This window comes from Hemitrygon akajei, chromosome 15 (genome assembly GCF_048418815.1).
Source record: "Hemitrygon akajei chromosome 15, sHemAka1.3, whole genome shotgun sequence".
Taxonomy (NCBI): domain Eukaryota; kingdom Metazoa; phylum Chordata; class Chondrichthyes; order Myliobatiformes; family Dasyatidae; genus Hemitrygon; species Hemitrygon akajei.
This window is the reverse complement of record NC_133138.1, coordinates 61,063,053-61,614,721: the sequence shown is the minus strand read 5'-3', so window position 1 is coordinate 61,614,721 and position 551,669 is coordinate 61,063,053. Positions and strand designations below refer to the sequence as shown.

General features: G+C 40.9%; 4 protein-coding genes and 1 long non-coding RNA gene across 7 annotated transcripts; 2 read left to right on the top strand and 3 right to left on the bottom strand.

Annotated features, from left to right (window-relative positions):
• Positions 1-4,021: 4,021 nt before the first annotated feature.
• On the bottom strand, positions 4,022-33,423 carry LOC140739398 (uncharacterized). Its single transcript, XR_012101620.1, has 4 exons — positions 33,290-33,423; positions 27,693-27,810; positions 17,338-17,440; positions 4,022-5,978 (listed from the first exon to the last, which is right to left on the bottom strand). It is a non-coding gene; the product is annotated as an uncharacterized lncRNA (long non-coding RNA).
• Positions 33,424-50,036: 16,613 nt separating this feature from the next.
• On the bottom strand, positions 50,037-66,850 carry LOC140739072 (EF-hand calcium-binding domain-containing protein 9-like). The gene is made up of 5 exons (XM_073067022.1): positions 66,838-66,850; positions 62,152-62,364; positions 57,918-58,066; positions 56,195-56,371; positions 50,037-50,162 (listed from the first exon to the last, which is right to left on the bottom strand). Exons 1-5 carry the CDS (start codon positions 66,848-66,850, stop codon positions 50,037-50,039), a joined length of 678 nt encoding a protein of 225 aa, XP_072923123.1.
• A 5,396-nt stretch (positions 66,851-72,246) lies between these two features.
• On the bottom strand, positions 72,247-80,394 carry LOC140739396 (endogenous retrovirus group 3 member 1 Env polyprotein-like). The gene is made up of 2 exons (XM_073067668.1): positions 79,651-80,394; positions 72,247-74,765 (listed from the first exon to the last, which is right to left on the bottom strand). Exon 2 carries the CDS (start codon positions 74,471-74,473, stop codon positions 72,803-72,805), a length of 1,671 nt encoding a protein of 556 aa, XP_072923769.1. The 5' UTR covers positions 74,474-74,765; positions 79,651-80,394; the 3' UTR covers positions 72,247-72,802.
• A 25,146-nt stretch (positions 80,395-105,540) lies between these two features.
• Positions 105,541-219,325, top strand: stk10 (serine/threonine kinase 10). 2 transcript variants are annotated; one of them, XM_073067666.1, is made up of 19 exons: positions 105,541-106,027; positions 134,392-134,556; positions 160,221-160,269; positions 161,878-162,027; positions 169,383-169,455; positions 170,784-170,978; positions 173,068-173,149; positions 178,081-178,215; positions 179,291-179,929; positions 186,547-186,677; positions 187,203-187,326; positions 187,605-187,784; positions 191,254-191,346; positions 206,578-206,707; positions 208,684-208,808; positions 210,120-210,308; positions 212,900-213,025; positions 215,571-215,684; positions 218,753-219,325. In XM_073067666.1, exons 1-19 carry the CDS (start codon positions 105,872-105,874, stop codon positions 218,888-218,890), a joined length of 2,994 nt encoding a protein of 997 aa, XP_072923767.1. In that variant the 5' UTR covers positions 105,541-105,871; the 3' UTR covers positions 218,891-219,325. The 2 variants fall into 2 exon arrangements, with proteins under 2 accessions (XP_072923767.1, XP_072923768.1); XM_073067667.1 differs by lacking the exon at positions 191,254-191,346.
• Positions 219,326-238,285: 18,960 nt separating this feature from the next.
• sh3pxd2b (SH3 and PX domains 2B) lies at positions 238,286-531,445 on the top strand. 2 transcript variants are annotated; one of them, XM_073067663.1, is made up of 14 exons: positions 238,286-238,563; positions 249,106-249,186; positions 310,497-310,572; positions 379,759-379,835; positions 426,704-426,795; positions 464,087-464,112; positions 467,323-467,364; positions 481,342-481,476; positions 495,968-496,081; positions 501,733-501,850; positions 520,561-520,781; positions 523,307-523,356; positions 525,340-525,465; positions 526,123-531,445. In XM_073067663.1, exons 1-14 carry the CDS (start codon positions 238,492-238,494, stop codon positions 527,794-527,796), a joined length of 2,904 nt encoding a protein of 967 aa, XP_072923764.1. In that variant the 5' UTR covers positions 238,286-238,491; the 3' UTR covers positions 527,797-531,445. The 2 variants fall into 2 exon arrangements, with proteins under 2 accessions (XP_072923764.1, XP_072923766.1); XM_073067665.1 differs by lacking the exon at positions 467,323-467,364.
• Positions 531,446-551,669: the final 20,224 nt, after the last annotated feature.

The following is a 551,669-nucleotide window of genomic DNA, read 5'->3' as shown; positions in this document are numbered from 1 at the left end:
TCAGCTAAGTTGTTGAACTTGTACAAAGGATCTGACCTTTAGCAACAGTAGGGACCTCCCTTCCTGCATCATATAATTAATTAGCCCCTGACTAATTTGTATCATCATATAGCTCTTGACTAGTTTATATGGAATTAGTTACTGTGTGTATTTCCAGAAGACTAGAAAATTGTAATTATCATTCCACTGTTCAAGAAGGGAGAGAGAGAAGGCCAGTTAGTCTGACCTCAGAGGTCGGGAAGATCTTGGAGTCGATTATTAAGGATGAGGCCTCTGTGTACTTGAAGGCACATGATAAAAATAGGCTGTAGTCAATATTGTTTCCTCAAGGGAAAATCTTGCCTGACAAATTTGTTGGAATTCTTTGAAGAAATAATAAACAGGATAGATAATTTGGTCACCAAATTACAAGAAGGATATTAATAAGGTTGAAAGAGTGCAGAGAAGGTTTACTAGGATGTTGCCAGGACTTGAGAAACTGAGTTACAGAGGAAGGTTGAATAGGTTAGGACTTTATTCCCTGGAGCGTAAAAGAATGAGGGGAGACTTGATAGAGGTATATAAAATTATGATGGTTATAGATAGAGTGAATGCAAGCAGGCTTTTTCCACTGAGGCTAGGGGAGAAAAAAAACAAGAGGACATGGGTTAAGGGTGCAGGGGGAAAAGTTTAAAGGGAACATGGGGGGGGTTCTTCACACAGAGGGTGGTGGGAGTGTGGAATGAGCTGCCAAATGAAGTTTTAAATGCGGGCTCACTTTTAACATTTAAGAAAAACTTGGACAGGTACATGGATGAGAGGTGTATGGAGGGATATGGTCCAGCGGCAGGTCAGTGGGACTAGGCAGAAAGATGGTTCGACACAGCCAAGAAAGGCCAAAAGGCCTGTTTCTGTGCTGTAATTTTCTGTGCTTCTATAAGGGAGACTCCGTAGGTGTTGTGTACTTGTGTTTTCAGAAGGCCTTTGACAAGGTGCCATGCATGAAGCTGCTTAACATGGTATTACAGGAAATATACTAGCATGGACAGAATATTGGCAGGAGGCAAAGAGTGGGATTAAAGGGAGTGTTTTTTGGTTGGCTGCTGGTTACTCGAGGTGTTCCACATAGATCTGTGTTGGGACTGCTTTTTACGTTATATGTGAATGACGGAATTGATAGTTTTGTGGCCAAGTGTGGGCAATACAAAGATAAGTGGAGAGGGTAGGTAGTGTTGAGGAAGCAGAGGGGCTACAAAAGGATTTAGATGAGAATGGACAAGTTAGTGGTCGGGAAGTGTATATTCATGTACTTTGGTAATAGAAATAAGAACATAGACTACTTTCTAAATAGAAAACTCCAAACTGACCTAGGAGTCCTGCAGGATTCCCTGAAGTTTAACTTGCAGGTTAAGTCAGTGATGAGGAAGGTGAATGCAATGTTAGCATTCATGTCGAGAGGACCCTACTGAGAGGACTCTGGTCTCACGAGTGCCTAAGAATAAAAAAAACACTTGGGAGTACTATGTGCAGTTTTGAGCTCCTTATTTTAGAAAGGATATACTGACATTGGAGAGGGTTCAGAGAAGATTCACAAGAATAATTCCAGGAATGAAAGGGTTACCGTATGAGAAACGTCTGGTAGCTCTTGGGCTGTATTCTCTGGCGTTCAGGAGAATGGGGGGGGGGGGGGGGGAGGAAGATCTCATAGAAACATTACTTATGTTAAAAAGCCTGAACAGATCAGATATGCCAAAGTTATTTCCCATGGTAGGGGATTCTAGGACAAGAGGGCACAACTTCAGGATTGAAGGACGTCCATTTGGAACTGAAATGTGGAGAAATTCCTTTAGTCAGAGGCTGGTAAATCTGTGGAATTTGTTGCCACGAGCGGCTGTGGAGGCCAAGTCATTGGGTGTGTTTAAGGCAAAGATAGACAGATTCTTGATTAGCCAGGGCATCAAAGGGTGTTGGGTGAAGGCAGGGGAGTGGGCATGACCGGAAGAATTGGATCAGCCCATGATTGAATGGCAGAGCAGAATCGATGGGCTGAATGGCCTACTTCTGCTTCCATTGCTTCTGGTCTTATGGACTGGAATATAAAAGCAAGGATGTAATGTTAAGGCTTTACAAGACACCTGTGAGGCCTCACTTAGAGTATTGTGAGCAGTTTTGGTCCCCTTATTTTAGAAAGGATATGCAGACATTGGAACCGGTTAAAAGGTTCATGAAAATAATTCCAGGATTGAAAGGCTTATCAGGTGAAGAGTGTTTGGCTCTGGGCCTGTTTTCGCTAGAATTCAGAAGAATGAGGAGTGGCCTAGTTGAAACCTATCGAATGGTGAAAGGCCTTGTTAGAGTGGATGTGAAGAGGATGTTTCCCATAATGGGAGTGTCGAAGATAGAGGACACAGCCTCAGAATAGATGGGCGTCCTTTTAGAATGGAGATGAGGAGGTATTTCTTTGGCCAGAGAGTGGTGAACTTGGGGAATTCTTTGCCACAGGCAGGTGTGGGGGCCAAGTCTTTATGTATATTTAAGAAAAGGTTGATAGATTATTGATTGTGCAGGGTATAAGGTGATACAAGGAGAAGGCGAGAGATTGGGGCTGAGAGGATAACTGGATCAGCCATGATGAAATGGTGGAGTAAACTTGATGGGCTGAATGGCTTAACTCTGCTCCTATGCTCTTATGGTATTTCAAAGCCTCAAATTTGAGAAGTTTTTAGAGAGGATTGTTGCCTAGAAATGAGCAATCCTAAATCCAATTCCAATAAGTACAACCCAAATTCTTTATTCACCAACAATTATACACTTTGTTTTCCCTCAGACTACCTCAATGTCTGCTTGTCCATAATGCCAAAATTAAAGCTAACAAAATCATTCCAAACTAAATTTATAAGCTAAAGCTTCCAACCTTGCATTAAAATACAACTAAATTCTCCTTGTGTGTCTCGGATTTTGCCTTCAATGCGCTTCGCCTGTTTCTGGCATTCTTATATAGTTCTATCTCACTGGCTGCTGTTTGCCTCCCAAGTACCACTCTGAGCTCGCTAGCAAATGAGTGAAAAGCATGATCAAGTACCAATGAAGGAATTCTGAATGTTGCCCTCAGAGAGGAAAGCAAGTTCATTGCTACACTGAAGATGCTTAGCAATCCTAGCCATTTGTTGAATGATGAATTACTTTGACATCCAGAAGCTGTGTTGGCAGAAGTGTGAACTCCACCTCAGGTAATGTCTTCTTGTACTGGAAGATATCTGTCATTTGACAAAGGAGGAAGCTGGGTGTGTGCTCTTAATAGCTCATATAGCCATATGGTATTGTTTCCTTGCCTTGTTAGTAATGGCAGAGTGAATTAAATATTAGGACACAAGGTTACAAATTGCTGTACAATATAATTTTATTGTTGCTGAAGGCTTAATGTGTATGGATGTCCAAATTTGATCTGCTTGTCCTGTTCTGAATTAATCTCATTTCGTATGATGGTTATGCCATACAGCACAAGTGAGCTGTTTAGAGTTCCCATTATGAAAGAAAGAATGGCTCCTAAACTCTACACAATGTACTGTGAAAAGTAAGGGTTCTAATAACATCCCTGTCTGAATTCTCTGCACAAGTCCTGTTCACCCTTTCCTGAAGGAGTGTTTACAAAATAAAAATCTTGTTGCAAGGAACTTGGAAATAAACTTGTTATATATTAAAGTTAGAAATTAAGGAACTGTATGAATGAATTAAATAAATAAATCTCTGATCAGTTAGTAAAAAATATAAGCTGCAGTATCACTTTGTCCAAATGGGGGCACCGTCTGGTAAATGAACATGAATTTACCTGAAAGTTGTGGTGAGCACAGATGGAGGAATTCCTGTGTCTGGCTACATCTGTGTGTCTGGAGCAATAAGCACCAATGCCATCAGGAGAGGGAAAGCAGAGAATTTGTTTTTTAAAATTGAAAAGGGGTTTCAATTTTCCTTATGAATCCATAAGAAATGCAACAAGGAGATGGCGCCGGTGAACAATGCGATTAACGGCTACATCCTCCAGACGATTCACAAAACTACTTCTTTCACTTCTTTTATGCTTTCTCGTTCTTTCAAAAGTGGGTCTGCTACTGTTGGAGCCTAGGATCTACATTTTGGTGGTGTGTTTTCAGGCCTATTTGGCGCTTTGCTCTCCCCGAAGCTTTGAGCAAAACGTATAGCTTTGAAGCAAAGGAGCCTGAAGACAGCTCGCTGAGTAATGCACTACGGAAGACTGAGATCATCAAGGTGAGTGTGGAGGTGAGGAAGTGTTCAGAGCCATCTACCAGCCTCTCGCTCGCTGCTGCCGGAGGACGGTGTCTGTGTGTGATGGTCTCTCTTTCTCCCTCTCGCTCACTGGTCTCCCAATGTGTCTGAATGGTCTCTCTCCCTCGATGCTGTCAGAGGATGGTGCTGGAGTTCTGGGTCTTGGGCAAGGTTTGATCAATGTGGTTTGTGGATTGGATTTTGTAGTTCACGTTATGATGTGTTTCTGGTTGTTCCTTTTTCTTTGTTGCTAATTTAGGCAATTTTGATCTGGGTGTCCTGTTAGATAACAAACTGAGCTGAACTGAATACGCCTGGACTCTACTGATTTTGTGTTTTATATGCTGTGCTTTTTGCTTGCTTTTTACTGCCAATTGCATGATTTGTTTTTTGGTTTTCACACTGGGGCAGAGGGGATTGATGTTATCCTTTGAACGAGTTCCATGGTTTTCTTTAGGTGTTTTTTTGTTTGGGTGTTGCCTGTGGGGAAGACAAACTTTGGGTTGTATACTGCATACATACTTTGATAATAAATGTACTTTTAATCTTTGAATCAAATATTTTAAAATATTAGCTTCACTTTTGTAAATCATCGGATTCCATTTCATTTTATTGAATCATTCACAAGATACAATCTTGCTCAGTTTCTTCCAGATGTTTCAATAATAGTGTTACAGCAGATATTAGTTTAATATAATTTAGTTTAGTAGATAACTTTAAAAAACTTTGGCCCAAAATGGTGTTAAGGGATACAATAGAGACATAGTCATAGAACACTACAGCTCAGAAACTGGCCCTTTGGCCCATCTATTAATCTGCCCAGTCCCATCAATTTGCACTCAAAGCATAGCCCTGCAATACCCCTCTCATCCATGTACCTATCCAAATTTCTTAAGTGTTGAAATTGGACCTGCATCCACCACTTCCACTGTCAGTTCATTCCATACTCTCACCGCCCTCTGAATGAAGAAGTTTCCCCTTATGTTGCCTTTAAAATTTCACCTTTCACCCTTAACTCCAACCTCAGTAGAAAAAGCCTGCTTGCATTTATCCTATCTATACCCCTCCATTTTGTATACTGTACCTCTATCAAATCTCCCTTCATTCTTCTACACTCCAGCAAATAAAGTCCTAATCTACTCAACCTTTCCCTATGACTCAGGGCCTCAAGTCCTGGTAACATGCTTATCAATTTTCTCTACACTCTTTCAATATCATTGACATCTTTCCTGTGCGTGGGTGACCAAAACTGCACACAGTACTGCAATTTGATCCTCATCAACATCTTCCACAACTTCAACATAACATCCCAACTCTCGAATTCAATAGCAACACGAGTGAACCTGCAGATGCTGGAAATAAATAAAAACACAAAATGCTGGCATTCTAAGGGGCCGGCTGGCGGCGTAGTGGCATCAGCGCCGGACTCCGTATCCAGCCGGCTCCCTTGCACGCTTTCCGTCCGTGCTGGGTTGAGCGTCGAGCTAGCAACTTGACCTCATAAAAAAAACTGGAGAACACCACAGAAACGTCACATGATGAGCCATCGCCAAAAAGATCAGTGCAGAAAGCTTGTCATGACGGCACCCGATGACTCCACCAGGAGTTAAGGGCATTCTTCTCTGCTGAGTTCTGCCAGCATTTTGTGTCCTCTATTCAGTACTTTGATTTATGAAGGCCAAGGTGCCAAAAGTTTTCTTTGTGACTCTCTCTGCCTGTAATGACACATTAAAGGAATTATACATCTGTATTCCCAGATCCCTCTGTTCTATCACACTGCTCAGTGCCCTACTGCTCACTGTGTAAGACCTATTCGGGTGGGTTCTCCAAGTGCGACACCTCACACTTGTCAGGATTAAATTCCATCTGCCCTTTTCAGACCATTTTTCCAACTGGTCTAGATCCCACTGCAAGCTTTGATAGTCTTCCTCACTATGACTGAACCTTTTTGACCAAACTCCCGTGCAAGAACTTGTTAAAGACCATGCTAAAGTATATGTAGACAGCATACACTGCCTTGCCTTCATCAATTTTTCTGGTAACTTCCTCAAAAAACTCTGTAAGATTGGTTAAACATGACTTGCCATGCACAAAGCCATGTTAACTATCCCTAATCAGTCCCTGTCTGTCCAAATACTTGTATATGTGGTCCCTTAGAATCTCTGCTGATGTCAGGTCCACCGGCCTTATAATTTCTTGGTTTATTCTTAGAGCCTTTCTTAAACAACAGAACAACATTAGCTGTCCTCCAATCCTCTGGCAGGATCTGAGGGAAACCCTGGGGTTTTATCCACCCTAATTTGCATCAAGACAACAAACATCATCTCCTCTGTAATCTCACTGCTGCTTTGCCTCACTACTACGGACTGTGTCTGTCTCCCGAACAAATACATATGGAAAAAAAATCAATTTAAAATCTCCCCCTTCTCTTTGGATTCTATGCATAGAATACCACTCTGATTATCCAGAGGACCAACTTTTTCCCTAAATATGTTTATGCTCTTAGAATATAGGCAGAAGCCCTCGGGATTCTGCTTCACCTTGTCTGCTAGGGCAACCTTGTGCCTTTTATTTTTAGCCACCCTGATTTCCTCCTGTATTCTCTTGCATTTCTTATACTCTTCAACTACCTCATTTGCTCCTTCCTGCCTACTCCTGCCATGCACCTCCTTTTCGAACTTGAATATCCCTTGAAAACAAAGGTTTCCCTAAGCATATTATCCTTGCATTTTATTCTAACTAGTTTAGGACTAATTATAGATCCATTTACGATGGTGCTGGTGAAACTCAGAGATGCCTTACTGGCAGAAAAATCTACTAACTATTCCATTAATCACACTTCTTTCGGACAACAATTACTGCAATCAATAGCCTGCAATCAACTCCCTTTCAGAGTTGAGATTTTGAGCTGCCTGTATGACCTGGCAATTTTACAGTGTAAACTGAAGTCTCAAAGGTGCAGCATGGTATGTACTGGCCAAATCGGGGCAGAAGGCCACATACCTGAGAGTGGGGATTGAGCCAATCTTTGCCCGTTGCTGGAGTGGACTTAGAGCCCATTCGAAGTAGCAGACCTGAGGCGAGGCAGAGTCAAGGTGCCAGGGCCCGACCTTAAGAGCAAGGAACAAGCCGATGTTTGACCAAATTAGGTGCTGATCCAGATTGGAAAGGTCAGATACGGACCAAATCATGGCGGTGCGATCCGGACCTGAGAGCATATCAAAGCGGCAGGGCCAGGAACCAAGAGTGAGTAACGAGCTGATGTTTGGCCGATTTCAGCGCTGTGCCAGATTGAAAAGTTCAGGGTGTTGGGGCCAGAGAGTGAGGTTTACTCATCTCTGCACCGAACAGAGGCTGTGGCCTGCAACTAATGGGCCTCAGGACCGGCTGCAACGGTGACAGTCTTTAAGGCTGTGAACCCACTTTCATGAACTTTAGTTCCGAATGTTATTTGTTTTTTTTTTATTGTTTGCTCAATTTGTTCTTTTCTTTTGTACATTGGATGTTTGGCAGTCTTCCTTTTTAATGGGTTCTATTGGGTTTCTTCTCTTGTGTGGCTGTCTGTAAGGAGATGAATCTCAAGGTTCTATGTAGTACGCATACTTTGATAATAAATGTACATTGAGCTTTGACAGGAACGTACTCTCAAATTTCACACTTGAAGACCTCCCATCTTTGCCAGAAAAGAACCTGTTTGTTCGCAAGTCAAAGAAAAACTCACAGCTAAATATATTGAGCATGTGGAGTGTATAATTAGTAAGTAATACGTGTTTATTCTCTGTAGCAGTTGGGAAATGGTGTGCTGCCCTATGATGAGAAATCTAAACTGATCATCTATGCTCTTATGGTACAACTATCATGTGAAATGGGATTATGGGATTAATTCAGAACAGATCCAGCAGATCAAATTTGGCCATCCATACACCACATTAAGCTTCACCTACAATAAAATTACATTGCACAACAATTTGTAGCCTTATGTTCCAACATGCAGTTCACTCTGCCGTTACTAGCAAGGTAAGGGAGCAACACTCATTTACTCAGCAGAGTAGAGTATGCTGGGAGAAGGACACTAGACACACAAAAAAAAATGACAGCAACATGGCAAAAGCTGAACATATGTATACTAACCAGAAAACAAAGCAATATGTAATAGAGCCTAAGTAATCACAAAACCAATTTGTCAGGTCAAAGCAGTTCAATCCTGCCGTGCTGAGTCATTAATGGTGTTGAATAATTGAACAGCTAACAGGAGGAGGCACTCAACAAACAGCTCCATCTTCAATGATAGCATAACCTGATACATTAGCGTTTTTAAGTTGGATGTTTGCAAGATGTTCAAACTTTATTGCTGTAAAATCTCTTGATGTCATGTGACAGGTATAGCATTCTTGACAGTTATTTAAGTTAGAAAATATCTTCAAAAGCTGCATGATAGGTTGTGCATTGAAGATGCTTACAATTACATCTCAATATACTGGAAATTCTAGCTGTGACTTGAATTTTTAGAAAATATATATATACTCCCATCTATAATCCCACTCAAGTTCTGTGCACAAAATTCAATTGCATTGTAAGAAGTTGTGCTTAATATTTCAGGAAAGGACCAAATGATCATATCAAGTAATTATACATTGAAGAGTTTAATGAGTAGACAAGTTATTTAATTCTATTAATTATCCCTTTCTCTGAGTATAAGGGGCATAGTATTACACCAATCAAGACAAGCAAACTTTGGATTTGTGAGTTGAAATAATCCCTTGGACTTGTATTAAATAATACATATATTCTATCGTTCCTCTTCACCATGTATTCACCGAGTGTTCAGTCGGTTCCGAGGCACAACGCTCACTGCTTATATCGGATGCCTTGCTTTAAATACTTGTTGCCTAGAGGCAGTGTGCAATAACACTAAAGAAAGATTTGTACCTTTCAGGATATCCAAAAGTATACTACAACCAATAAAGTACTTTTTCCATGAAATGTGGTCATTGTAACAAAGGAAACAGAAATGCTATGCAGAATTACACGCAACCTTTTCACCATCAGCAATGTATTAATGACCAGACCATCTGGATTTTGTCAGCAGTACTGATTCAGTAGATCACTTGGATAACTCCCCAGCACTTCAAAATACTACCATAGGCTCTCTATTGCATCTGAAAAATAGGACATCTGACTGGTCAGCACAGCCTCAGAATGACACTGGAGCAGTTCTGAGGATGAGTCATAAAGTGTTGCTAGAGCTGTTCCAGACCATAACTCAAGATAAAGAACAGGAAATTTTAAAGATCAGGAAATCTCAATTAGTAACTGCCTCTTAATAGTCGCAACTATTTTCAAACAAGATGTAAATGGATAATTAATACATTATAAGCAATCCCTTTGTAATTAACCCTTGTGGTACTGCCAAACAGTGAACTCTGAAATAAAACTGATAAATTTCACATTCAAAATATTGAGTATTGGAGTTGAGATGTTATGCTGAAGTTATATGAGGTATTGGTGAGGCCTAATTTGGAGTATTATGTTCAGTTCTGGTCACCATACCTACAGGAAGGATCGCAATAATATTGAGAGCACAGACAAAATTTACAAGTGTGTTGCTGGGATTTCAGGACCTGAGTTTTAGGGAAAGGTTGAATAGGTTAGGATTTTATTCCCAAGAGCGTGGGAGAAATGAGGGGAGATTTGATAGAGGTGTTAAAGTTGAGTGGTGTAGATAGGGTAAATGCAAGCAGGCTTTTTTCCACTAAGGTTGGGTAAGATGAGAACTGGAGGTCATGGGTTAAGGATGAAAGATAAAATACTTAAGGAGTACATGAGAGGGATCCTCTTCACTCAGAGGATGGTGAGAAGTGGTCGATGCAGGTTCCGTTTCAACATTTTGACATGGTGTACAGTAAAGGTCGAAGTGCAGAGGGAGAGACATAGCAGCAGAATGAACAGTTCACTGAGCTTTGTTAAGAACTGTACAGAACAAAAGGAAAATAATAAATGCTAGACCAAAGCTCTCAAACTAAAATCCAACACAGTCACTGTGGCTCACAAGCTGTAACTTGATACTTTGCTGCATCCGTCTAAACTGTAATCCCCTTTCCCAGAACATGGGCAATGGAAAGCTGGGAGTGTTGCCGTCTCTATGCTTTGGTCAAGACTGAGACAAAAGGGAGGGAGTTAAGTGCAACCACAAGTAAACCCTGATTGGCTGGAATGTGCATTCTCACAAACGTGATTGCTGACCCCTCTCAGCTGCCTGACTCTGACATGATGCTTTCTATATTAGAGTTCATGGTTGTGACATAATTGTGAATTAATCATTTGTCGGGTACAGGTATCGATTATAACCAAAATTTTGATGCCAAACTCTGCCATCTTCATCAGGGATGGTGCCTGGGCATGTCTCGTCTGGTAGTATGTTTTTATTTATTGGATGTTTGGATAAGTACATGTGGTGGTTCAGTCCGAAGTCCGTGGTCCGGTCCACGGACTCCGGGTTTTCCAGCAGTCCATTGTTGTGGTTGGACTTAACCAGAAACACCTGAGGCTCATATTGGAACTGGGAATATAAGTGGTCCTGGTAGGGAGTGTGGTTGGGGGGTTGTCTTGTCAAGAGACTCATGGCACAGATGGCTGGTGGAAGGCTAGAATGGACTCTTGCCATCCTTGGGGCTGCTTTGGAGAACCGTGGCTTCTGGGAGCCTTGCTTGTAATAGTTGGAGTGGTCATTGCAGTATGGATTCAGCTGTTTCCCGGGCCAGCTGGGTGGCCGTCAGCCACTCCGAGCTAGGTGGGGATCTGGTTGCTTCCGTAGCCAGCCAAGGCTGCCGGCTGTAACGGCTAGTCGGAGCTACCCCGATGCAGAGGTGGAGCTGTCTGTTGTTCCTTGGTGTTTGTCTCTTCCTGTCCTCGCTCCTGTGGGGTAAGTCTGGCCATTCTGCCGTTGCCCTGTGGGGGGATCTGTCTTGCCTCGACCTCGCCTCCATGGGGTAAGTCAGGTCGTTCTGCCGTTGCCCTGCGGGGGGGATCTGTCTTGTCTTTGCCTCCATTGGGTAGGTCAGGCCGTTCCGCCATTACCCGCCAGATGGTCCTACCCCACCTTGGTGTGGAGTGATAGATGAGTCCCAGCTTGTCGGAGGATAAATCTTGGCTCCATGTTGATGTACAGTTCCTAGTCTGCCCCTAGCTAGAGCCTCCAAGTTCCCCAAGCTCCAGGACCGCAGCCTACAGCCTCGAGCCCCAACCCAAGCCTGCAGCCACCAGCCCCGACCCACGCCTGCGGCCTCGAGCCCCGACCCACGCCTGCGGCCACCAGTCCCGAACCACGCCTGCGGCCACCAGTCCCGACCCACGCCTGCGGCCACCAGCCCCGACCCACGCCTGCGGCCTCGAGCCCCGACCCACGCCTGCGGCCTCGAGCCCCGACCCACGCCTGCAGCCACCAGCCCCGACCCACGCCTGCAGCCTCGAGCCCCGACCCACGCCTGCGGCCTGCAGCCACGAGCCCCGACCCACGCCTGCGGCCTGCAGCCTCGAGCCCCGACCCACGCCTGCGGCCTGCAGCCTCGAGCCCCGACCCACGCCCGCGGCCTCGAGCCCCGACCCACGCCCGCGGCCACGAGCCCCGACCCACGCCCGCGGCCTCGAGCCCCGACCCACGCCCGCGGCCTCGAGCCCCGACCCACGCCCGCGGCCTCGAGCCCCGACCCACGCCCGCGGCCACCAGCCCCGACCCTGCAGCCTGCAGCCTCCAGCCTCGACCCAAGCCTCAAGACCCCAAGTCCCTAGCCAAACCTCATCACGTCCTCGCCTGGGTTTGTGGGTCCAAGACCGAGGCAAGATCCAGGTTCTGGGTCCTTGTCCAGACTCAGGCTCGGAGTCCACCCTCGGCTCCTTGTTCCCAGTCCCTCATCCTGGTCCTGCTTCCCATGCCGAGACTGCATCCAGTACTGTCCTGTTTCCGGGACTCCAGTGTCTGTGCCCTGCAGCTGGGTCCTGATTCAACACCTGACTTATGACAGTACATGGATGGGAGGGATATGGAGGGCTACAATCTAGGTGCGAGTCAATGGGACTAGACAACATAATAGCTCAGCAGAGATGGGTGGGTGTGGAGAGGATGTTTCCTATGGTGGGGGTATCCAGAACTAGAGGGCATAGCCTCAAAGTAGAAGAGGAACCTTTTAGAACAGTAAGGAGGCATTTTTTTTGCCAGAGAGTCATAAATCTGTGGAATGCACTGCCTCTGCCACAGACTGCGGTGGAGGCCAAGTCCATGGGTATATTTAAGGCAGAAGTTGATCATTTCCTGATCACTCAGAGCATCAAAGGATAAGGCAAGAAGGCAGCTGATGGGGTTGAGTGGGATCCGGGATCAGTCATGATGGAATGCTGCAGCAGACTCGATGGGCTGAATGGCCTAATTCTGCTCCTGTGTCTTATTAGATGGGCCAGCCGGCCGGTTTTCTGTGCTACAGTGTTCTACTCTAATCAGTGCATAATTGGTGAGGACTATTTTTGCATACTGTGTTGCAATGGAAAGGATGGACTGAAATAAGAATTACTATCTTCTGTTCACCCTACAGTACGTCTTTCATGATTTCACAATATGACAACTGCCTTCAGTATCTCTTTTTCACAAGAGAATGCCTCAATCCTGGGAGTAATTTTTTACGAGGCTGAGTTGCTAGCTTGACACTCAACACAGCACGGATGCAACCGGCCAGATTCGAACTTGGGACCACTTATCTTGAAGTCCAGTGCTGATGCCACTACACCACCTGCCGGCTTAATCCGAGTGGTCTCTCCTCATATATATCACTTTCCACCACATATTTCCTGTTTTGTTGTTGCCAGAACTAGATACAGTATTCTATCTGTGGCTCAGATAGTTCTGGTGGCCCTTCCCTGCTCTTAAATTCAGTACCTCAACAGCTAAACACAAAAATTAGGTATTCTTTCTTAACCATCTTACTTATGTGTCTTCCTTCCTTCTGGGATCTATAAATATGTAATGCAAGATCCTTCTGCTGTTCTACATGTCTTGCTATCCATGTTTGGTCCACTTTTGGATTATAACTGTTCTGATATCTGGGGGTGAGCAATGTGGGTCCTCATTATTCCATTTGTTGCACTGAGGACTTGGCTGCCTGGATTCAGAACTGGCGTGCCTACAGAAGAACACAGAACATAGAAATTTACAGCACATTACAGGCCCTTCAGCCCACAATGTTGTGCTGACCATGTAACCTACTCTAGAGACTACCTAGAATTTCCCTATCGCATAGCCCTCGATTTTCCTAAGCTCCATGTACCTATCTAAGAGGCTCTTAAAAGACCCTATTGTATCCGTTTCTACCGCCACTGCCGGCAGTACATTCCACACACCCACCACTCTTTGTGTGAAAAACTTACCCCTAACATTCCCTCAATACTTATTTCCAAGCACCTTAAAACTATGCCTCCTCATGTTAGCCATTTCAGCCCTGGGGAAAAGCCTTTGGCTCTCAACACGATCAATGCCCCTCAGCATTTTATACTGTACACCTCGATCAAATCACCTCTCATCCTCCATTGCTCCAAGGAGAAAAGGCCAAATACACTCAACCTACTCTCATAAGGTACGCCCTCCAATCCAGGCAACATTCTTGTAAATCTCTCTGCACTCTCTATAATATCCACACCCTTCCTGTAGTGAGGTGACCAGGACTGAACACAGCACTCCGAGGACTTGTATAGCTATGTGTGGTAGACAGGTGTGGTACTATTGGTATTCCGCAGGGATCTGTTCCAGGGATTTCACTTTTTGTGACTTTTATAAATGACCTTGGATGAGGATGTGGAGGGGTGGAGTAAGTTAGCAGATGACACAAAGGTTGGAAGTATTGTGGATAGAGTAGAAGATTGCTATAAGTTAATTATTTAATTTCCACTAAGAAGACGGTGCACTCGGATGCAGCGGCTTCTGTGGGGTCAACCAAAGGTGATATTGTCTTTTTTTAAATGTATTTGTTACAATTGCAAGATCCTACTGGACATTAAGAATTTAAAATACTTCAGGTCAATCCCACAGCAAATTACTCATTGGCAGATAAACGGACAGAGCTGGGTGTGTCACGGCTCATGCTTTGGCCTACATCAATGAGGCAACTGAGCCACTGTGCAGAGGCTGTGTGCAGTCCAATAGCGAGTGATCATTTTAGTGACTTTCCTTGTGATCGCAAGACCCTGTTGGGTACATTGGTGGTGTGGAATGCTACAAGCACAATTCATTGGTTTATTGGTGAACAGCCGGTTTGGACGGGAGAGGAATTGCGTGCCCTTGATTATGGTAAGGTCTGGGCCTCAAGCTGTAGTGTCACCCGTCTGCAGCCGCCCAGGAGAGGGATCAGAGTCGGGCACTCCACTGGAGTCCTGGAGGCAGTGTGGACCGACATCCATGATGGACTTGGTGCCGGCCCCTCTGTTCAGTCGGCAGAAGACAAACTGTATTGTGTTCAACTGCATACCGCTGCAACATTCATGGACTCGTGTATTTGGACGATTGTTTTTGTGTGACTGTATTTTACTCCTATTGTATGTGTGCTGTATGTGCCTTGTGCTGTGAATGACTGTGGGTACTGTGTTTTGCACCTTGGCCCCAGAGTAACACTGTTTCATTTGGCTGTATTCATGGTTGAACAATTAAACTTGAACTTGATTAGGGATGTAGTATTGGGCAGAGGAATGGAAGATCAAACTTCTGAAGATGGAATACGAGGTCAATGGAAGATTCTTATCGGTGAAAGAACAGAGGATCTTAGGGTCCAGGTCCATAGATCCCTCAAAGTTGCCACGCAAGTTGATAAGTGGATAAGGTATAGGTGTGTTGGCCTTCATTAGTTAGGGGATTGAGTTTAGGAGCCACGAGGTAATGTTGCATCTCTGTAAAACTCAGTTTAGACCATACACGGCATTGTGTTCAGTTCTGGCCGTCTCATTATAGGAAGGATATGGGAGCTTTAGAGGGGGTGCACAGGAGCTTTAATAGGATACTGCCTAGATTAGTGAACACGTCTTATGAGGAAAGGTTGAGTAAGCTACGACTCTCTCTTTGGATCAAAGGGTGATAAGAGATGATTTGACAGAAGTGTATAAAAGGTAAAAGGCATAAATGGAGTGGACAGCCATCACCTTTCACCCAGGGCAACAATGGCCAGTACCTAAGGATATCTTTTTTAAGGTGGGTGGAAGAAAGCTTTGGGGGGTTTGTCAGAGGTGATTTTTTTTAAACACAGAGAGAGGCAAGTGCCTAGAGGTGTGTGGTAGAGGTTGGTACAATAGAAACATTGACGAGACCCTCAGAGAGGCACATGGATGTAAGGAAAATGGAGGAGTATGGACTGTGTAAGAGGAACGGTCAAGATTGATCTGGGAGTAAGTTTATATAAATCAGCAAATTGTCATGGGCCAGAGGGTCAAACTGTGCTGTACTATTTTATGTTGTAGAGTCATAGAACACTTCAGTACAGAAACTGGCCCTTTGGCCCATCTGATCTGTGCCACATTGTAATTCTGCCTAGTCCCGTCAACCTGATCATAGCCCTCCCATCCATGTACCAATCCAAATTTCTCTTAAATCGAACCTGTATCCAATCCTTTCACTGGCAGTTCACTCCACAGTCTCACTATCCTCTGAGTGAAGAAGCTCGCCCTCGGGTTCCATTAAGCATTTCACCTTTCACTTTTAATCTATGACCTCTAGTTCTGGTCTCAAGCAACTTCAGTGGGAAAAGCCTGCTTGCATATACCTGATCTATACCCTTCATAACTTGTACACCTCTATCAAATCTCCCCTCATCCTATGTTCTATGCTCTATTCACTTGATAATCTCAAGGAATGTAATGTATCTGCCACATACGTAAGAGGCAGTGATAATCGACCTGATACTGATTCAGAATATAGGTGAAGCTACGCAGAGCATCAGTGAGCTGGTTATTGGTGACTAAGCACCTCTGGACGGCACTACTGTTCAAACTTCTCATCACTTTTATTGTAAATGGCAAATTACTATACTGAATCAGTTCTCTTTTGTGTGGACAAGAGTTACCTGGGCAAATTTCCACGTTGTCCAGTAGATTCTGGTGTGTAAATGTAATGGAATAGCATGTTAGAAAGAGGTTGCTATTTCTAGTCCAGACATCCTTTACATGGTTCTGACATTGACTGTAGATTACTATTTTAAGACTGGGTTGTGGAAGAGCTCAGATATTTGCAGTATTTGTCTTGTGTTACTGATAATGATCCTAAAAGATTATATTTCGATGCTCTCTTTATTACACATCTGCTAGTGTCATTACATATTTGTAATCTTTTGTCACCCATGAAAGCTAACCAGTTCTACACAAAAAGAGCTGCTGTGTATTACTGTACACCTTCAGTGAAAATCATATAAATCAAATAAATCATTGGAAGGCAAGTCCACCATGTAATTAGAAGCTATATTTAAACTTGGAAGTATTCCCGCATTAGTTTCCTTATCTGCGCTAAGTTATATGGTTGCATATGTGGGGCAGGATGAGTATTTTTATCTGTTCCAGATTCCTTTAGTGAACAAGTAAAATGAATTTGGATTGGGATTATCATTTCTGATTTTTATTCCCATGAGAAGTATTTACACAAGAATACCAGGCAAAGGGAGGACAGATTAAATTAATTGTGATCATTTTTTGTTCCCAGATGTGAGAATAGTTAATCCAAATGCAGGGAGTATGCTTGAGTATCTTGGCCATACATATTCTGTTTCTCTTGTACAAATTCCATACAGATTTCATAAATGCATTTATGAAGTGATTTCATTGTAATGAATCTTATTGTTTCATTGTATATGATACTGCTGCAAGCAATTTTATTTTTTTAATTATCACAGGAGGTTTGGAGAAATTTGCAATGGACTACTGGAAAATAAGAGGTCTCAAATCATTCTAGGCATTTAGATTGCGTTCATTAATAAATGTAGGTCCGGTTCCTCAGCCATCTTAATTGTTTTTGACCCGAACCTTATAGGGATATTTTCACAAAAACTAAACCATTACCTTGTTTTAACTTTGGTCATTCCATTGTTTTCCATTTTGAACGGAAAATATAGCTTTTCATTAAACCACGGGATGATTGCCCAGTCTGCCCAGCATTCCTGTGCTGATGATAATGCAATGAAAGTTAGTTTTCATCTTCCATAACATTTCTCCATATCCTTTCATGTCCTTTCTTTTCAAATGCTAAACCATTACAGAAATTTATGGCAAGTAATGTTTGCAAGAGCCATAAACCCAAAGTTCTTGGACATAAAACACTCAAAAATTCAATTTCTTAAATGAATAAGGATCATGATAATTTAATATTATTTCCATGTCAAATAAGTTCTGAAGAAAATTATTTCAATGCACTTTGTATTTGATATAAAGATGAAATTGGATACAAATAATTTATAGTAGGATTTGAACATTTTATGAATTTGCAAAGAAGTGAGAGAAATTTGTTATAAATAATATGCAATTAATTCCAAAGAATAGCACGCTTGGTCAGCCTTAGTTCAAAGGGGTAAAGCAGACTGTCTTCCAAAAGGAGATGGTGGGGGTATCCAAAACAAGAAGGCAAAATTGAGGGGCGACCCTTTAGAACAGAGGTAAGGAGGAATTTTTTTTTTAGCCTGTAATAAATCTGTGGAATGCTCTGCCGCAGACTGCAGTGGAGGCCAAGTGGGTGCGTATATTTAAGGCAGGTGTAAGGGGTTGAGTGGGATCTGGGATCAGTCATGATGCAAATGTGGAGCAGACTCACTGGGCTGAATGGCTTAATTCAGCTCCTATGTCCTTAGTGCACGGAGTTTAGATGGAGTGGAGATTGTTAGGTGTGTTCAGAAAGATTTCCTGACACAATATGTAGATAAGCCAACTAGAGGAGAGACTGTACTTGATCTGGTATTGGGAAATGAACCTGGTCATGTGTCAGATCTTTCGGCCGGAGAGCATTTTGGAGGTAGTGATCACAACTCTATCTCTTTCATCATAGCCCTGGAGAGGGATATGAGCAAACAATTTAGGAAAACATTTAATTGGGGTAGGGGGAAATAAGATGCTATTAGGCAGGAACTTGGGAGCATGAATTGGGAGCAGATGTTCTCAGGGAAATGCATGGTAGAAATGTGGCAAATGTTCAGGGAACATTTGCATGGAGTTTTGCATATGTATGTTCCATTGAGGTAGGGAAAGGATGGTAGAGTTAAAGAACCATGGTGTAGAAAGAATGTAGAAAATCTAGTTAAGAAGAAAAGAAAAGCTTACGAAAGGTTGAAAAAACTAGGTACTGTTAGAGCTCTAGAAAATTACACTAGGAAGCTAGGAAAATTAAGCTAGGAAGGAGCTTAAAAATGGAATTAGGACAGCCAGAAGAGGCCATGAGCAGGATTAAGGAAAGCCCCAAAACATTCTACAAGTATGTTGAAGAGTAAGAGGATGAGTCATGTGAGAATAGGACCAGTCGGGTGTGATAGCAGAAATGTGTGCATGGAGTCAGAGGAGGTAGCAGAGGTACTTATGAATACTTTGTTTCAGTATTCACCAGGGGAAAAGACCTTGGCAATTGTGACTAAAACGCTTGAGCATATAGACCTTAAGAAAGAGCTGGAGCTTTGAAAAGCATTATGTTAGAAAAGTCACTGGGACTGGATGAGATACCTCAGTTTACTGTGGGAAGCGAGGGAGGAGATTGCTGAGCCTTTTGCGATGATCTTTGCATCATCAATAGGGACAGGAGAAGTACCAGAGGACTGGAAGTTGCAAATGTTGTTCCCTTGTTCAAGAAAGGGAGTAGAGGTAACCCAAGAAATTATAGACCAATGAGTCTGACTTCAGTGGTGGGCAAGTTTTTGGAGAAGATCCTGAGAGGCAGGATTTAAGAGCATTTGAAGAGACATAAGCTGATTAGGGATAGTCAGCATGGCTTTGTCAAGTGCAGTTCTTGCCTTACGAGCCTGATTGAATTCTTTCAGGAAGTAACAAAACACATTGATGAAGGTAGAGCAGTGGATGTAGTGTATATGGATTTCAGTGAGGCATTTGATAAGGTTTCCCATGCGAGGCTTCTTCAGAAGCTAAAGGGAAGCATGGGATCCAAGGAGAGCTTGCTTTCTGGATTCAGAATTGGCTTGCCCATGGAAGGCAAAGGGTGGTTGTAGATGATTTGTATTCTACATGGAGGTTGGCGACCAGTGGTGTTCTGCAGGGATCTTTTCTGGGGCCCCTCCTCTTTGTGATTTTGTAAGTGACCTGGACGAAGAAGTAGAAGGGTGGATTAGTAATTTTCCTAATGACACAAAACTTGGGGGTGTTGTGAATAGTCTGGAGGGTTGTCAGAGTTTACAGCGGGACATTGATAGGATGCTGAATTGGGCAGAGAAGTGACAGATAGACTTCAACCCAGTTAAGTGTGAAGTGGTTCATTTTGATAGGTCCAATTTGAAAACAGAATATAATCTCAATGGTAAGACTCTTGGCAGTGTGGAGGATCTGAGAGATCTTGGGGTCTGTGTCAATAGAACACTTAAAGTTGCTGTGCAGGTTGACAGTGTTGCAACAAAGGCGTATGATGTGTTGGCATTCATCAACTATGGGGTTGAGTTCAAGAGCTGTGAGGTAATGTTATAGCTATATAAGACTTTGGTCAGACCCCACTTGGAGTATTGTGTTCAGTTCTGGTCACCTCACTACAGGAAGGATATGAGTAATATAGAGAGAGTACCGAGGCAATATACAAGGATGGTGCCTGGATTGGAGGCATACCTTATGGGAATAGGTTGAGTATACTTGGCCTTTTCTCCTATGAGCAACGAAAGATGAGAGATGACCTGATAGATATGTATAATACGATGAGAGACATTGATCGTGTGGATAGCCAGAGACTTTTTCACAAGGCTGAAATGGCTAACATAAGGAGGCTTAGTGGTAAGGTGCTTGGAAATGGGTATTGAGGGAATGTCAGGGTTAAGTTTTTCACACAGAGTGTTGGGCACACGGAATTCATTGCCGGTGGCAGTGGTGGAAGCAGATACAACAGGGTCTTTTAAGAGACACTTAGAAAGGTACATGGAGCTTGGAAATATAGAGGGCTATGCACTAGGGAAATTTTAGAATAAATTACATGCCCAGCACAACATTGTGGGCTAAAGGGCTTGTACTATGCTGTAAATTTCTATGTTCTATGTCTTATAAACTTGAAAGTGGAGGTGAATTTCTAACTTGAATGTGATTATTACATGAGCAGCAACTGTTGGCTGCTCGAGGAACTTGGGCTCAATGTTAATAACCTGGAATCTGAGCTTCAAACACTGTGGCACATCAGAGAGGGGAAGAGTTTCCTGGATGCTCTGTTTCAGGAGACAATCACACCCATTAGATTAGCTGCCTCAGATTTGGTCTGTGGTCAGGGACAAGAGGATGGGACTGCAAGTGAGGTGGGTCGTGGGATCCAAGAGACAATGCTGGAGGAGCCTCAGTCCTTGAGCTTATCCAACAGGTCTGAGATTCTTGCTCCCTGTGTGGATGAGAGTGGGGGCTGTAGGAAGGATGAGCAACCTGACTGTGGCACCGTAGCTGAGGGAGCCATTCAACAGGAGGGAGACAAGAGAACTGTAGTTGTAATTGGGGATAGTATGGTCAGGGGAATAGATAGATTTCTCCGATGCAGGAATAGAGCATCCTGAAGACTGTAGTGCCTGCCTGGTCCCCGGGTTCGAGGCATCTTATCTGACCTGCTGAGGAATTTACAGTGAGAAGGGAAAGATCCAGTTGCTGTGGTCCATGTGAGATTCAACAACATAGGTAGAATGAGGAAAGGGGTTCTGCCGAGGGAATTTGAGCAGTAGCTCGGGACAAAATAAAAAGTAGAACCAAAAAGATGGTAATCTCCGGATTACTACTGGAGCCATGTGCAAATTGGCACAAGGTCAAGAAGATCAGTGAGTTAAATGTGTGGCTCAAGAATTGGTGTGGGAGAAGTGGGTTTGAATTCAATAGAAATTGGCACCAGTATTGGTGAAGGAGGGAACTCTTCCACTGGGAAAGGCTCCACCTGAACCATGATGGGACCTGGATCCTGGTGAATCACGTAACTAGGCTGTGGATAGGGCTTTAAACTAAATACCGGGGGATGGGTTCACAGACTGAAGAAGTATTGATAAAGTAAAAGCGAAAATTGTAGATAAAGCTAAAGTAAAAGCAAAAGTTAAAATAGAGAGAAGTAACAGTGGAGTGCAAGGAAGTCAATGCAAAAGAGACAAATATTATTAGGTTTTAAAAGCACAAGGAGTAAGGGCAATCCATCGGAACGCCCTAGTATTTGTAACAAGATCAATGAACTAGTGGCACAAATCAGTATAAAGGGGTGTGATTTAGTGGCCAATATAGAAACATGGTTGCAGGGTAGAGAGGATTGGAAATTAAATATCCAAGAATATCAGGTAATATAGAAGGATAGGCAGGAAGGTAAGGGAGATCTTAATTAAGAATGAGATCAAGGCGATAGTGAGAGACGATCCAAGGAGCAGAATATTGAATCCAGCTGGGTAGAGATTAGGAATAGTCATTATCATCATCATCAGGTGCTATGTCAATTTGAGCTTTGACTGCCACGGCCCACACACTCCTGTTTCAGTTCAAGTGGATCAATTTATTGGTATTCATTTCCAGTTCTCTGGCTGCTGTCTCCATCATCATTTGTCTTTGTCTTTCTCTTGCCTGCTTCCCTTCAATCTTTTCCATAATTACCGTGCGTTCTAACTCCTCTTTCCTAATCACATGTCCAATGAAGTCACGTTGCCTTTTCATGATCTCATACATTATTTCTCTTTTTGTGCTTGCTCTGTTCATGACAACCTTGTTGGATATTCGTTTGGTCCATGATATTCTTTGCATCCTCCTCAAAAACCACATCTCTGCTGCTTCAATTCATTTCCTCATGTTACTGTACTAGATATTGTCCAACATTCTGAGACATATAACATAACTGTGTACAGTTTTGGTCTCCAGGGTTAAGGAAGGACATCCTGGCTGTAGAGGAAGTGCACTGTGGATTCACAAGGTTAATTCCTGGGATGTCCGGACTGCCTTACGCAGAGAGGTTAGAGAGACTAGGCTTGTACACACTGGAGTTAAGGAGATTGAGAGACGATCTGATTGCAACATTTAAGATTATTAAGGGATTGGACAAGATAGAGGCAGGAAATATGTTCCAGATGCTGGGAGAGTCCAGTACCAGAGGGCATGGTTTGAGAATAAGGGGTAGGTCATTTAGGACAGAGTTAAGGAAAAACTTCTTCTCCCAGAGAGTTGTGGTGGTGTGGAATGCACTGCCTCGGAAGGCAGTGGAGGCCAATTCTCTGGATGCTTTCAAGAAGGAGCTAGATAGGTATCTTATGGATAGGGGAATCAAGGGATATGGGGACAAGGCAGGAACCGGATATTGATAGTAGATGATCAGCCATGATCTCAGAATGGCGGTGCAGGCTCAAAGGGCCGAATGGTCTACTTCTGCACCTATTGTCTATTGTCTATAACTGGATAAACATAACATTTCAGTACTCTGAGGCAGGTTGTCATGCCTAGTTTAGTGTTGGTCAGTATACTCTTCATTCTCGTAAAGGCATCCTTTGCCATCCCTATTCTTCTTTTGATGTCCATGTTGCTCCTGCCATCTGATGTCACCCAGCTTCCTAAGCAGCAAAAGTTCTGTACTTATTTTATGTCTTCCCCGTTTATTCTCGGCCTGCAGACTGGATTCTCCTTCTTTTTGGATATCACCATACATTCTGTCTTTTTGAAATTAATAGATAGACCCATTTTTGCACTTTCTTCATCAATTAAATTTTGTAGTTCTTCCTCCATATTTGCAATTAACACAGTGTCATCCACATATCTGAAATTATTGATGTTTTCACCACTGACTTTGATTCCCAAGATATCTCTTATTTTAGACCTCTGCCTAATCAGAAATTTGTACTGAGAACAAACTGCTGCTGTAAGAATAGATGGAGAGGTGAGTCAATTTATGAAAATCAAGAGATGCGTTGGACAAGGGTGTGTTTTCTCCCCTGATTTGTTTAATATGTACAGTGAAACAATATTAGGAATAGTAAAGGGAAAAAAATCACTGGTGGGTGTCATCTATTGGCCACCAAATAATAACATGACAGTGGCACAGGCAATAAACAGAGAAATATCTGAGGCATACCAGAACGGAACAGCAGTTATCATGGGGGACATTAACTTGTGCATAGATTGGGTGAATCAAGTTGGTCAAAGCAGTCTCGAGGAAGATTTCATAGAACATGTTACTGAACCTACAGAGGAACGCGTTATCTTAGTTCTGGTCCTGTGCAATGAGACAGGTAAAATCAGCGATTTTGTAGTTAAGGATCCTTTTGGAAAGAGTGTTCACAGTATGACTGAGTTTCTCATAAAAATGGAGGGTGTAATAGTTCGATCTAAAGCTGGTGCATTCTGCCTGAACAAGGGAGACTACAATGGAATGAGGGGGGAGGGTAGACTGGGAATGCAGGCTTATGTGGTGGGACAGTTGAGGACCAGTGGAAGACTTTCAAAGAGATTTTTCATGGAGCCCAACAGAAGTATATTCCAGTTAAAAACAAGGACATTAAGGGTGGGGAGAGCCAGCCTTGGATAACTAATGAAATAAAGGAAGGCATCAAACTAAAAGCTCATGCATACAAAATCACCAGGCGTAGTGGGAAACTGGAAGACTGCAAAACTTTTAAAAGGAACAGAGAACCACCAAGTGAGCAATAAATGAAGGGAAGATAGATTATGAAAAAAAAACTAGCAAAAAATATAAAAATGGAGAGTAAAAGTTTATAAAGCGGGAAAAGGTGGCTAAAGTGAACGGAGTTCCCTTGGAGGTCAAGAAGAGGGAATTGATCTTGAGTAATAATGAAACGGCCGAGGCTTTGAATGACTATTTTGTGTCAGTCTTTACAGTGGAGGACATGTCTAACATACCAAAGAGAGATAATATGAATGTAATGGGAGGTGAAGACCTTGACACAATAACTATCACTAAAGAGGTAGTGCTGAGCAAACTTGTGGGCCTAAAGATAGAAAAGTCCCCTGGAAATGGTGCAGGTTATAGTAGAGGCTTTGGTGATATTTTACAAAAATTCTCTGGACTCTGGGCAGGTCCCAGAGGACTGGAAGAAGATGAATGTCATGTCACTGTTCAAAATAGGATGTAGGCAAAAGGCAGGTAACTATAGGCCAATTAGTTTAACATCAGTAGTTGGGAAAATGCTTGAAGCTGTCATTAAAGAAGAAATCATTAAAAAAAGAGAGGTGACCTGATAGAGGTGTATAAGATGATGAGAGGCATTGATTGTGTGGATAGTCAAAGGCTTGTTCCCAGGGCTGAGATGGCTAACACAAGAGGGCACAGTTTTTTATGCAGAGAGTGGTGGATTAATAAAATGGACTGCCGGCAACAGTGGTGGAGGTGGATAAGATAGTGTCTTTTAAGAGACTCCTGGATAGGTACATGGAACTTAGAACAATAGAGGGTTATGGGTAACACTAGGGAATTTCTAAGTAAGTACATGTTTGTCACAGCATTGTGGGCTGAAGGGCCTGTATTGTGCTGTAGGTTTTCTATGTTTCTAAATAGTAAGGCATCTGGAAAGAAATGAATCCACCAGGCAGGTGCAGCATTGATTCAGCAAAGACAGATCCTGTTTGACAAACTTACTGGAGTTCTTTGAGGATATAGTGAGTGCAGTGGATAGAGGGGAACAGATGGATGTTATTTTGCGTATAAGGAGAAGGTGGGAGTGGAGGATGCTATCACGTATTTGCTGCACAAATCACTCTCTCACCTAGATGGGGTCAGTTGTGCTGTGAGGATTACATTCCTTGACTTCTCTAGTGCCTTTAACACCATCCAGCCCAAGATCTTAAGGCACAAACTAACAGAGATGGGAGTAGACTCTCACATGGTGGATTGGATAGTGGACTACTTGACAGATAGACCTCAGTATGTGCGGTTGGGAGACTGTAGGTCTGACACGGTGGTCAGGAGCGCCACAGGGAACCGTACTCTCTCCGGTCCTGTTCACCCTGTACACATCAGACTTCCAATATAACTCGGAGTCCTGCCATGTGCAGAAGTTCGCTGATGACACGGCCACAGTGGGGTGTGTCAGGAATGGACAGGAGGAGGAGTATAGGAAACTGATACAGGACTTTGTGATATGGTGCAACTCAAACTACCTGCGTCTCAATATCACCAAGACCAAGGAGATGGTGGTGGACTTTAGGAGATCTAGGCCTCATATGGAGCCAGTGATCATTAATGGAGAATGTGTGGAGCAGGTTAAGACCTACAAGTATCTGGGAGTACAGTTAGATGAGAATCTAGACTGGACTGCCAACACAGATGCCTTGTGCAGGAAGGCACAGAGTCGACTGTACTTCCTTAGAAGGTTGGCGTCATTCAATGTCTGTAGTGAGATGCTGAAGATGTTCTATAGGTCAGTTGTGGAGAGCGCCCTCTTCTTTGGGGTGGCGTGTTGGGGAGGAAGCATTAAGAAGAGGGACACCTCACGTCTTAATAAGCTGGTAAGGAAGGCGGGCTCTGTCGTGGGCAAAGTACTGGAGAGTTTAACATCGGTAGCTGAGCGAAGGGCGCTGAGTAGGCTACGGTCAATTATGGAAAACTCTGAACATCCTCTACATAGCACCATCCAGAGACACAGAAGCAGTTTCAGCGACAGGTTACTATCGATGCAATGCTCCTCAGACAGGATGAAGAGGTCAATACTCCCCAATGCCATTAGGCTTTACAATTCAACCGCCAGGACTTAAGAACTTTTTAAAAGCTATTATTAATGCTTTTTGAGATAGTGATTTAGATGCATATCATATTTTTTTTACTGAGTTAAGTATTGTATGTAATTAGTTTTGCTACAACAAGTGTGTGGGACATTGGAAAAAAAGTTGAATTTCCCCATGGGGATGAATAAAGTATCTATCTATCTATCTATTTACTTGGGTTTCTAGAAGGTGTTCGATAAGGTGCCACATAAAAGATTTATCCATAAGATAAGGATTCATAGAGTTGGCAGTGATGGATTAGCATGGGTAGAGGATTGGTTAACCAATAGAAAGCAGAGAGTTGAGATACATGGGTGTTTCCCTGGTCGGTGAGCAGTGTGCCGCAGGGGTTGGTTCTGGGCCTGCAAATATTCGCGATATACATTAATGATCTGAAAGAGGGGACCGAGTGTAGTATATCTAAGTTTACTGATGACACTAAATTGAGTAGAAAAGCAAATTGTGCAGAGGATACGGAGAGTCTGCAGGGAGATATAGATAGGCTAAGTGAGTGGGCAAGGGTCTGGCAGATGGAGTACAATGTTGGTAAATGCGAGGTAATCCTCATTGAAAAGAAAAATGGAAGATTCAATTATTACTTTGTTCTTAAATCATAAAATCTTGCAGCATGCTACTGTGCAGAACAGCTTGGGGGCGCTTGTACATGAATAACAAAAGGTTGGTTTACAGGTGCAGCAGGCTATCAAGAAGGCAAATGGAATGTTGACCTTCATTGTTCGAGAGCTTGAATTTAAGAGCAGGGAGGTTATGCTGCAAATGTACAGTGTGCTGATAAGGCTGCACCTGGAGTACTGCATGCAGTTCTGGTCTCCTTATTTGAGAAAGGATATACTGGCTTTGGAGGTGGTGAAGAGGAGGTTTGCCAGGTTGATTCCAGAGATGAGGAGAATTTGAGTTGCCTGGGACTGTACTCACTGGAATTCAGAAGAATGAGAAGAGATCTTATAGAAGCATGTACAATTGCAAAAGGCTTATAAAATTTCAAAAGGGATAGAGAAGACAGAGGCATGAAAGTTGTTTCCGATGGTAGATGAGACTAGAACTATGGGACATTGCCTCAAGATTCAGGGGAGTAAATTTAGGACGGAGATGAGGAGGAACTGCTTTTCCCAGAGGGTGGTGAACCTGTGGAATTCTCTGCCCAATGAAGCAGTAGAGGCTACCTCAGTAAATATATTTAAGACAAGTTTGGGTAGATTTTTTGCATAGTAGAGGAATTAACGATTATGGGCAAAAGTCAGGAAGGTGAGATGAGTCCATGGTCAGATCAGCCATGATTTTATTGAATAGTGGAGCAGGTACTGCTGTTTCTTATGTTCCTATGTTCTTAAACAACTGTTAGGTTGTCCCAAGACCATAAGTTTTCTCACTCTACTCTGCACCTTGAAAGATGTTGTTGTAGTTGTTGAGTGCCATTAGGTCGTCATCAACTCATGGTGACACTATGGATAATGCAGTTGCCCATAGGGTTTTCATGGCAAGATACGGAAGTAGATTACCATGCCCTTCTTCCACGCAGATACTGCTGCTGCCCAGGTTTGGCCCGGCCAGATTTGAACTCGGGACCATCCGCCTCGAAGTCCAGTGCTGATGCCACTACACCACCGGCCAGCCCACCTTTAAAGATAGATTAATGAAAGTAAAGGCTAAACATGCGGTACATCTCTTCTGCATCTGGGGCTGAAAAGAAAGGCTTGATAATGTAGCTAGAGTTGCAATCTGTTATCCAGAACCATTTTGAATGCAGTTTATGTTTTCAACAACAGTAGATTGATTTTCCTTTTTTTTTATCTTTCAAAGATGTGATGCTCAGCATCAATGTAACAGCTTAGTTCCTTTTGAATTCTTCTGCACAGTTGTAAAAGACAGAACATTTTAAACTCTGTTCTTGTGATTCAAGTGATGGTATTAATAACTACAACAATGCTGCAGTATTTCCTCACATCCGACAATATAATTTTAGCATTATTTTACCAGATTTACAGTTAATCTTTTTAAAACTCTTATGAAGACTGTCACCATGGTAGTTATGGAAAGGGAACAATGACCCCCGTTATTACAACTGGGAAAAGGTGGGGATGTGCAGGTGGGAGATATCACTGGAAGGGAAAGACAGTGGGGAGAGCAGGTTGCTGTGTACAGATATTGGTATTAGTGTCGATATTGTAAAAGTTTGTCTTGCATCCTGTTCATACAGGTCAAATCGTTTCACGGTGCATTGAGCTAGAATATGGTAAAACAATAACAATGCAGATAAAGTGTTAAAGCTGTTGAAGAAGTGCAGTGCAGGTACATAATAAAATGCAATGTCAAAATGATGTAGATTTTGGGGCCAAGAGTCCATCTTGTTGTACAAGAGGTGGGATAGAAGCTGACCTTGATCCTGTTGGTACATGCTTTCAGGATTTTTAATCTTCTGCCCAATGAGAGACAGGAGAAGAGAAAATGTCCAGGGTAGGTAGAGTTTTTGATTATGCTGGATGCTTTACTGAGGCAGGCAGAAGTATAGAGTCCATGGAGGGAAATTTGGTTTCCAAAATGAGCTGAGCTGTGCCTACAACTCTCTGCAGTTTCTTGTGGTCACAGGCTGAACAGTTGTTGTACCAAATTGTTTTGTGATTAGACAGAGTACTTTCTATGGTGCATCAATAAAACCTGGTAAGAGCCTGCAGTGCTGTACATAGATGGCATTGGTCTGGACATCCCATCTTCCACCTCACCCTCAGCTGCTGCGTCATGGTGAATTTGTTGCTTCATCCTCAGCTTTGTTCTGCATGTAGCAAAGTATATTTAACAAATGCAGAACAGTAAATGCAGATGCAGCAAATCACTTATGCCAAGAAATGTCATTTAAGATCTGCAGTGTGAACTGAAATTTTCTTTCCTTATTGCCAACAGCTGAGAATGAGATATCAAGTATAGAAAAAGAACAGCCAAGACTCCAGTTCCCCTTGCAGTGACCTTGCTGAAAAGAGCTTCCATTTAAACTCAGCCAGTATGTTGACAGTTAAACGTCTCAGCACATTTACTATATTTTAACCATGAGATTCTGTAGATGCTGGAAATCTTCAGCAACAGACACAAACTACTAAAGGAACTCAGGCAGCATCTATGGAGGAGAATAATCAGTTGATGTTTTGGGCCAAGACCCTTCATCAGGTCTGGAAAGGAAGGGGCAAAAGCCAAAATAAGAAGCTGGGGGTGAGCAGCAGAAGAAGTAAGTGACAGGTGATAGGTGGAACCAGGTGAGAGGGAAGGTAGGTGGGGGGGGGGGGAGGTTGGGATGAAATAAGAAGCTGAGAAATGGCAGGTGGAATAGATAAAGGGCTGAAGAAGTAATCTGAATGGAGAGGTCAGTGGACCATGACAGAAAGGGAAGGAGAAAAGGCACCAGGGGGTGGCAATGGGCAGGTGAAGAGAAGGGGTGAGAGGGATTTAGAATGGGGAATAGCAAAAAGAGAGAAGGAAAAGGGAAGAAATTACTCGAAGTTAGAGAAATTGATCTTAATGCCATGAGGTTGGAGCTTACCCAGAGAGAATATGAGATGGTACTCCTCCATCCTGAGTGTGGTGTCTGAGGATGATGATGGTGTAGGGCCGTGAAAATGACACTTGTAACAGTGAAATACAATAACCAACAATCCACATTGGGCTTGGAAGTGTTAAAAGCAGGATGGCCAGCGTAGTGGGGTCATGAATGGCTGAGACAACTACAACTTAAATGGAGATCCATCCACCATTTGTATGCCACAATCCCTGTAACAGATTCAACTGAAAGAAAATTGAGAAAGGTACTGGATAAGGCCTCAGCAGTGTTCAAGGATGGCACCGGAAAACGCAAACATATCAAAAATAAAATGGAGTTAAGTTAAAATGACACACCCAAGTTTTGCAAACCTGTCCTGTTCCTTATGTCATCCATGATAAAGTAGACAGTAAGCTGGATCACGTGGAGGCTGAAGAAACATTTTGCAAGGTTGAATGGAGCCCATGGGCAACACCAATAGTCTCAGTAGCCAAGAAAAATGGGTCTGTAAGGATTTGTGGTGATTTTAATGTCATCGTCAACCCAGTACTGAAAGTAGATCAATATTCTCTGTTCAGGATAGACCATATCTTTGCAAACCTTTCTAGAGGAAAACATTTTTGCAAAGTGGACTTAGCTGAGGCCTACCTAGAGATAGAAATGGAAGAATCCAAAATCTTTCTCAACATCGACACACAGAAAGGACTTCAATGCTATAATAAGTTCAATTTTGGAGTAGCATCTGTGTCTATGGACTATGGACTTTTTCAGAGTTATGGTTTTAATATTCTGTGTTTTCACCCGTTCTTTCTCATTGGTTTTTTTTGTGCAGAGTGGGGGGGGGGGTGGTCTAAGGAGTCAATATTACTGTTGCATTTTTGTTAGGTTATTTGGGCAAGGAGAGGGGAATTCGGGGCCCAGTGTTCACGTTACATTTCATGTGAGGGGGTGGAGGGGTGGGGGATGATGGTTTGGAGGTCGATAGTCTATTTGTGTTTTTGTTAATTTCAGTACGGGGAGAGGTAATTTGGGGGCCAGCGTTCTTGTTGCGTTTCATGTGGGGGAGGGGATTGATGATCGTGTTGCCGTTCATTTTTTGTGGATTTGTTGGTTCTCTCTAAACTGACTTCCATGGTTTTTCTTTGTTTCATGGCTATCTGAAAAAGAAGAATCTCATTGTTGTACACTGAATAAATACCTTGATGACAAATAAACCTTTGAACTTGCATTCTGGCAAAAAGCTGTTGTCCAGGTGCTGCAAGGTTGCCCCGGCCCCTGACATAATTGTTATCAGTAAGGATGACAAGGAACTTCTCCAAAATCTCAATACAGTGTCAAAAATATTCGAAGATTTTTGGCTCAGAGCACAACACAACCACTGTGAGTGGTTTCAACCAAGTTTCACTTACTGCATTCACACTATTGATGCACAAGATTTACACAATTGTACTGAGAAAATTCGAGTAGTGGTGAATGCCCCAAGGCCAAGGGATGTACCACAATTGTGGTCCTTTTTTAGGATTACTATTACAGGTTTCTGCCAAACCTGACTACTGTGCATTACCCTTTGAACTCATTACTACAGGTATGGAAGAAAATATCAGCATGAGGTCACTTTCAAAATGTAAAGAAAATGGTGATGTCAAACTCTGTCCGCAGACCTTATGATCCGCATTGTCCACTGAAGCTTCCCTGTGATGCCATGCCTCATGTCACATGTTATGAGTGATGGAAGTGAAGGACCAGAGCCTTTGTATCATGTTTCCTTAATGCTGCAGAGAAAAGTTACACCCACATTGACAGTGAGGCCTTGAGTGTGGTTTGTGGTGTAAAACATTTCAACCAGTGCCCTCAATACTGATACCGCTGGTGTCCATTTTCAATTCACAGAAGTGTGTTCCACCAACAGCAGCAGCATGAATGCAGAGATGGTCTTTGTTCCTTGGAGGACACAATTACAAGATCAAATTCAGGACAACTAATCATAGAAATGCTGATGGATTGTCTCGTTTACCCTTGGAAAAGAAAATACCTGAAAAATTTACAAAATATACACTCCCCGTGACATATTCTCCCTAAATCAAATTGAAAGTCTCCCTGTTACTGCAGAGACGATCCAGAAGGAAACCAGAATAGAACCCTTCCCACTCTCTCAGGTCTATGTGGCCACTCAGAATGACTGGAACATGCTGCAAAAATTCCAGTTCCCCCATTCTGACCAGCACCAGGATGAATTTTCCCCAAAGAGAGGTAGCCTTCAATGGGGATTGAGAGTTGTTCTAGCATCCAAGTAGAGAGCTAAAGTGTTGGAGGAGCTACATGCTGGTCATCTAAGCATGGTCAAAATGAATGTGGTGGCTTGAAACTTTGTCTAGTGGCCTGGGATAGATCAGCAGATGGAGCAACTTGCCATCCACTGTTCAGGATGCCAAAACGTTCAGAAGAAGCCAAAAGCAGAGCCTCTCCATCCACAGAAATGGCCTGCAATGCCCTGGCAAAGGATTCATGTAGATTTGCCAGACAATTCATTGGCACAAATTTCTCGGTGGTTGTGAATGCAGTTACAAAGAGGCCAGAAGTGATCACAATAGCCTCCACTACACCCTCATACACTGTTAATGTGTTAAGAAGCCTCTTCTCAAGGACAGGTGTTCCAGAACACCTAACCCGTGACAAAGAACTGGTGTTCCAGAACACCTAGCCAGTGACAAAGGACTGGTGTTCCAGAACACCTAGCCAGTGACAAAGGACTGGTGTTCCAGAACACCTAGCCCATGGCAAAGGACTGGTGTTCCAGAACACCTAGCCAGTGACAAAGGACTGGTGTTCCAGAACACCTAGCCCATGGCAAAGGACTGGTGTTCCAGAACACCTAGTCAGTGACAAAGGACTGGTGTTCCATAACACCTAGCCAATGGCAAAGGACTGGTGTTCCAGAACACCTAGCCAGTGACAAAGGACTGGTGTTCCAGAACACCTAGCCCATGGCAAAGGACTGGTGTTCCAGAACACCTAGCCAGTGACAAAGGACTGGTGTTCCAGAACACCTAGCCCATGGCAAAGGACTGGTGTTCCAGAACACCTAGTCAGTGACAAAGGACTGGTGTTCCATAACACCTAGCCAATGGCAAAGGACTGGTGTTCCAGAACACCTAGCCAGTGACAAAGGACTGGTGTTCCAGGACACCTAGCCAGTGACAGAGGACAGGTGTTCCAGGACACCTAGCCCATGACAAAGGACTGGTGTTCCAGAACACCTAGCCAGTGACAGAGGACAGGTGTTCCAGGACACCTAGCCCATGACAAAGGACTGGTGTTCCAGAACACCTAGCCAGTGACATAGGACCCCAATTTGTTGTGGAATAGTTTTAGTCATTCCTGAAAATAATGGAAAAAGGTATATCACTTCTGCATCATACTACCTAGCTACAAATGGCTTGTGGAAAGGTTTATCCAGAGTCTAAAGAACGAGCAATGTCAGCAGAACCCACTACACTGGAACGGAATCAGAAATCCATTAACCTCCGCCTTGTATATCACAATGCAGCACACACCACACCAAAAACTCACCAGCAATACTGTTCCTGAGTCATCCCTTACGTTCACATTCAGATCTTCTCCGCCACAGTCTTAGAAGCAGTATGCTGGATAAACAGCTGAGACTAATTGAAGGCTCCTCAAACAAGGAATTTCATTTTTTAACTCCTGGACAGGCAGTCCTGGCAGCGGACTACAGAGGTGATCAAAAGTGGGTACTTGGAAAGATTAAGGATAAAACAGGACCACTTTCCTACACAGTGAAGTTTGCACCTGATGACATCTGGAGATGACACATTGATGAGTTGAAGAGAGCAGAGTCAATTGTTAGAGAGAAAAACAAGTGTCCGGAGCTGTCAGAAGCACTTGCTGCAGTCCCAGAGTCAACCCCTACAACCGTCACAGAGGAGGCCCCCAAACCTGAGATGGTTTCACAGCCACAAGTCTCACCTGCCAGGCAGAGTGACCTCCCTCCCCTCCCCACCCTGACAGGAAAGACATTCTCCAGAAGAGTAAGAAATCATCCACAGCGGTTAAATCTTTAGCCCTGGTTGGGACAATTTAGCAGTTACTAAGCTGCAGATGTCTATATTGTAGTTGTATTATATAGTATATGTGTGTATGTGTATGTGTATATATGTATAATATTTTGAGATTAATTTCATATTGAGTTGGAGTTTTAGCTAAGCAGGGGGAAGTGTTGAATATTTAGTATTTCAATGGTATTTGATTAATATTGTTAAAATATTGTTTGATTAAGCAATCTTTGTTTTTATGATTCATTACAGATTATATGTAAAAGTACATGAATGGCACATGTTAATACTCCACCGTGTACGCCTTACTGAAAATAAAGATGAGAAAACTAAGCACACGGAACTCCTGGTTCCATGCTTTCTTTCCATTTGCTTTATGTTTTGGAGTTGCAAAACACAACAATAACCTCCAAGGACTGTAAGTATGGCAAAGGATAAAGAAAATAGAGATGGTGTTAAAGACAGAAAAATTGGGGAAGCGACAAAGAGAGTAAGTGTGAAGGAGTAAAATGAGAGACAGAGAGAGAGTAATGCAGAGAGCAGCACCGGTTCTGAGAGAGTGAGCAGGGTCAAAGTTCAAATTTCAAAGTAAATTTATTATCTAATTACATATATATCACACATATTGCCCTGAGATTCATTTTCTTGCAGGGTTTCACAGTAGAACAAAGAAATGCAATACAATCTATGAAAAATTATACACAAATACTGACAACAGCCCATGTGCAAAAGAAGACAAACTGCAAATACAGAACAAATAATAGGAAAAAGAATAAATAGATAGGTAGACGGTTAAATAATACTGAGAACATGAGTTATAGAGTCCTTGAAAGTGAGTCTATAGGTTGTGCAATCAGTTCAGACCATCAAATTATGCTACCTTTCATTCTCAAACACCTTCTCTCTCCACTCATTTCTTCCATCTGTATTTCCTCGAGTTTTCTTCCTCTGTTTTCTCTATTTCCTTCCCTCTTCTCTCTCTCCCTCTCTCCCTAAGATGGTGCTGATGAGTGCCAACTCCTTGCATGCAGCTCCAATGTGAATCGTCAAATATTCCTGCTTAGTCCTACAACAGCTGAAATCTACAATCACAGCATGGATACTTCATCATCCTAATGTGTTTAAAAATCTATCAATCCTCAAAATCAGCGAACTCATGCTTTGTTTTCCAACTTCAAAACATTAAGCTAATTCAAAGGAAGACATGGGAGTCAGAAATGTGGGTCTAACTCTGTGATTACTTTAAGTGAGGTGTGTACATATCACATGGTAGCATGATGACATATGCTATTTTTATATATAACCCGTGATGAATTATTTAAATGAGCAAGAATGCTTAATCAAACTATATACAAGATCAATGAAATATTGCTGAAATATTAAATACATAACACTCCTCCCTGCTTAGCTGTTAGTGACAACTCAACAGAGAATGCATCTCAACTATATACACAGTATATTATAATAATGTGACTACTATATACAGATATCCACCGCGTAGTAAATTTTAAATTGTCCCATTTAGGCCATTTATTTGCTGTGGAGGATTTCTCCTCAAAGTTTCCTCATCCATAACATCATCTGATGACTCCTCTGTTTTCATATCTCCATTGACTCCTTTATCTTGGCCTTCCATTCATCCAGCTGGGCTTTGGTCTTTGCATTACTTTTACAAGCAGCTTTTTGTCTCCCATTTGAAGTTCATGCATTAACCTTAATGCATACAGGGTAGATTCTGGGTCTTTATCCTCATAAAAGCCAAATGCCTGCAACTTTCTCAAGCTCCTTGATTTCTCTTCCAGCTTAAACCAAGCCACATTTCACAAGAACTGTCTGATTAACATACCAGAAGCTTTCTCAAAAATGTTGCCTACAGAAACTGTTGTAGTCAGATCACTGCTTTTGTCACTTTCACAATTCCTCTGAGCAGCAGGGACCTTGGTTCAATGTGCTTTCCAACCAGAGGCACAGAGATTGACACCAACTCCTGTTTGCCCTTGATATGTTTCAGTTTTCCAATGCCATCCTTGATTATTGCTGTCACCTTATCCAGTACCTTTCTTGATTCACATTCAGATAACGCCATCACAGAGGATGTGGCATGCAAAAGCTGGATTTATCTCCAATCAAATTATAATTGTCTCGGCCAATCATGTTGCCATCGTGCTGCTTCTCCTGTGTTTCCCACATAATGCTGAAAGTATTTCACTGTCATGATTGTCATTCCCACAAGCACTACCTTTTCTCTAGTAAAAATTCTTAGATGGATATCTGCAGGCTTCAGTTTAGTAACTTTGAGATGCTGTTCAACATCATTTTGTAGAATTATGGGAACAGCTGAACTTTTGTCCAATTCCGTTTTAATTAATTTGCTTTCACTTCCGGTGTAAGTCATGTTGCTTGACTCTGGTTAGTTTTCAGAATGTAAATCTTAAAGCTACTCTCATCATTATCAGATTCCTTATTGGCAGCATGCAGATGCTATTTCATTTGCTTCAAAATACTGTTCAATTTGCTCTGAATATCAAATCCAGTTATCTGTTTTGTAAACAAACATGTCTACCTTTTCAATGTAGCTAGCCATTTCCGCTCTTTTTTATGATTATTATCACCATGTAGTCACTGTTTATGAATGCTAAATTCTTCTGTTTACTGCCTTTTTTAACTCAACTGTTTCGGCCTTGTGCTGGCTGCATTTTTTGCTCACCGTTCTTCATTGTGTTTTTTTGTGTTTGAACATTTCACTGTGCTTCAACAGGTCGGTGGTCATTTTGTGGTTGTTTTAAAATACCTCATCACCACTGTTTTGTTTTGTAACTTCAGTTCTTTTGACTGATGAAAAGGAAGACAGGGGAGTCCAAAAGGTGAGCCCAATTTCCTGTTTACTTTAAGCAATATGCGCACGTATCATGTGGAAATGTGATAACGTATGTAATTTACATATTTTTGCATATAACACATAATGAATTATTTAAACAAATAAAAAATGCTTAATCAAACAATAAGTATAAAAGATTACTCAAATATTACTGAAGTATTAATGCACAATACTGAGGACTGCGGTCTTGGGCCCTGAGCACAGTTCCCCTTTAAGAAAAACAAATGCAGAAGGGTTGCTGATCTACAGATACGATTGAAGTGCCAAGATCTTAAACACCCACTTTCGACCATCCAGCTGGTGAACGTACAGTCTCCAAAAAATAAAACTAAGGCCTCAGAGAGAGATTGCAGTATCAGATGGACATCAGGGACTGCTGTGTACTTTGCTTCATGGAAACATGGCTCACCCTCATTATTTCAGACATAGTGCTGCAGGCCAAAGGCTTCACCATTCACTGCAAAGCCAGGAAAACTGGGTCTTTTAAAGGTAGAGGAAATAGAGTATGCTTCATGATTAACTCATCATGGTGCACAGATATTGGAGCTCGGTCATGGTGTCATCCATTTTATCTGCCAAGGAGATTTTCTGCCATCACCTTGGTAGCATTGTACATTTCACCTCTGACCAACATCAGACAGGCTCTAGGGGAGCTGAGCACTGTGATCATCAGTCATGAATCAGTGTACCCTGATGCCTTCCCTTTCATTGTGGAGGATTTCAACCAGGCCAGTTTGAAGAAGTCTCCAAACAACAACCATCAGCATATCACCTGTGGAAACAAACGAGTTAATATACTTGACCACTGATACATCAACATCAAGAATACTTACAATACCATCCCAAGCCCACACTTCTGAAAGTCCATTTGCCTGGATGTAATTCTACTCCTGGCACATAGGCAGAGCCTAAAGGCTGCAGAACCAGTGGTGAGGACGAAGAAGGTATGGTCAAGGGAGCCACAGCAGTGTTTACAGGACTGCTTTGAGTTGGTTGACTGGACAATATGCAGTGATTCATCTTTGAATCTGAATGAATATGTCACAGTTGTCACTGATTTCATCAAGTCTTACGTGGATGAATGTGTGCCTTCGAGAATGTACCAGACATACCCAAATTAAAAGCCGTAAATGAATTAGGAGATACATAGTCTGCTGAGGGCTAGGTCTGTGACATTCATGGCTGAAGACCAGTGTTTCAGAACTCTGCAAATCTAGGTATGATCTACTAAAGGCTATTTTGAGAGTGAAAGAACAATTCCCATTGAAGGTAGAGATGGTATTGGAAGCATGTCAACAATGGCAGAGTTTGCAGACCATTACTACCCACAAGTGAAACGTAACATCATGCATGGCTGTAATGTTTCACTCCCGGATGAGCTCATTGCCTTTTATGCACATTTTGAAAAGGACTATACAACTACACCTATGCAGATCCCTGCAGCAACTGGTGGCCCTGTGATCTCTGTCTCAGAGGCCAACATCAGAACATCTTTCAAAAGCATGACCCTTGCAAGACATCAGGTCCTGATGGTGTACCTGGTAGAGCACTGAAAATCTGTGCCAATCACCTAGTGGGAGTATTCAAGGACATCTTCAATCTCTCCCTGTTGCTGTCAGAGGTTCCCAGTGGCTTCAAAGGAGTGATAATTATACCATTGCTCGAGAAGAGCAGGGTGAGCTGCCTCAATGAATATCACCCAGTAGCTCTCACGTCTACTGTGATGAAATGCTTTGAGAGATTGGTCATGGCAGAATCAATTCCTGCCTAAGCAAGGACCTGGACCCTTTACAGTTTGGCTATCGCCACAATAGGTCTACAGCGGAGGTAAGCTCACTGGCTCTACACTTGACTTTGGATCACCTGGACAATAGCAATACCTGCGTCAGGCTGCTGTTTATTGATTACAGCTCAGCATCATACTCTCAGTACTAATAAAATTTGGCCTCTGTATCTTCCTCTGCAACTGGATCCTTGACTTCCTTATTGGGAGACCACAGTCAGTGTGGGTCAGAAGTAACAACTCCTGCTCACTGACAATCAACACTGACACTCCTTAAGAATGCACGCTTAGCTCACTGTTGTACTCTCCCTACATCCACAACCATGTGGTAGGCACAGCTCAAACACCATCTATGAATTTGCTGATGACACAACTATTGTGGGCAGAATTTCAGATGATGACAAGGGGGTATACAGGATAAGTTGAGTGGTGTCACACCAACAAACTTGCACTCATCATCAGTAAGAACAAGGGGTTGATTGTGGACTTCAGGAAGGGGAAATTGAGTGAAAACACACCAGTCTTCATCAACGGATCAGAAGCGGAAAGAGTGAGTAGTTTCAAGTTCCTGGATGTCAGCATCTCTGAGGACCAACATAAAGATGCAATTACAAAGAAGACACAACAGCAGCTATATTTTATTGGGAGTTTGAGGAGATTGGGTATGTCACCATAGACTCTCACAAATTTTCTACAGGTGTACCATAGAGAGCATTCTAACGGGTTGCATCACCATCTGATATGGAGGGGCCACTGCACAGGATTGGAAAAAGCTCCAAAAAGTAACAAACTCAACCAGCTCCATCATGGGCACTATCCTCTCCCACTTCAAGAATATCTTCAAAAGGCAATGCCTCCGAAAGATGTCATCCATTACTAAGAGTCCCCTGCACCCAGTGCATACCCTCTTCTCATCGCTACCATCAAGGAGGGCATTTCTAAATGGAAATAAACCCATATATACCAGCTCCCTTTTGTTGCTCTCTCTTTGCACTACTGATTTAATTTTTTAAATATATTTCTTACCGTAATTTATAGTTTTTTATTAGATAGATAGATAGATACTTTATTCATCCCCATGGGGAAATTCAACTTTTTTTCCAATGTCCCATACACTTGTTGTAGCAAAACTAATTACATACAATACTTAACTCAGTATGTCTTATTTTATTTAGTATTATTTTTCTCTCTGCTAGATTATGTATTGCATTGAACTGCTGCTGCTAAGTTAATAAATTTCACGTCACATGCCGGTGATAATAAACCGGTGATTCTGATTCCTTCTGTGCTGCCCTTTGTTTTCTCCATAACACTTCTATCTGCTGAGTGTCCCAAATCACTCTCACTCCTTCTTTTCTTCTCACTTCTCTTTCTGCCCGTCTCCCAATTTGTCCTACACGACCATCTTTTGACATCAGGAAGCAGACAGTGGTGGGGGAGTGAAGAGTCAGAGGGGTAAGGTTGATTCTTGATGGCCAGGAATGGAAATCCAGCCTTGGGATGGAAGAGGGAAGGAATCCAACAGTGACTCTGGGCAGATCTGGCAGCGACAGTCTGATCAGGAGAGCCAAATATTCCGGACCCAGTGAGACACGTCAGAGGTCTGATTTCCCACTTGAATATTTTATGGCCATAAGACATTAAGGTCTCAAAAGCCCCTGTAGGATGTAGCCAATTCATAAGGCCTGTTACCTCTAATCTGCTGTATTAAAAAGCCAGACATGGAAAGCCTATATTTATTTTAGAAATTAAACCAGGGAGATATCATTGTTGCATTTAAAAGAAAACACACACTGGTTTACTAATGCCTTTTATAAAAGGGAAGTTCAAAGTTGGCCCCTGGATTCTGCATAATTCTATTTCTGTACCAAAATGCAACCACAAGAAACAACAGTCCAGAGCAATAGGTGAAAATGACAGCTGAATCCCAGTTTACATAATTCATTATGGGTTATATGAAAAAGTACATGACTGACGTTATGCCACCATGTCATATGTGCATGCCTCAATAAAGTAAAGCTAAGCATACGAGAGCTGTTCTGGGCTCCTGTGTTTTTCTTTTGATAGAGCTACAAAACATAACATTAATAACTTTGTTTCAATGTTCAGTTTCATTCCTTTCCCTGCTTCTATGCAGTTATAACACGGTAATCAGGCTTAAACCTTGTTTCGAGATATAATTTATTTTGGTTTTTACTAAAGTTACTAGCCTAGAAGTTCAATTAAGTGCCAGATAATTGAACTAAGATCAATTTCAAAATGTAATTGAAGTGTCCTGATACACAATGAGCCCTAAAATGGTACATTTTCACAGATGCAGGGCATGAAACTCTGAAGCCATTGGTGTGCGGCACGCATTTAATATTGTTACAATATCTGACTTTCAAAATGTGACTGGAAAACGGCTCTGAGCCTGTGGTAAACTATGTATACCTGTCTGGACACGCCCCTCTGCTGACTGCTCCTGTGGCTCCTCCCACAGACCCCTGGATAAAGCCGATTGGAGGCACTGCTCCCCCCTCAGTCTCCGAGATGCCGTGCTCCATTTTGCTGCTAATAAAAGCCTATCGTTCGCCTCCCGTCTCCGAGAGTTATTGATGGTGCATCAGAGCCCAAGCCTCATTCAGGGAAGCATTTCTGAAGCAGGCTACTCTAGCACTCCTTAAAGGGTCAGAGATTACCTACACTAGTGCTGCAGGAAGTAATGGTGGATTCAGCTCCCATGCAAAGATGAACCAGATTCCTCAACATTTCCCAGCTGAGGCCTCACTTTATTTGAAGGAAAAGGGATGGGGGCAGGGAGTGGAAGCCCAACCACTCTGATCCTTTCTCCTCAGCAATATCCAATACAGCATGGTGCCCATTCCTATGAATTGAATCGATTTTATTACTTACGTCCTTCATATACATGAGTAAAAGTTTTTACATTATGTCTCTGTCTAAATGTGCAATTTATAGTAATTTATAATAAATAGCATGTACAACAGGATAGTCAATATAAGATAGAAATACAGTTGAGTCAGTCACTCACAATGGATTACCAAACCACGTGCTGCTTTCAGTTGCAAAGCTCCAGGCAAGATGGTTCACATTCAGTTCAGCCCACAATGAGCACTGAACCACAAAGTGTTTCTATAGACTCATATGTTGAAAGATTGGAGCGACTGGGCTTGTACACACTGGAATTTAGAAGGATGAGAGGGGATCTGATTGAAACATATAAGATTATTAACGGATTGGACACGCTGGAGGCAGGAAGCATGTTCCCGCTGATGGGTGAGTCCAGAACTAGAGGTCACAGTTTAAGAATAAGGGGTAGGCCATTTAGAACAGAGAGAAACTTTTTCACCCAGAGAGTGGTGGATATGTGGAATGCTCTGCCCCAGAAGGCAGTGGAGGCCAAGTCTCTGGATGCATTCAAGAGAGAGTTAGATAGAGCTCTTATAGATAGCAGGGTCAAGGGATATGGGGAGAGGGCAGGAACGGGGTACTGATTGTGTATGATCAGCCATGATCACAGTGAATGGCGGTGCTGGCTAGAAGGGCTGAATGGCCTACTCCTGCACCTATTGTCTATTGTCTACTGTCTTGAGGAGCAGAGATAAGATGAATGGTCACTGTCTTTCTCCCAGGGCAGTGGAAAGATTTCAAAAATTGTGACATGCACAAAATGCTGGTGGAACGCAACAGGCCAGGCAGCATCTATAGGGAGAATCGTTGTCGACGTTTCGGGCCGAGACACGTCAAAAATTGTGACATGGTTTATCAATTTCCAGGTGGAGCTGGAGCCAGCTCAGATCACTTCCCCACCAGGGGCTGCAACTGAGGATTTCACCCTCCTGACAGAGTCCTCCCGTGGCCTCATCGTGTCCTCATCCCCCCTCATGTCCCTGATCAACTGAACGAACGTAAGAGGAGGGCGCATTTTATAAGACTGCTGGAGACTCCAAGCAATCTTGTGCTCAGCCTGGGCACCCCTAGTTACCTGATCCACCTGCTCAGCCAGAACGATTCCCTGGAGCCGCAGCCCACTAAGCTGTCTCTCTAGCCGGTAAAGGTACGCGGAGAGCTTCTCACCCTGCTCCTGACACATGTTTTGAAGCTCCCCGAGGAGCTCCCGGTCAACCCAAAAGCACTTTCCAAGGCCTTGAGGTAGTCATTCAGAGTGGCAGCGGGCTGGTTATCCTTCAAACCGCGCACTACCCAGGCCGCCACTCCCAGAAAACTTTCAACCAATCGCGGTCGCTTTTCCTCATCCGAGCACTGCCACTCACTTAACAACTGTGTCACTTGCTCTATCCACGTCTCATAATCCTCTTCACCTTCGGGGGTGGGTGTTATCCCAGAGAAAATTCTTATCCCCTGGCGGGGTCCCTCTGCCTTTCTCGCCAGGGATGTAATGGCAGATGCCAACTCGAAACTCTTGCCTTTCGCTAAGGGGTGGGAGCTTACTAAATGATAGAGGTATACAAGATATTAAGAGGAATGGATAGAGTGGACAGCCAGCGCCTCTTCCCCAGGGCACCACTGCTCAGTACAAGAGGACATGGCTTTAAGGTAAGGGGTGGGAAGTTCAAGGGGGATATTAGAGGAAGGTTTTTCACTCAGAGAGTGGTTGATGCATGGAATGCACTGCATGAGTCTGTGGTGGAGGCAGATACACTGGTGAAGTTTAAGAGACTAATAGACAGGTATATGGAGGAATTTAAGACGGGGGGATATATGGGAGGCAGGGTTTAATGGTCGGCACAACATTGTGGGCTGAAGGGCCTGTAATGTGCTGTACTATTCTATGTTCTATGTTTTATGGAGGTTGGTGAAGTTGTGGATAGTGTAGATGGTTGTCATAGGTTGCAACGGGACATTGACAGGTACAGAATGGGGCCAAGAAGTGGCAAATGGAGTTCAATCAGGAAAAGTGTGAAGTGATTCACTTTGGAAGTTTCAATTTGAAGGCAGAATACAAGGTTAATAGCAGGATTCTTTGCAATGTGGAGGAACAGAGGGATTTTGGGTTTCACATCCATAGTGCCCTCAAAGTTGCCATGCAAGTTTGTTAAGAGACATGTGGTGCGCTAGCCTTCATTAGTCAGGGGTTGACTTCAACAGCCCCAATGTAACGTTGCTCTATAAAACCCTGGTTATACTGCACTTGGAGCATTGTGTTCAGCTTTGGTTGTCTCATTATAGGAAAGATGTGGAAGTTTTACAGGGGGCACAAAGAAGATTACCAGGATATTGCCTTAATTGGAGAGCATGTCTTGTGAGGATAGAGCTAGAGTTTTCCCCTCTAGACTGAAGGAAGATGAGAAGAGACTTGATAGAGATATACAAGATGATAAGAGGTATAGATAGAGTGGGTAGCCAGATACCTTCTTTTCCAAGGGCTAATACCGGGTATAATTTTAAGGTGACTAGAGGAAAAGTATAAGAAGGATGTTATTGGTATGTTTATATTACATAGAAAATGGAAGGTAGTGCCAGAAGTGGTGGTAGAGGCAAATTCATCAGGGACATTTAAGAAACTATTAAGTGGGTTAGCCGGATGTGTAGTGGCATCAGCACTGGACTTCAAGGTCTTGAGTTCGAATTGGGCTGGGTCCCAACCTGGGCAGCAGCAGTATCTAAGTGGAAGAAAGGTCTGTCAATCTACTTCCATAGCTTGCCACAAAGACCCTATGGACAACTGCACTATCCATAGGGTTGCCGTCAAATTGACAACAACTCATTGATGCTCAACAAAGAAACTCTTACATAGACATGTGGATGGCAGAAAAATGGAGGGCTATATAGGAGGGCAGATTTAGATTGATCTTAGGGTAGGTTATAAGGTCAGCACAACATCATGTGCTAAAGGGAATGTACTGTCCTGTCCTATGTTCTATATTCTATAAACCTCCACCACAGCTGCCTGACTAGTTGTGAATTGCCTGCATTTTCTGATTTATTCCCAAATTTTCTGCATCAACATCCTTTTGCTTTGTGTTACTGGTAAAAATCTCTATTGCTTTGAGCAGTGGTGTAAATCATCAAAGACTGACATCCTGTACTTACAGGACGGAAGACATGCAAGTCCATGATAAAAATGTAATTAATACACTATACAGAAATTATACATTGTGAACCCTGATACAAATCACTATTTCTGCTTTCCACAAGTGGTCCTCAAAAAATGGCCTGCTAACTGCCAGTCAGTACATATGTAGCACTTAAGTCTACTTTGGATCGTGGTGTGGTAGCTAGAGGACCTTCCACCAGTTTCATCCACAAATGTGGGGTGGAGTTATTCACATATGGACCATATAGAAACGTACATGGAGTTGTGTATGTAAATGAAGCAATTTGTAGGCCTTGGGCATCAAAGGTTACAGGAGAAAGGCAGGAGAATGGGGTTGAGAGGGAAAATAAATCAGCCATGATTAAATGGTGAAGCAGACTCAATGGGCTGAATGGTTTCACTCTGCTCCTGTACTTATGGTGTCGTTGTGCACAGTTATTCAGTATAAATTTAAACTTAGCCTCCAATCATCTGTTACTACTCGTGTGGCCGGTTGTTTGCTTAGTGACTTGCTGAGTATTTCAAGCTTTTTCAGCTTTTATATGATATCTTTGCCAGAATCTGCAATGTTATGTGGGAATGTTGCATGATTCTCCTAAGAAGTAGAATCCTGCTGGTTCACAAGAAGATAATGAAGAAGACTTTATTTGTGTGCCAGATAAATGTGACAATCTTACTAAAAATGTAAGTATTTAACTCTTCATGTTAAAGTTTAGTAATTTTCCAACTAAACATGTAAGCTTTCAAGTTCTGTTTAAGGATACCTGTAATTCCAATGAAAGATCATCAAGCTGTAACATTGATGCTGTTTCTCTCTCCATGATGCTGCCTGATCTGCTGAGAGTCTCTACAACAGTGTCAGTTTTGATGGCAATTTGATACACAATGTTCAACATGCTTAATATTTGTTTGCAGTCTTCAGTAAAAGCTCAAATATAATTGAGCATCTTTTTCTTTATTTGACCTGTGTATCAAATAATGGAATGAACTGTGTGGTACATGTTGCGTTTCAACACGAGCAAGGCAAGGCCACCTTGCAGTTACAACCTTCCACCAAGTAAAGTACAAGTACATGAATCTCCGAATTTGATTCATTTACCTTTTCTGTTTTATCTTGGAGCTGAGTGACTTTAGAACTACTTTTACCAGTTTGAAGTTAAACACATCTTAAAATAGTTTCATGCACTAGAAAAAGGTAAGGTGTCCTTTTAGAATCAATCAATGAGACACTTCGGCTTTGAAACTGATATGTTAGATAGATAGATAGATAGATAGATAGATACTTTATTCATCCAAGTTCTAGCTTTGTCCTCTTTTATTTTAAGATTTTTGCCAAGATTTATGAGGTAAATGTGTATTTAGTATTTCAGATGTATTTGAGTAATATTGTAAACATTTGTATACATTTGATGAATTGGATACATCATGATGCTACCTCATGTGCCCCTTGCTTAAAGTAAACATGAAGTTAGACTCACATTTCAGACTCCCATGTCTTCCTTTGAATCAGTTTAATGTTTTGGAGTTGCAAAATATAAAAATAAGGTGGTGATATTCTACAATCATCCCTCCTAAGAAGCAGAAACTTACTGGTTCTACAAGGAATGAATAAAAAATATGGTGACTTTATATAAATAAGATAACAAATACTAAAGAAATATTTTGTGACTTTATTTATACACAGATACAGAAAGCTCACATAATCCATTATCTGATTGTTTGGAAATTCTGGTTGTTTCACATCTGGCTTATTCAGTGCTGATTCCACACTTCCATTAACTGGAAGTAATTAATGTAGGCACTAATTCCCATACTCACTTAAAGCTCACAGCAGCCTCAGTTCCCACAATTCCTTCAAGATCACCAGGATCCTAGCTCCCAGGCTCCCCTGAAACACACCAAACCCTATTAAAGTTACTTGGTGCAATGGTAAATTAATTAAACATGTCTGGATATTGAAAATAACATGTAATCATCTGGAAAATTCAGCACCATCAAAGTCCTGAACATGCCAGATTAACAGAATTTTACTGTGCTTGTACTCTTGTGTTGAAGCTTAGTCAGTTTCAAGTTAACTTGTAAGCTTCCAGGTGCACTAAGTCAACAGTGAACTCCAGGACAACGTAGATTTGATACACAAACCTGACACTGCCATGCATTAGGGTTAGGCCTTCCACATTTAGTGCAAAGGCCTTCCTTCTGCTAATCCATTGACACATTTTAACCCATCACAAACAAGAGAAAAGATGCAGTTGCTGGAAATCCAAGCAAGACCACAAAAGGCTGAAGGAACTCAGCAGGTTAGGCAGCATCTACGAAAAGAGTGCAGTCGACGTTTCGGACAGAAACCCTTTGGCAGATTTTGGTCCAAGTTGCCAACTGTACTCTTTTCCATAGACACAGTCTGGCCTGCTGAGTTTCCTCCAGCACTTTGTGTTTGTTGCCACATTTTAACCTCAGCACCCCAGTGATATTCAGTATCCAATCACAATCCCCACCCCTAAAACACATCACTACAACTGCTACCCCTCAACCTCTTGCACTGGCCTCTTTCCAATGTAGGCCTTCAATCTCTCTTACCAGTCCACAGTATTTCCCCATGACTGCAATATGAGCTCCTTTGCTACAAAGGAAATCACAATAAAAAAAATCATAAAGACTATGTAATAATTATTGTATTCCCAAAGAACAGGGCAAAGTCATGAAATGTATTGAAATTTATTTTAAAAATCTAACCAGAGTCTGGTAAAAAGTAATTACCACTGGGGGGATGGGTGCAAGAGATAAAAGTTACTTTATTTGTCTTTTCTAGTATTTGCTGACAATTTATACCACAACATTGATTGTAACTGCTGGTGGTTCTTCTGATGTTCAATGATTTAATTGACCATCAAAAATACGTAGTAAAAGAACATAAAATTGCTAACATAAATCTTAATGCAATCTCCTAGGTTGAAATAGATAATAAACAAAAAAAAGTTCAGCTAGCTTTATCCCAGTTATGGAAATCTTATTGAGCCAGATTTTACTGAAAAAATAGTAATTGCACTTGAGTAACACAAGCTATAATTAATGCACTAATCAGCCTGCAACTTGAGGTGAGAAAGATATACTGTGATTGCAAATCACCTCAAGCTCCCAGCCAATTTTGCACAACTCTGCTGTGAGCCCTGTGTCAACAGTTTGTGGTTAACCCCTTTAAAGTTGCTGTAATTAATTAATCATTAAACTTGACACATAATATTACATCTTATAATTAGTAACCGGAGCATTGACTTCCTGACGAACAGACCACGAGTAGACAACAGCACCATTATTCTTAAGCACTGCTGCTCTACAAGTTGTGTCTTCAGCCCTCTACTCTAGTCTGTATCTACTCATGACTGTGTGGCCAGATTCTGCTTTATCTCTATCTACAAGTTCACAGATGATACACTGTAGTGGTCCATTTTTCAAATAATGATGAACTTGAGTTCAGCAAGAGCTCAGTGACATGGTGTGGTGACAACAACTTTTCTCTCAACGTCAGCAAAACAATAGAGCTGATTATTGACTTCAGTCTGGGGGGCAGTGCACATGCTGCTGCTTACGTCAATGCTGTTGAAGTTAAGAGGGTTGAAAGCCTTGAACTGCTAGGTACGGACATCATCAATAGTCTGTCCTGGTCCAATCACTTTGATGTCAAGGCTAACCAAGCTCACAAATGCCTCTGCTTCCTCAGGAGGCTAATGAAATTCAGCATGTCCCTGTTGACATCTTACCAATTTTTATCCATGTACCATAGAAAGCATTCTGTCTGGATGCATAATGGCTTGGAAAGGCAACTGCTTCGCATGTGACTGTAACAAACTGCAGTGTTGTGGGCACTCTTGGCCTCACAATCTACTCCATTATGATCCTGCACTTTATCATTTACATGCACTGTACCGTTTTCAAAGTTCAAAGTAAATTTCCTATCAAAGTCCATATGCATCACCATATCCAACCCTGAGACTCATTTTCCTGTAGGTATTCACAGTAACTACAAGAAACGCAATGGAATCAGTGAAAGATTGCATGCTACAGGATAGACAGACAACCAGTGTGCAAAAGACAACAAACTGTGCAAATAGAAAAAGAAAATAGTAATCAATTAGCAATAAGTATCAAGAATATTAGATGAAAAGTCCTTAAAAGTGACTAGAGTTTTGGTTGCTATTACACTTTATTCTGCATTGTTATTGTTTAACATTATTCTAGCTCATGCACTGTGTATTGATGATGATCTGTATGAACAGTATAAAAGACAAGCTGCTCACTGTACTTTGGTACATGTCATCAGCTTGCACTTTCAACAATGTTGTGGACAACATATTTCAAAACCTATCATGAAAAATGCAACAAGGCATATTCCAAGATGTCCCAGTCCTACAGAGTTTGGTTTAAGTTCTGTGAAATAAAATGGATGATTGCAAAGGAATGATTCCATGATTTGCTGGTGATATAAAGGACTTAGCAAACTAAGACTAAAGGAAGTTGATTATAAGCAGAGTGGTGGAATGAGTACAGTTTTACCAATTGGATTCATTTATGAAACATGTATCTCATCTCCAAACACTGCTTCTCATTGATCAGCAGGGTTTTCTTATTAATATGTAGCATCTTGTACCCTCCTTGCAAAGGTCTTCACTCCTTACTTTCCTTGCTGGTATTTGAATTAACAACAGCCAGCATGTTTTTTTTTTCTCAAGAAGCTTAACTGTGTTTAAGTTGTGATGGTGAATGAAGGCTGACTCAGAGACATCAATGCGTACATATGCCAAATGCATCATAAACCATCTTGATACTCAGTTTACCAGACATATCTGTGCATGTTCACATTTGCTGGAAAAGTACAATTCCCAGGATGGCAAGTTGAAACAACTAATAGCACGGCCAGGAATAGCAGAAAATCCACCTGGTACATATGACTCAGCGGCCTCTGTACTGTCAGTGAGACTGCTCCTAAGCCGTTTCCATGGAGCCCGCTGTGACTTAGGACCAGTATTTCTGAATTATTACAAAGCTGTGGGATCAAGTCTCATTCCAGAAATTTGAGTACAGTCTGGTTTGAGACTCTGATACCATTCAGATGGAGTGAGGTGCATAGACAAAGCATGTGGCTTTTGGATGAGATATGAACTGGAACCCATCTCTTCCCTTAACTGGACATCAAAGGTCTCATTGCCAAGATCAAGAGAGTTACACATCGTCATCAGGTCATATTATTCATTAGCTGCCATCTATAAAAACACACAACATAATGAGTATTTCATTATGTCTCCTGATGATAACATTTTAGGAATTCTGCCCGTGTTTCATTTAATTGTTTAAGAGGTAAAGAACGATTTTCCAAAAAAAAACTTCTTGATAAAATGTATTTTTTAGACTTTAATATAAGTACCTTTTGTACAAATCCACAGAACAAGTAAGATGCTTTGGTCTCAGCAAAAATGTTATAATTGTTTCTAATTTCTCCATGAAAACAGTGTTTCAATGGCATGAGATTACAATAAAGTATCTCTTGTGCTTTGTGAAAATATTTCCATGTACGTATGTTTCCTTTTCTTCCTTTCTTCTTGCTTATCTACACAAGCCATGATGAACAACTTGAATTCACTGTAGGTCAGATTCTAGATCACATAAATAGACAATGGAAGAAATTGACAGAACAGTTTGCAGATTGCACATTTCTCCATTACTATTGTTAATATTCTAATCCTAAAGATTTTAAAGTGGAACTAAACTTGACATAATTAAATGAGCCCCAACTTCAAACATTTGATAATTCACAAGGATGATTCCGGAAATGAAGAAGTTATCATATGACAAATGTTTGATGGCTCCAGATCTGTAGCAAGTACAGCAATCTGTACTCGCTGGAATTTAGAAGAATGAGGGGGGATCTCATTGAAACCTTTCAAGTGTTAAAAGGCCTAGACAGAGTAGATGTGGAAAGGATGTTTCGCATGGTGGGGAGTCCAGGACAAGAAGGCACAGCCTTATGACAGAGGGGTGTCCATTTAAAACAGAGATGCGGAGAAATTTCTCTTGCCAGAGGGTGGTAAATTTGTGGGAATTTGTTCCCACGGGCAGTTGTGGACGCCAGGTCGCTGGGTGTATTTAAGAGGGAGATTGATAGGTGCTTGATTGGACATGGCATCAAACGTTACAGAGAGAAGGCCATGGAGTGGGGCTGAGAAAGGGACAAAAGGATTCAGTCATGATTGAATGGCAGAGCCAACTCGATGGGCCAAATGGCCTAATTCTGCTTCTAAGTTTTATAGTCTTATTTGGGCTAGTTTAATTCCAAGTATTTACCATTTTATGTTTTTCTCACTTATTGCTGACATTTTAGCTTTTCACTGTCACCTCACTTTAGAAGTAAGAAAAGGGATTTGCATAGCTTTGGACTGTAGTGAATGCTCCCACGTTATTTAGGTATTATTTTAGCTTGCTGTTCAATAAAGTCCTGCTTTTCCTGTACTTCCCTCAGAGGGTTGTGGAGAATTCTCAGTTACCAATTCTGAGCTTGACTGCGCAATGAGCAAATGTCAAGTTTAAACAGATCTTTTCTTCCCAGGAAACACTGCTCATCCAAGATGTGGCCTCAGTATACCAACCCTTGCTAAATGTAGAGAGAAATGACAAATCAAATCAAAATAATAGATCACAAATAAAATCTGGAAGTGAAACAATTGACTTGACTGATTTTTTTTTTGCAGGTTATTTTTTTTTTAAAAACGAACCAAGAAATAAGGATTAGTTGTTTTTGGTGAAATAATTTCCAAGGTTTGGCTACAATCTCAGAGTCTGTCACAGACTATTTTAATTGCTATTCCACAGGGAGCAATTTCACTGTTTCTTTAAGGATGAATATCCATCATCACTGTTACAGAACCCAACCAGTTCAAGGAAGGGTTGGGAGGACATAATGTGAAGCAAGCTGACAGAGGATCAGGCACTGTATGGGACACTTTGTGAAGGTCAAGAGGAGCATTAATGTTCTCCCTGACTCTCAAATATCATTTGCAAATTTACTTATCTCAGAACACAGATCAACAATAACCTCAAGAAATGCGAACGAGGCCCTTTCACACAATTGAGTGCTGCATGTTTTACCCATTCTAGCACAGAATCCTGATATGGTCAGATTGGCACCATATGATCGAGGCTTATATGGGTCAAAAAAATTCCCACCTGATCCTAGCAGGCACAACGGGAGCTGGGAATACACGTCCATAATTCCTTGAAAGTGGCATCACAGGTAGATAGGGTCGTTAAAAATGCTTTTGTCTCATTGGCCTTCATAAATCAAAGTACCGAGCACAGGAGATGGGATGTTATGTTGAAGATGTATAAGACGTCGATGAGACCTAATATGGAGTATTGTCTGCGGTTTTGGTCACCTTCCTACCGGAAAGATGTAAATAAGGTTGAAAGAATGCAGAGAAAATTTACAAGGATGTAGCCAGGACTGGAGGACCTGAGTTATAAGGAAAGATTGAATAAGTTAGGACTTTATTATTTGGAACTTAGAAGATGGAGGGGAGATTTGATATAGGTATACAAAATTATGAGAGGTATAGATAGGGTAAATGCAAGCAGGCATTGTCCACTGAAATTTGGGGGGACCACAACTAGAAGTCATGGTTAAGGGTGAAAGATGAGAAGATTAAGGGGAACATAGGGGGAAACTTCATCCTTCAGAGGGCTGTGAGAGTGTAGAATGAGCTGCCAGTGAAAGTGGTGCATGCGAGCTTAGGAACTTGGATGGTAGGGGTATGGAGGGCTATGCTCCCTGTGCAGGTTGATGCAAGGAGGCAGTTTAAATGGTTTGGCATGGACTAGATGGGCCAAAGGGCTGGTTTCTGTGCTGCACTCTTCTCTGACTCAATGACTCTATAGATAGTGAAAATCATTTCCCCATATTAGAGGTGCCTATAAACAGCGGATATGTGCTTAAGGTAAAGGATAAGAGATTTAGCGGGAATCTGAGAAGAGACATTTTCATCATTAGGGTCTATATATATGTCTACAACATACACGGCCATGGACAAAGTGCTGAAAAATAGGAACAGTATAAATAGGTAGAAAATGGCTGGCATGGATGTACTGGACCAAAAGAGCTGTTTCCATACTATATGACTCTTTGGTGGCTTTCTAAAGGTTGTCAGGAACTTAGTGATGAGTAAGGTATTTACTAATATTATCACCACCTCCCTGACTAACAAAAGGGAAAGAAATTATACCATTTAATAAGTTCAAGATTTGTTTACTCTCTGATGGCAGCTCCAGTAACCAAGGTTTGGGAAGTGAAGAGTAATTTAAAACATGTCTTTATTTTGCATTTGAGGAGAAATAAATTCATTGTATTCTTTATGCTAATTATAGTCACTTGAGTAGTTACATTTAAAAGAAGGGAGGATGTGGTATTGCACATCAGTCCAGCTATACTCATGAATAATATTTTTATTTTCATTCTGCTAATCATACAGTGTTATCTTAGTGATTTCAATAATTGTGCTACTACCAAAAGATCCTGTCTTGTAAAAATTTTCTTTTTTCATTTCCCCAACACGAAAGTGGTAAGTGTTACATTATTTTTAAATAGATGGAATGTTCAAACATAATGAGAAACAGTACATCATGTAATTATAAACTAACTACTTCCTGAGTATGACTATTGAAATTAGTCATTTAATTTTAATTCAAGTTGCTTTGCCACAGGAAGGTCACGCACTGTTTATATAAATTTAAGTAGACTCAAAAACTAATAATAAGTTGAAAATAAGATTTGACAATTCCCCTTCTTTCATGAAGGTGAAATAATCTGAATAAAGAATTACCATCATTTTGATATTAGCACATTAAAATTATATATTTTGTACAAAGGAAGTACATGACAGAACATAAGTGAAATTACGTTGTTTTCACCTAGAACAAATGTATCAGATGAAATTAGTTTTTAATAGTTTGAACTCTTAAGTTGGTGAAATCCACAGTTTAGACATCAGTGGTAAATTTTACAGGCCTGGTATACAGCTAAATGCTGGAATTCAGGATTTATTTCTCAAAGGCAGTGGGAAAGGGACTGATGTGATTGCGCTGAAGAAAACAAAATGGGTGACACTGTGGCAGCTTCTGGTAACCTGGGTTCAACCTGACCTCTGGTGTTGACTGTATGGAGTTTGCATATGATCTCTAAGACTGTATTGACTTTCTGTGGGTTTTAGCCATTCTCCCATATCACAGTGTCATGTATTGTCCCTAGTATAGATATAATGGAGGACCATTATGATGGAGTTGATGAGCAGACGAGGAAGAATATACAGAAAGGTAAGTAATAGGAGGGAATTGATGGATTGCTCTGAAACCCAGCATAAACTTGATGGGCCGAGTTCCTCCCTGGATGTGAGGAGATACAGTCATATGAAAAACGCATGGGAATTGTTATAGATTATTATAGATGGGGGCCTGCTAAAATTGGATGCAAAGGACAATTTACACTTTTGCTTCAGCTTTTTCACAGTCTGAGGACTGTGAAATGAAATAAACACTTTAAATGGCACTTGGAATCTGGGAAGGAGAGTGCTGAGAGCCGGGCTAAAGGATGCTGTTGACAAGGTGTGACATGTAGTATCCTTGGAGCCTTAGTTTTTAACAATTACGTTAAGAGGTTGGAAGTATTAACAGATGGTTGTCTATCCACTTGTAAATGTCACCTAAATTAACCAGCTCTGCAATGAGATCAAAAAGGCATATGGACAAATGAAAGCAGAACTGAGGCAAATTAGTTTCCTGGTGGAATCCTTGTGAATTACTTTAAATCGAGAAAGACAGATTCAAATATTTTCATAATTTTGAGAGACAGAGCTGTTGACAAGTAAAATTATTTAATGGCCTGTATACACAAAGCTAGAAGGAAGTGTGCAAATGCAGAAAAATCCAAAAACACTAAAGGCAGTTGAAAGATAAATGTTAATTCACCATTGACATTAATGTACTTATTATTGGAATGATATATCAGCCTTAGAGGACATGTAGCATAGATTTAGCAGAATGATACTGGGCTTAAAGGTTGAATTTCAGAAATGTTACCTAAATTTTGCTTCTATTTCCTTGAATTTACAAGATTAAAGAATGATCTAACTGAAGTCCTTCAACGGATAAAAGGATTTAGCTAGGTAGATCCAAAGAAACCACTTCTGTTGGTAGTGGACATGCTTTTCAAATGAAAAATATACTGTAAAATCATGAAATGCAAAACATTTTTTCATGTAAATGTTAGTAAAAATCTGGAATCCTCTTTCTGCAAATGCACTGTGGATATTGGATCAATTTAAGTTTGCAATTGCAAGACTGATTTTCTTTTATAATACGTTATACCATGAGATAATTAAATGGTAGAACAGTCTTGTGAAGGTTGAATTGACTGTTAATGGCATTGTATCTTGAATCATTTGTCAGTTGCACTAATTTGAGTTAAATATAATCCGTGATAATGAAGGATGTAGATCTAGTGAATTCATGCATTTTCAGGTCTTGGAAGATGGATTTGAAACCAATCTAGATGGGGAGATTGAAACCATCTGTCTGCAGTAGCTTGTTGAGTGTTAAATAAAATCAGTTTCATAATCTGTATCTGGATTTTTTTTTGTGAGAAGGAGTCAATTAAACATTGCACTGATATTGACAATGTTAGGCTAGGTGACAAATCTATTATGATTGGTGTGTTGCTGACAATTAAATTTGCCCACCCAGTTAAGATATCGAAACAACACAATCAAACCCTTGAGAAACACAAAATGAATGAGGAACTCAGCAAGTCAAGCAGCATCTATGGAGGGAATTAAGCAGCTGATGTGTTTATACCTGGAAAGGAAGAGTGCAGAAGCCAGAAAAAGAAGCTGGAAGTGGGGTGGCGGAGGAAGAGTTCAAGCTGGCAGGTGATGTGGAACCAGTTGAGGAGGAAGGTGGGTGGGAATGATGTGTGAAGCTGGGACGTGAAAGATGGAAGAGGCAAAGGGCTGAAGAAGAAGGGATCTGATAGAAAAGGACAAGAAAAAATGGAAGGAGGTGGGGAACAAGAGGGAGATGATTGACGAGTCATGTCAGCAGGGGAGGAGAAAGAGAATGTGGAACACTAAAAAAGGGAGAGGGTGAGCAGAGAAGAGTGGTTACCAGACATTAGAGAAATCTGTTCTTGCCAGCAGGTTGCAGATGATCCAGGCAGAATATGAGGTTTTGTTCCCCCAACCTACATTTGGCCTCACGGTGGCAGTAGACAAGGCTGTTGTCAGAAATTTCAGTGTTAGATTAGGAAGTAGATTTGAAATGGATGGCCACTGGGAGATCCTGGCTGTTCTGGCAGATAAAGCAAAGGTGCTCAGTTGTACTCACTCCTCCTTCTCTTCCCGCTTTCTTAGTCTGGCTTCTGCCTCCTTCCTTTACTGTCCTGATAAAAGGTCTTGACCTGAAGCGTGACCTGAAACTTCCCCTCCATGGATGCTGCCTGACTTGCTGCATTCCTCCAGCATCTTGTGTGTGTTGCTTAAGATCTGCAGAATCTCTTGTGTTAATTGACCCTTGCCAAGCAAATGTCATTGCTTTCACAACAGATGAGAAGAAAATTGGAGGAAAAAGTATTTCAACACCATCTTACCTCACCGATACTTCCACTGTAATCCTGAAACATCTCCAAAAACTCACGTCCTTTCATATTGAAGAGAAATCCTGCAGCACAAAATTCAGCTGGGGAGATGGTATGCTCTCCATCCATATCAAATAGGTCAAAAATAGAGCGAGAATGACGATAAAGAAACTGCTGCTCCATTTTATCCTGTAGCATTTAAAACAGTGATAGTGTACATTCACTGTAGTTTGACTTCATGTTCTAATTGGTCTGAAAATGGTTGTATTTTAGAGCCTTTCAAACAAGAATTCTGCATAATTAAACAACTTTGATGGAAGAGACCAAAGGTACAGCTTGCTGAGGAAAACATCTAAAAGTACGGAAGGCATTCTTGTTAAATCATTGGATTCGTATCACCGTGAAATAAACATATATATATATAGTGGTATTTGGGTTCCTTTTACCACTTATTACCAGTGAAGCCAAAAGGTTTTACAGTTTGACATGGGAAGGGAGCTGGAGTCAAATATCCACATCTTTTGTCATGGACGTTAAATTCTGGTGACAGTGGGTTCATAAATTTGCACTACGACTCCTCTGCAGCCTTTCAGCTTGTGTAGTGTAGGTTAACATCCCCATCAGAAACTTGTCCATCTGCCGGGAACGTGCCTGTTTTATCCGTACCTATATAATGCATCCATGAATACTTGATGTGGTCAGTCGATTAGTGTAATTGGAATATTTCAAAATTGAGTGATAGAAGGTTTTCATTTGGCCAATATAAAAATGCTTCTGTGAATTTCTTTTGCGAATGATACAGCCCAATAACTTTTCTTTGACCTAAGTTTACTGTCCCCTAACCATAAAGTTATTTCTGGTTAATCCAACATTTTCTTTAATGTTGGAGGCTGAAGAAGTAGAAAGATTGATAAAAGCGGACTGGGCGAGGCTGCCCCAAGCGGGATGAACTCTGTCCTTGTACTAGAATTATCTCAGCCCTTTATGCAATGACTATGAAAGAAATTTGCATCAATGTTCTGCCCAGGTATAAAACCAAAGTGCAATGGAAGCAGACCTACCAAGCCGGACTATTCATTGTTTATTCATTGATTGCATATCCAATCTAAACACAACTCAGATGTTTTTAAGGAAAAGTGAAGAGAGACTTCACTTGTCAGATGCGATTTGCTATTGAACACGAACAGAAGACAACAGTAATGCCAAGATAATCAACCAGACCTGAATAAAGTACTCAGCTGGGCTGGCACAAGAAATCTAAAACTGATACAATCCCAACTGTTTCATCAGAATAAGTATCCAATATGAACCCAATACAGGCTTGAAGTATATAGAAAGAAACTAGATTACCTAAGATTAGAACACATTTAGGGAAGTTTTGTATTGTGTCAGAGGCTTATCTCGATATCATTAACTTTTATCATGGGCTGAAGGGCCTATTACTGCATTCATTCCAAATTTTACATTCAAAAATATTGCTTTTTGTGCATGAAATTCATTTCATAATCTCACAGAGGCTGCAGGCTGCATGGAATGAGCTGCCAGAAGAAGTGATGGAGACAGGTACAATTAAAACATATGAAAACCATATAGAGAGGTACATGGTTAGGAGATGTTTAAAGGGATACGGACCAAATGCAAGCAATTGGGACTCGTAGGCAATTTGGCTGGCATGAGTTGTGGTGAAGATTTTGTTTCTGTGCTCCATAATTCTAATACTAAAATAAATCCATACCTTATTGGCAATTAAGATGCAAATTAAGAGGTAAAACTCATCAAATCCAATCTCCCCTGTGGCTTTCCAATCAAACATGATGAAAGTCTTTCGAATGTGTTTTTTGCTCATGTCTGTGACACATCGAAGGAGGTGAAAAAATTGAACATCTGAAAGATAATCATGAAACAGAATGTTTTGTGAAATTGATTAACATGTTTCAGATTTACCAATCTCTCATTGCCATCAGTTAAATCGCCTTTAAACGGCAACACATAGGGTTATTCTTGTCCTATTCCCAGATGCAGTGGATAATTGGAATTGAACAAAAGCTTATACCTTTTTCTTGCATGAGATAATGCATTATCTTTGGCTGAGAATGAAGAACAATTAAAAAATTATCTAGATTAATATTGAACATGATCCTTTTTCAAGTTTGTGATGGACATGTATTGGAAATTAACATTAGCGGGCAAATCTTGTCAATTCCAGCAGATCATTGAAGTGTTACATTGACTTTTTTTGTCCTAAGTCTATAATTTTGGAAGATTTGTAACAAATGGATCCTGGAATTCTAATAGCACAAGAGAGGATAGAGAGAAGGTTAGCATTTCAGTTATAAGGAGAGACCAGGTCTGCTTTCCCTCGAGTAGAGGATGTTAAGAAGGGTCCTGATCGAGGTAACACAAAAAATGTTGGAGGAGGTTAGCAGGTCAGGCCGCCTGGCCTGCTGAATTCCTCCAACACTTTGTGTGTGTTGCTCCAGGTTTCCAGTTTCTGCTGTCTCTGACTCCAGGTTGAGGTTACATTTTTACCTCCCCTCCCCCACCCACTCACTGCTTTCTGCAGGGATTGCTCCCTCCGTGATTCCCTTTCCATTCATCCCTCCCCACTTATCTCCCTCCTGGTACGTATCCCTGCAAGTGACAGAAATGCTACAGCTACCCACTCACCTCCAATCAGGGCCTCAAACTGTCTTTCCAGGTGCAGCAACATTTCACCTGCCAATCTATTGGGGTTGTTTATTACATCCAGTGCTCCTCTACGTCAATGAGGCCTGACATGCTGGGGGACTGCTTTGTTGAGCACCTCCACTCTATCCCCCAAAAGCAGAATTTCCTGATGGCCCACCATTTTAATTCCTATCCCCATTCTTGCTCCTCTTTTGCCATAGTGAGGCTACTCTCAGGATGGAGAAGCAACATCTAAATTCTGTCTAGGTAACTCCCAAAATGATGGCATGAACATTGATTTCTCCTTCCAGTTATTTTTCCCCCTTTCCCTTTCTCTCTTCTTTTGTTCCCCACCCTGGCCTCATTTCTCCTCAGCTGCCTATTGCCTCCCCCTGGTGCCCCTTCTTCTTCCCTTCCTCCCATGGTCCACTGTCCTCTCCTATCAGATGTCTTCTTGTCCAGTCCTTTACCTTTCCCACCCACCTGGCTTCACCTATCAACTTCTCACTATCCTCCTTCCCCTCCCACCACCTTTTTTATTCTGGCTTCTTCCTCCTGAAGAAGGGCCTCGGCGCAAAATGTCAACTACTTATTCATTTCCATAGATACAGCCTGACTGGATGGTTTCCTCCATCATCTCGTGTGTGTTGTTCTGCAGTCTCTCTTGAGTCTGCATGATTGAGGTATATAACATTATGAGAAGTGTAGATTGGGAAGAAGGGAATTGTTCCCCAAATCAGAATAAGTAGAACTGGAGGAGTTAGGGTGAGGGGTAAGAGATTTAAAGGGGATCAAAGGGCAACCATTTGACCCTGAGAATGGTGAATACCTAAATACATTGACTAAGAAAGTGGCGGAAGCAAAGTCAAATGACAGCACAAGAATTTGTACAAGCTAATGAATTGCATTGGCATGGAAGACAAATGGCCAAGTGCTGGAGGATGGATTAATACAGATGGTTGTCCATTGGTTGAAGTGGTTGTGATGGAACAAGTGGCCAATTTCCATGCTTTCTGACTCTAGGTAGAAATTTTCTGTGCTGAACATGCACATTTATCAAACAACACAAATAGGCAACAGCAAGCTCTCTCAGAAGTGATGATAACTACTAGAAACCTGTCCTTGGGTGTTAGTCAGCAACTTTCAAATCTGCCAGCATCATCTTTTTCAAAAATCTACCTTGACACTTCTTTCCTTCAAAATTACTATTCAGCATCAACTTGTGTTCTAAACAAACCCTTTGATTGAATTATCACTCTATATTCATGGCCATCTTTGCCTTGATTCCTCATGTGAATCCCTTAAAGTTGCCTTGATGGAATATGGAGGTTGCCTTTATCACTGTCACAAATGATTGCAGCAAATTATACAATTTCATTCTTTTTGACCTATTCACAACATTACATACCACTGGTCCCCACCTCTTTTCCATTGGTTCTCCTCATGGATAGACCCTATTCTCATCTACAGGTGATCCTTGGTGTGATCACTCAGACACAACATCATGTCCTGCATGTGTGCTGATGACATGAATCACTCTTTGGACCATTCCATTCTCAGACATGACACATTGTTTATCTGATGTTAATTATTGAATGCGCAAATTTTCATACTACCGAACTTTACAATTCAACCGCCAGGACTTAAGAACTTTTTAAAAGCTATTATTAATGCTTTTTGAGATAGTGATTTAGATGCATATCATATTTTTTACTGAGTTAAGTATTGTATGTAATTAGTTTTGCTACAACAAGTGCATGGGACATTGGAAAAAAAAGTTGAATTTCCCCATGGGGATGAATAAAGTATCTATCTATCTATCTATCTATCTATCTTGATTGAGAACAAAGCAGGCCTAAAGCCACAGAGTACAAACACAGGCCCTTCCAAACAATCTATACAAACCCCATTTTTCAACACTAGGCCCAAAGTCACTAAGCATTTTAAGTGTTCATCATTTTAAGTTCTCATCTAAATGCTTCTTAAAAGTCTTGAGAACATCTGCATCCACAACTCCCTCAGGCAGTTCATTCCAGTTCTGGATTTAAAAAAAAAGTTTCTCAAATCTTGTCTAAATCTCCTTCCCCTTTCTTTAAACCTGTTGCTTCTGGTTATAGATACCTTTGATAAAGAAGAAGTGTTTTTCAATATCTTCTATCTCCTCGTAAATTTGAATGTCAGTCTGACACCCCACCCCCCCCCAACCCCAACTGAGCCTTCTTCGCTTCAAAGAAAGCAAATCCTCCGCATTTCCTCCTGTGTAAAATTATCTTACAAACTCAGCTACCAAGTCACCCTTCCTTCCATGAACTGGCCTGTAGCCAAACCCGATCACTTATAGCTTTAATGTCAAGCTTGTTTTACAAATGAGTCTTCATTCATGTGTTATCTATCACTACAGCTGCCTACTTTCACATTGTGCATTATCCCTCTTCCTGTCTGAAATCCTGTTGTTACCTCAAGACTTCATTTTAATGATATTGTGTTTCCAGCTCCAATCTACTACCCTACATAACCAGATAGTCTTCTAATCCACTGATTCTTAACTTGGAAGAAAGATCATACATTCACTATGCCTTTGATTGCTTCAGTACACTGGGTACAGGTCTAACAATGCCTTGATTTCAAAATCCATGTTCGTGTTTTTCAAATTCTTTTTCAACTTTCACTAACCACCAATTCCAGCACTTAATCTGAAACTGTTTTTGAGTACTACAAGTCCTCAGAACTTGTTATTCCTACAATTCTGTCTCTTGCAATCTTTGTATGTAAGTTATTTTACCATTGCAGGCCACACTTTAGCCCTGAACCCCAGAGGTCTCTCTTTAATATGGTTAGCTTTTCTTTGTTTAAGACATTTTCCAAATGCACCTCCTCGTCCAGATTCTTCTTCATCTGCACTGCTATTTTTTCTGTGATGTGGTTTTGAACTTTGTCAAACTTTCATTTGATAATATCTCTGTTAAGTTGTCGGGAACTTTAATTAAGTTAGCGTTATTACATAAATGTAAGTTGCAGTTCCTGCTTCAACTTGGAGCAGTCAAAGGAAAAAGAGGAGCTGCGTGGGAATTTGCAAGGTAATTCAAGATTGCCTTCTTGAAAATCCATCACACTCTTTCATCTATCTGAACTTTATAGTTATTTCATAATGGAAATAGAACCTTCTTAACAAAACACCAACAATGCTGCCACCTAATCCAAGGTGAAGCTCAAAAACATAATCAGAATATGCCTGGATTATATTATTATTCCTAAACATATTAAATATTAGAGTTAATTTTCTTCCTACAACTTTATCTTACCATTTAAAGTCCTGTTGTCATGGACATCCAAAAGTTTAAAATATTCTAAAAGGAGTACAGTATTCCTAACTGTTAATAAAACATGAATTCTGTCAAGATACAAAAAATTAAAAATAAATCCAGGTGTCAGATGCATTTTGAAAGTAGTACTACCAAGTTTGGTGACAGAAATACGAGCTCTAATTTCACTGTCGTCAATGTGAGTCTGCCTATCTGTAAGCAGAAACGAACCCGGCTGTTAAAGAACAAAGGTGTACAGTTCTGATCCATGTTTTGTGATGCGATAAAGTAGATTATTTTCAAAGGTGTATTCTATTTTGTCACACAGCATGACTTCACAGTGGGATTGTTCACTATTGACATAATTTAGAATTAACCTGTGTTTATTGAAAATGAGGTGCCAATTTTGCACACTATAGTAGAGAAATGGGGAACGTCTGAGGATTTCTTTTTGTTGTCATAAACCTACTCTCAAAATCACAGTTTCATCTGTTCCACAGTTCTGTACCTGGCTAAAGCAAGAATTAAACAAAAATCTTAAGAAGCAACCATCTTATTAGTAGCCACTGAAACTCGGTAGAGAAATGTATGTGTGCAGCTTTTGGGGAATCATTTCAAATAGATGATCACAGAACCATGCAGTATGGAACCAAGCCCATTGTTCCAGCTTGTTAGTTACTTAGTTACAACTAGTTTGATTCCACAAACTGTGGAAGTATGTTTTTTTATACAATTCAACAGATATTTTAATCAACTTTGACTCATTATGTTATGTCTAGACAAGTAGTAAAGAATAAACTGGTAAATACAGAAAAATGTATGTCCTGCTATCTATTCAAACCAGGGGACACCTTTACAACGACTGAATGCCCAATAACAACAGTGAAGCACCCAGAGGAAGGGTGCAAATAACCAGTATCATACCTGTTCTATGATGACATGGAGCAAGTCAAACAAAAGAACTGGTTTTCGAGACAGCAACCACCCTGAATGTACCACCTATTCTTTAATAGTGATCATGTCAGCTCATCTTGGTACAAAGAAAGTGTATGGGTGGTGCTTAGACTATGAACTTCAACAGCACAACTGTCACAATGTTTCCCATAATCATAGGTGTCCATGCTGCCTCTAGCCAAGGATGAAAGTGGAGCAGTCAGATCGTATTGTGGCTTCAGGTAAAAGGTAACAAGTGATCCTACGGCAGAGAACCTCATCTCCTGAGCTCTCAAAGCCTCTGGTGTTTCTACAAAACTCATTAAAATTATTTAGTATGATAAAGTGGATCCTTCTACTTATTCTATCAAAAATGCTGACCATTGATGAGTTTAGCTAGGACAATTTAGCTAGTTTGATTAGTCAGTAAGTTCAGTTCGGTTAGCAATATTGCTGAGCATAGCACTCAGTACTATTTTCTATAGTAGAAAACCTTTGTACATTGTGAAACATGCCATATATATCATTATGATGACATAATTTTCTTTTATTTTGAAGTTTCAGATAGATACTGGCTTTCGTTGGGGAATTTAAATGTACTGGTGATCACATTTTGAAAATAAAACAAATTGTTTCATGAATTATGTTTGGAATCCTGTTCTCTTTTGAAGTATTTTTCATTCTGTGCTGTGTAACAGATTTTAATGAAAGTTGATATTGGATACAAGTTGATACAATGAACAGTAATACCCCTCAGGAACAGAATATGACAACACATATAGAGACTTGTCAGAATTCCTGAATATAAAACAGATCATTCCTGTGTTTGAAACAGAACAACCAACCTGTGATGATTTCTTCATGAGTATCACTACTTTAGTTTCAGTTAAGAGAGTGGTTTAAATGAACAAATTATAATAGTTTTACTTCATATCATTACTTTGAACAACTCCAAGTGAATGGATCTGGAGTAGGAGGGGCATAGGCTAGGAGTCATGTGGTTTCCAAACTATTTTGGTTTACTGCCTGCTTGGCTCCCGAGTCACATTCCCAGCACCTCCCTTTCCCTCTCCAGCCAAAACATAAAATCTATAAAGAATTTTGTTTTAAGGTGCATGTGAAAGAAAATAGGAACTGCACATTCAAAGCAGTGACAAGTAATTGCAAAAGTTATTAAAATCTATTTTAATGCTACAAATAAAATTATTTCTTTATTTAATTACAGTAAAAACAATTTTCAGCAACAATTTTAGAGTGGACTTTAGTAGTCCAACTACTTCATTGTCTTTTCACTTTTCAGTGAGATGGATGGTCTTGCTGCAGTGATATCAGCTTCTCAACATCAGGCTGAATGTCCTTCAGAATACATCTCAGATCCATACATTTAGTAGATTGCAGTCTGTTTCATTACTTTGAAAGAAGTTAGGCAACTGCACTCAACTAAATATAATGTTGGAAAGGCAATAAAAACCATCTTGAACACAAGAAAGTCTGCAGACGCTGGAAATCCAAAGCAACGCTTACAAAATGCTGGAGTAAATCAGCCAGTCAGGCAGCATTATTGGAAATGGACAAGTAGTCAATGTTTTGGACCAAGATCCCTCTTGAGGACTGAATATTTTGTATGTATGGCAAAGAACATTTTGACCTTTCTCCACAGTGCAGGATAGCAATCAGAGATTTCTTTCGGAATACAAATGTCTTGATATGTTTATTTGAATGTCAGCTTCAGCTCTGTCATTTTTTAGCGACATTAGTTCTTCCTCCATCCTTCCTATTAATTCCTCATTACAAGTGTTCAGGAATGGACTTATTACCCAATTGGAATTTGGGTCGAGAGAACATCCCCCTGACATGTCTTTACACAGCACACCCAGGCTGGTTGATACTTGATGGTTATTATCTGGTGTTCTTTTTTTCCCACCTCAGATGATTGATTATTGAATCAATTGTTGAATCATTTGAATATTCAAAGAATTTTATCACAGTTTCACAAAAGCATCTCAGGCAGTTTCCTTTAGAGAGACATTAGACTTCTGTGTGCAACAATAAGTGTCAGGCTGTTCATCATCCTCAATACAAAGTTCTCAAAATACTCGAGACTTGAGAGCATGCCTTTGCTTATTTCTCAGAATTATTTTCAAAATTTAAAGAAATTAATCTTCAATTGCTAGGAAATTATGTGAATCATCAAAGTCAAATCAGTATTCTCCACATTTCTCTCCGTTAACCCTATTTAAGCCTCATTAACCATCATGACCTTTTGCCAATTTTCAGGCCTCTCTGAGTCGGAAGAGGAAGAAAGAATACCAGGTGATAATCTACAAGTATAATGTACACACATGGTTGAGCTGCATTAAGACATGTCAGAGAGATTTCAGGATCTTCTCTCAATCCAAAGTCCAGATTGCATAATAAATCCATTCCTGAACACTTGCAATAAGGAATCAACAGAAGGATGGAAGAATTGATCTCACTACAAAATGACTTTGAGCTGAAGCCAAGGTTCAAAAAATCGTATCAAGACTTTTGGTTGCAGGAAGAAATCTCTGAGCACCTTCCTGGACTGTGGTAAAAGGTCAAGATTTTCTTTACTGCCTTTCCACCATCATATTTAGTGGAGTGCAATTTCAGTGCAGTCGCCCAACTTCTTTCAAAGCAAAAAAGCAGACTGCAAATTACAGAAAGTGGGGATCTGAGAGGTTTTCAGTCTGATGTTGAGAAGCTAATATTGCTGCACCATCCATCTCATTGAAAGATGTAAAATCTATAAAGTTGTGAATATTTGGACTACTAATGTACACTCTAAAATTGTTGATGAAAATAGTTTTTACTGTAATTAAAGAAGCTTTAAATAGCTTCTTTATTTTTTTGTAGCTTTAAAAAGATTTGAATATATTTTAAAATATTTATCACTGCTTTGAAGTTGCAGTTTTGATTTTTTCAGTGTGCCTTCTAAATCAAAATTCTTTATCGTTTTTATGTAAAGACCAGAAAAGCAGAGGGCAATGCTGAGGATGTGATTTAGGAGTCGAGAAGGTGGTAATCCAGGAAAGTTTGGGGACCACTGGTCTAACAGAACAGTGCGTTAGCAAGAAATGAGGTGATTACGTGATTATTGTAATCTACGAGGGGTGATTGATAAATTTGTGTCCTGAGGTAGAAGGAGTCAACTTTAGAAAACCTAGCACATTTATTTTTCAACATAGTCCCCTCCTACATTTACACACTTAGTCCAGCGGTCGTGGAGCGTACAGATCTTGGACCTCCAGAAAGTATCCACAGCAGCGGTGATTGATAAGTTTGTGGCCTAAGGTAGAAGGAGATGTTATACAGCTCTCCTTACCTGCACATGCAGTTCAACTCATTGAGTGATTATACAGAAAGTTTGAAGTTAAGAACACATCAGTTAATAACTCATCAGGGGTGATTGATAAATTCATGGCCTAAGGCAGAAGGAGATGAGTTATTAACTTCAAACTTTCCTTTGTTGGAACTAGCCAGTACATATTCACATTCAATCTTATCGTGAGTCTACAGCACTAGGTTCTGGATGCCTCAGCCAAACAACATTTAAAACCCATATCGATCCTGTCAAACCCAACGAGAAATTTGTATCATCTCAATCACTAATTTTTCTAATCTTGCGAGGATCTACATTCACTTTGCTTAACTTCTCCTCTTGCAATATGTCTACCAATCCCCAGATTCAGCGTAGTCAACCACCCCTTTTGCAAGTGCTTGCTTTCTTACCAAGAGGTGTCATGGTAACGTGGTGGTTAGCACAACGCTTTACAGTACCAGTGACCTGGGTTCAATTACTGCCGCTGGCTCTAAGAAGTTCCCACATTCTCCACGCAACCGTGTGGGTTTCCTCCCACAGTACAAAGACATACCATTTGGTAGGTTAATTGGTCATTGCGAATTGTCCCGTGATTAGGCTAATATTAAATTACAGTTTGCAGGTCGATGCAGCTCGAAGGACCAGAAGGATGTATTCCATGCTATAGCTCAATAAATAAATAAATAAATAAACAAGCTTGTGTGTGTGTGTATATATAAAACGAGAGGTCCAGATCATCGACAGGGTGATGAGGAGCTCATCTAATATATAGTTGGCAGAAAATACAACCAGTGTTACAATAGACTTACAATTGTAAAAAAAAACTTGATGACAGAGCCGGAATTGGTATAAAATTATTTCCAGAGGCTTCACTATGACATCAGATTAAGGGATGGTGTTACGAATGTGCCACAACTCTGAGGGGCCGAAGGGTACAAAGTAGCCCCCTCCTTTGTGAAAATCACAAGATCGCTATTAATTCGGGTCTGGGACCCAGGAAATGAGAGAGAGACGTCCAGAATACACAGGTTTGGAATGTGTGTCCTGGCCTCCGAAAGGCGGAACCATTGATAACGGCCATTGTCTCTTGGAGACGGAATTGTGTATTGAGTACTGTACTATTCATTGAAGCCCTCAGGGAATGACCAGAGTGGGCTGGTTGAGGGATTGCATCATCCCAACCTGATTGACATCTGAGACCCCGTGAGTAAGGATAAAAGAGGGTCTGGGGAACAACCCCTTTAGACACACCAGGAGAAACGTATGAGACCGGTGTGGACTTGTGTGTGTCCGTCCTTGCCCGGATGACAAGTCTTCCACGGAACGGCCTCGCTAAAGGACGAATACGGATCAAGGAAAGCTGGCAAGTTTCAAAAATCTGTCTCTCTCTCCAACCAAAAAAGCTGCAGCCTGAATGAACTGATTGACTTTTATATTTCCATCAGACAATACATTATCCCCTTGACAACGATAGAGCTTATTTCTTATTGATTATTATTATACCTGCACTTTTAGATTTAGTATTGATGACGTATATTATCTGTATGTTTGCATTAATATTATTTTTGTGTATTTTTACTAATAAATACTGTTAAAAATAGTATCATCAGACTTCAACGGACCTCTCTATCTTTGCTGGTAAGTGACCCAGTTACGGGGTTTGTAACAATGGGAACTGGAGAGGGATTAGGGAAAGTAAAATATAGAACATAGAACAGTATAGAACAGGAACAGGCCCTTTAGCACGCAGTGTTACATGACTACATCATGCCAGTATCTTTCCATTTCCTGCACATTCTTGTGCCTGTGCAAGAGCCCCTTGAACAGTCCTATCATATTTACTTGCACCACCACTGCAGGCAGTGCTTTCCAGCCACTCATCCACCCTCTGCGGAAAAAATCTGCCTCGTGTGTCTCCTTTGAACTTACTCCCCCTCATCCTAAATGCAAGCCCTCTGATATTTGATATTTCAACCATGGGGAAAAGAGACAGGCTGTCTATCCTAACTACTCTACTCATAATCTTATAATCCTCTATCAGATCTCCCTTCAGCCCCTGCGCTTCAGAGAAAACACTCCTAGTTTGATCAACGTTTTATTATAGCTCATGCCCTCTTATCCAGGCAGCATCCTGGTAAACCTCTTCTGTAATATCTCCAAAGTCTTGACATTCTTCTTATAATGGAGTGACCGGAACTGAATGTAATATTCCGGATGTGGTCTAAAAGTGTAGAAAAACAAGTAATTGAGAAATGAACTTTACTAGCCCATGGACACTCATTTATGATCTTAGCAAACCTACATCTCATAGTTTGTACTCAGTGCCAGCCATTAAATCATGATAGCCACAGACTGCGTGCCACTCACAGAGCAAGGTGGGATATAATTGGCACCTGTTAGGAATTTGGCAGTGGAGAACCTGCCTATACAGACCTGTGGTTACGTTCTTATTCCCAAGCTGTAGATAATACATGCACACACCTCTTGCTTCACTGCCTTAAATCACCATCTTCCTATCACTGTGCATTTTTCCTTCCAGATAGCAAAGAAATAACACAGCACCAAATAGTAATAAAAGGGTGATTGAAAAGGTTGCAAAGATAAAGGAACGCAGCTATTCAGCGAAACACTCCCATTTGCTGAGAGCTTTTGTATTTGGAGTTTAACCTGCAGGATATGCATGAGGCAGCAGTGAAGAGGCCCATAGCCAGAGGTGGGTGGAGGGAGCAGAGGGTGAAAGGAGAGGCAGTGCTAGCTCCAGAAGGCAAACACCTTTTATGGGACAGCCTCAAGGACAAGGATATATGCAAAGTGAAAAGCTGAACACATTGCCAGCCCTTCCAAAAAATCTTTGTGTGTTGATAAGGAACATGGGAAAGTCCAATGTCAACTTTGTACATGAATTAACTCAGAGCTTGGAACCTATCCATCCAACATGGAAATGATAGACAGCTCCATTCAACCACAGCCAGCTTTAGAGCAATATCTAATGGCATACAAGTTGCAGTTGCATTCAAAAAGGGATTTCAGGTCCTAACAATAGAGCATGTATGATTAGATTCTCCAAATGATCGTTAAGGATCCTGGGACCTCTCTGCAGCAACAATAAATTTCTTGTTACAGAAATAAGTGGTAAACTCTGATTTATTGAAAAGCTCTCCAGCTCTGGCTTGAAGTAAAATCCAAGTCTGGAGCTGATATGTTTTGGGAAAATTAACATCTGATTTTTGAGATGTGGCCGCAGTGAATATCCCAGTGTGGCTTCCTTACTGAATTGTTGCTGCTTGTTTGCTTAAGACCTTTATGTGTGTCTGTTTCCTGCCAATCGTGATCTTCTTGGCTCTCCACCTATTATTTCTGTCATGCAACATTCTGTACAGAATGGCCACGAAGTGACCATGTTTCTGTTAATGGTTATTACAGATGATCTGAAGTGAAGCCAGTTTCCATTAGCTCCTAGTACATCACCTCCTAGAGAGTCCAGCAACTCCGAAGAACTGTAGAAGCACCAAATTCTGATTGGATCTGAACAGAACTGAGAAGAACCAACCTGAAAGTACCTGATGATCCTGTTCATTCTTTTGTCATCTCTCCCCTCATGCTCCGGGTACTGACATCTCCAATGTTATTTACCATCCTTGGTCACTCCCAGACTAAGGCCCTGGATTCTCACCTCCCTGATCAGCCTCCCACCGAGGCTCTGACTAGCTTGTGTGAGCCCAGGTTAAGGGACTCCTGACCTACATGATTCCAAACTCTTCCTACAAATCTCACATTGATCCCCTACTCCCCAATTAAGGCTCAAATTCATGATCTGAAATCCGCGCCCCAGGCTCCAGCCCCAAAACACCTCTCCCCCATTGGGCTTCCATTCACTGATTTTGTTCCATATGAGGGCAATTTGCCCACCTGAACCCCATCCATCTCAGAAAATGCATCATTCAGGACTCAACCGGTGCTCTGTAACACCTAATCACAACCCCAGGTTTGCTAGGGACTTATTCATGCAAAAGATGTCAGACCTATTCAGTAAAGTCATATGCCTTGAATATATAGCTATGGAATATTGCTGTTGCAAACCTGATTTTGAAAAAAAGTAGTCATTGGTGTAGTTCACAACTCCTTGGCCTATCTTTTCTGGAACAGAATCATTTTTGACCTCTCATGTTACCTTGAGGAATCTCAGTCTAATTAGTTGAAAAGTCACAAGGCAGATGAATTAGACCTGTTAATGAGGGAACTGCATGGGAAATGAACTTGAATAACCTTGGATTGCTGCTGTAATTCCCAAAATTCCTCTGAGTTTTCTTGGCATGGATCTATTCCTTCACCACTGTTGTATTGGACTGTATAATTGTTGCTTTATTTGTCATTTAAATTTCTTATGCCTGCTTGTGTTTTATGTGGTTACCAGCGTATATGTGGGTGTTCCGAGTGTTTCATAATGGTTATGGTTCTTTGTGTTCTGAAAACTTCCTGAGTGTGGAATTATTTGAATACACTAGATTGGTTAGCTCTTATCTACAAATTTGAATTGGATGTCTCTTATCTATGGATATTCAATAGAATTAACAAACTAGTATGAGGAGCAGAGCACACAGACCCTGGCTCTTTCTCTTTTGTTCTTTCCTGCCATTGCTACTAGATTCTTGCAACTCTCTTTCCACAATCCCTTTGTTTACTCTGCGCTTAATAAAGCAATTGTGAGCAACAAGTTTTATGTCTCATCCTTGACTTCGGAAAGAAACTCGGATCAAAAACTTCAGAATCCAACAATTTTGGTGTAGTTGACAAGGATGGTTGCACAGATTTAAGGACTCGGAAGAATCCCAGATGAAGTGGAAATTTTCAGCACACAAGCGTAAAAGGAAGGCTTCAGATCACCCTATAGTGAAAACATAAGAATGATGGAAGCTATTATACATTGCTGTTCTTTAAAAAAAAATCTGAAAAAATCAGAAGAGCTCTGAATTTAATATTGTGGTCAAATTAAATTAGTACAAGCTATTAGAGTACTAAGAAATCTTTGAAGATTTTGGCGTGATTTCCAACAAAATTTTGATTGCAAGATTGCAATCCAATAACATTGTGAGAGAGCAGTCGAAGTGATTAACCATATACATAAGTTAAGTCTTACATAAGATTGAATTAAGACAATGGTCAAAGTCATGAAACCAACTACACAATCTCTAGTTAAGTGTAACTGAGTGTTTGAGCTCTTACCTGAATACAACATCTCGGTTTGATAAGATCAATAAAAAAATTGATAAAATATACTACAATGTTAAGTATATTAAGAAGGCATGTGATAAGAAGGCATTGTTGGTATGAGTGATCTAACTGCTTGGGCTCTTCTGAGAACTTCTTCATTTGATGTGTGTGTAGTCCATGATATTTTTAACATTCTCCTGTAGAACCATAGTTCAGCTGCTTCTAGTCTCTTTTCCATTGCTGGGGAAATGGTCCAGCATTCACTTCCATAAGTCAGGATAGAATGATGTAGCACTGCAGTATTCTGTTTGTAGTGTACATGCTCATCTTTCTGTCTGTTAATATGGTCTTCATTTTCTGGAAAGCTTCTTTCGCCATTGCTATTCTGTATTTGATCTCTGTGTCACACCTGCCGTCACTTGTTATTTGGCTGACTCAGGAACAAAACTTCAGCAACTACTCACTATAGTGGCAGTAGAAAGTAATCGCAGAGGCCTCTCAATCAACACCAAGAAGACAGAAAGCGTGGTCATCTCTAGAAAGACAAACAATGTGTGATCAAGATCGGAAATACAAATGTCAGAAATAACTCACACCATGAGTCTCAGCAAACTGCAAAGCGGCAAAGCTTTATTTTTCACGAGTCTGCAGAGTCGGACCCAAAACTGCTCCAGCAGTATTGAGCCCAGAGCATTACATTTCATTTCCTTTTATACAGTTTCAAGTAGGTTATCACGTGTCCCTCAGTTGCTGTATCATTCCTACAATTATTCATAGTCAGCTCCACTCTCCCCCTCCCCACAGGCTTGTACATTTCGGGGGTCACATACACATTTTCTCATATCCTCTGTCCTTGGAGTTAGCCATCCGCAGAGCCATGTCTGCCAAGTTTTCAAACACTCATCGGCCTTGGAGTTAGCCACAAGAGTACAGCTTATCTCCATCTGTTTCATCCACCTCCGCTCTCAGCTCCTAGCTTAATGACTCCTTTTTAGTTCTTCATGATTACCACAAGGTACAGATTGTACCTATACAGTTTTGCAAGAATCTTATATCCTTATTTAGCAATGTGTCAGCATATGTTTTGTAAGCTTAGATCTTAGCACAGTCTAACCTTAACCCTTTCACTTCTTACAATTCCACCCTTTTTCTTTTTAGAGTGTGCTAAGGATTTGTCCAGGGATTCCACTCTTCCAGTTCTCTGCCTCGTTGCAACAGCATTTTAGCCGGGTCAGCTGGGTTCCCTGGCTGCATTACCTGTACTACTACTCGCGTTATTAATGCTCTCAAGCAGGGTATTAAGCATGGTAATATGATTATCATTATGAGTATTCCGCCAAATATTAACAGGGCTATTCGCCACCAGCTTCCTCCCAGCAGACTATCCAGCCAACTCAGGTTCCCTAAGGATCTCCAAGTTTGTACTGGCACATGGGCCAACTTCCGAATTTTGTCGGATATTTTCAACACTGCCTTTCCATTATCATTTATCTTTAGGCAACAGTTTGTCAGATTGAACTTTCCACAGACCCCTCCCTCGGAGGCCAATAGGTAATCCAATGCTAATCGATTTTGGTATATGGCTGTTCTCATCTGGCTTTGCTGCTCAGCCAGCAATTCCAGAGCCAATGCGGTTTGGTTGGTGATCACCTCTACTACAGCTTGTAGGCGTATTATTCGATTTAACATATATACCGGGGTTCGGTAACCCCATGACCCATCCTGGGCCCAAGTTGCTGGTCCGTAATATTCAATGATGCGTGCTGGAGGCCACTCGTCGCCCCATTCTCCCACCTTTATCTCCCGCTTCTCCCTTCTCAGTGAGTCAAATAACTTGATTCCCAATTCCCTATCTTCATCCTGGGGTAGGAGGAAGAACTCTGGCCTTATAAGGCCTAAGAAACAAACTCCTCCCCATCCTTTCGGCAATTTGGTGTATGCCTGATTCCCACAAATCCAGAACAGACCTTCTGGAACAAATCCTCCTTTCTTTGCTTTCCGCCAGGCTTTCCAAACACTGGGAATTCCTTCGTACGGGTTATGCCCACTGCAATTCCAGATTCCCGAATTGTTTCCCATAGCCGTACAATTGTCCTTTGCCCCTTTAGTTATGTACCAAGTCGGCTCCTCGGGCCACCAAGTGGCATTATTTTTTGTTTTAGCCATCTTTATACTCTGACATGGGCTTTCTCCTACTTTCACCTTCCCTTTTCTTTCTACACATACTTGTCCTTCCGGATAGTTTGTTAACTTCCATTCTTGCGTCCTCCCAGTCCTTTTCTTATCCCAATCATGAGCCAATAGCTCCCACACACTCAAACTCTCACCTATCCATGGCCATTGCTCGCTCATGTGGGGTCCCCCACAAACCCAACAGTCACTTACATTTAAACTTGTAGCTATTCGAGTTGCTAAGTCTATAAACAGGTTTTCCTTCATTTCCGGTCTTGTTTTTCCATAGGTTCCCCATCCTTCTCTGACTCCACCAAACTCTGCCCTTCCTTTTTCTTTCCTTTCACATATCCATTCTGTCTCAGGGCATGTACTTTCTTGTACACTCCAACTTCTCCCTTCTCCTTTTTCTTCTCTCACTGATCCACCGGGGTATCCCCTGTTCTTTCTCAGGGTATATTTTATTCCTCCCTCTTCACATTCCTCTTTTTCTTTTCCATAACATTGGTCATTTACATGTGAATGTGACACAAGGGCCCCGGGTCGTTCTTTTCCTTTCTCCAAAACTCGGTTCCTACACTTGTCACATTTCCCTTCTATTTTTCCCACATACAGAATTAAATATATTACAGTCAATAATGTAACAGTCCACATTGAGTTCATTTTTGTTGCCTTTTCAGTTTCACCACCAACGGTTCTTCACTGGGAACACAGGTCCACTCCGTGTGTCCCTCAGGCTTAACTGGTCCCTTTATTCTGGATGCGTGGGTCCACCCTTTCTCTTTTGTTCGTACGGCCGCCTCGGTGGTTAACAGGACCTGGAAAGGGCCTTCCCACTGTGGTTGTAACTTCTCCGGCTTCCAGGTCCGTACCAGAACCCAATCTCCAGGCACGATCTGATGTAAAGCAAAGTCGAGCGGCGGAGTCTGGGCCAAAAGACCCTTCTTCCGCAGTTCTGCAAAGGAACGAGATAGTGCCAGTAAATAGTTCCTTATAAAAATATCACCCCCTTGTAGCGTGGGGTACCCTTCTACCTTATTCCAATACGGGAGTCCAAACAGCATTTCATAGGGGGAGATTCCTATATCCTTCCTGGGTGCTGTTCGGATTCTTAACAGGGCGATGGGGAGACACTTAGTCCAGGGTAACTTGGTTTCTAGCATTAATTTGGTCAATTGCGCCTTTAAGGTACTGTTCATCCTTTCCACCCGTCCCGAACTCTGGGGATGCCACGGGGTATGGTATTTCCATTGGATACTCAATGCATCACAAATCAACTGGTGCGTCTTGGAGGCAAAGTGTGTCCCTCTGTCCGAGTCTATGGACCCCATGATCCCATATCTGGGGATTATGTTTTCTAGTAGTATTCGGGCTACTGTAGGCGCATCGGCCTTTGTGGTCGGGTATGCTTCCACCCAGTGGGTAAAATGATCCACTATTACTAACAGGTACTTCCATCTCTGCACTGAGGGTAGTTCGGTAAAGTCGATCTGGACTCTATGGAACGGTCTCATGGCCAGTGGCTGGCCACCTCTTGGAGTGGATCGCATCACTTTCTTGTTTATCCGCTGGCACGTCGGACATCCAGTTATCTCTTGCTGGGCCAGTGTGTATATTCCTTTGCATACATAGTCCCTCAGAATTGTGTCGCACATGGCCTGTACTCCCCAGTGGGTTTGATGGTGCAACTGTTGGAGGATGTTGCGGGTTACTTCCTTATTTAGTACCTGTCTCCCATCCGGGACCGTCCATTTACCATCAGTGTCTTTTCGGGCTCCTAGTTGGTTCATGCTATCAATCTCTATTTGGGTAAACATAGGTTGTTTAGTAAGTCCTTCCCTCACTGGTATCAAGGTCAGGAGTTGGATCGGGTCTTCAACGGCTGCTCGTTTGGCCTCCCCATCGGCTAGACGGTTCCCTACTGCTTCAGGTGTTGATCCTTTTTGGTGTCCGGGTACATGTACTACCGCAATCTCATTTGGTAGGGCCAGGGCTTCCAATGTCATACTTATCATTTGCTCGTGTGCCAGTCCCTTTCCTCTGGCCGTTATCAGTCCTCTTTCTTTCCATATCTTCCCAAAGGTATGTACTATCCCATAGGCGTACTTAGAGTCAGTGTATATTGTTCCGATCCTCTTCTCCAATATCCTCAGAGCCCTCTGGAGTGCGTATAATTCGCATGACTGGGCCGACCAGTTTCCCGGTAATCTCCCGGACTCCACTATTCTTTCAGTCTCTCCGTCAATGATGGCATATCCGCTGTGCCGTACTCCATCAATACATCGTGAGGATCCATCTATATACAATTCCTGTCCTTCTCCCAGGGGAACTTCCTGTAAGTCCTCCCGGCTCTTTGTTTGCAAGTCCAACAATTCAATACAGTCGTGTTCTGACTCCTTTTCTTCTAGTCCTCCATAGAGGAACTGGGCTGGGTTGCAACTGGAATCCTTTGCGAAGTTTAGGTCTTCTCCGGTCATCAGTATAGTTTCGTACTTTAGAATGCGGGAGTCAGTGAGCCACCGATGTGCCTTCTGGGCTAGTAGGGTGCTGACCGAGTGGGGAGAATGCACTGTGATCTTCCCTCCAAAGGTTAGTTTCCGGGCTTCCTCTACCAATACCGCTGTCGCTGCCACTGCTTGGATACAGGTGGGCCATCCACGCGATACCGGGTCTAACATTTTTGACAGGAAAGCCACGGGTTGCCGCTTTCCTCCTCTTAGTTGGGTGAGTACCCCCTTGGGCCATTCCTTCGGCATTGTTGACGTACAGCTGGAATGGTTTTTCCAGGGCTGGCAAGACTAACACCGGAGCACGGATCAATTGCCCCTTGATATAGTTGAATTTTTGCTCCTCTTCCTTTGTCCATTTTACTGTTTGCTCATCTTGCCCGAGTTTATCATACAGAAATTTCACCAGGGGAGTATAATTCTCAATCCAGATTCGACAATACCCCACTAACCCCAGGAACTGTCGTATCTCCTTCTTGGTACGAGGTAGCGACATCCCTGTTATTCCAGCTATCCTTTCTGGGGTAATGCTTCGCTGTCCCTTACTGACCCGGTGTCCCAGATACCTTACTTCCTTTTCCACGAATTGTAACTTTTTCTTGGAAACCCGTAGCCCCTTTTTCCCTAGGAAGTTCAGTAATCTGATGGTATCTTCCTGCACCCCTTTCTGTGTTGGCCCGGATAGTAATAAATCATCCACATACTGTAGCAGTTGGTTCTCTGGAGCACATTGGAATTCCGCTAGTACTTGCTCCAAGACCTGCCCGAATAGGTTAGGTGACTCAGTGAATCCTTGCGGCAGGACCGTCCATCTGAGTTGTCTTTTCCGCCCTGTTGTAGGATTTTCCCATTCAAACGCAAACATGTCCCGACTGCTTTCTTCTAGCGGGCAACTCCAGAAAGCATCTTTTAGATCTATTACACTGAACCATTCATGGTCAGGGGAGATTTTACTCATCAGGGTGTACGGGTTGGGTACTACCGGGTATCGGGTCTGGACTACTGCATTTAGACCCCGCAGGTCTTGTACCATCCGATAAGTCTCGTCCGGCTTTCGCACCGGGAGGATGGGGGTATTATATGGCGACATACATTCTTCCAGCAGTCCATCTGCGATCAGCCCTTCAATTACCGGCTGCAGCCCTTTTCTTCCTTCCATCGCAATGGGATACTGCTTCCTCCTTACTGGGCGACCGTCCGGTAGCAAGGTGATCTGTAGAGGGCTGATGTTCAATCCTCCCCTATTTCCCTCTCTATACCACACCTCAGGCTCTATTTTCTGGTCGTCCTCTTCTTTTAATGCGAATAATTTTACTATTATTTCTCCATTGATCGGCACTGTTCCAATGCCCAGTTGCACTTGCAGGTCCCTTCCTAATAGGTTGAATCCTGCCGAGGGCAGCAGGAGAAGGTCTTGCCTTGTTGCCCTATCTTCATATCCGACTTCCACATTGTCCACAATGGACACTTGTATCGTTTTTCCTCCGATACCGGATACCTTCATTACTCTTGTTCCTGTTCGGGCGCCGGGAGGTATCTGGATTACACTGGATCTTTCAGCACCCGAATCTACCATAAAGGTTGTATCTGACCCTTGGGGGCCTAATTTCAGATTTACCAGGGGTTCCTGTCGATAGTTTCTTCTCCCCAAGGGTAGGAACCCCCGACCCCCCTAGTCTTCGTCCTCCATCATGGCATATGACCTGACCTCTCGCCGATACTTAGGACATTCCCGTTTAAAATGTCCTTCCTCGTTACAGTGGAAGCATCTTAGAGTCCTTCGCGTTTTCCTTCCTGGTTCTTGGCCATTGCCTCGGTCTGACCACGTTCCCCTCTTTTCCCTGTTTTCTGTGGTTACTTGCCGTACTGTCTGAACCATTATCCTAGCGGTATTTTTCTGTTTCTCCTCGTCTCTTCTTACAAACACCTTCTGCGCTTCTCGCAGTAATTCACTCAAGGGTTTTGAATTCCAGTCCTCTATCTTCTCTAGTTTCTTCCGAATGTCTGGCCAGGCTTTCGATACAAATTCTACCCTAATTAACTGTTGTCCCACCTCTGTCTCCGGGTCTACCCCCGCATATTGTTGCATATTTTTCCGAATTCTATCCAGGAAGTCAGTTGGGGTCTCATCGGGGTTCTGGTGGCTTCCAAATGCCTTATTGAAATTATGACCCTTGGGGACCGCTTGTCTTATTCCCTTTATCAGGAATTCCCTCATGTCTCTCATGTTTCCTCGTCCTTCAGGAGTCTGTTTGTTCCAGTTTGGCTCCGTGAGGGGAAACTTAGGTGCCCCTTCGGTAGTCTTTTCTTTCTCCCACATAACTATAGCCGCTTGTCTTATCATTTGTCTCTCTTGGGTTGAGAATAACGTCCCCATGATGGAATACATTTCATCCCAGGTGTATATATTAGGCCCGAGGAACTGATCCAACTGTTCAGCCAGTCCCATCGGATCTTCCAGGAGGTTCTTCATTTCTTTTTTAAAGGTTCTTACCTCAGTGCTGGTCAGGGGAACATTCACATACCCCGTTCCCCCATCAGGTCCACTCATCGGGACCTCCCTTAAGGGGCATAACTTGGGCTCCTCTTCCTTTTTCACCCGTTGTCGTGTCCGGGAGCGCGTCATAATAAAGGGGGGTCCTGATTGTGGTGGATTCCCTTCCTCCCACTTCTTCCTTTCTTTTTCTAACCACTCATCGTATTCCTCTTTTCGTTTTTCTTCTTCTTCCGCCCATTCTTCCCGTTCTTTTTCCTTTTCAGCCTCCGCCTCCCGTGCCGGATCGTCCGGTTGGAGGGGGGCAGAGGGAGCCGCCTCCGGTTGTTCAGGCCGGGGCACGTAAGGCGGAGGTAAATGATTCAATACTTCCCAAGGAGGTTTCTCCTTGTTCTTTGTTTCCAATTTGTAACTTCTGGCTGAGTCTCCTGGCCCCGAAACCCAGCAAGAGGCGTATTCACTTTCTTCTTCTTTTACATTTGGCTTAGAGTTTACATATATGTTTAAGGCCTGTCTAACCCAATCCTCATCTGACCCAAATGGTGGCCACCATACCGAGGACCCTTTTATTGGCTGTTTGGACCATAATTTGCAATATTCTACCATTCTCTTTTTCTGCTTTCCCTTTGTTCGTCCATATCCCCATCCTGCAAACATTCTACCGAGGGGGCTATCAGGAGGTACCTTCGGGAACAAACCCGAACTCTCCGGCTCCTCTTCCTTTGAGCTTCCCCCTCCCATTATTCCCTTCCCGGCCCGGTTCTTTTTACTCTAGGTGTCGTCACACCTAGTTTACCCGGTCACACCCACCTAGATCTCAGTTAGCTAGTCTCACTTACCCGGTGTGCCGTAGAACCGTCTCCTTTCCTCCCTGCTTTGCCGCCTTGCGCTGTCCGGATCTCACTCGCTCAAGCCGTTTCAGACGACGAGCAAGGAATCAGGGACTGCCGAACTCGGCAGGGTGCACCTTCTCCGATGTCCTTCCTCTCGCCCTCCACGACCGGAGTGGGGATCCCGGACGAGCCCCCAGCTGTCAGAAATAACTCACACCATGAGTCTCAGCAAACTGCAAAGCGGCAAAGCTTTATTTTTCACGAGTCTGCAGAGTCGGACCCAAAACTGCTCCAGCAGTATTGAGCCCAGAGCATTACATTTCATTTCCTTTTATACAGTTTCAAGTAGGTTATCACGTGTCCCTCAGTTGCTGTATCATTCCTACAATTATTCATAGTCAGCTCCACTCTCCCCCTCCCCACAGGCTTGTACATTTCGGGGGTCACATACACATTTTCTCATATCCTCTGTCCTTGGAGTTAGCCATCCGCAGAGCCATGTCTGCCAAGTTTTCAAACACTCATCGGCCTTGGAGTTAGCCACAAGAGTACAGCTTATCTCCATCTGTTTCATCCACCTCCGCTCTCAGCTCCTAGCTTAATGACTCCTTTTTAGTTCTTCATGATTACCACAAGGTACAGATTGTACCTATACAGTTTTGCAAGAATCTTATATCCTTATTTAGCAATGTGTCAGCATATGTTTTGTAAGCTTAGATCTTAGCACAGTCTAACCTTAACCCTTTCACTTCTTACAACAAACATCAAACAAGTCAACAAATTCAGATATCTTGGCAGCTAAATAACAAGTGATAGCAGGTGCAACACAGATATCATCAAACAATATCTGACGAAAAATTGTGAGGAAGGAATATCATAGCCTGCGGCTCTTCCTATGGTTTTCTGTAGCATTAGAGCAACCCCAAACATGAAAACTAAACCGAGTCCATTCAAGGTAATAATAGGGCATCTTAGGTCACTGCTGGGAGCTCTTGATCTCAAGAAGGCTGATATACACATTGGGGCAGATAGTTTAGTTAACTATTTTGTGAAATTAACACAAGCTCTTCAGTCCAGTCTGTTTCTCAACAGGTTTCTGCCACTTGGAGTGATCCAACAGAAGGAGGCCTCACCCTGATTCCTGGTAAGTGGATTCTGAATAAGAAACTGCATAATGAACTATTGGGAGCTCAGTGAGAAGGTCCTTATCAAATGTTGTTAATTACTAACATGGCAGTAAAAGTAGAAGGTAAAAGTAAGTGGATATGTGCCAGCGACTACAATCGAGGTAATGTGGACAGCAAGCACTGTGTTTAATGTGCTACTAACCTCCTTCTCAGTGTCTACACTGCTGGGCTACAGTCAGCAAATCACTGACCAGCCAGAGGACTTCAGAGTCGACAACTACTGGACATTATGAAGTTAATTCTAATATTATTTATTGTTATTATATTTTTGCCAATTTTCCCTTCTCACAAGGAGCCAACTGAAATGACCCAAATGAAGTATTCTTCCAAGTATCATATGAATTTGTTGATGCTGCTAATGCCTCTAGTTGTTGGGTATGTCCACATATTCTGTATTTTGACGTCCATGTATACGGCACACTTCAAAATACTCACCAATGCTAGACATTCCTGCAGGTCCAGAATACAACCCTTTCCTTAAGCAAAGTTCATTATCACAATCCAGCAATGGTGATATTGACATTATGTCCATGAGTCATTATCGTCAGGGGAGACATAAATATATGATGATCATGCCTCCCACATACCATCTTGAACTAGATCATTTCTGTAAATGTATTCAGCAGGATTTAGGGAATCATATCTGTTGGGCTTGAAATTCTGCCCTGTGTTCTTTTAGGAAGAGAGACAACTAACACCGGAATATAGCAAAACGTGGCTTTATTGCAGAATTCGTAACTGGCACAGCGAATCCACGGAGTCGCTGGAGAAGGCGTTCTGTTTTCCCCTTACAATCTGCTCTTATTTATACCCCTTTTCCCCCCAGCACAACCCCGCTACATATTAGGTAATATCGGGCACTTGTGTCCATCTTATTGGCCCGCAGCCATATGCTCACGAGTTACCTGTTTCTTTTGTTTACTGAATCGCGTGACACTAGTAGTTTCGATGTAGCGGGGTCCCCAGTTTCGCTCCCCCCTCCCTCGCATCCCGGCCTCCTAACATTATGTGTGTTACGTGAGCCACTCCTGACCTGTAATGGCAGTCTCGAATTAACCCCAACATATCCTATCTGATTCTACTCATGTCATATTCTGGGATATCTCTATACCTGTATCAAACGTTCATGACAAAGCTATTAAATCTTTTCATGTATTCACTAAAAAAGCTACTTTTTGCTTCAGTTCAGAAGGTACTTTTCAAGTGGAGCATATACAATTACACTGTACATTGTCGTAAATGGGGCAATGCCTTTGGAATTTTCTATGATGATATCCATCAAAAAATATTACTGGCAACTATTCAGTTCGACTAGGTTTCCGCTGAGTAATAAGAAATGGTCTAAGTTCATGGAATAATGCATACTTTATGTGCAGAAATGGGGCTTATATCTCTCTTCCACATAATTAGTTAGGATCTTTTTATTTGGGTTATGTCTTTCCTGCTATGAGACATACATAGACTTTATCTTTACATCCTGACTCTAGAAGTAAACAAACATTATCAAAGAAACTGATTTTGTATCAATTTTATTATCATTTTATGGTGTCGGAGAAGTATAAGAGAGATTAAAGATATTGCTGTAGCTTTAGAAAGGGTCAGCAATGACACTGCTGAGCTTTGGAAAAAGAACCAACAGAAGTTGTCATCATGCGTCAGATAGTTCTCCAAAATCAGCATTAGATCTTCTACTAGCAGTTAAGGGAGGGATCATGTGCAGTTATAGGCAAGGAGTACATACCTAACGAGTCTGAAGGCATCACTGAATTAGCTGAACATATTCATAAAGAAGCAGCTAAAATACATCAATCTGATTGGTGGGATTTCTTTAATTGGATTCATTTAAAAATAGGAAGCTGGGATTACTTAATATTATGCATCATAATATTTGTCCTGATGAGCCTTATCATAATTTACATATTTTAATTGTTTAAGAGTAATCATTAATAGAGCAGCTCATGCCTTGGTAAGTGTGCCTACTTAGAAAACCGATCAGAGTCAAGGTAAAATGTATTATCAGAGTACATACATGTCACCACATACAACCCTAAGACTCTTCTTTCCTGTGGGCATAATTAGCAAGTCTCTAGAACAGTAACTGTAAACAGGATCAATGAACAAACAAACTGTGCACATGCAAAGGCAAATGTAAATAAAGAGCAATAAATAGCAAGAGCATGAAATAACAAGGTAAAGAATCTTTAAAGTGAGACCATCATTTGTGGGAACACCATAAATAAAATGTGTAGTTATCCTCCTTTGTTCAAAAACCTGATGGTTGAAGGATAGTAAGTCTTCTTGAACCTGGTGGTGTGTGTCCTGAGGAACCTGTAGCTTCTACCTGATGGCTGCAGCGAGAAAAGAGCATGACCCGGGTGGTGAGAATCTTTGATGATGGATGTTGCTTTTCTGTGGCAACGTTTCATGTCGATGTGCTTAATGGTTGTGAGGGCTTTACCCCGATACCCTGTGCCGAATCCATTACTTTTGGATGATTTTTTCACTCAGTCATTGATATTCCCATACAAAGACATAATGCAGCCAGTCAATACATGTTCCACCACACATCTATAGAAGTTTGGCAAGGTTTTTGATGACATGTTGAATCTCCGCAGACTCCTGAGAAAGTAGAAGTGCTGTTGTGCTTTCTTTCCAATTATGTTAATATGATGGACCAGGACATGTCCTCTGAGTTAGTGACACCCAGGAATTAAAAGTTACTGATCATCTCCGCTTCTGATCCTCCAATGAGGATTGGCTCATGGACTTCTGGTTTCTCTCTCCAGAAGTCTACAATCAGTTCATTGGTCTTGCTGACATTGAGTGAGAAGTAGTTGTTATTACGTCACTCAGCCAAATTATCAGTCTCCCACCTTAGGTGCTGATTCATCACCACCTTTGATACGGTCTACAACAGTACTGCCATCTGCAAACTTGAATATAGAATTAGACTTGTGCTTAGTCACACAGTCATAGGTGTAAAGCAATAGAGCAGGGGGCTAAGCACACATCCCTATGGTACCTCTGCGCTGATGAAGATTGTGGAGGAGATGCCTTTGCCAATCCAAACTGACTGGGGTTTACAACTGAGGAAATAGAGGACTCAATTGCACAAGGAGGTATTGAGGCCCAAACCTTGGAATCTACCTAGCAATGACATAATCGTATGAATACCCTTTGATATTTTCATTACTCAGGTAATTTTTTGATTATTTTATATTTAGTGTAAATACCACAAGTTTTTCTGTCTCTGAATTTTCAGATGAAATTATTCCAAACATGTGATTTAGAAAAAAAGGGGGGAAATTTTGGATTGGATTGTATAATTGTTGCTTTCTTTGTGGTTTGAATTTCTTAAGCCTGTATGTGTTTTATGTATTTACCTGTGTAAATGCGGATGTTCGGCATTTTGCATAGTGGTCACAGTTCCTTCTGTTGTTCTAGAAGCTTCTTAGGTGTCACGTTTTTTGAATAAGGCCTATCTGATTGGTTAACTTATCTACTAAAGTGAATGGAATGTGTCTGGTCTATGGAAATCAATAAAATGGCCATGAAAACAAATTGTATGCCTCATTCTTGTCTTTAAAAAGAAACTTGGATCAAAAACTTCAGAATCCAGCACCGATGACCACAAAATCTGGTCAATTTTTTTCTTTGATTTTTAATTTGACATGCAAATCAAGGTAGCTGATTGATTTTTAAGCCTGATCTGCTCCTGCTTTTGAGCCAGTATTGAGTGTTTAAACCACACTATAAACCAAGTAAAATGATGTAAAGTAAGGGACCAATGTCAACTTTCATATAAATTTCAGTTGCTGCTGAATTTTGTAGTGAAATAAAATTGATGGTCACAGAATTACAAGTGGATAAGAATCCATTTGGGCAATTAGACTTTGTCTCTAGTCCTTCCACCAAATTGCAAGACCATACAATTCCCTACACCGTATTCCATCTGCCACTTCTTTGCCCATTCTCCTAAAATGTCTAAATCCTTCTACAGACTCCCTGCTTCCTCAACAATGCCATGTTTTGTTTTTTGCTAAAGCAATATGCTGGGTAGAATTGGGTTGTGCAATATGAGAATAAGCATCATGCTGTCCTTCACTTCAATTTCAATCAGTAGATCTACTATCTTGGTTGTGAAGATTATATTAAATAGTTTTTCGTGATTAATGGAAGTTATTGAAGTCCGCCAATTTATCACAGCTTGCTACAGGTTGCGATTTAAATGCATAATTTGTTGTCCATGGCCTTGCTTTGATTTTCCAGTTAGGTAATCATAAATATGTTTTAGAAAAGTTAAGTTTCCCGCAGGTGTTTAAGGGCATTTGTTTAAAGTAGACAAGTTTCTGCTATTAAGGCTGATAATACTTGACACTGAAGGAATCGTCCTGGATTCACAAGAATGTGCCTTTCTATTCCTGGTTATCGAAGTCTGTCTCCTCCTGTAACTTAAAACATCAGCTGGTGAAGTCAATTAAATAATAACTTCCTAGCTGAGGGTATGTGGTTAGGGCAAGATGACAGAAGGACGGTGTCAACTTTCTGCTCTTCTCTATACAGCTGTACAAAGTGTAGTTAATTGTCAAAATGTGTTCCATGGCAAGTATGAAATTAAAATTAACTGTTTCATGAATGTGGTTCATTTTGGTTCACCAAGTGTATTTTATGCGAGAGCTTTGTGAGACATGCGTTTGAAGCAGTAAATCTGTGACAAAGAGCCTAGATTACCTCATTTAAAAATTACGGGAAATTATAGAATAAATAGCCTGTGGCAAAACTTGCAAAATGCCTCTATTTCCTATGACTTATCCACCGCTCCCTCAAAATCCATTGCCCAGAGCAGAAAATAAATTATTAGAGTCAACAAAACCATTTATCATGAAAATTCTGTAATATTGGCCCCATCATAATTTTAGTTTTGCTTCAATGGGCTGATCTTGTATTCCAGCACTGGTTTCACAAACACATTTCCAATAGCTATGAATAATTGTAATCAAATTTGGGTCACATCAGAGGATGGGAATCATTGCAATATGTGCACACGCTATTTCTGATTTACGTTTGTCCTTTCAATATTGATATGAATGGAGTCATTCTGATTTGCAAACATTGGATATTGTAAATATATTGGTAAATAATTTAACATGAAGGCTCATCAACCAATAATTTTGTTTCCATTCTTATGCTGTCAGAGTCACACAGCACAGAAATGGGATCTTCAGACCATCACATCCATCCTGATCTTTATATCCATTATCTTTCATTCACATCAAGCACTTTCTGCGTGGAATCATTTTGTTTATATTATGGTGATAATGGCATTTAATTGAATTATAATATTTTTCCAAAACAACTTCAGTTTCTCTTACTGCTTTTGACGCTAAGTTACCTATGAGTACTGGCTTCCTGGATGGTGATATGTTAAAATCTTCCTGAAGATGTTATTGGATTTCTGATTGCAACAATTATCAGTTATAATTAGGAGCTTAGGAGCTTTAGTGGAGCCTAATGGTGACTCCTTTGCTTGCATCTTTGGCAACAGCTCTAGTTCCAACTTTAATATCTCTATTTTCCCTTTCAGGGTTCTTTTGAAGATCCTGACCCGGAGTTACACGCTGACTCGGATCTTTGCGGGAATGGGACCGGCTCTTTGGATTTCATGACTGCCCGTTGTTCGGCACGCCAAGGGCTCGGCCCAAGAGCTTTGCTTGCCTTCAGCGGAACGAATTTTCATAGCTCTGGAGTCAGGCGGATCAAAGGTCGGTGTCCAGGCAGATTGGTGTGTTGTGGGAGATGGAAGATCTAAGGCTGTGTGCCCAGAGACTCTAGGGCACAGAGCTCAGAGAATGCGATACAATGGACTTTTAAATCATAAACCAATGAGTTGTTTGATATGTTTCCCCTCTCGCTGTGAAACAGAGACATCTCTTTCTCCCTTAATAGATAGAGAGATAGAGCCTGTGGTATGTCGAATACTGGGTGAACAAATAGTCCTTGGGGTACTGCAAGACCGTGTCTTTACTATTGCCTTGCTCATACTTGAGTGCTCGGTGGCGGGTGCCGCTGCTTTTGTTTGGCGGAGGGGGGAGGGGGGATCGTTGCTTGCTGCCTCTTACACACAGGAGAGAGGGGATCTGGAGTGAACTTCGGGGTTCTAACATTTAATTGTCGTTCATTCTTTGGGGGCACTCCTTTGTTTTTCATGGATGGTTGTGAACAAAAAGCATTTCAGGATGTATATTGTATACATTTTTCTGACATTAAATGTACCTATTGAAACTTAATACAGACTAGTCAAGGTGGAAACTGATATTGCACAATCATGAATTTGCATAAACAAACATTGGAATTGAAAGTTCATTTTGCATATCCAATTGGGTGGTTACAGTGAATTCAAAATGCAAACTAGTCTGCAAAATTGTCCTGTTATTTGAAATTAAACTTCAACATAGATAATTTAAATTCAGGTGGAATGTATTTTAATAGGAAGAATAAGACAGTCATAGCAGGTTTAATATCACTGTAATATGTCAGGAAATTTTATGTTTTATGGCAGCAGTACAGTGCGATACATAAACTATAAATTACAATAAAATTATCCAATAAAAATAAATAAGCAGTGGAAAAAGAGAGCAAAAATAGTGAGGCATGGGTTGGTTTATTGTCCGTTCAGCAATCTGGTGGCAGAGCGGAAGCAGCTGTACCTCCTCACTGATGGCAGCAATGAAAAGAAGGCATGTCCTGGTGTCTTTAATGATGAATGCCACCTTTTTGGAGGCTTTGCCTTTTGAATGTATCCTTGATGTAGGGGAGGCTAGCGCCCATGAGGAAGCTGGCTGACTTTGCTACTTTCTGCAGCTTTTTCCGATCCTGTGCTGTGGCCCCTCCGTGCCCAATGGGTGACGGGTGATGCAAGCATTTCGAATGCTCTCCACGTTGCAGCTGTAGAAATGTGCTAGAGTCTTCAGTGATATACTAAACCTCTTGAATCTCCCAGTGATGTACAGCCACTGATGTGCCTTTTTGTAATTGCATCAGTATGTTGACACTCAGGAACTTGAAACTGCTCAGACTTTCCATTGCTGATCCCTCATTGAGGACCGGTGTGTGTTCCCTCAACTTCCCCTTTCAGAAGTTCAGAATCAATTCCTTGGTCTTACTGACACTGAGTGAATGGTTGCTATTGCAACACCATTTAACTAGCTGACCCATCTCATTCCTATATGCCTCCTCATCATCATTTGAGATTCTGCCAACAACAATTGTATCTTTGGCAAATTTATGGATGGCATATGAGCTGCAGTTAATTATGCATTCATGGGTGTAGAGAGAGTAGAGCAGCTGGCTAAGCACACATCCTTGACATGCAACTATTTTGATTTGCAGCAAAGAGGAGATGGTATTTCCATATTTTATCGAAAGTAGGTGATTAAATGGAATTGATCAAGGGCTGTAGATGAGAATGGGGTTTAAATTGGCTGCAGGTGATGGGTGATGAGATGGAAATGAGTGGGGAGGAGACTGGGAGGTGCCTGCCTGTGCAGGCCTGACAGAACCACCAGAATCACCCCCCACCACCCCATGCCTCACTATATTTGGCACCTGTTGGCCCCGGGCAATCCAGATGGGTCCAGCGGAACTCCTTGATGAGTGATGGATCCAAGATGAAACCGGACAGTACCCAAGACCTCTCTTTCGGGCCGTACCCTTCCGAGTTGACCAGGTACTGGGAAACGTTCCACAATGACGCAAGTTCATTAACCAGCAAACCATGCTCACCAAGACTACCTTCCACTGTCCTAGGTTCTAAAGGTGGGTTGAGCGGTCCATTGTGAAGGGCTTGAGGCAGAAGAGGTGGAAGTTAGATGTGATCCTGTGGGACAGTGGCAGCTGGAGTTGATAAGTGACAGGATTGATGCGATGGGTAACCTTGAAGGGAGCAATGAATCGATGTGAGAGCGCGCTGGAGTCTGTCTGCGGGGGGAGGCCTGAAGAGTAGTCTGGCTGGGTGCCACTGGCAGTTGGCCTGGCAGCAGTAGGCATGACTGGCAGCTAGGATGAGCCTCCATGCCCTTTGCCATGCATTCTGGCAGCAGTGAGCAAGGACCCTGGTGGAAGAGGCCTCCATTGTTGGCTCCTCCACTAGAAACAACAGTGATTGATATTCAGGAAGCACTTCAAAAGGGTTACAAAGGACTTGTGTAAACTATGGGACAGCTCAGCCCAGAGCAAATACTCCTTCCATGTGGAAGAGTTAGAGGTGGCAGAGCACAGCAGAAACTTCTCCAGTTGCTGACAGGCTCCTTCTGACAGTCTGTTGGTCTGCAGATGATAGCCAGAGGACAAACTCACTGAGGTGCGGAGGAGGGAATAGAATGCTCACCAGAGGTGTGAGACAAATTGACCAATGTCCTGAGGGAAACCGTGGAGCCGAACAACATGTTGGAGAACCAGGTCTGCCATCTCAGTGACTGACGGAAGTTTGGGGAAGGCAATGAAGTAAGTCACCTTGGGGAACTGGTCCACCACTGTTGAAAAGTTGGCAAACAAGTGATAGAATCCATGGCCATGTGAGACCAGAGGCATCGAGGGATTGGTAGGGACTACAGGAGACCAGGGGGTCACTGATTGGAGGAATTAGACTGGACACATTGAGGGCAGGCAGTGATGAACTGGTGTATATCTGTGATCATGATGGGCCAACAGAACTGGCATCACAGAAAATACTGAGTCTGTTGTAGATGGCTGAAGAGGGGTGAGGCTAGACTCCAAGGCCACTGGCACATATGTACAGTTGCCAGGTGTGTCCCTCAGAATAGGTTCGTGCTGTAGGGCTTGTCAGATCTAGTTCTCAAGATCCCAGACAATTGGGGCAAAAATCTGAGAGTATGGAATGATGGGTTAAGGTTAGGGTTAGTGTCAATCTCTGTTTAAGCTAGGTTGAACTGTTGTGACAGGATATCTGCCTTGGCATTCTTGGAGCTGGGTCTGTAGGAGATGGTGAAGTTGAATTGCTCGGAGAAGTGGGCCCAACAAGCCTGACATGGGTTGAGTTGGCATGGATATGAGATTCTGGTGGTCAGTTGAGATCAGTAAGGGATCGCTATTTCCCACCAGCCAATGAATCTATTTCTCCAAGGTCCAGTTAATAGCGAGTAGCTCCCTGTCTCCCCCTAGCACTCTATAGATTTGAACTTGCATGAGCAGAAGGTACAAAGATCTGTCTTTCCATATGGCCCTTGTGAGGAGAAGATGACACTGACATCCACGTCAGATGTGTCCACCTCTACAACACAATGTCTGGATTGGATCAGATGGTGGAGAATGGGAACAGTGCTCCCCTGATCTCCTTGACAGTATAGGCCATAGCAGCAGGCTAAGTTATCAGTGAAGTAGGTGATTTGGTGAGGGAAGTGAGTGAAGTAGCAATTAGGCTGCAGTTTCAGATAAAATGACAGTAGAAGTTGAAGAAGCCCAAGAAATGCTGCAGCTATTTGAGGGAGCACAGTCCGGGCCCTTCAACAATGGCATGCACTTTCTCTGGGTCCATCTTTATGCCTTAGAGTGAAAGTACATAACCCAGGAAGAAAATGACCGTGGAACTGTTTCCTTTTAAACTCACAGTTGTGGTGGTTTTCAAAGAGACTCAGAAGCACTGAAAGGGTATGACAGACATGGTCTTGGGGGTCCGTGGAGAAGATTAGGATGTTTTTAAGGTAGATAAACAAGGTTATGTAGCATGTCTCAAAGAAATTCATTAACTCATAGAAAATGCTGGACTGTTAGAAAGTTGGAAATGGCATCACAAATATTGTAGTGGTCAGAGGGTGTTATAAACACTCATTTTTCACTCATCCCTCTGGCGGATGCAGATCAGGTTGTACACATGATGCACCATCAATAATTCTCTCTGAGACGTAAAGGCGCGATATCGGCTTTTATTGACTGGAAGAAGGAACAAGCAGTGGTTGACCACCATACTACATCCTGGAGACAGAGAGGCCAGGCTCAGGCCTCAATTGCCTTTATACCGGGGTCTGTGGGAGGAGCCGCAGGTATATGTAGTTCACCACAACACACTCCATAGGTCCAGTTTGGAGAAGATCTGGGGCCCCACGGAGCATTTAAAGTACACTATCCATCCTGGGGAGATGGTAACAGTAGATAATGGTGATTTGTTAAGTCCAAGATAGTTGAAATGGGGTCGAAGACACCCCCACCCCCCACACATACACACTTCATAGTCGAATGAAGCTGTGGTGTAGAGCTATGGCGGCGTAGTCATTCACGGCTTCGGTGCCAGGATGGGACAGGGAAGACAGAAGACAAACAACCTCAAGGAGGTGTGATGTCCATGAGAAGGTCAATCACGCAGTTGTGTAGTCTGTGAGGCAGCAGGGTGCTAGCTTCCCTCTCACTATGTGACCAGAGTCCATGATGAAGATAGTTAAGACCCGACTGCTGGAGTATCGGAGGCAAGGATTGAGACACAGTATCAAACTGGAACGCAAACTGACCATAAAACAAAACATTAGGTGAAACCTCTAGTTCAGCTTATGATTGAGGACTGAAGTGCCATTCCGGCCTCTTTAAATATTTAAACCTTAGCATTGAAACATAATTGCCAATTAGCGGGACGGTTCCAAACCATAACATGTGCCGCGCCAACTATTCATACTCTGGAGAGTTAGAGCGTCTGAGCCCAGGAAGCTGGTGCAGTTGGGTGCGGCTTGTAACAGACTGAAGGCAATAGCAAGGTCGTGGTACTCCTGTGAGAGTTTAGTGAGGCCGGGGGGTTTCCTCTATCTCTGCAGATGTAGAGGATGAAGTCAGCTGAGGTTGTAGGGAGTTGGTCCGGCATGTGGGTCCCCAACTCAGTGGTGAACTGGATGACCAGGCAAAGTGAGGGTTGTGCGAGCCAGGGTTACGCAAGATAAGAGGAGCGTTGAGTGAGACTATCAGGAGTAATTGGATGGACTCGTGTGTGTGTGTGTGTGTGTGTGTGTGTGTGTGTGTGTGTGTGTGTGTGTGTGTGTGTGTGTGTGTGTGTGTGTGTGTGTGTGTGTGTGTGTGTGTGTGTGTGTGTGTGTGTGTGTGTGTGTGTGTGTGTGTGTGTGTGTGTGTTCCATCTGAGATGTTGGCGGCCATGATGCAGGAAGGGTGAAAGAAGTCCAAGCTGCACGTAGAGTCCTGTCCAGAAGGTTGGATGCTGTCCCAGAATCCATCATAGCCTCTTGTGCATGTAGAACCATTGGGGGTGTGGAGTAGCACAGAGAGTGTGATTTAAGCTATGGTGTTGGAATGACAGACCAAGGGGAGCTTAGCAGATAGAAGGACTCTTGTCTCTACCTCGTGGTGCCATTCCCAGATGCAGTGAGCATTTAATGTGTTAGTAGTGGGCTGCTCTATACTAGGCACACATTGTTACTCCACTGCTGCCCACGCTATTGGGGTGGGGGGGGGCGGGGGAGGTTAAGTGACCTCTCCCCAATGGCATGGGTTCTGGAAATGTTAAGGATGAAGGTCCTGAAGCCTGAAATGGTTCTGGGAACTGAACAAGGGCTCTGGCTGATTGTTCCATAAGATGCTTGACAATATACAAGAGCAGAGTAGGCATTTCCCATGTAGGTAGCTCATCTTTCAAGCACTGCAAGAAGCCATGAGGGAATGGACTAGCAGTGCTTCCACATTCCAGCTGCACTCTGCTGTTAGAGTCCCGAATGCCACAGGGTAATCCACTGGAGTGGGAACCTTGATACAAGCAAAGTATCTGGTCCACTGCCACCCTTCCACTTCCCAGATGATTGAAAAATCAAGTGCAGCTCACCAGTGAAATCCTCATATCTGTTGTGAATGGGAGTCCCCAGGTCAGAGCTCACCCTGTCAAGAGAGGTATTGAAGGCAATCTTGGCTCTGTCTGTAACATACAGAGATGGCTAGAGCTCAAACTGTAAGGCACACTGAGACAGGAAGTTGCTGCATTGAGCTGGGGATCCATTTGTGAGTTCTGGCAGTAGAATCCAGAGCTCCATGGGAGGAGAATGACTGGCACAGGATTGCTGTATCCAGATTGAGATATGATTGAGTGACGAGCAGAAGATCAATAGCTTCTTGCTGCTTCTGCATTGTATATTCATATAGACGGGAGGAGTTCCTTTAGGCAAACAAACTCTTCTGGGTTGGACGTGAGTTCACACATACTATCAGAAAATGTAGAGGATGCTTGACCCAAAAGCAGAGTAGTGGAGACTATTTAGCAGTGAGTGATAACTTCAATAATAAACTGACAAAATAATAAGCCACAAGGGGCCACAAAGCAAGAGAGAACTGGTACTAAACACCATAAGCAACAAGGTCACTGAAGGCTCGGAGCAACTGGACGAGCTGGCTGGTTGATGAGAGATCAAGGGCTGTAGATGAGAGTGGGGTTTAAGTAGGCTGCAGGTGATGAGTTGGAAATGAATGGCAGGTGATTACTGTTAGCTGGATGGAGACTAGGAGGTACCTGCTTGTGCATCCTGACAAAAATAGCTAACAAACGGTCATGGATCATATCTGAAGGAATAAGAATTTTAATGAAAAGTTATATTAAAATGCAGAATCTCTGCTAAACAAATGCTAGATCGTTATGAACAACTCTTGACCTCCAATAATAAGAAAGACATTGAGGAAATGGCAAAGGTACAAATTCACTTGAATAATTTCAAAACTGAAAGGTTATAGATAACAGGAAAAATACTTTTTAGTGGTTTTATTAAAAACTGTAGAACAAATAAACCCAATGGAGATGCTGGAATGTACCTATCGTGAATGTGGGACCTGCTATTGTAAAAACCTATTAAGATGATAGCATTGGTACACTGATTCTTGCATGTAAGGCACAGTTTAATAGGTAAGAGAAAGACAAATGGAAAAGGAAAGCAAAAATATGAAGGTAGATTAATTGAAGGGAAGTAAAGAGTGTGGAATAAAAACAGTTTTGAGTCAAATGGCCAACTTATCTACTTAAAATTTTATATAATAATAGACATTGGTGTGGTGCCTGCCTTGTGAGGGGCATTTACAAATGTTTTGCTGGTGGTAGCTATCATATTTAGTACCTATCTTGTATAGTACCTATATATTCATCCACACATCCTTACAGGCCGTATGCAGTAACAGACTGAGATAGAAAACATCATTTAGTACTGACCCAGAAATTCACAGACTTGGTGTTAAATGACAGAAGAGTCAACCACACAACTTATATACTTCCAATAAAGACAACAACAAGCACCCATGGTTCATGGGTGGAAGCAAGAAGCTGATTGCTCGGTCACTATTTCAACTGCTATTCCCAAACTATTGGAGAAGTAGATCAAACTTGTTTGTGTGTGTGTATGTATGTGTATATATAGATATATATTTGAGCAACCATGGAATGTTCTTAAAAAAACTTAATAAACAAGATTTTGAAACACTCATTTAGTTTGACATAAGACCTACTCTATCTTGCTGGTTGCTCCTAGTTATAAAAATGAGTCTAGAAACTTGGATTAATATTCCAGAGATAGTCATCATGGCTTGAGTCAGCCAACCAATGAAACACTACTGAAAGATTAACTTATATCTGCAGAAGTAGCTAGAGATAGAGTAAAGCTTGCTGATCATATACAAATGTATCAACAGTATTCAGTAAAATAATAAATCTTTTGACTTCAGCACATAAAACAAACCAGTTTCTAACAAGGGAACGGGAGTATAGGTGGATTCCAGTTAATTTGGCCATTGTTGAATCAGGACAGGCAGCTGTTTATTTCGGACAACCCCTGAAGAACAAAACATAATTTGTGTGCTGAATTTGTTCACTTACAGTCAATCGAAAGAATATGGCAAATTAATTCCTCTGTTGATAATGATAAGGAACTAATACACAGTTTTATAGTACTGTAAAAATAGTGGTAGTGTTCGAAATTGTTCTGCATTTCATTTAAGTACATAGATTATTACTCAATTAAGTGGTAATTTTTCTTTTTATCCCTTTTAACTATTTCCATGAAACTTTGGCTAATTGGGGCAGCCTACTTAATTGGGTCAAAATGTACTGGTCCCGATGTGTCCCAATTAACTGGAATCTACTGTATTTGTCTAACAAATACTGAATTAGAAGTGCCTTTGGTTGCCTCTGGCTACTTTAATGTATTCTTTGAAAGATTACCAAAGCCACATAAAGAGAGAGAGACAGACAAGCAGTGCACCTTATCAAATTCCTTAATAAGTCACAAAACCAGTCACATGGTACGAACATGACTCAAGACAACAAAGGCTTAGTGTTTCGGTGTGTGGACACTTCATACTTCACAATAGCCTGTTAAAACCTGTTGCATAGATTGTGGCTTTGAAACCTCAGTATGGCTGCTGTGCAATCCAGAATCCTTTTCATTATTATTTCTCTCACTTGAGCTTCTTAAATTCTCTATGAGTGTTTTCTCTGATCTTCTATTCTCTCTGCCAACATGACAGCACCCTTCTTAAATTCAATACGCTATTCAATCACTCACTTCAGTCAAGTTCAAACTAAAAATTCATCTCTTTGTTCTCTGGATGGTGAAGTTCTCCAATTTCCTGTAATTTTTGTGTTCTTTTATCATCTTAAAAAAAAACTGCTGAAGAAAATTCAAGCAATGGCCTCAAAGTTTTTTTTTAGAGCTTAGGAATGCAGGAGTGCACCAGCTAGCAAGATGGGGCAAAATAACTGTAGCTAACACTACCTTGTTCCTATCACCGTTGTAAATGACACTCTGGACTTACCTGAGGGGCATACCACTCACTAAATTATATTAGCTTAGACCAGTGAGTTGTTTTGGTGTGCCCTAATGATATCTTCAGCTCAACTGAGTTGAGATGATGACAAATTTAGTTTGGTTTGACTCATACATGTGCTTTGACACAGCTGCAAGTAAGTTTATCACTGCACCTGTTCATACATGTACTTGCACAGAAAACAATCAGCTTAACTTTCACTTTGGCTGATCTAATTGCAATCTCAACTTTACATTTCTGTCCATCCACAATAGCCTTTCACCCCTATCCTTATCAAGTGTTTATATACCCCTGCCTAAAAAACAGCTTGTTCCATCTCTTTTTGAGGAAGAGTTTCAAAGGTTCTAAACACACTGTAAGAAAGAAACATTACCTCATTTGTCTCAAATAGCTGACATTATTTCAGAATCTGAATCAAGTTTATTGATACTGTCTTATGGGAAGTGAAATTTATTTTCTAGCAGAAGTACAGCAAAAGTAATTACTGTTAATTACAAAATAAATAAATAGTGCAAAATGAGGAAAAGTGACCATAAGACATTAAGGAATAGAGTAGAATTAGACTATTTGGTCCACTTAGTCTGCTCCACCATTCGATCATTTTCCCTCTCAACCACATTCTCTTGCCTTCTCTCTGTAACCTTTCATGCCCTTAATAATCAAGAAATTATCAACCTTCACTTTAAAAATACCCAATGACTTGGCCTCCACAACTGTCCATGGCAATGAATTCCACAGATTCACCACGCTCTGGCCAAAGGAATTCCTCCTCATCGCTGTTCTAAAGTGATGCTCTTGTATTCTGAGGCTGTGTCCTTTTGTCTTGACTCTCCCACCACTGGAAGTATCCTCTCCATGTCCACTCTTTGAGATCCCTCCTCCTTGTTCTAAACTCTATCCTGTATATGTCCAGAGCATTCAAACGCTTCACATGCAGAGCATTAATCATTTCATTTCAGGAATTATTCTTATAAATCTCCTCCGAACCCTCTCCTATACAAGCACATCCTTCCTTAGATATGGAGCTCACAATGCTCCAAATGTGCTTTTACTAATGCTTTATTAAACCTCAGCATTACATCCTTGCTTTTATATTCTAGTCTTCTCAAAATGAATGCTAACATTGCATTTGTCTTCCTTACTACCGACTCAACTTGTTTCTACCAAAGTGCATGGCCATGCTGACATATCGATAGGTGGAGGGGCATGTAGTGGAAGCAGGCAGTCTGATTCCTACAAATTTGTCAGGCAAGACTTCCCATACTGACTTTGGCCTATTTTAATGTGTGTCTCCAAGTACAAACCTATATCGAAACTACGTGCTTAATCTTGCCAACCATTGAAGGTCATTCTAGCTGGCCTTTAATTCATTGTCTTTTGCCTCCCTCCCTTCTTAGAGTGGAGTGACATTTGTGATTCTCCAGCCCTCCTGAACAATTCCAGAATCTAATGATTCTTGAAAGATCACTACTAATTCCTGCACATTCTCTTCAGTTACCTCTTTCATGAATGTTTGGTCCAGGTGACTTATCTACCTTCAGTCCTTATAGCTTCCCAAGCACCTGTTCTTTATTAAGAGCATCTACACTCACTTCTGTCCCCTGACTCTGTCAAATTTCTGATATACTGCTGGTGTCTTTAACAATGAATACTGACATTAAAAAACTTCTTCATTTTATTGGCCATTACTTTGTTCCCCATTACTACCTCTCCAGTTTTATTTTCCCGTGTCCAATGTCCACTCTTGCCTCTCTTTTACTCTTCATATATCTGAAAAAGCTTTTGGTACCCTTCATTATATTTCTTGGCTAGTTTACCTCTGCATTTCATCTTTTCTCTCCATATCACTTTTTTAGTTGCCTTTTGTTAGTTTTTAAATGCATCCCACTAATTTTTGCTATATTGTATGCCTTCCCTTAGGCTTTTATGCTGTCTTTGACTTCTGTTGTCAGCCATGATTGCATCCTCCTCCCTTTAGAATGCTTCTTTTTCTTTGAAATGAACTAATCCTGCATTTTCCATCGCAGCAAGCCATTGCTGCTCTACTGTCATCCCTCCAAGTGTCCCTTTCTGATCAATTTTTGGCCTTTCTCATGCCTCTGTGGTTTCATTTACTCAACTATAATACTGGCACATCCAATTTTAGCGTCTCCCACTCAAACTGCAAGGTGAATTCTATTACATTATGATCTCTCTTTCCTCAGGGTTCCTTTACCTTGAGCTCCCTAATCAAATCTGGTTCATTAAACAACTTCTTATCAAAAATTACCTTTTTTCCTAGTGGGCACTGATGCCTACCGTGTTGATGTAGTGTTCATTTGTACCCTGAGTTCTAGATCCTCTCAAAAGTAGAAACATCCTCTCATCATCCACTGTGTCAACTAAATCTTTTATAGAAACAGACAAAACCTACAGTACAATACAAGCCTTCGGCCCACGTTGTTGTGCCGAATATACAAACTTTAGAAATTTACTTTAGAAATTTAATTTATAATTTACTTTAGAAATTACCTAGGGTTACCCATAGCCCTCTATTTTTCTAAGCTTCATGTACCTATTCAGGAGTCTCTTAAAAGAACCTATCATATCCACCTCCATCACCATCGCCGGCAGCCCATTCCACGCACTCACCACCCTCTGCATAAAAAAATTACCCCTGACATCTCCTCTGTACCTACTTCCAAGCACCTTAAAACTGTGCCCTCCCCTGTTAGCCATTTCAGCCCTGGGAAAAAGCCTCTGACTGTCCACACGATCAATGCCTCTCGTCATTTTATATACCTGATACACCTTATACATTCTCATCATTTTATGTTTCCATCAAGTCCCTATCACACCTTGGATAGCATGGCCTATCTAGGAATTCTTAAGGCCAATTATCAATTCTAGGTATTAGTTTAATAAAATTGTGAACTGCTTTCAGTGCATTAACATCCTTCCTCAAGTAAGGAGACCAATGTAGAATACTGCAGATGTGTCTGTACAAGTGCCCTGCATAACTGAGTCATAACTTCCTTACTTTAGTACTCAGTTCCCTTACTGATAAACAAATTGAGCTTTCGAATTATTTATCTATTCACTAACAACCCACCCACCCCCCCCCCCCCATCTTTTGCTCGTCGTAACCTTGTTCATCCAAGTCATTTTGTGACTGGCAATCACAACCTAAACTGTGGTCTTCCTCAGAGAGCATTTGCATTGGCTGCCCAAAGCTTTCAGTGCATTCCTTGGCATGTAATCTTGCAGTGAGGAATGTGCCAGTTGGCAGCATTTCTTTACTGATATCTCACTGTGCTGGAAGACCAACACAGTTTAGGCAGACAAATAGCCCCCTCCTACATTTACTCACTTAGTCCAGCGGTCGTGGAGCATATGGATCCTTCTTTGTAGAAGTCGGCGTCTTGGACCTCCAGAAGTGGTCCACAGCAGGGGTGATTGATAAGTTTGTGGCCTAAGGTAGAAGGAGATGAGTTATTAACTTCAAACTTTCTGCATTATCACTCAGAGTTGAACTGCATGTGCATGTAATGAGAGCTGTATAACTCATCTCCTTCTAACTTAGACCATGAACTTATCAATCACCCCTTGTACAGTATTGGCTTGATCTGGGTGCATGGATCACCTGTCCCAGAGCAGACATGCCCCAGTTGGGAATGGCCTTGACAACATCTTGTCATCCACATTCAACAATGAGATGACCTCTAATTACTGATGTCTTCCTTCTCCCTCTTCTGCTTGTAGATGAGATTGATAATGCCCTTCTTCATGGATTCTGATATGCTGATAGCATTGTACACTTTCAGCAGGTCCAGATCCAAACATTCCCTCAGAGCCAAGTGCAAATCAGCAAATAAGCTACTAACAGTGGAATTCTATTTGAGTCACAGAAACTATGGAACCAGTCAGCTCTACCAGCATCAGTGGTTTGCCCTGACTCTCCACTTGCAGTCAACTAAGACTAAGACTTCCATGATAGAAAACAAGACGTTCTGGGGAGCCGAATTTTTTGTGACCTTTTTCCATTCAAACCAACATAGAGGGATCTGTGGACCCTCAAGGTATCCTCCTGCAGGGATAATACTAAGCTGTCCTCTTCTTTAAGGCTATCGATAACAGAGCTCCTTCTGTGAACCTTTTGGAAGAAGAAGCATGAGCATATTTCATCCTGCTCCATGGAGTAGACTCAGGATCAGAAGTTATCTTGAGACAGGGCTCTAGTTCCCTACTCATCACTTCTCTGAGTTCCTCCCTCATATCCACTACCTTTGGCTGCAGCAGCGGAAGTTGCAGATCTGCCTGTTTTATGAATAGCTTTGAGGATGAAAGGACTCTTGATGTTCTCTTGGTTACTTCCAAGCAGTGCAATGGGAAGTTTCAAAACTACTTTACTTTTACGTTCAGACTTAGCAGCTAAAATGATCACTGAAATTAAAGTAAAATCTAATTTAAAGTCAAAGGTATAATTTTGTCTGCATATCATGAAGATTGCAACAACATGAGTGCATTTTATTTCTCTATTTAATTCACCATTGACTGCTTAGGAATTAAATATGCTGCTATTTTGTAAATATTAAAATTATAAATTCAGGAAGTACTGGAATATTCATAACATCAGAAATGAGTGATGGATATTTACATCACTGTTCATTTCACTAGGAAATTCTGAGCCTAATATCCAGCCACCTAATTCCCAGTTTCTGAAAGTTTAAGGATTACATTCCTTTTAATATATCAAAAATCCTACCACACAGGCTATCCCAACCTTAAGTCAGCATTGTAGTCTCACCTAATCCCTTCTATATCACTTGTTTTTCACTGGAGATTCTCTGAAGTGTAAAGCACCACTAAACTTTAACAGTTAGTCTGAGATAAAACTAGATAAGGTCGAATTGACTGAGTTGGGGAAAGTGGTTCACATGGGAGAACTGTTTGATTTCCCAATGTGGACATTGTGCTTCTGCACACAAAATAATTCTGTACTCAATGAAGGGAAAACTGATTTGGGCAGGAAGTGCTGCAAACCTCCATTTCTGTGGGTGTGGCAGGGCATCTTAAGACACTGAGAGAAACACTGGTGATTTCATGATTTCTTTGAGAATTTTGCTGGCCATTCACAGGTTACTGCAAAACCAAATGAAAGAGAAATGTTAGGATTGTTCATGACCTCAAGGTGTGGCAATGTGCTTTAAAATGAATTAAATTACTTCGAAGAGCTGCTACCGATGTTATGTATGGAAGTAGAATAGTCAATCGGCTCACTGCTAAAGGGGAAGTCTGTGAAGTAAACAAAACCTACCCACAAGAAAAAAACAAGTTTGGAAGAAATGACGTGAAGCAAAGCAACATCAGTTTTAATTTTGACTTCATCAGGAAGTAGGGGATATTTATTGAAAAAGCATGATCCTTTTGTTGGGGGTTCATGACTTTGTAGCTGAATTTAATTATATTAATGAAGAATATTGCTTTTTTAATATCCGTCACAACAGATTTTGTTTTGCATTGCAAGTGGGGTCCACTTGATTTGTTCTGTTTGTGAGCCTTTGTAAAACTTTCTCCAGGGTTTGATATTTCTTTTGACCTCTAAGTAGATTTGTGAATACCCACAAGCATGGTTGCATGTGTGACAGCTAAGCAATCGATCTAAATTTCTGGCTTTAACCCCTGCCTGCACTGAACAACAGTAGCGGAGTAACCACAAATCATAAATCCTTAAGTACTTTGATTTCCTTACTTGGAAGATCTAGTGTGCCATCTTTGTTTACAAGGGTATAGATAAGTGAGCTGAAAGCCTCTATTTGAGGGACAAAGGAAAGGAAAAGTAACAAGACTGGAGTTCTGAAGATATTAAAATGAAGGAAGAGGTTTTATAATCACATCATCATATCATAAAATATTCTCGAAGCATGTAAAGCAACAAACACGATGCTGAAGGAAATTCGCAGACCAGGCAACATCTGTGGGGGAACATCAACAGTTGATATTTTGGGTCAAGACTCTTCATCTGGCAGGAAAGATGGAGAGGGGATAGCCAGTATAAAGAGGTGAGTGGAGAGGTGGAACAAGAGCAGGGCAGCACTACTGCTGCAAGGTGATGGGTGGGCAATAAGGGTGATGGAATCTGATAAGAAAGGAAGGTGGAACATGGATCCAAATAAGGCAGATGGCAACAGTGGAGCAAGGGAACCCAATGGAAGAGTGCGTGACTGAAGGGCAGATGGAGTGAGTGGAAGAGAGGAGAAATCCTGTTAAAGATGGCACTGATGAGACACGACGATGCTTTATGGGCAGCAAACTATTAATTATACGTTTTCTGGACTATGATCACTGCAGTCCGAAGCCTGCAGTTTCCCTTTGGGAATTGTGCTTTTAAACTGTCTGTACGATCTGGCATTTGAAGGGTTAAGTGAGCAGGACTCTCGAGAATGCCCGTATGGCCATGGCAGCCATCGCTGAAGTGGACTTGGTGCCAGTTCAAAGCGATGTTGCCCGGGCCTGAGAGCGAAATATGAGCTGATCTAAGCGCCGAGCCAGTTTAAAAAGATCGAAGTGAGGGCAAAAGATGAACCAGTGTTCAGCTCGGTACGCTCGGAGGTTTTGCTCACCTCAGCACTGAATCTGACTCTGCAGCCATTAACACTCACCTCAACGCTGAACTGACTCTGCAGCCAATAACACTCACCTCAACGCTGAACTGACTCTGCAGCCATTAACACTCACCTTAACGCTGAACTGACTCTGCAGCCAATAACACTCACCTCAGCACTGAATCTGACTCTGCAGCCATTAACACTCACCTCAACGCTGAACTGACTCTGCAGCCATTAACACTCACCTCAACACTGAACTGACTCTGCAGCCATTAACACTCACCTCAACGCTGAACTGACTCTGCAGCCATTAACACTCACCTCAATGCTGAACTGACTCTGCAGCCAATAACACTCACCTCAACGCTGAACTGACTCTGCAGCCATTAACACTCACCTTAACGCTGAACTGACTCTGCAGCCATTAACACTCACCTTAACGTTGAATTGACTCTGCAGCCATTAACACTCACCTCAAAGCTGAACTGACTCTGCAGCCAATAACACTCACCTCAACGCTGAACTGACTCTGCAGCCATTAACACTCACCTCAACGCTGAACTGACTCTGCAGCCATTAACACTCACCTCAACGCTGAACTGACTCTGCAGCCATTAACAGTCACCTCAATGCTGAACTGACTCTGCAGCCATTAACACTCACCTCAACGCTGAACTGACTCTGCAGCCATTAACACTCACCTCAACGCTGAACTGACTCTGCAGCCATTAACACTCACCTCAACGCTGAACTGACTCTGCAGCCATTAACACTCACCTCAAAGCTGAACTGACTCTGCAGCCATTAACACTCACCTTAACGTTGAATTGACTCTGCAGCCATTAACACTCACCTCAAAGCTGAACTGACTCTGCAGCCAATAACACTCACCTCAACGCTGAACTGACTCTGCAGCCATTAACACTCACCTCAACGCTGAACTGACTCTGCAGCCATTAACACTCACCTCAACGCTGAACTGACTCTGCAGCCATTAACAGTCACCTCAATGCTGAACTGACTCTGCAGCCATTAACACTCACCTCAACGCTGAACTGACTCTGCAGCCATTAACAGTCACCTCAATGCTGAACTGACTCTGCAGCCATTAACACTCACCTCAATGCTGAACTGACTCTGCAGCCATTAACACTCACCTCAGCACTGAATCTGACTCTGCAGCCATTAACACTCACCTCAACGCTGAACTGACTCTGCAGCCATTAACACTCACCTCAACGCTGAACTGACTCTGCAGCCATTAACACTCACCTCAACGCTGAACTGACTCTGCAGCCATCAGCACTCACCTCAGCACTGAACTTGCTCCATGACTGTGGCCTGCAGAAATCAGGCTCCTGGACCAGCTGCAATGCTGGACTGGCTCCATGGATGTGGACTCACCTCTGGGGACTCTACAGTTCATGTTCTCTGTATTATTTGTTTACTTTTTTATTGTTTGCACAATTGTTCTTTTTTTTTGCACATTGGGCATTTGATGGTCTTTGTTGTACGGGCATTTTTTAAAGGGTTTCATTGTGTTTCCTTGTTTTCTGGCTGAAGGAGACAAATCTCAATGTTGTATATAGTATACATACTTGGAGAATAAATGTACCTTGAATGTTGAACTTTGAAACAAGGTGATGAGAGTATTGGGTGAGTGTAGGAGGAACAAGTAGATCAGGAGGAGGGAAAGAAAGAGACGAAGGGAGTGCGATTTATCTGAAAGTAGATTCAGCAAGTTTCAGAAGAGTGCTGGAAGAAGACCAGTAACATCATGAAGGATCCCATTCATGGAGGGTTTGTCCTACTCCCATCAGGGAAGAGGTTACGTAGTATCCATGCCAAGACCACTAGACTGAAAAGCAGCTGCTTTCCCCAAGCTGTAGGGCTGATCAACACCTCCGCCCACTAACCACCTCTCCTCACGCGCCCCACTACTACTTTATCATTTCCTGTCAGTCACCTTATTTTACAGAAACTCCTGTGCCTGGTGACACTTTATGGATATACAATCCATCTATGTATATAAACTATTTTATGTATTCATATTTTTTGTTTTTTTAAATTATTTTCTATATCTTATTGTGCTTTTACTTGTGCTGCATCGGATCCAGGGTAACAATTATTTCATTCTGTACACTTGTGTGTTGGAAATAACACTGAACCTTCCTGGATATTGAATCTTGAATAATGCATTTGGGAGGGAGTTTCTGGATTTAGACTTAGCAACAGTGAAGGACTATAAATATATTTCTGGTTAGGGTGGTATACAGAACATACTTCCCATGCCTGAATTTGTGCCAAGTTCAATGCCAAGCGGTCTGTTTGTACTTATCAGAAACAGGAGAAAATCTGCAGATGCTGGAAATCCAAGCAACACACTCTCAAAATGCTGGAGGAACTCAGCAGGCCAGGCAACATCTATGGAAAAGAGTACAGTCGACATTTCAGTTTCAGGAATGGTGAAGGGTCTCAGCTTGAAATGTCGACTGTACTCTTTCCCATAGATGCCGCCTGGCCTGTTGAGTTCCTCCAGCATTTTGTGTGTGTTGCTTGTACCTTTATCATTTTTTATGTTTTAACAAAGTGGATATGATACAAATGGTTGCCTTCCTTGGCCATTTCAGTTCATTGCTGAAGTCAGACATGAGCCAAACATGGCCCAATGACATGGTTTTCCTCTCATTTGGGGCTTCCCTTCAAAAGGTTAAGCAGATAGGTTTTAAAAATAATCATATAATTTTGCTTTACAGTTACAAGGACCACCACTGTGATTATTTAATTCAGTTTAAATTCTACAGCTGTTGTGATTGCCTTTGTTCTCACAAATCTCCGTCAAAGCGGTAAGTTAAGGGGAGAATCTAACAGAAGAGAAGGTAGAGAGATGGAAACCTTTTAATCGGGAATTCCTAAAGACAAAAGCATAGTTACCAAAGGTGGAGCAGGATACAAACGTGGACTAATGGCATGCCCAGATTTGGGAGGAAACAGCAAGTTCAAGGACTTCAGAGAGAGAGAAAAAAGTACAGGAGTATTAAAGTTTGGATTACTGAAACAATCCGGCTACCTACTTTCAATCCATTAATTTCTCTAAGATATTTTATATGAAATACAGATTGTAATACATCATTCAGAATTTCCCAACCTTCGGGGTATAAAAAGTGAAGAGCTGAAACCGCCCACTTGTAGGAGGAGCAAACTAAGATTGACGTCCTGATTGTCCAATTGGCAGCATTCGCAGCCTTTGATATTTTGAATAAAGATGTATATCAACCAATGGCAGAGGAGGAGGGGAGTTCGACTGATTATATGAAGGGGTGGCATTCACGCGGAAGCCGGACAGGTGGATGTCGAGTGGAGGGGCAAATAAGTTTGGAGTTAACGGGCTATGTATACATACTTCGCATATGTAAATAGCTTCTTAAAAAGAAGTAGGCCACTTTTTGTTCCAAGTTGAGGTATTACCTTGTATCGACTGAGAAGGGGGGGGTGAAAGTTTCGTTGTGAGGGGGTTGTGCGGCTCGGCCCCGCTGGGAGCGGTCCGGGCCCGGAGCGGAGACTCGACTCCCTCCGACAGACTACCGGCTTCCTGTCCCCTCCCGTGAACTCCCCCACCCCCCCACCCCCTTCCGCGCCGCTGCGGGCATGGCTTTCGCTAACTTCAAGAGGATCTTGAGACTTTCTACCTTTGAGAAGAAGAAATGCAAACAGTACGAGCACGTCCGCAGGGACTGCAACCCCGAAGAAATCTGGGAGGTGATCGGGGAGCTGGGCGATGGCGCCTTCGGCAAGGTTTATAAGGTACTGGTGCAGTGAAACTTTGTCTGCGTTGTTCAGCATTTGGGGTGGGGATCCGTTATTGAAGTTCCGAGCCTTCCCGCAATCTCTGGGCGTTCCGCGTGCCTCCGGTGTCTCTTTAAAGTCTTTGAAACTTTGCTATATCATCTTGGCGGAAAAGACATTGTTGCAGCCTGTCTCATTAGCTGCTTCATCACGTTGCCTTCCTTCCTTCCTTTCCCCTGTGAATCTAATTTGGGGAGGGGTGGGATTGCCGTTTGCACACTTTTCTTTTTTAAATAACGTCTTTTCCTCACACAACGGTAGCTTTTGATACACTCATAACATGAGTACAAATTTTAAGTAACTTTTCTTTCAGCGACATGAGTTCTAGCGGAAGAACACTTTGTGTTGTTATGGGGACTTTCAGAAGGAGACGGGGATTTTTTGTTGGACGAGTATGTTTTAATTGTGCATCTCGAGTTTTGCCGGTCACCCTGTGGGTCTGGCTGATGAAAACTAGATACAAACTGATTTCTTATTGTTTGAGCTGACCCTGTGTATTTTGGGGAAGGTTAATCTAGCGAATAATCACGTTTCTTGCACATGGCCTTGTGGAATTTCAAGGTTCCCAAATAAGTAAACCTCAGAGCACAGTGGTAGTTGTTGCTGAAGATTCCAGTCCGCGATTCGTACCGTCTGTGGTAACGGAGCTCGCAGGCACCGGGTTCAGGCCCTGATTTGCCAAATGCCGTTCTTTATCAGTATACCATGCCAGTTTTTTTCCTCTGTACTCTCTTAAAGTAAGTAAGCTTCGAGAGTGTTCTTGTTTATGGTAAGTTATTGGCTCACCGTACAACAACCACGAGCCTGGCGTTGTTCTGTCTCTTACTTTTGGGCTAATATTTATCTTGTTCCACAATTAGTGTGTGCTATCAGAGATGTGCAGCGCTGTAACTGAGTTCAGGCAGCACTTCTGACTTTCAATAATCAGAGTCATAGAAAGGTACAGGACAGAAGCAGGCCCTTCAGCCCATCTAATCTGTGCTGAACCATTAAACTGCATACTCCCATCATCTGGGACTATAGCCCTCCATACCCTTTGCCAAGAACCTATCCAAACTTATCTTAAATGTTGAAATCAAGCCCACTTGTACTGACAGCTCATTCCACATTCTCTCGACCCGCTGAGTGAAGAGGTTTCCCCTCATGGTCCCCTTAACTTCACCTTTCACCCATGGCCCATGATCTCTAGTTGTAGCCCCACTGAACCTCAGTGGAAGAAGCCTGGTTGCATTTACCCTATCTATACCCCTCATAATTTTGTATACCTCCATCAAATTTTCTCTCAATCTTCTACATTCCAAGGAATAAAGTCCTAACCTATTCAGTCTTTCCATGTAACTCAGAACCTCCAGACCCAGCAACATCCTTGTAAATTTTCTCTGTACTCTTTCAACCTCATTTACATCCTTCCTGTAGGTAGCTAACCAAAACCACACAATAATCCAAATTAGGCCTCACAAATGTCTTGTTCAACTTCAACATAACATCCTGTCTCCTGGACTCAAGACTTTGATTTATGAAGGCCAATTGTGCTGAAAGCTTTCTTTATGACCCTATCAACCTGTGACTTCACGTTCAATGAATTATGGACCTGTATACCCAGATCCCTTTGTCCTACCACACTCCTCGGTGCCCTACCGTTCACTGTGTAAGATCAGTTTGAACATTTTTAGTGCAGAATATTATTAATAGTTTGTTGTAAAGCACTTTGCTGTCTGTCAAGTGACCGAGGATGAAAGCACCTTCATTAGCAGTTCCATCACGTAGCAGATATCCATGTGACAGAAAATTCTGGAAATACTCAGCAGTTCAGGCTGTTTCTGTGAGAAGACTCTACAAGACCATTAACAGTGTTGATGAGAAGAGGGATCTTTGGGTCTAAGTTCATAGCTCCCCAAAAGTGGCCACACAGGTAATAGGGTGATCAAGAAGACATAAGGCATGCTTGTCTTTAATTCGTTGGGACATTGAGTTCAAAAGTCAGGAAGTTAGGTTGCAGCTTTCTAAAATTCTAGTTAAAGCCACATCTGGAGTATTGCATCTGGAGTCCTGACGAAGGGACTCGGCCCGAAACGTCGACAGCGCTTCTCCCTATAGATGCTGCCTGGCCTGCTGTGTTCCACCAGCATTTTGTGTGTGTTGTTGTCTGGAGTATTGCATATAGTTCTGGTCACCCTTTATAGGAAGAATGCCGAGGCATTGGAGAGGGTGCAGAAGAGGTTTACCAGGTGCTGCTTGCGAGAGGTTGGACAATCTTGGTTGTTTTTCTCAGGAATGTTGGAGGATGAGGGGAGATCTGATGGCAGTTTATAAGATTGTTAGAGGCATAGATAGACAGCATCATTTTCCAAGGGTTGAAATGTCTGATATCAGACGTCATGTATTTTAGGTGAGAGGAGGTGATTCTAAAGCAGTGAGAGGCAAGACATTTTTTATACAGTGGTGGTGGGTGCCTGGAATATGCTGCATGTGGTGGTGGTGGAGCCAGATATATAAGGCACATGAATGTGAGGAAGATAACATTGTGTGTATTTAGTGATTAGTTCAGTTGGTCATTTGACTACTACTGCAATTGTTTTGGCACAATGTTATGGGCCGAAGGGCCTTTGTCTGAACTCATTCTCAATATTATTTAGTACTTGTTATTTGTTTCTGTTTTGTATTTATGCAGTTTATCTTTTGCACATTGGTTGTTTGTTCATCTTTGTGTAGTTGTTGCAATTGATTTTTTTTTAGTATCTACTGTGAATGCCCGCAAGAACGTGAATCTCAGGGTGGTATATGGTGACATATGTGTACTTTGATAATAAATGTGAACTTTAAGAGAAACAGAATTAACGTTTCAGGTTGAAGAAAGGGCTGGGAAGGTGTAGCTCATTCTACATGAAGGATGAATGTCCCTGCAAGGGTCAAATCCATGGTGTGCAGGTAAACTGGATTATCTGGCCAATGAGTGAGTGAGAGGAATTAGAAGATAGAAGAATGCAAGAGTGAGAAATGCAGAGCAAGAAGACATGGCCAGCAGGTTGGGCTGAGCATGTCCTCCACATCCAGAAAAAAAGGGGAGCAAAAGAGCTGAGCCAATATTGCAGATGGCAAAGGGCAAAATCAATTTACCTGAAGTAGTAAAATTCAGTATTGAGTCCAGAAGGCTGCAACAAACTCAGATAGAAGATGAGGTGCTGTTCCTCAGCTTTGCCTTGTTCCTCATAGTAACTGTACAGAAGGACACAGACTGATAGGTTTGAGTGGGATTGAGAAACGAGGCACCGGGCAGTAAGATGCTCAGGGTTAACCTTGTGGGCTGAGTGCAAGCACTCTGCAAAAGTGATCATTCAATTGATGCTTAGTTTCTGCAACGTAGAGGTGTCCATATTGTGAATACTGTATGAAATACACGAGATTGGAAGTGTAAGTGAATCACTACTTCATTTGGAAAGAAAGTTTGTGTTCTGGGTGGAGGAAAGGAAAATATAAAAGGCCTGCAGTTGCAAAGCAAAGTGCCCTATGAAGGAAGGTGGTTGATATGAATGGAAGTGGAGACCAGGCAGTTGCAAATGGAAAGGCCCTTGTGAAATGCTGCAAAGCAATTAGCAGGGAAGATGTGCCTGACAGTGGAATTACTTTGAAGCCTCGCAGAGTGATTTGTTGAATGCGGAGGCTCGTGGGTTGCCGGTGAGGATCAGAGGGATTATGTCCTTCTGTTGCCCTGGGGAATAGAGGGTGAGAGCAGAGGCCCAGGAAAAGGGTGTGATGTTGATAGAGGAGAAGTGATGATTCTGGAAGAAGAAAGAAAGAGGCGCATCTACAGAAAGTCTCATCATTGGAGCAGAGATGACAGATGGAGAAACTAGGAGAAAGGGGTAGTCCTTTCAAGAGTCAAGGTGAGATGAAAAGAGGAGTTAACTGTGGGAGGCCTAGATGTTGTTACCTCATTTATCTTCTGTGATGGAGAGATCCAGAAAGGGAAGGGAAGAGTTATGAATTCTTCATGGGAAGAAGAGAGCAGGGTGGAAATTGAAGAGTATTGAAATAGTTGAGTTCTGTAGGAGTACTGAAAGCAGCCCTGGTTGCACTAAGGCAGCTGCTCCTGTTGATTCTGTTTTGTTACTTGTGAGAATTTGTTCAGTGTACTAGCAGAGGAATTGCGGGAATGGATGTGGGATGTATTAAAAGAAAGACAAACAAAGACTGGCACAGTTGGAATCCAGGCTACACCTTTGATCTGAAGCAAATGAATGGAGTTGAAGGGGAAGTCGGGTAATGTGAGATCAGATTCTACCAGACGAATGAGTGCTGGTGGAGGGGCAACTGGTTGAGCAGCTGGAAGAAGCAGAAGGATCTTGGACCATAACGGTATAGCATGAAGCTGTAAAGAGATTGTACATCCATGGTAAAGATGAGCCTGTTGGGACAAAGACATTAGAAGTGGTCAGTGCAGAGGACCTCGGAGGTGAAATGTGTGGGAAGGCAAGGGCCATTAGAGTTTGCAGTACTGAGTGTGGAAAAGAATAATGTAGAAATCATAGACACAAGAGGTTCTTCAGACGCTGGAAATCTTGAGCAACACTCAGTGCTGGAGGAACGTAACAAGTCAGGCAACGACTGTAGAAGGAAATGAACAGCTGAAGTTTCGGGCTGAGGCTGTTCACCAGGACTGGAAAAGAAGGGGGAAGAAATCAGAATGTGGTTGTGGAGGGGAAGGATGGAGTACTATGTCAAAACTTTGTTGCGCCCTTCATTGACTCTGATCCAGTCCCTCCCTGTCCACTTTCATCAGCTCACTTGCTAGATGCCCCAGTCAGCCTAAGCCTCCATTCTACACACAACCTGTGAATTGTTCTTAGGGTCTGTGATGTCCTTTTTAAACAGTTGTTACCCTCCCAAGCCTCACAGATGGCACCTCCATGACCTTAAGCTTGGACACAAACAAGAGACACAGGCTTGTGGGATCATCATCACCCACAGGTTTATCTCCTGGTTTGAATATATTGGATATTAAATTCTTTCAATGTTGATGGATCTTCCTTTATAGCAAGATGGGGTGGTGTGTATTATTATTAACAGTTTAAGATGTGGCCAACTGCCACCGCTCGCGGGCAAATGAGCATGGGCAAAAATAATAAGAATTCTAGAAAATGAATTAACAAAAAATGTTGGCAATGCTCATTCATCAAAATCACTTTTTTTACTCTCTAGAGTTGTTACTTCGTTTAGCTGCACTTCAGGAAATTAATTATTTCTGAAGTGCTTTGAATCATTTTGAAAACCTCCAATTGTATAGTGCCTTATAAAAGTAATCAGCCCCAACCCTTTATTCACATAAATGAGTGTTACAGCCAGGGATTTTGACCAATTTAACTAAGAATTTTTATTTGTGAATCACATGCTCCTTTTTACACCGTAGAGACCAAAAACAGGGAAAATTGTAGAACATGAAAGACTAAAATTTCAAAAACTGAAATGTCAGCAGTTCAAAAGTATTCATCCCCCTTTGCTCAGTACTTAGCTGAACCACCTCTCGCAGCTATAACAGCCAGTAGTTATTTTGCACAAGTCTCTGTTAGCTTTGTACAGCATGATGGAGCAAGATTTGCCCATTCCTCTTTGCAAAATTGCTCAAGCTGTGCCCAGGTTATTTGGGGAGTGGTGGTGGATAGCAATCTCGAGGTCTTACCAGAGATGTCCGATCGGGTTAAGGTTAAGACTCTTAACTGTGCCACGCAAAGACATCAGTTTTCTTCATTTGAAGCCACTCCATGCTCTGGCAGTGCGCTTTGTGTCATTGTCCTGTTGAAAGACAAACTCCCTCTCCCGTTTGAGCTTTCTGGCAGAGGCTATCGGGCTTTTGTCCAGGATTTCTCTGTATTTGGCTGCATTCATGTTCCCATTAATCCTGACCAGATTTCCTGTCCCTGCTGCTGAAAATAATCCCCATATGATGTTACCACCATCATACTTTACAGTAAGGATGGTGATACCTGGCTGATACGCAGTGTTAGATTTGCGTATTAGATGCTCATCCAACCACAAGACATTTTTCCACATATTTACAGTATCTTCTAGGTGATGCTTTACAAAGTCTTTATAGGCAAGGATGTGCTTTTTTCCAGCCAGGGTTTCTTCCTTCTTAGTCTTCCATAAATGCCCATTTTGTGCAAGAACTTAGACTGTGGAGCCATGAACTAGTTGCAGCCACTGACTTCTGCTGTTCACTCAGTGACCGTTGGTGTCACAGCAGCCTCTCTTACAAATACCATTATTTTCTGGTGACTAAGTTTAGAGGAGCAGCCTGACCTAGGCAGTATGGCTGTGGTTTCATATTTTTTTCTACTTTTAACTATGGATTGCACTGAGCTCTGAGGTATGTTCAGTGCCTTTGAAGTGATCATGTTCCCTTCCCCAGATTTGTGTTTCTCCATTATGCTCTTTGCCTTCAGTTTGGTTTGGTCTGTTGAAAATCTACCATACTGTTAAACCTTAGAGAGAAGGGGTGTTTGTTCTTATGAATTCATTGAAAACAGGTGATCTCAAATTGCGTGAATTGGGAAGTTAATATACAGTATTGCACCGGGGAAAGTTAGCATAGTAATTACAAAGGAGATAAATGCTTTTTTTAAACCCTCAAATTTTGGCTATTAATTTTTAATAAATTATTGACAGGTTTTGGAAATTTTCTTTTGATTTGACATGATGCACAATGTTTTGTAGATTAGCTCAAAAATCCTACTTCAATATATTTTCAATTTGGAAAACGAGGCAGTAAAATGTGAAGGAAGTTGTGGGGGCTGAATACTTTTTCGAGGCACTGTGTATAATAAGGCCTGCAACTGACACTGGGAAACAGTGGACCTGTTGTCAGCTGCATTCTTTTTTGCGTAAAATTTCTTTGGAAATTGTTAAAGTTTCATCTAACATTAAAAGTTGTGACTAAAATTCTGACTTTTTTTTTTGCACTGGTTACATTTAAAATAGCTGCTGCTGTTGACCTGTTGTACTGCTTGTTGGAATTCATTCTGAAGAATTCTACTCAATCTTGTGCACTTTGGGTATGATTCTCTGGAATGCAAACTCAGTGGTAGGATGTGGCGTTGTTTTCCTATTTTGCAAATTCATGATCTGTCATGCCTCAAGCAGAAAAGCTGAGTAAAAGCAGTGGAAAAGAGACTTTGATTATGAAATTTTGTCATGTCATGCTGGAGTATGAACACTCATTTTATGACCACCTTTCATGCCATTTTTGGGGCTGTTTAAATTAAGTTCTACTCAAAGAAAAACTTCATGTAGCCAAAATATTCAAAATCTGATGTGATGGATCCTTGATCTAATTGAAGTTTGTTTTATTTAATGTTGGGGGAAATGGACTGCTGTTGTGTGTAATAGCTAATTTTGAAGCCAATTGTGTGTATTCGGGGTGGAGATGTATCTATACCAAAGGAGGTGTAAGGTGCTCCTTCTCTCCGCTAGCCTGCAGATTACCCTTGGCCAGGGTGTATCTGCTTAGCCCCCTTGATCAGGGTCAAGTGAAGCCATGGGGCCAGCTGGTAGCTGGTGCACATCGCAAGTCCTCGTTATGCAACCACTGACACCAGGCAGAGCATCTCTGAAGAGTATAGATAATGCTTGGTCACCTGCCATTGCCCAGAAGTCAATGGCAAACCACTTAGAAAAAATTGCCAAGAATGCTCATGGTCAGTACCATGATCGCCCACGTCATATGACACAGCGCATAATGATGATGAGTATATTCGTGATGTTTTAAAGTACCATCTAATATTAAAAGCTGTGACTAAAATTCTGGATTTTTACAATAAAATGAATTTTGTTGCTGTAAACTGTTCACTGTTTATTAACCAGTGAGGTAGACAGTATGTAATTGACCCTGCAACAAAAATGTTTACTGTGATTTACTAATTGTGGTTGTGCATTTTTTTTAATGATGTTTCAAACCATTACAGATCCTGCCCAATTTATTGTGTACATCACATACAAGTGTTTGGTGTTTATTTGCCAGCTGCTTTAAGGCTGCAAGCATCTTCTGCCATTTGGGAGCCAGTTTGTTTTTTTTTTGGTGGCATTACCAAGTTGCAAAATGTTCTGGTTACTAGTTCATAGAGAGGTGTGGCCTGCTGAGGAATTGTATTAGGACTTAAATCATTCTGACGGAAAATTTGGATGAAACTTGCAAACAGTTCCATGGTTTGCTCAATGAGGAATAAATTGAATAAGGGAGAATAAAGTCCTGGAACGAGTATGTGTATTTTCTGATTCAAGTGCAGTTTTTTTGTGTTTTTTATTTTGTGGAAATGTCTCTAATTGATGTCACTGCTTGTTCTGTGTGCAAATGCAGTCTATTGGTATGTTGTCTGTTGAGCCAAACTATAAATTGCTTTCATGAAATCATTTTTGGGATATAATTTTGTGCTGATTTGTTTTTTTTTACTTTATCAGTATGTAGGGGTGCAGTGACCATCATAAAGGTAAGTGAGTGAGCTGAAAATAGATCAACTGTAGTTTTTTTAAAAATATCAAAATTTTTTCCCCTGGAAAATCAGAAAAGTCACCAGAATTGTCCATCAGCAAAAATTACATTATCACTCATGTCTAAGGTTAAATCCCAGCCCTGGATATTAAAATCTGTATGGCTGCTGATTATTTGAAAATAGAATAATTATACAAACGTAGAGGTAATTTTGTGAGCAATGTTGCCTTTATTGATGTTCTTGCCAGGCAAGTTTTAACAGGATTAGAAATGTACAGGATTGGTTGGAACACACACAAAATGCTGGTAGAACACAGCAGGCCAGCCAGCATCTATACGGAGAAGCACTGTCGACGTTTCAGGCTGAGACCCTTCGTCAGGACTAACTGAAAGGAAAGATAGTAAGAGATTTGAAAGTAGGAGGGGAGGGGAAATGTGAAATAACTGGAGAAGATAATACTCCATCTCCCTCTGGTGCTCCCCTCCCCCTTTATTTCTCCCTAGGCCTTCCGTCCCATGATCCTTTCCCTTCTCCAGCTGTCTATCACTTTTGCCAATCACTTAACAGCTCTTAGCTTCATCCCACCCCCTCCGGTCTTCTCCTATCATTTTGCATTCCCCCCCCCCCCCCACTTTCAAATCTCTTACTATCTTTCCTTGCAGTTAGTCCTGGCGAAGGGTCTCGGCCCAAAACGTCGACAGCGCTTCTCCCTATAGATGCTGCCTGGCCTGCTGTGTTCCACCAGCATTTTGTGTGTGTTGCTTGAATTTCCAGCATCTGTAGATTTCCTCAGGATTGGTTGGAGCTTGCTTTAGTTTAAATCATCTGGTTATGGTTTAAGAGTTGTCATTTGAGTCCAGAACATTAGGCAGTTTCATTTCACACTGAGCTTTCTTTTAAGTGTCATATACTTAATTTATTGCACTGTTCTGGCATCAAAGTATGGAAATTGCAGAGGACATTCATCAAAAGTTTTTTAATGTAATTAAGCTTGGTGATGCTGATCCTTGAGCTCTCATGTTAATGCTCCATTCCTGGGATAGTTCACAAAATCTGAGTTTCAAGGATATTGTACGATTGTGTGCAGGAATACACTTTGAATATTTAATGTATTCTCTATTTGATTGTTCACCATAGGTTATTAGTTATTCATAATGTTCAATGAAGTGAACTGGTTTTGGTTTTCTTTTCCTTTAAAACATGTGATTGCTTTGATGGCCATGTCATATGTCACAAGGCGTTATCTTATTTTGAATAGCATGCTTTTTGACTGGGGGTGCTTTGGATGTTGATGTATGCAGTTTCCACCAAATTATGAGTGATCTCAAGAAGAACAGATTTGCTTTTGATCTCCTCACTCAGCCTGGAGATATTACAACCAGCAGTATCTCTGGATTACATTGGGAGAAATTGGCCAACCCTGTATAATACACTAATTCATTCTGTGGCCAAACTGGATTTGATGGGTCAAGCTAGCACGTGGTATGTTAATTTCAGGAGTTATAGATGGAGACACAAATTGCTTATTAAACTGCACAAAATGGGCAACTCGGTAAACTTAGTAGGCATTGTCTAAAAATGCCAGAAGCAGTTAGCAAAGTTAATTATATTTCAGGCATCATTGCAAGAACAGTGAAGAAATTAGAGGGCAAATTGTAAAATGGCCTGAGACCACATGCAAATCATATATCCAAATCTTAATGGTAGTGTCATTGTGAGAGTTGACCATATTAGTATGAACATTAAAAGTTCATATGTAAGACTCCAAATTTTATCAGAACTGAGAAAACTAATTTTAAGGCAGAGCAGAGAGCTTGAAGTCTAGTTGAAAATCCTTCGTTTTCTGAAATTATCCGGTGCTCATAACAGATGGTTAAACATTCTAACCAACGTACTAATTCATTATAAAATCTTATTTATAGTCTGATATGCCAAAATCGTTATGCCTCATCAGCTCAATGTAGTGTTAGTTATTTGCAGCCCTTTACACTTGAATTACTGTTGAAGTTTGGAATGTAGTGACTGTACTTCCTCCAAGTTTAATGTTTGTGATTTTAATAACTAGAACATGACATTTATCCAAAGTACCTCTTTTTAAGACCACAACTGTGACAGTAAATTTATTTTTGGAGACTGTGCCATTAAAAAAGGTTGCTGAAGTAGCATGTACTTAAGTTCTGCCGGATTGAGGAAAGAGTTTGAAAGTTGCACATGTTCATCGTGTAACAAAAGACTGATGTGTTTGATCCTAGAACTAAAATATTGGGATTAAGTAGATGGGAACAAATTGTTTCCAATGATAAAAGGTTAGAGACTTAAGGTGTATCATTTTGGATAATTTGACAGTATACAAGTATAAACCTTCTGTGTACTTGAATGCTGTACTGTATTTGATGAGGTGATTGTCAGCGTTTAGGAATTGGTTATTTATGTGACCGTAAGATGTAGGAGCAAGTTAGTCCATTCATGGCTGATCCTGGATCCCACTTAACCCCATGCACCTGCCTTCTCACCATATCGTTTGATGTCCTAACCAATCAGGAAACTATCAATTTTCTCCTTAGACAGCCTCCACTGCAGTATGTGGCAGAGCATTCCACAGATTCACCACTCTCTGGCTAAAAAAAAAATCCTCCTTACCACTGTTCTAAAAGGTGGCCCCTCAACTTTGAGGCTGTGCCCTCTAGTTCTGGATACCCCCAGCAGAGGAAACCTCCTCTCCACACCTTCCTTATTGAGTCCTTTCAACATTCGGAGGGTTTCAATGAGATCTCATTGCATTCTTCTAAATTCCAGTGAGTACAGGCCCAAAGCTGCCAAACATTCCTCATATGTTAACCCCTTCCTTCCCGGAATCATCCTCGTGAACCATCTCTGGACTTTTTCCAATGACAGCACATCCTTTCTGAGATATTAGGCCTGAAACTGTAGACAGTGCTCCAAGTGTGGCCTGACTAGTGTCTTGTAAAGGCTTTTATTTTATCTTCTATTTTCCTTGCAAATATGCCAACATTGCATATGCCTTCTTTACCACAGACTCGACCTGTAATACATCTGGGATATATAGGATATTAATTATCTCCTGTATTTCTTGTTCTGATGTTAATGACTATATTGGTGATGCCTCCTGCCCTTCCCTTGAGCTAGAAATTTTTATTACCCTTCTTACTGATTATTACTGTTGCCCTCAATAGTATTTTCCCTTGGAATTCCTGTCTCGATTTCTGTGGATAGGATAGCAGTCAGAATTGAAGACAACTTCACACACTTGGTGATCTTGCTATATTTTCCAGCAACATGCCTCCTGTAAAGATTCCCCATTCTGTTCCAGTTGGTACATGTCTTTGTATTCCCCAGGCTCTCCTGCATCTTGAGTAACAGGATTCTCATCCGTGCCTGTTCTTTCTGTTCTTTTTCTTACACTGCATCTTCCTAACCTCCTTTGATCCAGCCTACAAGCTTCCCGATTCAATGATTTTCAACATCTCGTATCATCAGAGCCATCATCCTCCCCTATTTTAGCGTCAAAAAGACGCTGTTCCATCTTTACTAGCACATCCCTCCTTTCTATGCTTAGATTTAACTGCATTCACGTTCAACTACCAGGAGATGTTGACTGTACTGAGCCCAGATACTCCAATTAATTTGTACAAATTACTATTTAGTGTATTACACTCTGTACGCATTGTAGTCTTTCTTCACTGGAAAAGCTAAAGTGCAATACAGGAGGTGTTCAGTTCCAGTCATCTGCCATTTTAATTCTTCAACTCTGGACTTGGTCTCACCTCCTACACTGAGTGCAGTGCAACCTCACACTTCTGACTAGGTACATTATAGCCTTCTAGATTCCCCATTAAGTTCAATGGTTGCAGATATTCTAGCATTCACAACATGGACTTCCAGCATTTATAATTATTTTACACTTTTCCCTTCTTTGCTGTTATTTCAGATACTTTAAGTTAATTTAATTTTCCTCTATTTACTCCACCACCGAACTTGCCTATTGCTGTTTGTCATCTGTTTTTACCACCCTCTTACACTGTGCTTCATCAGTTCCTTTTTTTTAATCTTTCCTGTCCTCGACCTTATGCCCCACTTCTCTCCTTAATTTTTGTCTCAGCTTTCCTCAGTTCTGATGAAATGCTGAGCCTGAAGTGTTAATTTTCCCCCACATGTTCTGCTTGTTAGTATTTTTACAAAATTTTTCAATTCCTGTTTGTGGGTTCAGTAGTAACCAAGTGTCTTTCAATGAGGCAACTTAAGTGAAACAAATTGCAACGGCACATAGCTCTCAGCTGAATGGCGAATTCCATTTTCATCCCAGTAATTTATTACCTTTATCTTCCGCATCACTTGATGCGGCTGGAAAATTCAAATTGAGATGACATTGCAAGGTATTCCTATTTTGAGTCAAATCCTGACGAAGCTTTAAAATCTGTAATTGATTCCTCAGTTTATCATATAATGTATTCTTGGTGCTTGCAAATTCTTGTTTATTAAAATGTTAACTCAAATATCTTGAGATAATTGTCATACTGGGTGCAACTTGAAGAGCAGAAGCTTTCATAAAATGTGTCCTTACCTTTTGCTTTAACGTGACTACACTCGCTAGCAGCTGCTAAGAAACATTCTTTCTGCAAGATATAAAATCCTGTTTTTTTTTGCAGCATGAACTCTGGTGGATGTTGCAGACTGGGGCCATAGGAACTGACTATTTGGTCCACTGAATACACACCAACCATTAAGTACCTCTTTGTACTCTTCCTGTGCTAATCACTAATTACATTTTTATTTTCCTCACTTTCTGGATTTTACCACTCCTCAAAAAAAAAACGGGCCAATTTACAGTGGCCAATTAACCTACCAACCCATGTTTGTTATGGAAGTGGGGGTGGGGGGGAGAAACAAACTGAAACCTGCACAGCACCCAAGGTTAGCACCAAACCCCAAGTACTGGAAATGTGAGGCAGCAGCTTAGCTGGCTGTGCCATGGTGTGAACGCTATCTGTTTCTGTTTCACAGCGGTGCATGGGTGTTTACCTAGTGCATCTGTGATGAGGGTTATGAGACAAAACACTACTTAAATTATTACTTCAAACAAAATGGATATCAATATGATTGCTTTCTGTCAGTGCTTTAAGTGTAATATGCAAAAATCTAAATGATATTTAATCCTGAATGACAAGGTATTTGATTTGGAAATTGTGGTAAGGCTATGAAGGCAAAATGAGTTTGGTTTAAATCGCATGTCTGAATATTACTTCTGCTTTGAATTAATAGTAGGTCAATGGAACAGGCTGAACCTAACCAGTCCCTTCTGCTAACTGGTGGCTTTACTTGATATTTGGAAGTGCTTTGAAATTTAAAATGTTTAAAAAAAAAAATATTGTGATTTCACATTTCAAACTAATATAAGCTACAGTTATGTCTTCTACTGAAGTGTCTTCCTGCTTTGAAATTAACAATGTTCCCATATTAAATTCTGGAGCGGTATTTACAGTGACAGGCCTGGAACCACCAGTTAAGTGTGCCTGCATCTGAACTAGGATGATCAGTCTGGCCCCAACATGCTCCATTAGTGTTTGGTTTTTGTACCTGAGTCCCCGAGATTCCACATTCAGATGGTCTTCAAGGATCTGTGTCGTCAGCAGGAAGTTACTCAGTTGGACAATTTTGGATATTCAGCTGCTGCCCTTGCAGTACTGCTCCATCTTCTCACGTGTTCATCTGATAACAATGCAAATCCTGCAGATTATCGGCAAGCCTACTGGCAGGGCAGCTTGAATGACATCCAGGGTGTAAGGCCTTGGTTCTCAGTAGAGCTCAAGGCAAAAGCTAATGCAAGTTGCATTGTAGCACTGTATTTCTCTGCAGTTTTTGTTCTAGATCTACAAAACTTGGTAGATTTTCAAGTTGTGAGTCACTAATTGGTATTTGTTTCCTGGTATAGTCATTTGAAGAAATTTTTAATCTGCGTTGTTTAATGTGTAATTTTTAAGCAGAACTGTGCCTGTGATATTCTTAGAAAATAGAGCAATCAGCATAAGAGTTGATCAAAAGTTGTGCCTTATAGTTGGATTTCAGAGATGCAAGGTTTACAAATCTCTCAAGCATCACACTAGTCCCTATATCATTTGTTGTAGGTGATGTGCTCTGTCCTTTCACAATAGCCATATTTTGACGAAGAGGAATCTAACAGAGTAAGCATGTTCTTAATCTCTTTGCAAACTCTAGCCCCACTTTCATGGTTCCTTCCCTCTTATTCCTTCAATGTATTATTTCCAAAGTCTTTATCATTCCATCATTCCAAATAAACTGATTCCTAAGCTCTGAAACCTGGGTCTTAGCACTCAGATCTGCAGCTGGATCTTCAACTTCCTCACATAGGACCCAGACAGTAAAATTAGGGGACAAGCTCTCCTCTACAATCACTCTGAGCACCGGTGCCCCACAAGGCTGTGTACTCGGCCCCCTGCTGTACTCACTGTACACCCATGATTGTGTAGCCAAGTTTCCATCGAACTCAATATATAAGTTTGCTGATGACACCACAATTGTAGGCCATATCTTGGATAATAATGAGTCTGAGTACCGAGAGGAAATTAAGAACCTGGTGGCATGGTGCAAAGACAATAACCTATCCCTCAATGTCAGCAAGACGAAGGAATTGGTTGTTGACTTCAGAAGGAGTAGCGGACCACACGACCCCATCTACATCGGTGGTGCGCAGGTGGAACAGGTCAAAAGCTTTCAGTTCCTTGGGGTGAATATCACAAATGACCTGACTTGGTCTAACCAAACAGAGTCCACTGCCAAGAAGGCCCACCAGCGCCTTTACTTTCTGAGAAAGCTGAAGAAATTTGGCCTGTCCCCTAAAACCCTCACTAATTTTTATAGGTGCACCATAGAAAGCATTCTTCTAGGGTGCATCACAACCTGGTATGGAAGTTGTCCTGTCTAAGACCGGAAGAAGCTGCAGAAGATCGTGAACATAGCCCAGCACATCACACAAACCAATCTTCCATCCTTGGACTCAATTTACACCACCCGCTGTCGGAGCAGTGCTGCCAGGATAATCAAAGACAAGATCCACCCAGCCAACACACTTTTTGTCCCACTTCCCTCCGGGAGAAGGTTCAGGAGCATGAAGATTTGTACGGCCAGATTTGGGAACAGCTTCTTTCCAACTGTGATAAGACTGCTGAACAGATCCTGACCTGGATCTGGGCCGTACCTTCCAAATATCTGGACCTGACTTGCACTACCTTACTACCCCTTTTCTATTTTCTAATTATGATTTATAATTTAAATTTTTATTATATTTACTTCGATTTGTACTTCAGGGAGCACGAAGCGCAGAAAAAAATGTCACTGATGATTAAACAACAACACACAAAATGCTGGTGGAACACAGCAGGCCAGGCAGCATCTATAGGGAGAAGCACTGTCGACGTTTCGGGCTGACGCTGCCTGGCCTGCTGTGTTCCACCAGCATTTTGTGTGTTGTTGTTTGAATTTCCAGCATCTGCAGATTTCCTCGTGTTTGATCACTGATGATTGTACGCTCTAGTATCAATTGTTTGGTGACAATAAAGTAAAGTAACTGTGTCATGTTAGATGGCTTCAACAAAAGTCACATGATATGCTCTGCAATATGCCTTTTCTCTTCATTCTCCTGGTCTCATTGCATTGTCAATGGTATCAGCCATATAATCATCCACTTTTCTCTTGGCTTACTGGGATTGATTGGGTTTAGTCCATAAACTTCAGATGCTAAACCACCACTGCAGCTCCGCAATAGTGGGTAAAATGCACACTTTACACTCTCACAGGTTCTAAAAGTACAGGTGTCTCCCTCCCTTTACAAAAGTAGAGCGTTCCTATGAAACCTTTCTTAAGCCGAAATGGCATAAAGCAAAGAACCATTAATTTATATGGGAAAAATTTTCGTAAAAGCAAAAATCCTCTTTGTAATGCGAAAACAGGTTACTAATGTAGGTCTTCTGTAAAAGCGAAGTGGCGTAAAGCAAACAATCATAAAACGGAGGACAAATTGGCAAAATTCTCTGCACCCAACTGTTAGACTGAGGTTATTTATTGGACAAAAAATATACAAACTTGGGCACAAACATTTGGATCCCGCCATGGAATTCAGATTTGGTTAGTTAAGAAATCTGGAATGAAATGGTGTTAGTAATGATATTCTTGAGATGTGTTGGACATTATTCTCCAAAGGTTTCACAAAAGCACCCAACAGGTCATTGAGTTCAGCTGAAGGAAAATTAACATAGTCTGTAAAATCTGTCTGGGTTGGTGACTAATTTGGTAATGATATCACATTACGAGTCAAACACCAGCATGCCATAATCACTGCTTTTTTTGTCTGCATCTCAGACTTTTTGATTATATGTACCGAAGGTTCATCTAGTTAGAATCTAGTCTGCATCATGTCACAAAAAGGGGTGACCTTGTAAGTTCTAGATCTCATGGCATTTTCTAGCAAGATATCCAACATGAGCAAGGATTGTTCAAAGTGTTAAAATTCAATTGTTCTTTAAGGATGCAATCAAAATAATGGTTATCTAATGATCAAGTATTATTAAAATCCAGTTTGTTTTTATAGTTTGCCAGCCCCGGTGGATTGTCATGAGAATTAATTTGATTCACTAAAATCATTTTAGAGAAGGACTTCTGACTTGCCTTTCCTAGCTGATATTGAGATTGCAGACCCACAACGATATGATTGACTTTTAACTGCCCCCTGAAATGAACTGGCAAATGGTAGTGAGTCTTCGCTTGTTGATTATTGGCACTTATTGCTGGATGTACTGTGTAGAAGGTTGTCTATTACTTAGAAATGGCATTTTGTGTTTAATGTTTTAAGAGCTTGTTGCACTTATGGGAGGACGCTGAGCCATCTGAAGAACTTGGGAGTCTCTTCAGCCATTATTGTTCTGACAGAGGTTCTGGCAGGAGAGGAACATGACTGAGCAAGTGGAATACAGCAAGTTACTATGCAAACAAGCCAGTGGTATGCATTTGCTCAAGCTTAATTTTAATTATTAGGAAGTGGTTCAGCACAATTGTAGCGACTTGGTCTTAGGCGTTTGTTGTAAGTATGTGGCAATTAAGAGAAGGAAATTCCTGTTTTGTAATGTGCACATTGTGAAAGACATTTAACTTGCATTTATGTCTAGCATGCACTTTCCTGTATTTCTGGACAAAATATTGTGATGATACACTCAATGGCCACTTTATTAGGTACAAGAGTGAACTTAATAAAGTGGCCACAGGAGTAGTACCTGGTGTGGTTGTCTGCTGCAGCCCATTCATTTCAAGATTTGGTGTGTTGTGTGTTCACAGATGTTCTTCTGCACACCACTGTTGTAATGCCTAATTATTTGAGTTACTGTCACCTTCTCAGTCTGGCCATTCTCCTCTAACCTCTCTCATTAACAAGGTGCTTTTGCCCTCAGGACTGCCGCTCAATGGATTTTTTTGTTTTTCACACTAATCTGTGCAAATTCTAGAGACTGTTCTGTGTGAAAATCCCAGGATCAGCAGTCCTGAGATACTCAAAACACCCCCATCTGGCACCAACAATCATTCCAAGGTCAAAGTCACTTGGATCACATTTCTTCCCCATTCTGAAGATTGATCTGAACAGCAACTGAACCTCTTGACCATATCTGTATGTTTTTATGTATTGAGTTGCTGCTACATGATTGGCTAATTAGATATTTGCATTATTTTTAATTTTTGTTTTATTTAGAGAACAGGCATTTCCAGCCAATGAACTGCACCACCCAGCAAACTTCCTATTTAATACTAGACTAATTACAGGACAATTTGCAATGACCAATTAGCCTACTGACTGGCACACCTTTAGACTGGGAGGAAACTGGAGCACCCAGAGGAAACCAACATGGTTCATCAGGAGAATGTACAAGCTGCTTAGAGATGGCGCCAGAATCGAGCTCCAAACTCTGGAACACATGCTCTGTAATAGTGTTGTGCTAACTGGTGCTCTGCTGTGGTGCATTAATAAGCATCTGTAATGATGTACCTAATAAAGTGGCCACTGAGTGTATCTGGTTTTGCTCAGTGATGGGTTTGATTAAGGACAGGTATACATGGAGGCAGTTAGTGGTACAGTATATTTCATTGGATTGATTCCTAGGTGAAGGGGTATTCTTAAGAGGTACCTACACTCTCTGGAGTTAAGAGAATGAGAGGTGGGTGTTCGTACTGAAGCAAAAGGTTGATGGGGTTTCATGCGGTAGACGAAAGGTTATCTAGGACAAAAGGTAGTTTCAGAGCAAGACATTGCCCATGCAATCCAGTTGGGGCCAAACAAGAAGAAATTTCTTCACTCAGAAGCTAGTAGACCTTTGGGATTCTGTGTGTTGAACATAGAGGCTGTTTCATTGAGTATATTTCAAGGCGGAGGTAGCTAGGCTTTTGGGCTGTAAGGGAGGTCAAGATGAAACATGATCTTTGGTGTAGCAGAGGAGCCACATGTCCTATTCTTATTTTCCTTGGGATATGTTCCTAGGCAACAGACATTTTGGTTGACTTTGTAACTTACCACAAGTAATAAACTTTGCACTTTTGTCTGAAACTGGATTGCAACTAGTTCCAATCTATCTTGCACTTTAGAAAAGCCTTTTGCAAAATTTTACATTTGAGGATTATTTATTTTTGAATAATTTCCTTGCCATCTTGATGTTTTAGGTGTTTGCTGATTGCGTTCCTGGAGTTAAATTTATTCCAGGGTATTTTGTTCAAGTTTAAACAGACAAGGTTGAGTGTCTATTTTGTGTGTCACGAATGCTATTCATATTGTTAGCTACAGTAATGATCCTGTTGGGGAAGAGTGAAGGCAAACAAGGTAGATAAAGAGGAGCAAACACGAGGAAATCTGCAGATGCTGGAAATTCAAACAACACACACAAAATGCTGGTGGAACGCAGCAGGCCAGGCAGCATCTATAAGGAGAAGCACTGTCGATGTTTTGGGCCGAGACCCTCCGTCAGGACTAACTGAAAGGAAAGATAGTAAGAGATTTGAAAGTAGTGGGGTGAGGGGGAAATGCGAAAATGACGAAGGGTCTCGGCCCGAAGCGTCGACAGTGCTTCTCCTTATAGATGCTGCCTGGCCTGCTGTGTTCCACCAGCATTTTGTGTGTTGTTAGATAAAGAGGGAAAACAGTTTTACCAGATTGTATTTATTGTTAAACATCAGAATTCTTAACAAGGTGTATATTTACCTTCTCTCCCCCCCCCCCCCCACCCCCCATGATCTTACCTGCTTGTATTACCTTGCATTACCTTGTGCTAACTAACAAGGTTACCTGGATGTTGGGTGCGATGGACTAATGGATATTCACAGGCAATCACACCAAGATGTGCATTTTTCTCTCTATCAATATACGGAGGTGTCCAGAGAAAGAATCCTGTGATAATTATAGATATTAACCTCTTCAGTATTCATTCAAGTTACCTTGAAACACGATCCGCCATTCAGTATGATCATGGCTGATCATCCAACTCAGAACCCTGTACCTGCTTTCTCTCCATATCCTCTGATCCCTTTAGCCACAAGGGCCATATCTAACTTCCTCTTAAATATAGCCAATGAACCGGCCTCAACTGTTTCCTGTGGCAGAGAATTCCACAGATTCACCACTCTCTGTGAGAAGAAGTTTTTCCTCATCTCGGTCCTAAAAGGCTTCCCCTTTATCCTTAAACTGTGACCCCTCGTTCTGGATAGTCACCTTCTATGTCTGTACCAACGATGGTGCCAATCCAGCTAATCCTATCTGCCTGAACTCGGTCTTTCTTCCTGTGTTCATTGCCTGCCCATTGTAGTTCTAAATGCTACTTAAACATCGCAGTCTTCCACCACCTCCCTTGGCAGCACACTCCAGGCACCTACAACTCTGTGCAATTTAAAAACTTGCCTTGCATATCTCCTTTAAAATTTTTTGCCCTTTCAGCTTAAACCTGTAATCTTTACTATTGGGCTGAATACCATCTCACTCATTTATTCCTCTGATTGATAATCTGGAACATGCCTCATCTGGTGACTAATAGTCTACTTCAGGGGTCAGTATCTGGAAGTTATGTTTATTTTTATGATTGGAATGTGAATGCACAAGGCTTGAGCAGTAAGTTTAGAGATGACACAAGATTAAGGAATTCTTGATAGTGAAAACGATTATCATGGGTTACAGGGGGATCTATATGTTAGGGAAGTGATCAGGGGCTGAGGAGTGGCAAATGGATTTCAGTACAGTTAAGTATGAGGTGATGCATTTTGGAATATACAACTTGTGCTATGATTAGTAGGGCACTCGGGAGTTAATAATTTGTTTAAAAGAGTGACCGCAAAGTACAAGTGCAGTTTGTTGTAAGTAGGTTAACAGGTAGAAAGGATGGTGAAAAGGTGTTTTAGCATGCTGGCTTTCATCAGTCAGTGCACGGAACATCAGAATTGAAACACTATATTGTATAAGTTGTTGCTGTGGCTGGTCTTGGAGAACTCTGCACAGTTTTGGTCGCCCTATTTTAGGAAAGACGTAGCTAAATTGGAAAGAGTACAGAAGAATTGCAAGGCTGATACCAGGACTAGAGGGCTTAAGTTAAGGGCGAGGTTAGGGCTTGGCTCTTTTCCCTTGGAATGTAGTGGAATGAGGGGTGATATTATAGAAGTGTTCAAAATTGAGAGATGGAGATAAAGTAACAATCTTTATCCCAGGGCAGGGGAGTCCAAAAGAAGGGGCAGAGATTTAGTGAGAGGGCAAATTTTTCAGAGGGTGGTGAGTATGTGGAATGTCCTTCCAGAGGAAGTAGTTGAGGCAGCTATCATTTAAAAACCAATCAAAATATCCTACATTCACCCTAAGCCCCACCTCCCATTGGCTGAGAAGGTTGAGCCAAAGGGATTGTATTGTTGGTGCTGTATTGCTCCAACTCTAATTCTTAAACCTTCACTTTACGTGTTTTCCAATTTTTTTTTTTGCTTAAATATGAATGAATATTTTTTCATAAATCTGTCTCAATTACTTGGTTGGCGAAAGTACTTTGTTCACTGCTGAAATGAGCCGGAAATGATTTTCAGCTAAATGTTCTTCATTGTCAGTGAAACACCAACATAATGGAAAGTCGAACCAGATCCAAAGAATCAAATGATTATGCAGAATTAAGTTGTTAGTGGACTTGGCCTAGCTATTTTTGGTTGATAGAATATCTAATAGTCTTGTTATGCTGAGACATTCAATTGAGCTTGTTGGTAACATGTCATCTCATTGGCTGTTATAATGTAAATGTGAGACAGCTTGCACAATGGTAAAATTGGATTGCTATAAATTGGCAATTATTTAGGAATAAAACTCTCCCACTCATTTAGTTTAAAGGTCTATGATGTCAAAGCTGGCAACTAAACTGTCTCAAAAGTACACTATATTCTTGATATGCAGTTTGAAAGAAGAGACTTTTTAATGCAAGGCAGGTATGAGGCTATTTCCTCATGTTGATGTGATGGAGCTTGAGTGAATCTGACCTCTTGTTTGTATGAGTGCATTTGACTTGGAGCTGCAAATGGGGTGGGTGTTTTTTTGTGGTTTCACTGAATTCACTGTATTGAGATCACCGTTAGGTTTTAGAAACGGAAACTCATGTATCTTGAAAATGGCATGTGTGGGGATAGGAAATGGGTGGATCAGATAATTTTGAGTAGAATGAGCAAAAGAGAACTATTTCAGCATTTAAGGAACTGGAATTTTGGGTGGAGTGGGACAAATGAAGGACAACATTTGTAACTTAAATGGTGACAGTTCTGTGTTTCTGAATGTTCCTACTGCAAGAACAGTAGAAAATAATCTAAGTACAGTTGCTATATATAAAATGAGTCAGTAAGAGGTGCCCCATGCCACTATTAAATTTAAAACAATTTTGATTTAGGTTATTAAGTGACATAGTCCTGAAATAGAAGCATAGTGAAGAAAGGCCTGTTCAATCTGTGCTGCTGTTGGTCTTTGAAATAAAAGTTGTAGTTAATTCCACGTCACCTTTTTGCCAGTAATTCTTTAAATTAAACTTTCTCAAATGTTACAGGTAACCTGAAAGACTGAGGAATAATGTACAGTTTCACAATTCAGAAAAGCTGTAGCAAGTGAAACTATTTCTTGTTTTGACTAGCTTTGTCAACTCTTTGTTGTATTGATATTTCTATTTGGTAGTGCAGTAAACGGTACCCTTTATTTAGGTGGTATATGCTGGGCTTGTTGACTGAACATATTTAACAATATATAACATATTTAGGGGAAAGAGGGTTGTATAACTGAAAAACTGGAGAGGTGCCACATGAGGTAGGAGATCCATCTTGCCCACATTCAAAGCAACCCAAAATGCTGGAGGAACTCAGCAGGTCAGGCAGCAGCTATGGAAACTATGAATAAACAGTCGACGTTTTGGGTCGGAGTCTCCTTCAGGACTGGAAAGAAAACACAGTGGGGGAGGGGAAGAAGGATAGGTAGAAAGTGATAGGTGAAGCCAGGTGGGTGGGAAAGGTGGAGCTGGAGTGGAAGGACTTTGATAGGAGGGGAGAATATAGACCATGGGAGACAAGAAAGGAAGAGGAGGGTCACATGGGATGGTGTTAGGGGGTTAAGTGGGCAGAGTGGGTATAGAAGAAGAGGAGAGAGGGTGGGAATTTTTTTTTACTGGAAGGAGAAATCGATACTCATGCCATCAGGTTGGAGGCTAGCTAGAAGGAATATAAGGTGTTGCTCCTCCATGCTGAGAGTGGCCTCATCGTAGCACAAGAGGAGGCCGAGGAACGATGTGTCAGAATGGGAAATGGAACTTAAATATTTGGTCACTGGGAAGTTCTGCTTACGGAGAATGAAGCAGAGAAGCTTGACGAGTGGTCCTCCAATTTAAGACAAGTCTTACCAATATAGAGGAGGCCACATCAGGAGTACTAGACACAACACATGGCCCCAGCAGATTTGCAGGTGAAGTGTTGCCTCACCTGGAAGGACTGTTTGGGTCCCTGAATGGAGGTGAATGGGCAGGTCTAGCACTTTGGTCACTTTCAGAGATAAAGTGGTGGGAAGGAGATGAGTGGGGAAGGACGAATGGACATGGGAATCACAGAGGGAGTGATCCCTGTGGAAAGTGGGGTGGGGGGGGAGTTAAAGATGCATGTGGTGGTTGGATCCCTTGGAGATGGTGGAAGTTGCGGAGAGTGATGTGTTGGATGTGGAGGCTCGTGGCGTGGCAGGTAATGACAAGAGGAAGGCTGTCACTGTTAAGGCAGTGGGAATATGAGGTCAGCGCAGATCTTCATAGAACATAAGCATACAACATAGAAATTTATAGCACATTACAGACATTTCAGCCCAAAATGTTGTGCCGACCATGTAACCTACTGTAGAAACTGCCTAGTATTTCCCTAACGCTTGGCCCTCTATTTTCCTAAGCTCTATGTACCTATCTAAGAGGCTCTTAGAAGACCCTATTGTATCCGTTTCCACCACCGCTGCTGGCAGTGCATTGCATTCTTTGCATCCACCACTCTGTGTGAGGGAAAAACTTACCCTTCACATCCCTTGATACCTATTTCCAAACACCTTAAAACTATGCCCGCTTATGTTAGCCTTTTCGGCTCTGGGAGAAAGCCTTTGGCTATCCACATGATCACTTCCCCTCATCATCTTATACACCTCTATCAGGTCACCTCTCGACCTCTGTCGCTCCAAGGAGAAAAGGCCAAGTTGATTCAGTCTATTCTCATAAGGTATGCCCTCCAATCCAGGCAACATCTTTGTAAATCTCCTCTGCACTCTCTCTATAGTATCCACATCCTTCCTGTAGTGAGGTGACCAAAACTGAACACAGTTCTCCAAGTGGGGTCTGAACAAGGTCTTGTATGGCTGTAACATTACCACTCAGTCCCATGATTGATGAAGGCCAACACACCACACACGTTCTTAACAACACTGTCAACCTGCATAGCAGCTTCGAGTGTCCTATGGACACAGACCCCAAGATCTCACTGATCCTCCACACTGCCAAGAGTCTTACCATTAATATTATATTCTGTCTTCAAACTGGACCTACCAAAATTAACCACTTCACACTTATCTGGGTTGAAGTCCATCTCCCACTTCTCAGGCAAGTTCTGCATTGTCCCACTGTAACCTCTGACAACCTTCCACACTATCCACAACACCCCTAACCTTTGTTATCAGCAAACCTACTAACGCACCCTTCTACTTCACCCAGGTCATTTATAAATATCACAAAAAGGAGGGGTCCCAGAGCAGATCCCTGTGGAACACCACTGGTCACCTACCTCCATGTAGAATAAGAACCATCTTACAATGACCATTTGCCTTCTGTGGGCAAGCCAATTCTGGATCCACAGAGCAAGGTCTCCTTGGATCCCATGCCTCCTTACTTTCTGAAGGAGCCTTGCATGGAAAACTTTATAAAATACCTTGAAATCCATATACACTACTGTCCTACCTTCATCAATGTTCAAGAGATAAATCTGTCCAAATTCAGTCCTGCTAATGTTAGCACCTCTGGGCAGTGACAGACAGAAAATGTATCTGTGTATTGAAAGTAGTGTGAAAATACAGGATTTGTGTGGTTGAGGTTTGGGCTACTAATGTGCATTGATACAGACAACCGAATGTTATTACAGTTGCAATACTCGGCAATTCAGACAGGAATGTGAAAGTGTTGACCTTTCAGTTGATGTCTATCCTTTGAACCAGCAAACGTTAAAGGTAAAAAAGTGTTCTCACTTTAGAGAAAAGGGTGAGGGGTGGAGGAAATGAAGGGGGAAATCCGGTGAAATTGATAGGGAGCTATCTCAGAAGCTATCTCATCATGTTGGTCATGATACTATTATAAGATGAAGAAAGAATCAATTTGCTAGGGATTCAAGTTGAGGGTTTTGGCTTCACCAGTGCTTCAGTCTCTAGCCGTGCCAAAATCTTTGGCTCTGATAAGACTAAACAAAAGATTGCATGCAGGTGGCTACTTGCAGTAAGAAAAGCTGCTTGGTACAGCAGGCTTTGTAGTTCACACCAGAAGAATGAATGTGCATTGCCACGTACCAAGTTCAGTCAATGGGCTGGTTATCATATTCTGTTGTTTGAATATGTAGGCAAACTAAAGGAATTAGAATTTAATATTTCAGTTCAGTATTTGAAGAAGAATTGAAAGTAATCTTTTGTGATTTCTTGCCAAGAAAGATACAAGATGTCCAGCTATGATCTTTGGAAAGCTATCTCCTGGATGAAGTGGCAATTCTGGACTAAACTTGAATCAATGAAGTATGCTTGTCAGGTCTGGCAGGGCTTGAATGCTATCACCTCTTATAGTGTCTGGGTGAGAAGAGGGCTTTGCTTCCAGATGAGCTCAATGCCTTCTATGATTGCTTTGACCATCTGAACTTGCAGGAGCCATCAAAAACTCCCACAACCCCCGATGATCCTATGATTTCAGTCTCTGAGGCTGACGTGAGAGCATCCTTCAGGAGAGTGATCCCACAAAAAGACTTGTGCTGATCAGTTGGCTGGAGTGTTCGCTGAGATCTTTAACCTCTCACTTCAGTCTGAGGTACCCGCCTGCTTCAAGCCTAGTACATAATTACCTGCCTCAATGATTATTCATCCACTGTGATGAAGTGCTTTGAGAGGTTGGTGATGAAACATGTCAGCTGCTGCCTGAGAAGCAACTTGGATCTGCTCCAGTTTGCTACCATCGTACCAGGTCCACAGCAGATGCTATTTCATTGGCTCTTCACTCAACACCAACAGCAAAGATGCATTCATCAGGATGCTCTTTATCAACTACAGCTTGGCATTCAATACCATCAATCCCTCAAAACTAATCAATAAGTTTCAGGACCTTGGCCTCAGTACCTCCTTGTGTAGATGGATCTTTGATTTCCTCAACTGCAGACCCATGCTAGTTCTGATTGGCAACAACGTTACTTCCCCAATCTCCATCAACACAGGTGCACCACGAGGCTGTGTGCTCTACTCATTTTACACTTATGGTTGTGTAGCTAAGCACAGCTCCAATGCCATTTACAAGTTTGCTGACAACACCACTGTCATAGGCCAAAGCAAAAGTACTGACAAGTCATATAGGAGGGAGACTGATAATCTGGCTGAGTGGTGCCTCAATGACAAACTCTTTCTTAATGTCAGCAAGACCAAGGAGCTGATTATCCACCCAAGGAGGAGTAAACCAGAGGTCCATGAGCCAATCCTCTTTGGTGGATCAGAGGGTCAGCAACTTTAAGTTTCTCGGTGTTATTATTTCAAAGGGCCTGTCGTGGGGGAAGCACATAAGTGCAATTGGGAAGCAAGCAAGGCAGCACCCCTACTTAGGAGTTTGCAAAGATTCAGCATGACATCTGAAACTTTGACAGACTTCTGTAGGTACGTGGTGGAGAGTATCTTGGCTGCATCACAGCTTGTTCTAGAAACACCAAAGGCCTTGAATAGGAAATCCTACAAAGAGTAGTGGATGCGGCCCAGTCTGTCACAGATAAACCTGTCCCTAACATTGAGCACATCCTGAGCATTGTTGCAGGAAGGCCAACATCCATAAGCGACCCCCACCACCCAGGTCATGCTCTCTTCTCACTGCTGCCATTAGGAAGAAGGTATATGACTTGGGACTCACACCATTAGGTGCAGGAACAGTTATTACCCCTCAAACTTTAGGCTCCTGAACCAGAGGGGATAACTTCACTGTTCCCACAGGCTATGGACTTGGTTTCAAGGACTCTTCATTTCATTTATTGCTTATATTCTTTCTTTTTTGTATATGCACAATTTGTCTTTTGCACACTGGTTGTCTGCCTTCTTGGTGCAGTCCTTCATTGATTCTATAATGGTTACTGGACTTATTGAGTATGTTCTCAAGAAAATGTATCTCAGGGTTATATATGGTGACATGAATGTACTTTAATAATAATGTTACTTTGAACTTTGTATTTGTTTCAATGGTTTTTTTCAACTTGTTAAAATTAAGATTATACATTTCTCTGCTCATTATGCTTTCACTTTTGTTTAAGCAGTCGTTTTAACTCTTCCAAAGAATCTCACTACATTTCTTGTAAGTGCACCCCACCTTCCCAATTTATCCTGCCTGTCATTTCTGAAGTCTGTGCTGATTCACATTGCAATCTACTGTCTTTCTTACCATCATGGAAACAGTGGTAGGCTGCCTGTCAATAAGATTAAAGTTGGCTTAATATTTTCATTTTTTAAAAACCACTTGTACAACCAGACCGATCGTAATTACTCCAGCTGCATGCGTTGTCTAAGGCGCGATGTCATGTATCATGTGACACTCTTCTTGATTTGAGTCTGTTACCATCTACATGGCATGTTATGTGTGCGATGGAATACTTGCTCAAACGAGTGTAGCTCCAGTGCTCAATTCTACCCAGGCAAAAGATCTTTGAAGTGCATCTATGTTGTGAATTATAAAAACATCAGTGCAACAGCTTGCCCAAGACTCTTCTACAGTTTTCCCAAACCTGTGATCGTTGCTACCTAGAAAGATCATTTCAAAGCAACATGGGAATTCTGATACCTCCAAGCTCCTTTCTAAGTTGCACATCATTTTTCTTCACTATGTCTAGACTTGGAACTCCCTAACCATGAATTAATGATACTTCTGCAAATACAGGACAAAAAAGATTAACTGGGGTGGAGATGTTAAACGTTTGATTTTCCTTTTGACAAATTTCTATACTGTATATTGTTTGTCACAAACAAGTTGTTTTTTTCTGTTACAGGCCAAAAACAAGGAAACTGGAATTTTAGCTGCTGCAAAAGTTATTGAAGTCAAGAGTGAAGAAGAACTTGAAGACTACATGGTGGAAATTGAGATTCTGGCCTCGTGTGACCATATTTATATTGTTAAACAGCTGGATGCTTTCTTTTATGAGAATAAGTTATGGGTAAGAATGACAATTTATTTTTATTCTATAATGTAAAATCCTTTTAGTTGTTTACTTTGAGGATGTAAAGAACCTGGGGCAAGACCCTGGCATTATTCTTGTGAAGGTTGCCAGGATTTATTTGGAAATTGCCTTGAAAGTATGGTTCTACGTTCTCCACCCTTGATTTCCAAAGGACTTTGGCGGTTTTGTGAAAATAGCTGTGGATATGTCCCCATGCTCTGTTCCAACATGATAGTATATTACAGAAGCTAAAACTCTGAAATTTCTCAGACAAACGATAGATAGTTCACAAGTGTTGTAGAGTCTCAATGTACCTTAGTGTATTTGGAAACATCAAGCATTGCAGAAAAGTAAGATTTGAATACTCCTACAAAGTATAAGAGCTATATAAAACAGTGTGCCTTTTTCTTTAAAATATTTCTGCATCTGTGTTCAGATCTTGACACAATAGCTTGTATTGTTAAACTGAATTAAAAAGATTAAATCTTATTATGAGACATTCTTGGCAAGCTGTTAAAGCTTCTTTTTCAAACTCGTTACTTTGATCTGGCCCTTGCTCCGTTCTTTCACTATCAAATTTCAGAACCTTTGTTCTTGATGTTTGTGCTGTTTCTCCTCTTTGCCTTTCTGTTCCTCCTCAAGGATATATTTCTTAACATAATCGCATCCTACCCATGAAATCTTTCACCTCTAAATTCCCATGCAGTCTGCCAAGAGTGTTTCATTCTCTGAACTTCGTTACCTGCCCTGGTATCTTCCAATATCTAGAATTTCCACTCTATATCTATCCTGAAGTTCCTTGGGAGGTGCTCTACATTGGAGCCCTTCACCTGCTAATCTGCTGAGGATATCAATTATATCTGGTGCTCCTTCTCTACATTGGTGAGATCTGATCGAAATTGCGGACAGCTTCGAACACCTCTACTCCATTCACCAAAGAAGAACTTCCTGGCCAAACATTTAAATTCTGATTCCCATTCCCAATCTGATGGCATATATATAAATTTCTCCTAGTTTAAAAAAAAATGTTTCTGTCCCCCTTCCCTCTTCTATTCCCCACTCTGGCCTCTTACTACTTCTCATCTGACTATCATTTCCCCCGAGTCTTCTCCTCCTTTATCCGATAGCCCACTCTTCTCTCCTATCAGATTTCTTCCTCTCCAGCCCTTTACCTTTCCTGCCCATCTGGTTTCACCTATCATCTTCTGCTATTCTCCTTCGTCTCCCGTCCCCCAACCTATTTATTCTGGTGTCTTCCCCCGCCCTTTCCAGCCCTGAAGAAGGGTGTCGACCCAAAATGTTGGCTGCTCATTCATTTCCATAACTGCTGCCTGTCCTGCTGAGTTCCTCCAGCATTTTGTATGGCTGTTAATTTTTTAACATCTACAGCACCCCCCCCCCCACCCCCCCCCCCCGTTCTCCCTCTCCTCAAAATTTGCCCAAGCTCCACAATTCATCTGGAAAGAGGTTAACCATCTATTTCCTCCTCTGCTGAAGTCTCGCTCTGTTTCTTAAGCTCCGAGAAGCTTTGTCACAGATCCTTTGCCATTAAGATTTAAAAACACTTTGTAACACTGCAGCTTAGCTGGTGGTAGCCTTGCCTTTGTGCCAGAAGCTGCAGGTTTCATTTCAGAGATTTGGGGCAAAAATAATAAATAGTGACACTGTTAGAGGTGCTGCCGTTTAAGTGAAGTAACTCAATATCTGCCATTTCCAAGATCTGGGATCTCATAGCAAACATTTTGATTAAAAAGCAGGAGGGAGGGATTCTGGCCAGTATCATCATTAATATCAGTTCCATCAACCTCATTGAAACAGTCCAGAAACTAGACCATCTGGCAACTCTTGTTCTTGTGCAACACTTAAAGAAAAATAACTTGACCAAAAGTTGGATTGCACCACAATCACTTCTGAGTTGTATTTAAATATATAGATTCTCTGAGGGTGTATGTTGTTTTTCAGGTGTGAGTTATGCACAGAATGACAACTTATTTGGAGTATTGCATTCAAGTCTGGTTGCCTCATTACAGGAAGGGTACAGGGGTTATGAATAGAGTGCAGAAGAAGCTTACCAGGATGCTGCCTCGATTCAAGGACTTGTACTATAAGGAGAAATTGAACAGACAAGGGCTGTCTCCTCTGGAGCAGCAGACGCTAAGGGGAGACCTAATACAAGTTTGAGAGGATACTGGGAGGCATAGATAGAGTACACAGCTGTTACCTTTTCCCAGAGTGACAATGTCTAAGTCTAGAGGTGCATTTGAGGGAAGAGGAGGGTTTTTTTTAATATAAAAGTGGCAGGTTCCTAGAATGCATTGCTAAGGATGGTGGTAGAGACAAATAGGATAGAGTTTAAGAGAACCTTGGCTAGCCACAATAAAATGGAGCAAATGGAGGAATAAGGGATTGGATGTTGTGCCAAACTTCTTTTGGGACAACATTGTGGCCTGAAGGGCCTGTTGCAGTGTATATAGGTGATAATTTCCTTACTCAACTGCATTTTTCTCTACCTCCATGATCACCTGTACTACCGTTGTCATGTGCAGACCTCGTTCACAGTACAGGTGGTCAGAGTTGTAAGTATACAGCAACTGGAGCCTTTTCACGCAGCTCCTGCTATGAAGCTCATTGGTTCTGTTTCATTGCATAAATTTGGGCATAAACCACCACTTTGCTGTTTTCAATGAGTTTTTGATTAATTTTAAATTTTGTGCATGAAATTCAGTTGGACATGAACTCATACTAGAACACATTTAGCATATCAAAAAGGGAAATCTGATTTCTAGACCTTTATCAAGTCATTTCCACTTTTTTTTGTTTGTTTCATTTCCTATGGCAGTCACTACCTTTTCAAAAGTATTTCATTGTGATACAATTTAGGACATTCTGAAAGGGAAATGAGGTGCTATACAAGTCCTTTAGCTGACTATAATTTATTTGCTTTTTTTCCCTCAAAAGTCAAACTTAACTGCAGTACTGTACAAAAGTCTTGGGCACCCTAGATTTTGAATATAAATTTTGTCTTGGATGTTTAGTTTTTGTCTTTTGCATTAGTCTGTCAGTACAAAAGAGCAAATTTTAGATTTCCAAGCATTCATTTTCCAAAAAATATTATATGTTAGAGAAATTTTTGTATTTCATTAAATAAAGTAACATTCGATAATAGATGACTTTTCAAATTTAAAAAAAAAAAAAACTGGATTACTTTGTAGATATTTAGCGCAGTGCATGATTAAACTAAGGTAACAAACAGGATGCTAATGATCAATGACATAATGAGTTGAATGAACTAAACTGATTAATTGTAAATGAAACGGATGTAGAAGGTATCAAACTGGGTAAGGACAACCAAACTAAAAGGTGAAGGTGTGTCAGATGTGACATTTTAACCTTCAAATCATCAACTCTTACACCATGGCAAGAGTGATAGCAACAAGACACAAGGTGGTCATCTTATATCAGCAAGGTTTCTTCCAAGCAGAAATTTCACAGCAGACACAGGAGTTTTAAGATGTGGTGTCTAAGCTCTTCTAAAGAAGCACAAAGAAATGGGCAAGGTTGAGGATGTGGTGGTTGACTGCTGAAACAGTGCAGCAGACAAGATGCATCAAACTGATGTCCCTTACGTCAGTTGAAGTGCAGCATTGCTATCAGCTCTGAACTCACAGAAGCCACTGGAACCCAAGTACACCCCTCTACAGTCCAGAGAAGTCTTGTCAGAAGTGGTCTTCATGGAACAGTTGCTGCCAAAATGCCATTCCTCCGCAGTGGAAACAAAGATGAACGACACATCTATGTACAGAAACACAAGGGCTCAGATGCTTAACAGTGGCAACAGTTATGTCAATTATGTGAAGAACAAAAGGATGACAGGAGTAAAAGTAGGACCGATTAGAGATAAAAGTGGGAAGATGTGCCTGGAGGCTGTGGGAGTGAGCGAGGTCCTCAATGAATACTTCTCTTCGGTATTCACCAATGAGAGGGAACTTGATGACGGTGAGGACAACATGAGTGAGGTTGATGTTAAGGGGAGAGGAGGTGTTGGAGTTGTTAAAATACATTAGGATGGATAAGTCCCCGGGGCCTGACTGAATATTCCCCAGGCTGCTCCACGAGGCGAGGGAAGAGATTGCTGAGCCTCTGGCTAGGATCCTTATGTCCTCGTTGTCCACAGGAATGGTACTGGAGGATTGGAGGGAGGCGAATGTTGTCCCCTTGTTCAAAAAAGTTAGTAGGGATAGTCCGGGAAATTATAGACCAGTGAGCCTTACGTCTGTGGTGGGAAAGCTATTGGAAAAGATTCTTAGAGATAGGATCTATGGGCATTTAGAGAATCATGGTCTGATCAGGGACAGTCAGCATGGCTTTGTGAAGGGCAGATCGTGCCTAACAAGCCTGATAGGGTTCTTTGAGGAGGTGACCAGGCATATAGATGAGGATAGTGCAGTGGATGTGATCTACATGGATTTTAGTAAGGCATTTGAGTTTCCACATGGTAGGCTTATTCAGAAAGTCAGAAGGCATGGGATCCAGGGAAGTTTGGCCAGGTGGATTCAGAATTGGCTTGCCTACAGAAGGCAGAGGGTCGTGGTGGAGGGAGTACATTCAGATTGGAGGGTTGTGACTAGTGGTGTCCCACAAGGATCTGTTCTGGGACCTCTACTTTTTGTGATTTTTTATTAACGACCTGAATGTAGGGGTAGAAGGGTGGGTTGGCAAGTTTGCAGATGACACAAAGGTTGGTGGTGTTGTAGATAGTGTAGAGGGTTGTCGAAGATTGCTGAGAGACATTGATAGGATGCAGAAGTGGGCTGAGCAGTGGCAGATGGAGTTCAACCCGGAGAAGTGTGAGGTAGTACACTTTGGAAGGACAAACTCCAAGGTAGAGTACAAAGTAAATGGCAGGATACTTGGTAGTGTGGAGGAGCAGAGGGATCTGGGGGTACATGTCCACAGATCCCTGAAAGTTGCCTCACAGGTGGATAGGGTAGTTAAGAAAGCTTATGGGGTGTTAGCTTTCATAAGTCGAGGGATAGAGTTTAAGAGATGCTATGTAATGATGCAGCTCTATAAAATTCTAGTTCGGCCACACTTGGAGTACTGTGTCCAGTTGTGGTCAGCTCACTATAGGAAGGATGTGGAAGCATTGGAAAGGGTACAGAGGAGATTTACCAGGATGCTGTCTGGTTTAGAGAGTATGGATTATGATCAGAGATTAAGGGAGCTAGGGCTTTGCTGTTTGGAGAGAAGGAGGATGAGAGGAGACATGATAGAGGTGTACAAGATATTAAGAGGAATAGACAGAGTGGACAGCCAGCGCCTCTTCCCCAGGGCACCACTGCTCAGTACAAGAGGACATGGCTTTAAGGTAAGGGGAGGGAAGTTCAAGGGGGATATTAGAGGAAGGTTTTTCACTCAGAGTGGTTGGTGCGTGGAATGCACTGACTGAGTCAGTGGTGGAGGTGGACACACTAGCGAAGTTTAAGAGACTACTAGACAAGTATATGGAGGAACTTAAGGTGGGGGGGTTTATGTGAGGCAGGGTTTGAGGGTCAGCACAACATTGTGGGCCGAAGGGCCTGTAATGTGCCGTACTGTTCTATGTAACAGGTGCTCTAGACTGAGAAGGCAAAATAAGAATATTTTGGCTCAAACAGGAGGCAGTTTCTGGAGAGCACTCACATGGATTAGTGTCTGCAACCAGCAATGATGCACAGTGGAGATTCCCTGAAGGCTTGGGACTGCATTTCTGCAAATGGAGTTGATCTATTCAGAATTAATGGAATCCTTAATGCGGAGAAATATAAACCTATTCTCATCCATCACGCAATATAATCAGGGAGGCATCTGATAGTCCCAAATTCGTTCTGCAGCGGGCCAATGACCTCCAACACACAGCCAAGGTCAGAAGGTGCTCCCTTCAGAAAAAAGAACATGGAGTTCTGCAGCAGACGGTTTGGCCTAAACAGAGCCCTGATCTCAACAACATCAAGGCTGTATGGGATTACCTGGAAAGACAGAAGCACGCGAGACACCCACAGTCTGCAGAAGAACTGGCAAGTTCTCCAAAAATGTTTGAAACAACCTACCAGCCAATTTTCTTCTAAAACTGCATGCTAGTGTACCCTAGAGAATTGATGCAGTTTTAAAGGCAAAAGGTGGTCATAGCAAATATTGTTTTCATTATTTTTTTCACTATTTACTGCTCTTTATAGTAACTTTTTGGTATTTGGAAATGTATCATTCGATTATTTTTGAAAGAATCTTTGCTTGACAGATTTTTTTAACATGTGCCTTTAAGACTTTTGTGCAGTACAGTATATCCCAGGGCCCTGTCAACTTAGCAGTGATCCAGCACTTAAATTCATTCCTGATCTGACCTTGTGTCCTGTGATCATCTAGTTTGTGAACCAACCTCTACAGTCATTTCCTATTGCATCAAACTTGTGTGGTGGCTGAAGCTGTGCACTGTTCCCTCTCCTGGGCTCAGTGCTCTCCATCAACACCTTCACAACAAGTTCATTAAATGGTCTTTGCAGAGCATCATACTGTTTCTCATAAACTTTATTTGGGAAGTACCACTAATATTGTTGAGCATTGTCCATTAAAGATTATTCCTGTAACTATCTGTATTCTCCCAGCCAAGTTTTTGAAACCCCAGACCAGCACAAAATATTTAATCAAAAATTACCATGTTGAAGTTGATTTTTGTCACATGCACAAACACACGTATATAGTGAAAGCTTGCAGCAGCATTCCTCTTTATCATGTCTTGCCCTTAGAATATATTGGCCCTACTCTCCATGCATTCCCTTTCATCCATTGTGCAACTTGGTAGTACTGCTGTTAGTTGCCTTCACTCTTACCCTTATAGCTATGGTCATGATGCCACTAGCTGGCTGGTGGTGTAGTAGTATCTGCACTGGACTTCAAGGAGAGCAGCCCTGGGTTTGAATCTGGCTGGTTCCTTGTATGCTTTCAATCTGTAACAAGAGAAAAGCTGCAGATGCTGAAAATCCCAGCAACGCACACAAAATGCTGGAGGAACTCAGCAGGCCAGGTAGCATCTAGGAAAAGAGTATAGTCAATGTTTTGAGTTGAAGCTCTTTTCCTAGATGCTGCCTGGCTTGCTGAGTTTCTCCACCATTTTGTGTATGTTGTATGCTTTCCATTTGTGCTGAGTTGAGCATTAGGCCAGCAACTCTGCCTGGTTTAAAAAAAACAGACAAATGCTAAAGTAATGGCCCAGTCCACCACTGAGGCATGGGAGCGTATTTTATAGTGCCACTGACAATTGATTATTCTACCATCTGCCTACTCATTACGGGTAATTTGCAGAAGCCAGTTAACCTCACAACTTGTGCGTCTTTGCGATGTGGGAGAAAATCAGAGGAAGCTCATACAGTTACAGGGAAAATACACAAACTGTGCACACCACCACCCCAGATCAGGATTGAGCCTGTGTCTTTGATGCTTTGAAGCAATGGCTCTACCTGCAGTGCAGTGTCACCCCTACTTGTGCAACATGCAGTTTTCAATGCATCACAATTTCATTGCTAAAGACTAGAAGATTAAACTGATTACCTGTGGCCTTTACCACAAGCTCTACTGATGTCTTGTTGCAGACTCATCTTGAAAGAGAGTCAGCTGGCACAGGGTTCAAGAAGGTTATAAATTGTGCGCTTGCCAACAAGCACTGATTAAATATTGAACTCAAGCTCAAGTAAAAATGGCCTGGAAGTAAATTTACAAATATGACATATCTGGCAAATGCCCAAATGTTGATCACTGTCTCTTACACTAAATTGTTTGGGGGAAAAAATTGCATCCCTATGATGACAAACTCATTGATTCACAATTAATCCAGATGTGATGATTATAATAGGAGCAGTAACTTTTGCTTTGTTTCCTTATATTTAAAGACATTTAACTTGCTGAGCACTACATGTAGTTCTTATTCATTGGGATGTTTTAGGTTGTATGTTACTATATGGTTTAAAGATGACAGGTGAGGGATTTTAAAAAATATTTTAAAGATATAGAACAAGTAGATGAACTTGAATTAGATTGTAACTTCTGATTTGAGTGACTGAGACACAAGAGTATGCATATGCTAGAATGTAGAGTCAGAAAACTGCTGGAAGGTAACAGTGGGTCTGCGGAGCTCAAGAGTCAGTCAGCATTTCTAGTTGAGCCCTACCTAAGACTTGAGAGTGTGGAGGGGAGAGATGGCCAGTATAGAGGTGAGAGGGAGGGACGAGCCAGTGGCTGTCAGCCAATAGATGGAATCGGGTGAGGAGGAGAGTTGGTGGACTGATAAGGACATGTGGGGAAAAGGATGGGATAGTGATGTGATAGGTAGTGACGTAAGGGGTTGCTTTCAGTGACTTTCATTCGAACAGTTAAGCCCAAATGCTGTGAATCACTGGTATGAACACTTCTAAGTTTCATTGTGCTGATAGGATAGAAACAGCAAAACGCAGCTGAACATTCAGTGCTGTGCACCAAGCTTTTGCAGGAGCTCGAAAGGTCAGGCAGTGGGGGTAGAGGGAAATGAACAGTAGATGTTTTGAGTCAAGATTATTTATCTGGTCGCCTGCGAGTAACAACTATTGTTAACCCCACAACTGTTGAAAGACACGTGCAAGTGCAGAGGTTCTGAACTTGAAAAATCATTATTGTCATGCCAGTGGCACTAAGGTATTGGATTCCCTCCCTATTGGCAATACCCCAAGGTTCTTGCAGCAGTTTCAGTGGGGATTCTGGCGGCTGAACCTGTGCCATGTTATTCCTGTTAGCGGTTCAGCAGTGCCATTTCAATGGAAAGGAATGACTGAAGGAGAAAGCCAAGTTCTAGGTAATGGGAATGTCAGAATTTCAAAAATAGTCCCAGCTTTTTTTTTCCCTTTAACATTTGGTTCATCTTTAATTGATTAGATGGTAAGATGGAAGTACAGGACTATACAAATCCGGTCAGAACTTCAGAACCTCTTGGCAGGGGACTTTTCAAAGATGAGGAGCAGTGAATGGCTTGTTCCTAAGATTTAGCAGCAGAATTAGACCATTTAGCTCATTGAGTCTGCTTTACCATTTCATCATGGCTGATCCAGTTTTCCTCTCAACCTCAAACTCCTGCCTTTTCCCCATGTCCATTCATGTCCTGACTAATCAAGAATCCATCAACTGCTGCCTTAAGTATACCCAATGGCTTGGCCTCCACAGCTGCTGTAGGAACAAATCCCACAGATTTACCACACTCTGTCAAAAGAAGTTCCTCCTCGTCTCCATTCTAAATGTACATCCCTCTATTCAGATACTTTGTCCTCTGGTCTCACTCCCCCACAATAGGAAACATCCTCTCCACATCCACTCTATCAAGGCCTTTCAACATTCGATAGGCTTCAATGAGATTACAGCTCATTCTTCTAAAGTCCAGTGAGTACAGGCCCAGGGCCATCAGATGCTCCTTTTGATCCAAAAACATTTTTGTGAACCCTCTTCAATGTCCATGCATCCTTTCTTAGATAAGGGGCCCAGAACTGCTCTCATTACTCCATGCTTTACCGGTGTTTTATAAAGCCTTAATGTTACATCCTTGCTTTTGTATTCTAGTCCTCTGAAAATGAATGCTAGCATCACATTTGCTTTCCTCTCCACCAACTCTACTTGCAAATTAACCTTTAGGGAATTCTGCACAAGGATTCCTAAGGCCCTCGGTGCCTAAGATTTTTGAATTTTCTCTCCATTTAGAAAATAGTCAGCCCTTTTATTTCTACTACCAAAGTGCATGACCATACATTTCCTGGCACTATTCCATCTACCACTTCTTTGCCTGTTCCTCTAATCTAAGTCGTTCTGTAGTCTCTCTGCTTTGTCAACACCACATACCCTTCCACCGATCTTCATATCTCCGTGAACTCTGCCTCAAAGTCATCAATTCCATCATCCAAATCACTGACATATAATGTAAAAAGAAGCGGGCCCAACACAGGCTGCTGTAGAACACAATTAGTCACTGTCAGCCAATCAGAAAAGGCTCAATTTATTCTCATAATTTACCTCCTGCCATTCAGCCCATCTTCTGTCCATGCTAGTATCTTTCCTGTAATACCATTGGCTCTTGTTAAGCAGCCTCATGTGTGGCACCTTGTCATAGGCCTTCAAAAAATCCAAGTACACAACATCAACCAATTCTGCTTTGTCTATCCTGCTTGTTATTTCTTCAAAGAATTCCAACAGATTTGTCAGGTAAACTTTTCCCTCAGGAAACCATGCTGAACTTGGCCTATTTTATCATGTGCCTCCATCTACCCTGAAACCACATCCTTAACAATCGACTTCAACATCTTCCTAACTACTGAGGTCAGAATAACTGGCATATAAATTTTTTCTTCTGCCTCTCTCCCTTCTTGAAGAATAGTGACATTTCCAATTTTCCAGTTTTCTGGAACCATGCCAGAATCCATTAATTCTTGAAAGATCACTACTAATGCCTCCACAATCTCTTCAGCTACCTCTTTCAGAACCCTGGGGTGGAGTCTATCTGGTTCACTGACTTATCTACCTCCAGACCTTTCAGTTTCCAAAACACTACATCCCTAGTAATGGCAACTTCACACATTTCTGCCCTTGACACTTAACTACTTCCAGCATACTGCTAGTGTCTTCCACAGTGAAGACTGGTATAAAATACTTATTCAGTTTGTCCGCTATTTTCATGTCTCCAGCATTATTTTTCAGCGGTCTAATATCTGCTCTCGCCTCTTTATACTTTATATATCTGAAGAAACTTTTGGTATCCTCTTTGATATTATTGACTAGCTTGCATTTGTATTCTTTTCCTCCCTTGTGACTTCTTTAGGTGCCTCTGTTGGTTTCCCAATCCTCTAAATTCCCACTAATTTTTGCTCTATTACATGCCCTTTCTTGGGTGTTTACTTCAGCTGTGACTTCTCTTTTCAGCCATGATTACATTATCCTGGCTTTAGAATACTGCCTCTTTGGGTTGTATCTATGCTGCACCTTCTGAATTGCTCCCAGTGATTGCTGCTCTGCCTTCGTCCCTGCTACTGTTCCCTTCCAACCTGTATTAATAATTTTAGAAGATATTTTCTAAAATGCTCCATTTATTATAATCTGGCTCTGCTATAATTTTATTAATAGTCAAACAATGAATACATGTCAATAAGCAACAGGACTCCTATCTCATGCCTCCGTAATTCCCTTTACTGTAATACTGATAGATCCTTCAGATTCTCCTTCACAAATTCCTCTCTGGAAATATTCCGTCACGTTTTTTTTTTTGAGGCAGTTTTAATCTGTTACTGCTTGGAGTATTTTAATGCATGACCTCCTTGTTTAAAGTCATAATGTAGGGATGGTGAACCTGAGGCACACGTGTCTAAGATGGCACTTGAAAAAAAATTTGTTGCCATGTGGTGCCCTCCTTCTTTAAACCCCACCTATAATGAAAATATAATGTCAGTACAACAAAGTAATAAAATGTTTTCAGATGAAACATTGCACGCTGGCTCGGTGCCAGTTAGCCGGTTGTGAGAACACGATGTTCGATGATATGTTTTGAAATCCTTGCAGACCTGAAGTACCTAATCAGTATTTGCATAGTAAATGGTTATAATAAAAATACCATTTTATTAAGGAATAATATTCTTCAATTGTCTTTTTAAAAGATTAATATAGGTTGAGTACCCCTTATCCAAAATGCTTGGGGCCTGATTTTGGATTTTTTTTTTGTTTGGAATATATAATGAGATAGCTCGGGATCAGGGCTGGCTGGTGGTGTAGTGGCATCAGCACTGGACTTCAAGGTAGATACTTCTGAGTTTAAACCCAACCTGGGCAGCAGCAGTATCTGCGCGGAAGAAAGGCCTGGCATTCTGCTTCCGTATCTTGGCATGAAAACCCTATGGACCCTATGAGGTCATGAAGAGTTAGACTCAACAACAACCTTTTCCAACTCTGGATTTGTGTGTTACTTCTGTGCACTCTTTGTCTTACATTTGTTTATCATGTTTGTACTGATGTATCGTTCAATGTGTTAGATTTTTATCAGTGATGTTCTTGGGAAACTTATCTATGAATTTTTCTGCTTCATGGTCAGCATCACTTTATCACCACACATCTTTACAAGTTTTTTGCTGTGCCTTTTCTTAAATTTCTGCTTCTTTTATGATCAGGATACTGTTAAATGGCATATGTTCATTCAGCGCTGACAAATCCACTCTTGCAATACACAATCAAGATCATCATTTTTCAATTTATGCAGTATTTTTCTTTTTCATTGTCTCCTATTCATTACATATGTGAGATCACTTCTCAGAGCTGTCTATGGTGCACAGAGACCTGCACATTTCCTGGGAATCTTCCCAACATCTTGTGGAATTTTCCATTTTTGGATTTTGGAATCTCAGATGAGGGGTGATCAACCTGTATTACTGATTTTAGAAGAAATTTTCTAAAATGCTCCATTTATTGTAATCTGGCTCTGCTATACTTTTATTAATAGTCAAAACAATACATGTCAATAAGCAACAGGACTCTTTTATCTTGAAGTCCGTAATTACTGTTACTAATTCATTAATCAATGATCAAAATTAGTGGTACGCAAGATTTTTTTTAGACTGTTGCTAATTTCAACACATGCTCTCAAAAAGGTTCTTCTTTTAGAGATTCAATGTTTGGAGACTTCCTGGATTAGAGGGCTTATGCTGTATAGACAAACTTAGATTGCTTTATCTGAAGCAATGAAGGTTGAGCAGAGATCTGCAAGGTTTATAAGATTGAGAGGCATAGAATAGGCAGTTGGGCATGCATTTAAGATGAGAGGGGCACGTTCTGATGTGATGTGTGGTGCAATATGTTTTACACAATTGTCTGCTGGGGTGGTGGTGGATGCAGATATGAGAGGGGGATTCAAAAGACTTGGATGCATGAATGTGGAAGGATACGGACACTGTGTAGGTAAAAGGGATTAGCTTAGTTGGCCGTGCAGTTATCAGGCTAAGTTTTGAATGAAATCAACAGCTGGAAGGAAAATGGGATCGACAAGAAGATTTGATCAGCCAACGTCTTGAATGTTGAAGCTTGAGGGACTGAATGGCCTACCCCTTTCCCTCCTTGTGTTTTCACTCAGTTCCTATATATCTTGCTAATCTATAGTCGAGAGGCCTATGGGTAATCTAATTTGAATATATTTGAGACTTTCATTGCTAGAAATTTAGAGGGGAGCAGGAGAAATGTACTTGATGTTGAGTGAGGATCACCATGACCTTATTGAAGGGCAAAGCAGGGTCAAGGTCTTCCACTGTAGCCTTGCTTGTTATCCTTGGTGTTATATTCCTGAGGCACATCTTAGTTTTTAAGCTTTATGCTATTGTGTAAATTTTTGGAAGGAATAGGATGCATGTTTGTTTTTCTTTTTCCTGGTTGATTTGGGTTGGAGAAGAGGAATTGACATTCAAGGTGTTCAATTATAAATGAAACCCCAACATTCTGAAACTTTGAACTGTTAAAGTTTCCCTTTATGTGCTCTGTAATCTGATTTTTTTAAAAAACTTTTTTGAATTTTCAGTGTCTAAGTTCGTAGGAATGCTTTTATGCCTTATGATGACTAATTGTTGATTTTTAGACTGGTATTTTCCTCGAGGCTAGGACCAAAATTGGTGTCTGACATTTACATATAAATGACAATCCCTCTGGATTTTTAGACATTAGGCCGTCTGTAAACTGAGTCCTGTTAATTAGAATTGATTTGAGGTTGCATAAGATATAAATGAGCAAATGCATTGAACAAGATGTTTTTTTAAAAAAAGGTTGTGACATAGTTGCCTTCACTAGTTGGGGCACGAAGTATAAAAGATAAGAATTTGTGTTCAGCTCTAAAAGGACACATCTGAATTGTATGCAGTTCTGTTCACTAGTAGAGGAAGCATGTGGGTGTCTTGGAGAAGGCAGAGATGAATCTTGCTGCATGTGTGGATGAGAGTGGGGGCTGTAGGAAATTTAGCAACCTATCTGTGGCACCGTGGTTGAGGGAGCCATTCAGGAGGGGGGAGCGAAGAGACATGTAGTGGTAATTGGAGACCGTATAGTCAGGAGAATAGACAGCGTTCTCTGTTGCAAGGATTAAATGTCCCGAAGGTTGTGTTGCCTGCCTGGTCCCCAGGTTCAGGACATCTTATCTGACCTGCAGAAGAGTTTGCAGTGGGAGGAGAAAGATCCAGTTGTCGTGGTCCATGTGGGTATCAATGACATGGGTAGATCAAGAAAAAAGGTTCTGGTGAGGGAATTTGAGCAGCTAGGGACTAAATTAAAAAACAGAACCAGAAAGGTGGTAATTTCTGGATTACTACCTGAGCCACGTGCAAATTGGCACAGGGTTAAGAAGGTCAGAGATAAATGTTTGGCTGAAGGACTGGTGTGGGAGAAGTGGCTTTGAATTCATGGGAAAATGGCACCAGTATTGGGGGAAGGAGGGAGCTGTACCAATGGGACAGGCTCCACCTGAACCGTGATGGGACCTGGATCCCAGTGAATTGCATAACTAGGGCAGTGGATAGGGCTTTAAATAGCAAGGGGGTGGGTGCAACAGATTGGAGAAGTATGGATAAAGTAAAATAGAAAAGAGTGGATAAAGGTAAAGTAAAAACAAAAGATTAAAAAAGAGAAGTAAGAGTGGAGTGAAGAAAAGTCAAGTGCAAAAGAGAAAAAGATTACATGATTTTAAAAGCACAATGTCTATAAGGACACTTTATCTGAATGCTCATTGTATTCCTAACAAGGTCAATAAACTTGTGCTACAAATCAGTACAAAGGGGTACAATGTAGTGGCCATTGCAGAAACAAGATTGCAAGGTAGCGTGTATTGGGAATTCAATATCAAAGGATATCAGGTAATACAGAATGTTAGGCAGGCTGTTAAGGGAGGTAGGGTAATTAAGGATGAGATCTGGGCAATACTGAGAGACAATATAAGATCTAAGGAACAGAATGTTGAGTCCATCTAGGTAGAGGTTAGGAATAGTAAAGGGAAAAAAATCGCTGGTGGGAGTTGTCTATAGGCCACCGAATAATAACGTTACAGTGGCACAGGCAATAAACCAAACATCTGAGGTATATAAGAATGGCACAGCAGTTATCTTTAACTTTAACTTGCACATAGATGAGATGAGTTAAGTTGATGCAGTCTTGAGGAGGCGTTCATAGATGCATATATGATAGCTTTCTTGAACAACATGTTATTGAACCTACAAGGGAACGTGCTATCTTGTCCTGTACAATGAGTCAGGTAAAATTAGCAATCTTGTAGTTAGGATCCTCTTGAAAAGAGTGATCACAGTATGACTTGAGTTTCTCATACAAATGGAGAGTGCAATAGTTTGATCTAGATTCATACTATGCATAAACAAGGGAGACTACAATGGGCTGAAGGTGGAATTGGATAGGGTAAACTGGGAACACAGGCTATATGGTGGGACAGTTGAGGAACAGTGGAAGACTTTCAAAGAGATTTTCATGGTGCTCAACAAAAGTGTATTCCAATTAAAAACAAGGACAGTAAGGGTGGGGAGAGCCAGCCATGGATAACTAGAGAAATACAAGAAGACATCAAACTAAAAGCCTGTGCATACAAAATCAGCAAGAGTAGTGGGAAATTGGAAGATTGGGAAAACTAAAAAGCAATGAAGAGTCACTAAGCAAGCAATAAAGAAAGGGAAGGTAGATGATGAAAATAAACTAGCACAAAATATTAAAAACGGATATTAAAAGTTTTTAAAAATTATATAAAACAGAAAAGGGTGACCAAGGTGAACGTAGTTCCCTTGGAGGACGAGAAGGGGAAATTGATATTGGGTAATGAGGAAATGACCAAGGCTTTGAATGATGATTTTGTCGGTCTTCATGGTGGAGGACACATCTAACATGCCAAAGAGAGATGATATGGATGCGATGGGAGGTGAGGACCTTGATGCAATAGCTATCACTAAAGAGGTAGTACTGAGCAAACTTGTGGGCCTAAAGTTAGGAAAGTCCTCTGGTCCATGACGGAATGCATCCCAAGGTACTCAAAGAAATAGCAGATGTTATAGTTGAAGCTTTTGTGATAACTTACCAAAATTCTCTGAACCGTGGACAGGTCCAGGCAGATTGGACGAAGGCAGATGTCATGCCACTGTTCAAAAAAGGATGTAGGCAAAAAGGCAGGTAACTATAGACCACAAACACGAGGAAATCTGCAGATGCTAGAAATTCAAGCAACACACACAAAAAGCTGGTGGAACACAGCAGGCCGGGCAGCATCTATAGGAAGAAGCACTGTCGACGTTTCGGGCCGAGACCCTTCGTCAGGACTAACTGAATGAAAAGATAATAAGAGATTTGAAAGTGGGGGGAAGGGGGAAATCCGAAATGATAGGAGAAGACAGGAGGGGGAGGGGTGAAGCTAAGAGCAAAATGGATACAGAGCTGGAGAAGGGAAAGGATCATGGGACGGGAGGCCTAGGGAAAAAGAAAGGGGGAGGGAAGCACCAGCGGGAGATGGAGAACAGACAAGGAGTGATTGTGAGATGGGCAGAGAGAGAATAAAAAGGGGGAATAAATAAATAAGGGATGGGGTAAGAAGGGGAGGAGGGGCATTAACGGAAGTTAGAGAAATCAATGTTCATGCCATTAGGGTGGAGGCTACCCAGCTGGTATATAAGGTGTTGTTCCTCCAACCTGAGTTTGGATTCACTTTGACAGTAGAGGAGGCCATGGATAGACATATCAGAATGGGAATGGGATGTGGAGTTAAAACGTGTGGCCACCGGGAGATCCGGCTTTCTCTAGCGGACAGAGTGTAGGTGTTCAGCGAAACAGTCTCCCAGTCTGTGTTGAGTCTCACCATTTTTTTAATATATATTGCATATTATATATAAAAAATAATATATATATATATTACATTAATGATCTGGATGATGGGGTAGTAAATTGGATTAGTAAGTATGCAGATGATACTAAGGTAGGTGGTGGTGTGGATAATGAAGTAGGTTTTCAGTTTGCAGAGATATTTAGGCCAGTTAGAAGAGTGGGCTGAGCGATGGCAGATGGAGTTTAATGCTGATAAGTGTGAAGTGCTACATTTTGGTAGGAATAATCCAAATAGGACATACATGGTAAATGGTAGGGCATTGAGGAATGCAGTAGAACAGAGTGATCTAGAAATAATGGTGCATAGTTCCCTGAAGGTGGAATCTCATGTGGATAGGGTGGTGAAGAAAGCTTTTGGTATGCTGGCCTTTATAAATCAGAGCATTGAGTATAGGAGTTGGGATGTAATGTTAAAATTGTACAAGGCATTGGTGAGGCCAAATTTGGAGTATTGTGTACAGTTCTGGTCACCAAATTATAGGAAAGATGTCAACAGATTAGAGAGAGTACAGAGGAGATTTACTAGAATGTTACTTGGGTTTCAGCACCTAAGTTACAGAGAAAGGTTGAAAAAGTTAGGTCTTTATTTTTTTGAAGCGTAGAAGGTTGAGGGGGGACTTGATAGAGCTATTTAAAATTGTGGGAGATAGAGTTGACGTGGATAGGCTTTTCCATTGAGAGTAGGGGAGATTCAAACAAGAGGACATAAGTTGAGAGTTAAGGGGCAAAAGTTTAGGGGTAACACAAGGGGGAACTTCTTTACTCAGAGAGTGGTAGCTGTGTGGAACGAGCTTCCAGTAGAAGTGGTAGAGGCAGGTTTGATTTTGTCATTTTAAAAAAAAAGGATAAGTATAGGGACAGGAAAGGAATGGAGGGTTATGGGCTGAGTGCAGGTAGGTGGGACTAGGTTGAGAGTAAGCGTTAGGCACGGACTAGAAGGGCCAAGGTGGCCTGTTTCTGTGCTGTAATTGTTATATGGTTATATATAGAAGGCTGCACCAGGAACACCGGACGCAGTCTATCACACCAGCCGACTCACAGGTGAAGTGTCTCCTCAACTGACCCTGAATGGTGGTGAGGGAGGAGGTGTAAGGGCAGGTGTAGCACTTGTTCTGCTTACAAGGATAAGTGCCAGGAGGGAGATCGGTGAGAAGGGATGGGGAGGAAACGAATGGACAAGGGAGTTGCGTAGGGAGAAATCCCTGCAGAAAGAGGGGGGAAGGGAAAGAATTTAAAAACGCAAACACAAGGAAATCTGCAGATGCTGGAAATTCAAGTAACACACACACAATGCTGGTGGAAAGCAGCAGGCCAGGCAGCATCTATAGGAAGAAGTACATTCTATAGACCAGTTAGTTTAACGTCTGTAGTTGGGAAAATGCTTGAAACTATCATTAAGGAAGAAATAGCGAGGCATCTGTAAAGAAATGGGTTCATGAAACAGACACCGCATGGATTCAGCAAAGGCAAGTCCTGTTTGACAAACTTATTGATGTTCTTTGAGGGTATAACAAGCGCAGTGGATAAAGGGGAACAGATGGAGGTTATTCACTTGGATTTCGAGAAGGCATTCTATAAGGTGCCACATAAAAGACTTATCCATAAGATTAGGATGCATAGAGTTGGGGGCGATGTATGGATGGAGAATTGGTTACCCAATAGAAAGCAGAGTGTGGATACATGGTTGTCTCTCTGGTTGGCAATCAGTGGTGAGCAGTGTGCTATGGGTCGGTGCTGGGCCCGCAACTGTTCACAATATACCTTAATGATCTGGAAGAGGGGACCATGTGTAATGTATCTTAAGTTTGCTGATGACACTAAATTGAGTGGAAAATCAAATTGTGCAGAGGATACAGAAAGTCTGCAGAGAGATATAGATAGGGTAAGTGAGTGGGCAAGGGTCTGGCAGATGGAGTACAGTGCTGGTAAATCTGAGGTCATCCAATTTGGAAGGAAAGATGCAAGATTCGATTATTTAAATATTTGCATCATGCTGCTGTGCAGAAGGACTTGCGTTGCTTGTGCATGAATAGCAAAAGGTTGGTTTGCAGGTGCAGCAGGCTATCAAAAAGCCAAATGCAGTTCATTGCTAGAGGTTTTGAATTTAAGACAAGGGAAGTTATGCAGCAACTGTATAGGGTACAGGTGAGGCCCTATGTTGAGTACCGTGTGTAGTTCTGGTCTCCTTACTTGAGGAGGCAATGCAGAGGAGGTTCACCAGGTTGATTCTGGAGATGAGGTGGTTGGACTATGAGGAGAGATTGAGTCGCCTGGGACTGTACTCGCTGGAATTCAGAAGAATGAGAGGAGATCTTAAAGAAACATGTAAAATTATGAAAGGGATAGATATGATAGAGGCAGGAGAGTTGTTTCCACTGTTAGTTGAGATTAGAACAAAGGGACATAGCCTGATGATCTGGGGGAGTAAATTTAGGATGGAGTTGAGGAGGAACTGCTTTTCCCAGAGTGGTGAATCTGGAATTCTCTGCCCAATGAAGCAGTGTCGGCTATCTCAGTAAATAAATTTAAGACAAGGTTGGATAGATTTTTGCATAGTAGGGCAATTAAGGGTTATGGGGAAAAGGCAGGTGTAGGTGGAGGAGGCCATGGTCAGATCAGACATGGTCTGATTGAATAGCAGTGCAGCTTTGATGGGCCAGGTGGCCTATTCCTGCTTCTAATTATGTTTTTGTGGTGTTCACCATGAAGTCATGTTTGGAGGGTATCCGCTGTAAGGAGACGTTGGATAAACTTGGATTGTTTTCTTTGGTTGACCTGTGAAGTATAAGTATCTATGTGAGACACTGACAGGATATTTACCTGGAGTCTTTTTACCAGGCTGGAAAGTCAAATACCAGGGGGCATACAGTTGTAAGAAAAAGTTTGTGAACCCTTTGCAATTACCTGGTTTTCTTCATTAATTACTCATAAAATGTGGTCTGATCTTCATTTTAATCACAATAATAGACAAACACAATCTGTCTAAACTAATAATTTGTACTACTTCTTGTCAATACTCGGTATACTATTTAAACAATCCCACTCTGGGTTCAAGAAATGTATGTGAACCTCCGGGGTAATACCTTCTTCAAAAGCAATTTGGAGTCAGATATTCCAATCAATGAGATGGGATTGGAGGTGTGGGTTGTAAAAGCACCCTGCTCTATTAACTGAACATCATGTTACTGACAGAGCCAGCTATTCTCAAGAAAAAGCTGTCTATGTGCACCAAGCCTTGATCAAAACAACTTTCAGAAGACCGTAGAAGAATTGTAGAGATGCATGTGGTTGAAAAAGGCTACAAAAGCATTTCTAAAGACCTGAGTGTTCATCAGTCCACAGTAAATGAAATTTTCTACAAATGGAGGAAATTCAGTACTGTTGCTACTCTCCCTAGGAGTGGGTGTCCTGTAAAGATCACACCAAGAGCACTGTGCAATGCTGAAGGAGATGAAAAAGAATCCAAGGGTAACAGCAAAAGACCTGCAGAAATGACCTGCTAAAGTCTCTGTTCTTGGCCCATTATAAGTAAAACACTGAGCAAGAATGGTGTTCATGGAAGGACATCGCAGAGAAAACCACTGCTCTCAATAAAAAAAGCATTGCTGCACATCTTATGTTTGGAAAAGACCACCTGGATGTTCCACAATGCTTCTGGGACAATGTTCTGTGGATAGATGAGACAAAAGTTGAACTTTTTGGCAGAAATACACACTGCTGTGTTTGGAGGGAAAAGGGTACTACACACCAACACTAAAACCTCATCCCAACCTTGAAGGAACATCATGGTTTGGGGCTGCTTTGCTGACTCTGGCCCTGGACAGCTTGCAGTCTTTAAGGGAACAATGAAACCAAAATTGTTTCAAGACATTTTAAAGAAGAATGTCAGGGTAGTAGTCTGTCTCCTGAAGCTTAATGGAAGCTGGATGATGCAGCAAGACAATGATCTAAAACACATGATCACCATTGACCTTGTGCTCTGATGGGTCTGTTTCCGGTTCTGTAGTGTTCAATGTTTTATGGTAATTAACTTATAAAACAAGTTATGTCCTCTGCAGAAGTTCAATCTTTCAAGTATTTGAGGTTTGCATGTTTTTAGTATGTACCGCATATGAGGAGACTGGAAAGGAAATGGACAGAAGTCAGAATTTTTAAAAAATGGGTATAGGGGGAACACAAGCTGGCAGATGATTCTTGAATCCAGGCGGCTGGGGTGGGGGGAGACTGAGAGGAAGGCAGGAGATTAGGGGGTGGGAAAAGGCAATGTGAGAAGATGGGAGGTGATGAGGGTAAGGCAAAGGGCGGAAGAAGGAATCTGATAAGAAAGGACATGGACCATGAAATAAAGGAAGTAAGATGGGGAACCAGGAGGAGGGAGGTGAAGGTGATGGGAGGTTGTAAGGGTAGGAGGGAGGTGAAGGTGATGGGAGGTTGTAAGGGTAGGAGGGAGGTGAAGGTGATGGGAAGTTGTAAGGGCAGGAGGGAGGTTGTAAGACTAGGAGGGAGGTGAAGGTGATGGGAAGTTGTAAGGGTAGGAGGGAAGTGAAGGAGTCTCAGGGCTAAGGGAAAACTGGGGAGGATGGTCATTGGACGTTATAGAAATCAATGTTCATGCCGTCAGGTTGGAGACTATCAAGACAGAATATGAAGTATTACTCCTCGAATCTGAGGCCATTGATAGAAATGTTGGTGAGGGAATGGGAAATAGATTGCATGCCAAAGCTCTCAATGGAATCATTGCAATCCTAACGTACAGCTACTTATGCTCTTCCCCCTCTACATCACTCCCCCTCCCCTTTTTTTTTGTGGCTTCTGTCCCCTTCATTTCCAGGCTTGAGAAAGGGACTTGCTGTGAAACATCTGTTCATTTCCCTCATGGGAACCGCTTGACCCACTGAGCTCCTCCAGCATTTGGTCTGTGCTGATCCAGATTTCCGGCATCTTCACTGTTTTTGTCTCCTGTACCAGCTGGCTTGCATTGATCAGTTTTGGAAGTCGTGCTTCTTTAAACTTAGTGACTCACCTGTAACAATTAATTTTAAACTTGTTTTTCTACTTTCAGGACAAAGAAATTTTAATTTAATTTCACCAAAGTTAAGGTTTGTATGTAAGCTAATAGATGTAAAGAGCAGAAGTGTGCAAAGAACCAGTCTGATTAGTTATTATCTCAGGTACTATTACGTAGAGGCATAAACCAGGCTGCACAGACAAAATGCTGGAGGAACTTGGTGTGTTGGGCAGCATGGAAATGAAAAAAGTCAAAGTTTTGGGCGAGATCTTTCTTCCAGACTCAAAAGGGAAGAGGGAAGACACCAAAATAAAAAGGTGAGAGGTTAGCTAGAAGGTGATAGCCTGAGCCAAGAAGGTAGGAATGGTAAAGGGCTGGAGAGGAAGGAATCTGACAGGAGAGGCGAGTGCATCATAGGAGAAAGGGAAGGAGAGGAGGGACTCGGGGAATTAAGAAGAGGCCAGAGTGGGGAATGGAAGAAGGAAGGGGGAGGGAACTAGGTTGTATAGGTTTTAAATTGCTGACTGCTGGAGAAAGTTACATTTTTGTCTGCTCCATTAAATGCTGCTAGTCTAATTACAGTGTATTTTAATAAGACGTATCTGATACGCCAAGACTTGCATACTGAAACATGAGACAGAAACCAGGTAGGAGCTTGCTCACTGGAGCCTTTAATCATCTTGGTCTGTTAGCTGCATAGCAAGCTGCCTAATGACAAGTCAAGACTTGGATTTAAAGTTTGATTCCAGTAAACTGAGAAATTGTGCTTTTTTAAATTGATTTTCATGAAAGTGATTTATGACAAATTGAATTTGAGTTACCATGAGTTGTATGTAGTAATTCTGTATGTTGGTTTGGTCATGGTTTAGGTCAGCAGTATGTTCAAGTTGAAGTTTCAAGCTTAATTATCATTCAAACATGCGTGAATATAACCAAATGAACCAGCGCTGCTCTGGGGCCAAGGTGCAAAGCACATTGCATGCAGCACACGGCCCAAATGGTTACAATTTCAGAAAAGCATACTGTCACAAAGAGAAGAAGCAGTAATATAGCCCAAGTCTCTTGAGTTGCCCTGGTCCAGCTTGTTCTTCTACCAAGTGAGCATCAGAAGGTAGCACCTATGAGAGGGCCCTTAGACCATAAAATATGGGAACAGTCAGGCCATTTGGCTCATTGAATCTGCTCCACCATTTCATCATGCTTTTTTGCTCCTCAGCACTATTCTCCTGTCTTCTCTACATAACCTTTTACACCCTGACTAACCAAGAATCTATTAACCTCAAATGCACCCAATGTTCTGGTCTCCACAGCCACCTGGGGCAATGAATTCCACTGATTCAACACCCCGCTGACTAAAGCAATTCCTCCCTCTCTTTTCCAAATAGACATCCCTGTATGAGACTCCCTCACTACAGGAAACATATTTTCCAGATCCGCTCTCTCTCGGCCTTTCAACATTCTATAGGTTTTAATGAGATCCCCCCCACCACCCACCTCCCATTGGTCTAAATTCCAGTGAGTACAGTCCCAGAGCCATAAACACTCCTCATATGATAACTTGTTAATTCACGGAATCATTCTTGTGAACCTCCTTTTAACCCTCCCCAATATCGGCAAATCCTTTCTTAGAAAAGGGGCCCAAAACTGCTCACAACACTCCAAGTGAGGCTCCAAGTGCCTTATAAAGCCTCAGCATTGCACCTTGCTTTTATATTCCAGTCCCCTGAAATAAATGCTAGCATCGCATTTCCCCTCCTCACCACCAACTCAACCTGCAAGTTAACCTTTATGGAATCCTGCAGGAGGACTCCCAAGTCCCACTGCACCTCTGATTTTTGAATTTTCTGCCAGTTTAGAAAATAGCCTACACTCCTTGTTCCTTCTACCACAGTGCATGACCATATACTTCCTGACACTGTTTCATCTCCCACTTTGCCCACTCTCCTAATCTGTCAAAGTCCTTCTGCAGCTTCTTGACACTACCTGCCCTTCCACATATCTTTGTATTGTCTGCAGACTTGGCCAAAAAGCCATCAATTCCGTCATCCAAATCACTAACATATAACATAAAAAGAAGTCCCAATACTAACCCCTGTGGCACATCACTAGTCACTGGCAGCCAACCAGAAACAGAAAGGGCTCCCTTTCTTCCCACTCTCTGCCTCTTGCCAGTCAGCAAACCTCTATCCATGCTAATATCTTTCTTGTAAGCCCCAAACGAGTATGAAATCCAGTGGCACATAGCTAGCTCTGGCATCTGCTTCACTGGTGACTGCAGCAGATGCGTCCGAGGCACGTAGGCCTTGTTTACACAACACCCTCAGCAAAGTAGCTTTATTCTTGCCAATGAACCAGGGAACCGGGCTTGCAGTATTCTTTGCCACCAATGTCCGCCGGTTTTGCGATCAGAACAAGAACGTCAAAGACAATCACTCGCACCTTTTTTTGGACCGTGCATTGTCTTGGTAGAACGGTATGCAGCATGTCCAGGTGAAAACACCACAACAGTATGCAATCAGTCCACCTCCATCACTGTCAAGCAATTCACTGATGGGATGGGGAAGTTCTGGAGTATTTGATGTTCTTGGTATCCAGCAGTGACTTTATTATGGGAAAAGCTTGTTTTTGAAATAGTTTAACTTTTCCTTTTTACACTGATCATTGCCTGCTGTGGGATTGCTGTGGTTTCAGTACTGTGGGGAAGGGAGCTAAAAAGGGCAACTAGTGACACTACAAAGAGCAAATGGATAGATATGAGAAATAAATGTGAGAACTATTGTCTCTGTGCTCGATGGATGTTGTCTGACCTGTGTCTATTTTTGACTTTTTTGTTCAAATGTATAAAACACATGAAATATCAGATACCTGAAACCAAAAAATCAGAACGATCAAAGGAGCTGATTATTTTATTTCTGTTGTTGTATATAGATCTTACTACATTGGTAACACTTGGCCTGTTTGCCCAGTGTTTTGCGAAAGTATGGGCAGACTACAACGTTCATGTAAACTTGGACTCCATTTAGTCATTGTCCAAAGAGAGATCAGTTGGAATTAGAGTTATGAAGTTTTTTGTGACTTTAAAGATAAGCATACAAACTTCAGCTTATTGTGAGTCACATACTCAAACCAAATCCATTAGGAACATTGCCTGCTTTGTTGGTAGCTACCTTCAAAGTGATGAGGCTTCGGGCTATTCTACAGTCCAAGTTCTCAACCAGCACTAATTCTTGTTCCTTGTCTTCAAATCCCATTCACATTCTATGTCACAATCTGTAAAATTAAAATTCATCTTTTGCCCTCTGATTTGCTATGTCAAAATATCCCAGTGTTCATAGAATACATTATTTAAATACTAAATTTTCTAAATCCCATTATCACTGACTCCGATTGTTCTTGTTGAGAGGGGATTGCTTCCATATTGTGGAATGTACAGCTTCATATCTTCTGGTTGCATGATGAATATATCTGCACTTTACAGCAAAGCAGTCCAGCACAGTCGAGATGCACAGTCGAAGGTTCCTTCATGAGATTATCATTACACACGGTGATCAATTGATCAAGCACAAATAGGGAGCTGATGCCTTTACTTTGCTTAATACCCTCAATAACTGGGTAATTGGATTATATAATACCAATATGAATGCATCTCTGAAATGTTTTGAATGTACTTTAGTCTTGCTCAAAATTTTTATGTGCCTTTTTTTTCTTATTTCTTATTTTAAAGATTATGATCGAATTCTGTCCCGGAGGTGCAGTGGATGCCATAATGCTGGGTATGCTTCTAAAAATTTAAATGCGTATTTAATATTTGTAATGTTCATTATTTGCTGAAAATGGTATTTCAGTAATTACGATTGCTTATGATCCAGCAGAAATGTTCATTATTTGCTGAAAATGGTATTTCAGTAATTACGATTGCTTATGATCCAGCAGAACTCAGCCATTTGGTGGGAAAGGAAGACTAGGACACTTTAGCTGTTAGGCAGAGTATATTTTTGTGTAAATGGGCATCTCCAGTTATTCTTTTAGTTTCAAATTAGCATCCTAGTTTGTGGTTTTATTCTGGGTTTTTATATTTTAGGATTGTTCCACTCTGAGCCGTTTTTGTAATCAGCCAAATGCACAGAATTTGCATAGCTTGTATGTTCTCTGTTATATCTTCCATGGCATGTTTATGCAGATAAACTCTGAACTCTCAGCAGGTTCACTGGCATCCAGGTTTGCAGATATGACCTTTATGTTAATTAGAAATGAAGGAATTGCTGAAACGGGCTGTTCCCTTGCCAAGTAAAAATCTTGAAAATGGTATAACTTGCAGTATGAGCTACAATAGTGTTATGTTCTAGGCCAAAATTCCTACTCATCAAACTCACCAAACTAGCTATTTCAGGTTCCATGCCCTTTAAAATAACTTATTTTACGGAATTACCTTTTTACCTTCTACCTTGATTTTGTGTATATACCTTAATCTTTGTTACTTTTCAATGGTTCAAAAGGTAATTAAAAATTAGATTAAATCTCGGTTTGATGGTGAACTCTTCGCTATCATTGCATTGATTGTAAGTACAATAAATGACTCTTTAATGATACCCACTTTGAGGACATTAGTCTCCCCTTTGGTTGGTAACCAATAGCAATTGACATAGGGAAGGAGTTAAATCTGTGTTGTACCCACTGCATTGTTTTATTAGGCAATTTTCAGATCAGAATTAGATTTAATATCAGTGGTGTATGTCATGAAATTTGTTGCTTTGCGGCAGCAATACTTTAAAGTGTTATAAATTACAATAGGATATGTATATATTATAATTATATGTGTTTCTATCTATCAGAACATTGTCTATCCTGTAATGTGACAGAAGGGAAGAAGCTGTTCCTGAAGTATTGAGTATATGTCTTCAGGCTGTCATACCTCTCACTTGTAGTAATAAGAAGAGAACGTGTCCTGGGTGTTGGGAGTCCTTAATGATGGCTGCTGTCTTTTTGAGGAGTCATCTTTTGGTGATGTCCTCACTGCTGCGGAGGCTAGTGCCCATGATGGAGTTGGCTGAGTTTGCAACCCTCTGCAGCTTTTCCGATCCTGTACAGTGCCATCTCCGTGCCAGATGGTGATGCGACCATTTAGAATGCTCTCCACTGTCCATCTGTAGCAATTTGTTGGTCTTTGTTGACATACCAAATAAAGATCACAGACAAGTGTTAAAATTCTGTGGATAAATAGGGCCAGTCTTTGGCATTGTTATGTGCGAGCTTGAATGCTGTTGTGATTTGTAACAGAGCCACCACACCACCCTGCTCTTGCTAACTGCCTCTAATTTAGGATTCTGATTGCAGATGATATCCCTTGTATTTTGTTTATTATATGGTATTTTCTTCAACAGAATTGGATCGTGGGTTGACCGAGCCACAGATCCGTGTTGTAGCTCGGCAGATGCTGGAGGCTGTAGACTACCTTCACAGTCAGAAAATCATCCATCGGGACTTAAAGGCAGGGAATGTTCTTCTCAGCCAAGATGGCAATGTTAAACTAGGTAAGGAATTTGCTTATTCCCAACAATCATAAGTGAAAAGCGCCATCTGCTAATTTGTGACGTCTAATTGAAGAAGTTAATAAATAAAATTAAGCTGAGCAAAACACTTTGCTTTTCAGTAACATGTATGGATCAAGCTATTAATTCTGAGGAATTGTCTATAATTCTTTAAATGGAATTGTCTGTGAAATGGTTGTGTAGCTTTTGAGTTCCAAAATTTGGTTACACTTGAAGGAGCTACTTGTAGTTATAGATTATGGATGTTTAGCATTAGAAAAAAAAAGCTTCATGGAGATTGCTGCAGTCTGCCTGAATACCGTTTTCTTTTTAAAGATGGTTCTGAGCTGCATTCTCTGTTGAGATCATAGCTCAGACTTAGCTGGGTTTTAGGGGTGTTTTTGAGCTCAATGGTGGTTCTGGAGTAGAGATGGTTTAGGGACAGGGATATGGAGGAATTGGAGAACGGTTTGGACTGTAAGCTGCTGTTCAGTGTTTGAAGGCTAGTGACGTGGTCAGATGTTGGGCTGGCCGAGCAGGGAGGACTGGGACCTGTAGGCATGCAAATTGGCAAGACTAGAATTCTAGGCCTAGTGTTCAGGGCCCCGTTATCGATGAGTCTAGAGCTCAACACTGAGTTCAGATCCGTGTCTGGTTCTCATTCATCAGAAAGTCTTGGGTTGAGACAGAAGATGGTAGCCTGAAGATTGATCAAAAGTTCAGAAGTTGAGGCGCAGGTCAGTGAATCTGAGTCTACCGGGGAAACCAAAGGTCCAATCTCTGGAATCCACAATTCCACTGGAGGCTGAGAATGAAGATTGCCTGCCTATGGTTAAAGTGTTGATTGTGCACGAGTAGTTGGGTGGAAAGGAGGAATGGGGCTTGTTTTGCTGTTGTAGCTTTCTGTGCTGTTCTGCCTAGCAAGGTGGGCATGATATATTGGTGCTGGAATGTGTGGTGACACTTATGGGCTTCCCAGCATATCCTTGGGTATGCTGGTTGTTAACGCAAAGGATGTCTTCAACCCAAAGATATCAAATTACTTCCAATAACCATTTCCTCCATCCCATTTGTTTCCCTTTATCTCTGACCCATAACCTCTTCTCTTTCTCTTCCCCACCCTCATGACCTGCCCTTCACCTACACCATCCCCCTTCTGTTTTCCTATCCTCTTCTTCCATGGTTTGCTGTCCTCTCCTATCAGATCCCTCTATCAGCCCTTTTCCAACTATCACTCCCAGTTTATCACATTATTCCTTTATGCTCATGCACCCCTACCTACCTTCCTACCTTCCCTGCTCCATCTGGATATGCCTCCCACTCACCAGCTCATGTTCCTCCCTTCCAACACTCCTTTATTCTGGTGTCTGCCATCTAGTCCTAATGAATGGTTTTATCTCAGAATGTTCTTCTTTCATTGATGCTACCCGACCTTCTGAGTCCCTTCAGCGTTTCTCCAGGTTATCAGCATCTATAGTCTCTTGTGTTTGAATTGATTTTTATTCCTTCTTGGCAAAAGCAGAAGCTTCATTAATATTAGAAAGTATATCCCAGTTTGGAGGAGTGTGTGGGTGATGGGGAGAAGTGACGGGCAGTGAATGGAAGAGGGAAAAGAAAGGGAAGGAAACAAGGTGATGCGGGGTGGGGTGCGGTGGGTGTAGGAATTAGGAGTTTCTATCCCAGATCCCATCACCCTGGAGAACAGAGGAAAAAGGATGGAGTGGGAGCACTTTACAGAAAATTTGATAGTTCAGTGTCTATGCATTGGATTGTAGATGTTATCAGCCCATTTCCTTCTACAGATGCTGCCTGACCTGTTGAGTCCAATCAGCATTTTGTTTGTTGTCCAGATTCCAGTCATGACAATCTCTTGTGTCTTCAAATATGTTTCATCAAGTACTTTGAGAAGTATATTCTGTATACAGCTTCAAAAGTAAGGAACTTATTCATTAACTTGCTAGTGTAGCGGTTAGCATGACGCTACTACAGCTGGAGGCATTGAAGTTTGGGGTTCAATTCCTGCACCCTGTTTTAAAAAAATAAATAAATAAAATAGAAACATATTTTAAAAAAGTTGTATGTCCTTCCTGTGAGTGCGTGGGTTTCCTCCAGGTGCTCCAGCTTCCCTTCTGTCCAAAGACACACAGGTTAGTGGGTTAATTGTTCATAAGTGTATGTATTGTCCTGGGATAAAGCTGATATTAAATAGCTGGGTTGCTGGTCAGTGCAGTTGTGCCAGAAGGGCCTATTCAGCGCTCTCTCTAAATTAAAAGTAATAATAAATGGGCTTTTGCATCCACTTCCCACGGGGGTATTATAGCTTGGTGGTATACCCAGAGATGAATATGCCAGTCTAGTACTGAGAAAGTTGTGTTCGATATTAAACAGGATCCAACTCTTGCATAGACTTGACCAGTTCTGAAAAGGAACAGTGGAGCTCGGTTGCTGGCCAATATTTGTCCCTCAGTTAATAAAACTTATCATACTGCTGTTTCTAGGATTTTGTTTTGTAGAAGTGAGATGTTGTGTCATGTCTACTATATTAAAACATTGATAGTGCTTCATAATGACTTCAGCTGAGATTAAATTCGCCCTGAGATCAAAGTTAAAAGTATATTTATTATCAATATGTGTGTACTTTTTACAATGTTGAGATTCATCTCCTTACTGGCAGCCACAAAACAAGAAACCCAAAAGAGCCCATTTAAAAAAAAAAGTCCAACACCCAATGTACAGAGAGAGAGAAAACAAATCGTAAACAATAAAAGCAAGCAGCAGCATACAGAAGGACAGTGAGTCCATGTACACGAAGCCTAGAGCAGGGCCTCGGCCTCAGCCGAGAGCAGAGCAAATGGCACGGAGCAGCGAGCAGAACTGGCCCAACCCTCGTCTCTGCTCCCAACGCCCTGCCCTTTCAATCTATCCGGCCTGGAGTTTAAATCATCCAATCGTCGGGTTGTTCCTCGCTCTAAGATCTGGGCTCTGTCGCATTGATGCTGTCTGGGCCTGGACCCTGTCGCCACCTTTCCAAATCAGTCTGGCGCTTAGATCAAACAAAACTTGCTCTCGGTTTAGGTGAATGGTCTCCTCCGCTCTGACTTTACTCTGCTTTGCTCGCTCCAACTGTCCTCTTCCCCCCCACCCTGACATGCCTTGACTCCTTGATTGAATGTTAATTGTAGATTGAACTTTACATGAATCTAAGTCGTTCTATTTCATGCTTTCTACCATTGTGTTATTTTTTAAAAAGTCTTTGGCATTCATTTCTGCAAGTTTTATAGGCCACCTTGTAAATGAACAAGTCATTTAGATTAATGTAGGCTTATCTTCAGTTAAACATCTGAGATTAGTTTCAATGGCGTGAAAAACACATGACATTCTATTTGAGGTACTGGAATGAAAAGGAGACAAGCTCCCAAGCATTTCCGTGTTCTCGTTTTGTGTGAAGTACTTAATTTGGGACATTTTTCTATTTTAAATTGGCACAAATTCTTAGCTGTAAGAGCACGATTGAACACTTTCTGTAATACTCTGTATATTCCACGAGGTGCTGAGAATGCTGCCTTCATCGCTTGAAAGCAAGTAATAACCATTCCCTTTAATAAACTGCTGTTAGTAACTCCCGTTTCTGAGCTTGGAGCCACTTTGCACATTTTGTTCCAGCATATTTTTGCCGCCACCTCGTCCTATTTGCCTGCTCCCACCCACCAACCTTAAAATGTAAAGCTAGCAAAGTATCTAAATTGTATCAAGGTGCAGATCAGCTGTGCTTTTAACTGGACTGGGTTCAAGGGCTGTGTGGGTTGTTGCTGCAATACGGTGGGTCGCAGTAAATTGTTTACAGGACAGCACAGTGCTGCTACAGTTTGAATTGGAAGAAATATTCTGTGGAACCAGTTTGTATTGGATGTACAATTGGTTACACTCATTTACAGTGAGAACAGTATTTGGAAAAGAGAAAGGAGATGTATTCAAAAGCAAAAGTTCTCAGTTTCTGTGCAGCAGTGTTTGCAGGAAGTACATATGTTTGGTGATTGGATTTGGCTGTCTTATTTTTGCAGTTTGTTGTTGTGATTTAATCCTGTATTGTTACCTTGCCAACTAAAATGAATACATTATATAATAGTTCTATCTTTGAGAATACAGGGGGTGTGCTTTATTTGTGAAAGGTTTTGCGAAATTTTTGTTATAAATGGCTTCAAATTGATGCAGCTTTTGCCAGTTTTACACACACTAGAAGTGTTTCATTGTTTTGGTTTTGACTTGCAACCAATCAGAATTGTAAAACAGCTGCGCCCAACTTCCTCTGACCGTGCTCTGAACTCTGCACTGAGCCTCAAGTGCATGTAACAGCTTTTTCTTTTACATATTGCAAGACGTACTAGATTTCCAAATTAGTACCGTGACATTGGTTTTTATGAGCACTAATTGAAAATAAAAGGAACTATAGATTACATGGTGATGGAAATTGATGTGCACGCTAGCTAACAGCAAAATCTGCTTCCCATACTTGTAAATTTAGGGGAAATCCATATCTCTTGGTTTCTGTATTTCTTATCCAGATTGAAGCCAGTGAAGGTAATGAATCTTGCTGTGACGATTTTCCATTCGAGCTGAGGAAACAACTGATGGCTGTTCAGAAAGAAAATTTTTCATTTGCAAACATCTATGAATATTTTAAGAACTCATTTTTACCTTTTAAACATTTGCAAACATCTATGAATATTTTAAGAACTCATTTTTACCTTTTAAAATTTTACTTTCACTGTTAAATAGGTAAAAATGTAAAAACACTGCAAGATCTCACAAATTAGGACTGAATTATATTCTTTGGTCCATAAGTGGTACTGAAGCTGTGGTTACTTGCTGTTTTGACAGCACGACTGATTCTGACTGAGGCTAAGATGAAAGATTATAGTGTCAGCATTGGACATTGGCTTATGAGCATCTTATTACCATTACAGTTATTTTCTGAAAGCTGAAGTGTGAAATAAAGCAGAGTAACAGAATCAAATCGAGTTGTTTTTTTTTGCAATGACAGAAATATCTTGACAGCTCTTTAATGAAGTGACAGAAGCTGTCAGAAGTACCACATAGTGAAAATCAAAGTGGATTCAGAAGAACTAAATTGCAAGTTTGTTCAAAAAAACGTAATTTTAGCTTTTGCAAAGGTGAGGGAGAAAGAGTTTAGGGAGGTATTTTACAAGCAAATGACCCAAGAAGCTGAAAGCATGACTGGACTCTCTGACGGTGGTGTCTGAAAAGAGGATGCTGTCCAAGTTGCATGCCATCTTGGACAATGACTCCCATCCACTCCATAACGTACAGGTTAGGCACAGGAGTACATTCAGCCAGAGACTCATTCCACCGAGATGTAACACTGAGCATCATAGGAAGTCATTCCTGCCTGTGGCCATCAAACTTTACAACTCCTCCCTTGGAGTGTCAGACACTGAGCCAATAGGCTGGTCCTGGACTTATTTCCACTTGGCATAATTTACTTATTATCAGTTAATTATTTCTGGTTTTATTTTGCTATATTTCTACTCTATTATTGGTTGGTACAACTGTAACGAAAGCCAATTTCCCTCGGGATCAATAACATGTCTGTCATTAAACAGCGGTCAGAAGATAAAAAGACAAAGGAGGAAAGTAAAGAAGTAGATGTGGAAGGAATAAGAAAGGCAGGCATTAAGCAGGTGATTGTGGCAGGGATGACATCTTGGATCAGGCAGTGTTCATGTGTCTAGAATTGAACAGAGGAACTCGAAGCAAAGGGGATGGTTCTAGGAAGAAAGATGCAGAATTTTGGAAGTAGAACTAATACATCAGTCATTGTTGACCATTTGACACACAACCTTGCAATGTGAGCAGTGCATAGAGAGATCTGAATAATGTCAGCACACCTGTCAATACAGTACCTACAATTTTGGACTTGGATTTTGACATTCCTTCCAAGTTCTCAGTGATGTATTCTAAACTTTTAATTATATTTATTATGCTTTCTATTAACACTTCTTGGGGGGGGAGTTTATGCATTGTATTTGTTTTCAGAAATAACTGCTGCTTATCAGTGCCTACCTTTGGCTCTATGTATATGGATGTATTAACAGTGTAAGGTTTAATTTGGTAAGATTTAACTAATGACCATCCTTTTGTTTCACAGCTCTACAGAGTAGATTATAAGTAATAAATATGAATGTTAGTGCACAGAAGCTGGTTTTGAAGCTGTTGTAAATCCAATGTATCTGATAACCATAATAAAAGTGATCTACTGGGGAGACATCCAGTGTGCAAAAGATGACAAACTGTGCAAATACAAAAAGATCCAGATAGCTTTGCGATGAAATTCCAGAGATTGGAATTTTGGCCAGCTGATCCACGGCTGCAGTGATGGAGAGGAAAAGTTTAGAGATAATAATTAGGGCAAAACCATAAGAGCATAAATTATCTGATTGGAGTGTGAGAGATGGGGAGATGTAAGACCATGTAAGATTTGGAAATGTGAATAATTATTTTAAGATTGAGACTTTACTGAAAAATTCCATTGTCCATAAGCTGAGTAGGAGGGAAAGCTGATACGGCAGTAGAACCACAGTTAATACTTCGATGATGGCATGGAAAAGCTTTATCGCTAGGTTAAATATAAAATTGTGGCTTTGAACAGCTTAAGATAGTAGCCAGGGAGCTGAATGAAATCAGTGATTGCATATCAAATTTTAAGATGGAGTCTAAATTCTGTTAATTTTGATAAGCTATACAGTTTAGTGACAAGGGAGTGCTAAAGAGAACTGCTGACTGAGGACTGCATGTTGTCATCATATCTGTGAACAAATGTATTAGCTTGAGTAATGCCAAGTTCTACCAAGAAAAATGAAAATTCGAGACTTGCTGCATAGAATGCCAATTCCACAAATTTTGTTCCTGGGCCTCGTGTATTAATACATAATAAATGATGGTGAAATTTAATGTGCATTGCACTTAGTTATGCACGTCAGAAAATTGTCACACAAGTGGCCTATCTGATCCACAGGCCACAGACAGTTTTGCAGTGCCTCTATAAACCTGCTTCAGCTTGGCTTAACTGAATGGAATATGATTTCACATTCTACTGTGTCATTTTGCTTATTACCCTTTATTTTAAAAGCTCACTACTTTGTGTTTTGAGAACTGCTCAATTAAACAAACCTGCATCGAAGATTGTCTCAGTACAAGGCTAATTTTACATTTTGTTATAAGTCTCCTTCTATTTGGATAACATTTAAGATTTTGTGATGGTAAATGTTGGACTGAAATTGTGGAATTATTATCAAACTCCTAAGATTATTGTTATAACTTAAATTGTGTTCTATTCTTAGCGGATTTTGGTGTTTCAGCAAAAAACACAAAAACTCTGCAAAAGAGGGAAACATTCATTGGAACACCCTATTGGTAAGCTGGCAGTTCCCTGTACAACATGTTCTTTGATACTAAACATTGTTTTGACTTCTCACATCAGTCTATTAGTTTATTGTGATTTGGTGATTTGATGTGGGAAATTCATTTTTATTTTGATCATTGTACTGTTGCTGATCTGTAAGTGTTCCTATGTGGTGGAGGGCATTTGTATAAGAATGTTGAAATTATATTTTGGAAAATAAAATTCTTGTATGATTTTCTCTGTGATACATTGTGATAAAATGGGTGTAATATTTGTTCTCAATTGTATTAGTAGGTTGTCCTGACCATTGTCCACTTCTATTTCTTGGGTGTTTTCATGATCTTTAGGTTCTGCTATGCCTTTTATCAGTTATTTTAAAGCTTCCAATATGAAACTTATGACTCTAATAGATAACTTGCCTTGGACCATTTTATTACATCAAAGCTACCACACAAAGGCAAGTTGTTAAAGAAATGGTTTATGAAATAAGACAGGCTTTGTTATACTCGTTATTTTATTACATGTTCATTTATATCATGGGCTGTTTTCTAATGGCATGGCAGCACAAAAGTATGGATGTAAACTTCAGCTATGTATCTAAAATACTGAATGCATAGGCACATTGGTGAAAAATAATTGGTTCATTCAACAAGCTCTGCAGCAGGATAACCTAAGCAAAATGAGCAAATACCACTTCCTCTCCACCTGTATCCATTTTTATAAAAATCTCCTACAAATGGCTAGAAGGGGTAGATTCAGTCTTGGTATTAAAAATGTATCCTATGTTTTGCCAAGAAGGATAAATGTGTAGTTTTTAAAAATATTAATTAGTGGCACCAAAGTAATTTTTTGTAGTTTAGTGTGCTCCCACAGCTGCATTTTCTCAAATGTACAGCTTATTCTAAGTCTTTCGTCAGTAAAATTGATAGCCAATGCTATGCAGATTAAAAACAAACAAAAAAAATTAAAACCAAATGTTCTGAGAAAACAACTAAAAGTGCATCTAAGGCCAGGACATGAGTTATGTTTTAGGGTAAATATGTATTTATGTTTTGACATAAATTATAAATATAACAAATGTAACATTTAAATGTTTATAATGATCAGCTTTAACTTGGCCACCTACAACACCCATTCAGTTATAAAATTTCCTTGATTTTTGTCTGTCTTTGTCATTTCAACTAACAATGTCAAATCCTCTGTTAGTTTAATTATTTGATTTGACTTTTTAAGGAGAAGTAGAATTAAATTGAATTATGTTGGATATATTTGGTAATTGAGAATATTATAATTGATTTTGAAAATTTCTCTTGTTCTTGATTTAATCATTTGTTTTCAGGATGGCTCCAGAAGTGGTGATGTGTGAGACTATGAAGGACACTCCATACGATTACAAATCCGACATCTGGTCCTTGGGTATAACCTTGATTGAAATGGCACAGATAGAGCCACCTCATCATGAGTTAAATCCAATGAGAGTTTTACTGAAAATTGCCAAGGGAGATCCTCCAACATTGGATAATCCATCAAAATGGTAATGGTAACGATTAAATTGTTGAATTGTTCATGACCTATTTTGGCTTATGAACATTTGGGAAACTTTCAAGCATAAATTCTTACACAAAAGTAGAAAAGAGAAAAGAAATTCAAAGTTCATTGCCAGGTTACTGTGGAAATGAATTGTGCTGTGCATCTTTGATCTGGTTCTCATTCTGTGAAAAGTATCGGAGTTACAATTAACATGTCCTGCACCAACATTGATGAAATGGTTAAATACCTCATGAAGTATTACTGAAAGGCAGTGATTTTTAAAACTTCTCATACATAGTCAAGTACTGTATCTGTTGCATTTTTTAAAAATATAAGCTCCAATCAGGATTCACTGAACCTCCTATGCCAGAGTTGCCAAGGTAACACAACCAAATTGGTGTCAAAGAGGAAAGACCTGTTACCTGTAGTTTTGTCACTTAGGCCTACCAAGCTGAAAGGCAAACTTACTGAATGGAAAGAATTATGCCAATGGTTTATGTTGCTCTGTTGAGATTATCACAGGATTTTCCAGGCAATGTTAATCATATCAACCTGTGCAGTAGTTTACTTGTCATTTGATATCAGAGGTATCTGGATTTTTGATCATCAAGGCCTATTTATTAGTGACAGGAGTCGTGTCATGCTTCACTGAATAATGGAATGTGAATTTTGGGTTTGAATGGCCTCTTCCGATTTCTTTGGATCCAGGCATACTGCTGGTGACAGTTATTTATTGTGCAGCGAGAGCTGTGATGGAAATAGTGTTGGCAGCTGTTTGGAGTAGCATTGTGTGTGCGTGTGTGTAAATATAAAACAGGCTTGTGACATTTTGCTGGATATATCTAATAATAGAAAAGGCAGAATGGTTCACTGCATTGTGTTGAATGATGTTAATGAAGTTTTCATTCCATGTAGATCTGCCTGAATCACTATGCCAGTATCCTTGCAGGTAAAAGGGGATGCAAGCTGTAAGTTCCTTTTCAAGAGTGCTGGATGACTGGTATGGTTGTAGAGGCAAATACATTAGAGGCTTTTAAGGGATGTTTAGATAGGCATACGAATATGAGGAAGAGGGAGGGATGGGGACATTTTGTAGGTAGGAGAGATTAGTTTATGGAGTTTTTTGATTTACTTTTTAGCTGGCTCAGCACAACATTGTGGGCTGAAGGACCTGTTCAGGTGGTGTACTGTTCTATGTTCTATATTAGGTAAAGAGATTCTGGCTAAAAAATAATATAAAGTTTACTTAGTGATCCAGTTTTCAGTCTAAACTTATCACCAGGTGTAGCTCCATTTCTGCTTTAAATCTCAAGCTTTAGTGATACCATAGTTAGCCAGTACCCAAGTTGAACTTCGTTAATTAGTTGTACGTGTACTCGTCAGTCAGTTCCCTTCTCAGAGAAGCTCTGCCTCTATTTCTCAGTAACCAAGTTTAGAGACCCTACAGAGATCTTTACAAAGCAAAACCAGGCATCAGTTCTTATAACCTGTTCAGCAAATTAGTTAAATTGCAACATTATGCTTTATAAATGTTTGCTGGAATTCTTTGTGTTGTGCATGAGATGTGGGTGATGCTTGCAAAACAAATAATTATTGCTCTCAGGAAATGTTATTTCTTTGGAGCTTCTCCTTGAAGTTTGGTGGTCTTGTTCATTACAAACTCATTGTTTTGTGTAGTAATGAGCATGTGTGTCCAGGCCAGAGTGATCTGTGATTTGAAGAGAACTGGACCTAGCCATTGTTTTGCTGTTGATGTTTCTCTGTTGTACATTTCAGTGTGGTGACATTAAGAGTAACTAAAGGTGCTTGAGATGTTGTGTAATGATCCCTTAAGTAAAATAAATCAGTGATGAGTGTTAGCTATTGAGTCTAAATCCTGAATTTGCTAATTATCCAAAATTCTGTCTTTGGAAATGTGTTTACACCCCTGATTTTGAGCTATGAAGATGGAAACGTGCATTAGAGAGGACTAAACTTGCTCTCTTTTGAATGTAAGATTGTAGTTAAAACTTGGTTTAGTGCCAGATGAACATAAACAATGCAGGGCATTGTAAAATTGAGTTTTAAGCATCCTGGAATTCATGTTTCTTCAGGTCAACAGAATTTAATGATTTTCTCAAGAAAGCACTAGATAAGAATCCAGATACCCGTCTAAGTGCTGCACAGCTATTACAGGTAAGAAATTAATAAATATGTCCTTGTTTCATTGTATAATTTGCCAAGAGTGTAATCCATGCACTTAATGTGCCTTGTATAATCCTCAAATCAGAATCTATTTTAATATCATTAGAGTATGTCATGAAATTGGTGGTTTTGTGATGTCTGTATATTGCAATACATAGTAGTATAAATACTATAAATTATAAAAAGACCTATAGATATATAGTGAAAAAAGAGCAAAAAAGAAAAAAAGATGAGGTAGTGTACATAGGTTCTCCCTGCCTTGTGTTGCTGGATCCTAAACTTCCTGTCAGATCGCCGGCAGGTGGTAAAGAGTGGGGTCCCTCACCTCTGCCCTATGACCCGCAACACAGGTACCCTTCAGGGCTGTGTCATAAGCCCCCTGCTTTACTCTCTGTCTACCCATGACTGTGTCACTACAATCTGCTAATTAAATTTGGTGATGACACTACACTGATTGGCCTAATCTCAAATAATAATGAGGCAGCCAACAGAGGTCATCACCCTGACACAGTGGTGTCAAGAAAACAACCCCTCCTCAATGTCGCAAAAAACAAAGGAGGTGGTTGTGGACTACAGGAGGAATGGAGACAGGCTAACCCCTATTGACATCAATGGATCTGGGGTTGACAGGGTGAACAGCTTTAAGTTCCTCAGCATAAACATCACCGAGGATCTCACATGGTCTGTATGTAGTGGCTGTGTGGTGGAAAAAGGTACAACAGCGCCTCTTTCACCTCAGGCGGTTGAGAAGTTTGATATGGGCCCCCAAATCCTAAGAACCTTCTACAGAGGCACAACTGAGAGCATTCTGACTGGCTGCATCACTGCCTGGTATGGGAACTCTACTTCCATCAATCACAGAACTCTGCAGGAGTGAAGTGGACAACTCAACACATCTGTAAATGTGAACTGCCCACAATTCAGGGCATTTGCAAAAACAGGTGGGTAAAAGGGGCCTGGAAGGATCATTGGGGACCCATGTCACTCCAACCAAAACTGTTCCAACTGCTACCCTCTTGGAAGCGGTAACGCAGCATAAAGGCCAGGACCAACAGGCTCTGGGACAGCTTCTTCCACCAGGCCATAAGACTGCTTAATTCATGCTGACACAACTGTATTTCTATATTATTATGACTGTCCTGTTGTACATACTATTTATTGCAAATTGCACATTGCATATTTAGACAGAAATGTAAAGATTTTTACTCGTGTATATGAAGAATGTAAGTAATAAAGTCAATTCAATGGGTTCATTGTCCCTTCAGAAATGCTATAAAATGCTCTGAAATTGTCTGTAGCAACAATTTTATTTTAAATTGTTGAAGTGGTTATAGTTCATCACTAGCAATAAAACATGAATTGCTGGAATGTTGATTCGCTTCATTAACCTCCATAATATAAGGTAGCTGTTCTGACATTCAGGAATAATAAAAAATACATTTAATCTTTAAGTTCTCAGCTATTCAATCTGGATATTGATTCTGTCTTTGATTGTAGTAGAGTGTCAGTAGATGGATCAGCAGCAGAAATAGACCATGTTAAAAGAGATGTTTCTCAGGATCTTAGTATAAACAATGAAGGATCTGTTTAAATAGTTCTTTTCATGCTACATATAAAGTTATAGCCAGGCCAGCTAGAATGGAGGTAACTTAAAAAAAATAATAATTTTTAGCCACTTGCCTTTCAGGTCAGGTTTGTTTGTAATCTTTTAAAACAAAAAACTTGTTTAATAGTGTGTATTCATTTTTATTTTTAATTCATTGTCAGTGTGAACTTGGTTAAAAAAAGTGATACAGGGTCTAGTTGACATTGATACCAAGCTGCATTGATTCACTAATCACTTAATAGTTAATGTTATATTGGGATTTTGCCAAAATTATTCAGATGAAAGTCAGGCCTAAATCCTAGTTCAAATGTGGGCAAAGGACAGAATTCCATAGGTAATATCAAGCCACCATTCTATTAAGTGTGGAATCCCAGGGCTCTGCTAAAACTTGCTCAGTGTAAAGGAGTAAACACTACACTGGCTGCAGTTGGACTTTGCACAAAAAGTCCACAAGAAGTATTTGGTTATTAGTACCCAACTAACTGTCCCAGGACATTGCCACAGCAGGTTCTCAGTAAATCAATTCAGCAGTCTTCAGCTGCATCATTTGTTCCTTCAGTTGTTCGATCTTCATCTTCACAGGGTCTAAATCTTTGCTTTCTATTTGACAGTAATGGCAATACCTTCACCAGAAGCAGAAGTAGAATATGGGGCCTATATCTAGGAAAGGATATGCTGAATTAGAGATGGTCCAGAGGAGAATGATCTCCGGAATAAAAAGGTTAAGATCAGTGAGTACAGGCCCAGAGCTGTCAAATGCTCCTTATGTGTTAACTCTTTCATTCCTGGGATCATTCTCTTTGAAATGCACTGATTGTTGTAAGGCCAAGATTAAGTGGACATGGAGAGAATGTTTCCGATAGTGGGAGAGCCTAGGACTGGTGGGCATAGCCTCAGGATAGAAGGATGTCCCTTTATAACAGAGGTGAGGAGGAGTTTCTTCAGCCAGGTAATTCATTGCCACAAAAGGCTATGTAGCCAAGTCATTGGGTGCATTTACAGTAAAGTGGAGGTTGATAAATTCTTGATTAGTAAGGGTGACAATGGTTACAGGAAGAAGACAAGCTGGGTTTGAGAGGAAGAGTAAATAGGCCATGATTGAATGGCAGGGCTGTCTCTATGGGCCAAATGGCCTAATTCTACTCCTTTGTGTTATGGTCAAGTATTGCAGTGAGAGAGATTCTCTTCAAAGGGAGAGTAATTACAGATGGATAATAAATATTAGCATTGTTATCAGCACACATTTCCTATGAATAAATTTATTAACATAAAACTTGGGTCCTTTGTATCAGTGGGCATAGCTGCATATTATTTTTAAATATTGTTGCTAGCAAAAACTTACTCCTGGCCATGAATAAGAAGCTCCCAATGGTCTTCAGTGTGCCAGAAAAAAATCGTATACAGCGCAGTTCTAAAATCCAATGGGATCATTTCATGATCTGTTAAAATGTGAAGAATTCTGATACCACATAGGGCAAACAATTTGGATTGGCTATTCCTGGTAGTTAGTAGCCTTAAACTACCTTGTTTCCAGCTCCAGTGAGCTAAGCAAGTGATTGATCTACCACCTCGAGCCAGGGTAAGGTTTCTAAAATTGAGTTTCTTGTGCTGATAAAGAAGCAATATAAAATATAAGCTTATTCAGATATTCCACTTTTTATTTTGTTCCTGTCAACATGGAAGTGCCTGTCTTGGTTTTTTTTTTAAAGAGGAAATAATCCTGCTGAGATATTTCTTTTGAAAAATGTCTGAAAGTATTTAGTGTAGTTGCTTGTCATATACAATTTTCAAATTCTTCCAGGAGAGAATAGTATAAAGTATTGGAAGAATTGATTTGTTAACAGATTTTGATTGACCGTCCTTCCACGGCCATTATAATACAGTCCAATGAAATATTTAGAGTGTGCTGTTGGAGAAAGCAGTCCCATTAGTTCAGATTCATTTATTTATCAGATGTAAATAGAAAAATACAGTGAAAAACAATGTTTACATTAACAACCAACACACCCATTGATGTACTGGAGTGTGAACATAACATGTGCACAATGTTCAGTAGAACAAAAATAACATCAACTGCAAAACAAGCCCCTTTCCCACCAGCTCACTCACACCCAAAAACAGGCCTCCAACTCCAGGACAGACTATGTCTAGAGTCTTGGTCCTAGACTCTCAGGCTTGTAGATATCAGGCATTCAACCTCCAGTCCCTGACCCTGACTCGCCAACATTGGGTGACTTCTGGACAGTCTGACCCACAGGCCTCGACTATTGGGTCTTGACCACTGAGGTTGCCAACCAGTCTTCAGTCTTTTGTCTTTGACCTCTGATACCAATTCAGGACTTCCTGAACACGGGACTTTGAAATCTGGCATGGACCTCCAAACCTGGAACTTGCTGAGCTGGGGGATCACTGGCCGTTGACCATAGTGATCACTGGTCTCTCTATGTCTTAGCACCTACCGACCCAACCCCTGGGAATCCAACCTGGACTGCAACCCCAAACCCCTGCCCCAATCTTCGTCTTCTGTTCATCCCTGCCCCTAAACCCTAACCTGACCCTTCACTCTCCACACTGTCTCCAAAGCCATCCCTATAAATCTTTTTTTTTAAAAAAAAATACTGAGTCTGAGCCACAACCTTGATGGATATCACAGCTCCGTGCCAGCTTGAACTGGACATTAATCCATTACTATAATTATTCAGAGAATTAACATGAATATGAGTGCAAGGAGAAGAAGTTAAATGGCTTGCCCTGCTCTTTTTTGATTCAACCCTTTTTCTATAACTTTTGGTTCCCTTCATTCCTAAGAACTTCTGGATTTCAACTTGAAAATACTCTAGCATTTGTTCTTAAGATGGAGAACTGCAAAAGTTGCTAATTCTCTGTCTAAAGAAATGCTCATCCCAATAAGGGTATAAACCTCGCAGTGATAGACAGTCCAGGCTTGCCATATAAACTTGTATGTTTCCTGAGCTCCAGTGCGTAATGACATTCTAATCTCTTTGATATTGGTTATTTTTACCAGGTTCAAATGTATGTCCCCTTTTTGTGCTGAAACTTTATTGTTAACAATTAAGTTTTCTATCTCATTCTCTAGAAGAATGTGAATGTGTTATTTTCCCTTCTGAATTCTTGGTGACATTTATTTCCTGTGTGGTATTATTCTTCATTTTGATCTTTCCCAAAGCAGAACTAGTTGGAATGTATGTAATCAGAACAAAGTGAATTGTGCAATCTTGTCAGTTGATATAAATTTGATGCATTTTTTACACTAGCATATGTTAAGTACAATCAATCCAATCTCTTGTTTTAACAGCACGCTTTTGTGAAAGATGTCAATGATAATAAGCCACTTAGAGAATTAGTGGCAGAAGCAAAAGCTGAAGTGATGGAGGAAATAGAGGACAATAGGGAGGAAGCTGAAGATGATGATTCATCAGAACCAATATCAGTAAGTGCAAAACTGAAATGAAATGTACCTTTACTATTTGTAGTTGTAACTGGACCAAGGCAAAGCTGTATTCTAAAGTGTTTTCGAGTAAAAACGTGGATAAAACGGTGCATAGATTATGACTGAGAAAAGCAGCTTTCAAAATTGATTTTATCAGAGTACATGTATATCACCACTTACAGCCCTGAGATTCACTTTCCTGCAGGCATACTCAACAAATCTATAGAATAATAACTATAACAGGATCAATGAAAGATCAGCCAGAGTGCAGAAGACGACAAACTGCAAATGCAAATATAAATAAATAGCAATAAATAAAGAGAACATGAGATAGAGTCCTTTATCTAAGTGAGATCATTGGTTGTAGGAACATCTCAGTGATGGGGCAAGTGAGTGTAATTAACATAGAACATAGAAAACCTACAGCACAATACAGGCCCTTCAGACCACAATGCAGTGCCGAACATGTACTCACTTTAGAAATTACCTCGGGTTACCCATAGCTGTCTTTTTTTTTTAAGTTATCCCCTTTTATTCAAAAGCCTGATGGTTGAGGGGTAGTAACTGTTCTTGAACCTGGTGGTGTGAGTCCTGAGGCACTTGTACCTTCTACCTGATGGCAGCTGCTAGAAGAGGCAACAAGTGTATCACAATGGAATTTTTAAAATAATTTATGATCTTGAATTGCAACTTAAACTGTAAAAAGTTTAAAACCAAAATGTGGGAGATATATAATTGATTTTATGGCTTAAATATCAACTGCAGAGTAAATTGTAAATAACTCTTATCAAACCATTAATATTTATTTTGTACTAAAGTCGTTCAGCATATTTAATTGTGCCTATTATTTTTGCATTATAAATATGAATGTGCTGAAAATCTATTTGGAATTTTAGGAGTATTTTGTAAAGGACATGCTCAAATAATGAGAGGTAGATACCATTTATACAGAAACCTGTTTTGTAGACAGTATATTAAACTTTTTGAAACCAGATGCTGTGAAGTTAATTGCTGACATCTGGTGTTAACTAGATAAAATGTAATTTCATAACTGAAATGAGGTGTTGTTCTTTAGCCCCTTTCAGGCCATGCACGTGGTCCTTCTGAATTGAGCCAAATTAGTTTGGAAACAGAAAGCCTTCCCAAGATCTTAGAAGTCAATGGTGCTGATTCTGAAGTTATAAAGCCTGATAAATCCATTGAAGGGCAGGTGAATGAAGGCATATGCAGCAGTGATAAAGACAAAGCAGAAAATGAGAACTCGGTGAAGACCATCAGCACGGAGTCTGGAACTGATGATGGAAAGACCGATCCATCTACTGAAGACAAATCTAAAATGGACCTGCAAAGTAATGATCAAAAAGTGGAAACCATAAATACTTCTGTCCAAGATTCTGAAGAGAAAGTATTAGAGAAGAATTCCACTGAACAAGAGCAACCAAATTTGGTAGACGGCTCTGAGCCCGTGCAGCCTATGGTTATACAGACTGCTGAGGATATTACTCTTTCAAAGAATGAAGAAAATAAATCTGATGTCCAAGTCACTCCGGTGCCTGATATATTGACTCCCAATGGAGTGGTAGATTCTCCTGATAGAATTTCCAAAAGAGATTCCTATTCGGGCAGTGTATCTGCTTGTGACAGTGTGGACTTGAATGTTTCCATCTCAGGTGATCTATCTATAAACAAGGAGAGTGGTTCTCTATCCATTCGGGTAAGAAAACATGCTTTTTGTCAATTGTTAAGTAAAGTTTATTAACTCTAAGATATAGAGCACATCAAGTCTTTTAAAGTAAGTAAATAAGTGTACATTTATTTTTCCTCTTGCTTGGGTTACTTCTGGTATTTGAAGAACACATGCCTACCAGTTCTTCATCCGGGTGAGGCACTGAGCATCTCTTAGCTCCATCACACTAACAGATTACTTTGATCTTGATATTTCTTTGGCTCCCTTACCTTAAGGGACAGTCACATAACAGACAGTCTCACCTGTTTCCTCAGAATACCTCTTTGGTCAAGAAACCACAGCAATGTTTCCACTTCCTGAGGATACTGAGAGGAGCAAACTTCTCCCCAAACACCACCCTCTCCCCCCCCCAACCCCATAATCATTCTAATCAATTCTTACAGGAGCACCATGCAGAGTATCCCTAACAACTGCATCACTGCCTGGTATGGGAATTGCAAGGCAACTAAGCACAAGACCCTACAAAGGATTGTGAGGTCTACTGAGAAGATGACCGGGATCAGAGATATTTATCAAGGGCACTGCGTTCACAGTGTCAGTGGTCCCTCTCATCCATCCAACAATCTTTGCCTGCTCCCCCCCCCACCCCCCCACCACATCTGGCAGGAGCATTGAGACAAGAACTGTCAGGATAGGAAGCGTCCTCTTCCACCAGGCCATAAAGTTATTGAACTCCCTGACTCATCACATATGGAGTGCCAGTAGCATTATACTGTTCACTTTTTAACTTGTGTCATAAATTCATCTCATAATTTGTTAATTTTTTTATTGGTAATATTACTTTATGTTGTGTGTGTTATATGTACTGTGTTCACCTTAGTCTGTAGGAATGCTGTATTTTGTTTTGTGGTACACATCTGTAGGGGTACATGACAATAAACTTGAACAAAATGCCAACTAAGAATGCAGGGATCAAAGTGAGATTTTTGCTTGAACTGTTTGGCTACTTGTGTTAATCAGCATTGAATGCTTTGAATGCATTGAATGCTTCATTAGCTACTTTTGCAAGTATCTGTAACACAAATTCCGTCCTGCTGGGAAGATACAGATATAAATTTCTATACTTGTGGTAAATTTGTTCTTCACTCATTGCTGAAATTAAATAGCCTTTGCACATGGTGCTACTTAGATTATTAACTTGCATTATTGTTTGCAATATTTTAAAAATGAGTTTAGCTACAGAAATATAAATTATTAAAGAATGTTATTTTTCATCTGCAATGGGATCTTTTTTTTTTCATTTCCAATGGGATCCCACTACCAAGCACATCTTTCCCTCCCCCCCCCCCCCCCCTTCTGCTTTCCGCAGGGATCGCTCCCTACGCGACTCCCTTGTCCACTTGTCCCACCCATCCCTTCCCACCGATCTCCCTCCTGGCATTTATCCTTATAAGTGGAACAAGTGCTACACCTGCCCTTACACTTCCTCCCTCACCACCATTCAGGGCCCCAGACAGTCCTTCCAGGTGAGGCGACATTTCACCTGTGAGTCGGCTGGTGTGGTATACTGCATCCGGTGCTCCCGGTGTGGCCTTTTATATATTGGTGAGACCCGATGCAGACTGGGAGACCGTTTCGCTGAACACCTACACTCAGTCCGCCAGAGAAAGCAGGATCTCCCAGTGGCCACACATTTTAATTCCATGTCCCATTCCCATTCTGATATGTCTGTCCATAGTCACCTCTACTGTCAAGATGAAGCCACACTCAAGTTGGAGGAACAACACCTTATATACTGGCTGGGTAGCCTCCAACCTAATGGCATGAACATTGACTTCTCTAACTTCCGTTAATGCCCCTCCTCCCCTTCTTACCCCATTCTCTGACATATTTAGTTGTTTGCCTGTACTCCATCTCCCTCTGGTGTTTTTCCCCCCTCTTTCTTTCTCCCAAGGCCTCCCGACCTATGATCCTTTCCCTTCTCCAGCTCTGTATCACTTTCGCCAATCACCTTTCCAGCTCTTAGCTTCATCCCACCCCCTCCGGTCTTCTCCTATCATTTCGCATTTCCCCCTCCCCCCACTACTTTCAAATCTCTTACTATCTTTCCTTTCAGTTAGTCCTGATGAAGGGTCTCGGCCCGAAACGTCAACAGTGCTTCTTCGTATAGATGCTGCCTGGCCTGCTGTGTTCCACCAGCATTTTGTGTGTGTTGTTTTTATTTTTCATCTGATCTGCTTTTATGAAGAGACTATGATGAGTGATCTGTCTCTCTCACTTGTAATCAGCATATAATAAGCTGAATTTTCCATGAAGTCAGTTGCTCATGAACAGTTATCCTTGGGCATGCATAGCCATTACAATCTGGGGATTGACTGAATTATTACGGATGACTAAAAAAATTGAAGAGATATCTCCCAGGTACAGTAACAACTCTCCATTGACACCAAATTGGTGCTTTTTTGGATGCTCTGCTTTTGAAGTTTGATAGAGCATAATTTAAAGTTCTGATGCTCTCTGGACCCAAGTTTCTGTTTTCCCCTGACATATCCCAGTACAACAGTTTGCATTTCTGTACTCTACTTTCACAATGGGGCGCATCTGCCATATCCAAGATCACTGGTTGTCTCAGCCCAGGACAACGCAGAATTTTTTTCTAACATTTTCTTGACGTGATCTTCTGCTGGGAAGCTGGCTCCCTGTTCACTGGCACAGTCTGGGACAATTCAGAGCTTTATAGTCTAGGATGTTGATAGCTCGCTCTCTTCCCAGAACTAATACAAGTGCTCAATCATGCTGTTAGTAAATCACCAAATTTGCCTGCTGTCAAAGTTGTCATCTTAGTTGAATATTTATGCCCTTTGAAATCTGTTTCTGAACACATAACAAATTAAAACATTTTGAACAAACCTTGTTAGATCAAACAAGAATATGTACTTGCCTTTCTCCTTGACAACCACTTTAGTTTCTTCACCCTTATTGGATTGCAATCAGTTCACTTAAGAACTGTTTTTGAGAAGTCATCTGTGTGACAGAACAGGTTGGCAGTGCTAATTCTCCCACTAACCTTGCCCCTTTGCCCAGTTTGTCACTCCTCCTTGTACCATTCCTGGTCTAGTTACCCCTGTAGTTCACACACTTTGCCCTCCCATTCTACAGTTCTTTGTGAGTTCCCCATTTACACACCCCAACAGTAAAACAATCGCTAGCTCGGCTAATCAAAATGATCCCTTCAATTAACGTACTCTACTGGTTTATAGTTCATAAAGATAAGGATTCTAGTCACAGGTATTCCAAACAGTTTCATTTATTTTTGCTCACGCTGTTACGTTAGTTTGTAGGCCGCAGAGTGGCCCCAAAAGACCCAAGGGACAGTTTTGGACGTCCTAACCTAGTGCCTGAGTTAGTGGGGGTAGGCACACCACATCCTACACAAGCAACACCACTGGTGGGGATGCATTCTTTTATATTCATCTGAGCAAGTGAACACTGACCTGCAGGTTTAACTAAGGCATTTGTTGTGGAATAAAACTGTAGGATGTTAGAATCCCTGTTTAAAATGTTCGAATTCTGCATCTGAAATAATTATAATGGTCTGGTCATGTGAATATCTCTTCTACCAGCCCCCCCCCCCCCCCAATCAGATCAACAGTAGAATTTCCTAATCCTTCTAGACCAGCGGAGGCAGATTTAAACCCTCGGTCTGGCTTTGCTAGAGTGGTGTGGAGGTTGAAGTTGACAGTTGGTGAATACAGGTTTCCCTTACTATCCGAAGGTAGAGCGTTCCTACGAAACCATTTGTAAGCCGGAATATCGTAAAGTGAAGCAACTACCTTTAATTTATATGGGAAAAATTTCTGAGTGTTCCCAGACCAAAAAATAACCTACCAAATAACACAAAGCCTAAAATAACATGTACATATAGTTAAAGCAGGAATGATATGATAAATATACAACCTATATAAAGTAGAAATATTGTATGTACGGTGTAGTTTCACTTATCAGAATCGGGAAGACAGTTAGCCAAAATCAGTTTGGAGAAAAAAAAAATCGGCACGTACACGCCTACACGTACACATACACGCACATACAACTGCCCGCACAAGGCTTCACCGTCATGGTAGTCTTTCTCGGGGTAAACACACGTATAAAGCAGGCATTTTTTTAAGTAAAAATGAAGATCCTCTTTGGTTAGTGAAAACAGGTACAAATGTAGGTCTTTCGTAACAGCGAGCTGTCGTAAAGCGAAATTTCAGAAAACGGGGGCCACCTGTAGTTATATTGAAAAGATAGTGTTGTGCAGAAAGCCTCTGTATATTTGTACGTTTGTTTTTATTTGTCTGTTTGTAAATACTTTTTTCACAACTTTTGAGCAGCTTTTGCTCTTTTCTTCACCTGACACTAAATAAAACCCCTTTTCACCAATGTACTGATGCAGCTTACCATCTGTTTTTTCCAACTGGTGACCCTTGCTGACCAAGCTTACCCACACTGGATAGCAAGGTGTGACAATGTGCAACATTATAATAAAGTGCAATATACAGAATATAATCAAACACTAGAATCTTGTCGTTCTATTTCCTTGTAAGTCAGTAACTGTTTTATTTTGATAACATGCAGTTGAGTTTATTTTTGAGTGAAATAAACCAGATTTCAACACCTCCCTCTGTGACTGGATACTGGACTTCTTAACAGTAAGGCCACAGCCAGTCTGTGTGTGCAGCAACATCTCTTCTCCCATTACACTGAGAACTGTCACTCCTCAAGGCGGCGTGCTCAGCCCGCTGCTGTTCACACTGCTGACGCATGACTGTGTTGCAGGATCCAGCTCAAACTGTGTCGTCAAGTTTGCGGATGACAACAGAGGTTGGCTTTATCAAGAATGATGAGACAGAGTATAAAGGGGAAGTGGAGCAACTGGTGGATTGGTGTGAGAAGAACACCTTCAGCTTAAGTGTGAAGAAGACCAAGGGAGTCAGGAGGGTGCAGATGAGCCATCCCCCTCTGCGAATACGTGGCTCCTCCATAGATAGAGCTAAGTGCACCAAGTTCCTGGGAGTTCACATCATGGATGACCTTACCTAGCCCCTTAGTATCACCTCCCTGAACAAGAAGGCAAAGCAGTGCCTCCACTTCCTAAGAAGATTGAAGCAAGCAAGGCTGCCCCACCTGCATTTTACAGGAGCATCATCAAGAGCCACCTGACAAGTTGCATCTCCATCTGGTATGGGAGTAGTTGAGCATCAGACTGGAAATCCTACATAGGACAGTGAGAATGGCTGAGAGGATCACAAAGGTCTCCCTATCATCCATCGGGGACGTCTATCAGGAGCACTGCATACGCAGGGCCCTTAGTATTAAGGATCCCACCAGCATCCCCTTTGACTTTCTACCATCAGGCAGGAGACTACGATGCATAAAAACAAGAACGTCAGGATGAGAAACAGTTTCTTCCCTCAGGCCATTAGGCTTCTGAACTCCCAGCCGCATTGTGTTTGAAGTGTTGCTAGTTAATCTGTTTCATGCCTTACAATATTTAATATTAAATGCACTTCAGTTTGTTCCTTATGTGTGATTCAACTGTGGATTTTATTCCTTCCTTCATTAGTTATCATGTGTTATGTGTACTACTGTGCTTTACAGCCTGGTTTGGAGAAACATTGTCTCATTTCTATATACGTTATATTTTTTACATACGCTATATAATGTATATAGTTAAATGACAATAAACTTGACTTGAAAATGCAGCTATTTGTTAGAATAGAGGGATACACAGGAGGATGCAATTCCCCATTTCTATTCAGTATTCTGGGGCACTTTGAACATGCAGGGGACTAGGAACAGCCATGATTGGATAGTTCTGGGAAGACAGCGAACTACCAACATATGAGACTGTAAATCTTGTCACCTAAGTTGGTGACTTACTACTTCCTTTGATACTTCACCACACTCTTGTTTTTCTTTACCCTTCTGTCTCATCCTGACCTGGTGCACTGATGGAGAATCTCAACTCAAAATGTAAACCATCCCTCTGCCTCCACAGATGACCCATTAAATTCATCCAGCAGTTTATTTCCAAGCTCAAATGTGCAACACCAGGGCTTTAGACAAAACTCTGACGGGCACTGGGGGAGGACAATAACTGAAGTGGTCGATGGTACCCTAATGCTTCCATTGTAGTGCACGAGAACTTAGCACATTGGTGCAATGTGCAAAAAAGATGTAGTAGAAAACATGAAATGTGTCTTAAAATGACATGCCAGTGCATATCAATGAGATGAGTAAATTTGATGTCAGTGATTCCAACTGGCTGATAGAGCACATTCAGTAATATTACTAGTAACTCTGTTGAAACTCTATGAGCACTTTCAACTTGACCGTTTTGGAATTCAGACAGTAGAATACATAACTCAAACAGCGATGGTGTAAGAGATATTAATCCATAGTTCATGGCATTTGAAGAGAATGCACATATTCCTTCATGATTCCACATATTACTGAATGAATCTTTAATGAAATATCAGCATGTGCAATAAAATAGATTATTAGTGTTTGCCAAGTTTAGAATGCATTTGAATAGTTGAATATGAATTACCATGTGCCCTTTACAATTAATCAGTGTTATTCTGTGCTTGTTTGTATAGGGAAATAAATGTAATAACAAAACTCTGAAGCGAACTAGAAAGTTTGTTGTAGATGGGGTGGAAGTAAGTGTCACCACATCAAAGATTATTGGAGAAGATGAGAAGAAAACCGAAGAAATGCGATTCCTAAGGTACTTGGACTTTTTTTAAGCTAAAGATGTTTGACTCGTAACACCACGTATAAAATGCTGGAGGAACTCAGCAGGCCAGGCAGCATCTATGGAGGAGAAAGTACAATCGACTTTTCAGGTCTTGGCTTGAAATGTCAACTGCACTTTGTTTCCATTGATACCGCATGGCCTGCTGAGTTCCTGCTGAGTTCCTCCAGCATTTTGTGTGTTGCTTGGATTCCCAGCATTAGCAGATTTTCTCTTTTGTGATTTGACTCACAGCATTTGATGTCTTCACAACCTACTTGAAGTTCTTTATTTTAGTTTACAAGGTTTGCCTGTGAATTTAAACAAATCTCATTTCTATAACAATGGAAACTGTGGATCATTAATTCTAGGTAGGCATTTGTATGCATTGAAATGGTTTTTTCTTTATTATGAAGGATATTTGTAAGATTTTAATAAATTAAGTTCATACAAAAATTGCCTTAAATATAGTACATCACTTGACCCTCTCAACCTTGCATTCTTGTTTTAAATTAACAGGAGACAGGAGTTACGGGAGTTGCGATTACTTCAGAAGGAGGAACATCGGGCTCAAACTCAACTTAATATGAAGCTACAACAGCAGTTGGAGCAAATGCTTCGCCGCTTTGAACAAGAAATGAATGTAGGAATTGTTTATTTTTCTCTTTATAATACTTGTGACATGTGACAAAATGGCCATGAAAATTAGAGTACCACATCTCCTAGCTTGGTTCTTTGAGAAATAAAGTCCACGTTCTTTATACTTTTTAAGAAGTAATTTGGGAAACAAATTAGAGATTAACAGGTCACCATTAAAACCTGTTCGTTTGGCATTAGCTCATCAAAGCACTTTGATAGCGTTAGCTGAGATTTTCGGTAGTCTTTAATGATGAAAACAAGCAAAAAAATTTTTCTCTGTAGGCAAAAAGAAAGTTCTTTGACACAGAGTTGGAGAATTTGGAAAGACAACAGAAACAACAAATTGAGAAAATGGAACAGGACCACACAAATCGGTTGCGTGATGAAGCCAGGCGAATCAAAGCTGAGCAAGAGGGGGAATATGCCAAATTCATGGATCAAATGAAAGCAAAGAAGAAGGAGGTAAAAATACAAATACAATAGATTGTTATTAAGTTAGAAGCTTCCCAGCAAGCTTACAGAAAAATGTTGAATCTTTAAGTGTAATCATAACAAGCAGTATGTATGATAATGACTATTAGTAGCAATTATTTAAATCCTTTTACTTGGTCTTAGGCCTTCAAGTTACTACTTGATATCAGTATTATATTCATCAAATGCATTTTCTGAGTGGCTAAGTGCAAATTGGAGATGGTATGCATAACTCAAGTACTGTGGATTTGCATTTCCTGTTGTTGTCTAAATATTTAAAATTAGATAATTTAGCTGCCTTTGGTTACTTTGTTTTTAAAACCATACTGTTTTGATTTTTCTTCAACTTCCTTTCATTTACAGCAAACTAAATGTTGATAATATGTGGGATCTGTGGTTTCCTGTTGGAAGTCTATAAATGTACATATTTGCTCACTTTTCATCTTTATACCTGAAGGATGTTGCAAACTTTTTTTATCATTGGAAAAAATCTGGCTTGTTCCTAGCGTTGCTGCAGAACTGGTGCTTCTCATGTTGCAGCTTTTTACATAAACAGTTTGCATTTCCCTACAGTTCATTTTTTCTTTTTGCTAGGTGCTTGCTATTAAAGACTTGCAAGTATCTTCTGAATTAGCTCATCACAAGGGACTATTTTAATGTGTACAAGAGCATGTTGAGGGATTCTGACTTGCATTCTTCTCTAGATTGCATATCTAAACTTGTATCATAGCATGACTGACATGATGGGAGATATTGTTAGAAAAATAGCAAACATCTCACTTTACCGTGGTGTATCAAGCTAGTAATTCTTTAGATTTTGTGTAACTTGAAATCATCCAGAAGATAAGAAAAATGATTGACTCAATAAGCAAGTGCTATTATTTTGATCATAGGGACTCGATGTGTTTTGAGCCGTATTGGTTTCATAGGAAAAAGCATCAGACTGCAGGATTCTTTTGAGATTATTGCAAAAACAGAGCACCAGTTAAGACAGTGTTATAGACAATTCATTGGGACAGAAAAGAAACTTACCAATTTCCTGTCTAGTCAGCTTTTTCCCCAGACACTCATTGTTATAGCACCAAAATCCTATTCTGGGACCTCAATGAAAACTCCAGTTGTGATTGGAGATGTCAGATTTTTTAAAAAACTGTATCCAGTTAGTAAATACGCAGCAAACTTTGCTATGGTGTTGTATTTCATTTGTGCACATATTTTAAAATATACTGCTGGTGTATAGTATTTAAAACCTACAGAGACATCAACACACAATGAAAACACTTCCATGCAAATAACTAATCCATTTATTCAGAAGTAAATTATTTCAGAAAATTGTTTTCCAGTTATTCACAAATCTCCAGCAGTATCTACAACTGAAGAAACAGCTGAGTTTGGAAAACAATAAGCCATTTATGCAAGTTGGTCTGTGCAGCTGTTCCCACCAGTCACCCGTTGCTATCTTGCTAGTGTCCCTCTACTTGTCTCTTGTATGCATCAGAATAGTCATTGCTCTCTGTTTCAGCTTCATGTGTGTTCCATATTCTCATTGCTCCTGAGTATAGAAATTCTTGTGGAAGAGGAGGGTGATGTGGCCCCTCCTAAACTCTTTTGTGCTTCTGTGTGTGGCGTAGATTACAGATGTATTAGTTTTGTGATTCATTGCTGACCTTTTGACCATTATTTATTTTTTCAGTGCCAGCTTGACCACTGCTTTCTGCAACTCTTCCAATAATTCCACTCAAGATGCAAATAAACTGCTTTAATCACTTTCTTCTCCTTTCGGTTTTACTGTGTCAAAGTTGAGACTCAATATGTCATTTCCTGCTTCATTCCCCAAGGTCTTCAAAGCATCTCTTCATTGTTTCTCTTATCCAAAACAACACTTTGTCATACATGACACACAAGTACTTTGTCTTTTCATCAGGGATTCGGAAACTTTTATATTGATATCCCTGAGATTACCATTCACTTCATGCTTTTCTGTGGCAGGGCGAATTTGTTGCAAAATTTAATTGAGCTCTTGACAATCCTTTGCATCTGATCTCATTGAAGAAAACCATCAATTATAAAGTATATTTTGTAAAAAGAAAGTAAGATAACGAAGGGCAGTTAAACGTTTTCAATAAGAGGATGACCTGATTCCAAAAAAATAGTGGATTTCACTTTGCATCTATGTGAATTCAAATTTGATCTAACTACGGAGCACAGAACTCTGCTTTTTGGGAAGGGTATCTTGCACTTTTCAAGGTGTGGTGCACAACTGCACTGAGAGATCAGATCTGCTTTTCAGTCTTTTTGGTTTGAGACCCTTACTTGATCTTAAATTGAATTCTTGTAGCCAGAGTCCTGAAATTCAGACACAAAAAAGCTGGAAAGACTGAGCAAGTCAGACAGCATATGTAATTTGAAGCATGGCTGTCATTTCAATTTTTCATTAGAACTGAGAGAAGTTTGAGATTTGCCATGTTTTCAGTAAGCACAGGGATGAGGGTGGGGAGGATCAGTGAAAGGTAAAGTCTTTGGAAGGTTGTAGAGGTTAACAGAATGCTGTTAACGTCTATAGATTGAAAGATGTAACCAGGATAGGGGGCATCACTAGCAGCAGCTACTGTGCAGGAAAGCATCAGACCATTGATTATAATATGAGATTGTTCTAATCAAGTCCAGGAGGCTGTAATATGCTTCGTTTAAAGAAGTAATATTTATTTAAGTTGAGCTGGATGCTGGAAAAGGTCATTGGAGTTGAAAGCAGATGCAACTGGAAGTTAAGGTCACAGGAATCCTGAAAGATGCCCACACTGCTGTATGTCTGTATGTGGTGACCTGAATTTAATTTTGAGAAAAGTAGAATGTAACTAGCTGTTTCGTTTAGAACTTCAAACCTTGAATGGTGGAGAGGGTTATGGAGTTGGTGATGGTTGAGGAGTGAAAGCAGATTCAGCACTCCCTACACCTGAATGGGAAAGGGAGAGGTGAACAATGGTGGTCACCGAATTATTTCTGGTGTCATAGAGAATATTCTCCTTAGAATTCTGCTGCTGCCTAACTTGCTGAGCATTATCTGTCTGTGTATTGTGTTACTGCAGATCTCTATCTTTTGGGGAAGATATAATTTTATATATACTGGTGCAGTGCACAGTAGGTGTAGCTGAGAATTAATTCTGAAGTACAATGAAACAATTAATAGAAAATCGAAATACTTTATAATTTTATATTTTATATACTGGTGCAGTGCACAGTAGGTGTAGCTGAGAATTAATTCTGAAGTACAATGAAACATAATTAATCATAGCAAATTGAAATACTTTAAATATTTATTTTAACTAACTGTAACAAAATGTCACAAGATAAGTGGACTTCATACTTAGTTTCACCACACACATTCTTGATCCTGAAATCTCTGCCCTTGATCCAAATGATTAAGTTAACTGTTAAAATATGTATTTTTGTTGCACATTAGGTAAAGAGTGAGGTTGAAAGCCTTCCCAGAAACCAACGCAAAGACAGCATGAAACAAAAAATGGGAGAATTTGCACAGAAGAAAAAAACACAGGTAGCAGCACTAAGTGGCAATAATGAATTAAAACGTGCCTAAAACTGGATAAGTAAGCTGCTTCCACCTGTCCTTGATTTCAATTGGCCAAAACTTTTTAAGACTTTTTAAACTTCTCTCTGTCTACCACATCTAAAAACATACTTGCTTTCTTTTGTACCATTTATATATGCCTTATAATAAGCAAAAAAAAATCTCTTGGAGGAACTCAGCAGGACCAAATCTATGGACCAAAGGAAGGGTCAATATTTTGGGTCAAGTAGGACCGAAGGTGTAGCGGAAAATGGCCAGTATAAAGAGGTGAGAAGGAGGGGTGGATCAGGGGTGGAACAATGTGAAATGGGGAATGATAGCAAAGGGACCCAGGTGGGAAAAGTGGGAGTTTAGAGATGGAGATCTGGTAGTGATAGACGTAAATGGATAAGTGTAGAAAAATAGGCAAATGGAACCACCTGGAGAAACATGGAGGCAGAAGCTAGAAGGTAATATGTGGAACCAGAGAAGAGGGATGGAACCATATGGGGGAGAGAGGACGAAGGGTAGGCTGAGGGAGGAAAAACCCATATGGATCAGAGGGGGGAGTGTTGGGGTGATGAGCAGTTGGAGCTAGGTGGGTTAGGATGTTGAATCCAGATAATGGAGAATGGGGTAAATAAATGGAAACATTGAATAAAGATGCAGAAAACCTCAGTACACAGGTAGAAGTGGGAAAGGAACACTGAGGGTGGTTTCATACCATTGAGTTGTAGGTTACCCAAGTGGAATATGAGGTATTCTTGATTGGACTGTCTGACTGTACTACTGATATACACTATTAATGAATCTATTAATTAACTCTTGCAAAGAACTAACCACACACTGCAAACATGGACATCTTTCTCCTAGCTTATTTTTTGTTTTCTCTTCACTCTTGCAAACTTGTTGGGGGGGAGAAAGTATTCCGATGTGTTTCATATGATCTACTCGGGATTTGGGTCTTAGTTTAATGAAGCTACTTAAATTGTGTTGACGGCTGGGTTCAGTGCAGTTCAAGATTAGAGGCAGTTCTTAATATTGGATATTTTGGTTGAATAACCTCTAATTGTTCTTTTCCTGCAGTGTACAGTATAAGCACTATTGGTTTAACAGTAGTGATGGCATCTGGATGTGCATTGCTTCAAAGTATTCTGTTTACATTGTGAATGATAACAAAACTAAAATACCAGACCATAAGAAGTAACAGCTGGGTTACCCCATGGAACTCAATAATTGTGGCTATGTATTTAACTCCAGGGCACCCAACCTAGAATTCACAGTCCCCTCGGTTAATGATAGGGGTCTGTGGCATAAACAAGTTGGGAACCCCAGATCTAACTATTCTCGAATGCTTACTCAAAGTTCAAAGTAAATTCATTATCAAAGTACAAAAATGTCACTATATGCAACCCTATGATTCATTTTCTTGCAAGCATACTCAATAAATCCATAATAGAATAATAACCATAATAGGTAAATGAAAGGCTGCACCAACTTAAGCGTTCAGCTAGTGTGCAAAAGACAACAAACAGTGCAAATACAAAAAGAAGAAATAATAAGCAAATAAATGAACAATAAATATCTAGAACATGAGTGGAAGAGCCCTTAACAATGAGTCCATAGGTTCTGGGAGCATTTCAGTGATGGGCCAAGAGAAGTTGAGTGAAGTTATCCCCTTTGGTTCAAGAGCCAGGTGATTGAGGTAATAACTGTTTGAATTTTCCCTCTCAGCCTCAATCTTCTGCCTTCTCCCCATATCCCTTCATACCCTGACTAATCAAAAATCTGTTAACCTCTGCCTTAAATATACCCAATGACTGGCCTCCACAGCAGCCTATGGCAGCAAATTCCACAGGTTCATCACCCTCTGGGTAAAGAAATTCCTCCTTGTCTCCATTTTAAAAGGACACCTCTCCATTCTGAGGCTGTGTGTTTTAGGACTCCCCCACCAGAGGAAACATTCTCTCCACATCCACTGTCAAAGCCTTTCAACATTCGATGGCTTTCAATGATGTCCCCCTCATTCTTCTGAATTCTGGTGAATAGAGGCCCAGAGCCATCAAACACTCCAGGTGTCAAGCCATTCAATCCTGGAATCATTCTTGTGAGCCTCCTTTAAACCTTCTCCAGTGTCAGCACATCCTTTCTTAGTTAAGAGGCCCAAAACTGCTCACAATATTCCAAGTGAGGCCTCACCAGTGTCTTATAAAGCCTTAGAATTTCATCCTTGCTCTTGTATTCTAGTCCTCTTGAAATGAAAGCTGACATCACATTTGCCTTCCTCACCCACCGACTCGACAGATCTGATCTGTATGAACAGCATGCAAGACAAACGTTTCACTGTATCTCAGAACACATGGAATAATAAACCAACATACTGCTTTCTTTTCACCAGTATCAACTTCTCAACTGTAGAGGAGGACAGAGGTCATGTTTCATTTTGACAGCTCATCGATCGGGAAGGTCATTTCTGTTGCCCTGCTCCACAGCTACCCGATCTGATAAGCGTTTCTGCATTTTCTATTTTCAATGTTGTGGGAGGTTCTGCAGGATGCTGCCATTGTGAGGAGAGATAAGGCAACATTGACAACTCCCACCCATGTCGCAGCGATCGGTATCATCTCACCTTTCTATTAGGTGTTTGTAACATTAAGCAGATTTCACACCAGAAACAGAATGTTAAACAATAAACTAATGATATACAGAGGGGTTGCTGCCTGCCTGTGGTGTGACCTGGCTGGTGGTTGGGAATGCTGCTTTCCTGCTGTAATGCTCTGTGTAGATGAGCTCAGTTGTGGGGAGGGCTTTACCCATATCCACCATTTTTCATAGGATTTTTCGTTCAAGGGCTTTGGTGTTTCCATACCAGGCTGTGATACAGCCAGTCAATGTACTCCATCACACATGTACAGAAGTTTTTCAAAGTTTTAGATGTTTTGCTGAATCTTCACAAACTCAAGGAAGTAGGAGCCGTGCTTTCTTCATAATTGTACTTCAACGCTCTGGGCCCAGGATAGGTCCTCTGGACTGGTAACACAGAGGAATTTAAAGTTGCAGACCCTCTCCACCTCTGATTCCCCGATGAGGACAAGCTCATTGACCGCTAGTTTCCACCTCCTAAAGTAAATACTCAGCTCCTTGGTCTTGCTGACATTGAGTAAGATTTTGGTGTGGCACCACTCAGCCTGATTTTTAATCTCCCTCCTATATGCTGATTTGTCACCGGCTTTGATTAGGTCTATGTCAGTGGTGTCGTCAGCACACTCAAATATGGCATTGGAGCTGTGCTTAGCCATGTCATAAAGCAAGTAGAGCAGGAGATGAAGCACACAGCCTTGAGGTGCACCTGTGCTGATGGAGATTGTGGAGATGTTAGTGCCAATCCAAATTGACTAAGGTTTGCAAATGAGAAAATCAAGGATCCAATTGCATAGGAGGTATTGAGGTCAATGTCTTGAGCTTATTGATTAGTTTTGAGGGGATGATAATATTGAATGCTGATTTGTAGTTGATAAAGAGCATCCTGGTATGCATCCTTGCTGTCCAGATGTTCCAGGGTTGAGTATAGAGATAGGCAACTTGGAACAGATCCAAGTCACTTCTCAGACAGGAGTTTTGTCGCCATTTCCTCAAAACACTCCATCACTGTGGATGTAAGTGCTACTGGATCATAGTCATTGTTGCAGGTTACCTCATTCTTGGGCACTGGTATAAGTGAAGCCTGCTTTTAACAGGTGGAAACATCAGACTGCTGAAGCGAAGGTTAAAGATCTCAATCAGATACCCCGTGTGGACTCGCCCTCCTGAAGGATGATTTCACGTCTGCCTCGGAGACTGAAATCATAGGATCATTGGAGGCTGTGAGCATTTGTGATGGTCCCTCCATGTTTTGACGGTCAACAAGCAAGCACAGAAGGCATTGAGCTCTTCAAGAAGCAAATCCCTGTTGTCTCCTATGTCACTTGGTTTAACTTTATAAGAGTTAATAGAATTCAACACCTGACACAACTGTTGAGGATCCTTTGTTGATTTCAAGTTGCCACTTTGTCCATGGGATGGCTTTCCAGACATTGTACCTGGACCTCTTGTAACTTTCTTGGTCACCAGACTTGAATGCCGCTGACCTGGCCCTCAGCAGATTGCAGATCTTGTGATTTATCCAGGCTTTCTGGTTGGGAACGACTAAATGATTTTGTGGGGAGACACTCACCTACAGATGAATTCTTGAACATCATCCAGTCTTCTGACTCAAAGCAATCTCCTCTGCCTCCCTTGGCCGCCACTTTGTTGTCCTAATCTCTGGACTCTTGCTCTTTAGTCTCTGCCTGTATGCTGGTAAGAGAAGTACAGACAACTGATCAGATTTCTTGAAATTGATCTGGGCATGGAACGGTAAGTATTCCTTATCTTAGTAAAACAGTGGTATGGTGCAATGGGACCTCTGATGCTACAGGTTATATGCTGATGGTAATTGGGCAGAAATTTCTTCACGCAAGCCTGATAGAAGTCCCTGACTATGATTTGAAATGCGTTGGGATGGCCTGTTTTGCGATGGCATCATGCAGTATCTCAAGCACTTCATTATAGTCGGCTGCTATGTAAAGTTCAGTGAGGATCACTGATAAGTAAATAGAACGGACAGCATTTGATAGGTGTACGATGTCAGGGGAACACGCGTTTGACAAAACTGCCACATCAGAGCACCACTGGGAGTTTATCATGAACCCACACCTCCACCTTTTGTGTTTTCTGAATCAGCAGTTGGGTCCACCCTATGGATCAAGAAACCTTCAGGTCTGATCACTGTATCTGGCAAGCTCTGAGTAAGCCATGTCTCTGTTAAACATAGAATACAACAATCTCTCATTTCCTTTTGATATAGCAATCTTGCCCTCAGGTCCTCAATTTTGTTCTTCAATGACTGAACATGTGGTAACGATGCTGGGTAGAGGGGATCTCATTCCTCTGTTTCAGCCTGGCTTGGAGTCCTGACCCACCCCCACCGCGTCACTTCTGGCCATGGCGATCAACCTTTGTCCGCTTAAAGGTGCCACACATGCTTGAGAATAAAGTCTGCCAAGTGAGTTCTGATGTGTTCCAGGTATATTTCTGCAATGACCAGTCTTGTGTTTAGTGGATCTTTAAAATTGTGTGCAGTTGAACAATTTTACATATTGTGTAATTACACACGTAACTAATGTTTTTTTTTAAATTGTAGGAGAATTGAACCTAGCAAATTTCACATTAAAGACCTGTAGCTGGTCTGAAAGAACTTTTTAAGGAGATAAAAATTGCATTCTAGGAAGGGTGAAAGGTCAAGTGAAGGTCTGGGACTATTCTGAGTCCTCTTTCAATGCCAAAACATGAAATTCTGCAAATAATTTGTTTATTGTATCCAATAATTATAGATATTTGGCAAGTTACTTAGAGACCAAAATATGATCTTTTCCATAGTTTTTCATTTACTCTAGAAATAGAATTTTTTTCAGTCCATGTCACACCTGTGGCTAAAACACTTCAACAAAGATCTTACTGTGGTAAGTTGTGAAGGTAAAGTCAACACACTCCAGTCCTGAAGAAGGGTCTCTGCTTGAAGCATCGACTGTTAATTCCTCTTCTTGGATGCTGCCTGACCTGACTTCCCCCAGCATTCTCTGTGGTTCCTCTAAATTGAGAAACATCCGAGTCAGGTCATTTGCAGAAATTCTCTGATGACTCGGCAATCTTTGGGTGTATAAAGGGAGGAGGGGAGAATGAATACAGGGCACTAGTGGAAGACTTTGTCGAATGGTGCAAGGTGAATCACCTGCAGCTCAACACCCATAAGACAGAAGAGATGGTGATGGACTTCAGGAGGATCAAGCCTGCACTGCTCCCTGTTACTATTGATGGTGAAGACGTGAATGTGGTGAGGACCTACAAGTACCTGGGGGTGCACCTGGATGACAGACTTGAGTGGAGCACCAACACAGAGGCTATATACAGGTTTCCCCCACAATCCAAAGGTAGAGCGTTCCTATGAAACCGTTTGTAAGCTGAAATGTCGTAATGCAAAGAAGCATTACCATTAATTTATATGGGAAAAATTTTTGAGCGTTCTCAGACCCAAAAAATAACCTACCAAATCATACCAAATAACACTAACATAGAGTAAAAGCAGGAATGATATAAATAGACAGCCTATATAAAGTAGAAATATTGTACGTACGTTGTGGTTTCACTTATCAAAATCGGGAAGACAGTGAGCCAAAATCGATTTGGAGAAAAAAAATTCAGCACATACACGCATACATACGCACGCACACACATGCACAAACAACTGCCTGCACAAGGTTTCACGGTCATTGTAGTCTTTTTCAGGGTAAGCACACGTATGAAGCGGGTGTCTTTTTTTCGTAAAAGCGAAAATCCTCTTTGGTTGGCGAAAACAGGTACTAATGTGGGTCTTTTGTAACAGCGAGTTGTCGTAAAGCGAACGTTTGAAAAATGGGGAATACCTGTACAAGAAAGGCCAGAGTTGCCTCTATTTCCTGAGGAGACTATGGTCCTTTGGAGTATGCAGGCCTCTCCTTCACAAGTTTTACCTATCTGTTGTTGCCAGTACAATCTTCTATGCGGTGGTGTGCTGGTGATGCTAACAGGCTCAGTAAACTGTTTAGAAAGGCTGGCTCTGTTATAGGAGTCAAACTGTGCACACTGGAGGCTGTGGTAGAACAAAGGACCGTCAGAAAATCCTGGCGATTCTGGGCAATGTTTCTCACCTTCTGCATGCCGCCTTGACTGAAAAGAGGAGCACTTTTAGTAATAGACTTAAGACAACTGCACTGCTCCAAAGAGCACAATGAGGTCATTCTTACTCTCAGCCATTAGGCTCTGTAATGAGTCAACATATGGCCAAGGAAGTGATGACCTTCTCCTGTTAGACTGTTTGAAGTAACTTATTTTTTCTATTCTTACTTCTCCTAATATTTGTGTATCCGTGCACTTGCAATGCTACTGTGACAATGTAATTTCCTTTGGGATCAATAAAGTATCTCTAATAAATTCAACAAATATGATACTTTATAGGAATCATTAAAAACATTGCCAGATTACGAATGAAATCTCCAGTTGATGTATTAATGCCTTTGGAAGGAGCGGGGAGCACCAGAGGGAGATGGAGAACAGGCAGAGTGATGGGCAGAGAGAGAAAAAACAAACAACTAAATATGTCAGAGAATGGAGTAAGAAGGGGAGGAGGGGCATTAACAGAAATTAGAGAAGTCAATGTTCATGCCATCAGGTTGGAGGCTACCCAGCCAGTATATAAGGTGTTGTTCCTCCAACCTGAGTGTGGATTCATCTTGACAGTAGAGGAGGCCATGGATAGACATATCAGAATGGGACATGGAATTAAAATGTGTGGCCACTAGGAGATCCTGCTTTTTCTGGCAGACCGAGTGTAGGTGTTTAGCGAAACGGTCTCCCAGTCTGCAGCGGGTCTCACCAATATATAAAAGGCCACACCGAGTGCACCAGATGCAGTATACCACACCAGCTGACTCACAGGTGAAGTTTCGCCTCACCTGGAAGGACTATCTGGGGCCCTGGATGGTGGTGAGGGAGGAAGTGTAAGGGCAGGTGTAGCTCTTGTTCTGCTTGCAAGGATAAGTGCCAGGAGGGAGATCGGTGGGAAGGGATAGGGGAGGACGAGTGGACAAGGGAGTCACGTAGGGAGAGATCCCTGCAGAACGCAGAAAGAGGGGGGGAGGGAAAGATGTGCTTGGTAGTGGGATCCCGTTGGAGGTGGCGGAAGTTACGGAGAATTATAAGTTGGACCCAGAGGCTGGTGGGGTGGTAGGTGAGGACAAGGGGAACCCTATCCCGAGTGGGGTGGCAAGCGGATGGGGTGAGGGCAGATGTGCGGGAAATGGGAGAGATGCGTTTGAGAGCAGAGTTGATAGTGGAAGAAGGGAAGCCCCTTTGTTTAAAAAAGGAAGACCTCTCCTTCATCCTGGAATGAAAAGCCTCATCCTGAGAGCAGATGCGGCGGAGACGGAGGAATTTTGAGAAGGGGATAGCATTTTTGCAAGAGACAGGGTGGGAAGAGGAATAGTCCAGGTAGCTATGAGAGTCTGTAGGCTTATAGTAGATATCAGTAGATAAGCCGTCTCCAGAGATGGAGACAGAAAGATCAAGAAAGGGGAGGGAGGTGTCGGAAATGGACCAGGTAAATTTGAGGGCAGGGTGAAAGTTGAAGGCAAAGTTAATGAACTTTGTGTGTGTTGTTTGAATTTCCAGCATCTGCAGATTTCCTCGTGTTTGAGCTTTGGATACTGTTGGTATGTATGACCCCTAGCAGGAGAAGGCCTCGGTGACCGGGTCCCTGACACTGAGTCTGATTCTGTGACTCAGAAGGGAAGGGGGAGAAAAGAAGTGCAGTAGTGATGGGGGATTCTATAGATAGATGAGCAGGCAAGAGATACAGTGGATGTGAGAGTCATCTGGATGCTGTTGTGTTTCCCAGGTTCTCGGGTCGGGTTGTCTGGGATCAGGTCTACAGCATTCTAAAGGGGGAGGGTGAAGTCATACGTATTGGTCCCAATGACTCAAGGGGAAAGGGGATAAGGTCCTGAAGAGAGAATATGGGGAGTTGGGTAGAAAACTGAAAGCAAGACCTCCAGGGTAGTAATCTCTGGGTTGCTGCCTGTGCCACGTGCCAGTGAGGGTAAGAATAGGATGATTTGGCAGATGAATGCGTGGCTGAGGAATTGGCGGTGAAGGCAGTGCTTCGCATTTCTGCATCATTGTATCTCTTCTGAGAAAGGTATGACCTGTACAAAAAGAACTAGCTGCACTTGAACTCAGGGGGACCAACATCCTTGTGGGCAGGTTTGCTAGAGCTGTTGGGGAGGATTTAAACTAATCTGGGAGCTGGATGGAAATTGGAGTGATAGGGATGAGAATGGGGCAGTTGAGGTACAATCAGAAGCAATGTGTAGTGAAACTTGAAGGACTGGCAGATGGTGGGGCAAAATTGCAGTCAGTGGGATGAGTTGAAGTTCAACATGCGAGCAAAATTGAAAAGGACTGGATGTGTTATATTTGAATGCACACAGTATAAGGAATAAGGTAGATCTTGTAGCATAATTGGAAATTGGGTTATATGATAAGGCCATCGTGGAGTTGTAGCTGAAAAGAGGGCATAGTTGGGAGCTTGATATCCAAGGAGACACATTGCATCAGAAGCACAGGCAGGTAGGCAGAGGGGGCGAGGTGGCTGTTGATTTTTTAAAAAAAAAATAAAAGAAAATCCTTGGAGATGGGATTGAAAATGTAGCATCCTTGTAAAAATTGCAAGGGTAAAAGATCCTGATGGAAGTTATATATGGGCCTCTGAACATATATACAGGCTGTGGGGTTTCAAATTAGAATGAGAGACAAAAAGGCATGTAAAAGGGGTAATGTTACGATAGTCATGGGGGTTTCAATATACAGGCATATGGGGAAAATCCAGTTGATGCTGGATCCCAAGAGAAGGAATTGTAGAATACCTCCAAGATGTGTGTGTGTGCCTTAACTGCCCGCTAAGTTGGGTTGAGCCCACTAAGGAAAAGGTAATTCTGGATTGGGTGATGTGTGATAAGCCAGGTTTGATTAGGAGCTTAGGATAAAGAAGCCCTTAGTAAGCAGTGATCATAATATAGAATTTATCCTGCAGTTTGAGAGAGAGATGCTAAAATCAAATGTATCAGTATTACAGTAGGATAAAGGGAATTACAGAAGCATGAGAGAGGAGCTAGCCAGAGTTGATTGAAAGGGTGGCACTAGCAGGGATGACAGAACAGTAGTGGCTGGTGTTTCTGGGAGCAACTTGGAAGATGCAGGATCGATATATCTGAAAGAAGTAATCTAATGGGAGGGTGAGGGAACTGTGACTGACAAGGGAAGCAAAGGAGAGGGTATGTAGTAGGAGGCTAGAGAATTGCAAAGTTTTTAAAGCAGGCAACTAAAAAAGAAAAGATGAATGACTAAGGTAAGCTAGTCAAATGTATCAAAGAGGATACCAAATGTTTTTCAGGTATTTAAGAGTAAAAGAGGGGCAAGAGTGGATATTGGACTACTGGAAAATGACACTGGAGAGGTAGTAATGGGGAGGGGACAAAAAAATGCCAGGGAGGCCTGCGTGTTTTGTGTCAGTCTTCACTGTGGAAGACAGCAGAAGTATGCCAGAAATTCAAGAGTATCAGGGCAGAAGTGAATGTACTTTTTACCAAGGGGAAGATGCTTGGGAAGCTGAAAGGTCTGAAAGCAGTTAAATTATTTAAGCCAGATGGACTATATCCCAAGGTAGCTGAAGAGATTGTGGAGGCATTAGTAATGATCTTTCAAGAATCACTTGATTCTAGTATGGTTATGGAGGATTGGAAAGCTGCAAATCTCACTCCACTCTTTAAGACAGGCGAGAGGCAAACAACAGGAAATTATAGGCCATCTAACCTGACTTAAGTGGTTGGGAAGTTGTTGGAGTCAATTGTTATGGATGTGGTTTCAGGGTACTTGGAAACACATGATAAAATAGGCAGAAGTCAGCAAGGCTACTTTAGTGGGAAATTTTCCTTGACAAACCTGTTGGAATTCTTTGAGGAAATGAGCAGCAGGATAGATAAAGGAGAGTTGGTGGATGTTTTTTACTTGAATTTTCATAAGGCCTTTGACAATGTACTGCACATCGGGCTGCTAAACAAAGTAAGCGCCCATGGTATTTCAGGAGATACCAGCATAGATAAAGATTGGTTAACTAGCAGTTTGCAAAGAGTGGGAATAAAGGTGACTCTTCTGGTTAGCTGCTGGTGACTAGAGATGTTCCACAGCGGTCAATGTTGAGACTGCTTTTCATATATGTTGGTGATTTGGATGGACAGAATTGATGGTTTTGTGACCAAGTTTGAGGATGGGTGTAGAGGCCTGTAGTGTTGAGGAAGCAAAGAGTCTTCAGAAGGTCTTGGACAGATTAGGAGAATGGGCAAAGAAGTGGCAGATGGAATGTAGTGTAGGGAAGTGTATGGTTATGCACTTTGGTAGAAGGAATAAAGGTGTTTACTATTTTCTAAATAGAAGGAAAATTCAAAAATCAGAGATGAAAAAGAGACTTAGTAGTTCTTAAGCAGAATTCCCTAAAGGTTAACTTGCAGGTTGAGTTAGTGTTAAGGCAGGCAAATGCAATGCTAGCATTCATTTCTAGAGGACTAGAATAGAAAAGCAAAGATATAATTCTGAGGCTTTATAGGGCATTTGGTCAGACTGCACTTGGAGTAATTGTGAGAAATTTTGGGGCCTCTAAGAAAGAATGTGCTGGCATTGGAGGGGATCTTTAGAATGTATATGAGAATGAAAAGGTTAACAAAAGAGCTTTTGGCTCTGAGTCTATACTCGCTAGAGTTTAGAATGGGGGGATATCATAGAAACCTATCAAGTATTGGAAGGGCTAGTAGAGTGAACAAGGAGAGATTGTTTCAAATAGAGCGGGAGTCTAGGACTAGAGGGCACAGACTCAGAATAGAAGGACGTCCCTTTAGAAGAGGGATGAAGAGGAATTTATTTTGGCGGAGGATGGAATTCATTGCCACAGATGGCTGTGGAGGCCATGGCATTCAGTCTATTTAATTGGAAGCTGATGAGTTCTCGGATTAGAAAGAATATCAAAGGTTACAGGGAGAAGGCAGAAAATTGGGATTCAGAGAGGTAATAAATCAGGAATGGCCGTGGAGACTTGGTGGACTGAAAGGCCTAGTTCTATTCCTGATTCTTATGGCCTAATAATGTTGGGGAGGGGTGTATCATATTGTAATGATTTTACACAGTTCACTATATGGGTCATCATTTGTGGTTCTTGTACTCCAGACCAAATAAAACTTTCAATATAAAATGCAATGGTGTGTTTCCTAATGACTGCAATGGCAGCTAAAATGGTGTGCAAAATTGCTTTACTCTGGGTTATTCTGTTTCTTCTTCCTCAGTAGCACAGCATTTATTTTCTGGAATTTTGTGAATGAATTTCTAGCCTGAATGCTAAATGTCCTCATTTCAAGTGCAGGAAACCAATCAATCCATACTTAGAAGAAAGAATATTTTACATTATTCACTTTACATCCATTAAAATTTTAAAACAACCCAAGAACATAGAAGAAAATAAAAGTCAACCAAAATAGTGGTCCATAAAGGTTCTACAGCACTTTTCATCTGCACTGGCATTTTTGAATGAGATTTCTGTTGCATTGTAACATGTCTGAAAGCTAGTGTCAGAATCCAAATGGGCTGTGATCTCAAAGCCCACTTCCTCTTCCTTACATTTTTCCACATCTTTTCTACTCGCTTTTATGGCTCTTGCAAATGTTTTGGGTTTTTATTGTATTTTTTTGGTCAAATTTTTACCAATTTTTATTATTAACAAAATTACAAGTATGTGTATGCTTATCAATTATGTGAAGACTTTTTGACTCTTTGGTCAAATTTTTACCATTGTTGTTATTAACAAAATTACGAGTATGTGTATGCTTTTCAATTATGTGAAGAGGTTCCAGGCTTTTGTGATTAGACACCAGACACTGATGGGTACAGCCAGTTTTATCTTGTGTGCTAAATAAGACTTCATCACAAGAGTTGCATTCGATGAATCATCGTTTTCGATTAATCTGATGAAACAACTGAACTGGTGTTGGATTTTTAATCAGTTTCCTTTTCAGAAATTAAGAGACCATGATTGTTTCTTCAGTTTAATACTTCAATGGCAAATAAAGCTCAAGCTGATCTCCATTTTTATTTTCCATTATGTTCTCATTTAGATTCTGGAAAATTCACATAACTGATTGTCTCGATTTGATGGAAGTGTTTGAATTGAAGGGAACTGTTAGTGTTTATAATAAGACCAAAATTGTTTGCAAAGATCAGCTAACATTCAATAATGGAGAGGTACTGCTAAGATGGAAAACCACCCTCTCTTCTGTAATGCTGTCTGGATGTTGAGCAACTATCAATGTATATGTAAAGTTTTACTGTTTTTCAGAGGAAATTTGCAACTAACTGATTTCCATCACAGCTTTCCTAATCAGTGTTTGTGAATAATTAGTGTTGATTTCAAGTTACATCAGGTGAATTACTTGGCCAGTCACTTCTTTAACTTCAACCCCTCACCGCCACCATGTCAAGTCAAAGCTCGTGTGCAGTTCCTGCACTTACACCAACGTGGCACTCGTGCGCATTCAGCCCTGACAATTTTATTGCATCATGGTCCAGTCTTGTTCATTTGCTTTAGTTCTCCAGTCTAGTCTCCAGTCTGTGTTGTCTATTTTAAGGACAGTACCACTTTTAAATCATTGACATTTTCTTATTGAAAGAATCATAAGACATGAGAGCAAGTCAGGCCATTTGGCCAACTGAGTCTGCTCTGCCATTCAATTATGGTTGATTTATTATTCCTTCTCAACACCATTCTCTTCCCTCCTCAACACCTGATCCTGCATCTCTCTTAGTTGTAATTTGGTGATTTTTTTTTTTAAAAAATTTATTTACTGTGTCATCAGAAACTTAATTTTAACAAGTCCACTAGGCAGTTGGTCTGTTTCTATACAAAGTAGTAAATGATTGTAGCAGCTATCTTTATTTTTAAAAATCCATTTAGAAATTCAATTACAAATTGTTTAAATCCATTTAGAATTACAATTATAAATTGTTAATAACATATGATTCATTTGAAACTTATCTGAAAAATTGCAATTTGGTTTCCTATTATTTCCTTTTAAAATACTAATTATTGATCAAGATCAAAGTTCATTTTTATTATGTTAACTATTTTAAACAATATATCATAATTTCAGCTGTTGCTAAGGGATGTTAATAGTTTTGATCAATTGTTTTTGGAAATAGCTTTCAATTTAAGTCACTCTTCAGCCTTTTAGAATACAGAATTTAAGAAGGAAGTATTATTCCTGAATTCCTGTTTTTAATGTTAGTTTCTAATATTCTATCATTAGTAATTAAACTGTACAAGATGTTTGGGGACAAGTTTAGTGCATAACTTTGGCTTAATTTCCATTAAGTCCAATTCAAGCTCTGATCGATTATCTTTACATTATCTTTTATCATTAAGGGGAAATAGCACTGTTTGCACCTTTTATGTATAGCAGTGTTTGTTATTTGTCAGTGTGAATATATTTACAAATATAGTACATTTAAGTCATATGTAGAATAACATGCTAAATGAGATCTTTTTGAACTAGCTTTTGCACCAACCTTGACTGGCATGAAGTTAAGAGGAATTACCAACAAAAATGGTTTTGGGAGAAGATGGCATCATGTAATTGTAAAACTTGACAGGGAAGATCATCTTCCATCATGACTACTGAATCTCATCATCCACATTAGGCAACGGGAGAATATAGCAAGGCAGCTAAGAGATGGCCTGGCCATCTTCAAGAAAGGAGGAAAGTCTGACTGCAAGACAATATCTTGCTGTTTCCCTTGGGGCGGGGTGGGGGAAGAGAAGTCATTGGTAGGGTCATAATCGTAGTGATTAAGCAACTGCTCCCCAGTTCTCAGAATATGTTCTAGCCATTGAAAATATAGTGGAATTATCAGCCCATTGAGTTTCTGGGTCCATGTATCAGAAACACATATTGACCCTACAGAAGCAGTGGAATGAATATACCAGCTCACAAACTGCCAATTTGCCTGCCCTTTTGCCTCAGCTGAGGAGGAGCTGTGTTTCTTATGCTGGCCTATTTAATCAACTCAGCCCAAAAAACAATGGAAGTTAGTTAATCTTGAACCTGCAGGACTGCCTAAGTGATAGTATTTTTACCCCAGCTAAGTTCTTCCAACCTGTTCATCTGCCTGTGTGGGTGAACCGTACTTATAAGATTTAGATTACATTCAGGGATTGCTCTGGTTTTAAAAACCCAACTCGGGAAAGTTACTCAGAATTTCTTATAATTGTTTTTGTATCCTTATAAAACACCTATCATTTTCTTCTGTCACTGCGTATCTATCATTGTAAAGATTGACAAAAGCCAAATGACAATAGTAAACTTGTTCTGTTGATATAGCAGAAATAATATAGAGAGTTTCAATTGGTGTAATGACCAGTATTGTGAGAGCCTAATGAAGTCGTAGGTGGCATATTAATGTAGTAACCTGAAATTTATTTAATCCAAACACTCGTTTTGTGCAACCATCTAGGAGCAGGATTTTCAATCAAAACAGCACCAGGAGCTAGATCTGGCACTGAAAAAAATAATTGCACAGAATAAGAAGGAAATTTCTGATCAAGAAAGGGACTGTCTTGCAAAGAAGCAACAGCTTATGAGAGGTAAGAGGTTCTTTTGGAGTCTGGTATTATTCAGTTTCATGATATCAAAAATATTATCCACTTTCCAAAGGATGTTATGGGGATGAACATGTGCAATGTAACTGGGGAATGACTGGCATCAGGTTTGCAAAATATGGGTACACTAAGGAAAAACTGGAATTGTTCTCGTTATAAGCTGGACTAGAAGTTCAAAAAGGTCTTTGTGGAATGATTTAGAATCAATTCCAAACCATTCAATTCGAAATCCTGTAAGATTCAAGATTGCTTAATGTCATTTCCAGTACACAAGTGTAAAGCAGAACAAAATAATTGTTACTCTGGATCAGTTACAGCACAAAAATAACATGATAAACAGCACAATAATAAAAAACAATAAATATAACTGCATATGATAGCTTTAAATGGATATTATATCCATTAAGCGATGCAAGGTGACTGACAGGAAGTAATTAAGTAGTGGTGGACTTGGTGGGTGGATGTGTTCATCAACATTACTGCTTGGGGAAAGTAACTGTTTTTGAGTCTGGTAGGCCTCGTGTGGATGCTTTGTAGCTTCCCCTGTGATGGGAGTTGGAGAGGCATTCAATGAGCAGAGTAGGTGGGATCCTTCATGATGTTATTGGCACTTTTTCCGTGTATATGTTCTTATTGTCGTGTAGGCTATGCCGGTGACGTGCTGGGCAACTTTGACTACCCGTTGTAGAGTCTTCCTGTCCACGACAGTACACTTTCCTGCACTAAGAAGTGATACAGCATCGAGGATGCTCTCTGCTGCCCATCTGTAGAATGATTTAAATATTTGTGTGCAAAGTTAATTCTAGCTGTTCTAGTGAGTAAAACCCTCACAGTGATTGAGTCAGACGGAGTGAAAACAAGGGCAACGGAGACTTTGCAATTGATGTCAGAATTTGGATTTTGTCTACATTGTTCCTGAGTGTTAAAATCAACATTTGTTGTTCTGGCAAAAAACTGACCAGGTTATGGGTTCATGGAGTGTGAAATTGATTAGAAGGTATCAGAATAATCATCAGTAGGATTGACATTAAAACTGCTAGATTATGTTGCAACATTAAATGTTGAGAAATCCAGTGATCTGGCATGCACAGTAGTCCAGAATGTGAGCTAGGATTCCAGACTACAATTGGCATTGGGGACCCATGGGCCAGGTTTGTGCTGGACCCAGAGTTGGGGTGTGAAACAAAGGAATGAGGAATGTGTTTGGAGCTGGGATCCAGAGTGATTTTATATTTCCTGCTCTACTTGAGTTCACTGAAGATTAATTGTATTGTTGAGTGACATAGAAGAGCGTTTTGGTGTTAATAGAATAATATCCAGTAGTGTGGAAAATTTGTTTGTCTGGCCTCAAAGTCCCAAGGATATTGGATTATCTGGGTTTTACGATACTGTGAAAATTAAACTGCTAAAAATCATGGAAACAGGCACTGCAGTCAGTCCAGTCCAGCCATTCACAATGATCCTCTATTAATCCAATTTTTGTCTCTCGAAGGTTGTTAGGCTTTCAGTTTTGAAAGCATGCTGATATCCAAGCTGTAGTTTAACAGTTACATTTTGAGCAATATGAAAGACTCTTGCCCCACAAAATGTAGACTTCAGTAAAATGTAAATTAGATACCGATGTCATTTAGGCCAGAACATTGTTTTGTCTTTAAGACACGCACAATGTCAGTTGTGTCCATTAATGCTGGAAGAAGTGAACCTTAAAGGTCAGGAAGCAATGTTGGAATGAGCAATAAATCTAGTTTGATGTACCAAGGAAAGTTGTTTTTTTTTTTAAACACTTGTTGCTGCAAATTGCTGGAGGCCACAGTGCTCATGGAACAGAATAAAATCTTTCATGAAAAGAGGAAATTAAGGCAAGTCATTGACTAGCAGAAATAGGTGTTGCACAATCTTTATTCTAGACCTATGTTCATTTTGGATGGTATAGTAGTAACACTTCAGTTTTCTCAATTCAGACAGGGAGGCTGCTATTTGGGAGCTAGAAGAGCACCACCTGCAGGAGAAACATCAGTTCCTCAGACAACAGTTGAAGGATCAATACTCCCTGCAAAGGCATCAGTTACTGAAAAAACATGAAAAGGTAAAATAAAGTCTGTATTGGAAAACTGTCAGTCATTTGTAAGTATCAGATGAACTTGTCCACAAGATTGGACTGTATTAATTTCAATCAGCCAAGTATGAACGAGCCAAGAATATTTTGATGTTTTTCAGGACTTTTTTGAATTCAGGACATTTCATGTAAAGAACTGGTACTGAAGGAATTTTTTTAACGAACTAGAGAGAGCCATTGAACAGATTGAGAAGCAAACACTCTGCTCTGAATTCCATCATAACAAGCAATTTTTAGGATGTGGTGTAAAAACATTTAAGGTTCATCCCCGCTTTGTCACCCATTCACTTGAATCCCTGGACCATGAGCACTTGAACAGGTTGAAAACAGAGGAATGCAACTTTGACATCCAGGAGTGTATAGAGATCAAGGGGATGGAACTACCTTCCAAACAATCAAATGAGCACCACGTCCACCTTGGCAATGGGTGGTTCTGATGTACAGTATGACTTGCTGGTCAGAAAACTATAGTGAAAGCAATACTTCCTCCACACTAAGAAGCTGCTTAAGGATAAGATGGCTACCTGTGGCTTTCTAGTGGAGGAACAGAGGGTGGAGGTTTCTTATAGAGAAAAAGGGACCTGTAAGGATATGGCTCCTGATGCTGGGCTGGGAACTGCTTTAGGATGACCCTTCTGCTGGTTGGTCTGGGTGCCTATTGATGCTTTTTTTTGATAGTATCAGAAATTAGCAATTCTTGAAAAATTGGTCTTCCCATGTACAAATGGCACTAGATACGCAATGGTGATCTGCGCCTGATGATGCCAAGTCAACAGAATGGCCTGCCTAGACCTTGAAATAGTTAGTCTTGCTCCAATTAATAAATGTGATATTTTTTTTCTGATTACAGCACTGAAAAATGCAATGCAACATATCTGAAAGCTTAGGCTAATGCATTTAAATCTTATTTTCAGTCATTATGAAATCTTGAGAGATGTTTATAGTATAATTTGTTAAAGTTCCAGAAGAGACTTAGCACAATAGTAGAAATTGTGACTGCATAATTTTATTTGAAGATATGTAATCATAAAGTAGCAGTTTTTCCAGACATCTCAAACGTTTTCCTATCTTATTCAACGTGAGCATTGGAAGTGTGTAAACTGTGGGGAAGATTCTTTTTGTTTTTCAGGAGGCATGTTCACATTTCTGTTCCGGAGTTTTGCTCTGAAACCAGTAGGCATGCGGTATCTATCTACGTATGTGCAGTATGTCTGTGTGTCTGTTTTGACATGCACACCATAGTGTCTCATTTTGTTTGGTTTGTGTGCTAAAACTCCACAGGAGTTGGAGCAGATGCAGCGTTATAATCAGCGGATGATTGAACAACTGAAGATCAGGCAGCAACAGGAAAAGAACAGACTTCCCAAAATCCAAAGAAGTGAGGGGAAGACGAGAATGGTGATGTACAAGAAGAGTTTGCGTATTAACTCTACAGGGAGTCATACAGAGGACAGAGAGAAAATTAAACAGGTAACTGTGTGACATGTTTGGAAGTTGCTTTGCTGTTACAAATTACCTTGCTAAAGACACAAAATAGCAAACAAAAATCTACCATTTCTATAGCACACAAGTAAATGATTTATTTCTTTCCAAATTACTAAAGCAGTTACGATTTTTTTTTTGGACTTATTCTTTACTATAAGACATAGGAGCAGAATTAGGCCATCTGGCCCATTGAGTCTGCTCCGCCGTTCAATCATGGCTGATCCTCTCTTCTAACTTCTCCTCAACCCCAGTTCCCAGCTTTCTCCCTGTAACCTTTGATGCCAAATCCAGTCAACAACCTATCAATCTCTGCCTTAAATGCACCTAACAACCTGGCCTCCACAGCTGCTTGTGACCACAAATTCACCACCCTTTGGCTAAAGAAATTTCTCCGCATCTCTGTTCTGAGAGGGCGCCCCTCTATCCTGAGGCTATGCCGTCTTGTCCTAGACTCCCACCATGGGAAACATCCTTTCCACATCTACTCTGTCTAGGCCTTGCAACATTTGAAAGGTTTCAATGAGATCCCCCCCCCCCCCCATCCTTCTGAATTCCAGTGTGTACAGACCCAGAGCCATCAAACGTTCCTTGTATGATAACCCTTTCATTCCTGGAATCATCCTTGTGAACCTTCTCTGGGCCCTCTCCAAAGCCAACACATCTTTTCTAAGATGAGGGGCCCAAAATTGTTCACAATACTCACTGAGGCCTCACCAGTGCCTTATAAAGCCTCAGCATCACATCCTTGCTCCTGTATTCTAGACCTCTTGAAATGAATGCTGACATGGCATTTGCTTTCCTCACCACCGACTCAACCTGCAAGTTAACCTTCAGGGTGTTCTGCACAAAGACCCCCAAGTCCCTCTGCATCTCAGATTCCTGGACTTTTTCCCCGTTTAGAAAATAGTCCGCACATTTATTTCTACTGCTAAAGTGTATGACCATGCATTTTCCAACATTGCATTTCATTTGCCACCGCCTTGCCCATTCTCTAATCTGTCTAAGTCGTTCTGCATCCTACCTGTTTCCTCAACATTACCTCCCCCTCCACCAATCTTTGTATCACCTACAAACTTGACAACAAAGCCATCTATTCCACCATCTAAATCATTTATATACAGCATAAAAAGAAGTGGTCCCAACATTGACCCCTGCGGAACACCATTAGTCACTGGCAGCCAACCAGAAACAGATCCTTTTATTCCCACTTGCTGCCTCCTACCAATCAGCCAATGCTCTAACCATATTAGTAACTTTCCTGTAATACCATGGGCTCTTAACTTGGTAAGCAGCCTCATGTGTGGCACCTTGTCAAAGGCCTTCTGAAAGTCAAAATATACGACATTCGCAGCATCCTCATTATCTATCCTATTTGTAATTTCCTGAAAGAATTCTAACAGGTTTGTTAGGCAGGATTTTCCCTGAAGGAAGCCATGCTGACTTTGTACTATCACGTTCTGTGTCACCAAGTACTCCATCACCTCATCCTTAACAATTGACTCTAACATCTTCCCAACCACTGAGGTCAGGCTAACTGGTCTATAATTTCCTTTCTGCTGCCTTCCTGCTTTCTTAAAGAGTGGAGTAACATTTGCAATTTTCCAGCCCTCTGGCACCATCCCAGAGTCCAATGATTTTTGAAGTAACATTTCTAACGCCACCACAGTCTCTAACGCTACCTCTTTCAGAACCCTATGGTGCAGTTCATCTGGTCCAGGTGGAATATATTTCCAGCTTCCCATTCCACAGTTTACCCATCAGTCAAGTCTGCACAGTCTAAACTCCAGGCATTCAGCTGAATGGCTCTTTCACATTGCCAGTGAAGTTATGTTCTTAAAATGATTTTTAATTCTTCTGCCAATACATCAATGTTCAATTTCAGGACATGCTCAGTTCACACAAGTCATTTCAAATACTTGTCATAGCATCTTCTTCAACCATCTGAATAATCGGCTAATTCCTTGGTTTAACAACTGTAGGTAGCTCGGCAGTAGTTGCAATTTTGTTTTTATTTTGAAGCAGATGACAATCTGCATTGTGGTCAGGTCTCTAAGGTGGGCTGAGAACTCATAAACGTCAGATAAATCGCACTGAGTTAGTGAGTTAGGCATGACACCATGAATGTGTAGTTTTTAAAAGGTATAATTTAATCTGAACAATATTAAATATACTAGTTCTTTCTCTGTATAGTTATTTATACAGAATAATGGATGTTTCTGAGTTTTTCCAATCTGATTGGTGTACTTGTCATGGACAGTAAGGAGAATTGTTCAAACACTTGCATTCTCCATATGCCAATATAATCCAACTTTTGAATTGAAAATTTCAAAGAGCAATGCCTACTGCAGGAGCAACACAACCAAACAGAGAGAAAAAGAGGCAGTGTGTGTGCATGTGCACGCATGAGGTGGGGGGGTGGGTTGTGGTAGAAGAAAGAAGTCTTTATGAAGTTTGATGGTCCCTGTTCCCATACTACCATGTTATTATGTGTCCTGGTGGATCAAAATCGCTTTGCTTTGAGCTGTTAAATCCTTCTCATTCCTTAGCTCATGGTATGTCTTTGTTTTTACTTGCAGTTTGGAATTCAAGAAGAAAAGAGACAAAAGATGGAAAAGCAAAATCAGCAAATAAAACATGAGACTCAAATGAAAGAAATGCAACAAGCATGTGAGAATAACATCCATGAGCTCCAACAGCTGCAGGTAGTTGGTTTGGAATTTATAATTTCTGCATTTGAAGGTGCATTGCGTGGAAGCTGAGGGGGGTGAAGGGAGAAGGACAAAATCCTGATTTACCATGTTGGATATCAGTCCGTTGCTGCACAGTGCAGTTCTTGGGATAATGGAAATCAACCTTACATAATTTGCAATTTGCTACCCAAAATTTGAAACAAGGAATAAAATTTACTCATGGAATTGACATGGAAGAAGAAAAGTGAATCTTATCAGATGACACACAGGATTCTTTTTAAAGTCAGAGCTAATGTGCATAGATCTCTCATAGTTGTCACGTGAGTTGATAGGGTATGGTGGGTTGGCCTTCATTAGTAGGGTGATTGAGTTCAAGAGTAGTGAGGTAACACTGGTTAGGCGGCTCTTGGGATATCGTGTTCATTTCTGGTTGTGTCTTTATAGGGGGGTTGTAGAAGTTTTAGAGGTTCCAGGGGCGATTTGCCAGGATGTTGTCTCATTGTGCAGGTCTTATGAGGATAGGGTGAGTGAGCTGGGGCTTTTCCCCCTGGAGTGAAGGAGAGGCAACTTGGTAGTGATGTACAAGATAAGAGGCATAGATAGCCCCAGACTTTTTCTCAGGGTCGAAATGGCTAATATTAGGGGGCGTCATTTTAATTGATTGGAGTAAAAGTAGGAGGGGTCGTGAGATGTAAGTTTTTGACAGTCATGAGTACATGGAACACTGTTAGTAGTGGTAGAGGCAGATACATTAGGGGCATTTAAGAAATTCTTAGATATGCCCAAGGGTGATAGGAATGTGGAGGGTTATGTACGAGGAAAGGGTTATTCATCTCAGGTTAAAAGGTTGGCATAACATCCTGGACATAAGGACCTGTACTGTGCTGTAGTGTTCTGTAAAGGGGATTGGAGGTAATATGCTGGTGTGACTTGATTAATGGACCAAATTAAGAGCAAAATGGTTATTTTCAAATTGAGTCTGCAATTACTGGTACGTGGCAGGGTCTTGTTTTGATATCAGCAGCTGTATTGGTGATCTGAATGAGAGTCCTAGTTTGTTGATGATACCATGCTGGGTTATAGTGAGTTGAGATGATGTAGATAATTACAGGGGATATCGTCATGATAGTCATGCCAAGATGAGGACGTGGGAGATAAAAGTCGACTGAAAAATGTGAAGTCACTCACAGGTGGAAATATTTTTTAAAAAGCAAAGTAATTTTTAAATGCTCAAAGCTTAAAACATTTGTGTTGATGAACCTGAATCTACAAGGAATTAGGACAGTGACTGATGTGTCTTTACTACAAGTGCCTTTTACTCCAAATCTAAATGGATTTTGTATTAAATGTATAGAGCCTTGGGTGAGATCTCACCCAGAAAATACAAAAATTGAGAGCAGGAGTAGGTCACTAGGCCCTTCAAGCCTGCCCCACTATTAAAATGATCTCAACTCTTGCCAGTGCCTCATAACCTTTATTCCCTTGAATATTTATTTATCTGCATTTTAAATATATCGGATGATCTGGCTGATCCCCCTCTGGGATTGAGATTTAAAATGGGGGTTTCAGTTTCAAAACAAAGGATCATACTTTCAGGGGTAAGCATGTTGAAATTTTGGAATCCTTTACCGAAGGAGGCTGTGGGCGAGTATATGCAAGAGAAAACAATAGATTTTTGGACACAAAGGTTAGGAGGGAGGGACAGGAGAATGGTGATGAAGCAAGCGATTAATAATGAACCTGCTTAATGGCAGAATTGGGACACTGGGCTGAAAGGTCAGACCCTGTTTCTATTCGTGTTTACTACAGATTTGATGCTGATGTGCTTTGAAATTCTGGAGTGATAATCCACCAACCTGGAAATGATTGTTATCGCATTTCACTGTTGGAAATATACTTTCAGTCACACTGTGCTGAAATAGATGCATGGCGTGATCTAATTTCTCAGCAGACATTTTTTACACAGCAAATTTATGCACTGTGCATCGTGACCATAAAAGCTCAGTAGATTATTTTTGTACAGTTAGTGGTTTAGATGGGAAGCATTACATGTTGCCAAGTTTGGGCAATATATTGTCATATCTCTATCATCCCATCACACAATAGAATGATTTGGATTCCTTTCAAATAGCTCTGAATAAAGCTTCTGTGTTGTGTGATTCAAAGCAACTCTAATATTAGTTGCTTAGTATTAATTGTTTACAAGGTATATTTGAAGGAAAATTAGAATTGTTATTAATAATGAATAATTTGAACAAAACTTGCTAGATCTTGCCAGCAATTCCCCAATCATTATGTTGTAATTGATTCCTTATTAAAATGACAAAAGGGCCAGTAAGTACTGTGAAATTCATGTGATTGCATCAAAAGGAATTACTTTCATTGTTATTGTAATCTTCATGCATAGATAAAATAATGGAAAGAATGATGCTTTTACTTTATAACTGCTTATGATTTACTTTGAGGATTGTAGATCAGATCATGGAGCTTAGTCAGTAAATTGTGCGGTAAGAGATGATAGGCTGCAGTCATTTACCCCGATTCTTTAATGTTTTAGAGTGATAAGTGCCATCTTCTGATTGAACATGAAAACCAGAAGTTAAAAGCACTTGATGATAATCATAACCTACACCTGAAGGAATGGCAGGAAAAGCTGAAACCAAGAAAAAAAGTAAGTAGTGAAAAATTTAATATGTACTCTCGAAGTTCAGATTTTCTTTTCATAGCTTCAGGTTCCTATAGAAGTCTGAAGGATTGGTTACAGTCTTTGCAGTCTTTGAATATTGCCACATACCTCGTTTATTTCCCGTGTTTCTGGTCAATATCAATTCCTCGTCTGATACCAAATGGACGGATTTGATTAGCTGTATTAAGCAAGCCCTTTCAGATCTGTTGAATTGTCTACTGCACTGGTTCATCAGTTGTGCAGCTGACATTTTAATTCGTACCTTTGGGAAGGTCCTTGAAGTGTTTCAATGTATTTTTACTGAATTTTTCATGAATAAAGACCTTCCTAAACCAGATTCCCAGGGCTAGAGTCATGGAGTGGAAATTATTCAGACAAGTCCCCTTTAAAGTCGTGGCTAGCATAATGCTTTACAGCACCAGCAATGAGAAGACTGAGTTCAGTTACTGCCGTTCTGTAATGAGTTTGTATGCTCTCCCCATGCCTGTGTGGGTGTCCTTCGGGTGCTCCAGTTTCTTCCCACATTCCAAAGATGTGTGGGTTTGGGTTAGTAAGTTGTAGGCATGTTTTGTTGGTGCTGTAAGCATGATGACACTTGTGGACAGCCCCTAGCACATGATTGGACTTTAACACATACAAAATTGCTGGAGACCTTTCATCACTGTCTATTCCTTTCCATCGATCTGGTTGACCTGCTGAGTTCCTCCAGCATTTTGTATGTGTTACTCTGGATTTGCAGCATCTGCAGAATCTCTTGTGTTCATCATTCGACCATGTTGGTCATTGACACAAACAATCTATTTCACTCTGTTTCAATGTACATGTGACAAATAAAGCTAACCTTTACTCCTTAAACAGAATGGGGTTCCATATAGCATCTTGAAGGCCTGTTCTGCACTGATGAAAAGCAGTATAATTTGTTTCCTGGTGGATAGTGCTAATGTCCGTTTCTGGGCACCTCATTGTCGTGCAAGATGTTTGGAGAGCCTAAAGGAAAATCACAGGCATCATGTAACTTACAATAAATCCTGATTTTTTTTTTCTATATTGCATTTATTCTTCAGTAAATTTAAATTACAACAAAAGCATGTGCTGTGCAGTTCAAATTCTAGGCGGTGTTCAATATAGTATATATTTTTAGGTATTTGGTGTACACAAATTAGTTATTGCATTTCCATTACAATAGTGACTGCAATTCAGAACCATTGACATCCTGAACGGGATATCAAGAGATGATATAAAGTCGGTCTTTGCTTCTCTATCTTTATCATCGTCAGTATTAATAGTCATTTGAACTTTGAGTGAGTCTTGCATCCATGTTGACATAAATGTGTCAAATACAGAATTCCAAAAAGGTCTTCTAACTTTTAAACCTCCTCTTTCATAGTTTAGTGTATCTGTCTCGATAACTCAATGTTTATATTGGGAAGAGTTTGAGAGGCTGATCAATTTTTTTTATTTTGGTGAAGGAGGAGACATGGTCCTGAAACTAAAGGCTAGCCTTGTTTTGAGTGCAACCATGGAGAATTGCTGGGGAGAGGCCAGGAAGGCAAGATTTGGGTTAATCTTTACGTTAAATCTCCATCTAAATGTACAATGTGCAATCATAGTAATTTATAAAAAAAATATAGTAACTAGAACAGTTGATGTAATATAGAGTACACTCAGGTCAGCGTGAGTTCATCAGTCTGATGGCCTGGTGGAAGAAGCTGTCCCCGGACCATGTTGGTCCTGGCTTTCGTGCTGCGGGGAATGATGTGAAACATGGTGGCAGCTGGAATAGGTTGTGGTTGGGATGACTCGGGTCCCCAATGATCCTACAGGCCCTTTTTACACATCTGTCCTTGTAAAATGTCCTGAATCATGGGAAGTTCACAACTACCGATGCGCTGGGCTGTCCGCACCACTGTCTGCAGAGTCCAGCGATTAAGGGAGATAAGTTCCGATACCAGGCAGTGATGCAGCCAGTCAGGATGCTCTCAATTGTGCCCCTGTAGAAAAATCTTGGGATTTGGGAGCCCATACCAAACTTCCTGAACTGCCTTTTTCATCACACAGCTGGTGTGTATAGACATTGTGAGGTCCTCAGTGATGTGGATGCCGAGGAACTTTAAAGCTGTTTACCCTCTCAACCCCAGATCCTTTGATGTCAATAGGGGTTAGCCCATCTCCATTCCTCCTGTAGCCCACATGCAACAACTTTGTTTTTGCGACATTAACGGAGGGGTTGTTTCCTTGACGCCATTGTGTCAGAGAGATGACTTCTGCCCTGTAGGCCACCTCGTTATTGTTTGACTTAAGGCTAATTATATTAGCAAATCCATCATTAAAGATCTTCACCAACTGAGACATGCCCTCTTTGTCTTAAAAGCATCAGGGAGGAGGTGCAGAAAGCTGAAGACCCAAACTCAACCTTTAAAGACCAGATTCTTTTCCTCTGCCATCAGATTTAATTTTTTCCTTTGAGTAATTCTTGTCTTGCGCTGCACCGTTGCCACAAAACTACAAATTTCATGACGTGTTGGTGATAATAAGTCTGAAGTTATGTGTTATATGTGGTTTGCTTGGATCCTGGAGGCCCTTTTTCCCATTCTGCTACTTCAGAGTGAAAAATGAATAGTTCTGTACAAAAAGTAGAAATGATACCATATCCTTGGTAATTTATGTTTTACTTGTGTGGAAAAGAGTCACATTTAAAAAGAAAAAAATAGAACTTGGAGCCCTTAATAAATAATGGATTTGTATCCATTATCTGTTAAGACCAGTACAACTCAATTCATTTTGCCATTAATTTCCTTTATTCCAAAGTGGATAGGTTCAGGCAAGACAGCTCTCTTCTTCTCTCTTGCAATACCTTAATACAATTCCCTTGCACTCTCTGCTCTCTCTCATCCTTTCTGTAGTGTCGTGACACTGTCCTCCAGTTGAGCAAGAATAAGTGTATTGTGTCCATGCCTTTGTTTACCTGTATTGACACCACTGAAAACTGGTGGACAAGCATTTTTTCTTTTACTTGTGGGTTTTTGAATATTTTGTCAAATTTCTTTTTGCAGGCTTTGGAGGAAGAATTGACTCAGAAGAAAAAAGATCAAGAGATGTTCTTTAAACTTAGTGAAGAAGTAGATTGTCAGAGTCCAAGTTCACCAAACAAGGTTGCCAAGTTTTTCCCCTTCTCTGCGGAGCCATCCTAAGGAGGTTTGGACCCATTATTTCTTCATGAACTCAGGAGTACAGATATATGGACAAGTCTTTAATTTATATTTTCTAAATGTGTATTAATGTTTTCTGACTTGAGAATGCTATATTTACTACTGAATTTGAACTGCTGAATGTTACTGTATTCATTTGCAGATCTTGGCTCTAAATATCTGTTCTTTAGATGTATAGAAATATTATTTAGTTAAGGAAGGGTAATTTTGTGCCTATGTTCTTGTTTTTCAGAGCTTTCTTTTCTATACATGTAATGCAAGATTAATTTTTTTTTTTAGTTTGTACACCAGAACAATTTTTACTAAATATTCTCGATACCTGATTAGCTAATTGAAAGACTGGGTTCAGGCAAAAATCACACTTTTTTAAATGAACCAGAAGTTTAAAAAAAAGCCAATAAAAGTTGATCTGCTTCATTGGTTGCTGTTTGATTTATTCTGTTCTGTTTGGAAAAGTACCTACTTTCACAATATAAAATGTCACCTCAGTTTTATGGCAAAAGCAGTAAGGTTACTGAAGTACTGGATCGATAGATAAGATCGACAACTGCATTGGCACTGCCTCCTGCACGCATGCTGAGCTCGTTGACTTCATTAACTTTGCGTCCAACTTCCACCCTGCCCTCAAATTTACCTGGTCCATTTCCGACACTTACCTCCCCTTTCTTGATCTTTCTGTCTCTATCTCTGGAGACAGCTTATCTACTGATGTCTACTATAAGCCTACGGACTTTCACAGCTACCTGGGCTATTTCTCTTCCCACCCTGTCTCTTGCAAAAATGCCATCCCCTTATTGCAATTCCTTCATCTCTGCTGCATCTGCTCTAAGGATGAGGTTTTTCATTCCAGGATGGAGGAAATGTCTTCCTTTTTTAAAGAAAGGGGCTTCCCTTCCTCCACCATCAACTCTGCTCTCAAACACCTCTCTCATTTCACGCACATCTGCTGGCACCCCATCCTCCTGCCACCCCACTCGAGATAGGGTTCCCCTTGTCCTCGCCTACCATCCCACCAGCCTCTGGGTCCAACATATAATTCTCCGTAACTTCTGCCACCTCCAACGGGATCCCACTACCAAGCACATCTTTCCATCCCCCCCCCCCCACTTTCTGCTTTCCACAGGGATCGCTCTCTACGCAACTCCCTTGTCCATTCATGCCTCTCATTGCTTCCCACCGATCTCCCTCCCGGCACTTATCCTTGTAAGCAGAACAAGTGCTATACCTGCCCTTACACTTCCTCCCTCACCACCATTCAAGGCCCCAGACAGTCCTTCCAGATGAGGTGACGCCTCACCTGTGAGTCAGCTGGTGTGGTATACTGTGTCCGGTGCTCCTGGTGCGGCCTTCTATATATTGGTGAGACCCGACGCAGACCGGGAGACCATTTTGCTGAACACCTATGTTCTGTCCGCCAGAGAAAGCAGGATCTCCCAGTGGCCACACATTTTAATTCCACGTCCCATTCCCATTCTGATATGTCTATCCATGGCCTCCTCTACTGTCAAGATGAAGCCACACTCAAGTTGGAAGAACAACACCTTACATTCCGTCTGGGTAGCCTCCAACCTGATGGCATGAACATTGATTTCTCTAACTTCTGCTAATGCCCCTCCTCCCCTTCCTAACCCCATCCCTTATTTATTTATTATTTTTCCTCTTTTTTTATTTTCTCTCTTCTCTCTCTGTCCCTCTCACAATCATTCTTTGCTTATTCTCCATCTCCCTCTGGTGCTCCCCTCCCCCTTTCTCCCTAGGCCTCCTGTCCCATGATCCTCTCCCTTCTCCAGCTGTGTATCCCTTTTGCCAATCAATTTTCCAGCTCTTAACTTCATCTCTCCCCCGCCCACTTCCAAATCTCTTACTATCTTCTTTCAGTTAGTCATGATGAAGGGTCTCGGCCCAAAACTTCGGCTGTACTTCTTCCTATAGATGCTACCTGGCCTGCTGCGTTCCACCAGCATTTTGTGTGTGTTGCTTGAATTTCCAGCATCTGCAGATTTCCTTGTGTTTGCATTGATAAGGTCTTTACTTTGCAGTTCTTTAATGTTTTATTTGAATTTGTAGGAGTTGATGTGAAGTATTTCTCCCAGCTCTTCTACATACAAAGCCATTAAAGATAAGGGGCGGCACAGTAGCGTCTTGGTTAGTGCAACACTTTACAGTACCTGTGACCGGAGTGAATTCCCAGTGCTGTCTGTAAGGTGTTCGTTCGTATGTTCTCCCTGTGATCATGTGGGTTTCCTCCGGGTGCTCCGATTTTCTCCCACCGTCCAAAGACATACCGATTGGTAAGTTGTCCTATGGTTAGCCTAGGGTTAAATTGGGGGTTGCTGGGCAGAGCGGCTTGAGCTGCCAAAAGGTCCAATTCCACTGTATCTCAATAAATATTTAAATAACAAATCATGTGATGGGTCATGCAATACATTCTACATTGATTCTTTACTCTACTGAACTGTTTTCAGCAGTCAAACCTTTACCAAAATATTCCATGCCTAATTGATCACTTTGGAATTGAGTAAAGTTAAGGTGCTAATGGATAAATCATAGATTCAGATGAATTCTGGTTGATCTTTGAAAAGTTACAGTATAGTCAAATCATAAAAGCAGGGGTGTGATGCTGAGGCTTTGTAAGGTACTGGTGAGGCCTCACCTTGAGTATTGTATATATAGCTGTGGGCTCCTCATCTTAGAAATGATGTGCTGGCATTGGAGAGGGTCCAGAGGAAGTTCACAAGGATGATTCCAGGAATGAAAAGGTTATCATATGAGGACTCTGGATCTGTACTCACTGGAATTCAGAAGGATGAGGGGGATCTCACTGAAACCTTTCGCATGTTGAAAGGCCTACACAGTAGATGTGGAGAGGATGTTTCCCTTGGTGGGGGAGTCTGGGACAAGAGGGCACAGCCTCAGGATAGAGGGGTGCCCTTTCAAAACAGAGATGCAGAGAAATTTCTTTAGCCAGAGGGTGGTGAATTTGTGGAATTTGTTGCCACATGCAGCTGTGGAGGCCAGGTTGTTGGGCGTATCTAAGGCAGAGATTGATAGTTTATTGATTGGACATGGCATCAAAGGTTATGGGGAGAAGGCCGGGAAATGGGGTTGAGGAGGAGGAAAAAAAATCAGCTATGATTGAATAGTGGAGCAGACTCAATGGGCCAAATGGCCTAATTCTACTCCTGTGTCTTCTCGTCTAATAACACATTTAATTCTGGCTCAACATACACAAAATGCTGGAGAAACTCAGCAGATCAGACAGCATCTATGGAAATCAATGATGTTTTGGGCTGAGACCTATGTGCAGTTTTGGTCACCCAGCATCTACAGGGTCTCCTGTCTTCATTTCTGGTTGCCAAGAAAAAGAAAACTAGAGTGCAGAGAAGAACCATGAGTTAGGTTTCCACACCCTGCCTCTCTGAATGTTGGAAATCCATCTTCTGAAGCACTATCTAAATTACTTTGAGCTATTCAATCTGAAAAGTTGCTGAACATGTGATGACAACAGGCTATATGGACCATCAGATCATTATCATTATTAGCCTCTTCCACGAGCACTCAATTCTGCCTTATTCCTTCCTGCAAATTTTTCTAAGCATTCTCTTGTGAAGTCAAGAAGTTCATTGTGTAACTTCTTACAATTTAAAAAGAAAACCTCATCAAATTCCTTCTGGAAAGCGCATGTACTATGTCTACCTATTTCCTTGTATTCATTGTGTCTGTTCTCCAAGTGGGCTAACTTAACTAATCAACCTCTTCATCTATATTATTTGAGTACAGGACTTGGATGTCATGATTCAACTATGCAAGATGTTGGTGAAAACTCATTTGGAGTATTGTGTGCAGTTCTGGTTATCCAGTAAAAAGAAGGATGTCAGTAAGCTGGAAAGGTTGCAGGAAAGATTCACAAGGAAATAAGAAGGCTGGCTAGGCTGGGGCTTTACTTGCTGGAGGGCAGAAGACTGAGGGGTGATTTACTGGAGGTATAGAGAGGTGTATAAAATCATAAGCCTAGATAAGGTGAATAGCCCTTTTTCCCCAGGGTGATGGGGTCTAAAACTAGAGGGCATAGATTAAAGGTAAGAGGAGAAACATTTAAAGGGAATCTGATGATGGGTTTGGGGCATGAGCTTCCAGAGGAAGTGGCAAAGTACAATTAAACATTTAAAAGACATTTGGACAGATAGATGGGTAGGAGTTTTAGAGGATATAGATCAAATGTTACCAAGTAGAACAACATCAGACAATTTGGTTAGAATTCAGGAGTTGAACCAAAGGTCTGTTGCTACTCTATGTTACAGGTTGAGTACCCCTTGTATGAGGTGCTTGGGGCCAGAAGTGTTTAGGCTTTTGGAATATATTCTATCTTTCATTAGCTTCTGTTCATTACATAAGTGATGTCACTTCTCAGAACTGTCTGCACATTGCTTGGGCTCCTTCCCAGCACCTTGTGGTATTTTCCTTTTGTGATGTCATATCAACGCTTTAAAAATAGTAGGATTTTGGAATTTCAGATAAGGAGCAATGTTCTCTTTAATTTGTAATGACTAGTATGCACAGAAATCTTGTGCTGTGTATTTTTTTGTTCAGTGACAGCAACATGTGCACACTGAATTAAGTGAAAGTAAACCTGAAGCTTTTCTAAAGATAATAAACTACTAAGTTGTGTTTTTATTTCATTGTTTCAAAGAAATAAAATACCTATAAATAAGAACTTTGATCCCCTATGGGTTTCATCATTTTCACTCTCGTTCATCTGCACTCTCACAAGACATGCGTAGCAGGCCTGCAGTGGGTAATGAAGGATTTTCTCGCCAAAACTTTTGCACACTGTCCATATGTGATTTGCTTGCTAAATGAAGTTTTAAAGAGTCAAGTTTCCAAACATTACTTCATTTCTCCCACCTGCAAATTCTCCAGGCAACTTTTGCTTTGTGACAATACATGCAGGTAATACCAGTTTCTGTATCGTACATTTTTTTTTGTAGCTGCATGTTCCTGAGCTCAAGAGCTTTTGGTGTAGCAGTTTCTACTGTTCCATTAAGCCATTCCACTTTAAATGAAATAGCAGTTCTAATGCACTTCACACCCTTTGCTTTGGAGCTCAACATAGTGAATCAATAATTCCTTCAATAAAAACAGTATAAAGCCAGTTCCAAAATTTGAAGACAAATCAATGCAAACTCCATGTTGTCAACACCGTCTGCATCAGGAACTAGGGAAGGATATGTGATTGTGTACGATTGTGAAATATAGTTAACATGCAAACGAGGTAGAGGGTGACAACCTCTGTGCACAGTTTAAATTCCTCTGTGCGCGCACACTCCTGAGCCGGAGCACTGATAAAGGGTACTCAACAATGTACTACGAGAACCTACTTGGTGGTTTGAATATTACAGCTATTTTAGCTAGTACTTGAATAACTCATTCCCCTCCCCACTTCTTATTCTGGATTCTTCCACTTTCCTTTCCAGGTCTGATGAAAAGTTTCAGCCCCGAAGTGTTGTCTGTTTATTATTTCCGTAAATGTTGTGTTACGTTCCCCCAGTAACCAGGTGACTTACCAGCAAAGATAGAGAGGTCCGCTGAAGCCTGGTGCTACTATTTTCAAACGTTTTATTTATAAAGGGGCACAAACGTATGGTTAATACAAAACATTCAGATCATATACATCGTCAAAACTCAATCTAAAGCACAAGTGTAGTAATAATCAATCAAAAATGAGCTCTATCGTTGTCTAGGGGATACTGAGTCCAATTGGATATAAGAGTCACTCAAAGTCTGCAGGCTTCCCCGTTTCGGGAACTGCTGGCATTTCACGTGTTGGAGAGAGAGAAAAGGAAAACTTGCCCGTCGTCCTTGCGAAGCAAATCCCTGCTGTTAGTTAAAGCGGTTTTTCCTTTTGGGTCCAGCCACAGACACCCGATCCGGAATCTAACGCACGTGGCTTCCTTCAGAATGGCTTCCCGCACCGACGGGAAGCACTATCGTGTCTTCTTCGTGTGTCTCCTTGGTGCGTCTGAGGCCCCGCCTCGGCAGCCCACCTTTTATCTGGACTGGCAGGGTTGTAGATGTCCATCAGGGTGGGGGCGAGGCAATCTTTCTCCCATCACCCATCTCACATTGCCCTGAGAGTTTGCACGTAGGCCAGTTCCTTAGTCCACAAAGGTGTCTCCCAAGACAATGGCTATGTCCAAGGCTTTTGTCTTGCTGAGCGACCAGCCCACATTCCAAACCGTAAGGCTCTCTCTCTCTCTCTCTTGCGATTCTCACAAAGGAGGGGGCTGAGGTCATGACAGTTGCTTGACCAGAATTCCTCCATCATTTTGAGTAATTCTGGATTTCCAATATCTGCAGAATCTGTTGTACTTATGATAAAGAAATGTATTCTATTTAAATATTTCTGGCTTGTGTATATTTTTTTCAAAACTTTCATTATGTTGTGAATTTATTAAACAAATGAAAATGCTTTTGGAAGTTAATCCTGAAACTTCATGATCTTTAGGTTTACATGCTCCAATGGATCATTGATATGTCTGACCACCAGATGGTGCTCTTACCATTCATTTCATTTTCTAACCTCGGGACCAAATCAAGCAGCATGCACTTTGTTTTTCTTAAATTTACTCTCATGTTTTCTGCTTTCATTTGCCTAATTTTTAAAAGCATTGAAAAATATCACAATTATGCTTGCCAACGCTTTTAATGCAGCCATTCTGAAATATTTAATCTACCAGACCATGGTGTTTAAGGTAATCCCATGGAATATAAATCAATTTATAAAATTACTAATACACTATTTTATTGGCACTTTGATTGCTTTTGCATTGTTCAATCCCCAGTTTTGGAAGATCACTGTATTTTCCATTGAACATTGGTTGCATCATCTTAATTGGCTTCATAATAAACTCCTGCCCAGATAGTACTTATCATGTTATCCTTCACTAAATCCTGCTCAAATCTCTCTGTCGCCCTCTTTGATTTACAGGGGTTTATACTCTATCATCACCCTGAGTGGGATACTTCAGGTTGCAGATCTCTAATCTCCCTTCGGTTTCCCTTTTGATTCCTTAAATCTGTTCAATTCCACAAGATTTTCATTATAATTTTTTTTATACGTTCTAATCAACAACTTGCTCAATTCCACAAATATTTGTGCCTGCCCAACCTCGATCATACCACTGTGCTAATGTCTAACTTTAATCTTCTGCCACTAATCCCTCTATTACTACCCACTCCAACTAAATGTGTTTAATTCTCTAAAATGCACCCTCTAAACTTTATTCTGAAGAACTTTGGTGTATTCTTTCACAACAATCAACTGTTCGAGACTTGGGGAAGAGCTCAGTATCCACATACTCTTGCATTGTATGGAATTGTTGAATGGATTGCTTAAATGCAATTTGAGTTAGATGTTTAGAGAGAGAGAGGACTGTGATGGAAAAAGAGCTTCTGAATGCTGTTGCACATTTGTGTTAATGTCAGCAAATACAATGGAGTAAGTGCAAAAGGATAAATAGTGTATTCCAGACAGGATGAAAATAGAGGCACAAAGAGCGCCAAAGGCGATACTGTTGCATTTGAGCTTGTGCTGTCAAAAAGACACCAAATGCAATATGCACTCATTAGGTATACCTGTGCACCCTCGCGTCAGTGCAAATATCTAATCAGCTGATTATGTAGCAGCAACATAATGCATAATACATAGCAGTGAAATTTGGCCATTTAGCCTCTTGAGTCTGCTCTGCAATTCCATTGTGGCTGATTTATTATCCCTCTCAACCCCATTCTCCTGGCTTTCCTCTGTAACCTTTGAGACCTTGACTAATCAAGAACCTATCAACTTCCTCTTGAAATATACTTAATGAGTTGTCCTCCACAGCCACCTGTGGCAATGAAATCCATGTAAATGCTACTTTCTGCCTAAAGAAATTCCTCGTCATCTCCGTTCTAAATAAACGTCCCTCCAGTCTGAGACTGTGTCCTCTGGTCCACAACTCGCCCACTAAAGGAAACATCCACCCTACATCCATTCTACCCAGACCTTTCAATGTTTGATAGATTTCAATAAGATTCCCCGCCCCCACATTCTTCTAAACTCCAGAGAGTACTGGCACAGAGCCATCAAATGCTCCTCATACATTAACCCTTTCATTCCAGCATCATTCTCGTAAACCACCTCTGGACCCTCTCCAATCTCAGCACATCCTTTCTTTGATATAGGGGCCCAAAACTGCTCTCAATACTCCGTGTGGTCTGAAGAATGCCTTATAAAGCCTCAGCATTACATCTTTGCTCTTATATTCTGGCTCTGCTGAAATGAATGCTGACATTGCATTTGCCTTCCTTATCATCATCTCAACTATTAGGGAATACTGCACAAGGACTCTCAAGTCCCTTTGCACCTCTTTCTTTTTAAATTTTCTCCAAGTTTTGACCATAAACTTCCCTACACTATATTCCATCTGCCACATCTTTGCCCATTCTCCCAATCTGTCTAATTTCTTCTGTAGACTCCCTGCTTCCTCAGCACTACTTGCTTCTCCCCCTATCTTCGTATCACGTTCCATAAAGCCATCAATTCCTTCATCCAAATCATTCACATATAAGATGAAAAAAGGAGTCCCAACACTGACCCCTGCAAAACACCACTCGTCACTGCAGCCAACTAGAAAAAGCCCCCTTTATTTCCACTCTTTGTCTCCTGCCAGTCAGCCAATCTTCTAAGCATGCTAGTATCTTTCTTGTAATACCATGGGCTCTTATTTTGTTAAGCAGTTTCATATGTGGCACTATGTCAAAGGCCACCTGCAAATCCAAATAAACAACATCCACTGACTACTTTGACACTGATACAGGACTTTGTGATATGGTGCAACTCAAACTACCTGCGTCTCAATGTCACCAAGACCAAGGAGATGGTGGTGGACTTTAGGAGACCTAGGACTCACATGGAGCCAGTGATCATTAATGGAGAGTGTGTGGAGCAGGTTAAGACCTACAAGTATCTGGGAGTACAGTTGGACGAGAAGCTAGACTGGACTGCCAACACAGATGCCTTGTGCAGGAAGGCACAGAGTCGACTGTACTTCCTTAGAAGGTTGGCGTCATTCAATGTCTGCAGTGAGATGCTGAAGATGTTCTATAGGTCAGTTGTTGAGAGCGCCCTCTTCTTTGTGGTGGCGTGTTGGGGAGGAAGCATTAAGAAGAAGGACGCCTCACGTCTTAATAAGCTGATAAGGAAGGCGGGCTCTGTCGTGGGCAAAGTACTGGAGAGTTTAACATCGGTAGCTGAGCGAAGGGCGCTGTGTAGGCTACGGTCAATTATGGAAAACCCTGAACATCCTCTACATAGCACCATCCAGAGACAGAGAAGCAGTTTCAGCGACAGGTTACTGTCGATGCAATGCTCCTCAGACAGGATGAAGAGGTCAATACTCCCCAATGCCATTAGGCTTTACAATTCAACCGCCAGGACTTAAGAACTTTTTAAAGCTATTATTAATGCTTTTTGAGCTAGTGATTTAGATGCATATCATATTATTACTGAGTTAAGTATTGTATTGTATGTAATGAGTTTTTGCTACAACAAGTGTACGGGACATTGGAAAAAATGCTGAATTTCCCCATGGGGATGAATAAAGTATCTATCTATCTATCTATCTATCTATCTACTTTGTCTATCTTGCAAGTTACTTTATCAAAGAATTCCAACAGATTTGTCATGCAAGTTTTCCCCTTAAGGAAACCATGCTGACTTTGGCCTGTATTATCATGTGCCTCCAAGAATCCAGAAACTTCATCTTTAATAACAGACTCCAACATCTTCTCAACTATTGAAATCAGGTTAGCAGATCTATAATTTCTGCCTCTCTCCCTTCTTAAAAAGTGGCAATTTTAAAAGAAATGCAATTTTCTAGTCCTCCTGAACCATTCCAGAATCTGGTAATTCTTGAAAGATCATTACCAACCCCTTCAAAATCTCTTTTTCACCCTTTTTTTCACTCTTTCAGAACCCTGGAGTGCAGTCCACCTGGTCCAGATTATTTCACTACCTTCAGACCTTTTGTTTTCCTGAGCACATTTCCCTTAGTAAAAGCAACAACATTCACCTCTGCCCCATGACACTCCAGATTTTCTGGCATACCACTGATGCCTTCCACAGTGAAGACAGACACAAAAATAATTAAATTCCTCTGCCTTTTTTTGTCCCCTATTATTACCTCGCCAGTATCATTTTCCTTTTGTCCAATATCCCCTCTTGCCTCTCTTTTACTCTGTATGTTTGAAAAAAAACTTTTTGTATCCTCTTTTATACTATTGGCTAGCTTCCGTTCATATCTCATCTATTCTCTTGATGACTTTTTTAGTCGCATTCTGTTAGTTTTTAAAAGTTTCTCAGTCCTCTAACTTCTACGCTGTATGCTCTCTCCTTTGCCTTTATGCTGCATTGACTGCATCAAGATCTTTTTCACTCTTGCTGTTTCTTAACTCTACGCATAAAGATTTTACATCTTCTGATCCAATGCCACCTCTTTCTAAGGATTTTATCTTTTTACCAATGGAGTCATCACACCCATTTTGCCTACCTGCCCATCCTTTCAATATAAGATATATACTTTGGATGTTAAGCTCCCAACTACAATCTCCTTTTAGCCATGACTCAGTGATGCCCACAATGTTGTGTTAAAAGATCATCTATCTTATTCTATATACTGTACATATTCAAATACAACTCCTTTCGTCCTGTATTCATGATCATTTTTGACTTTGCCCCATGTTACATTTCAACTCATCCAGCTGACTGCAGTTTTACCCTGTCCTCTGCCTGTCCTTCCTCACATTCTCACTACTCACTGCATCTAATCTTATACCTATTGCCCTATGCTCAACCCTATCATTCCAGTTCCAATGCCCCTCCCCAACATCTGTAGCAAACATGCCCGCAAGGATATTGGTCCCTTTCAGGTTCAAGGCCTTTTAGTACTGGCCATATGTTCCCCAGAAGAGATCCCAAAGATCCAGAAATCTGAAACCCTGTCCCCTGCGCTAATTCATTAGCCACACATTCATCTGCCAAATCATCCTATTCTTACCCTCACTGGCACGTGGATCAGGCAGCAATCCAGAGATTACTACCTTGGAGTTACTGCTTTTCAGCTTTCTAACTAGCTCCATATATTCTCTCTTCAGAACCTCCTCCCATTTCCTACCTACATATGTTGTTGATACCAATATGTACTGCGACCTCTGGCTGTTTACCCTCCCCCTTTAGAAAGCTGTGGTCCCCATCCGTGACATCCCTGAACCTGACACCTGGGAGGCAAAATACCAGCCGGATGTCTTTATCACATCCACAGGATCTCCTGTCTGCTCCTCTAATGGTGGAATCTGTTATCAGAATTTAACACCTCTTCTCCCCTCTTCCCTTCTGAACCACAGAGCCAAACACAAAGCCAGAGATCTGTTCATTGCAGGTTCGTCCCAGTAGGCCGATCCTTCCCCTCTCCCCCAACAGTATCCAAAATGATATACCTTTTATTGAGGGGAATGGACGCAGGAGTAATCTACACTGACTGCCTATTCCCCTTCCCTCTCCTGACAGTCAATCTGCCTCCTGCAACTTAGGGGTGACTACCTGCCTGTAGCTCCTATCCATCATTCTCCCCTGTGAGCCGAAGGTCATTGAGCTGTAGCTCCAGTTTCTTAACACAGTCTCTAAGGAACTACAGCTCCTGCAGATCTGTGTAGTTATCAGGGAGACTGGAGGTCTCCCAAAGCTGCCATATCTCACACAAGGCACATAGCACTAACTCTGGACCCATTCTTAGTGCACCGGCTATGTACTAACAGAGAAAAAGAAATTAGTAGAAACTTACTTAGAACCTCCGCCTGTGTTTGCCCATGTGTGTTGAGCCAGATCACTCTAACACTGCCTCACTCCAACACTGGCCACTCACTTACACCTCCTTTATTTCTATTGGCTCAAATAATACTCACTAACAACAGGACTTGCAATTTTAAAAAGGCTCCTGCCCTGCAAGATGTCACTATCTCTCTCGCTACTTCAAAAAGTGACTCACTCCTGACAAGACTTGCAGTTTTCAAAAGGCTCTCACCCCACACAATATCACACTGTCTTAACAGCAGACAGACATGATCAAGAAGTTCAGTTGTTGTTCAGACCAAACATCAGAATGGGGAAGGAATGTGAACTAAGTGACTTTGATCAGAGATTATTGGTGCTAGGTGGGGTGGTTTGAGTATCTCAGAAATTGCTGATCGCCTGGAATTTTCATGCATAAAAGTTTCCTGGGTTCACATAAAATGGTGCAAAAAAAACCCCCCCAAAAATCATCCAGTGACCAGCAGGTCTATGGGCAAAAACGCCTTGCCCAGAGAGGTCAGAGAATGGCCAGAATGGTTCAAGCTGAAAGGAAGCTGACAGTAATTCAAACAAACCAAGTGATACAACATTGGTGGCAAGAGGAGCATGTTGGAACACACAACACGTCGAACCTTGAAGTGGATGGGCTACAGAAGCAGAAGACCATGAACATACACTCAGTCGTCACTGATTGTACTGTTGTAATTAATGTGTTTATTTGATAAAAGGTGAGACTGTTTTAATTGCTCTGTGCATGGTTCAGCACATGCTAGTGACACCAACAAGATTTTAGACAATAGACAACAGGTGCAGAAGTAGACCATTCGGCCCTTCGAGCCTGCACCGCCATTCTGAGATCATGGCTGATCATCTACTATCAATATCTGGTTCCTGCCTTGTCCCCATATCCCTGATTCCCCTATCCATAAGATACCTATCTAGCTCCTTCTTGAAAGCATCCAGAGAATTGGCCTCCACTGCCTTCCGAGGCTTTTGACCCTGAACAGTAATACAACACATTCAAAATCAAAGTGACAACTACATTGAGACATTGATGTGAGGATGTGAGGTTTTATGGTCATGAACCCTATATAGGGAAGTTACCCACTTGTATGTGCCTATCACAACCATACACATGAGAATAACTTTTACACAACAGTTTTGATCATAGATATTTCGTAATTTGCTGTTTTTTTTTGTCCAAATGGTCGATGATTCACAGACTAGTGCCAAGAATTATTTGACAACACTGGTTGTACTTCTCGAAAGTGACACTGTGTGTGAATTGGGATACGTCAGGGTAATTGTTTTCAGGTGATATTCAGCCGTGATTCAAATAATGTATCATTAGATGGCACGCAAACGCCAAATCTCCAGTACACCATGTCTCCTGGGAAAGAACGGAGCAGTAAAGTTTTAGTAAGCAGTACAAGTACTGAGAAACAGGCATTGTTGCTCGTGCAGGCGCGGTTTTTTGTTGGGTTCTGCGGCGAACTTCAGGGAACAAACTTTAACTGTTCACTGATCCTTGGAAAATGCTACAGGCATTGCTCTGGGACCTGACTCCTCCCTTTGCAACGACATACAGAAGGCCAACTGGCTTTTTTCGCTGGGTCCTTCCTAAATGCACGCAAGTAGACTGTTCCATTTCCAAAAAATATAGATGGAGTTTATCGTTAAAACTACTTCCTCCATCATCCATGCTGTGGCGTACAATTTATTTGATGTTGAATATAGCCGCCTGACAAAGTCACGAACTTTATTCCACAGCAAATTCTGGCTTTTTATTCCTCTTTTGTTTCGGACCGTTGTTATACACATATTGTTAGATGCCAAAATAATCTGGAAATTATTCGATTTGGACATAACAACGCATTTTCATTCAGTGGGGTACTTAGTAAAACGTTCGGCGGCATCTGGGTCTTTCCATGCATCGAAATTATCCACCGCCCGCCCTCTCGCGTGTGACTCTGGATGGTCTATGAATTTAAAACTTGATCGCAAGTGATAAATGATTTAAATCCCATATTTGTGTGTATCGCAGCGTAGTATGATTAAACAATGATGTGAGGAACGTGTTCCATTCTTACAGCAACGGGAAAGTTGTTAAACGTCACTGTTTAAAAAGATTTGTCAAACGTGTAGCAATGATGGACAAAGGTGGCCAGTTCGGATTTTCAGTAGAGTATAGAGATATAACGCCTGTAGGTGGCGATCACGGATGGTTTATACGTGTCCCCCCGCCTTTCCAGTCCTGAAGGAAGATCTCGGCCCAAAGCGTCGACAGTTTGTTCATTTCCATGTATGCTGCCTGACCTACTGAGGTCATCCAGCATTTTGTGTGTGTTCCTTCGGATTTCCAACACCTGCAGAATTTCTCATGTTTATACAGTGTATGATTACAGTGCACAGCAGAATAATTTTTCGTGTTTCATTTGGACCCGCAAATTTCCTTGTTTCCTTTGCTGCTTGCACTTTACCCTGGGAAAAGAAACAGCAACAGACCCTTCCTTGAATCTGCTTGAGCAGTCAATAGGCTCATAACTGATTATTTACCTTAATATTGCTCTGACCATTGGTTCCTTAATGTCTAACAGCTTACTGATTTCTGTCTTCAATAGGCTCAGTGTAGTGACCAAGCCTTCCCTGTCCCGTTGGCTACAGAATTCTGAAGATTAATTTCTTTTTGAGTAAAGAAATTCTTATTTCTATGAATGGCTCTGAATATTAAGTCTGATTCTGATTCTAAAGTCTTACTTCGAAACTATGAATATATGGTTCTAAATACTCTAGCCAGGCAATTAGCCCTGAAAGACCACCTCTCATTCCTTTGAACTTGAGAGAGTGTAGGCCCAGGGTGCTTAATCTCTCCTGGAACAAAAATTTCACTATCTCTAGATTTATTCGAGTGAGATATCTTTAATCATTTATCAAAATCTTCTAGCAACAAATACCAATGTGCTGAATGCTTTCCTTTCTTGTTCCCAGTACCTGCTTATTAACTTATGGTCGTTAATCTCCAAGGACACCTAAGTCCCGTGGAACACAAACACCTTTCAACCTCCCACTATTTTTTAAGTTGTCCAAGTTTCTAGACAGGTTAGAAAATAGTATTATAACAAGTCAGTCTTTTTCTGGTTTGCTGGAGAAAAGATGGTCAATATCACTAACTTCACATAAAGAAAAAAAATTGACTTTTTCACAAAACATGTTGCTTTATGTTTGATTCAGAATTCTTGCCAAAATGCAGTGCTTTAGAAAATCAATGTCGACGGTAAATATGGTTTTGCTTATGTGTCATTGAGTCATACTGTGCTTTGTGGAGACAGGCCCTTTGGCTGTCTGCATCTGTGTCAACCACCAGGCACTTATTTACAAAAATACTACGCTAATCACCACATTTTAATCACATCTACCCAGAACGTACCACCCGACTGCACACCAGTGACAATTTACATTGGTCTAATATGCAACTGACACCCATATCTTCAGGAGGAAGCTGGAGCACACAGTGAGGGATGCATGCATTTCCCATTAGTTATCATCCAGGAATATAAAAAAAAATCTGGTAGAGCAACTAAGCACAAAATCACGATCCCCCTGTTATGACTCAATTGTGTGATTTTGGCAAGGACCCTTGTTTTTTTTTGTGCCTTTGGTCAAGATCCATGCCAGTCAAGTCTTGGGTAATGCAGAATTCATCTCAGTTGTATTTCTACTTTAACACAATTTTTCTGTACATATAGGTGCAATCAACGTAGAAGGTAATTGTATTCATCCAAATAATCTGTCTTCAAACACGATCCTGATTTCAAGAGGCTGGGATGATTAAACCCTGAAAGTTATGGAAAGTAGGAACTGAAGTTCGCCAGCATTCAGTATGAACATGGTTGATCACCTACTTTGGTACTTTATTTCACCTTGTCCCTTAATCTCTTTGTTTTTCAGAAATATATCTACCAAATTCTTGAATAAGCCTCCACTGACCTCTGCGGCAAAGATTTCCACAGGGTCACCACCCTCTAGGTGAAGAAATTTCTGCTGATCTCAGTTCTAAATGGCACATTCCACATTCTGGGGTGGTTCCTTAAGGAATGGGGATAAGCTCCCACTACCTATTAAATGCTCTTAAAAGCATGTGTCTCAAATAGCCTCTGACAACCAAGTTTATTTCCTGGCCTTCATGTGTGGTCTAGTTACTAAGCCCGGCAAAACTTTTTCTATTGACAGGATAAAGGGCAAAGGGAGATTACTGGCACCTTAAAACCAGTCATTAGCTATGGTTGGCAGCTCATCTAGGGGAATGAAAACTCTGATCTCAAACCTCCACTGCCTTGCAGCAATATCCACTCTTCAAAAGTAAACCCCAAGGAAAAATCCAGAGCTAGAATCCCTAAGGCAGTCTTATGTTGAGATCAACACAGACTGACAACTCTTGGCAACTCCACTGGTGCCAAACTGTATCAGTCTCTGCCATTCCTTTGGATTTATCAGCTGCATGGAGTGGGGCAGTTTGCCTCATGGGCAACAATGCCCTCCATATCATACTGCCCTGACTTGGGTATTGATTTAACATAGGCAGCTAGGACACAACATCCGTGGTCAACCCCAAGACGGCCTCCCACATCCTGGTTGTCTAGTTTTGAACTCTGTAAACATTGGGAGCATTCACCCTGCATTTAGAATGTCTCTTCTTATTCTTCTAAATATTTGTCCAATTTATGCAATCTCACTTTGTACATTAATAAAAATTAATCTTGTAAACATTCATTGCACAGGTTTCATAGAATATCCTACTTCAGAAAAGCAGTTCAACACCACATACCAAACCAAGAACTGGTCTCACCAAAACCTCTTGGCACACACATCTTGCTCCTAGGTTCAATTCCTCTTGCAATAAAGTCAATATATCATTTGGTTTACACCTAAACAGAGATTGCCTTTCGTCATTCAGCTTTTGGCTGAGAATACATTGATTAGGCTGGAATAGATGTTTCCTGCTTCTGGTGAAAGGATACACCGGGAAATTTTTGTTAGTTGCCGGAAGATATTAAGTTGGAGCAGGAAAGTGGTGCTGAGGTAAAAGATCAGCCATGAACTTCACTGGAAGAGGAATTGAGTACAAGAGTACAACGTAGCTGATCTTGGTCTTTCCATGACCACGATTGGTCTTGGCGAATTTTTCTACAGAAGTGGTTTGCCTTTGCCTTCTGGACAGCATTTTAACAAGATGGGTGACCCCTGCCATTATCAATACTTCAGAGATTGTTTGCCTGGCATCAGTAGTCGCATGACCAGGATTTGTGATATGCATCAGCTGCTCGTATGACCATCCACCACCTGCTCACATATCTTCATGTGACCCTGTTCAGGGAGGGGGTAAGCAGGTGGGACCATGTGTGACCTGCAGGCTAGTGGAGGGAAGGAGCACCGTACACCTCCTTTGGTAGAGATGTATTTCCCTCGGGATCAATAAGGTATGTCTGTCTGTCTGTCTGTATCTCCACCCCACTAACTGGTAATGATTGATATAGAGTGGATGCAATGAAAATTCACCCATTTGATTCCTGGGGTGGCAGTTCTGTTGTATAAAGAGATTAATGAGACGATACCTGTATTCCAAGTACAGCAAAATGAAAGGCAAACTCATTAAAGAGTACAATATTCTCACAACCTCTAACAGGGTAAATGTTTTCCCATGCTAAGATCACAGTCTCAAAATCAAAAGCAGCATGTCAGCACAGAGGGGACATTTCCACACAGTCTTTGAAATGTTATACACAAAAAGGCTCTGGAAGTTGAATGGCTGAGTCCAATTTCACACAGAGACCAGTAGATTTTAGATTTAACATGAATTGAGGGCAACATGCAGAAAAGCGATACTGACTTAAAACATTAGCCAAGCTCAAGTGAATGGTAGAATGGGCATCCAGTGCTGGATGACCAAACTTACCTATTTTAATCAGGTAGTGTTGAGGAAGCACAAAGACTTGGACTGATTATGAGAATGGACAAAGAAGTGGCAGATGAAATACAGTCTAGGGAAGAGTATGGTCATGTACTTTAGTAGATGGAATAAAGGTGTAGAATATTTTCCAAACAAGGAAGGAGCAAATTCAGAAGTCAGAGGTGCAAAGGGACTTGGGTCCTAGTGCAGGATTCCCTAAAGGTTAATTTGCAGATTGAGCCAGGAGAAAGGAACGCTAATGCAATGTTAGTATTCATTTCGGGAGGTCTAGAATATAAAAGCAAAGATGAAATGCTGAGGCTTTATAAGGCATTGGTCAGACTGCACTTTGAATATGGTGAGCAGCTTTGGGCCCCTTATCGAACAAAGGATGGGCTGGCATTGGAGAAGGTCCAGAGAAGGTTCACGAGAGTGAACCCAGGAGTGAAAGGTAAATGTTTGAGGGGTGCTTGATGGCTCTAGGCCTGTACTCACTGAAACTTACAAGAATGAAGGTGGGGGAATCTCACTGAAACCTATTGAATATTGAAAGGCCAGACTGAGTGGATGTTTCCTTCTAATTGAGGGAGTCTGGGACCAGAGGTACAGCCGCAGAACAGAAAGACGGCCTTTTAGAACAGAGATGAGGACGAATTTCTTTAGCCAAAGAGTAGTGAATCTGTAGAATTCATTGCTGTGGATGGTTGTGCAGGCCGAGTATATTTAAAGTGGAGGTTGATATGATCTTGACCAGTAATGGTGACAAAAGTAAGTGGAAGATGGCAGGAGAATGGGGTTGGGCGGATAATAAATCAACTATGATAGAATGGTGGAGCAGACTCAATGGCCCAAAAGGCCTAGTTCTGTTCCTATGTCTTGAGGTCTTAATAATTCTTTTTTCCAGTGCTGGATCTACAGTGGAACAGCTTATCTAATGCAGATCTGGTTCCAGAACACCAGTCTTCAGTGCGTCCCCAGACTCGACAGGTTCTTTCATTTACCTTCAAAGATTTCAATTATGTGTTACAAAAATATTGGAAAGAGAAACCAGGATATTTGACCATAAGGGTGATTGCAAGTGGAAAATCAGGTGATTAAAATTCCAGGGGAGCAACCTGTTGTTTATTCCAGATACAATCTACAAAAGCAAAATGCTGCATATCTGACATGCTGGAGACATATAGAAGGCTAGGCAACATCCGCAGAGAGAAGCAAAGTCGGTGGTTTCTAGTTCAACAAACACTAAATGCTGGAGGAAGTTAGGCGGTCGGCAGCATTTATGGATCGATTTCAAATTCTTGGCTCTTTCAGAATCTTTCATGGAAAAGGCATACTCATTCAATTAATTATTTTGATAGAATTTACAAGTTGTTTTTATAAGCGGTTATTATCTTTTCCAGAAAAGTACTTAATTGGAGAAAGTTATTGATTTCAGTAATCACGTTAAACAAGCCGTAGAGGCAGCCCACCAAGTGCAAGGGTCCTTTAAACGTGATAGGGGCTGGGTTTGTGGGCGGGTTCTGCTGCGGGCTCTCTCCTGCTGGAGTTCTCTGGGAAAGCTTATAGTCGGTCTTTGTGGAAACAAAACAGTGAAGCTGATGGCAGTGGGGACGTGAGTGTGTGAGAGGGTCAGGGCTAGCAAGTGAGCGCGGCGGATGAGGAATCGCCGAAGTGCAGCAGCGATTGCAGCCGGCTGCGGCTCTGGGATTTCACGGCGAGAGTTTAGGTCGGATCGCAGCGGTTCGCATCATGCCTCGGCCAACCATTGTAGACGTGAAGGTGCAAGACGTGCAGAAAAGACGGATCCCGAATAAACATTATGTATGTGAGGCTGCTGTGTTTGCAATTATCTAGAATAACGAACTATCGCTCTGAATTTTCTTGGGAGTGGGGAGGACATTGCTGTTAAAGTTTTGGGACAAATATGGTAATTTGGGTGATAATTTACGATTTAACATGTTAGATTAAAGTATCAGAATGCTGCCCTGTGAGTTGTATCCGTTAGACCAGATCAGTTTAACTTTGTTCCTTGGATTTTGCAATTATTTTACCTAATTTACTGATCACGCCAGCTGTAAGCAGAATAAACTTCACGATTTGCACAGTGTACGTGCACAGAAAATCTCTCGGGGAATGCTTCCTTCAAGCCTCATAATGTTGGTTTCATAAATCCGGGGGGGGGGGGGGAATACCTGTGGGTGGAAATGGAGAGGCTTGTAGTTAGAAAGAAAACACTTTCAGTCATGGAAACCTTCTTTCTCAGCGCAGAGTAATGTTTCAGAAAGAGGAAGTCTGCCACTTGGCAGTTTTTGGTAACAACCACAATTCCCATTGAATGTATTGTCAAGTTAGATCGATGAATTTACGTAAACAGGGGTAGATTGGATTTCCTTAGAACACAAGCCTCGGGTTAGATTTTGATGTAGGGAGGGCTCGGCTGGTTAATACCACTCCGAAATACTGGAGGCAGTTTGGTTTCAGTGATACTTCGGCCCCGAATGCAGTGTTAATGCCGGAGCCACTAGTCAAATGCAGCTTCGGAAATCTAACTTGTAGAGTTTAGAACAAATGGAAATGGATTTTCATCTTAAAAACTCCTTTTTTTTTAATGGAGTATCGAGAGGCGTGCTCCTGGTGTGAAATTCAGAGTATGTGGCGATCACGTCGCTTTTTTACATGAGGTTATTGTCATTGGTTATCCACGACTTTCTCTTCTGGTCGTTTTTTTTGTTGGCGGCAATTTATGCCGGATATCTGTTCCACAGGAGCCAGTAGTTTTTTAGGTAATTCTTCAGTTCATTATTCGAAGTGTAGCTATTGAATTTTTCAGTTAGAGGATCAGCAAATTCTACTCTCATTTACAGACCTTGACAATAGGGATTGCCAAATAGCAGAGAGCAGTTTTGTGCGTCTCCGGTGAGATTGATGAACACAGGACAGACTGGGCTCTGTCCCGTCTGTATCATGACGAGTGCATGCATTCAGTGGGCGATCAGGTGAAAGTCTCTCTGTGTGAATAGGGTTCAAATTCAACTTCTGTTATTCAAACGTCAAACAAGACGACGTTCCTACGGTCCAAGTTGCACACAGTACATATAGCTCTCATACACAACATACAGATTAATATTACCATAACTAAATGATCAAATAATACGGCGCATAAACAATACAAGTTAAAAGTAAACAGTGTAAAGCTACCGGTGCTTCATACATGATGAGATCTGGGTGGTGTCAGGGAGTTCAGTAGTCTTAATGCCTGGGGGAGGGAGCTGTTTTCCATCCTAACAGTTCTTGTCCTAATGCTCCGGTACCTCCTACTTGATGCAGGGATCATAAGGGCCCTTGCGGATACAGCGCTCCTGATAAATATCTCTAGACCAATGGATAGAAGAGAGACCCAATGATCCTCTCGACAGTCCTTGCAATCCTTTGTTGGGATTTGCGGTCAGATGCCTTGCAGTTCCCGTACCGGACCTTGGTGCAGCTGGTCATGACACTTGGTGGTGTTCTACGAGGGGTGATTGATAAGTTCGTGGCCTAAGGTAGACGGCGTCAATTTTAGAAAACCTAGCACATTTATTTTTCACCCTCCCCTAGTGATCCCCTCCCCATGATCTCGTGGACCTCCTTGGGTGATAAGCCCTTGAGACCGAGGTAGCGGATGACTACACGAAGGCTGATGTTGTCCATTTTCTCACAGTGCTTACTTACAATTTTCAATTATCTGAAACAGAAATACCACAAAAATTATTAATTTCAAACTTTCTGCATAATCACGCAGAGTTGAACTGCACGTGCATGTAACGAGAGCTGTATAACAACTCATCTCCTCCTACCTTAGGCCACGAACTTATCAATCACCCCTGCTGTGGACCACTTCCTAGAGGTCCAAGACCCTGACTTCTACAAAGATGGGAGCCACATGCTCCACGATCGCTGGACTAAGTGTGTAACTGTAGGAGGGGACTATGTAGAAAATTAAATGTGCTAGGTTTTCTAAAATTGACTCCTTCTACCTTAGGCCGCGAACTTATCAATCACCCCTTGTATTAAAAAAAATGGTTAAAATGGGGGAAGGGGGAAGCTCACTTGCCTCAATCTCCTCAGAAGTTGGAGTCACTCCTGTGCTGTTTTCGACCAAAGGGAGCAGGTGTGATCACAGAAACTTGGTGCTCCTAACTCTTCACAACGGAGCGTGCAGTGAGGAGTGGGCAGCCTGCAACTTCTAAAGTGCACAATCGTTTCTTTGATCCTGTCCACATTGAGACTGGCTCCTCTGATACTTTGTAGAAATTGCATTTTGCCCTTTTACCTTTGGATGGATTTGTATAAATATTCAGAAACATACAAATGTTTTGCAGTTAGTTTTCAATAATCATTAATGATTTTAAGTCATGCATGTATGTGTTATAGAACATAAGCTTTATTTATAGAAGGTATGTGAATTATATGCTCTTTGATACCACAGTTAACCACGTATGCTGTGATGAGCTGAGAGAAACAATATTTGTATTTTGAATGAAGTTCATTTTATTTTTTGGGGCAAGTTAGGATGACTAATATAATTTAGGGTTTAAAGCTAATAGTTAAAAAGCAGCTTGAAGTCTTAGCTAAATTGAGTATTCAAGCTGCTTTTTTATACTGTTGATGAGGACATCATGCTGAAAGCATTGACTCATGGAATCTATGCAATTGGAGGCTTATAAAATGTTTATTTTAGGGTTCATTAAGGTTGGTAAATAGGAAGGTACAATAAAAGTGACCTTCTGACCATGTTTTGTATGTGTGAGAGAAGGAGAGGGAGAAAGAGAAATGAGGGTTTCTCTACTGCTGCATTTATAACTGAAGGACATTGTTCAATACCGATACATGCTTTTGCATAAGATACAGCAGCCGAAGTAGGCCATTCAATCATGGCTGATTGATTTTCAACTCCATTCTTCTGTCTTCTCCCTGTAACCCTTAATCTTACAGCAACCAAAAACCTATCAAATACTGCCTTAAATGCACCCCATGATGTGGCCTCCACTGCCCCCTATCCTATGGCAAAGAATTTCATAGATTCACCACTGCTCTGGCTAAAGAAATTCTTCCTCATCTCTGTTCTTTCATTTTGAGGACGTGCCTTTAGATCCTAGATCCTCCTAATGGACATACATCTCCATCCACATTTGCTCTGTCCATTGCTTTTTGGTATTTGGTAGATTTTAATGAGATCCCCCCCCTCCCATTCCTCTGAACTCCCATTAAATACAGGCCCAGAGCAATCAAATTCTCCTCATTCGTTAAGCCTTTCATTCCTGGGATCACTCTCGAGAACCTCCTATTGACTTAAAGAGTATTGAAGGCAGTGTATTGATAGGGATACATTTAGATGTCACGTTGATCTTCTGCATTAGATGAGGAGTTAAAGAGAGACTTTTTACATGACTCCATCTGTTGGGTCAAAATTGCTTCAGAGAATAAAGGAAGATGCAGCAAGGCCCATCTTTGTGTCTGATCTCCTTATTCTTGTGCTTCATTTCCTGCTTACATGCTGTAGGAAGGGAAATGGTGGTAGATCCTGGACTATCTTGTCCACCTCAATTCCTGGGAGCACCAAGATAAGCGCAGGTGCAGGAGATGCTGTAATTACCTAAAATTAGGACGTGAACAGCAGATTATAAAGTCATACAGCTTAGAGACGAGACCTTTGTCCAACTCGTTCATGCCAACCAAGTTGCCTACCTGAGCTAATTACATTTGCTTGGACTGTAGAGTCCAAACAGTTCCTATCCAGATGTCAGTCCAAATGTTTTATTTATAGGTTGTATACTTGCCTCTATCACTTCTTTTGGAAACTGCTACCAAATAACCACCACTGTCTGTGTGAAAACATGTCCCTTGAAGGCCCTTTAATCTGTCCCTTTCACCTTTAACTTATTCCCACTAGTTGTTGACTATCCTACTTTGGGGAAAACAACTGACCATCTACCTTATCTATGCCGTTCATGTCTTTACTCTAGGGAAAACAGTCCTAATCTTCAGTCTCTCCCTGACCCTGCAGTGTTCTTGTGGATCTCCTTCTGCACGATCTCCAGCTTAATCACTTCGTTCTATATAACCAGACCTGCACAGAATGCTGCAAGTGCAATCCCAGCTCTTATACTCCGTACATCATCAAATGAAAGCAGGCATGTTGTACACCTTCACCCTCTGTCGATCTGTGGTGACACTTTCAGGCAACCGTTCTACAACACTCCCAGAACCAGGTCATTCAATTCACTGTGTAGGTTCTGTCTGGTTCAACTTCCCAAAAAACATCATTTGTCTGAGTTTGGTTCCATCTGTCAATCTTTTACTTTTGATGTAGCTACTCAGATAACCTTCTTCGCTGTTTACTGTACCACCAGTGAGGTCAGTAGGTCTCATCTGCAGATTTATGAACCACACCTCTTTTATCCTCATCCAAATGGTTAATACTTACTGTATATCAAACTTTACTGGACTCGGCCTGCAGCCACTCAGTAAATTTAATGAATGTGATTTTGACTAACAATGATTAACTTCTCCCACCGATTATTTTTGTATTTATAAACTTATAATTTTTTTAAAAAATTGAACATTTCTGAAATTACTTCAGGAACTATAATAATAGATAAGGATATTGGGAGCAAACACGAGGAAATCTGCAGATGCTGGAAATACAAACACCACATACAAAATGCTGGTGGAACACAGCAGGCCAGGTAGCATCTATAGGGAGAAGCGCTGTCGACGTTTCGGGCCGAGACCCTTCGTCAGGACTAACGGAAAGGAAAGATAGTAAGAGATTATTGGGAGTCCATTTTGCTCTTCGAGCCTCTTCTACCATTAAGTAAGACCAAGGCTGCTACTGATTAGCCTATTTATGTGTGGGCATTAAGGCTGCATTAGAAATGTAATCTGGTGGAAGTATGAGTTCAGTGAGGGAAATAAGCTTTCCAAGCAATTGGAACAGGAATAATAACTCTGTTTCTTGCTAATGAATTGGTGAAGGATAGCCAGATAGGGGAGAGAAGGACTGATAAAATTCATTGTCAATCTAAGCACAAGAAGAAAGAGCAGATAGGGAAATAAAGGAATGGATAAAACAATAGAACTGAACTGTTTATGAAAATAAATGACATCGTTAAATTTTCTAATGACAGATATCTGTAGAACTGAGATTCTGTATTTGTATAAGTTAATCTTCAGTGACAGCAACTTGGAAATGCAGGATTAACAATTATCACAGTGAAAGAGTTTTTGTGTTTGTAAGGATGAGCCTTTGTTTTCATTGGTGAGTAACTCTTATTGGCTGAACAAATACTGCTTGACATTCAATATATTTCAGTAAATTGTTGAAATAGTTCAACTTGAGCAAATAGCTTGGGTAAATTTACTCCAAAGTTTATCCACAAAAAAGTCTGCAAATAAATATTCATCTTTCGATGTAGCCTGCAGAAACCAATATTACTTTCCCTGCTTTAATTAGCCAAAGTCCAATCTGAGACAAGTGTGTATGTGTGTTTCCAGTGCTACCATGATATTTATGAGGAAATGGAATTATTTAATGCCCATATCATATCTACAGAATGGAGTTTAAATCTACATGTTGAGTTTAATGAATAATTGAAATAAATCTAGGATGAAAGCAAGTTGACAATAGACCAAATGAGAGCAATGTGTGTATTTGGAGCTTCATAAACAGCATTACTATTATCATGTTTGGTAGCATCTTTTCACAAATACCTACTCTGAAGCTTAGACTGTATTGAAGGTCCACTCACTGGCATAAGGTGAAGTGGCCAGTGGACTTCTGCATCCTGGTTTGGCATTCATTGTCCACACTTCATCTACCCTCACTCACACTACCAAGCCCCCATTGGGTCTCTGTGGTGAGCCCGTGACTATAGTGATATTGGCAGTAACCAGGTGACTTGCCTTCAATTTCAAGGCCAGAATATTTGGCTTTCTAAGTGAAGGTGAAACTGGGTGTTGGAGATTATCCTTTTGAATTCCAGGACTGGATGTGCTTCTGAGTCAGACACTAGGAGACAGACTCCCCACTGGTCAAAGGATTCTTAAATGAAATGAATATGGCCGGTCCATATACTGGCTTGGTTAGAATTGTAGTCATTCTAGTCAAGCCAGTATAAGGCATCAGATTGTGAAAAATCTCTGCTGCATTGTCATTCATATTTTCTTGACATTTGTTTCAAGCCACACTTTCAAGACATTGCTAAACGGAGCATTAGTCTATGAGTTCTGTGAGCATATTTGGAGCACTTGCTTCCTTTAATGATCTCTGTGCATTCTGAGATGCCTTGCCCGTGACAGGTAAGGTGTCACCTGGCATTATAGGGAGGAAGGAGTTACGTCTGTAGAAAATTACTTTCCATGACATGAAAGGTGTCATCTGTGCACGCATTGAGAAACAGAATTGCAAAACTAAACATGAGTTGATTTATTTTCTGTTTTGCATGCAAATTCTGTGAGAAACATATTCTGTATGTCAAAATATTTTGTTAGTAATTTGTGAATCTCAAAGGGTGAATTTTTGTAACCTGAATGCCTGTAACTTGAGGGTTCCCTGTAGTATATTGGAGCCACTACCCTAACTTTCCACTTTGAACAACATTTACTTTTATATAGCTTCATTTATAACCTTTGGATGTCTCAAGTGTTTGTAGTCATGAAGGTTGTTTGCAGAATCAATGTTGTTTTAAGTAGGAAACAATATAAACAATATATGCGGCAGAGGAAGTTCCCAAAACTGGCAGGGTGTTCCATATCTATGAAAATGCAAGTTAATCAGGCTACTGGGAAAGAACTTTTCCAACCAACCATCATGGATTATTTGCATTCAGTCAAAATAGCAGAGAAGACCTTGGTTTGTCTTCTCCTCACCCAATGTAGCACTCCTATGATACAACATTGAGGTCTCACCTCTTTGTGCTCTTGTCTGGAGTAGAATTTGAACTTGTAGCCTTCTGACTCAGACAAGAATACTGTTGACTGAACCAAAGTCTACATCACATCCTGTGCCACAAATGAATACAACTGCTTGGTTTCCAGTGCTAACATTGCTCAACTATAATTTGAAGAGATACAAAACTTAATTTCAAGGGGGCCTGCATTGTGACTTCAATTTTCTTCAGCAACATGCACAAAAATCTGGAGGAACTCAGCAACATCTGTGGACGAAAGTAAACTGTCCACGGGGTCTGAGCTTGAAACATCAGCTGTCAATTTCTCCCCCACAGATGTTGCCTGACCTGCTGAGTTCCTCCAAAATTTTTTATATGTGTTGCACCAGGTTTCTAGCATCTGCAGCATCTCTTGTGTCTCCAAGTTTCTTCTGTCACCCAAAGACATCTACACAAGCAGGCTAGCTTTTGCACCTTGACGATGAGCTAAGTATGAGGCAGGATGATGTTTTGTCTTCAATAGGTACATTTAATGTGAGAGAAATGTATACAGTATACACCCTGACCCTGTTTCTACTCCCACCTCCTCCAAGAAAAGAAGGCATCTGCTCAGAGTGGAGGGTTGGCGACTGGCCAGCACATCCCCTGTTACGCAGTGGGAGCTATTGTCAAAGTCAGTCAGGGGTTCATATTTTATTCCTAGACTGCAGAATTGCAGTGCATAGTTACTACCTCCTTTACTGGAAGCTGAGCGGATGTGGCAGAGGTTTCAGAAGTCCCAGGTTTTCTGATTTCGCTGCCTGTGGATGCTCTATTGGTCAGAATATTTTGAGGATGAGGCACTCTATTGGTCAGTCTGTTTTGTCAGTTCCTTGGAGAAATGCAAAATTAGCACAAGCAGGAAATCCATTAGACAGTATTGAGTTTAATTTGTACTTAAAGCTGAGAATTGATTTTCATGAATAATTATATTGATTATTGCAAGGTGATCTGCCATAGCATTTGATGTTTTAACTATAAATTTTAATTCTTTTTGTCAGCTGATGGACTCCCTCAGTAATGAAATCCTCAAGACTGTTCTGCCATACAACAGTGTGCTTTAATTAACGATGCTTCCTTCTGAAGTGTATTGCTAAGTACCCAACAGTCTGTAGTTCACAACATACATGCAATTGATGTTTTGGGAGCACCCAATATAAATAATGAAAGAACTCTGTACTTCTAAGCCCACCAAGAACAAGCAGTATCTGTGTATAGCAGCAGGATGTTTGTAGCCAGACTTGGGAGATACATGTCTGCAAACCTGCTTACTGTATTTGCTCAAGACTTTTAATTACTTCCTCAGCTGCTAATTAACCCAACAAGTTGTTGTGAGTACTAGGCTGTCTATTCATGGTTAATGGAAATTAGTTTTCCCCTGGCTATTTGTCTTGGGGGTCATTATGTGTTCAGAAGTAACTGAATCAACATGTAAACACTCTGTTTAGTCCCTGATTGATTCACACATTTTAGGTAGAGTTGGACTATTGTTTCAGGAGGGCTCCATTATCTATTCCTCATAAAGTATAATGTTGTGGTGCTGACAATCCTTCGGTTTTTAAAATTATACACACCTATTTTCCTGGAGGTACTGACCTTGGTGAGTTGGAATAAAAACCTAGGATTGGTTACATCTCGTTCCCTTTTTTTTATATTGTCCCTGCAATTCAAGTTTATTTCCATGGGTTTTGAACTCAGCCTGTAGTTACTGTGGCTAAAGACCTGTGAGAAAGCATGGAGATGTCATGTTTTGGAGATGGCAGGGTACGTCTACACATCAGCTAGTTTATTGTCTGCTCTAGTGCCATAAACCTTTGGCCCTTTGGAAGCTTTATAAACATCCTGTTGAAGACTAAAAATTGTGATGTAGGAAAGCGGCAACCTCTCCTCTAAGCTTTGATGGAATCGGACTGAACTGGATTGATTGCTGAAGGTTCAGAGAGCCAGATGCAGCTGCAAGTGTTGGAGCTCCATCAGGCTTAGTTTGCTAGAAGATTGGTGAGTCTGTTTGTTGTGTGTTAGGTTTCCAGCTGCACTGGAGCATATGGAGATTTTCCCTCTGGTTTTGTGCCCTGTTGGGGTATTGTATAACGGCTGGGTGGATGTTGCATTTTTTATAGGATGGCAATGCTTCAAAGGTTCAAAAGTATACACCTTGAACTTCTTCTTCTCTGGGTTGCTTCAACAAACGTTTAAAGCTTGATGTCAATAGGTTTCTGATTTAATTGAATTGACTTTATTACTTTCATCCTTCAAATACATGAGGAGTAAAAATCTTTACATTACATCTCCATTCAAATACGGATGGAGTATTTTGGAAGTGTTGTTTCAGGTTCTTGCTGATGATACACTGACAAATTGATAGGGACAATATGCTGCCTGAGGAATCTTGGCCCCATTCCTTAAACTCTTGGTGTGGTATGATATAAAGAGCAGGTTTAGTGTTTTGCAGGGAGTTGGGCAGATTATTTAGGAATCAGAATCAGATCAGGGTTAATATCACTGACGTATGTCGTGAAATTTATTGTTATAGGGCAGCAGTATATTGCAATACATAATGAAAAGCTAAATTACAGTAAGTATATAGATATATTTAAAAAGTTAAATGAAATAGTGCAAAAAGAGGTAAAGTAGTGAGGTAGTTTTCGTGGGATTTACTGTCCATTCCAAAATCGGAAAGCAGAGGGAAAGAAGCTGTTCCCGAATTATTGAGTGTGTGCTTCAGGCTCTTGTACCTCCTCCCTACTGGTTGCAGTGAGAACAGGGAATGTCCTGGGTGATGGAGTCCTCAATGATGGGTCTTTTCTGAGGCATCGCTCCTTGAAGATGTCCTGGATGCTGGAGATGCTAGTGCTCATGATGGAGCTGACCATTGACAACTTCCTCCAGCTTATTTCAATCCTGTGCAGTGCCCTCCCTCCAAAACCAGTTGATGATGCAGTCAGTTAGAATGCTCTCCATAGTACATCTGTAGAATTTTGCCAGTTTCTTTGCTAACACACCAAATCTCCTCAAACTCCTAATGAAGTATAGCCGTTATCATGCCTTCTTTGTCACTGCATCAATATAATTGGCACAGGATAGACGCTTAGAGATGTTGACACCCAGGAACCTGAAATTGCTCACACCTTTCACAGCTGATCTCTCAATGAGGACTGGTGTGCATGCCTTTGTCTTACCCTTCTTCCTGGATGCCACAATCAATTCTTCTCTCTAAACACCCAGCAGATACCATAACTTTGAGGATATGACTCAGCTATGTTTACAACTGTATTCGTGACTAGTTGTATAATACATATTATGTTTAAACTAGACTTGGTTGGTTGCTGAAATAATATCAGTAAATTACAGTCTGTCTATGACAAAATTTCTGATCTACTTCATTTCCTTTCAGGTTTACATAATTCAAGTCACATGGTCAAATGGTTCCACAGAAGTCATCTACAGACGCTACAGCAGGTTCTTCAATCTGCAAGTAAGTCTTGAATCACACCTGTAGAATTGTAAAAAAAAACACTATCCTTTATCTTGGTTGTTTCTGACCAACTTTAGTTCTGTGACTTGGTGTGCAGAAGAACTTTGGGTGCATGTACAATTGAAATACCGTAGATTCCGGACTACAGAGCGCACCTGATTAAAAGCCGCAGGCTCTAATTTTAGAAATAAAATCAATTTTTTAATTGTAAAGGCCGCACCGGATTTTAGGCCGCACCGCTACTTTTAAATATACATACGTATCGGTAACACAAATTACGTTGCATATACTTTTTTACTGAACAGCACGAACAACATTCCAATATCTCCTAGCGACTGGTAAAAATATATATACTGCAGCCTACCAGGAAAAGTTATTGATCGACTTTAACTTAAAAGCAGCGTTTTCGCTCGGGTCTAATCGGGTCTGACGCTTGCGCAATGCGATCGGGTCTAATCGGGTCTGACACGCTTGCGCAATGCGATCGGGTCTAATCGGGTCTGACACGCTTGCGCAATGCGATCGGGTCTAATCGGGTCTGACGCTTGCGCAATGCGATCGGGTCTAATCGGGTCTGACACGCTTGCGCAATGCGATCGGGTCTAATCGGGTCTGACGCTTGCGCATTGCGATCGGGTCTAATCGGGTCTGACGCTTGCGCATTGCGATCGGGTCTAATCGGGTCTGACACGCTTGCGCAATGCGATCGGGTCTAATCGGGTCTGACGCTTGCGCATTGCGATCGGGTCTAATCGGGTCTGACACGCTTGCGCAATGCGATCGGGTCTAATCGGGTCTGACGCTTGCGCAATGCGATCGGGTCTAATCGGGTCTGACGCTTGCGCATTGCGATTGGGTCTAATCGGGTCTGACACGCTTGCGCAATGCGATCGGGTCTAATCGGGTCTGACGCGCTTGCGCAATGCGCTCGGGTCTAATCGGGTCTGACGCTTGCGCATTGCGATCGGGTCTAATCGGGTCTGACGCGCTCGGGTCTTGCTTTTCTTCGAGTATTTTCCATGTTGATGAGGGTGAGTACAAATGACTGATTTACAATAATTTAATTGTGAAAGTGCGCTTGATTTATCGTACAATTTCATTGGACCTCTGTGAACTACTCATCAATTTTATTGGTCTACTGTTACGAGGCAAAATGTTTACGAGGCGGCATGAAAAAAAACCATGTATTAGCCGCTCTGGATTATAGGCCGCAGAGTTCAAAGCTGTTCAAAATGTGGGAAAAAAGTAGCGGCTTATAATCCGGAATCTACGGTAATTCACTCTTCCCTCTTGCTCAACAAATGTTACCCTCCAGCATCCTGATCAGTGACTTAGCGTTAGGGACAGAGTGTACAGTGAGCCTGTCTATCAATGGGGGAGCTCACACACATTGTACAGCTTGTCTTCTGTTCTCTCCAAACGGTTGAAGAACATGACACAACTAAACGCAGAATGCCGGTCAAAAGTTGGTTTATTTAAAAAGTTAAATTATATGGAAGTTGAATTAACAGATTAGAATATACAACTTAATTTAAAAATCAACGATTTCATTTAAAACAAATACATTTTTCTTGAACTAACTTAAGTCAATGCGTTGAATTCCTTTGTCATGAATGCTAAAGTTGTGCTTCTAGATTTGGCTCTTCAGAATCAGGTTTAATATCACCGACATAGGTTGTGTAATTTGTTGCCTTTTCGGCAGCAGTACAATGTGAAATATAATAATAGAAAAAACCCTGAACATTGCAGTCTATATTCATGTATATAAAGTAGTTAAATAATTAGTGTAAAAATAAGAATAAAAAAGTAGTGAGATAGTGTTTATGAGTTCAATGTCCATTCAGAAATCGATGGCAGAGGGGAAGAAGCTGTCTTTGAATCGCTGAGTGTGTAGCTTCAGGTTTCTGTACCTCCTTCCTGATGGTAGCAATGAGAACAGACGTTTCCTGGTTGATGTGGGTCCTTAATGAGGGACGTTGCTTTGTCCTAAATTGACTTGCCACAGAATAGTTTAAATTGAACTCAGGAACAAAGGAATTTTTAACATTTTTTAGGCCAAACTACATCAGATATTTTCAGCATTAATCTCTGGTATGGCTCCTTATCAGATGCATTCTGTAAAACCTGTTGCAGATATCGGTTACCCTTTATCCATCATACACATTATTTTTATCAAAAAACTCTAATAAATTGTTCAAATGTGATTTCTTTCTCACAAAATAGTATTGCCATTGCCTGATTACAGTATATTGATTTTTTAAACATGAAGTTATTAATGGTTTCTAACATTTTCCTGAGGACTGATGTTAATCAAAATGGTCTGTTGTTTCCTACTTTCTGTTACTCTTAATTGCAGAATGAAAGAGTTAGATTTGTAACTTCCCAATCTTATGCCCTTAAAACATAGGAAATCAAAGACAAAGTGATTAAGATCTCTTTCCTCTCTCACCCCTTCCCTTAATCTTTGCATTTCATTTGCAAACACAGATCTATTAAAAAATAGATTAAAACCTCTTCAAAAACAATCAACATATTTTATCCATGAACAGTCATAGACATTTTAATATACGTTGGTAGCAATACAGTGTATAAGTTTTTTTATATCTAAACAAGGGCAGGTTTTTGTCAATCATTGACTTCTTCATTGCATCACAATGATCAAAATGGTCAATATTAGCCAAATATGAGGAGATCATCTTGTCCATTTGTACTGTATCTGTTCTGTCCATCATCGGGCAATATGTGTGCTGTGGCACTGATAATCTGCAAGATACAATACATTAGCTTGGCTGCCTCCAACAGCCCTTTCCTCTCCTCCCAGTGCCTGCTAACACCATACATCTTTTCTCATAAATAGAGGGATTAGCATCCATTAATAACATATTAGATGACAATTTGTGTATTCAGATGAATGGATAAAATTGAGTAGGCAATAAATTGAAAGGATTGAAGATGCATTTAAAAGCGTAGAATTCAATTTTGAATATGCAATAGTGATGACAGTGCATCTCAAACACATTCAAACATGTTAATTATTTACTAGCTTTAGCGATGCAGTCATTTTAAATTACATTGGGGTAGGTTTCAACTTTTTGCTAAAATATGAAGTTAGATGGAGAACTGACAGGCTTTCCTTTAACCTTGGTCAGCAGAAATAAGAATCAGGTGATGTCAATCAGGCTTCTAATTCATTATCAACTATTGCAAATGAAAATAATTGCTTTGGTGAATACAATAATTGACTGCTTGAGGATTCTTTATTCAGCTATACTTAACTAGCATTTCTTTCTTTCTGAGTATGTAAGTAAACAAGAAGGTGGATATAGCAGATCTCCACCTAAGTTCTAGGTACATATTTAAAGGTCTGGGTGTATAATTTTATGCAAATATTTGAATGGAGAAAACATCATGATTTTTGTTCTTTTTGGCAGGTATTGGATATTATTCTGTTGATTCACATGTGACCATTTTGTTTGTCAATGATGCAGCATTAGATTGATTAATAAACAGACAGTCAATGCCAATATGAAGACAAAAGACAGGGTGGCTACTGGAATCTAAAACAATAAACAAAATGCGAGAAGAGCTCAGTAGGTCAATGAGACAAAAGGTGTAAATTGACACCGCAGGAGATGCAGGCTCTTGTTTTCAATCTAGGCTAGTGTTTGTCCTGTTTTTGTCATCCTGGTAATTCAGATTACTTTCTGTTATCATCTATTTTTGATCACAATTCCTTGCCAATTCTTTTTAGCTTTGCTGGAATCCACATGCTAATTTTTGTTTTAGAAGCACTAACTTTTCCAGGTTTGTGATATAGCGATGAAATCAGTGTTGACCCAGGACATCTTCAAGGAGTGGTGTCTCAGAAAGGCAGCGTCCATTATTAAGGACCCCCAGCAGGCAGGGTATGCTCTTTTCTCGCTGTTGCCGTGGGGTAGGAGATGCAGAAGCCTGAAGGCACACACTCAGTGATTCAGGAACAGCTTCCTCCCCTCTGCCGTCTGATTCCTAAATGGACACTGAGCCCTTGGATGCTACCTCACTTTTTTAATATATAGTAGTTCTGTTTTTTTGCTCAATTTTTAATCTATTCAATACACGTAAACTGTAATTGATTTAGTTATTTGTTTATTATCATTTTTTTCTTCTAGATTATGTATTGCATTGATCTACTGCTGCAAAGTTAACAAATTTCATGTCACATGCCGGTGATAATAAACCTAATTCTGATTCAGAATTCCTTTACATCATGAAAACCACTGGATAATGTTGCGTCTTGCCATGTTTTTTTAAATTAAGCATGAGAATTGAGCAGGCAAATCTGAAATTGATTTTTCACACTTTCTTGCAATAAATTGAACAGGATTTAAACATTGCTGTTGGGTGGATTTCTACCTGATGTGTTAAACTTGAATGGAGGGTGATTAAATCTAACTGTCATCCAACCAATTGATCTATCTTCCTGAGCTGACCTGAGTGACAGGCTGCTGCAATTAATCTGAGAACCATCCTTTGGAGATGTTACATCTCCTGTATTAGAATTTACTTACCATCTGATAATGTAGAATGTTAGGATTTAAATGTATTTGTTGCATTATTCTAATGGTCTGGGATTATCAAACATAACTAATTTCAAAGTTCAAAGTAAATTTATTGTCAAAGTACATATATGTCACCATAAACAACACTGGGATTTATTTTCTTACAGACATGCTCAATAAATCCAGTAACTAGAGTAGAATTGATGAAAGACTGCATTAACAGGGCAAGCAAGTGTGCAAAAGACAAAAAAGGTACAAATACAAAAATAGAGAAAAAATAATAATAGATGGGCAATAAGTATCAAGAATGCGAAATAAAGTCCTTGAAAGTAAGTCCAAAAGTTGTGGGAACAGTTCAGTGATGGAGCACGAGAAATTATCCCCTGTGATTTGAGCCTGATGGTTTTGGGGTGATAACTGTTCCTGAACCTGGTGGTGTGAGTCCTGAGGCTTTTGTAATTTCTTCCTGATGGCATGAGCTAGAAGAGGACAGACCTGGGTAGTGGGCGTCCCTGATGATTGATGCTGCTTTCCTGCAACAACGCGCCATGCAGATCGTCTCAGTGATGGAATGGTGGGGAAGGCTTTACCCACGATGGACTGGTCTGTACCCACGACTTTTTGTAGGACTTTTTTTCACTCAAGGGCATTAGTTTTTCTATACTAGGCTGTGATGCAGCTTGTCAATATAGTTTTGCCACAGATCAATAGAAGGTTGTCAAAGTTTTAGATGTCATGCTGAATATTCTTAAACTTCTAAGGAAGAAGAGGTGCTGTGATGCTTTCTTCATAAAAGCACTTACTATACATGCTCATCCCCAGGTAGATCCTCTGAAATGATAACACCAAGGAACGTAAAGCTGTTGACCTTGGATGCCCCAATGAGGACTGGCTCATGGACCTCCAGTTTCCTTCTCTTGAAGTCAATAATCAGCTCCTTGGTCTCTCTTCTCTCTGCTGCTTTCTCACCACCTTTGATTCAACCTACAACAGTGATGTCGTCTACAAACATAATTAGGCATTAGACATAGTCATAAGTGTAAAGCAAGTAGAGCAGGGAGCTAAACACACAGCCTTGTGGTACACCTGTGCTGATGGAGACGCTGGAGGAGATGTTGATGCCAATCCGAACTGACTGGGAGTCTGCAAGTGAGCAAATTGAGGATCCAGTTGCACAAAGAGGTAGTGAGGACAGGGTCTGGGAGCTTTTTGATTAGTTTTGAGGGGATGACGGTATTGAAAGCTGAGCTGTTCTCAATAAAGAGCATCCTGATGTACCCATCTTTACTGTCTAGATGTCCCAGTGTTGAGTAAAAAGCCAATGAGATAGCATCTGCTGTGGACCTGTTGTGCCAATAGACAAATTGGAGCAGGTCCAAGGCGCTTCTCAGGCAGGACTTGATATGTTTCATCACCAATCTCTCAAAACACTTCATCACTCTGAATGTAAGTGCTACTGGGTGAAGGTCATTGAGCCAGGTCACCATGTTCTTCTTAGGCACCGTGTGTGTTGAAGCCTCCTTGAAACAGTTGGGTACCTCAGACTGCTAAAGCGAGTGGTTAAAGATTTCAGTGGACACTCCAGCCAGTTGATCAACACTGGTGTTTGGTACTCAGCCAGTTACCCCATCTGGGCCGCATACTAAATACCTGTGGTTTATGTGAGTTCACCCTCCTGAAGGATGCTCTCGTGTCATTCTCAGAGACTGAAATCACAGGATCACCGGGGCTGTGGGAGTTTCTGCTGGTTCCTCCATATTTTGACAGCCAAAGCAAGCTTAGAGTGCATTGAGCTCATCTGGAAGGAAAGCCCGTAGTACAGTAGTATTTCTAGCATGCTGGAGGAAGTGCTAAAAATTTATTTTTTCAATATAAATGTCCTGCCCTGATTAATGAAGAATCATAAACTGCACTTGTAATGACTTCTAAAGATTGCCAATAAAGTAAAAGACTTAACATTAAAACTGCATTTCGCATTGCAGCTTTTGTACTTCGTTGCTGAAGAATGTTGTACCAATGAAATTATCATAGCTACTGTAGTTTGTGTAGGTTTACTTACTTTTTCACAGTCACTATGGCCACTTTTCTTTCTTTCCCTAATTAGTCTGTGGATTGAAAATCTCACCAGGTTGTCCAATTTACATTCGAGAATTAATGCATACCTAGATGAAATTTAATTCCAGATCTTGCCATAAGCGTTTGAAAATTGCAGACCCTGTTTCAAATTCAGTATAAATAGGCATTTAAGGCTATTTTAAAACTGCTGCCTTTTATAAGCTTTGTTTTTATTTTGATAATGTTTCTGTGTCATGCTCTTTAATCTCTATTAGTTTCTTGAAGTTTGTGCTTAGGAGCATGCCTTAAAATTTTAATGCTTAACTATTTTAAGATCCTGCACCAATTTCATTGCTAAAATTGCATTTATTTTTTCCCAGTTTGCAAATCACTGTACCATTTAAGGTCACAAGTTAACTGCATTCTAACTTACTTCTTCCTGTCATTGTCTGCTTCCCTCATTATTTCATTGTTTGCAATGTTTCATGTGGATAGGGAGTTGTATGTAATTTCTTAATACCACAGAAGTTCTGCCATTTTTGTTCAATTTTCTTTATATTGCAAACAATTTATTCACAATAACTGTCTCCCTAAGTAACATAGCAGTGCTATGTGAAACATATTTTAAAGTAAAATGTGGATGTCTATTGAGGGATGGTTGAATGTAGGAGCCAGAGGCATTCAGCCGAGTAAATCAGTTCCAAGTTGTAAATATCATTGGTTTCGTGTCCGGAATGTGAATATTTTCTTTGAATGAAGCGCTTGCATGGACATTCATAATATCAACGGTGCATTCGGTGAGTTTTGGATAGCTAGAGCCACTCACACAAAATGCTGGAGAAACTCAGCAGGTCATCATTTCAGGCCAAGACCCTTCATCAGGACTAGAGAGGAAGGGGGAGGATGTCCGAATAAGAAGGTGGGGGGAGGTGAAGGAGGACAAGCTGGAAGGTGATAGGTGAAACTCGGTGGGTGGGGGAGGGGGGATAAAGTATGAAACTGGGAGGTGATAGGTGGAAAAGGCCAAGTGCTGGAGGAGAAGGAGTCTGATAGGAAGGGCACCAGTGGGAGGTGATAGGCATGTGAGGAGAAGAGGTAAGAGGCCAGAGTGAGGAATCGAAGAAGAGAGAGAAATTACCGTAAGTTGGAGAAATCGATGTTCATGCCATCAGGTTGGAGGCTACTGTTCCCAGGATGAGGCTTTCCTTTCCAGGACATCAGAGATATCCTCTTTCTTCAAAGAATGGGGTTGCCCTTCCTCTGCCACTTACGTTACCCTCAATGGTATCTCCTCGATTTCCCTGACACCATCTTCCTGCTGCTCTTGTCCTCACCTACCACCTCATGAGCCTCTGTGACCAGCACTTCATTCTCCGCAACTTCCTCCAACTTTGATGGGACCCTACCACCAACACGTCTTTACCTCTCCCCAACTCTCTGCTTTCTGCAGGGATTGCTCCCTTTGTGATTCTTATATCTATTTATCTCTGCCCACTGATCTTCCTCCTGGCACTTACCCCTGCAAGCAGCAGAAGTGCACCACGTGCCCATTCTCCTGCTCCCTCTCCTCCATTCAGGGCCCCAAACATTCCTTCCAGGTGAGATAACCCTTCACCTGCACATCTGTTGGGGTTGTCTACTGTATCCGGTGCTCTCAATGTGACCTCCTCTGTATTGATGAGAACCATTGTAAATTGGAGGACTGTTCGGTCGAGCACCTCCACCCCATCTGCCAAAAGCAGAATATCCTGATAATTCCTATCCCTAATCCTTTCCGACATTTTTCGGTCCATGACCTCCTCCTCTGCCATGATGAGGCCACTCTCATGTTGGAGGAGCGTATCTCATATTCCATATTGATTTCTCCAGTTTACTATGACTCTTCCCCCTCCCCCTTCCCTCTTCTTTAAATCCCCACTGTGCCCTCTTACATCTGCTCACCTGCCTGTCATCTCCCCTAGTGCCCGTCCTCCTTCCCTTTCTCCTACAGTTCACTCTCCTGTCCTATCAGATTCCTTCTTCTCCAGCCTCTGCCTATTCCTACTACCATCTCCCAGTTTCTTACTTCATTTCCCTCCCCCACCCACCTGGCTTCATCTATCACCTTCTAGCTTGTCCTCCTTCCCCTTCCCTCACCTTATTATTTTGGCATCCTCCCTTTCTAGTCCTGATGACGGATCTTGGCCTGAAATGTCGACTATTTATTCATTTTTGTAGATGCTGCCTGACCTGCTGGGTTCCTCCAGAATTTAGTGTGTATCACTCTGGATTTCCGACATCTGCAGAACTCCTCGTGTCTTGGAAATCTAGCTTGGCTATAGAAATAAAGATAATACAACAAACCTGCCTTTTACTATCTCTTCGGTCAATATAAATTGCAATTCCGCTGAAAGCCTGCTTCAACATATACAGTTGATTGCATTCATTCATTTTCTATGGAGCATTTGTCAAGGTATACTGGCGTGTGGTATGTTTTGTTTGACGTCTCAGCCCGAACATAGACTGCTGATTCACTTCCATAGATGCTGCCTGAACTGCTGAGTTCCTCCAGCACATTGTGTGTGTTGCTCTGGATTTCCACCATCTGCATTATCTCTTACGTTTATTTTGTTTTATTGCCTGTGCTTATGGCTTCGATAAATACTTCAGAAAAGTACAAATGCCAGCATATAACAAAAGATAGAATAATGTCTTGTTCATTTGAGGTCAGCAGCGATACATCAATCTAAAATCTAATGCAAGTCAGCCTCAGGGCTGCAGTAACGTAACATTATCAAAATGGCGCTGATGGTTGTATGATCTTGGCATGAAAGCCAATATTCATTCATTTATTTATCTATCTACTTATTTATTTATTGTTTGTTTGTTTTGTTTTTGCATTGTTTTTCTTCTTTTGCACATTACCAGGCTTTGTATCTGTGGTAAACCATGTATATCTGTCTGGACACGCCCCTCTGTTGACTGCTCCGGTGGCTCCTCCCACAGACCCCTGGATAAAGATGATTGTGTCTCTGCTGTTCCCACAGTCCAGGGCAGTCATCCAGCATGGACATGGTCCATTTTACTGCTAATAAAAGCCTTTCAGTATTTACTCTAATTCCAGTCTTTTGGAGTTATTGATAGTGCATCAATATTATGTGTAGGCTTTCATTGAATCTATTGTATTTATTTGTTCTTCTGTGAATGCTTGCCAGCAAATTAATCTTGGGATATTATATATGTATTTTAATAAGATATTTACTTTGAACTTTGAAATCTGCCATCGTTACTTGAGATATTCCCTCTAAATTATTTAACAGTAAATGCACGTTAGTTAGCAACTGCAAAGGTTTTTCAGCCAAGTTCCTCTGGTAAATCCAAAGGGTTTGCATTTGGTAGGTTTAGCTTCAGCTTGTGGAATTTCACAGAGAGAAAAGGCAGTTTTTAGAAATAGTTTTGTTGAGATGAATACCGTAGATTCCGGACTACAGAGCGCACCTGATTTTTAGCCGCTGGCACTAATTTTAGAAATAAAATCATTTTTTTAAATGTAAAGGCCGCACCGGATTTTAGGCCGCACCGGATTTTCGGCCGCAGGTGTCCCACGTTGTAATATGAGATATTTACACAGAAAGATATTACACGTGAGGATTTTTTTAACTTTTAATTAAATCCATATGGTAACAAAAACAAATACATATTGCAAATGCTTTTTTTCGAACCGTGCCCGTACGCGGCTACTTTTAAATATACGTTGCGTATACTTCTTTACTGAACAACATTCCAATATCTCCTAACGACTGGTAAAAAATATATATACTGCAGCCTACCAGGAAAAGTTATTGATACCTTTAACTTAAAAGCAGAGTTCGCTCGGATCCAAAGCCGCTCGCGGAATCCGCTCCCCCCCTCCTTTCCGTTTCATCGCAAACGGCATTTAAAAGCAGATTTCGCTCAGATCCAAAGCCGCTCCGCCGCTCGACCCCCTCCTTTCCGTTTCATCGCAAACGGCATTTTCCCACAAGACGCCGCGAAACCGGGTGTGTCGTCATAGCATCCCGCGATGTAGTACAGAAAACAAATATAGTTTAAACTAAGAGGGTAGGTAGCACAATGCTTCGAGTGTTTTCCATGTTGATGAGGGTGAGTACAAATGACTGATTTACAATAATTTAATTGTGAAAGTGCGCTTGATTTATCGTACAATTTCATTGGACCTCTGTGAACTACTCATCAATTTTATTGGTCTACTGTTACGAGGCAAAATGTTTACGAGGCGGCATGAAAAAAAAATGCATTAGCCGCTCCGGATTATTGGCCGCAAAGTTCAAAGCTGTTCAAAATGTGGGAAAAAAGTAGCGGCTTAAAATCCGGAATCTACGGTAATTCCAAATGGCCTCAGAGTCAGTGTGTGAGGAAGAGTTAGTTAGCCAGGGTTCTCCTGATGGAAGTAATTTTGTGCGTTTGATGAAGTAGGGACAGAAGGGGCTTTGCTGTGACATTTCTGTCCTGTTGTCCAATAAATAATACCCTGTACTCTGGCTCAAGCAAGAATAATAGCCGGTTTCTGAAGTACAGGAGATGAGCATTTGTAAAGTTGTGATAGTCCATGGAAGTAGCATATTGAAGAAAAAAGTGGTAAAATAAATATAAATAAAACGTTGATATTACTTAAACCAGTGATGTCGGGGGTGGGGGAGGGCGGTGCTGGAATAAAATGCAGAATAATTAAGCAACATTGACGTCTGTAGTGTTACTCAGCTTTATTGGTGCTCTGTTGTCTGGGTGGTGCAAGGAGTCAGCACTAGTCTCTTTAACCTTCAGGCTATGCATTTTAAACTGATCTTGACTGGTAGCGCAAGTCCCCTTTTTGCACCAGCTGTGTGTCTGCTGAGTGAAATGGGGTTAATCATTTAGCTCTCATTCCATTAGGCGCAGATGCACAATACAAAATTGCCCATAAATCAGCATGACATTGGCATACATTCATAATATTAATGGAAATTCCAAGGCACTGCTCAAGTGAACTGAAAGATGTGACCAAGGATTGTGAAAGATGTGGATACTAATTAAACTGTTATGAATTAGTTCCCAAGACATTCTTATCAATTTGATAAGTAAGACATGTTATTTGTTTGGGCTCTTGGCTGTATCAGAGTCGGGAGCAATTGATACCAAGTCGGAAAAATGGATGGTAATTCTTAATCAGTAGCATTGACCTCTCTCATTCAAACATGTGAAGATTCATTATTTAAAGAAATCCAATTGTTCTAAAAGTTGAAGGAGTGGAAGTACACTCTGGTCATTAAGGCTTGTCTGCTGCTCAAAATTCCAGCACTGTTATTTTGTTTACTATTGTTTTGAAGTGTGACATTGAGGCACTTTAAAAGTGTCCAGTTGCCTAGGTTTGTTACTGCAGTAAAATGTTGAAAGGCGGTCACCACTTTATGGAGGCTTTTAAAGTCTAATAGGCTTGTCAGGGATGGCAAAACATTGGGAAGTTAGATTGTTGTATGTTAAAAACAACTTGCCTTTTTGAAAATTAGTTTGTACAGAAACAGCAATAATAAGACTTATAAGTTCAAACTGAGATTTGCACCTCAATAGTTCCTGCAGTTCTGGACCAAGGATTAATCATTTGAAAGAGCTATGGATATTGATGTGATCTGGCATTGCAGTAATGTTGAAGAAAATTCAGTATAAAGATCTTGGTGGGATGTCAAAGGAGACAAGTGGACTAACAAACATTTCAAGATGGGAGAATGTGGAAGATCACCCTCTTCAGATATTCAGTGTAGGAATAGATGAAGCTTCTCTAATTTTAACCTGACACAATATACATGAAATTTTAACAAACGCTGCTGTAAGGTTGGCACGTTGATGGCTTTAGAGAGGCAGAGTTATTAAATGTTGCATGCAACTTTTCTTTGTGTGGCTAATTTCAAAAAAATAAATGTGAGAATGGGGCAATTTTTATTCTGCATTCTAGTTGAGATGTTGGGACATGATTAACTTTTGAAATTACCTTTGTTTTCAGGAATGTCAGCACTATGGATGGGACTTAACATTTGTTTTTAGACACACTCTAAGGCAAGTTTAGATTTTGGAGTTGAGGGTTTGCTAATATGAAAGAAAATAAAGGGAGGGAGATTATTCCAATTGGAAACCATTATTTGAAATAAAAGCCAATGCTTCCATTCAATGTTCAAAATCTACATAATATTCAGCTTGATATTAAATTGATCACAGGCATAGTTTTGTGTAGTTTGAGTCTATGGTAATTTAAATAATTTTTGTCAGAATACATAAGTACCGGTAGTTAATTTAAGCAATGAGATGGGTCCTTCTGTCAAAACAGTACCAAAGGTGCTAAATTACTAAATCGCCCAAGTGCAGTGGCTAATGTGTCAATAAGGTGTATTTTTTGTGAATTATTCAATGTCATTAATGTGTAATGTTTAGGAAAGGGGTTTTGTTGTTACTGATGCCATGATGCACATTTGACAGTAGGTAGCCGGCAATGCCAAGGGATGCCCGGGGTGTAAGCCTGGGTGGGAAGATTTGAAGAACTGTTGCCCATGCAGCGGGTTCCCCCTCTCCATGTCACTGATGTATTCGAAGGGAAGGGCAAGCGCCGATACAGCTTGGCACCAGTGTCGTCACAGAGGTTGCCAGAGTGATGTTGTAAACAACATCAAGCTGACTTAGGGATCTCAGCTCTGGATTTCTTCCTCAGGGTTTACTTCTGAAGCCTTTCCCATGGGTGCGTATGGCCGCAAGGCAGCGGAGGTTTAAAATCAGAGTTTTCATTCTCCTAGGCGGGCTGCCGTCCAAGGCTGACAAGCCCCACCTGCCCAAAGCAACTGGTTTCGAGGCGCCAGTGGTTTGCCTTTGCCTCTCCTCTTGTCAGTAGAAGCAGTTCCGCCAGGCCTAGTAGCTAAGCCACACGTGAAGGCCAAGAGTTGGACTTGGTTGTCAGAAGCTGTTAGAGACGCACGCCATTTGGAGCACTTTATAGGCAGTGGGAGCTTATCCCCACTACCACCCCAGCTATGGCAACCGTAGGAACTGTTTGACAGTAAACAAGAAATATTTCTCTACAGGTTATCTTATTATATATGATAAATAGATATTTTGGATTTATGAGATACAGTTTTCTTCGTAACATAAAATGTTTATATTTTTGAAGTTTCAGGAATTAAAAATCTAGACACTGGGCTTTTTGAAGTGACATCAGAAAATGCATTTGAGATCAACTCAGTTTCTGTCTTCACAGTTGCTGCCTGACCTGCTGAATACTCCTAAAAGAATTTGCTTGGGCCACTTATGAGTATAAGATATCTAAGTTAAAGACCATTTGTGTGTGTATGATGGGAGATTACAGAGCTTAGAATACTTACACAACTTATGTTGAAATATAATGAACCGAAGATAAGGGTCCCTGGAGTGCCTCCTTTTCAGAAACAGATCTGTGTGTGATCTACTGTGATTGGAATCGCCATTAAAGCATAACTGAATTCTCTGACACTAAACCTAGATTACATGTTGTGACTGGTTTCCTCATGTACTGAACGAAAAATTACTACTTCAACTTTGTCTTTCACACTGTGCATATTTGCTTGTTTTGACCTGTTCCCTGGCCATTAAAATAATTTGTAATTGACCTTTTTAAAATAAAGACGTCAGTAGCTTAACCAGTTTGCAAAAAAACACCTTCAGGGTTGCCTCAACACTGAATTAGCATATTCATATTTTTTCTGAGAATTTATTGATTTGGCATCACTGGGATCTAAATGTTCTGCCATTAAAATTGCAAGTTTGCAGCGAACCACCTGGCTTTTAGTATTGCATGTCCATGTAACTATGCAGGTATCTCAAGAGGTTAATAACATGATTGGCTGTTGAGTGTATTATCTTTCAGATCACTGGATCTTCTCGATAACTTCCAGTGCCACCACTACCAGCATTGGTGTGTGTGTGTTTGCATTTCTTTGGTTCTTTTGTGTTTAAGCAAAAGCTAAAGCCAATATTAAGGTTATTGTGGTGAAAATAAGCTCTTAAAAAGATAATATAGTATAACTGTCAATCAATTTTGGTGGGGAAAAAAAGATCACAATTCCGGTTGAATCCAATGACTGTGACCCAAGAAATACTGTAGAAAGGTTCACTAGAGCGAGGTGTGAATGTCTTTGTAAAAACTTCTATTTAAAAAATCAGCATGGAAATTACTTCATTATGGTGAAAAATTGTGCTGTGTATGTATTGTGTTTGTACAGCTTATAGCTTGAAAGGATTATTTTTGTCATATTGTGGGCAAGGAGAATTTGACTCTTGGCATTAAACATAGAAAATAGGTGCAGGAGTAGGCCATTCGGCCCTTCGAGCCTGCACCACCATTCAGTATGATCATGGCTGATCATCCAACTCAGAACCCTGTACCTGCTTTCTCTCAATATCCCCTGATCCCTTTAGCCACAAGGGCCATATCTAACTTTCTCTTAAATATAGCCAATGAACTGGCCTCAACTGTTCCCCGTGGCAGAGAATTCCACAGATTCACCACTGTCTGTGTGAAGAAGTTTTTCCTCATCTCGGTCCTAAAAGACTTCCCCTTTATCCTTAAACTTGTTCTGGACTTCCCCAACATCGGAAACAATCTTCCTGCATCTAGCCTGTCCAATCCCTTTAGAATTTTATGCGTTTCAATAAGATCCCCCTTCAATCTTCTAAATTCCAGCGTGTATAAGCCTAGTCGATCCAGACTTTCTTCATATGAAAGTCCTGCCATCCCAGGAATCAATCTGGTGAACCTTCTTTGTACTCCCTCTATGACAAGAATGTCTTTCCTCAGATTAGGGGACCAAAACTGCACACAATACTCTAGGTGTGGTCTCACCAAGGCCTTGGACAACTGCAGTAGATCCTCCCTGCTCCTGTACTCAAATCCTTTTGCTATGAATGCCAACATACCATTTGCCTTTTTCACCGCCTGCTGTACCTGCATGCCCACTTTCAATGACTGGTGTACAATGACACCCAGGTCTCGTTGCACCTCCCTTTTTCCTAATCGGCCACCATTCAGATAATAATCTGTTTTCCTGTTCTTGCAACCAAAGTGGATAACCTCACATTTATCCACATTAAATTGCATCTGCCATGAATTTGCCCACTCACCTAACCTATCCAAGTCACCCTGCATCCTCTTAGCATCCTCCTCACAGCTGACACTGCCGCCCAGCTTCGTGTCATCCGCAAACTTGGAGATGCTGCATTTAATTCCCTCGTCTAAATCATTAATATATATTGTAAACAACTGGGGTCCCAGCACTGAGCCTTGCGGTACACAACTAGTCATTGCCTGCCATTCTGAAAAGGTCCCATTTACTCCCACTCTTTGCTTCCTGTCTGCCAACCAATTCTCTATCCACATCAACACCATACCCCTAATACTGTGTGCTTTAAGTTTGCACACTAATCTCTTGTGTGGGACCTCGTCAAAAACCTTTTGAAAATCCAAATATACCACATCCACTGGTTCTCCCCTATTCACTCTACTAGTTACATCCTCAAGAAATTCTATTAAGATTCATCAGACATGATTTTCCTTTCACAAATCCATGCTGACTTTGTCTGATAATTTCACCACTTTCCTAATGTGCTGTTATCACATCTTTGATAACTGACTCTAGCATTTTCCCCACCACCGAATTCAGACTAACCGGTCTATAATTCTATGGTCTCTCTCTCCCTCCTTTTTTTAAAAAATGGGGTTACATTAGCCACCCTCCAATCTTCAGGAACTAATCCAGAATCCAAGGAGTTTTGAAAAATTATCACTAATGCATCCACTATTTCTTGAGCTACTTTCTTAAGCACACTGGGATGCAGACCATCTGACCCTGGAGATTTATCTGCCTTTAATCCCTTCAATTTACCTAACACCACTTCCCTACTAACATGTATTTCCTTCAGTTCCTCCATCTCACTAGACCCTCGGTCCCCTACTATTTCCGGAAGATTATTTATGTCCTCCTTAGTGAAGACAGAACTAAAGTAGTTATTCAATTGGTCTGCCATGTCCTTGTTCCCCATGATCAATTCACCTGTTTCTGACTGTAAGGGACCTATATTTGTCCTAACCAATCTTATTCTTTTCACATATCTATAAAAGCTTTTACAGTCAGTTTTTATATTCCCTGCCAGCTTTCTCTCAATCTTTTTTCCCTTTCCTAATTAAGCCCTTTGTCCTCCTCTGCTGGACTCTGAATTTCTCCCAGTCCTCAGGTGTGCCACTTTTTTTGCAAATTTATATGTTTCTTCTTTGGACTTGATACTATCCCTAATTTCCCTTGTCAGCCATGGGTGCAGTACCTTCCCTGGTTTATTCTTTTGCCAAACTGGGATGAACAATTGTTGTAGTTCATCCATGCGATCTTTAAATGCTTGCCATTGCATATCCACCGTCAGTCCTTTAAGTATCATTTGCCAGTCTATCTTAGCTAATTCACATCTCATACCTTCAAAGTTACCCTTCTTTAAGTTCAGAACCTTTGTTTCTGAATTAACTATGTCACTCTCCATCTTAATGAAGAATTCCACCATATTATGGTCACTCTTACCCAAGGGGCCTTGCATGACAAGATTGCGAACTAACCCTTCCTCATTGCTCAATACCCAATCTAGAATGGCCTGCTCTCTAGTTGGTTCCTCGACATGTTGGTTCAGAAAACCATCCCGCATACATTCCAAGAAATCCTCTTCCTCAGCACCCTTACCAATTTGGTTCACCCAATCTATATGTAGATTGAAGTCACCCATTATAACTACAGTTCCTTTATTGCACGCATTTCTAATTTCCTGTTTAATGCCATCCCCAACCTCACTACTACTGTTAGGTGGCCTGTACACAACTCCCACCAGCATTTTCTGCCCCTTAGTGTTAATGCAGCTCTACTCATATCGATTCCACATCCTCCAGGCTAATGTCCTTCCTTTCTATTGCGTTAATCTCCTAACTAGCAATGCTACCCCACCTTCTTTTCTTTCCTGTCTATCCCTCCTGAATATTGAATATACCTGGATGTTGAGCTCCCATCCTTGGTCACCCTGGAGCCATGTCTCTGTGATCCCAACTATATCATATTCATTAATAACTATCTGCACATTCAATTCATCCATCTTGTTACGAATGCTCCTCGCATTGACACACAAAGCCTTCAGGCTTGTTTTTACAACACTCTTAGCCCTTATAAAATTATGTTGAAAAGTGCCCCTTTTTGATTTTTGCCCTGGATTTGCCTGCCTGCCACTTTTACTTTTCACCTTACTACTTTTTGCTTCTACCCTCATTTTACACCCCTCTGTCTCTCTGCACTTGTTCCCATCCCCCTGCCACATTAGTTTAAATCCTCCTGAACAGCAGTAGCAAACGCTCCCCCTACAGAGGTGTCGAACTCAATTGCACATGGGGCCAAAACTCAAAGCACACTAGGTCGCGGGCCGAACAGGATAAACATTTATTGAACACACTAAAACTAAACATTTTTTGAACATAAATATGAATGAAAACAGACAGGAATATTATTCCAGAAAAAAAAACTAAAACTTTAAATAACTTAAATATTTTGCTCTCCATAAAAATATCTCCTGTCAGTATTATACAAGTTAGAAATATGAGCATGCTGCAAAAAAACCCTGAAAATATAAATAAAATTTGTGCTTTTCAGCAAAAGTTAAAACAACAACAAATCAAAGCACTCAGTTTTCTTTGCTCTTATGCCGTTTTGTCAGAGCTGGATGCTTGGCATCTTTTCTTGGCAATAAGTTAGTTTAGGTTTGGTGTAAGGTTCTGTGTTGTGGAGATTCTCAGGATGGACTGCAGGTGTTCATCAGTGAGACGACTCCTGTGTGATGTTTTGTTAATCTTCATCACTGAGAAAAGCTTCTCACACAGATATGTGCTACCAAACATGCACAAGGTTCGAGCCGCATGTAGACGGAGCTGAGGCATTGCTTCAGGAATGGAGCGAATAAACTGTACGGGCCCTGCAGTGTCGTACTTTGCCTTTAGTGTCCCATTACACTGCAGCTTTGACTTCAGAATAGCGTTGTATACAGCAACAGACGCTTGACGCTGGAATGTTCCCGGGTAGCCTATCGGCAGCTGTTGCGCTGCATTATGGGATCTGTAGTTTGCGTGTTATCAGCGCTTCATATCGCCGGGCCATTAATAATTAAAATAATAGATCTATCTAAAATGATCTCGCGGGCCGGATATGGCCCCGCGAGCCTTGTGTTTGACACCTAGGACATTGGTTCCAGTCCAGCCTAGGTGCAGACAGTCCTGTTTATACCGGTCCCACCTCCCCCAGAACTGGTTCCAATGCTCCAGAAATTTGAATCCCTCCCCCTTGCACCATTTTTCAAGCCACGTATTCATCTGAAATATCCTCCTATTTCTACTCTGACTAGCACGTGGCACTGGTAGTAATCCAGAGATTATTACCTTTGTTGTCCTACTTTTAATCTCATTTGCTTGCTTAATAGTAATAGTATGAAAGTAAATGTATGGTGTATGCAAATTAAAACAACCCAATGGGACATATATTCTGCCTGAAGTTTGAGCTACTGAATATTATTTTTTATTTATTGAGATGCAGCACAGAATAGGCTGTTCAAAACATGCCGTCCAGTAATTCCATGATTTAACTCTTGTCTAATCATGGGTCAGTTTACAACAATGACCAATTAACCCATCAACCAGTACGTCTTTGGACTGTGGGAGGAAACTGGAGCACCTGGAGGAAACATACACAGTCACAGGAAGAACATATAAACTCCTTACAGGCAGCATTGGGAATTGAACCTGGGTCGCAAATACTGTAAGCGCTGTGTTAACCACTATACTATCGTGCCGCCCTGATTCAGCAGTTGCTGAAGATAGAATTTTCTTGACCTTTTATGTAATGCAACTCTTAACTTGTGTTTTTATAGACTTAAATTAGGAAATGTTCTGTCTGTTTCAATAAGATGGCATTGTACTCTTATCAAGTGTTGGCGCGTGGCCAAGTGGTTAAGGTGTTCGTCTAGTTATCTGAAGGTCGCTAGTTCGAGCCTTGACTGAGGCTGCGTGTGTATCCTTGAGCAAGGCGCTTAACCACACATTGCTCTGCGACGACACCGGTGCCAAGCTGTATGGGTCCTAATACCCTTCCCTTGGACAACATTGGTGGCATGGAGAGGGGAGACTTGCAGCTTGGGCAACTGCCGGTCTTCCATTAAAAAATTACCTTGCCTAGGCTTGCGGCCTGGAAACTTTCCAAGGTGCAAATCCATGGTCTATCAAGACTAACGGAGGCCTACATACACTACATCCAACTTTTATCGAAAAGCAAAAAGAGGCAGAGGAGAAATGGGGTGAGGGCAGGAGAGAGAACAAAGAAAATATTTCTGATGCAGTGGAGCCAAAGAGGATCCGTGTCATGAATCATCCCACCTGAGAGAGATGAAAACTGTACTTATTAATCATTTATGGTATTTAGAGAAGATGTACAGTAGTTAGGGTGGACTTCTCAAATTCCTGAATGGTAGGAATAGAAGATTTGAAAATTGGATGTAATTTCTTCTTCATTTGCATGGGAACATGCCAGGAGGAAGTAGATAGTTGGTTGTGGAGGAAGAGCAAGCCAGGGATCACAGAGAGAATGGCCCCTTTGAAATGCTGGCAGGGGAAGGGGAGATGTATCTGGGAGGGGCATTGGGATTGAAGGGGCAGAAATTGTAGAGGGTGGTTCATTGGATGTGGAAGGTAGGAGGTAAGAACAAGGAAACCTCTTTCCTTGCTCCAGACGGGAACAGACGGTTGAGAGTAGAATTATAGGAAAAGGAGCTGCTGTAATTAAGAATCTTGGTAACAATGGTAGAAGAGAAACCACAGATAAGGAACAAGGAAAAATTCTGAGAAGCATTGATATAGAGAAACTGGGGAAGGGAAATGGAGTTTCTTGCAAGAGACTGAGTGGGAAGAGATCCTGTATAGGCGAGATAGCTTTGTGCTTTTAATGTTTATTGGTTGCTGAGCTCTGAGCTATCAACTGCAATAGGGATAAATGATTCAAGGAAAGAAAGGGAAAGGTCAGATATTGACAGTGATGAGGGGAGCAGAGTGGAAAAGGTATTAAGTTCTTCATAAGTGCAGACATCAATATATTGAAAAAAAGAGGTAAGAGAAAGGTACTTGGGCCACACCGGTAAGGTAGGATGTGTAGAGCAGAGACACAAGAGACTACAGATGCTGGAATCTGTACCAAAAAGAGACAAATTCAGATGGTCAGATAACATTTGTGGAGGCAAAGGGATGGGTGATGTTACTCCAGGATGTGAGCAAAGGGTCAGTGTTACCCCTCTTGAGACACAGCATGCATCCATGGTGGCACAAAGCATTTTGTTTACCATATTGCTTGGACATTGCTGTGTCATTTACTAGCAGGACATTTTGCTCGGACATATAGTAACACCATTTGGAACAGGTTCATGGTGGACTCAGTGGGAACTTGAACTACCGGAATTTTCACCCTAAATCTTGTCGTATAGAGAGGAGCCTATTTTTAATTGAACAACTTAAAGCACTCAGTATGTTAGAATGCAATTTTAACTGAACAGAATGGGCTTTCAAGCTGATTTCGGCATTTTCTGCCAATTATTGCATATTAATGTGACCCAGTTTGATGACATTCCAACCCTATATTGCAAATAAATACTTCTGTATAAAATAATAATACTTATGAAGACAAAATAAAATTATTTTCATGTAAGTATGTAGGTATTTGTCTTATCTATTTAAAGATACAGAGCAGAATAGGCCCTTCCAACCCTTTAAGCCATGTTGCCTAGCAACCCCTGATTTAACCCTAACCTAATCACAGAACAAGTTACAAAGACCAATTAACCTTCTGACTGTGGGAGGAAACCGGAGCACCCAGAGAAAACCCTGGCATTCCACGGGGAGAATGTGCAAACTCCTTATAGAGGACACTGGGATTGAACTCTGAACTCTGATGCCCTGAGCTGTAATAGCGTCGTGCTAACCGCTACACTAGCTTGGCATTTTGTGTTGAAATGCACCAATTTACAGTTTTTCTTGGATAACTTTTGAAAAGTGTAGTAAAATTCCCAAAATTTAAAGAGGGGCACTATTTTACCACTTCATCTGGCAAAACACCTGTGATGCAGTAGAACTGGTAGCTAAGCAATGATTGCAACCACCTCCATGGGATCTACCTTTTTTATACATTGAAAATAATGAATGTCTTACCATCTGAAAGATATTCAAACTATTTTCGCCATTATCTTGGATTGTCTTTAATGTTGGACATTTCCATTGTTAGAAGTAATTTGCTACATCATAAGAATTAAATGTAAATTTTGCAGTTATTAATCCTGTCTGCTCAATAATTGCATTTTTTGTGCTATTCCCTTTAGTGTGGCTTTCCAAGATCAATAGCCTGCACCTGATGTAGAAAATCCAGTGCTGAGTCTGAATTAATATTTTTCCAGATACTTGAAAAGCTACTAGATTTTATCTCTCTTTTTTGATTTGAGATAACTTTAAAACTGAAAATGACTTTTAAAGCACAGAATATGTGAAGTGCTTCACAGTTAATTAAGTATTTTTTTGAAGTATAGTATACTGTCGAAAAGGTAGCATCTGTGTTGTGATTGGTATTAAGAATGGTACTTTGCAGGCTGTGCCAATAATTTTTGTTTCCTCAAATGGATAATTACTGAGGTTTCTGGAATAATTAGATTTTTAATGCTCAGATCTCTGTACCAAATGAAACATGAATAATTCAAATTTTGGCCGTAATTTAGCAAGTAAAAGATCTATTTTCTAAAGTTATATTAGAGTCAGCTAGCCAGTCCTATATGAGAGATGTAGTCAGAAGTGAATGATAGCTAGTGGGTAAGATTTTGAGCTTTTTAGAATATACTGTAAGTCAGCCTTTCTCACCCTTTTTGTCCTGGTGGAACCCTTGAAATAATTTTCAGGATTCATGGAACCCTTGCATAAAAATTAATATATCTAGAGCTCATGGTACATTAGTGTGATAAGTAAGTTGTAGATATAATAGTCTAAAAATAATTGTCAATGCTCTTTCGAGCAGAGAATTTTTTAGCCAAACTTTCTTGGAAGAAAAGATAGTTAAACTTAGCTTACCTTTCTTTTTCTTTTGTAAATCCAACTTGAGATAAGCACACGCAGATTTCACCTTCAACTGAAATGACACGATTTCAATCCTTGCTCTTGAGCTTGTTAAACAAGAGAAAGCTTGCTCGCACACGTAAGAAGTTGAAAAAAAGCAGCAAAATGTTTATTGCTTTCCTACGAATGTCAGGATACTCTTTTGTAGAAATCCAGAACTTGTCCAGGGACAGGTCAGTAAATCTCATGTTGAGTGCATGATCAGAGTGCAGCCCATAAAGTTCTCCCTTACCTATCAAAGTCAAGTTCTCAGGCGGAGCTGAAGATTCAGAGAAAGGAACCTTCACTCAGTCATACTCTTGTGTTGAAAGGGAGGAAAAATACTCCTTCATTTTTGTTCTGTAGTTCTTCCAGGTGGTTTTCAATAAGACTTGAGACTTTCTGATATCCTCAAGCCCAAGTAGCAGTGGAAGCATTTCAAGATTTCTTTTTGCAGCATGATTTTTCCAAAGATTCAGTTTCCTTTTAAATCCAAAAATCTTGTCACTTGAAATCAAAACATTTTCTCCAAGACCTTGCAGAGACTTGTTCAACTGGCTCATAGGATGAAAAATGTCTGTGAAATAGGCCAGTTTCTGCAGCCATTCTTCATCCTTGAAGCACTTAGCAAAACCTGGCCTACTAGTTTCTTGAAAGTACTTCAGCAATTCACCTTTCAGCTCAAACACCCTGCTAAAAACTTTTCCTCTCTTCCTCTGTATGTAGCTGAAGATTTGCGTGCTCTTTGCCCAGGTCTTATAATTTGTTTTAAAAAACATTCTCAATTGAACTAGTCTTAAAGCTGCCCAAGTAACTTGCTTCCTGAATCTTTTTACTGACTGTGACTTTATTTTTGAAAAGCTTTAATCTGTTTATTTTGAGATTCCAATAGTTATTTAAAATAATCAGCATTTTTACGTGTCATATGGCTATGATTTGTAGTTAGGTGTTTGTTCAATTTTGTTGGAGCCATTGCTACATCTGTAAGTTGTCTGCCGCAGATTAGGCACAATGGAGTAGGACAACTTGGATCACCAGTCCATGGAAAACCCATTGATAAGTAGCTTTCATTGTAAAGGTATGGTATTGGCGGATAACTTTAGTTTCACCCACTGTCTTTGTCTCCAGGACCCAGAAGAGGCTGGTGAACTTCTTCTGGGACAACAGGAGGCACTGGGGCTCTGCTGCAGTCCTGAGTCTTCTGATTGTGGAGGGCGGTCAGTCATTGGTGTGTGTACACACCCAGCTGGCGGCTCTCTGCCTCCGGACCCTGCAGAGATACCTGTACAGTGATTACCCTCCGAGATGGCACGCGCTGGCGATGCACTTTCTCCGCCAGGGACACCGCCTGCAGGAGGGCACGTGGCCTCCAGTGGACAGCATCAGCCACGCCTCTGAGGGAACTGCCTCGCCATTACGGAGAGCTGTTGAGGGTATGGGGTCTAGTCTCATCCAGACAGGGTGCTCTAGCTGCAAGGGGGACTGGTCTCCATCCTATCATGGTGGGTAGGGGGCCTTGGGGAAGTGGAGAGGTTCCTGCACCACCACCTGATGGGCCAGAAGTGCTCGTCAGACCCAGGCCTCGGGATACCACGCGGGAGAAGGTCCCACACGACGTGAGCCGTCTCATGGGGATGCGCACTGTGCTCTTCCATCATGCTCCAGAGTGTTTCCTGTACCAACTGCTCTTGCACACCTTTCACTTCCCTGCCTTCGTCTGCCAACCAGATTCGTTTAACCGTCTGGCAGCGGAGGAGGTCCCCAGTGGGAATCTCTTTATGCAGGGGTCCTTCCCCTGTACATTGGGGACCAGCGGTGGGAGATGTTGCATAACAGGTCTTTAAGCAGGCTTACTGATCCCCCGTCCACCTGTCCATTATGTGGCCAGGAGGAGTCAGCGTACTACACTTATATGGGAAACACTTATCTCCTTCCACCTTTCCTGTTTCCCCACAATGAAGGGAATTATATGTGCTTTGTCTTGGATACAGATTATTGGATTATGTTTTTTCAATGCAGTGAAATAGAGAAACAGACCCAGATCTTGGATAACAGTTACTGATTTGCACAGACCTTCCAATATACAGCATAGTTTCTGAAAAGAGAGAACAAAAGAGGTGAGTTCATTTAATCTATGCATCTGGGAGGAGAAAGTTCCCATTGTAATACAATCAGAATCACAAAGTTTGGCAGGTAGGTGCAACATGTAGTTAGAAAGACACATAGCATATTGATATTTGCTGCCAGATGAATGGAGTTTCGAAATGGTGAGGTTTTGCTACAAAGATACAGGACCTGGGAGAGGCTGGCCTGCCGCACTTATAGCATTTTAGTCACTTATTTAAGAAAATATTTGCATTGCAGGCAGTACAAAGCATTTTGAAGTGAGTTTTTTCTCTGTCATGGGTGGCTAAAGAAACTGCAAATGTATTCTTCATTAGATTTTAAAAGAATGATAGGTGGTCTTATTAAAAAGCATATTATCCGAAGGGCGAATAAGAGGGTTAAAATGTATAAATAAAAATGATCTTCGTGTTTGGATACATAGCTTAAATCCTTACATATCATCAGGCTTTGTGTCATCAACACCTTAATTTCTTCGGTTAGTACTTGGAATCATGCTTCTGCTCTGGTTTTGTGGGAACCCCAAGGTTTCACAAATGGGTCAAGTTGGGGCAGATGGTCAAATAGGAGAATAGTTTGAGAGATGACCTCTTCCTTGTGTTGCTTATATAATGTCTCTGTCCTCATAATGCCATATCCTGTGGTGTCCAGTGCCTTTCTGGGTGCTCCTTTGAGTTCTCATGGGACAGAGATTCGCATGAGTCGGTGAGGATGCTGCATTTCTCCTCTTTTAGACTGGAATTTTTCTGTGTCCACCTGATGATCTGTTTGCAATAACTCGGCTAAGAATACTATATCTCTTTTGGGAGTCTGGTGATTGGCCTGAAATGACATTGCCAGCACAACCCAGTTGATTGAGTACAAGTAGGGCCTCAGTATGGTATGCTGAGAGATTACACTGTACTGGTACTTTTATAGTGCTTTGAGATTCCAGTACAGGTCTTGGGAAGAGTGCTATATTACTCTTAACCCTTTGCAGTGAAAGCATACAAACAGGAAGCCAAGAGATGGAAAACAAGGCCATCTTCTAATTTACGTTCAAGGGCTAAGACTTTCTTCCGATAATCTCTCAAAATACCAATGCTTTCTAGTCTCTTTAAAAATATTGTGTATCTCTGTGCTAGCAAAGAGGATAAATTCACATTTGCTTATATTGTACTCTATTTGTCCCCTTTTTACATATTTAACTGGGCTTTATCACTTTGCTAACACTTTAACAATTTATGTTTTCCACACAAATTAGTTTCCAACAAGAAGTTGTTATCTTCTAAGCCTCCCTTGGGATTCCAACTCCAAAAGGGGATGAACAGATGTGATTTTTGAAAGATTTTTGGAAAAGCTTCCTAAATCAGGAGCCCCTTCAGAACTCCTTTAGTTAATTTGAGTGCTGTATATGTTTACATCTGTTAGCCTCAGGCGATTAAATATCAGGAGGGCATTTCGTCACTGATTATTCATTGCTGCAAAAGCAAGAGCTTTTACTGTAACAATAGTTTTACTGTAGAATTTATTTTAGAGCAGTATTATATAGAACAGCACAGAATGGGCCATTTGGCCCACAATCTTGTGCTATCCTACATAAACCATGATCAATCTAACCCTTCCCTCTTATACAACCCATAACCCTCCATTTTTATTAAGTCCATGTGCCTATTTAGGAGTTCTTTAAATGTCCCCATTGTATCAACCTCTACCATCACCCCCCAGCATCCGTTCCAATGTGTATGAAAAGAGGCTCTTTGCTCGTCTGCAGCTCTTTATCAAACATCTAGGTGGGACTAAAAGTCAGATAATAGATCCAATTTGATTGTGAGAATTTATGGGAATTTATCCTCAACAAGTTCCTCTCTTCCTCTGACCACTACATGTCCCATTTTTAATGTCTTCTGGAATTTTTGACTTGAGCAGTATTATGTTTTAAATCACAAACAAGAGAAACTCTGCAAATGCTGGAAATCAACGTAATATAAACAAAATACTGGAGGAGCTCAGCATTTGTGTGTATTACAGTTAAGTAGATTCAGTTAATTCCTGTATTCCATGTGAGTTTTGCTGTTCAGTAAAACCACATTGTACAAGAGCAGTGAGAGAAGGAAGCTTGTCTAATGTGGTCGGCCCGGTTGGGACCCGGCTGCTTTTAAAATATTGCATGTGTTGTCTGGAATGTTGAGACTGGAAGCAACACTTCCGAAGGTTGAGTAAATGAAAGTCAAAGTCAACGCTTTTTTTTCCTTATTGGGACATGGGCAGGATCCCTTGCAAATGGCAAAAGGGAAATAAGACAGTTCTGTCTTTTTATAAGCCTGAACCAGTATTCTTGCATCTAATTCTGAGTAGTATGAAGAATATAGATTTAAATAGCACCTTGATCAAACCCAGTCTGAATGAGTGTGCTTAGCAGAAAATAGTGTTTTGAAGTATAAATGTGGTTACTGTGTAAAATTTGACAAGATCCCATTAACAGCAGATTGATGATGATCAGATAAGATTGAAGGAAGCCAGATGCCAGTAATGGCTTGTGATAAAGCTTAGAGCAGAATGTAAGGAATTAGGAGGAAGGCAAGAAAGAAATATTGTTCTCAGAATCTAGAAGCTGTTAACATATTTGCCAACTAACAAACAGGAAATCATGAGATCCCTGGCTTTTGATCACTCAACATGGGAAGATGGCATTGGGAGTCATGAGAGTCTTTAGAAGAATTTTCTACAGAAGAATCGTACGATCTGGCACCTCGTGGACTGTTCATCCATCTGCATTACGAAGTGTACCCTACTTCACTTGTGCTAGAGTCTGGAAGTCCCTAATGAGTCTCATTAGCCATTTCAAAATCCTCAGAATTGGAGTGGAACCAAATTGTTGTCAACTCCAAGGAATACGCAAGAAGAAATATTTGGCAGGATACCAGGGATAAGCCCCATGATCATTTTCAAAATAAAGTAAAACTCCTATAATCTGTCTTGGGAATTTGTGGTGTGGTACTGGTGTATTTTCCAGACTATTAGATGTTATTTTTATTAAACTTCTTTTAAAAGCACTTCTTTTTTTAAAAAAAAAGTTTTATATGGTATTATGTTACATTTTATTATGGACCTACTAAGTTTAAAGGATGCGTGGGAACTGAGGCCCTGGTGAGTTTCAGAAAAACATCACCTGTGAGCCAGATGCCAAACTATCAGGATTTCTGAATAGTTAGAAAGAGAATGATCGGAGTGCCATGGGATGTTTTATTTTGACCTTACTGAGCCGGTCATAGTTTAATGCTTCATCCCAGGCATGAGGGAGTGCTGCACTTATCTTGGATTTTTGTGTGTAGACAGTTTTGAATCGACAGCTTTCTGACTGGTGTGGAAATGTGGAAAAAGAATTATAGTAATTTGAATCTACAGAAAATCGTGAAGTATTAAATAATACGATTTAAAATCAGAGAGGTGAGAGTTTGGCCTTTGAGATTTGTCAACCAATCAACAGTATATAAGTGCAGCTAAACTTTAAATTGATATGACTTTAACTAAATTTGCTTTTTGTCACTTTTTTTCCCAAATTGGAAGGCAATTAGAAGATATCTCTTCTAATACCTACTTGGCTGCTCAGTTTGCTTGATGATGAATTTATCGGTGGAAATGGAGTTGTTTTGGTAATATTTTTTCTCTCTGGCTGTGTCTAGACTAGTGGTCGCCAACCCATCAATCGCGATCAACTGGTCGATCTTTGAGACTTTCCCAGTGGATCCCGAAAAAAAGAAAAATAAATACACAAATACTGTTGAGAGATTGTTTCCGGGTTGCGGGGTTTTAGTTCCGTTCTTTCTGCCCAGTGCGCATGCGTGTAGCTCCCCCGCACTACACAGTGTAATTCAGTGGTCCCCAACCACCAGGCCACGAGGAAATGATATGAGTCAGCTGCACCTTTCCTCATTCCCTGTCACGCCCACTGTTGAACTTGAACGCATGCGAGGTAATCAGTTGCCTAAACGCAGTGACACCCTCGCGCCAGGGATCACTGGCAGCCTCGCGCGGCCGGCGGGAAGTGCCGTTGCTACTGGCGTGGAGTGCGGACAGTGGGAGCCGCCTCTAAATCTGTTTAGTACACCGAAAGTTTGTGGGGAAGCTGGTGCTAAAATATTCGCAGACGACCTAATTCAGGATCAGGGTTTCGTAAGTAGCAGAGCAGCTACCACGCTACTATCTACTGAAACAAACTTTTGTCGGCCGATAGATCCTACAAGGGGGGGGAGGCGGGCTAGCGCATTGTCGCGCTCCTCCCTCGGTCGGTCGTTCTCTCTGGACTGCAACCGCCGTGGCCCCGCATGGGGACCTCCGGCCCTGACCTTGTCCTCTCACCCCACCCACGACCAGCCGCACCTGGCCAAAGCGTCTGGCAGCGGGCAGGTGGGAGGCTGTCTAATGAGGCAGTGAAACCCTCAAAACTGCTTTGGTACCTTGAGTCCAAGTACCCCGGCCGCACTGAAAGACAAACGAGTTTTTTTAGCCGAAAAAAACGTGAGCAAGTGCCAAGAGCCGCAAAAACTAAATTGTGGAATAGACTGGACATAAGGAACCTGCTTCAAGTATTGCTGTATTCCGGTCGTGTTTAACACCCACCACCTCCCCCGCCCCCCAACCTGTCGGCCAGTCCGCAAGAATATTGTCAATATTAAACCGGTCCACGGTGCAAAAAAGGGTGGGTATCCCAGGTGTTTAGCATACATTATTTCTATTTTCGGGTTGCGGGGTTTTACTTCCGGTCTTTTCTGCCCCAGTGCGCATGCGTGTAACTAATCGATCTGGGATCGATCTCACCTTTCACTAAGGCCGAGGTAGGTGATCTTGGGCTTAAAAAGATTGGTGACTACTAGTCTAGACATTGGTAATTAGTAATTTCCCTAAATTGCATTGGTTCATTTGGATTTTGAAATGAGCTTCCATTTTGTGCTCATCTCCACTGCTATTAACACTGTCTAGACATCCGTGACTAGTTCATAACGAGGTGTTAAACCAATTAGATGGAGAATAAATCACATCATTGCTAAAATGAGACCTCAGGCTTCATTTATTAACAGCAGTGCTGTTTGAAAATTTAGCAATCATCCCTGCTTAATTTGACACTAGTACAGCTAGTTGTTTCTAATCTGTATCATAAATTGTTAAATACCTCAACCATGAGCACATCGTTAATGTTTTCTGCAGTCTTGCAGATCAGTTCCACCAGTAGAAGATGGATTGGATGTGGTCTTGCACTTGTCTCGATCCGTTACTAAATCAAATCAGTAGAAGGACCATGAAATACAGAGGAAATAGTTCCCAGTGAGGGGAAAAACTTGGCAGACTAACTACCTGGTGCCATCACTCTGTAATCTTGTGTCCAGATCAGAGACGAACATGATTGAAGCCTGCAAGCAGACTGTTGCCTTCCACCGACTGTGCAATACAGGTTTCCCCCACAATCCAAAGGCAGAGCGTTCCTATGAAACTGTTTGTAAACCGAAATGTCGTAAAGCGAAGAAGCAATTACCATTAATTTATATGGGAAAAATTTTTGAGCGTTCCCAGACCCAAAAAAATAACCTATCAAATCAAACCAAGTAACAAATAAAACTTAAAACAACACTAACATAGAGTAAAAGCAGGAATGATATGATAAGTATACACCCTACATAAAGTAGAAATATTGTATGTACGGTGTAATTTCACTTATCAAACTCGGGAAGACAGCGAGCCAAAATCGATGTGGAGAAAAAAAATTAGCACGTACACGCATGTGCACGTACACGCCTACGCACGTACATGCACACGTATGTATACGCGTACGCACGTACACGCATGCGCAAACAACTGCCCGCACAAGGCTTCATGGTCATTGTAGTCTTTCCTGGGGTAAACACACGTATAAAGTGGGTGTCTTTTTTTCATAAAAGCGAAAATAGGTACTAATGTAGGTCTTTCGTAACAGCGAGCTGTTGTAAAGTGCACGTTCGAAAAACGGGGCCACCTGTATGAGGGAAACAAAGGGATCTGAAGACTTTGCCTTACTTGTTGACTAAACACAAGCGCAATTTGGTATTATGTACTTGTAATATGTCAGATTGTAATGAATCTTAAACTGGGAGTTTTATCGCATTGCTACTAAGTTTTGATTTTATGTCTATGCTTTTTAATTGCAAAGAATAGTTACAATTACACAATCAGCTATTCTGCAGACAGCGTCTCATCTCTGCCACAATGATTGAACCTGCCCATGCAGGTGCAAGAACTGAGCTACTCAGACAACTGGAAAGCAAAAGCTGCATTCCGAAGCAGAGGGTTAATATTGCGTAGAGAAAAGCAACAGTATCATCTCCCTGTGGCATCACCATCTCTCGTCTCAAAACTGGATCTGTCATTTGTTATATTATGGTAATGCTAATGATATTTCTTGTGATATAATATGTGAAATAGAAATGAATAATAAAGAGCGATAATCTGAATGGGTTATTTTAACATACGAATACATAATTAATCAGAGGATTTTTTTTCTTTTGTATACTATTCTTGAGTCCGGTTTGTATGCGAGCTTCCATATTCTTAAGGACTTTAGTTATTAATCTATATCCTGCAGTATCCTTTGACAACCTTCTTCACTGTCCACAACTCCACCAATCTTTTGTGATGTAATGCAAAACTATGGTACTTTTATACCATATAAAATTTTATATCATATAAAGAAGTACATAATGTCAGTGCAGAATGTGATGTTCAATTAAAGCAAACAGTTCTGCTGCCTGTGATCCATATCGCTGCATTCCCTGCATATTCACATACTCATGCAAAAGCCCCTTCAACACGTCTACCATAACTGCTTCCACCACTGGCTGTGTGATCCAGGCACCGACTGCTCTCATTGCATACCAAAAATATACACGTTCCCTCTCATGGTAAAGCTGTATGCATTGTCTGCAAACTTTGCAGCAAAAACTATTAATTCCATCATATCATTGACATATAATGTGGAAAGAGTTGGTGGCAACACAGACCTCTGTGGAACACCACTAGTCACTGGCAGCCAGAATCTTCCATCTGATACCATAGGCCCACAGTTTGTTAAGCAGTCTCCCTGTGTGGCACCTTCTCAAAGGCCTTCTGAAAAGCGAAATAAACATCATCAACCAAATTATCCTTTGTCTATCTTGCTTGTTATTTCTTCAAAGAATTCCAACAGATTTGTAAGGCAAACTTTTCCCTTGAAGAAGCCATGCTGACTACGGCCTATTTTATCATGTGCCTCTAAATATCCCAAAACCACATCCTTAACAATCGACTCCAACATCTTCCAAACCACTGAGGTCAGACTAACTGGCCTATAATTTCCTTTCATCTGCCTCTCTCCCTTCTTGAAGAGTGGAGTAACATTTGCAATTTTCCATTCCTCTGGAACCATTCCAGAATCTAGTGATACTTAAAAGCTGATTACTAATGCCTCCACGATTTCTTCAGCCATCTATATCAGAACCCTGTGGTGTACACCATCTGGTTCAGGTGACTTATCTGCCTTGAGACCTTCCAGCTTCCCAAGAACCTTATTTCTAGTTCATGACCCTTGACACCTGAAACTTTCACCATATTGCGAGTGTCATCCACAGTGAAGACTGAAGCAAAATACTTAATCAGTTCATCTGCCATTTCCTTGTCCCACATTACTACCTCTCCAGCATCGTTTTCTAGTGGTCTGATATCCACACTTTATGTACCTGAAGAAACTTTTGGTATCCTCCTTATTACTATTGGCTGGCTTACACTCATATTCCATCTTTATCTTCTTAATGACTTTTTAGTTGTCTTCTGTTGGTATTTGAAAGCTTCTCAATCCTCTAACTTCCCATTAATTTTTGCTCTATTATATGCCCTCTCTTTGGCTTCATTGTTGGCTTCGACTTCACTTGTTCCCCATGGTTGTGTCATCTTGCTTTAGAATACTTCTGAATCTTTGGGATGTATATATACAGTGCCTTCCGAATTGCTTCCAGAAATTCCAGCCATTGCTGCTCTACCATCGTCCCTGCCGGTGTTCTTTTCCAATCAATTCTGGAATGACTCTGTAATTCCCTTTACTCTACTGTAATGCTGATACATTGGAATTTGTCTTCTCCTTCTCAAAATTCAGGGTGAATTTGATCACATTATGATCACTTGCCCCTAAGGGCATCTTGGTAAGTATATATGGTGGGAGGTGCAGGGAGTGCATTTTGCCCACTAACCTTATCAGGTGCATATTATTTTCTGATGTTAGGGTAAATGACAGAGGTTGATATTTTGTAGGAAAGTGGTAATGAAGGGCCTTTGACCTGAAATGCTAATTCTGTTTTTCTTCTCACAAGTGTGACCTGGATTTGTGATCATTACAGCATTTTCCAGTATTATTTTTGCAGTTTTTTATTTCCTGCACTTGCAATTGTTTTGGTTTTCACAAAAAAGGGGCATTGTACTCTGTTCTGGTTAATAGCTATCCTTCAATCAACATCACAGATTCTGTTTATCAGGTCATTATATTGCTGATTGTGGGACTTTGCTTTGTAACAAAAATAATTCTATGCATTTCTTCATTTACTCAATCGCTACCCTTACTGTATTTTCACAAGTGTGTCATATTTTGGAAAAGGCTTGTGTCTTAAGGTCCTGATGTGTGGGTTTGTTTTTCTTTAATGACAACATTTGGCAATTCTTTGATTTTGTTCATCTTGTCTCTCTTATCTCAGCCATACGAGCGCACGTCCACATGTTTTGTGCAACTAGAATGAGACTACATCCAGATAACAATTCTTTGTCAGAATTTTTGCTCGTCTTAACTCTCACATTTCCTCAACTGCATCTATCAGCATAACACTCTTTCCTTCTCCCTCATATGCATGTTTCAAACTTCCCTTAAATGTATCTATGTTTTTCACCACAACTAATCCCCATCCTAATAAATTCCACAATCTCACCTTTCCTTTCCAGAATTCCCTATTGGATTTCTCAGTGACCATCTTTGATAAATTATTTCTATTTCTTCTTCCCAAGTGGAAGAATTGGTGAGTTTTCTCTGCTTCCTACAATTACCCTTGTAGTTGGATGAAGAACCTCAGCCCTGAAGAAGGGCCTTGGCCCAAAACTTTATTCTCCTTCATAGATGCTGCCTGACTAGGTGTATGTGTGTGTGTCTGTGTGTGTCTACATTCCCTTCATTATTAAAGATCTATATTAAAAGAAATGAGACCTGTTAATGTCTCTTTCCTGGTTTTATTGTAGTAAATCATTGCATTTCCTCTGGTGCTTGTATTCTCATTTTATGGCAATCAGAATTCTGTACAATACTCCCAGTCATGGTCTGATAAAGATTTGATTTGACTTCCTCTTTGTTCATTTGTGTTCTGCTGTTATACCTTCTTGTAGAAGGTATAAATATGAGTGTGTAAAGTTTAAAGTTGGTTTTGCAATTCTCTCTGGAAGTATACTAAAATATATTATTATAAGTAGTTGTTTCTGTTCTTAATAAACTGCTAGACTTCATCAGTTTCTGCTGTGGATGTTAGGAGAGAAATTGCTAAAATATATCTGCAAGTAGTTTGTTGTTTGAACTCCCATACCAGAGTCTCCTCCACTTCGAAGGAGACGTGCTCTAGATAGATTGGGAGGATGTCAAACCTGTCACCTTTCTGGCACAGGTACAGCATATAACATATCCATCATTTATCTTGGTTACAAATCCTGAAACTTCCCTTCTCACAGAACAATACAATCTTCATCACATAGACTACAGTACTTCAGGAAGGCAGTTCATTACTTCCTCAATATGATTTGGAGAAGGACAGTACATATGTTGGGCTTGACATTATTTTATGAATATATTAATACATACAACTATGTAGTAAGTTTTGTTGGGCAATTCTCTGGAAATGAATGGGTCATGTAAGGGAACTGCAAGAGAAAAAAATCCAATATTTGCAGATCCTCATTTATTATAAAGAATATTAGTCTAAAGAATGATACTGGTTTTGGATTATATAAACTATTGCTGATTGTGTACCTGTCGATACTTAGATGTTCCAGCCTCTATAAACATGAACTGTAATTAGCCTTTTTACTTATAGTAGCTATACTCTTGGGAATTGATATTTATTGATTCTTTTAGAAGCTTGTTCGGATTTGTTCATAATTAAATGCTTGTTCAATGCTTGCTGGCAGTGAGCCATCTGGTAATTCCAACTATTAACCTTGTCTAGTTTGAGCTAACTTTATTGACTGAGGTAGCACACATCACCTTCATGATTTCCTTTTCAAGGATTCAATATGGCTGCATATTTGGAGACAGAAACGGGGTTAATGTCTTTATGCCAATAATCAACTGTCTAGGCAAATGGAAGATCATCGCCACGAAGTGATAACACTATACCTCTCTCATATCTGATCTGCTGGGTGGTTCCACCATTTTCTGTTTTTTTTTTAAAATTTGTCAAATTTCCCACATCTGCAGTACTTTGCTTTTGGTTTCATTTTTAAAACATTGCATTTGCTGATATTGAATGCTAATCCTTCACTTGCTTGTCATTGTCATTTAGCTGGTAGCAATTAATCTACTGATTAGACAGTGTATACAGTAACTGTGTATACAAGTTAGATGTTTTTATCCAGTAAATGCAAGATGGTATGCTGACAGATTTTAAATATTAGTAAACTGTGTGGAGGATAGTAATTGTAGTTGATGTTTTGGAAATAACTTCAAAAAAGGATTTGCAATCCTAATGGCCATAAATGGGCTAGAAATCTGGCATTTTCAAAGTTTTAGTTTACAATAATCAAGTAAATAAGTATTATAAATATATAATTTAGTGCTTCAGGTCATCAGTGTCCTACGAATTGTTTCATTGTACAATCTTTACAGCTCTAGTTCTCCAGTACTAGTAGTGGGCAAATTCATTCTCCAAGTGAAACAAAGATGAATAGACCAGGAAAATTCTAGATTTAATCGCCCTTTTTCTGCCGAGCTAACTGAATATGGTAATTGGAATGTGCTATAATAAATCTTGTCACCCACCCTTGACCACAGAGAAATAATGAATCAATCATGACTTCCACCCTTTCCTACAGAAACTACATGTATATGTACCTTGGGTGAAGATAAGATCATGCTTCACTGAAATTCTTCACAATCAAAGGATTTTACTGTAAATCATACATCAAAATATCACCTTACAGAAACATGTATAAGAGAGCCAATGCTCAGTCCATCTTAGACATCCTGTTAATGTGCATGGGTAAATAACCAGGATGTGGATATAGCATGGGTACATCACTGTGTATGGTTTGACACACTCTAAATTGTGATCTTGCAGACCATCAGCACATAATCAGCTGTACTGAAGTTCTGCCAGGATGCAAGAGGCCTATTTTTAACAAGAAGACTTTACTTTGAAGCTAAAAGAATATTGGTGTTTAAGGGTTTCAAAAGAACAAAGAATCTGTGAGGCCCAAGACCACCGATTTTTATTGGTTTCCATTTGACCTCAATAATTCCTACAGAATTCTAATTTTCACAACATGTTAATCTTTCAATTTTACTTATGGTGAGAAAGGCTATTTTACTCATTCTCCTCAGAAGTCAACTGTTTCATCATTCTGGTAAATCTATATTTCACCAAGTCAAATATTTTCTTCATTAGGTACAAATAGCCAAACTGCTTGTCGTACGTTATTCTCTGCCCAACTGGAACGATCCTCTGCAGTAATGGCAACATATCTTTGCTTTCCAAATGCTTGCTTTACTCAACATTTTTTTTTGCCCCAGTACTTCCAGATCCCTAGATATTTCAGATTCTTAATATGTTTTAACAGTTGTTTTTCAATTTTCTCTACCAAAGTACATGACCTTCAGTATTTCCACATATCGCTATCTTGTCTACTCAACTTGTATGTATTGTTTCATGCACAATAGTTTTACCATGTACGCTTGGTTTGTCAGCAAATATAATACGTCACACTGTTTTTATCTAAGTTATTGAACTGGATTGTAAACAGGTGATAAATTCCAAGCTAACAGGCTTGCTTGGTGTGTTCCCTAGTCATGCCCTCTTCAAGCATCTTTGTGCAGTTATGGTTAGAGATTATGGTGGGAGTGTTGATATATATAAAATGCTTGTGAACTCCCACATAGCATAAGTTTTGACTCTGAAAAATGAGAATTCTTCTACAATTAGTTTGATGTGGTCAACAGATGCTCATGCATAGCTCATGAAGCTATGGACTGTGAGTCAACATTTTTAAAGTCTGCATTTACTTTTTGTGATGCAAAGTAGCTGTCCGGGGCTGATTCAGAAAAAAATAATCATACTTTTGCTATTCTTTCACTTCCTGCTTTTTCTCAATGTCCATTTCACTCCTATTGATCCTAAATATGATAATAAACTCAACTTTGGCTTTGACTCCTCAAAAGATCTAAAGGTTCTCCTAACAACACACACAAAATGCTGGTGGAACACAGCAGGCCAGGCAGCATCTATAAGGAGAAGCGCTGTCGATGTTTTGGGCTGAGACCCTTCGTCAGGACTAACCGAAAGGAAAGATAGTAAGAGATTTGAAAGTAGTGGGGGGAGGGGGAAATGCGAAATGATAGAAGACTGGAGGGGGTGGGATGAAGCTAAGAGCTGGAAAGGTGATTGGCGAAAGTGATACAGAGCTGGAGAAGGGAAAGGATCATGGGACGGGAGGCCTCGGGAGAAAGTGGGGTGGGGGGGAAGCACCAGAGGGAGATGGAGAACAGGCAAGCAACTAAGTATGTCAGGGATGGGGTAAGAAGGGGAGGAGGGGCATTAACAGAAATTAGAGAAGTCAATGTTCATGCCATCAGGTTGGAGGCTACCCAGCCGGTATATAAGGTGTTGTTCCTCCAACCTGAGTTTGGATTCATTTTGACAGTAAAGGTTCTTCTACATCATATGACATTGAGTGGAATCTGACTGATCAGTTGCAGGATTCTCCACAAGTTCATTACCACATGAGATTCAGCCACCTTTCACAAATGTACCATTCCATGACGTTATGTCTACAAACAAGATCAGATCTGAGGTGGCTGTTCACCTCTAAATCACAGGCCATTTATAGTAACTATCAAATCAAAAAGACTTCAGTAAAATCATAACATGTTGGAAATATTAAGCAGAGTTAATTTTTTGATACAATTTTTGCACTCCCTTAGGATTCAAGATGATATGCTTCCACTTCATTTTTTATGGGTTTCAAGGTGATTGACAGGGCCAGTGAGAGAACTGCATGCTCTTCCACAGATTGCAGGAGGCACTACTCTTTACATTGGGCACTGATGTGCTCATCATGCATGGACATGAGGCTCTTGATACCGTTTCAAATGATCCTTCATTTTGAGTGGGCTGGTAATTCTCATAGGTCAGTGGGAATGTCAGCTTGTTGTCACAGAGGCTTTGAGCCCGTTGTTAAATCTTTTTCTCTATCAGCTTGGTAATTTCTTTCCATGGTGCGACGCAACGCAAAATAGTTTGTTTTGTAAGTCTGGTGGTGGGCATTCGAAAGTGTGGCCTTCCACTGAAGTTAATAGAGTTCAGTGCTGTGGATATTGGTGTGACATTTGTTTGTGTATCATTCTAGTGGAGCATTTTATGGAGATGTGATGCTATGACTAGAGATTTTGACCTTGTATCTCTCACCTGAGATGCTGCCTGACTGAGTCTATTCAGTCATTTTTGTTACTGTTATCGATTCTTAATTGTCTAGTCTGGAAACAATCAGCTAAGCACAGGCTAAATTTCAAACCTTGTCCCATCATGATCTGTTGAATTATGTTACACAATGGATGTAATTTCAATCCACCTGTGTATTTGTGACACAGAGCTCCCATTCTTTGCATTCAGTGTCGTTAAGCAGCATTGGCAGGAATATTCCTAATTATATATTTAGGTAATGTGTATCTTTATGACCAAGACACTTTGGAAATTTGCAGGACATGTGAAATATCAAGCAGAATGGCTTCTGATGATTTCCCCAAGCTTGTCTGTAGGAATCGCAGTATTTCACAGTCATTTCATGAGACACAGTGGTACAGACCCTACTGGATATTTACAGTACTGAATGAAATATGCACATTTCAGCACCAGGAAAAGAAAATTTGCTTGTGCACATATTTTCACAATCCATTGGTCACGGTTGACTGCTGGATCCACTTGCCAAAGAGCTAGACATTTCTGTCTGGGAAGCTGTCAATACATCTGCAGTCAGGAGCCTCGGAAAGTGAAAGATTGCATTCTTGCATGTGCTTAGACCAGCTGCATTGTCAAGAGCCTCCAGGAATGCAAGCTAAAACTCCCAACTACATTCACAGTCAATGTGATTTAATGAGTTGAAATCAAGGACTCAGACTGCAGTATTTTCCAAATTAAATATTTTCTAAACTTGAAGATTAATATTGCATTGCTGAGAATTTATTCCAGGTAGAAAGTGTAAGTTTTCACTTACGTAGTATTTGTGTGACCTTCCAATGTCCCACGGCAATTTAGTGGAAATTAATCACCTTTGCTATGTTATATGGAAAAAGCAGCAGGCAACGCGTGCATTCCAGTGCCTGTGGAATAGCTCTGTGATGATGATCAAGTAATCTGTTTTTAATGATTGCTGATAGATGAATTTTGGTTAGAAAGAAAACTCACTGCTTTTTAAATTATACAGTTTTTTTTTGGCAGTGTCAGCTTTCCATTTTGGCCATCTAGGATTCCACAGACAACGTGCTATGGTCCTAGAAAGAATTTAAGTACTATTGTATACCAAGCCCTTCACAACAAAAGTAATCACCCTCTACCTCGCCCCACAGTAATCTTTGCAGGCGTTTGAGAACACTAAAAGCCGACAAAAATTCGATGATGTTTTATTAGCATTGGCTGGTGTTGCTCCATGCTGTTACTCGCCGGCTGCTTTATGATCTTTGGTGTCATGAACAATTACATAAAGCTATATACAGCATGTTTCAATTTCTCATGTAAGCATCTTCAATAGTGGAGCACACTCCATTTCTCTCTGGTCACGAAGGGTCTCGGCCCGAAACGTCGACAGCGCTTCTCCCTATAGATGCTGCCTGGCCTGCTGTGTTCCACCAGCATTTTGTGCGTGTTGTTGTTTGAATTTCCAGCATCTGCAGATTTCCTCATGTTTGCCATTTCTCTTTGGGTTGTTTTTACGGAGCCATTGCTACATTTGTAACTTGTTTACCATAGACTAATGGAATAAGGGTTAATAAAATGTAAAAAAGAATGGCATACTAAATACCTGAAGGAGAAAACTGCAAACAATATGAAAACTTCACAATATAATTCACTTCTAACCTGCATAACCCACCTTTTGCAATGCTTACAACAGCAGCAAAGTGGCAGGCCAGCAGCTGAGCAGCATTTCCTTTTGAATGAAATTTTCCCTCCAATTTTCTACTACACCAGTAGAGTTTGCTTGCTGCCTTAAGACAGCCGGAGGCACGTAAAGGGAAGTTGGGGAAGGCTGGCGTCACAGCCCAAGTTGGGTGGGGCCATTCAATGCTTGGAAAACACAGTTCACGCTCCTCATCAGCCTACCATCCTCCCCTCCATGCAATACGGCGCTCACCAATTATAAATGGCCTCCCCTATTTCATGTCAAAAACTGAGAATAAACATGGTCCTAATGCACACTGCCATACTGGGCTGAGAAACCTCTAACAAGATTGCAAACGAGGCTGTTTGGTCACTGCCGACCCATTGCACATTGTGTGAAGTTCAAAAAAATGATAATTATTTTTTTCAATCACAATCTCCAGCAGAACCCCTAGCAACCTATCATGGAACCCCAGTTGAGAAAACCTGTAATAGAATGTTTGAAGTTCTTTTTGTTCTTCTTGAGTGAGATTTCCATTTTGGCTAATCTGAGATCTACGTAGATATGCCGGGGCGTTCCGGAGTTCGCAGTTCAATATCTGTGCCATTTTGTAAGGAGATTCTCCTCAATTCTCCCCAATTCTCCTCAATTGGCAACTCGGTTTTTTTTCCCCCGGGTGATCACATGGGTTTGGGCGGGATGAATAATAAAATAAAATGGGCGAATTGTGGGATTCGGTGAAAACTAGAGTTAAGATTGGATCAGCCATGATCTTGTTGAATGGCGGAGCAGGCTTGAGGGACTGATTGGCCTACTCCTGCTCCTATCTCTTATGTTCTTATGTTCTTATGAGTCTCTTTAATCCTCCCCGTGGAATGTGTGTTTTCTACGGGTCCTCTGCTTTCCTCACACGATCTAAATCCGTACAGTGTAGGTAAATTGGTCATTGTTAATGGGCGTGTGATTGGGGTTAATTGGGTTTGTCAGGGGTGCTGGGGCGGTGTGGCTCGAAGGGTTGGACAGTTCTACTCCCTGCTGTATTGCTAAATAAATATTCGGATTCACATTCCAATTTTGTGTCCTGCAGGCACAGAAAGAGTTAAATCCACCACTTTAGCTAGATTTCAAACCTGAGTTACAGAAGTGATTCTGGTAGACTCCATCATCACCCTGCACTTCTGTTGCTCTACAAAGTGCATTTCATTGAAGACAATGCTTCCTTTGCTGAATTTGTTCAAACGAGCAACTCCATGAAGTCATAATGATTGTGAAGAACAAATGGAATTCTGTTCAACGTCCAAGCTAAATTTATTATTAAAGTGCATATACGTCACCACATACAACTCTGAGATTTGATTTTGTGCGGGCGTACACTGTAAGTCCAAGAAACATAACAGAATCAGAGAAAGACGGCACCCAACAGGATGGAGAAACAACTAGTGTGCAAAAGACAACAAACTATGCAAACGCAGAAGAAAAAAATGAATAATGATAAATAAGCAAAAAATTGAGAACAGAAGTTGAAGAGTACTTGAAAGTGGTATGGGCTGTGGGAAGTTGGGTGAAGGTATCCCCACTGGTTCAAGAACGTGATGGGTGACAGGTAGCAACTATTCCTGAACCTGGTGGTGTGAGGCTCGTGTACCACCTTTCTCATGGCAGCAGCGAGAAGAGAGCATGGTCTGGGTGGTGGGTGTCCTTGATGTCGGACGCTCCTTTTCCACACACCATCCTATGTAGATGTTCTCAGTAGTGTGGAGAGCTTTACCCATGATGGACTGACTGGGCCTTATCCACTGTTTTTTTGTCGGATTTACCATGCAAGGGCATTGGTATTTCCATACCAAGCCATGGTGCAGCCAGTTAATATACTCTGTAGCACACATCTATGGAAGTTTGTCAAAGTTTTAGATGTCAAACTTCTAAGGAATTAGAGGTGCTGCCGTGTTAATAATTGTACTTACTGTACATGCTGGTTTCAAGATAGATCCTCTGAAATGATAACTCTGAGGAATTCAAAGCAGCTGACCCTCTCTACCTCTGATCCTCTGGTGAGGATAACTCATGGACCTCTGGTTTCCTTCTCCTGAAGTCAATAATCAGTTCCTTGATATTGCTGGCATTGAGTGAGAGGTTGTCGTCGTGGCGTCACTCAGCCAGATTTTCAGTCTCCCTCCTATGTGCTGTATTTGTCTGATTACATGTTTCTGAACTTCTGCAATGAAGTAACTTCCAATACTGCATTTTGTTTACTACGTGATGCTCACACACACTAATTACAAAAATGTGGATGATTAAAAACAGGCTCCTTGTGATTTATGTAATGTATGACCGCTGACATTGGCACTGGTGAGGGTGAATGTGTACGCCCTCCACTGAAACCATTTGGCTGAAACAAGTGTTAACCAGCTTGTAATGGCCCATGAATGACTGAAGGAAATCTGCAAAAATTAGAATGATTTAGAGCTGGTTTAAAAAGGCAGTCTGAAGAGGTGTTTAAAAAGAACAGAATTAAACTGATTATGACAACAGGCAAAAAAGTTGACGTGATGTCATGAAATATTTTTTCATGAAGCAAGCTGTTGAGTTCTGAAATACATTGCCTGAAAGGTGAATGGAGTCTGGGATGTTGTGGGTGATGTTGGTAGGGGTGGAAATTGAAAATCTAATAAGATTCAAAGGTAATTTTGTAAATTACAAGGCTGTAAGGGAGAAAAATGAATACTTATATTGTTTTGAAAGCTTGTTCTATCCAAGCCGATTACAATTTGCGGCACAAAGCCTCACTATCAAAGACTGGAAATCTACTCTTAAGTATTACTTATGTCACCATTCTTGCCCTTACCTCCTTACGCCAAGGCAATTTTTCATATCTTGGCTGACTTGAACTTAACGGCTGGGACTACTCTGGTGCTACACAATATCACAATCCAGTAAGCCAGCGGGGTAGCTCTCGAGCACCTCTGAATCAGAAGCCACGATCAAAACTGGGATAGTTCTAAGCATTGTGGAACCGGGCCAACGTAAATTGGAAGAAAGCTCCACAACCAAATATAGCATTCCAAAAAATCTCCACTGATTTATTACTACCCGTCTGCTTCTCGTGAGCTCATTCTCCCATGCAGTAAGGTTTCCTTGGTTAACTTGTGTTTGGCGTGGAAATTTAAGGTAGAAACAAAACATGATGGGTGTTTCTCTTTGTATTCTGCCCATGCCTTCTTTGCTCCTTACTGATTCATGTACCCAATTGGCATATAAATGAGATGCCCTTTATTGTAAGCAAAGAGGAAAGGATAAAGCTGATTGAGTGAGTAACGTCTCGGTCAGTAATTTTATATAAAACATGCAGCAATTTTGGACATGTCAGTGTTCTATTGGGATGAAAGCAGAGCAGGTTTTGTTTTTGGCTCAAAATTTACTGTCAAGTCCTTGCTCTTTGACTTCTTTGGACGTCAGACAGTGAGCTTATATAATTCTGTAGGAAGTCACTGGTCAGTACATAAGCTTACAGGTAGATTTTCATTAAAACAGAAACACCCTCACCTCTCTTCTACTTCTTTGCACCTTGGAGTTTTGCAAACTGCATGTTGTCTGATAAAGTATTTTTTAAACTGCATATTTAATTTAACATGCTTCCATAGAAAACAACAATGTTCACATTTATTGTGCAGGGGTTAGTTTTATTGTGCAAGATGACCTACCCTAATACCAACATTATGGGAAAGTTCTTGGTGATTGGCTACGGAAAGGTTCATTGATAGAGAATAGTGAATAGCGATGTTATAAATCACATACCCTGGAAAATGTCATCGGTGTGTGGGATGCTGACAACACCACGTGTTCATGAAAACAAAACTGTGCATTTTTAAATTGTGGAAAACCTATTGGAAAATTTACAAATCTACATCTCTGGATGCTTTTATTGCAAGTGAAGAGTCAGTATGCTCTGAATTCTGTAGCTTTGGCAAGTATCAAGTTACTTGCAGACACATTGCTGAGTAACATGTGTAAAATGCTGGAAGAACACAGCAAGTCAGGCAGCATCTATGGACGGGAATAAACAGTTGATATATCGGGCTAAGTCCCTTCATCAGGACTTGTGGTAAACTATGTATACCTGTCTCGACATGCCCCTCTGCTGACTGCTCCTGTGGCTCCTCCCACAGACCCCTGTATAAAGGTGATTAGAGGCACCACTCTTCCCTCAGTCTCCGAGATGCCATGCTTCATTTTGCTGCTAATAAAAGCCTATCATTCACCTCCCGTCTCCGAGAGTTATTGATAATGCATCAGGACTGTGAAGGAAGGGGACAGAAGCCAGCATTAGAAGGGGTAGTGAGTCCAAGTTAGCAGGTGATAGGCCTTCTGCAGATGCTGCCTGGAGTTCCTCCAGCATTTTCTGTGTGCACTCAGAGAACACAGCATCAGCAGAATCTCGTGTCTGTCTATACAGACTAACCTTGCGTTATCGCAGCAGTACATTTGCAACATGAAGTAGTCTCCATGCAGTTACTGAAACTGGCTCCATCTCAGACACTGCTCTTCCTTGTGGAATTACAGTCATTGTTTACAGCACCATAAGCTGCCCATTAGCAGCTGCCAACATTTTTGTGCGTTGAACTTTCGTGCTCCAAACTGGCACTATCAGGATATCATATCTCGTTTGACTCTGGAGTCATTCATGCAAGCTGACTAGCATAATGAATGGCTTTCATCATTTGGAGAGAGTTTTCTGAAATCTTAACCATTTCATGTCTTCTGCTTGACAATAATTTAAAAAGGAATTGCATTTGTACATTGCATTTATTTAACAATGCATTCCAAGGTATCGGAAGAAAGTGGGAGATGGTCAAATCACAATATTATGGAAAATGCAAATACTTGACTGCTGTGATTGGGATATCTGAACCATCCTCATTTGCAGAGGTACCAATTGCAACTCTTTTATCCCTTTGGTTGTTCCTGGGCCTTGCTGTTTGCCTGCCCACCTAATCCCAGAGCTCACAATCAACAACAAAGTGAACCCATGAATTAGGTCTATCACATCCCTAGCTAAGCCACAAACCGCTGGAAGAACTCGCTGATTTGAGAGGCAGCAGTCCTGATGCAGCAGTCCTGATGCAGGTCTCAACTGCAACATTGGCTATCACTTGACTTCCATAGATGCGGTCTGATCTGATAAGTTCCTACAGCAGTTAGTGATTTTTTTGCTCCAAATTCCAGCATTTACAGCCTCCTTTATCGTCTCCATGACTGGAACAGTGAATGGCCTTATACTGGAAATGTGCACTGGGGGAAGTTTAGTGACTCTGGCAAGACACTCCATGAACGTGGTTTTCCACAGGCAGTTTTAGGACATAGTTTAAATGTTTTAGGAAGTATTAAACATGTCTGTGTCATTTCAGTTACTTCCCTCCATATTAATAAATGTTTGTGATTTGTGCAAGTTAATAAAAATTAATAAATTTTATAGATCTAAATCAGCAACTGTTTTCTGAAGCTCAACCCAAGGTTTGGGTAGAGCCTAAATGAATAACTTACCTAGTTCAGCTGTGCTGGTTCAGGATGCATCTTGAGCAGTACACTGGAAGAACTGATCTCTTAGACACAAATGACCACTGAACCTAGGAGGAGATAGATCTATAGTTCACTTCAGTGGAAGAATGGAATACAGGCAAATCCAAAATAATAGTTGAGCATCCAATAGAGGCCCTGCTGATCTATGTTTAGATTATGCCTTGTGCTCCTATTGCTAAAAAAGACCATTTGCATTTGATAGACAAATAAATGGTTGTTATCTTCAGAATGTTAAAGGAGTTATCTTAATCCAAATATAGTGTATCTACACAACGCTGGTGGAACACAGCAGGCCAGGCAGCATCTACAAGGAGAAGCGCTGTCGACGTTTCGGGCCGAGACCCTTCGTCAGGACTAACTGAAAGGAAAGATAGTAAGAGATTTGAAAGTAGTGGGGGGGGGGGGGGGAGAGAGGGAAAAGCGAAATGATAGGAGAAGACCGGAGGGGGTGGGATGAAGCTAAGAGCTAGAAAGGTGATTGGCGAAAGTGATACAGAGTTGGAGAAGGGAAAGGATCATGGGACAGGAGGCCTCAGGAGAAAGAAAGGAGGGGGGGGAAGCACCAGAGGGAGATGGAGAACAGGCGGAGTGATGGGCAGAGAGAGAGAAAAAAACAACTAAATATTGTCAGGGATGGGGTAAGAAGGGGAGGAGGGGCATTAACAGAAGTTAGAGAAGAAAGAGGTAAGAGGTGCTCCTAAGTGGGGTCATGATCAAGATCCAACGTAGCCTCCAGGTCCAATGTATAATTCTCCGTAACTTCTGCCACCTCCAACAGGATCCCACTACCAAGCACATCTTTCCCTCCCCCCCCCCCCCCTTTTCTGCTTTCCAAAGGGATAGCTCCCTACACGACTCCCTTGTCCACTCGTCCCCCCCCATCCCTTCCCACCGATCTCCCTCCTGGCACTTATCCTTGTAAGCGGAACAAGTGCTACACCTGCCCTTACACTTCCTCCCTCACCACCGTTCAGGGCCCCAGACAGTCCTTCCAGGTGAGGCGACACTTCACCTGTGAGTCAGCTGGTGTGGTATACTGCGTCCGGTGCTCCTGGTGTGGCCTTTTATATATTGGTGAGACCCGACGCAGACTGGGAGACCGTTTTGCTGAACGCCTACACTCGGTCCACCAGAGAAAGCAGGATCTCCCAGTGGCCACACATTTTAATTCCACGTCCCATTCCCATTCTGATATGTCTATCCATGGCCTCCTCTACTGTCAAAATGAATCCAAACTCAGGTTGGAGGAACAACACCTTATATACCGGCTGGGTAGCCTCCAACCTGATGGCATGAACATTGACTTCTCTAATTTCTGTTAATGCCCCTCCTCCCCTTCTTACCCCATCCCTGACATATTTAGTTGTTTGCCTGTTCTCCATCTCCCTCTGGTGCTTCCCCCCCTTTCTTTCTCCCGAGGCCTCCTGTCCCATTATCCTTTCCCTTCTCCAGCTCTGTATCACTTTCGCCAATCACCTTCCCAGTTCTTAGCTTCATCCCACCCCCTCCAGTCTTCTCCTATCATTTTGCATTCCCCCTCCCCCACTACTTTCAAATCTCTTACTATCTTTCGTTTCAGTTAGTCCTGACGAAGGGTCTCGGCACGAAATGTCGACAGTGCTTCTCCATATAGATGCTGCCTGGCCTGCTGTGTTCCACCAGCATTTTGTGTGTGTTGTTTGAATTTCCAGCATCTGCAGATTTCCTCATGTTTGCTCTTGTGTATCTATCTTTGTTCTTCATTGCGGGTTAGAAGCATTTTGGTTGACCTTGGTGAAAATGCATATTCTGGTTTTGGTGAACAACTGCTTTTCCACTGTTATTGGTTTGTTACAATATCTCATGATAGAATAGAAAATTCCCTGATGATAACTAAGAAAACATCATAGAGAACCATATTAGTACTTGGTGGTGTGATGGAAATGAGAAAGGTTCTTTGGGTCTCAAGGCAAGAGCACTGAACACACAGTTTTAACAACAAGGAGCTTATTTACAAGGGGAGAAAAAGCTTGCAAACAACACAAGCAGCTACAGTATTCATACAAACGCACTTAGAATAGAGGATCTTGGGAAAAGTCAGGTCTGTAGTGCAATACATGGGAAAACGGTGTGGGGACTGAGTACAGTACATATACAAAACACACAAAAAATATGTACACAACGCTGGAAGAACTCAGCAGGCCAGGTAGCATCCGTGAGAAAAGAGTAGCCAACATTTCAGGCCGAGACCCTTCATCAGGAATGGGGGGGAAGAGAGGGCCGAAGCCCAGTAATAGAGATAGGGGAGGGGGGTAGGGCCTAGAGGCGCCAGGTAGAAAACCAATCAGAGGAAAGATAAAGGGGGGAGGGGGAGGGGATAAGCATGAAAGAACTGTAGAGATAAAGAATGAGAAAGTTGAAAGGGGAGAGAGGCAGAGGGAGACCTGGGATAGGGGAAGGGGGAGGGAATTACCCGAAATTAGAGAATTCAGTGTTCATACCACCAGGCTGGAAGCTACCCAGATGGTATATGAGGTGTTGCTCCTCCAACCTGAGTTTGGCCTCATCATGGCAGTAGAGGAGGCCATGTATGGACATATCTAGATGGGAATGAGAGGCAAAGTTGAAGTGGGTGGCAACCGGGAGGTCCTGTCTGTTGTGGCGGATGGAGTGGAGGTGCTCGACGAAGCGGTCCCCCAATCTGCGTCGGGTCTTGCCGATGTAGAGGAGGCCGCACCGGGAACACCAGATGCAATAGACGACTCCAGCAGACTTGCAGGTGAAGTGTCGCCTCACCTGGAAGGACTGTCTGGGGCCCGGAATGGTGGTAAGGGTGGAGGTGTGGGGACAGGTGTAGCATTTGCATTTGCAGGGATGGTACAATACTTGCCCCCCCCCCCCAGCTATGGAAAAGCATGGCTCTTTGCTAAAGGGACAACAATAAATGCTCCCACAACCCTATTCAATGCACACCTTACCTGGAGTGAAGCAGGGTGGCCCCTCGATAATGGTAAAAAGAAAGTGAGCCAAGCACATGTAGCACCCTTTATAGGTCAGGGGGCCAACGGCTTGGTACTAGACAGGTTTATCCAATTAAGGTGGCCAATGGTTAAGTATGCATTCCTCAGTTGGGGGGGCGGGGGGCGAAATGTTGACTGGCAGGTGGTGTGACCTCCGACCAGTTGAGGGCAGTGCTGTCATGGGACAGGCACAGCTCTCTGGTTACACTTGGGCGAATCAGAAAACTTTATGCTGGGATGAAATTTCAACTTTGAATTGATAGTGAAAAACTTTGGAGGATTTGAAGATGCAGGTTGTATTGAGAGAGTAAGTAATGCTCTCATGAAAAATTTCAGGAAATGTTATTTCTTGGAACAAGTTGCTCTTTAAGAAACATTGCTTTGCAACTAAATGCAGGTGTAGCTCGATATACTAAATATCTATGTAGAAGATGCCAGACTTGTGTAGACTGACACTAGGCCACATCCAGTAGGCTATTTAAAATGATAGTGGAAAGATACTGAAATATATTACTATTAATACTTTTGTATACAGTGCTCACAGTTAAAGCAGTGCCATTGGACTAAGGTTAGAATGTAACCATGTAAATGTAAAGCAGAGTGATTATTATCATGCTGAGCATCAAAGATGTACAGAACTATGGACATTGCTTGCACTGCATTTGGACCTAAATCCATGCTGAATTCTCCACATTTTCCAATGTACCCGTCAAGAGATAAGCCAGAACTTGCTGAAGTACAATGTGTGAATTAAATCATTGAAAGTCTAGAAGTTGCAGACTGAATATGTTTTTCCCTGTGGACTGATATGCTGGATTGCTGGCAGCTGGGAAACTCACATCCCGTTTTGCTCGGCTGCACAGTGGCTACTCATAAGAAGGTCTGTCCCCTCTAAGTTCAGGTTTATTTTCATATATAAACAAAATATAAATGCTTTCTTTGGCAGCGGCTGCACAGTACATTACAAACATGACAAACATAAGTTACATAAACTTAAATTAGCATACGTTACACATAACCTGCATGACAGAATGAACAAAAATAAACACAACATTCAGCCCTTCATCCCTTAACACTGTGTAGCTTTGTCCAGGTGCAGGAAACCAATATTATTCTGGAAAACTCACCTGGTGGATTCCGCTCCTGTGTCTGTGTCCAGGTACCTGGAATGCATCTGCAGAAGGCTGATGACTTGGTCAGCCTGCTGATGGGTGTACACCTTGTTACATAGTGAACAGTTTTGGGCCACGTATCTAGGAAGAAGATGTGCTGGCATTGGAGAGGGACCTGAGGAAGTTTACAAGAATGATTTCAGGGATGAAAGCGTACGATGCCTTTGGGCCTGTACTCACTGGAGTTTAGAAGAATGAGGAGGAAATCTCAACCTACCTACTGGATAGGGTGGACATGGAGAGGGTGTTCCCATTCGTGGGAGAATTTAGGGCCAGACAGCTCAGCTTCAGAATAGAAGGGCACCCTTTTAAACTAAGAAGAGGAAGTATTTCTTTTGCAAGAGGGTGGAGAATCTGTGGAATTCATTGCCACTGATGTCTCTGGGGCCCAAGTCATTGAGTATATTTACAGTGGAGGCTGATTGGCTTTTGATCAGTAAGGGGAATGTGGTTGAGAGGGAAAATATGTCAATCATGATTGAAGGTGGAGAACACTTGATGGACCAAATGGTATAATTCTACTCCTTTATCTTATAATCTGATTGCTCCCAGTCCTTTTTTTAGCTTGGCTTCCTCACAAGTACAATCGAACTTTCCTTTTCTTGAGGAGTCTCCTTTGCCTTCAAGTCACTGGAAAATAAGCCTACTTAGAGATGGAAAGAAATCAAGGATGGTGCACTGCTGCAGAGTTGATGCATCTTGGCACCTGCCTTAGAATCAAGCCCAGATTTACAGAAAAATCAGTGGTTCCGGAGCAGCTGTGAGAACTGGACTACACACAGATTATTGCTAATGACAAGTATGAATTACAGATAATTTCTGGCAGTGGGAACAAAACTGCTGTCGGATGAACTTGGCTGAGAACATCAAGTTGTGCACTGACTAATGGTTTTCTACCAGTAGTTACATGTGTAACTTGACCACATGCACATTATGTTCAGGTGTGGGTCATTGGGTACACACTGTTATAATTACCTGTTTACAAATGTAGAATTATTCCTCTAAGATGCATTGGCTTATGATGTGACATGAAATGGAATTTTATATTTGTATATGGAGGTAGTAGAAGAAAGAAAGAAAGGTCACATGTAAATGTGTTCTATCGTCCCCAAAATTGTCAGTTAGTTTATTTTAAATGGTATATCTTCAATCAAAATTAATTAAAATTTAATCAAAATTAATAAGTTCAAGTTTATTGTATTCAATTATACACATGTATACAGCTAAACAAAACATTGTTCCTCTGGGGTCAAGGGGCAAAACACAATACATCAAGATAGAGGATATTGACTGGCAGAGAGAGGTAGAGAAAAGCAAGGTCTGAAGTGCATATTTTATGTTGCTGTATTCAGAAAGATCACTATTCAAGCCTTCTAAAATTTCAAAGAATATAATGCATCTGCTCAGACAATTCTTATAGGATAATTCTCTCACCTTGGAAATGTTAAACTAAAGATTTTAACAAATATTTTGAATTTTATGATTAAAGCAGCAAATAATCTTTTATGTACAGTTGTATGCAAACGAGATTTGGTTCTGATTGGTTTGAGCTGCAAAGTGTGCAAATATGATCTTTACATTTTCTTTAGTTTCCAAGAGTCTGTATGTATAATGATTAAATGAGCTTCTAGTAAGCCAAATATTTAATAGTTTTCCAGACGCACGGCGCATTAAACAGCTTTCATGAGTTTATCCTTTACCATTAGTTATATGTCCTTGGATTATTACCATTAGGCTTCTACAGAATATAAATCCATGGATGCTTTAGGGTTAGGGTTTTAGGGTGTTTTAGGATGAGGGACTCTAGGAAGTTTTATACATAGTGCCTCCCCTTTCACAGCAGATGCATGTGATATATATTCAAAGCAAAAGGCTTGACTTTCACCTCAATAATCATGTGCTATAATACTTAATATACAGCTTGCTTCTTATAGGATATTGGCTCAAATTAAAATGATTCTCTGTTTAATATTCTGAGATGAACAAGTCCAGAGGTTCCTTTGTCCCTTTTCTGACATTCAAGTTTTCTCAGATAATTTTCATTATTTAACTGATCCACTTTAGACTGTGGCATTTTACATGAATCATTTGTATCTGTGTAACCTCTAAGTCTAAGACATCCATTAATTTAATTTTGTTTATGATGTGTGCTGTGTCTCTCAGTGTGAAATGCAAAGTCATTGAACTTAATTTGCTTACAGCCCATGGGCTGTATATCATTTTACCAGTTCCTGTACAATTGTTTACGTGACAGATTTTCATGGCAGTAAATTGTAGCCATTGGCTTTAATTTCTGTAACAAAATGTGCTGTGAGCACTTAGATTTGGCATAATTCCTGTTAGACTTTGCATTGTGAATGTTATTGACGAAAATTTTATTATTTGTTAATTTATTTGTAGTAATGTTTTGTGTGTGAGTTATATACACTATGTTGTGCACCTTAGTTCAGAGGAATGTTGTTTCATTTGCCAGTATATATGTATTGAACTTGAACTTGAAAATATCCGGTTAATAGATGCAAGTGCTGATATACTCTATGTACTGTGTCCAAAGAAATGAAATAAATTAATTGAGATTTTCACCACGTGCACACAATTTGAAGCAAACAAATCCTTCCTGTGAAAGTACAAGAATTTAATTTGCATATAGTTGACATCATTGTGAACCTTTCAATGAATGCTGATTAGATTTTTTATAATCCAATGAAATATAATTTCTGGTGCATGACTGATGAGATTTGCACAAACTTTGGCATCACTTGTAATGAATTAAAAAATACAACGTACTGTACATCCCTTCTCTCTATTGTCTTTTTATTGGGCTCTTGAGAATGATTCACCGTTCAGCTTCCATCAGTGGCCGCTGTGGAAGAGCTCAGGCATGCAAGCTGCAATAGCCCTGGTCGTTTTCAGATGGAAAAAGAACATTTGGTAATCCACACAATCCTAACAAGAATCAGTAACCTCTGCTACTTATTGCATTCATCTGTTGGGGCCTCTTGGTGTTTCTAGGGATTCATGTTGCTGAACAACTGAATCAGTCATAGAACAGGATGTCAACACAGAACATTCAAATAAATTCAGTAAATGTGATCATTGTGGTATACAGCAATTTTCTGCCTTCAGTTGAAGAGTAAAATTGGTTTTGTCTACAGTGGAGATCTATATCATAATGATTATGAAAATAGAATGTTATTTATATGCCTGGACAATTCAACCTGCTTCCATTGCTGATTTATTACTTCCTAACCAAATAAGAAATAATTTAAGAATGACAAACAGAAGTTAGTGAGTACAAGGAATGAGCTGCCAGAGGAGGTGGTGGAGGCATGTACAGGTACAGTTTTGAGGGATATGTGCCAAATGTTGGGAAATGGGTTTATCATAGATAGATAGGCATGTTGGTTGCATGGATGAGTTGAGCTGAAGAGCGTGTTTCCCTATTATATAACTCCATGAATCTAAATAATACTGTTATCTCTTACATTGACTTCATATAGTTTTGTTACAGTTTCTTGTCTGATAAGTAAGATTTTAATCAGCATTAGTTTACATAACAAATACTAGTGCAATTTCTGCTATGTTTCAATTCAGTAATCTGATTTTTCTTAAACCACATTTGGGTCACATTTATTGAAGCAAAGGATGAATAATATGATTCACTTATTTTAAGTTCTCCACTGTAATTTTGGCAATACAGTTCCTTATTACACGTCACAAAGAAATCATCTTAGAAAGAATGACATTTGGGTCCTACAGGAATTTCTGTTCCGTTTGGGGGTGGGGAGGGGCGAAGAAAAGTGTAGCAGAAAATGAGGCTAAGTTTGAAAGGGAATTTAAAAATATTGCATACATTTTTAAAACTGTTCGTAAAGTACGTAGGGATGCAAACATAGGAACTATTTTGTTCCAGCTCAAAAAATTAAGAAGGATCAGAGTTTGAACTTTGGGAATGGTCCTCTTCAATTATTTTGGCAGGGATATCCTTTAATGTTTAAAACACGCTTTCTGGTGATAACGTGCAAAGGATCGGTGTTGCTGGAGGCTTCAGAGAGAGTTTTTGATATTGGTTAACACACAATGTGTTGGAAGTTTTAGAAATGGGAATCAGAATCGGGTTTAATATGACTGGCATATGTCGAAAAATTTGTTGTATTACAGCAGCAATACAGTGCAATACCTAATAAAAACACTATAAATTACAATAACAAATATATAGAAAATCACATAAGCAGTACAAAAAGAGGGGGATAAAGTGAGGTAGTGTACATAGGTTCATTGTCCATTCAGAGATGAAGAAGCTGATCCTGAATCCCTGAGTGTCTTTTTTCACTCTCCTGGATGTCCTTGAGGGGAGCAATGAGAAGAGGACATTCCTGGGTGATGGAGGTCCTTAAGGATGGATACTAGCTCTTTGAGGCATCCCCTTTTGAAGATGTCCTCGATGCTGGGGAGGGAGCACCCATGATGGAGCTGGGTGAGTTTGCTGCTCTCTGCAGCTTTTTTCACTCCTGTGCGGTGACCCCTCCATAGGAGATGGTGATGCAACCAGTTAGAAAGCTCTCCACAGTAAATCTGTAGAAATTTGCATGAATCTTTCCAAATGGCATTCCAAATCTCCTCAAACTCCTAATGAAATATAGCGGCTGTTGTGCCGCCTTTGTAATTGCAGCAACATGTTGAGCTCAGTATAGATCTTTAGAGATGTTGGCACACTGGAGCCTGAAACTGCTCACCCTTTTTACACTGCTGATCCCTCGATGAAGACTGCTGTGTTCTCTGAACTTCCCCTTCCTGAAGTTCACAATAAATTCCTTGGTCTTACTGATGTTGAGTACCAAGGTTTTGCTGCGACTCACTCAACCAGCACTGGAGCTGTATTTAGCTTCACAGACATAAGTATTAAGAGAGTAGAGCAGGGGGCTAAGCACACACCCTTGTGGTGCACGTGTGCTGATAGAGATTGGGGAGGAGATGTTGCTGTCGATCTGAACTGACTGTGGTCTGCAAGTAAGGAAATTGAGGATCCATTTGCACAATGATGTATTAATGCCTGGGCCTTGGAGCTTATTGATTAGTTTTGAGTGGATGATAGTGTTGAATGCAGAGCTGCAGTCAGTGAAGAGCATCCTGATGTATGCATCTTCACTGTTCAGATGTTCCAGGGTTGAGTGAAGAGCCAATGAAATGACATCTACTGTCAACCTGTTGAGATAGGAGACAAATTGGTGCAGATCCAAGTCACTCCTCAAGCATACGTTTCATCACCAACCTCTCAAAGCACTTTATCACAATGGATGTAAGTGCTACTGGACGATAGTCATTGAGCCAGGTTACTTTGGTGTGATTGAAGTCTGCTTGAAGCAGATGGGCATCTCAGACTACCAAAGTGAGAGTTTTAAGGATGTCAGTAAACACTCCAGCCAGATGATTAGCACAGATCTTCAGAACTCGGCAGGTACACCCAGCTAGCCCAGATGCATATAGTGTTGCTTGTCATTTTTAAGCTTATGTTTGTAATTTTTGGAACAGTGTTTATGCATGGGGAATCATGCCTCACAAATTTGATTGAATTTCCTGAGGAGGTAATGAAGAAGGTTCATAAGGGTGGGTGAGGGGAGTTAATTTTGTATATGTGAATTTTTACAAAGCCTTTGACATTCATCCACATGGTTGGCTAGTCTGCAAGTTTAAATCACATGCGATCCAAGGTGAGCTAGCCAAATGGCCAGAAAATTGGCTTGGTGGAAGGAGACAGGAGGTGGTAACAAGGGTTGTTATTCAGATTGCAGTCCTGTGACCTGTATTGTGCTGTAAGGATTGTTTCTGGGACCACTGTTGTCATCTATCTTACATCTATCTGTTTGGATGGCAATGTTGTTAACCTGGTTTGTAAGTTTGTAACTGACATCAAAATTGGATTTTGATGAACTGCTGAAGTGACCAAGGATTGGCAGATAGAAATTAACATGGACAAGTGCGACGTGTTATATATTGGTACTAAGCGAGAATTTGACTCGCACAGTAAATGTTAGGTGTCCAAAAAAAAGTGTTGTAGAACAGAGGGTAAGAGTACAGGTACATAGTCCATGAAAGTGTAGAGGGTTGTGAAGAAGGCTTTTGGATGCTCACCATTCTGTCAGGGCTTTGAGTGCAGGAGTTGGGGCTTTATGCTGCAACTATACATGTTGTTGGTCACACTACACTTGAGAATATTCTGAGCAGTCCTGTTTGTCCATCAATAGGAAAGATCCCATTAAGCTGGAGAGGGTGCAGTAGGAATTCACAAGGATGTTGCCAGGATTAGGGGTCTTGAGTCATAAGAAGGATCTAGATAGCTGGAACATTTTCCTTGCAAAGTAAGAGCCTGAGTGGTGACATTGTAAAGGCATAGATAAGGTCATATTCTTTTTCACAGGTTTTGGGAATCTAAAACTAAAGGATGTAGATTTAAGGTGAAAGGAGAACGATTGAAAGAGGACTTAAAAAGAAACATTTTACACAGATGATGACAGCCAGAATAGAGCCATCGAACTGGGTACCATTAAAAGACATTTGGACAGCTACATGGTAAGGAAATGTTAGAGGATTGTAAGTCAAATGCATGAACACGTTGGGCTGAAGAGCCTTTTGCCATGCTGTAGAACTCCATGGCTTCATATCATCTTCTTAATTTTTACAAGCTTTTTAAACCTGTGCTTAGAGAATGAATTCATAAGTGTCATCACTTTGAGCCAAGACTCAGCTGTTGAGTAAAGCACTGAATTGTCAGTTGACAATGAGCATATGTCTGTGCATCTGCTAATTAGAAACACCACCGGTACTTTGAGTAGATCTTCTTATTTTATTTGGAACAGGTTTTGTAGTGCTGGCCGCTTGTTTCATTGTTGCTTCAGGCCTTTTTGGAAGTGGACACGTTTACTGTGCGTCCTTGCAACAGAATACCGGACCCATACAAATATCCTCTTGTCTCAGTGAAGACTGAAAGTTATAATGTTAGAAGAAGCATTCAGTTCTAATGATTCATTTAACCTCAGAAGGATACAGTGGCATATTTTGGAGCTATTGTGGACAATGATGAGATTGTTCCTTTCCCAAATGAAGACAACTTTTGTTACTCTTTTTGTGGGTAGTTGTGAGATTGTTTTCTTCCCAGATGATGGCAACTCCTGTGCGTCAAGTGTGTAGAATTCAGGATAGTTGAACAATCCTGGCATCTGGAACCAATCTTGAAATTTAAATGACGAGCTTTATAGACTCCAAAGCACCCTGTTAAATTTGGTGCCATGTTCTGGGTGGACCTCTTACATAGTTTCTGTCAGGTTTCAGGCTGCTCTTCAAAGCTTTTTAAAAGTAATAGTTTATATTTGAAACCAATCTAATGCTCTTCATAATTTAAGTTGGTTTTGCTATTCAATTTCTTTTTCAGTTACTGTTCCTTCCTTTCATTTTATTTTTTGTCCTATTTTCTCCCAGGCTCTTTATTTTTCTGATCTTTGCTTCCTTCTTTAGCACTTGGAGTGAGATTTTTAACTGCTGGCCAGAAAGCCAGATTTATAGGGGTCACTTGCCCCCCCCCGCCCGGTTTGTTTGGCAGTCTGGTTGGTATTATCTCTGGGTATCTGGGCGGGCAGCAGCCCAGCCACCTGCTCTGAGGGTGCCACTGGAACTTGGGTAAGTTACAAGGTAAGGATGAAATAGGCTATTCCAGAGCAGCATCTCTGTTTGGTAAGGTGTTAGAACTTAGCTTTTAATGTCGCCATCTCATTTTCCACAGATTTTACTGAGCAGGGTAGGAAGGGAGAATGGTTCCATTGTTAAAATTGTACCCAATCTCAATATATGAAAAATCCATTTAACTAGAAGTGAATGTCACAGTACCCCTGCTTTGGAATATTTTGGACAGAATGTACACCCTAATGCTGATTTTTAAATAAACTTGTCTTTAGAGAACTTGTGGAAGAGTATTGGCTGAATTTCAAATGGTGAGGCCATAATATGGATGCTGGCCAGAGTTGACAAGACAACCTCTGAACAGGAAAATGGTGATTATAACCCTTTGACAGTTGGTTCAGCCAGGCTCCATGTAAACATTAGAGAAAAGGACCTCATCCTCTGACAAGGCACACTGCAACCCTTAGGACCGGAGATTGATTTCAACAATTGCAGATGATCGGCCTTTCCAGTTTATATTAGAGTTGGACATTTCTGATGAAAAGTCTGTATTGTTAATTCACTTTTTTTGCTCTCCGTAAATCTGCCTCTGCTCTATTTAGTTCTTTTGTTCTTTCTGCTGTTTGCTTTTTCTCATCTTTTTATATTTCCATCAGACAAAGAAGCTGCAATTCATAAACCTTTATGATGTGCACAGCTGGCACCACTCTTCATTTGGTCGCTCTTGGCCACACATTCTTTTTGTTCTTTGCATCTCTCTTCTTTCTCTGGAATTTAAGACCTCTTTGTTTTCTGAGCTCTCTGATTCTGGGTAAAGTCATCGACCTGAAGTGGTAATTGTTTCTCCATTTACGCACACAGCCTGACTTGCTGAGTATTTGCAGCAATTCTTATTTCAGAGTTTGCAGCATTCACATTTTCGTATTGGTATTGGTTTATTATTGTCACGTGTACCAAGATAGAGTGAAAAGCTTCTCTTGCAGAATAGATCGAACCATTACATAGTGTGTCGAGCTGGAATAAGGTAAAACAACAATACAGAATAGAGTGATAAGACTACCAAAAAACGTGCAGTGCAAGTAAACAGTTAAGTGCAAGATCAAACTGATGTAGATTGCGAGGCCAAGAGTCCATTTTAAATACAAGAGTCAAATAACAGTGCTTTAGAAGCTATCCTTGAGCCTGGTGGTTTGTCCTTTCAGACTTTTGTATTTTCTGCCTGATGGGAGAAGGGAGAAGAGAGAATGTCTGGGGTGGGTGGGGTCTTTAAATTTGCTGGCTTCTTTACTGAGACAGAATCCATAGAGGGGAGGCTGGTTCTTGTGATGTGCTGAGCTGTGTCCACAACTCTGCCATTTCCTTGTGGTTACATGCAGTGCAGCTGCTTTGACAAGCCATTATGCATTCAGACGGAATGCTTTATATGGTGCAGCAATAAAAATTGGTAAGAATTGCAGGGACATTCCGAATTTCTTTAGTTTATGAGGAAATAGAGGCTTTGGCGTAGCTTTCTTGCCCATGACATCAGTGTGGTTAGTCCAATACTGGTTTCAGATTTCGCTTCTCCTGTGTTCTGTATTTCATTTTTCCCTCTTTGATTCTGTTCTTTGTTTGCACACTGCTCCAAATCACATCTGCATGAAGGTTAAATAGATCAACAAACATATTATCACTGTAACCACAACCTCTGCCATTTGCATCCATCTCATCCCTCTTCTGTGCCCGGCACCTCTCCCCCATTTCTACATAATAATCCATGGTATATTCTGAGGAAAGATCAACATTTCAAAATGCTAAGATTATTTCTTCCTCCATTAATGTTGACTAACTTGATGAGTATTTCCAGCATTTTATGTTTATACTTTTAATACAGGTGTCCCCTGTTTTTCGAACGTTGGCTTTACGACAGTTCGCTGTTACGAAAGACCTACATTAGTACCTGTTTTCGCTAACCAAAGAGGATTTTCGCTTTTATGACAAAAAGATGCCCGCTTTATACATGTGTTTATCCCGAGAAAGACTACAATAACCCTGAAGCCTTGTGTGGGCAGCTGTTTGCGCATGTGTGTACGTGCGTACGTATGTGCATATATAGGCATGTACGTGCACATGCATGTACGTGCCAATTTTTTTTCTCTCTAAATCGATTTTGGCTCGCTGTCTTCCTGAGGTTGATAAGTGAAACTACACCGTACCTGCAATATTTCTACTTTATATAGGGTGTATATTTATCATATCATTCCTGCTTTTACTATATGTTAGTGTTATTTTAGTTTTTATGTGTTATTTGGTTTGATTTGGTAGGTTTTTTTTGGGTCTGGGAACGCTCAAAAATTTTTCCCATATAAATTGATGGTAATTGCTTCTTCGCTTTACGCCATTTCAGCTTACAAATGGTTCCATAGGAACGCTCTGCCTTCGGATTGCGGGGGAAACCTGTAATCAAAACAGAGAAGATTCTGTGAGGCAATTACTTGCTTGATTTAAACACCTTCTTTTCATAATTTTCCACCAGAATTGAATTTAAAATTCTGTCTGCTATAAATCCTTTGTTTAAAACTCAATTTCTTTGTGTCTTTCCTGTCTGCTGTTCTAAGTGAAATATTACTACAGGATCAGCCTAGCAAACAAACTCTTAACTAAAGGGAAGGAAGTTCTCCAGTATATCTGTGTTGACAAATATTTAATGGCTTAATGGTTGTAAATGGAAATAAATAAAATATCTGTGTACTTGTTCCCCCCGCTATACGAAAGTAGAGCGTTCCTGTGAAACGGTTTGTAAGCTGGAATGGCGTAAATCGAAGAAGCAATTACTATTAATTTATATGGGAAATATTTGTGAGCGTTCCCAGACCAAAAAATAACCTACCAAATAATACATAAAACCTACACAGCCTATATAAAGTAGAAAATACTTTTCTGCAACCTTTGCAGCACTGTCAAGCGTAGCGAAAATCTCACGCAAGCGCTCTTGGTGGAAGTGCTCTGGGCGGAAGCGCTCTCTCCAGTAACCTTTAAGCTATGAAGTTGCCGTTGCCTCAAAAACTGATCAAACCACCCATGACTACCGTTAAATTCCACTTTCGCAAATGGGTCTTTGTTGTTTAAGCTATGACGGCTGGAATACAGTTCTGGGGGAGGAGCTTGGTTGCTTGGCGCGTGCGCTGCCTTTTCTCGTAAAAGCGAAAACACTCTTCAGGTAGCGAAACAGGTAACTAATGTATGTCTGTCGTAAAAGTGAGGTGTTGTAAAGCGAGCATTCAGAAAACCAGGGCCACCTGTTTATTGAAACAGTTCTGTATCTGGTCATGGTTAAGTGGTGAATTGACATGGTAGTAATGTGGAAAATATTCCCGCTCAGGAAGTAAGAGAAATTATATTAATAATGCAATCCAGTAGAAGATTTAGTTTGAGCAATACAGATGAGTTAAACAACATATCTGGTCATATTGAATTTTAAGCTAATTGGTGCTTTTTCCACAGAAAGCTTCCTGTTCAATATGTTTTTAAGTAAATAGGTTTACCAATTCTTTTTGCAAGTACTTGATCTTGTACTCCCTGTTGTGTATTCCAGATGCAGCTGCTGGATACGTTCCCAGTGGAAGGAGGTCAGAAGGATCCCAAGCAACGTTATATTCCTTTCCTGCCAGGTAAAATGACATAGTTGTCCATTCCTTTCCTCCCGTCGTCCTGCTCCTATAATTTCCGTACTTCAGACCCTAATGGTGGAATTGGCAGAAGCTTATGTGTGAAACTCAGAATGTAACACACTGGAGCACAGTGCATTTTGGTTGTAAGATGTTAAAATTATCTTTTTGGCATCAGTGCTATGATTATGTGTATGGAAAAGAGTCTTTCCTAATTTCTCTTTGCAAAGTGCATCTGAGGTTAAATGTCCTGGTGATGTGATCCACAAACAAGAATATGGCATGTTTGAAAGACACTCTTCTAGCTATTTGTGGTGAAGGTGTTGGACTAGCAATCTGAAGGTCATGAGTTCAAGCCCCAGCCAAGGTAGCGTGTTGTGTTCTTGAGAAAGGCACTTAACCACACACTGCTCCAGTCCACCCAGCTGAAAACAGGTACCGGCAAAATGCATTAGGGTTAGGCGTCCTATCCGGGGTGGGGGGGTGGGGCAGTCTCGTACCATCAGTTGCTTCCCGCCACGGAAACTGGCATAAACACCAGCCTGATGAGCCTACAAGGCTCGGGACAGACTTTAACTTTAACTTAACTTCTAGCTATTCTTGAAGCGTTGTAGTGGAAGAGAATTCGAATTATGGGACTTTGAAGGGGAAGGAAAGCAATGCTTGCTGAGTGTGTGTTTGTATCCATGTGCCCAGAAATGGCTTGTGTTCCTCAGACAAATGAATTGCTCACACACACACATCATGAATACCTTTTGCAAGAGGGCTAAAGTTGACTCATAATTACTTCAAAAGTACAATGTATAAAAATAATTATGAATTCATAATTATGCAGTCATATAGAAATCTTTAGAATAACTCTTTGAAGTTTACATAAAGGGACACCACAGGCATGTTAGCATGCTTGATTGCTGGAATAGTTTATCTTGAAGCCTGAAATGAGCGTATTAGTGGTGCATTTGCTGTAGAATATAACTTCCAGGTCAGAATGTGATGGTAAAGTCAAGAGAACTAAGTTAAATAACTATTTAGATTTTTTTTTACTCTAAGGGATGATGTATAATCCATCAGACAATAATCTACCTGCAGTGGTTAATTGTTGAGTTCAGCAAGAGATCATAATTGTTGGTAGTATAAAGAGTATTTGTATAAGGAGTTTTTTTTATTAGATTCAATGATTTGTTTTATAACCTGATATGCAATTACTGTATCCCACTGATTCTGTAAAACATAATTGCAATTGGAAAATGGACTCCAATTCAACAGTCTGTATTGTAAAGAGAACTGAGTACCTGAGCCTACTGTGCTGTTGAAAAAAACAGACATAGAGGAATTTTAGCTATTTGGTATTAGAATTTTGCACAAAGATTGATAACTGAGCATGTGTGATATGGTAAGACTGGAACTGATTAGAACCAGGAGGAAGACAACATTTTTTCCCTCTGGTTCTTTGTTTGAAAGTTCAGCTTCCAAACTTGTATTTTAATTTAATGAAGTCTCTTCCACTTGCAGCTCAGTGCTGTCTCAGCTTATTATTTTAGAATTGTATTTTTAGTTTTCTCACCCTGGAAGAGTAATTTTCTTTGGCCAGCAGAATAAAAGGGTGGTTGAAATTTTTGCTGTTCCAGTAGCACAGTTGCTTAGCAGACTGAAAATGGAAGCTTTGTCAGATTTCCAATTCCAACCAAATATTTAACCCTAAGGTTTGGTTCTGACCTCAGTTGGAAAGGGCACCTTGCTGAAAGAAGCACCAAGGTCTCAGAATTCTGTTGCTTGGAGCTGCACCCTTTATGCTTGAATATTGAAAGAAATCCAGTTGTAGTATAAGTGCTTTGTGTAAAGAAAAGCTTATGGTATCAGCAAATATAAAGCTTAAGGCACGTCCCTGTATCCCTGTTGGTTGTCTGATTGTTAAGTGCAGAATTGCAAATCTGTTAATTGTACAGTATACTTTGGTCACTGGTTGTGTAGGGTTTGCAATTTGATTCTCTAATGATTGTGCCAAAATCTTAGCTGAATATGTGGCAGAGCTTTTCCCACCATTTCCCATTTAATAACTGAAGGGCAGTAAAGATGAGAGTAGTGCTGAAACTTGCTAAATATTGGTTCCTTTGGTGGTGATTCTTTGATCATTTACCTACTTTCATCCTGTTTGAGCATTGCTATAAATATTTACTAAGCATTACATTATTAAATAGAGGCTTGAAATTGTATAATACAGTATTTGAATATGAATGAATGGTGCTGTACACTGGACCTATGCTAATTCTTTACAAGTGTGCCATTACAGATTTCAGAAACTTCAGTACAGCTACATGCAATGCAGCGCTTTGCTGGAGCAAGAATTTGTGAAGAGCTTCTGCCCACTGAGAACTGCAGTTTAGGTTGTGGCTAGAGTTGGAACGGGTGGTTGCAGCTGTTGCTGCAGCCAGGCCTCACTGATTAATGATCACATAATGTGGAGTCAGTCCTCCAAGAGGACCGGACCACAACCTCTTGGTGAATTGGAGGCTTGAGTGCGTCAGTGTCCTGGAGAGCTATGTTGCTTTGGCCCTTCGCAGGGTCACACACATCAAACAGGTCAAAGAATAGAGGACAGACTACACTGGTCTTCCAGGGTTCAGGGGGTCAGCTCAGGGCTAACAAGCCTTGACTGGTAAAACAAAATTGTTACGGAAACCGCAGTGAAGAATCCTTTGACATCTGATTGTGATGGTATTCCTGAGTCTCCACCCGAGACTTGCGTGACTGGCTGTAGTGAAAACTGCGAAGAAGCTACTGACATGACGAAGGAAGCCCTGAACATCGCCAGAGATGGAGGACCTTCATTGCTGCTTTAAACGCCAGTGGTGTAACAGGCAGTAAGTAAGTAAGTAATGTGGAGTCAGTGGTAGCGTTCAAATAATACTCTCCTATTCCCAGCAGTGAAGGGGGACTTACTATGTCCATTGAGCTATTTGGCTCAACAATGATGATTCCATTCACAGCTTCAGCAGCAAACTCTCTGACTAGCTCAGGCCATGACTAGTTCTTCAGTTTAGACACAAGAATGGCCTGTTAAAGTCAGCCATTTCAGTCATGGTGCAGACAGTTTCTTCAACATGTATTTACATTCTAGTCTTGAAGCACCGACAGCTAATATTCATTGCACGCCGATGGACACCCATTATGTAAACACAGCACATTAAGAGTCTATTGTATTTTGCAACTGATATTTTGCTTCAAGGCAGTCTTGTAAGGCAATCTTGGTTGAACTTCAGAGTCAATATTTATATTGAAACTTGCAAATAAGTTAATGTTTAAACCTTTCCCTGTCAATTACACAGCCAGATATCATCAACCAACCTTGAAAATGACAGCCAGATTCCCAGAACTGATTTCACACATAACTGCCTCAGCTGAAAGCTTCAGAATTCCACACCTATCACTGGAATGATTGGTAAATGCAGTTGTCCTGATGTCACCTCAGAATTCTAAATTGCCAAATGGCATAATGGCTATGAGATGGATTGAAAATATTTTCCTGTAAACGCATTCTTGAAACATTGGGTCACTGGTCTGTAACGTATTGCTCTAGTACGTTCAGGTCACCGGCTTTCAGTGACCTGTAGAATGTTCAACATGCTCCTTGTTTATATAACACATGGTTCACCGGTCTGCTTTCAGGAATGGGGCTTTGCTACTGACTTTGCTGCTTCCGCATTTACTTCCTGCATTTTATCACATCTACATGGTGCTAATTGTATTTTGTTCACAGATCCTAGTGTAGCTGCGGCAGATGAAGTGAGGAGACAAAAGAGCCCAAATGGGAATTCAGCTGTATATGAATTTTAAATGAATAGGGACAAATGAAAGGAAATGTCACAATTAAATTATTGAATTCCTAAAGGCTGTTAGTTCTGTAAAAAGTCATTTCAGCAGAGATTTAATTTTAGCTAAAGCAGCATGACATTCAAGCCGGGAAAAGTAAAGGAAAATAAATCTGAACTTGCAGACCCAGATTTGCAGATGTGTAGTTCTACATCAAAGAGAACATTTAACAGTCATTGAATTGATGCTGCTTGAAGTAAATAGAAAAAAAGTTTTGTTTTGTTGCCTCTCCATCCACCATTTTAGAAGGAGGTACAAGTATACATAACTTTAATAGGAAAATGTGGTACTAGTTCTTCCAAATCTATTAAGCACGTTGGTGACAGCAAAGGATCCATAATTTGTGCTATGCCTGTTTAGAATGTATAGATTTTGAGAGGCAGGTACAAGGTTTATATCAACATGACTGATGCTCTCTTGGCAGCTGTGCTAATCTAGATTTTTGGTATTCCATCTTCCATACTTGTGTATTTAATATTTCAGTAATATTTGAGTAATCTTTACGTGCAGAATATTGTTTGATTAAGCATTTATAATCATTTAAATAATTTATTACAGGTTATATGTATAAATATGTGACTTGCATATGTCATGTGCATGCCTCGCTTAAAGTGCACCTGAATTTAGATGCACATTTCAGACTCCCATGTCTTCCTTTGAATTAGTTTAATGTTTTGAAGTTACAAAAGATAACATTAGTGACGAGGTATTTTTAAAAAGAATACAAGACAGATATCGACCTGTTGAAAGGCAGCGGGAAGTTCAAACTGAAAAAACCCCAGCAAAGAACGGTATGTAAAAAAGGCAGAAGTGGCTGGCTACATTGGAAGGGTTGACACAACAGATAACTGGATTTTATGTATTGAGCAAGTTGAACAGTATTTCATAGAAAATTAAAAAGCCAATGAGAAATGAGTACAAGTTTTCTGAGTGCATTGTTTTTAAAGGCATACAATTTCTTTTGAGGTTCAATTGCTCCAACCAAACCAGCAGAAATGAGCTTTGCTGATGTTGTCAAAGTAATGCAGGAACATTTAGAACCAAAGTCATTGTTGATTGCAGAATGCTTTAGGTTTCATAAGTGAAAGGGGAGTCCATTTCCTATGTGGCTGAATTGAAGATTCCAGACACCAAAAAATATCTGAGCACATTGTCAGTTCAATAATAGGCTTAATGATGTGCTCAGATATTTTTTGGTGTCTGGAATCTTTCAAGAAAACATTCAAAAACGGCTCCTAAGTGAAGCACAATGCACATTTAAAAGAGCAGTTGAAATCACTGTTCCAGTGGAAACCGCAGACAGAGACACAGTTGCAGTAAGGAATGAAAGTGAACTTGAACAAAATTGCAGCGTCTAAACAGAAACCAGCCCGGCCTAACAAATTGTGTACTGTTGCTGCAGGGGCAAGTATTCACCAAACAAATGCAGGTTTAGGGAGAAACTTGCAGAAAATGTAACAAAGTAGGACACATACAAAGATTATGTCGGGCTGACAAAAATAAATGGAATGCACAGGGAAGAGAAAAAGCTAATAAGTTATAGTTTCAAATAGAGCATGTTGTTGATGAAAACATATGTTAATAATGAGGGTGAATCAGGAGTGTGTAGCCTTGAGATTTACAATGTGAAAACTAACAAAAGACATGCCGTATGGTTTTCACCAGAAGTGAACACCAAATTAATTAAAACGGAATTGGACATTGGCTCAGCTGTTTCAGTTATTCCACAAATGAGTTGAGCATCCTTTCAAAGATACCTAACAAAAACCTGTAGATATTCAACTAAGAACTGATATTGGAGAAAAGCTAACTCCTGTGAGAGTGACATTCGTAACCATGAAATACAACAACCAACAAGCAACGTTGAGCTGGTTTGTGGTGAAACTGAAGGACCAGGATTGTGAGGGTGTGATTAGCTGACACAAGTGCAACTTGATTTGGGATCCATCTGCCATTTGCATGCCATATCCCCTACAATAAAGTCAACTGAAAGGTACTGGGTGATGCCACAATTGTATCCATGCTGAACACCATGAACCGTTGCCCAACAGAGGACAAACAGGTCACTCACTGCATAGTATGGTCAATTTACATTGACCCATTAGTAGTAGTAGTAGGCAGCCGTTGATCCCAAGGGATTATGGGTTCGTGCCTCTGGTGGACTGTGACCTCTCCAGGGCATAAGCCTGGGCGGGAAGATTTGAAGAACCAGCTGTTGCCATGCAGCAGGTTCCCCCTCTCCAAGTCACTGATTAGTCCAAGGGAAGGGCAAGCGCCAATACAGCTTGGCACCAGTGTCGTCACAGAAGTTGCCAGAGTGAAGTTGTAAACCAGGGGTGTCAAACTCATTTTAGGTCACGGGCCGGATTGAGCAAAATGCAGCTTCATGCGGGCTGGATCAGTCGGACGCGTGCCAACGCAGCTTTCGTTGCCTCCGTTTTTTCAGCCTGCTCTCATGTGTCTCAGTCTCTGCTATAACTACAAAGTGTTTCACTTTACAAATTCCGTTTCTTATGAAGAAGACTGCCGAGCAAGACTGCCGAATAAACACTAAAAACCCTGAAAACCTGGTACCTGAATAAACTCAGCATTAGCCATATCATACGCCATAGGCGCTTCGATTACTGGGGCCAGCTTTAATAGTAATTAGGTATTATCTCGCGGGCCAAAGATAGTTCCACCGCGGGCCCAATTTGGCCCGCGGGCCTTGAGTTTGACATATATGTTGTAAACGACATCAAACTGACTTAGGGACCCCGGCTCTGGATTTCTTCCTCAGGTTTACTTCTGAAGCCTTTCCCATGGGTGGGTATGGCCGCAAGGCAGCGGAGGTTTAAAATCAGAGTTTTCCTTCTCCTAGGCGGGCTGCCATCCAAGGCTGATGAGCCTCACCTGACCAAAATTGGCCCGTTAACCTACCAATGTTCCCATCTTTAGGAGGAAATGTGTGGTGTCAGGGTGAAATGGCAAAACATCCAGCCCGATCTACATTGTCAATGTCAGGATTGAATCTGAGTTGTTGGTGTTGAGGCTGAGCTGCCGACTCTGTGACATTTTTATACATTGTTCCTTTCTTTGTCTGTTCCACAAGATTTAATTTCTGTCTCGATTGGAAGCATTAGAGCTTGGAAAACAAAACAAACCAATGTCGTTCTTTTGACAAGACAATGGATTCCGGTTAATTGAGACACATTGGGACCAGTACTTTTTGCCCATTTAAGTTGCTGTCCGTTAGCCGGTTTTATGGAGTAATTAAAAAGGTATAAAAAAGAGAAACTACCATTTAACAGAGTGTCAAATTATATATTTAAATGAAATACATATCAAATTAGAACAGTATCAATACTACTACATTACTATAAAACTGTGTATTAGTTCCTAATATTTATAAACAGAGGAGCTTCCAGCGAATGCTTTTGATTGACTAAATGAATAAAATCAGAATCAGAATCAGGTTTATTATCACCAACATGTGTCGGGAAATTTGTTAACTTGGCAGCAGCAATTCAATGCAATACATAATATAGAAGAAAAAATAATAATGATAAATAATTAAGTAAATCAATAACAGCATACATATATTGAATCGATTAAAACGTACAAAATATAGAAATAACATATATTTAAAAAGTGAGGTAGTGTTCATGGGTTCAATGTCCATTTAGGAATCGTATGGCAGAGGGAAAAAAGCTGTTCCTGAATCGCTGAGTGTGTGCCTTCAGGCTTCTGTACCTCCTACCTGATGGTATCAGTGAGAAAAGGGCATGCCCTGGGTGCTGGAGGTCCTTAATAATGGACGCTGCCTTTCTGAAACACCGCTCCTTGAAGATGTCCTGGGTACTTTGTAGGCTAGTACCCAAGATGGAACAGAATAAATTTACAATCCTCTGCAGCTTCTTTCGGTCTTGTGCTCAGCATAGATATTTAGAGTGAATAATGAACTGCCTTCATACAATCTTTTGATGATTGCATCCACCAAATCTTCGTTTTCATTGTAACATTCAAGATGATTATTGGAACCTTCGTAGTGCCTAACTTGTTAAAAGAGTGAAATTCATTTCATTTTCACTTTCGGACATGTCTGGCTCCTCCAGGTCTCAATGCTTGAAACTGCAGTTCTGAATTGTCCTACTGCTTATTTCTCCCCAACTATTGGTGACAAAGTTTCTGCTTTTAGAACGCAAGGACATGAAACTGATGCTATTTAAAAACTGTATGCTCTAAAATGGTGTAATGTCTAACGGCTTCTCAAATGATGCATGTGACACTAGTTAGAAATTGTTCGGCAGTAGTCCTCTGCTCAAATTAAGCGGCACAGTGTTTCAAAAAACAATGGAAATCCCTGCTATTTTCTTGATTGGTTTTGTTCTTTCAGAGTTTGCCCAAATAAGCAGCTGCCCCTATTAACCGATGGCCCAATTAACCAGAATCCTCTGTATATATTTTGAGAGTTGTTCATTGTTACTTTGATTCTTTCAGATTCCTGGTCTTTATTTTTCTCTACTAGTGCTACAGTTTATTTTCTCCTGATCATTCCCTACTTTCTCCCTGCTTGTCAACTTCTGTGGTCCCTCAGTAGGTGTAGGTCATTAGCTTCGCCTCTTTACCAACAGCTGGTGCTTTTTTCCTTTGTGTGCCTCATTGCATTAGGTCGAGAAGGTGATGAAACAAAAGAGCTTTTACATGAGTCATTAAACCAAGGCCCTGTCCTGCAATTCAGGATGATGAAGGACAGGGCTTCAGTTTAATGACTCGTTAAACCAGAGTCCTGTCTCTGAGAGCTTTTCTGTTTTTCTGGCCAATGCTGCTTCCTCTCAGAGCACTCACATGACAGATTAACTAGTTACTTGCAGCGTAGCATATTATTGGAACGTGTTGGCAAAGAGTGATGGTCCCTTTTCACATAGTGTGATTCTGCCAGTAATTGTCTGGAAGGGAAGGGGGTGGGGGAAGAGAAGTTGAGCTGCAGTTTTTATTTATTTATTTAGAGATCCAGCATGGAATAGGCCCTTCCAGCCCTTCGAGCCATGCCACCGTCAACCCACTGATTTAACCCTAGACTAGACGCAGGACAATCTACGGTGACCAAATAACCTACTAACTGGTACATCTTTGGACTGTGGGAGGAAACCGGAGCACCCAGAGGAAACCCACGCATTCCATGGAGAGGATTGCACAAACTCCTCGCAGAGGATGCCAGGATTGAGCATCAAGCTCCGACACCCCGAGCCGTAATGGCGTCTCGCTGATCGCTACATTATTTCAGTGTTAGGGTATTCAGTGGTTAGGGAACAGATAGGAGGTTATGTGGATGAGATTCCTCGGCGGTACGCTGCCTCGCGAGTGCCAGGCTTAGGGACCCTGAATCCACAGCCTTCATAAGTGGACGGGTGAGCAGCCAGAGGACATGGTCCATGTTGATAGCAATGATGTGGGTAGGAAGGATGATGAGGTATTGCAAAGGGAGTTCAGGGAGTTAGGTGCTAAGTTAAAGGAAAGGACCTCCAGGGTTGTAATTTCAGGATTGCTACCCATGTCATGTGCTAGCAAGGTCAGAAATAGGAAGATCATGCAGAGAACATGTGGCAAAGGGCAAGGTGAGGTGGCTTCAGATTTTTTTTGAGTCGTTGGGCTCTTTTCCAGGGAAAGGAGACGGGATGGTTTGCCCTTGAACTGGAGGGGACTAATATATGCGGGAAAGTTTGCTAGTGCTGCATGGCGGGGAGGGGTGGGGTGATGAGCTAAAGTTGCATGTGGATGGAAACCAGAGTGCCAGAGCAGACAGTGGGGTCATTGTAGGAAAAGATGTTGTTAAGCTTAAATACAAAGTCAGGGATTGAAAGGTTGAGCATGGTGAGACTAATATTCTGAAGTGCGTGTCTTTCAGTGCAAGGAGTACCTTAGGAAAGGTGGGTGAGCTTAGGGCATGGATCACCATGAGGAATAATGAGACTTGGTTGCAGGAGGGGCAGGACTGGCAGCTCGTTGTTGCAGGGTTCCGTTCATTTAGACATGATAGAGTTGCAGGGAATAAAAGGGGAGAGGTGGCATTATTAGTTAGGGGAAGTGTCACAGCAGAGCTCATATAGAACAGACTGGAGAGTTTGTCTCCTGAGGTTGTATGGGTGGAACTGGGGAATAGTGATGATCACATGAATGGGGTTATATTACAAACCACTCAATAGCCAGGTGGATTGAGAAGAATGAATTTGTAGAGAAATCACAGTCTGTTGCAACTATCAGGTTGTGATAGTAGGTTACCTTAACTTTCTACATATTAATTGCGACTCCAGTACTGTAAAAGGGATGGATGGGAAAGAGTTTGTCAAATGTGTTCAGGAAAGTTTCTTAATCAGTTCATAGAAGTCCCATCAGGAGAGAGTGTGATACTAGATCTCCTATTAGGGAATGAGACAGGGCAAGTTAGTAAAAGAGAACACTTTGCATCTAGTGATTATAACAGCATTAGTTTCAATTTTATTATGGAGAAGGATGGTCCTCGGATTGAGATCCAAAATTGGAGAAAATCTAATTTTGATGGTATCAGTAAGGATTTTGCATGTGTGGTTTGGGCATGTTGTTTTCTGGCAAAGATGTGATTGGTAGGTAGGAGGCCTTCAAAAGTGAAATTTTGAGAGTGCAGTGTATGTTCCAATCAGAAGAAAAGGCAAGAATAACAGTTTTAGGGAACCTTGGTTTTCGAGAGATAATGAGGCCCTGGTTATAAAGAAGAAGAACAAAGTGCATAGCAGGTATAGACAGGAAGGAACAAATGAGATGGGAGAGATCTTAAGCGATATTTTGCATCTATGTTTACTTGTGAGAAGTGAGACAAAATAGCAGTAAGGTCATGGGCTTCATACAGATTACAGAGGAGAAGGTGTTTCTGTCTTGAGGCGACTTAGGGTTTATAAATCCCCGGGGCCCGACAAGCTGTTCCTTTTGACCTTGTGTGAGGTTGAGTATAGAAATTTCAGGGGTCCCTAGCAGAGACATTTGAAACATTATTAGCAAAGGGTGAAGTTCCCGAGGATAGCTAATAAACCCGTTGTTTAAGAAAGGCTTTTAGAATAAGCTGGGAAATTATAGACCGGTGAGCCTGACATCAGTAGTGGGTAAATTATTGGAAGGTATCCTGATACACCAGGTTTATATGTATTTTGATAGACAGGCACTGATTAGGAATAGTCAGCATGGCTTTGTGCGTGGTAGGTTGTGTGTAACCAACCTTACAGAATTTTTCAAGAAAATTACCAGCAGAGTTGATGAAGGTAATGCACTGGATGCTGTCTACTTAGACTATAGTAAAGCCTTTGACAAGGTCCCATGATGGGAGGTTGGTTAAGAAGATTTAGTCGCTTTGCATTCAAAATTAGATAGCAAACTAGATTAGACATTGGCTTTGTGGAAGAAGACTGAGAGTGGTAGTAGAAGCTTGCCTCTCTGGCTGGAGGTCTGTGATTAGTGGTGTTCTGCAGGAATTGTTGCTGGGTCCATTGTTGTTTGTTATCTATATCAATGATCTGGATGATACTGTGGTAAACTGGATCAGTAAATTTGAGGATGACACCAAGATTAGGGGTGTAATGGGTAGTGAGGAACACTGTCAAAGCTTGCAGTGTAATTGGGGCCAGCTTGAAAGATGGGCAGAGAAAAAGACAGATGGAATTTAATTCGCACAAGTGTGAGGTGTTGCTCTTTGAGAGGACCAACCAGGGTAGGACTTACACAGTGAATGGTGGGGCACTGAGGAGTGTGGTAGAACAGAGGGATCTGGGAACACAGATCCACAATTCATTGAAAGTTGTGCCAAAGGTAGATATGGTCATAAAAAATGTTTCTGGTACATTGGCCTTCATAAATCATAGTATCGAGTACAGAAGTGGGGATATTTATGTTGAAGAGGTGTAAGACTATTGTGAGGCCTAATTTGGAGTATGTGTGCAGTTTGGTCACATACCTACAGGAAAAATATCGATAGGATTGGAAGAGTGTCGTGAAAATTTACAGGGATGTTGCTGGGTCCTGAGGACCTGAGTTATAGGGAAAGGTTGCAAAGGTTAGGATTTTATTTGCTAGAGAGTAGGAGCATGAGGTGATAGAGGTCCATCAAAGATAAACCCTCCTCTCCATTGAGCACATCTGCACGGAGCGTTGTCTCAGGAAAGCAGCATTCATCCTCAGGGACCCCCACTACTCCGGTCACGCTCCGTTCTTGCTGCTGAAACCAGGAAGAAGGTCCAGGCGCCTCAGGACTCATTCAGGATCAGTTATTACACCACAATCGTCCTGTTTTTGAACCTGTGGGGATAACTTCACTCTTTCAAGGACTCTTGCTCTCATGTTCTCGATAATTATTGCTTTATTTGCTTTATTTGTATTTGGACAGTTTGTTGTCTTTGGCACAGCAGTTGTCGACCCTGTTAGGTGTAGTCTTTCATTGATTCTCTAATGGTTCTTGAATTTACTGAGTATGCCCAAGAGAGAACGAATCTCAGGTTGGATTGTGGTACTTCAATAATAAATTTACTCTGTAATTTGAACTTTGAAATTTATGAAGGGTATAGAGAGGGTAAAGGCAGTCAGGCTTTTCCCACTGAGGTTTGGATGAAACTAGAACTTGTCCTGGGAGTGATTCAGAAATGTTCTTGCTGAGTTCTGTGCTTTTGTATAACCTGTCACTTTAGTTCCGGTGAAGGGCTCGACCCAAATATCAACTGGCCATTACCTTCCATGTATATTCCTGAACTTTGGGTTCCTTCACCATTTGTGTTTTGCTCAAGATTTCCAGCACCAGTAAGCTTTCTTGTGTCATCAAATGCACGGCCTCCTTTCTTCTGCTCTGCTTGAACTTGAGACTACCATAGTCTGCTTCCTAACTCATATCATCCCCTTCACCTATTACTCCTGAGCAGTCTCCCAATTAAACAGTCCTGACCTCTTAAAAAGATCCATTTCTGTTTTTTTCATTCTTCCATGATCTCTGCCCTATTCATTCTCTGTGTTCTGCACAAGCTTCAAAACTCACTCATTTAGTCTTGTTTCAATTTTCAAGCATCCAGTGGTGGACCTGAGCTCTGAAAATCTCTGACTTGCTTTATTTAAGAAAGGCCATACAATGCTTTACTTCTGTCATACTTTTGATTAAATGTCCAAGTGTGTGTCTTCAGTTAATTTTGTTTGTTTGTTAATGCTGCCATGAAATGCTCAGTGCTACATAGATGAAATGTGTTGTTGTTTACCATTGGTTATAAGTAGAATATGTGGTTAATAAACCTGATATTAAATTTACTCATTATTAAGTGATACAGTTTGGAACCAGACCCTTTGGCACAACTTGTCTATGCCAACTGTGTTGCCCAGTGAGCTAGTCCCATCTGCTAGGGTTTGGCCCGTAGCCCTCTGAACATCTACTCTCCATGAACTTCCCTAGATGGCTTTTAAATATTGGTAATGTGCCTTCCTCAGCTGCTATTCCTGGCAGCTCAATGCAAATACACACCAACTTTTGCTAGAAGATGCCCCTTATACTCCTTTTAAATCTCTAACCTCTGATCTTAAACCTACTTCCTCTAGTATTTAGCACCCCCCCCCCCCCAGGAAAAAAGACTGTGTGCTTTCACGCAATACCCCTCGTTATCCTATATACCGCCGAAAAGTCAATTCTCAATTTCCTATATTCCAGAGAATAAAGTCCTAATCTATGCTATCTCTTCTTGTAACTCAGGCTCCCAAGTTCAGGCCACATCCTGGTCATCTGTTCTGCACTTTCTTTTGGTTTAGTAACAGTTCTCCTACAACTGGGTGCCCAAAAGAGTACACAGAACCTCAGCTTCAGTCTCCAACTTCTCAACTCCCCCTGTGCTCAGAGCCTTGACTGATGCAGACCAGCATATCAAATGCCTTCTTCATGCCCAATGTGACTGTGATATTGCTTTCTAGTGAATTATTCACTTCTCTTTTTACTGGGTCCTTCTGTTCCGTAACATTTCTCAGGGTCCTCCCATTCACCGCATAAGACCCATTCTGCTTTGATCTCCCACAATGCAATATTTTCACCTGGATTGAAAGCACACATACCCATCTGATCAAAATCATCCCGTAATTTTTCATAGCCTGTTACACTGTAGACTGCACTGCTCATTTTAGTATCATTCACAAACTTACTAACAACATCTATTTCACTTACATCCAAATTGTTTCATATAAATCACAAGCAACAACAATTCCGGCTCCAACCCTTGGGGTGCACTCTTAGACATGGCCCTCTAGAACGAGAAACAAACCCTGACAGTCACCCTGTTTCCTGCACTTCTTTAATTATAAATCCAATCAGACATATCCCCTAGATTCCATGAGAACTAGTCTTGTCAAAGGCCTTGCTATAGTCCATGTAGACAGCATCATTCCCTGTACATATCAATAGGTTATCATGTTGGCTGAGTGATGCAAAGCTATTGAGATGCCTTTACTTCCCCATGGAATTTCCAGTGTTCTTGCTTCCTGTTTTTTTTTCTTTACTGAGGTCACCCCTATTTTTGGTTTCTATTTTCCTGTATGATCTTTCTTTGTGGGTAGCCCCCGTCTTCTTTGAAGCTGTAACTTCTGGCAGAGGGAAGAAATTCAACTACAGGGGTTCTAAATGCCATTAGATTGTACATATTAGAAGGCTGGAATTTTGTCAAACCTCAGAAAATGACTTCATCCATAACCTAAAAAGTAGTGAATCCTTTTTCCTCAAATGGTTCTTAATGGTCCGAGGAAGATGCCAGTAATGCTGTTTTACTGATAATCCTTTGTAACTGAATTACATTCTTATCTCAATGTTTAAAAAATAAAGCAGTTGGTTATTCTTTGGGTAAACTATCGGATAATGAGTTATCTACAAAGGGGTCCTGGTATGTTTTTTCTTTGCTATTTGTGCTGTTTATGCCATATAGTTTAAGGATTGCAAATTCCTTCCATGTTCCTGTCTGTATCTAACACACACACACACACACACACACACACACACACACACACACACACACACACACACACACACACACACACACACACACACACACACACACACACACACACACACACACACACACACACACACACACATTTTATCCTGTCTTTATAGTCTGAGGAATTTACAGTGCTCGTTGAATCAGAGATGTCAGATCAAAACAAAAGCAGCTTCAGATAGCACAAAAGAAAATCTGCAGATGCTGGAAATCCAAGCAACACACACAAAATGCTGAAGGAATTCAGCAGGCCAGACACATCTATGGAAAAGAGTATAACTCAGACCCTTCATTAAGACTGGAGAAAAGAAAGATGAGAGTTGGAGTAAGGTTGGGAGAGGGAAGGAAGAAACACAAGGTGGGGGGGGTGCGAAGTGAAAATCTGGGAAGTTTGTTGATGAAAGAGGTATGGGGCTGGAGAAAGAGAAGGGGGAATCTGATAGGAGAGGGCAGGGGGCTATGGAAGAAAGAAAAGGGGGAGGAGCACCAGAGGGAGGTGATGAGCAGGTAAGGAGATAAGGTGAGAGAGGGAAATGGGAATGAGTCTTTTGGGGTCATCTACTGTATCTGGTGCTCCCGATGTGGCCTCCTGTATATCAGTGAGACCAGACGTAGATTGGGAGATCGCTTTGCTGAGCACCTACACTCCATCTGCCAGAAAAAGCGGGACTGCCCAGTGGCAACCCATTTTCTTTCCACTTCCCATTACCATTCCAACATGTTAGTCCATGGTCTCCTCTACTGCTGCATTGAGGACACACTCATGTTGGAGGAGCAACACCTTATATTCCTTCTGGGTAACCTCCAACCTGGATTTCTCAAACTTCTTGGAATGCTCCCCCCACCCCTTCACCATTCCCCATCCCCTTTTCCCTCTCTCACCTTACCTCCTTGCCTGCCCATTGCCTCCCTCTGGTGCTCCTCCCCCTTTTCTTTCTTCCATGGCCTTCTGTCCTCTCATCAGATTCCCTGTTCTCCGGTCCTGTATTTCTCTCACCAATTAGCTTCCCAGCACTTTACTCCCCCCCACCCTGAGCTTCGCCTGTCAGCTTGTGTTTCTTCCTCTTCTCCCCCCCCCCCCCACCTTCTTACTCTTGACTTCTCATGAAAGTTTCGGCCCGAAACGTCGACTGTACTCTTTTCCATAGATGCTGCCCGGCCTGCTGAGTTCCGCCAGCATTTTGTGTGCATCGTTGTGAGTATGTTACATTTCGCAACTCCTACAGCATCAGCTGTGGTGAAGAACCACACAGGAACTGACTTGTGGGGTTCTCCAGTCAATGTTCCTCATTGAAATGCCATGTAAGTTAGCAAATGGAGATTATTACACAAGCCATGGTAAAAAAAAATCAAAAGAGTGTTCTGTTTTTCCAAAATTGTCTATCTTTTCATTACCCTCCCTTGCTGCTAGATTTTTCTTCATGACAGGGTTACATTTCTTGCAATATATGGCTATCCCAGCCAGCATTCTTTGTCTTACCTGTGAGCGTATGTGGCATCACATACAAGCATAATCTGCACTTTGTTGGACAACTGTCAAATCCCATTGGAACTTGATCAGAATCAGTAATATTGACTGCTTTCTTCTTAACCCAGAGATCCCCGAGTCTAAGGATAATGTCCTGCAGATTAGCAAACTGCAAACAGACAAATATCTTCCAAGTTTATGCATCTTGGTACTTCAGAGTGTTGTACGCCTTAAGGGTAGCACTTGTCGGAGGCTCATTTCAGCACATCTGGTGCCTGTTTGACCTTTCACCTTTCTAGGTGACGTTCATATTCTTGTCTGTGTTTGCTATCCATTCAAATGTAAGTGGATTCATCTCCTCTCTCCATATACTTGCACTTTCCTTATATCCTCTATTTCCTTTACTTATCGGATTCTACCAATCCTGAATTTTAAATTTAACAATTAAGTTAGTATCAGTTGACATTTGTGGGCAAAAGTTCCAAATTTCCAGTCTCCTCTCCATGTAGAAATTATTTCCTGATTCTAATACCAAACAGAAATTCTCTGATTCCCAGAAATTACCAGTTTTGCTTGGCATTGTTTGAGATCCTAAATTACCAGGAATTAAGTCCTCGTTAGTGTAATTTTTCTTCTTAAATTGGGAGTTCAGGTAATCCAGCCATTCAGTAATCATCCAAGATCAATAAGGCATGGTGACTAAACCTTCTTCACAATGCTCCAGGTATTATCAATGCAAAGCTCTGTACAGTTGGAGAAGAACTCGGATCTTGTATACCCAGCATTGATTTAGTGATCAAGACCAATAATTGAATTGAGTTGAATATAATATTAATTGAATTTATTTAGATCTTACATCTGTCCCACGATGTGAGGGAGTAAAAATCTTGGTGTTCTGACTCTGTCACAATGTACAGATGTGAATTTATAAGTCTAATGGCTTGTAGTAAGAAGGTGTCCCATAGCCTGTTGGTCCTGGCTTTAATGCTGCAGAACTGTTTGCCAGGCGGAAGCAGCTGAAACAGTTTATGGTAGGGGTGTCTGGTGTCCTTGATGGTTTTTCGGGCCTTCGTTATGCACCTGCTGCTGTAAATGTCCTCATTGCAGGGAAGTTCACTTCCACAGATGCGCTGGGCTGTTCATACCACTCTCTGCAGTGCCCAGCGATCAAGGTTGGTGCAGTTCCCATACCAGGCAGTGATACAGCCAGTCAGGATACTCTCAATGGTGCCCCTGTACAAGGTCTTGAGGATTTTGGGGCTCATGCTGAACTTCTTCTGTCTCCTGAGATGGAAGAGATGCTGTCGTGTTTATTTTTGCTGTACAGTCCAGGTGAGATCTTGGGTGATGTGTATACTACGGAACTTGAAACTACTCACCCTCTCAATTGCAGTCCCATTAATGTTGGTCGGGGCAAGCCTGTCTCTGTTCCTTCTGTAGTCCACAATTGCTCTTCTGTTTTTGGGCATTGAGGGAGTGGTTGCTGTCTTGGCATCACAGTGCCATGGTGTTAACCACTCCTCTGTTGGCTGTCTCGACATAAGGCCGATATAATGCCAATCAGTGTTTTGTCTTCTGCAAATTTGATCAGCAGGTTGGAGCCGTGTGTGGCAGCACGGTCGTGAGTGTAAAGGGAGTAGAGGAAGGGACTCAGGACACAACCCTGAAGGCACCTGTGTGGAGGGTCAGAGGGGCAGTGGTGAGGGAGCCCATCCTTACCACCTGTCAGTGATCTGATAGGAAGTGTAGGATCCAGCTGCACAAGGCAGGGTGCAGGCCGAGGTCTCTGAGCTTCCTGTCAAGTCTGGAGGCAATTATGGCGTTGAATGCTGAACTGTAGTCCAGGAACAGCACTCTAATGTATGCATCCCTCTTCTCCACATGAGTGTGTAGCGCTGTGGCTGTGGTGTCATCGGTAGACTGACTCCATCATAGGGGCTCCAGTATGGGTGGTAGCATGCTGCAGATGTAATCTTTAACTAGCCTCTCAAAGCATTTGCTTATAATTAAGGTGAGTATGAAAGGGCACCAGTCATTCAGGCATGCTACCTTGGATTTCTTAGGTACAGGGACAATGAAGGACGATTTGAAACAGGAGGGCACTACACACTGGGAGAGTATGTAGGTTATTTTAATAGCCTTTGTGATTACCACTTCTATATCGCCACGATGTTTACATGATCTGCCTGCTTGGATCTCTTAGTCTCTTTGAGTTTGATTACATCTAGCTTTTCACTACAAAACAAGTCCTTTTTTTGAGTTCTAGTAATGGATATCATTATACTTGTCTCAGTGAAATTAATTTGTACCATTTTGGCCATTTAATTAATCTGTTGATGCACATTTGCGCTCTAATGTGTTAATCTGAACTAGTTACTGTTGTCATTTATCTGCATAAACAGGTAAATTTGCCTTTCGGTTCACTCAGTCGAGTCACATGGCCTTTAGTGTGACACTGTGGTAAACTATGTATACCTGTCTGGACACGCCCCTCTGCCGACTGCTCCTGTGGCTCCTCCCACAGACCCCTGTATAAAGGCGATTGGAGGCACTGCTCCTCCCTCAGTCTCCAGGATGTAGTGGTCTCGTTTGCTGCTAATAAAAGCCTATCGTTCACCTCCCATCTCCGAGAGTTATTGATGGTGCATCACTGTTACAGCTTGGAGCATTCCGAAATTTGGAGTTCAATTCTGGGGCCATCTGTAAGGAGTTTGTACGTTCTTCCCCTGAATGAGTGGGCTTTGTTGGTGCTCCAGTTTCTTCTTGCAGTCTCAATACGTACCAGTTCATAGTGCTGGCTCGGAAAAACTACAATCTACAAATGAGGAGTGAGGCACAAGTGGTGGAAACAGATGAAGCAAAGTCTTTGTTCTTGCCATATGATGCCAAGAATGGGCATGGCCATTTTGCGACTCTCCTTACGACTATTTTGTGAACCATTTGGTGAATTGATTCTTGCTCCAGCCAGGATAACTTAGTCAGAGCAGTAGAACATGGACAAAAGGAGTTTCTGCTAATGATCTGCCTAACAAAGAAATTATCTAAGGCACGAGGCTAGAGGAAAGGCCATAAAGCAATACTGCTTGTAGCGCTAGGATACATCCACTGGGAACTGACGCAGGTCAGTCAGCTGACTTTGAGCCAATGAAATTGGAACATCGTCTGATAAGGAAAAGAATAAGAATGGAGGACTTTGAGAGCACAAGGCAGCAACAACTCTCCAGAGACCAACCATCGTGGTGCTAAGGACCCCACATCGGACACGTGGAGGTCATACCGGGACGATGAAGAATGCCTGGCTAGCATAGACGCTTTTTCCCAGGTATTACTTTGATTGTTCATGGATGGTCAGGTGTGCACAGGGGCATTTGGTTGTGTAAATTCAAGTGCCTGTGATCTGAGCCAGTAAGGATACTTGTTAGTAAATACAGAAACTCTCTGTGCCCAGTATTGAAGTACAATCCTTGTGACAGTAGTTAATTGCTCACTGTAAATCGACCTACAATTAGGCTTGCGTTGAACTGGTGGATTGCTGGGCAGTGCAGCTTGTTGGCTTGGAATGAGCTGTTCCACACATCATCTCTTAAATGGATAGGTACATACTAACACTGCGCAGATCCTTGTGGAGTATACGTTAGGTTCAAAATAGGTGGGTTGCTGGGGAGTGCGGCTTGTCCGGCTGGAATGGCCTCTTCCGCAGTGTATCGCTAAGCAAAATAAATGAAAAAATAAATGCTGTCATCGCACAGATTCTTGTGGGATATATGTTAAGTGCTCCCAATCTGTGTATAAATCTATTATCACAACTCTTTGAATCTCATTTCTCAGCTCATTTCCAAGTGAGTTCAATTACCTATTTAATCAGTTTCAATTTTAATTATCATCAATCTGTTATGAGGAACTTTGTCAAATGCCTTTAGAAATGCATAAAAACATCATCCATTGAGGAACATCCTGTCATCAGTAAGGCTCTTGCCTCTGTCCCCTTTCACCCGCACTCTGCGCCAGTCGTTGGTGAACTCCTCTTCCATCACCTCTGTCTTCAGGTCCACTTCTTTGGCAAGAATTCTGCACGCTGCATTGATGACACCTTCTCCCATCTCCTACCCTCTTCCTCCTCTTCTTGGACACCCCCGCTCTTGTTCTTTGCCAGCTCTGGATGTTTTCATCTTGAATTGCCGAAGAGCCATCAACCGGAATGTCCTGAAGAAGGGTCTCAGCCCAAAAGCTTGACTATTTACTCATTTCCATCGATGCTCCCTGACCCGCTGAGTTCCTGCAGCATTTTGTGTGTGATCTATTGACATTCCACTGTATGCTACTTAGTGAGTTCTTCAAAAACAGGAATAATTCCAACTTTGTCATAAGTGACCAACCTTTTTAAAGTATAAATGAAAACAAAGAACCCAACATTTTCTGGATTCCAGAGCTTGGAACATGTGTGAATGATCTCTCATGAATTGAAAGATTTTAGAGTTTTTAATTATGCTAAGCAAAATCATAGATTCTTTAGTTCATGACCAAAGGAGTTTGTAGGTCACTTGCAGTATCTGATTGCAGCATGGCACTATCATATAGAGGTCCATTTACTGGCACCCTACTTTTATCTGCACAGATAAAATTGTAGTTTAACTCTTTAAAAAAAATATGCTGTGCTTGCTTAAAAATAATAATCATTCATTGTCTGGAAAGTGGATAATGCATTTTACCAAAAGGAATAATCTCATTTTTATATGCAGTTGATTGAATTGAACTTCCTTAGCTCTTGCAATGGAAAATGTTGTCCTTTTAGCTTGTGTATAAAATATTTCTGTAGTTCTGTAATACAATACTTTTGATCTGCAGCCGTCAAATAAATAGCTATAGTATATTGATGGAAAACCACAACTCCCTAAATGTGAGGCAGAGGCAGCTGTTCCCCAGTGATACCACTCATAAGTTACATATGTTTGATTGCTCATTAGCAGCCAAAATTGTTGCCATAACATCTGGTGTAAGTACAGTCATAATTTTATAAAAATACTAGCAATTGGCTTGCTCAAATGTGACTTGGAATTCATCAGAGCTCCAGCAGCTGTAATAGAAGATTAAAACCGTGAAATTGCAAAAAGTACTGGAGAACAGTAAACCATATCCAAATACTGAAATACAGTACATTTCTGCATACATTTTGATATTTTTCTTTAAATAATCATTTTTATTTTCAGCTAAATAGGTTGTTTCTCTATCCTATTGAGCACTATATTGTTGCAAGTCTTTTTTCTATTTGGTAGTGTATTTTGAACACTTAGCATGAAAGTCTGGAAATAATTGAGATATATAGGACAAAGGGTGTGTTTTTTTTCCGCATTTTTTCACATTTTGTAAGATCTCAGCTGCATTTATTTTAAAATTGTCAACACTCAGTGAGAATTTTTTTCCAGATTATTGTTAGTGCAATGTGTGCAATTTCTTTGGAGATGTAAGTTATTTTAATAAATCAGTCTCAACTGATGGCCCAGAATATTTTAGTTGTGGATTAAGTTAGGTTAGGTGAACATTTTTTAACATAGAGGCTTCGTTGCAGTGATAGCAGTCACTTCTGAGAGAGAAGATCATGCTTCATATTTGTACAGTACAGAGATTGGAGTATGTCTGATATTTCAAGTTCAAATTAAAGTTTAAGTTTAATTGTCATTCAACTATACATATGTATAAAGCAAAACAAAACAAGTGTATAAAATCACACACTTGGGGTATTTCTTTCAGTCTCATTGGTGTATTACTTGGGAGCACAACACTGCATCAGATTGATGTCCTTCAGGAAACCATTAAAATTAAAGCTTCCAGATAGGAGTAAAACAAAATAAATCCCAAATACCATGTGAAGAAGGGCGAGGAAGTACTTCTTTTACATTTTGGACGTATCTATCCCTTAACTAACCAGCATTTTATAAACATAGTTGTTCATATGCCACACGGCTCTTGGTGATCTTTCTGGCTGCAGCATCTCTCTTTATTATACAGTGGCATGCAAAAGTTTGGGCACCCCTGTGGTCAAATTTTCTGTTCCTGTGAATAGCTAAGTGAGTAAAAGATGACCTGATTTCCAAAAGGCATAAAGTTAAAGATGACACATTCCCTTAATATTTTAAGCAAGATTACTTTTTTTTATTTCCACCTTTTACAGTTTCAAAATAACACAAAAGGAAAAGGGCCCGAAGCAAAAGTTTGGGCACCCTGCATGGTCAGTACTTAGTAACACCGCCTTTGCAAGTATCACAGCTTGTAAATGCTTCCTGTAGCTAGCTAAGAGTTTTTCAATTCTTGTTTGGGGAATTTTTGCCCATTCTTCCTTGCAAAAGCCTTCTAGTTCTGTGAGTTTCTTGGGCTGTCTTGCATGCACTGCTCTTCTGAGGCCTATCCACAGATATTCATTGATGTTTTGGTCGGGGGACAGTGAGGTCCATGGCAAAACCTTCAGCTTGCGCCTCTTGAGGTAGTCCATTGTGGATTTTGAGGTGTGTTTAGGATCATTATCCTGTTGTAGAAGCCATCCTCTTTCCATCTTCGCTTTTTTTTTTACAGACGGTGTGATATTTGCTTCCAGAATTTGCTGGTATTTAATTGAATTAAATCGTCCCTCTACCAGTGAAATGCTCCCTATGCTATTGGCTGCAACACAAGCCTAAAGCATGATCGATCCACCCCTGTGCTTAACAGCTGCAGAGGTGTTCTTTTCATGAAATTGTGCACCCTTTTTTCTCCAAACGTACCTTTGCTCATTGCAGCCAAAAAGTTCTATATTAACTTCATCAGTGCACAGGACTTGTTTCCAAAATGCATCAGGCTTGTTTAAATGTTCCTTTGCAAACTTCTGACACTGAATTTAGTGGTGAGGATGCAGGAAAGGTTTTCTTCTGATGACTCTTTCATGAAGGTCATATTTGTGCAGGTGTCACTGCACAGTAGAACAGTGCACCACGACTCCAGAGTCTGCTAAATCTTCCTGAAGGTCTTTTGCAGTCAAACAGGGGTTTTGATTTGCCTTTCTAGCAATCCTACGAGTAGTTCTTTCGGAAAGTTTCCTTGATCTTCCAGACCTCAACTTGAGCTCCACTGTTCCTGTTAACTGCCATTTCTTAATTACATTACGAATTGAGGAAACAGCTATCTGAAAATGCTTTGCTATCTTCTTATAGCCTTCTTCTGCTTAGTGGGCATCATTTATTTTAATTTTCAGAGTGCTAGGCAGCTGCTTAGAGGAGCCCATGGCTGCTGATTGTTGGGACAAGGTTTGAGGAGTCAGGGTATTTATAAAGCTTTGGAATTTGCATCACCTGGCCTTCCCTAACGATGACTGTGAACAAGCCATAGCCCTAACAAGTTAATTAAGGTCTGAGATCTTGGTAAAAGCAACCTGAGAGCTCAAATCTCTTGGGATGCCCAAACTTTTTCATGGTGCTCCTTTCCTTTATTTCCACTCTAAAATTGTACAAAACAAAAATAATACACTAATCTTGCTTAAAATGTTGAAAAGAATGTTTCATCTTTAACTTTATGACTTTTGGAAATCAGGTCATCTTTTACTCACTTAACTATTCACAGTAACAGAAGTTTTGACCAAGGGTGCCCAAACTTTTGCATGCCACTTTATCTGCACCCAGCAATATCTCATTGCCAGTGAAACTCCCTGAGCTATCCTATACTCGTGGACAGTGCTATTTAAGAGCAATTTATTTTTCTGTTTTCTTCCTTTTGCTTTTAGCTTTCTGTGGCTCGGAGTGCATAAGATCCCCTGTTGATTTCCACATCTTGCCTTCCTTTCATATGAATCTGGATGTTGAATGTTGATTACCAGCTAAGCCTGAAATATATTTTGTATTTTCTTAAAATGTGGAATGATGGCATTCAATCATTAAATGTATATTGTCCCTCAGAGTATTCCATCAATAGTATTTTCTCCAGTCCTGCTGAAGGGTTTCAGTCCAAAACATTGACTGTATTTTTTTTCCCATCGATGCTGCTTGAGTTCCTCCAGCATTTTGTGTGTGTCACTCGGATTTCTAGCATCTGCAGATTGTTTTCTTGTTTGTAATCATATTTCCAAGTGTTTCCACTGAACCTATTTTCATGTCTCAATTAACTCCCTTCTTGATCCTCCTACATAATTTACAGTAGCCAACTTTGCACATTTCTTCAGGATCTGCAAAGAAACCTGAACTTCTTCCCCTCCCCCATCTGATTTCTGAATAGTGCATGAACACTACCTCACAATTTTTGCTCTCTTTCTGCACTATTTAAAAAAACATTTCTTATTGTAATATAGTAATATTTAATGTGCTGTCCTGCTGCTGTCAGTGATAATAAATCTGATATTGATTCTGATGTGCAAACGACAAACAACCAGCATTCAAGGTCAGGATGAACCTTGGCTGTTGGAGATGTGAAACAGTAGCACTAACCACAGTGCCATGTGCTTCCATGTCATCCACATCTGCATGCCACAGAGAGAGATTTTTCTAAGTGAGATAACTGGACAGTCATTAGAGAGTGGATGTCTGTCTGATTTTGTCATTAGGCCACCTGAAATGAGCTGGGAAGTATGCACACTGGATATCAAATTTTTTATGCTTGTCTAAAGAAGGTGGCATTGCCAAGACTTTGCATGCCTATAAAATATGTTGGGATAAGCCCCATACTGAGAGTCGCTGATCTGCCTGACAGCTTTAAAACTGGATTGTTGAACAGGAGCGGAATTGACTGATTCTCATAACTGGGATAATGCATTAAAGAAGTGTTAAAGCCAGAAGAGCTCCTGTTCCTTGAATAGTATTGAGAAAAGTAGCTCAGAGCTGGAATTTTATCTTAGACAGTAGGCTTCTCTATATTGACTAGTTGCATCATGGCCCGATACGGAAACACCAATGTCCTTGAATGCGAAAAGCCTACAAAATACAGTGGATACAGCCCAGTCCATCACCGGTAGAGCCCGCCCACCACTGAGCACATTTACAAAGAGCACTGCCACAGGAAAGCAGCATCCGTCATCAAGCACCCCCACCATCCAAGACATGATCTCTTCTCACTTGCTGCCACCAAGAAGGAGGTACAGGCACCTCAGGTCCCACACCACCAGGTTTACAGACAGTTATTTCCCCTCAAGCATCAGCCTTGGACCTGAGGGGATAATTTCACTCACCCAAACACTGAACTGGTTCCACAATCCATGAGCTCACTGTCAAGGACTCTGCAACTCACGTTCTTGATAATTATTGCTTATTTATTTCTTTTTTTTTGTGTTTTTTCTCTTTTTGTGCTTGCAGCTTGTTGCCTTTTGCTCATTGGTTGTTCATCCATCATTGTTTTGTGCAGTTTTTCATTGATTCTATTTTTTTTTTGCATTTACTGTGATTACCCACAAGAAAATGAATCTCAGCATATGGTGACATGTATTTACTTTGAACTTTGAACTTTCACCTAACCTCTCTTTATACTCTTATATCCTCTCTTCATCCTTCAGAGTACGTACTTCCTAGCGTGGACATACAGTTTTTTATCCCTTCATTCAAATTATTGATATAGATTGTGAGCTGCAGGGGTTCCAGCACTGATCCCTGCAGAGGCTCAGTAATTGCTGCCTTTAGATTCAAAAAGGACTCTTTTATCGATGCTCTTTTATTTCCAGTACATTAAATAACCCTCAATACTTGTCGTTACATTAGCCCTATTACCCTGCAATCTAATAATCACATATGGCATCTCATCAGAGTCCACGTACAGATCAACTGGTTTGCTCTTTTTAAAATTCTGCTAGTTATAACCTTGAAAATATCAGCAGTTTTGCTACAAGATTTCCATTTCATAAATGCATTTTCATTCTGACCAACCCTATTATTATATTATAAGTAACCTATTATCATTTCCTTAATAATAGCTTCTAGCACTTTCCCTGTTATTGATATCAGGCTAATTGGAGACTGATAATGGCAGTTAATGCCACATACCTGCTTTTCAGCTTACTCAGTAACACCTGCCCATCACCTGCTAGACAATTTGAAATGAATAAATTTAGCAGTAGGAGTAGCAGTTAATATCAAATAAAGCATCTTTGTCTCTGTAATCTGTTGCTGTGGCGAGGCTGTAGGACGTGCCAAGACTATTCAAATTGAAAATGAAAATGAGCCAAGATGACAGTTTAGATCTTCCCCTTCTGTTTTTCTACCTCACCTTTGTTACGGAACACTAGTTTTCTCTCTTTGCTAGTTCTGATGAAAGGTTCTGAACCTTGAATGTTAAATCTGCTTCTTTTTCCACAGACGCTGCTCGGCCTATTGTATGTTTTCAGCATTTGTTTTTTGCTCTTATTTCAGATTTTTAGCACCTGCTGTTTCTGATTCTCAGGTTGACTAGTTAAGCAGACGGTGAAGGAAGTTATATTCCCACTTTGGATTTCTCTTGCAGTTGTTAGAGGACCCAAGGAGCAGTTAGCTTTGTTCATAAGTATATAGTTCATGTCAAAGCCTCTTATTCTGTTGGCGTCTGGTGCCCTGTATATATTACAGGCATTTTATTGAATGCAGGCCTCCATTGAAAGCTGAGAAGAGTTCTTGGGTTCTAATGCAGCAGGCTGTCTTGTGCTAGAGGTAGAATATCTTTCATTACATTTGGATCTACTTTCAAAGGTGCAAGTGGAAAGCGTTTTTCAATGTTTTTGGAACTGACAGGATAGTGTCTTTGGTTTGATAGGGTAGCCGTTGGGGTGTTTTCACTAGTTGCAGAGTCTGGAGTAAGTGGCTGGTCATTTATAACTGTGCTTGTTGAAACTTCTCCTCACAGAGAGTGGTGAATCTTTGAGGTTCTCTGCCTCAGAATTTCTGGAAGCTGGATTGTTAAAAGTATTTAAAGTGGAAGTGCATGAATATTGAGGAATAGAGGGGTATGGAGAAGTGCCATAAAAGTGGATTTGAGGCCTGGAAATATCAGCCATCATTGTATTAAATGGAGGGACAGGTTTGGAGGATCTGATGACCTACTCTTGTGCCTATTTTCTTGTGTTGTTGCATCGTATTTTATTTCAGTTTTGATATGTGCATTATAGATGGTGGAATGGCTTTGAAGAAATGAAGATATGGGGCTTTTCACTGTGGCCTAAGCATCTCTGGTAACCATAGTCATTAAGTGCTTGATCCAGGTCAGCTCTTGGTTAATGGTGATTCTGGAATGAGCAGAGAGTGATAGCAATATTCACCATCAGGTGGTGAAACATTTATTCCATCAATGCTGTTATCATTGCTTATTTATCATGGCTGGGTCTTGCCGAATTTCGGATTAGTTTCTCTCTGTCAGCTCTGAATTAATAACATGTACTTACTGCCTGCATTTCCGGACAAGCCTGCTCTTTGTTATCGCTGGCTGCCTTCCTCCTTCCTTGAATACTCTGTAAGGGGTGGGGTCCTTGCTCTGGTTTTGCATTGGATGCAATATACCAGAGTGAAGTACATGATCCTATCTGTAGAGTATTGGAAAACACCCTAGTTGTAAGATAACTACAAGACAGTTGATCCCTAAGACACCAGGAGTCAGCCTCTACTAAGCTAGTCATGGTTCCATGCCTATAGCTGTCCTCTCATCTGTGCACAGGAGCTTGGACTGGAGTGAGCTTTACGTAGATTATAGAACACTTAAGGCAAAGAAGTAGGGAATGTAGTCCATTCATCTTCATAGACTTAGAGCAATTCATTCAATTCCATAGTCCTCCAATTTTTTAACTTCAGATGTTTACCAGTATCTCATATTAATACCTCAACAGGATCTGCACCCATTGCAAATTGAAGAAGTGTTTTGCATTGTAACTGCTTGTGACATCCATCCATCCAATGTCTACTCCTTGACTCCTCCATTAATGGATCGAGTTCTTTCCCATTCTCTCTATCTTAACCAATCAAGATTGTTTACACTGCTATTAAATTTTCTCTCAATTTTCTTTATCCCAGATTCTAATCTGTCCTCATAATTGAAATCCCTTGTTCCCAAAACTTAGCTAGCAAATCTTTTAAATTAATTCATTCACATCCTTAACTTTCAGGAAGCCTATCATCTGGGTGAATCTTGTACCCATAATCTTCCTCTCCCTGAGTAAAGACACACATTCCCCTTGAACAGAAAGCATCTATGGTATCCAGTTTGCAACTCTGGTTGCTATTTGAAAAACCTGGCACATATCAGCCACTGTCAGCTAGCATGATTCAGTGGTTAAGAGATTAAGAGTGATGGTGACCTTCATGGATATAAAGCTGGTACGTCGCCTTCAGAAGATGACAGAGCTGTGTTATTACTGACTGGAAAATCATAAGCTCTGACTGCATGGTCTATGGAGAGGGTCCAAGGCAGCAGCATTGCTGCTGGAAGGCTCTTGGGTTTTAGGCATTCCTGCTCAGAGCTTTCTTCCTTCTTGAGTTTCCCTATGAGGAATTCATTGCTTTAGGTTCTGTTCTTTTTCTCCTTGTCATGCTGGAAGGCCCGTAGAACCTTGAGTAAAATTTCATTGTTTTAAGCCCATTCACTTGCAGAATGCTTTTATAACTCCAGAGGCCATAAGACACAGGAGCAGATTTAGGCCATTTGGCCCATTGAGTCTATTCCACTATTTGATCACGACTGACTCATTTTCCCTCACGACCCCATTCTCCTGCCTTCTCCTTGTAACTTTTGGTGCCCTTATTACTCAAGAACCTATCAACCTCTGCTTTAAATACACCCAACAACTTGGCTTCCACAGCTGACTGAGGCAATGAATTTCACTAATTCGCCTCCCTCTGGCTAAAGAAATTGCACTTCACCTCTGTTCTAAAAGGGTGTCCTTCTATTCTGAGACTGTGCCTGCTGGTCCTAGACTGTTAGAAACCTCTTCTCCATATCCACTGTATCCAAGCCTTTCAATATTCAGTAGATTTCAATGATATCTATAGCCTTCAACTAGCTCAACAAGCATAGAGGTAATTAATAAACCTTCAAGTAACTGTTGGCACACTTAAATGACAGATGTGATGCTTAAGATTTCAATAACCCTTCATATTCTAACATGGTTCCAGCTGAGAGTATGTTTAGAAATTAACGTGTAACATTGTGGACCCTGCTTTCTTGATAAATTGACACAAAATCCTGGAGGATCTCTGTAGGTTAGGCAGCATCCATGGAGATAACTTATCAGTTGACATTTCGGGTTGAGATCTTTTATCAGGTCTGGAAAGGAAGAAAATGGGGAGGGGGAGGAGTGCAATCTGGCAGCTGAGATCCTCTAGCGTTTTACTTGTGTTGCTCAAGATTTTCAGCATCTTTAGAATCTCTTGCGACTTTCTTGATAATGTTTCTATCCAGACGTCATAGATTTAGGTCGGTTATTTTGTCTTGTCAAAAGGTCAATAATTATAATGATGCATCACCTGAATCATCATAAGTTGATCAGTTTCATTCAAACGATGGATGCTGATTGAAATAGAATTGTTATGAAAGTTTTACATACCCAGAAATATGCTTCACAATTTGTAAATTAAACATATATGGATGGGTTTGCCAACCAATTTGTTTCCATAACTTGCTCGGTGAATCTTTTGTTTTTTGATTTTCATTTTCCTGTGTCAGAAACTATATATTGGGACACTTCAGGAAAACTGGTGAATTAAACCAGGGCCTCATTTTGTTTAGCAAAAATATACCGGTAGTGCAACAAAGAGGAAATTTTTAAAAATACAGATCAGATATTAATGACTTTGTAGATTGTATTGTGGAACATGAGAAAAATGCCCAGCTGTGCTTTGTGTGTCAGGTAAAATCAGTACTTTCACAAACAATACGGTATACAGTATAGCATAATTGACAATCTCAGGTTATCGCAATGGGTTCCGTGATAGTGAAAAGTGGTCAAAAATCTGTCTGCTTTTTCCTTTTTTTTTGTCCTTTTTTCCCTATGTGGTAGGTTCTATTTTTAATCTAAGTTTGCAATTTAAAAATGGAGGCTTTTGATGTTTTTGAGTTAAATGTGATCTAATTTAAACATGTTATATTGTGTTATTAATGGAGACGTGTGGAAGTGATATGATAAAAGTAATTGAGAAAAGCAAGGAGAAATCCTGTCCACTGGAACTTAAACCAATTTGAACAGTATCCCTTTGTCTTTTCATGACCCACGTCAGTGATAATGAACCTGAATCTGGGTGATCTGAAGGACCAATTCCTTTCCTTGCCCGACCTGCTCAGTACTAACAAGCTGGATGAACTCAGCAGGTCGGGCAGCATCCGTTGAAAGGAGCAGTCAACGTTTCAGGCCGAGACCTTTTGTCAGGACAGAAACGTTGACTGCTCCTTTCAACAGATGCTGCCCGACTTGCTGAGTTCATCCAGCTTGTTTGTACGTGTTTATTTGACCACAGCATCTGCAGTGTACTTTGTGTTTACTGCTCAGTACTGTACTGTATTCCTGGCACTTTTTTTTCATTTCCAATTAACTTAGAATGGTGAAAATTACCAATCGGATTGCAATTTATTATCTTAAAATGGAGCACCATTTATACTCATTATATCCTGTAGTATTTTGGGAAGTGATCTGTTTGCTACAGTTGTAGAGCCAGAGAGTTGTGCTTTAAGTACTCACTAAGAACCACTATTTGCTACAGTAATTCCTTTATTGAAGGCTAGCAGGTAACTGCCATGTCTGCTTGCTTTGCGTCATATGCAAGTACATCATTAGCACAGTCAGTGACAACAAATAGCAACATGATTATATACAAATGAGCAAGTTTACAGTTTCTTGAAAATTTGGAACATAAGCATTATAGCATTTGATAATGTTAAGATTATGTGCCAGTATCAAAGGGAGTTTGCCAAAAGCATTTAGGATGCAAAATATAAGACAAATTTATTCTGAATTAATCATTTGGATAACATACCCATGAAATAGCTGGAACTGTACATAAGCACCCCAAACTGATCGAGTTTGATGATTGTATTAACTAGTGTTAGAATCATGGATCAAGAAATATGGCAATGATTCAAAAGCAAAACATTGTGTTGCTATGAAACAGTACTGCAAAGCTGATTGTTGTGTCCTGTTCTGCTACACTTGGTTCACAGTCCATTTGTTTCCTTTTGTGTTGGCTAAGCACGAGCATAATTTTCTGAAATTTTTGTCTTCTTGCTTTGATGCTTTTATCCTTTGGCCTCATTTCAGTGCTTCATTGGCATTGATTGTTGACTTGTTTAATACCACAGCACAGAAACAAGACCCTTGGTGCATCCAGTCCGTGCCAGCCACTTTTTCTGTTTAATCCCATTGACCCACGCCTGGACACAGCCCTCTATATCCCTCTCATCCATGTACCTATCCAAACTTCTCTTAAATAATGCAGTTGAACCAGCATCCACAACCTCCAGTGGCAGCTATTTCTAACTGGCACCCCCCCCTAAAGTGAAGAAGCTCCCCCTCAGGTTCCCCCTTTGCATTTTGGCCTAAACCTATGATCTCTAGTACTAGTCTCACCCAGCCTGTGAGGAAAATACCTACTTGCATAGTTTTGTGTACCTTTATAAGATCTCCCCTCATTTTCCCATGCCCCTGGGAATAAAGTCCTAACCTATTGAACCTTTCTGAGGAGGAGCTACGGAAGATTAATGGCGCCTAATGGCGACTTCTTTGCTTGCATCTTCGAAAACAGCTCTATTTCCATCTTTAATATCTTTATTTTTCCCTTTCAGGGTTCTTTTGAGGACCCTGACCTGGAGTTACATTCTGACTACGGTTCTTTGCGGGAATGGGACCTGCACTTAGTGTTTCACAACTGGTCATTATTCAGCACGCAAAGGGCTCAGTCTAGGAGCTCAGCTCACCTTCAGAGGGCCGAGATCTCGTGGCTTTGGAGACAGGTGGATCGAAGGTCAGTATTCGGGCAGATCAGTGTGTCATGGGAGATGGAAGATCTAAGGCTGTGTGCCTAGAGACCCGAGATCTTTGGCCACAGAGCTTGGTAAAAGCGACGCAATGGACTTTTAACATCATAAACCAGTGAGTTGTTTGTTATGTCTCCCCTCTCGCTGCGAAATGGAGACATCTCCTTCTCCCTTATTAGGGAGAGAGAGAGAGAGAGCCTGTGGTACGTCGAATACCGGGTGAACAAGTAGTATTTGGAGTACTGCAAGTCTGTGTCTTTGCTGTTGCTTTGCTCATGCTTGAGTGGTCAGTACCGATGCTTTTTCTTGCCGGTGGGGGGAGGGGGATTGTTGCTTGCTGCCTCTTACGTGCGGGAGGGAGGGGAGCTGGGGGGGGTGCTTTTGGGGTTCTAATGTTTTTAACTCATTCATTCTTTGGGGGCACTCTTCTGTTTTCATGGATGGTTGTGAAGAAAGAGCATTTCAGGATGTATATTGTATACATTTCTCTGAAATTAAATGTCCCTTTTGAAACCTTTCCCTATAACTCAGGTCAAGTCCCAGCACCACCTTTGCAAATTTTCTCTGCATTTTTCAATCTTTTTGACATACTTCCTGTAGATAGATGACTAGAACTGCACACAATACTCCACATTCTGCCTCACCAATGTCTTATACAGGTTCAGTATAATATCTTCCAGTTCCTGTACTCAGTACTCTCGTTTTTGAAGACCTATATGCCAAAAGGAAGTTTTGTGGCCCAATCTACCTGTGACCCCACTTTCAAAGGATTATGGATCTGTGTTCCCAAATCCATTATTCTACTGCACACCTTGGTGCCCTAGCAAAGCCTCAGCTCCTCACTCTAACCCAGTCCTCTCACACAATGGCTACTCCATTTAAATCTAACTTTCTAATTGTGGTGAAAAAAAATTGAAGAAGCTAAATCCATGCTTGGTCATGAACAAGTACTTGCAGATGGTCTAAATCTTTAAATGTGGACTGACATTATGGTGAGAGTTGTCTTTTATACTTAAAGCTGTCACATTTCTTGACTCTTCTGATATCTTGAAAAAAGAATAGATGTAGTATCTGCAAGGAAACCAAAATATTGTGGCGACCCAATCACTAGCACACTCGAACCGGCTGACAATTAGCCAGAGCCAGAGACAAAGGGAGATAGCCTCAAGGAGTTTCAGTTACGTGCCTCTCGAAGTATCGAGTGGGGGAGACAGGCTTTAAAGCAAGACTGTGTTTTGGAAATAAACTTATTCTGTGGTTGCAGTTTATCGACTCCGTGTCGTAATTTCAGCGCTGCGCGTAGCACCCCGCTACATTGGTGACCCCGACGGTCCAAACGTTTTTTTGGACCGGAGATGGCAGACGCTGCGTTTGTTAACGCGATTTCCTTGAAGCTGCCAAGCTTCTGGACGCTACAACCTCGCCTATGGTTTCAGCAAGCAGAAGCCCAATTCCATGTTCGGCAAATAACCTCAGAGGACACCCGTTACTACTACGTGGTGAGCTCCCTCGACCAGGACACAGCGGCCCAGGTCGCGGAGTTCGTACAGTCTCCCCCGGCGGACAGCAAGTACACGGCATTCAAAGCCCTGTCATAGGGACTTTCGGACTCTCACACCGCGAGCGAGCTGCCCGTTTACTGCACCTGGATGGCTTGGGAGACAGGCCTCCATCAGCTTTAATGAATGAGATGTTGTCTCTGGCCGACGGACACACACCCTGCCTCATGTTTGAGCAGGCTTTCCTGGAGCAGCTGCCCGAGGACATACGCCTGCTGCTTTCCGACGCAGATTTCAGCGACCCCCGGAAGGTGGCGGCCCGGGCGGACTTGCTGTGGAACGCCAAGAAGGTGAGTGGGGCGTCTGTCGCACAGATCACCCGGCCCCGCTCCCAGCAGCAAACCAGTCCAGGCCTGGCTGCAGAGCCCGCTAAACCCAGAGGCCGGGGTGTGGAGCCCAACGAGCACTGGTGTTTCTACCACCAGCGGTGGGGCGCAGAAGCCCGCCGTTGCCGCCCGCCCTGCCAGTTCCCGGACGCCCTGCCAGTTCCCGGGAAACGCCAGGGTCAGCCGCCGCTGTCTGGGACAAACAGTCGGGACGCCGGTTTTTGGTCGACACCGGTGCCGAGATCAGCGTCTTACCTCCGACGAGTTACGACACCCGCAGCAGGGCGCCGGGTCCCCCCCTGCGGGCCACGAACGGCAGCACAATAAGGACTTATGGCACCCGTCCGGTGCAGCTACGGTTCGACTCCAGCCAGTTCACGTGGGACTTCACACTGGCCGCCGTAGCCCAACCGCTTCTGGGTGCGGATTTTTTGTGGGCTCACAGCCTACTGGTCGACCTGCCCAGGAAGAGACTGGTTCACGCCGAGACCTTTCAGACATTCCCCCTGGGTGCAGCCCAGTTGCCAGCCCCTCACCTCGGCTCCATCACGCTGTCCGACAACGACTTCACCAGGGTCCTGGCGGATTTCCCATCGGTTCTGGCACCGCAGTTCACGGCAGCCATGCCCCGACACGGTGTACAGCACCACATCCTGACCCAGGGACCACCCCTCCATGCCCGCGCTCAGCGGCTTCCCCCGGACAAGCTCCGACTGGCGAAGGAGGAGTTCAAGCGAATGGAGGAATTGGGGATCATTCGGCGGTCCGACAGCCCATGGGCCTCTTCCCTGCACATGGTGCCGAAAGCGACAGGGGGCTGGAGACCGTGCGGCGACTACCGCAGGCTGAACGAGGCTACAACACCGGACCGCTACCCTGTGCCGCACATTCAGGACTTTGCAGCAAACCTGCACGGCGCGCGGATCTTCTCCAAGGTAGACCTCATCCGCGGATACCATCAAATCCTGATGCATCCGGCCGACGTCCCCAAAACGGCTCTCATCACCCCGTTCGGCCTTTTTGAGTTCCTCCGCATGCCGTTCGGCCTGAAGAATGCCGCACAGACGTTCCAGCGGTTGATGGACGCGGTGGGACGCGACCTGGACTTCGCATTCATCTATTTGGACGACATCCTCATAGCCAGCAGCAGTCGTCAGGAGCATCTGTCCCACCTCCGACAACTCTTTGCCCGGCTGAGTGACTACGGTCTAACGATCAACCTGGCCAAATGCCAGTTCGGGCTCGACACCATTGACTTCCTGGGCCACAGGATTACCAGAGACGGGGCAACCCCTCTGCCCGTTAAGGTAGATGCGGTCCGCCATTTCCCCCGACCCACCACGGTCAAAGGCCTCCAGGAATTCGTAGGTATGGTCAATTTCTACCACCGCTTCCTCCCTTCAGCTGCCCGGATCATGCGCCCCCTGTTCGCCTTGCTGTCCGGTCCGGGCAAGGACATTACCTGGGACGAGGTGTCCGCCGCCGCTTTCATTCAAACGAAGGAGATGCGCAGGGATTTAGAGAGAGTGGAATGGGTCAAGTTGTTTTATGGGAAGGATGTAATAGAGAAATGGAGGTCATTTAAGGGTGAAATTATGAGGGTACAGAATCTTTATGTTCCTGTTCGGTTGAAAGGAAAGGTTAAAGGTTTGAAAGCGCCATGGTTTTCAAGGGATATTAGAAACTTGGTTCGAAAAAAGAGGGATGTCTACAATAGATATAGGCAGCATGGAGTAAAGGAATTGCTCGAGGAATATAAAGAATGTAAAAGGAAACTTAAGAAAGAGATTAGAAAAGCTAAAAGAAGTTACGAGTTTGGTTTGGCAAATAAGGTGGAAGTAAATCCGAAAGGCTTCTACAGTTATATTAAAAGCAAGAGGATAGTGAGGGATAAAATTGGTCCCTTAGAGAATCAGGGTGGTCAGCTATGTGTGGAGCCGAGGGAGATGGGAGAGATTTTGAACGATTTCTTCTCTTCGGTATTCACTAAGGAGAAGGATATCGAATGGTGTAAGGTGTGGGAAACAAGTAAGGAAGTTATGGAACCTATGACAATTAAAGAGGTGGAAGTACTGGCGCTTTTAAGAAATTTAAAAGTGGATAAATCTCCGGGTCCTGACCGGATATTCCCCAGGACCTTGAGGGAAGTTTGTGTAGAGATAGCAGGAGCTCTGACGGAGATCTTTCAGATGTCATTAGAAACGGGGATTGTGCCGGAGGATTGGCGTATTGCTCATGTGGTTCCATTGTTTAAAAAGGGTTCTAGAAGTAAGCCTGGCAATTATAGACCTGTCAGTTTGACATCAGTGGTGGGTAAATTAATGGAAAGTATTCTTAGAGATAGTATTTATAATTATCTGGATAGACAGGATCTGATTAGGAGTAGCCAGCATGGATTTGTGCGTGGAAGGTCATGTTTGACAAACCTTATTGAATTTTTTGAAGTAGTTACGAGGAATGTTGACGAGGGTAAGGCAGTGGATGTAGTCTATATGGACTTCAGCAAGGCCTTTGACAAAGTTCCACATGGAAGGTTAGTTAAGAAGGTTCAGTCATTAGGTATTAATGCTGGAGTAATAAAATGGATTCAACAGTGGCTAGATGGGAGATGCCAGAGAGTAGTGGTGGATAATTGTTTATCGGGATGGAGGCCGGTGACTAGCGGGGTGCCTCAGGGATCTGTTTTGGGCCCAATGTTGTTTGTAATATACATAAATGATCTGGATGATGGGGTGGTAAATTGGATTAGTAAGTATGCTGATGATACTAAGGTAGGAGGTGTTGTGGATAATGAGGTGGGTTTTCAAAGCTTGCAGGGAGATTTATGCCGGTTAGAAGAATGGGCTGAACGTTGGCAGATGGAGTTTAATGCTGAGAAGTGTGAGGTTCTACATTTTGGCAGGAATAATCCAAATAGAACATACAGGGTAAATGGTAGGGCATTGAGGAATGCAGTGGAACAGAGAGATCTAGGAATAACAGTGCATAGTTCCCTGAAGGTGGAGTCTCATGTAGATAGGGTGGTGAAGAAGGCTTTTGGAACGCTGGCCTTTATAAATCAGAGCATTGAGTACAGAAGTTGGGATGTAATGTTAAAATTGTACAAGGCATTGGTAAGGCCAAATTTGGAATATTGTGTACAGTTCTGGTCACCGAATTATAGGAAAGATATCAATAAATTAGAGAGAGTGCAGAGACGATTTACTAGGATGTTACCAGGGTTTCAGCACTTAAGTTACAGAGAAAGGTTGAACAAGTTAGGTCTCTATTCATTGGAGCGTAGAAGGTTGAGGGGGGATTTGATCGAGGTATTTAAAATGTTGAGAGGGATAGATAGAGTTGACGTGAATAGGCTGTTTCCATTGAGAGTAGGGGAGATTCAAACGAGAGGACATGATTTGAGAGTTAGGGGGCAAAAGTTTAAGGGAAACACGAGGGGGTATTTCTTTACTCAGAGAGTGATAGCTGTGTGGAATGAGCTTCCTGTAGAAGTAGTAGAGGCCAGATCAGTTGTGTCATTTAAGGTAAAATTGGATAGGTATATGGATAGGAAAGGAGTGGAGGGTTATGGGCTGAGTGCGGGTAGGTGGGACTAGGTGAGATTAAGAGTTCGGCACGGACTAGGAGGGCCGGAATGGCCTGTTTCCGTGCTGTGATTGTTATATGGAAGGAGGCCTTGGCGAATGCCACGATGCTAGTGCACCCCAGAATGGACGTCCCTACCGCCCTCACGGTGGACGCATCTAACACGGCAGTCGGTGGGGTACTGGAGCAGCTCATCGCGGGCTGCTGGCAACCCCTGGCGTTTTTCAGCAAACACCTGCGGCCACCCGAGCTCAAATACAGTGCTTTCGACCGGGAACTGTTGGCGCTATACCTGGCAATCCGGCATTTCAGGTACTTCTTAGAAGGTAGGCCCTTCACCGCGTTCACGGACCACAAGCCACTTACCTTTACATTCACAAAGGTGTCCGATCCCTGGTCGTCCCGCCAGCAGCGCCATCTGTCCTACATCTCTGAATACACGACGGACGTCCGGCACGTCTCGGGTAAGGACAATGTTGTGGCGGATGCGCTCTCTCGCCCTAACATTCACGCCCTTTCCCAAGGGGTAGACTTTGAGGCACTGGCTGAGGCACAGCTGGCAGATGAGGAGATCCCGTGTTACAGAACCGCAGTCTCCGGTTTGCAGCTCCAGGACCTCCCCGTAGGCCCAGGTGAGAGGACCCTACTCTGTGACGTCGCCACTGGCCAGCCCCGTCCCGTCGTCCCGGCACCTTGGCGACGACGTGTTTTCGACTCCATTCATAACTTGGCCCACCCCTCCATCCGCACTACCGTCCGGATGGTCTCCAGCAGGTTCGTTTGGCACGGACTCCGCAAGCAGGTCCGTGACTGGGCCAGAATGTGCATGCACTGCCAGATGGCCAAGGTGCAGCGACACACCAAGGCCCCGCCGCAGCAGTTCCACCCCACCCACCGGCGTTTCGACCACATTCATGTGGATATTGTGGGCCCCCTGCCAGTGTCGCGCGGGGCGCAGCACCTCCTCACTATTGTGCACAGGTTCACAAGATGGCCAGAGGCGGTCCCACTCACCGACACCACCTCCGAATCTTGCGCCCAGGTGCTGATCGCCACCTGGGTTTCCCGCTTTGGTGTCCCGGCCCACATTACCTCCGACAGAGGCGCCCAGTTCACCTCCAGCCTCTGGTCAGCGATGGCCAACCTGTTGGGGACTCAGCTGCACCACACCACTGCCTACCACCCACAGTCGAACGGACTGGTGGAGCGTTTCCACCGCCACCTGAAGTCGGCTCTCATGGCGCGCCTGCGAGGAGCTAACTGGGCGGACGAGCTTCCCTGGGTCCTACTCGGCGTCCGCACGGCGCCCAAAGACGATCTGCACGCTTCGTCGGCCGAGTTGGTGTACGGCGCGCCCCTGGTCGTTCCCGGGGAGTTCATACCAGCCCCAAGGGGGCGAGAGGAAGAACCCGCAGCGGTCCTGGGCAGACTACGCGAGAGACTCGGTGCCCTGGCCCCCATACCCACTTCGCAGCATGGGCAGCACCCGACCTGCGTACCCAAAGATCTGCGGAACTGTAAGTTTGTGTTTGTACGCCGGGGCGGGCATCGGCCACCGCTGCAACGGCCCTACGAGGGGCCGTTTACGGTGATCAGAAACGACGGGTCCACGTTCGTGCTGGACGTTGGGGGGAGAGAGGAGGTTTTCACGGTGGACCGACTCAAACCGGCCCATGTGGACTTGGCGCAACCAGTCGAGTTTCCGGCACCGCGGCGCAGTGGCCGACCTCCCAAACAGGGTCCGGCCCAGACTGTGGACATTGGGGGGGTCTACCGCCGGTTCTGGGGGGGGGGGTTATGTGGCGACCCAATCACTAGCACACTCGAACCTGCTGACAATTAGCCAGAGCCAGAGACAAAGGGAGATAGCCTCAAGGAGTTTCAGTTACGTGCCTCTCAAAGTATCGAGTGGGGGAGACAGGCTTTAAAGCAAGACTGTGTTTTGGAAATAAACTTATTCTGTGGTTGCAGTTTATCGACTCCGTGTCGTAATTTCAGCGCTGCGCGTAGCACCCCGCTACAATATAGTCATTAAAATCAGTTGTAGCCACTATGCAACAGCTTGCATTTATGCCATACCTGTTACATAGAAAAGTGCCTCAAAATGCTTCAGAAAATGATTTGTGTGTCAAGTCTTTCTGGGAAGGTTAGGGGAATCGGCCAAAAGTTTATTTACAATGAAATATTTAGAAAAAGCTTTGGGTGTAGGGGAAGTTCCAAATAACAACACAGAAATGGCAGAAGGTGCCAGTATTAAGTAGAGAAAGAAAAAAGATCTACAGAAGGCCAGAGTTTGGGAATTTGGAGGATACCAAGATGAACTTAATACTGGACGAGGTTTGACAGAGTATAATGAGGATGTGGATGGAGTTATGGAAGAACCTGGGGACATTGTGTTCATTCTGGCAAGGACAGCCAAGGCAACCTTTGTATGGAGGATACTGCAGACAGAGGAGTTCATAGGCAGTTTGGATTATGGAGGCTGAGAATTTAAAAAGAATTGAGGAAATATAATCCCAATAAATGATTTCAGGCATCTTGTTGAAGAAAACATGAGCAATATCATTTACAAAGGAGGAATCCTACCTGAGCAAGCAAAACTAAGAATGACTTGACTATTGATGTCAAGAAAATTGTATGAAGCATTGAGGCAAGGGGAGAAATGTTAGCAGGTGTAAATGACAGATTTAAGATGAATAAGAGGTTAAGAGGTCATCTATTTTTAAGTGGTAGAAGGGAGGAAATGTTGTAGCTGGTATCAAGCACTAATACAAAGATCAGCCTGCACTCTTTTGGCTTGGTATGCTGGGGGAGAGTAGTGGGTGGTGGGGTGTGAAATTGGGAGTTTAAGGACATGTTGCAGCGGAACATTTGTGTAAGCCTTGAGTTGTGAATTCTAATGAGGTGGCTGCTGACCTCAATCCTGGGATCTTCAGTTACTCACTGCATCAGCTGCGGTATTGGAAGACTTGTTTTTTCAACCAGTCAGCAAAAGTTAGAGTGTAAGAGCAGAACCATAAAAACTGCTGCTGCTCGAGGCATATCTCCCAATTTATCCAAATAACACGAGAGCTGTTCCAGCTGCGGTCCAGCATGCTGGATTCATCCAAAAAGCCCACACAGAGTAGTCAATTCTGCCCATGGAAACTTTCCCAGATGATGTCATCCCTTGGAATCCTGTTATGTGCACAGAGTAGTTTAAAGATTTGAGCATTGCATTGCTGAACCAAGCTTTCTAGAGGACATGTTAAGCATCTGAAAATCTGCATTGGGTTAATTTCTGCTCATCTCTCTGAATTTCCATGGATCGCCTCGTAGTTAAGGTGGCTTTGCCCAATTGTTGCGTAACACAGTCCGGAGATGGGGCTGCACAAAGAGTTTGATCTCCGCAATGTACAGCTGCTGCGGTGAACTTTCAAACCCTCAGCTGTATCAGCAAACCACTCCCCGATTTTTTTTTCCCCCTCAAATGGAATCAGCAACATGAGACCAGATGAAAGTTAGAGAAAAGATTTATGACTTTAGTTATGTAATGTGGTTTAAGCCACGCATAACGCATCAACAAGGACAACTTTGACATATTGTATGGGCGTGATATTGATTTGAGATGCAGTTGCCATTGAGGCTTTGGTTGGACAAGACAATGCAGATGCTACTTCCTACAGTACATCTCATTGAATAAAAATGTGTGTAGCATTCTTGATCATTTCTTTGGAAACTGATCAGCCCTGAGATGAGATAATTTCAAAATTGTACTGTTTATGCATCTTTAAGAAATAAATAACTTCAGTGTCCTAGTGTTGATATTAGTTAGCATTGCCACCTATAATACTCTCCAGATTCTCTGTAGAACGTGCCTGTAGTGAGCTGGCTGTGATGTGTGCATTACATTTTTATAACTAACTTTAATTTCTTTCATCTTTGCTCTGCCACACCCTCTTATTGTGGGTGTCTGGTATGTTATTACCCATTGGTTCTGTTTTATTTACAAGAACAAAATATATGGATTGGACCCACTAGGTTAGCAACCCTCAGAGACCAAGGTAGTATTTTGTCTTTGGCTTTGTAAGGTTCTTTGCCTGAAATGTTGTCTGTTTATTTCCCTCCACAGATGTTGCCTGATCTACTGAGTTTCTCCATCATTTTGCATGTGGTGCTCGAGATTTCCAGCCTTTGCAGTATCTCCCATGTCTGTATTGCTCTTTCAGTGAGAGCTAGGGTGCAGTCGTGCAGGATGTCTTGTTTAGTGATTGACAGAATACTTTGCTGATTCTGTGGCTCTTCCACTAGCAAAAATATGTTTGTTAAGTGAGTTGCAAATGCGTTTCTTGCCTTACGGCCTATTTAATAATAATGATACATAATTGAAAGAAGTTTAGCTGCTCATTATCATATTCTATCGGTAAGGGTTTAGGATGCACAAGTTGACTGCCACAATTTCTAGACGACAAATGATGATGTCTCAAAAAGTACTTTTGCTGTAACACTTCAGGGTATCTTGACATGCAATTATTTCCCCCTTTTTGTTTCTTCTTGATGATCGCTGAAATAAATATACCGCATATGGTTGCAATTGTTGGTTTTGCTTTGGACCAAATTCCATCATCGGTTAGTGATCCTGCAGACATAGCTGGCTGAGGCTTAGTCCCAGTGCTGTTTGAGGTAAGCCTTTCCTTGAGAACCATGAAACTGATTTAGAGAGGGTAAAGCTTGTAAATATTTTGCCGGTTGAATATTATATCATAGTAATTAAGCCCTTGTATTAGTTTTGGTTATAAGACATGAACAAGGTCTTGGCCATCCCAGCAGGAATGTTAGCTCCCTTCCAGTTGTGATTGTTATCACAGCAGTTACATATTTCCATTAACGTTCACCCTAAATGTTAATTCAGCTGCAGGTTGGGATGGGGGGGCACAAATGGTTTCCATTAATGGGGCTAACCTTCGTGTGCTGCTAGAAAAGTCTTTGCACTAAAATATTCCAAACTTCTTTCCAGAGCAACACCTAGTCACCTAGTAAATCCCAGAGAAATCAGACCATGAAAATAGTGTTTTTCTTACCCCCTCACCCCCTTTGTTATCCCCGGTTGCTCTTCTGAACATGTTCCAGATTTATTCCAGTGACACTAGAGCTTACTTCGGCAACAGCTGCACAACAGCATCCTGCGTTAATCTGTAACATCCAGGCGGAATTCCAGTGACAAAACTGCACACAGCAGTTCTTCTGCCTGTGTGATTCTGTGCAGACTATGAAATCCAGCTTCTTGTGCATGGAGATTTCAACATTAAATTTCCAAACCAGACTTCAGGAGCATGTAGTGAAAAGTACCGTAGATTCCGGACTACAGAGCGCACCTGATTAAAAGCCGCTGGCTCTAATTTTAGAAATAAAATCAATTTTTTACTTGTACAGGCCGCACCGGATTTTCGGCCGCAGGTGTCCCACGTTGTAATATGAGATATTTACACAGAAAGATATTACACGTGAGGATTTTTTAACTTTTAATTAAATCCATATGGTAACATAAACAAATACATATTGCAAATGCTTTTTTTCGAACCGTGCCTGTAATGCGGCTACTTTTAAATATACGTTGCGTATACTTTTTTACTGAACAACATTCCAATATCTCCTAACGACTGGTAAAAAATATATATACTGCAGCCTACCAGGAAAAGTTATTGATCGCCTTTAACTTAAAAGCAGCGTTCGCTCAGATCCAAAGCCGCTCCGCCGCTCCCCCCTGCAGTCCCGTTTATCGCAAACCGGTATCCCACAAGACGCGGCGAAACCGGGTGTGACGTCATAGCATCCCGCGATGTAGTACAGAAAACAAATATAGTTAAAACAGTTCTAACTTTAACTAGAAAATGAATTACTAAGCGAAAATATTATAAACTAAATAACTGCCATAAAGGCAGCACAATGCTTTTCTTCGAGTGTTTTCCATGTTGATGAGGGTGAGTACAAATGACTGATTTACAATAATTTAATTGTGAAAGTGCGCTTGATTTATCGTACAATTTCATTGGACCTCTGTGAACTACTCATCAATTTTATTGGTCTACTGTTACGAGGCAAAATGTTTTTGGCGGCATGAAAAAACCATGCATTAGCCGCTCTGGATTAAAGGCCGCAGAGTTCAAAGCTGTTCAAAATGTGGGAAAAAAGTAGCGGCTTAAAATCCGGAATCTACGGTAATCTGCTGCAGGTACTCAGCGGGTTGAGTAACATTTGAGGGAATGAAGTACTGTCAACATTTCAGGTGGAAATGCTCCCCCCCTGCATTATAGGAGAGTGTTATTTATTTGCCCGTGATGTGCTAGTGATCGTGTGCACTCCAGTATTTTACCCAATTATCTATGCTTCATTAGTTCCCTGTGACAGGGAGTGTCAGAGACCTACTCAATCACAGAAGTCTTCATAAGCCAGCCTTTATACACTCTCATTCAATATCATTTCCAAAATAATTCTTGATTACTTTTTGTCAATAATAAAAATAATGTATCTTTATAGAATCATTAATGCAGTAGAATGTCTCAAGCTGTGTTATACACTCAGAGATCACTTTATTAGGTATCTCCTGTATCTATGTTGTTGTAGCCCATTCACTTCAAGATTTGACGTGTTGTGCATTCAGTGATCTTCACTGGCGTTATAATGTGTAGTTATTTGAGTTACAGTTGCCTTCCTGTCAGCTTGAATCATTCTGGCCATTCTCCTCTGATTCTCTCATTAACAATGCATTTTCACCCACAGAACTACCTCTCAGAGGGTGTTTTTTTTCTGTTTTTTGCACCATTCTCTGTAAACTCTAGAGACTGTGTTGGAAAATCCCAGGAAATCAGCAGTTTCTGAGATAATCAAACCACCTTATCTGGCACCAATCATTCTACAGTCAAAGTCACGTATATCACATTTCTTCGCCATTCTGATATTTGGTCTGAACAATAACTGAGCCCCTTGACAATGTCTGCATGGTTTAATGCATTGAGTTGTTGCTACATTAGATATTTGTATTAATGAGCAGGTTTACAGTTGTCCCTAACAAAGTGGCCACTGAGTGAAGACGTGTTACTGGGGTATGAGCAATATCATTGTTAATTTTTACCTTCTCAATTGCTAGCCTTGCAGAAGCCAATCACAGTACTCTTATCCGGGTGCGAGATCGGATCACTCTGAGCGCCTAGCCCATTTGGAGAGGTTGAGAACGGCTTCGGGCTGTGTGGCGAAGCTTAGATCCGGAGAATATCACTGCAGCGGAGCCCCGGCCCTAATGTGAGGCATGATCTGCTGTTTGGACAATTTAAATGCTGGCCCGGATAGACTGGAAAGGCAGGGTGTCGGGACAGGGGTGGGCCGGTTTTGCGCAGAGGTTGTGAGCTGTTCTGGCTGCTCCGCTTCGTGTCTGCAAGCTTTGCAGCGATTTCCCCCACTAAGATGATGAACTGAGACTGATGCTTTGGGCTTGCTCTTGGGATTCAAACCTAAGGACTCGGTTTGGTTCAGAATGCTATCACTCACTTCTATTGTTTGCAAGATTCCCCCTCCCTTCCCCCCCCCCCCCCTTTTGTGCACATTGGGTGTTGGTCACTATTTTAATTTAATTATTTTGGGTTTCTTGCTTTGGGGCTGCCTATAAGCAGGCAAATCTCAAGGTTGTATAATTTATATGTTCTTTGATCATAAATGTACTTTTGAATCTTTGACACTTCTGCTGAAATTCACTAACTCAGCAAAGCATTGAGATTTAACCAGAGACCTCTAGTTTCAGTTAATTGCTTTCTATTTACCATCTGGCATGATGAATTTGTTTGTTAACAAAGAAACTCATAACTATATTTTTAGATTTTTCAAATGAGCAAACTTGCGTCAGAGAGTGGTGTGTTGTGCTGGAAAACAACTTGGTTAAACACATATTGTTGATCTTTCATTGTTATTATCCGGCCGCGACAAGCTCCAACTGTTTGTTACTGTCTTTTTTTGTAGTGTTTCTTTCACTGTAAATAAAAATTGGAATGTGTGTTTAACTCACACATTAATTTACAGAAGAAAGATAGCAAAAATTCTACATATGCATTGGGCATCCCTTCATTTTGAGGTGGAAGATGTCCTGAAAACACACTTCCACCCAGGAAACTTAGAACAACTTTCTGATGATAGAGACATCTTGAGATCATTAACATTGCCTGTCACATGTGAAGTTAAAGTAATTGCGGTGATACAATAGAAACTCCCACCACTATTGCTGTAAAGTTTTGGCAAAGGCCATGGAGTCTGTTTCTGTTGGCCTTCAGATCCTGCTTTCTGCCTGGGATTTACAGAAACTGAGAGTCCAAGAGAAGCAAAGAACCAGCCAAACACGTCATAACAAGACTGAGCATAAAATTGTTCAGAAGAAGGACATGGCTGGGAGTTGGAAATACCTGACTGTAGTTTTACGAGTTGTGAATGGATATTTGATGGATCCCTTTTGTACATAGTGGTAGAACTGCAAAAACAGAAACTATGCCACTGCTCTTTTATAGCTTTAAGAAAAGGTGTCTGAACTTTTCCTGGAAAGCAAAAACTTGGGGTGGAACAATTTGAATTGGGTTTCAGCATCAATTTCCAGAAGAGTTAACTTGTTTTCAAATGCTAAAGTTGTTATGAAATGATTATGGAAGGAAATCTGTTTAGATAAAGACATTTAGAAGCCATTTAAAAAATGTATTCTGTAAGAGACAATAGCCTTCTGTGCTAGAAATTCTTCTGCAGTGAGAAAGACATGTTGAACTGGCTTTGGTTCAACGTGTGTTTGATGAGGGATGGTTGTTGGACAGTTTCATGGAACAAATGTTGGAGAAGACCTGCAGTGATGGAAAACTTGGACCATTGGTCAAGGGAGAGAGCCTTGGATTCTGGAGGATGAGGTTTTGGGATTGGGATTCTGATTGTTGGGAGGTGCCTGACAATGAGAAATGGTGTAGGTGGGGGATGGTGCTGATGACTTGAGGGAAAAACAAACAAGGGTGAGTTCATAATGGTTCACCCTTTTAGACCGTACGACCATAAGGCATAGGGGCAGAATCAGGCCATTTGGTATAAGAAATCTACTCTGCCATTTTATCATGGCTAATTTATTTTCCCTGTCAACCCCATTCTCCTGCATCATAACCTTTGATCCCCTTACTAATCAAGAAGCTATCAGTCTTTGCTTTCCATATGCCCAATGACTTCGCCTATACCACAGCTTTCTGAGGCAATGAAATCCACAGGTTCACCAGCCGCTGGCTAAAGAAGTTCCTCCTCATCTCTGTTCTAAAGGAATGTCTTTCTATTCTGAGGCTCTACCCTCTGGTCCAAGACTCCCCCACTATTTGAAATGTCCTTTCTATGTCCATTCTATCTGGGTCTTTCAGTATTCAATAGGTTTCAATGATATACCCACAAACGTGGCCACAAAGACATCAATTCTGTCATCCAGATCCTTAACATATAAGGTGAGAATTGGCGGCCCCAACAATGACCTCTGTGGAACACCACTAGTCACCAGCACCAAACAAAAAGACCTATTTTATTCCCAATCTTTGCCTGTTGCCAGCCAGCCAAATTTTTATCCATACTAGTATCTTTCCTGTAATACCATGGGCTCTTAAGTTGTTTACCAGCCTCATGTGCGGCATCATGATCAAAGACCTTCGGAAAATTCAAGTAAGCAGCATCCTCCTTTATCTATTTTGACAGTTATTTCCTCAAAGAATTCAAACACATTTGTTAGGCAAGATTTTCCCATTAGGAAATGATGTTGACTTTGGCCTACTTTCATCGTGTGCCTCCAAATATCCCAAACCCTCATCCATAATAATGAATTCTAACGTCTTACTAACCACTGAAGTCAGGATACCTGGCATATATAGAGGGTTCTGGTTAATTGACACAAAGGGAGCTTTACATTTTGGCACATTTAAGCTGCTGTTCCAATTAGCTGAAGTTTCATAAAATGGTTGAAAAAAGACAAACTACCATTTAACAATTAAGTATTTAAATAAATTACTGAATAATTTAGACCACTACCAATATTGCTACAGTACTAAAGAACGGTTTATTCTTCCTAATTGTTATTGACGGAGGAACACTCCTGTCTTCTTTTGATTGACTTAAATGAACTAAATCAGCACAGACAAATAGTGCAGAAAATGGACTGCCTTTTTGCAGAAAGCACTGCTTTTTAAGTCTGCATTGCTCCACCCAAATGAATAACATAACACAGGCATACACAACTGATGCTATTTGAAAACTGTTTGCTTTAAGTACAATGTTATTTCTAACAGCCATGCAAGTGCACAGGACAGATGCTAATTAGAAACTGTTGCATCTCCAAATGTTCTTTTTCATTGTAACATTCAAGATGATTGTTGATACCTTCAAATTTTTTGTAGTTCCTAACCTGTTGACTGCCAGCCCTTTCTGGCATTTCCAATCCTCAATCCTTGAAACCACAGAGAGCAAAACAGTTTTGAATTGTCTCACAGATTATTTCTCACCAATTATCAGTGAGAAAAATCACTGCTTTTTGAACAGACATTATTTAAAAACTGTTCGCTACAAGAATGGTGTAGTTTCGAACAACCACATAAATGCATGCGACTCAAGTTAGTTACAAACTGTTCAGCAACAATCTTCCATCCCAATTAAGTACATTGTGTCCCAAATAAGTGAAGGAAATCATGGCTATTTTCTTAATCAGTTTTTGTTCTTTAAGAGCTGTCCCAAAAAGCAGCTACCTGATTAATGAATGACACAGTTAACCAGAATCCACTTTCGCTTTATGACTTTTGTCTCCCTCCCTTCGTAAAGTGTGGAGTGACATTTGCAATTTTCCAGTCCTCTGGAATGATTTCAGAATTCAGTGATTCTTGAAAGATCACTACTTATGTCCACAAAATCTCTTCAGCTATCCCTATAGTGTAGTCCAAAGTTCAACTTAAATTTGTCACCATACAATCCTGATATTCATTTTCGTGCAGGCATACTCAATCATTCCATAACAGAATCAATGAAAGTCCACACCAACTTGGGCTTTCAACTACTGTGTAAAAGATAACAAACTGAAAAAGCAAAAGGAAATAATAGTAACAATAATAATAAATAAATATGCAAAAAATATCGAGAATATGTGATGAAGGGTAGCCCATTTGTTGTTGGAGCATTTCAGTGATTGGGCAGGTGAAGCTGAGTGAACTTATCCCCTCTGGTTTAAGACCCTGATGGTTGAGGGGCAGTGACTGTTCCTGAACCTGATGGTGTGAGTCCTGAGACTCCTGTAGCTTCCTCCTGACAGTAGCAGCGAGAAGAGAGCATGTTCTGAGTGGTGGGGGTCCCTGATGATGGATGCTGCTTTCCTGTGACAACAATTAGTGTAGGTGTTGCTCAATGGTGAGGAGGGCTTTACCCATGATGGACTCTACCATATCCACTGCTTTTTGTAGGATTTTCCATTCCAAATGACTTATTTATCTTGTAGTTTTTGAACCTAGTTTTTTCAGGGCCCTTGGAACTGCTGAAAAAGATGACTGAAATATCCTTAAGTTCCCCTGTTAAATTTTATTTTGCAGTTTGTCTACTGCACTCATAGAGTGTGTGTACAGGAATTAAACATCTTCTCAGTAGTCACACAAAGCAGAAGCTTTCTGCAGGGCTTTTAATGAGAGCTTACTTGTGAAGAGGTACCGCTGTTTCGAGGGTAAATAAAGGGTGGATGGAGGTAGATGCTTTTCACACTATGAGTTTCAAGTTTTATTCCAAGTTAAGCTGCGCAGGAAATGATGTAAAAAACATCTTATGTCCAGGACGTGATGTTCATACAAAACGAACTGCGTACAAAATGACCTGTGACTCTAGAGGCCAGGACAGCAGGTGTAAACGATTTAAATGCGATTGGATTTCCAGGCTATTACATGTATGTATTGCTACCTAGTGAACTGTCTTGTGAAATCCACTAACTTGTATGTGTGCTGTGTGAAATAAATCACTAACCTTCCACATCTGCAGTGCTTAATTATGGTGGTCCAATTAGAACAGTCAAAGCTTTCATAATAAGGCTTTTGGCTAAATTGTGTTAGTTCTCATACAGTAGAACAATAGAATTCATCCAATATATTTTAGTTCATCTGTTTTTGGAAGTTGAGCAGTACTGCTGTGCATTTTCCAGTGAATCTGATAAGCTGAAAGGAACAGCATACACAAAATGCTGGAGGAGCTCAGCAGGCCAGGCAGCAACTATGGGAAAGAGTACTGTCGACTGTACTTTTTTTCCATAGATGCTGCCCTGGCCTGCTGAGCTCCTCCAGCTATTCGTGTGTGTTGCTTGGATTTCCAGCATCCGCAGATTTTCTCTTGTTTGTAAGTTGAAAGGAAAGCTCGGTGAGTAGGAAGGGAGCCGAGGATTGGGGCCCCACTGAGCCTGAAGGGAGCAGGAAGACTGGGGCACCGAAGATTGAAAAAGGCCTGTATCACCTGGTGAGGCAGATACTGAAACTTTGACATTTCTGAATAGCCTGATAATGGATTATCAGTAATTATTGATCCAGTGGAGAATCCTAGCATGTAATAGAAGCTTTGAATTTGGTCTTGTCAGTGTGCCAAAAATTGTAAGGAATACCCTCATTATATCATTAGATGAGTTTTCCTGAATATAGGGTATTTATAATGTAATAAATCTATTCTGATCTCCCAGATACACAGAAACATGTGTGGTGTGCTGTGCTGTGGTGATCTTAAAAGTCTTTCAGCTCTGCAGTGGCAGGCAATTCTATTCTCAGAAATATGACTACAGATTTCATGACTACATAGTGAGAAATAAAACTTCTGTTAAATTTGATAAGTTTCCAGTGAATCACAGTGAATGGATATTTTCTTCAGTTTTGTATAGAAGCAAGTTTAAGTGGTCAGCTCTCCATCAGATGAGTTGCCAGAGGAAGGCTGCTGTGCACTGTAATGCTGAGTAGTACCAGGACAAGCTGAGGAAATCAAAAATAGGCTCTGTAGTTCCGGAACAGGAAATCCTTGAGGATTTTCTTTTGAGTGGAAAGTTACCTTGTGTGGTCTTGGCCCTAAGATATGGCAGGTTTGCATTCTCAAGTTCAGATTGTTAGAATTTAATAATGACAACAGGATGCATTGTTTCTATGAAGTGTCCCACAAAACCTCCAGCATCAAACTCTTTTGCTTCATAATCATTTGTACAGTTTGGGCCACACCAAGGGATGTAGGATGTGAATCAGATTTTACAGTTAATTACATCACTCATCTGTTCGAGTGCCTAAGTGTCCACAGCTGTAGAGATTTAGATTTTTGGACAACTGACAAGGCTTTGTATTGAATGGAAAGGCCTTTTGGTCTGCAGCAACATTGTCCTAAGTACATACAGCATATACAGAATATGTAGGTAATTGCTTACATTTGTATACTGCCATAATCACCCTCAACATTAACTTTAGAGCTGTCTTTGGAGCCATTTCAACTCTTGTGGTCTTTGTTTTGTCTGTTGGATAACGAGCAGTGAACAGCGGGAACTGCACCGGGATTTTTGTTGCATAACTCTACACTTTGCTGGAATACAGTTAATATCTTAGTTGCAGTTAATGTAACTCTTAAAACTTTTTAAAATTGGTTTTATTTTGTTCAATTTTAGGACTCTTAAAGGATATCTTTTAAAAGCAAAATTATACTCTTCACATCGAAGATATAAATGAGCACTTCTTTTCAGGCACACAGAGTCAATCCACAAGCTAACAATTCTCAGTGAAACAATTAAAGAGTACTAAATGAATTAGGTGCTAAGTTAAAGGAGGGGACCTCCAGGGTTGTGATCTCAGGATTGCTACCCATGCCACTTGCTAGTGAGGCCAGAAATAAGAAGGTTATAAAGTTTAACATGTGGCTAAAGGGTTGATGCAGGAGGGAGGGCATAAGATTTTTGGATCATTGGGCTCTCTTCCAGGGTAAGTGGGAACTGTATGGAGGGATGGCCTGGGGGGGGTGGGGGGGTGCTAATATCCTGAGAGGTTTAAACTAGAGTTGTAGGGGAATGGGAATCAGAACACTGAAACAGATGGTAGAGTGGTTGTGGAGAAATATCTTGTTAAGCCTAAGTACAAAGTCAGGAATTGAAAGGTCGAGCATGGTGGGACTAATGTTTTGAACTGTGTATATTTCAATGCAAAGAGTGTTGTAGGAAAGGCAGGTGAGTTTAGGGCATGGATCAACACATAGAAATATGACATTGTAGCCATTAGAGAGACTTGGTTGCAGTAGGTGGCAGAACTGGCAGCTCAATGTTGGGGTTCAGTTGTTTTAAACGTGATAGAGTGGGAGGGATTAAAGGGGCAGGGGTGACATTAGTCAGGGAAATGCCATGGTAGAACTGAGGAATAAGAAAAGTATTGATCATATTAATGGGATTAAATTATTAACCACCAACAGTCCACGTGATTTAGGGGAGCAAATATGTAGAGAGATGATAGAATGTTGTAAGAAACACAAGGTTGTGGTAATAGGTGATTTTAACTTTCCATTTATTGACTGGGACTCCCATACGGTAAAAGGGCGGGATGGGAAAGAGTTTAAATGTGTTCAGGAAAGTTTTCTTAATCAGTACATACAAGTCCCAACTAGAGAAAATACAAGGAGTGAGACAGAACAGGTGACAGAAGTTTGTTTAAGGAACGACTTTGTATCTAGTGATCATAAAGCCATTAATTTTAAGGTAATTATGGAAAAAGATAGTTCTGGTCTTTGGGTTTAGATTTCAAATTGGGGAAAGACCAATTTTGATGGCTTCCAGAAGGATTTGACAAATCTAGGTTGGGACATGTTGTTTTCTGGCAAAGGTGTACTTGGTAAGTGGGAAGCCTTCAAAAGTGAAATTTTGAGAGTACAGAGTTTGTGCGTTCCTGTCAGAGTAAAAGGCAAGGAAAGCAGGCTTAGGGAACCTTGGTTTTTGAGAGATATTGAAGGGGAAAAACAAGGGGATGCTAAGCAGGTATAGGCAGGCAGGAACAAATGAGGTACAGTACTTAGTTGTATAAGAAATGCAAGAGAACACTTAAGACAGACAGACAGACATACTTTATTGATCCCGAGGGAAATTGGGTTTCGTTACAGCCGCACCAACCAAGAATAGTGAAGAAATATAGCAATATAAAACCATAAATAATTAAATAATAATAAGTTAATCATGCCAAGTGGAAATAAGTCCAGGACCAGCCTATTGGCTCAAGGTGTCTGACACTCCGGGAGAGGAGTTGTAAAGTTTGATGGCCACAGGTAGGAATGACTTCCTATGACGCTCAGTGTTACATCTTGGTGGAATGAGTCTCTGGCTGAACGTACTCCTGTGCCTAACCAGTACATTATGGAGTGGATGGGAGTCATTGTCCAAGATGGCATGCAACTTGGACAGCATCCTCTTTTCAGACACCACTGTCAGAGAGTCCAGTTCCACCCCCACAAGATCACTGGCCTTCCGAATGAGTTTGTTGATTCTGTTGGTGTCTGCTACCCTCAGCCTGCTGCCCCAGCACACAACAGCAAACATGATAGCACTGGCCACCACAGCCTCGTAGAACATCCTCAGCATCGTCCGGCAGATGTTAAAGGACCTCAGTCTCCTCAGGAAATAGAGACGGCTCTGGCCCTTCTTGTAGACAGTCTCAGTGTTCTTTGACCAGTCCAGTTTATTGTCCATTCGTATCCCCAGGTATTTGTAATCCTCCACTATGTCCACACTGACCTCTTGGATGGAAACAGGGGTCACCGGTGCCTTAGCCCTCCTCAGATCCACCACCAACTCCTTAGTCTTTTTCATATTAAGCTGCAGATTATTTGCTCGCAAGAAAGAAATCAGGAGGGCTAAAAGAAGGTATGAGATTGCTCGAGCAGACAAGGTGAAAGAAAATCACAAGGACTTGTACAGATATATTAAGATTAAAAGTATAGCAAACAACAGAATTGATCCTCTGGAAGATCAGAATGGTAATCTATGAATGCAACGAGAGAGATTGGAGAGAAAGACGCAGAATCTATAAATATGACTCAACGCAGTGATGTCATAGACCATGCACAGATTACAGCGGAGGAAGCATTTGCTGTTTAAGGCAATTTGAGATGGATAAATCTCCAGGGCCTGAAAGTGTGGGAGGCTGGTGCTGAAAATGCAGGAGCTCTAACAGATATACCGTAGATTCCGGATTTTAAGCCGCTACTTTTTTCCCACATTTTGAACAGCTTTGAACTCTGCGGCCTTTAATCCAGAGCGGCTAATACATGGTTTTTTTTCATGCCGCCTCGTAAACATTTTGCCTCGTAACAGTAGACCAATAAAATTGATGAGTAGTTCACAGAGGTCCAATGAAATTGTACGATAAATCAAGCGCACTTTCACAATTAAATTATTGTAAATCAGTCATTTGTACTCACCCTCATCAACATGGAAAACACTCGAAGAAAAGCATTGTGCTGCCTTTATGGCAGTTACTTAGTTTATAATATTTTTGCTTAGTAATTCATTTGTTAGTTAAAGTTAGAAGTGTTTTAACTATATTTGTTTTCTGTACTACATCCCGGGATGCTATGACGTCACACCCGGTTTCGCCGCGTCTTGTGGGAAAAATACCGGTTTGCGATAAACGGGAAGGTGGGGGCATTACGCGAGCACATCAGACCCGAGCACATTAGCCGAGCTCATTAGACCCGATTAGACCCGATCGCGTTACGCGAGCTCATCAGACCCGAGCACATTAGCCGAGCTCATTAGACCCGATCGCGTTACGCGAGCTCATCAGACCCGAGCACATTAGCCGAGCTCATTAGACCCGATTAGACCCGATCGCGTTACGCGAGCTCATCAGACCCGAGCACATTAGCCGAGCTCATTAGACCCGATTAGACCCGATCGCGTTACGCAAGCTCATCAGACCCGAGCACATTAGCCGAGCTCATTAGACCCGATCGCGTTACGCGAGCTCATCAGACCCGAGCACATTAGCCGAGCTCATTAGACCCGATCGCGTTACGCGAGCTCATTAGACCCGAACACATCAGACCCGAGCACATTAGCCGAGCTCATTAGACCCGATCGCGTTACGCGAGCTCATCAGACCCGAGCACATTAGCCGAGCTCATTAGACCCGATTAGACCCGATCGCGTTACGCGAGCTCATTAGACCCGAGCGAAAACACTGCTTTTAAGTTAAAGGCGATCAATAACTTTTCCTGGTAGGCTGCAGTATATATATTTTTACCAGTCGCTAGGAGATATTGGAATGTTGTTCGTGCTGTTCAGTAAAAAAGTATATGCAACGTAATTTGTGTTACCGATACGTATGTATATTTAAAAGTAGCCGTATTACAGGCACGGTTCGAAAAAAAGCATTTGCAATATATATTTGTTTGTTACCATATGGATTTAATTAAAAGTTAAAAAATCCTCACGTGTAATATCTTTCTGTGTAAATATCTCATATTACAACGTGGGACACCTGCGGCCGAAAATCCGGTGCGGCCTAAAATCCGGTGCGGCCTGTACAAGTAAAAAATTGATTTTATTTCTAAAATTAGAGCCAGCGGCTTTTAATCAGGTGCACTCTGTAGTCCGGAATCTACGGTAGTTAAAACAGCCTTAGCGATGGATGAGGTGCCAGAGGATTGGAGGATAGCTAATATTCCATTAAATGCAAGCAGGCTTTTTCAGCTGAGGTTGGGTGAGATTAGAACCAGAGGTCTTGAGTTAAAGGTGAAAGGTGAAATATTTAAGGAGAATATGAGGAGGATCTTTTTTGCTTAGAGTGTGGTGAGGGTGTGGAATGAGCTGCCAACGTAAGTGACGGATGCAGGGTTGATTTCAAAATTTAAGTGAAATTTGGATAGGTACATGGATAGGAGGGGTATGGAGGGCTATGGTGTAGATGCAGGTCGATAGGCTGAAGTAGATTAATGGTTCAGCATGGTCTAGATGGGCTGAAGGGCTTGTTTCTGTAGTGTTCTATGATTCTGACTAAACCAGGATGTCAGACAGCAGTCAAACTTTACAATGCCAAAGGCAAAAAGAAAATCCTCTTCAGACTGCAGGCTCAAAAAGCCAGGATGCAGCTGAGTTGTTCTGTTTAATGGATTCATTCAATTTTCCATTTACTTCCATTATTATACAAATATTGGATAAAGATTGATCTAAGCATTAACTTTCAGAATGAGGTATAGAATAAAAACAGGCTTCTCATTGAAACAGAATCATAGATTTACCAGTGACACAGAAGGAGGACCATCTATCAGTGATTAGAATAATCCTGTTGTCAGTCCTTTCCCTGCTCTTTTCCCATAAACCTGCATATTATTTATACAGATAATTGGGACCCATCAGGACCAGTACATTTTGGCCCAATTAAGCAATTCTCCCAATTAGCCAAAGTTTAAAAGGTATTAAAAAAAAGCCAATCTACCATTTAACCGAGTAACAAATTATATATTTAAATGAAATACAGAACACGTTAGAATACTATCAATACTACTTCAGTACTATAAACTATTAGTTCCTATTATCCATCTAGTGTACTCTGCTGTGTTCTTCTGACTGTAAATGAACAATCAGCACAGACACCTAGTGTACAGTAGATAATGGACTGCCTTCATACAATGCATCCTCCAAATCTTATTTTTTATTGTAACATTCAAGATGATTGTAGATATCTTCAAATTCTTCATAGTCCCTAACTTGTTGAAGTAGTGAAATAGTTTCATTTTCACTCCAGCCCTTTTTGGCATCTCCAAGCCTGAATGCTTGAAACCACAGTGAACAAAACAGTTCTGAATTGTCTTACTGCTTATTTCTCTCCAACTATTGGTGATAAAAATTACTGTCCTTTTTCCAGAACAAGCACAGGGAAATGACACTATTTTAAAAACTGCTCGCTCTAAGCACAGTGTAGTGTCTAACAGCCATACAAATGCATGCTTCTGACGCTAATTAAAAATTGTTCGGCAACATTCTCCTGCTCCAGTTAAGCATCGTAGTGTTCCAAATAAATGAAGGGAATCCTGGCTATTTTTTCCAATTAGTTTTTGTTCTATAAGCATTTTCCTAAATAAGTGTCTGTCCCCATTAACTGATGGCACAATTAACTGGAATCCACTGTACTCAAGTTTCCCTTCCAACTTGAAACTGAGGTTAGCTTTTGTTTCCAGCATCTTTATAAACAGTGTTTCAGATCACAATCCTCTTTCCTGTTATGTTCTTTGGCCTTTCTACTACACTTGCCTTGACTCAGATCTGCTGTTCACTTACTGCCACCATTCCTGCTCATTCAAAAGGCAATCAAAGTCTTACTGAGGTTAATGAAGTGACAAAGTTATTGAACTGAAGCAATAATTATGTTTGTCTCGCCATACATGCTCTCGATTAACTTCTTTACCACGTTAGACTCACTGGTCTTTAGTTTCCTGGAGTATCTTTGGTTCCATTCTTGAGCAATGGAATAACATAAGCTGCACGCCAGTCCTCTTGGCTAGAGAGGATATGAAGATAATGGTCAAGGCTTCAGCAATCTCGTCTCTTGCCTCTCTCAATAACCTGGGGTATGTCCCAATGGGACTTGAGGACTTATCCACCTTAATGCTCTTTGAAGGACCCAACATTACCTTCTCCTTTACATCAAAATGACCGAGCAAATAATACAGTTGGCACTGATTTTCTTATCCTCCATGTCCTCTCCTTGGTAAATACTAACATAAATTCATCCCGCCGCTGTCTGTAAGCAGTTTGTACGTCCTCCCTGTGACCATGTGGCTTTTTTTCTGGGTGCTCCAGTTTCCTCCTACAGTCCAAAGATATACCAGTTGGTAGGTTAATTGGTCATTGTAAGTTGTCCCGTGATGAGGCTAGGGTTAAATCGGGGGGGCTGCTGGGCAGCACGGCTTGAAGGGACAGAAGGGCCTGTTACATGCTGTAACTCAACAAATAAATAAGTAAATAAATACTCATTAAGGACCACCCATATCCTCCACATCCAGGCAAGTATTCCTCCCTTTATGCTGAAATAGTCCTGTCTTCGCCTTAGGTATCCTCTTGCTCTTGATTAATGTATGTATAGAATGCCTTGGGATTCTCTTTAATCCTACTTTCCTATGACTTTTCATGGCACTTCCTGGCTTTCCTAATTCCCACCTTGAGTTCTTTTCTGACTTCTTTATAATCCTCAAGGGCTCAGTTAGATTCTAGCTTCCTAAGTTTACATACTTTTCCTTTATTTCTTGACTAAGTTCATCTCTTCTGTTGACATCCAAGGTTCTCTTACCTTGCCGTCCTTCTGACTGGAACATACCTGTCCTATACTCTGTGCAGTAGGTCCTTAAACACCCTCCACATGTCAAATGTGGACCTGCCCAAAAAACAGCTTTTCCAGTTAAATCTCCCTAGTTCTTGCCTAATGCTGTCATAACTTGTCCTGCTCCAATTTAATACTCTCTCCTGCAAGGTCCTTAAGCTACCTTAAAACATAAGAGTTGAGGTCACTTCCCTAACTGCTCACCCACCTGGCCAGGCTCATTACCTGTCACCAGGTGCAGTACTGACCCCTCCCCATTCTTGTTGGACTATCTACATAGTGCTTTAAGAAACACTTCTGGATGTACTCAACAAATACTGCCCCATCTAAATCTCCTGCAGTATAAAGGTCCGAGTTTATGTTAGGGAAGCTGAGGTCCCCCATGACAATGACCCTCTTGTTTTTTACACTTTTCTCAAAGTCCTGGTGGCTGTTGGTAGGGGGGGGGGGTGGTGGTGGTGGTGGGTGAGGAGTGATGGTGGTGTGTAGCACAATCCCATCAGAGTGATGCACCTTTCCTATTTTTGAGTTCTATCCAAATTGACCCAGTGAACGAGCCCTCCTTTATGTACTCTCTGAGTGCAGCTGTGATACTGTCCCTGATTATTAGTGCAACTGCCCTACCCCCACCCCAACCTACCTCTATCTTTTCTGAAGCATTGAAACCCTGGGCAACCACGTAATGGCTGAAAATAGGAGTGTAGTCTATGAAAGTGAGTACGTAGGTTGTGTTTAGTGATCAGTTCAGTGCTGTGGTGAATGGTTCAGGAGTCTGATGGTTGAAGGCTAATATCTGTCCATTATTGGCTATCTTAAGTTAAAGAGAAAATTTCACTTTCTTGACTACCCCTTACCAGGTTATCATTGAAAGAACTTATTCCTGTAATATTTTGTGTCAGTAGTATTTTTTTAATTCTAGATTTTTGTCTCTGACTATCCTTGGAACTAATTTTACATGTCTATCATCACCCAAAGGGTATATTTCTCTCAGTTGCTGAGATTTATTGGGCTCATTTTTCCTTTTTCACTTGTAGCTTTAATCTTGGGTAATTTATACTCTTCCTGCCAGCCTAGACCATTCAATTAAAACAGATATGAAAATCAGAAAAGTTTAATATATGAAACATTCCCTGAAAATTTGCCATGGCTGCAGTGGCTCTCAAATGAAACTCTCTTCACAATACTTGAAACAAGGATGAGATTGTTTCAAGTAGGTTAGCTCACCAGCTTTGACTTACACATGATGGCAAAAGTATTTACTGCCAACCACTGTGGCTTACTGTATCTTTAGTCAATAGAAATGTGCTTCTGCCTGCCAGCATTTCTTGGTTTTGTGAAATAACCTAAGACCACCATGCTAAACAGAGCCTACTAGTAGATTAGTTCCTGGAATATTAGATTTAGTTTGCCACGTGCTAGACACAACCCTAAAACGCTTGTTGATGCGTGTCTTTCTTTAATGAAAAGCATGTGAAGAGACTTGCAATTTGTGTGTTTTCAACTATTGGACACTGACAACTTTTTGTTCGATTATGCCATTCTTGAAAACTTATAGTCTTTCTGTTTAGTTTCAGATGTACCTTGGCTGCATGTAAATTTGCTTCTGCTGGTGCTAATGCCATTTTGAGGGAAGTGCATCAAATTGACATTTATTTGTGACGCAAATACCAAGCTAAAAACTTAGTTCAGTTTGACAGATTTATTTTCCGTTTAACTCCATAAGCAAAAGTTCGTTATTGTAGACGAGTTTATATGGTGTACCCACTTTATACTTTTTATTTCAGATGAGGAATTGCACTTGAGGAATATTGTGATTTTTAGCTTGGCTTAAATATGTCAATGTGGCACAGTTGGCTAACTGCAAAGTGCTGCCAATACAGTTAAGTCATATTAGCTGTGACACAAAGGTCTGTTCATCCCTGTTGGTTATTTTGTTAAACTAAAATATGCAATTCTTTAAAAAATAAACATTGGAATGAAACATTTCTAAGGTTATGTATAAGTCTGCCAATTGGAGTGATTGCTGTACAAATGCTGTATTTTATAGATTCCCCTTGCATTTGTCTTTGCGAGTTTTATTCTGCTCTTTTCTCTCTAGAGAGTGCTGGTTCCTGCTCAAATACAGTTCCATGAGTACTGGTTTATCTCATGTACAATGCCAAGGAATTGTCTGTAACATGTTAGTGGAGACACTGAGTGTTGGTAACCATTCAGTGGTGGAGAAAATTGTAATCCCAGTTCTTTTCATTCCCCTTACATCCACAAGTGAACTTTCCAGTATGAGTCACTGGCAATCAAAGGAGAGAAGGGATCATTGCTAACTTTTTCCCATTGCTTGCTTCACAGTCCCAGGATCATTTAGTACATTGTCTGAAGTGCGGTTTCTGCTTGTTCTTAATTGTGAAAACGAATGCCTTAATTAACATTTACTTGAAGCTAGAAATGTCTCAATGAAGTTTTAGAGTTGATGACAAAGAAAATAATTGAAATTGGTTTGTTGTTTCTGTAGACGTGAGTGTCAAGCGAACACTTTGGAAGCACTTGGCAGGTTAGTCAGCATCTGTGTCGCAAATTTTGGTCAATCTTTCAGGTAAAACCATCTGAGTCATCTTCATGATGCTTTGAAAGAGGTTTAGATTAATTTAGTTAGATCAACTTCATCAGTTCAGACTTAAAATTATATATGTCGTAAATATCTCCAAGAAGTGGCAGGTATATAGATGTTCATTAAGGAGATGAAGTGGTAACTATGTTGTGTTGCGGATTGACCTCCAAGTACACTCTCAAGGAATCATCTATCACTGTTTCCTGTTGTATTAAGACCCTCCGAAGCTACCTCTTCTCTCACTGCTGGAGTCTGTGCGTTTTGTTATTTGTATGATGTGTTCTGGGACTATGAGAGACTTGCAGAGTGTTGTGTTTGGACTGAGAAGTAGGAGTTTATTCACCAGGGTCAGTAGGACAAACGTGTTGAATGCTGGACTGAAATCCAGAAACAGTATTCTGACATAAGTGTCCTTGTTTTCCAGGTGTGTCAGTGCTGGGTGCATGACTGATGTTGTGGCATCTGTCATAGGGCGGTACTGTTGGTAAGCATATTGGTGAGTGTCCAGTGTGGCAGGAATGGAGTTTTTGATGTGTCCCATGATCAGCCATTCAAACCACTTCATGATGATCGATGAAGCTGAGCCTTGTTTAACCTTGGTTCAATGAAGAGTGCAGAATGGCTCGTTGGGAACAGCACCGACCATCTTTGATATTGAGGTGCCAACCTGGAGAAATTGAAATATAGGAAAACGTTTGTGCTGAGCGGTGAAAGTAAAGTAGACTGAGCTAAACAAATTCAGAACCAATGATCAAAGTTTTGCCATCCTTGGTTGTGAATGGTTGCAGACGATAAATAACTTCAAGAACATCCAATTCTCAATTGAAAATATATTCTGTTCTTTTGTTCTTCCAAAATGATCAGCAGCGCAGTTTTCTTCATGGGAGTTTTCAGGGCATGGGAGCTGTATGCAAAACTGCTTACATTTCTGACCTCTCCTATCAGCCCCGTATCTCTTTCACCAATCAACTTCTCAGCTCTTTACTTCATCCCTCCCCTCCCCCCTCCACCTTTTAACTCTACTCCTCATCTTGTTTTCCGCGGTCCTGGTGAAGGGTCTTGGCCTGAAACGTCGACTGTACTCTTTCCCATAGATGCTGCCTGGCCTGCTGAGTTCCTCCAGCATTTTGTGTGTGTGTTGCTTGGATTTCAGCATCTGCAGATTTTCTCTTGTTTTTAATTGTAATTTGTTGTTTTACTGTTGCTGTCAACTTCTAGCAATATGCAAGACAATTGGATTTGTTTTCCCTTGATTCAGCGATAGCGGGGAGCGCCTCTGCCATTGACTGTTTATTCCTCCAGAATGGAGTGATTTTTAAAAAAAAGTGTTACCATTGACTTGAAGAATGAATTGGGTGAAATTGTTATGGGAAACAGAAATGGCAGAAGAATTTAATAAGTACTTTAGATCTGTCTTCACTAGGGAAGACACAAGCAATCTCCCAGATGTATGGATGGGCCAAGGACATAGGGTAACAGAGGAAATGAAACAGATTGACATTAGAAAGGAAACGGTGATGAGTAGACTGATGGGACTGAAGGCTGACAAATCCCCAGGTCCAGATGGTCTGCATCCCAGGGTACTAAAGGAGGTGGCTCTGGAAATTGCAGATGCATTGGTAAACATTTTCCAATGTTCCTCAGATTCAGGATTAGTTCCTGAGGATTGGAGAATGGCTAATGTTATCCCATTTTTTAAGAAAGGAGGGAGGGAGAAAACAGAGAACTATTGTCCTGTCAGCCTAACATCAGTAGTGGGGAAGATGCTAGAGTCCATGATTAAAGATGAAATAGTGACATATCTAGATAGCAGTGATAGGATTGGGCCGAGCCAGCATGGATTTACCAAGGGCAAATCATGCTTGACTAATCTATTGGAATTTTTCGAGGAAGTAACCAGGAAGTTAGACAAGGGAGATCCAGTGGATGTAGTGTACCTCGATTTTCAGAAGGCATTTGATAGGGTCCCACATAGGAGATTGGTGGGTAAAATCAGAGCTCATGGCATTGGGGGGAAGGTATTGACATGGATAGAAAACTGGTTGGCAGATAGAAAGCAAAGGGTAACGGTGAATGGGTGTTTCTCGGAATGTCAGGTGGTGACTAGTGGGGTGCCACAGGGCTCGGTATTGGGACCACAGCTGTTTACGATTTACATCAACGATTTAGGTGAAGGCATTGAGAATAACATCAGCAAGTTTGCTGACGATACTAAACTAGGTGGCAGTGTGACATGTGATGAGGATGTTAGGAGAATTCAGGGTGACTTGGATAGGCTGGGTGAGTGGGCAGATACTTGGCAGATGACGTTTAATGTGAATAAGTGTGAGGTTATCCACTTTGAGAGTAAGAACAGGAAGGCAGATTATTATCTGAACGGTGTAGAGTTAGGTAAGGGAGAAATACAGAGATCTAGGAGTCCTTGTTCATCAGTCATTGAAGGTGAATGAGCAAGTGCAGCAGGCAGTGAAGAAGGCTAATGGAATGTTGGCCTTTATTACAAAGGGAATTGAGTACAAGAGCAAGGAAATCCTTTTGCATTTGTACAGGGCCCTGGTGAGACCACACCTGGAGTATTGTGTACAGTTTTGGTCTCCAGGGTTAAGGAAGGACATCCTGGCTGTAGAGGAAGTGCAGCATAGATTCACAAGGTTAATTCCTGGGATGTCTGGACTGTCTTATGCAGAGAGGTTAGAGAGACTGGGCTTGTACACGCTGGAATTAAGGAGATTGAGAGGGGATCTGATTGCAACATATAAGATTATTAAGGGATTGGACAAGATAGAGGCAGGAAATATGTTCCAGATGCTGGGAGAGTCCAGTACCAGAGGGCATGGTTTGAGAATAAGAGGTAGGTCATTTAGGACAGAGTTAAGGAAAAACTTCTTCTCCCAGAGAGTTGTGGGGGTCTGGAATGCACTGCCTCGGAAGGCATTGGAGGCCAATTCTCTGGATGCTTTCAAGAAGGAGCTAGATAGGTATCTTATGGATAGGGGAATCAAGGGATATGGGGACAAGGCAGGAACCGGGTATTGATAGTAGATGATCAGCCATGATCTCAGAATGGCGGTGCATGAATGGTCTACTTCTGCACCCATTGTCTATTGACTTGTGCCACTGGGATGATGTTTTTATAATCTCTTTAAGTGATGCACTCTGCTTTTCATCAGAATCTGAGTACTGTGGATGCATAAATAATTTTCTAAACATATGCAGGCCTCTCTTAGTGGGTGAGCACTATTTTACTGTATTAGGGATCGTAAGTAACCACATGTGCAGAGAGGTACTGTGAGGACACTCTCAGGTTAGAGGAGCATTTTACTTGGTTTGTCTCCAATCTGATGGCATGAACATAGATTTCTCCAACTTCGAGTAATTTCTCCTCCTCTTCTCTCCTTTTCCATTCCCCACTGTGGCTATTTTTTTTACCCCTTTTCTTCTCCTCACCGGCCAAAAACCCTCCTCTGGTGCCTCTCCTCTTGCCCTTTCCCACATGGTCCACACTCTCCTCTTTTATCAGTTTTCAACTCTTTACCTTTTCTACCTATCACTTCCCAGCTGCTCACTTCACCTTCCCTCCCCAACCTCCTACTTTCCCCCTCACATGGCTTCACCTATCACCTTCCAGCTTGCACTCTTAACACCCCACCTTTTTTTTGGCCTTTTCCCCCTTCCTTTCCAGTTCTGATGAAGGGTCTCAGCCCAAAACATTGCCACTTTAATTCCTCTCCATACACACTGCCTGATCTGCTGAGTTCCTCCAGCATTTTTTGTGTGTTATTCTTGATTTGAAGCATCTGCAGAAAATGTTATGTTTACAGACTATCGGGGTGATTTTTTTCAAGTTCCACTGTATGGAAGCTGGATAATGTGCATATTGTCTAATAAATTGAAAACTGTGAGAACTTGGAAAACTTTTGGTGGAGTTAGCTAATTAAAGTTATGTTTGGCATTTGTATATAAGTTTCAGACAAACCATTGCATAAATTTTAAATTTTGTATGGACATGCAATTTTGTATAAAGACATCTGTTCTGTACTGAACTAGAATTACTCCATTGACATGAAATAAATATAACTTAAGTTATTTACTATCCTAAATATACTGTGCCTAAATATCCAGTAGCTACTTATTGCCTTATCAAGATTTAGAAATGTTAGCATGAGAAAATCATGCTGATAGCTCTAATCAGCATCAGGTACTCTCAGAACAACCGGAGTTAATCCTTTGAGAATAATCTTCAAAAGTCCTTTTCCTTGCTAGCAATTTGTTTTTGAAGTATACCATTCCTTTGAGCTGGGAATCGCTTCCAGCTCATGAATAAAAAGGAATGAATGATATACTTTAAAAAATGAGCTGGGGATTATTTGCAAGTTCAGAATTTATTGCATCTCCCCCATTGCTCTTAAGATGATGCTGAGCTGCTACTTGAACAGCAGTCCTTCCTACAGTGCAGTTGGGTAGGAAAATCAGGATGATGAAGGGCCGGCAGTATTGGAGGGGAACCTGCAGATACAGGTGTTTCCATGGACCTGCTGCTCATCCTTGGTGGTAGAGGTCATGAATTTGGGGGTGCTACCAGAATAGCCCAGTGCAAATAATTGTAAACGGTGCACGGCTGTCGCAACGTTGAAGGGAATGGGTGCTTAGGTTGTTCAATAGGTTGTCGGTCAAGAAGCCACTTTGTTCTGGGTGGTGCCAAAGGTGTTGAGTGTTATTTGAGCTGCACTCAACCAGTGCAGTGGAGAATATTCTGTCACACTCTTGATTTGTGCTTTGTGTATGGCGAAAGGATGTGAGTCACATGACACAAGATGCCTAACCTTTGACCTACACTTGCAATTGCCACATTTATGTTGCTCATGTATTGTGTTTCTGGTCAATGGTCAACCCCAAGCTCGACTCACTCCTCACCCCGGATGATAACAGTGGAGGTATTATGTGTTAATATTTTCCTTTTTGAGGTGTGTTATCCTTATGGTCCTGCTGAATGAAATGAGTACTGTATCATGAACTGTTTCTATAGTCTGGGGCATGGAATCAGTGTACAAGGGACAAGGATGGTAAAGTAGCTTAAAAAAGAACAATTATGATATTGAATGGTGATTTCTTCAAAAGAATTGGAATCAGATTGTCAACATGTCTGCTGCAATATGGAGCTAAATTTTCACCTAGATCCCTGGCAAAACGAGTTTAATTTCTAAGCAAAGTTGAATGTTCAAAGTAACTTTATTTTCAAAGTACATGTATGTCACCATATACTACCTTGGGGTTCATTTTCTTGCAAGCATTCACAATAAATACAAATAAACAGAATAGGATCAATAAAAAACTGCACACAAAGACGGACAAATGTCCAATGTGCAAAAGAAACACGCACAAAATGCTGGAGAAACTCAGCAGGTTAGCCAGTGTCTATGGAACTGAATAAACTGGCAACGTTTCGGGCCAAGACCCTTCTTCAGAACTGAAAAGAAAAGAGGAAGAAGCCAGATTAAAAAGGTGGGGGAGAAGAAGGAGTCTAGCTGGAAGTGAAGCCTGATGGGTGAGAATGGCCAAGGGCTGGAGAGGAAGGAATCTGATAGAAGAGACAGGACCATAGCAGAAAGGGAAGGAGGAGCCGGGGGTAATGATAGGCATGTGAGAAGAGCTAAAAGGCCAGAGTGAAGAGACCTTTGAATTTCATCTTGTTCCTCATAATTTATTTTGCTTTTCAACACATTGCCATGTCTTCCACCATAAACACAAATATTTGGGTATGCACAAGGTTTCTGAGAATGTGCTGGCTGTAATTAAAGTTAATATTTTGTAAGGCAGTTAGCAAATTTTACTCTTTTTAAACTGGTCTCAAAAAATATCAGGGTCACACTACTTCTTGCTTGAACGTAATACTCCAGCAGTAATAGGGAAGGAAAAATTGGCAACAAAACGACCCAAAGTTTAGAGTTCTCAATCATTCTATTGTGTATTGAACAGTAGAGTCTATGCACAATGCTAGCAAAAGTGCAATTAACTCTATTCATTCAGACATAATCGTTGATTAAAGGGAATTAACAGTATTGGATTGGTTGGATAGGTGGGTGGGTGAATTCTTTCCAGCCATGAATTTCAGGTGTTTTCAGTTTAGAGTGTATAAACTGGCTAGTTGGTGACTGAATTTGCTAATCATGGAGAATCAGCTTGGAGTAACTTCCTTCGTCACTTGAGTGATTGCACAACTAATCAAAGAAAACAAAGCTCTCAGACCATACTACACATCTAATGAAGGCCAGTGGTGAACACCTAGGTAATTGACAGACAAGGGCTGGTAAACATCTGAACACTCATCATGAGTGGAAGAGCTCAAGTCAAGTTTATTGTTATTTAACTATATGTGTGTATACCAGACCAGGGTGTAAAGCACAGTAGTAAAGTGTATTCAGCCAAATACTTTGCATGCGTTCTGCTCAAGTTACTGCTTAAGGGCTCCATAATTATGGATACTGGTTAATTTACATTATGCACCTTAATGTGATTCACACATGGAAGAGGGAATTGAAGCAGACAATAGCCTCCCTGAAGTCTTGAAATTGTGGTAAAACTGTAACCCAACAATGTGGAGAACTGCTTAAGAAAATCCTATCTAGGATCTATTGTGAGTTATTACTGCTACTAATTACGACTGATACCCAGAAAGCTATAACATTACTTGGCTGTGGACCACTCTGAAACTCGGATTGCAGTCACTGAGCAATGCAGCATGGAAACAGTGTCTGTGCTGGTAATCAACTATCTATATCTAGCAACACCATGAGCCAAAGAGCCTTTATCTGTGCTGTTCTGCTTTACGTTCTATTAATCCCATTTTCCAGAACTTCACCAGTAGCCTTCTATGTCATTGCTTCCAATTCTACTGTGAATTTTTCTTGTATGCTGTGAAAGTATTTGCCTCCATCACCCTCTGTAAATGGCTGCAAGGAAAATGAATCTCGTCAGCAAATGCATACTTTGATAATAAACTTACTTTGAACTTTGAACTCAGGCAACACCTTTCAAATTACAGCCTCCTTTGGCTGGAGATGCTCCTCCCCAAGTCTCCTCTAAATCTCTGATTATAGCCACCACTGATAAGCTGAAGAATCACACGAACTAACTTACCTATTACTCTAATAATTTATATCTGTCAGGTTATATCCTCAGCTCCCAAGCCTATCCAGCTCAAGCTGTTTTCATGATTGGTACCCAAGGTATAAATGCCCTGAACATAAGGTTTTTGCAGCAGCGGCACAGTACAGTATCCTAGTTCAACACAGTTTCTGCTCACAAATGAAATGCTTCACTGAGACAACATTCTAATGAATCTCCTTTATACCCTCTCCAATGGCATCACGTCTTTCTTAAACCATAACCTAGCTGTAGCCTGACATTTTACACAGTTGTAACACAGCCTTCCTTCTTTTCTCATCTACATGCCTTCGTAGTTAATTTATCTTCATTCCGATTGCTATTCCCTTTGGGATCTCTGGATATGGACACTAAGGCTCTTTTGTCCCTCGGTTCCACATCGGGTCCAACTGCATATATTCTGGCTTTATTGGCTCTCCCAAAATGCGTCACCTCACATTCTTCAGGGTATTACCGTTTCCTTGCCCATTCAATCAGCTTAAGCCATACACTGCCAACGGCATGACTAATATTTGTGTCATCTGCAAATTTACTGATCATTCATATTCAGATTGAACAATGGTATGATGCAGAGGAAGTGATAGTGGTTTCCTCCGATGTAACAGAGCAGAATGTTAAAGGAAAATAGATTTTGTAGCTCTCGTACTTTCTGACAACATTTATCCGGAGGTGCTTAGCTGTAAATAGTGAATTAATTGTCCTTTTCAGATAATTTTCTTATCCATAGATAGAAGAGAAAATGGCATATGTACATCTTCATCATATTCTCTAATGGTATCTATGTATCAAAGACAGAATATTCAAAATGAATTGAAGAGCTTGTGTGCATGACCTCATGTTAATCATTGAAGTTGTTGGCTTGCAGATGCCTACTGCTTTACCCCCTCCTTTGTAACTGCCTTGCAGGAAGGTAAATGGGCTCTTTAATGAGTATTTGCTACAAATATCTTTGTATTGAGTAGTTGGCTGCTTGAAAACATGGAGTAATTGAGCTATAGAGCATGGCAGCAGGCCATTCAGCCTGTTAATTCCATGTTAACCCATCATTTACTGGATATCCATTAAACAATGAAATTATTTGTTCAGGCCAGTGATGTGTTTCTAGCAAATAATTTAAAGCAGGGATGGACAAGTATTTGAATATGTTTTGCATACTGGATCAGTATGCAGCTCTGCCCAATGTAAACATGAAATAATGTAAATATATGACTGCTTAAATGAAGTATGTTGATGCAAAGAATGGGGTTTCTTTGCTCCTAACACTCAGGATATGACTAAGAGCTGCTTAATAATGCTGCTGTTTGTTCGCATTGCAGGGAAAATCCTCTTCCGGCGAAGTCACATCAGGGATGTTGCAGTAAAGCGGCTGAAGCCCATAGATGAATACTGCAGGGTAAGTAACAGATGACCTCTGGAGAGAAAAAAAACTTGAAGATCTTGCGTTCATTTCTTTTTCCCCCATCTTTGTTTGGGACAGGAGTTTGTTTATGTAGTCAGACTAGAGTTGAGGCGTAGTATGTGGCAGATAGGAAAGTGCAATGGTAAAGTTCTGTCTAAAATCATAGATGCGCCAAGTCTGTCCCAAAAATACACAGATATACTCATATATTCAGTTACTTCCATTAAGACTAATTTAATAAATATCAAAGGGGTTTTGTTTCTGGATGTTAAAGAAGGAAGAAGAATAAGTTTATTCTACAACTGCATGCCCTATCTACATATCATGGTGTTTAATTTTCCTCTGCTTTAGGATGCAAATGCTAATTTATGAAAAAAAAATTAAGAGTTGTACTCTTTAAGTGTGAATTCAAGTTATCTGAATTACTTGGACAGCAGTAGTCAAGGGATGTTTTGCAAGTATAGTTACTCAAATCTGCCACATCAGAATCAACCAGGTTTAATATCACTGAGCAAACACGAGGAAATCTGCAGATGCTGGAAATTCAAACGACACACACAAAATGCTGGTGGAACGCAGCAGGCCAGGCAGCATCTATCAGAAGAAGCACTGTTGACGTTTCGGGCGGAGACCGAGTCAGGACTTTCAGCCCGAAACATCGACAGTGCTTCTTCCTATAGATGCTGCCTGGCCTGTTGTGTTCCACCAGCATTTTGTGTGTGTTGTTTGAATATCACTGGCGTATGTTGTGAAACTTGTTTTGTGGCAGCAGTACATTGCAATACACAATAATTTTTGAAAACTATAAATGACAAAATAAGCAGTACATGAAAAGTGAGAGGTAAAAACAGTGAGTTAGTGTTCATGGGTTCATTGTCCATTCAGAAATAAGATGGCAGAGGGGAAGTAGCTGTTCCTGAAACATTCAGTCTGTGTCTTCAGGCTCCTGTAGCTCCTCCTCGATATTAGCAATGAGAAGAGGGCATGCCCAGGGTGATGGGGGTCCTTAATGATAGATGCTGCCTTTTGAAGGTGTCCTTGATGCTGGGTGGGGGCTGTGGCACGGGTACCATGATGGAGCAGGCTGAGTTTACAACCTTTTGCAGCTTTTGCCGCTCCTGTGCAATGGCCTCTCCTTACTAGATGGTAATGCAACCAGTTAGAATGTTATCTGGTGCATATGCCTAACAGATACACCTGATTAAACATGTTGAATCCACTGACAAGAAATAAAGAAGTATCATGAAACTAATCAGCCTGAATGCTGCATTGGACACTGTATTCTCCAATGCCTCTCCTTTGGCATTCAGTTTGATGTGACTTCCCTCTGGTTTGTCCAGTCACAACCAGGGGAATTACAGACGCTGCTCTCCCGTCTCATGCTGTCTGTCCTTAGTTCTCATCTGTATGCTTCTGCCAATGTTATCTCAGACACCATGTCATGTTTCACAGACTGGTGTCACATATCTCTCACCGTTGTCTTTCTTCACCCTTGAGTAGTCACATTGCTTGTATAACAATCTGTATAGCTAAATATTAGGAAGATCAAAGCCTTTATTTATGTACTCTGTCATCTGTGGCCTACTGACTCCATTCTTCTCTTTAAAGACTTGACAATCCGGGAACTTAACATCTTTTTTTGATACTGAGTCATTGTCTTGAACACACTTTTACTTGATCACTAAGGCTGACATTATCTTCATTTATTTTGTGTGCCCCTGATCCAACCGTGGCTCATCTACTGCTAAAGCCTTCATTCATCCTTTTGCTAACTCTGAACTGTCCTTGTTTTTGGGTTCTTTTTCAAAGTGCAAATAAGTCGAAGTACATGTACGTCACCATATACAACACTGAGTACAGTTCTAACTACGGAGCAGGTACTTGGGTAGCTGTATGGTCTGAAGATAGTCAAGTCACCTGGACCAGATGGACTATAACCTCCTCTGAAAGAGGAGGCTGAAGAGTTTGTGGCGGCACTAGTAATGATTGTAGAAGAATCATGAGATTCTGGCATGGTTCCAGAGGAATGGAAAATTACAAACGTCACAGCACTCTTTAAGAAGGGATGGAAGCAGAAAAAGGAAATTACAAGCCAGTTAGCTTGACGTCAGTGGTTTGGAAGATGTTGGAGTCAATTGTTAAGGATGTGGTTTTGGAGTACTTAGGGGCACATGATAAAACAGGCCAAGTCAGCATGGTTTCCCTGAGGGAAAAGCTTGGTTGACAAATCTGTTAGAATTCCTTCAGGGAACTAACAAGCAGGATAGACAAAGGAAAATCAGTGAGTGTCTTGTACTTGGCTTTTCAAAAGGCCTTTGACAAGGTGCCTCACATAAGGCTGCTGAACAAGGTATTACACTGTTCAGATGGTTTCATTTTAATATCAGAGAATGTATACAATATACAACCTGAAATTCTTACTCTCTGCAGACATCCATGAAAAACAGAAAAGAACCCCAAAGAATGAATGACAGGAATCAGAATCAGAATCAGGTTTATTATCACTGGCATGTGACGTGAAATTTGTCAACTTAGTAGCAGCAGTTCAATGTAATACATAATCTAGAAGAAAAAACTAAAATAATAATAAATAAATCTTATTCAGTATACTTTATACAGTATATGTATATTGAATAGATAAAAAATTGGGCAAAAACAAAAATACTATATATTTTAAAAAAGGAAAAAAATGTGAGGTAGTGTCAAAGGGTTCAATGGCAGGGGGGAAGAAAATGTTCCCGAATTGCTGAGTGTGTGCCTTCAGGATTCTGTATCTCCTACCTGATGATAACAGTGAGAAAAGTGCATTTCCTGGGTGCTGGAGGTCCTTAATAATAGACACTGCCTTTCTGAGACACCGCTCCCTGAAGATGTCCTGGCAACTTTGTAGGCTAGTACCCAAGATGGAGCTGACTAAATTTACGACCCTCTGCATCTTCTTTTGGTCCTGTGCACTAGCCCCTCCCCCCCATTCCTTGACACCCAGGAACTTGAAACTGCTCACTCTCTCCACTTCTGATCCCTCTGTGTGGATTGGTATGTGTTCCTTCATTTTACCCTTCTGGAAATCCACAGTCAGCTCTTTCATCTTACTGACGTTGTGTGCCAGGTTGTTGCTGCAGCACCACTGCATTAGTTGGCATATCTCACTCCTGTATGCCCTCTTGTCACCACCGGAGTTTCTACCAACAATGGTTGTATCATCAGCAAAGCTATAGATGATATTTGAGCTACGCCTAGCCACATATTAGAACCCCAAAGCCCCCTCTACCTCTCTCATGCACAAGTAGCAGCATAGCATCAACTTCCACCTGCCCCCAACCCATTTCAGTACCCGCTGCCCACCACCCACCCAGAAACAGCAAGCCCCTCCAGAGAGAAACCAGGATCTGCAGACAGCAAAAGCTATCGTTTACCCGACAGTTCGACATGCTACAGGCTCACTCTCTCTCACTAACAAGGGACAGAGAGGTTTCACAGCGAAAGGGGAGACTAACAAATAGTTACTGTTATGGTGTTACAATCTGCTGTGTCACTTTTTATTCTGACTCGAGAATTGGCAGCAAACTCTCCCCACCATCAAAAGAGAGAGAGGGAGCGATCGCTCGAGCACAGTGACCTCTGTCAGGTGCATCCACTGCCATAAAATTTGATGTTCCATCACCCACAACACCTGAATTGGGGACGGCGGTATGGAATTGGTTGGAATGGATGTGGAGAAGATGTTTTCAATCATGGGGGAAGTCCAGAGGGCACAACCACAGAATAGAGGATCGTCAATTTAGAATAAAAATGAAGAAGAATTTCTTAGTCAGAGAGCGGTAAATCTGTGGAATTCATTGCCACCCACAGCTGTTGAGGCCAGGTCATTGAGTGTATTTAAGGTAGAGGTTGATACATTTGTGATAATTCAGGGTGTGAAAGGTTATGGGGAGAAGGCAGGAGAATGGGGTTGAGAGGGAAATGGATCAGCCATGATGAAATGATGGAGCAGACCCAATGGGTCGAATAGCCTAATCTGCTCTTAATGATGGATGCCACCTTCCTGAGGTATTACCTTTTGAAGGTATCCTCAATGATGGGGAGACATGTTCATGATGGAGCTGGCCAAAAGCCCTGTGCAGCCTTTTCTAATCCTGTACATAGGCGCTGCCTTCCACACCAGACAGTCAACCAACCAGCCAGAATGCTCTGCATGGTACACCTATAGAAATTTGCTGGAGTCTTTGGTTACATGCCAAATCTCCTCAAACTCTGAATGAAATATAGCTGCTGGTGAACCTTCTCCATAATTGCATCAATATGTTGGGCCTAGGATAAATCTTCAGAGATATTGACACCCAGGAACTTGAAGACACTCACCTTGGTGATGAATGGTATACATTCTCCTGACTTTCCCTTCCTGCCATCCACAATCATTTCCTTGGTCTCACTGATCTTGACTGCAAGGTGGTTGTTTTCACTCTTGAGCAGCAGAACTTTTACCTCTCAATTCCTCAGTATATTTGATGTCATACTTCTTCAATTAAATTGCAAAAAGAATAATGTTAGGTCGTATAAACTGCAAGCTAACTAAACAAATTAATATTCTCAATCTGTTGACATTTGTTAAAGTTGGTCATCCACGATGCTAAATAGTGTAAATATTGAAGCTGCCTTCAGGTCAAATAGCTCCATATTCATGTTTGTGGAAGCTGAACAATGTTGTACTTCAGGTTTGTCAGTATATCATGTTGTAGCCTGCACTTTCAAGCAAACTTGCATGGCAAATTAGGAAGGACTGCTGAAGCCTGTTAAAATATGAGTATAATTGATATTTAGTAAGCTATCATAAAGGAACATAAATAAACCCTTGAAAATATGAGATTCAGCACCCAGTGTTCAGTGATAGGGCTTGTCTCAACATTTTCTGCTTATTATTGCAAGGAGGAATGCTATAAATCTCAGAATTCTATTGCCTTATGCAACTAATTTACTATATTTTGTCATGAGCTATTTAATGCAGAGATAAGCACTTCCAGCAGTTTGTTGTGACTCTTCAGTGTTGATAACATGCATGTGCATGGGACTGTTGTTAAATGGTATACAGTAAGTGTTTTGAATCCACTTGTGCAAAATTCTTTCAATGCAAGAGTACTGAGTGCATGAAATTCTCCCTATAACTTACAAAAGATAAATAGATGAAAATATAAGAAAGAACAGCCTCGTGGTGGGATGATTGCATATGTGACATGCGTTGTGAATGTAGTCAAAGTGTTTCCCATGCTGTTGTATTCTGTGCTCCATCCTGGTGGATCTTTGATTTGAAGGATCCAACCAATATTTCCTGAATGCAAGGCTCTTGTGAGCAGGGCTTAATGAGAGAGTTGATGGTGGTAGAAGTGGGCAAATATTACCTCGTCTGATGTGGAGGAGTTCAAAAATTCTATCTTCTTTCAGGAGACTTTCTTTTGAGTAGTGTTCTAGTTGTTCACTCCCTTCCTCACCCAACACTATTTCTGAAAGTTATGATCAGACTGTTGTTATTATCATAGCATCTGCCCACAAATACCCTGATCCAGCTAATCTCAAATGTTACCAGGCCAATCTTCATCTGATCACTCCCTTCCCATAACCACGCCTCTTTATAATCTTCCCAAAAAACAAGAGCTGGAGTAAACCACTCAAGCTCTCAAGTCAACTTAACCATTGCATTACGTTGTTGGTATTCTGTATTCAAACTTTGTCCTTCATTTGCTCTATATCACTTGATCCCCTTGTATAACAAAAGTATGCAGGGAGTTTTGAATGTTATCAGCACAAAATATTTTAAGTGAGGACTAGTATTATTCATAAAGTTGAGGCAAATTAATACAGTTGTTACTTAAAGTAGCTCTGGGGAAAAATTGAACTAAAGAATATTGAGAAATTAAGGAAGGAGAAAAAATGTAGAAGTTGTGCTTTTGGATATTTTCTTAAAATGTTACTGCAACACATGACATCAATTACAATGACAAACCTAGTTAGCAGTTTTAAAAAGCTATATTATTTAATTTATGATAAATTATTTAAAAAACACCAGAGCAGGATAGCATGGCAGTGGGAACTCCAGGAACAACTTTCACATTTGACACGTGTGATGTGAAGTCAAATTGTATTCTGCGCTTTTGTACTTTGAACTCCACCCTGCTATTTTCTTCTCCTTTCCTTTCCAGACCTGGTGAAAGGTTTCAGGCCGAAATGTCAACTTTTATTCTCCCCCTTAGATGCTTCATGACTTGCTGAGCTCCGCTGGCATTTTGCATGTGTCACCCTGCTAGCTCTTTGAGTCATGGGATCAAAGTGACATGATGATGCACTGTTTACAAGCAAATGGAAGATCTGAAAGTTTTGATTTCACCTCTGGTTACTTTCTTATGCTGTAAATATAAATGTCTATGATATATTTAGCAGGGAATTCCTTGCCTTTTTTATGATACTGGACTCTAAATAGTTTTAGTCTGTTACATGAGAAGCACGGAATTGGTTACCTGAAACTGGAATGTTGCAACAAAATTCTGATTGGCTGCTGTAGTACCTTCCATGGGAACTGTGGGATATTAAAAGGCATAAAATGACTTTCTAGTGTTTCACTTGGAAGATGTGGACATTTGTATAAATTGTGGCGAACGGAGCAAACGGCTCTTGAAATTCTATAGTTTTAGATACATTTGCAATAAATTGCAGAAGTTATAAACACACATTGTTGGAACGTAAATCTGGGTAGAACAGTTAAATGGAGAAGTAGGAAGATGGATGGGTGAGAACCATCTGTTTTTGTAACCAAAGATCTGTTTTTCCAGTTGGAGAAGTTGTCTACAGCATAGTTGTGGGTGTGGGACAGATTTCCTTTCTGCCCTTACTTACCATGAAATTGATTTTTTAAATTAAGATCTTTCACCTAAATATGCTACAGCCAATGAAGGAGCTTTGTGTTGTAATCACGCTTACAGTATTGGAAACAAATTCCACTGTTCTCACAATTGGCTGCTAAATAATCATCTGGTTTTAATATTGGTTGAGAGAGTAATGAATCTGCACACCAGAGCCCCACTGCTCGTAATCAGGGACTACAGTGGATTATTTAACACCAACATTTGATTTAAATATTGACATCTTCAACAGTTCAGTGCTGCCATCATCATGCAATAAGTCCCAGATGGCAGACGTAGGTTGGGAGTGCAGTTCCCCTTTAAGAAAACGGAAGCAGGGATGGTGACCTGAGCTATAGGTACAATTGAAACACAGAGACTTTAGAATCCTGCTCCTGACTGTCCTGCTGGCGAATGTACAGTCTCCAGAAAATAAAATTGTAGACCTCAGAGCAACATTGCAGAACCAGAGGGATATTAGGGATGCTGTGTACTTTGTTTTACGGAAACATGGCTCGTACCCATCATTTTAGATGCAGTGCTGCAGCATGATGGCTCCAGCATTCAGCTCAGTCTTTCAAAGGTAGAGGAGGTGGAGTCTGCTTTATAATTAACTTATTGTGGAGCACAGATGTGGCGGTTCTGGCTCAGTCCTGCTCATCGAGCCTGGAACATCTAGTGGTCAAATGTCATCCTCTTTATCTGCCAAGGGAGATTTTTGCCATCGTCCTGGTAGTGGTCTACGTTCCACTTCAGCCCAATGTCAGGCAGCCACCGGAGGAGCTGAGCACTGTAATCATCAGGCACAAAACGGAGCACCCCGATGTCTTTCATTACATGGAATTTCAACCAGGCTAGCTTGAAGAAGTCTCTGAGCAACTACCACCAATGTTTTACCGGTGAGACCAGAGGATCCAATGCACTTGACCATCAAGATCACTAACTGTGACTGTGCAACCCATGCCCACACTTTGGAAAATTTGATCACCTGGTTGTACTTCTACTTTCAGCGTGTAGGTAGAGTCTAAAGACTGGAGACCACTGCTTAGCCCACTGCTCTACTTTCTGTACACGCACAACTCTGTGGCTAGGCATAGCTCAAACACCATCTATAAACTGGTTGATGACAGTACTATTGTTGGCAGAATTTCAGATGGTGACAAGAAAGTGTACAGGAGAGAGAGAGATCAGTGGTGTCATGATAACAACCTTGCTCTCAACATCAGTAAGATCAAGGAATTTAATTTGGACTTCAGGAAAGGGAATTTGAGGGAACGCACATTGAAGGATCAGCAACAGAAGGGGTAAGCAGTTTCGCATGCCTAGGTATTAACATCTCTGAAGATCTATCCTGCGCCCAACATACTGATGCAATTACAAAGAATGCATGACAGCGGCTGTATTTCATTAGGAGCTTGAGGAGACTTGGTATGTCGCCAAAGATACTCTAAATTTCTATAGATGTTCCATGGAGAACATTCTAACTGTTTGATCACCGTCTGGCGTAGAAGGGCCACTACCCAGGATCAGAAAAAGCTGCAGAAATTTATAAACTCAGCCAGCGCCATCATGGGCAGTAGCCTCCATAGCATCAAGGACACCTTCAAAAGGCAATGCATTAAAAAGACGGCATCCATTATTAAGGACACCTATCACCCAAGTCATGCCCTCTTCTCATTGCTACCATCAAGGAGGAGTTACAGGAGCCTGAAGCCACACACTCAATGTTTCAGAAGCAGTTTCTTCACCTCCAACATCTGGTTTCTGAATGGACTATGTAGTTATGAAAATTACCTCAATATTTTTCCCTCTCTTTTTGGCACTACTTATTTAATTTTTAAAAATGTGTATATACACTTACTGTAATTTATATTTTTTTTTATTATGTACTGCAGATGCAAAACAACTAATTTCACAACAGTGATATTAAACATAAATCTGATTCTGATAATTGAATAGATTTTGATTTTCAGCCACCTGCCAGCATTGAGCTAAAGCTAATCCCTTGGTGAGTTTACCATTAGTACAAATGACACAGGGCTCAATGTATTGTTGCTAGATTCCAGAGCTCTGAACACAATAGAGCCTATTAAATGAAGAGGGTATTTGTAACTATTGGAATAGCTACGGTCTTGAAAATTACTTTTGAGTTAATTGTACAATTTTTTGAAATTTTTCTCCTTATGCTTTTTTTAAACAATTTACCGTAGATTCCGGATTTTAAGCCGCTACTTTTTTCCCACATTTTGAACAGCTTTGAACTTTGCGGCCTTTAATCCGGAGCGGCTAATACATGATTTTTTTCATGCCGCCTCGTAAACATTTTGCCTCATAACAGTAGACCAATAAAATTGATGAGTAGTTCACAGAGGTCCAATGAAATTGTACGATAAATCAAGCGCACTTTCACAATTAAATTATTGTAAATCAGTCATTTGTACTCACCCTCATCAACATGGAAAACACTCGAAGCATTGTGCTGCCTTATGGCAGTTATTTAGTTTATAATATTTTCGCTTAGTAATTCATTTTCTAGTTAAAGTTAGAAGAGTTTTAACTATATTTGTTTTCTGTACTACATCGCGGGATGCTATGACGTCACACCCGGTTTCGCGGTGTCTTGTGGGAAAAATGCCGTTTGCGATAAACGGAAAGGCGGGGGTCGAGCGGCGGAGCGAAACGCTGCTTTTAAGTTAAAGGCGATCAATAACTTTTCCTGGTAGGCTGCAGTATATATATTTTTTACCAGTCGTTAGGAGATATTGGAATGTTGTTCAGTAAAGAAGTATACGCAACGTATATTTAAAAGTAGCCGCGTTACGGGCACGGTTCGAAAAAAAGCATTTGCAATATGTATTTGTTTTTGTTACCATATGGATTTAATTAAAAGTTAAAAAATCCTCACGTGTAATATCTTTCTGTGTAAATATCTCATATTACAACGTGGGACACCTGCGGCCGAAAATCCGGTGCGGCCTAAAATCCGGTGCGGCCTTTACAATTAAAAAATTGATTTTATTTCTAAAATTAGAGCCAGCGGCTTTTAATCAGGTGCGCTCTGTAGTCCGGAATCTACGGTAAGTGGTATGTGTGATCATACGTCTCATGTCATCAGCATTAAATTTTTGTGATTCTTCACAACACTTCTTAAAATGCCTCAGATAATTGTACATCATAGACTCAGCTGACGGGATCACTAAACATGTCACACAGATCAGAAAAAGGTCAAACAGATGAATAAAACAACTGCTTGAGCCTCCATGTACTGGGAGCACATTTTCTACAAGCAAAGAAACGAATCATCAGATTGTCTGGAATGTAGTCAGGGATATTCTTAATAGTGTTTGAATCTTTTACATGTACTTGAGACAGCAGACTGATTCTGCTGCTCTTGCTGTGCGTTGCATACAAAGCTAGGCAGGGAATTAAACACCTTCTCAAAAATCACCCAGGCTGGAAGTTCTTTTCATGGTTTTTAATGAGTAAACTTTGTAAAACTGCAGAAAATTAAGCAAAACGCATATTAGGTTCAATACGCAATAGCCAAGCACTTGAATGTACTAATATTATCGATTATTCTCATACACATACAACTTTCTATAGCTATGCAGTGGACTGGAGAGAATTTGTGACACAGTGACAGCTTAATAGTGATGAACAATAAACTGATACCTTCAAAGTACATCTACTAAATGTTTAAGAAAGCTTAAGACTCACGGATATTGCTATTTCAAGGGCAAATAAAGAGTGGATGGAGATACAGGTGTTTCTCCCCTCCCCCCTTCACAAAGGTAGAGTGTTCCTATGAAACCTTTCTTAAGCTAAAATGGAGTAAAGCGAAGAACCATTAATTTATATGGGAAAATTTTTCGTAAAAGCAAAAATCCTCTTTGTAATTCAAAAACAGGTGACTAATGTAGGTCTTTTACAAAAGTGAAGCGGCGTAAAGTGAACATTCGTAAATTGGGGAACTCCTGTAGATATTTTGCTACTGTGTTTCCTCCAAGTCAAAATCCAAATTAACCTGAGCAGGAAATGTTGTAAAAAAAAAATTACAAACAGGAAGTGACGTTTGCACAAAATAAACTGCATACAAAACAAACAGTGCCTCTACAGGCAGGACACTGATTAATGCCTCATCTGAATGATATACCGTAGATTCCGGACTACAGAGCGCACCTGATTAAAAGCCGCTGGCTCTAATTTTAGAAATAAAATCAATTTTTTAATTGTAAAGGCCACACCGCTACTTTTAAATATACATACGCATCGGTAACACAAATTACGTTGCATATACTTTTTTACTGAACAGCACGAACAACATTCCAATATCTCCTAGCGACTGGTAAAAATATATATACCGCAGCCTACCAGGAAAAGTTATTGATCGCCTTTAACTTAAAAGCAGCGTTTTCGCTCGGGTCTGACGCGCTCGCGTAATGCAATCGGGTCTGACGCGCTCGCGTAACGCGATCGGGTCTAATCGGGTCTGACGCGCTCGCGTAACGCGATCGGGTCTAATCGGGTCTGATGCGCTCGGGTCTGACGCGCTTGCGTAACGCGATCGGGTCTGATGCGCTCGGGTCTGACGCGCTCGGGTCTGACGCGCTTGCGTAACGTAATCGGGTCTGATGCGCTCGGGTCTGACGCGCTCGGGTCTTGCTTTTCTTCGAGTATTTTCCATGTTGATGAGGGTGAGTACAAATGACTGATTTACAATAATTTAATTGTGAAAGTGCACTTGATTTATCGTACAATTTCATTGGACCTCTGTGAACTACTCATCAATTTTATTGGTCTACTGTTACGAGGCAAAATGTTTACGAGGCGGCATGAAAAAAAACCATGTATTAGCCACTCTGGATTAAAGGCCGCAGAGTTCAAAGCTGTTCAAAATGTGGGAAAAAAGTAGCGGCTTATAATCCGGAATCTACGGTAGTTACCGGTACTGATAGCTGTTGGAAACTCAATTGTAGGACTGTTTATTTTCATATATATCCGTTTCAACATTTAATATATTTCCAGAGTGGAATTTGAAAACAAACTCTCCCATCTCGCACAAAATTCTGCAGATGCTGGAAAATACAGAATAACACATACAAAATGCTGGAAAAACACATCGCTCCTGAAAAAGGATCTCAGCCCAAAACATCAATTGTTTATTCATTTCCATAGATGCTGCCTGACCTGCTGAGTTATTCTTGCGTTTTATATGTGTTACAAAATGTTCTCCCACTTCTCTTCACACCGCTCCAAACACTCAACAGGGTTTTTTTTGTAGTCCCAGTTATCATCTCAATGCCATTTCAGCACAGAGTAGGTAGGAACACACCTTCCATGTGCACCCTGACCCATTTCTTTACTAATTAAACTGCACCACCTGTTACTGAAAGAACTTCTGCTCATCCTCTCTTAACATTCCCCTGTTTTGAATGTCCCCCTCTTGACATTCCTTCTTCTGGCTCCAGTGGGCTCTATCTCCTGCATTCCTCATCCTACACCCCCTGCTAGTCCATATGCCACATGTCAGTTTTCCCTCCCAAGCCCAAGGATGACTTGCTTCTATTCTGGTTTTGTGGAGCTTTGAGCTGACAGATGAGGCCAGTATGCTTGAAGACGCCCGACAGGGCATGTAAAAGGTTAGCTTGTGAGAGGGAGTCTGCCTTCTGACATTTATACATGATTTTTGTGTGATTTGATTGCATGTAGGGGTTCTCAACATCATCTTAAATAAATGCCTCCTTCTCCATTTTGAATATCCAGGGGCTGGGGATTCCCCAGAATTTTTTCCCCCCAAGGGATCCTTAAGCATATTCTTGAATACTTTTTACCTCTGTCATTTAATCTCTTCCTGTGACAAAATTCTGAAAGATTGATAGGAAACCCATCTGACTCAACATAGAGCTTCAGTGCTGGTGAAATTGGCCCATTGTAAGGTCCATACTCTCATATACTTGTTAATGAGTTGCTAGTGCATCAGAGCTGGGATAAATATGGAAACACACATAGCTTCACAATGCCCATCATCAGAGCCTCCAGCTAACAAATATGCAATCCCTATTCTTACAACTCAGCTTTTATGTCGGAGGTCAGTCACCAAAAGGTTATTTTGGCACCTGGTTTCTGTATCAACGTCAGACATCTTAATGGGTGCAGCAGAATTTCTAGACATATATATTCAGGTCAATAAAATGAGAATTGCATCCTGTCGTCTTAATGCTGTTTCTAAGTTAAAACTGAGACACTAAATAGTTAAGACACAGAGACTGCAGATGCTGGAATCTGGAGCAACAAACAAATCTGCTGGAGGAACTCAGTGAGTTGAGCCGTATCTGTGGGAGGATAGGAATTGTCGATGTTTTTGAATCAAAACCCTGCATCAGGGCTGGTCCTGACTCAATCTGTTGAGTTCCTTCGGTAGATTGCTTGTAAGCAAATTAATTGGTTTATTTTAGAAGCGTCTGGGAGTGCTTGCTATTCTTCCAGAACAGCCCTATAGGGCTTGAGTTTTCGATCTAGATTCATGCACAGCACCTCCCACATCCTTGATAATGTTGTATCATTATGTCAAATTAGGTGCTCCAATCTTGGAGCGGGATTTGAAGGGTATAGTCCCAAAACTTCCAACTGTTCATTCCCCTCCATAATGCTGCCTGACCTGCTGAGTTCCTCCTGCATTTTGTATGTGTTGTTCTGGATTTCCAGCGTCTGCAGAATCTCGTGTTTTTGAATCTGTAAACTTCTGGCTCAAGAGTTACAAATGATCTGGCAGCTATCTGTCTTTTTTGGAATTAGGTGGTGTATAGTGCAGTTTTTTAAAAATATGGCATTAAAGATATCTAGCTGAAGTAAATAGTACTCAGTCTGCAGCTGAGCATCAGTAATTGTAGCTTAGCTACATGACATCAAAAGCATTACTAACAATAGAAATTTGAATTAAACAAATATCTATAATTGTTTAATTCATAATCCTTACTGTTAGTAAACACATCTTTAGAGGAAATATCAATCACGTATAATTCATGGTTAGAAATTGTTCTGTTTTTTTTCACTTTCTTCTTTTATGACAGTCTGTCACTCTGTTTATTGTTGCTTTGTGATTGCAGATCATAGAGAGGTAAGTGCTGCTTGATGACTTCTTTACAAAATATTATGAAAGGTAATTCATTGCATTAATACTTTGGAGCAAACTTGTGATTGTCCTTTAAATGCCCTGTTAAGTGACCTAGCGAGCTATTCAGTTACCTCATTAATGCAACACTTACATACAGAAGGAATAAAACTAGACAGATCACTTGGTATTGACTAGGCGCAGAATTCAGATGCAACGAAGTTGGACCCAGCCCGGTCAACCCAATAAAGTCTCCTCACAAACATCTGGGGTTTGGTGTGTAGACTGGGAGAGGGGTCCCACAGATTAACCAGCAACAGTCAGATGTGGTCATACTCATAGAATCATAACTTACAGAAAATCAGCCGTATTCCTCCTCCAGTGGCCCTGGATGAACTCTCATCTATAAGTGAACAGGCCCACAAAACCTGGTGACAGACTGGTATGCAGATGGTAGACTTTGCAATCCTCAGACTCTGAAGCCCAGGAAGTCTCATGTCACCAGTAAAAGGAAACTTTCTCCTGATTGTCACTGCCTGTGCTTCCTCAGCTGATAGATTCACGGTTTTCCATGCTGAATAATACCTAGAAATATTGAAAATGGCAAGGGCACTGGATGTAATTGGAGGAGAGACTTGTGTGTCTGACACCAGAAGTAGTACGGTAACATTACCATAGATCAGGTTGGCCAAGATTGGATCTGCAGTAGGTGGTGGATGAACCTACTTGACCTCACTTTCTCCAATTTGCCTTGGGGGTTGCATCTGTCCATGAACAGCAGCTTGAATTTTGATCAGGCCTTTCAATTGAGTAAAGGTGAAATTCCATAGGGAAGATGCTCCATTGAAGTTGAGGGAGGAACATAAATGATCTATCCACAAATCCCTCGATTAATTAAAAACTTACAGGTCCAGTTCAATGGGATGGGATCTCAGTAAGTCAGAGTCCAGTCTTCCTCCACTCTCATTACCTTCCATGCATGACCACACCTCAAACTGTCTGCTGTCCCAGAATCCTATTGAAACTCTTTAAGGAAATGACAGTCAGGACAGACAAAGGAGAGTCAGTGGATGTTGTTTACTCATCATTTTCAGAAGTAAGAGCATCAAAGATTGTGGGAAGAAGGCAAGAGAATGGGGTTGAGAGTGAATGTGTCAGCCTTGTTGGAATAAGGAGCAGACCATGGCCAGATGGCCTAATTCTGCTCCTATGTCTCGTAGTCTTACAGTCTAAATCTTACTGCCTTAGACCTGGAAACATTGTGGTTATGGAAAATTGAAGTTTACTGTGGTCTGACTACATACAGTATATACAACCAAACAAAACAACATTCCTCCAGACCACAGTGCACCCACACAACATGTATCACACACTGCACATAAACCAAACTATTACACTATAAATAAGCTAACAAAATATAAGTCAAAATGTACTGTATGTAGTGAAGCGTAGCACAGGTAACCGTACAGTAAACAGCTCGCCACCCTAGTGTCGAGATCTCGGTGGTGGCAGAGTATTCATTAATCTCACAGCCTGGGGAAAAATGCTGTTACCCAGTCAGGCAGCCGTAGTCCTGATACCTCTATGCCTCCTTCCTGACTGTATTGGCCAAAGAGGTTGTGGGATGGGTAGTAGGGATCCTGACTCATGGTTTGTTTACAAATTAGAGAAAATCTGCAGATGCTCAAAATCCGAGCAACACACACAAAATGCCGGAGGAACTCAGCAGGCCAGGCAGCAGCTATGGAGAAAAGTACAGTTGACGTTTCAGGCCGAAACTCTTTGGCTGGACTTGGATGCTTTGTGCACTTCGTCTGCAGTATTCCTGATAAACTGGGGGGGGGGGTGGAGGGGAGGGAGGCCCCATTGACCCTCATAGTGGTTTTTACTGTCCTCTCTAGAGTCTGCAGTTCGATGCCATGCAGTTGCTGTACCACACAATGATGCAGCCAGACAGGACACTCTCGATGCTGTTCCTGTAGAAAGAATGGGAGCGGGGAGCCTTGCACACTTCATTCTCCTCAGAAAGTGTAGAGGCTGTTGTGCTTCCTTGACTAGTGAGGAGATGTTGTGGGTCCAGGTTAGCTAATTCGGCACTGTGACTTGAGGAATGTACTGAGCATCTTCATTGAGTTTGGGAACATCTTAACATGGACCTTCTGTCCTAAGGTCTTTGATGTGCAGCTCCCAGTACTGTGAAAGTTTGTTTGGTGGTAGGTTAATTGGCCACTGTTAATTAACCCTAGTGTATAGGCGAGCAATAGAATCTTGGGGGTATTTGATGGAAATGTTGGGAGAATGAAATGGGTTAGGGTAGGATTAGAGCAAAAATAGGCACTGAATGATCAGCATGGACTCGGTGGGACAAAGGGCCTGTTCTCATGCATTATGACTATGTAAACAGCTGTATTATTCATCACTTATGGAAGTGATGATTCTTCAATGTCTCATCCTTGTCAACCAGTTTTATAATAAACTGAGTGAAATTCATTTCATATAATGAATAAAAACTTAAATTGTACTTCAGCTCGTTGAAAAATCTGGCACGTTTATTTTTAAACATTCTGCTTCTTCTCCCTGCCCTTACTTAAGTTTTTTTAAGTTAATCTTTTTTAAGTTAATCCTGTTCATTTTCAGTAAAGTTGAGAGACTTCTTGACAGAATTGACAAGGAGACATACCTTAAATGTAGAGAAAAGCCATTGTATTTGCTTTTTTAAAAACAATTTATAGGAAGTGAATACCTGGGTTTAGTTTACTGCATTTTAAATCCATGCAAATCATTCATTTACAGAGCCAACATTTAAATATAATCATATTAAATTCTCTGTACTGGAAAAATTATGAACTAATCTCTGGATGTCACAAAATCTCTTCCCCATAGGGTATGTATGAAACTTATTACTCTGACACAACTATTGTTGCATCAAAGGTCGTTCCAGGTCGGTGGCATCAAGCATGCTCTGTAACACCAGCAATGAGTGCTTTACCTACAAAATGAAACTTAGTTGAAGCCTATGGGATTAATATTAGAGACAAAGCACAATGTCTATGGCATATCTAGCACTACTGAAAAGGGGCACTTTTCATAATGAAAAACATATTGTTACCATCCTTCCTGTATCCAACAACATACTAGTTGAGTGAAAACTGCCTTAGAATTGAGCCACAATCTTGAAGGTTTGTGAAAAGGGATTGACATAATTCCGCTGCATCTGCTCTCAAGATGAGGCTTTTCATTCCAGGACGAAGGAGATGTTTTCCTTTTTTAAAGAAAGAGGCTTCCCTTCCTCCACCATCAACTCTGCTCTCAAACGCATCTCTCCCATTTCCCGCACATCTGCTCTCACCCCATCCGCCCGCCACCCCACTCGGGTAAGGCCTCACCTACCACCCCACCAGCCTCCAGGTCCAACATATAATTCTCCATAACTTCCACCACCTCCAACAGGATCCCACCACCAAGTACATCTTTCCCTGCCCCCCTCTTTCTGCTTTCCGCAGGGATCGTTCCCTACGTGACTCCCCTTGTCCATTCGTCCCCTCCATCCCTTCCCACCGATCTCCTTCCTGGCACTTATCCTTGCAAGGGGAACAAGTGCTACACCTGCCCTTACACTTCCTCCCTCACCACCATTTAGGACCCCAGACAGTCCTTCCAGGTGAGGTGACACTTCACCTGTGAGTCGGCTGGTGTGGTATACTGCATCCGGTGCTCCCGGTGTGGCCTTTTATATATTGGTGAGACCCGACGCAGACTGGCAGACTGTTTTGCTGAAGAGCTACGCTCTGTCCGTCAGAGAAAGCAGGATCTCCCAGTGGCCACACATTTTAATTACACGTCCCATTCCCATTCTGATATGTCTATCCATGGCTTCCTCTACTGTCAAGATGAAGCCAAACTCAGGTTGGAGGAACAACACCTTATATTATGTCTGGGTAGCCTCCAACCTGATGGCATGAACATTGATTTCTCTAACTTCCATTAATGCCCCCTCCCCTTCTTACCCCACCCCTTATCTATCTATCTATCTGTCTATCTATCTATCTATTTATTATTCTTCCCCCCCCCTCTCTTTTTTCTCTCCCTGTTCCTCTCACAATCACTCCTTGACTGCTCTCCATCTCCCTCTGGTGTTTCCACCCCCCCCCCCCTTCTTTCTCCCTAGGTCTCATGATCCTCTTCCTTCTCCAGCTGTGTGTTCCTTTTGCCAATCAACTTTCAAGCTCTTAACTTCACCCCCCCCCCCCCCCGTCTTCTCCTATCATTTCGGATCTCCCCTTCCCCCTCCCACTTTCAAATCTCTTACTACCTCTTCTTTCATTTAGTCCTGACGAAGGGTCTCAGCCCATAACGTTGACTGTACTTCTTCCTATAGGCGCTGCCTGGCCTGCTGAGTTCCACGAGCATTTTGAGTGTGTGCTTGAATTTCCAGCATCTGCAGATTTCCTCGTGTTTGCATGACATAATAGTTAGCATTTTATGAAATGTTCCATGTTTGATCTGCAGTGGCAAAGGGAGATCTACCTATATATTGAGCCAGACTTCCAATTAATTCGTTAATAGTTCTGCAGTAATGCACCAATTACCTAACACATGACTTACAAATGTTCTATTGGGAAAGGAAAGCAATTTGCACAATTTTCCAAAAGAATTAAGAGGCTCATGATAGCTTGTATGCCATAATAGTCAGCCTTGCTTCTACAAACTCCTGGCCTGCCATAATGCTGCCCTGCACCTCCAGCTATCTTGATACCAATATTCAGCATGAAGTACTCACCTTGTTTGCCCTATTACTGAAAGGGCAATGGCAGGGCAAGTAAAAAGGATATTATACATTCACATAACACCTACCACCATGAGATCTGCTAGACAGTTAGAGAAGGCAGGTACAGGAATGGCCTGACCTCTGTTAAGACATCATCTGGAACTAATCCATGGCAAGAAACTGAACCCATTGTGCACAGCTTTTATGCTTGATTTATGTATTAAAACCATTATATATACATTTGGATAAATTAGCAACCATCAGGAAAATTGGTTATTCTCTGATTATTATTTTCTAAGTGATCAACCATCCTAATAAAGCAAACAGAAAGCAGCACATTTCAACCCTGGGAGAATGTGCTGGCAGTCTTTTTCTGTTTCTCATAATCTCATGAAACCGTATCAGCTGACCCTTCAGCCTCTTCTACTCCAGAGAAACAACCTAACTTTGTCCAAACTCTCCTTGGGGCACCATTGAAAAAAGGTCAGAGTTTATTTTTAAACTCTCTGCTTCATCTCTTTGTGCTGTCAGGGTGACATGTGATAATACTGTTGTCTCTGACTCAAGAGACTTAAATTTACAGTTTAGGTTAGCACAATGTTCCCCTTCAGATGTCTACTGTCTGGTTTGCTTGAAGGGATTGTTCGGATCCAGGGTAATTTTCCATTAGTGTTGAAGTCTACTAGCCAATATTGATAATGCAAACAACACTCCATATAAAATAGAATAGCTAATTTATTATTGTGGAAAGCAATTTATGTAAAAGTTACCATCTCCTTGGTTAACACCTGATACAGCAATTTAGAGTTATTAATTGGCATGCTATGGGATATGCTGAGGGCAGGAGGCTAATTTTGTCAAAATCCTTTAAGCATCAAAGGACCTCTGATGTGGATGTGATGGAATCGAAAGTACAATAATCTGGAGGATTATTTATTGCCTTTTCCATGTACCTGCTGCCAGTGCCAGTTAAGGAGATGCTTGGAATTTTGGAAGTTAACACTTGATCCCCTCCTCTAAGATCAATTCTTACGGCTGTTGCATATATGGGATCAAGGGATATTTTGAGAAGTCTTCCCCAACAGTGGAGCAAGTAGGGCCACTCTTAGATAGGGAAAGGAACATCTACTTGGAGGGGGAGGATGTGGATGAGGTCCAAAATCAGTATCTTGCATTGGTATATACCAAAGATAACGATGTGGACGATAGGAAGATTATTGTGGAACATGTTAATTTACTAGGGCATTTTGGGATAAAGAAAGAGGTAGCATTAGATCTCCTAAAGAGCATTAAGTTGGATAAATCCCCAGGGCCTGAATGGATATATACCTAGTTATTGAGAGAGGCAAGAGATCACAGATCAGTGGTAGGGAAGTTACAAGAGAGGATCCTAGGATAGGAGTTCATGAGCAATTAGAAAACCATGGCTTAATTAGGGAATGTCAGCAAATGGAGTCGTGCTAAATTGATTGAGTGTTTGAGGAGGTGACAAATTATACTGATCGAAGTAAATCTGGGAATGGTGTCCTTGGATTTTAGTGAAGTGTTTGACAAGGTACCTCATGGAAGGCTCATGCAAAAGATTAAGATTAAGATCCCCTCTCCACACCTTCTTACTCTGACTTCCCATCTTTTTTCTCCAGTTTTGATGAAGGGTGTTGGTCTGAAATGTTGACTGCTTACTCTTTTCCATAGATGCTGCCTGACCTGCTGAGATCCTCTAGCATTTTGTGTGTATTGTGTAGCAGGGGTCACCAACCTTTTTTGAACCGTGGACCGGTTTAATATTGACAATATTCTTGCGGACTAGCTGACGGAATGGGGGGGGGGGAGTGTTAATCACGACCGGAATACAGCGATACTTGAAGGAGGTTCCTTAATGTCCAGTCTATTCTGCAATTTAGTTTTCGTGGCTATCAGCACTTGCTTCTGTCCCGCTTGCTCAAAAAACTCAATGGGTTTGTCTTTAAGTGCAGGGTGCTTGGATTCAAGGTACCGAAGCAGTTTTGAGGGCTTCATTGCCTCATTAGACAGACTCCGGGCCCGAACTCCAGCCTCCCGCCCACCAGATGCCTTGGCCAGGTGTGGCTGGTCGTGGGTTGGGTGAGAGGACAAGGTCAAGGCTGGAGGTCCCTGTACCGGGGCCGACGTGGTTACAGTCCGGAGAGACCAACCGAGTGAGGAGTGTGAGAGGGCACGCGCCTGCCCCCCCCACCTCCACCCCCCGGTAGGTAGGAACTATTGGCCGACAAAAATTTGTCTCAAGGAATGAATTTCTGTAGATCGCAGCAAGGTAGCTGCTCTGCTACTTATGAAACCCTGAGCCTGAATTAGGTCATCTGCGAATATTTTAGCACGGGGTTCCCCAGGAACATTCGGTGTGCTGAAAAGATTTAGAGGCAGCACCTATCTGTCTGCGCTCCAGGCCAGTAGCAGTGATCCCTGGCGCGAGGGTATCGCTGCGTTCAGGCGACTGATGACCTCACGTGTGTTCAAGTTCAACAGTGGGCGTGACAGGGAATGAGGAAAGGTGCAGCTGACTCATATCGTTTCATATTGACAAATCATATCGTTTCCTCGCGGCCCGGTAGCGGTCCGCGGCCCAGTGGTTGGGGACCACTGTTGTGTAGGATCATGGTGAATTGACCATTTACAGTCAGAATTGGCTTGACCATAGAAGATACAGGGTTATGTTTGTTGGGACATATTCTGGCTGGAGGTCTGTGACTAATAGTGTCTGCAGGGATCTGCACTGGGACCTCTGCTCTTTGTGATATATATATATAAATAATCTGGATGGGTTTGCAGGCGATGCAAAAATTTATGATGTTGTTCATAGTGTAGAAGGCAGGCAAAGATACAATGGGAGATAGATCAGTTACAGATATGGGTGGAGAAACAACAGGTGGAGTCTAACCCAGCCTATGTGAAGTGTTGTGCTTTGAGAGATCAAATATAAAGAAACAGATCTCTGTTTGTGGCAAGACCCAGTGTTGCTGTGTGATGTGCAGAGGGATCTTGCTTCCAAGTCTACTGCTTCCTGAAAGTGGCTATACAGGTTGATATGCTGGTAAAGAAGATATATGCATGCTTGTCTTTATAATTGAATTCAGTTCTTGAGGAATTGAATTCAAGTGCTGAGAAGTTATATTGCAGCTTTAAAAAAACTGTAGTTAGCCTGCACCCGGAGTATTGCATTCAGTTTTGATCTCTCCATTATGGGAAGTATGTGGAGGCTTTGGGGAGAATGCAGAAGAGTTCACCAAGATGCTGTCTGGATTAGGAGATGTGGGCCAACTTGGGTTGTTTTCTCTGGAGCACAGAGGCTGAGGGGAGATCCGATAGAGATTTATAGGATTGAAAGAGGCAGAGATTGAGTAAACAGACAGTATATTTTTTCCGGGGTTGAAATGTCTAATACTAGAGAGCATGCATTTAAGATGAGAGGTGTTTAATTTCAAATGAAATGTGCAGAATTGGATTGCCTGGAATGCTGCTTGGGGTTGTGGTGAAGGCAAATATGATAGAGTTCAGGAGGCACATGTATGTGCAGGAAAGTGAAGGATATAAACCCAGAACACATTCATCAGTCAAGAAAGCTCACCTGTGCCTCTACTCTCTGAGCAGGCTGAAAGGAGCTGGTCTATGCACATCAGTACTCACAAACTTCTACAGATACGCAGTGGACAGCATCTTACACAAGTTTGGCAGAAACTAGGTGTCACTATCAACATGTATACCAGAGGATCTAACTCATGAGCCACAGATACTGAGGGGAACTGTGTGAGAGTGAAGTCCCACCACCTTCCCAATGCAGTTGTACGACATCCTTCCTCCATTATGTCCCTCAAGAATCTGACTGTTGTCTAAGCCATTCTGTATGTCACCTTGCCCTATTTAAACTTGAAAGTGGTTACAAGGGCCACAGCATGAAAACTGAGCCTCAGCAGCATTTCCCCTACTTGTCAGTGAATTGGTGGAAGCACCTCAAGGCAAATTCAAATTGTGGTAATTGGCTATTAAAATAAAACTTGGCAGACTTAAAGTGGACTTTCAAATTAGTGTGTCTCACCGGGACAGGATCCATTTGGAACCTGTTGTCACTTTTACTAGAATACTTCCTTTCATACCGCTCCATGCACAGATGCGCGGAAGCACCTTTCAAGTGGCATTCTACTTCCTTGATGAGGAGAATTTGTTAAATTACTAATCTGCCAAGCTGACTTTTCAGGAGCAGAAAACAGCATTGTTCACAGACACTTAGAGCCACCCACAGGAACCAACTGTTCCAGTCAGCAGAACTCCTCATTTTTAGGAGGCAGAGGTTCTAAGTGGATTTTGTTCCAGCTCTTTGTTCAATTATGTTTCTCCTGCTGGCTTTCCCATTTGGCCACATATGTTCCTGTTTGTATGTCTGCTTTCTCTTTGAAGATAGTTCTCCCATCGTACTTTGAACTACGTTGCTTCATTTGCTCAGCTTGATTTACCAGCGAGAGCTCTGATTAACTACATTGTTATTAACCTCCTGAGGGAAGTGCAGCATTGAACTTAGTTTTACTAAAGGGTGACCAAATGTCATTTAATACTCCCAAGCCTGCCTGCATTTCAGAGCTGGAATTCTGAAGTGTTGTAATGTACTGTTCTATAGCAATACTTCGGTTTTCATTTTGTTAAACCAGCTACAATGTTTTAAAATGTATATCCAAACAACAATATAAAGTCTGCTTTTGTTATAGTGCTGTTAGGAATACGATTAACTATGTAACCTAGTGAAGTATATTGCAGTGAGTGTTTCCATTTTACCCTATTGAAAGATTACTTTGTATCCAAATTCAAAATGCAGCTTTTGCTGGAAATCTGAAATTAAAACTGAACTAGCTGGAAATACTCAACGGGCCTGTGGAGAGGAGAGAAGAGTTAATTTATCAGGTCAGTGGCCCATCAGCAAATGAACTTGCATGTTGACTTCTGTATGTGATGCGGATAAAGAATGTATTTTTATTAAGAAATATTTAGGCCATAAGATTCAGACCATAAAATATTTTCCAACACGTATACCAATTTCAGCAGAAGAAATAAATGGGGGTAGCGTATGTGCTAGAGAAATCAGAACTCATTGGGTACAGCTGAAGGGGAAGGAATCTGATAGGAGAGGGCAGTGGACAATGAAAGAAAGGGAATGGGGGCACCAGAGGGAGGTGGTGGGCAGATAATGTGTGGAGAAAGGAGTAAGAGGGGAACTAGAATGGGGAACGGAAAAAGTGTGCGGAAATTTGAATCTGGCCTCATCGAGGCAGTAGAGGAGGCCACGGACTATATGCCAGAATGGGAATAGGAGGTTGAATTGAAGTGGGTGACTACTGGGAAATCTTGTCATTTGAGGTGGATGGAGGAAAAGTGATCAATGAAACAGTCATTCGCTGTATGGGAGAAAAAATGAAATGGTGGCTACGATGAGGGTGGAGGAGCAACACCTCATATTCTATCTGGATAGCCTCCAACCAGACGGCACAAGTATCAATTTCTCTAACTTCTGGTAATTTCATCACCTTCTCCCTTCTTCCCATTCTAGTTTCCCACTCACCCTTTTTCTTTTCCTCATCTGCCCATCACCTCCCTTCCTGCCTCTGATGCTTCTCCTTACCATTCTTCCATGGTCCGTTGCCCTCTCCTATTAGATTCCTCCTTCTTCAGCCCTTTACCTCTTACACCAATCACCTCCCGGCTTCTTACTTCATCCCCTTCCCCCTCACTTGCTTTCACCTATCACCTGCCAGCTTGTACTCCTTCTCTTCCCCCCACCTTCCTGTTCTGGTATCTTCCCCCTTTCTTTCCTGTCTTGATGAAGGGTCTTGGGCTGAAATGTCATCTGTTTATTTTTGTCAGTAGATGCTGCCTGATTGACCGTTTTCCTCCAGCATTTGTGTGTGTCGCTCCAGATTTCCAGAATCTGCAGAACCCCTTGCATTTATAGGCTTCAAATAAAATAGATAGTGAAAAAATAAGTAGATTTTTGAGGTGTTTGGGAGAAAGGTTAGTTAAATTAAGAAGTAACATTGTAGCATAGCAACACGAGTGAATCTACAGATGCTGGAAATAAATAAAAACACAAGATGCTGGCAGAACTCAGCAGGCCAGACAGCATCTATGGGGGGAGGTAGTGACGACGTTTCAGGCCGAAACCCTCCTGATGAAGGATTTCGGCCTGAAATGTCGTCACTACCTCCCCCCCCCCCCCCATAGATGCTGTCTGGCCTGCTGAGTTCTGCCAGCATTTTGTGTTTTTGCAGCATATGCAGTTAGCTTAACGTTATTACAGCACAGTGACCTGGGTTGAATTCCACCACTGCCTGTAAGGAAATGAAACATTCTCTGCATGACCGCGTGGGTTTCCTCTGGGTTTTTTGGTTTTCTTCTACAATCCATAGGTATATGGGTTTACACCACAAATATGAGGAAATCTGCAGATGCTGGAAATCCAAAGCAACACACACAAAATGCTGGAGGAGCTCAGCAGGCCAGGCAGCATCTATGGAAAAGAGTAAACCATCGATATTTTAGGCCAAGACCCCGCATCAAGACCGAGATAGTGTAATGATATGGATAGTAGATTAATTGGTCACATGGGTACAAAAGGGTGGCACAGGCTCATTGGGCTAGAGGAGCCTGTTACTGTGCTGTTAATCTAAATAAAAAATAAATGCATAAATAAATAAAACAATTGCAGCCCTGTCTTTCTCTCACTGCATTACATTTTCCAGTTTTTTGTGGTATCGAGCTTGTTGTTATCACTAGAGGTGATCTTCAACAAAACGATCCCCCAGTACAGACCTAAGCAGCAAGGGCCACAGTGTAGTGAAGCTGTGGCTGTGAATGGATGGAATCCACAGTATCAATCAAGTACATTAGGCAGACCATGTTGTTCACCCAGTCTGGCACCAAATCCAAATCATACGCTCAGTCTCTGTCAAGGGAATAAATTACCAGCTGGACAGAAGAAAAGACACTAGACTGTTCTCAGTGCTTCCTGGGAATCCAGTCCCACTTGGAATGGTGCTGAGAGATCCATGCAGCAGCAGGACACGGAGGCCCTGTCTAAGTGGCAGAAGAAGTGGAACATATCATAAACCCGACCTCATCACCTCAACAAGTCATCTACAACAGGGCCTAGTTTCTACACTGGCTTCATTAGCCCCTTATTACCCACTGAGTTGTTGTGGAATTAAGCTACTCCTAATCCAGAGGAAACAGTAAAGTTGATTTTATTGAAGCAAGAAAATTTAGTAATCTGCAGCATAGCCAATTGACAGATTATACTGGGATACCTAATGGGATTGGTTGAAGCTATGAGTAGAAATGACGCTTGAAGAAGTCACCCCACAGAATATGGAGTGTAAGCTGGCAAACCACACCTGTACTAACTGACCATTCACAGCACAGTGCTGTCAAATTAGGTCCATTGCGCTTCCCTTTAATTGAATGGTTTGTTGAAGGGGTCGCACCATAACATGCTCTTAAGAGGTACTTATAGCTGGTAGATGTACCATGGAGATCTGGCTTGATCAACGTGTCTCTAACACATTGAACCACAGAGCACAGAAGTGAGTTGGAGGTCAGGTAGCAGTGCATTGGACTCCAGTGGAGGAGGGCTGATGTGTTGAGCTGAGGTGTTGGTTAAAGATATCTGGTTCTTTAGTTTTACATTGGCACAGAGAGCACAGTTCCATTCCATAGAACCATAGAACACTACACCAGAGAAAACAGGCCATTCAGCCCTTCTAGTCTGTGCCAAAACTTTATTCCGCTAGTCCCGTTAACCCGCACCCCGTCCATAACCCTCCAGACCTCTCCCATCCATATTTTATCCAATTTATTCTTAAAATTTAAGAGTGAGCCTGCATTTACCAAGTCAGATGGCAGCTTGTTCCACACTCCCACCACTCTCTAAGTGAAGAAGTTCCCCCTAAATCTTTCCCCTTTCACCCTAAAGCCATGTCCTCTTCTAATCTAAGTGGAAAGAGCCTACTCGCATTTACTCTGTCCATACCCCTCATAATTTTGTAAACCTCTGTCAAATCCCCCCTCATTTTCCTACACTCCAAGGAATAAAATCCTAACCTGTTCTATCTTTCTCTGTAACTCAGCTCCTGAAGACCCGTCAACACCCTAGTAATCTTCTCTGCACTTTTCCAGTTGGTCCAGATCCCTCTGCAAGCTTTGAAAGCCTTCCTCGCTGCCCACAACGCCTCCAATCTTAGTGTCATTAGCAAACTTGCTGATCCAATTTACCATATTATACCATATTATAATTTACCATATTATAATTTATAATAGATTTATGGTAAATCTATAATTTACCATATTATAGATGTCTATATCATCTGGATCATTGATATAGACAACAAACAACAATAGTCCTAGCACAGATCCCTGAGACACACCACTAGTCACAGGCCTCCAGTCTGAGAAGCAATCATCCACTATCACTCTCTGTCTTCTCCCACACAGCCAATTTCGAATCCAGTTTACAACCTCTCCATGGATACCTAGTGTCTGAACCTTCTGAACTAACATCCCATGTGGGACCTTGTCAAATGCCTTACTAAGGTCCATGTATACAACATCCACAACCTTTACTTTATCTACTTTCTTGGTAATCTCCTTGAAAAACTCTACAAGATTCGTTAAACACAATCTACCACACACAAAGCTATGCTGACTAGCCTTAATCCACCCTTGGCTGTCCAAATACTTGTATATCCGATCTCTCAGAACACCTTCCAATAATTTACCTACTACTGATGTCAGACTCACTGGCCTGTAATTACCTGGTGTACTTTTGGAGCCTTTTTTAAACAACGGAGTAACATGAGCTACCCTCCAATCCTCCGGCACCGCACCAGTGGCTAAGGACATTTTAAATATTTCTGCCAGGTCCCCTACAATTTCTACAGTAGTCTCTCTCAGAGTCTGAGGAAATATCATGTCAGGCCCGAGGGATTTATCTACCTTTATTTGCTGTAAGGCAGCAAGCACCTCCTCTTCTTTAATCTCCATATGTTCCATGACATTACTGCTTGTTTCCGTTTCCTTCCATATATGCTATGCCAGTTTCCTGAGTAAATACTGATGCAAAAAAGAGCTTTTTTAAGATCTCCCCCGTCTCGTGAGAGATGACCACTCTGATCTTCTACGGGATCACTTTTGTCCCTTACAATCCTTTTACTCTTAATATACTTGTGGAAACCGTTTGGGTTTACCTTCACATTATCTGCCAAAGCAACCTCATGTCTTTTTGCATTCTTGATCTTCTTCTTCAGTATGTTCTTACATTTTCTATACTCTTCAAGTACTCATTTCTTCCTTGTTGCCTATACCTGCTATACATCTCTCTCTTTTTCTTAACCAGATCAGCAATATCCCTTGAAAATCAAGGTTCCCTATGCCTGTTAACTTTCCCTTTAATCCTGGCAGGAACATGCAAACTCTGCACTCTCAAAATTTTACCTTTGAAGGCCTTCCACGTACTGAACACATCCTTGCCAGAGAACAAAACTTATCCCAATCCACTCTTCCTAGATCCTTTCTTATTTCCACAAAATTGGGCCTTCTCCAATTTAGAACCTCAACTTGAGGACCAGACCTATCCTTATCCATAATTAACTTGAAACTAATGACATTATGGTCACTGGACCTAAAATGTTCGCCTACACATACTTCTGTCACCTGACCTGTCTGGTTCCCTAACAGGAGATCAAGTATTGCATCCTCTCTAATAGGTACCTCTATATATTGATTTAGAAAACTTTCCTGAACAGATTTGACAAACTCCAAGCCATCTAGCCCTTTCACAGTGTGGGAGTCCCAGTCATTCTGTGGAAAGTTAAAATCACCTACCATTACAACTTTCAGTTTCTTACATCAGTCTGCTATCTCTCTACAGATTTGCTCCTCCGATTCTCTCTGACTATTGAGCAGTCTATAATACAACCCTAGTAGCGTGGTCACACTCTTCCCGTTCCTCAGCTCCACCCATATGGCCTCTGTAGACGAGCCCTCCAGGCTGTCCTGTCTACACACAGCTGTGAAATTTTCCCTGACTGGTAATGCCACTCCTCCTCCTTTCATCCCATCCCCTCTAACACGTCTGAAACAATGAAACCCTGGAACATTAAGCTGCCAGTCCTGCTGCTCCTGCAACCAAGTCTCAATAATAGCAATAATGTTGTAATCCCACGTGCCAATCCACGCTCTAAACTCATCTGCCTTACCTACAATACTTCTTGCATTGAAATAGATGCAATTGAGAACATTTCTATCACGCACAAACCTTCGATTTCTGTCTATACATGCAGTCCTCACATGACCTTTATCCTCCTCCACCTCACTATCTGCTCTAAGACTGTGGTTCCCCTCCCCCTGCAAATCTAGTTTAAACCCCCCGGAGCAACACTAGCAAATCTACCTGCAAGGATGTTGGTCCCCCTTTCAGTTCAGGTGCAAACCGTCCCATCAGAACAGATCCCACCTTCCCTGGAACAAAGCCCAATTGTCCGGAAACATGAAGCCCTCCCTCTTGCACCATCTCCTTAGCCACATATTTAGCTGCATTATTTTCCTATTTCTAGCCGCACTAGCACGTGGCACGGGTAGCAATCCTGAGATTGCAACCCTGGAGGTCCTGCCCTTCAACTTTGCACCTAACTCCCTAAAATCTCTTTGGAGGACCTCCTCCTCCTTCCTATCCACGTCATTGGTCCCTACATGGACCACAACATCTGGCTGCTCACCCTCCCACCGGAGAATACCGAGAACTCTATCCGAGATATTGCGGACCCTGGCACCAAGGAAGCAGCAGACCATCCTTTGAATGAAGTCCTAAAGCTTGATTAAACTTTCGAGTATAGGTTAATGGCTTATTTATTTTCTTTATTTTGTTTTGTTTTAAATTAATTTCTAAGTAGATTTATAATTTTTATTCTGTTTTTAAAAATATTATTTAAATGTTTTTGCACTGTCACAATCAGCCCAAAGTGTGCTGCATCATCCAGTAACAAAACACATGGATATCAAGCAGCCCAGTCAAATTTCTACCGCTGTCCTCTACTTCCTTCATTATCATCAACTCTTAGGGAGTTGAAACAAAGCAGATACAATGCAAATGATCAAACTAATGAGGCACAGGAAGAAACAACTGTACTGAAAATAAATTTATGTACAACTGCACCTGCTTAAGTGCCTTAAGATCATTCTCATTCACCTTAAACTGCACATCAGGAGCTTTTCCCTAAACCATTTTTTTGTTTAAATAAATATTCCTGTCTTAAAGATCACAATTTATACAGAAGGAATGTTACCAGATAAAATAAAAAGCTTCCCCCCACCCTCTGCTACTGTACTTATTTCTTTTACTATAATGAGGGTAGCCAGATACACCACGTATCATCACAGATACTTAAGAACTTTGATTCCATCATCTTCAATGGGACCAAATTTTGGAACCAGAACACCACGGAGGCCACTTTTCTTTTGTCTAAATAGGTCACGTGTCTGGCAATCTAATGGTGACTTCAATATTATGTAATAATGTATGCTAGGAATACTGTTAATTTGATAACAGTGCAGGCCTTCACTTTGAAAGTTGATATCCCTGGCATGTGTCCCATGCAATAATTTTTAAGTGACCTTCAGCAGAGCTTTAATTGAGTTCTCTAGAGAGAGCAGAACAACCCCTGACTGGTTGCTTTTGACTAGTTATGTATTATCTTTTTAGTTTATAAAGGGGCAAGAAGTGGGAAATTTAACTATTGATTCTTCATTGCTCAACAAAATAGCATCTCCAGTGATATATATTTTATTCAGTACACTGAAATTATAAGATAGAATGGTGCAAAATTTGTCTCTTTTGCACCCATTGTTTGAACATTATTGATACTCAGATGGGTCCATTGTGGCATCCAGTTAGTTTGCACATACAGCACACATTCTGCAATCACCATATTGGGTGGTTCTGTACAAATTACATCTTAATGTTGCAGCTGATCTATGTAGAACAGATAAGGGACCTCATGTTTGCAGCAGGAAGGACCATACTATCTCGTGCAACAAAGCTAGTGTTATTTACTTGGATGTTAGCTGTTGATTTGTGTAAGAAAAATCGATTGAACTAAGGTACCGTTTTGTATTTGTAGCCCGTATGATAGTTCGTGAAGTCTACAGATATGACAGAAGGAAGTCAGCAAAAGCTGTTGTGGAAAGAGAGAAAAAGAGAATGAAAGAATGAGAGTGAGTGTGGGAGAAGCAAAGATAGAAAGTTAGTTCTCACCCTCTGACAATACAGCTAACATGTACTCTTTGCCAATGGGAGTCGATGTACCTAAACAAAATTAAATACAGCAGATCAACCCTCTGAATAGCTTGGTGCTGACTTGAAAGGCAATGTACTGAGATGAGGGTAAAATGTACAGTGACTGCCACCAATAGCCTGATGGAACATATCATTGTCATCCTACAGCAATAATAAATAACAACCGTGAGTGCTCTGCGGAACCTTTGGACAGATTACAAAGTATGGCTTGTGTCTCCTGGTGATTATATATGTGCTGCGCTGTCTCACAACTATGCAAGCTTAGCCCTTGCCAAAGGACGAGGATCCTGTGGTGGGAAGCTAAAACAGTCAACAGTCCAATTCCCTAAAACATTACCATTCTCTCATTCCACAGAGCCTATGCAGCCCAATGACTACTTTGTGTATTCCCTGTTTTAATTTCAGATCTCCATCATCTTGGGGCTTGGGTTTTTGTTTTGTGTTTCAAAACACATGTACAGGTTTGGTTAGATCTTGAAGCCATTTACTGAGCAGGCAGCACCAATTTTGTGATTGGACTGTATCAGATTAAATAAGCATGGGTTAATTCTGCATGTCCTCTACCAGTTTGGTCCCAAATGACTGTTGAAAATTAGGTTTACTGTTGGTGGTGCTGATTCAATGCTTGCAGTTTTTGTTGATGATCACTTTAAAATTGATTGCTTTGTTACTCTTCTGACTGTATTGAGGAGCACTAATAATTTATGTTGTGGGCTTAGCTTGCATGCAGAATTTTGATTTCCAGAAATGTTGAAAACTACATAGGCTTGTGAAAGTGCACTGCAAATTATAGCCCAAGGGCAAATGCTTTAAAGTGAATCACCCAGTACTACAGATGTGTGTAGAAAGTCTGCCAAGGCGTACCTTAGGTGACTTTGAGTGAACGTCCTTTGAAATGGACTGGATTTGTATTCAATGCACTACACCTCCACCCTCTGTCCAGACAATTAGTGTAATGCAATGTCATGCTTTTTGTTCAAATTCATCAGTAAAAGCCTTATGCAATTCTGTGCTTCCTCTGTCTGGTGTATCTCAGCAGTTTCTTAATAGCAATGTCACAAAGGTGGCAGGAGATAGATTTATACTTGAAATGCTTGTCTAGAAGGAAGCGTGAATTAACACTGGCTTGCATAATTGTACCAGTGGTCCTTATGTTGCTGCGCATGCATGTTTCCATACATTGCCGAAATATCTTTATTAAGGCATGTATTTTATAAATGGCAGATGAAAGCCATGCCTTGGGTAATGTTCAGTAATACGTTTATTTCCAATCTATGGGTCTAACTCAAAGGGTTGTACATCCTCTAATCTGCAAACTTGATTTGGAAAAACACTTCAGTGTTAAATATTATCCATATGACTGGAATTCAAGTTCTTGGACATTATCACAGCTGACATCAATCTTTTAAATTTAGTTTACTTCATCCAGAATATTGTTAAGCATCACTTTTTTAAGGTTAAGCCATCCCATTCAGTGAAATGCTGTGTTACTTGAATAAAGGACTCATTGGTTGATTAGATTTTTTAATTGCAAAAATGTTTTATAAATAATATTTACAGTAAGTGCCTTTCTCTACATCAGGGGTGTCAAACTCATTTTAGGTCACGGGCCGGATTGAGCAAAATGCAGCTTCATGCGGGCCGGATCAGTCGGACGCGTGCGAACGCAGCTTTCGTTGCCTCCGTTTTTTCAGCCTGCTCTCATGTGTCTCCGTCTCTGCTATAACTACAAAGTGTTTCACTTTACAGATTCCGTTTCTTATGAAGAAGACTGCCGAATAAACACTAAAAACCCTGAAAACCTGGTACCTGAATAAACTCAGCATTAGCCATATCATACGCCATAGGCGCTTCGATTACTGGGGCCAGCTTTAATAGTAATTAGATATTATCTCGCGGGCCAAAGATAATTCCACCGCGGGCCGGATTTGGCCCATGGGCCTTGAGTTTGACATATATGCTCTACATGCATTATGCCATCAATTCAAACTGTTGCCCTTGATGCATCAAAACTATTCATTACCCCCCCCCCCCCCCTTAAACAATGCATCCATGAAGTGTTTGAGAAGCTGCTACATGGGGCCAGGCCCTCGGTGTCCAATGACAGCATGTCCTTTTTTATAAAGCCTTTGTGGTGAATGCACCAGAAATTAGTATGTCCCTCAGCATGTGGCTGAATTGTGTTGGTCACCAGCATCTGATTGCCTTTTACAAACTACGGTATATTCAATGCCAGAATGCATTGAAGGTGAGGGAACATACACCAGTCCTCATTGAGGGTTCAGAAATGGAAAGTGTGAGCAATTTCAAGTTTCTGGGTGTAAACATCTCAAACGGTCTTTACTAGGCCCAACATATATTTGATGTGGTTATAAGGAAGGCACAGCAGTGAGTATATATCATTAGAGGTTGTTATGTCACCAGAGACACTCGCAAATTTCTACAAATGCACTGTGGAGACCATTCTAACTGGCTGCATCACTGTCCAGTATGTGAGGGCACTGCACAGGATCGAAATAAGCTGCAGAAAGCTGTGAACTCAGTCAGCTCCATCATGGGCACTAGCCTCCCCAACAGCCAGGACATCTTTAAGGAATGATGCCTCAAAAAGGTGGCATCTGTCAGTATACCCCCCATCACTCATGAAATGCCAGCTTCTCTTTGCCACCTTCAGCAAGGATGGGCAAGAGCCTCAAGACACACAGTCAATGGCTCAGGAGCAGCTTCTTCCCCTCTGTCATGAACACTACCCCTCTACTTTTTTTGCACTACTTATTTAATTTTAACTTTTTAATATATATATTTACTGTAATTCACTGATGTTTTTTATTACTGTGTTTCCATTGTACTGCTGCAGCATAGCGACAGATTTCATGACCTATACCAGTGATGTTAAACCTGATTCCGGTTCTGATTCTGAGAATGGTGGAAAGAGGTGGCATGGGTCCATTGAAAGTACATTTTATTGATGGTGAAATAAGTTGTTTTGCTGCAAAATGGTGATTCATCGACATTTTGAGTGAAGCCACATTCAATACAAGAATTAGGTAATTTGATTGGGATAATGAAAAGAAGGCACCAATTTTTGTGAAAACTGGATCCTGAATCACAAATGGCTCTGAATTTTTGCCAAAATATTGTGGTCGGCGGTTACTGAGATTGTTTTTCTCATTTGTGTATGCCAGACACAACTGAAAGTTTGTATAAACATGCATGGCCGATGGAGAGCCAGGATTCTGCTTTCAGACCCTCATTATGAATGAAAATTTAAGTTGGCATCATCAAACCTTTCATTCTCTACAGTAGACAACCTTAATTCACTTTGGGCGTACCATGTAAGGAATTGCAATCATGAAAGCTCATCACTCTCATAATTCATGCTGCGATCAAAGCTACAGGAAGTATAGCGATGCATAAAGATGCCAAGTAATACAACAAAAAACACAACACCAGTGAGATATGAATTGGATCCAGGTAATTTTCTGGCTGTAAATTTACTGGCAATTTTAGGACCACTTTAAGCGCACTGAAAAATTGCAGTTTTTTGACTTTGCAAGAAGGAGATATGTTGAAAACCTGCAGAAGTTTTTATTTCATTTAGTCCATTTCCTGAGGTCTAGAAATTTTTAAATTAATATAACTGCATGTTACCTCATCTATTGAAATTTTATATAGTTTTGGGTTATCTTTTTATCTCTTACTTTTCTCCATATCGTGTCAGATGTCTCCCTGTAGGCAATAGTTATGCAATCATCTAGGGTCATTCAGATTGCCCCCAATGTAGTTAAAATTAATACAATACCATTAATGCTTATTTGAAATTTGTCATCAATGTATTTCGTTCTTTTGGTTTTCTCTGCATAGAATCTGTTGTGTAGATTCACTCCCTTAAGTGTACTTTGTTTAAATGGAGTACTTTGTTATGGCGGCATTTGAGAAAAATGTTTGGGTTTGAATTTCTAGTTCACTGTCTTCAAATGAAGAAGATGGTCACACCTTTGAGATCCTCCATAGATATAATTGCATTGTTTGAAGAATTCACCAGTGTGGCCAAGACTGACACGAGAGAGCACAGTTTTAAGGTGCTTGGAAGTCAGGAGTAAATTTTAAATGCAGAGAGTGGTGATTGTGTGGAATGGGCTGCCAGCAATGGTGGTGGAGGCAGATATGATAGGGTCTTTTAAGAGACTCCTGGGTAGGAACATGGAGCTTAGAAAAATAGAGGGCTATGGGTAACTCTAGGTAATTTCTAAAGTACGTACATGTTTGACACAGCATTGTGGGCCGAAGGGCCTGTATTGCGCTGTATTTCTATGTAAGTGAAAATTATTATTACCATCTTGTATAAATCATAACCTCTGAAATGGGAGAATCTTATCCAGAGAAAGTAAAAGGAAATAAATGAGTGGCTGAAAAAGTTCAGGGGTAGATGTAGTAATTAAAAGTAAAGGAAATTTATTTTTGTTGGCTACCATAAAGGAAAGCAACTAGAAGTTGTGCAGACCAAGGTCAGGTGAAAGGTAAGTACTGCTGTGAGACTAGCCTTTTATATTGACCATTTACTACTGGGGATAAATTGCATTTGCTTTTACATTCCCACATGAATGAACCTGCAGGAAGCAATGAGTGTAGAATTAGAAAAAGAAATACGGTATCACCTATCGCTTAGACCATAAGACATAGGAACATAATTAGGCCATTCAGCCCATCAAGTCTGCTCCACCATTCCATCATTGCTGATCTCAGATCCCACTCAACCCCATATATTTGCCTTCTTGCCATATTCTTTGATGCCCTGACCAATCAGGAAATGATCAACTTCAGCCTTAAATACACCCACAGACCTGGCCTCCACTGCTGTCTGTGGCAGAGCATTCCACAGATTCACTACTGTCTGGCTAAAAGTAATTGCTTGTTATCTGTGTTCTAAAAGCTCATCCCTCAATTTTGAGGCTGTGCCCTCTAGTTCTGGATACCCCCACAATAGAAAACATCCTCTCCACATCCGCCCTAAATAGTCCTTTCAATATTTGGAAGGTTTCAGTAAGATCCCCACATATTCCTGATACAGCCCAAAGATAGTTTCTAAATTATTTAATAACCATGCCTAGGGATCTGATTGAAACTTGCCGAATTCTGCCAAAGCTAGCCAAGTTGGATACCCCACATATTTAATGGTGGGGCCTGTTCTGACTCAGGCATATGAGCAGGTATCATTGAAGGCCATGGTACTACACAGGGCCTCATTTAAAAGGACATACGTCGGTCAGAAATTTGTGCATTGTTAAGTAAGTAGGACGGTTAAGTAGGCTTTGGAGGAAGTTTAGGTGGTATGTTGAAGTCAGCAAAGTGAAGAATTTTTACAGAGGAAAAGTTGCAGGTATTATTTTATGAAAATGGACCATAGAAGTGTATATAGATATACTCTGATGGATTCATTTGTAGATCTGAACCTGGTAAATCCCTTTGATTTACATTGAAAAATGCTGTAACTCAAGCAACTTCATGCTAAAATGAGTACTCTGAAGGGTAACCGGTTATTGGACTTAGTAGAGTACTGATGTTTGTAACAGATAAATGAACTTTGCCTGACACAACAGAAATTGAATGAAGTGTGACTAATGAATTAGCTGCAGTTCATTCTGCAAATCCAGGTTCATTTGGGATCTCTTTCTTCCTGTTACGTTTTCAGAGGTGCAACCTACTTTTTATGTGGGGTAGCATAAAATTTAACTGTGGTAAATCCTTCATGTATGCTGTTTCATGTTGATTTTGGTGAGCTGTTTGTGGTCCATTTATTGACTTCAGATGGCCAAAGGTATAACACTAGATTACTTTGATCTCTGCTGCTTTTAAGGGGTTCTATTTCCACTGCTGTGTGTCCTTGTTTCAATCTAAGTATTGGCTGTAAAGCATACACATATCAATTTTGTTATGGTGTCACAAACCTATTCCATGTAGTTCATACTTTGGGTCAAAATCCTTCTTGACACTGAACAGAGAGAAGGGAGAAACTTTCAAAAGTAGTCACTACAAATTATCATGTGTAATTGTGGTTCATTTTAGTATTGAGTATTAGTATACGTGATAATCCAAAGAAGTTGTTATTGGGATCATTTTGACAAGCATTCAACGATAATTGGAATTTGCATTAATTAATGCTCTAGCAGATGTGGATGGCTCATTGTATCTTGTGAAGGCCAGTATTAATAACAGAGGCTATCAAAATATAAAGCACCTGCATTTCATTTCCATTGGATTACATAGAACTGTGAAAAATAAACAACATAGGAAAAGTCCAATGAGGCCGGCAAATCCACAGTGCATTTTTGTTGCACAAGTCTTTTCCTATCTAACTCTTTTGTCATTGTTTTCAGGTTTTTCTAGTTTGTTTTCTGTGGTTTCAGAACTCCCTAGCTTGCAATTTTTCTTCCTTTCTGTGGAAAAGTTTTGGTTCACATCCATTTGTATGTTGTGCCAGCTCTCACAAATCACAGTATTTGGAACACAAAAAATTCACTGCAACACTGAAGGAGTATTCCACTTCCAACGATGCCGTATTTTAGATTGAAAATCTCAGTATCAAAGCTCCTTCTGCCTTTGTGGAAGGATTTAAAAGATCCTAACATATAGTTTCGAAAAAGCATAGGGAAGTTATTATTTATACCCAGGCTAACATTTATTCCTTGTTCAGCATTTCAAAAACAGATTACCTATAAGAAATATGATAGACCAAAATGGATTCTGCATTTTCTACACAATAGCTGTGAGTGCACTCAGAGAAGTCCTTCAATGGCTGATAATTCATTGAGAAAACCTAAGGTTCTAAAATTTGTTCCACATAAGACCATAAGACATAGGGGCAGAATTTGGCCATTTAGTCCATCCAGTCTATGCCACCATTCGATCCTGGTTGACTTATTTTCCCCAGCAACCCATTCTCCAGCCTTCTCACTGTAACCTTTGATCCCCTTATTAACATTCTTCCAAACTCCAGCGAGTAAGGCCCAGAGCCATCAAATGCTTCTCACACCTTAACCCTTTCATTCCCTGGATACTTCTCGTAAACATCTTCTGGACCCTTTCCAATTCCAGCAAATTCTTTCTTCAGTATAGGGCCCAAAACAGCTCACGATACTGCAAATGTAGTCTGAACATCATCTTTTAAAGTCTCCTTTCTTTTATGTTTGAATCCTCTCAAAATGAATGCTATCATTGCCTTGCAAGTTAACCCTTAGAGAATTTGGCATTGGAGCTCCTGGCTTTCTTTGCACCTCCAATTTCTGAATTTGACCCCACTTAGAAAACATTCTTTCTACCAAAGTGCATAACTGTACATTTTTCTTTGCTGTATTCCATCTGTCACTTCTTTGCCCATTCCCCTAATATGTCCAAGTCCTTATGCAAAGTTCCACCTTCCTCAATAGTACCTTGCCTATACATATATCAACCACATCGCACATCATAAATGAATGAGCTTATCTCAGTTGCTGGCAGTTTCAAAGAGATGTTAATATAGTTTCTGAGACATCTGTGTTATGCATGGCCATGGCAGGGACACAGAAGTGAGAATTTTATGACTCTTATAATACTTGGATACAAAGGAACAGACATCGCCCCAATTTCTTCAGGGCCTACTACCTTCTTGATGAGGGCTTCTAGCATTCCCAGCAGAACCTAGCAATACTTTCAGCTTAATCACACATATCATGATCCAGTAATTTAGCTGGGTCCTAATCTCAATTTAGTTTGAAAACACTGAATTTGAGACATTAATAAACACTAAAGTTGAGACATTAACATTAACACTTAATTTGAGACATTGATAGGATGCAGAATTGGGCTGAGAAGTGGCAGATGGAGTTCAACCCGGAGAAGTGTGAGGTGGTACACTTTGGAAGGACAAACTCCAAGGCAGAGTACAAAGTAAATGGCAGGATACTTGGTAGTGTGGAGGAGCAGAGGGATCTCGGGGTACATGTCCACAAATCCCTGGAAGTTGCCTCACAGGTAGATAGGATAGTTAAGAAAGCTTATGGGGTGTTAGCTTTCATAAGTTGAGGGATAGAGTTTAAGAAACGCAATGTAATGATGCAGCTCTATAAAACTCTAGTTAGGCCACACTTGGAGTACTGTGTCCAGTTCTGGTCGCCTCAGTATAGGAAGGATGTGGAAGCATTGGAAAGGGTACAGAGGAGATTTACCAGGATGCTGCCTGGTTTAGAGAGTATGGATTATGATCAGAGATTAAGGGAGCTAGGGCTTTACTCTTTGGAGAGAAGGAGGATGAGAGGAGACATGATAGAGGTGTACAAGATATTAAGAGGTATAGACAGAGTGGACAGCCAGCGCCTCTTCCCCAGGGCACCACTGCTCAGTACAAGAGGACATGGCTTTAATGTAAGGGGAGGGAAGTTCAAGGGGGATATTAGAGGAAGGTTTTTCACTCAGAGAGTGGTTGGTGCGTGGAGTGCACTGCCTGAGTCAGTGGTGGAGGCAGATACACTAGTGAAGTTTAAGAGACTACTAGATAGGCATATGGAGGAATTTAAGGTGGGGGGTTATATGGGAGGCAGGGTTTGAGGGTTGGCACAACATTGTGGGCTGAAGGGCCTGTAATGTGCTGTACTATTCTATGTTCTAACACAAATGAATTTCCAGATGTCACAAAGAGCAGAAGGTGGCCATTAATAGCAGATTATCACTTATGTTGTGATGTAGGCAGGTCTTTGGTTACAAGAGGCCTTTTTATCTTGGTGGACTAGACTTTCAGCAGAGCATTTCATTGGTATCCGGAAGTTTCTCTAACATCAAGCCAACAAAATCAAATAAGAGGGTGTGGTGCTGATTTTTTATATGTAATAAAATTGCATTTAAAATATAAGTTTTAACTTGTTCCACTAACCTTTATGTCATGTGATATAGAATATAAGTCAGGGTTAAGGTTTTAATTAATTTGGCCAATATTTAATTATAAATCTTAGCTCAGTTTTGGTGTGTTCAACATCCATTCAGAACAACACTTCATTTTCTAAGCACCACGTGAGCAGCAAGGTAAAACTCCGTGTTAACTATCATGTGGAATAAAAATCTGAAATTGCTTTTCAGAAGATCAGTCAAACAAAAAATGATGTTCAGCTAGGGCAGCTGGTAATGGAGATTCATCAATAGTTTGAAAGAAGTTTTCAAAGTAAAGAGAGAAATGCGAGAAAGCAAGGAAGTATTGCCTACACATACTGTATCTGCTCACTTTATTGAAAGGCTCCCATCTTCCATTTAGATTACGACTTGAATAGTCTCTGTGTGCTACGTTGAATATACAAAGTGGTTAGGTTGCATAGAATATCCAGATGGGGATCTGGTCTAGTGCTCTGTAGTAGCTCTGTGCCAAAGGGAATAGGGGTTGTCTCAAATTTATACTGCAAAAGGCCAGTTTTCTGTCCAAATTCTTTCTGAAGTATTGATTTCTCTGCTGGTGTAGAGATCAGAGTCCATCTACAACCCTCTGTTATTTAACTCAACTGAAAGTTTCTTTGTAATTCCGCTGAAGCATGCATACTTGCACATGTTCCAGTAAGAAATATTGCAAGTCATTGAAACATGACAAATTTCCCCCTCAGCAACTCAAGGGAAGAACCTCTGGGTTACTGTGCTGGAGTCAGTGAAGACAACTCCCTCGGAGTATGTAACTGGACTGTTCAGTACCAACTGCATCTTCGAGGAAGCTATAGATGAATTAGGTGGAATGTAAGAACAGAATCAGAATCAGAATTTCACCAGCATATGTTGTGAAATTTGTTGTTATGTGGCAGCAGTACATAGTAATAAAAACTAAAGTAAGAGCAAGTATAATGTTTTTTAGTGTTATTTATTTAATTGGGTTCTTTTTAACTAGTTTTAGGACTTACGTGAAGATCTGATCGCATTTTAGGTCATATTCATGCAGAAATAGAGGAAATTCTGCAGGGTTCAGAAACTTTCTAGCACCACTGTATATAAAAAAAAGTTAAATTAAATAAGTAGAGCAAAAAATAAGTAGTGATGTAGTTAGTGTTCATGGGTTCTATGTCCATTTAGAAATCTGATGGCGGAGGGAAAGAAGCTGTTTCTAAATCAGTGAAGGTGTGTCTTCAGGCTCCTGTACCACCTCCTTGATGGTAGCAATAAGAAGAGGGAATATCCTGTGTGATGTAAGCCCTTAATGATGGATTCGGCCTTTTTGAGTGCCACCATTCTGCAAAACAGAATCACTATTGCATTCTTTACATGATACACCCAAAGTGAATTAAGGATCTCTCTAATGTAAAGAATGGAAGGTTTGATGATGCCAACTTAAATTTTCATTTATAATGAGGGTCTGAAAGCAGAATCCTGGTCTCCATGGGCCAGGGATGTTTATACATACTTTCAGTTGTGTCTGGCATATCCAAGTGAGAAAAACAATCTCAATTATTGCCAGCCACAATATTTTGGCAAAAATTCAGCACCATTCATGATTCAGGTTCGTTTTCACAAAAATTGGTGCCTTTATTTCATTATCCCAACCAAATTACCTAGTTCTTGTATTGAATGTGTCTTCCATCAAAATGTTGATAAATCACCATTTTGCAGCAAAACAACTTATTTCACCATCAATAAAATGTGCTTTCAATGGACCTGTGCCACCTCTTTTCACCATTCTCAGAATCAGAATTAAAATCAGGTTTAATATCACTGGCATAGATCATGAAATTTGTTGCTATGCTACGGCGTTACAATGCAAACATAATTTAAATATCTGTGATTTATAGTAAATATATAAAAAGTTAAAATTAAATAAGTAGTACAATAAAATTAGTGAGGTAGTGTTCTTGGCTTAGAAATTGGATGGCAGAGGAGAAGAAGCTGTTCCTGATCATTGAGTGTGTGACTGCAGGCTTCTGCATATCTTCACTGATGTTAGCAATGAGAAGTGGCATGCCATGAGTGACGGGGGGTACAGTAACGAGTTCTGCCTTTTTGAGGCATCATTCCTTGATGTCCTGGCTGTTGGAGAGGCTAGTGCCCCATGATGGAACTGACTGAGTTCACAGCTTTCTGCAGCTTATCTCCATCTTGTGCAGTGGCTTCGCATACGAGATGGTGATGCAGCCAGTTAGAATGGTCTCCACAGTACATCTGTAGAAATTTCTGAGTGTCTTTGGTGACATACCAAATCTGCTCAAATTCCTTATGAAATATAGCCTCTGCCATATTTTCGTTGTAACTGCATCAATATGTTGGACCCAGGATAGATGCTCAGAGATGTTCACACCCAGAAACATGAAATTGCTCATTCTTTCCACTTCCGCTCCCTCGATGAGGACTGGTGTGTGTTCCCATGTTTTACCCTTTCTGAAGTCCATAATCAATTCTTTGGACTTGCTGACGTTGAGTGCGAGGTTGTGCTGCAACATCACTCAACCAGCTGATCTTGCTCCTCCATGCCTTCTCGTCACCATCTGAAATTCTGCTAACTACTTTCAAAGATTGAAAGTACATTTATTATCAATGTGTATGCAGTATATAACTCTGAGATTCTTCTTCCCACGGACAGCCACAAACAAACACCATGAATCCATTCAAAGAAAACATCAACCATCCAAAACGCCAAAAAAAAAAAATTGCCTTCCATATCACACTGCCTGCCACAGACTCTGAACGTGTCTCGGGAGAACAGTTTCAAGTTCTGTTATCCTGCACTGTGCCTAGACTCCTATCATTGCCATACTGTCACATGGGCAATGTCAAATTCAATGACTTGGGTATATTCACCAGATGAATGAGGGGGGAATTCCCAATGATGCTCACTACTAAGAAGTTGCCTGTGGGAAATGCTAATTGAGATCCATCACTGGAACTTCATAGACATCAACACGAAAGACCATAAGATGCCAGATGCATGGAAAACTGGGAGGTAGCTGACCCAGATCAAAATTAGTGGAATCACGGATTCTGCAAAGGGCTTTAAAAAATGTAAAGAAAATCAAACACAATGCATAGGAGAGAAAAAGCACACAGAACGAACATAGTACACAGTCAGAGATAAGATCACCTTCAAGTTTAACAGAGATTACCCACACTCATCGGTGAGACTCTCCAGCAAGTCATTCCCTAAATCCTTGGCCCCTTGAGCCTGAAGAAGCCTGTGAGGTAAATAGAAGAGTTAAATCCATCTGTGGTTTGGTTGTCAAATTGGGGAAGCATAACATTTTGTCAGTTGTTGTTGTGTTCCTCCGTCGTTTCTCACAAGGTCAGCACTTTCAATCGTTATTTTGCTCACATGCTGCTTTGGAGTGTTACTGTGATGTGCTGCTCACAGCTGCATGAGATACCAAGCTATATTGGCTGCTGTCCACACAGTGAATCACTGATCTGAAATTTGGTTCTGTGACAAATCATCCAGGGACTGTTCAACCAGCTAGGGCTGACGTCTCCACCATCTCTGAATTGCACCCCACTGCTTTCTTTTTGGTGGAGTTAGGAATGAAAGGATAGAGGATTGCTCATCATTGTCAGTGTTCCCTTTAGTGGTAGTTAAGCCATGGAGCTCATGTAGCAACTATTCTGATGCCAGTGAGGCTGCAGAGGCCTCAACAAAACAACAATATGCATTTTGTTGTACTTTCATACATGTAACTGTCAGATGGTGTTTCATGAAACTAAAACAGAAAAAAATTGCTGGATCACAAAGAACAATTTTAGGAATAGAAGAAACACACCAGCAATATGTTTCTGCACTAGCCCATTACCTATATCTACACTTTAATATTTAGAACAAATATGGTGCCTGAGACTCCACAGTCATCTGGCGTAGAGAATTCTAAAGGATCACCACCTTCTGAGTGAATGTTTTTTTCCCCCTGAACCATCTTAAATGGGTTACTCCTTATTCTGGGACCTTGATTCTTGTTTCTACCCACTTTAGTCAGGGGAAACAACCTTCCTCTGTCTACACTGTCACTTGCAAAGGGAGTTTTTCATGTTTCATGTCTCAATGAAATCTCTTCCCATTGCCCTAAACTGTAAAGAATATAGGCCCAGTCTGCTCACTCTGTCCTCATGGACCTAACCATTAATGCAGGAACCAGTCTAATCGACCTAGACACAATACTACAGATGTGGGTAATCTCACCAAAAGCTTACATAATCACCTTCTGACATCTTTACTCCTAGGCTCAAATACTATTTACTGTCACAAATGCCAGCTCCACTTGTATATTGGCTTTCAGGGACTTGTGCACAATGACACCTAGGTTCCTTTGCACAACACTTTCCAATACCTTGCTGTTTAAATAAAAGTACTTTGTTTTGTGTACTAAGTGGATATTGTCACATTTTTCTCATTGTACTCCAACTGCTATGTGCTCAACTCACTTAACTCTTCTATGTCTCCCTGAAGCCCCTACCTATTTGTAATACCACCAGTTCTGTATCATCTGAAAATTTAGAAATTTGATTTTTGATTTCCTTAGCCTGTCGACACAGGTTCTGAAAAGTTAGGATGCAATCCTGTATCCTACTGGTCACAGACTGTCAACCAGAAAATGGCTCGGTAGTCTCTCTCCTTAATTACTCACTGTTATCCAATTCCCAGTTCATGTCATTTCATTGTGTGGTGATTTGAGTTACTGTCACTTTCCTTTCAGCAAGAACCAGTTTGGCCATTCTCCTTTGACCCCTCTCATCAACAAGCAAAAGAGAATCTGCCGGTGCTGGAATTCTAAGCAACACACACAAAATACTGGCGGAATTCAGAAGGCCAAGCATATTTTTTTCTCCAGTCCTGATGAAGGGTCTTGGCCCGAAACATCAACTATACTCTTTTCTATAGAAGCTGCCTGGTCTGCTGAGTTCCTCCAGCATTTTGTGAGTGTTTCTCATTAACAAGGCTTTTTTACTCACAGAACTGTCACTCACTAGATGTTTTTTGTTTCTCACACCATCCTCTGTAAACTCTGGAGACTGTTGTGTGTGAAAATCCCAGGACATCAGTAGATTCTGAGATACTCAAGCCACCTATTAGGCACCAACAATCATTCCACAGTCAAAGTTACTTAGAACACATCATGTTACTTCCCCATCATGATGTTTGGTCTGAAGAACAACTGAATCTTTTGACCATGTTTGTATGCTTTTATGTATTGAGTTGCTGCCATATTATTGGCTGATTAGATATGTGCATTAATGAGCAGGTGTACAGTTCCTAATAACTTGACCACTGAGTGTGGATGACACATTGAAACTTCAGGGAAGAATCCCATCACGTGCAACCTGGACAGCTAAAGTTACAGCTGCTGGTGATTAGATGGAAGAAGAGAGAAATACACAAAAGCCCAGGATTATGTACAGATTTCTGGGGAATTGTCAGGAATTGCGAGGTACAAGGACACTAACAGACAAGTGCATGCAGGAATTTAAACAGAAGGCTTGGCGGTCTAAATTTGAGAGTTGGGAAGCCAAGAGCCGCTGTGGGCCACGAAGGATGACTTGGTGCTAAACAGGAAAGAATATAAATTGAAAGGTTACTGATATGGGAGGTCAGTCAGGAGAGCTTAGAAATAATTGAGTTTGGAGGCAATAATGGTGTGCATTTAAGCGACAAATGAGCTGATCATGCAACTGTAGATATTAGGAAAGTAAAAGGAATTGATCTTTGTAATTGAGGTGTTGTGTAGATCAGTTTATGGTTTACCAGGAATTTTTTTGGTCTCTATTTTTGGAGACATCTTGAGTTATTTCGTCATGTTTGAAGTTGCAAATAAGGACAAATTGCAATGGAAGTTATATATTACCAGGTGATAATATAGTGCAAGAGAATCTGTAGATGCTGGAAATCCAGAGCAACACACACAAAAATGCTAGAGGAACTCAGCAAGTCAGGCAGCATCTATGGAGAAGAATAAACAGTCAACATTTCAGCCCGAGACCCTTCAAGGTGACTGAAAAGGAAGGGGGAAGAAGCCAGAATAAGAAGCTGGGGGGATGGGAAGGAGTACAAGCTGACAGGTAATGGGTGAAACCAGGTGGATGAGAGAAGGAGGTTGAAGAAAGAATCTTGAATTGTATTTGCAACATTATCATTTATTTTTCAGCACTGCTAATCTTTCCATGCCTGAGCGAAGCAGGATACTTGAACTCAATTTTATTTGCAAAATATGGTTCTCCTGCAATCATTTAAAATCTGTGTATTTGTGTAACATTTGTCTTTTTGAATCAGTAACTTGATTAGAAAGTTATGAATATTAATGTTTTCACAATGGTAGATGGAATACAATCTGAAAACAGTTTTTGATTGCTTGCAAGAATGGAAGTTTACGGCATGGTAGTGTAGTGCTTAGCACAACGCTTTACAGTACCTGCAACCTGGGTTGAATTCCTGCTGCTGTCTGTAAGGAATTTGTACATTCTCCCCGTGACAGCGTGCCTTGGTTTCCTCCCACAGAACAAAGACATACTAATTGGTAGGTTAATTGGTGATTCTAAATTTGCCTGTGATGAGGCTAGGATTAAATTGGGGAATTGTTGAGTGACACAGCTCAAAGGGCCAGGAAGGCCCATTCCACGCGTCATCTCAATTAATTAACGCAGACGTCAAAATTTGAATTTTAGCAAAGTATTTTCAAAAATTAAAATTTACTGAGATTTCTTTTCAATGAATAGATCTGAAAATAAAACTTTTCTCATTGCTTCCTGATTATTTTGCAGGCCCTGATCCGACTTCCAGCTCATATCTCACAGTGTGATGAAGTCCTCCAGTTTTTTGAAACAAGACCTGAAGACTTAAACCCACCAAAAGAGTGAGTATATTGTGGTAAATTGCACGTTGGGACTTAATTATTGAGACATCAGCACGATGCTGGGAAAACAGTACGAAGTTTGATATTTTGGAAAATCAGTCTAATATTTGTCTTGATGAATTAATAGAGATTTCTAAAGATCAGAATCTGGTTTATTATCACTGCCATATATTGTGAGATTTGTTAACTTTACGGCAGGTGATATTAAACCTGGTCATAATGATATAATGGATAAATCTGAAAAATAATACTCATTATCACAAATAGTACATTTTGTTCTAAATAGTGAACTGTTAAGTATTTCAGAATAGTGTGGTTATCTTGTAAAATTGCAAGTAAGGGCAAAACAAGTAAAAAGTTGTAACACTCTTTGATTGAGATGGAGAAAATTAGGCTCTTTTCCTGCTCCTGATTATCATTTGGTTCCTTGTTGAAAAGTAACCTTTATGAATATTGGGTGAAGACCTAACAGACTTGGTTCTAATAGTATGTGATGCTCCAGGAATAAACATGAAAAAAATGCTCACTTAACTGATGCACTTTACATGCTGAGAAAATCCAGCAGCAATCAACTTTTTTTCATGAAAGGAGAACAGAAATTAACTTACCGTAGATGTCGGATTATAAGCCGCTACTTTTTTCCCATGCTTTGAACAGCATTGAACATAGCGGCTTATAATAAGGTGCGGCTAATAGAAGGTTTTTTCCCATGCCGCCAAAACATTTTGCCTCGTAACAGTAGACCAATAAAATTGATGAGTAGTTCACAGAGGTCCAATGAAATTGTACGATAAATCAAGCGCACTTCACAAATTATTGTAAATCAGCCATTTGTACTCACCCTCATCAACATGGAAAACACTCGAAGAAAAGCATATGATGCAGCTTTTAAGTTAAAGGCAATCAATCTGGCGGTTGAACAAGGAAATCGAGCTGCTGCGCGTAATCTTGGCATACATGAATCGATGGTGAGACGGTGGAGATTTAATTTGGGACTGCCGCTTCAGGTCAGGAATGGCTCACGTGATATTAGACAGCAGTACAAGGGAGGGAGGGAGCGAAACTGAGGATTCCGCTGCACCGAAACTGCTAGCGATTCAGTAAACAAAAAAACAGTAAAACTCGTGTGTGAATGGTATCGGGCCAATAAGGACACAAGTGTCCGATGTTACCAAATACCGGTAGGTATAACAAAGTTTAGCCTTACCAAATATGTGTAGCGAGGGTTTGGTTTGGGGGAAAAAGGAGTATAAATAAGAGCAGAATGTAAGGGGAAGGCAAAACGCGTTCTGCAATAAAGCCACGCTGCACTGTAATCCGGTGTTGGTTGTCTCTCTTCCAAAACGAACACAGGGCAGAATTTGAAGCCCAACACGTGTAATATCTTTCTGTGTAAATATCTCATATTACAAGCGGCCGAAAATCCGGTCCGCCGGAAATACAGTGCGCCGAAAATCCGGTCCGCCGGAAATCCAGTGCGCCGAAAATCCGGTCCGCCGGAAATTCGGTGCGGCCTAAAATCCGATGCGGCCTGTATAATTAAAAAATTGATTTTATTTCTAAAATTAGAGCCAGCGGCTTTTAATCAGGTGCGCTCTGTAGTCCGGAATCTACGGTAGTTTTAACAATATGGCTGTAAGTTATTTGTGGTTTTCCCTTCCTTTTCCGTTATCTGAACAATTTCATGCTTCCCATTTTGGAGTAATACAGGTCTGTCTGTTAATGTTTTCCGGCTTTGGAGCAAATTGTTAATCAATAATACCAGATGCTAGGGCATCCACATTTTACATGTGACATAACAGCACTCTAGTGTCATTGCTTAAATAAGGACCATCTCATTGGAGAAACATTTATTCTAGCTATGAATTTCTACTTTCTGTAATTTACATGACAAAGCAAAGTAACATAAAGAATGTGAAGAATACAGTAAATGCTGAGAAGAAAGAAAAACTTATGGTTCTCAGTGAAGAATGTAAAATTATTTACAGACTATCTGCTGAAGTAGTTGACCTCTGGCAGGCAGCAAGTTTCTGCTGGATATAGCTCGATGAGGTTAGATTAAAAATAGTAGACAGTATGCTCTACTAATAGTGCAACGTTGAGGGCATTTGTATCCTTTATCAAATCGCACTGATGTTCTTTTTTTATGGAGCATGCATCTGAAATGGCTGGGTACTTCTGGTTTAAACAGTTCAATAAAAACAAAGATTCAAATGGTATTGGACTGGATTTTACAGTTATGTCAAACTGATAGCAACATCTGGTGTCTCTGTGTGTAGTCAAACAGAAATGTGAACTTCACTTTCAGTACCTACTCCGGACAAAATTAGCAAATTAATATAAACATCGTACTTTCATTCTCCTTCACAGCGAAAACATTATTGGAAATGTTAAACTTCGTTGAATAAGGCGTAACTCTATTTTTAATGCAGCACTAAATCATTTTTAATGGCATTACAACCCTCTAGGCCCTGAGAATTTTATCCCTCCATTCCATTAATTAAAGTTCCATTCATTTCAAACAATAAAACTAATTTTTATTTAGTTTCTAAAGTTCATACAGTTCATCTTCATCCCTACTCCTGTAATTATCCCTAGTCATTGATCAGTTTCAGTGAAAGAATTAAAAGGTGACTTTTAATTGTGGGTGTTTATATTCAGTAAGATATATTCCTTGTGATTATTGTTATCTTCGTTATTCCTGTATACCATAGATATTTTACCATTGATGTGGAATGTAAAACCATCGTGGAAGTTGACACTGAGTGTCCATTGTGAAAAATGTTCACTGTTGTCAGATGTGAGAGGTATTCTTTCACCACTGACTGGAAAATACAGAGAGCAACTTCAAAGCAGCTAAAGCCAATTTACCATAATTAGGATAGTTCTAATAATGTAGGTAGTTCTTCTGATTAATAGGAGCAGTAATTGCAAATCACTATCATGACAGCTCAAGGATATTAGGTGCAGAGTTTCATATGAAGTGACTTAAGAGCTGACCACTATCTCCAGCCCATATTTTGCTGAAAAAAGAGCAGAGCTTGATTATTTAAGTTGCTAATGTATGACATTGGCAACATGGAATAATGCTGGTAGATTCTTGCTGCCTCTCCTGTAGCTTCAGAAAGGATTGTTTGTTTTCAGCAGCCTGGGACCTTTATAAATGTGTATGTTTGTTGTTAAGTTCACTTTTGAAGGTTAAAGGGCTGCCTCTCTACAATGCAGAAATCTTGATGAGTTTCAACTGTCTGCAATGCTAAACATCTTGAAACCTTGATCTCCCAATCTACCTCATTGTGGTCAGTACAATTTATTTGTCTACCTGCACTGCAGTTTCTATGTCACTACAACACTCTATTCTGCATTCTGTTTTCTTTTCAAGGTCAAGTTTATTGTCATTTAACTAGACACGTATATTCAGTTAAATGAAACAATGTTCCTCAGGGGCCAAGGTGCAAACACAGTACATAGAGCTCATAAAATATTATTAACAGAATGATATAAAAGATATAAACCAAAGGATTCTGTAGATGACATAAAGTGCATATATATGATATTTGGTTAAATATACATCAGCATCACTGCTAAATCATAAATAATGTGTACTGCATAGTAGCAAGGTGTTCACAGCCTTGGGGAAGAAGCTATTACCCAGCCTAGCTGTCCTTGTCCTTATACTGTGGTACCTTCTGCTGACTGTAGGGAGTAAGAAATTGTGGGACAGATGGGAGGGATCTTTGACAATGTTAAAGGCTCTGTTAATGCAGCATTTCCGCTGTATGCCCTGGATGTGGGGTGGGGAGGGTGCAATGATTCTCTCAATGTTCCTCACAATCCGTTGTGGGGTTTTGAGATCAGATGCCTTGCAATTCTCATGCTGGTCAGGACACCTTCAATGGTGCTCCGGTGGAGTGTGGTTAGAATGGGGTGGGGAGCCTCGTACACCTCATTCTCCTTAGGAAGTGGAGGTACCTCTTTGGTGCTGTCTATTTCTCTCTATGAAGGTGCCATTGTTGTGCAGTAGGGAGTGGTCAGTCTAAAGTCCACAATCATCTCTTTAGTCTTGTCCACTCTGAGACTCAAATTGTTGTGTTTGCACCAATCCACAAGCTGCTCTACCTCCACTCTGTATGCCAACTCATTATCGCTGCAGACAAGGCCACCCACTGTGTGTCTTCAATTAACTTAATAATGTGTTTAGAGCTGGGTCTAGCGGTACAGTCACACCTCAGCAGTGTGAACAGCAGCAGGCTGAGCATGTATCCCTGGGGAGGGCGCTGATGCCCATTGTGATGGAGCTAGAGATGTTGTTGCCAGAATAGCCTGTCTGAGGTCCCTTTGTCAGGAGGTCCAAGATACAGTTATAGAGGGAGGTGTTGACACTCAACAAGGACAGTTTACCCACCAGCTTCTGAGGAGTGAGTGTAGGAATGACTAGCTCAAGGTAATTTTCTATGCAATAATCTGTCTTTAATACGTGCATAAGCAAAAACCATGTATCTAAGTACATGTGACAACCATAAACCAATACCAACAGGAAAAGGAACAACTTACACTGGGTAGTTCTATTCCAATAGATTATAAATTACTACAGTTTTACCAAATTCAGATTAAAGAATATTTTGTTCCTGATTTCACTCTGTTTTCCTTTTTCATTGTAGTTGACCCATATTTTTTCTTAATCCCTAAATCCCTTTGCTTAAAACTATGAAGTATTGATTGATTCATTCATCATATTGCTTTAGTTCAGAAGCTTCCATCTTGTTCTTATAACATGCAGTGAAAAGAATAATATTGGACTGAATCATGAATCAATTTGGTGACTCCAGCTGGCAAACCTGAACCGTGTCCCAAAAGTCTGCACTTAGTGTGAAAGTCAGACATTTGAGTCTCGATGACCAATTCAGAGGGCCAAAAGTTTCAGTTCGTTTGACCGCAAAATTCTCCAGAATACAGCAGTAGAGTTCAATGCTGCTGGGATGCTCAGCATTACACAAAGAAATTGTCGAGGATTCTGTGCCAGATCTGTGTTTTAGGAGGCAAAGAATTTGTTGCAACATCGACTTTATTCTGTCTTGGTTTAATATTTATAAATACAGTGGATTTCAAATTAAATGGGAAACATCAGGACCAGTACACTTTGGCCCAGTTAGGCAGCTGTCCAAATGAGCTCAAGTTTCATTGAAATAGTTAGGTATAAAAAGGACAAACTACTGTTTAACTGAGTATCAAATTATAAATTTAAATAAAATACAGAACAAATTAGAACACTACCAATATTACTACAGTACTATAAAATTGTGTACTAGTTCCTAACAGTTATCGACTGAAGAATTCATCCAGCATATGCTGCCTTTTTCTTTTGATTAACTATAAATGAACAAAATCAGTGCAGGCACCTCGGGTAATATTTTCAGCTGATATCAAATCTTTTTGTGGGATCTTGGCAAGGGTGTGAAATTTTTTAAAGTAGAGATAAAAAATAAAATGATCAATGATCGCTGCTTTTTGAGTCAGTGTCTGTTGGCCCAAATGGATAACATAACGCAAGTATGCATGCCATTTAAAAACTGTTTGTTCTAAGCATGGTATATTGTCTAATGGCCACACAAGTGCACATGCCTGATGCAAGTTAAAAACTGTTCAGCAACAGTGTGTTGTCCAAATTAAGCAGCATCATATCCCAAATAAATGAAGGGGGTCCAGGTTACTTCTTCAATTAAATTTTGTTCTTTAAGAGTTGTCCCAAATAAGTGGCTGCTCCAATTAACAATGGCCTCTGTATTAATTATTAATTAATTAGTTAATTAGTTAACCTTACAATAAATGTAACTACATGTTCATTTTTAAGTATGTCCCTTAATGTCAGAATCATCTGAACTATTAAACTTAGTGAGCAGTATTTGCAGCGGCTGAGTTCCCAACTCCAGCTTTTCCAGTTATCATGGATTTTTGGGGGGGACTGGAACCTTTGCAATCAGCTGCTGCAAGTTTTTTTTTTGCCATCTGGGTGATGGAGTGCCTTCAAGCAAAGAAAATCCTCATTCAGTCCCGTTAAGTTCAGGGGTGCAAAAGCCTCAGGTGAGTTTTCTGAGCAGGGGGAAGCTTGGTCAATATAGCCCAACCCTTTGAAAAGTGTAACCAACAGAGCAGAAATCAAGATGTCACACTACTGCAAGCTCTGGGCCAATCTGTTTGACTGTCACTATTCTGGAAACTATGGAAACTTGTGGATTTGCCAGACTCATCAGCAGTTTCGTTGAAAGATGCATTTGAAATTCTTTTCTGGAATATTAATTTAAAACACACCAGCATTTTTCCATTTCTGCATGAAGATCACCTTACAGAAAGCTATTGAGCTTTAAGCCCTTACATTTCTTTCTTAACCACATTTGGGGTATACCTATCTTGTTTGAATTATCCTGGGATTACACTGAGATCTGCAAATCCAGACATGAAGTCATCTGAACTCTGTTTTTAAGTTGAGAACAACTACTATATCACTCCTGCCTTCAAGCTGTAACTTTCATTCTTGGCTAACTTGAAATGTTTCTACTCTTCTCTACCTCCAAAAGTACATGATAGAAGGATATTTGTTTAAAGTCTTTCTGTCAAAGTAATAGACTGAAAATATTCCCACCAGTCCTCACAGAGAGTGACTGGAAAGATCCTGCTCTGGTGATACTGAAGGTCTCTGCTGGGCTGGTTCGGCTGGGATCGTCGAATCTGGTGCCGTGATGTGTTCTGGGTGATATTTGATTTTATCCCCATTTTCCTGTGGAATAGCAATTTCAACAATTACCCTTCTTGGATGTTTCAGATGCAAGCATACTGTTGTAGTCTAGGATCAGAATTAGACCCACAAATAATGAGAAAGGCAGGAGTTCTATGTCTGCCAATCTGATTATAACATCAACTCTATATTCCATTCAGTTACAGGAACCCTTCACTCTTGCTTATCAAAAATATGACTTAATCTCTGTTTTAAAGGTATTTAAGAAAATTACTTTATGGAAAGTAGTCTAAAGAAAAATGCTCACCTCATTTGTGTTCACGAATGATTCTTTCTTTTTCAATAATGACCCTTAGATCTTGAATTTCCCACAAGAGGTACGCCTTTTCTGTATCTACTCTATCAAGACCCCTCACGATCCTGTATATGTCAGTCAAATATCCTCTCACTCTTCTAAGCCAACCAGCTGATATAAACTTAGCTTGTCCAACCTTTCTGCTAAAGGCAAACCACAATAATTTCTATCAGTTTGGTAATCTTACCTAAATAATGAGACTAATATCGAAGATGTAGTCTCACCAGTCCCATACATTAATGAAGCATAACCTCCTTGTGACAAATCCTTTTGTAATAAATGTTAACACCATGCTAACTTTCCTAATTACTACTTATATCAGCATATTTCTCTTCTGTGAATTGGGATCATTGTCTCTGTCCCTTTTGACAGCTGAATCAGAATCAGGTTTATTATCACCGGCATGTGTTGTCAAATTTGTTAACTTAGCAGCAGCAGTTCAATGCAATACATAAGATAGAAGAAAAGAAAAATAAAATACAAATAAAATAAGTAAATCAATTACAGTATACGTATATTGAATAGATTAAAATTGTGCAGAAACACAGAAATAAAATAAATTTAAAAAGTGAGGTCATATCCAAGGGTTCAGTGTCCATTTAGGAATCGGATGGCAGAGGGGAAGAAGCTGTTCCTGAATCGCTGAGTGTGTGCCTTCAGGCTTCTGTACCTCCTACCTGATGGTAACAGTGAGAAAAGGGCATGCCCTGGGTGCTGGAGGTCCCTAATAATGGACGCTGCCTTTCTGAGACACCGCTCCTTGAAGATGTCCTGGGTACTTTGTAGGCTAGTACCCAAGATGGAGCTGACTAGATGTACAACCCTCTGTAGCTTCTTTCGGTCCTGTACAGTAGACCCCCCCCCCCCACCACATCTGACAGTGATGCAGCCTATCAGAATGATCACCACGGTACATCTATAGAAGTTTTTTGTGTATATTTGTTAACATACCAAATGGATTGGTATGTGTTCCTTCATCTTACCCTTCCAGAAGTCCACAATTAGCTCTTTCATTTTACTGACATTAAGTGCCAGGTTTTTGTTGCAAAACCACTCCACTAGTTGGCAAATCTCACTCCTGTAAGTCCTCTCATCACCACCTGAGATTCTACCAACAATGATTGTCTCGTCAGCAAATTTGTAGATGGTATTTGAGCTATGCTTAGCCACACAGTCACTTGTATGCAGAGTGTAGAGCAGTGGGCTAAGCACACACCCCTGAGGTGCACCATTTGGTCATCAGCATGGAGGAGATGTTATCGCCAATCTGCACAGATTGTGGTCTTCCAGTTAGGAAGTCGAGGATGTAGTTGCAGAGGGAGGTACAGAGGCCCAGATACTGCTATTTCTCAATCAGGATTGTGGGAATGATGGTGTTAAATGCCGAGCTACAGTTGATGAACAGCATCCTGACATAGGTGCTTGTGTTGTCCAGGTGGTCTAAAGCCATGTGAAGAGCCATTCAGATTGCATCTGCCATTGACCTATTGTGGCAATAGGCAAATAGCAATGGATCCAGGTCCTTGCTGAGGCTGGAGTTCAGTCTACTCATGACCAACCTCAAAGCATTTCATCACTGTCGATATGTATGCTACTGGGTGATCATCATTAAGGCAGCTCACATTATTCTTCTTAGGCACTGGTGTAATTGTTGACACTGTTGGCATTTGTGCCTTTTCATTTTTTTTAAGCTGGAAGCTATGAAAGTGTAGCTCTATAAAATCAGCTGATATTGAACCTAGGATGGATCCCTGTGACTAGGACTAAACAAGCATAAAAGTAGTTCAGTTTTGAGTGTTTAGGGATAGAAGCCTATGTAAGTTTAATTCCAGCATGGCAGCAACAAAAATTAAATGCAGTTCATCTATTTTCACTTGAACACCTTATTATCCATTTTGACAGTTGGCAACAGAAGGCATATAAGATATTATGGAGTATGTATGTTGAAATGGTCTCTCATGTTGGTGTCACATTCTCCACCCAATTTTTCACCTTATTTTCATATTTACATGGTCCATCTCTGACACTACCCCTTCTGGATCTTTCTGTCTCCATCTCCTGAGATAGTTTAGCCACTGATATTTTTTACAAGCCCACAGATTTCCACAGCTACCTTCCCCAATTCATCTACATATCAGAGCTCTGTAACCTCTTGTCTTGCCGGTATTATGTTTCTTCATATTTAACAATTTCTGATACAGATGGAGATTTTATTAACAGACCTGAAAAGTTGCCGTTTTTATTCTAGATTTAACTAAGTGAACTGCAGAACATAGAACAGTACAGCATAGTGCATGCCTTTTGCCCCATGATATTGTGCCTACCGTTTAACCTACTCCAATGTGATTCTAATGCTATCCTCCTGCAAAACCCTCCATTTTTCATTCATTCATGTGCCTAAGAGTCTCTTAAATGTCTCTACCATATCTGCCTCTACCATCACACCTTGCACCACACACTTTCCTCTAACATTTCCCCTACCCTTTTCTCCAATCACCTTAAAATTAATCACTCTGTTGATGGCTGTTATCATGCTGTACACCTCTCTCAGGTCACTTCTCATCTTTCTGCTCTCCATAATGAAAAAACCCAGCTCTCTTAACTTTTCCTCATAAGCCATGCCCTCCAAACCATACAACATCCTTTCTGTTTCTCCTAATTCTCTTCTTTAGCTCCTTCCTGTCTATGTTATATCTCTCAAGAACCCCATCTGATCCTTTCTTTCTACGCCTTAATTATACTTTCTTCTTCCTCTTGACTAGATGTTCTCCATCCCTTGTCAGCCATAGTTTCTTCAACCTACCATTCTTTCCCTGCCTCAATGGGACAAACCTACAAGAACCCATGCAAGTACTCCCTAAACAACCCCCTCATTTCTGTTGTGCATTTTGCTGAGTAAATCTGTTCACAATTTATGCACCCAAGTTCCTGCCTAATAGCATCATAATTTGCCCTCCTCCAATTAAATACTTTTCCATACCATATTCTCCTACCTTTTCCAAGGCTATGGTGAAGATTAGGGAGTCGTGGTCACTGTCTGCAAAACGCTGTATTGACCAGATTTATTGTCCAGTACTAGATCCAGTATGGCCTCTCTTCTAATCAGTCTATCCATATATTTTGTCAGGATTCCTTCCTGGGCACACCTAACTAAAACTGCCACATCTGAACCTTTTGCACTAAGAAGATGCCAATCAATATTATGGAAGTTGACGTTACCCATGACAACAACGTTGCTATTTTTGTAGCTTTCGAGTATCTGCCTCCTGATCTGTTCCTCAGTGTCTCTGCTGCTATTGATTGTCTATGGAATTCTCCCACAGTGGAATGATTGCTCCATTCCTGCTTATAACTTCCACCCATGCTGACCCTGTAGATGATCTCTCCACCATGTCTGCCTTTTCTGATGCTATGCTACTATTCCTGATTAGCAAAGTCACACCCCACTTCTTTTGCTTCTCCCTGGCCTTTTTGAAACGTCTAAACCACAGAACATCCATTCCTGCCCTTGCAACAGCTGAGACTTTGTAATTTTCACAATGTTGTAGTTCAAATATACAGATCCATGCTCTTAAGTTCATCACCTTTGTTTTTAATAACTCTCGCATTAAAGTAGACACATTTTAACCTATCCAACTGGTTATATTCATGCTCTATCCACTGCCTTTCCTTCTTCAGAGTATCAAGACATATTGCATCTATCTTTATACCAACTGCTTCATCCTCTGACCCATCCCCTACTTTCTATCTCCCTGATAACATTGATTAAACCCCCCCCCCCCACCATAGATCTACCTACCCTGCCTGCAAGAATATTGGTTCCCCGCTAGAGTTTTGTTTGTATAGGTCAAACCTTCCCCAGAAGAGATTCAGTCTGAAATCTTGCCTCTACAGCAATTCCCCAGTCACAATTTGCCATATCATTTTATTACATGAGCCAGTCCTCATCAAAGGATCAAAGGTAGAGAGGGTCAGCAACTTTAAATTCCTCAGAGTTGTTATTTCAGCCTGTCCTGAGCCCACTATTTAATTACGACGAAAGCACAGCATCGCCATTACTTCCTTAGGAGTTTGCGACAATTCAACATCATATCCAAAACTTTGACAAGCTTCTATAGAGATATAGTGAAGAGCATATTGATTGGCTGCATCACAGCTTAGTATCGAAACACCAGTGCCCTTGAATGGAAAATCCCACAAAAGGTACAGCCCAGTCTATCACAGGTAAAGCTCCCTTCTTGCTGCTCCCATCAGGAAGAAGGTACAGAAGCCTCAGGACTCACACCATCAAATTCAGGAAGAGTAATTATCCCCGAATCATCAGTCTCTTGTACCAAAGGGGATAATGTCACTCCACTTCATGTGCCCCATCATTAAAATGTTCTCACAACCTACAAACTCACTTTCAAGGACTTTTCATCTCATGTTCTCAATATTTATTGCTTATTTACTTATTTATTATTATTTATTTAGTTCTGTATTTGCACATTTTTTTTGTCTTTTGCAAATTGGAGAATGCCCAAGTTGGTGCAGTCTTCAAGTGATCATGTTATGGTTATTATTCTATTATGGATTTATGGATTTATTGAGTATGCCTGCAAGAAAATGAATATGTGGGTTGCATATGGTGAACATATATGTACTTTGATAGTACATTTACTTTGAAATTTCTTACCTTCACTGGCATGTGGCACAGACAACAATCCAGAAATTACTATTCTTGAGGTCCTGCGTTTTAGCTTCCTGCCTAGTTCCCTACATTTACTCTTCAGGACCGCATCCCTTTTCGTACCAATACCCTTGGCACCAATGTGTACCAGGACTTGGTGACTGCTGACCTTCCCTCCCCCCCCGGTCCCCCCCCCCGTAATAATGCTGTGGACCTCATTCAAGACATCCCTAATCCTGGCAGCTAGGAGGCAACGTATCATCTGGGAATCTCTTCCACATCCACAGAGTCTCCTGTCTGTTTGCCTAATACTGAATCCTGTAGCACTGTTGTTCTCATCTTCTACACTTTCTCCCTTGAGCCACAGAGCCAGAGATCTGGTCACTGCAGCTTTCACCTTGTAGGTCACCCGCCTCCTCCCCCCAACAGCATCCAAAGCGGTATTTCATTTTTGTTGCTATTAAGAAAAATGGCGTGTGCAATCACTCCTTTAGGTAGGGGAGTGCGGATGAATTTAAATACAGTTAAATATTAATGTAATGTACCTTAATTACTTGATCAAATTCAATTTTTCATAAACTAAATTGATTTATTACATAATCTTTAATTAAATAAATAAAATTAGTTTTGGAGACGAGCAATAATCTAGAGATTTCAAACACCCAAAAGTAAGGACATGTGAATGTCAGAGAAAGAGATTTGAAAAGTTTCCATGCAGAGAATGGAGCTAATTGGTAAGAAATTGGTGTTTATCGAGAAAAGGTAAATGTTGGTTTAAGGAATTACAGCAGACTGCCCTATTCCAATTAGCTGAGCATCCTGTGTCACGTTTGTAATCCAGGACAACCCTTGGTTCCTGGCCAAAATGTGTAAGAGCACCTGTCAGCTGGTGGAGGAGTCTGGAAGGGATGGTGATGGAGGCAGTTTCAGCTGTTGGTTACGCAGTGGAGCCTGATGGGCCAAATGACCTCTCTGATAATGTTGCTGTCTATTGAATGATTCTGCTTGCTGTGGCTATATTTTTCTAAATATTATTTGATATTATACACCTAGGCTTAGAGGCGAGGGCAAAATAATAATAAAACTATTAAACATACACCATTTCTTAGTATTGCGGCCGTACTTTATACTATTTGTTGGTTTCACATACCTCAGCCACCACCTCATGACAGAGAACGTTCACGTCACACAGGCTCCAACCCCCTAACCTTCAGCATTCAATCCGAACTTCTGCACATGTTTCGTCCTAGTCCCTTCCTCCATACTAGGTTAGAGACACGAGAGACTGCAGATGCTAGAATTAACTGATACTCTTGATCTGAAAGATATAGTTTGACTTTGCCACCACAGATGTTTTAAGTTCGGGTTTATTATTCTCTGTGTACATGTACACCGTCAAATGAAACAACACTCCTCCACATCAAGCGGCACAATACAGTACATATGACTCACACACAACACATAAAGTAATATTACCACAAATAAATTGACAGTTAATAAGATACATATATGACACAAGTTTAAAAGGTATACAGTATAACCCACTGGCACATGTTGAGACCTGGGTTGTGGCAGGGAGTTTAGGAGTTTCACGGCCTGGGGGAAGAAGCTGTTTCCCATCCTAACTGTCCTTGTCCTCATGTTATGGTACCTCCTGTCTGGTGGCAGAAGGTCAAAGGATTGCTGGATGGATGGGAGGGGTAATTGACAGCGCTATGTGCCCTAAGTATCCAGTGCTGCTGATAAATATCTTGGATGGGAGGAAGAGAGACCCCAATGATGCTCGCACCTGTCCTCTCAATCCCTTGTAGTGTCTTGCAGTCAGATGCCTTGCATTTCCCATACGATGTTGATGCAGGACTCCTGTGCTCCTGTAACAATTGGTTAAAATGGTGGTGGGGGGGGGAGGGGGGAAGCTTTGACATCACCCCTTGTGCGCACTTCCAGAAATTTGGTGCTCCTTTTCTCTTCGCGGATGATTGGCAGAGCTGGAAAAATAAATATTAAAGATGTCCTGATGAAGGGTCTCAGCCCGAGACGTCGACTGTACTCTTTTCCATAGATGCTGCCTGGCCTGATGAATTCCTCCGTCATTTTGTGTGTGCTTTTTGAAGATAGAGGCTGGTAAGGAGGAGGATGAAAGCATGCGGAATCCAATTCTTGTTTTGAATGAGAGGTGGTGAGTGAGAGCAGAAGAGTCGAAACCGGAGATGTGGCTGAGATTCTGAAACAGAAGAAAATGCAGAAAATTCCTTTTGACTCTGTCATGTATTGCCCAGAATTCCCATCATTAACCAAAGAATTACCTCATTTAACCCTGTTATTCCCTTAGAGACAGTGAACTGATGCTTTACTTCTATTGGTTTTGGACTTTTAAGGATTGTTCTGAGAGGCATTCCAGAAGGGTTGATAGTAGCAGTGGTTGTATCCTAATTACTTTTTGACTTTTAAGGACATTTTGAGCCTTGTGGTTATTTTTTTATGGCGTAGTCAGTAAAATATGACTGAATAAATGCTTCATGTTAAGCAGCAGCTTTTTAATTGAGGCCCCCTGTTGGTCAGGGTCAACCATGGACGTTGTGTCCCAGCTGTCTATGTGATATGCAACCCAGGGCAGTATGATACATTGAGCAAGCTATTGCCCATGTAGCAGTCTCCCCCTCTCCACGCAGGTGATGAATCCAAAGAAACAGCAGAGGCTCAGACAGTTTGGCACCAGGAGCATTGCAGAAGCGGCCAGTCAGTATTAAACTCAAGAACTGCCTTAAGGACTCCAGTTCCAGCTGTTTCCTTGGAGCTCACACCAGAAGCTCTCCCCATGAGTGGGTATCGATGCAAGCCAGTGAAGGTTTGAGATCAAAGTTTTCCTTCTCCTAGATGAGCTGCCAACTGGTTTTAATTTGCCAGTAATCCGCTTTTGCTCCTTCTCCTGTCAGTAGAAACAGTTCCCCCAGGCTTAGAAGCTAAGACACACATGAATGCCAGGAGCTGGACTTGGTTGTCAGAGGCTATTTGAGATGTACACCTTTGAGACTATTGAATAGGTAGTGAGAGCTTGCCACCAAATATTGTAAGTGAAAGATTAAATAACTGGGAACACATACATTTGCGTGTGTGCAGATTTGTTTCGTTCAGCATCTTGTATATAGAAAACCATCATCATCAGTGTATATCCACTAGGTTTATACCTGCTTACAAGTCAAAATGTCATTGATGGGGAGCAGTATTGGGGAAGTAACTTGAGTAGTTTGAGCAAGTATTCCTCAGGGATTTTGATGTCATCCTGTGAGTCTTGAGGAAGGCTCAGGGAAGAAGCCAAGTATTGATCCTTTAGGAATTGTGCCACTTCAGCTTTCTGTCTGTGCTGGCTGTCGCTCTGCTTGGACGTGGATTGTCCTTAACATGTGGTCCTACTCAGAGCAACAAAATCTTAGTTTGGAATTTAAACATGAAATACCGTTACTATGATACTGTGCATTTTGTGCAAACATCTGAAGATGTATTTCTAGTGCCTCGGGGTTTCTTGAAACCATGAAGCATATTTTTTCACAGAAAGATTGATGGCTGGGTTTAGAAGGTTGAGGTATAATTGCGTAATTTAAATGTTGTGTTGAAAATATTCAAGTTTCACTTTCAACAGTTTGCAGGATTGCACAGAAGTTATAATTAAGTTTCAACCTTGTGCTTAAATTTCAGCTTTCCATAATTGTGCATATCTTGTGACAATGAGCTAATGTCCTGTGTGGCAACTGTCTGGCGAGCTGAGACTGAAGCCCATGGGATGTGTAAATTGGTATTCATCTCTCTTAGTTCACATCCCAGAGAATTGTATTTCCAGCACTGAGTAGTCTTCTGGGTACTCCACAGGAAATTTAGGTCTCTGCCCCTGGTCTACATTCACAAAACCATCAGCAGCTCCCAACTTGTCCAGTGACTTGGAAGAATCCAAGACCCTCAAACCTGTGAAAATGTAAACAATGTAATTGTACATCATATTACTATTTGTACAGAACAGAAGAGTCTTAATGAAATCTAGTTGTAAAATCCAGGATCATAGTAATTCTTAGAGTACCGTAATCACTTTGACATTCGTTTTTGGTGACAGTGAATTATAGGTGAGGTGACTCGATTACTTCATCGAGGTAATAAAAGAAAGCATGTGCTTTTTATGAAACATCTGGAAATGCTGAAACCTGTACCATGAAAGAAAGCATTTAACCTATTGAACCTAATTCTTTAAACATACATTTTATCCTGTTATGTATTTTCCACAGTTTGAACTGGTGAATCTTCCACAAAGCAAAAATAATATGTAAAACCTTTACCTCATGCATGCCGTCTCAGCAAAGATCCCAGGAAAATCAATCTAACTGTATTATTTTATTCTGGTTAAATGCTCAATTGATGGTGTTACCATTATCCTTTTGAATGGAACAGAGCTACACAATGTATTCATCTTCATTTATGTCTCTGTTTTGCCTTTTGTCCTTAAGCTCATTCTTTAGGGAAATAATCAATGGTAAAGCTACATAAAAGATTGGACTTGGAAGCTAAATAAAAGGGATGTTAATTATTGGGGAAAAAATCAGTTCAGACTGGAAATATTAAAAATGGAAGTGGAACTGCTGCTGCTACCACAGACTGTTATATTTTGTAGATCAGCACTCTGGTGTGTGTGTTTGCTGGAAACTGATACCGCAGTGACATGCTCTGGTCAGACAGAATCCATGCTGTTAGCTCATCTTCAAATCTATTCTTGATAATCAGTTTTACATTAATTTATACAGCATTGGTGTAAGCCTGATGAATCTGAAAATCCCTCAGGAAGTTCTGTTGGAACAAACACCCCAAACAGTAATCTGTCCACAATCCTCATGCATTTGATCTGAAAATGTTTATGTTTTAGTTATGGTTTGATAAAACTCTGTTTAAATCTGACACAACCAAATGGGTGGATAAGTAGGAGTTGAATTCATGACTGACCTCTTTGAATGTTATTTTCATTGTAGCAACATTGTTTTGCTTTTGTGGCTTGGAAAGATAATGCTTAATGAATCTGTTTTAACCAGGCTAGGAAACCAAAATGAGAGCTAACAGAAGTACAAAACATTCATTTCAGAGATTAAAAATGGTTGAATATTAAAAGGATTTTAAATCATAGGAAATGGACTCACTGCCATTTGAAAAATGAAACAATTACTTTATTATGTTCTCCTTGTCCTCAGCGTCTTTAAAACATCCAATTAGCATATATCCTTCACTAAGTGAATACGAGCTTTCTGAGGATTTGTCAGAGAAGAGCCTCCTATAGGACACTTGTCAGTTCTTGTAAGAGTCCAACAGGCAGAGATACCAGATAGTTATACGTCAAGGAAAATCACCCCTCAACACAACTCACCCATGCTGGCCAAAATGTCTTCCAGAACCGGTTCTATTTTTCGGAATTTGGCTCATATCCTGTCAGTCTCTCCTATCCACTGAGCTAGCCAAATGTTTTTTTTTTAAACATCGCAATTGTATCCCCCTCTGCTTTCTCTGGCAGCTCATTCCATGGTAGCTGTACCAAATCTCTCCCCGAGGATGTTGGCTCACCTTCAGCTCAGATGCAACTCATTGCTCTTATGTAGGTCCATTTGTGCCCTGGAAGAGAAGCAATGGTCCAAGAATCTGAATCCCTCCATCCTAGTCCAGCGCCTCAGCCATGCTGTCCTCCTGTTCCTACCCTCACTAGTATGTGGCACCTGGAGTAATTCCAAGATCACAAACCTTGAGACCTTGCTTTTTGTCCTTCTCCTTAACTCTCTATATTCAGTCTGCAGAACCTCATCCCTTTCTCAACATACGATTTTGGAACCAGTGACCTCCAGCTACCTCATGTTAATATATCTTCCTTCCTTTGAGTTTTGAGAAAGAAAATCCCCCCCCCCCCCCCCACACCATGATTTTGTTCTGTCTCTCCTGAATGAGAAACTTCCTCCATGATCCATCCATTTAGCCATTGTGCTGGATCACATCGAACCAGGCTAGAGCCTTGTTTGCTGGCCTGTTCATAAGTGTAGGGTACCAATGTAGTGCTGCCGTTGCCATCACATCCCTTCCACAGCTAGACAGCAGCAGATCGCAATTATTGCCCTGTCCAATGGCATTCTGACTTGTGCTGCCAAGGGCCTTTTCCACTGATCACAGACTGTTTCAGCCAAACTGTTGAGCAAATGTAATTTATCTCATGAATCTATTAGTTGAACCATAAAAGGAAGCATAAAAGACCTGAACTTGCCTTTGAATAAAGGTAGGTGACTCCTTTCCAATGAATGGAACTGTGCAAGATGCACAGATGTAAAGCTAAGAGGCCCAGTACAAAGCATACCTAGTCCGTTGGCTTGGCAATTTACGGAACACCCCCAAGCTCAATAGCAAGTCTAGTGGGAGAATAATCCACATCTCATTGGCATTTGTCTATGTTACCAACCTAGCCATCAGCTTATTCTGGCTAATCATCTGTTTGGAAAGTTTTTAACTGTAGATGTACTTGAATATTTATAGTACATACCTTCCAACAGGAGATACTGTCCAGTAGTTTGTGAAGGATAGTTTTTCTAAGTTGCCCACTACCTGGCGTGAGACAGTGAAGTCAACTATCTTCAGAAACACTTTGAAATGGATTAATTCTGCTTAGACAAAGGATCAGATCTTGAAATTGCTCATGTATTTTGGCCAGTATTGAAATGCTTAGGGTACTGATCCACTGAATTTTTGAGAAAGTCTGAATTAATTTTACTATGTCAGTCAGTTCCAGGGAGCTTCGGCATGTCAGTTGGCAAAAGTAAATATAATTATCACTTTGGAAAGTTCCCTGCAGGAATTAATTCATTGAATTAAATTATAAACTAGACACTAACATTCTATGCAATGCCACTTCTAAATTGAATTGTTGGCACAATGTAGTATCTCATATAATCATCGGTTGTCTTTATACAGCTTCCTTGAAATAGAAATTTCACCCCAAAATAATTGACAATTTATTTGTGGTATATTTGCTTCTGCTTATACTGCTTTAGAATTTGTTAATGGATTTGTGTCTCTTTACTGGGGTATATCCTGGTGCACACAATGAACCAGAATTTATCTCCTGGCTTCATAATGAAGTGATGACTGTGTCAGGCTATGAGGTTACAGATTGTGGTGGCGTACTTTTCTGCTGCTGCTCACGGTCCGCAGTGCTCTATGGATACCTGGCTTTGAGCTGCTTGATTTGTCCTGTGCCCTTTCCATCTGTCGTGATTATAGCACTGCACAACACCACAGACTGTTGTTATCTCTGCAAGAAATGTGCAATAGTCATTTCTACCAGTGTGTTATGGACAGACACATCCACAAGTACACTTGCTGTGGACCCTGTCAATTCCAGTTGTCCTGGAGCCACATTTTGGACCCCAAAGTCCCCTTACACTCTGTGTGAAGGAAGGACAGTAGGTGTTAATCAGGAGGAGGTTTCCTTGCGTATGTTTGACAAATACTATACCATAGAACCATAGAACACTACAGCACAGTACAGACCCTTCAGCCCTCCATGTTGTGCCGACCCATATAATCCTTTAAAAAAAGTACTAAACCCACACTACTCCATAACCCTCTGTTTTTCTTTCATCCATGTGCCTGTCCAAGAGGCTCTTAAATACCCCTAATGTTTTAGCCTCCACCACCATCCCTGGCAAGTCATTCCAGGCACTCACAACCCTCTGTGTATAAAAATTTACCCCTGATGTCTCCCCTAAACTTCCTTCCCTTAATTTTGTACATATGCCCTCTGGTGTTTGCTGTTGGTGCCCTGGGAAACAGGTACTGACTATCCACCCTATCTATGCCTCTCATAATCTTGTAGACCTCTATCAAGTCCCCTCTCATTCTTCTACGCTCCAAAGAGAAAAGTCCCAGCTCTGCTAACCTTGCTTCATATGACTTGTTCTCCAAACCAGGCAACATCCTGGTAAATCTCCTCTGCACCCTCTCCATAGCTTCCACATCCTTCCTGTAATGAGGTGACCAGAATTGAACACAGTACTCTAAGTGTGGTCTCACCAGAGATTTGTAGAGTTGCAACATGACCTCTCTACTCTTGAACTCAATCCCCCTGTTAGTGAAACCTAGCATCCCATAGGCCTTCTTAACTACCCTATCAACCTGCGCAGCGACCTTGAGGGATGTATGGATTTGAACCCCAAGGTCCCTTTGTTCATCCACACTCTTAAGTAACTGACCATTAATTCTGTACTCAGTCTTCTGGTTTGTCCTTCCAAAATGCATCACCTCACACTTATCCGGATTGAACTCCATCTGCCATTTTTCTGCCCAACTCTGCAGCCTGTCTGTATCCTCTTGTAACCTTCGACAACCTACAGCTCCATCCACAATTCCTCCAATCTTTGTGTCATCCGCAAACTTACTCACCCATCCTTCCGCCTCTACATCTAGGTCATTTATAAAAATCACAAATAGCAGGGGTCCCAGAACAGATCACTGCGGCACTCCACTAGTTCCCGACCTCCAGGCAGAATACTTTCCTTCCACAACTACCCTCTGCTTTCTTCCCTTAAGCCAATTTTTTATCACACAGCCAAGGTTCTGCTTATCCCATGCCTCATGACCTTCTGGATGAATATCTTGTGAGGGACCTTGTCAAATGCCTTGCTAAAGTCCATGTAGACCACATCCACTGCCCTACCCTCATCAATTTCTTTTGTTACCTCTTCAAAAAACTCAATCAGGCTTATGAGGCACGATCTTCCCTTACAAAGCCATGTTGACTATCCATGAGTAGATTGTACTTCTCCAAATGCTCGTAGATCCTATCCTTAAGAATCCTTTCCAGTAGTTTGCAGACCACTGACGTAAGACTCACCGGTTTATAATTCCCAGGTTCTCCCTATTACCTTTTTTAAACAAGGGAACTACATTTGCCATTCTCCAGTCCTCCGGCACTTCCCCTGCAGCCAAAGAGGATTCAAAGATTACAGCTAATGCTCCTGCGATCTCTTCTCTCAATTCCCACAACAACCTGGGGTGTATCATATCTGGCCCTGGGGATTTATCAATCTTAATGTTTTTAAGAATATCCAGCACTACTTCTTCCTTAATCTCCTCATTGTTCAGCACACAGGCCGGCTCTACTTTGACCTCATCCTGATCAAGATGCTTTTCACTTGTGAATACTGAAGCGAAGTATTCACTTAAGACCTCCCCAACCTGCTCCACCTCCAGGCACATGTTGCCCTCTTTATCCTTTAGCAGTCCCACCTTAGTTCTCGTCATCCTCCTGTTCTTCACAATAAGACAAATGTGGAATGGATTTGATGTCGAAGATGCTGACAGCAACTCCCTAATGCCTGCATGTCACTGTGCTACTCCCTCTGGTGGGTTGGTCTTGCCATTGGGACAAGACAAACTCAGGATGATGAAGCTTGTCATATTGTATATAAGGTATAATTATATCATGAGTAGGTTAAAACAGGCTGCTTTGTTACTAGGCCAATCAGAATTAGATTTAATATCACTTGCATATGTTGTGAAATTTGTTGTTTCGTACAGTGCGATACACAGTAATAAAATCTACAAATTACAATATTAAAAATATGTATACTGGATAAAATTGAATTGAATATGTCATCCAGAAGAGACCAAAGAAGATCAAAATGGTGAGTACCTGGGTTCATTGTCCACTCAGAAATCTGATGGAGGGGAAGAAGCTGTTCCTGAAATGTTACATCTGTGTACCTGCCCTTGATAGTAGCAATGAGAAGAGGGCATGTCCTGGGTGATGGGGTCCTTAATAATGGATTGTGTTGCAACACCACTCAACTACTTCATCTGTCTCACTCTTGTACCCCTTCTTGTCATGATCTGAAATTCTGCCAACAGTAGTCATGTCATTGGCAAACTTATAGATGGTGTTTGAGCTATGCCTAGCTGCAGAGTAATGTGTGTAGAGGGAGTAGAGCAGTGGCTGTGCATGCTTCCTTGAGGAGTGCCAGTGTTGTTTGTCTGTGAAGTTCTTCCAATGTAGAGTTCTTGTTCCCAGATGGTTAGATGAAAACTTTAGTCCCTCAGGGTGGGGAGTAACTTGATGTCAAAGTTTCATGACTAGTTCAATACCAGGTTTATTCCTTTCCTGAGTAATGCCTTGTCTTGTCTTGTCCATACCATACCGACCGCCGCCACGGGGCTATAAACATGCAAGAGCAGTGTGTGCTTAAGTGCCTTGCTCAAGGACACACACGCTGCCTCAGCTGAGGCTCGAACTAACGACCTTCAGATTGCTAGCCCAAAGCCTTAACCACTTGGCCGCGTGCCACATAATGGCAATGGAACAAATGAATGGTGTGCAAGGCCACTTCAGAGGACACTGGAAGGAAGATCAATCACAAAAAAGATGGCCAGGATGACAGATTCCCTCTCAGAACCACATTGGTGAACCAGATTTTTTTAAAAAATAAAACAATCTGGTAGGTTTCAGGGTCATCATCACTATGGTTTGTACTTTTGTCACCAGTTGGTTGAGTGTGCTTGACCTTACCAGCATCACTTGTATGTGCAAGTCAATGATAGTAATTTAGAGGTAGAGCTCTGCCTGTTGTGGCTGCAGTATAGCTGAAGCCTTCAATTTCATATTTTAGGTATTGGTTCAAGGGCATTGTATTGTTTCCTTGAAGCCATGCTTCAAAAAAATCAGGCCCTATCTTCTTTATTGATGTACAGACATAATTTTCAAAAGACCTTGTTTACCCTTCAATGCAATTAGATTGGACTTCAGTGTAATTGGAATATTTCTGAAGAATTGCCAAAGTTAAAAGACAATCTTAAGGATTGAAAAGCTACCTGTGGTAAATCTGTCATTTTCAGAATTGTATCTCATCAGCTAGATTATAGATTTGCATTATAAACTGAACTGTCAGAAAGCCAAGCTGCATCAGAGAGACCAAAAATGAGCAAAAATAAGTGGATGTAGGGACATATTCAGTATCAGAAAAAGCCCATCGTGTTAGATGGAAACTATATTTGTGATCAATTGTGCATAGTCAATATTTTAACATGATTGTCCATAGCTGTCTGCTGAACAAGGCATCATTCAGCTATTTGTCCTGACATGCATATCTTGTATATTTATTTTCTATGAAGATGGCTCTTTTCCAGGACATGTCAGTTTCCAGTTCCTTTAGCACACACGTTACAAGATTTGTATTGATCTTGCATAATGTTGTCTTCCAATGCTTGGTCTGGACTTGGAAACATGAAGGCACCTAGCCTGATTTTTAATTTGCTAAATCCAGAACCTAATTTCTATTTTGGCTTTTGGCAAATACAGCCTCATTACACATCATGAAGTATGTTGGAATGGTTTCCCATGTTGGTGTTACTTCCTGCACCTATACAGAACTCCAAAATTTCATTACTTACACTGCCAACTTTCCACCTTATTCTCATATTTACACAGCCCATCTCTGACACCACCCTTTCTTTATCTTGCTGTTTCTATCTCAAGTGATAGCCCAGCCACAGATACCTTTTACTAGCCCTGAGACTCAAACAGCTACCTTTGCCATACATTCCCTCACTCTGCTTCTTGTAAGGTTGCCATACCTTGCAAAGAGATAATTTTGGTTCCCCTTTTAAAACTAGTATGGGTGATATCCGTGACTCATTTGAAGTTTACATCCTGTATAGAGAAAGTTACCAGAGGAACAATTCTACATTTAAGAAATCTTGCAAAGATCCGTCCAATTCTGTCATGTAATGATGCTGGAAAAACTAATTCACAGCTTTGTATCAAATGGATTAGATTACTGGCCTTCAAAAGCAATCTATTGACAAAGTTCAACTCATTCAGAACGCTGCTGCTAGACTTTTAACTAAAACCAATATGAGGGAGCCTATCACCACTCCCTAGCTAAAGAAATTCCTCCTCATCTCTGTTCTAAAAGGACATCCTTGTATTCTGAGGCTCTGCCCTCTGGTGCTAGACTCCCCCACTATAGGAAACATCCTCTCTAAGTCCATTCTATCTAGGTCTTTCTATTTTCGATAGTCTATTAAGTAGCAACACTGGCCTGTAGCTGGAAGAATGTGTCACGGTGTGCGCTGGCAACACCTGAACCCAGGTGTGGAGGAGTGACAGGCTCCCGTGTAGATACAGAAACAAAAGTTTAAACATCGGTGGCGCGACTGAGCGACATTGCAAGACAAATCATTCTCAGAACGAGGACCCCGCAGTAAGCACTAATCGGGAGTCCATTTTAAATAATCACAGTATGCGGAAAACCCATGCCAGTCAAAATAAACTTGACAAGGTTAAACAGAAAGCACAGGGGCTTAATGGTTCTAGTTAAAACAACAATGAACAAGGGCAGGTGCTGTAGAAACCTTGGAGCCCAACTCTCTACGGCTTTCTGCACAGGCCCGCAGGGCTGATGAAGGAGAGGGTACTTGTATTATTGCCTGTCCCTTTAAAAGCCAACTGCAGACCAAGCACATGAGAGCTTGCAATGCATGAAAAGTGTACTTCACACTGAAAATCAAACTTTGGTTACAGTACAGTGTTACAGAGAGAAATCTGTAACTATGATGAAAACCTCAATTGAAATTATGATGTTTGTGTGACTTCCATGGATAACATCAGGTTTTTCATCCATTAAGCAAAAAAAGAAGGTATTTGAATGAGTGCAACAATTACCATCTTTTTGAAAACAAGGTGCTTTGAGGGCAACTAGGCACTAAAACGTAATGTCAGAAGAGAAAGGAAACAAATAAAGTACCAACTGTTAAATGTCCCATTATATTCACACTAGCACTGGGAAACAAGTTGCAATGATTGGAGAAGTGATTCTAATCATAATTATTATTCTGTATGCTTACTCAAAAGAGTAAATAGTGTAGCTTATTCATTCTTATGAACTTACTGAGGAGTAAGCATTTGCCTGCTTTAGCAATGGAGAGGCTGAGTTAAATAGATGCTCATAAATCATTCTGTGTTAAATCCTGATCGGGAGGAGCCACAATCTGAACAACCCTGCGATAAGCAATTTCATGAGTAGATATTGAACTAAATGTGTCAATGTTCATTAAAAATAAGATACATTTCCAGAATCTGATATTTTGTTTTAAGAACACCCTTTCTACAAACACCAGTTGGATGCCGGCAGTCAATAGCTGAGCAACCAATGATTATAAAGAATTCACATGCTTTGGGTCAAGATGCTTCATAGGCCTAGCTCAGAGACCTTTCTTCCCATTCCCCTTCTCCTCTCTATGCTGGCCATATCTCCAGGCCAGTCTTAGCCCTGATGCAGGGTTTCGACCGGAAACATTAACAGTTCTGTTCTTCCCGTGCATGGATGCTGCTCGACCCACTGAATTCCTCCAGCACATTGTTTGTTGCTGCAGATTCCAGCATCTACAGGCTCTTGTGTGTCCCTATTTCCATAGTACGTTTAAGGTAAGGTATTTGAGTATTTAACCTACCGTAGATTCCGGATTATAAGCCGCTACTTTTTTCCCACATTTTGAACAGCTTTGAACTCTGCGGCCTATAATCCAGAGCGGCTAATACATGGTTTTTTTTCATGCCGCCTCGTAAACATTTTGCCTCGTAACAGTAGACCAATAAAATTGATGAGTAGTTCACAGAGGTCCAATGAAATTGTACGATAAATCAAGCGCACTTTCACAATTAAATTATTGTAAATCAGTCATTTGTACTCACCCTCATCAACATGGAAAATACTCGAAGAAAAGCAAGACCCGAGCGCGTCAGACCCGATTAGACCCGATCGCATTGCGCAAGCGTCAGACCCGATTAGACCCGATCGCATTGCGCAAGCGTGTCAGACCCGATTAGACCCGATCGCAATGCGCAAGCGTCAGACCCGATTAGACCCGATCGCATTGCACAAGCGTGTCAGACCCGATTAGACCCGATCGCATTGCGCAAGCGTCAGACCCGATTAGACCCGATCGCATTGCGCAAGCGTGTCAGACCCGATTAGACCCGATCGCAATGCGCAAGCGTCAGACCCGATTAGACCCGATCGCATTGCGCAAGCGTCAGACCCGATTAGACCCGATCGCATTGCGCAAGCGTGTCAGACCCGATTAGACCCGATCGCAATGCGCAAGCGTCAGACCCGATTAGACCCGATCGCATTGCGCAAGCGTGTCAGACCCGATTAGACCCGATCGCATTGCGCAAGCGTCAGACCCGATTAGACCCGATCGCATTGCGCAAGCGTGTCAGACCCGATTAGACCCGATCGCAATGCGCAAGCGTGTCAGACCCGATTAGACCCGATCGCAATGCGCAAGCGTCAGACCCGATTAGACCCGATCGCATTGCGCAAGCGTCAGACCCGATTAGACCCGATCGCATTGCGCAAGCGTGTCAGACCCGATTAGACCCGAGCGAAAACGCTGCTTTTAAGTTAAAGTCGATCAATAACTTTTCCTGGTAGGCTGCAGTATATATATTTTTACCAGTCGCTAGGAGATATTGGAATGTTGTTCGTGCTGTTCAGTAAAAAAGTATATGCAACGTAATTTGTGTTACCGATACGTATGTATATTTAAAAGTAGCGGTGCGGCCTAAAATCCGGTGCGGCCTTTACAATTAAAAAATTGATTTTATTTCTAAAATTAGAGCCTGCGGCTTTTAATCAGGTGCGCTCTGTAGTCCGGAATCTACGGTAATCCTTAATGAAAGAAGAGTGAAATCTTTTCAGGTGATGGCATCCTTGTGCACAGCAGCTTGTCTTTCTAACTGTTAAGAGCTGGAATCACTGGCCTCTGCAGGTGAGGGTGGTGAAGGTAATGAACATCTAGAGTGGTTGCCTGGGTACCAATCCAGTGACTCCTTTCTCTTGAATCTCCTGAATTTTACACCCGTAGTAACAGAGCAGTGTGTCTGCATGTAACGGTGTGTCTTTTAAGCATAGGTTGATATGTGGTAGGAAAATTCCATCTGGTGTCTACCCGTGAACTTTGTAGCATTATAATTTCCAGACCCCTACCTTCAGCACTCTGGGGATCATAGCTGAGCAGAAGCTCACGGAGATCTGCCACATAAAAGCTGTGGCTGTCAGATATTTGCCATCTTGCAGTGACTGATTCTTTCTGGCTTGGAGGTAGACTTCCTAATGTCTGATGGGATGCTGTTCCTGAATACAACTCTTAACACTCAACAAACTTCGCCATTCAGGACAAAGCAGTTGGCTTGATTAAGTACCTTTCCAGAATGCTTAAATATTTATTCTCTTCACCACCATCACAGCATAGTTGCAGTGTATACTATCTACCAAATGCCCTGCATTTACTTACTTAGTTTACTTTGACAAAAAACCCCCATAAAAACACAGGATACGATGTTACTATCCCTTGTGCCACTGGGTCATGAGTACTTGCTCGAGACTGCCTTGATGTTGGGAGTGGCACAGGGTTGACGTGCAGGGGTTTTCAAGTGGGCACTCTCCTTCCTTGAGGCTTCATCGATTAGCCCACTACATCTCTGGAGGGTTCAACAGTGACTTCTGGTGTCCCAGAGCCACATCCTATTGTGTCCTCCCACTCTCTTGATGCTATCTTGGAGCCCAGGAGAAGTATTTTCGCTTGATCCAAAGCCATTGACTGCTTCTTTCCACTGCCTCTGATGAGGCTCCGATGGTTTGCCATAGAGTCCGACCTTGAACCCATAGCTCATTCAGCAATTTGATGTTGGATGTGAGTATAAATCCCCGAGAACCCACTTCCACAGGAAAAACTTTGATACTCTAGCCTCATTGCTGAGCTTCAGCTGCTAAATCTGCATAGTGCAGCCTCTTGCGTTCATGCTTCAGCCACTCAGTCCCCCACAGGACTGCAAGTTCCACCATGTAGGTGATCTGTAATGAATTGGACCAGAGAACCAAGTCTGGTCTGAGGTCAGTGGTAGCAATTTCTGATGGAAAGGTGAGATGTTTATTGTCATCCACCAGCATTTTCTAGTCTCAGACCATGTTCATCTGTCCTTTTTCTGGCTTAGAAGGGGGATAGCAACTTCCCAACCTCACTGCCTCTTGTCCCAGGAATGACAAGTAGAACAGCTGCACAGGAACCCCACCACTTGCAGGTTCCCCTCCAAGTGGCGCACTATCATCCCAGAATCCTCAAGGCAATAACTTTGCAGAAGTACCTTCACCAGAGGATTGTAGCAGTTCAAGAAAGCAGCTCAGCACATAAGGGGCATGTGGTGATGGTCAATAAATGCTACCCTTACAACAATGCCCAGATCCCATAAAAACGTGGTGTACGGATTTCCTGCTGCTCTTTTGGACTTGTTCCTTAATGAGTTCTTCCAGTCTTCAAATGTCTGTCTTGAGTTTTGACCTCCAAATAATGTGACCTGAAATAGTAATGGTATTTCCTGTGTCAGAACAGCACTTTCTGTGTCTGTGCTACTGACTTTGTGCTGAACAAGGCCTGTGATACTATTTGTCCAGTGCTTTCAAACTTCACTAACTGACCTTGCCTCGCCTGGCTACTTAACTTCTTTTAAATTCTTTTGGTATTTAAATAAATGTTTTTCACCTCGTTATTTAAAAGAATCTTCCCAGTAGTGCTTTAAATACTCAAATGCCTGATATTAAAGATAAGTATTTTGCTTCCACTTCAATTGATTTCCCATGGTCTTCATTTTAAATTATGCCAAAAGAATTCAAAGGAACCCAGAGTAGAAAGGTAAGCCAGCGACACTACCAGGGGCGTAACTCGATGCCAGCTGCTGTCCCACAGCTTCAGAACTCAGGGTCCCTGAACTCCAGTGCTGCCTATGTAGAGATGGCACCATTGTTCCCATGAGGCCCTTGGTTTTCACCCAGTGTCCTGCTTTTTTCTGACCACCCACAGACTCGCTGGCTATTGTAAAACCATGCAATGCAGGTGAAGGTGGCAAAATAACCTAAGGGGAGTTTTTGGACATGTAAGGGAATAAAGGAAATAAGGAGAGAGAAGATGGGAGATTGCAAGGTAGTTTGGGCCCGATGTGTCAATAAGTTTTCCTGTGCTGTAACAAGTAAGCAATCAAAATACAACAACAAAATGCAACTCCATGTACAAAGTCAGGCTGTAACTAATAGAATGCAAATATCTGGTTCGTTCTATGTACATTAGAGAGGACCACACAAAATCATTTATATTATCCAACAGGTTAATGCTGAGAGGTCTACATAGAATATCTTATAGATAGTTGCCAAAGAACAACATTTTTACTCTAGGCAACACACACAAAATGCTGCTGAAGAGTCTCGGCCTGAAACGTTGACTGTACTTTGTTCCAGAGATGCTACCTGGCCTGCTGAGTTCCTCTTTCACTCTGTGTGTATTGCTTGGATTTCTAGCATCTGTAGATTTTCTCTTGTTTATGCTTTTACACTCTCTATTTTGCTTTTTGTATGGAAGATCCCAGTCTTGTGCTTTATCTACCTTAAAATGAAATATACTTTTGACGTTCATTTTGAAATTCGACATTTCCAAATCATAAGAAATCAATGTCTCTCCTTGACCAGTGTCATAATAGACTTACCAGAATCAATCCTTTCAAGGTTATATTTAATTTGGTTGATCTTGGTTGGTATTCTGTTTGCACCATCCATTTTATGGCGGTATCTGCTTCTTCACTGTTCAAAGACAGAATTGATTGAGGATTGTGGAATCTGGAATAACAAACAGAAAGTCCATCGCTTCTCAGCTTCTATCCCAACCACTCACCTCCTGGTACTGATTATGTACAAGCAATCATTCCTCTTTCCTCTCAGTCCTGATACAGTCTTGACCCCAAACATCAACCTGCAACTTTTGCTTCTACAGATAGTGCCTGACCGGCAGAGTTTGCCCAGTGTTAGCTATAGATGGTCTTCACTGTACTAGCAAGCACTTCATAAAGTAGTTTGCACAAATGAGGCATTTTGTATTCTTCCTCATGTAATCTTTTGATCTGATCAATATCTGAAAATGGAAATCTAAAGAATACATACAAGATAAATGTACACAACAGGCTCATCATGGTTAAACAAAAATATATTCCCTATTTTGTACAGAGAAACTGTAAGTTCTGATAAAGTATTTACACGTCAAACTATTTTCAGATTCTGAAGTATTTCTTCTATATTTTCACATTTTTGATTTTCTTTGGCTGCATTTTAAGTAGCCAGTAAATTATATTAAACATTGTCCAATCAATATCTTTTGTATGACTAGAAGGATCAGAGTGCCATTTAGAAATGCACTAACCAATAACATGATCCCTATGGTTGTTTTTTTTCTCTATATTGATTCAAAACCTAATTTATACCGGACATGATTGACTTCCCTGGATCAACACAGATAGTCAGAACATGGATAGAAGTTTAAAATAAAAGAAATAGAAAACTCCAAATAAATTAAATCTTCAGCTTTGGGATTTCAATTGATATAAATTTTGAACTGACATTGTTCAATGTCTAGTAATAAGAGGAAGAGGCAACTTCACACATGTCTGAGATTGAAGATTAAAAAGCAGTACTTTTCAGCAGTTTTCAGGGTTTGAATAGCACCCAGTCAGTGAATGGGCATGCAAGAAGAGGCAGCTTCACAGGTGCCTGAGATTGAAGATAAAAAAGCAGTGCTTCGTGGTGTCTTCAGGGTTTGAACTGTGTCCGATCAGTGAATGGGATTCATTAGCAAGTGTGAACTAAAATAAGGCAGGGCCAAGTGGAGTGGCCATTGCGGGAGTGGCCCAGTGTTAGGGCGGGGAGGCTTCAGCTCATTATGCTTAGGCAAGTACAGGCTCGGGCAAGGTAAGTATCTGGTAAGTTCCTTCTTGTTTTTTCTTCTTCATTCCTCATCTGTTAGGGCAGAGTTAGTGCAGTGAAAATGGCGCCGGGGCTGTGTTGTGGTTCTTTGTGTGCAATGTGGGAATACTGGAGAGCAGCAGTTTCCCGGATAACCACATCTGCATCAGGTTCACTGAGCTGGAGCTCCTCAGAGAATGTGTTAAGCAACTGGAGATGCAGCTCATTGACCTTTGGTTCATACTGGAGACTGAGGAAGTTATAGTCAGGAGCTACAGGTGGGTAATCACCCCTAGGTTGCAGGAGGCAGGTAACTGGATGATTGTCAGAAGAAAGGGAATTTGTCAGCCAGTACAGAGTACCCCTGTAACTGTTCCCCTCAATAATAAGTATACCATTTTGGATACTGTTGAAGTCGACGACCTTCCAAGGGATAGCTACAGTGACTAGATCTCTGACACTGAATCTGGTGCTGTGGCTCAGAAGCGAATAGAGGTGAACAGGACTGGAGTAATCGTAAAGATGGAAAAGATGAAATTTAAGGGTAAGTTAGACAATAATATAAAAGAGGATACCAGAAGTTTCTTCTGATATATAAAGTGTAAAAGAGAAGCAAGAGTAAAGATTGAACCACTGGAAAATGATGCTGACGAGATAGCAATGGGGGACAAGGAAATAGTGGATGAACTGAATAAGTATTTTGCAACAGTCTTCAATATGGAAACAGTAAGCAGCAGTCTGCTGGAAGTTCAACGGTGTCCAGGGCAGAAGTGAGTGAAGTTGCCATTACTAGGAAGAAAGTGCTCAGGGAAACTGAAAGGTCTGAAGGTAGATAATCACCTGGACCACCAAATAGACTACACCCCAGTGTTCTGAAAGAGGTGGCAGAAGAGATTGTGGAGCCATTAGTAATGATTTTTCGAGAATCATTAGATTCTAGCACGATTCTGGAAAATTGCAAATGTTACTTCACTCTTCAAGAAGGGAGAAAAGAAATTACAGGCGATTTAGTCTGACCTCAGTGTTTGGGAGGATATTGAAGTCAATTGTTAAGGATGTGGTTTTGGTTTTGGTGCACTTGGAGACACATGATGAAATTGGCCAAAGTCAGCATGGTTTTTATCCAACAAATCTGTTGGAAATCCTTGAAGAAATAACAAGCAGGATAGACAAAGGAGAATCGGTAGGTGTTGTGTCCTTGAATTCTCTGAAGGACTTTGACAAGGTGACACAAGGAGACTTCTTAACAAGTTAAAAGTCCATGGTATTAGAGGAAAGATCCTAGCATGGATAGATCATTACCTGATTAGCAGGGGGCAAAGTGTGGGAATAAAGGGAGCCTTTTCTTGTTGGCTGCTGGTGATGAGTGGCATTTCACAGGGGTCTGTGTCAAGACCACTTCTTTTTACGTTATATATGAATGATTTGAATGTGGAATGAATGGCTTTGTGACCAAGTTTGCTGACAGTACGAAGATAGGTGGAGATGCATATAGTTTTGAAGAAGCAGAGAGGCTGTAGAAGGACTTAGGCAGATTAGGAGAATGGCCAAAAAAGTGACAGATGAAATACAGTGTCAGAAAGTGTATAGTCATGCACTTCGGTAGAAGAAAATTCAAATATCCAAGGTGCGAAGGGACTTGGAAGTCCTTGTGCAGGATTCCCTAAAGGCCAACTTGCAGGCTGAGTCAAGCAAATGCGATGTTAGCATCCATTTTGTGAGGACTAGAATATGAAAGCAAGATGTAATGTTAAAACTTTATAAGAGATTGGTAAGGCCTTTCTTGGAGTATTGTGAACAGTTTTGGGCCACTTATCTAAGAAAGGGTTCAGAGGAGGCTCACGAAAATAATTCCAGGATTGAAAGGCTTATTATCTGGTGAGTGTTTGATGGCTCTGTGCATGTACTCAGTGGAATTCAGAAGAATGAGGGGGGACCGTATTGAAACCTAGAGACTGTTGAAAGGCCTCAGAGTGGATGTGGCGATGATGTTTCCTATGGTGAGGGAGTATAAAATGAGGACACAGCCTTAGAATAGAGCGGCGTCCTTTTAGAATGGTGATGAGAAATATCTCAAGCCAGAGAGTGGCAAATCTGTGAAATTCATTACCATATCCAGCTGTGGAAGCCAAGCCATTGGGTATATTTAAGGCAGAGGTTAATAGATTCTTGATTAGACAGGGCATGAAGGGTTATGGGGAAAAAGCAGGAGGTTGGGGCTGGGAGGAAAATTGGATGAGCCATGGTGAAATGGCTGAGCAGTCTCGATGAGCCAAAGGCCTAATTCTACCCCTATATCTTATGGTCATGTGGTTTCCATTGGTCTGGTCTGTGTTAAGTAGAAATGGATTGAATTTGTCTTTGTTTCTTGTCTGGTCCTGCAGGATTGCACTGCATTCAACTATAAAGCAAAGGTAATGCTTTGGAGAAATTTGAGTTTGAATTTGTATAGTAGATGAGCCATGCATTTGAGTCCATGAAATCCATGAATCCTGAACAACACATTTGAGGGCCATGGATCAGAGTTGATCATGGATATTGCATCCTAGCTGTCTAGATATGCAAGTCTGATCAGTACGATGTGGAGAGCAAGCTGTTGCCTCTCCAAGCAACTGATGAACCCAAAGGAATGGCAGAGACCAATACAGTTTGGTACCAGCACCATCACAGGAGTTGCCAGTCAGCATTGAACTCAACATAGGGACTGCCTTAGGGACTCCAGCTCCAGATTTTTCCCTTGGGGTTTACTCCCGAAGCCTTCCCCATAAGTGGGTATAACCACAAGGCAGCTGAAGTCTGAGATAAGTTTTCCTTCTCCTAGATGAGCTGCTGACCATGGCTGACGAGCACCATCTGCCCAAGCAACACATTTACAGTAATAAAAAATATATGGCAGCCAAAGAAACTGTTGATTATGATTTCTAATCCTGGGATGCAGGTTCTTGGTTCGAAGAAACTTAGAACTATACAGTTCCGTTGATTTCTTCAGAATTGTTGCATATCCTCTTTCACTCTAAACTTGTAGACAGCCACTGTGTTAGGGGATTTTCTGTGTCTTCTATTAAGACAAACAAAATATGTTTCATTTTTCAGCCATTTCCTTATTCCCCAATATTAGTTCTCCAGTCTCAGTCTGTAAGAGACATAATAACTTTCCTAATCCTTTACTGTATATACATTTAGGAAGGCTTTGCATTCTTTTGTCATGTCTCTTGAGAGATTACTCCTGTTTTCCCCCTTTTCTATTTCTCTCATGCCCCTCTTCTGTTGAAAGCTGTAATGTTTCAATCATCATGGTCCCAGGTTTACTTTTGGCTGTAGTGTATTGGCCTTTTCATTTGATCAAATACTATTTTTGACTTCTAGGTAACTGTGGCTGGATAAAATTTTCTGTTGGTTTATTTTAAAGGGATGGGTAGGAACAGGCAAATGTCACAACTTCTCATTTCTACCCTACAATTTAATATAATCATGGCTGATCTGATTGCAAACTCAGCTCTGCATTCCCATCTAACCGTAGTAGACCTTTCACTCCCTTGCTTATTAAGTATCAATCTTTGTATGCCTTAAAGATCCCATCCAGACTATATTCAAAGTCCAAGTTCCAAACCCATCACCCATTGAGAAAGACAATTCCAAAAGCTCATGAGAATTTGAGAAGTAAAAGTTGCCTCCTTTCTGCCTTCAGTAAGTGGCCTGTTGTTTTTTAAATACTGACTGCCGAGTTTAAGATTATCCCATAACAACAAATGTGTTCTCTTTATACAGAGATCCCCTGCCAAGACCTCACAAGATCTTGGATTAATTATATACAGGATATTCATTCTTTAATTGTTAATCATTACATGTTTTCTGTCATATCTTATAACTTAATTTCTCTCTATTGCACAAAGAACTCATGCCCCATCTTCTTGGCTTGTTTTGTTTAAACTGAGGAATCTACTAATTTACTAATGTACCAACAGAAAGTGAACTAAATCACTTTTAATCTTGATATAATATTCTACAACATCATGATTAGTGTTCCCTAAAGGCCCTGTAGCTAGCAAATTAACTCTTTCTCAATGGATGATACTAGGATCTAATAGAACACAATTCCATCTGCTTTCTTAACATATTGAGATATATCTCTATTTATTCTCTTGAATTTATCCTCCAAACTATTGCAACTACTTTGTTTTGTCTAGTAACACATAGAACATGGATCAGTGTTGCAAAGAAACAGGCCCTTTGGCCCATGAAGTTGTGCTGAACTATTTAAACTAACAACTAAACACCAAACTAAATTAGTTCCTTCTGCCTAAGCAGTGCCCACATCCCTCCATTCTCTGCAGATTTATGGGTCAATCTGAGGGCCTCATAAATGACCCTGTTGTGTTTGCCTCCATTACCATCCTCGCGGCACTCTCCAGTCTTGTCGTATCCATCCCCTTTGAGCTTACCCTTCCCACCTTAAGTGCACCTTAGACATTTTGACTTTAGGAAAACAACATTGGCTATCTACTCTATCTATGCCTTTCAAAATTTTATAAACTTCTATTGAGTGTCCCCTCAGCTTCTGCCACTCCAGATAAAAATGCCCATGTTATTCAATCTTTTTTTGTGTGTGTATGCCCTCTAAGTCAGGTAGCATTCTGGTAAACTTCTGCCCTCCTTCCAAAGCCCCCATATTTCCTATCATGGATTGACCAAAGATGAATGCAATACTCCAGATGCAGCCTAACCAGATTTTATTAAGCTGCAAAGAGATGAATCTTCCCCAGGATTATTGTTTTAGATCCTGCGATATGCACCTCCAATTTCCTGATTTGCAAAACATCTATATTAAAAATAGTACTTGGAGATCTACAGACACTTCCAATATACACCCCTTCCTGTGTATTATGTGTCTTAGTTCCACCCAAGATTATTGATTTTCCCAACTAAGATCTTTTCAACTACTGTGTTTATCCAGTCCTGTATTTTGAAGGCTGCCCCCCACCCCCATTTACATTTTGCCTATCTATTCTAAGAGTTTAACGTCTTTGGAATATTTAATTCTCAAGCCTGGTTACTTTACAACCACACCCAAACTATGTGCCATTGTTTTACCCGTAATCCATGTCTTCAGATAAAGATACTTCATTTTGAGTCTTTTTACCATTTGTTCCTGCACTGACTCAAGTTGGAGGTAAGTGTGTACACTCTGTCCCATCCTGGCCAGCTTTGTCAATCAGTGATGCTGTGCTGTCATCATGTTGTTTGTCATCAACCTCCTGAGGAATGACTAACCAGACCCATCCCACAACTACATAAATTGAAACCATGTCTACAGGTCAGTTATGCAATTCACTAAAATGCTGGTCCCCATATAGTCCAGTTGAAGCCCAGTCCAACAGGGTAACTCCTTCTTTCCACAGTACCAACGCTCATGCTCCATGAATTGAACGACTTTCTCTCACGCCAATCTTTGAGCCGTGCCTTTAACTTTTGTATCTTATGGAACTTATATAATTTGCATTTGGGTAAAGCAGTAATCGAAAGATTGATGCATTTGTGGCTCCTTGCTTTAAGTAGGACCATAGTTAGACAAACTCCTTAAGCAGATCACTTTAGTTTCTTTGTCGTTGGTTCCCACTCACTTCCTTCCTCTGCCACTCCCAAGTTCCTCACTAACATTGAAGAGAAGCTGCAAACCCTGAAAACAGAGTGTTAGAGACCTTTGATAGTGAATTCCGAGTAAAGTACAGTATTTACGATCCTACCTATATTGCCTTCTTTCATTACTGCATTCCTTTTCACTCCCCCAACTTGTATGGACCCTTGTCCCATGGTGCAGTAGTTAATTTGCTCACCTACCCGCAGTCATTGTTACCCTGACTGCTGGAGTGGCCATCGCTGTTGAATAGTTGCAAAGGATGAGGCTCTGCCAAAATGAACTGCCTCACTTGCAATTAAATTTCATGTTCTTCTTCATTTTTGTATTCTGCACTACTTAACAAAATCATTGCAGATGATTTCTTCAGATGTGGTATTGTGGATTTGTGATCTCCATTGGCTGGTGCATTCCATCATCTTCCCTGCACTGTCTACCTTAATGAAGTTGGAGTATTAATTCCTTGATTCTTTAAATAGAAAGCTACACCAATGCCCTTTTCTCACCAATGTTCTTATCTAGCAGGGTAGGAACTTAGTCGATCTCGCACCTGGGCAGAACATACTGTAGACAGACATTGTGAGAAGTTAAAATGATTCATTGTACTGTGGATATCTCTTTACCTTAATACCTTCATTCAGCCTCTGCCACGATTGAGAATTTTTGTATGCCGTATTCAAACCTTATTCTCCCTTTGTGATAACTTCAGATCAATAATTATCAAAATTATTCTTCTGAATCTATCCATGTGTCAATTGCTGTGCATTAATTAGAGTTTAATTACAGACTGGCAGCCAGCCAGTTTCTTCAGACTTTCTGAAAAGCAGTCCTGGCAAGGGAGCGTAATTATTTCAATTATATTTTTATGGAAATTTGGTTAGCACTTCAAAAAGATTGAAAATTGCACTGAGTATAATGTTAGCATTTGAACCATTCAATGTAGCGTACTTTAAATTTTAGTACTATAATTTGATTAAAAATACTGGAAATTAAGATGCTACATTTTAACAAAATAATTCATTCATTTATTAAATATTATTTCTTTTTATTTCAGAGAACCAATTACAAAGAAGAAATCAGGTAAGAAGCATTTAATTGAATTGATTATGTTATCAAAATGTTTTATTTGTTTATGAGAGATGTTAGAATATTTTTTTTGTTTACTCTGGTAATAGTAGTTTACTGAATTATTGTGAATTGGAAAAGTTGGTCTTAACCAGTTTGACTAGTTTTACCTGCCCTTGAAGATCTTTCTTTGGAATATATTGACAGTATCCTTTGTGTAGCATCAGTATGGGATGCTGAGAAATTCTGACGACCAGTCTAAAGAACCGCTCATGGGAATCGTATCTGCTACAAGTGGTAACAGAGTTCCTTATCATCGTGTAAGAATTTCCAATTGAAAAAATCCTGTTAGTAGCTGTACCATTTATCCATGAGAGTCACACAAGAGTCTAGGGAATCGAAATGAGCAGAGCGTTCTTTTGAAAAATGACAGGGACTGTAGACCATAATGGAGCAAAGCAGTAAATTACCTATTAGCCAGAGAAGAGCCTGAAGCCTAAATGACTTTTAAAAGTAAATCAAAGCTTCTGCTATTAATCAGGAAGCACTCTTTCAAAAGGTTACGTGATCCTGCTCCAGACATTCTAAGCAGACTGTACCTGGATTTCCCGAATAGAAGCAAAGGTCGAATGACATTATTTACATTGAATACTGAGCACGAGACAACAGAAAAATCAAGAATGGAATAAATGTTCTGAAGAGATTAGAAAAGATCTTTCCTGATATGTTGCACAAAAATACATCAGCTGTTTACAAGCAAATGGTATTTGCGATGGACAACGATTACTAGTTTTGAGAAACATCTTGGTCATCTGTGGATGAGTCATTTCTGCAAATTGATGGCTCATATGATAGTACACACGTACAAAATCTCTGGAATGACCTAACAAATTACCACACTATTTACATTAGTCTTAATCCATTCTATATACCACAAATAGGATTCTGTGCAAATGATCTAATTAGTCAAAAGCTAGTGTGATTCATGGGAAACAGCTAGAAGATGTAAGTAATTTGTGTTCCCCTTATGTCTCATCTGGGGTTTCAGTGATTCATTGTTAACCAGCAACTGGAATACTGTTTGCAGGTTTGGTCACAGGGTGTGATGGCAACCTGTGAATGCAGAGAATGCAGAGATGATACAAGAGGAGGTTCCTGAGGCTGGAGAATAGAATACATGCCAGTTTTTAGGCTGGGGCTATATTCTTGGCATCAAAGGAGGTTAAAAGGTTTAATGATATATAAAGATGGGGAGTACAAACGATGTGAACAGGAAGGGTCTGCTTTCTTAGCAGAGAGATGAATAACTAGGAGTGATGAATTTGTGGTAATTAGCAGACAGATTAATGGGGAACTAGGATTTTTTTTCACTGAAAGAATTGATGGTCTAGACTTGCAGCTTGATGGAGGGAGAAAGCCTTAAAAATGTCAGGATGCTCACTTGGAGTGCCAGTGTCAATGCAATTATTGTCTAAGAACTGGGAGTAGTCTGAATATCACGTTATTTCCACCGTAGATGTAATAAGTATAATGGCCTCCCCCAGTTGTATCGATTTTCTGATTCAATGATTTCATTTCTAGTTTTTCATGGAGTATCCACACGTATTTAATGGTGCTGCTGCCAAGCTAATGGTGCAAAATCGGACTCATGAGAATGGAGAGTGACGCTTCTTTCTTGCGCTTTGGACGCTGCTCTAGATTTGCACTCAAGTTAAACACTATTATACGTTCAGGCTTTTATTGGACATGGCATCAAAGGTTATGGGGAGAAGGCCGGGAACTGGGGTTGAGGGGGAGAGAAAAGAAGGACCAGCCATGATTGAATGGCGGAGCGGACTCGATGGGCCAGGTGGCCTAGTTTTGTTCCCATGTCCTATGGTCTTACGGTTTTAAGTTACCATTGCAGTTTAAATGCACTCTCTGAGCCCACTTCTCAAAATGGTTATGAGCTCCAAGATTGTTGGAAAAGTGCTAATTTTTTGAAAGAACAAATGATACCAAAGTCCTGGGGAAATTTTCAGTGCAAATATCAACCATGTTAGACAACAGAATCTGTGAAACTAAGAACTAAGATGCAAGGGAGAAAGATGCTCAAATAGGAATGACTATTAACTCATCCGATAATTAATACTTCTCCATTATCATTCATGCTGAAGGGTGGACTATTTCACAATGCATACATAATAGATGATGGGAGGCTTAAGATGGACCAATCAAATATGAAAGTAGATTATAGGAAAATCTTGTTATTTTTTCAAATGACCATTGGAATAATCTAATAAAATATGGTAGTTTAGAACCTGATTGAATATTATTTCATTGGGATGGAACTTGGGTGAAATTCCAAAGATTTTTTGAATATATATTATGGTAAGAAGGCAACATGGTGATTGTTGGAGACTGGAATATGAAACTGGAGGGTCAACACAGGCATGATAAGTCCACTCTATGATCAGATCACAAGGGTGTGAAGATAAATATTGAGTGATAAACTTCTTTGTGAAAAAATAACTTTTGCTACAACACATGCGCACACACACATATATATATAAGAAAAATAGTTCAGTGTGGTACATTGGGTGGATTCTGATCTACTTTGGAAAAATACATATTATTTATGTTTTGGATGTTAAAGTGATTAACTACATAGTTCATGGTGACAGGACAGATAAAGCGCAGGAAAACATTTGAGATTTTGAGACAAACAACAGCAAATAAAGCCAAAGCTTTGCTGTCATCAGTCATTGAAACATAGGTAAATATTGATCTCAAAGCACATGCAAGTAAAATTGTAATTGATGGAAGTGCAAATCATTACTCAAGTTATATATTCCCATATTTGGTTCTCAAGACTGGTCATTTGAAATTCTCTCCTGATGTGCTTGGAGCACAATTATGTTGTCACCAGGCGTTAATATTTCCAATGAACAGTGCTGTTTTTTTACTATTGTCAGATCATAAATATTAACATGGTCTAAGCAGCTGATGTGCTTCTGACAAAGTGGCCTTCTTATAATTCATTCATGCAGTATAGACTTTCAAAATTCATTACAATACAAAGCAAGCAATGAGTTTTGTATGTTTCTACTGAATGATTGAATTATACTCATATATAGGGTAAATTATCCAGCATTGCATGTAATTCACTTTCTCAACATCTCAATTCAAAACCTTAAAATAATTTCATTTTCCTCACATGTACTTTCATTCATTTTCCTTCATTAGGGCTTGCAATAATCCAGAGAACGGCATCGTTTCTAAAAAGAGGTATTAGAGAAACTCGCTTGGCCATAACTTAACTGATCCTTAACATTGCTGGATGGTCCTTACCCATTACGATTTTGGGCCATGCAGCTGGCTGATTAGCAGTGGTTGGGGCCAGCCTAATGCTAAATGCGGTGTGATTCATGCATGCTCAGTACCTGTGTAATATTGATTAAAATGGGATTAATTTGGGACTGATTTTTGTTCTTTTCACTTAATTCAACTTTTTCTTTGATGATATCACTCAAGAAAGTTTCACTTAAAATATGTTTTTGGCCCCCTATATATAGGTGCACTGTCATTCAAGTAATTGTTCAAATAATCACCTGCTAACCCTTTCATTGGCACAAAGCAATTTGGATATTAAATTTCTTAAATATTTCCCTAAATATGATTTTGTGGCATATATCAAATTTGGAAATGCTTGCTAGTCTTAATGAACAATTGATCAAAAAAATCTAAATATTATATTAATAAAATGTGACTTTATAGCACCTCATCTTAACTGAAGGAAGCAAGTGGCCTATAAGAGGGTTATTCAACAGCAGTTTATTTAAAGCTACACTTAATTCAAGCAGGTTCTGAGAACTGTCTATCTCACTATGTAACCTCTCAGTAATCAATATTATTTTACAGCAATTCTTATTACTTTTCTTGAAAATGTAAACTAATGACTTATTCCACCATTATGTCCTTTGTCATTTTCTTGGTGTTGATGGCTTATTCCACTTCGGAACAGATATGTCCTTTGTCATTTCCTTGGTGCTGTTGATTGGCATCATTTGTGCTTTGTTTTCTTTTTAAATGCATACATTTTTAAAATGACTTGAAAGTAGATGGAAATACAGAATAATGACAATTATTTATATGTGTGGTGTAAAAACAGAAAATACTGGAAGAAGTTGGCAAGTCAAGCAGTATTTCTGGAAAGAGAAAGAAAAATAATGCCCTTCTATTGACCTGAAACGTTAACTTCTCTTTCCATGGGCTCTGCCCGAATTGTTGAGTGTTTCAGTATTTTCTGTTGTTATGTCAGATTTCCAGCATCTGCACTCGTTTGATTTCCAGGCGTTTTAATATGTGTGGCGTTTGATGGAAGCTCTGGAAAATGTTTACAAAATCAGCACTGCAGCAGTCAAGGGATTAATGGTGTTCATCAGGTTTTTTTAAAATAAGATTTTATTAAAATACCATCTAATTTATTTTTCATTTATTAAGTGTTTTAAGATGAGTTTACTAAATAGAAGAAGTACACTGGGGAAATATGAATACAACTATGACTATTGCTTTGTAAATTTCCAAGTGAAATTATAAGTATTATAAAATGATTGCATTGTACACTGTTTGGGATCTTGAGAAAATTCATAGCCTATGTAGAAATTCATCTTTGGTCAGTAACATTAAACTGGACCTTGGATATCATGCGTTGTTGCTATCACTGCTATAACACTGTGAATGAGGGATGGATTTCTAAGTAGTGAAGTATAAGATTGTTTATACTTCAGGATTATGATACATGACTTGTGCACTTTTTAAAAATTTAGAATTAAAGCTTATGTGTTGAAATATTCTTGTTAAAATAATATTCAGTAAGAAGAAGCAATTGCTTGATGCTTTTTATCACAGCAAGTTTTACTTAAAAAGTGTAAATTGACAGTTTTTCCATTTTCTATTCTCTTGGAATATGTGGTTTATGCTACAGTATAATACTACATGCATTGAAGGATTTTTATCTATTAGTAAAGTAGCTTATTGTTATCTGTAAGTAAAGTCAGGATCATTACCACTTGCACTAAGGTTGAAGTGTTGCTGAGGCACTCTCCAGCCTTATTCCTTATTCCAAAAGGAATTATTAACTAAACAGCGAATCTTCCTGATCCAAATGTGCTTTGTACTGGCTTATCTCATGGATTTTCCTCATGACCTGCTGAAGTGCTAATAATTTAAATACTATTTATAACAACATTCAAAAATTGACACTGGATTTGTGATCATTTGGCAGGGCCCTTAAGGTACTATATGTGAAATGAGCATATCATCAGCCCAGAATGAAGTGATCATTCCACACTCGATGCTAAAGAAACTGGTTTTTGTGCGCACTGAGGCTGAACTCTTGTCTGTTGATGGTCTCTCTACCTCAGCATACAAGAGAACATGCCTTTCTAAGATGCAGTCCTTCAGCAACTTGTTCCGGTGTCACAAAACCATTCTCTGACAATCAAGATCTACAATGAGAACCTTACCAACTTGGATCACTTTATGTATATCAGGAACCATGCCTCAGCAAGGTTAGACAATAATGATGTAATTTCACCACTGTCATCAATGTGCTACTGTGTACTTCGACTGCCTGAAGAAAAGGACTGTTCAAAGACCAAGGCATAGTCAGAAAGTAGTGCAACACAGAAACAGGTTCTTTGGTATGCCTCATCCGTGTCGTGGTGCCCAGCAAGCTCATCCCATTTGCTGACTCATGGCCCATATCACTCTCAGTTCTTCCTATTCATGGATTTGTCCAAATATTCTAAACTCTGTTATTGCCACTTCTCAACCATTTCTTTGTAGAACTCATTCCATTTAAGAATTTAAGAATTCATTTAAGACCACAAGCCTGGCACCAAGATCATAGACCATTGAAATACAGTAATCCCTATGCCTTGGAGTGGTTGGGTCTCCGTTTATTTTCTGATCATTATGGTTCTTCTGGTAGTCAAACATGGCGAGCAGTCTTAATTCAGTTTATGTTTAGAGTGCGAATGAACTTACAAATTTTAAGGAAACTAAATAAAGAGCTAAGAAACAGTGCTCAGAGGGCAATTAATGCTAAGGGGCGTATAGACAAAAGGTGCTTTTGAAATATCTATCAATTTTATAGATAAGAGAAATTCCCTAGATAGAGATAAATTAATTAATAGGCGATATAATTGAAGTAATTACATCTTGTGGGTAATGTGCTAATACTTAGCCAATGAATATGAGAAAGGTAACAAAATGTTAGTTCAGCTGGGATATTGCTTTTTGACAGTAAGTGTGAAAAATACTTGAATTTGTTAAAAAGTACAATTCTGATCAATAGTATTATTTTAAAAAGACAGTGGTTTCCAACAGAGTCATAGATCAGCCAACCGTAGACACTTCAATCACTGGAGAAGTATTACGAACATCACCTCCAAAAAATTGTCCAAGTACACTGGCAGGTTAGGTGAATCAACATTCTCGGTATTGAGGTACTGATCCAGCTTAACTAACTCCATTCTATATCCACACCTGATGCCAAATTCCTGAAAAAATACTCTGTGCTGTTCTCTGTCATGGCAAGCAATTTCCAGCAGGATAGAAGACATTTCAAGGGAGAATTAGAAGCCTCTTCAAAAAACTGTAACGTCTTGTCTAACTCATGGGAAGGTCTGACCCATTAGTGCATAAATTATCTGAAAGGCCTGTGGACACTCTGAATCTTTTCAATAGGAACACAAAGGCGGCAAACTGTAGAAGGAGCATTTAACAAATCCCACCTGCTCACCTATGGCAGCATCTATATGTCCTGTATAGAACTCATTTGTCACCTCAAATTTTGTAGTCCTAAGATAGAAGCATATCACCCTTGACTTGGAGGGTCAGTCCAAGAAAAAACCATTTTGAAAATGGTGTTGACTTTTGGAAACCATCATTTGCTGTGATCCATGCTCCATAGAATAATTGAGACCAAAATAATTTTTTTGGCTCACCATCCTTTTCTTAAATCTTATCTGTGTAAAATACTTGGGAACATTTAATTTACCTTGAGTACAAAGTATAAACACACATTTTTACCAAAATGGCAAATGAAAAATGGCAAAGTGCTAGATCTATTGGATCTAATAATTTTTGTATTAAATAAAACAGTCTGGGATTTGGTAATGTAGAAGTAAAAGTATAATTACTTTATACTTTATACTTTATTTATTATATCAATAAATTAGAGAGAGTGCAGAGACGATTTACTAGGATGTTACCTGGGTTTCAGCACTTAAGTTACAGAGAAAGGTTGAACAAGTTAGGTCTCTATTCATTGGAGCGTAGAAGGTTGAGGGGGGATTTGATCGAGGTATTTAAAATGTTGAGAGGGATAGATAGAGTTGACGTGAATAGGCTGTTTCCATTGAGAGTAGGGGAGATTCAAACGAGAGGACATGATTTGAGAGTTAGGGGGCAAAAGTTTAAGGGAAACACGAGGGGGTATTTCTTTACTCAGAGAGTGATAGCTGTGTGGAATGAGCTTCCTGTAGAAGTAGTAGAGGCCAGTTCAGTTGTGTCATTTAAGGTAAAATTGGATAGGTATATGGACAGGAAAGGAGTGGAGGGTTATGGGCTGAGTGTGGGTAGGTGGGACTAGGTGAGATTAAGAGTTCGGCACGGACTAGGAGGGCCGGAATGGCCTGTTTCCGTGCTGTGATTGATATATGGTTATATGTTATATGGTTATAATTAAAGTCCCAGTAATCAGTCATTGCCTAGTTTGCATAACTTCTCAATATTTTCCTCGTAGCTCTGAAGTTGTTTGCATGCACTGGCTTTTTACAGAAAAATGAGTAATATCTTTTGAAATTTAAGGAACAGAGGACTACAGTAAATGCTGCAATACATATTTCATAATGACTGTTTTTGGCTACAAAGTGAATTTTAGTCAAGTTCAAACACGAGATTTCTCTTCATGTACTGCCCTTTCAAGAAGAATGTCATAAATTGCAAAACTATTTACATATGACCTTGTTATATCTTTAATGTAACAAGAAGGTATTTCAGTGGCACTGTTCGTACAGTTATTTTGTGCCTTGGGGTGGGGTGGGGTGAGCATTTATATGTTGGGCTGGTTCAATTTTTTTCTGGAAAGGAAAGTGATGTGATGGTTCAGTGTTGAGTGCATTGTCAAAGAAAATAGATTACCGGTAATTGTCATGTTCGTATAATAAACTCATGCAAACTGGTTTCTGGCAGGCCCAAGTCTTGTCTGCATTATGAGCTCTTTCCCCAAAAGCTGCTGAGTATTTCCAGGAATCCTTGCTTATCACTTCCGGCAGTACAGAACCATCTACTTTAGTATCAAGTCAGATACACGCTGTTCAGAAATGAGTCCTTTGTCTTTACTTTCAGGCTCTGATACGACTCATAGGAGATGTCCTGACCACTCATTCACTCTCCTGTCTCAATCCCCAGGGTACTGTGCTCCAGCCATTTATTTTAATTATTTTTGCATTATTTTTCTCTGCTCTCAACTAATAGCCCACATCGATCTTCCGCTGCACATTCCAAGACATCCAGTCTTGGATTCAAAGACTTCATCTGACTGCCAGATATGGTGAATTGGGCGCTAACTTTCTAAGCTATTCTTTTAATTTCAGCGACATAATTTTTATTCCAGCTAACTGGTGAGATTCACATCCATTTTAACTTGGTGTGATCTCAACATGTGAATAACTTAAAACTGAGAAGATTTTTATCTGCAAGTATAGAAAAACCAGATTTCATCCAATCTGCGTTGTGATTTTTCTGACTGCTGGGAAAGGCAGAGTACATTGAAGTTAAATGCATTACCCATATGCCTGTGGCGACAAGACTGGGAGAAATGCATCTCCTTGCTATGTGGAGAAGAGTGTGGGGAAATTTAATCAGGGTATTCAAAGACAGAAATTGTTTCTTGGCAAAGTGATAGGTGAGCAAAGGACAGAGATTTACACTACATCATGTATTCAATGTGCTGGCATAAGGTACCTGTGTATCGGTTGATCCCTTAGTAGCCTAGGACAAGTGCAAAGATGACTTGAGTGGATATAACTTCCCTGCATTGCCGTTAGATATTTTCCCACATGTTTTAATTTAAAAATTATGCTAGGGTTGGATGGATGATCATGCTTCAGGTTTCTTGATTGAGAGCAGATGTACATTATTTTTCCACAGAATACATGTTGCCAGTCTTGTGACTCTTACCTGGGTAAATGCTGGGTAGCAATTTTTATCAATGCCCACTTCAGTTTTCCCTTAAGATAATAAATTGTGCAGCCTGTTTAAAGTAAACATGTATTAAATTTTGCCAAGCATATGGGAGTAAGACTTATTGTACAAAAGTGCATTTAAATCATGTTTACTAGTGTCCCCCCCCCCCCCCCCCAAAGCTTGCAAGGAATCTCTGTTCCTAAGCAATGTGGAACAAATACAAAATCTATTGGGTTTTATTATTGGTAAATTGGTGTGCTATTCTCTTTGGTGTCCCTCTAAACAGAAATGAATTTTAGGTACTGAGCACAGTGGAACTTCAAGTGATTGTGTGCCAGTCCACATGGTCTTGCAGTGCCCAGATGAATGATATCACCTGCTGACTTCATCAGGTTAAAGATCTTACAGTGTGATGAGGGAAATCCACAGTGAGAATGTATCAAGTCCCAATTCCATACAGATTAATTTTGGTTTTCTAAATTTTAAGTCTGTCAATTTTTACTGAGTTTTTTTCCCCTGTGATAATGACATATCTTTATTTTTGCTTCATTTTGATATTAAGGTGACACCATTATATGAAATGGTATAAGCAACAACCATTGACTATATATATATATATATATATATATATATATATATATATATATATAATATCAAAAGAGGTTTTCTTTATTTCTGTCACACGTCTTTTCTGAATATGTTCTGAACTACTGAATAAAGGACCATACAACTTACGTCTGTTTCAGCATTCTGTAGTGGCAGTAGGAAATGTTATTTGAACAGAGGTAGTTTAACATTAAGGTACTTCTAATTACTCTCCATTGGCAGTATTACAATCACAAAACATTTTGTTAATTGAAAAACTGGCATGCATCATTATTAAATTTCAGAAGAATATGCCCAATTTCTTTGTTCCCCGGATCAGAGAATAGTCACTACCACAAATAGAACAGTTTTGAAGAAAAGGAGGAGATTGGTTGAATCAAACTCAAGGTTGAATTTTGTGTCGTGAGCATTTTCAGTAAACATTTGATTCTATATCTGATCTTTCTTCTTCACAGATTAAAGTTCAAAGTAAATTTATTACCAAAATATATACATATACGGTACATCATCATATACTACCCTGAGATTCATTTTCTTGCAGACCTTCACAGCAAATGAAAAGAAACACAATAGAATTGATGAAGAACCACATATAACAAAGTGTGGGGAAACTACCAATGTGCACAAGACAATAAATAGTGCAAATACAAAAAGGGGGGAAATAATATTCGTAAATAAATAATTAATACATATTAAGAATGTAAGTTAAAGTGTCCTTGAAAATGTGTCCATAGTTTGTGGAATTAGTTCAGTGTTGGGGTAAATGAAGTTGTCCACTTGATTAGAGAGCCTGATGGTTGAGGAGTAATAATTGTCCCCGAACCTGGTAGTGTGGGACTTAAGGATCCTGTGCCTCCTTCTTGATTACAGCAGCAAGAAGAGAGCATAGACTGGATGGTGGGGGTCGTTGATGATGAATGCTGCACATTTTGGAGGGCTTTACCTGTGATGGAGTGGACTGTTTCCACTATATTTTGTAGGCTTTTCTGTTCAAGGATATTGGTATTTCCACACTTGTAACTAATCGATTCATTTTTCACGTTGTCTTTTTCTTGCATTTGTTCTGTTGGTCTTGATAGTATTACACTAAATATCTCCACTTATTTGCATTATTAAACTTACAGTGAGAAATTTGAAATTCTGTGGCATTAGTTTCAATTCTTACAGCTCAGCAAATTGAATCTCAAGTGGAGTGCTGGATGAGCTAAGCCCTTAAAGAATAAGAACTGGCTTTTCTCTGTTGTTTATCATAATAAACTAATAATAATTTGATTTTCTGTGTTTTCCATAAATAGTGCTTGTAATCAGAGATTAGTTTTTTAGTTTGGAAGTTACTGTGTTTGCACAGGGAGACCTATTTCATGATACCAGGGGAATACATAATGTCAAGAGAAACAGAAAGCTGTCATTTGCATGATGGATCTTCCAGCTGTTATGTTTTAAGTGTCAGAATAACTCCAGGCTGTATCTAATGAAGGGTCTCGGCCCAAAACATCGACAGTGCTTCTCCCTATAGATGCTGCCTAGCCTGCTGTGTTCTACCAGCATTTTGTGTGTGAGGCTGTATCTAGACCTAGTCTGTCACCTTGAGTAATAAACTTTTGTTCAATTACTACAATTTCATATATGTAGTGTTAAGCATAAGGCCATATAACATGCATGTTAAATATGATTACAGTGCCTATAAAAAGTATTCACCCTCCCAATGTTTTACAACGTTGAATCACAGTGGTTTTAATTTGGCTTTTTTGACACTGATCAGCAGAAAAAGACCCTTTCATGTCAAAGTGAGAACAGATCTCTACAAAGTGATCTAAATCAATTACAAATATAAAACACAAAATGATTGGTTGCAGAAGTATTCGCCCCTATCAAGTCAGTATGTAGTAGATGCACCTGTGGCAGCAATTACAGCCTTGAGTCTGTGTGAGTTGGTCTCTTATCAGCTTTGCACATCTGGACACTGAAATTGTTCCACATTCTTCTTTACAAAACTGCTCATGCTTTGTCAGCTTGCATGGGGATCACGAGTGAACAGCCTTTTTCAATTCCAGCAACAAATTCTCAATTGCATTGAGGTCTGGTCTCTGACTTTGCCACTCCACGACATGAACTTTGTTGTTTTAAGCCTTTCTTGTGTAGCTTTGGGTTTATGCTTGGGGTCATTGTCGTGCTGAAAAACTAATCTTCTCCCAAGTTGCGGTTTTCTTGCAGACTGCATCAGGTTTTCCTCCAGGATTTCCCTGTATTTGCTGCATTCATTTTACCCTCTACCTTCACAAGCCTTCCAGGGTCTGCTGCAGTGAGGCATCCCCACAGCATGATGCAGTCACCACCATGCTTCACAGTAGTGATGATGTGTGGTGTTTGGCTTACACCAAACATAGCGTTTAGTCTGATGGCCAAAAAGCTCAATTTAGGTTTCATCAGACCATACAACCTTCTTCCAGCTGACTTCAGAGTCTCCTACACACCTTCTGGGAAACTAGCTGAGATTTCATGTGAGTTTTTTTAACGACAATGGTTTTCTCTTTGGCACTCTCCCATAAAGCTGTGACCGGTGAAGCACCCGAGAACCAGTTGTTCTATGTGCAGTCTCTCCCATCTCAACCACTGAAGCTTGTAACTCCTCCGGAGTTTTCATAGGTCTCTTGGAGACTTCCCTCACTATTTCCCTTCTTGCACGGTCACTCAGTTTTTGAAGACAGCCTGCTTTAGGCAGATTTACTGCTCTGCCATGTTATTTCCATTTCTTGATGATTGACATAACTGTACTCCATGGGATATTCAGTGACTTGAAGTCTTCTTGTATCCATCTCCTGACTTGTGCTGGGATACTGACTCACCAGCAGTTGGACCTTTCTGATACAGGAGTATTTATACTACAATCAATTGAAACACCTTGACTGCACACAGGTCCCCAAAACAGAACTCTATTTAACTAATTATGTGACTTCTAAAACCAGTTTGGCTGCACAGGTGATGATTTGGTGTGTTATAGTAAAGGGAGGGGGTGAATACTTAATGCAATCAATCATTTTGTGTTTTATATTTGTAATTAATTTAGATCACTTTGTAGAGACGTTCTCACTTTGACACAAAAGAGTCTTTTTTGTTGATCAGTGTTGTAAAACAATAAAACATGAAAATTTCCGGGGGGAAGGCAGTGATAACGCTTTTTATAGGTATTGTATATTCTGGCCCTTCTCCGTGAATTGTCATCTTGTTGTGGTGGAGAAGCTTGTGTGGTTCTGAGATCCCGAGGGCGATGCCTCTGGAGCTATGCTCCCGGTAGGGTCACCCATGGCGGTAAGGTCGAGGGTGAGGTCCCTGACAAAGAACAATCCAACCAAGACCTCAACGGTGGAACAGGCGGAGGAAGTTACTTCGAACTCAATGTCTGTGAAGGCGGATGAAGGCTGCAACAAACCCATCAGCTCCAATCGTCGTGGTTTCCTTGCCATTGGAATCAGTGGGTTGATTTGTGAAGTAATGTGTACTTCTTGGAGTGCAACATCAAGTACATGTTAAACAAATACACGCACAGGCGTCTTTGCTCTGTGGGCCACTTCTTCAGAACAAAGACCATCATCTTCGACCTCGAGGGATAGCCACGGTGCCGATGATTCTGCCGATGATTTTAGAGAATGATTTCTTAAAAACTGGACTAGTTTTAACTTTAATTGTTACAACTATAAATGGAAAATAGTTGCAGCACTCAGTACTGTTTTTTTTTCATGTTCTCAGGAAGCGATGAGTATCCGAATTTTGGGGATGACCTTATGCAGCAGAGGTCTTGCAGGATCAATTATCCCAAATGTCAGAGCGTATGAATGCTGAGCGGTGTGGTAGGGCAGTCATAGATGTAGGGCTGGATTTTGCCAATGGTTCTGAATGAAGCCGCTGGCTTTTAAATGGTAGTATGTTTCTCAGTGTTAGATTTGTTAACAGTGTGCAGTTTTTGCATGTGATCATTTTTAATGGTGCTTCTTTGTTGCATCTCAGTGAAATGCCAAGTTGACATTGCATTGTCCATCTACCCTTAATGTTATGACACCTCATTACAATTGATATAAATATATTGATATAATTGATACAATGAATGTTTTACTTACATCACTTCAGGAGCCAAATTAAATTGAATAACTTGGGATTAAAATCATATTTAACCAGACTTGGTAATAAGGATATTAGATTTCCTTTCCTAAAGGACATAAGTGAAGCGGATGGATTTTTTTGAGGAAGTCGTAGTTGTATATTAACTATTTGTGAATAGTTAATTGCTCTGTGTGACAAAATGTACTGAACTGCCAAATTAGCCTGCATAGTCATGTATAAGTTATGGACAAGAAAGTATTTTATCCAACTCCAACATGGTCGAAACATTGATCCATTTGGCATGCAGCCAGTGTTTTTTTACCAGCAAGTACAACCTCCAACTGTGGTACCCATTATTTTTAAGATGTGTGATTGCAGGGCATAGGGTCAAACACTGGAATTTGGGACAGGGAAGTTCTTTTTTGTGTGGCACACATCAAATGGAGCAAATTATGTTATAGAGATTAATCGAAATAGTGGAGGTACTAGTTAAATCTTATGGCTCAAATTCTACAAGATTGTGATAAAAATGAATCAGTGGAAGAAAAGTAGGTGAAATAATTTAGATAGGATAACTGGTTTAGGAAGTAACCCAGTAAAGCCCTATTAAAACAGGCCTGATCATAATAGATTATTGAAGGAAGTGGAATTATCTTATCTAAGGATTTAAATTTATTTATTTATTTGTTTGTTTGTTTTTTTAACATCAATGTTTTGCAATGTGTCTTTCCAAAGAAAGAAAGAGCATCCCGCAAGATTACCAAAGACTCGCTAGTCTAATTAAACCCTAAAAATTCATCTTTAAAACTGGATCAAACATAACCAACACAGATTTATATAAAAGATGGTTATATATTTGACTAATTAACATTCAAGGAAATAAATAATTAGACAAAATGCAGTGAGTAAGATTACCATAGCTTTTCAAATGGTATTTGAAAAATAGGGGGCTTATTAACCTTGTATTAAGACAAATACAGATTTAAAATTGACTGAAGGGCAGAAATACAAAGGATAGCTGCCATCTTACCATCTTATTTTGGAATTGAAACATGAATACCATCTACTAAAATGAGTGTGGGGACACAAAAGTTTTCAGATTATTGACAGACTCATTTGGTTCACAAAGCAAATTTTAACATGTGGAATGTGCTGTCTGCTCAAATGACATCTAACCAATCCCCTTTGAAAGTTATTTGCTTAGAATATGCAACACAGAAACAGGCAATTCTGTCCAATGGCTAACACTGGCATTTATGTCCTACTTAAAGCCATTTGTAGCTGTGGGAGAAGCACTGAATAATGGATTTAAATGAATAATTCTTGCAGAGAGCCAGCATAAGGCTGAATATTTTCCCAGGACATTATTATTTTATCACTTATCAGTACAAAAATAAGAAACATAATAAGACACTTTCAAGCAATTTCATGAGGCCATAAGCAAATTGATAATTGAGCAATCTTAATGTGGGGAAAATGTGAGGTTACCTGTTGGGAAATGGATATATAATTTTTCTGGCTGGTGTTTGTAGCTTGGCAGCAAAACCTGGATTGCATTTACGATTTTGATAGGATTGAAGGACACTGATCAGGAGGCATCTAAAATGGAAAATTAATTTGGCTTGGTTTAATATTTTATTTTTTGGTAGTAATTTAGGGTTTCTTTAAAGAACAAAATATTTTAAATTAAAATATGTACTTCACAATAGCTTTTAAATGTGTCTGAAATTTAGAAGTACTTACACATAGTCTTAAAGAAGGGTCTCAGTCCAAAATGTCGACTGTTTATTCATTTCTATTGATGCTGCCTGACCTGCTGAGTTCCTCCACCATTTTGTGTGTGTTGCTTTGGATTTCCAGCATCTGCAGAGTTTTGCATGCTTATGCACAGTGCGCCACATGATTAGGTACCTCCTGTATCTAATAAAGTGGCCACTGAGTGCATGGCGATGGTCTTCTGCTACTGTAGCCATTCACTTCAAGGTTCGATAGTCTCGAAGACGAATATTAAGGACATGAATAAGATGCAACCAGTTTACTGAGATAAAACATGGATGAGAAACCAGAAGAGCTGGACTCTTCACTAGAGAACAGGAAACTAATATTGAACAAAGGGGTTCATACTGAAATTTGCTTTGGAAAGTAATTAGAAACTTGTACCACAGGGTAACGAATTGAGACATTATTAGTGCCATGACACAGGAAGAAAGAGAGGTGGGGGTATTTGTAAGTAGAGAGCATTAAGCAGCTTCAAGTACCTTATCAAAAAAAAATGATTGAAGTAAATAATTTTAAAGAAGGATTGGATAATAAGCAGAGGTAAGGCAGAAGTATTGAAGTAAGTGGATAGCCCTTTTAAGGTATTCATTGAAAAATAGAAAATTCAGTTATTTTTATCAACAAAGAGCAAGCAAGGCTAATTCCTGAGATTATAACAGGCTTTTTTGTTTTAAGGCATTAGTATGTGCTGGAAGTCACAGTGTAAACGGCTAGAAAGTGCTTTCTCAATGTATAATTTGCCATATTGGTGCTATAAATCAGAATGATCTCTGAGAATAATATAGTGGTCCTTTTGTTGTCAAAACCAATTTGCAACTAGTCTATGGGTGGAAAAGCATTGAATTTATTTGCATATGCAATTAAGGATTGCCCTGAATCCAGCCAGTGCCGAGTGCTGAGATCAGAAGAACCAGGTGACTGGCAACGCAGACAACCCTAAATTCCAACCCTCTTTCTTTTGCTGCCATCAGTTCAAAGCTCTCCAGGTTCGTTCAATATAAGCTACCATTATCTGTCCCTTTCCAGTCAAGAATAATTGTCAGCAGCCAGGTTGACGAAGGCAAGTTTTCAGATCGTGAGTCATGACTGATATCTCAAAAACAGGATATACTAAAGCTGAGAATGATATAGTGGTAAAGTCCTTTTGCTGTCAAAATCAATTTGTAACTCATTGGAATTTTAATTATAGTAAAAGAAATGTATTTTTTAAATCTGCTGGGATTCTGTACATAGTACCTTTGGATTATAGTAATTTTCTTCAAGATAACAAGGTTACAATTCTGTGGTATAATTGTTTATTTTGAGGATTGATATCTACAGCAAGTCAACAACTCAACTGAAGACTGATCAATTTAACCACGTCTGCTTCAGAGTCAACTGTAGGACTATCCTTGTGTGCTAAGAAAGAGATCAGGATTGTGGTTGTTTGGAGTACAGTGAAACTCCATCAATTTGTTGTTGAGTGTCCCATCATTCCCTTTATTATTAGTTTCACTCTCTTACATTTGATCTTTTTGTTTGCAGGTGGAGATGGAACATCTGCAGACCAGTTTTTTCTGGATCAGTATGTGGCAGTGACCAATTATGACAAACAGGAAAGCACTGAGATTAGTCTGTATCAAGGCCAAGTCGTGGAAGTAATAGAGAAAAACGAATCTGGTAAGTTAATTCTGGAAATATGAACAATTTTGCTGTCTAATACAAAAAAAATTAGGATTTGTTCAACATTTCCACTCAAATCTCTTTCATCACTCTAGTAAGCGGCCAATTTCAGAAAATGCGGTTTGCTTTAATTCTATAACAATTAATGTAATCGCCACTGTATGCTTTCTGTTTACTTTAGCTATTACTTGGTAAGTATATATTCACAGATTCCTGTGATTTGCATATTCAATTACAGAAATGCACTTCCAAACACATAGAGCACAGTACGGTCCTTCTAACCGTGATGCTGTAACAACCTTTTAACTTACTCAAGATCAATCTAATCCTTCACCCTTAATAACCCTCCATTTTTCTAACATTCATGTGCCTATCTAAGTGCTTCTTAAATGGCCCCGATTTACCATCATTCCTGGGTGTGTTCCACTGTGTAAAGAATTACCTCTGGCATCACTCCTCTACTTTCCTTCAATCAACTTAAATTTTATGCTCTCTTGTGTTAGCCGTTTTTGCCCTGGAAAAAACCCTCTGGCTATCTACTCTATCTTTGCCTCATTATCTTGCACACCTCTATCAAGTCACCTCTCATCTTCCTTTGCTCCAAAGAGAAAAGCCTTATCTCACTCAACTTATCTTCAAAGTACAAAGTTCAATGTACACTTATTATCAATGTATGTATACATCACCATATACTACCCTGAGATTCATTTTCTTGCACGCATTCTGAGTAGAACCAAGAAATACAATAGAATCAATAAAAAACTACACACAAGAATCGACAAACAGCCAATGTACAAAAGGAATCAAACTGTGCAAATACAAAAATAATAATAATAACAATAAGTAAGTAAATAAATAATACAGAAAAAACAGGAGTTTTAGGGTCCTGGAAAGTGAGTCTGTGGGTTGTGGAATCAATTCGTTGTTGAGGTGATTCAGGAGTGTGATGGTTGAAGGGTAATAACTATTCCTGAATCTGGTGGTGTTGGAGATGAGGCTCATATACCTTCTTCCGGATGGCAACAGCAAGAAGGGAGCATGGCTTGGAAGGTGGGTGTCCTTGATGATGGGTGCTGCTTTCTTGTGGCAACACTCCTTGTGGATGTCCTCAGTGGTGGGAAGGGCTTTTCCTGTGATGGACTGGGCTTTTTGCAGCTTTTTTTATCCTTCGGCACTGGTATTTTCATATCAGACCATTATGCAATCAGTCAGGATACTCTTCGCTGTGCAGTTATACAAGTTTGTCAGAGTTTTAAATGACATGCTGCATCTGTGCAAACTCCTAAGAAAGTAGAGGTGCTGCAGTGCCTCTTTGAAATGGCACTTGCGTGCTGGGCCCAGGACAGATCCCCTTATATGATAACAACAAGGAGTTTCAAACTACTGGCCCACTCCACTTCCAATCCCCTAATGAGGACTGACTCCCGGATCCCTGCTTTCTCCCCCCTGTAATCAATAGTCAGCTTTTTGGTTTTGCTCTTGTTGAGTGAGAGGTTGCTGTTGTGGCGCCATTGAACTCGATTCTCAATCTTCCTTCTATATTCTGATTTGACAACATCTTTGATTCAGCCAACAACAGAGGGGTTGTCAGCAAACTTAAATATGGCATTGGAGCTGCACTTAGCCTCACAGCTGATGAAGGCAAGGCAGTAGATGTTGTCTATATGGACTTTAGCAAGGCCATAGACAAGATCCCACAATGGGAGGTTGGTCGAGAAGGTTCAGTCGCTTGGCGTTCAAGGTGAGGTAGTAAATTGGATTAGACATTGGCTTTGTGGGAGAAGTCAAAGAGTGATGTGGTCTGGACCGGCTGGAAAAAGGAGCTAAAAAATGGCAGATTGAATTTACTGCAGGCAAGTGTGGATTTTGGCACTTTGGTACACACCAGGGTAGGGCTTGCATGCTGAGCGGTAGGTCGTTGAGTGCAGTAGAACAGAAAGATCCGGGAATACAGATCCATAGTTCCTTGAAAGTGGTGTCGCAGGTTGATAGGGTCATAAAAATGCTTTTGGCACATTGACCTTCATAAACAGTATTGAGTACAGGAGTTAGGATGTTATGTTGTAGTTGTTTAAGATGTTGGTGAGGCTGAATTTGGGTCACAGTGTCAGCTTGGGTCACCTACCTACAGGAAAGAGATCAATAAGTTGAAAGAGTGCAGAGAAAATTCACACAGATGTTGCCAGGACTTAAGGACCTGAGTTATAGAGAAAGGGTGAATGTGTTAGGAATTTATTCTCTGGAATGTAGAAGAAAGAGGGGATATTTTGACAGAGATATACAAAGTGATGAGGGGTATACTGTAGTCAGGGTAAATGCAAGCAGGATTTTTCCACTGAGGTTGGCTAAGACGAGAACTAGAGGTCATGGGTTAAGCAATCTGTTCTCTCGCTTCCCATAGTTACCTAAAGTATATCCCATTTGGCCCCAGGGCTTATCTATCCTCATGTTTTCCAAGATTTCTAGCACATCCTCCTTTGTAACAGCAACATGTTCAAACATATCAGCGTACTTTATGCTGTCCCCCCCCCCCCCCAATCATCAAAGTCCCACATTCCCATTGTTTTCCTGATGTGTGTAGAGGGTACCGTAGATTCCGGATTATAAGCCGCTACTTTTTTCCCCACATTTTGAACAGCTTTGAACTCTGCGGCCTTTAATCCAGAGCGGCTAATACATGTTTTTTTTTCATGCCGCCTCGTAAACATTTTGCCTCGTAACAGTAGACCAATAAAATTGATGAGTAGTTCACAGAGGTCCAATGAAATTGTACGATAAATCAAGCGCACTTTCACAATTAAATTATTGTAAATCAGTCATTTGTACTCACCCTCATCAACATGGAAAATACTCGAAGAAAAGCAAGACCCGAGCGCATCAGACCCGATTAGACCCGATCGCGTTACGCAAGCGCGTCAGACCCGAGCGCATTAGACCCGATCGCGTTACGCAAGCGCGTCAGACCCGATTAGACCCGATCGCGTTACGCAAGCGCGTCAGACCCGAGCGTGTCAGACCCGAGCGCATCAGACCCGATTAGACCCGATCGCGTTACGCAAGCGCGTCAGACCCGATTAGACCCGATCGCGTTACGCGAGCGCATCAGACCCGAGCGAAAACGCTGCTTTTAAGTTAAAGGCGATCAATAACTTTTCCTGGTAGGCTGCAGTATATATATTTTTACCAGTCGCTAGGAGATATTGGAATGTTGTTCGTGCTGTTCAGTAAAAAAGTATATGCAACGTAATTTGTGTTACCGATACGTATGTATATTTAAAAGTAGCGGTGCGGCCTTTACAATTAAAAAATTGATTTTATTTCTAAAATTAGAGCCAGCGGCTTTTAATCAGGTGCGCTCTGTAGTCCGGAATCTACGGTACTATTTTTTTCAATGACAGTGTCAGTGCACTAACGTGTGTTAGTATGATAAAATATGCATTGGTCTATTATCAGATTTGCTGACTTTCAAAATGTTGCTCTTTGCATTCTGGTGGGAGGGGAGTGGAACTGAAAAGTCCCATGACACTGTTTCAATCCTGCCAATATACATTCTTCGATCAATAGTCTTAAAAGGAGACTGCTTAAGTATTATCACATTACCATTTATTGCTGTGTACTATGCAAGTGACTGCTGCAATCTGCGTGTCATACTGGAAAAGCACATCATTTGCTGTAAATAGTTGTGAAATGTACAGAAGTCTGATATAACTAGCTTTAAAAAATATTATCCTGTTTTCTACCTCAGGATTCAATGTACATTTCTTTACACTAAAATATGTTGGGTCTTTATAACGAGAATTGTACATCACAGAAACAGAATGCGGACCATTATAGTAACCTGTACTCACCCTATTAGCCTCCATTGGGTCTGTAGCCTTTGAAGAACAAATTGTAACTGAAAGAACAGGTTTCTAGATAATGAAGCATTTATTCATAATACCATAAGAACAAAAAAACAATTTGTCCCTTTTCTCTAGCACTTAAATTAGCATTGAATGAAATACTGCCTTTTTTGCCAGTCCTTTGCCCATCTTTTCTCAAGATAATTTTAATTATTATCTGCTTCAAAAATCTTGTAATAGTTCTGTATATGTATCCATGACTTCAAAAGTAAGATAAATTCAAATCAGTTTTTCTGCTTGTATAAATAGTAAGTCAACACTGCAATTTTGGAGAAAATCCATTGCAAGAATCTGTAGAAAGCCATTTTTTTTTATACAAGTCTACTGCCTGACATATAGATGATTTTTACAGTGCTAATATTCCTTTGGGTGGCTTTGAGGCAATTTAACAATTTTTGTTGCCTGACAAAAGTGTAAATAAAAAGTTACAACTGTTTTTCTTCTTCTTTGAGATGCTTGTTACTGCAGTTGCTACTTTCCACCTTTCCCAGGATCTTTGAGATAACCAAGTCAGCATTTGGATGATTTCTCAGATATTTTTTCTGTTTTCACACAAAGATAAAATATCCCATCAGTAGAGAGGATATTAAATCTTCTCGATTTTTCTTTGACCGTATATGTCCATTTCATTGAAGAGCATAATTCAGATGGTGTAAATAATGTAACTGCGTGTGAAACATTTTGGCTTCTAATTTCTCTTAAGATGGCTTGCCAAAATAATGTTTCTCATGTTTCTCAGCTCCTGAAAGTTAACAAATTGTCAAACATTAGAGCAAAGTTTCAATGAAACGATTGTTTCCTATAAAACTGCAATTGTGACTCCAACACAAACCAATTGGTTTCAGAACATCATCTCCTATTGACTTAAGTTCACTCATAATTTTGCTGCTAGATTTCTTTTGCAGGCTGACTTAAATCCTTTCAAGGACAATTTTCACAGAACATAAGACACTGTTTCCTTCTTGTTGTAAGTTTTCTTACCTATTTGTCTCCATGATCAACTCTGCTGTCCAGACACTTCAATCAAACTTTTAAAATACATGCTAACATTTGAATCTTTGCCTTTAAAAGCTACTCTGAAATACCTTGTGTTGGTCTTCAGATGAAACTTCTTTTATACATTTCCTTGTTGTAGTTGAATGACTGCATCAGACAATTTGCTGTTATGATTTTTCTGTCTTGGTGAGGCAAGCAAAATTTAATGGGTTGAGAATACAATTTTTTAAATCTTTTTCTTTTTTTACAGGTTATATTAAATGCAAAAACTTGATGATTGCTTTAGCTTATTTTCCACCATTCCGTTGCCTATTGTCACTATTAGAACTGGAGTTAAGGTTGCTGCTGTCTGCTCTTGCACTAAATTATCATCACTGAACGTCAACTTGCTGTCCCATATTTTCCTTTTGCAGTGGGATTGTGGACGGGTAATGGCCCAAGCTACAGAAGTGAGCTACCAGTTCCTCATGTCTCTGGTCTCCCTTATTTTCTGTGGCAATTAAAATATATTTAGTATTTGGCTAAGTGTGATAATGTCTCAAAAAGATATATTTAAAAATAAATTATATGGACACAATATAAAACTATTCCTTATGCTGTAAAACAATTAAATAGAGAAATGATGAGGAAATTATAAATAAGATCAAATATAGACGACCCCCTCCTGCCCTCCCAGTAAGTTTAATTCACGCATTTCAGTTACAAAACTGAAAGAATAAAGACATCTATCTAATGCCATAACTTATGCAGTCTGCTCTATAGTCCTTGATATGTGAGAGGCCTTGAGATGATGGTCCTTTTAAAGATGCGTGGAAGTGTCATACTATTGAAGCTGAAATGCTGTGCAAACAAGGAAAGAGCATAGGTCACTCCACAGTGAAAAGCATTGACATACACATGGAATAGATTCAAGCCAATCTGGATTATAAGGAAATAAGTCTAGACTATTGGCAACACTCCATCAGCAGTTGTTCATGTTACAGTTAACTTCTGTTCTGAAAATTTTTTACTAGGATGAGCTGATGAATTGTGGATTGAACTAAATGTAGTTTGATAACACAGATTTTAGTCCATGTGCCAAATGTGAATGTTTGTATCATTAAATAATAACATTAGATTATAATCATGTTTGCTTGTGTCTGCTTAAGTTCACCCAGCTCCCCTTTCACCCTGTTAAATAGATGCATTTTATCTCGAAAGTTATACACGTGGTTTTGTTTTCAAATGCTGAAAGATGATGAGAGAGATACGTATAAAACATATTGCCAACTTTCGTGCTATCCTATCAAGAAAAGAAATGAAGAAGGGAGGAGAGAGAGACTCTAGATCAAGAATTTCAGTATTCATCTCCAAAAAGTAGCACATGAGGAGTGTTTGATATCTCTAGACCTGTACTCACTGAAGTGCAAGTGGGACAGTGGTCAGGGATAATTTCACGAACCTACTAAATATTGGAATGGAGAGGATGTAATGTATGGATCTATTTCTTTTAGAACAATGACAACCCACCTCCCTCTCAGCACTATGTATTGATCTGTCATCTGCATGTGCACTGTTGTCTACACATGTGCATTGTTTTCTCTCGCCCTTGCTCTCTCATTTCAATGTGAATACACCAGTTCAAGCCATCTCCTGCATGCGTGATCTAATTTAGAATATATATGTAGTTGTGTGCAGACACAACAAGATGGTGACGAGTACAAATCTGAATGTCAGAAAATATCACAAACTGCACCGACAGTTATGGCACGATCAAGGGACGAAACAGCGCAAGTTAAACAACACAGAGAAGGCTGTCACGGACACTAAGGCGTGAGTGCAGTACATAGTGGCAGTCAAAGTGGTGCTGAATTTAAAGTGAGAATAAAATATGGCAATGGCTTCAGTTGAGAAAGCTGATGAATTTGATAGTGCTAATGAAGGCTGTGAGTCGTATCTCAAGACGGAGGAACTATATTGTAGTGTGAGCAAAAGAAAGCCCCTACACTAATTATCTTAATGGACCCAAGTATATACAGTCTCTTATGCCACTTCTTAACCCCTGAAAAGCCAGCAAGCAAGACGTTCGATGAAATTGTTGCAGTTTTACAAAATCACTTGAGCTCTTAACTGTTAGTAATAGCTGAGAGATTTAAATCCTACAAAAGGAACCTGTCAGAAGTTGCAAACACAAGGAAATCAGCAGATGCTGGAAATTCAAACAACAACACACACAAAATGCTGGTAGAACACAGCAGGCTAGGCAGCATCTATAGGGAGAAGCGATGTCGACGTTTCGGGCCGAGACCCTTCGTCAGGACTCGAAGGGTCTCAGCCCGAAATGTCGACTTTGCTTCTCCCTGTCAGAAGTTGAAAGCCTTTCTGAATACACTGCAGAACTGCGCAAACCTTCCCAGTACTGTGAGTTTAGAGATGGACTTTCTGATGCATTAAGGGACAGGCTGGTGTGTGGCATGCATAGTCAAAGCACTCAAACAAGGATACTAGCAGAAAGAGGCCTAACCTTAGAATGGGCATTGACCATTGCAATATCGTTAGAGACTTCAGCAAAGAATGCAGCAGAACTACAGAAAAGGAGATTAGAATGTGGAATGCACAAAGTGTCCCTGAATGGTGCAAAAAGCCAAAATGTTATCAATGTGGCAAATCCTCCCATGATGCAAATGACTGTCGGTTCAAAGAAAAAGCCTGCAGAAAGTGTCACAGACAAGGTCACATGGAGAGAGAATGCAAGGCAGACAAAAAGCACAATCAAGTGAAAAGTCTCAAACACAAAACTAAGCAAACGCATAAAGTTACCAAATGTAAAACAGAATCAGAGTCTGACAAAGGAGAACTGTCATGCCTAGAACTGCACAGTATAACTGAAGCATATCACAACATCATCTAGATCACAGTAGATGTGTCTGGTGTAAAACTAAATATGGAGTTGGATACAGGCTCACCTTTGTCCATAATTCCAGAGGCTGCCCACAACAAACTGTTTTCTTAGATACCAATGAAATCAACCACATCAGCAAAGACCAGCTTCTCTGAAGACTATCTTCGCCAAAAAAAGGTTTACCAGAACAAAATGGGAGTAATAACAAACCACAATACATGTTGGAAGAATTCTGACTGTTCATGAAGAAAAATGGCATCAGACGTTTCACAAGTCTGCTCCCCACCACCCAGCAATGAATGGGTTAGCTGAAAGGTTTATCCAAACCTTCAAGAAGTCTATTAAAGTGATGTTCGAGGGGAAGATTTCTCTACAGCACAAGATAGACAGCTTCCTTTTTGTGTATTGCAACTCTGTTTATGTGATGACGAATCAAACACCTGCGGTGTTGTTCATGAACAGGAACCTGAGATATTGCATAGACCTCCTGAAACCAGATCGATGGAAAGAATTGAAGAATAAACAGTTCAGCCAGTTGCCAAGTGAAGCATCAAGGAGCTTCGAGATTAAGCAGGTAGTGTGTGAATACTGAGAAGAAAAGTGGACAGCTGGTAGGATAGCTGAAGAACTGGACCACTGATGTACACAGTGGATGTTGGAGATCAGACGTGGAAACATCATGTGGACCAGACACTGGATGCTCAACTGAAGAACACACCTGAGTCAACTGTATCCCACAAGACGGACACATAACAGTCACCAGAATTACCTCTCAGTCATGATGCCACTCCACAGCAACGTGACACCGGAATGTTGCCTTCGACAAGACACCTACCAAACCTGATGCCACCCCACAGGTCCAGAGGCGCTATCCTGAAAGAAACAGAGCACCACCCAAAATACGGAACCTTTACAACTGTGAAGTTGTTATAGACTGTTATTGTGGAAGCACATTTATTTGAAATATGGGTGATTGAAAGGGAAATTGAATGTTTTGTACATATAGAGTTTATGTTGCATTAATCTAAAGGGGGAGGAAGTGTAATGTATGGATCTATTTCTTTTAGAGCAATGACCCCCCCCCCCCCCTTAGCACAATGTATTGAGCATGAACATTGTCCCTTCTTGCTCATTGCAATGTGAATACACCAGTTAAAGCCATCTCCTGCATGTGTGCTTTTATTTAATATATATATCATTGTTCACAGGCACAACAGAGGATGTTTCCAATAATGCAGGGGTTCCTAATCTTTTTTTATGCCATGGACTCCTACCAGTAACTAAAGGGTCCACGGAACCCTGCAATAGTGGGAGACTCTAGGAGAGAAGGCACAGCCTCAGGATTGGAGGAAAAGAGATGAGGAGGAATTGCTTCAGCCTGTGGAATTCATTGCCACAGGTGGCTGTGGAGGCTAAATCACTGGGTATATTTAAAGCGGAGGTTGATCAGTTCTTGGTTAGTAAGGGGGGTTGGCTCAAAGCTTATGGGGGAGAAGACAGGAGAATGGGGTTGAGGGAATATAAATCAACCATAATCAAATGGCAGAGCAGGCTCAATGGACCAAATGGCCTAATTCCGCTCCTATGTGGGGGGAAAAAAGGAAAAGCAGCTCACGGGCACCAGCAGGAAGTTAGTTTTGTTAGACTGGGTCTGCTAGAAGTGGTGAAAGAACCAACACTTAGAACACAGAACAGTACAACACAGGAACAGTTCCTTTGGCTCACAATGTTGTGCCAAACCAATTAAATTAGTAATCAAATGGCTAACTAAACTAATCTGCCTATCCTATCCTTCCAGTTTCCTTACATTTATGTGTCTATCTAAACATCTGTTAAACGTCTCTAAGGTACCACCACTCCAGGCACCCACCACACTCCGTAAAAAACTTGCCCCCACACATCTCCTTTGAAGTGACTCCCTCCCACCTTAAATGCAAGCCTTCTAGTATTTGACATTCCAACTCTAAGCAAAAGGTATTGTCCCTCTACTCTATCTACGCCTCTCATAAGCTTTTAAACCTCTAGCGGATCTCCCCTCAGCCTCCAGCACTCCAGAGAAAATGACCCAAGTTTGTCCAACCTCTCATTATGGTACATGCCCTCTAATCCAGACAGCATCTTGGTAAGCCTCTTCTGAGCTCTCTCCAAAGTCTCGACATCCTTCCGATAATGGGGTGACCAGAACGGGGGTGCAGTCCTCCAGATGCAGCCTAATTAGGGTTTTGTAAAGCTGCAACATAACTTTCTGACTCAACTAATAAAGGCAAGCATGCCATATGTCCTCTTAAATACCCTATCGACTTGTATAGCCACTTTCAGGGAGCTGTGAACTTGGACCCCAAGATTCCTCTGTTTATCAACACTGCCAATGATCTTCCCTTTAACAAGGTACTGTCTCTGTGTATTTGACCTACCAAGGTGCAACACTTCACATTTGGCTGGGTTAAAGTCCATCTGCAATGTCTCCGCCCATATCGGCAGCTGATCTATATCCTGTTGCATTCTTTGCCAGTCTTATATGCTATCCACAACACCACTCGTCTTTGAATAATCTGCAAACTTACTAACCCACCCATCTACATTTTCATCCAGGTCAGTTTTATATGTAGCGTACATCACTAAACAGCACAGGTTCCAGTACAGATCCCTGTAGAACACCACTAATGACAGACCTCTAGCTCTAATAAGGCCATTCAACCACTACTCTCTGTCTTCTGTGGGTAAGCTAGTTCTGAATCTAAACTGCCAATGCACCAGTGATCCTATGCATCATAATCTGGATGAGCCTCCCATCAAGGACTTTGTCAAACACCTTATTAAAGTTCATGTAGACAACATCCACAACTCTACCTTCATCAATCACCCTCGTCAAAAAACTCAAAACTTAACACAACATGACACCAGGCCATTTGGCCCACTATGTTGTGCTGAACCAGCTAAAAAGCAAATCAAAATCACACAAACTCTTATCCCTCCTAACTACCTCCTATCTCTCCATCATCCTTACATCCTTGTGACTATCCAAACACCTCTTAAAAGCCTCTAATGTATTTGCCTCTACCACCATACCAGGCAGTGCATCCAGGCATCCATCTCTGAGTAAAAAATTTATCCCTCGCATCCCCCTTGAACCTACCCCGTCTCATCTTCAATGCATGCCCTCTGGTGTTAGACATTTCAACCCTGGGAAACTGATACTCCCTGTCTACTCGATCTATGCCTTTTTATAAACCTCTAACAGTTCTCCCCTCAGCCCTTGGTGCTCCAGAGAAAACAACTCATTTATCCAGCTCCTCATGATAGCACATGCCCTCTAAATTGGAAAGCATTCTGGTAAACCTCTTCTGCACCCTCTCCAAAGCCTCAACGTCCTTCCTATGGTGGGGCGACCAGAACTGTATGCAGTACTCCCAATGTTACAACATAACCTCTTGACTTTTAACACAATGCCTCATCTAATAAAAGCAAGTATTCTATAAGCCTTCTTAACCACCTTATCGACCTGTGTAGCCACTTCCAAGGAGTTATGAACTTGGATCCCAAGATCTCGCTGCTCACCAACACTGTTAAGAATCTTGCTCTTAATAATGTATTAAACTCCACCTGCCATTTCTATACTCATATCTGTAACTGATCTATATTGCACTATTATTTGCCAGTCTTCACACTATCCACAACTCCACTAATCTTGATATTATCCGCAAACTTATTAACCCCTCCCATCTACATTTTCATCCTGCACAGATCACTGCAGAACACCAGTAATTACAGGCCTCCAACTCGAATAACTCCCTTAAACCACTACCCTCTGGGCAAGCTAGTTCTCTATCCAAACAGCCAATCTCTGTTGTCACCTTGGCAAAAAACTCAATCAAGTTGGTAAGACACAACTTGCCCCACACAAAGCCATCCTGGCTCTCCTTAATTAAGCCATAGGTTTCCAAATGCTCTTATATCCTATCCCTAAGAATTCTCTCTGGTAACTTCCCTATCACTGATTGAGACTCACCAGTCTATAGTTTCCAGTATTATCCCTGGTTCCCTTCTTGAATAATGGAACTACATTAGCTACTGTCCAGTCCTCCAGGATCTCCCCCGTGGCTGGAGAGGCCACAAAAGATATTGGTTAAGGTACCAGCAATCTCTTCTGCTGCCTCTCTCAATAACGTGGTGTATATCCCATCAGGCCTTGCAGTCTTATCCACCTTAACCCATGCTCTTTAAAGAGACCCAACACTAACTCCTCCTTAGCCTCAAGATGCCCTGGCATATCAATACGCTCAGCACTGATCTCCCTATCCTCCACGTCCTTCTTGGTGAATACTGATGTAAATTACTCATGAAGGACCTCACCTGCATCCAAGTAAATGTTCCCCTCTTTATCCTTGAGTGGTCCTACCCTCTCCCTAGATATCTTCTTGGGGAGAAAAAACCTACTTTGCCTCATTTTCACCAATATTTCTGCTGCAATTGCATTTATTTATGTTGACTTTGACTTCGGAAAACACTTTTCACATATTCATGGGAGAATCCAAGTTCTGCTTTCACTGTGCATCATGCTGTGTTGTGTGGCAGGAAGATTAAGATGAGCTTTGTCACATGTGCATCGTAACATCAAAACACGGCGTAATGTGTCAACGATCAACGCAGTCCAAAAATGCACTAGAGGGCGATCTACAAGTGCTTTCAGCACTAACATAGTGTGCCCACAATTTACTGACCACAGCCAGACATCTGTGGAATGTGGGAGGGAAACCGAGCAATTGGAGGAAACCCGTCCGGTCGGAAGGAGAACCTACAGACTCGCTACAGTCAGAAATGGATTGAACTCGGGTTACTGGCATTGTAGTAGTTTTACATTAACCACTGTGCTACTGTGCTGCACTCTACAATTCCATGCCATCCTCTAGCGCTCAGTGCATGGAGATGTTGAGATCAACAGCCGCACAACTCTATTCTATCATTACATGTAACCTAACGACCCAGCATATTATTTTGTCACTAATATTGCAGCCAAGCCAGCAAGGCAGTCCGGATTCAACTTAGAGTATTGGACATCCTGACAGTTGTAGGACAGTTCTCTGCGGTGTTTGGCACATGTTCACAATATACCACCTTCTGTAAAAAGAAAAGGTCCCAGCTGTTTTAACTCCATGTTCTCATTTAATTCCTGCTGGTTGACTTAGTAACCGTGAGCAAAAGATTGGGGAGAAGCAAGGGATGTTTGCCAATCATGATATCATGAGTGCCACCTATGAATCGGAGAGGTTTGCTTCAGTGGAGGTCTGTGCATTCAGAGGGAACGGATGCTCAGTGGTGTGACCTCAAGTCATAGGAGCAGGATTAGGCCATTCGGTCCATCAAATCTGCTCCCCCATTCAGACGCAGCAGATTTATTTTCCCTCTCAGCCCCATTTTCCTGCCTTCACCCCAAAAGCTTTGTTGCCCCTTACTAATTAAGTACCTGTCAATCTCTGCTTTAAATGTGCCCAATGACTTGGCCTCCACAGCCATCAGGGCAATGAATTTGATAGATTCACCACCCTCTGTTCTCAAGGGCCATCCTTGGAATCTGAGGCTGTGACCTTTGGCCCTAGGCTCTCAAAAGTGTTTTTCCTGCTTTGCACATGTAATGGCAATTGGCAATATTTCATTGTTCACTATCTTTGCTGTATGTAGGAATTTCCTGCATTGGAGCAGAACTGCTCACCACACCCCCCCCCCCCCCCTTCACCAGTTCTCAGGCATAATCCAACTTCTAACCATGTTAATTTAGTTGGTAAATAATTTACACCAATATTCCATAATATTTCAGATTTACACTTCACCAGAAGCCAAAACAGATACATTTCAGCTTTTATTTTCATTAAAAAAAAATTTTATTAATTATTTTTGAAGATTAACAAAAAAAGATACATTAAGTTAATATGTCATTATGTACAACAAGGAATTAAATTAGCAAATAACTGATTAACAAAGCTAAGCAATATATCCATAATAAGAAGAACAAATAATGTGTTAAGAATATTTTTTTGAAAGAAAAAGGAAAAAAAAACCCCTACTAACTGAAAAAACCCAGCAAAAACAAAACCATTGAGGAGCATAACCCCAGAGCTATACATCATACAAGCTTCCATAAAAAAAACATCAATCTGCCAATTCAAATCCACTTAAAGAAAAATCAGAAGGAAACCATATTAATGAACTCAAATCAGATGATAGTAGCGGGTGAATGAGCCCCACCTTTTCTCAAAATCATATCAAGAATCAAAAGTTCAACTTTGATTTTCTCCAAACTAAGACATAGCATCACCTGAGAAAACCATTGTATCAAAGTAGGAGCAGAAGCATCTTTCCATTTCAACAAAATAGCCCTTCTGGCCAATAATGTAACAAATGCAATAAATTTCAGCTTTTAAAGTCAGCAATTGTGCCTTAAAAATAGTGCTTTCCACAGGGAAAATGCAAACCATCTACAAAATGCCTTAGTCAAACCTCACATTGAGTGTGGGGGACGAATGATTGCAACAGTAAGATGCCTCTGGAGACAAGGCATCTGTGGAGATCGTTGAAAGAAATGGGAGAATGAAATAACTGTGGAATATTAAAGCACTGAAGAAGACATTTGCTGGAGAGCTTTTACCGCCGCAAGAAGCGGCAGCAAATGCATTGAACAAAATTAAACAGATTGATATGTTTGTGCTCACAGGGTGGTGGTTTGTCAGCACGTCCGATGAGCAGGGTTGGGTCCCCGCCACGTGTCTGGAACCCCAGGATGAAGCTCAGGATGACCTTTCAATTGTTAGTGCCAAGCCGGGGGAAGGTAAGCAGCCAAAACAAACAATGAGTTTCATTCAGATAGAGCTTGTTCTGCTCTACCTTACCATGCTTATTTATCTCTTTTATAATTAACAAGATATTAGTTATTTGTATAGTGGTATCATCTACATTTATTAATTAGAAATACTATACAATTATAAATACACAAATTTATTTTGTGCTGGGAAATAAGCAAAATATCCTCTTATCTAAATTAAAACAGCCAAAGAATTCAGACACCTTCCATCAACCCTCTTGTCTCTCAAAGCATTTTAAATGCACTAAGCAGAGATAAAAATTGAAGAGCTTTTACCAATTAGCACATAATTTTTGTTGAATATTTGGAAACTTATCCTTAGCAGGTGGGACAAACTTTGCTTTGCTCAGTTTGAACTTTGTGGAAAGACATCAGCCTTGGCTCAGTAATAGCCTCGTGCTTCTCTTCAGGAGGTTTCAAACGTGGATTCAAACATGTTTACAAGACTTGAGCCCTTTAATTAACGTTTAGTGATGTGCCAAGTTAGTGTTGTTTGTTGGAAGTTTGATCTTCTTCACGCAGAGAGGAACTATCTTCCCCGTCTGATAAAAGTAAAAAAGCTTATGGCAGTCTTTATCAATGATGAAGTATGTTCTTCCCTCTGTCCCATTTCTGACATTTTTCTCTTAACCAGCATTTATTTAAAAAGAATAACAGTATATCCAGTTATTGATGTCATAGTTGATTGTGCGAATGTGCTTTGAGATTGGTTGTTTTGTTTCTTGTTTTAAATCTGCCAAGACTGGAAGCACCACTTGACTGTAGGGTTTTGTGATTCTGAGCATTATAAAAGACACTAAATAATGTTTTTTTCTCTTTACCATTATTTCTTCCTTGCTCTATCTAAGTCACTTCCAGTTCATCGCACAAAAGGGGTTAGATTCACACAAACAAAATCACAGGCTACACAATAAAAATAAACATGTAAAGTAAATACTTTTAAGAACTACTTTGTAGCATTCTGTAGGTGTTCATGAGTAGGAAATTAATATTTGTGAATGGTGAAGAAGAAAATGGACAGGTTAGATTAAATGTTGGGAATCAAGGAAATAAAGCAGCTGATGCTGGAAATCTAAATTTAAAAACTAAAATGGTGAAAATACTCAGGAGGTCAGATCAAATTTGTTGGAAGGGAAACAGAAATACAAAAGATTCTGCAGTTGCTGGAAATCCAGAGCAACACACAAAACGCTGGAGGAACTCAGCAAGTCTAGCAGCAACTTTGGAGGTGAATAAACAGTCGACATTTTGGGCTGAGACTCTTCATCAAGACTGATGAAAAGGAAGGGGGAAAGAAACGAGGGTAAGAATGTGCAAAAAGGGCAAGGAGTAAAAGCTGGCAAGTGATAGATGAAACCAGGTGAGGGGAAAGGAGGAATGAAGTGAGTACTTGGGAGGTGATAGGTGGAAAAGGTAAAGGGTTGAAGAAAAGGGAATCTGATAGGAGAGGACCATGGAAGAAATAGCTCCATAGGGAGGTGAGGAGAAGTGAATAAATAAGAGAGGAGTCAGAATGGAGAATGGAAAAAGGTAAAAAGAAGGGGAAATTATCAGAAGTTGGAAAAATTGGGTTCGTGACGTCAAGTTGTGGGCCATCCTTCCCCAACATGAGAGTGGCCTCATTGTGGCAGTAGAGGAGGCCATGATGGACATGTCAAAAGGGAAATTGGAAGTAGAATTAAAATGGGTGACCACCAGGAAATGCTATCTGTTGTGGCGGATGGAGCAAGGGTGCTGATGAAGCACTCCCCCATTCTCCGTTGGGTCTCACTAAAGTAGAGGAGGCTGCCTCAGGAGCCCCAGATACAGGGGACGGCCCCAGCAGACTTACAAGTGAAGTGTTGTCATACCTGGAAGGAGGGTTTGGGCCCTGAATAGTGGTGAGTGAGGAGATGTGGGGTAGCTGTAGCACTTGACCCACTTGCAGGGCCAAGTCCCAGGAGGTAACCCTAAAGAAAATGGAGACTACAGGGCAGGGAGAAGGAAAGGTGTGTTTACTAGTAGGATCCCATTGAAGGTGGCAAAAGTTATGGAGAGAGTGTTAATCTTTCAGGTTGAAGACCCCTCATCAGAAGGGCCTTCAATTTGAAATGTTAACTCTTTCTGTCTCCACAGATACAAACTGAGCTGAAGAATATTAATGCCATCTTCTGTTTTTATTTTATGCAAACGTTTTAAGTGAAAATGTATTAAGTTGCCTCAGCCTAACACTAAGAACTGTCTCTCTGGGCATCAATGAATCACTGTATCTGGATTTTATTTATTCATTCATAAAGCTTTCAGGGCACTGACTTGTGAGAAGAGAGATTTAAGTGTTATGACTATTAGACAGAGAATAATTGGACAATGTGCACAGAAGTAATTTATTTATTCATTTCAAAGTAACTTTTATTAGTTACATTGTAAATTATTATTTCTCTACCTGTATATAGATAATCCCAGTACGTTGTGCGGTGCTGCAATTGTACTCTTTCCTGACAATGGCAGTGCTTTCTATCAGTAGCAAAAGATTATTCAACAACATAAAAGTCAAAGTCTATAATGAGACTAAGCATAAATAATCTCCCAGTTTTTAATGCTTGATTAATATTTCCCTTCTCTGTTATATTAGTTTCTCTGAAGACCTGAGAGGTTTTTTAAAAACTAAAAATACTTTTTCAAGGGAATGAAGGCTAATCCTGTAATCTTAATGTTAGACAGTAATTGTTTTGTTTATCTTGGCCTCTATATATTCAGATGTTTTTCTCTATTCATTTACTTTATTTTTTTAAATTAGAAAAACAGCATGGTAACAGGCCCTTCCAGCCCAATGAGCCCAAATGTACCCAAGCGATCAATTAACCTAATAACCCATACATCTTCAGAATGTGGAGGAATCCAATGCACCCAGAAGAAACTGCTACAATCACGGGGAGAACATAGAAACTCTTTACAGACAGCTGTGCTACTGAACCCAAGTGGATAGCTTAATATATTTTAAAATTATGATTAAGTAATATCATTGACAGATATCAAAGTATCAACACGATTTTTATTTACTATGGTCATCAACAATAGATTTACAGTATGTTTACGTTGATCAATGGTAAATGGCTTAATTGCCCATTCTATGGTTTTTAAGAATGCAACAAGTTTTATTGTAGTGCAGTTAGAATCATTAATGAGCTCTTTATACTCTGTCGTCAATTCCCATTTTCCAACATGCTGCCAGTCATTAAGCCATTCTGGTCTCTGCCAAGACATTTCGGCCGTCGGCGGACTTTAGGAGACCTATACATCAGTTTCTGGGGTCAAGGTGGATGGACACGTGCTTGCTGTTATGGAATCTGTATCTGCTTGCTGTATTTCATGTGTCTTGTCCATATGTTCTGCATGAAGTTGCTTAGCAAAGTTTGCTTTGCTACATTTATTTTTAATTTGTCCAATCCCAGAAAATGTTCCCATAATTTTGAACCCATTACCAACTGACAGAAGCTGTGCTCTTGCTCAAAGCTGTTGAAATCTGTTGTGAATGGTGTTTTCTGCAGGACCATTCTTATAGTAGAAGGCTAACGATTCCATGATATTTTACCTGTTTAACTATTATTCTCGATGAAAGCCATTTTGCTTCAGGCTCATTTGTACAGGTCATATGCTCCCAAAGAACTGTAGATTTTGAATGAAAAATATTCTTCACCTATTTTAGATTCCAGATTAATCTTCTAGAATGTCAGCTCTACTGTCTTTCGATTCTAATATCGGGTATTGCTTAAATGAGATGATTGGCCCCAGACATCATCATTGCATTTGAATTCATCTTCCACATACCTGTTAAAAATTTGCACTTCATAAATCTGAATTTGATCATTTGTTTACATAGCTACTATTCCTATCTTAAATGCTTTTTCCCTTCAGTACCTCATTCATTTGTGGGTTCACACTTGGGTATGTCTTTTGTGATCCGGCCTATTAGGTCATGCCTAACAGAAGCAAAACTTGCCCATTGGCCCATCCACAATCAAGCCCCCACTCACACTATGTTTTTGATATTCTTCTGACATTCCCATCCACACCCTTCATTTTCTACCATTCGCTTACGTACATACCGGAGACAGTTTACAGTGGCCAGTAGCTACCAAACAGCACACCTTTGATATATGGTAGGAAACCGTAGCACCCTCAAGAAGTGCACAAAGTTTCATGGGGAGTGTACAGACCCTGTTCAGACAGCAGTGGAGATCAGGATTGAGCTGGTTGCTGGAGCTGTCAGGCACAATAAACTGCACCATGACAATCAATCTTCAGTTTCATTCATTGGGATCTGTTTCCTATTTTAACTATATTTCATTGAAAACCTTCAATTTATCCACGTGAATATTTTTTGCTAGGAAATTAGATCACATGGTATTGATCTCCGCATAATTTCATTTTTTATTTAAGGAAAAAACCTAATAAAATAGTCCATTTTGGCTCTGTGCTGAATACATATTTCATAAGCATTGATATGATCTATTTTGACATTCTTTATTTTGAAAAGGATGTTTATGGCTCCAACACTTTTTCTTCATTTCAAATAATAAAATTGGTTAATTCTCCCTCTCCCCTTCCCTCTCCCTCCCTCTCTATCCCTCCCTCTCTCCCTCCCTCTCTCTCTCTCCCTCTCCCTCCCTCTCTCCCTCCCTCTCTCTCTCCCTCTCTCTCTCTCCCTCTCTCTCTTCCTCTCTCCCCCTCTCTTCCTCTGTCCCCTTTCCCTCCCTCTCTCCCTCTCCCCTCTCCCTCCTCCTCTCTCTAACCTCTCTCTTTCTCCCTCATTTTTTTTTGTAATTCTTCTTTTGTGCTTTCGATACCATTCATTACAACACCGTAGGTATGATTGCCTACGTATGATTTTTTGTCTATTTTCCAACTTGTTAGTCATACTTTGCCAATTACAGTCATTCCAAATTTGATCAGCATTTATTGCACATAAGAAGGTAAATATTATCATTCAAAATGTATGGTCTCTAAATCCTTACTGGTATTTATAGGAACTTATTTCAGAAACACCATTAAATAAGCTGAAGAACTGAAAAGTTCAAATGGAATTTCAGATTAATTTTTTTATTATATAATGAAAACAGTCTGTTTTTCATCACTGCCAAAAACCCCAGTCTTCTAAAAAGTAAAGTTACTTCCCATGTAGAATAGTTCAAAACTGCTTTCCTTAACAAATTTTGTAGTTTACGTCCTGACTGTGGAACAGTGGTGATTAATTTCTGTAATGAGAGACCCTGTGACAGCTGGGCAGTAGAAACTTAATTCAAAAAATTGCATGATGGTCATATTTTCTGTGGTCACAATGCGTTCGTCATCTTGAGCATTTGTTTTTTCCTACACAACCAGTCTTTCTTTCTACTCTGCTCTCACTGCAGCATGAAGTCTTAATACATTTTTTTAAAAGAGCTGTTGTTAATCAATACAAGCACATTCCATTAATCTGGACACTGCAAAGTCCTGTGTTAAATTTCATTTATTCATAACCTAAGTATCATTCGTATCTTTTTTAAAGAGCTTCAAGCATCTTTGTTAATCATACTTTAGTTTTGCTAATTACTATGGCATACTGTTTTGAGTGCGATATAAACTTGTTTTTGTTTCAGAGGAGATTTTTGTGGTCGTTTATCCATATTCAGCAAGAGATAATGATGAGATTGATTTGGAAAGAGGCGCCGTGGTGGAAGTTATACAGAAGAATCTGGAAGGCTGGTGGAAAATCAGGTAATTCAAATACCCCAAAGAGGGGAAAATGCATTGCACTTGTGTAGAAGCAACAGGGATATAGATTTATACACTTTTTATTTGAATGCATCTTACTAAAATTAATGTTCACATGAGCGTTTATTCACTTATTCTGTAAATGGCAAACTTTGCTTGACTTGGCCACAGGAATTCAGCCCTGACCCCCCCCCACGTCAATTTGAATTGCCTGTTGCACATATGCTTGTTAATGGTTTGACTGCATAAATTTACTGAAAGACCATCTTTTACATGACTACCACTCTGTTTTACTGGGGATCACAAGTGCATTACTTCTTTGTAGTCAAAACACTTAGTGAAAAACATACTTGGCATTGATTTGGAGCAAAGGTTTCTATTGCAAACATACTATATGTCTTCCAATCACAAACAAGAGAAACTCTGCAGATGCTGGAAATCCAAGCAACACATACAAATAGCTGGAGGAACTCAGCAGGCCAGGCAGCATCTATGGGAAAGAGTGCAAACAATGGTTCAGGTCGACGCCCTTCAGCAGCTCCTGCTGAAGGCTCTTGGCCTGAAACATTGACTGTTCTCTTTTCCATAAATGCTGCCTGGCCTGCTGAGTTCCTCCAGCATTTTCTGTGTATATACTGTATGTCTTCCACGGTTATCTCGTTTGCTTGAGTTGTGTCAATGATTCCAAGGCGAGGTCTGTCTCATTGTGTATATCTAAAATAACTAGGAAATGTAACAATAGTACTTTTGTCTCTTGAGCACATATGCTACTTCACTCTTTTTCCAAAACTCAAATAGAATAGCACTTGTTGAGATATGGTCTGATAAGAATTGATGCTGTATTTTTCAAAAGATGAACAATTGTAATGATTGATAAATTTACGTACATGCAAAATTTCTGCCCTTTTGGTCTTAGTGAAAGCCTTTGAGCCTTTTCCTTTAAAACAATATCCGGTTTCAAAATCTGCTGGCAGGCTTTGTTCCAATCTCTGGTTTATGTCTTGCTGTTCACATTCAGAAAGTGAGCCCAGAGACTTTCCAAGTATGGTGGAGGGGAAGTCCTCTTTGATCTGGCTGAAAAATTGTGCCTGAAAATTATGGTAATTCCAGTTCATTAGCTAGATAGCAGTTACCACCTACTAGTATTAATTTTTTCTTATCTATTTTAAAAATTAGTTTTAAAAGATATTAGCCCAGAAGTTGAATTTCACCCATGTTTGGTGCACCAAATGTATGCTAAGGTTAAAGCAAACACCAACTCAAATTTGGAATATTCTTCCTTTAAGAAATTACCACAGTTTACTTCCTTTAATTAAACCTAATGTATAATTTCCCAGTCACTGCTGTTTGGATGTTTGGAGGAAAGTGATGCAATGTTGTTCAAAGAGATCTCTCTCCACAGGAGGTTAAACTTTGGAGAATGGTGTGATTGATAGGTTAAGTACATGGATCTTATTTATGAAGTAGGGTAAATCTACTCCCTGGCCACAATCTCCAGTCCCAAACAGTCAATAGCAGCATCTGGACACAGGTTAATATATCTGTGAACTCCAGTTTTATGATATTGAAGAGTACAGGCTATGAACTTCCATATGTAAAAACAATATCCTGTGGGTCATTTTAAATAAGACAAGGTTCAGCACTTTCAGCATGATATCTTCCTTCTTGAATTGTGAATTAACAACACAAAAGTTAAATTATACTTTCCTTTAAATCAAATTTCTGCCATTAATGCTGCAAATATTAATTAACATTGTTATGTGCTCAAGATCTTTACAATGAAATGATAGCAGTGTTAAGGCAAACTGTATAATCGGATTGTGAGTCTACACATCCAATTATTACAGATGCGAAACTTTACCAAGAAAGTAGAGCAAAAAATTCAAAGTATGGCCTCAATTTCAGTTTATGTGCAATTTAAGCACTGACTTTTTTTTTTCCCCAACCAGTTTCAAGGCTCCAACGATAAATAGCTCTAATGGTTAGCATGGGAAAATGTTTCTGAGCCTTCCAAAAGATGAAAACCACCCTCCACACAAAAAAAAACATGTGTCCACCTCAAAGGGAAGAGGTGCTGACCAGATCCTTGGGGTTTGTCCTGTCTGGCTGACAGACGGGAAATTTTTCTGCTGTTAGTACAAATATGAGGTGATGTAGGCTTTTAAACTTTACACAGAATTTTTGTAAAGTGTGTCATAAATGTAAGCTTGCCTGCAGAAACTGCAAATTCAAAAATTCATCTTCCATTAGCACCAGCATATTGTGCCAAAATCAGTGCTGCACAGTTCTTGAAGTTGCAAGTAACGATCAAAGATAGCAAACTGTTGCTTCTGTTTATAATTTACGACCCTCTTCTGTTGTTCAGGCTCAGATTTGATCTAGGAGTTAGTTCCTTTATCTGAAGAATTATCAATACAGAGTTTAATCTCTTTCCAAACCTCTGGAGACAGGAGATTACTGAATAACAAAAGCAGTACGGTAGTTTTTTTTGTGGTGAAAGTACTTATAAGCATGCAGTTTTTAAAGTCCTAAATGTTGTCTATGTGCAAATTTGCTGAGAATCCATTCAAGTGCTTTCTGCACTTCCTTTATCACAATAAAACAGTCACCTGGCAAGGCTGCTCATTGTTCAGTTACTGCTGATTTTAATGGCAGAAGAAACCACATGCTCTGGAGATGAATAGCACAGCACATTCAGTGGGCAGTTAGATAATGAGGGGAAGCAGAAGACAATGAAAAGATATACTGGTAGGGCTGGATGCAGTCCACGAGGAGAAAGCTTGTTTGGAACTGCATGGAACAAATGGGGTTTTTTTGGTCATATATTTGATAACCAGAACAAGTTGCCCTTTTTAAAAAAAAGTGTAAATTACATGACATAAAGATAGAGCAAATGAAGTAGGCATTCTTCCCTTCATATCTTTTAATCTCCTTTAAAACAACTTGCAAGTCAGATTTCTGTGTGGTATATGGGTGAGACCAATTCAACTAACTATTCCATTTCAGATGGGCCAGTTTAATATTTGCCCTTCAGCTCATTAATCAGAACCATAATGACCCTGAGGCATGGCAGCAGAATTAGGCCACACGGCCCATCAAGTTGGCTTTGCCATACCATCATGTCCGATTTATTACCCCTCACAACCCCAGTCTCCTACCTTCTCCTGCAACATTTGATACCTTTACTAATCAGGAACCTATCAACCTCTGCTTTAAATATACCCAATGACTTTGCCTCCATAGCCAAGTGCGGAAAGGAATTCCACAGATTCACCACCCTCTGGCTAAAGTAATTCCTCCTCTTCGCTGTTCTAAAGTGACAGCCCTCTATTCTGACTCCCTGGCTATTGCAAACGTTCTCTCCACGTCCACTCTATCTAGGCCTTTCAGTATTCAATAGACAATAGGTGCAGAAGTAGACCATTTGGCCCTTCGAGCCTGCACCTCCATTTTGAGATCATGGCTGATCAATTACTATCAATACCCGGTTCCTGCCTTGTCCCCATATCCCTTGATTCCCCTATCCATAAGATACCTATTTAGCTCCTTCTTGAAAGCATCCAGAGAATTGGCCTTCACTACCTTCCGAGGCAGTGTATTCCAGACCCCCCACAACTCTCTGGGAGAAGAAGTTTTTCCTTAACTCTGTCCTAAATGACCTACCCCTTATTCTCAAACCATGCCCTCTGGTACTGGACTCTCCCAGCATCTGGAACATATTTCCTGCCTCTATCTTGTCCAATCCCTTAATAATCTTATATGTTTCTATCAGATCCCCTCTCAATCTCCTTAACTCCAGCGTGTACAAGCCCAGTCTCTCTAACCTCTCTGCGTAAGACAGTCCAGACATCCCAGGAATTAACCTTGTGAATCTACGCTGCACTTCCTCTACAGCCAGGATGTCCTTCCTTAACCCTGGAGACCAAAACTGTACACAATACTCCAGGTGTGGTCTCACCAGGGCTCTGTACAAATGCAAGAGGATTTCCTTGCTCTTGTACTCAATTCCCTTTGTAATAAAGGCCAACATTCTATTAGCCTTCTTCACTGCCTGCTGCACTTGCTCATTCACCTTCAGTGACTGATGAACAAGGACTCCGAGATCTCTTTGTATTTCTCCCTTACCCAGCTCTACACCGTTCAGATAATAATCTGCCTTCCTGTTCTTACTCCCAAAGTGGATAACCTCAATAGGTTTGAAAGAGAATCCCCTCGTTCTTCTAAACTCCAGTGAGTACAGGCCCAGGGCCATCAAGTGCTCCCCATACGGTACTGTGCAGAAGTCTTAGGCACATATACATAGCTAGGTTGCCTTAGACTTTTGCACAGTACTTTATATTGGTTACAATAGGAAGGTGGTAAAATAGAAACTGCTCACAATACTCCAAGTATGGTCTGACCTATGCCTTCTAAAGACTCAGCTTTATATTCTAATCCTCTCAAAATGAATGCTAACATTGCATTTACCTTCCTTACCACCGACTCAACCTATGAGTTAACATTTAGAGCACCCTACACAAGGACTTGCAAGTCCCTTTGCACCTCTGATTTTTGAAATTTCTGCCCGTGTAGAAAATAGTCTACACCTTTATTCCTTCTACCAAAGTACATGACCATACACTTTCTTACACTATATTCCGCCTGCTACTTCTTTGCCCGTTCTCCGAATCTGTCTAAGTCCTTCTGCAGACTCCCTGCTTCCTCAACACTACCTGCCTGTCCACCTATCTTCGTACCTTTCGCAAACCTGGCCACAAAGTCATCAATTCTATCATCCAAATCCTTGACATACAATATGAAAAGAAGCAGGCCCAACACCAACCAGTGCAGAACACCACTAGTCACCCACAGCTAACTAGAAAAGGCCCCCTTTATTCTCACTCTTTACATGTGCCAGTGAGCCAGTCTTCTTTTTTCATTTGAAACCATCCTGACCAACAGCGCCACAGTGTGGTATGCCAGCTGCACAGCCGCTGAGCGACAAGACCTGCATCGTGTGGTGAAGGCAGCCCAGTGAATTGTCAGGATGGAGCTCCCAGGACTGGACACCATCTACTCCAGCAGACTCGGGAGGAAAGCAATCAGCATAACCAGAGACACCACACACCCCGGCCACTCCCTGTTTGACTCGCTTCCGTCCAGCAAAAGGTTCAGGACACTAAAAACCAGAACAAATAGACTGAGGAACAGCTTCTACCCCAGAGCTGTGGCCTCCATCACACCACTCCCACAGAACAATGACTGAAACTGTGAGCACACACAAGGACTCAAATACTTGCACTAACGGCACTTTGTGCATTACTGTGATATTCTGGTGCTGCTGTAACTTATTTTCTGCTACTTATCTATTTAATACTGTTTTTCTATTACTGTCTTGTTTTTATCTACCGCTTTGTTTGATTGCCTGAGAGGAAGCCAAACAGAGTTTCATTGTGCCTATGTATAATGACAATAAAGATCATTCAATTCAATTCAATTGTATCCATACCACAATTTTCCTGTAATATCATGGGCTTTTATCATACACTGCAGCCATATGTGCGGCACTTTGCAAAAGGCCTTCTGAAAATTCAAGTAAATAGCATTCACTGACTCTCCTTTGTCTATACTCACTATTAATTCCTCAAAGAATTCCAACACATGCGTCAGTCAAGATTTCCCCTTAAAAAACCATGCTGACTTTGACATCATTTTTCACGTGTATCGAAGTAGCCTGAAACTTCATCCTTAATAATGGACTCCAACATCTTCCATCTGGATCAGGCCATTTATCTGCCTTCAGACACTACTTCCTTCTCCTTAGTAATAGCAACTATACTCACTTCTGCTCACTGATTCTCTTGAATTTCTGGCATACTGCTGGTGTCTTCTAAAGTGAAGTACAATGCAAAATATTTATTAAGTTCCAGGTGAGGCAACACTTCACCTGCAAATCTGCTGGGCTCGTTTTGTGGCTGGTGATCCCGATGCAACTTCCTCTACACTGGTGAGACCCGTCGAGCGTCTCTGCAGCATCTGCACCAAATGGGACTTCCCAGTGACCACACATTTTCGTTCCCACTCTGACGTGCTGGTCCTTGGCCTCCTCTTGTGCCATGATGAGGCCACCCTCAGGATGGAGGGGCATCATCTTATATTCCGTCTGGGTAGCCTGCAATCTGATGGCATGAATATCAATTTCTCCTTCCGGTAAACAAATTTGCCCCCTTCCCCCCCCCTTCCAGCTACCCTCTTTTCCCTCGCTGCATGTTTTTTTCTGGTATCTTCTCCCTTCCTTCTGAGTACTGAAGAAGGGTCTTGACCTGAAACGTCAACTCTTTTATTCATCTTCCTAGATGCTGCCTGACCTGTGAGTTTGTCCAGCATTTTATGGTGTGTTACTCACTAAATTCATCTGCCATTTCTTTGTCCCCTATTACTTACTACCTCTCCATTGTCATTTCCAGCAGTCCAATATTCACTTTCACCTCTTTTTTACTCCTTACATATCTGAGAAAATTTTTGGTATCCTCTTTCAATAACAAGCTTACCTTCATACTTCCTCTTTTTTTCCTTAATGCATTTTTAGCTGCCTTCTGTTGGTTTGTATAAGCTTCCCAATCCTCTAATTTCCCAGCTAATTTTTGCAATATTATCTTTTGCTTTTATTCTGTCTTTTAAACTTCCCTTGTCAGCCTTGGTTGGCTCTTCCTCCCTTTAGAATATTTCAACAAAATGCATCTATCATGTGCCTTCCAAATTGCTTCCAGAAACTCCAGCCATTGCTGTTCTGCCATCATCCCTGCTAGTGTCCCCTTCCAATCAGCTTTGGCCAGTTCCTCTCTCATGCCTCTGTAATTCCCATTACTCCACTGTAATAGTGATGCATTTAATTATTTAGTTCATCCACTATTTCCTTGTCCCTCGTTACACTTCTCCAGCAATCTGATATGTACTCTCATCTCCCTTTTACTGTTTATATATCTGAAAAACCTTCTGGTATCCTCTTTGATATTATTGGCGAACTTACCTTCATATTTCATCTTTTCCCTCCTTGTGGCTTTTTAGTTTCCTTCTGTTGGTTTGTAAATCTTCCCAATCCTCTAACATTGTACTAATTTTTCTTTATTATATGTCCTAACTTTGGCTTTTGTGTTGTTTTTTCACTTCCCTTGTCAGCACTTCCCTTGTCATAAATCTGCCTTTAGAATACTTCTTTTGGATGTATGTATACTGCTCTTTCTGAATATCTCCCAGAAACTCCAGACTTTGCTGTTCTGCTATCATCCCTGCTAGTGTCCCCTTCCAATCAATTTTGGCCAGTTCCTCTCTTATAGCTTTATAATTCCCTTTACTCCACGGTAATACTGACACATCTGAGTTTAGCTTCTTCCTCTGAAAATGCAGGGTGAGTTCTATCATTTGATCACTGCCTCCTAAGGGTTCCTTTATTTTAAGCTCCCTAATCAAATCTGATTTATTACACAAAACCCAATCTTGAATTCCCTTTTCCTTATTAGGAAAAGGCAACTCACAGGCATTCTACAAGTTCGCTGTCAGGGATCGAGCACTAACCTGATTTTCCAAACTTACCTGCATATTGAAATCACCATGACTATCGTAACATTGCCCTTTTTCTCATGCCCTTTCTATCTCCTGTTTTAACTTGTTCGCTATGTACTGGCTGTTGTTCAGAGGCCTTTATGTTACTTCCTTCAGGATTTTCTGTTACCCATTCAGTTTCTTAACTCTATCCACAAGCATTCTACATCTTTCTAAGGATTTTTCATTTTTTACCAACAGAGCCACCCCACACACTCTGCCTACCCACCTCTCCTTTCAGTACATAGTGTATCCTTGGATGTTAAGCCCCCAACTATGATCTTCTTTCAGCCACTACTCAGTGATGCCCACAATGTCATACTGCCAGTCTCGAACTGTGCTACAAGATGATCTGTCTTATTCTGTGCATTGTGTGCATTCAGATTTAAGACCTTCAGTCCTGTATTCATCACCCTTTTTGATTTTGCCCCCATGTTACACTTCAGCTCACCTGTAATTTTGCCCTATCATCTGCCTGTCCTACCTCACAGTCTCAGTGCACACTTGTATTCCAGCTGCTCCACCCATAGCTCTTTCAGTCCAGTTCCAACACCCCTGCCAAATCAGTTCAACAGCTCCAGCACATCTGCCCACAAGGATGTTGGTGCCGTTTGAGTTCAGGCAAAATCCATCCTTTTTGTACATCGTACTTTCCCCAGAATAGGTACCAATGATCCAGACATCTGAAACCCTACCCCCTGCACTGTCTGGGTCTCTCTTTCACATTCACAGAATCTCTTGATCTGCTGCTCTAACTATGGAATCCCTACCACTGCTGAAGTCCTATGCCCTTCCTTTCACTGGGAGCCAGACTCGCTCCCAGAGGCCTCATCGCGATGACTTCTCCCTGGTAGACCCCCCCACCACACACCTAACAGTATCCAAAGCTGAATACTTCTTATTGAGGGGTAGTCTGTCCTACCAGCCTATCCTCTTTTCATCTTCTGACAGTCACACAGCCTCCTGCAACTTATGGGCTACTAACTCCCTCCAGCTGCAGCTCCATCCCTAACATGGTTTGTAAGAAAGTGCAGCTTGATGCACCTTGTACAGACGTAGTTATCGGAGACTAGAGGTCTCGCAAAATTCCCTCATCTCACGCAAAGTTCATAGTGCTAACCCTGTACCCATTTTCAGTTTTTTGACAAGGTGACAAGAGAGATTGATGAGGGTAGGGTGGTGAAAGTTGTCTACCTGGATTTTAGTAAGGCGTTTGACATAGTTCGTCATGGGAGGCTTATACAGATATTAAGATGCAAGAGTCTACAGTGAATTGGCTGCCTTGCATATAGAGGACAGAAAGTGGTGGTTGAAGGGACTAACTGGAGGTCTGTAGTTAGTGGTGTTCCACATGGATCTTTGCTGTTTGTGATGTATGTCAATGACCTGGATGAAAATGTAGATGGGCGGGTTAGTAAATGTAGATGGGCAGACAATACCAAGATTGGTGGAGCCAGGCAGAGTGCAGAAGATTGGCATATAAATACAGCGCGATATATATCAGTTGCAGATATGGGCAGAGGTAAAACCAGATAACCCAGATAAATGTGATGTTTTGTACCTTGATAGGGCAAAAGCAAGGAGACGGTATACTACTTAGGGCAGGATCGTTAACAGTGTTGCTGAGCAGGAGGATGTTGGGATCCATGTTCATAGCTCCTTGAAAGTGGCTGCACTGGTCGATAAGGTGGTTAAGAACACTTATGGAATGCTTCTATTTATTAGTCAAGGCATTGAGTTCAAAAGTCAAGGATGTGGAGGCTTTGGTGAGAGTGTAGAAGAGGCTTACCAGGATGCTGCCTGGTTTGTAGGGCATGTGCTATCATGAGAGGCTGGTTGAAATTGGGTTGTTTTCTCTGGAGTGGGGGAGGCTGAGGGGAGATCTGATAGAGGTTTATAAGGTTATAGACAGGGAGTATCTGTTTCCAGCATTGAAATGTCTAATACCAGAGGGCATGTTTGATGGTGAAAGGGGGTATGTTCAAAGGAAATTTGAGTGGTAAGTTTTTTACTCGGTGGATGCCTGCAATGCACTACTTGGTATGGCAGTAGAGGCAAGTACATTGGAGGCTTTTAAGAGACATTTAGATGGGCACATAAATGTGAGGAAGCTGGAAGGATATGGACTTTGTGTAGATAGGAGGGATTAGTGTTTGCGTGTTTCTGATTCACTTATTATCTCGTTCAGCACAGCATTGTGGTCCGAAGGGCCTTTTCCAGTGTTGTACTGTTCTAGGTTCTAGCACTAGCTATGAACTCATAGACAAACAAAAACTTACTTAGAGCCTTCGCCCCTTCTTGTATAAGGTTTTTGAGCCAAAGTCTGACCATCTAACACTGGCCCACCCAACCATTGCCCACAGTGGCTGCTCTGCTAGCAACTTGCTTCTTTTTATTGGCCTTTGCCAACTGACTAATAGATTGTTAAAATTGAAGCCTGTCTAAATGTCCCAAAAGTCCCTGAGCTCTATCTCAACCTCACACTTCCTCTCCCACAAGTAAGTGCTCACAATGATTGAAGCCGGCCAAAAAAGTTTTGAAAGGCCCCAAGCTCTTTTTAAATCTCATGTTGCCTCTAACCACGTTACAACACCTCTGTGTCATTACCAAGATTTCTTGCCACATTGACCATGACCATAAGATATAGGAGCAGAAGTAGGCCATTTGGCCCATCGAGTCTGCTCTGCCACTTCATCATGGGTGATCCATTTTTCCTCTCAGCCCCAATCTCCTGCCCTCTCCCTGTATCCCTTCATGGTCTGACCATTCGAGGATCTATCAGCCTCTGCCTTAAACATACATAAAGACTTGGACTCCACAGCTGCCTGTGGCAAAGAATTCCATGATTCACCACTCTCTGTCTAAAGAAATTCCTCCTTATCTCCGTTCTAAAAGGATGCCACTCTATTCTGAAGTTGCTTTCTCTGGTCTTAGACTCTCCACACCCACTCTATCAAGGCCTTTCACCATTTGATAGATTTCAATGTGGTCACTCCTTATATTTCTAAATTCTAGTGAATACAGGTCCAGAGCCATCAAACGTTCTTCATATGACAAGCCATTTGATCCTGGAGTCATTTTCTGAGCCTCTTTTGAACCCTCTCCAGTTTCAGCACATCCTTTCTAAGAGAAGGGGCCCAAACCTGCTTGCAATATTCCAAGTGATGCCTTGCTTTTATACTGTAGTCTTCTTGAAATGAATGTTAAAATGTAATATTAACATTTGCCTTCATCACCACAGACTCAACTTGCAAATTAACCTTTCGGGATTCCTGCACAAGAACTCCCAAGTCCCTTTGCACCTCAGTTTTTTGTATTTCTTGCCATTTAGAAAATAGCTTTCATTTCTTCATTTCTTCCGCCAAAGTGCATGACCATACACTTCCGGACATTGTATTCCATCTGCCATTTCTTTGTCCATTCTCCTAATCTTTCTCAGGACTTCTGTAGCCTTTATACTTCTGCAAAACTTGCTCCTCCACTATCTTCATATCGTCTGAAAACTTTGCAACAAAGCCATCAAATTCATCAACCAAATCATTGACGTATAACATAAAAATAATCGGTCCCAACACAGACCACTGTGGAACACCACTAGTCACCTGCAGCAGATCAGAAAGGGCTCCCTTTGTTCACACACTTTGCCCTCTGCCAATCAACTACTGCCTTATCCATGCTAGAAACTTCCCTGTAATACTGTGGGCTCAGAACTTGATAAGCAGCCTCATGTCTGGCACCTTGTCAAAGGCTTTCTGAAAATCCAAGTACGCAGCATCAACTGATTCTCCTTTGTCTATCCTGCTTGTTACTTCTTCAAAGAATTCCAACAGATTTGTCAGGCAAAATTTTCTCCTGAGGAAACCATGCTGACTATGGCCTATTTTATCATGTGCCTCCAAGTACCCTGAGACCTCATCCTTAATAAATAACTCCAACATCATCCCCACCATTCTGGTCAGATTAACTGGCCCATAGTTTCCTTTCTTGAAGAGTGGAGTGACATTTGTAATTAGACGATAAGTCATAGGAGCAAAAGTAGGCCATTCGGAGTCTGCTCTGCCATTCAATCTTGGGCTGATCCAAATCTTCCAGTCATCCTCACTTCTCTGCTTTCACTCCATACCCTTTGATGCCCTGGCTAATCAAGAGCCTATCTATCTCTGCCTTAAATATGCCCAATGACTCGGCCTCCACAGCTGCCTGCGGCAACAAATCCACAGATTTACCAGCCTCTGACTAAAGTAACCTTTCCACATCTCAGTTCTAAACGGACGTCCTTCAATCCTGAAGTCATGCCCTCTTGTCCTAGATTCCCCTATCATGGGAAATAACTTTGCAATATCTGATCTGTTAAGGCCCAAAATTTTCCAGTCTTCCGGCACCATTCCAGAAACTAGTGATGCTCAAAAGCATTTCTAATGCCTCCATAATCTTTTTCAGAACTTTTTGGTGTACACCATCTGGTACATGTGATATATTTACCTTCAAATGTTTTAGTTTCCCAATAACCTTCTCTCTACTTATAGTAACTTCACACACTTCAAGCCCCCAACACCTGGAACTTCCACCACACTGTGTCTTCCACAGTGCAGAATAATGCAAAATACTTCAGTAGTTCGTCCACTATTTCTTTGTCCCCCATTGCTACCTCTCCAGCATCGTTCTCCAGTGGATTGTAGGATTTGACTATAATTCACCCTCCTTATTAACAGTACATCTTGTGTTTAAATAGTTAACATATTTATCCAGTTTAAAATAATGATGTAACTTGATTTATTTAAAAATGCTGTTCTAGACAGCTTCCATTGCTTGAAGTGGTTTAGTTTACTGGTGCCACTTCCTTTTTCCTGTTTCTTTTCCAGTGTAGAGCTTATTATAATTTGAGCAAATAACCAGCATGTGTACCATGAGTCACTGGAGTTAAGATGAACAGATGTTAAGAGCAGAGCAGCTTGAGATCATTCAGTTACTCCTTTTTTTAACTGTTCTTGTTCATGATATAATTTTATGCATACAGATCTCTATTAAAATACACAGTGGGTGTGTGGTCAGCTTTGAGATGATGATTTATTTTGCCATAGAACTGCCCCACCCAGTCCTTGGTTAGTGATCTCAGAGCCCAGATTAGATGGTGTTTTAATATAAGGCCACCTGCACAGAATGGGAAGTAATTGCTACTTTGCTACTGGAATTTCAGTATGTCTTGTCATTGGAGTATTTGTGCTTATGCAGACCAGTATAACTACTGAATTATTAGGATTATGGTATTGATTTTATGAAAGAAACATCCATTCGCCAAGATACTGTAACCCTCAATGGCAACATCAAAGCCCAGAACAATCTGAAGTTCTTCATCTTCTTGAAACATCAGAAATTTCCCATCTTCTTGGCAAAGAGAAGAAGAAGGGGCATCAGTGGGAGGTGATAGGCAGGTGAAGAAATAGGTAAGAGGCCAGCATGGAGAATAGAAGAAGGGGGAGGGGAGGAATTGTTTTACCAGAAGGAGAAATCAATGTTCTTGCCATCAGGTTGGAGGCTACCTGGACAGAATATGTGGTGTTGTTCCTCTGCCCAGAGAATAGCCTCTTTGTGACACAAGAGGAGGCCATGGACCGACACGTTGGAATGGGATAGGAATTAAAATCGGCTACCTACCCTGAAATTCTGATTGAGCAGAGTTGCTCGATAAAGCTGTCTCCCAATTTACCTCAGGTCTCACCAATGCATAGCAGGCTGCATTGGGAGCACCAGATACAATAGCCACTCCCAACAGATTTGCAGGTTAAGTGTCCCCTCACCTGGAAGGACTACTTGGAGCCATGAATGTAGGTAAGGGAGGAGGTAAATTGGCAAGTGTAGCATATCTGTCACTTGCAGAATTGGGGAACCGCTTTGTTGACAACACTGTTCCATCTGCCAAAAGCAGAACTTCCCAGTAGCTAACCATTGCCCTTCCTATCCCCATTCGTGTTCTGACATGTTGGTCCACGATGAGGCCATGCTAAGGGCGGAGGAGTAACATCTCATATTCCATCTAGGTAGCCTCCAACTTGATGGTACGAACATCGATTTCTCCTTACAGTAAAAAAAATTCCCTACCCCTTCTCTTTTCTTCTATTCCCCATTCTGTCCTCTTACCTCTTCTCCTCACTTGCCTATCACCTCCCCCTTGTACCCCTCCTCCTTTCCTTTCTCCCATGTCCACTCTCCTCTTCCATCAGATTTCTACTTCCTCTGCCCTTTAACTTTCCCACCCACCTGGCTTCACGAATCACCTTCTAGCTTGTCCTCCTTCCCCTCCTCCACCTTTTTATTCTGCCATCTTCCCCTTTCCTTTCCAGTCCCGAAGAAGGGTCTTGGCCTGAAACATCAAGATTATTTATTTCCATAGCTGCTGTCTGACCTCCTGAGTTCCTCCTGCACTTTGTGTGTGTTTCTCTGGATTTCCAGCATCTACAGAATCTCTTGCGTTTTTGTTCCTTTAATGCAATTACCCTATTAGGAATTGTTTATACAGCTCACTGTTGGCTGACAATGCAACTTGACTTCAGTGAAGAAAGTTTTGGTAGGAAAGCAACTAGAGAGATGCCATCTAGCTCATGCCTAGAAGTACCGTTTTTGATAGTCTAAATTAGATATAGACTTATTTACAGACAGACAGACATACTTTATTGATCCTGAGGGAAATTGGGTTTCATTACAGCCGCACCAACCAAGAATAGTGAAGAAATATAGCAATATAAAACCATAAATAATTAAATAATAATAAGTAAATTATTCCAAGTGGAAATAAGTCCAGGACCAGCCTATTGGCTCAGTGTGTCTGACAGTCCGAGGGAGGAGTTGTAAAGTTTGATGGCCACAGGCAGGAATGACTTCCTATGACGCTCAGTGTTGCATCTTGGTGGAATGAGTCTCTGGCTGAACGTACTCCTGTGCCTAACCAGTACATTATGGAGTGGATGGGAGACATTGTCCAAGATGGCATGCAACTTGGACAGCATCCTCTTTTCAGACACCACCGTCAGAGAGTCCAGTTCCACCCCAACAACATCACTGCACTTACAAATGAGCTTGTTGATTCTGTTGGTGTCTGCTACCCTCAGCCTGCTGCCCCAGCACACAACAGCAAACATGATAGCACTGGCCACCACAGACTCGTAGAATGTCCTCAGCATCATCCGGCAGATGTTAAAGGACCTCAGTCTCCTCAGGAAGTAGAGACGGCTCTGACCCTTCTTGTAGACAGCCTCAGTGTTCTTTGACCAGTCCAGTTTATTGTCAATTCGTATCCCCAGGTATTTGTAATCCTCCACCATGTCCACACTGACCCCTTGGATAGAAACAGGGGTCACTGGTGCCTTAGCCCTCCTCAGGTCCACCACCAGCTCTTTAATAAGCTGCAGATGATTCTGCTCACACCATGTGACAAAGTTTCCCACGGTAGCCCTGTACTCAGCCTCATCTCCCTTGCTGATGCATCCAACTATGGCAGAGTCATCAGAAAACTTCTGAAGATGGCAAGACTCTGTGCTGTAGTTGAAGTCCGAGGTGTAGATGGTGAAGAGAAATCACATACTATTGAAAATTACTTATTATTGAAAATTACTTATTATCGCCAGTAGCTGAGTGACTAGTTATTACAATAATAGCTACAGTTGGTGCATTTGATTAGTTAAAACAAATGCACAGATAGGCATTGGGATTTGGCACACAGATGAATTAAAACTATTGACTGTTAGTCAGTTATGAATTATGTTCTGATAGCTATGTTTTTTCTGGATTTGCTGCTGCAGTGGATGAAATGACCACTTCATGGGCTACGATGGTAGGAGTGCAATGAGTGTGATAACTTTTGCTGTAATGCTTAAGGGTTTTGATACGGAGGGGAAAGGAAACTTACAACTCAGAGATGATTAGTTCTCATGCTTCTTGTTCACCAAGAGCTCTGTTAGGGATCGTAAAACTCAGTGATGCTTCTCTGGAACACCGTTGGAAAGTCCTGTCTTCTCCTGTAAGGCTCCTATCGCCATTGTGTCATTCTTTGTTCTATGTGCTTATTGCAATAGGATTTTTGTTACCTGCATGCCTTGCTTTGCTATCAGAGTGTTTTGTTGTAAATGTTTGAAGAGATTTCAAATGACAGACGGCTTAACTAGCAAGGAAAGTCAGATCAGATGCATTTTTTTTTGTTTGACAGCACTGGTTGTCTCCCGAAACACCCATTGTCTAGATTTGACATTTCATGTATCTTGGCGCATGAAGAGAAAAGAGAAATAGATGTGCAACAGCACCACCTATAGACATAGCAGGAGTACTCAATTCAAATGTTCTTGGTTGTAAAGTTATTCTTCATCCTCTTTGGATAAAAATTATCCATAATAATAGGCTGTTGTGTTCATCCAAATTTTCCAAGAGAGAAGCTACAATTTCAATCTGTTGCGAAATACAGTATCTCATTTTTCTGTCCTAGAAAATAAACAAAAGAAAACTTCCAGTGCTGAGCTTAGACATCTTAGAAAAAAACAATCTGTGAGGCACCGATACCAAGAATTCAGAGTGTGCACGATTTACGGGATATATTGCATTAATTTCATTATTTTTCCAATTGTGTGGCTACAACAATCTTAGAGCCCATTTGCTATTCCCTTCCCCCACCACACAAATTATGAAATTGCTTGATTTATTAGAAATTAATCCTTTGCAGCAGTTTGGAGCTGAGTAAATTGTATCTTTAGAACAGTGTTAACAATGCATTTTATCATCTTCAAATGTCATTTAACCAGGAAAGGAACAGTGAAATTGTGGAATTTTGATCTAGCATGTTGTTCCTACAAGAACATTGAAAACATTTAATTTTTTTCCTTTCTATTTCTCCTATTTACCTTTTAGCCTTCTTACTTCATTTCTCCTTCTATATCTAACTTCAGTCAAATCCTTCAGTTCATTGTATTTGCTAGTTTTATTTTTTTCTTTATCTTTACATTTAACTGGTTAAAGAGAAAATCACTTGGACTTTGCTCTTAAAATGCAAGGGATTTAGAAATCTAAATTTTACAACACAAAAACATGGCTGTATTAAAAATAGGTCTAAGCTGCAGGAAGAAATGGCACAAATGTATTTCTACAATGCCAATGCATTTCAAAGTGTAATCATTAAGGTTGACAAACTTGGGACATTGGCTCTAATGGTGGAGAATTGGATACACTTCTACTTACTATAAGTCCCAGTCTCTAACAGCATTGATAGTTATTTTCCACCTTCAGCTAACAGTAATATTAATTTAGGACCTAATAGAGGAGTGGCAGTATAGCCTTGAGATCTATCATTGTTCCATGATCATATTTGGTTAATAGGCTGAGATAATATCTAGACAACTCACCCAAAGATGACAGAATTGCAATATTTAGGAATTTAATACATTTGAGGTTAGACATGCCGGACACTGATAATATCCTTTTTATTCACTTTAGTATTTGTTGTCATTTTTACAGGATATGAGTAATTTGTTGAATGTGCAGTCACTTTCTGTAACATCCTTTTGATGTAACCAATAAAGAATAACAGAACTAACATCCATTTGGTATCCTGGTCCCACAATTTAAAAAAATTCAGACTCTAGTTCCTTTGGGAGAATTGCTCATAGGAACAGTTTTTGTTGACTGAAACTCCCAGCTAGCTCTGAAAATTGCCAAGGTGGAAATGCTAGAACTCTTATTAGTTTTTTTTTTTACATAATGGTCTTCAAGAATGCCATACAAAATCAGCTACGGAGGACATTGTGTAGACTCTAAAGTGATTCAAGACTGTTTGAAGAACCAAGCTAGCACCAATACTGAGCTATTACAATACTCGTCTTTCTCTGTGCTTCAGAGACATGAAGAACTTACAGAAGCCAGAAGGTATATCATCAACACTGATTTCACTAAATTTTCCAAATTTAGTACAGTCTCCCATGCCACATTCTCAGCAGAGAGGCTATAACCACACATAATGGATTTCAATGAATGGACCACATTGTCTCAATGCCTGGTTCTACCTCTCAAAGCAAGCATTCAACTCAAAGCTTTGTCATAGCAAGGGATTTCCAGGACGACAAAGAAATGTTTCAGTGATATTCTCAAAACCAACTTGAAGCACTCTGATTAACTCATTGGAATTCTTGCCCAAGACCATTCAAACTAATAAAAAACGGTACAGAAAGGCACCATGAATAGAGCCTGCAACAAAAATGCAGGGAGGACAGATACAAAACAGTTTGTAATTACATAGCCACCTCCTCATTACTTGGAGACTCAAATTCCATCATGTTAAATATTTAACATGCTCTCCTCACTGTCAGCTTGGTGTAACAGAATCATTGTGGGTTAGAGAAAGGTTAGAAGTCACTGCCCTCTACCTCTTCATGTTATGGAATTGAAGAGCCATCCTCTGTGAATTCCGATCTCAAACATAAACTTAGAGGAGCAGTTCACAGCGTGGTACTATTACAGCTTGGGCATTAGAGTTTGGAGTTCAATTCCAGCGTCGTCTGTATGTTCTCACCATGGAATGCGTGAATTTTCTCCAGGTCCTCCAGTTTATCTTGCCACCGTCCAAAGAAGTACTGGCTAGTAAGTTAATTGGACATTGCGAATTGTCCCATGATTAAGCTAGTGTTAAATTGGGATTTACTGGGTGGTGCCGCTGAAAAGGCTGGAAGGGCCTATTCTGAACTTTGTCTCTAAACTTTAAAAAATAAATAAATTTTATAGATGTTGGTGAGTCTAAATGCTTTCCCCTGCATCCAGTGGCCAGTTAGATTATAGAAAGGACAAACAAATAACCTGATCTAATATAGTGCATAATAGGAAATAGGAGTATCCCATGAGATACCAGGAAAAGTTGTTGAGGTCTAAGTATTTATGTGTTTAAGTGGCTTTTACTATAAAGTGGGGAAGTAAACAACAACTGGTGTTATATTCTTACTCTTAACAAAACCTGAAATTTTACCTCAAAGTTAAGATATGGTATTTTAATTTAAATATACTTTTACCCATATTATCAAAAACTAACTTGCGAGTTCTTATACAGCTATGCTACAATGTTCAACAAAGTTTACTCTGGCAAACCATCTACTTTTCTTCACTAGGTATCAGAATCGGGAAGGCTGGGCTCCTGCATCCTACTTGAAAAAGGCTTCAAATGATCTATTGAGGCAGCAGGTAACTTCAGGGCAATCTATCCACTCAAGTGCGATAGACCTCGATGGAATTGGCAAACAGCCAGGCTCAGCTAAGGAGATCAAAGAGAAATCTTCATTAATTGACCAGAAAGAAGAAAAAGGGGCAGCGTGTATTGAATCAAAAGGCAGTAAGTATGCATTTAAACCATTGTAACAGCGTAACATTAGTTAGGAGTGGCAAGACCCTGGCTGGAGCCCAGTGTTCTACTGTTAAGAGAAACCGAGTGTTAAGATTCCTCATGAGAGCACAAACCTAAGGGGTTGAAACCTAAGGTAGCTGAAGAGATTGTGGAAGCACTGGTATTGATCTTCCAATAATCAATATATTCTGGAATGGTCCCAGAGGGCTGGAAACTCACAAATGTCGCTCCAGTCTTTAAAAAAGCGGAGGAGCAAAAGACAGGAAATTATAGGTTAGTTAGCCTGACGGCAGTGGTTGACATGATGTTTGAGGCCGTTATTAAGGATGAGGTTTTGAGGTACTTGGATGCTCATGATAAAATAGGCCAAAGTCATCATGGTTTAAGAGGAAAATCTTGGTTGAAAAATCTGTTGTATTTCTTTGAGGAGATAATAGGCCAGATGGACAAAGGAGAATCAGTGGATGTTGTTCACTAGAATTTCAGGAAAGATACTAGCATGGACAATATTGGTTGACTGGCAGAAGGCAAGGAGTGGAATGAAAGGGGGTCTTTTCTAGTTGGCTGCCAGTGACCAGCAGTGTTCCGCAGTGGACGTTGTGTCGCTACTTGTATGTTAATGATCTGCATGACATCATTGATAGCTTTGTGCCCAAGTTTGGGGATGACATGAAGAAAGGGGGAGGGGCAGGTGATGTTGAGGAAACGTGTAGTCTGTAGAAGGACTTGGACAGACTAGGAGAATGGGCAAGGAAGTGGCAGATGAAATACAGTGTAGGGAGGTGTATGGTCATGCACATTGGTAGAAAGACTAAAGGCATAGATTATTTTCAAAATGGGGATTAAATTCAGAAACTTGAGGTGCAAAGGGACTTGGGAGTCCTTGTGCAGGATTCCCTGAAGGTTAGCTTGTAGGTTGAATCAATAGCAAGGAAGTTAAATGCAATGTTAGCATTAATTTCAAGAGGACTTCAATATAAAAGCAAAGATGTAGTTCTAAGGCTTTATAATGCATTGATAAGACAATATTTGGAGTATTGTGAGCATCTTTGAGAGCATCTTATCCAAGAATGCGCTGGCAATGGAAATGCTCCAGTAGGGGGTGATCCCAGGAATGAAAGGGAAGCATTTTGCTGGCTCTGGACCAGTGCTCAGTGAAATCTAGAAGAATGGGAGAGGTCATCTCATGCTTAAAAGTTTATCCAGAGTGGACATGGAGAGGATGTTTTCAGTAGTGGAAGAGTCTAGGACCAAAAGACAAGGCTTCAAATAAAAGATCATCCCTTTGGAACAGATAGAGGAGGAATTACTTTAGCCAGATGGTGGTGAATCTGTGGAGTTCATTGCCACAGATGGCTGTAGTGGCCAATTAATTAGATATATTTAAAGTGCAGGTTGATAGGTTCATGATTAGTAAGGTTGTCAAAGGTTACAGCGAGTAGGTAAGAGAATGGGGTTGAGGGATAATAAATCAGCGATAATCAAATGGGAGAGCAGGCTCGATGGACTGAATGGCCTAATTCTGCTCCTACGGCTTATGGTCTTACAGGTGTGTAGTTACAGCAGTTGGGACTTCAAAAATAAAACAGTTGGTTTGTGCACTGAAATAGAAAGAAATGGAGTTTTATACACTGGGTTTGCAATTCTTGTACCCATGAGACGTATGGGTGCAGTTTGTTTCAGAAGCCCCACATATCCATCAGTTTTTTTTTTACAATAAAAGAAATCTGAGCTGGAGGTGAGTAGAGTGAGGATGTATGACAGAGGGGATGAAATATTTTATTGTACTTATATTTCCTTTTATCTTCATGGAGATGCAGCTGAGAAATCTAAAAGTGTGGCTGATGCAGGATTTAAAGGGATTCTATAGTTGGTTTTAATTGCCATGATATCTCCCTAGAAAATTTGCATTGGCATGGCATTATACTACACGGTTAATGGTTTGCAATTGTCTAATAAAAATGGTCTTATAATTGCTATTTTCCATTTGCTTACTAGAGATGAGCCTGTCACTTGAAATCCAAAGCAACTCTTAGAAGCTAAGTCACATCAAAGGGAAATTTGTTGCCACGAGGGGCTGTGGAGGCCAGGCCTTTGGGTATATTTAAGGCAGAGGTTGATAGATGCATGATTAGTCAGGGTATGAAGGGATACAGGTAAAAAGCAGGAGATTGGGGCTGAGAAGGAAAATGGATCAGCCACAGTGAAATGGTGGAGCAGATTCGATGGGCCGAATAGCCTAATTCTCCTTCCACTGTAAATCTTATGGAAAGCTCTGCAGTTTGTCAGTCAATGACACCGTTGAAGCTGTGCAAGTGTCTACTTTCTTTGAATACTCATGAGTTCCCAGAGGCTGCTTCAGATTGAGCTTGCCATCTGTTTAACTCCTCTCCAGGAGATGAGATAAATATTACTTATATTTTAAATTACCTAAAGATTACTGGTATTGGAATTGAAATGTGATCTTGTGTCTCCATTAAAAAAGTTAATTATATACATTTTAAACAATACAGAGTTAACAAACGTGAGACAGAGGCCACCGCCACGCAGAGATCTTACTGTGGTGAGTAACAGAAGGTTTGCAAAAACAATTGGTATTTTGTAGAATCTTAAAACTTCAACAGAAGAAACCTGAAATCATTTTTTAAAAAAAAGCTGAGACAGGAAGGGTAAAATTTGCGGTTTAAAGATGGACAAGAGTGCTGAATTTGGAGCAAGAGGTGAAAGTGGATGCACATATCAAAGTCAGCCAGTAAAATTCAAGTAAAAATTCGCCAGCTGCTGATGGCGTATCTTTCCAGTATAGAGCTGAGCACCATTCACTCTGACCCCACATCAGGGTTAATTGCATCCAACTTTGAAAATAGCCATGTATTTCCAGGCCAGGATGGTGCCTAACTTGGAGGCCAATTTGTTGGTAATATTCTATTATATTAATTTTCCCTTGTTTTTCTTGATGGTTGAGATTATCTTGGAGTAGCTTTGAGAAGTAACTGCAATAGTTGGTGAGTAGCACATGCTGCAGCATTGGGTCAACGGACAAGTGCTTGACTGATTGATCGACTGTCTCGTCTTGATAGATGTTGACCTGTTTGAATGTCATTGGAAACGTACTCTTCCGAAGTAGTATTCCATCACAGTCCTGACATTCACTTTAGGGTGACAAAGTGTTGAAATGGGAATAGAGTTCATCACTGAAGAATACTGAGCCTCCAACCCGCTCTTGGAGTCATGATAGTTTTGTGGTTGATTTAGTTAATTTTATGGTCAATGTGTTACCACTTTTAATGGAAATTTTGTAAGTACGGGCTTTGGTCTTTTTTTTCTTCTTTTCCTGTTTGCTTTCGCAATTTGGCCAAAATGTGAGGAGGATGGGAGCCTCTGTGTTGTAGTGACTATTTAAAACTGTTGAACCCTTCCTCCCCCACCCTCTACTTACTTAGAACAATCTTTCAATTTTTGATCTACCAATGGTCTTCTTAACTTCAAGAATATTAAATTATGATACCAAAGACTGGACTAGTGCATTTTTATCAAATGCCTCCTAAGGTATTTAATCAACTGCCTTGCAAGAATTACAATTTATGCTACTAAGTCTGAAATTCCCTATAAAGTATAAGGCAGACACAAAATTCCTCTTTGTATTGCAGAATTCCTTCTGAAGGGACATTATTGAATAGTAGGGCATGGGTAGCACTAATCACTCACATCTGACCAGAATGTGAATAATTAACAATTGTGCTAAACGAGCCATCATCAGGTAACCAATAGATTCCATTTTTACATGTCTATAATGTTGATTTTGTACACAAGGAAAATACACAAACATTACTCAGTATGATAAACACATCACCATAGATTGTAATGATGGCATTAGAAGTTACAGTATTGTAAAGAATTACTGATAAAAATCGCTCACTAAGAACAGAGACAGAAGAAACTCGTCTGTACACTTGGGAGTCCATAATTTAATGGCTTGTACAAACTGGTTTTGTGAGGATTTTAAACCCTGTTTTTACAAGAGGCTCAAAATTTCTTTATTTTTTTGGATAACCCAGAAACTACTTTTAAATATACCTTTTTAAAGACTGTTGTTGGATGTTCTAAAAAAAATTGTAATTGGGACAGTCCAAATTTCAAAAAGGGGCTCTTTACCATACATTGGGCAACTTATTTAAGCATTCAGAGTGTCTGTTACCCAATTGCCTGTGCACATTGGTAAGCCAGAGGGTGAAACAGCATGTACTGATCTGAACAGAGGGCTTAGACTAGGAAGGAGTGCAATGTGTGTATATTTCTTCCTTCTTTTCTGAAACAAAACACTTTGGCAAAAGCCTTGCAGTTAAGGAGTAACCCATGTTTTCTAATAGTTGTAATTTTTGTTTAAGCGACTGATTTGAAACTAATTGGAGCATTAGTAACTAGTTTTAAGAGTACTAGCCTATGTTAAAATTTGTAATTCACAAAACATGGAGAATTTGAATCATCAGAGACTGTGCATCTGGACTCTGTAAATTACTCTGTATCTTTCCAACTTTGTGTACAGCCACGTGGATTGAATCTTCCCAAGCCACCAACTCCTCCAGAAGTGGAAGAAGAGTTTTACACAATAGCTGCTTTCCAGACAACAATTCCAGATGGGATCAGCTTTCAAGCAGGACAGAAAGTTGAGGTAAACCGTTGAAGATGCCGCATAAATATTATGAGTATGATTGCCAATATGATTTCATTCTACTATAGTCTTAAAAGCAAAGTTAGCACGAGGGAATTTTCCTTTTACTTGTGGGCTGAAAGTTGATATGCAGCAAGGCGAATAGAGAATCATTCCAGGATCTTTGGAATCCGGAAAAATCAGCCTGACACAGTGATTGATTTTAATAGACCACTTTGTCTTTGCATCTGGATTAATGAGAATGAAACATGATGTTTCCCCTCATTTTCCCCATTCTGATAAAAGTTCAAAGTTTACCACTGGAATTAGATGGTAGAAGTCTAATAGCTGAACATGTTGTTTGGTAACTGAAGGGAAAACAAATGCCACTTCAGTCTCACAATATAGTTACATATCAGCTTTCCTCTGCTTCATGTTCTCACCAGTTATCTGAAATACAGGGTATCTGTATCCCAACATCTGCAATTTTGCTCTTTGTTGTCAACAGATGATGCGAAAAATGCAAAGATAGCAATCAAATTATAACATAATGCTTCCAAATCTGTTTGAGCAAGTCTGCTATGTTACTTCAAAGTCAAAACCCGTTTTTAACTTGTTGACATTGTGCTAGATTACCATTGTTTTACATCATTTTTTTTCCCATTTGTTTGCATGTAGGTAATAGAAAAGAATTTAAGTGGTTGGTGGTATATTCAGATAGATGATGAAGAAGGATGGGCTCCAGCTTCTTTCATTGATAAGTACAAGAAATCAAGTAATGCTTCGAGTGCAAACTTTCTGCTTCCGTTGGCACAAGAATTGGCAAAGCTTAAACTTCCAGATATGGCCACAGGAAGCAGCACTAATGGAGACAGTGCCTTTATAAACAAACCTTTGCCTAAAGAGCCACAATCAAATGATATTGACATACTGAAAGATCGGAGAGTAAGGGACCCAGTTAAGATCCCAGCTTCTGACAACAGATTCAACTCTCCATCAAATGTAGAGTGTCAGCCCAAGTCAGGTTCTCCTTCAAATATAATCAACAATGACATTTCCAAGTATAACAAAGAAAAAACAATCTTTCCACTCAAAAAGGAATCAAATAATAGCAAGTTTGAGTTAGAAGCAGCAGATAAACACTCAAGGGGTCCTTTACCAAAGCTCCCTGTACCCGGTGGCATTTTGCCAATGTTGCCACCAAAACTGACATCTAAAGGAGATAAGAAACCGAGTGCTGAGGCAAGTAAAATATCACAGCCAAAAGGACTTGAGACAGGCCCAAAGGTATTAGCAAGTGAAATTGCTAGGCCTAATCTAAAACCTGTAGGAAGGCAAGCAAAGACAAAGCTTGACTTAGAAGACAAATCGATGGAACCATCTCCAATTCTACCACTAAAGCCAAAACCTCTGCTGCGGCCTAAACCACTTCCCAACATAAAAGGAGAAATTCATTCAGAGTCTGAAGTTGATATCTCTAACCTGAGAAGCAAGTTGAGAAGAGCAAAACTGCCAGAAAAAATGGGGGAGCAGGACTCTTCTCAGAATGTTATTGGCAATCAGAATTACTCAAATAATCAATCCTCAGCAGACTCTCGCAGCAACTCTCATAGAAACACAGAAAGTGAATCTCAAGTGAAGCAAGATTTAGGAATAGGCTCCAAAATAAGTGAAATAAACGTCCTTTATGGAGAACAAAACGGTGTTGTAAACGACCTGAATCATAGGGATGAATCAAGTATTGCTTATGAGAAAATATGTGTTTCCAAGGGTTTGAAGTCAATTGAGAAGAAATTGGATGACATTCAACCAAAAGGTCCACACTCAGTAAACAAAGAAGGTCCGCCTCGTCCAATCGTACCACCTCGAAGACCCCCACTGCCAAAAAAAACCTCTTCAGAATCTGCAGATATGAAAGTCCAGAGAGAAGCTGTCTGGGGACAAAGTAAACCAGCCTTACCTCCACCAAGATTTAAATCCGGCTCGTCCCACGATTGCAGCAAAGATGATGCTAAACCTAAAGGAGGTTCGAAGGATTTCCTCCTAGCAAAGGGAAATGTTGCTTCCAAATTTCACGAACAGAGAAAGGAGACAACTAATTTTCCAAAAGAAACAGAAAAACAGGCTGAAAAGGAAAAGATAAATGTGTCCAAAAATGAAGAATCCTCGAGTCACTGCCTATTTGTAGCTCTTGCGGATTTTGCGGGAGATGAGGAGACAGCCGGATTTAAGGAGGGAACTGTTTTTGAAGTATTTGAAAAAAATCCCAATGGATGGTGGTACTGTAAAATGCTGGATAGTGAGCCAACATGGGAGGGCTGGGCACCTTCCAATTATTTAGTCAAAAAATAAGTATCATAGTTTAGTTTTGTTTCTAAACACTGCAAGATGCTTTTTCATATGTAATATTTAATTAGATAAATAATTTATAGTTTTGAGCTTTCCAAAAGCAACTTAATACATTCCTTATATATTTTTTCAACCCAAGTTGGAACAACATGGTGTTTATGGCCACAATATACAAGATTTCATTAATTATTACATTTACTTTTTTTTAATTTAAAATAGAAGTATTTAGTCATGATGGCTTTACCCATCATCAAAAAGCAATCAATTAATTTTCTGCGGGTAACATGGTGATGGTTAGTATGTAGGATCCCACTTTGCTAATCTGTCAAATGTTTTGAAAATTTAACTGGACTAACATCCTGGGAGTAAAGATACTCATTACCCTGAGTTAATCAGGCTGAAAACATAATGGCTTATAATGACTTCAGAAATTTAATACAGCAATTGGGATGTGTAAATAGTTGTTGAAAGCTTATAATATCACCAGCACTAGGAACAAAGAAAAAATTCTCAGTCTACAAAACTTACACATAAGCATCTAAAATTGTTTTTCTGACTAACAAGGAAATGAACTGTGTTCACTTATTCCAACAGAGTTGGAAAAGGCAAGTAAATTTTGAAAGCCTCAGTTTTATCTAAAAAAGTACTATTAGCAAGTTTCTTGAAATGCACATCTTGTATGGACAAATTCAGCTAAAACACTGTTGTTCCTTCTTAATGATAACATTAATCTTCATTACTTTATGTATTCTAATTATTTTATATTCTAGTATTCTCAGAAAGATTATGTACTTTAAGACACCTTCATTGATATATTGCTTCAGAAGGCCAAGGGTCACAACCATGATTAAATAGTTTAGCCACTGATATAATGCACGAAAAAGGTTTAACTTTCACTTGTAAACACAGGCAACATGTAGTGTGTGCTAGTTGTAGAGCTTCCCTACAAAAGACAGTGCCTATATATTTATGTATTCTATACATAGTGAAACTAACTACATACAGTGATGTTGTTGGTATATTTCAAGTACTTTAAACATCAAGGAGCTGTAAGGTGGATGAATGACACCTTCATCCAATCAGCTAGTTTGTGAGGGCCCGTAATGATCAGGGAGGTTGAAATTTAAGCAAAGTCAGAAGATTTATTAATAGCTTCAAACCTTGAAAGTCATTGTTATAACTAGTGTACTAAGAACAACCCTCAATCTAAACACATGTATTTTTTTTCATTTTTATTGCACAGTATATGCTTTTGTCTAATTCCTCGTGAATGTAATCAACATTGGTGCTTTTCTTTACAAGATAATGCATTAGTTGTGATGTAGCATAGAATTAATCAAGTTTTAAGAGGACTTGACTGGTATCAAGTTTAAGTCTCTTGTTTCAAGAGTCTATAAATGTGAAACTTGTTTAAAAACTGTATTATTAACATGACTTGATAAAATTGAACATTTCAAAGTAGCAGAAGTACAATACCTCACATTTGAGCCAGGGATCATGAACATTCTTACATCAAGCAACAGCAAGAAAGAATATGGAAGTAAACTCACTGCAAAATTAGAGTATTGTAAAAAATATTCTTTCATCATGACCATTGTTTCTGCAGCACTGGAAATTACTTTGGTCAAATGCCCATTCCTGCTCCTTAGCGTTGTTGTTGTCTTACAGTGAATACTGTCAACTGGTATTATTCTGGGTGCATAAACATATGAATATGATTAGTATATTTTAGCCATTCACTTCACAATCACTCTAGTTTGTAAAGCTGGCTTTGAAATTGAAGGTGACACTCATATTGCCAAATACACATGGAATGGAAGCTTGACAAAGGGAATTTCCATAAGTTTGCTCCTCAAGAGATGAGGTGTCTAGAAGATTGCATTTTGATATTTACAAACCTGCGTTAAGCGCCAATGTGTGTGTGTATCAATAAAGATGTATGAAATCCCAGCTTATTCAAAAAAATGTGTTATGTGCTAACCCTGGAGCATTATGAACCAAACCTAGGCAAATCCTACAAAAGGTCTGGTTGGTAATAAATTGGACACAACAGAACATTAAATTTCTTACAAGTCACAACATTTGAGATATTCCAAAAGCTGTATTAGTATCTGGTGACTTGGCGGAAATGGTGGACCCATATTATCAAATATTGCACATCTCAGTAAAAATTATGTTACCTGCCCTCATGTTATCCATATGACTGATGATTAAAGACCAGTGCTCTGGAATGGCTGCATTTATCAGAAAGTCCAATGTTTGAGTTTAGGTAATTTCATTACACGTGTTTTAATGAGATAAAGTTCTTTTTTTAAAAAAAATGCTAACAATGTGTACCTTCCATGAATAATGCAGTTATTTATAGACCATGCCTATTGGCTGCTAAACCAAGGAGGCAGCAAGAGTTGTCTCCACATTAGTAGACAGGAGGGATTGCAGATGCAGGAATCTAGAACAAAACCACAAACTGCTGGAAAACTTCAGTGGATCAAGGTATGTTTGTCTGTGTGTAGAGAAGAGTGTCAGTGATTTGCCAGTCTGCATTGGTTAACTTGGACTGGCAAAAAGGCCAGATCAGGAAGGGCATCAAAAGTCCTTCTTATTTGAGTGATTCAAACTCAACTTGGTTTAATCAGGTAATTCTGTGATGATCATTACTGAAACTAGCCTTCGAATAAAAATTCACCGTCATGCCTGAAAGTTTATTTCCTAATCCATCTTGAATTCTTAACATTACTAAAATCACTACTCACTACACAAAAAATGTTAAACAATTGTTTTCCTCCAATTCTTGTTGCATAAAGGATATTTAAGAAAGGGAGCAGAAAAGTGCTTTAAATGGCAAGTATTTGGTGTCAGTCGTAGTTATGCCCCTTTAGAAGAAGCAGAGCTGAAAGTTTCCTTAGCTTTCATCACAACCACATTGGCAGAACAAATGCTTCCCTGCAATTGGTGACATTGAGCCTTCTCTCACGTTAGCCACTGACATGCTAATACAAAGAAAAGATCAAAAAATGGGAAGTGGTAATAGGCAATGATCACATAGAGGTCCACCTTAAAATTACCAAACCAGAATGTTTTGATGGAATCATAAGGACTGATAGTGTTATGCAGTCAGTGAATTCTTTAAAAAAAAAGGCCATTTGTAGGTGGAAAGTAGGAGTGAAAGCATTGGTACTGATTATGAACTTTGAAGTTGGGCAGGGATAATTGCACTGCATGTGATAATTTTGAACTGAGGAACTTCTCAATGCCACAGGATACATGATTGAAATGCTGTTTCACAATCAATGTGGGGAATTTCATTACATAAAAATTTGACGGAATGCTCAGGTACTCTGTGCACGTGCAGCCTGCCTCTATAAAGGTTTGTTGAATAGCAGTGAGATCCTGATGATTAAAATCAATACTTACAGTGATCATTGCAGATAACAGGTGAGGGATGGTACAAAAATTTATTGTTACTGACGAGATCTAAAAGGGATGCTGACCTTGTTGTAACATATGCCATAATTGTGTTTGGTTGTCTGTATTTCAAATGTAATCACCCATTTTTCATTTGTACTTCAAAGAAGGGCTTTCAAATTGTAACTGTTTTTGTTATGAAGGTTTGTTTTGTAGAACATTAAACAAATACAGCTTTTGTTTTGAATATTTCTTGTACACTATGTTTTTGGGAAGCATGGTCAAAATCTGTCACTTCAATTTAATGGCTTCAGTATCAATGGAATATAGTTTAATTAGCTCTCTTCTGTGTTGATTACATCACCATAACCAAGTAGACATCTAGATTCAATGCAACTAATGTGATGGATATCCCTCTACCTCCAGAACCTCATGGCTACAGCAAAGTCTATATACAGAATTCACAGCAAGTATGACAGCACTTGCCTTACCTACAACTTCTGCTACCAAGAACAAGTCATCAGGAGGGAACATAAACATCCTGAAATGGAAATATAATTACTGTTCCTTCATCGTCATTGGGCTCATGTCCTGGAACTATCTGTACAATAGCACTAATGGGATCAGAAGGAATGCAATTCAGTGTCACCAGCCCATCAGGGACCGTTAGGCCTGGCCAATAAACAAGCTTGTTGCACCCAAACCAATGAATAAAAAAAAAAAATGACTCTAGGGTGCCTATTGCTACCCTTATCACATATCATCAGTGGTCGCTGAGTACAAGGTGAATTCAGGTCTATCATCTGTCCAAATGGCACAATGAAACAATGTTTAATGAAGTTACCTTAATCAGAATCAGGTTTATTATCACCGGCATGTGACATGAAATTTGTTAACTTAGCAGCAGCAGTTCAATGCAATACATAATCTAGCAGAGAGAAAAATAATAAATAAAATACAAATAATAATAAATAACCAAGTAAATCAATTTCATATATCGAATAGATTAAAAATCATGCAAAAACAGAAATATTGTATAATAAAAGAAAATGAGGTAATGTCCAAAGCTTCAATGTCCATTTAGGAATCAGATGGCAGAGGGGAAAAAGCTGTTCCTGAATCAGAAAGTGTGTGCCTTCAGGCTCCTGTACCTCCAACCTGATGATAGCAGTGAGAAAAGGGCATGTCCTGGGTGCTGGAGGTCCTTAATAATGGATGCTGCCTTTCTGAGACACCGCTCCCTGAAGATAGAACCATAGAACATTACAGCATAGAAACAGGCTTTTTGGCCCTTCTTGGCTGTGCTGAACCATTTTTCTGACTAGTCCCACTGACCTGCACCTGGCCCATATCCCTCCATACACCTCTCATCCACGTACCTGTCCAAGTTTTTCTTAAATGTTAAAAGTGAGCCCACATTTACCACTTAATCTGGCAGCTCATTCCACACTCCCACCACTATCTGTGTGAAGAAGCCCCCTCCCCATGTTCTCTTTAAACTTTCCCCCCTTCACCCTTAACCCATGTCCTCTGGTTTTTTTCTCCCCTAGCCTCAGTGGAAAAAGACTGCTTGCATTCACTCTGTCTATACCCATAATAATTTTATATATCTCTATCAAGTCTCCCCTCATTCTTCTATGCTCCAGGGAATAAAGTCCTAACCTATTCAACCTTTCTCTGTAACTCAGTTTCTCAAGACCCGGCAACATCCCTGTAAACCTTCTCTGCACTCTTTCAACCTTATTAATATCCTTCCTGTAATTTGGAAGATGTCCAGGGTACTTTGTAGGCTAGTACCCAAGATGGAACTGACTAGATTTACAACCTTCTGCAGCTTCTTTCGGTCTGTGCAGTAGCCCCTCCATACCAGACAGTGATGCAGCCTGTCAGAATGCTCTCCATGGTACATCTATAGAAGTTTTTGAGTGTATTTGTTTACATGCCATATCTCTTCAAATTCCTAGTAAAATATAGCCGCTGTCTTGCCATCTTTATAACTGCATTGATAAGTTGGGACCAGGTTAGATCCTCAGAGATCTTGACACCCAGGAACTTGAAACTGCTCACTATCTCCACTTCTGATCCCTCTATGAGAATTAGTATGTATTCTTTCGTCTTACCCCTCCTGAAGTCCACAATCGTTTCTTTCGTCTTACTGACATTGGAGTACCAGGTTGTTGCTGCGACACCGTTCCACTAGTTGGCATACCTCACTCTTGTACGTCCTCTCACCACCACCTGAGATTCTACCAACAATATCAGCAAATTTATAGTTGGTATTTGAGCTATGCTTAACCACACAGTCATGTGTTTATGGAGAGTAGAGCAGTGGGCTAAGCACACACCCCTGAGGTGTGCCAGCGACCAATCCACACAGATTGTGATCTTCCGGTTAGGAAGTTGAGGAGCCAATTGCAGAAGGAGGCACAGAGGGCCAGGTTCTGCAACTGAACTGAAAGAGGACTGATGGTGAGAAATTCATGGCAGTCCCAGCTGAATCATTAAATAATCTGCTACAAAGTAGGAAACAATTTGAAACATAAGGTAATGTGCTAGTTGAACAAATATGACCCAACCTAATCTCATCTTTCACCGACAGTTCCATATCTCTGCAAATCATGCCTCCTTTATTGCACTTTTAGTCCAAAAATAAAAAGGGTAGACTTGTTTTTAAGCTTAAGTGATTCTTAAACAAAAATTTGAGAACGGAATTGAGGACAAAGATTCTTCAAAGTTCCCCAAATTTTCAGAATTGTGGAATTTGTTGTCTTGCAGCAGCAGTAAACTGCAAAGATGTAAATTTACTATAAATTCCAAAATGTATAAATAGTGCAAGAAAATGGAATGATGAGGTAATGATCATGGGGTTATGGACCTGGCAGAAACCTGATTGTAGTGGGGAAGAAGCTGTTTCTGAATCACTGAGTATGCACCTTCAGGCTGTGCTTCTCCCATTCCTCCAAGGTAGTAACATGAAGAGGGCAGGTCCTGGGTGGTGAGAATCCCTAAGTGCTGGATGCCACCTTTCTGAGGAATTCTGAAAGAGATGTCAGAAAGACAGGGAATAATAAATTACAATAATTAGACTGACAGAGGGTGAAAGACAACATTGAAAGCATAAATTAAGTGCCAAGGAGAAAGTCATGACAGTATTCAACAAGTAGCATTAACTACAATTAATGTAATGCTGTAAAATTAATACTGTAATCACAAAATTTGAACGTGTAGGTTAGGAAATAACATTGCACGGCATTAAATAATTCTACAATTTCAATTAAAAAAAACTCAATCTGAGCACTTTGCAAGCTGGGAATACTCTTCTCACTTCTGATGTCTGGCAGTACCACTTTTTTTTGAGGTGCAGTGCCCAATTGTAATTCCTGAACACCTTGGAAAAATAAGGCCTACGCCTGCTACTTAAGGGAGTGAAGCTCGAAAGGACTACTGTTAGGACTCCAAGGGACCCATCATCCAAACCGCTCAATATTTTTCATAGAGCAAACACGAGGAAATCTGCAGATGCTGGAAATTCAAACAACAACACACACAAAATGCTGGTGGAACACAGCAGGCCAGGCAGCATCTATAGGGAGAAGCACTGTCGACCTTTCGGGCCGAGACCCTTCATCAGGACTCGAAGGGTCTCGGCCTGAAGCGTCGACAGCGCTTCTCCCTATAGATGCTGCCTGGCCTGTTGTGTTCCACCAGTATTTTGTGTGTGTTGTTGTTTCAATATTTTTCATCACTGCTTCCTTACAGTCATGCCATCACTACCCCACCCACTCCCCACTAAACCACTTTACCATAAGAATAGACTACAGAGCAATTTGAGACAGCTCCATTCAGGAAAAAACACATTGTCGGACTCTCTTGCTCTCCATTTACCTTCCTGCTCAATACACCTAACCTTTGAATCTCAGGAATATCTTAAGTCTCCACAGTTTTCTGAGGGGATAGAATCTGAAAGATTCACAAGTCTTAAGACATAAATCCCCCTCATTTGCATCTTGAATGGGCAAAAGCTCATATTTCCTCAAAATATTGCTTTACCGCAGTTCACCCCTCAAGTAGACACCAAATTCTTGACATAATCATGCAAGTTATTCCTCCTCAGATAACCAAACTGTCCCAGGAATCAGCAAGTGGACAAACTTCCTCTAATGCATGGACACAAACTATACAAACCTAAGTTGTGCTTCTCACTAAAGCTGTTGCAGAGAGAATTTGCTATCTCTGTACTGAATCTCTGTGCAATCAAAGGTCAACATTCGATTAGCTTTCCTGATTATTTACTGTACTTGCATAAACTTCACACATCACATATTGAACACTCCATTCTGCAATCTCTTAAGCAGTACTTCAGTAAGAAAAAGAACGAAACAGTTTTCCACCTTCCCCGTCTTCTGCTCAAGTTGTCCAATTTTTGCCACTAGTTTAAACTTATTCCCGTCTACAATTGCATCATCAACAAATTGCTACAATGCACTCCATTTCTTTGTTAGAGTCTTTCGGTAAAGACTAGAAGTGGCCAAGGCCACTGTTATATTTTGTATTTTCAAAACATCAAAATAATTCAAAGGAATCGGAAATGCGGGTCTAACTTCAAGTTTACTTTAAGCAAGGCATGCTTGTACCACGTGGTAGCATGATGATGTATGTACTGCATTTATTTTGACATAACCCATAATGGATTATTTGAACAAACAAGAATGCTTAATCAATTAATGTATACAAGATTACTCAAATATTGCTGAAATATTAAATTCATAACAGCCACTGTATTGATGCCTAACGCAATGCTAGTTAGGTGCCAATATAAAAAGGACTTATTTATCTAGAGTTTGCTTATCTGTTAGTTAGCCATGTTAAGTAGTACCCCAACTCCAGAAATTTTTAAGGTAAAATCTCATGGCATCTTACTGAATGTCTTTGGAAAGTCCAGAGAGAAATCCTAACACCTTCTCTTTATCTTGCTCTCAAAACCATGCTGACAATGCTTAAATTGTATTAAGATTTTAAAACTGCCCTGCTGCTACCTTAGCAACAGATTCCAATGCTTTCCCAGTGATAGATGTTGGACTAATTGGTCTATAGTTTTTCGTTTTGTGTCTCCCTATCTTGGTTTATTTCCAAGCCCCTAAAATCATTGTAGATTCTAGGGAATTTGGGAAGATCGGCAGGGAATGTTTGATTCATGTTTTCTATTGTGAAGACGAGCGCAAAATATTTGAACTTTTGTCATCTCTCAATTCTTTTTTAGATCTGTGTGTTACTGGTAAGGCCCAAATTTACTGCCCACCCACATGTGCCCTCAAATATGAATGAAGGCCTGTAACAATCAGAGCATCTGGGGTGAGGAAATCTGATCACAGAGCCTTGAAGGACAAGACTGAACCTGGAACCTCCGGATCTGCGTTGCACCAACCTTATCAAAAAAACATGCACTAAAACCAAATGGTTCAAATCCTTTGCAACCAGGAGTTCAAGGGACAATGCTGTCCCGCCACCCAGTGGTCAGAGCTTCAAACTGCAAGTCAACGCAACCACAGTTAAAAGCAAAGCTTTTAAGCACAGTGATTGACAAGCTTGACGGGAAAAGTGTTACTGCAAAATTGCTTACAGGCAATTACAGCGATTAACACGTTTAACTGGAAACCTGTCATCCCTTGCTTGTCATTTATGAAATTCAAAGTTGTTAAAAATTATTTAGTTTCGGGAGGACAAAAGTAAGAACATTGAAATATACAGAAGTAATGGTTCAGATCAAAAACAACAACTCAACAGCTTCTCCAACAGAGTTAGGAAGCTTTGTGCACCATGAGGTGAAGAATCTCATGTCCGATTTGACCCATCCTCCTCGGCATCAAAGAGGCAGGCAGGTGTTGAATAGAGTCATAGAACACTTCAGCACAGAAATAAGCCCTTTGGCCTAAATAGTCCATGCTGAACTATTAGTCTGCCAAATCCTGTCGACCTGCACCCACACCATAGCCCACCATACCCCTACCATCCATGTACCTATCCAAACTTCTCTTAAATGTTGCAATTGAACCCACATCCACCACTCGTTCCACACTCACCACCATCTGAGTGAAGATCCCCCTCATGTTCCCCTTAGGGTGTTTCTTCTTTCATCCTTATTAACCCATGAGCTCTAGTTCTAGTCTCTCTCAAACAGTGGAAAATGCCTGTTTGCATTTACCCTAACTATAGCCTGCATAATTTTGTACACCTCTATCAAATTTCCCCTGTCACGTACACACAACCCTGTAAAAGTATCACACCTGGAGTCTGGTTCTGGTTCTGCAGTATACAAACACTATTAGTAACTACCGTACTAATAATAGTAAACTTAAACCAGGTAAATCAAGAGTTAACGGTGCTAAGCATATATAGGTGTAAAAAAAAAGTTGCCAAACTTATTCAAGCTCAGGTGGCAAGAGTTAGTCTTATGATTATATGTAAGAAAAGTTCAGTTCAAAGGCACAGGTTAATTGATGCGAGATGTTTGTAATCCAAAGGAGAATGTTGTGAGAAGGCAATTACGTCGACATTCCACAGATTCCACGACAGCAGTAGGTTTTATCTCCGAAGTTGTTCCACTCCACACACAAAATATCACCGACAATGATTTTCAATGAATATCCTTTCAACACAAGTGGTACCACACCTGAATTCAGCCTCGGGACATCTCAAAGTGGTGGCCACAGTCCCCCAAACCTACCAGGTGCAGTAGCGGGCAGCTCGCTCGCGCTGTCCTTTCAAACAGAATCCACGTATGGATTATCACCAACAGTAGTTTATCACAAAAGGGACCATCTTCTAGGGAGCCACCACCCAGGCAAGGGTCGACACACCGGTAGATTCCACAAGGTTACCCCAATCACACATAACATGATAGCCACTTATCCAGTTCCACAACATACGAAATAACTCCAACAGTGATTTGCCACAGGGGTGTCTTTCTTCAGTGAACTACCACGCCCAGACAAAAGGGTAAACACACACGTGGTATTCACAAAGGTTTCCCCCTCAACAGAGAGCCCACTCTTGTGGATTAACTAAGAGACAATCACACTTTCGTATTCAAATGGAAACAAACTCACCCTCACCGTCTACTTAGAGAGAGAGTACAAACAGTGATCTCTTTGTCACTAGGTTTCTTCTGTTTCAAACCTTCCTCTCCTCTCTGCAAACTTCTTCTAGTTGCAGCAAACTTGTGAGAGTCATTTATCAATACTCTGGATCAATCTCAACTCACCTCTTTTGGGCTACTGAAAGATTAAACCAGTGACCGACTCACTGGTGTCTTCTATTGACCGAATCCATCTTGACTCTAAGCTGTGTGTGTCTGTGACTGTCCTCCTAAAAAATAAACAAGCTGCAGAGTCCATCAAATAACTCCACCTCTCTCACCATAGTAACAAAGCAACTTTGTAATCAGTAGAAATCCAAGTGTTCAAAAGTCAGTCTCATTCTCCCAGCATTTTAAAGTGACAGTCCACAGAAAATATGAACCCTACGGGTACATAACACCCCTCATTCTCCTGCACTGTAGAGAGTGTAGTCCTAACCTATTCAACCTTTCCCTATAATCCAGGTCCTCAGGTTCAGGCAAAATCCTTTAAATTTTTTCTGCACTCTTTCAATCTTATTGACACCTTTACTGTAGCTAGATGACCAGATCTGCACACAATACTCCAAATTGGGTCTGACCAATAGCTTATACAACTTCCACATAACATCACATCACCTGTTCTCAATACTTTGATTTATGAAGGCCAACATGCTAAAAGCTTTTTTGGCACACTATCTACCTGTGACACCACTTTCAAGGACCTGTATTCCCAGATCCTTCCATTCCACCACACTCCTCAGTGTCTTACTGTTCACCGTTTAAGTCCTACCGTGGTTTGTCCTCCCAATGTCCAAACCTCACACTTGTCTGCATTAAACTCCATCTCCTATTTTTCAGGCAAAATTTCCAGCAGGACCTGATCTCGCTTCAAGCTTTGATAGTCTTCTTTGCCGCCCAATCTTGGTGTCATCTACAAATTTGTTGATCCAGTTAACGATATTATCATATTATAATTGATACAAATGACGAACAGCAACAGACCAAGCACTGATCCATGTGGCACACCACTAGTCACAGGTCTCCAGTCAGAGAGGCAACCCTCTCCTACTACTACACTCTGGCCTCTCCCGTGAAGCCAATGTCTATTGCAATTTACTACCTTATCCTGAGTGCCAAGTGCCTGAACCCTCTCGATCAACCTCCCCATGTGAGACCTTGTCAAAGTCCATGTGGACAACATCTACTACCTTGTTTCCATCAACTTCCCTGTTAATTTTCTCAAAAAGGGCTGTAAGACTGGTTAGACTCAACCTACAATGCATAAAGTTATGTTGTCTATTCCTAATCAGTCCCTGATTGTCCCAATACTTATATTTACAGTAGCTTAGAATACCTTCCAATAACTTACTCACTACTGATGTCAAGCTCTCTGGCCTATCATTTCCTAGTTTATTCTTAGAGCCTTTCTTAAATAATGGAAAATCTCACTGGAGTATAGAAGAATGAGAGGGTGATGCCTTTCAAACTTACCAAATGTTGAAAGACCTAGATAAGATGGACCTGGAGAAGAGTTCCAATAATGGGAGAGTCTAGGACAAGCGGACACAGCCTCAGTATAGAAGGATGTGTAGCGGTGTGCTACACGCAGCGCTGAAATAACAACACGCAGTCGGTGAGCTGCAGTTGCAAAAGAGGTTTATTCAAACTTCGTGGCCTCGCTTTAAAGCCTTCCAGTTCCCACCCTCCCCGGGCGGGAATACCATAGGGGGCACGTATTCACAGTCCCATCCTGCGTGCGGGCTTTTCCCCTTGCTGGTGAAGCAGGCTTGGCGCCCTCTTTGGGACCGGCCTCAATGCCAGTTCGAGGGCATTGGGAAGTGGGTCGCCACAGATGTCTCTTTAGAATAGAGATGAGAAGGAATTTATTTGGCCAGCAGGTGAATCTACATTGTTTCAGATGTCTATGGAGGCCAAGTGATTTGATATATTTAAAGAAAAGAGGTTAATAGTTTCTTGATTAGTAAGGGGATCACAGGTTACAGGGTGAAAGCAGGAGAATGGTGTTGAGAGGGAAAATAAATCAGCTATAATCGAATGGCAGAGCATATTTGACGGACTGAATCATCTAATGTTTTATGGTAAGGTACAAGAAGACTGGTGGCCAGATGGTGTGGTATTTTCTCTTTTACATCCGTGTAAAGAAGGTGGATTTGAAATAGAGGGACAAAAGATCGGCATAGAATAGTTAAGGGCAGGGAAATAGGTAGCTGCACAAAGTGTACTCAAAAGTTGAGATGCAAGTGGGAAGAAAATGAAGGCAAGTTGATGCAAGAACATTGGAGGAATCACACTCCAGTCTTATAAACTATCAGTGGCTGACATGCACCTACTTATAATTTATTCTTCAATGGAGGACAACACAAAGATAACATTCCCTTTCAAAAGCATACCAGGGGAACTTTACAAGAAAGAATGAATATCTTTTTGTGAAAAAAGTGCAAAGTGTGAACAACAAGAACTTTGTCTCAATTAATAGATAGTTAAGAGCATAGACATGAGATGCACGAAACGAATGGGTTCAAATAATCCAGCATTTCACTGAGGGCATTGGTGTCAACTCTGCCATAGAAATGAACTTCTCCTTTATTTGTATGTGTTTATACATACACACATACATATCTATAATTGAATTGAATTTATTACTTACATCCTTCAAATACATGAGAAGTTAAAATCTTTACGTCTCCGTTCAAACGTGCAATTATAATAATTTATAATAAATATTATATACAACAGGATACTCAATGTAACATAGAAATACAGTTGTGTCAGCGTGAATTAATCAGTCTGATGGCCTGGTGGAAGAAGCTGTCCCGGAGCCTGTTGGTCCTGGCTTTTATGCTGTGGTACCATTTCCCAGATGGTAGCAGCTGGAATGGTTTGTGGTTGGGGTGACTCAGATCTCCAATGATCTTTCGGGCCTTTTTTTTTCTTTTACACACCTGTGTCTCTGTAAATGTGCTAAATAGTGGGATATTCACATCTACAGGTGTGCTGGGCTGTCTGCACCACTCTCTGCAGAGTCCTGTGATTGAGGGAAGTACAGTTCCCATACCAGGTAGTGAACAAGCCAGTCAGGACACTCTCAATCGTGCCCCTATAGAAACTTCTTAGAATTTGGGGCATCATACCAAACTTCTTCAGCTATTAGAGGTGTCGTGCCCTTATCACCACACAGCCGGTATGTACAGAGATCCCTGGTGATGTTTATGCTGAGGATCTTAAAGTTGTTCACCCTCTCAACCCATTGATAGACAGGGTGGTATTTATTTCTAATGAGATACAGGCAAAGTATCTCACATTTAAGGATGTATAAGCTAGCTTTAAATAGATTCAGAAGTTTGCAATATTGATACCTCCAGTAGGCAAGTTGCCAACAAACACAAGCAACATGTCAAATTCAGTTCAATGGACTTGGACTGTATCCACATGATTATGTGCTACAAATTCAGTAATCCACGGGATAGCATGCAATGCATCCTTTCAAAAGTCCATCACTTTTATATTTTCAGTTGCAAAAGCCAAAAATCATACCCCAGAAACCTCACCACTTTAAAAATAACTTATAACAAATGCTGGTTAATTTCATTACAGCCAAAATGAGAATCTTTGGTTTTGACCCTGTTGCTTACCATCTCTCTCCCAATGCATATTAGAGCACCTTGGATATGAAACAACCACTACTGCTTCTGAATTTTCTGAATCTTTTGCAAAATTGTCTAACAAATTTTGATCAATTTGGGGATGCCTCTTCCTCCCCTATTTTAAATTAGGTAAAATAACTCTGCTTTTCAGGAGCATTGCCAAAGTAAAACAAGGCAAATGTAGCAGGATATATTGTCCAATAATTCTCCTTCATTGAAAGACACTCTCTACAAAGTATTATTAAAGAAAACCTGGTCTACTCACTTTCAGGTTCAAATTGTCATTCAACCATGCACATGTATGCAGTTAAACGAAACATCATTCCTCTGGGGCCAAGGGGCAAAACACAGTACATACAGTCACATACAGCACGTATCGTTATGATAGCACATACAGATACAAAACATCACAAGTCCCAGAGTGGAATGGCCTGAAGATGGATGATGTATGGGATGTTGTCCTAGAGCCAGGTTTCAGCAGTTTCTCATATTGTGTGAGTCAGCCACAGACAAAAGCAATCTAGCTCATTAGTCCACACCAGAATGGCATGGATGGACAGGGCCAAAAAAATCATTTCCGTCACAAAATTTCAACTTGCAACTGAAACCCAAAACTCAAAATGTGAAAATATGCCTAGGGTTGGGAGCATGAATCAGCAAGATTCACGGCAGATTGGGCATGTTGGTTTATGCAGCTTGTTATGACCAAGGATGTGAATAAGTATTTAGATTGCTGAACACCCATTTGCGAGCAATATGGGGATGATTGTGACCCAGGAATGCTCAGTGGCAGGCATGATTCTGCGATGTTCCATTTGGGCAATGCTACTGTTGTCATGGAGCATTTCAATATGCAGGTAGATTGGGGAAATTAAGTTGATGCTGCATCCGTAGAGAAGGAATTTTAGAATGCCTACAAGACGACTTCTTAGCGCAGCTTGTGGTTGTGCTCACTTTGGAAAAAGCATTTCTGGATTGGGTGTTGGGTAACGAATCAGATTTGATTAGGGAGCTTAAGGTAGAGAAACCCTTAGGAGACAGTGATCACAATGTGAAACCCAGCAGTTTCAGAGGGAGGAACTAACATCAGATGTATCAGGATTATAGTGCAGTAAAGGGAACTACAGAGGCATGAGACAGGAGCTGGCCAAAGCTGATTGGAAGGGGACGCTAGCAGGGATGATAGCAGAACAGAAATAGCTGGAGTTGCTGCGAGTAATTTGGAAGGCACAGGATAGATACATCCAAAAGAAAAAGTTTTATTTTATAGGGAGAATGAGGCAACTGTGGCTGACATGTGAAATCAAAGAAGGGGGCATATAATAGCAAAGATTAGTGGGACGCTAGAGAATTGAGAAAGACAGAAGGTAACTAAAAAATCAATAGAGTAAAGATGAAATATGAGGGCAAATGAGCCAATAATATAAAAGAGGATACCAAAAGATTTTCAGATAAATAAAGAGTAAAAGAGATCGATGAGTCAATATTGTACCACTGGAAAATGACGCTAGAGAGGTAGTAAAAAGGAATAGAGAAATCGCAGACAAACAGCACTTTGCGACAGTCTTCACTGTGGAAGGCACCAGCCAGAAATTTGTGAGCGTCAGGAGGCAGAAATAAATGCAGATGTTACTACTGAGGAGAATGTACTTGGGAAGCTGAAAAGTCTGAAGGTTATTTAGTCAGCTGGACCAGATGGACTAAACCTCGAGGTTAGGACAGACATTAGAAGAGACAGTTATAGTGATAGAACACTGTTACACAGGAACAGGCCCTTAGGCTCATCTAAACTGTTATTCTGCCTGGTCCCATTGACCTGCACCTACCCCATAGCCCTCCATAACTCCATCCATGTATCTATCCAAATTTCTTTTAAATGTTGAAATTAAACCCACATCTATCACTTCCGCAGTTCCACAGGCAGATCATTTGACGATCTCACCACCATTTGAGTGAGGAAGATGCCCCCCATGTTCCCTTAAACATTTCTCCTTTCATCCTTAACCCATGCCCTCTAGTTCTAGCCTCACCTAACCTCAGTGGTAAAAGCCTGCTTGCATTTACCCTATCTATTCCTTCATAATTTTGTATATCTCTATCAAATCTTCCCTCAATCCCCTATCTCTAGGGAATAAAGTCCGAACTTACTCAAACTTTCCCTATAATTCATATCCTCAAATTCTGGCAACATGCTTGTAAATTTTCTCTGAATTGTTTCAATCTTATTGATATCTTTCCTGTAGGGCTAATACTCCAAATTAGCATTACCAATACCTTATACAAATTTAACATAACATCCCTGCACTCAGTACTTTGATTCATAACGGCCAATATGCTAGAAAGCTCTATTTAAGATCCTATCTACTTTTGATACCACTTTCAATGAATTGTTGATCTATATTCCCAAATCCCTCAGTTCTACTGCTCTCTGCAGTGCCTTGCCTTTCAATGTGTAAGTCCTATCTTGGCCTGTCGTCCAAAAATGGCAAAACTCATAATTGTCTGCATTAAATCCAACCTGCCATTTTCAGTCCATTTTCCTGCTGGTCTTTCAAAAATCACTGAACTCTGGCATGATTCTGGAGGACTGGAAAATTGCAGATGTCACTGTACACATCAAAAAGAGAGAGAGGCAAAAGACAAGAAATTATAAACCAGTTAGCCTGACTTCAGTGATTTGGAAGATGTTGGAGTCCAGTATTAAGAATGAGGTTTTGGGGTACTTGCTGGCAAATTATAAAATAGGCTTAAGTCAGCATAGTTTCCTTAAGGGGAAATTTTGATTGACAAATCTGTTGGAATTCTTTGAGGAAATAACAGGCGGGATAGACAAAGGAATGTCAGTGAGTGCTGGTTGCTTGGACTTTCAGAAGTCTTTGACAAGGTTCCGCATTTTAGGCTGCTAAACAAGATAGGAGCCCATGGTTTTATAGGAAAGATACTAGCATGGATAGAAATTTGGCTGACTGGCAAGAGTCAGAGAGAAGGAATAAAGGGGGCCTTTTTGGGTTGGCTGCTGGTGAGTGGTGGTGTTCTGCAGGGGTCGATGTTGGGACCATTTTTTTCATGTCATACGTCAATGAATTGGATGACGGAATTGATGTCTTTGTGACCAAGTTTGTGGCAATACAAAGATAGGTGGAGCGGTTGGTAGTGTTGAGGAAGCAGGGAGTCTGCAGAAAGTTTAGACAGATTAAAAGAATGGACAAGGAAGTGGTAGTTAGAATACAATGTAGGAAAATATAAGTGCAAGGATGTAATGCTGAGACTTTATAAGACATAAGTCAGACCACTCATGGAGCATTGTGAGCAGAAACTTATGAAATATTGAAAGGCCTAGACAGAGTGGATGTGGAGAAGATGTTTCTTTTAGTGGGAGAGCTTAGGACCAGACAGAACAGCCTCAGAATACGTCTCCTTAGAACAAAATAAGGAGGAATTTCTTTAGCCAGCGGATGGTGAACTTGTGGAATTCATTGCCTCAGATGGCTGGGGATGCTAACTCATTGGATATATTTAAAGTGGAAGTTGAAAGGTTCTTCATTATTAAGGACATCAAAGACTACTGGGAGAAAGCAGGAGAATGGGTTGAGAGGGATTATAAATTAGCCATGATGGAATGCCGAAGCAGATTCGATGGAATGGCCTAATTTTGTGCGTATGTCTTATGGTCTTGTTTTGTTTCAGTCATTGCTAAGGTTACTAAAAATAGGTTTGACTGGTCAAAATTTCCAACATAGGCAACCTGGAAATAGTCTATATCACACTTTAATCTAGGAAAAAATAGGTTTCCATTTGTTTAATGTTGACAGAATTTATCATCAAATTTCCAGGCAATGGAATGGAAATAGTTGAGGGTGTGGCATAATCAGCTGAAGGGGTGTGGAAGCTGAAAGCTTTGAAAACATTTAAGAAACAACTTGTGCTGTGGTGTGATGAGGAAGGACAGTTTTTCCAGAATGGGCAAATTGTGACTGCTGCAACTTCATCCCGTATATCCACCTCGATGAATATTGTACTTGGCATGGGCAAGTTTCCATCTTTTATGTGCCCAATTCCGAGATCAGAAGACTTCGCCTTGCACAACAGAGCCTTCCTATAATCTTTGGGTGTTCCGTGCACCAGCTAGAACACTCTGTCTGGGTTCAAACTACCTTCATACTGTAATTCATTAACATTGGCCAAGTAATTTTTTGCTTTACTTTGCTCATGATTGGTAACCTAGCTCCTTTTAGACGGATCAACACCAAAAGAGAAATTTAACTAAATGGCAAGGATGATGAGGATGAAGCCATTTGATTCTGCCATAATTCAGGAGGCTGAATGGCAGTTCTGCCATCTCCTTGCTCCTCTTCTTGGGCTAGACACTCACCATCAATTTTCAAGCCATTGCTTTGCCAAGTTCTCCTTTGAAAATTTCCCCCCACAGCCTGAAAAATTTAGTCCTCAACTTTGCAGAGCATAGTACAAAGCTGTTTCCCAAGGTGCACAAATAGAATTGCCCCGATAGACCTACTATTTCAACCTATTTTTGAAACATAATTCTTTCCATCTCATCTTAACTATTTTTTCCTTGTCCCGTCTCTTCACACTTGCAAGATTGAGCATCATAATACCCTCTGCATTTTAACAGTTGAGGTCTAAAAATCTCATCCTAAACCCGATCAGAATTACACAGGGGCCTCAAGTCTTTCACCAGGTTAGTGATGCTTTCACTTTGAACACTTTATCCTTTGGCTCTACTCCATTGCTAAGAGATACTGATCCTAACTATACCTGCCTCTTCACAAGATATTTGAAGCATTCTTTCTTCCAGAATTAGTTATGACCTCTTTCTTGTCTCTTTTTCCTGAAGGCTGCTAATGATATTGGTATTGTTTTCCTCTCTGATCCAAAATGGAAAACTTCATTAATCCTCATTTCAATTAGCATCCTTAATTTTTAGTCACAAATACCCAACTCTGATGAGCCTCCTAATTCCCAGTTCATGGGAATAATCAGGTTGCGAATGCCCATTTCAAAGGCACTGATTCACACAGCTACATTGACTGTATTTTTTCCCACCCAGTTTCCTGTAAGAACACTATACCTTCCTGCCTTCTGATTTAGATGTTTTGAAGACCACCTTCCACATGAGCACTTCCAAAACACCTTCTTTTCTCCTCAGCCGAGGATACCCTGTCCATGGCAAGCAGGCCCTTGAATGCCATTCCAATTTCATTGCACATTTGTGGTTGCCTGTCCACAAATGACAAGCCACCAACATACCAATGTTTCATGTCACTGTTCACTATGTATATCTTACTCAGCCTGCTACTATGCCTGGAGAATGTTACCCAGGTTTTCTGCATTATGTATGGGGGCTTGGACAATAGACTTTTTATCAGTCATATATTCTGTGTTTTTCACCTGATCGTTCTCATTTTTTTTTGTGCCAGGAGGGGAAATTTGGGGGAGTTGATGTGCATGTCTGTTTTTGTTCATTTTTTGTGTGGGGAGGGATGATTTGCGGGTTGATGATCATGGTGCGTTTCTTTTCTTTCTTGGTTTCATGGTTAACAGAAGAAAAATTTCAAAGTTGTATACTTTGATAATAAATGAACCTTTGAACCATATCCCTCCATCTGCATGATCACAGACATGTTACAACATTTTACAGGGGACCATTTCCTCTATGACACTTTGATCCACTTAAATCACCCACGACACTCTCTTCCTTTTCCATACAAAAGCAACTTTCCAACAGCAGTCATTTTACTCCTCTCAGTCCTTCCCATGTGTATTTTTCATAGGAGATGGGGATTCTCTGAAACTCTTCATCCCAAGGGGTTGGGGAAGATGGATCATTTGAAGCATTCCATATGGAAGCAGATCATTGGAAGACTGGGGAAAATAAAGGTTGTGTGGAATTGGAACAATAGATTACTTGAGGCCTGTGTCGATCCAGCCATGTCATATTGAATGATGGGGGCAGGCTTGAGTGGCCAAGTGACCTTCTCTTATTCTCTTGTGCTTTCCTGTGCTCAGTGGTATCCACAATTCCCCGAGATAACAGAGCAATCCATTCCTTAAGCACGTTCCCCTGGATAGCATTCAGGTTTGGGGTGGACTAGCAAGTTACATGTGCATTAGTTAATGACTGACAATCACCATCTCCAAAAGAGAGAATAGGCCATTTCAAATGGCATTAATAACACTAAACCCTCACCAACATTATGGGATCACAATTGACTTGTCACTTACCAGGACCAACCCCATTATGAAAAGTTAGACCAATTCAAAGATATTTTGGGGCAAGTGATTCAGTATCCAGCTCCAAAGACATCAATACTAACATTTCCATGCTGAACACACATCCTATAGCTCTCCGGTAGCTCAGCAGAGTCAATAAATGAGTGGTTAAGTTACCAGACCAGGTATTTGGAAGCCAAAATTGATGATCCAGTTCCTATTTTACTGCAGTAGATGGGAATTTAAATGCAATTGATAAATTATAAAACTGTTGGCAGCAATATTGATCTATAAACAGCCAATATATTATAAATAATTAGAGTCAACTATACTTTTAAGACATAAAAATAAGTATCATAGAACAGTACAACACAGGAACAGGTCATCTAGCCCACAATATTATGCCAAACCAATCCTGATGAAAGTTCTCGGCCTGAAACGTCACCTGTTGACTGTTTACTCTTTTCCATAGATGCTGCCTGGTCTGCTAAGTTCCTCCAGCATCTTGTGTGAGTTGCTTAGGATTTCCAGCATCTGCAGATTTTCTCATTTGTAAAAGCCACCAAACGTTCCTCATGTGTTAACCCCTTTATTCCAAGAATTATCCTTGCAAACTTCCTCTGGACTCTCTGCAATGACAACACATCCTTTCCAAAACAGTTGACAATACTTCAAGTGCAGCCTGACTAGTGTCTTAAGAAAGGCTCAGGATTATCTCCTTGCTTTTATATTCTATTCCCCTTGAAATAAATGCCAACATTGTATTTGCATTCTTTACCACAGATTCAACCTGTAAATTAACCTTCTGAGAGTCTTGCATAAGGACTCCTAAGTCTCTCCGCACCTCTAATGTTTGAGCCTTCTCCTCATTTAAATAGTAGTCCACACATTTGTTTCTCTTAACGAAATGTATTATCATGCATTCCCAACACTGTATTCCACCTGCCAATTCTTTTCCCATTCCTCCAATTTGACCAAGTCCTGCTGCAATTACTTTGCTTCCTCCGCACTACCTCCCCCTCCACTTATCTTTGTATCATCTGTAAACTTTGCCACGAAGCCATCAATTCCATTATCCAAATCATTGGCACACAATGTGAAAAGCTTTCCAATCATCTAACTTTCCTTGGCTTTTATGCAGTCTTTAATTTCCCTTGTTAGCCACGGTTGCCTTACCATGCCATTCGAGAACAACTTCTACTGTGGGACATATCTATCCTGTGCCTTGTGAATTATTCCCAGAAAAAGCAATCATCTCTGACCTGCCATCATCCCCACCAGTATCCTCTTCCAATCCACTTGTGCAATCTCTTCTCTTTTGCCTCTGTAATTCCCTTTATTCCATTGTGATACTGATATCTGACTTGGGTTTCTCTCTCTCAAATTGCAGTACGAGTTCAATCATGTTATTATCAAGGTTCCTTTACATTAAGCTCCCTAATAAGACTTGGGTTATTACACAGCACCTGATTTAAGACAGCCTTTCCCCAAGTAGGCTCAAGCACAAGCTGCTGTAAAAAGCCATCTCATAGGCATTCAACAAACTTCATCTCTTGCAATCTGACACCAACCTGATTTTCCCAATCCCCTTGCATATTGAAGTCCCCCATTTCAATTGTGTCATTACCCTTATTATATGCTTTTTCGATCTCCCTTTGCAATCTCGACCCTACATCTTGGCTACTGTTTGAAGGCCTATGTATGATTCCCATAATACATTTTTAATCTTTGCAGTTTCTTAACTCCACCCACAAAAATTCACCATTTTCTGACCCTATGTCACCTCTTTCGAAGAACGTAACTCCATCTCTTACCAACAGAACCACACCACCACCTATGTCTTCCTGCTTATCTTTTCAATACGAAGAACAGTATATCCTTTGATGTTAAGCTCCCAACTATGGCCTTCTTTCAGCCGTGACTCAGTGATGCCCACAACGATATACCGACCATCTCTAATTGCGGCACAAGTCTGTTCACCTTGTTTCGAATGCTACGCTCATTTAAATACAACAGCTTCAGTCTTTCATTCTTCACCCTTACGAATTTTACCTCTGTGATACAATTTAAATTTTTTGCTCTGTCTTCATTCTGGCTTGTCCTTCCTTACATTCATGCTACATCCATCATCTACTTGTAAACTTGCTGGCTCATTCTCAGCTCTATCACACTGGTTCCCATCCCCCTGCCATATTAGTTTAAATAAGCCACTCCCAACAGCTCTAGTAAACCTGCCCACAAGTATATTGGTCCCCCTCAGATTCAAGTGTAACCCATCCCTTTTGTACAGGTCTCACCTGCCCCAGAAGAGTTCCCAATTATCCAGAAATCTGAATCCCTGCTCCCTGTTAAGACTCTTCAGCCATGCGTTTATCTGCCACTTCATTCTATTCCTATCCTCTCTGTTGTATGGCACAGGCAGCAATGCTGAGATTACAACCCTTGAGGTCAATGCTTCTCAGCTTCCTTCCTAACTCCCTGTATTTTTTCTCAAGACCTCCTCCCTTTTTTCTTTTTTTTTTATTAGTTTTTTTATACATTTTCTACATAGCTACAGATAAAAAAAAACCCTGGATCAAATTGAAGAACATTGATACAGTGCAAAAATAAACATACAATAATAATATGATACAAAGAAAGATAATTGAGAAAGCACCCAAATTGAAGACATGTGAAATTAGTATCCTCCCCAAGCCCCGCAACAAAAGAAAAAGCTCCAGACCAACCACAACACAATATAGAGAGTAAAAATCAGGACAATCAAACCCCCAAAACTGTAAATACACTTAGCAACAGAAGATATTAATGCCTACTACAAAAAAAAAGGAGCTGAAAGCAAGGGACCGAAAAAAAAACCTTAGTTAAGAGGAAGGTTATGAAAGTACTCAATAAAAGGTCCCCAGATCTTATGGAACTTTAAATCTGAATTAAGGACTGAATAATGAATTTTTTCAAGGTCTAAGCAGGCCATAATATCGTTAAGCCATTGAGCATGTGTGGGCGGGGCAACATCTCTCCATCTAAGGAGGATTAAACGTCTAGCCAGGAGAGAGTCAAAAGATAATATTCGACACTTAGTCGAACTCAGACGTAAATCTGTCTCACCCCAGAAACCGAACAAAGCAATTAAAGGGTTAGGTTCTAGGTGATGATTCAGAATATACGATAACGTTATGAAGACATCCTTCCAAAATTTCTCCAAGCTAGGACAAAACCAGTACATATGAATGAGAGAGGCCTCGTCCCTTTTGCATTTATCACAAAGCGGACTGATGTTAGGGTAAAATCGAGATAATTTAAATTTAGACATATGGGCTCTATGAACAGTCTTAAACTGTAAAAGGCAATGGCGAGCACAAAGAGAGGTTGAATTAACCGATTTGAGGATCGAGTCCCAAGTCTCATCGGATAAGGAGGTATTTAAATCATGCTCCCATGCCATTTTAATTTTATCCACA

Coding starts and splice junctions, on each gene's coding strand:
- LOC140739072 (XM_073067022.1), bottom strand. Junction 56,372..57,917: donor GCATCTTAATTGCCAATAAG/GTATGGATTTAT, acceptor TAAATGCTACAG/GATAAAATGGAGCAGCAGTT. Junction 50,163..56,194: donor ACAGTGGAAGTATCGGTGAG/GTAAGATGGTGT, acceptor TATGTGATCTAG/AATCTGACCTACAGTGAATT.
- LOC140739396 (XM_073067668.1), bottom strand. CDS start 74,473: ATGAACTCAATGTGGACTGTTACATTATTGACTGTAATATATTTAATT.
- stk10 (XM_073067666.1), top strand. CDS start 105,872: ATGGCTTTCGCTAACTTCAAGAGGATCTTGAGACTTTCTACCTTTGAG. Junction 162,028..169,382: donor AGATGGCAATGTTAAACTAG/GTAAGGAATTTG, acceptor TTCTATTCTTAG/CGGATTTTGGTGTTTCAGCA. Junction 191,347..206,577: donor CACAGAAGAAAAAAACACAG/GTAGCAGCACTA, acceptor GCAACCATCTAG/GAGCAGGATTTTCAATCAAA.
- sh3pxd2b (XM_073067663.1), top strand. CDS start 238,492: ATGCCTCGGCCAACCATTGTAGACGTGAAGGTGCAAGACGTGCAGAAA. Junction 249,187..310,496: donor GCAGGTTCTTCAATCTGCAA/GTAAGTCTTGAA, acceptor TGTGTATTCCAG/ATGCAGCTGCTGGATACGTT. Junction 426,796..464,086: donor GACTTAAACCCACCAAAAGA/GTGAGTATATTG, acceptor TTTTTATTTCAG/AGAACCAATTACAAAGAAGA.